This window comes from Aythya ferina (assembly GCF_964211825.1).
Source record: "Aythya ferina genome assembly, chromosome: 7".
NCBI lineage: Eukaryota > Metazoa > Chordata > Aves > Anseriformes > Anatidae > Aythya > Aythya ferina.
The window spans coordinates 34430417-34950267 of record NC_140302.1 but is presented as its reverse complement, the minus strand read 5'-3'; the positions used below and the strand labels follow the sequence as shown (position 1 = coordinate 34950267).

Below are 519851 nucleotides of genomic sequence, written 5' to 3'. Positions count from 1 at the left end.
TCAATACTTCTTGGCTTCTGCTCTGTTTTCTGATCCTGGCGCCCTCCAGGGTTTGTCACAGAATCATTAAGGTTGGAAAAGACCTTCAAGACCATCTGGTCCAACCATCAAATGCCTGGTTCTACCCCGAGGATCAACCCATAAAGCAAGGTTTCCACTCATGTTTCAGGGTGTCGTTGTTTGGGTATTGCTGTTTTCAGGAGAGCACCCACCGTTCCTGAGTAAATCCTCAGCTGTAATGGTCAGAAACCTCGTGATTTCTAAACCTAAATCGAAAAACTGGTCAAAACCCAGCCTCTCTTGGCTAATTAGCGTGGAATAATTTGATTACAAAAGAATGAAGAATGGAAACCATCTTCTTGATCCCAGTCCCTGTGCTCCTGGGAGTCTGAGACCCAGGTTGGGTCTGCACTGAAGGAAAAGGCCCCGACCGCATGTTTAAGAAAGTAAATGGGCTCTCTTTGAAGATCGGGGCTGCACATCTTTACTGGGTCTTACATCACCGGGAATGCAGAGGGTCAATTTCAATATCCCAGGCTTTGAGATTGAGTATTCAGCTCGGATCTCTGAAGGTTCCTTTTTTCACGACCCTCTCCTTTTCCCATCCTTGTGATTTGTTTCCTATGTCACCACCTACACATTCAAACTAATCAGGATTTCATTGCTCCTGTCCCGCTGAACTCAAAGGCCGTGGTGATAGACCCAGTACCTTCATGCATTATGCCCTGGAGAGAAGATCAAAGGGTTTTCAAAGTCAGCTTCTTGGCTTATCAGCCTTATCCTGAATTAATGGGTAAATGATTAGACTCTTACCAAAGACAAGTTACAAGTGAGCTCTTTGATTTAACAGGTTTATTTTTTATAAGATAAATCAAAGTGAATTAACTGAAATAATGGGCATATTTGTTCTGTTCTTATAGTCGTCTTTGTTCCTCTGTGCACGCAAAAGAATGAGTAAAAGGGTAAAGCAGTGCCGTGATAGTATTTATTTCTAGTCATGAGTACTTTGCAGTTATGTACAGCCTCAAGTTGTGCCAAGGGCGATTTTGGATATCAGGAAGAATTTCTTCGTGGAAAGGGTGGGCTGCCCAGGGACGTGGTGGAGACCCCAGCCCTGGAGGTGTCTAAGAGACGTGTGGCCATGGTGCTTAGGGACTTGGCTTAGTGGTGGACTTGTAGCATTAGATTAAGGCTGGACTTGGTGATCTTAAGGGTCTTCTCCGACCCAAATGCCTCTATGACTCTAGAGGACTGACATATTCTTTTCTGTGGTGCTACCAAGAAAATACCTGCTGCAAAACTGGAAAAAAAGCAGCTCAGGCATTAGATGGTTTAGAGATCTTTAAGACTACTACTTCAATAATCTGTTATAGGGAACCTGATTTACCTTCATTTAGGTTACTGATAACAAGGAATCACTTCCAGGAACACCATGGTAGCTTTGCAGATATGGAATGTGAAAAAGTGATACCAAGCAGCACTATGATGTTCATTTTAACTTTGAGATATATTTAATTTGCTCATAAAGCGAGCTGTTGCTATATGCTGTTCTTCCAGAGCCCCAAGATTCAAATCTAAAATTTAATCTGGTTTGCTTTTTTCAGTGTTGAAGGATGCTGAAAGAACATGTGTCCCCTCATGAGAAACGTACTGCTGACAGCCTTCCTTCTGGTGTTAACTAAGGGTTAAATGGAATTCTTATATACGTTGGCACCACTTTGTTTAAGTGTACGTGTATATATGCATGACATGGGAATTATGTATACCTATGATTATGTCCCTAAGGTAGGAAGTACCGTTTTCAAGAGAATGAAAATCAAAAATTTATTTACAACTTGTACATATGAACTTCTTGTTCTGTATTGCAATAGAAAAAGTTATTTTGATGTCAGTGAAAAAAGGGGGTTGTCCTATTGTCTGGTCATCATCTGTAACACAAACAACACGAGTAATCCCATGACTAACATAAAGCCCCACTGATACTGAATGAGGTTCCATATTCATTTTATTACGTTCCACATTTTCATTATAATGAAAACTTGTTACAAATGCCATCAAAATTTTGATAGCCAGTAAAAAATATTCCTCCTAGTTCGCAATGCATGAATATCCCAATGCTTGTTTTTACAGCTAGGGAAAAAATTGTCATGGGATAGGACTATAATATCGGGAAAGTAAAAGAGTTTTATTTTTCTCCAGCAAACATAATATAAAGTATCCTTATGAAAAATATTTTTCATTAAACTGCAAAGTGTTCTAGCTGACATATTTTACATACTTGAGCATAATATGTTTCTTCACACTGGGCATGTATGTTTTTCATTTGCAAAGAGGAAACTGAAAAATGCTTCTTTCTTTAAAATCTGAAAGCTTTATCACATCATTATGTCAGCTCTTTGGATTCTCACCTTATTTTTTTTAATGCATCCCGTGGAATTGGAGGCACTTCTCTTGGAGCAAAGAAACATTCTTTTTCATAACATTAACTCCAAGAAATCCAAATGCAGCATTTGGCCACAAATGATACTTGAAATTCATGTCAGAGAGATTAGGAGTATCTTTGGAAAAGGATGAATGGAAAGAGAGCAGCCATCCTGCATGAAATATATTTGCAATAAATGAGAGAGACTCTTTAATGGACAGATGCAATCAAATTGTATTTCATACTTACTGCATATGACTACACAAGAGGCATGTTTGTTCCATCTCAGTTAAGCATCACTCTTTTTTGTAATATGTATATATTTTCATTGTCAAGCTAAATAGGTAAATTCAATGTTTTCAGTCAAAATATGTAAGTAGTTATGCTACACATATAATGCAAATTCCTTTTGGAAATATTCCTCCCAGGAGATGATGTGGAGGACTAATAAAATTGTATAATAAATAACTGGTTTGCTTTTCTATTTCTCTTAAATGATATTCTGCTGGAAGTGTTTTGTTTCCACTTGAGATGCTCGTCATCTACATTTTTCTGTACGATTTGCATTTGGGGTGAATGACCTCTCTGTCGGGACCATTTCTGTGATGAATGGCAACCTACGTTCCATGTTTGGGTGTACACAAAGAGTTTTTATACCTGATGGAAAGGCATTTTTTAAAAGTATTGTTTTGCTACAGTGTATTGCTCTTCATCACAATGGAAATAAAATTTAGTTTATGAATTTGCACTACAAAAATGGCTTCAACCTTTTAGCCTTGGTCTTACATATACCCGATATATGTATGAATACCTTGGGGATCTCTTCCAGGTGAGCATGGGCATTTTTCAGGGAGAATTAAGAAGTCAAAACTGAATTGCCTTTGACCTGCTTGTTGGCTTCAGCCTGACAAGGCGTGGCTTTTATAAACCTAGACTGAAATCTGACAATAGCTAGAGGGAAGTTTCGTGCTCTTCCAGGCTTCACCCATCTGGTTTATAAGCATGCCCAGTAATCTTCCCCTTTATCTTTATGGAATCATTTTGACTATATATGGGTCAGTCTTAAGCCTTTTTTTCTAGCAGAATGACATGTATGATAACCGGCATGCTAGATGCTGGCCTTCCAATTTCCAACAGAAGTATTCAAAGGCAATATTGATATAGGAGTATCAATATGTGGCATACAGTGCATTCATCACGCCAGTTTAGTACCTTTCCGATGAGTTAAAGAGAGCATCTATCTATCCATATTGCTGACTTTTAATCAGCATTTGCTTCCTTCTTGCATTTTAATTCTTATTTTCACTGACTATGCAGCTGTTAGGAATATAAAGACTGATTAATTATTTTTAAGTTCAGAAGAGAGATAAAGGTATTCATTTATTAAGTAAGATTTTTGATTAAACTGTTCATGTTTTAGCCTAAAAAAGTGAGGCTGAAAGCGACTGTTTCATAAGTTATGCTCCATCTAGAATAATGTAGACTGTTCTTACTGTACTATACTGAAAGAGATATAATGAACAAAACATCTTCAGTGGGTTTGATGCTTAAATGCAAATGTGTGAACATCTCCTAGTTACTCTTTATAACTACATGGGTTTCCAAAGTGATGTATTTTAGGAAGGCTATCATTAGCATAGATACAGCTTAGTTTATGCCCTGGCATTTCATCTTGTGCTCCAGAATACAAAAAATCAGATGAGTATTACAGTGCTACAATAAATATAAGTGGCTTCATTTCTGCTCAAGGGGAAAATCTGTTTTCTGATCATAGCAAAGTGTAAGATTTTACATTCTTCAGAGAAAAAGCAAGATGAGACTTTACGATGGGTCAGTCTCTTCCATCCCTGTGCGCTCTGCACAAATACCATTTACGTTTGTAGCACATCTTGTTCTGGAAAAAGAACAGCGGGCATCATCTCAGGTAGCGCGTGTTTGATTGACTGCGTGGATTTTGGACACTGGCGCATCAGTTCCCGTTGGGCAGGATGGTTGCCTTGCCAATGTGAACTTTCTCAGCAGGGTATCAGAAGGGCATGCCACCTGCTAATTCCCAGTGCTTGCAGCTGGTGTTGGGAGTAAGAAGAGCTGGAGCAGTGTGTTTACGGTACAGCCACGCTGGAGAGGAGAGACCTTTGTTCCCACAGGAGCGTGGGAGGCTTGGAAATAATGGTGGCAATTTCAGGTCTGTCCAACTTCATTGCTGCCCAAAATTCCTCCTCATCTGGCTTTAATGTTTTGTATTTCCAAGTGAAATGTGGAGTAACTACACATATAGTGGAACAACTACATAGTGATATGTTGCATTGGTTCCTTGTAAGAGCTGGACATTAACCCTTACTTAATAGCAGTGGCCTCTTGCTCAAAAGTAAGTGCTCAGGAATATCATGGCAAGCTTTGCAGCTAAAGGAAAGAGTGGTATAAAAGACTGCAAAACACAAGCTAAAATAGAGTTTACTGTTGGTTAGTGGCAACCTGATCCTCTGTGCAATAACTTTAAATAACCAACAGTGTAAGGTTTTATGTTTTGGGCTGTTGTTTGTTTTGTTTTGCTTTTTCTGTTTAGTGTTTAGTGGTGCTTTTTTCATATATTTGATATTTATAATCTAAATGAGGTTTTGAACTCCATTTACATGCTCTTAAGCAAATTCAGAAATAAGAGGCAAAGCAAACTGCTTTATGTAACAGCTTAGTGAAGAATCCTTCCCAGAGACCAATTGCCTTACTTTATAAAATTCCAGCAGGTGTAGGTTTAAAATCTAACACACTGTGTTCAAAACAATTAAGAACAGTTTTCCAAAAAATAGCGAGAAAGATGTTTTCTGGTAACTGTATCCTGGTAAACTCATTTTTATTGTAAGGTAGATAGTGATCAGACAGAGTACAGCTTGAGATGAAAACATACATTATTCCTGCTCACAAAGCACTTATGCGGTACCTAACATTTAGAAAGCACTGAACAAATATTAACTCTTTCTTGTGAGCCAGGAAGGTGTCCTTATCTCCGTTTGCAGTGGAGAGGCAGCTAAGCTAAGGCCAGCTTTTTAAAATGTGACAAGCATTCAAAAACTGAGAAACTCAAAATACCAGACCACTTCGGTCACACCTCTTGATTATGTGATTTTCCTAAGGCCAAAAGTGACACATTAGCCAGGGCAGGGTTAGATTTCATAATTTCCTCAGGCTGCAGGCAGTGTTCCCTCTCGCCTTTCGATGAATGATACGAGATGACAATGAGAAACGACGATGTAAGGACATGATGGACTCCCACCTGTTATAAGGGCTGAGAAACTGGTTACTGAAATACCGAGTATTTGGAGCAAAAATGAAAATGATTTTGCAGAAAAACGCCTTTTCCTGGGCAGGATTCATAGACATGTCCTGCACGTCTAAAAAAGTGTTAATGTTGAAAGAAGAAAAAATATATATGAATATATAAAATAAAAACTTCCTATTAACTTTTTATTATATATCCATTTGAGCCCAGTTTTTGCTGCTTCACCTTGCTTTGGCTTGAGTCCTGCAGCCCGACCCCTTCCAAAGGGGGTGATGGGCTGGGGATCCCCTCTTCCCAGCTGTCTTAGGGCCACTGGCCCAGTTGCATTTAATAAAAAAAAAAGTCCACATTAAACCTCGTGTCTCATATCTGATTACATTGATTAAAATAGCTCAAAACAGCTTCTCCAAGCATTACTTATTGACCTAAGACCATATAGCAAGCAAAGAAATCAACCACTTGCTTTTGGTCGTCTGTAAACATTAGCCTTTCCTCTCAAGTTTTTGTTTATTTTAGCTCAGTCAGAAAGTTTAGAAATTAAGCTTTTTAAAGTTTCTCTTTCCAAATATACCCCCTCACACTCTTTTAACTTTGAATTTTCCCTGCCTATATTGCTGCGCATATTTTAGGAATTCTGCTGAAGTATCCTTTTGACTACTAACATGTAATGTTAGCGGGGAAATAGAAAATACTTTGTGACCAGGTTCAGCACCACAATGTTGAACTTTCCTTGGTGGTAAATATTCCCTTCTGAGATCAGCAACATTTTTTGTCCAGTAGTGTAGGATCCAGGATCCTGGAAGAGTGGAGACCTATGCTCTGTATGGGTCTCCAGTGGGAGGCACCTTCAGCTCCCCACGCCGAGCACGGGGCTGTTTTGCAACTGTGCTGCAGTTGGCTGCCACGCATCAAATGGTGTTCCTTCGCTATTCCTAGGAAAAAAAAAAAAAAGAGAGAGCAGATAAAACTCGGAGTGCCTTCCTTTTGTCCAAGTTAGAAAAACAACTCAAAATTCTCTCCTGTCATGCTGGGAAAATGTCACTTTGCTATTTTTGTGAGGACACTGCACTTAGGTGAGTCAAATATGGTGAGGCTGGCTTCTGTATTCAGGAGCTTGCCCTGGCTATGCCCAAACTTCAACTCGCAAACTATTTATGAGTTGTCTGGAAACAGCAAGTGGCGAGCTCTGCTCCTCACTCTGTAATCATCAGTCCTTGGTGTCACCCCGAGTAGCTGCACGCAAACGTGGCCAGACAGCGGTGGCGAAGGAAGCGCAGAAGTCCTGCTCTGAAAATCAGGAAATCCTCCTCGTCACAAGCCTCCACCTGAAAAATGATGGTTTGCTTATTTGAGAGAGAGAAACACTGACGAAAGGAACCATTACCCGGTCCATTCTGAATGTTCTTCATCTGCCTGTCTGTATATGAATACGGAGTACCTATAAAACACATATATTGCCATAAACTGCAATAAAAGTATTAATATTCTGGACAGGAATCCAATTTTATTTTTAACCAGCATTTGCAGGGGATTGTTAAATCTTGTAGTGGAAGCATTGTCTAGACAGTTTTCTCGCTGGCCAAATTAATTTTTTACTTTGATTGTTTTTAATGTATTTCCTGGAACAGAAAGTCCGAATAATTTGTTTACAGCCTTTTCTGGAAACTATCAGATTTGTAATATTCAGAACTGATATTAATTTTTCTAAGAGAAACCATATATTCCTGGAGTCTGAACGTTTGAGGGGAGAACAGGTAGCTGTACACTCTCTCAGATAGTTATATAAAAAAAAAGTTATTATTATTATTTTTTTTTTTCAAGTGAAGCATTATCAGGTGTATCATTGGGAAAGGAGCAACGCTTTCTTTCAGCGAGAGCGAGCTGTTTCCATCCGATGATTTTTATCATGAATTACTGTGTATAAAATGAGCCTGTGTATTTCTGTATTTCGCAGTGGAAAATCACAATTACAGCCACTATCGGACTCGCTGCTGCTACATCAGCCCGAGCATCCAGGCAGAGACCGTGACACAGCTTACAGGCCCTGCAGTTTCAGCCTCAGCAGTGGTCTTTGTAAGGCAGGGTAAGAAATTGTTGTGCAGCATTTTGAAAGCTGCTGCGCGTGTTCCCTTTTCACCTGGCCTTGATCCAAGCTCGCTGAAAGACTCACATTGATTTTGGTGAGCTTTAGGCCTGGTCCGGCTCTTCCATCAACAGCTTTCGGACTTCACATCTCTCAGTCATAAGCATTAAAACAAGTCAAAACATCACAAGTTTGGACAACGCCATAGGTGCTGTGCATAATGCCTGTAATGTCATGGTTTGGTTTATTTCTTAATGCACTTTAATAATGATATATTACTGCCTTCCACTTTCAGGAAGTGTAACTGATTCGTATCAAAGGCATAAAAAGATTGGTAAGACACTTAAAAAAAAAGCCGGAATAGATGTATGAGGCTGAATTGCCACCAAAGGCCACAAGTTTGTTTTGTGGTTTGTGCTGTTTGTTTTTTAAGGGTATTTTCCTTACCCCCCCCTCTTTTTTTTTTCCCTCTTCCCTCTTTTTGTTCTCTTTAGTGTCACCCCCCTGCTTTCTAAGAACCTCGCCATCAGGCACAGAGGAGGAAGTGCAACCCATCGGAGGCCAAATAAAGCAGAATTAGTCCTTCCAGGAAACCAAACTTCCTGCCCCTGCGGAGCCGCTGTCGGACACGCCGGCTGCCTGCCCAGACGCCTTCTTGCTCCTTCTTCAAGCCTCATGGCCAACACGACGGAGCCAGGGAAGGCTGTGTGATGGAAAGGACTTTGATTGCAGCACCAGGTCTTTGCTGAGGGTTGCCAAAGCCGTAGCACTTAGAGGGAGATTTCGTTTTGTAAGATTGCAGTCCTCCTGTAGACGCTTGTTCCAGAAGGCTTCCTTCATTGCACCAACACACCGGGCTCATCTGCTGGTAGGTTTTTCAAGGGTAGCACCACCAGGTTCCTTTGCCTGTGCAAGGCAGCATGGTTTCCCTAGCCACACTGCCAACCCCTGCATCTCCCTGCCTCTGAATATCTCTGCCACCTTCCAGTGCAAAGGATTGACTCTGCAATTGAGAGAGGTCTGCGGTGATGCGCATGAGAACAGTTGTCGCATTTTGATGGTTCTTTTAGTGCTATAAAAAGCAAACTTCTAATTCAACTTCAGAGCAAGAAATATTTTTTTCTTGAACTCTTTGTATTTATATAGCTATCTGTCTTTAGATTAGACAAGTAGATTGTCCTGGTTTCAGTTAGCACAGAATTAATTTTCTTCCTAGTAGCTGGTGGAATGCTGTGTTTTGGCTTAGAATGAGAAGAGTGCTGATAACACCCCGATGCTTTAATTGTTGCAGAGCAGTGCTTATACTAAGCCAAGGACATCTCAGCCTTTGCTCTGTCCTGCCAACGGGCAGGCTGGGGGGTGCAGTAAGAGCTGGGAGGGGACAGACCCAGGACAGGTGACCCAAACTAGCCAAAGGGGTATTCCATACCATCTGACGTCATGCTAAACAATATATAGGGGTGGCTAGCCGGGGGGTGGGGGCCGGACTGCTCGGGGTTAGGCTGGGCATCGGTCAGCGGGTGGTGAGCAATTGCATTGTGCATCACTTGTTTGTACATACTATTATTACTTTCGTATTATCACCATTGTATCATCATTATTATTATTGTTATTATTATTTTGTTATTTTTTTTTTTCCTGTCTTATTAAACTGTCTTTATCTCAACTCACGGGCTTCACTTTCCATTTCTCTCCCCCGTCCCAGAGAGGGAGGGGGGAGGGTGAGCGAACGGCTGCGTGGTGTTTAGCTGCCGGTCGGGTTAAACCACGACAGTCTTTTTGGCGCCCAACGTGGGGCTCGAAAGGTTGAGATAACGGCAGATCTGATCAGAGTGTGTTAAACTAAAATTGGTGTAAGGATTAGACCTGCTTAATAGTCCCATATGGCCAGTGCGAAAGTCTAATGGCGAGTGGAGACTAACAGTGGACTATCGCGGCCTGAACGAAGTCACGCCACCACTGAGTGCTGCAGTGCCGGACATGCTGGAACTTCAGTATGAACTTGAATCGAAGGCAGCCAAGTGGTACGCCACAATTGATATCGCTAATGCATTTTTCTCCATCCCTCTAGCAGCAGAGTGCAGGCCACAATTTGCCTTCACTTGGAGGGGAGTCCAATATACTTGGAATAGGCTGCCCCAGGGGTGGAAACACAGCCCTACCATTTGCCATGGGCTGATCCAGTCTGCACTAGAGCAGGGGGAAGCTCCTGAACACCTGCAGTACATCGATGACATTATTGTGTGGGGTGACACAGCAGAGGAAGTTTTCGAGAAAGGGAAGAAAATAGTCCAAATCCTTCTGAAAGCCGGTTTTGCCATAAAACAAAATAAAGTCAAAGGACCTGCACGGGAGATCCAGTTTTTAGGAATAAAATGGCAAGATGGACGTCGTCAAATCCCAATGGATGTGATCAACAAAATAACAGCTATGTCTCCACCAACTAACAAAAAAGAAACACAGACTTTCCTAGGTGTTGTGGGGTTTTGGAGAATGCACATCCCAAATTACAGTCTGATTGTAAACCCACTCTACCAAGTAACTCGTAAGAAGAATGAGTTTGAATGGGGCCCTGAACAACGACAAGCCTTTGAACAAATCAAGCAGGAAATAGTCCATGCAGTAGCCCTTGGGCCAGTTCGAACAGGACCAGATGTAAAGAATGTGCTCTACACTGCAGCCGGGGAGAACGGCCCCACCTGGAGCCTCTGGCAGAAAGAACCTGGGGAAACTCGAGGTCGGCCTCTGGGGTTTTGGAGTCGGGGATACAGAGGATCTGAGGCCCGCTATACTCCAACTGAAAAGGAGATATTGGCAGCATATGAAGGAGTTCGATCTGCTTCGGAGGTGGTCGGTACTGAAGCGCAGCTCCTCCTAGCACCCCGATTACCGGTACTAGGCTGGATGTTCAAGGGAAGGGTCCCCTCTACGCATCATGCAACTGATGCTACATGGAGCAAGTGGGTTGCACTGATTACTCAGCGGGCTCGAATAGGAAACCCCAGTCGCCCAGGAATATTGGAAGTGATCATGGACTGGCCAGAAGGCAAATACTTTGGGATATCATCAGAGGAGGAGGTGGGTCGTGCTGAAGAAGCCCCACTGTACAACCAGTTGCCAGAGAATGAAAAGAAATATGCCCTGTTCACTGATGGGTCCTGTCGTATTGTGGGGAAGCATCGGAGATGGAAGGCTGCTGTATGGAGTCCTACGCGACGAGTTGCAGAAGCTGCTGAGGGAGAAGGTGAATCGAGTCAGTTTGCAGAAGTGAAAGCCATTCAGCTGGCTTTAGACATTGCTGAACGAGAAAAATGGCCAGTTCTCTATCTCTACACCGATTCATGGATGGTAGCAAATGCCCTGTGGGGATGGTTACAGCAATGGAAGCAAAACAACTGGCAGCGTAGGGGCAAACCTATCTGGGCTGCTGCATTGTGGCAAGATATTGCTGCTCGGGTAGAGAACCTGGCTGTGAAAGTACGCCACGTAGATGCTCATGTGCCCAAGAATCGGGCTACTGAAGAACATCAAAACAACCAGCAGGTGGATCAGGCTGCTAAGATTGAAGTAGCTCAGGTGGACCTGGATTGGCAGCATAAAGGTGAATTATTTATAGCCCGATGGGCCCATGACACCTCAGGCCATCAAGGTAGAGATGCAACATACAGATGGGCTCGTGATCGAGGGGTGGACTTGACCATGGACGCTATAGCACAGGTTATTCATGACTGTGAAACATGTGCTGCAATCAAGCAAGCCAAACGGTCAAAGCCTCTTTGGTATGGAGGACGATGGCTGAAATATAAATATGGAGAGGCCTGGCAGATTGATTACATCACACTCCCTCAAACTCGCAATGGCAAGCGCCACGTACTTACAATGGTGGAAGCAACCACCGGATGGCTGGAAACATATCCTGTGCCTCATGCTACCGCCCGGAACACCATCCTGGGCCTTGAAAAGCAAGTCCTATGGCGACATGGCACCCCAGAAAGAATAGAATCAGACAATGGGACTCACTTCCGAAACAACCTTATAGACACTTGGGCCAAAGAACATGGTATTGAATGGGTGTATCACATCCCCTATCATGCACCAGCCTCCGGGAAAGTTGAACGATACAATGGCCTGTTAAAGACTACCTTGAAAGCAATGGGCGCTGGGACGTTCAAAAACTGGGATACGCATTTGGCAAAGGCCACCTGGTTAGTCAATACTAGGGGATCTACCAACCGAGCTGGACCTGCCCAATCAAACCTGTTACGTACTGTAGATGGGGATAAAGTTCCTGTAGTGCATGTAAAAAATATGCTGGGTAAAACAGTCTGGGCTACTCCTGCCTCAGGAAAAGGCAAACCTATTCGTGGAATTGTTTTCGCTCAGGGACCTGGATATACTTGGTGGGTGATGCAAAAGAACGGAGAGGTCCGGTGTGTACCTCAAGGAGATTTAATACTGGGTGAGAATAGCCCATGAACTGAATTGCACCATGTTAAATAGTATATTATACTGTATGTTATCACTACCATGATTACTATAGGTGACTAATTAGAATGTATGGAAAAGAGTGTAACCTGAGCATGACATAAATGGTATGGAATAAGGGGTGGATAGATGTCCTGGTTTCAGTTAGCACAGAATTAATTTTCTTCCTAGTAGCTGGTGGAATGCTGTGTTTTGGCTTAGAATGAGAAGAGTGCTGATAACACCCCGATGCTTTAATTGTTGCAGAGCAGTGCTTATACTAAGCCAAGGACATCTCAGCCTTTGCTCTGTCCTGCCAACGGGCAGGCTGGGGGGTGCAGTAAGAGCTGGGAGGGGACAGACCCAGGACAGGTGACCCAAACTAGCCAAAGGGGTATTCCATACCATCTGACGTCATGCTAAACAATATATAGGGGTGGCTAGCCGGGGGGTGGGGGCCGGACTGCTCGGGGTTAGGCTGGGCATCGGTCAGCGGGTGGTGAGCAATTGCATTGTGCATCACTTGTTTGTACATACTATTATTACTTTCGTATTATCACCATTGTATCATCATTATTATTATTGTTATTATTATTTTGTTATTTTTTTTTTTCCTGTCTTATTAAACTGTCTTTATCTCAACTCACGGGCTTCACTTTCCATTTCTCTCCCCCGTCCCAGAGAGGGAGGGGGGAGGGTGAGCGAACGGCTGCGTGGTGTTTAGCTGCCGGTCGGGTTAAACCACGACATAGATACAAGAATTGTCTTGTAAAATTGTAGTTTCCCTTTAATAAGCCACTCTGACAGGCAATTATTCATGCAGTCTGCTCTGTGCTAAATGTTTTCTCATGCTGTGCATCCCTGTCTCTTGATTGCAGGAATGTGCTCCTGTGAATTATAATTATGAGTAAATATGAACTGGTATGTTTGAAATGATTTACTAGAGCTTCCATTGCTACATGATATTGATTCTGTTCTGCTTTACAATGATACACTTCCAGAGAATGCAATTCATTTTTTCACCCTTTGGATTTTTAAGCTTGCTGTTTATATTTACTGTTAGATATTTAGACAGAAGTTGGAGTTACAAGGCATCAGGTACTTCTTCAGTGGCAAATAATTTGCTAATGATTAAGTTTCAGGGAAAAAAAAAAAAAAAAAAAAAAAAAAGGTGTTAAAATTTGGTCCTGTGAAAATAAATGTATTGTACATATATAACAAGACAGGCCAAATTCATCTTCCTAATTATTCCATTTTCAACAGCTACTTTTGGACAAAGAAAGGCACTGTGGTTATGAATGTTGTCTTTAGGTTTGCCAGCTTTCAAAGGGAATTTCAGATTCCTGGTATCACAGCTTTATTTTTCCTGGGTAAGAGTTTGGAGTTGAACTTATCATAAGGAGCTGGAGTCTGGCCGAAGTTCATCATCCAGGATACCTCATGGACACTGCAGAAAGAAGAAATCTGCAGAAAGCACTCATCCCATTTATCTCAGACGTGTCAGGATGGGATAAATCATCTCCTAATGGCGCCCATCCTTCTCCTTAACTAGACAGCCCATATAGACTGTATAGACTGTAGACCAGACAACTCTTCTCATGCTAACATTTAAACTACATTTACTGGTAATTGAAAATTCTATGGGATGAGTATATATGTATAAAGTTAAAAGATCTGCTGCTGGGAGAGATTTATGCAACCAGCACAAGTCGTGTTTAACTTAATAAAACTGACATTCAGTCATGATAAAAGAAAATCCCGATCTCACTCAATGTAGATCTATAGATATTTGGGCCATACTGAGTAAAAATCTAAAACTATGTAAAAAATACGTGCTAATGATGTGTCATTTGGCTCTTTGGCTTCAAAAATGAGCTGTGTGATAGAATTACACCAGTAAAGCACAAGAGTAAAAATACATCGGGGGCCTTATAGGATATAAAATATTTTTACTCCCAGGACTAATGCTGTTGACTGAAATGTCATGCTTCCTCCGAGAAAATATGAGGTTATGTAGGGTTCAAAGTTGTATTTAATTTTAAAAAATAATATTGCTTACATGGGGATGTGAAAAACAAATCACGCCAAGCAAAAATGATTAGTTTTTTAATTAAATTCTAAATTCTGAATTAGGAAGAAGGGAGGGTAGTATATCAAAGCATCTAGAATTTACTAAAGCATTTGACACAGTATGTCACAAAACTGTGTTTGACAAATGCATCCAAATAGATTGCATAGAAATGCAATTATGAGGACAAGTAATTGGCTGAAGAATGTGCTAAGGAGTAGTTGATAAACATGAGAGCGCAATGCTGATCCCACACAGGATTTTATTAGGGTTTCAATAGGCGGTGTGGAAGGAGGTTTCCAGTGCTACGTTGCAGAAACATCTAACTTTCTGGGGGTGCATCCGGCATAAAAGAGGACTCAAGAAATTACACAGATGGTCTTTCCTCAGAAGGCAATTACTGCTGCCTCCTCTAGCCGAAGGCATCGGTGGGCAGCAGACATCTGGACCTGGATTCTGATCACAGATATACTCAGTTTACATCCACACAGCCTTACCAACTCAGCTGAATTATTCCTCTGATTTACAGTTGGTGCCCAACATCACCTCCTATGTAAGGTTTTCACCTTTTGGAGCTGTTTCCCCACAGCTCGCGCATGCAAATGCTAATTAAAACATCCTGGTTGTTCGTGGCAGGGCAGCGGTCACTTACAGACCATGGGCCACGCAGAAATTTCTGACCAAACGTGGCACTGCTGACTGGCTGCTAAGAATCACGAAGGAGAGGAAAATTTCATAGCTATGAGAGCTGTACGGCGAGATGAAAAATAAATGTAAGTCGCTCTGTGTCAGCTTAGTGATTGCCTTCACAGTGAACAGCAAACCTGAGTAAAATATGAGATGGGATTGCACATCAAGGAAGCAACAGGCTGTGGGGGGAATAATAATTGCCTTATTCCACGATATCACCTTCTGTGTTCAGTTACAGCACCGCAGAGAGAGCACAAAGTATTCCAATTCAGGGTTGTGGTCCCAGTTTACACTTTATAGTGTTTAGCTTCAGTGTAAATGATTACACAGGTGCAGAGGTGCTGAATTTGGCTCAGCAAATACAGTGCGGTTGTGATGAGCAAGATGGGATATGAAAAAAACAAACAAACAAAAAAATACAACAGTGCTCTGGAATATATAAATAGATGAAAATGAAGCAAGAGCTCTGTCTTGTTGCTCAGGCTGCAGTATCACAGTGGTCTATCGAGCAGTACAAAAAGCTGAGAATATTTATCAAAGTGTTCCATCAGTTATTATGGCTTAAAAAGTAGAGCATTTGATATAGGATGGGTTGTGGATTCCAGAGCCTATATTCTCGTCAAAGTGAACTAGCTCCAATGGCAGGTGTTTACTTAGATTTTCATCTAGTCTCCCTTTGTGATCACTGAAGGGAAAATAATTAATCTCAGTTTAGAATACGTGCAAAATGGGTCACGTCGGTAGTGTAAGTCAGTCTTTTCCTATTGCGCAATGTTAGCCTAAATAATTAGGCACAGCAGAGAGCTGTTCCAGCCAGTGGAGTTGGGTGCAATTCTTAAAAATTGTCAGTTTTGTTAGCCACCTGGTTTACTTAATAAGGCTATGGGTAGTGGTGGCTGCTATTTTTTTTTCTCTATGTTTGTTCTACCTGCAAACAACAACTCCCGTTCTATAGGATCCACATTTTAGGTCTTAAAGTACGCCGTGCAAATTACAATCAAGCTGGTCAAGCTTCAGAAACCAGTGACATCTTCTGATAAAAAAGAGGTATTTTCCCACCAAAATAAATACATACATACATACATACATACATACATACATACATACATACATAAAATCTTCCTAGCAGTATTGAACTGGTAGAAAGAAGTCTCCCAGAGCATTTGTCCAGGATATATTTCCCTCTAGTAATCATTGGTTGATGGAAAGCATTAGGTTTAAAGAGCTGCTTTATGTTTTTGCTGATTCCCAAGAGCATAAACCAGCTCCACCTGCCCCAGTTCGCCTGGGCTAGTAAAGCCCAGAGATGAGGCCTGAGCTCATGAGCAGAGGTGACTATTTCCATTCGTAGTTCTTTTAATAAATTAACTGTCTCAGTATTTGATAATCAAAGAGCATAAGGACCTCTAATGATCTCATATTCTTCATTTTTATTTCTAGATCAAATGGGCACCAGCGCTGAGCAATGTATTGTCACTGTTATGAGTAACGACCCTGAAAAGCAGACACTTCCCTAATTTGCTAAAAATAAGATCCTATGTCTTGGTGCAAGCACTCTCTCTTTCCTTTGGATGATTAAATACAGTCCTGAGATGTTATGTTACTTTAACATACGGCCTGGAAAATTCTCTATTTAACAGAGTAGATATACTTCCTAAAGCTCGGTCTTTAATCCTATTTCATATTTGGTGGTCTCCTAGGAAGAATATAAAACATGAATAGTAGAGACATAGTCATAAAATAAAGGAAGTAAAAGGGTTTAACACTGGGACAATGAAAACAGTTTTCAAGCAGTCCTTAGTGAAATCAGTTTTTAATCTGCTAAAAGTAGAACATACATTTACAAGAGTCTGTTAAAATGGACAGAAAATATTGTGAAATAAAAAGCTCCACAGTTTATCCAGTGTGTTACTGTTTGGTTTTATGAGAATTTTGAAATTGATGGAACAAACATCATATGGATGTTCTGATTTTTATTCTACTTGGGAAAAAAAAAAGAAAAAAAAGAAAAAAAAAAGCCACCTTATTTTCTCTGTCTATTCAACCTGATAGGGCTCTGTATCTCTCTTCAAGTTATTTCTCTTCAGTCTTAGTGATAAATGGCACTTTGCAGGGAGCAGTCATAAAGCTCTCATAGTTTGTTATACGTTGTTTGTACGCGTTCTAATAGAACATTGTATCATAATAAATGTTCATGAAAAATTATATATGCCAATCAGTTGTACTAATGAAAATTTGTAAAATAAATCTTAGAATTCATGTATGCTTTGTACTTTCAGTGGATTCTGTTTGGTAGACTGTAGTGCGTATATTTCATTTTTCTGTCATATTTTTTTTTAATTCAGATTTGTTTTTTTTTTTAGACATACTTTTCCGTGCAACCTGAAATCATATCATCCATCAATCCATGTGTCCATCCATGCCTCCCTCCCTCCTTTTCAGTTTCCAACAGCACTAGGAGTGGGCCCCCGAGGTGTGCATCTTCACTCCATTCTGGGGGTGCTGCAGCAAGCTCGTTGGGGGATGCTCTGCAGTACAGCACAAATGCAAGGTTGAGTTCTGACCTGTGAAGAACACATTCATTCCAGACAACTTGGCTGAAAGGTCTAGTTACTCAGAGAAGTCAAACAAGATGTGTTATATCATTATGTTCTCTCTAATGAAGTTAATCTCCATTTTCCAATTAGGCTTTTCTTTTTTATCAGTTCATACAGTTAATAATATCTACAATTACTAATATAAATTTTAGTTAATAGTGTCTATTAACTACTGACTTTATAAGAATTTATCTCACATTTAAATATCTGTGGTCATAATAACTGAAATAATTTAGGACTAAATGAGTTTTCAGCCTTGAGCATTTGATAGATTGCATTATTTCTTTTTGTTATTTACACAGCATCATAGGTATGGAAGGCACTTTATCAGGTGCTCACAATTTAAATTACACCTAATGCACAAGTACTATGTTATGTTGCTCATTAGTTATGGTCCTCATAAGAGGATCATAAACAATGTATTGGAGACTGCTGGCATTGTTCTTTTTTTTTGTTCTCTTCATTTTAATCATCTGAAATGGTGATCAGGAAGGAAGGTCGGTAATGCAGTGCTGACCAAAAGCAGTCTGTTTTTGAACACAACTTGTGCATGTGTACACCGATGACAGTGCACAGCTTTGGTGTCTTCATGCATGCCCAGACTGTGTTTTTCTATTTTGAATATATATGCAAAAATCAAGATTTTTCTTCATACACTTTTGTTACTTTAATTTCAAGGGGAGTTCCACATGTGAGATTTAATGAAGCAAATGGAAGAACTTTAATTTAACTCACAAACCATCCTACAGCTGGCTAAAAGTATCCAGAGTTTATGAGATAAATACGTAATGAGAAATCACATTTAATAGGCATGCAATGGTCCTTTTCATCTGTCACTCACTTTTTTAGGTATTTGATGGCCCTAAATAGGCCACAAGATGTGGACACACACACCGGGGCTCTGCTGTCCATGCATTTAATCAAGTCTCTGTTAAACCAGAAGAATGGAGTGGGGTGGGGTGGGCTTTCCTGGAAAGAACCAAATAAAGGCATTCAGGAGGACCACCACCTCTCCTGGTCATGTTTTAAAACAAAGCTTAAGTCCCACTCAATTCAGTAGCAGAGCAGGGTCAGGCACCTTGTGCTGCCTATGGCAGGGCGTAGGTGCTGCCATGTCCTGGCCACACACAGGCCTCAACACAGCCTGGGGACCTGTATTCGGCTTTGGTTCCTGTTCAAGTGACTCCAGCAGTGTTCACACCTGCTCTGGGAAGTTGGGGCACCTGGAAGTTGGGGCCTGGATTTTGTTCTAAGCTCCAAGTGTCAAATTGCTGGGAGCCCCAGCTCCTCATTTCAGGTGTTGCCATAGGGCCTCAGGCCAGGCCAGGCCTTTGATTCAGGAGTGCCCCACATTTTCAAAAGAGGAAATTTGAGTGTGCTTTATGAGGAGCAAGACTGACATTTTTTGGATAAATCTAAACCCTAGGCACTGAGAACCCTGCTGGGTTTTGCAGTGGAGGTCACAACAACCTCTGAGCAGTCCCCAGGGCAGATCATTGAGGCGAGGTGACAGGAGCCCAGTGCTGGACCACTTGGTCGCGCATGTTGCTGTTGTTCTTTAGGTCTTTGGGTACGAGGGTAGGATCAATCCTCCCTCACTGATGTCTGAAAACATTACTGTGTTGCCTTCCTGAAGGGAATTGGGTTTCTTTAGCTTCTGCTAGCAGACCCCACGCCCCTCTGGCGCCCAGCTGAGGGCTGCTTGCCGATGCAGCTCCCAAAGCATGTGCTCACCATGCTGCTCATGCAAACTGCAGCATCAGCAGATTAATGTCACCCTTCTTAATCTGAAATATTATCCTCTTCTACTACCGAGTGAGCTGAAGACAGGACCGGACGTTACATGATGAAGAGGTTTCAGTAGAGGTTTAGGATCTCTCAGAAGCTCTTTTCTTACAAGCACCTGTATGTCTACAGTGTCATATTTCCATTTGATTTTACTTTCCAGTGGAAAAGCTATACATTTGCCACACATTTACTCTGGTTGGTTAAGCAAATGAGTCAGGAAATGAAGTATAAAGCATAGTGACATGTAGGACATGTAGGCTCCTGAACGGATGGTAATTCTGGTTGGTCCCAGCTGGATCTGGTTGGGTGCTTCTACTACCAGAATTTCCATAACCATCATTTTTAAGCAACAAAATGAAACATGCAGTGCAGCCATATGAATGTCATAAAAAAATCAGAAGACAGTCCAATTACAGTTAATCTTTTTTGCTATATTGCTCATTGTTAGGGCATGAAACTGTGGTGCCTCACACTCACAGAAGATCTTCATCTGCTTTCTGTCTAAAAGAAAACAATATGAAAGTATGACATAAAAGAAAAAAAAAAAAATCAACTGAAAATTGGTGAAGGATCTGACCTTCAGAACAGGTCAGTATGCTGGGAAGTTCTTACCTCTATTACATGTTCACGTTCTGTTTTTTTGTTGTAGGTGGTGGTGGTTTTCTCCCCATTTTCTCTTCCATTAATGTCTGCATTGCTTCTTCTTCTTTTCTTATTTTTTTTTTCCTCATTCACTACATTTCTATTTTCATATTAGGAGTTAATGTAACCTATATTCTTTCACATTTTTCAGGGGCATTCTTTTCTCTTTTTCTCTGTTTATTTTTTTCTCTTTACTTTTTAGTAATTTCCCTTTTTTACTCTTTGTATGAAGATTATATTAAGTGACAAGAATAATGTTAAATAAATGAGATTATATTAATGAACAGATCTTGTCACATTTCCATGATTCACAGGAAAAATATTCACACTGGCTGATTTTTCAATTAAATCACTTTCTGTTTTATCTATTCAGCATATCTTTATGAATATGCATAACTGTAATGCATTTAAATTGTTTCACAGTCTTTGTTAACCTCAAAAAGCCACAAGCTGCCTACTAGCAAAATATGAGATTTTTTACTTTTTATGTAAAAATCAGAATACTTTGTTTTAGCCTTGATATCCTTTCAAGGAAGTGCAGGGGATTAGATATTTGAGAAAGTGTCTTGATTCTTTCCAAAGATAACAGAATAACAGACTTATTCTTTTGTTGTTCAACCTATTTCATCTTTAAAGTATTATTTTTTTCCTCCCTATAATATCTCTTTTTCCCATGAGGACTCTTACCACTAGCAAGTACATCCGAAAATGCCTAGTAAAGAATCTGTAGAAAATTAGCTGTAACTTCAAAGATACGAGAAGTATTAATTTTGAAGTGAAAGATTGCTGTTACCCAAATACAAAGGGAACCTTTGGGGAATGGAAGTTGAGTTTCTTGAACATTTCTCTCCTACGTCTGTGAAAGAATTACAAAGTCTGGCGTATGGGTACCAGCAAGGTCTCTTATTTCAAAGCCTGGAACAAAATGTTGTGTAGCTGTTGCTGTTTTAAAATGAAAAACTTCCATCATCAGCTGAAAAACTGTACCATCACAGACATTCCCAGATGTTGTCTTTCCTGAAATTACTGAAATTGCTTCTCCAGTGAGATTTCACCGAGAATAAGATGGCAATGCAGCCTGCCATGTGTGCCATCACAGAGTGAGGAGGATCTCTCTTTCCCCTTGAGATAGGAGGCTCCTAATACAAGGCAATTTGGGGAATTACAAGGGGAAATTATGTGGGCTGCTGGTTGTTGACTGAACGCAGTCATATAGTATAGACATGCCTCCTCTCACAGGTTCACCACTCTATTTCTCTCCCTGAGGGATTTTAAAGCTTTTCTCTTAGGGACCACATTAAAATTAAAAAATAGAGAGACTACTGTAATAATATATATAATATATATTTAATGGAAGATTAACATCATTTCAAACTTATATCTTCATATCTTTCTAAGGTCATTTGCTAATATGAAAAATGTTATTTTTCATTATAAAACATGGCATTTTTCATACTTGATAAGTCTAATTAGAACAGCAAAAATATTGACTAAAAATCCAGAATATTTTATCTGAGATTTTCATATTAATCAGAAAATTTTGCATGACATGAAAATAAATTAATCCTTGTCCTATTTCCTTTATATAGCTCCTTTTCAGTACATAGATGAGCAAACTATTGAAAGATACTGGCTTAATCTGTTAGGAGAAAATCCAGAAGGATGCAACCACTATTACCCAATCAATGACATTGCTGCTAAAAATATTTTTGTCCTTCCAGTGAGAGAGCAGCAATCGCCACTGCGCCCTGCCAAAGGAGGCACAGCAGCTTACTGGGGAAATCACCTCCACCAGTGGCAGGCAGTGATGACAACAGACCACTACCTCTGGCCACCCTTTGCTATGACAAAATTCAAGGCTGAGTTGAAGAGAGCTCTCCTCTTTCCAGGACTTCTTCTATATGCCCATGGGTGGCCCTCAGAACTCCTGTGTCCCACGGCTGGTCCATTCTGAGGTCTGGGGTGACTTTGTTCTGGTGGATCACTTAGGTTGTAATTAGTTTAAACATCCCTCTGTCTATTGCTGACTTCTCATTTTATCAGAAATAAATGTAACTAATCAATATCCATTATTTGGTTAAATTCATTATTTCTTAATTGCTCGCAGGGTGCTTGCCCTGCAGTGCCTGCTATGGAGCTGGAATCCAAATAACACTCACGTAGCACTGCTGGAGCCAACATTTTTCGCAGCTACTCCATTAACCCTCAAGATGGATGTTTTGGGGGGAATGATAACACAATAACTGTAGTTGTGAAAATCGCACCACCGTGTTTTAGAATGGAAGAAGAATTGACTTTCTGCCAAAAGTTTTTGATTTTCTGTGAACGTTCTTCCCTAAAATATGCTTGAATTCATCCCCTCAAGGGTTTAAACAAATAAGATAATTAAATAGATCCTTCACAGCAGAGACCAACTGGTGTGATGGAAACCTGTGGTTAAGCACAGATTTCTATTTGAAAACTGTAACTTTTTACACACCTCTTTTATCTTTCCTCACCCATCTTTTACGCTTATGAAATTATTATATGCTAATGACAGTTCAGTTTTGAATGCAAAGTAGGAATTTGGGCTCCAGCTCAGGACTCAGATTATGAACTATGCTAGTGTAAACTAAAATTTCCTTCTGATCCTGAAAAAAAACTCTTTTAACAGGTCCAATACAAGATCATCGCAACTTCTTAAAACTCCAGCTCCTGCTATCAAGCAATACGGCCGCTGGGACTCCACCAGTTGACCATGGAGAGCACCAGTGTTGTACATCCATGCTGTGTGACCCCCTCCCACACAGTTACACACCCCCTCTTGCACACTTTCCTTGGGTTTTAAGAATTGCAGGTTTTAAAAATTGCAGGTTTTAAAAATTGCATTGGTTCTTTTGCAAGATTCTCTTAGGATACCAATGCATTCATTGGTTTCCAGCAGGCAGGAGAGAAAGAGAAAATGGGGAAAATAAAGCATAATCGTGTATGGAATAATGCAAAATAAAGTCGGGTTCAGGAGTCAGCTGTAAGAAATTGAGTCTCAAGTTTTGACTGCCTTCTTTCAAGGATAGGTTAATTGTTTAAATTTGGAAATAGTATTAGTTGCAAATATTTATTGAGAGTAACTATACAATATTCTAATGCTGTTTTGTGACATTCTGAGTTATGGAAAAATAACTCCACTCGTTACCAGGGCAGTGAGTGGGCTCTGCATGCTCAAAGCAGCAAATATCCCTTGTCTCAATCCCAACACTGCAGGTAATCTAAAGTAATCTAATTTATCCTGAATCTAAGGCAGGACCAGGAAACCACTCCTAGACATTCAGTTTCTACTATTCCAGGAAAAAAAAAATAAACTGGAAATTAAAATAATTAAAATATAACAAATTATTAAGAGTTACACAAAATGAGTGAGAGAAAATGAGCAAATGATCTTAAAATGAATAAATAAATAAATAAATAAGTAAATAAAGGTGTGATTCTGATGGAGTTTCAAGTAGCTATCTTTGAAGATTTTTACTTTCTACTCATCTTTCCTGGTGCAGCCCATTGGGAATCTGTAGATGAGCGTTCAGATCTTCATCTTCACAAAAGATGAAAGGAAGAGCCATTCAGTGGTGAGAGCTGGTTTCTGAGGAGTGCTTCTAACCCCATGTAACTGCAGTTAAATTATAGTACACAGCATTATTGGCTATGGGGCAGTATGGTACTTGGTGCTCTGCAAGGCAGGATAAAAAATAACTCCTGCAAACAGTCACGGATCAGATAACTTCATAACACTGGTGTTGTTAGGTGAAAAATGAGTTACTAGGGATTAATTGGGGCAGTACGATGTTATAAATTAAAGGGACATGGTAAAGATCACCAATAAAGTATAAAAGAAGCTCTTTAAATCAGCTTTCTAATTGATCGGGGTAAATTCTGGGAAAAGATATGAAAGAATTTGAGCAGCAGAAGTCTGTAAGCACATTCTGCACCTCAAAAAATCTTGGGTCTTCTTCATAATTGAAGAGATGTGCAGAATATATCTCAAGAACTGACTCACCTGGCTGGGTTTTGGCTGGCAGGGCAGCAGAAGTCGGTGACTCAAGAAAAAGAAATGTTAACTCATCAGCTGGTACTGACAAAAAGTTTTCCTCTCTTTTTGGTGGGTATTATGAAATAAAACTAATACGAAAGCTTTAGTCACCTCTGCTCACTGACAAACCCACATGCCTAGAGGAACCGAGAGCAATGGGCATTTATTGTGCAGCAATTGCTGTGGGGCTGGTGAACACCTGAAGTGTTTTCCTTATGTTTATCTGAGCTTCTTGTGTTCTGAGCTTGAGGTTTGTGGGGTTTTTTTTGTGAGTGTGTGTGGCAGCTGTGCAGCATCTTAAGTTGATTCTAGAGGTACGTGCCATTGGAATGGCAGCAAGGCCAAAATAAAGCTCATCACCTCTTAAACAGTGATAAAGGTGAAGGTAAATAGAAGTAGCAAGCGTCGGTGGCCACATGCATTATTTCGTCTTTCTTCCATGATCCTGTCATTGCATGGAAATTTAAAGGCAACTCTAATAGGAACTGTATGTAGGACTTATGGTGTATGGGGCTGTGAGGATTCACACTTGCCCGCCCTGCGGTGGCATTATAGGATGCCGCAGGCAGGGCACGTCTCCTTCACCCCCTGCTTCAGACTCCTTCGCCTTCCCTGCCACTCACGGCATTTTCAAACACCATGAATTTTGCCATGACAGCAGTTCCCCCTGCCTGTCTGATTGTGCTAATGGTTATTTCTGATAAATCGGTACGGTTAGCTTCTCAGAGGGCATATGAGAAAAAGAGATGAAAGGGCAGGCATTAAGAATGCCTCTTCGGAAAGGGCTCTGCTGTCTCCTGACGTCCTGCCACCACATATTTCTACCTGCAAGAACAGAAGAAAATTATAATTCTGGAATGGGAAAACCTCCACATGCTTCCTAACTGCTCCTGGGGAGCGTTTAAGTGCTATTTAACCACAGGTTAAGTGCTGCTGCCTTAGGAAAGTGTAAGTACAACTTTGCATAAGTACGGGGTCTGCTCTTAGGAAAGTGCTTTGCGGGCAATCACCTCTTCATAGACAGCTATCGGGGAGATTGGCTGGCACCCGAACTGCCTAAAACAAGTTGTTCGGCAGTTGAGATATAAAAGAGTTCAATAAATTAAGAATGGAAAAGACGTACTAAATAATCTAGGTAATTTCCCTAATACAAGTATAACTTAATTTTCTACATCTGAAGCAAAGCAGTTCCCAACACTTCCTTTGGGAGCCATCCTAATGAATCTTATTGCCAGAGAATTTTCCCTCATATTCAGCCTAATTTTTCCCTGTCTTAATTTAATCCCATTACTTCTGCTTATGCCCCTTCTTGCTCGACTAAATAACTCCGTGTCAGTTATTAGGTACAATTTCAGAAGTGCCAATTAATGTTCATTGCTTTGGCTGCAATGCCGTGGGCAGGTCTGTAAGACCTGGCTGGATTTATGGGATTGCAGCAATGCAAGTTTGGCTAACATTATCATCCCAGACGCTGCTTTGGTGAATTTCTGCTGTCTTTAGGTTGAACAGAATGTGATACCAGCTTTTTGTCGTTGTCGCTGAAGTCTCCCTTTCATTAAATGGCAGCACAACGTTTCTCTTGTTTGCTCTAACTTTTCCTGTAATATGATATATATTTAACTGCTGAACAGTGAACTGGAAGAGATTGGCTCTAGCAGCTTTTATAAATATCCTTGATGCACAGATGTTCCAAGAACCTATTTTGCATGCTTGCCTGACCCAGTTTCCTTTCAGTTTTTAAGGGTGATTCCACCTGTTATATCCGTCTGCAACTCTTCTGCTCTCTTGTCCATGAATATATATATATATATATACATATTAACTTGCAGTTTTCTACAGCTTAATTTATTAGATATATTAACTTGCACTTTTCTACAGGTTAATTTATTAGATTCCATGGTAAACTCAGCAGACAGGCAGTGTGCATCTGATGGAGATGGAGAGAATTCATCCATGTCCTTGGTAACTCATTCAGGACTTAGGAAGTGTCCCACCCAACGTGACAGCAGATCTGAAAGAAGTGGGAGCCCCCGGTCAGCCAAATGACGGTGCCCACTGGCATTGCCCTGGTTTGAGAGCCCACAACACCCTGTGCCCTCACTGCCTTCCCTCCTGCCAGCGCTTGTGATCTTTTTTTTGGTGGCAAAGTCACAGTAAAGCCTCGGAGTCCTACGCGGTTTCGAGGGCATGAAATTGTTTGCTGAAACTTTCTGCAGAAGGCAAATTCACTGCAGTGGGAGCACTGCGGGAGAAGCATGGAAAAGGATTGCCTGAAACTGCAAGCTCTGCAGTCACTGGGTGTTTTCTGAGATCTCCATTCCCCACGTTACGTGGGTGGGAGGTACCAGACACGGATGTGGAAGCCTGTCCTTATTCCTGCTGATGACCCTGGATCTTTCCAGAGATTTAGAGACTTCTTTTATCTGTCCCCTTGGGCCTTATTGTGCTTCCAGTTCAGCAATGTAACAAATTCTGTAATGCCATTATTCCATACAAATTGGCTTATTATCCTTTTGAAAAGCCCGAAGATCTGTGTTTGCCTGTATTGATATTTCTGCAGAGATCCACGTGAAATTGTTTCAGTGCATTTTAAATCTTAAAAAAATAAAAATAAAATCTCAAAGTAGAAATAGCAAGAATGAATGTATGGGATTTTATCTATCTATTTATTTATTTATTTTTAGGAGAAGAAAGCTACTCCAGCTGGAAAGAAATGAACCTGAGGGGGATTTCGCTAGAGCATTTCTTATGTGTCTTGTCCTGTATACTATCTCCAACACAGCAGACATCCTTCCTGATCTTAGAAGGGAAGTGAAAAGGTGCTTAAACTTAATGCATTTTAAAATAATTAATCATTTATTATATATGTTTAAGCTAAAGAAACAGCAGATCAGTGAAAAGGTTTCTTAAGTTTTGAAAACAGATATATCTAGGTCTATATCTGGATTTTCCTGACGTTTCTCTGACATTTGTATAAATTAGAAAAAAAATTCTGAAAAATTAAAAAAAAAATCACAAAGTATCTGAAAATGAATACACCTAGAAAAGAAATTTGGGGATCCTTCATCTTCTTATAGCTATACAGTATTACGAGTGATACAAATAAAAGGGCTGATTGGAAAGCAGAAAAAAAAATAAATAAACTGAGATGAGAAAGTGGGCTGGAGGGAGCCCTCCCAGCAGCAGCAGACGATGCTGGCCTTGCACCTCCAGATCTGCACGCTTCTACCAGGGTGTGCAGGCAGCTGCTGGGGGTCATGAGTGGTCAAAATGGGCATGAAAGAAAATGAAAATCTGTGATCACGCTGTCAAATCTTTTGTATCTTTTTACTTGAAGCAGAAAATAAAGCTCACCTGATGCTTTATTTCACCTTCAGTTAAGCAAAGCAGAAGGAAAGGTAACAACATACTGGGAAGGGGCAGAGGGAAAGAGTGCCTGAAAGTAGGTACCTGGTTCTGTCATGGCTCTCCTCACCGGAGATGAGTAAGGTATGTTTATTTTTATGATAAATCACTCATGTTTTTGCCATCACCTGATGATAGGTTCTCTTCAGGCACCCATTACATTTTCAAAGAACCCATTAGCTGAAGATGTTGTTTCAATTATTTTGGAGGCCGTTAAAAGAGAGCTGTTCTACAACATCAAAAACCACCTTTCCCTCAGTTTGCTCACTACCTGAACCAGACAAAAAGGCCTTGGAGAGCACTTCTCAACTTTATTAAAGCTTTTCCCACGTACATTACAACCCTGTCCCCTCCTGCCCCACATCCAAAGCCCCAACAACTCAGACTTCTCACTTAGAGGATTACGCTTTAAAGAAGCTGGAAGATTGAATTCTTCACCCATTTCCCTGTTTAAGGAGTATCAGAGCATTTGTCAATTGTTGACAAGATGTGGAAGAAAAGGATTTTCAATGTGTCGGTTACCAGGATACACTCGCTATATTCTGCTTTTCCTGGGGGATGAGGTTCTGCTTTTTGGCACTCAGGTCCTGCGCAAAGGCAAAGTTTCTACATGGAGCTGCCCAGGTCTGGTCAACGCAAAAATGAGTCCGAGCAATCTCGTAGAGAAAGTGAGCGAGCATCAGGGGATCCAAAGCAATGCAGACCAAAAAAAAGGAGGTACAGGCATCCCGTGTGGGCAGAAACAAGCATCAGATCCACCCTGAATGGGAAAGAGCAGAGCTTCAACTGAGCTTTAAAATTCATCTGAATGCTTTCAGAACACCTTGCTTTGAGAAATTGGAGCAAAACCAGAAGCAAGCTGAAGTTTCTCGCTACTCAGAAACCAATTTCAAGTGAAGTTGGGTTTTGTAATTTTAAGACAGATTTCCTGGGAATCCCTAAGGGCGAACCTTATCCAAGCAAAAGCAGAATGATGGATGTGCTATCTAGGGCACGCAGATCCACATCTGTGGATATTTTAGTGAAATAAGATTAAATGAGGAGAAACTGTATTCTTTTTAATTTCCCTTGGGTCTGGTTAAACCACCAGAGGCAGAAGCTTCCCTAGAGGTACCGATTGCCCAACTGGGAAACTGAGACAGCGCAGCCACCTCTGAAACTTCCCTCGTGGGCCACTGGACATTGCCACGGGATGGACCCAACATGAGCACGAAGAGGACACTGCTGCCACAGCCCCATGCAGGAGCTCAACCACAGCCCTTTTCCCCTGCACCAGCCCCACGAGCTACCACCACAGCGTGCCCTGGGATTTATTCCTTCAAAGGAGACCCAACCACCCCGCCACGGGGCTTTCAACAGCTCCTTTGCTGTCTGTGAGTACCAGGAAGCCTGAGCAGCAAGGCAAAGCACAGGGTAAGGAGTACAGTAGAGCCTACTGGAATAAAAAGCTACAGTCATTAATATGGATTCCAGGGAAATTTTATTTTTCATGAGCTTCTTTTCTCTTTCTCCACGAGCCCCCAGGAGATGGCAGATGTTTTCGAGTATCACATGGAGAGCAATGTGTCTTTTTGCTTTTTTTTTATTGTGAAGATTCCTCTCACTTGAAAGGACTAAAAGAGGAAAATCTTTTTTTTTTTCTTTTTCTTTCTTTTTTTTTTTTTTTTTTAATTTGTCAGATGCCTAACACAGATCTCTTCCGCCAAACGCAATCAGCATTTCTGAAAAGTTTGCAGCAGAACCGCCTTGTAGAGCATTTGCCCTTTCAAAGGGATGAGCTTGTCCATTAAAACTGACTACAGAGAAAGCGTCGATCCCTTATCTTCTTCGGGGGTACAGCTCATGTGACATAAAATATCAGGCTCAGTGAGACTGCAAAATGTTTGCGCTTCTCTCAAATTGTACATTTATTCCATATACATTATTGTCTACTTTCAAACCAAATTCAGAGCAAAACACCTTATAAATCAAATCTACACATAATATTTGAAAAAAGGTCTAATCTCGCAGTCTGTAACTAAAGAAAGATAGTACAAATAAAGCCATTGCAAAAGCTGCATTGAATTTCTTCTGTCTGAATCCAATATAAGCAATAAAACACTGTAACAATGTGCAAGACCTCAGAAGAAAAGTAATGGGACATAAAATCTCCATTTTCCTAGCTATTGCGCTACTCTATCTCCGTATTGCATACACATCTACTGAATTCATCTGTAATTGTCCCTTCCATTCCTTCCTGTTGATTACTTGCTTTCCATTAACAATAAAATAAATTTCTTCCTGTCCTGCATACAGACATAAGGGTGGCAAAAGAGCATACTTTTTTTTTTTTTTAATTTTATTTTTATGAAAACCTGTAAAACTCCAGCGTATTAATTCACTGTGCTAGTCAGTTGCCTACATGCAGAAGCATCTACCAGGAGGTGTCCCACCAGAGGCTGAGGTCAATGCTACAAAGCTGGCACCTATAAATACAGGAAAGCCGTGCTAGAAGAAATACCAAAGCCCTGCTAACTCTGTTCCCTCACCCAACTTTTATTTTAGCTTAAAATGTAAGAAATAATTTACTTCTTAGCAAATATGAGGGCTGATTCATGAAGTATTCATTTCCCCCTACCTTGGTGTTTAAGGTGGCTCTATTTTTTTTTCCTCCTATTCCCATGGAGAGGAACAGACAGCTAACAGTACTGAATGAAAGATATATGAACCATAAAATTGCTGGAGTATCTCTGATGTACATGTTCAAGTCATCAGGCTTTAGTTCCTTTAAGGTATGAATAAGGACTCTGACTATTCTTGTGTTTGGCTCTCCGTAGAGGGGTTTTTATTTTAGAGGACAAAAATGTCTTTTGCATATTTCCATCAAAGTAAGCAGAAATATTTTACAGCGTGATGAAGATTATATTTCCCAAACCTAATGGGAAGGCTGCCCCAAATTAGACCTTGTAATATAGGTTGTACAAAAGGAAAAAAATATATATTAATTTTAATGTCCCTTCACATCTCACTGTGCCTTATCACCTTCACTTGGTGTTCACAAAAATAAAATGATTATGGATGCAGAAAAAAAAATCCTTTTAGTATTTCTCATAAAATGAGATACATTAGGGTCTATCAGAGTCTCCTAACAGCTATAACAGAGAGAGGCAGCCCGAAGCGAGCTCCAGACTAATTTTGCAATCGGTGTGTTATACAGTGAGAACATGAAACAAAGAGCTTGAAGGAGGGCAAGATGATGATGGAGCCCTTCCTCGGTATGTGATGTTCCTTTGCCCATTCCCAAGAAACAAGGAAGAAAAGTCTTGTGAAAATTGTTAGCAATATGAAAGTACATTATCTGGGACACTAAAGAAAAGAAGATCATAACTTTTGCTCTGTATCTTCTCTATTCCCATGGTAGAAAATGATATAACCTTAAAAGTCTTTTTCTCGTTTTATTTTTTTGTTTGTTTTCGCTTGCAAAAGTGGAACAAAGTGACAAATCTGAAGTTGCAGATAACCGTATTTTAAAAGAAGCTTCTAATAATGATATTTTTTGCTTATACATGACCCAATGTGCTAATACTACTCCCTGTGGCCATGGGGTGAGAGGGGCTCCTGGGGCTCTCTGGGAGGTGCCCAGGTTGCTGCACGGCTGCAGGGGGCTTGTCTGGTGTTGGGGGGACAGCATAAATGTATGAGGGGAAATTAATTAAGAAAACAATACAAGGAAAGTATATAACCCACTGACATGAAAGCTTCTCAGTGCAAACAATATTTGCAGAATTGAGAGGTGAACTGCTGGCAGTGGGGGAGTGCCAGGGAAACCTGTCAAAGAGAGGAGACCAGGAACAGATGTATGAGCTGGCGAATATGCAGCTGTGTGTGAGAACCAGCTAAGAAGTCAGTAGACCTGAATATCCTTCACCCTCCAAACAATTCATTTATCTCATTTAACTTTTTTCATTTTTCCCTCCTAAGAGGTCAAAAGTCCAAAGCTTCGTGCATAACTCATTGCGTGGAAGAACCCCCCAGGTCGTTTCAATCGGCTGCCATTGCACGTACCCCAGTTTTCCCTCGCACCGTGCACATCAGGGATGTCTGCAAATAATAAACCACTTGCCGTAGCACAAAACCCAAACGGACAGCTGGACTGGATTTCACAGCTGGCATGTGGATGAGGCACGGCACTCCAGAGAGAAGCGGGGAGCTGGAGCAACGCGACAGATCGGCTGGCCATGGCGTTGGCGTGGATGGGAGCGCAGGGCACGGCTGCTGTGGACCTGCCACACAAGGAGAGGCTGAAGGCTTTTGCAGATGCAAGGCAGCAGGACGTAAGCCCAGGGTTCACTGAGCACGCAATTATGTGTGAGATTCAATTATGAGCTTCTGAAGGAATCCCTTCTTCATCCTGACCGGTACTTATATAAGTTCTGCATGATATGTGGCTTTCTTCTTGCATACTAAACTAGAAGAAAAATCCCCGTCAGAATAAAAGGTTCCTCTGGAATCTGGTTCCTGGTACATTTGTCTTATGCAAGCAGCTTCTAGGAAGGGAATCATCCCCGGCAGGCAGTTACTTTTCTTTCCGCATCGATTTAAAAGAAGGGACAAGAATTTTTCAAAATACAGTTCATCATTTCCTTAACCACCGCAGTGACATCTCTCTCGAGAAAACACACACCCATTCCATCATTTTGAATCAAGCCTGACACTTGCAAATCACATTTGGCTGTCACGCATTTTGACCCAGCATAAACTCCACAGCTTATTTTGACAGGAATATATTCCCTTCCGTTTTTCAAGAGGCGGCAGTTACCAGCCCAGAGGAAGCAGGGGCTGCAATCGCTGCTGCGCTCTGGCCAGGAGCCTCCCTCAATGGGAAGTATCTGAAAGATGTGTAAAAATGACAAGTCAAACCTTGAAGTTTTCATCAAATTCGAATCAAAGTCATTCTTAAGCATGTCGGAACTGTAAAATTTCTCTTCTTTGCAATATTACAAGACCATGCTTGTGAATGTAAATGGTTTGACTTGCAAGGCTTATCATCAAACCTACACACCTGTAGATGTGGAGAGGACTGGAAGCACCACGCCACTAATGAGGCTGTTGAGGACAGGAGCTAAGATAAGGACCTGCGCCCATATGACAGAAATCATATAAACCACCATGGCTCTTCTGGACTAGGTGATCTTGGAGGTCTCTTCCAACCTAGATGATTCTGTGATTCAGAAATATGTACATGGACCACAGGTTAAGCACACACTGACTCACTGACCATAAGCATAGTTTTTTAAAATCAATTTATCACTTGGCTTAGAATATTTCTGAGTTCTTGTTCCTTGAAGGCATTTATTGAAATCTACTTTTTTTTTTTTTTTATATATAACAAATGTGAAAACCAATATTTGAAAAATAAAGTGAAACAGTATGCTTGTATTTCAAATGTCTTTTTACTCTCGTTACTTTACTATTATTATTATTTTTTATAAATACTTGTAGTAACATATAAATGAGAGAACTCTTAAGCAGGAGACTAATACTGTTTGTCCTGACAGGAGAAAATTCAGGAGAAATGATAAAAAGGGGGTGGTGGCATGAGGCAGATCCACAGCTGCAGTCGGTAGGAGATGTTTCACCAGAGAATCGAGCTAATTCCTGCACGCACCAGAGGAAGAAGCAGTCTGGAGGACAGAGGGCAAAACAGAAATGGAAATAAGCCAATAAATGTTTTTTGTTGTTAAGTCCTCTCCCATATTCATTTGGTACAATTTTCCTGATTATGCCTCTTTTTATTTATTTATTTGCGACTGAAAGGCTGGAAAATAGTTTTGCCTAAAATGCTTTTATGCATATGTGTGAACAGCACAGAGAGACCGAACACTAATGCAGAAAGCCATCATCTGGGCAAGGGATGGGTGGTTAGAGAGAAATGAGGTTTCCAAGACCAGACCTCCAAGGTTAAAATAAACGTGTTGTGCGCAAGAGGAAAGCGCTAGCTGAAGAAAATAAAGCTTTTGGGGAAAAATCATTGACAAATAGTGAATTTCTGATGGTGGCAGCAGGGAGTGTGGGTTACAGCTGGGCTGCTTCGCCCCCAGCTCCACATGGTGTGATGGGGGGGTTGCCACCCCTGTGCCAGTCCCTGGTGGGTTTTGGGATGCTACGGCACATTCGAGGACAGCAGTGCACAGCATCATCCTGGTACAGCTCCTTCCACCTACAGACAGTGCCTTTGATGAGCAGGGGCTGTCCGCACCCACTCCAGCTCCCCTGAGCTACATCATGGGGCTGTGCCCTCGTTCTTGTCCAGTGATGGATGACACAAAGCATGATCACACCCTCTGAGCTAGCACTATGGGCTCACAGTCTGTAAGCTTCGCTCATTCTTCATTTTTCTTCATCACGTTCCCTTTCTGCAGGTATTGACGCCGTGTGAGCTTGCGATGGATCTGAACCAACAGTTGTGTAGCCACATTGTCATCCTGCACAGCCAGAAGTTATCACACCTGGTGCGAGGCAATGCAGAGACAGGCATTTACGCTTTAATTCTGTCTTTGAAACTATCACGAAGGATTTTGTGAACATGTTTCTTTGCATGGGAGGAATAAAGAATAAAGATAGGGAAGAATGAAAAATAAGGCTTGTGTTCCAGTATTATATTCCTCTGCTCAAACACTGCTAACCAAACAAACACACTAAACTCTGCCTATAATAAGCACAAGCTCTCCATATAAAAAACATCAACCAGCTTTTTAGAATCCAATTAATTATTAAACGACCCATGAAGATTTTGAATGCATGACTGGCTTTAATGCACTTATCTGATAAACTGAATTTCTCTGGTTAGTTTGTGCAGATAACCTCAATTTCTTCTTTTTTCTTAAAACATTTTTTGAAGGATTGACGAGAATATACATTCGTTTTGAGTACGGTATACTTGTCTGAGACGTGACATAGAAATGAGATCTCCAGAATAAGAGGGCTGATGATAAGTTCATCCTTGGCACTAAATAAAGCTCAAATTCAATTACTATTAGAGCTTATTAAGAAAGTGCTGCAGGAAAAGTAAGCACATTTGTCAACATACAAAGAAAAACCAGGTGCACAGTCATACAACACTTAAAACTAAGACAGTTTCACTAACAGGTTAAACATGTAAGTTTAAACGGGTTTACTTGTGTAAACCTTTGCTTGTGTAAACCTCATTACTTGTGTAAACCTTTTCCCAACTTTCTAAGCCCACCTTCGAGGACTCAGGGCAGGTTTACTGCTCCTGGTGTGTACATCTGGTCAGTTCCCCAATCTTTCACCGCACTGATAAAAAGAATTGACAATACAGGGAAGATATGTATCACACGGCTCCGATTGCCATTTCTGTGCAAAGATGCCAAAAAGCTGCTGACGCTACTTTGTGTGTTGTGCACTGTCCCTGATGGTGTACAGCTTAATTCGAAAAAGCATGTAATTAAGTGTGTGTTAATTTTTCATTTCCATAATGAGCTTTTATAATTCTGTGCAGAGCATGGAAAAAAAAACATTTCCAAAATAGAAGCGATTTACATCGCGGGCCTTCCTGAGGATTGATTGCGGCTCGCAGCGAGCTGCTGGCAGACGGCAGCCCTCTGCCCTGCTCCGGCACCCCAGCTCCACCGCAGGCACCCCGGGCTGGCTGCTGTGGGACGATGGCACCACAGGGCAGTGCCACCTCTGGAAGTGAGAGACAAAATGGGATAACTGGGTGGTAAATAAATCCATTTTGGACACTTAGAAAAGGCTAAACTGTGATTATTTATCCAGAAAGAGAGTGAGTATTTCTTTGCTACCTGGAGCCTGTGAAGTAAAGCTCCGAAGTCTCAGGTGAGACTCCGGCTATCATACAGGCAGAGTTACCAGCACATAGCTACTATTCCTGTTATTTTTGGGAGTAATACCCCAAAAATCCCACTCCTGCCCATACAAGGCCTTACTGAAATCAGTGAAGTACTTTGCAAAAAAAAAAAGTGCTCTCAAAGTCAGCATTGGAGCCTTAGTATTGCAGGTTCTTGGTAAGACATGAGGAATGTCTGCAAAGGAAGCTATAGGAATATGAAATGTTCCTACAGAAAGATGGGTTATGTATTAGGTAACATCTTTAAAAAATCATTTGATGAGAAAGTACATTATGCTTCAAGAACTTGATCTATGCAAGCTTTCCTCTTCCTGGCACAAGATTCTTCCTTTGTTCATCTCCAGCAGATCAATAGGTAAGCTCGGTCCTCTGTGCTATCCTCCTCTGCTAAAGCAGTAAAAGCAAAGCCAAGTGAACTCCAGTTCACTTGGAAGTGAAGTGAGGGACAGGCAGACTTGCTGCTTCTCTGCTGGTTTAAATAAACTTGGCCCCGTCAGAAAATGCTGAGTGCATATGTAGAAGATCTATAAGCAGCAGCTCGGTAAGGAAATAAGGTGCTTTTGAACACCAGATCGTGAATCTAGAAAATAGGCATGGCCATATCAGGACTGCAGAATTACTTTTGTTGTATCATCGCCTTGTTGCTTATGGGATGATGATAAGCACAGATTTCATATAACTCCAAGCCTGCATTTTGGGATACTGGTTGCCATATGCTTTGAAAGCGGTGTAAAAGTTCTCCTTTGGACTGTACCCTAGCATAAAACTAGTAATTTGTTGCAGATCAAAAAGAATGTCTTGGTTTTGATCCTATAGTTTACTGTTCCAAATAAGTGATCCTGTATTCATCCTTCTAGGTATCCTCAGTCTCTTCAAGCAAAAGTTAAAGCTGCAGTTCTAATGGGAACCAAGCTCCTCCAGTTTCCTGGATCTTTACCTGCTTTTTTTCACCCTGTCATTGTTAATAAAATACAGACATTTTTAATGCTCTTTAAACACTGATCTTCCATTTAATTGCCCATTGATCCTAATGTCTAAATCCATAGCTGCTGCAGTGAGGTATATCTTCCTGTATATTGATAAATCCATGTTTTTACGATTTGTTATTCAAAAGAAATCCAGGTTCAATGTGAGGCACAGGTTTATGTTATAGTTTTATTTCTGTATAAATAACACAGAGCTCACGACATACTGCTTAGCCTGCCTTTATGCTATCAGTTTGCAGCTATGCTCACACATTATTCTTGCTCTTATTTTTTGCTTTCTTTATGAATAACGAAAAAAGTTGGCCTTGTATGATTCCTACTTGTATATTAAAATGCAGGAATTTTATCGTTTTATTTTCTGATGTAGAATGTGCTGAATTCTCAGCGTGTAAATAATCTTCATTGATTTCCTTAGTGCTTAAATATTGTCTGGCTTGAGTTCTTCACATGCAGGGAGACAAGTCTCTTATTCCTACTAGCATTCCTGTAGTTCAGTTGCTGATTTATTTTTCTTCAGAATGAGATTTTGCCAGCCAAGAGCAGGACCAAAGAGATCCCGTCTCCAGTGCCATGAGAACATGCAGGCACTGCCACAAGGTCCGGGGCACTGCTGCTGCTCATGGTGGGAATGAGGGCAGAGAAAGTGGCCCAGGAGCAGCCCAGAGAAGGATGCTGCCCATGTTTTTTCTGCCTAGCTCCCAGCTATTTGGACATAGGGTAAAATTCCAATTAAGGCTGTTTAACATGTTTTCAAATGTTCTTTCTGTCCCTGGAAGTGTCTTCATTAAATTTTATTAAACTCATCCTCAAAAGTATCTCATGGCAATGAGAAATAAATGTGAGCTATGAATGAAGTGAAAAATTAATGGTATTTTATTCATAATTTCAATGATTTTTCATCAATTAGGCATTTAGAGAAAGCATAAGAGGAGACTGGAAAACACAGAAGTGCATATTAACTTGCTGGTGCTGAAATTAACTCAAAAGCTCCTTACCTAATTGTTTCTCTGAGTTACAAACACCAGTTTCAGTTCAGAGAACAGAAAAAGAAGCCTGTTCTCAGTACTGGCAAGCCAGCTAATCTCCCCAAACATGACACGCAGCTCATTCCTAAGAAAGAGCTTAAATCAGAGGAGAACAACAGCTTGACCCAGAGCAAATGAAAGTCAGGAAGCAGATACGCCTGAAGGACAAAGCTGGTTTTGAGCCATCCGTTCTCCTTCCTGCAGGGCTCGGAGACCTGAGAGGCTGCAACCTGGAGCATCATGAACTTTCCACCCTGCTCATGGAGCAACCCCTCTGCTGATGCACAGGGGCTGTTCCAGCTGCTACTGCACAAGTTATGGTGTGACTGGCTTACAGAGAAAGGTGCTGCCAGTGCTAAGCTTGTTATAAATGCATACCTACCAGGGTATGGCTGCAAAATATTTTTTAAAGATTTTATAAAACAGGGTATGTAGACAGTGAAGGTTCATGAAACAGCTGTACTGCTACCATTACGCAGATTAAAGTTCACAGCCTGGCTGATGTGGGCAGGGAGCTCAGTCTCTCTGGATGCCCAGCCCCACATCCCGGTGGGTTTGAAGCTCTCCAGGAGGAGCCCCCAGCCCCTCTCTGGGCAGCCTGGTCCAGGGCTGCGGCACCCACCCAGCACAGACCAGGGCCAGGGACAGCCCCCGGGGCTCCAGCTTGGGGCTGAGACCTCTGGGCATGGCCCTGGGTGCTGTTTCAGCACCCAGGAGCCTGGGTCCATCCTCTTAACACCCTCCCTTTGGTAGTTATGGACATTAATGAGATCCCTCCTCAGCCTCCTCTTCTCCAGGCAGAGCAGTCTCAGCTCTGTCGGCCTCTCCTCAGAGGAGAGGTGCTCCAGGCCTTGAACATCTTGGTAGCATCCTGTTGGACTCCAAGTTGTTAAGAGGACACCCCACAACCTCATGCTACTGGCAGCGAGCACCCTGTGATGCTCATTGGGCTTTCTGCTCACCTCCCTTTAGCTTTTAGATCCAGTCCTTGTGCCCCATTCAGGTACTGACCCAATGTAATGAACAAGGGGTCTTTTGGTGAAGTGTGGGTTCTCCAATGGGGCAAAACCCTACACATAATGGGTCCCTCATTTTTTCATCTCTCAGAAAGGGAAATTTTGCCAAATAATGGACAGAAGCCCCAGAAAGGCCAGTTTCAGGTCCTGTGTCTTGCTACAAAGGCAGGTGTTGGAAGTATGCCTTCAACATTTTACTCCTTGGACATTATATTAGGGAAATGCTCTTTTGTAATAACACTTGGTAAAGCAGTACTTGAAGCCCAGAATGATATATTCAGAATGAGAAAAATAGGTTATTTACCCCAAGGGAAATCACTTTCCCTAATTGCAAAAGGTATGCACCGGCCAAGTTCCTAGCATAACCATTACAAGCACCTTATATGATCAGCATCGATCCTCTGCTATATGTTCTTCAATAACTCAGTCTTCCTGTAACTGCCCATTATTGTCCAATTTCCTGCTAGGATGACCTACTATAGCTGCATTTTATATCTTATTCTTCCAGTCTATAGATCTGTGCTGTTCTCCATGTTGTTTTTTAATCTGATTAATAGGTTCAAGCTCTACATTTATATTATCTTGTCTAGCACTTGCTTTAGTCATATCAATCAAGTCACTTAAAATAAGGTAGTCTAACGCAGTGTAGCTTATTCTTCTCAGTATTATTTCCTTCTGCCATTTTTCATCCTTGCTGCTCTTTATACCTTATTTTCTTTTAAAGCTTATGTGGATAGCCTGTTTTAAGAAGTAATGTTTTAAGGACTAAAGCAGGATGCCAGCTGCGTAATATTTTATACAGGCTTTGCTACTAACAGTGCAATGTTAGTGCAGTGCAGGAACAACCAACGTCAGCCCAGTTCTGCTGTAAGCCATATACAGGATGACTGTGTATGCAAATACGGAGACAGGGCAGGCAATTTCGATATTGTTGATGAGAATTAGAAAGTTTTTGTTGTTTGCTTGTTTTTCAGAAGTACTAGTGCCGGACCTTCCCCTGTAAATTGGGCATCAAAGGGCATGAACTTTTGTGATGCTAATGACTAAAACATACCCTCAATAAAACCTTGTGATGGATAAAATATACTGAAGATGACAAGGGAATGGCATGAAAATGGCAAGATACATTTTTGATTAGCCATATATATTAGGATTTCTTCTCTCCTTACCCAGAAAGGTCACATATAACTGTACAACATCCAATGGCATAAATAAAAATTCTAAATGTTGGTGCTTAATTTCATTTTTAAACTACAATAAAATTAAAATGAATTTAATCATCCTATCCTGTTTTGTAACAAATAAAGCCACTGTGACTAATGCTGTCATACACAGTACCAAATTAATTTTAAATTAAATTATTCTTGCAAGATCCAGTAAGTTAAGTGTCGACAAGGAGAGCCAGCAGCCCTTTCTAAAACATCATACAGCCTGACAGGTCACTGCAATCTCTGATAGCAGACACAGTGCAACACAAGGGGAAGAGGCAGGGCCCAGGCAGAAAGCTTGAGCTAGCTCAGCTTCAGTTTACTGGGAATGGAAATTTTCAGATGGATATATTCATATATATATTTTTTTATATATAAAATGAGATGGATTAGGAGTGCATGCATTTTAATTGAATTAATGGATTACAGCTGCAATTCTTACTTTACATCTTTGGCCTCATTCCTTATGAGTTTTCTTCACTGTCAGGTCTCTCATTTTTCTACCTTCAGCTGTGGGATTACAAACAGTTAACAATTTTAATAACTATTTTTTGCTTTTGCAGTGGGCTGTGTGTATGTGGTTATCCCATATCTTCAGAACCTGGCAGTGAAAGGCAGTGGTTTGTTTTGGTTTTGGTTTCTTTACAGCAAACAACAAACCCATATGTAATGAGTACGTGAAGGTTTGGGGTGGTGGGACTCCATCTTCTGCCCTCACTTGTTGCACTTGTTTTCTTCCCTCCTGTAGTGCAGCTCACCGTGTCAAGTCTTATTTTGATTAAAAGGAGAGAAAACGTAGTGCTTTTGCAGAGTGCTTTTGATTAGCTACCAACAACTAAATCATTCGGAGGCTTAAATTTAGAACCAATTTTGGTTTGAGAGCAAACTCCCTCGCAGTGAGCAGGCAAAGGGTCTCAGACAGTTGTAGGCTCAACCAAGGCACTGCAAGGCAGAGGTAGGCCGCTGACCGGGTCTGTGTTGTGGCAGGGTATCTCCAAAGCCCACTTTCTTTCCCACTGTTGCCTTTAACCACCCCAAATCCCCACCTGAAGCCACTACAACCTAACGTTTATTCAGAGCAAACACAACTGTGTCTGAATTCTGCAGCCCTTTTTGCCCAGAGGCAGAAGGACGTGGGCCATGATATCAGCCCTGCTGTCTGTAACCCCGCAGTGGTCCTCTGCTAATCCCATCTGCACTGCCCGCCCCTTGTGCTGCACAGAGCTGCCTTTCTTTGCAGAGTGAAAAACACGGACTCATTTTTTTCATAGTGGGGTTTGTAATAGGCTGTGAATTGTTTGAAAAAGAGTAAACTTCTTCAGAGATTGGAAGCAGGATAAACGGTTTTGCAGTCTTTCAAGGAAAACGCTTATCAGAAAGACAAAATGAAAGTATTTTCAGGCAAAGAGGTATGACAGAAAAATATCCTCCATATGATAATGACTGTCATTGAATTCACTTGAAGCCTTATGTGAGAGCAGCAGGAGCGAAGCTCTTCTTATCGCTTTGTTTTAGGATGCTCGGTAGTTTTGGTGTTTACGCCTGATCCACTCCAGAGGAGAAAATCACCATGCATTGTATTCAAATGCTAAAAGCATTAGAAGTTTTAGAAGATTTCTGTTCTTAAAAGGCAAACACAATCAGGTAAATGTGGAAGTGACTCTGAGATTATGATAGTCACATACATGGGAGTTGTTCACAATTTATTTATCTGAGAGAAGCCATTATGTTTCCGTGGATGGCACATCAGGACTTTCATCCTAAAGAGAATCCAACGAGCTGAGGAGGAGCTTGTTCATGCCTCCTCTCTGGAGTTATTTCCTATCCCACCTCCTTGTCTCTTGGTCTCCTGTAGCACGATGGTGCCAGCAGATGCCCATTCACACTGCAGTTCTTGCAAAAACTAAAGCCATTGTTTCCCAGTAGGTTTTGGGAGGCTTGAAGAGGCTTTTGGCTGATGTAGCAATTAAATAACTACAGTTGAAGGAGACCTTGGCATCATAAAAAGCACTAGTAGTTGCATTTTCTGCCTCAGGGACTGTTTCTGAGAAGGTGACAAGCTATATGAAGCTGTACCTGACTTGCCCATGAAGAAGTAAAAAACTGCATGTCATCAGCATTTCAAAAGAATCTAAGTTATCACTTCATGAATTCAGAGTAATCTGTTTTACTGGCGTGTAATGCTTTATTGGATCCACGCAGCCCCCTGCAGATAAGCCCAGAAATGCTGCATCACCTGCAGTGGAACATCTTTCATAGCAGTAAACGTTAATCTTGTTATAAAATAGATTAAGAATTCACAGGCATAAATATCTGGCATAGAACACCTGTAGTCATTTTACCTTTTTTAATAATTTATTCTTTAAATACTTAAATGCATATTAGTTATTGCAGGATCTGTTGTATTCAAAGAGAAAAGGAATAGGTTAATTCCCAGTCACTGGAGCTTATATACGTTGATTATGCACTAAGAGATAAATCTACTTAAATGTTTATCTTTCTCAGAGAGTCCTAGGAATGGCTTGGAAGCCTACAAAAATTTTTTGGTCATGTGAAGGTGCAGGAGGGCTCGGAAAGAAAGCAGTGCCCTGGGCCATCCTTGGCCACCCACGCGATGCAGCACAGGGCTGACGCAGGTTTCTCCAGGGAGAAATGCAGAGGTGATCCTGTCCCCCACAAATACTCTTTGGGGCTTAATTAACATGGTGAGAAATACAGGATAATTGATGAAAGCAAAACTCTGCTTTCCCCTGAAGCTGCTGCTGCAATAGCATTGCCACTCACACGTGGCTGCGCTTTACCAGGGCAATGCCTCTATTTGTTACGAAGTAAAACAAATCAGGGATTTGATTGATTTACCTTGCCCTTGTCCAATATTAGCACTTGGCTGGCTTCCTTGGACAGTGGGAACATATGGACAGAGCCCGGAAACACCGCCCAGGATCCAGGACATAATTGGAGCAGAACAAAACGCTGCATTTCATGGCTAGCAGGGAAAGCCTTTCCGTGAACAGCGGGGAAAGCTGCAGACACAGTGCCCGTGCTGGGAGCTCAGTGTCTGCAAGCACAGGGATGGGAGTACACTTGGGTCTCAAGGGGAAGGCTCTCTGATGCATTCATCCGGTGTACACAGACCCCCTTTTAAAATAAATCAGTGCCAGGGCAGCAGCCTGCTGCACTGAGCAAGTTCTGGTATAGATGAAGTTGTAAGAGTGGAGGCTTTGCTGTGGTGTGTGCCTGCTGTGCTCCATGCAGACCTCTGGCATACCGCGGTGCCCACTGCCGGGCTCAGGATCAGGCTACACAGTTCCTAGCAGACACAAGAATGATGTCATTACACTAAGTACACCTACAAATGACAACTTTTGTCAGAGAGAGCGAGTTTCCTTAGGTATTGCAAAGCTCTGATCCCCCAAACTGATCGCACACGGTAACCTTCTCTGGTGCTGCTCGCTCTGCCCCATGAATGGATCCAGCATGGAAATCCTGGGGTTTTAACACTACCAACATAATGATCTTGTACAACAGCATTAGTGTATTTCTCTGTTCAAATTATTTCTTGTATTCAAGAACATTCTGTTTTTCATCAGTTCGTTTGGTTTTCCTAGGTTATTGTCGATTTTAGCACGGAAGCTGGCCCGGAGCAGCCCAACATCCCTCCCAAGGCAAGGCGTGCACCTGCGCCATGTCCTGCAGCACACGGGCCATGTACCCGGGCTGTGCTGTGTGCAGGCACACAGGCCCGTTCTGAATACATTCATTGTGGAAAAACTTGTTCTGCTGCTTCATTGTATTATCCCAAATGTTTTCGCTGACTTCAACTGCTCTGATGACTCACGCAGAGGCAATTGGCCTCCCAGAATAAAACGCTCTTGTAGCTTTTTTTTTTCTTCACATAAAAGACGAGTGTTTCAGCAATTCTGCTTCAACAGGATTCTGTTTTTTAATTTATGTAATACATGTTCAGTGTGATCTGGAACGCGTTATCCGGAAGACCTATGTTTATATATAAGCTGGCGAGGACGGTCTCCCACTGAAGCAGTCTGGAGGAGGCAGCCACAAACCTTAATAGGCCATCTAAATTTGGATGAGATATAAACTTGTCTCCTGAGACAGTGTTATCTCTGTACAGTTTCTATGGTTGCTAGTTAGGGTCATTCTACTCCTCCTCGTGAAGGCTGCCTCTGTGGAAAAAAATCTAATTTTTATAATATGAAGTAATACTGACATGTTCATATTTCAGTATAAATGTATTTGACTTGCAGACCGACACTTTCCAAGCCATGGGGCTGTGTTAACCAGACAGTTTTGAAGTGTGACGATTTGCAGGGTGATGAAGAAAGGCCATTTGTGTGCTCAGGACCACATTTTCTGCACAGGACCGGAGCACACCGTGCAGTGTGACATGGGATGGGCCCTGCAGAGGAGGTGCTGGCCCCACAGAAGCCAGTCCCACCTCACAAGGACTGAGAGAGGTCAGCCCTGGCTTTTGCCAGTCACTACAAAGCAAGGTCTGGATCATTTGTTAAGTTATGTTTGCCAGTACATTAAATGGTGTCTGTTCATTTTCGTTTCACCTGTGTGTGTCTGGCCGGATTTGGGACCATAGATAATGTAAATTAAGAAAAGAGGGTTCAATGTTGTAAATCAAAATAATGTATGGGAAATATCTATGAATACAGCTCTGGATCTGTAAGAACACAACTGGCTTTAAAGCAAACAGAATTATACAGAATTAGTTCTTGCAGCTTTGTTACACATGAGGCTCTTCTGTTAAAGAATAATTTTACAAAATGTACTCTGTGTAGGAAGTTATTCTTTACTCAAGTGTATATCTTATCTTTTCTAGCTATAAGGACACTGCAGCTATTAGATGCTCACTCACTTACCAGTTGTGTTAAGGAAAAAGATACTGCTTTTTTCAGCAAAAAGTTCTGCAAAACTCCAGGGCTCTGGAGACTTTCTAGAAGACATTTAAGCATTTTTTAAAAGCAGAGTTTTAAGGCTGAAAAATACAGCGACTTAGATTAGATGCAATGCAATAAGATACTTTTCTTTTTTTTTTTTTTTTTTTTTTTTTTTTTTTTTTTTTTTCCAGAGGGCTTTCCACAGTGTGAAATAAGGTTGTTTCTTTGAAACCAGAGCGTGAGAGATACCTGATAGCCATGGGAGGATGGAGTGACACTATACCAGTGGGTGGTACACGGACCAGCTGATACTGTCACTGACTTGGTGGGGCAGTGCAATGCTGGGGACATGGCTTCTGCACGCCAAAATCTCTGTTTGGAGCTTTAGATACAGCAGGCTTGAAAACTTTATCTCACGGTTTGACAGTAATTGAGCGGGGAGGTGAAAGGAGCGAGTTAACAGCAGCTCCAAGCAGCTTTCAGCACCTGAACAGAAAACAAAGATGGGTCTGTTCCTCCGGCGGCTTCTCTTGAGCACAAAGTGCTTGGGAAACTCTGCCTGCAACTGCTAGGGGAAAGATCTTCAAGTGATGCTGAACGTGTGCTCAAGAAGCACTGGGTGCGAGTCTCTTGTCTGGAATCTGAAGACAGCCATATGGCGAGAAACAACTTTGTGGAAAGTAACTGAAAAAGGAAAACTTTAAAATGCTTTGCCTGCACCTGATAGACACTGGAGAACAAAGACATAACAACTAGCAAGTAGAAAGTAAAGATAAAGATATATTTGTAGTTGCAGGGAAAAATATTCATCTGTTGAAATCAGAAATGTTTAGATCCTAATAGAAGCTTTGGACACTATAATTGATACCACAGAAATAGTAAAACTCTGAGTTATAAAAATATTAAATTTCACTGACTAATGCTTAACTAACACAGACTTGATGAATGTGCTGGGGTAGTTTCCACTGGTAGCTACTTGCCACAAAGAAGAGCCACATGGATGTGCAAGGACCCATCCTTGCAGCCTCTGATGGGTGAAGACCTTGCTCTGGGAGCCAGGACTGCAGCACGAGGCCCTGTCCGCTGTCACTTGTTGGTGAAACAAGGATTTCTCCACCTCCAAAACTTCATCTTGTCACTTCAGGAGTACCTCGGATATAATTGCTTTTCCTATCCTTCAAAGTTCTAGGAAGAAAATAAACAATACCAGAAATACAGATGCTTTCAGTGTGGGCCTTTTGTTTCACTTATGCATACCTAATGAACTTTCAGATACATTGTGTGTCTTAAACAATGCGAGTCCTCTCATGTTTGGGAGAGATTATTCTCACAAAAGAGAATCGCTTTGTCAAAACAATGAGAATAAGAAAGTTTTCAAGATTAAAATGTCAGGGAGATAAACACATTACTTTGAACCGTGTTTGTATTCCGCAGCTCGTTCAAACACTCAGGCGGTTATCTTCCAAAAAATAAACATGCATGAAATCTGATCAGCTCTTTATTGTACATGGAATAAATTATGCAGGGCATTGTAATAGACTCCTATATAGCTCATTTACACATCTTTTGATAAATGTAATATGCAGATTCCCGGTCCTTTGTGAGACATTAACCTTCGTGCATATTGATGCTGTTATTCTGCAAGGTGACAGGCATCGGGAGACCTCCGCGTGTCTCTCTGAAAGCAAGCAAGCCCCCACGCTGGGGAGGGGCCTGCTCCGAAATGTACACATGAACGTTCTCTAGCCCTCAGTCTTGACATGAATTTTCTTCTCAATGTCAAAGAATTAAAGGTTTCAACTAATTTTAATAGTGGTATCAAGTGGACAGTCTGGAAGACCTGAAGTTAGCGCACAATCCCAACACTGTTTGGAAGGAAGTCGGGTCTAATTCACTAGCCCCAGGAATTACTGAAAAGCTATTTTTCTGGTGCTGGATAATAGAAATTCACTCCTGTTGAATGGCTAAAATCTTTGAAGATAAATGATTTGGGATACTTACCTCAGTTTCAGACACCCAGAGCAGCTATTTTTCAGAAAGGGGAAAAAAAAGGAATTTTCTTTAAGCGTCTCAATTTGGCACCCTGTATGTGAAGTGACAATTTCCACCTGCAAAATGCTTGCTAGGGTAACTGCTGGAGGCTCTTCACAAGTACCTGTGTACCAGCAGTTTTTGCTAATGTTGTCTGGTAGGGCCCCAATGTAATGTAGGCATGTCCAGCTACAGAACATTTGCTGATAAATGGGATTGAAATTATGCTTGCGCTCTCTTTGCACAAAAATGTTCCTTTTCCTTATTTGCCAGCAAAATAAATAAATAAATAAGTCTGCACATAAATGAATAATCAAATAACAAAGAATATTGCTCTCTAAAGGTGAAGATTTTTAGGTTTTTATTTGGAAAGAAGCAAATCCTAAGGAAATCTGAAGGGTTACATTTATATTCTCATTTAAGGTCAAGGCTAGAAAAAAAGATATTTTGGCAAAGGAAAAAACAAACAAACAAACAAACAAAACCACCATTTCATAACACATACTGCTGTTTTCCTGAGTTAATTGTTGGGGTCAGAGCACTTTCCAAACGCCCTTGGCAGGACAAGCCACCCGGAGGGATGCTGCAACCTGCTTCCACCTGCGGCCGGGATCAGCGCTGTGCTTGGCTGGTCTCTTTGTGTGTCCTCTGTGACACCGGAGTCACAGAGGAAGTGCTGCTGTGGCAACATGAGCAGGACAATGCACTAAAATTGGCCAGCAGACACTTCTGAGTAATTTCCTCTCATTTTAACCTATCCTATGGGATAAGCTCAGCACGCGTGGGCTGCTGGATGCAAGGAGAGCAGCAGTCCGCTGAATTACATGTGTCTTGCTAAATAAAACAGCTGGAGGACTCAAACAGAAGCTGCCTTTTGCTTGACCATGCAACTATTATTTCACTCAATAAGATGTGGATGGTTATTGCTACCCAACATCCCCAGGCCTAGACATCTTCTCTTGGAGCCAGGGTTCATGGCTTCATTCAGGGAAATTAGAAAGGAATTGAGGAGCTGGGGAGTTAGGAAAAGAGTAAATGATTTTTTCCATAGATCTTCAGAGTATTGAAAAGTCAAGTTATTGTTGATAATGAAACAGAAGTGTTCCAAATAAGCTAGAACTTGGCAAAAGTTCAAGCAAAGTTAGGTAACTGCGCTACATAGGAAAAGAGCATCTTAAAAGCCACAGTATCATCAGAGTTTCCTTGGCTTACTCCTCACGCATACATATCAGGAGTTAGTTACTCCAGCAATGAACTTTTCAGCTTAATTAACTCTCATTCAGACTGTCAGGACCTTGAAGTCCTTTGCATTGCTCTAACACTGAAAAACTTCTAAAGCGCTTTGCCAGAAAGCTTGAGAAATTGATGACCACATGAAAATCTCCTCGTCAGTTCACGAAAGGAGATTTAGAGACTTTGGCTGGTGCGCTTGGCTCTGTGGTGCCTCTTCTTTCCTCCCCTCGTGGCAAAGCTGCGGCCAGTGTGCAGGGTCAGAGCAGTAATTCTATTAAAATCATGATCAGGCCAACAAAAATAGTCACTGGCTCAAAAACCACGGGATTAGATGTTTATAGATGTATAATAAATAAAGTGATGTTAATTGTTTTCTGGTTTTGGGTGTGTAGGACGCACTTACTTGGAAGCCCTGCAAATGTGTGCACAGCTGTAGGGGCTTGGAAGCTGCTCCACTGGTTAAACAGAAAGGAAAAAACAAGAACAGGAAAGCAGAGCACAATCGCTTGCCTTTCGGAGTGGCGGCGTTAGGAGCACATCCGAACCGGTGAGACTTGGCAGGGCTGCGTTATCGGGGGATTCACTCCCAGTGCCTGCCGGGGTGCAAATGCTTTAAAAGACTGCCGTGAATGGGGAAGGATGAACTTCAAAGGGACTCGGATGAAAAAAAAAAAAAACAATTAAACAAACATGCTATTTTCTCATCCCTTGTTTGGCACATTGTGGATTAATGAGCAAGACCAGCCGACGAGCCCCCAGACTTGGTAGGGCATTTGATAACTGCACATTTTAAGTGAGATCTGCAGCTCGGTGGATGTGTCTGGTGCTTGTCTCTGAAGGGAAGAATTACTCACCCTCAGAATTACTTGCTGGCTGCTAGCATGGAAAAATGGTCTTTGTATTTCTCTGCCCTGGACAGGAAGGCTTTCAGATGTTTATTTTAGGTACCAATATTTCCCTGTTAAATGATATATGAAGATCTGACAATCTTTTATGGATGCGTTTTCACAATGCTCCTGTGAGATGAGTAAATGCGGTTAATCTATTTTACAGGCAGGGAGCTGAGGCAGAGAGAAACCAAAGCTCAGATGCGTGGAGATGCTAAAATGCCCTGTGACACTGACAGAGAACTCAAAAGCTCTGTTTTTTCTTTTTTGTTTGTTTTGTTTAAAAAAAGGAAAAACAAACTCGTTCAATATCCTATTGAAATGTTCCAGCATCGCCCTAGGTAACTTCATCAACAGCCTGTCCTTCTGGCCAAGGAAGGAGACATCAAACCTTGCACATCTGTTGGAGTACCTGATCAGATAATCCAAACCAGCTCCAACAGAGCCAAATCAGAAGCAGAGAACAAAATCATCTAAATCACATAAACTTTCATCACCTGTACCGTCACAGCTGCTGCTGCCCCACTGCAGACCCTACAGCTCCAGAGCAGACAGGTGAACTCCCATAATTAACTTTACACTCTTAATTAACCTTCCTCTATATGAAATGGTATAGCCAAGAGGTCTTCAGAAACCCAGAACCCCCCTTCAATCAGGGTATATTGCATATTTTGGAAGGATATTCACAGTCTACTTGCTTACGGAGCTCTGTCCTGACCTACTTTGAAAGACACTTCTAAAATAGCATATTTTGTACAGCAATAATTGAGTAAGCAGACTGAAAAATAATGCTGTGGTGCCCATTTTCCACAGTTGCGCAAGCACTGTAAAAATGTGCCTATTGATAGGAAAAAATAAATTAATCCTTTGTTGCAGACAGATAAAATCATCAATCAGAGCTGAAGAATAGACAACATTAGATAATCTTCTATGCAAAAAGCACCCAATAATATTTTGAATTATAAATTAAGAGGAAAAAATGTAATCTAGGAAGAGGAAAGAGCAACAATTGTTTCTCTGCTGATTTTTTTTTTTTGATGTCTACTGCCCTTTTGGTACAGTCCTACACGGATTTGGGGGCAGAGGAGAGTGGATGGCTGGCTGCCCGCTGGGCGGGTTCCCGTGCAGAAATGCTTCTTGCTTCACAGGTGTCGTCTGCTTCAGATGTTGTAACCAGAGGAAGCTAGAGTGAAATTTTGGCTTTTAGCTGTCTCTCTCTCGATTTTAAAACTCCATGCTGAAGTATATCAAATACAACTCTGGGAATCTGTCATATCGCTGAGGCTAATTTAGAGGGAAAAAATACACATATGCAAACCTGATCTTTTATGAAAATTGCTGCTCCACTCATGACGATTAAGCCAAATGCTGTATACTGTCCCTATTTCCTCACCCACTCCACAAGTTTGATGTAAAAAAGTGCTCATTAATCGTGGCTTTTTGCAGGCAGTGGTGCGTTCTTGAATTAAGACTTCCTGTTGATAATTGATCTTCGCAGATAAGCAGACGGTAGAAGCCAAGCAGCACACTAAAGATGTGCTACTGACATCCAGCCTAAAATTATCACAAGGAGCAGGGAGAAAATCGATGGCCAAGCCCTGAATTTGCTGGTCTTGGAGCCTGCCTTTAGCACCATGCAGCTGTTTGTGCGGCAGCTCGTGATGTATATAACAATCTGAAAATTATCCTCCAGTTCCCAAGCAACCACTTAATCGGAGGGTGGGGCATGGCATTTTCCTCTGACCTTCATGAACCACTGGAAGTTTTCAAAGGTAAGGGGAGTAGTTTTATTCTGGTTCCTCAGTCAGCGTTTTCTACAATGAACAAAATCAATACAGCGCAGAATCTACATGGGGTTTTGGATGAGTGGGCTGTAAAAAAAAAACCACTGAAATGTTTAGAAAAGGTCAAATAAAAAAATAAAGAAGCAAGACCCACATGGCAAAAACTCACCAATTTCTACAGAAAGTATCCTTTAACTCTTTGTGCTGCTTTGGTGACTGTAGTACTGGCTATGACTACAGATTCACAGTAAATGCTTGGCAAAGGTATATCACTTCATGCAAAACCCACGATCTAATAATTCGGGAAATTTTTTACAGCCATTTGCTCTGCTCCTGATAAAGGTGGATCTACTCGCTTGTATCTCATCTGGTTAATTAGTAGTATTCTGCCCCATTAAGTACGTGACAAATTGTACCTCATTGGCATAACAGAGAGTACAGAAAATTCTCTAATGAAAAATAGAGAGAGCTCATGTTTTTACAAACAGACTTTTTTCCCTCCCTTTTATATACTGCTAGATAGAAAATTATAATAGATACAGGTTGAGGATAATCTAAGTTGCCTACAGCAAGAAGTATGAGAATGGGAAGTATTTTCTTAACCATATTACCTGTTATCATAGAAATATTGCAAAGCATTTAAATGAGCACTTGCACAATGTGAGAAGTTGGGTAAGACTCGGGGCAACACAGAAAAGAGATTTTTTGCTGGGCACATCATCTCCTAAACACTTCTGAAGGTGTTTAACCAAAGAAATGAATCGTGGCTGTGTCCATACTGGCTGAAATAGGGCCTGGGACGGAGATTTGGCAGAAGGCTCTGGGCCAGTAAAGCCCAGGCACATGGTGCAGGCACGCAGTGCTTACAGGAGGGGAGATTTCCCCCTGTGAGATGTCAGGCGGCTGTCAGTTTATTGCTGTAAAGGCTCTTCCCCATGTGAAATGCATACGCTCTGTCAAATTGAGGTGAATAACTAGCGTGTCTGGATACAGCCATTGGGAAACCCAGCATGTGCAAACCAATTCATCTCAGTGCAGCAGCAGCAGCTCATAAAATACTCATAGCTTAAAATAAAATAATACATTAAAAAAGGAACAACAGTACGGCATACACTTGTAAGTGACTACAGAAACGAGAAATTACATCTAGGTGCTATGCATATTGAAATAATTTTATATTATCTTGTTCATAAAAAAAGAACCCCAATTTGTTTTTACATTTTAAGGGGCAAAAAGAAGTTAGCTGCAACAACTCTGAAGTGACAACATGTTTATTCATTATTATTAACCTAACAATTCCACCATTTAAAATGAGACAAGGGATATTATCTTTGTAATAAAAGGCAATTGAGAATCTAAATGAGAAATCAAATGTTTTTTTCAAGCTGATTTATTGTAGATTAGAAAAACTTAAACCAGATGTAAACATGAATTGATGAAGCATGACAAGGGAATCACACCAGAGTGATAAATATCTGACTTGGGCTGTTATAGGTGCAGATTTGCATTAGCTAAAATAAATTGATCTGTAAGCTTTTCTAAAACTTAATTAATGCTGCAGAACAAAGATGGAGATCAATTATCAGCATGGTGTGTTGGCACAGAAAAATTTGAACTAAATTAACCATCCAAAAAGGTATATTATCAATGTCATATTGAAATGATTATTGTCATAGGATAGAAATGAATCCCAGTGCAAACTGAACACTTGATTATGCAGAGATGTTGGAAAAGCACAAAGAATATCCACAAACTAATTTTGCCTTTGCAAAATGTTCATATTCTACTAAAATAAATGAAAAGCAAAGGACTATTGATGTACAGACATGAGAAGTTTTTCTAAGTCTACTTAGGAGCAGGTGTGACTAATTTATTTTTATTTTTATTTTTTTTTTTACAGAATAAAAGAATTTACTGTTGACCTGGTAGACAGCTATCAGGAAATTGTTAGTCACTGTCCAAAATTTTACACAAGTACTGAATTAGTGAGACAAAAATGCAATTTCCTTATATCTGGTAACTCTACAGGTACTTTCCACTATTTTTTCCTCCTACTTCTTTAGAGCAACTTTATCTGTTTAGGTCTGCAGAGTAATTAATTTGTTTTATATTAGATGTTTGTGCAGAGCAATGTTTTCTAAACTATGAAACGCCCACAAGGAAAGCATGTAGAAATGCAGATTTCTCGGTTCGGAAGTTCACACACACAGATAAAACATTCAGATACACAGGGTGAAAAGCTGTCCTGCAAGACATACAGGGAATTACTCTAAATTCATTATTTTACTGCAGCCTTTACATTATTTGTAATGAGCATTAAAGTATTCTTAGTGGAAGTATACTTCACAAAAGTATGAAGTCTTATCTCAGAGCATTCCAAATGAGATTCACAACTCCAAGACTGCTTTCTGTACAAGAAATATAAATAAGTAGTGCATCAGACCCATTGCATCTGAATGCCTGCAGATCTTCACAAGTTAACATGCAAGATTTGGATTTCCTGTGATCATTACAAGGGAACAGATTTAAGCTATTTCTAGTTCAATTACTGACAACTTGGAATTCAGGGAAGGAGGGATGGGTGGATGGATGGATGGATGGATGGATGGATGGATGGATGGATGGATGGATGGATGGATGGATGGATGGGTAGCTGAGTAGACGGATGGGTGAATAGGCAGATGGACGGGTGGACAGATGGGTGAACAGCTGAATGGGTAGGTGGATGGTTCTGTGTTTTCTTTTGCCTATCTGATAAACTACAAAAAAAAAAAAAAAAAGGCTAAAAATACATGAGAGGGCATCCTGTCATTGGCATCATCTTCTCCATGATCCCTATTTTTTCTAAAAGCATGACAGTTTCACCACCTCTCCTTTACACAATTTTATTTAAAGGAAATGCCTCCATTCGAAGTTTTTTTTTTAATGTCATTTGCCCCTATTTTAAAAGTGCCTGGATGGTGGTGTAGGAGGCTGTTGCACACTTCAACCTCTGCTTAAGCAAGGCGCTCAAATGTTTCTGAGGCAGGAAGTATCACAGAGGTGGTTTTAGATCTCTTCAATCAATTGTATTGATCAAACAGCACTCTGTTTTAAATTCTGAGCCTGATAACCCTAATTTGTTTATAAAAGGGTCGCTTTGAAGATAGTCTTTATTAAGTAGAAAGAAAAATAGCATATCATTAACGTGAAGAGAGCAACATAGACAGCTAAACAAATACCCCATCGCTGAAGACACCTGCTGGTGTTAAACCTTTTCAAGAGAATGATTAGGGAATCACTAAATATAAAGGTATTTGTCCTTTGATCAAGGACTTCTGCTCGAGTCCCAACCAGATAACAGACAGCTTCCTCATTTGGTGTATTCACTGAATAGCAATGAGCGTGTGCACACAGTGCACTGGAGAATTCAGCCTCAAAAAATGTAATTTATACAAGCGTTTGCCTATCGCCCTGCAGCAGGGGCCCTGTTCCCAGCAGGGCCCCCACGGCGCTGCTGTAGCTTGGGATGACCGCGGAGGTCCTGAGTCTCCTGGGGCTGGTTCGCTCAGAAGTTCACCCCGATCATCTTGCGGGGAGCCACCCACAGAGAACTGGATTGTAAGTTAAACGCCACGTCTCCTGCTGGGCTAATAACTGTATTAACAAAAATGTGAATAAATAGTATTTCACCTCTCCTGTGCTGCTGCATTGGGTACTGTGTGTACACAACCCTACCAGCTTCATTACACCTTGGAGAAAAATAATACAGACTCAAAATAATTCTTTCCCCTCTAACAGTTCTTCTCTCTCACAGAGTATTTAAGTATGTTGGCTGATCATGGCTTGTTATTTATTTTTTACAGTTCCTTTGAAGTCATCAATATCCCAGCTTCATTTTGTGGCAGAGCTTGCTCAGGGGAGAGAAGAAGGAACGTCTCATGCATTCAATTCCACAGCTAACTGCTTATTTGGAGCTGGATCCTGTAACCCTTAATCAAGCAAAACTGCTGTCCTTAGCGAGAGAGTGTGAAAATGCTCCAGGACGCTTCTTTTACTTGTTTTTATCCTGATACTCATTATTTGAAGATTACATATCCAGTAAGTTGAAAAATAGGGGGTTGTTTTTGTGTCCCTGCAAGAGTCATCTCATCTCAGACAGATAAGTAACAGGAGAGAATGCCTTTCCCATAGAGCACGGTGAATTGCATCCTAGGTGCAAGACTATGCTGTAGACTTTTTATTTCCATTCTCTTATAGCTATTAATAATGATATATGCTCTTTGAAGTACACTCTGCTTACACATTAGAGAGCATAATGTAATGGCAATGACAACGTGTAAGGTAAATCTGGATTTGTAAACACATTTCTAAACGATAAAGCAGTTACAAGCAAAACACAATAACAATTTTGGTCACCTGGGGTACCATTGCTGACTTTTGGGATTATTGGAAGATCCCTGAACAATTAGATTAAAATCACCATAACACACCATTAAATTATCATGAAAAAAAAAAATAAAATGAGGATGACAATATTTTTATTTTTTTTTTTTACAAACCACTTAAAAAAATAATTGTAGCAGCACGCCAGCATCACTGAAATACAGTGACACAAGAGAGATTTGTAAGGCCAATACTATCCATTCGGTATGTCAGCGTAAACTGTTTGCAAATCAAACTTCATGCCTTTAATGAGATCAGTGCTGTCTGTGTGAGCCAAGCTGTCTAACGTGTGTTCACACTTTGCTGTTAGGTTAATGGAAAGTTTCAGTTCAGGGAGTGCAACAGGAATAAAAAGGACCAAGTTCTGCTGCACAGAGCCGTTGGATTTATTGAAAAAAAATCTCTCTCCTACCTCTGCTTCTGCATCTTCTGAGCGCCAGGTTGTTGGCCTCACTCAGGGGGACGTTTTTCCTTTGGTTAAAAAAAAATAAAAAAGAATAATTCCAGTTAGTAATGGGTAATTTGATGGCCAATTACTACCTAAGGTGGTCTGTGTGCAGAGCTGGAGGAGTTAGCAATGCAGGAAGGCAGGTGGTGGCTAACACAGTTATACCCAGGTCTTGTACTCTTTGCACTAAGCTAGCCATCTCAAACAGATGGGCTGTTGGCTCAAAGACCTAAGAGCTTTTCCAGAAGTCCTAATGACAGAACGTGACCTCCCTGATGGGACGGAAAGGTTGTAACAATCCTTGTTATCCTCTGAAATAAACCTGCCCTGCTCCCTGCCTGACTTCTCCCTTGCCATGCCCCACCTGAGCCTCCAAGGAGCATGGACAAATACACATGAAAAAAATGAGAATTTTTCAACGTACAACAAAAGCCTCTACTCAGCTGCTGACCAGCAAGCTTGTGATTTTGCAGGGTAAGTGCTCCCACGCCTGCAGCTCTGCTTGGTCTGGTCTTGCCAGCTTCTGATTCAATAGGCATGAAAGCGAGCAGATTAGGGGCAGAGAGGTTGCTTGCAGGGAAGGAACTGCAGGTAGCAATGGTTTTTCTGTGTGTTTTCCTTTTTAAGAGCTTCGGGAGCCATGAATGTGTCAAACAGTGGAATTCTTTAGATCATATCAGAAGGGCAACAAATGTTATGTTAGCTACAAAGTGTATGAAAAAATGCATTTATAGTGTTTTCATATATAATTATTTAGCATGCAATTCAAAGACAGTAAACAAGAAACAAAGAGGGGGTACAGGAGTGAAGGAAAGAGAAAAAGAAACAGAAGTGGAAATGGCCCTCTCTAAGTGGATGCAAACTGATTTCACTGCAACTAATGCTATCCCACTCTCCTCAGCTCACATTTCTCAAAGCATCCCTCAGGAATGAGCTCCATGAAAAGCACCAGAACAGGTGGAACTAAATTCTGTGAGAAAAGGTACAGGTGGTGGGGGCTCTGCCAGCAACCCCTGTTGCTTCTCTCCCAGAGAGCATTGGCACTTGGAGCATTGAGGAGGCTGGAGGGACAATCTGATGCTCAAACCTCCAGGCATTATCCCTTCAATAAAACTCAAACTTAACTCCATGTCAATGCATTTAGGCAGGTACAAAGAGGAAAAGACTCGTGCTTTCTTCAGGGTTAGCATTTTGCTTACAGTCACTCACAGTTCGTGTGAATGAGGAGCAGGAAAAAGTGCCTGTACAAGCAATTCAAAGGGTACTTCAACAAGATTGGACTTGTAACTCAGAAGGCAGCAAAGAAAAAAAAACCACCCAGACCCCAAAATGAAAGCAACGCTCATATTCTCAAGCAGAAAGCAATGACTTGCTTCTCAGTCAAACATATGAATGTCAACTTGGGTAAGGGGCTGGCATAGTTCAGGCACATTTCTTCCTCCTGGTTCAGTTGTGTTTAAGACTCTTGGAGAACTGCTAGTAACCTAGTTTGAAACTATCAGTTATCAGTGCAAAATGGGGGCAATATCAACATAGAATTATTTTTTAAAACTAAAATTTGCTTTTTTACTAGAAAAAAAATGTTTAATTCTTGGTACTGCTGTGCTCTTTTCCAAAACTCACTGTCAAAGGCAACCCACATTGGATGGGGCTGCCCAGGGAGGTGGCGGAGTTGCCATCCCTGGGGGTGTCTAAGAGACATGTGGATGTGGTGCTTAGGGACCAGGTTTAGTGGGGGACTTGGTAGGGTTAGGAGACGGTTGGATTTGGTGATCTTAAGAGTCTTTTCCAGCCTAAATGATTCTATCATTCCATGATACTAACAGCAAAGGGCTGTGGGTGTGCCCACAAGTTTTCTTTGTGGGTCACTTCAGTCTTTTCTGGCATCAGTGCGATGTGAAGAATTTCCCTCGGTACATCATGGATGAGATTGGTGAGGTGATGCTGCTGCCTGGGTGCATTCGTCCATGCTCGCCTGGCTCTCTGGGAGACAACTCAGAGCACAGCAGGAAAGGAGATCAATCAAATGCAGCTCGTGGATCAAGGCTTGGTAGCTGAAGTTAATGGCAAAAAGCTCTTTGACTTTACTCCTGCTGTTTCAGTGGGTGGAAAGAAGGAAAATGAATTTCGTATCTCACTTAAAAAAATAAATAAAAAAAAAAAACATCAAAGCAGAAGAATTGTTCTTTACCATTGCACTCCACTGAAAATAGTGAGCCTGCTTTGTACAGAGCAATTAGCAGAATATTCTATTTAAGGTTTGATTTATGGCCAGACTGAAGAAAAGCATTGTGTTTTTTTTTTCATTGGGGTTAATTGTGCCTCATTCAAACAACTTAGAAATAAATCTACCACTGTTATTCTTTTCTCCAATTGTGATTTTTTTAGCTTTCATTGCAAGGTAGAGCTACTTCTTGTTTCTGTTGCTATGGAAGTCTTGTCTTAAGGCTCACCAGAGAAAAGAGTTTAAAAATGTAAATGGGAGATTGACTGAAAGACATTGATTATTTCTACATAAAGTGCATTATAATTTTAGTCTCCTCTAGCAATACATTTTTTTTTTTTTTGGGTACCAGAGTAAAAATTGAAGTAAAGTTTCAAAGTTCTAACAGAATTGTTACATCAGGAAAGGATTATCTCAGTAATTAGAAGATATATATATATATATATATATTTTTCAGTTGTGGACAATAATGAAAATGACAAGGAGAACTGAGTAAAACTTACAGGCTTCATCAATCCAAAAAGTAAAAATATCCATATTCTTGAAAGTTTTTTTGTTTGTTTTTGTTTATTGTTCATGTGCTTTAAAAGGAATAAAAGCTTATAAAAGCTTATATCAAAGATGATACAAAGAACTGAAACTTTCACTGATAGGAATGATACAAAAGTTTGGTTTAAAGTTAAGCATGTCATGACTTACACTGTTGAGAAATGAGTATTATTTTCTATTTGTATAATTTTCTAGTTGTCAAGTCCAGAGTTTTGTAGCAAGTACTCCAGAAACCTCATTCTTTATGTGTTGCACATATGGCTTATCGTTTTTTTCATTTGGTTGGCCTTTTTTTTTTTTTTTTTTTTTCTGACCAGAAAATGCTTTAATCCAACAAGAAAAAAAGAAAAATATACAACGCTGAAATTAGCTTTGAAATTGTGTTACAAGAACCTGCAGGACAAGTTAGCTATAATTTTTTTCCGTGCCATATGCTGGCCACTTGAAGATAGGTAGGTAGCTGTGTTGGTAGGCAGGCAGAGAGGCAGCTAGATCTATTGACCTGTATAGGAACTGGAAATCAGCTTGAAATATGTCCTGTTCTGCAGTCGAATCACAGCAAAACTGTTCAGAAATGTTCAAAGTGACTATAACTAGATTTTATAATCTTTGTGCAGAGAATCTAAAGACTTTTAGCTCCTTAGATACACAGACTGTTTGTAGCAATTAAATTTCTGTGTTATTCTAGATTAGATCAGAGAGCTGGGGTAAGCATTTAGAAAAATGCAATACTGGAGTCCCTCTGATACTCAATCAGAGTAAATTATATTCTTAAAATGCTCAGCAACTTTTTTAAACAGATTATAAGCCCCTTGGTCACTCAGGTAACCTAGTCTTTTATTAGGAAAATACCCTGAAACCCCCAATAACCCAGCAGTAACATTAACCATTTCCGGAAAATGAGAGAAAGGGGAGAAAAAAACAACTTTGAGCCATTCATCCACAGCAACACATTTAGTGTGTGCTACAGCGATGTGTCCTGGTTGTCCTGGGCAGCCTGGAGCTGCGCAGGATGGAGTTGGTGATGCAGCATGACTTTTCTGCACCTGTGTTTCTTGCTGAAACTATGCTTCATGAATTGCCACTGCTCCTCTCCCTCACACAGTTTAGTAGCCACACATCTATGCTTGGCAGCACGTGGGCATTCCTCCTGCTTCCCTGTTCTAGTCCTGTCTCCATCCTTCGCCTTAATTTCAAGCTTACCTTTTTCTGTGTCCTTCAGCTCCCTGCCTGATGGGTGGAGCTGGTGGCTGGCCTGCTGGAGCCATTTCAGCAAGAGAGAGATCTGTTAAAATACTCAAAAACATTCTCCTGGCTTTAACATGGCTATTGAAGCTACCTAAATTATAGCTTTCGCTTGATGCTCCTCTCAGAATCTCTTTGGTTTCTCTTGTTTATTTGGACATAACATCAGGCCTGCAACCTTATTTTGTTCAATCACCAACATAACAAACAAGTTTTTATGCATGATTTGCTCATTAGCGGCTGCTTCAAACACCCCATCTCCCGGTACATAATCCAATTTTAAAAATAATTGGGAAGATGATGTAGCATAATTAGCATTCAGAAATCTGTTTTAATCCATATGGCTCTAGGTCAGTTCAGGAGAAGTAATTTCAATTAGTCATTAATTGCTGGGGCTGGGGGTAGCTTGCAGGTTACACAACCCTGCGGTATCGCCTCCTGCTGCGGGCGCCTTGGCCCGACGGCTCCGTGCGGCAGGGAATATGATCCTCCAGAAAGTACAGGCTTGCCAATGATTCACTTGGCAGAGCTTTTCTCTTCGATTTATTTCAGATGGAAGGATCTGATCTTGCACCTTTTAAAGTTGGAGCAAGTTTAGCAATTTACTTCAACGGACGCAAGATTGGAGCTTAAATCCTGGGTTAATGCAGGCTGACACGGTCGTTGGAACCGGGCTCATTAGAGTTTCTGTGGTTCTTCCGTGTGTGTATGTGTGCATGCATGTGTGAAAGTGGAGTGCTAATGTTAATACCTTGGCCATACACCAACCGCAGTAATGCCACATAAGTAAAATTCACCCCGAAGCCTCAGCTGGAAGAGCTCTTCACAGCCAGGATTGTAATGCAGTTGATGAGTGACTCATTTGTTGCATTGCAGAAGTGGATACTCTTCTGTAAGATCTGCTATTTATTTTATCAGGATAAGCACCTGGCAAAAAGTAGCATTCAACAGAAAGTCCCAAGGAAACAAATCAGAACAGACATCACCGAGGCAGGGAATATCTTTATAAAACTGCCCTGTGCAGATGCACAGAGGTTTTTAATGCTATGCAAATGACTGTTATGTAGAAGTCTAACAGGCTGTAGTGAAGATGAATCATTTAAATTAACTTAATCGCTACATATTCTGTGAAGGTGTTATCCGAGAGTCTCGGTTAGGTATCATTGCTAATGGCTGACAAGTTTAGAACATTGTTTTGAAATTCAGAAGTCACAAAGTTTACATCTGATGGAGAAGTAAAATCCTAGTAGCACAACAGCTTGACTTTTTATTTTGAATCTTTCATTTAATAACTCCTTGGAGAAAAAGAATGACAGCATTGGGATTTATCTTCTCACTTCAAGGTATTTCACAATTCATCTCAAGAAACTCTGAAGTTTTCTTAATGTAAACAGAATGAGTTAAGATTTGTAAATATATCCATTTTTAACTTGTTCCTTGTGCTCTTTTCAATTAAGTACACAGGGATGTTACCATTATCTCATTGCTGAGTTAGCCAACAGAGCAACACCCTTCCTCATTTGTGTCATTTAAATTTAACAAAAACCACTCTTGATACAGGATGATGTTGTATAGCTGTATCGCGTGCATTTCTAAGATGTCTCATCCATCAGCTCTCACAGTTTATGCCCCTGGGGAGGTGAAGTAACTTGGCCATTTTTTGGGTCCCGCTCAGCTCCAGAGCAGGCAGCAGCACCAGTGATCATTCCCACTATCTCCCACCTTCTTCTCTGTGTTAGAATTAATTGTATTAGCTAATCCATGGATTAATTGGGTCAGGTTAGCAATATTTCTTTAAGGTATAAAGTAGTGTAGGAGGGCAGAGCTTGAAGCAGAGGGTTGAATCCTCAGGCTTAATGAGAAAGAAGGCTTCAGCATACGTATTTAAGCAAGGGGTTATTGACAGAAGGAGAATGGATGTGAGACATGGAAATACAGCAAATACAGGAGTGACCCAGATCACCTTGACCACAGCTCCTGTGGGCAAATGTCTGCTCCGGCCTCGGGCAACCAGGGGCTGACAGGAAGCTTCTGCGTTGTCCCTTTTCCCCCATACAAATCCAAAATCCAAAGCTTTGGACTTGTCCTTCCTATCTATTCCCCCTGCAGAGCAGCTGGCACACCAGCCTGCCTCTGCCCTCTCAATCTTCCTTTTCCTCCCTCAGTAATTTTTCCATGCAGCACCTCCCTCCACCTGCTCGCCCAGCTCGCTCACAGAACCACAGACTGCCTGAGGCTGGCAGGGACGTCTGGAGGTCACCTGGTGCTTCAGCAGAGACACCTACAGCTGATTCCCCTCCAAAAGGTCCCAGTGGGTTTGAAGCTCTCCAGCAGGAGCCCCCAGCCCCTCTCTGGGCAGCCTGTGCCAGGGCTGCAGCACCCACCCAGCACAGACGTGCTGCTAGGGGCCAGCGGCAGCCCCCAGGGCTCCAGCTTGGGGCTGAGACCTCTGGGCCTGGCCCTGGGTGCTGCTGAAAGGAGCCTGGGTCTGTTCTCTTAACACCCTCCCTTTGGTAGTTATGGACATTAATAAGATCCCTCCTCAGCCTCCTCTTCTCCAGGCTGAGCAGTGCCAGCTCTGTCGGCCTCTCCTCAGAGAAGAGCTGCTCCAGGCCATAAACTATCTTGGTAGCATCCTGTTGGACTCCAAGTTGTTAAGAGGTGGCCCTCCTTTGGACTCCCTCCACTATATCTAGGTCTCTCTTGTTGCAATTCATACTGGTTTTATGCGAAACGGGCTTAATTCTCACAGAGCCACAGTGAGCCCATGCATGTGATGAAGGGCTGTGTGTTTATGTTCATGATACTCTTAGCTACTATAAATTATACGCGTGGGAGTGTAGTTTGCAAATTCAGCAGTCTTGTATGGTCTCTCCACCCACATAATTTTATTACGAGTGTGTCAGCTTGGTGAGAGCATAGCATGCCTGGAGGGAGAGGAAGAGGAGAGCCCAAAACACAAGGGTAAGGGTGCACGGCAGCTGCCCTCCACCTCTCCAGGCATAGATGTCAACAGGTCTACAGGAGATGATACTGGCCCCTGGCTTTAATGATAGGAAAGTGAAATAATGCTAAATAGAGCAGAGACAAAGAGGGGAGTGCGATGGAGGGAGTAGGGTTTCCCTCACTCAGTCTGCTCCCAGGGAGTCCTGCGAGATCAGGGGGTGCGAGGCACAGCCATGAACTCAGCACAAAGGGCAAGAAAGCCGGTCACGTTCGGGTGTTCATTGCCGGTGATCACACAGTATGCTTTTAAACCTATCAAAAAATGCTCAAGTACCACTGCACTTCTTTATGGCTTTAAAACTGATGTAAATTTACATGCAAATTAGGTGCAGCCCTCAAGCTCTTGGCAATTTGCCACTGCAGCCTTCGATATTGCCCCTGAGTAGATCATCTTTTATGAGAAAGCCATCAGTCATCCCACAATACTGTAGGAGGATAATTTCCTTGCATGAGTTGCATAAAGATGGCACTGCATATTTGACAGAGCACAGCCCGTAGCGCTGCACTACCAAAAGCAAAGAGAGGAAACAATTTTGCTTTTCGGATCTGGTTAGCTGGTTGGTTTCTTTTCTAGGCTACTGAGCAACTGTAGAAATTGGACTTAAAGGATTAAAACAATACTTTTTTTGGGGAACTGAAATTCAGTATTCTCACGTATGTGCAAGTGATTGAGATCTTTCGATAAACAATACAATTTAACTGTTGTGTACACTCCCTGATACCACTTAGTACAAATGTTGTATTTCTTTCCACTTCACTGGCTTAGTGGTTAAATTTACCTATCTGTAAAGAATGTCACAGAAAAAAAATAACTCCTGATGGTGAAATCCTGAAAATTACTGGTCATCCCCGCAAAAAATAATTTTTGAGAGGAATTTCTTTATAAGTCATTACAATTGCTTACTGCTATAAACTCCTACTGTTTGCTTCTTGATTGCTTGTTTTGGTGAAATGTTAATAATGCAGCAGTGGATAGAAAGAGTCGATAATGAGGTAATGTGTATTTATGGGATATATGTCCAAATGATCCTTAGTGCATGGTTGTTTGAAAATAAATAGTGTATTGATTGAAACAACTATGGAACTAAATGGTATTCCAACACGTGGTGATAGCTGATAATTACTTAGAAGCCATTTTTTTGTGTTAATACAGCAACTATTCTATTTTTACCTTCTTTGTATAGAAAGGCAAATCCACTTAGAAAAATATGATAATGATTTCCTGGGGTTTCTGTATCAGTTTGATAATTCTCCCACTGATGAAAATACAATATTCATACATATTTTCTGTCACAAGAATATCTACATAGTCCCATTTCAACACAGTCAATAGCAATTTGAAAGAGGTTTTAAATAGAATTTAATGTAGCCATATCACTAATACTCTATTAATACCACATAATCTCCTGTCATGGGAACAATCAATGGGAACCATCTCCACAAGCTCTACATAGGTGAAAATATCCAACAGAAGCCTTAAATTTGGGGGGTGAAATCTTCCATGGCAACGTTTTTGAAACACTGGAGTTCTCTGTGTGTAAGTGAGATTTGCACATGCAGAAATTAGAAATTTCAGGTAGCCATTGCTACAAGAAAAATACAAGTAAGAAATAAGATCTGTTTGTGAAAAATGTCACGTAACTTTAGCAGCCACTTTTGAAGTGATGTTCAGGGAGAATGAATGGTTCTTTGTAAATAAAAAGCCTCTTGCCTTGCTTATGTTATGAAGACTGTAGGTTTAAAATTTTTCCCAAATGGCTTATTTTGGGTAAATAAATGAAAGTTATGAGGAAGATGATAAGATAGGAGAGGAGGAGAGGGTTATCAGATGAATGGGTTTTCCTTTCTGATTTGATGGACTCTGATTCAAGTTCTCTTTATATTCTAAACCCATCAGACAAAATTCCTAAAGAGAGGAAGAGTTGATAAAGTTTATGGGGTGAACAGCAAATGGAAAAAAAAAAAAATCAACTTTGTAAAGGCTAGGATGGTTTGCAAATATGCAGTAAATTAAGAAACCAGTTTCAATCAAAAATGAAGCAGTAATAGGCTTGTTTGTTTGTTTGTTTTTCCATGTCAGAATAAAAATTAAAAATGAGTTTTTTAAATGTTAACTAATTATACCCTGAGTTGCAGTCAGTGGAGTTGGGTTTTACCAAATGTTTGGGATGCTGGGGTGTTTTAACCAAATATTTGGCATTGATAGTTGCCAATGGAATACAAATCCCAAATATTTGGCATTGACTCGCACAAAATGATGTAAATAATGACTTGATAATCTGTTCTCAGCATGAAGAAGATACTCTCTGCCTTGCCTTACAATCAACACATCTTACAATTATTAGCAGCATTGTTTTGTTGTCTGATTTTGCAGTTGGAAAAATGTAGAATAAAGAAACCTGAGGATGTGTTCACTCTCCCAAGTGTGGCATACCCAAAATGTAACACAAAGCCTCCTCTACTTGACTTTACACTTTAGGTTAAAAAAAACCTTGCTACTAGGTCACAGCTAAGATGACCACAATATCCTCTCTTGTAAGCATTTCTTTCAAGTGCAATTGGAGGCATAAAATCTATAGTGATCTATAATACTCTATCCCCTGGTTTCTTTTATAATTCATCAGACCTTTTGTAGTTGCTATCATCTACATTGAAAGCTTTGAAACTACTGAACTATGAAGTTAAATCACATTTAATTGCCTGCCCGCAGCATCAGAAAGGAAAAAGTTGAATCATTTATTCACTTATAAACACTCTCTACACAGCACATGCAGCCTGCTAGATTTAAGAACAGCTACCTTAATACCTGCTAGCTTAAAATCCAAATGAGCATTACACAAACCTATAAGCATTTAGCAAACAATTTTTTAGCATTTTTTTTTCTCTCAAGGAAGGCAGAAAGAAGCATATGAGTATACCATTTGGGTAATTCAAAGGGCAGTTACATTTTTGCATAGGAAAAATCAAGGTTATGGGGCATTTGTCGAAGCAGTTGTAAAGCCAACCCAGTTTCTGTAATTGCCAGCACAAGTCTAACAGTGCAGCCTGCAGCAGTTGCACCACTACAGCTCTGTGTTTATTGATCCCTGTGATTCAATGTTTTTGCTCATGGGCATAAGTCAGCACTTTCAGCAGATCAGCACAATGGTGGAAGGATCAATCATTACTTTCCCCCTCCTGAGCCATTTTAATTGTGATATCAAAGATGGAGTAATCCTTTCTTAGGTCAGAAGATGCATTTGAAGCCAGGACAAAACTGTGCTATAAAAGCAGACAGGCTCTGGTATGCAGATCGAGAGGAAAACTTCCTAATTCCACGAACTGACCTGAAAGCAGCAGCCAGTGACGCTGAGCTCAGTTTAAATTGTTACAACAACCAACTCAATAAATAAAGTGGTTCACTTCCCTCACCTCTCCCTTGGCAGCAGCTGAGAACTGAAAGACAAACCATCTCTGCAGGACAATGGCGCTCCAGGGAAATTATTAAGCTCAGGCTCACAGTCTTTATTTTGACATTCGAGAATAACCCAGAGTGCAGACATGTTACCAGACATGTGAGGGCTGATCTCATTTGAACTTTAGCTGCGTCTTTTTTTTTTTTTCCTTTTAAATTTTCTTTCCTTCCATCCGCCAGTGTTTAACCCATGATAAATAATTTCTTTAAAAATAAAGGTCTTCAGAGCCCAGCTGTCAGTTGTTGTGATTAATGGAGAGGTGTAATTAGAGGCAGCAGAGAGTTGTGATAGCACCTTGTCAAAATGCAGGAGCACTGCCTATAGCGGGATTCATCGTTTTGCTCTTTTGCTTGGAGGTGTGTTTTCTTCATCTTTAGTTGTGCTGGATATTAAGGCATTTGTGCTCCACGTGGAAGATTGCTCTATAGCTTCTGAGGCTTTACTGGTTGCTCTCCTATGGATGGGGCCAGTATGGGAACTGCTGAGTGAGGTAGGGAGAGAAAGGAGCTTTCTTCAGAGGCTCTGTGCTGGCCACACCATCAAGACATTTTGTTTGGGTGCAAGGTAATCCCTTGATCTTCTCCCTCCTCATTTTGGTTCCTCTCCATCTTTTAATCCTAAGAACAATTCCAAGGAATTTAAAGCTGAGAAATCCAGAAGATCTTCTGCTGTAGGCTTTCTTCCACCTGGAGAAAACATCAATGCTGACCCAGACAGCCTCCTTCTACAGAAAAGCAAGGGGAAACTTTGAAGTGGGCCTGGAGAGTCAAGAGAGGAGTTTTGTCTGGGAAACTGCTTCAGAAATGTTGAACTGCTCAGCTGCCACTCAAGAGGTGCCAGAAGGACAGAAGAAACTGTGATGTCCCTCGCTGTCTTTGGGTTGCAAGGGAGAGATGGGACATAGCTGGGGGCTGGCTGGTGATTGTGATCTAGAGACCAGCCACATTAATGCAAGGGCTTCAATTAAAGGATTTCACAGGAGGGATGCAGAACTCGACCCCGAGGTCCTGACGGAGTGAGGAGGGCAGCTGCTGCAGGCAGGGGAGCAGGTCCTGCCCCTCACCACACAGGAGCACTGCGAGCGGTCATAACGCTGGGCATCTCTGTCCTGCAGCTGATGGAAAGGTGAGGAAAGGGCTCCCCGGCCTAATTAATTTGGAGTGGCCTGAAGATAAATCAAGGCTGAAAACACACAGCCTGCCTGAGCACTGAAATTACATTCCAGGCACATAGTTACTCAGCGGCTTTTACGTGGGGATCCGCAGCACAACCTTACAGCACAAGCGTGTCTTCCTGGTCGCTGCTGAGCTGTCAGGTTGCACACCTGGAAACAGAAGGTTTGGGACCCGCTGCAAGATTAATTCACTGTGTATTGGTGAGAAATTTAGTTATCTTGATAAAAGACCTTCACAGGAGCCTTTGCATTGTGGCCAGTAGAGCACAATGTCATGCTGTGCTGTGGGAGTGCCAGAAGATGTCAACCAAAAGCAAAGCTGTGGTGTAGGTGTTCAGTAGTGGACCTCAAGACTTCTCATCTGACCCTCACACAGCAAAACATAAGCACAGGTAGCTCTGGATACTTTGATTTCTCACAATGTCCTTCAAAACTGGCAAAATGTCCTCATTCAATTTTGCATTTAACTGAAATCACAGCAGTTGGCTCTTTCGTATCAGTGATATTAAAAAGGCCTCTGTGTACACAAATTGGGTAACACATCCTGCCACTTCATTTACATCCAGAAATGGGCAAAAATTCAAAATCTTTGTGCCTACATTTAAAGTGAAATTCAGAGTGAAGAATCTGTGACCAAGCTACTGAAAAGATGGGAGCACTGAGTGGAAAAGGTACACGTGTAAATAAAATAATTAGGAAAGAAGTATCAGCGTACAAAGCAGGGGAGGAATGGAAAAAAAGAAGGAAAGCAAAATGCAGATTCCCTGAGATGGGAACGCACAGCAGGTGTTTGGACAGTAAACAGGCAATAGTAGATGATTTTATGGCAGTCCTACAGTGAAATGAGGTCATCCTGCAGACAGAGGCAATCTAGTGGACAAGGATAGGTGCCTTTAAAAATTAAGATGTACAGAATGAGGTTATTGGAGGTGGAGCTGGCATAAAACTGCAGAGATGGATGGAGAGGTATCAACAAAGAGGGAAAAGGTAGGAGAGAGAAGAAAGGCAGCGTATCATGCGTTCCCTGCAGAGAAAACTATTATGACTTTTAGATAACTTTAATAGTCCGAATCCTTGAGATACTGTTATCAGGAGAAGGAGCTTGAAATACAGCAATAGATAAAAGCAAATCACAGCTCTGACATAACTTGTGTAATAGCATCCCCCCCTCTGTAAGGCGATGCTGAGAAAGTTCAGATTTTGATCTATTGCTGCCTTGTGCTGGGTGTGATCCAACGTGGGGAAGTCAACACAGTTTGATACACAGCAAACAACTTTGTGTTTTAAATCTAAAGCAAGGCAACTTTTTGGATTTTTTTTTTCTCTGAAAACCAGAAGTTTGGATGGATAAATTGGAACTGGAGAGAAAAGAAGTGGTTTTGTTCAGCTGTGCTATGAAGCACTTATGCTTCCTCCCTCCTCCCCTCTCCCCCAGTCTGGGAAGCAAAATCCAAACTGTTTGCCACAGACCTTTTTCCTTGCTTCACATAATTTATATATATGTATATGTATTGGTAGAAATGGACCCAGGCTCCTTTCAGCAGCACCCAGGGCCAGGCCTAGAGGCCTTGGGCCTAAGCTGGAGTCCCGGGGGCTGCCCCTGACCCCCAGCAGCACGTCTGTGTAGTTATAAAACTATATAAATATAAATTACATTATTGTAAAGCACACTTTGCTACCCCTGCTGTCCCCTTTTAATTTTTGCTACTCTCATGTGCTTTTATCTTATTTTTTCCCTTTTTCCTGTCTTTTTTTTTTTTTTTTTTAAATGTATAAGGTGACCCCAGCTATTTTCTAATCTGTATTAACATTAATTTCTCTCCCCCTACCCAGGCAATCACAGCAAATGCACTCCATGGGTTAAAGGTAGGGCTCCCCCTAATCACGCCACCATCCCTTCTGTTCAGGGCACCAAGCCAGTGTTTGCCGTCCTACCGCTTGGTTCCATTACGAAGAGAAAGCAGTGGTAGAGTCGAGTGGCTCTCTGATGAGACCCCGCTTGTTTCTTATACTCATTTGCACTCCCATTTTCCTGAATGCATCAGGGTTTGAGCAGTACAAGGCAGCATGCCCTGCTCCTTCTCAAGTCAGCGTTCAGAACCCACAGTGTTTTCTTTGCTTTGTCTCTGGGCAGCTCTGGGCAATGCTTCCCGTCTGCCTTTTCTTGCTGTTTCTCCACTGTTTTTCCTTTCTTCCACAATACAAAACACTTCCCAAGGTAACCTCAGAGAAATCTGTGCACCTGTGTGTACTTGGCACGTCGCAGTGGTTTGCACGGAAGGTGCTTTGTTCATGCATTAACCCAGCTACCTGCCTTACAGCGAGCACTTGTGTGCTGGTAGCTTCCAAAAGGTAGGGTTGTTCTTTCAGCTCGTGAATTAAACCAGGGCTAATCCAGTTTGTGGGAATAATCTGTGATTTTCTACCTGACCTGGACAGGCTGTCATGAAAACTTGCTACAGGCACGCTCTTAATAATGGTAGGTTTTTCTTTATTACTTATTTCCTTTATTTATTTATTTCTAGTTTCTGTGCCGTAAATCAGAATAGCTGAGAAGAAATGTCTTCTGAAAGCTAGCTCCTGTTGTGGGTTCTTCCCTGAGAAAAGTGGCGAATCCTTCTTGTTCATTGTGGCTGAGCACATAATAAATGTAAACACCGTGTTTGCTTTGTGGAAGGAGGTAGCAAACTACCAAAGCAGCCCCCTCATAATTCATCTCAAGGGCATGTTTAAAGCAACAGAAAAAGCTGAAGCTTGGCAGTAGTGATGAGACTCCCAAGGTTAGGAGGAGAACAGGCAACTGCTGTTGTCTCACAGCCAAATCCACTCTGACAAGACTGGAGGAGCACTCCTTGTGGGAATCTGTGCTTAATCAGGGGGACTAAAACATTTTCTGGTATTTAGATGGAACAATAATCCTGTGTCTCACTTCTTCCCAGTTTCTGGCTGAAACGGCTGGACTCCTTTGTAGATTTTGTGCTGCCTTTTTGTGTTTTGACAAATGCCTTAAGGGGAAACCAGCTCAAGGAGGTAGGTGTTGTGGCCAGCTCTGAATGCGATGAGGGATGAGGTCGGTGATGGGGTCATTCTCACCTCCTTGTAGTGCGTGCCGTGCTCCTGCCCTGCTTTCCGCTCCTCTTCTCATGGCAGGGTGGAGGGGAGAGAAGAGGGAATCCTGAAAAAAGCAGCACTAAGTAGCTAGTAAACGAAAATGATCGTTTTTAAGAGTGGTTCATGTTTATTGCACAATGAAGAGGAAAGAGTCCTTTAATTAATATTAACAATTGAGAGAAGATTAGAGCAGAAATACCCTATTAACGCTTTCTCTAATCCACCTATAATTGTATACCAAGCTATCAGTGAAGCACTTAAAACCCCCAAAAAAGCTTTGGTAAGAACCAGAAGGCAATTGTCCGCTTCAGCATCTCAGACATTTGGATGTGGACGTAATCCAGCTAGGATTGTCCTTCATTCCTCTATCACTGTGCTGCTGGTGGTCCTGGACCAAGTTGGTGACTGCACAGCTTTGGCTCTCAAAGGGAGCCCCGTGGCAGCCAAGCACTGAAACGTGGGAGCTGCCACTGAGGATGGGAGGAAATTTGCTCCTGTGTGACAGGAATAAGGCTGTCCTGCGTTGCCTTCAGTGATCTGCCCCTCTGTATTAGCACACAAGTTTCAGAATTATTCAAATAATCTTGATTGCTTTGTCTGGGGGGAAAAAAAAAAAAAAGCGTATCTGATCACTGCTAGTTCGCATCACTTTTTACTTAAGTTCGGAGAAGGCACAGCTCTCCAGTGAATTAATTAATTTCAGTCAATTTTGACAGACTGCTTAAATCAGCTTAGAAGTGCCACAGCTGAGTAAACCCATCTAGGAGTTTATGATTGCTCCTTTTCGAAGGATCTGCTCAGTACCAACAGCAACTGGAACAGTGCAGTGAGGAGAACCACTTAATTAAATAACTGTTACGAGAGCAGACAATGTACGGTTCCTATAACGAAATTGATACGAAGCTTTAAAGAATGATAAGGATTACTTTTAAACATTTATATATTTTTAGTTACATTCAGGATTCAGTGGGAGATGTAAAACATTCTCCTCCATGTCACAGACCTGATCACGCGTCAGCTTTTGAGCTCAGCATGCAGCAGGCTCTCCTCCTGCAGCCAGTGTGCAGCTGCCTCTTCCCAAGGCTGGGGCACTAGTCTTTCCCAGATAATTTAATCACACACCAAAAAATATTATTTCATTAATGTGGCCCATCAGCCTTACATATGCCAAGCTGACACAAACTCTCTGTCCCAAAGAAAAAGTACATTATAAATGCAGACACCTATGAGGGTGACCTCTAGACCAGAAATTTCTTTACAATATCGGTTTGAGAGGACACAGTCTGTGGATCTTCTGTGAAATGTGGTTTTCTTCCATGCCTCCTATTTAATTATTTTTAAAGAGCAGTAAAATCTTAGAAAACTATGTTGTTATATCTCAACAGGTCCCTCTGCCCTTAACTATTGCAGAAGGTATTTCCCATGCTCTATTTTGATTATAAGAGAAAAAAGTTAAATGCAGCCACCTTGAACTTAAACATGGGAATGGTATTTGTATTATCCTTTCAATTAGTCCTGTGTTTTCCTGAATCTCAGTGCCTAATTGTAGCAGCCAACCTAATTGACCTGTTTAAGTCTTAATTTACCGGAGGCCTGCCATTGATGCAACGTCTCCAGAAACTGCGCCAGTCCTAGCAATAGTGGCAGTCAGAAACTGTTGTCATCTCCTGGTTGCTCTTCCTTCTTGAATCATTTAAAAAGGTCATGAATTTCTTAGAAAATCAGAAAACAAAGCACCGACAAGTAAAGAAAGCCCTTTGTAAGTTTATATATGGGAATCAATTTACTTACATGAATTGGGAAATGATGCTGTGGCCAAAGGGAAAATGTGAAACCCCATACACTACACAATGAAATTACTTTTTGTTGCTCATTGTTTCAGGTCAAGCAGGTTACTGTGCCTGTAAATTTCTTTTACTACGAGGCACAGTTGCTGCAGATGACAAAGCAATCAAAAACTACACACCTTGGGGAGCCTTGGCAATTTACATGGCAAAACAAAGAAGATGTGGGCTTTGTGCCTCCTAGCAGCCAGCGGGAGGCTTTTCCATCAGCCCTAGAGAAGCCGAGATTTCATCCAGAATAGCTTTGAAGAGCTTTTGACTAAAGTAGACCCAAAGAAGAAGTACAGCAAGAAGAGATGACAATTAGCAAGTGAGAGTGCAGAATATGGTACTGGGCTTGCACTGATGCTTCATGGTAGCATGTGGTTTTCATTATCTTACTTGGGAAAAAAAAAGCAATCATTTCTGGTTTTAAAATAAAATGAGGGAACCGAGCAGCACAGGTAATACTAAGAGGTTGCTCTAATGCAACCATTACCCAAGCAATTCCAAAGCAGTAATGGGCAAACAGGATTTTCTTTCTTTTCTGTCTGTTCTGCCCCCTAGACTTCTGTTGGAAGTCAGTGCAGACTCTCGGGCTGAGGATGTGTGTGTGTGGAGCACACAAGCTGGATCTGCTAGCTGACCATGAACAAGGGCAGTGGAGCTGAGGGATAGGCTCCCTGCAGAGGCTGTGCTGTCCTTGATGGTTTCAAAACTCATCGGGGTATAGCCCTGAGCAGCTGGGGCTGGCTCTGCCTGAGCTGTGTGGAGAAGACAATTTGCTAACCATCAGCTGAGAAATTTTATTGATATTTTAAAGGTTTGCTCCTGCTTCTCATATACTTTTTTTTTTTTTTTTTTTTTTTCCTTTTCTGCTGACATCAGCTCTACCTGACCTGAATGGAGCCATGGAAGTATGAAAGGAAAACATTAAGTCGATATGGTTCGAAATGATCTATTTATTTTGGTGTGGCTGCCAAACGGAAAATCATGGCCCCATCTGTGCTGCAGTCCCGGCCAGGCGTCTCAGCTCATTGGGATGGGCATTTAATGAAAGCTGAAGTGGCAGTAATGGTGCCAGAGAATTCACTGGGAAAACATGGGTGGCTCTCAGAAACTGAGGGAAATGCAAGGTTATGCTGAGGCTCATAAGGGCTGTCCTGAGCCATTAGTTCCTTAACCATTATCCCTTTGTGGGTTTGTGTCTCTGTAGGAGCTGCAGCAGAAGTGACCTTTAAGGGAGGCTTTGAAGGAGGAACATCAGGTCTCCTCTCAGATTTGAGAGGGAAATGCTTTCAGTCCATTAAGAGTGGCACGGAATGCAATTCAAAACTGAGAAGTATGACACAGCAGCAGCCAAGCTGGTATTAGTATTGGAGCAGAGGCAGGGATCAACATCTCTGTAATAGTTTGTGTTCGAAGCAATAGGGAAGAGCAGCCAGTGGAGGGCTGCGAACAGAAGAGTCATTTGGCTGAAGCAATGAGCCAGAAAAATTATCTGTGAAGAAGGATGGCTGTAAGCGAGGTGGCTGGGGATCTGTCAGGGTCAGAGAGATGCTTCTAATAGTCCAAGACAGAGGTTAATCAAGACCAATACAAGCATTTTGCAAAGTGCAGTTAAAAAGGCAAAACTCTTAGATCTGTTGTCTAAGGAAGACCTAACAAACGTGCAAGAAAAAGCACAGGGGCTGACTAACTCCAGCAGAGCTTATATCGAATTATTAGAACTAACAATAGGACCTGTCTCTTCATAAACTTGGTTAATATTGCTTCGGGGAAGCAAAGACAATATTAAATGTTTGTATCTATCCAGGAGATCATAACATCATCTCACTCTGTTTATTATCATTTAATTCTTTAGGACTCTTAAAATTGTAATAGTCTTCTGTTGGTGATGCAGTGACGAAGATATAACTGTACTGCTAATCAGGACCCATGAACAGCACAGCCTGTTACTGAATATATTTATATTTTACTACCATGAGCCCAATTAATACCAGATTGTTCATTAGGAATCAAATAGCTTATGTTTAAATGTAAAAAAAAATAATATTTGAGAGATAAATTTTTAAGCAAATAGAGGCTATTACGTGTGCTTTGTCAGTTGAGATATTTGGCATGTCAATTTATTTTTCTATTTATTACAAGAAACTAAAACGAGTCAAAATAGTAAATGCTTCTTCTTTTTACAAATTGCCCATGAAGTGAATCATTAAGCGGTAGGCTGTGTCTGCCGCACAGAAGAGTTGCTCTGTGCTGCTGATTGCTATGTTCCAGGCTGCGCAATAAAGGCAGTTCTTCATAATTGTCTCTGCTACAATAAAGGAGAAGTATAATGAAGAACTTAGGTTACATTATTTTTTTAATAGCAGAAAGGAAGGAATTTTTCACTCCAAAAAAGCCTCTTCTTTCTCTTGCGTCTGTGAACATGAGGTTGTCCTCAGCACAGTTCACAGTAATGAGTAAGTAATGAGTTGAGGGCAATTCAATGATGAGGTAAGTAAGGTTATATAATCGGGTATTATATGGTCACCTATAAAGGCATGGACAAATCTACCATTGCCTCTAAAAGAGCCAAAATTTCACCTACGTCATAGCAGACATTTGGGAGAGTAACTCTTAACTGCAGTGAAGTACTCGGCCAATTTTCAAAATCTTAGAGTCTGTGTGAAATGCAAGTTGCCTGTTACTATTTATGTTCTTAAAACAAAAGGAAGACGGCATTCATTGAAAGGTATCCAAATGAAATTTAGAAACATAGCTTGATGAATAATGATGCGGAAAAAAATTGGGAACAATTGCTACAGAATTGCTGAAGTCCAATAGCGCAGTTCAGCTCATTATTGCTCTGTGAGAGCTTGTCAGGGGGTGTTTCTTCCCCATATTTTCTTGTCAATTTAGCAAAATTGCACCCCCATCTCCCTCTCCCTTTACCATCAATCCAATTTTAGATTGCCTCTAGATAAATTAAGGAATTTCTCCATCTCTTGGGATGGCTACAAAAGGCCATGGGAATCCCACAAATGGGTTCACTAATGTGTGTGCTGAACCCCCGGTCAACTCTCGAAACCACTCTGAGCCTGCCCCTGATGAAGTGGCCTTGTGAGAGATCCAAGGCTGGACCGCAGCTGAGAGGGCTGTGACCTGGACTGAACAAAAAGCTGGATCTCCTTGTTTCCCACTGATTTTAGTGTAGTTGAATGTGCTCAGTATCTTGCAATGATGTGTTTTACTATAGAAAAAAAAAAAAGTTAATAACACTCCATGCAAATATTTAGTCACTTGATGTAATACATCTGAATTTTGAGCCAGCAAACTATCCCTTCAGTCCACTTATCAGTATTTTTCTCTGACTTTCTAACTTCAATTATTTTCTCATCATTGTGTTGGTCTTCCCTAATGCATGGATTACATGATGGAGCAGAAAATATGTTCTTGTTTATTCAAGGGAAAAATTACACAAGTAATTTTATTGCGTGTGTTTATAAGCAAAGGAACTTGCTTAAGAGGATGTGATTTCTAAAGTGTCTTCATATGTATTGCAAACATAAAAGAATTATACAAAGAGAGTACTATGATATTTATTAGCAGATAATATTTTTTCCCTTGATTCAGTGCTGACACAAAAATAGCCTTGCTCTTAGGTTTAAATTATGCTTTAATTAGGTTGTTATAAACTCACCTGTGACTTTATTAATCTTGCAAAAACAATGGTTGTTTCATGTACACGGTAGCTGGAGAATAATAGTTTGTATTTGTTTAAAATGCTTGTTTTATTAAATTAAGTGCTTAGACTAATTAAAGACATTTTTTGGGATGTCTCAGCTTTAGCCTACTAAATGAGAGGCACAAGGAGGTACACATAGATACTTGCTTATTGCCCATAAATCCACGCTTATTACAACTGTAAACTCTGGAATACAGCTTTATGACTCCAATTTCATTGAAGACTATATAGGCTATTGCTAATGCTAGAAAAAAAGACATTTGAATAAGAGCAATTTTGAATTTTGGATTTGATTGCTTTTAATTGTGAATTATGTTGAAGTACTGTAGTCATTATCTTAAAAACTATTTAATTAAATGTAAGCATCCAACTGTGCGTCTTTTCAAAGAGCCAAATTGCTCTAAGATCTTGAACGGAAGAACAATATATATATATGTGTGTGCAAGTATCACAGGGTTTAAAAAACATTCTCTCCTCAGGTTGCGTGTGGGTTTTTTGTATTTTTTTTAGAATTTCCTTATTTTAGGGTGTCTCAGTTACAGCTTTAATGATTCTTTTAGTCTCTATTTCGTGTATGCAATTTGAATTCCTGAAATAATAAGCAGCAATTCAGAATCACAACACAGAGGATCATATTTGCCATGTGAGTCCTTAGATCCACCTTACAAAACTCTTCCACCTGAGCTGATAGCTGATGTGGGTGGACATTAAGGATAAGACTCAGCTATGGGGAGCAATATGCAAACATCCTGGGCAAAGAGGGGGATGAAGACCTGAATCCTGATCCACGCAGTCTGTCAGAGTGGAAAAAAGACTATTCTGTGCACTGCCACCAAATCCAAGCTCTTTTGCTCTTAATTTTTCCTTTTCAGTCTCTCACTCTCCTAATTACGTTTTCTCCCCTCAGAGAGATCATTGTCCTCCCTCCATTTTCACTCCTGTCCCCATATTTGCACCAAATTGATACCAGAGCCCTATCCAAATGTCAGTCCTCTCACTCTTTGTTCCTCACCCCCCCAACACACGCACACACAATTATTCCCCGTCTCTCCTGTCTGAACCTCTTTCTTTCCCTGGTTGCCTTTTTACTCACGTCTTCTCTCTTGGGTTTTTCATTTTTCAGTGTCCTTAATCTTGCCTTTTCTGCCACTCTCTGGGATGAGCTTATCTCTTCTCTCCTCTGCTTTTCCCTACCCCATTTAACAGGAAATCTGTCTCTTGATTGCCCCTCTTTTTCCCCATTCCCTATGTCCATATGCCATGTGTGTCTGTGCCCCCTCCAATGTGTGGACGCCTCGCCGGTTACACAAACCAGCGAAGGTTCAGCTGAGGCTCCTGCCCCAGACTTCAGGCATGTCTGTGAGTTAATGACTTGAGTTAAAGGATCAGCATTAACTTTGAATTTTCTGGCTTTCGACTTTTCTTTTCACAGCTTGACATTTTTGTAATGCTTTGTTTTTCTGGTACTTCAAAAAAAAACAGATGGGGAATAATGTCACAGCAGAATGCATAACCCTCGCTTTGGCAAGCCTGCCACCCCATTACCACGGCTCTCTGGGGCTGGTTAATGTTGTTGTCCTCGGCTGTCCCGGAGCATTTCCCCCTCCTGGCACCAGCTGCCAGAAGAGCCACCGCTCTCTGTCCCATCCCGAAGCCTGCGTGGCCACCTTGGAGAGATGCCACCATGGTTAGGTGGCAGCGGTGGACAGGCCTCTCGGCAGGGAACCCACAGTCTTGTGGTGGTGCCTAAGAACAACAAAAAAAAGCCAAATAACTGCGGTGACATGCTGAGAGGCAGCCAACAAGGAGGGGTCTGCCCACGGGCAGAGCGGAGGATTGATTCGCTAACCTCCTAGATGCGTCTCACTGATTTTCTGCAGTACCTTGACAGAAACCAGATACTACGGTGATAGCTAATTTAAAGGTATCAATAGGCAGTCACACTCCAATCTCCTGAATCCCAAATCTTTTCCTTAGTCACATAACCACCCTGTCCCTCCTCAGCTACCCAATATGCTTAATCTGTGCGATATCACACACGTCTGCTTTGAGCTGTGACAGATTGGGGCCATGCAGACTGTTTCAGAGGTATGACCCAACTTAGAATATTCTAGGTGTGACTTCAAGTAATTATGTACATGGATGCAACTTTGCCCAAAGACATTTTTTTATGAGCAGTGAATATTTACTGCAGGGATGTGGCTCTGCTAGCCCTCACTGGAGCTCTGTGTGCTGTACCTCGCTGGTCAGGGAGAGGTTGTGTAGCTCCCCCATAGCCACATCTCATCTCAAATGCCTAGAGGAAGCAAATGGAATTGAAAATGCTTGGTTTGAACTTGAACTGAATGCCATCATCTGGATGTTTAAAATGGAGTGGAATCAACTCGATCTGAAAAAATTGAAAAAGTATAATTGGGGTTAAAGTGTTATTGGGTCCTCATCAAATGCAATTAGAGGGAGAATATTCATGTTGTGAATAGCACACCTTTAATCTTAAAATATTTCAGAAGCTCCATATGTGTGGTGTTTTTTTTGCTCTGCATTTGCAGGAAAGTTCCAGCCTAGGTTAATAATATAGTAGCAGTACTTCACAATGCTCTCCAATGTACAGAAGTAGCTATTAAACTGTCAACAGCACTAAAAGATGATATTTTGATGGCAATGGATAGGAACCCCATCTTCCTGCTCATGCTACTCAACATTTCTGTAGCTTTCAAGCACAGTCAACCACAATTTGTCACTGACTTGCATACGTGACATTGGCTGAATAGGTAGTCTGAGCTACAACTGTGTCAATCAATTTTTTTCAGGCAAAATGCACATAGCATCAGTAGGCAGACGTTTCCTTTTCCTCCTCTGTAGCTCTTGATTGCACTCGTTCCTGCTCACCATCTACCTGGAGACCTCTAGAGAAGGTGCTGGACATGCCAACTTCACTGCTGAACCTGTTCTGCTGATATCGACCTGCATAATCCCCCTTCACAGCTGCAGCCAGAGATATCATTATATATACAGAATGAAGATCAAATTCAGTGTTGGTACATCCAGCAGGGAAATGTTTCAAAGGACCGAGCTGGCCAGTATCTGCCTGGCTATCTATCTTCTCCTTTTCTGCCCAGCCTTGCCTTTCCTGTTGCACATATCCTAAAGGATGTTTTAAGCACAATGCAGGTGAAGAAGTAGTGTTATTTCAGGGGAAAACATATTTTTTGGCCATTGTTAAAAATCCCATTGTGGGAAGATGTGACCTCAGCAGCGATCACTACATCCACTACCTTGAAACCCTCCTGTACATGCAAGCTGGAAGAAACAACAAATTCTGGTTTGTGTCAAAATCTATCAGATTACCATAAACTCTTCTGTCCTTGCTGCAGTTTTAAACTGGTGACCCTTTGTCATTCAATCCCATCTGCATCAGAGACTGAACAAAGTTGTGCATTTCTCAACCTGAACAGTCTAGAATAAGAATGTCAGCAGCAGAAATATGCTCCACTTATAAGATCTCAGGCGAGAGAAAATGATTTCGTAGTCTTGTACGCTAAGTTGTTTTTCTTTCCTGTCTTAACCAGCATGGTGAGAAAATGGTGAGGAAAATGTGTGCACCTGGGTTATTCTAGAAGGGCCCAGCAGCAAACATTATGAAGTCTGCCATGAAATGTTTATCAGTCTAATTACCATTACAATGTAATGGTTCTCTGGATGAATCTTGAAATCAAGTGCAAAACTCTTTCATTTAAAGATTACCAAAATCACTGTACTCAGCTGACAGGAAGACAGGCACTGTAGACTTCAATAAACTACTTGAACACAATACAGAGCTAAAAGGATTTTAAGGAATTTGTTCTTATCTTCTCTACATTTCAAATCTACGCCTGCTTTAAGTCTAATAACTTTGTATTACTTGTTTGACGAAAGCATATCTTCTGGAAAGGTATCTAGGAAATGTAGAGGTCACTAATGCACTCGGTGGGTTTTTCTAGTGAGTAATCTCCTTCTCCATCAGAAGTATGTACCTCAGAAGTACTTCTACTACAAGTATTTGCTGCTTGTAAAACCCTTGTATGCTATACTCGAGTTAACTCTCAATATTCTTTTCAACAGCAAACCAGCTTGAATCACATATTTTTAAATCCTTTTTCCTTAGTAACTCCAAATAATTTCTGTGGCTATTTTTTAAGTTCTCTTACTTGCCAGCGTCCTATTTAGAATATGGATTAAAAAAAATAATATAATGTTCTTGATGAAAAGCTAAAATATGCTTTTATTTATTCCAGTAATGCATTATATACCTTTATAGGTAATTGATTTAAAAAAATCCTTCATTGTCTTCAATTACTATTTTTGTCATCAAATGATCAGAATTATTATTATGTGTTATTATTTTCATTTATTATAGATTTCTAGATGGTTGACACTGAGGAATATAATGGCCCTGCAGCTGATTATTTACAAAACTGTGAATAATAATTCAAATGTCACATTGAAAAATATCACCTTCTAACTCCCCTTTAAAAATGATACTGCCAGGTATGAGTGATTTTTTTTTTTTTTTAGTGGATTTTTCATTGCAGTTTTTTCCTGTATCCTGTTTTTAGAACAAGAACGTTTTGCAAGCCAGGTGTTAGCTATTTAGCAGTCCTAGAGGTCATTACCAAAATATGTGCAAAACCACGTGTGAGCGGCATACTCAGAGATCTCCTCTTAACTTTGCTTGAGAAGCACTCAGAAACAAAGAGCCCGGCTTCAATATTTAAGTCAAAGAAATGAAACATTCATGTGCTGCAGCGAGATATTGTTGCTGTAGCTGAACCGACCCGTGCCTGCCTGCCTCAGGTTTGGAATGCAGAACAGGATTTATATTCGGGCCGTAAAACCTGCGTTTAGGGACACAAATTCCCACCAATCAGACTAAATAAATCAGCGGGCCCAGGTTTTATCATCACAGATAACCCTCATTAATCCAGCAAGCTTTTCCTGAAGACAAAGGACAAAATGAATTGCTTCATTTGCGCTGCCTGAGCGGCATGCTAATGTGGGGAGGTGGAGGCATGAATAATTCATGGCTCGCAGCCTGAGCAGGCAGCCCCTGGCTGTCCCTGTCACCACCGCAACAAGTGGCGGCCGTCCCATCGCCATCCCGGCACCCAAATGCCTTCTGGAGGGAGCAAAACCCTCTGCCTGCCCTGTGCCCGTCACGGCCGGCTGGATTTCAAGGTTCAGCCTCGTGGAAAATGGACCCAGGAAGCGCAGTCCTTTGTAACTCAGCTGTACTTGACCATAAACTACTGTTCGTGGAAGAGAGCCGGGTGCCTCGGTGAGTTTGTGAAACTTTTGACGTTTTCTCAAGCTGTTGCAAACTCTTTCCAGGTTATGGTAACTTTAATGTGTTGTGTTTTGCCAGGCTGCCTAAAACCCGCATGCATTCTTTTTGCCTTAAATGATTTAAAGGAGCCTAGGAAGGCATGCAGAATCTTCAGTTTTAACTCCAGGAAATATGTAAACAAGTATCTACAGAACTGACACTGGAGTTACAGTCAAGCCTTCTTAAATTTACTTGTACTATTTAAATTTTCAAATCCCTGTAGCACACTACCAAAACAAAATATATTTATGATCCAAATTTGATTTCTTGCAACCAAAACTGAGACTAATGTAACTCACTGTCAAACTGGAAAATCTGAAAGCATGTTTGTTACTCTTCGTAAGGAATTTTGGTTCCTTTCTGTAAGTGTAACTTGTATGGCTGCTCTTTTTTTTTTTTTTTTTTTTCAGCTAAAGACATTTCTGATTGGTTTGGGAACAGAAACTGGGGCTTTCCTGCCATTCTTACAATGCATTAACTATTCTGTTGTATCATAAAATAGTTGAAAAACATTAGTAACTTCCCCCCTTTTTCTAAGGATATGAAGGAGTTATATTTTGCATATAAATCATATGGCATTGATGAAGTAAGTGTAGACTTAATCCTTCATTATAACACCAGCACTTTTTGCTCTACTATTCATTATCAGCCTACCTACCTATTTGTCTCAATTGTTTGCCAGATTTTTGTTGTTTTCTGGTAGTGATACCGTCAGCATTTCCTGTGAGCTCTCAGGTAACTCACTACTTGGCACAGTTAAAAAATTGATATAAATAATCAGCTCCCAAGAGGAGAGGCTGTGAACAGGAGCATGAATATGAAATGAATCATAAATAAGTTTTGATTGTGGATAATAAGCTCTTCCTATTTTTATTTGTTTGCTTTTAATTAGATAGTCCAGATTCTGCTGCTTCTACTTTATTTTCTTTGTTTTGATCATAAAAGCATTTTATTTGACATCCAAAAGACAGCCGCATTTTGAAGGGATAAAAGTACAGCACAGTGATATCTAGTGCTGACAGTAATTAAATGCCCTGTGTTTTAAATAAAAAAGGAAAGAAGAAAAAAGAGGTGAAAATAGGGATATGTAAGTAACAGGAGAAGTGCAAACAATGGATGTAATCCTGCACTCCTTAATCATGGGAGTAATCCTTATTCACGCAGGTAATCCTATTGGTTTCAACAGACTCACATCAGTACGTGCAGTAGCATGAGGCCCATATTTTTCCAGGAGATAACGACGCCTGTCTTACCTGGATGTTCTGTAATGCAGTTTTAGCAACACCGTTTTTAGTGGTGTTTGAATGCATTAAAGTGATAATACTAAATTATACTTTGCCAAATGTCTCTTTTGCTTCTAAAAGTGTAAAAGAGAAAAATGGAATAATGCATTAGATGTGTCAGTAAGATGGTACGAACCCAACGTACTTTATTAGAGAGGTGCTTGCAATGGAATAGCACTACTCACCTTGGTAACTGTATTTGTAGATTATTTTGTGGTACATGAGGTACATAAACTTTGCTTCCTTTAGGTTGGAACACAACTTCAGCATAAAGTCTCTGTGACACCTGATATCTCATAAAGTGCATATGGGTCTCCATAAAAGTGATGTTGATGAACATCGTTCACATTTCTGCTATAAAAGAGCGTGGATTTTGTGGTAATGTCCTGTGAATACTGTTATTTTTTTTGCTGATACATTCTCTCACCTTGCCAAAATAACACCTTGAGAATAATGCATTTGCATAAACCTTGTGGTGGTGTTACCCCGTGCTCAGCCCAGCACGGCACTTCTGTGCTTTCCACCCTTAGGCTGTGTAGTGCTGCCCTGTAGTCCAGGATAGGGCTGGGGAGCACCTGTGTGCCCTTCCCCAGGCAATGCGTCTATTAATGAGGGAAAACTAATTACTTAGAAGCTTTCAGTGCAATGGGGTTGAGAAGTGTAAATAGTCATGAGCTATGACTCCGTGAGCCATCAGCCTGTGTTTGTGCTGGATGCCAACCGTGGATATGAAAATCACCCTCCAAACATTGTGGCTGTTGCTGTGTGAAGATGCTTATTCTATGCAAATATTCTCTTGTATGCACCCCAAATGGATCAAAGTACAAATGAAATAAAAGCATAATGGATGATGGTTCCGGATGACATGCAGAACTTGCACTGAAGTGAAGTTGGTATTTGGCTTTTTGTTGATTGCACTGAGATATCAGACACCTCTTTGCACAGAGATGTCCTAGAGAAGCAGTTGAATGCTTAGGCTCTATGGCTTTATGGGCAGTGGAGGGCTGGAGACGATAAAATGACCAGTGCCAAGAGGCTGGAAGGGCAGGCTGGCTGGCTGCTGCTGCCAGGGAAGGCCTGGAGTGACCCTTAGCTGCAGCATTTCTTTTTCCTTACTCCATTCAGGTCCCAGCAGGAGCACTAAGTCTCTCCAGGTAAGTCCCCTTCTGGCCCCTCTCCACGTTCCATGGCAGGAGCAATGTAATTTGTAACCCTTGGAGCACCGTGCAAGCATTGGTTGCACGTTAACTTGGACTTCATAACCACAGTTCTGAGAATATTTTTTTCTAGATCTGGTTAAAAAAAAAAGAAACAAAACAAAAAAAAAGTGCTCTAGATGGCTCATCTCATTTGGTACAAGTAATCATGTGTGTGGTGATTTGGGACAGCCTGCTCTCTTCCTCTGTGCATACAAGCTGTGTATAAGAAGAGGCATTTTCCATAGTCACTGACACATCATTCTCATGCCTTTTTTCAGCAGAGGGTACCCGCGTCTCCTTGCTTCCCACCCAGGACAGAGGGCAGGAGGATGGGTAACCTCTGCTATTTCCCCAGGTTAGAAGCTCTGTAGAGCCGAGCTGTGGGTCTGCACGCTGCAGGTAATGGCACAAACAGGTTCTCCATGGTTTGGCAGCGTTCCCTCCTTTGTGTCAGATATACATTGCTGCTCTTTGAGGTGGGGGCACAGAGGCAGCACACTGTGGCCATTCACCCCAGCTGCAGGCACTGTTGCGATTCCTCCAGTTCTAAGCCCAAGGCGTGCACAAGGGTTTTAATGTACAGGTAGAGGAAATCTTCTAGTAGTTGTTTTGCAGCTGGCAGAGGAAGCAGAAAGACTGGAAAAGCCAGCGTGCAGCCCACACAACATGCAGATTGAGCAAACCTGGGAGTGTGGCCCTGGAAAAGATGAGCACTGGTGGAACCACTTATTTCGGTGGAACCACTTATTTCACCGGTCCCTCAGGTCAGAGCCCTGGAACAAACTTCAGCTGATGTGGCGTGATGTGGTCACTGCCTGTGGAGCTGGAGATGTGCCCCGTGGTTCAGCATGTCCTCATGGTGGGACTTCCAGGTTTGTTGCTTTAAAATGGTGGGGACAGCAGTGCCACCTGTGCCACCGAGTGTCTCCAGTGGAAGGGAGCTGTGAACCACTGCGGATGATTCAGTTTGGTCTTTATCCTTATCAAGAGACCAAACCAACACAACTGCCCTAATTATATGTTTATAGCTGACTAGTAGCTTCTAAGCAACTTCTAAGTGGAGGAGCTGAGCTGGTATGACTGTACATACTAAACAGGGCAACAGCACAGATAAAACTGCAGTGCATACACTCTGAAAATAAAGGCATTTGCTTGTCCTCCGTGTGTTCCTTTGCTGCAACCCAGCTCTGCGACTGAAGCAGAACTGGAGGAGCAGCAGCACTCACTCTGGTAAGTGATCCAGCCCAACCCCAGGCTGATATCCCCCAGGTCATGTTTCAAGGCTGTTCTTCTTTCATACAACATTGCTCTTGCTTCATATGACATTTCTGTCTCTGTCTCTCCAGAGAGGGAGAGGTGGGCAGAGGACAATCACAACCAAGCCCGTGTGTGTGGTCCCCAGCCCAAACCTGTCTCAGATTGCAGTCAGTGATGTGTAACGTGCATTCATCATGGTCGTGTGTGATGGAGTAACATGTCAGTCTCACTTCCCGTGTCCTGTAAAATTAATGAGGTGAAAGATTCATCCTCAAGTTTTGAATTGCATAGTTCTTGGGGAAAGTTTGCTTCTTCCTCCCAATGGGATAATCAGATAAGGAACTAGCCAGGCTCCTGAACAGTTGCTGTTGTGTGTGCACTCAATCGTGACACCTAGTGATGTCCAAGGAAGATTTGAATTCTTAAGCAGAAGAGCAGGCAGGATGCAAGGGAAGAGAGCCCCCACGTCTTTCCTGGCTTACTGCAGATGATGAAATCATTCAGAGCTACAGGAAGGGATGCTCTGACCCTGGATGTCAGCCTTTATGGATTTAAATGACAACTACAGAAAGGTCACCTAATGGTTGAAAGTAATTGCTATCAGGCAGGACACGACAGCATTTGGAGAAAACTAAGCTGTAAAGTGCATTGAGGGCCACACCACGGCCTTGTCACGTAGCCACAGCTGACAAACAAAGCGTCTCCCCCAGGTCTGGATTCACTATAGTAAATGAGTAAAATACAATGATCTAAAACTATTTCACAGCCTCCAGAAGGCGTACTAACTACAGCCTATAGTACATGTTGCTGTACAGTGCTGTGAGTGTGCCCAGCTGGAAGAGTGCATTCATTTTCATTCATTAGTTGACAGCGGTGTCTTCAAAACAATCTCTGGCATTATGAGTAGTAAATGATGGGACGGTGTGCTTATAAAGGTTAAACTATTGGATTTTTACTATAACTTGCTTATGTTCAGAAAAGCTATATTAGGATTATTATTAGGCACAGGAGTCTCCCTCTAACCATTACAGTAATGAGCAACTGCTGGGAAGTGTCTGATATTTCCATGGTTTGAGGCCCCAGTGGCCCCAGTAAGAAATGTGTTACCTTTCAACCAAGTCTTTAATTGTTTCCTGAGTTGATAAAAGAGTTAATCTATCACTGGCAAGATTTTCACTTCAGTTGCTGGTGAATCTTACAACATCTTTCTGGTTGCTGTCAAAGTCAAGCGATCTGTGTGAATTACTCTGAGTAATACTGTGCTGTTTTTCTGTAGCAACCACCTTTTTTGTAGCAACCATTTTTCGGTGTTTTCACATCTCTTGGCAACACATTTCTGCAAGCTTTGTTCTTGTTGTGAAATTATGGTTATGATCTGCACTTCTGGCATGTCTGGCACCTGAGAGTCCACCAGGAGCAGCTGGAAAAGTCCTGCACAAATGCTGTTAGCCACTACCACTTCTGAACATGCACGAACTTTCTTTTGCTCCCTGCAAAGGATGCAAAGCCTCCCACTAAGTGTTGTATCCTGCTTGTTATGGTGCTTTATCATTAATAATTACAGTCCTTCATAGGGATGTGTCACAGACAATTAAAAATATGTCTTTGTTGCCAGTATTTAGCCCTTTCCTAATGATCAGATTGTCACTGTATGCTTTGTAAGAGACAGAGGAGGAACACACATATAATAAACAGTGACAAAATTAACTATTGACAATTATTTTGGTAGCCTGTTGGAAGATGAAGAACAGAATCAAGAGAATATACGTAGATTTTCCCTTGTAGCGTAAGCCTGGATGAACATGTGAAAACATTTCCTGATTTGCGTGGCTGTGAATGACTCTTTTTGAAGGGAAGGGAACCCAGTGAGTCCTACCTGGCTGAGACTGATAGGAAACACCCGAGGATGTGTAATACTGGAGTGGTGTCAGGCTTTATCAGACCTAGGCTTGGAGATAAGGAGGGGTGTCCTGAGCCCGCACAGCACTGATGCAGAGCTCCTTCCATGCAGCGCTTCAGCCAGGTAGGTGGAACAAATGCATTCACAGCTGTCAGACAGTCGTGCATGTAAATCCTGCCCATAGCTCTTTTGTGTAGCTGGGGCTGGTTTGGCAATGAGTTTAAAATGCCATTTGGGATTTTTTTCCCCATTAATATCAGGCTTTAACAGGCAAAGTTCTCAGAAGGAGAGCACTTTTTTTTCCCCGTGTTGTCAGGTTTTGTTAATGGATCACTTTTCAGGCTGAATTGTTCTGAAGGCAAGGTTTAATCAACAACTATGTGGCTGGCTCGTGCTTTGCTAAAATGTGGTTCAGCTGTCCTTCTCCTCATGTGACTGAGTGAATGAAAATGAGAGACCCATTAAAATGAAGGCGGGCAGTCACCTTCATTAATAACACTGCGCAGTACTGCGAAACCACCTGAAAGTCAGTCTGCAGCGAGGTCCAGTGCTAGCTGCAAAAACAGCACAACATTGCTAAGCACAATTTAAAGAAGAAAGGACTTAAAGCAAGGAGATTTCATGTTTGTTTCCTATATCAAGAACTGGATGTACATGTTGAATTGGATACAGGGTACTCACGCTGGGTATGATGCAGCATTGAGGGCTCTGTGGATATCTCTCCTGTACGCTTCTTTCAATAGTTGGGGGAAGATACAGAACTTAATGGGAGGAAAGAAAAAGCTGCCTACCGGAATGGACACAGCAAATTGTTAACTGCTGCTTCAGATTTAAGAGGGTTGCTATGGTTTCTTTTATAAAAATCTGCCAGCCACGGCACTGAGTCCTGCAAACAATGCTGCACGTAGGTGTACAGAGGTGCATCCATCACATGTGCAGCTCCTGCCCGCGCGTGCCGTGTCGAGGCAGCGTCCGGCACACTGCTGGGAGCTGGGCATCCTCAGGCTCCCTCCCTTCCTCTCCTCCCCTTCGGATTAAATTGTTCCAACACAGATTGAAAACTGCCCGGTGGTAACAGCCTTGGCTTGGTGAAAAGTTCAATGCACAGCAGGACATCGCTAAAGCACCCAAACTTCTTTCCCTGCCATGTTCTCCTCGTTTTCTTATTTCAGATTTCTGAATTTCTTAATGCTGAAATTTTTTAGGGCAAACGCTGCTTCCTTCTTTTTTTTTTTTCTTCTTTGCCTGCATAGTGCCTAGAACAACAGCTCATGACCTAGTTCTGTCTTTTAATTGCTACTGCAATATGAATTTTAATTCCAGCCAGAGTCCAGATGTATTGAGGATATGGAGCACGTGTTGGGGCCAGTGCCATTTATCTTGTAGGCCAGTGTTTCTCAACCCTTTGAATTCAAGGAGTCCTTAACCTTTCTGAAAAATGTTTAAATCATCACTATGTATTTCACTGTTTGGTGATTGAGAAATGGAGATAACAACTGTTAATCTAAATGCTAATATGTATTTTCTTTTACAACTTAGCTTGCTTTACTGTTCTTTAATTTTGAACTAAAAATATTAATGGGGATGAATGTGAGCCTTGGGCTTGCATCCTCCAGTGCCCAAGTGAACAGGGCCACAGGTACTGATAATTTCTGGGAGGTCATTCTATAGGTAGGGAACAAGCTTATAGATACTTAATATTTTTTTGCATCCCTTTCAAACCATTTTTGATGACTTATGGACATTGGTGGTACAAAGAGAGTGGGTCAGTTCTGAAATGTGGGTATTGTGCATCTGGTGGAGATCATAACTCGATGAATGAGGTATTAGATTTAGCATACTCCAAAAGAGAACTTTTTGGAACAATTTAAACTTTGCTTACTTAAAGGACCTTAGCCTTTATTTACTTCTCTGTAGTTTAGAATAAACACTGGCTACACTGAGTGCATTCTAAGCATCCCACAGATTTCCTCTATCAGCTGACATTTAGCTGTTGTGCTTAGCTAAGAATTCCCTCTCCTCTACTGAAACGGGTGGTGATGGCAAGTTATCAATATGCCTTCTACAGACTGCTCCAGAGAGGGCTTAATTTTAATCATTCTGTGATTGCAACTTGTGACAGATGTAGGAATCCTCCGGGAGGAAAAAAAAAAATACGCATATAAAAATGTAAGCTGTTTTAGGTTAGATTATATCTTGAATGCTGGGATCCCCTAGTATTCAGTCAGCACAGAAGTGTAATTGTTCATCTTAAGGAAACTGCAAGATGGAAAAAACCAGCACTTTCTGATGTACACACAAGCATGTCTTACCCAGAACATGCACATAGCAGTCATGTGTGAGAAGAGGATCCTTTACATTATGGCAGTGGATGTAGAAGGCAGAAAAGAAGATATAGCGATACCCTGGAGAGGCAGAGGAGGAGAAGAAATCTCAAACAAGTCCTGAACTGTGACTCAGAGGAGCCCAGGGACAGGCAGAGCATGGACATGTCTGGGCTGAGCATGGTCTTTGAGAAGGCACACGGAGAGGGGCCTTACTTTCATCATCACAGCATCCCCATACCCAAAATCTACCCGCCAGACCCTGATGTTAGCTAGCCACTGCCAAGCAAAAATTTAAGAGAAGGCACTTTGAATTGTTACCAGAGCGATGTATTATAGATATGATGTATAATGCAACTTATTCTCACAGTAGACATAACATTACTGCCATATATTATTAGTGATATTTGATGTATAATGCAGCTATATTTAATTAGCTAACTAAAATGCATTTCCTGCCAAGGAGATGGTGAGCAGGAAGGGAAACCACTTTCTTGGAGATATGCCTTATAGCAGGGAAAAAAAGAAAAAAGAAAAAAAAAAAAAGAATAGTGCAATCTGAGAGACAGAAATTTAGTGCATTAATGCCCAAGACCCCCCTGTGGTACCTTGTAGCTGAAATTTCAGAACACAAACCAGCAATTTAGCTGTAAAATAATCTCTCTAAAAGGAAACCTGAATGTAATAACATTCTAGAACAGCAAATTCAAATTAATCTAGAAGTTAAGAGTAAGATAGCACAAAGCCTCTCCTAGTGTTACTTTTGGGAAAAAGGTTCCTCACCCAAAGGGCTGGGAACTTGCCTTTAGCACACATTCAGACACAGCCCATGGAGCTATCAGTGGTACATCTCTACCTCTAGCATCCCCTTGATGCCCACCTTGACAGTGTCAATGTGAGATCATTAAAGAAGGTTTGGTTTTCTCTCTGTGGAGGCAGGACACTAGGTTTGTTGGCCAGCAACCCATGCTGGTCTCTCAACTCATCTTCATGTGGGTGCAGCAATTTCTATGCCACCACACTGCCCAAAGCCAAAATCTGCCTCGGCAGCATAGCATGCAGAGCCCTTCCCTGGCAGCTGAGCTCTTGCAGTCGTCCTCACGTACATCTCTCCGGTGGGACACGTGGGCTGGCTCGGTTACTGGGTGTGGGAGGAGGATGTGGCAGATGAGCCCAACACCGCTTCAGGTCCCTCTCCTCTCACAGGTGGGAAGATGAAAGGACTTCTAAATGGGTCTCTGAGCCATCTTCCATAAAAACAGGGAGCTTTCTCTTGCTTAGGGCAACTGGCACTGCACAGGGTATGTATGTGGGGAGTGCCCCAGGTTGGGAACCCCAAACGTGGGGCTGGTAGACTGGGGCAGAGGGCAGAGCTGTTTCGGTGGCTCCCACTGGGTGCTTGTCCAGCACACAGAGCAGAGCATGAAGCCCTGCCCCAGGTCTGAGAGAAGCCAAGGACAGGAAGGAGTGAGCAGAAGGAATTTCCAGCTGGGGAGGTTGGGCCCTTCCAGCCCTCCCAGCTGATAGATGGTCAAGGCAAGGTAGTGCATAACGATTTGGTTTTAATCACATGTGCTCATTTACTGTCTGGGTCTCCAGCGTGCAGCTCTGCCTCTCCCTCACATCTCAATTCTGCTTTATTAATTTTAATGTTGCTTCTCTTCCCCTTTGTGCTCCTCAGGTAGCAACAGTGTTTTTGCTTGTTTTCGGAATCCAGCAGTAATATTTCCTGAGACAATTCATTTCTTTAATTTGTTGTTGTTCCGGTGCCCAACGCTTCCCGCTCGTGCAGAGCTCTCCCCGGACTCGAGAGCCTCTCTGCAGTACGTGCATCTTCAACACAGTTCATTTTAATCAGAACTCCCGGAACTCTGTAATACTTCAGGCCAATTTCTACAGTAAATCTGAACGCATTCGACACAAACATGTGCAGCCGGTGATCAGACTTAATTGCCAACAGTTTCACACCCACAGAATCCTTGCTTGACTCCACATTCCTGGAGACCCATCCTTCCCGACACTGTTTCCAGCAGGAATCTCTCAGTTGCTAGGAGATGGAATTTTTTATGCACTTAAACATGAAATATTTTTAGTGTGAAGTGGAGAAATACCCATAGAGTATTCTTATGAATATTTTTCTGTATGAAAATGGAAGGACCAAAATGCAGTGAGAAGCAAATCTCTAGAGGCTTGGAGGCCAGGTTTGGTACAGGTACTACCCAAGCACTCAAAATATCGCTTGAGCCTGTGTCTGCTGCATTTACTTGGAGCTCTGACAATTACAGGTTGTCACAGGAGACTTCCACTTCTACTCCTGACTCAATTACCAAGTCTCATGCTTCTCGTAATATTACCATTGCTGTAAATAAAGTCAAATCATTCTCTGCTTTCTTTACCATTCTAAGGAAGAAGGAAGTGGCTGGCTTCTGGCAGCTAGCATCAAATTGAACCTAAGCTGCAGATGAACTCTTGGTTGCATTTGAATTAAATATCTTCTCAATAAATTTGTGGTTATTGATGCATAGAGTTTAAAAAGCAAAATCTACCATATTTACTATCTGTTCCAAAATTCTCACTAAAAGTTCATCTAGTACAAAAAGGCAAAAAATACCATGTGTTTAGATACTCTAAATTATTTTACAGATGAGAATCCATAGTAGACACAGTACTTTAACACACCATCAGATTATATAAAGTGTTACTTTGCTTTCCATAATGCACTTTTTCCTTTTTCTGCCTAATACTTGTTTTCCTTTTTGCGTGTTATTACATGCTGAAAAGATGTTTACATTAAGCTGTTCGTGACTCTTGGTCCTTTTCCTAAGTGATTAGTTGATTGCAGCTCAATAACGTTTGAGTAGCTTAAATTAGTTCTTGCACTTCATGTTTGTAGTGATCTGAGCCTGTCTATATACAACTTCTGAACTGTGTCCAATTCTGGGACTCGCTAAACGTGCATGTGTCAGGCAGGCTCCACTTCCAGTATAAGTGCTTGCTTTGCTTTCTCTTGCTTGTCTCCTTTTCCAGCTGGGGTTGCACAAGCTGACTGCAAGAAAGAGCAGCAGCAGATCATCCCTGGGATTGCTCTCCTGTAGGAATGGAAGCCCTCTAAGCTTGGGATTCCCAAACCATGAAGTGCATGCCACAGTGCTACTAGAACATTGCATGAGTTGTTCCCATATGTCCATGTGTTGTTGAGGTCCTTACCTTACCCCTGTGATTTTACTTGCCTCTTTCAGCTCAGATGAACTTCCCTGTCTTAGGTACTTACCCCGGTCAGCTGCAGAGCACTGGGGCTGATGCACAAAGAGATGGGGCTGGATTTAACACTGCCAAGGATGTATCAGAGATTGAGGTGCAGGAGAAGTGAGAAATATTTTGAGGTCCTAAGTAGGAGTGGAAGGTTTTGCTATGGGTGAATAGAGGAGAAGGTGACAGATGCCTTATTTGCACGTGTGCGTGCCTCTGTGGCATGAAGCTTTATCTTCCTTTAATAAGTTAACCAGGGGTGATAATACGATGTCTGTAAACAGATGGTGGTGGGATGGAAACCCCACAGAATAGATGTGGTTTGCAAACAAGGGTATATGTAGTGTTGTAAAACTTGGTACCACCTTTGTGGGTTTTACAGCAGCAGAAGGAAAAGTCTGGGATGCACTTCTTGATTCTTATTTTTTTAAATCTACTTTGTTAAAGTACTTTTTGTAGTGCAAAATGCCTGAGCAGTCCCTGGAGCAAAGCCTTCCTTTTAGCAGCAGATTGCCTCCCCTACTCCTTTATGTGACTTCTTTTATCCTATGAACCCTGTGTTGCTTTGCCTGGCTCACCCTCCAGCCTGGCTGAGAGGGTTGTTCTGGGAACTGGGAAGATACACTTTTGAAGCTCAGGTCAAGAGTCCATCTCCTGTTACTTTAAACCTTTTAATGAGCCATTTACTTTATACTAGAGAAACTAGCTGAGACACCTGGCATGGAGGGGGTTTGGGCTGTGGATTCCAGCAACTGGGAAGAAGGCAGGAGCTGAGACATGTCCTTCCCATGAGCTCATCAGCTGCTGCGGGAGATGCTTCATCAACCCCCTGTTTATTTACCTATTTATTTTTGTCTCCAGAATGTGAGACTTTTTGCATGGGGGACCAGGGCACCTCAGAGTGCCTTCTGTGCTCAGAGGCAGAGCTGGGCCAAGGAGCTCACAGCTCAGCCTGGCTACAAACAAGGGGAGAGGGGTGAGCACAGCACCTTGGATGCAGAGCTGAGGTATGGTGCTGAGAGGGAGCAGCACCTGCAAGAGGACAACTGCTTCATGGAAATTAAACTTCTCCAAAAAACACAGCTCTATGTAGACATCCAACCTCTGCCATGTTGTGGGCTGTGCATCTATGTACCAATATCCACCCAAAGTCAGACAGAAAGAAAATTATGTATTTACATAGAGATTTCTGCCAGATTCTGCCTTTTTGCAGTAGGTGCTGCTGGGGAGAGGTGAAATATCTGGACAAACAGTGCCATCGCTGATGCTTTGTGTTAGGAGGGCTCATTAACTCCTTAGTACCATTTGTGAAGATGAAGAGTCTTCTTTTCACAGTGCAGGAGTTTTAACTGTGCCCTGGCTAAAGATTACCTCAACCTGCTATAAATTGAGCTGTTTCACTAATTGGTTTCTTGGTTCATTAGCCAAATTGTGTGTATGAGGGAAATGGAAAAAGCTCAGGATGAATTTTCCTCACAATTCTTAATTTAAATGGTGAATAATAATTTAATGTTGAACAAAACTTGTTATGTGATTTGCAGTGATGGAGCTAATTTTTTACTTTGGGATGTTTTGCCACCCTTAAAGCTCTCTGGGAAAATGATCCTGAGCTGTCTCATTCTGGCGTGGTGTGACACCCGGTAGGAAAGTATAATCATTATGGTATAATGTAGTTATGTCCAATTTTGTATAGAAACACTTTATCACAGGCTGTTTCTCCTCATATATTATTGTAAGTAGTGAGAGAGCAGAGACAAATAGCAAAAATCTTAAAACATCAGCTTAATTGCAATGAATAGTGGGGCCCTATTTCCACTATAGCTGTTTAAATAACAAAAATATGATGTGTCCCTGGTTTATTTTTTCCAATGCAGTGCACTCAGCTAAAAATCAAAGATTAACTCTGAGCAGCTAGAGCAAACAAATTCTACTAATTCATCAAAGCAAACACTGCAGAATTTAATCTGTTTTATGAATTTTCCACCATTGATTGTTATGGCATGACTGGGGCACGGGAGGTCATTTGTGAGCACTGAATTGCTAGTTGTGTGACAGTAAAAAAAGAAGGCTAAAAGAAAGGTTAAATTAAAGAAGCTGCTAGAAGCTATTTTTGTAAGATGAATGTATATTATCTAAATTAATAACAGTAAACCTCCAATTAGCTGAATGTTGATGCAGAATTACAGCTTTATAAGGTAAATACATGTTTTCTCAAGCCAAAGGGTTAGGTAAGAAAATAGTTGGCTTGCAAAGTGTAATAGGGTTATAGGTAGATGAACGTTTGCTGTGAATCAGGGCACGGTGACCTCACTGCTGTTGCTGACAAATTTTACAATAAATCCCTCACTGCCTCCAAACAGCCCCGCAGACAATGCACCTTGTTCTCCAGAGTATCCTCCCATAACACGGGTGGGCAAAAACCTTGAATGTGCTGCTTTGTTCTTCATCAAGCAGCTTCGCTTTTGTTTTAGAACAGAGGTTTATTCTTCAGCTCAGCCTATGCTGTTTTGGCACAAATAAATTTGAAGTGGGACCTCTAAAATGGTTTCTGCTTAATTTATTGAATATCTCTGTAAATATATCTCAAAGAGAATAGCGGCTATGAACTGCCTTTGTGTCTTTTGCATTTTATACAGACTAAGATAATTGAATTATGGAGTTATTGGGACAATTTGCTCCTTGGGGATGGTAGAATCTTTTTGCAGATTGGTTTTATGTGAAAGGTGGGTTAGGCTCTTAGATGCATCCTCTTCCAGTAACACACTGCATTTGCTGGCATTCACAAATACTTGCAGTTTACCATTTGGCTGTGCATGGGAGTTTAAAGTCATTATGACCTTGAATATTATCAAGGAAAAAAATCTAGCCTGAAAACAAACATACAAGAAAAAAACGAAGAAACAAACAAACAAACAAACAAAACCACTTCAGCATTTTCTCTTTAGGTCTTCTCTTCCTCCTGTGCTAGAACATATAAACTTATTTGCCAGCCCTCTGAATATTTCTAAATGGTGCCCACAGTGTCTCTTAAGAGGCATAGTGATGGGAACATACCAACAATGCTAGGTCAGAGTAAAGATCCAGTTACATCGTGATCCCAATTCTGGCCAAAAAACTGAGGGCAGAGGATACGGTGTTGTTCCTGGCACTCCTTCTTGATGTCCTCGGCCAAGGACCAGGGACCTTCCTGAGCTCGGAGCAGCCTCTCCATGATCTTGATTAATGCCAAGGTTGTACTTACCTTCCATAAGCTTGCCTAATTGCTTTCTGAATTTGTTCTCTATGTAGGTTTGTGGCATTTAGGTTCACAATTTAATTGTGTTGTGCAGAAAAAATATCTTGTAGTCTGCATGTTAAATAGTCTAGCCAGTAGTTTTCCCCCCATTCCTCTTCCCAAGCACCTTTTGAAAACTGTGATTTATTATTATTATTATTATTATTATTATTATTATTATTATTATTATTATTATTAGGCCTCTATCATATCATTCCTCTTGACTTTGGCTGACAAATCCCAACTTATTTATTCTCCTCTGATTTTGCAGCATAGGTCCCCTTTCAGGGCCATTCTGGGACAATACTGTTCTTCGTATACTTCTTCTATTTAAGCAAGGAAATTGAGTTTTAGTAGAAGTTGAGGTACAGCTGTGTACATTTTGCTTATTTATCCATTTTCCTGTATATTTTCCTTGTTTCTTGGCTCTGCTCATTTGTCAGCCTGATCTTCTGCTATTTCTGTATAATTCATACTGTTTTGTTGTTGTCTTGCATGGTGTCCACTGATTTGTCTTAACCCCATCATATTTCTGAGATGCCTGTGATATCAATATCTGCCTTTTTTAAAACAAACAGACATTCTGGGTTACTCAGCACTTCTATGCTTATTAGAACTTGCAGAGTATTGCTTTGGTTGCTATTTTAATGCTCCATGTATAAATGCAATCTTACTTGTGTTGACTATTCTTTGCAAATTTTATTTTTGTTGACCTGAAACTCTCCTTATCCTCTGTGTCCAAGGAGACTTTTATATCCATCAACTTTTCTGCAGTTTTTATTGGAGGAGGAGGGAAGGTGGGGCGGGGAACAGAACACTCTCTCACCTTTCAAAGCATTACTTGTGCTGTTCTGTTCTGGGGTAGCCGGAGCCAGGCTTTTCTTGCAGGCCTCCTTGGTCTCTAAGTTTTCCCAATAAAGCTTTCATCTTTCTTTTCCTCTGTTGCATTTTCCTGTGCATGGTCTGCTCTATTAGGATGGGATTTTTTTTTATTTTTATTTTTTTTTCCTGCTCTGTATCCCTCTGTCTTCCTCAGTTTCTCTAACTGACTTTCTGAGGAGAGATTGTTTTCCTTCTGAACGCTGCAAGTTGTATTTCCAACACACGTAATCAAAGACAAATAGCTATCTATACATGTTGCTTGACCCAGATCAGTGGTTGGACACCTGCCTGCCTTTTCCATAATTCACTTTTTCCTTGCTTTGATCCCCACGGATGTTTATTTTACATTTCTAGCAATCTCCGAGACATTTAGCAAAGGCTTTGGATATAAGATGAATTCCAAAATCCATAGCTTCTCCTCATAACATGTTTTTGAACTGAAATCCTCTTGAAAGGTCACTTGAAGGCTCGAAATGCTTGAACATTTAGATTGTTGTTGATTTTTCTAATGGTGATTGACTAACCATCAAGCTCTTCTACCAGAAACAGAATAAGTGATTGTATTTTCCTTTCTTGTAAAGCCCACTGAACTTCTCTAATACAGCTGCTGGTGCAACTGCAGTGTGCACAGATGGGTATCCAGGGAAATGGCACGTGGGGCAGACTAACTGGCTCAGAAATTGTGGTGCAGGGGAGAAATCACTTTGTATGTTTGCACTGTTGTTAAAAGAAAACACTAATCCATTTCTAAATGTTTACGATTAGTGGTTCATTTTCACAAAATATGGGCATGGCAGTGTTTAAGGTACAACAGCTCTGTACAACCCTGGTGTTACCATATGGTGACTTCTTTTTTGTTGGTAGTTGATCTATGTGGGGCTCAAGTGAATGGTCTTGCTTATCATACCAGTTACATATTTTTAGTTGTTGTACAATAACTGTGGATATGTTGTATGTGATAATTAATTTATAGCTCAACTCTTGGTTTAATATCTTTTCACCAAGTCTGTCTGAAATATGGTTTATTGAGTTCACAGTTCTACAGGCAATCCCAAATACTGTATAATTTCACAGACATTTTGTGGTAGATTATAACTCCAAATTGACTTACAAAAGCTTGAAGACAATTCCTTTATAAAATAAATAAAAATAGAGCTGTCTCCCCCATCATATTAGAGAAGATCAAATTGCTTCTAAGACTACTTACAAATGTTTAAAAAAAAAAAAAAAAAAAAAAAAGAAAAGAAAAGAAAGAAGTTATCATATAGCTAAAAACTTCAGTATTTTTCATGTTTTAGCATTGATGTGCCTATGCGTAAGTTTGATGCAGTTTTAATTAGTCTCCTTTAAGCAGCATGATGGGGTGTGTAAATTTTCATGTGTCATCTTGGTACTCTTTTCTCTTTGAAATCAGTATGTCTCTCCTGCTCCACTTTTAGTTTGTCCTTAAAATACTTTTCCATTTAGCTTCCAGGCTTTAATGATCCATCTCTGCATTGACAAAAATGCAGAGTATTGAGTTATGGTAGAAAAATGTTAGTATCATATGGTGATATTTTTTCTTGGGAGAATATAGATCATGTAAATAAGGCAATCATTGCTGAAAAGTTAACTTCAGATTTTTGGTTTCTCCAGTACAAACTGCCAAGTCTTTTCTTGAAAATGGAAGATCATAAGCACTTTTGGGAATTCAGTAGCAAAAATATCTAAAATAGCTCTGAGTATCCCTTTGTGAAAAGCTGCAAGTCTGTTTTTCTGTAATGAGTGGTTTTAAAGAAAAAGCAGGTTACTCATCCTTTCTGGAAAAGAATTAGCTTTATCTAAGGCAATCAGTGTTTATTATTACTTCTGCATTTGGAGAAACAAATTTAAAAAAAATAAGCAACATAGTATCTCAAACTTCTTGGTGTTCACCACAATTAAATAAAACTTTATCCTTTGAAGAATATGTAACAGATCTTTTTATGTTCTTATCAAAGGTTTTTCAGTTCTGTATAGTTTTATATCATCTTCTACTTGGCAGCCACATAGCAGCCATTTACTCGCTGTCTTTTGATTAATTCTCTTACTATTCCAGAGCATAATATACCTAGTTTGTTTAGAGAAAGGGAATATGTTTCATATTTAAAAATACCTTTTTACTGGAGTTACTGCATCCCAGGAAATTAAGTTAGGTCTCAGTCCCTTCCAAATCATGCAAGTCAAAGGTGCCGTCTTACTCGTCCCTGAGGAATCATTTACAAAATGTCCCCAGGACAAGTCTAGTTTCTAACTGATGACTTTACCTTATAGGGCCTAACTGTTTCTAATCTTACACATTGATGGGTCTGTCTTTTATGTCTCTGAGCCACTGAAACTGTTAACTGCCAAATTATCCTTCACTGTAATATGTGGGTTATTTCTCCATAAAATGGACTGACTTCACAAATGACAATCCTTTCCTGCCAAGCTCTTGCATTTTAAGCCATAATTATTTCTGGCACACGGTGCCGTCCGATGAGCCCTTGTTAATCCGTGTTATTATCTCGGATAAGCTGCTAGTGCCTGGCTGATTTAAGACGGGAAGGGCGAGCAGAGCGACGCGAGGGAGCCCAAGTCCCCGGGCCCTGGTTCTGCTCCGCGGTACAGCCGGCTTGCTGCGGCTCGCTCGGGCCAGCTTTGAACTGCCGGGTTTTTCTTTTTATGAGCCATAACCTCCATCCAGTCTTTAAAAGAAATGACTCAACATTTTCACCTTCTGAAAGGGAAAAGCTGTATTTTGAAGTCTATAATGCATGAAGGTGTCGGAAGCCTAATCTAGTATAAACTGCCTTCAGTCAGCCCTCTTAAGCACCAGGGAAGAGAAATGAATATCTGAAAAGCACCAAGTAACTACAGTTGCACTCAGATTTCATGGCTATATGTGATAGAGGTCAGTGACATAAAGCTGTTTATTTCTTCACAGAAAGCAGTGTCTGTTATCAGAACTTGCTGAAGGCAAAGGTATTGGAAACTCCTCTGTCAAGGCAACCTGCTCTGCTACAGCCTCACGTTGCACAGGGGCTTGCTTCCCTCCTTCTCTCTCAGTTACTTTTGACCCAGATCCTGGAGATACCTTTGGGGTTGGCTCCTTGGAGCCTGAAGTTACAATAATTTGGAGCACAAAGTTACAATAATTTGGGTTTAGTGTATTCAAGATCTTCATCCACTAATTAGAAGCTGTGGTAGAAAAGCAGGGGCTTTGGAACAGTCAATTAAATGTTGGAAATGTCAGATCTGTGTCTCGGTTGGTTTCAGGGAAGTCAATAGCATCTTACTGATTTAGCTTTACTTCTTTAAAACAACAGGGAACTAAACAGGCAGTGGTGTCAGAAGGGGGAAATCTCACAAATCCCAGCATTATCCTATCACTATAGCTGCTGCACCTGAAAACATTAACTGATACCCAAGGTATGGGGACATCAGGTGCTCAGTTTTGGTGCTTGCTTTAATAAAAGAAGATAGAAAGGCAAAACACCGCCACCCAATTGTGGATTAATAAACTTTCCTTAAATGTTGAATGAAGTAGATAAATCTGCATTTATATACCTGTCAGCATTAACATTCTGGCCAGGGTGTTAATCCCAATATTACTGTAACTAATGCAGTACCACATTTAGAGTAATAAGACAGTACTAAATCAAAGTGACATAGACTAGACTGACCTTCCAGAATAATGCTTTCAGTCTAGAGTATGAGCTACATCTTTGCTCTTTTATTTAAAATAACATAAATCACCAGCTGAAGTGTTTGTTTACATGGTAGATCACTTTTACCCCATTAATTATTCAAATAGTGTATTTATTCATTTATTGGTGTCTTTATATATATATATATTTCTTTTTCATTCTTTAAAAGAAGGGCAATATCCTGAAAGTCTGTGATTTGATTTGTTTCAGAGGACAAGATCTTTAACCCAAATGAGCATAAGCTCCATCATGTCATCTGCTACTCCAGGTATCTCTGCAGTGTGTCCATGTGTAACATCAGCACATGCTGTAGGATTGCAATTAACAGGATATATAAAGCAGTGTATAAAACAATAGCCCTGAATTTGCTTTTTCTTTCTTGCCATTATTTGACCTTACTGTTTTGAGTGGTTACAGCAGCACATGAATTTTGCATTGATCCTCTACAGCTGGCTTCAACTGGTAGGATTTTAATTTCCAGTAAATACTTCAGTTGTAATACTCAATGCAATACTCAATATAATCGATACCTGTGTGTACACATCTGTTTATCACCCCCACAAAGTAGATTTCATGAATGTATCATGGGGAACAAAACACAAGATTTCTATGCTTCCAGCAGGAGAATAGATGTCCATGCTTTAAAACAAAATGTTACTGTCTTGTGACCCTGTTCTCATTCTCATGGTGGGACAGCTTTCAGGGTGCTCTCAGAACACTTTTATGTGTGCCCCAGCAAGAGCCAAGCTGTTCTTCATTTTTCCTCTTGGCTAACAACTCACCAAGATAACTTTTCTTTTTTTTTTTTTTGAGTAGAAATGGAAAAATGTCAGATCTGAACAGCTGAATAATAGCTGAAGCTACCCCCTGCCCTAGAAAATCATTTAAAGGTAATGGAAGTTGCATCCAGTAATCCAATAAAGACATCTACCTGAGCTTATTGGCCTCAAAAAAATTAAGATGATGTAGTTGTGCTGTGAGAAAGGGGAAAAGCCATTACATGCTGCTTGGAGAAGTGAAATCTTGATTTCTGGGAGGAGGGATAACATGTTCTGGTTAAAACAGCAATATTTCACTGGACTCTCTCAGCTACCTGCAGTGGTTTTGTAGTGTCTGGGCACAGTGCATGGAGGGATGGGAAGGGCATTTTCACAAGGATTCAGAAACCAGGTGGAACTTGGCATTGGGGTTTGCAGATGCACGTATTAACTGAGTCAGCTAATGTGACTGGCAGTGAGTAACCCACTGGCACAATGCATGTGCAAGTCCATTACAAGAAGGTCATGTACATCATTGCAACCTAATCCATAAAAATACAGGCTGTTTCACAGGATTTTTTCTCTGGCCCTTTTTCTAGGGTTAGAGAGGGCAAGGAGGGGGAGAGTCATGCTGCATTGTGAGAGAGTTCAGCTGGGAGCCAGCCCAAAACAGAGCATGGACACCCTGAAATACAGTTTACATGAGGACCATAGCAATGCAGATAGGCTGCAGTCTTATGTCTAACCCAAATTTCCAGCTGAAACTTTCCCAAGAAAAGATTCTACCCCAATCTTTCCTTTGCCAAGGCATACAGGATTGCATTGGCTCTCCGTGTGAGGATGAATCTCCCCCTGTGCACAAAGGTCGTTGCTCTTGGCTTTAGGCAGATCACCACCTGGTATGCAGGAGCCATCCCACCTGAGCCTTGCACTGAGCAGCAGATGCATCCTGCATGGGGTAGTGAGCACTTAGCGTGCTCCTTGCTAAGCCCCAAAATGCAATTTATGTCCTGTAGGTCATTCTGCAGCTTCTAGCGGGAGAATTTAATGGTAGTTAATGTTGGAGAGAATATTGCTGATGAGCAAGAGGCTTTTGAAAGCACACGCAGCAAAGTCTGTCTCCTCTAAGTAGTGGATTTGAGGAGACCCTTAGGATCAACTCTCATCCCAGAGTGCCCAGCAGGAATACTGGAATTGAGAGGGGCCAGAATGTGGCTGGGGAGCTGTGCTGGATGCAGAGTGCTGCTAAATTATTTAATGGCTTATGCCCTGGCTCTGGATCAGAGATCGTTGCTGAACAGAAAAACTGTAGGACAAACAAAGTGGTGGTGGTAATCATCCGTAACGACTTAATTTTGCCTTCGATAGATAGTTGCTTCAGCGGTTTGTTATACCAACGTAAGCTGTTCAGTTATTACTGCACACCACATTATTCCAGGTATTCTCTGTAGTAAAATTTGGATTTCCAATGCCATGACTATCATAGCAGGCAAATTAGGAAGGTGACTACTCCAGTTATGATTTGCTATGTGACTTTAAACAGGACAGCTGTATGTGATTATGTCTAAGGCACAGCAGTACTGAGGTCAAGCAGTTATGGCATCATTAGGTCAGCCTTCAGCACTTAACTTTCCTTTATGGTTTTGAAAAGCCTCTCAGTTTCCATAATCTTAGCATGAGCTTTCTATATTTTTTTTTTTAGAGAATGAAAACAAAGAGATGAAATAGAAAATAGAGGCTATCAAGAAAGAGGTGGGTATGTGAGCAGCAAAGCTGATGAAGCCCATGAGTCAGTACCCCGAGTCTCACCCTGGTGCTGCTCTCTCAACTCTGCATCTCCTCGCCCATCCCATTTTATCCGTCCCCAGTGCCTCCTTGCTGCTCCTGACAAAGAGCTGTGGCCCCTGTGGCACTGTGGATGTCCTGGCTGGCTGGTTTGTTTGCCAGGCAGCTCTGGGTCATGCAGAGAAGACCCAGTGATGATCTCTCTGTGGTGGCCTGTCTTTTCTACAAAACCATTTTATTTATTTATTTATTTATTTATTTGCAGTAAGCATGCTGGAGATTAGCTATTGACCTTTCTATTGCATTGGTTAAAACTGTCCAGGAGCTCCAAAGCCCCAGGTCAGACAGACAGAAAGATTGAACACAAATCAAGTTCCTTGATCCGAGTAGACAGCACAATCCAAAAGGGTTTTGTTTGTTGGTTGGTTGGTTTTGCTTTGTTTTATTTTCCTTTTTAATTGATTCACCTGCAGTAAATTAATAAGAAAAATATCAGGACTTCTAAAACATGGGGACAACTTTCCTGCAAGCATAGCTGTGCCCTGCTATCCAGGTATTTGTGTGCCTATAGGTATGGGAAAGACTTTACTCACAGGAGTACCTCCTGCGGGACAACCACTGTGAATATAACCATTCATATTTTGAAATGTTTTCCAGATTGGCCTTGTATCACAAGGTATGGAGGAGTGAGCGTGTGTGTTATGAATGCAACACCATAGAGCAGGGAAGTCTTGAGGTGAATAAAGGAAAAAGCATTTTCTTACCCACCTGTTGCAGCTCTGATACAATAATTTGGCACTGGAGCTTTTAGCTGTGCTCAAGGAATGGCAGATACAAAAAATCAGGAGTTTGGGGTTGTTGCTAGGCAGCAGGTTCTTGCTTCCCTGCAAAAGCAGCTGTGGCTGCTGGGTCTGCCCAGGCTGCTCGGGCAGGGGGCAGTGGGTGCTGGCGAATCCCAACCCCACTTGCTGTCATTTGGGTGATATCTGCCACCAAAAGAGAGCCCGCAAACACTTAATGTCATTCCTTGACAAAAGTAAAGGTTCTGAGGGTTTTTACATTTAATCATCAATTCTGAGCTTTTCCGCACCCTTCATTTCTGAATTGTAAGTCTGAGTGATTTAAAAAAAAAAAAAATAAAAGGCAATTACCAGTTATCGGTTATGTTGAACCGCTGAACCTAGTGATAAAAAGAAAATCTTCTCTGCCCTGTTTTGTGTTCCTACTGCTGTGTTTCTGTTTCAATCTCTAGAAGGATCTGTGTTTCCAAACATGTTGCAGCGCAACTCGAAAAGGCTGATTTTCAACATCAGACAAAGCACGCCTGTGTGTTAAAAACACACCATAAACAGAGATTTGTTTTATCTTCCCTTCAAAGGCAAGTGTGTGTAATATCTCACCAACTGGAAAGTTTTACGTGGTAGAATAATTACCAAGTTCACCTGCATGAAGGGTGGTTAGATTTAGAGTTAAGGCAAGTCAGCGGTGACTGAAATCAGTGGGAGCTGCGTAGTCTTCTTGTAAAATAAAAGGCTTCTTTTTGCTTCGTCATAGATCTGGAGACTTGGAACTCTAACTTTTTAGGCTTTGTACTTATATAATCCTGCCTATTGTGTTCTTACCCTGTGAACTCTGAATTTTTCTTTTGCTTCTAGCTTTCTGCATCCACTGTTATCAAGCAGTTTCTGATGTCTGTAATCACAGCAGTTAATGTGAACAACTTTTCAGAAATAAATACTATCCCAAGTGTTATAGAAAACTGAATGCTTCCATTATATGAAAGTAACATGAAAGATCTATTTTAAATCTGGCATGAGTGGTGCTGCACTGAGTTTAGTTCTGTTGTACAAATTGTTTAGTGTCAAATTTGGCTCATGTGAACATCCTTTTTTTTATTTTTTTTTTGTGCTTTGGAAACACAATTGGGCTAACATAAATGTGTTGTGGAATCTCTACTCTTGATGTCTTGACAAAAGCATCTGTACCCACAGCATCTACCAGTTCCTGAAGCTACCACTGTATTAAGAGTATTAACAGGGAAAAAAAATCAATAAAACAAAATCCCCGCAGCAGGATATATATTGAGTCACAAAACGCATGCATAGCAGACAGTGCACAGGTTTTCTCTTATCCTCTTTACTGTTTCTTGTCCTAAAGTTAGGCTCTCACAAAAGCAGATGAAAAGTAAGAAATATTGAATTACCTCTAGCTCCTATTGTACATGAGCAGCGTTAGACAAATGCACACATTTTGTAATTGCTACCAGTTCTGAGTAACACTGGTAGAATTTTTATTTACAAAACTCATTTGTACCATCAAATTTTGTGTATGTTATGGCCTTTACATGAACACACATAGCAACGCTAAAATAACTCTTCATAAATACACTTTTTGGCTGCAGCACTGCTTTTCCTTTGTTTGCTTATGCACAACATTTGTCATGTTTACAGTCACTGAAGATTTTTTTTTTGTCTGTCTTAAACATTCTTGTGCTTTCAGAAATGAACGTGGTCACTAAAATGCAGATGCATTAATAAAATGCTGTGAAGGAGACTTCAGGAGGGGTAGAGCACCACTTCCAATAGCTCTTTACGTATGAAATGTTTCTATTACTTGCATCTTTGTTTTGACATAAGCCAAATAATGGTACAATAGATACTAATGAATCTCAGTGCAAGGTTCTGAACTAGGAATGGTATTCAGAATGCCTTTAAATTACAGAGATAAGTGGGTTTATTTATTTATTTATTTATTTATTGCTGTTTATGCCCAATCTCTCACTGTTTTTGCAAAATCCTTTTAGGAAAATGTGTCCAAGCTACACAGAGTACCCATCACCCAGAATCCCAGTGAAATATACAGACAATACTGCTTTTCTTTTAGCAGTACAGAGAGAGACCAGTCCACCAGTCATCAGAGCAGGGAAGCCACGGAGCTTCAAGACCTCCCTTGCTTGGCTCATCAGCACTGGGGAGCTCAACAACTCACTACTTGTCCCAGCTTCTTCCCTCATCTCCCATAGGAATAGAAAGCTGTGACACTTATGGCATCTCTTCCGTTTCTGCAACAAAACGACTGAAGAAAAATTATGAAATAAATGGTTTTACTATTACATGAGAGTATCCCTCATGATTCAACCCAGTTCTCCATGCCTTAGATATCATACCCTCTAATACCCCATCTTTGAGCCTCCCCATTCTATTCCTACCATATTTTATAAAAATTTTGGAAGTGCTCCAGAAAGGAGCTCCAGTGCCATGTTATTTAGACTAAAGAAATCAAATCTATGTCAGCTTAAATCTTCCTGTGTGCTTCCATTTGAATCTCTGGCCTGAGTTATGTCCACACAGCTGGGCTTCAGCAGGTTTGCTGAGTTAGTTGCTGTGTCCAGGAACTGAGATTTGTTAGCTTGAGCTTATGCTGCCTCGAGAAACCTAGGAATGTGTTCCTCCCCATACTGCTGAAAATTTAAACAAACAAATGAGCAAAACCAAACCCCAAGCCCCAAGAAATAAATAGAAAACAAAACAAAACTTGTGGAGGAGAAAGGTGAAAAGGAAAAATTAAGAATATTCTTAGTTAACTCTGTGTGTGTGTGGTTTTGTGTGACAAATATGCTGGGGAAGATTCCCCACTTTATTAAGTGAAGATAAAGAGTAATAGAAGTGTGTAATGAAAACACAGTATTTTTCTCTTAGGCATAGGTTTCAAGATATAATTCCCGTGCTCTTTCTAGCCCCCTGATGAGCACCTTGCTTCTAATGGCATGGATAATGAGAGATTTACGACTTCTGGCTTTCTGATAGTAGACCAGAACTCATTTGTCCGTTCCGTGGCGGATCCTGTAATCATCTCTGCAGGCAGTCAGCTACAGCTTCAAGGTGTGCAAGCAGGGAGAGATAATTCAGTTAACAAATCTCACGATGCTGCTTGTAATAGAAGAAAATCCATCCTGACATCTTAAAAAAATATTTTTCTATTTTGTTTACATAATGAATCCTGTTCACACTGAAGTGATTTCAGGCTGCGTTGCTTAGCCTGATTTGAAAATCTTCCCAGCAAAGCTGCCTTAAAATACTGTTATCTTTGTACAACTGTGTTCAAGCACTTTCTTTTGTGGCAAGGTACTTGTTTATATTGGGTTTGGCTTTTTTTCACTGCAAGAAAGACTTCAAGAAAAGAGCTGGCAGCTGCTTTCTCTCCCTTTAAATCTATACTGCATTTGACCCCCATTGTAAGTAGGTGCCTAGTACTTGTAACAAGAGGTGCAGCAAAAATGCTGTAACAGGACTGATGTACTCTCCCTCTGCCATCCTCTCTTGATGGGTAAGTACAGTGTGGTTTCTAGCTGCGTTTGAGCTATCAGGATGACAACGTGTGCTCCTTAAGTATCTTAACTTAGAAAAAATTGCTGTCTGCTCTTACATGAAGGTAGCTGAATGTCAGACCCCATGGAGATGAAAATCAGATGTATTTTTATAAGAGCATAAGGAAAGTAAAATCCGTGTGTGGCTGTGGGGTCACCTTCCTGCCTGCCCATGCCTGTGCCCCACCTTCACTGGGATGCTGCCATCAGACCATCATCGGTGTGACACAGCACATCCTTCTTGGACTGGAGATCACTTCTGAAGGCTTAGGATCCCTGAAGGAGGGCAGGACTGCGGCTGCGCCAGGGCCTTCTGGAAATGCATCACTGTCTCCACTAACAAGCAAACCCAACATTCTCCAGCAGATTCCCTATAAATAAATTTAATATCAGCAGGAACTTAAGCACAGTGAGGGATTTTCAGCACTTGTCTCTCTACTTTTAGTGCTGTGCCTGCGAACTTTAGCTTGGTTGTTCAGATTTATTTTAGAGTTGACAGTACTCTCTGCAGCTTTATGGTATCGTTTCTTTATGACACATGAAGAACACCAGGAGAAGTGGATTTGGTTCTGGTGTTTATTCTGACTTGGATTTCATCTTAGGCATATCTGTAATGTCTGGATGTTTTTTGGGGATGACTCACTTCAGATTTCCAAAAGTGAATTATGATTTCTTCCAGCCCTTACAGAGAGGGAAAGCAGTGAATCTTTAACAATGACACTGTGTTCCTCAAGATTTCCACAGGTATTTGCATTAAATAAGTCACAGAAAAATTTAAACAAATATGATGTTTTAAACAGAATTAGGTATAAACAAATTCCTCCAAGTTGGTTTTAACAGTATGGTTTAGCTGCAGATAACTTAAAATACGAATAATGCATAACAAGAGAAATAGGTTTGAAAAACATTTAAAGTTATGCCAAAGACATAGTGTTAATTGAGTGATTGCTCTTGGGCCTGTGCCTAAGCCAAGCCATCAATGTCCTCTGCTCCCAGGCCCTGAGGGGGAAATTTGTGTGGTTTTGGGCACTGATGGCACCAGTTTGGAGACTGAAGTGACCCCAGCAGCCATGGACCTGGGAGAGAGTCCAGTTCTCCTTGGAGGTCTTTTAGGTTATGAGCTAAGGATCAACAAAAAGTGACATTTTTTAGTGAAATGGAGAAGTTCTCCCCTTCTCATATTGGTATGCATGTTCTGTGATGCTGTTTTACTGTGTTTTGAGGGAAGTGCTGGAGGCTCCAGGAGTTCATTTTGAGGTGATGCTGGTGGCTCAGAAGAGATGTCAGATGTGGTCAGCATGGGGCTTTGAGCAGAACAGAAGAGATCAGAAGCGCTGACATGCATTTGAAATTTGTCAGCATATGAATAGTAAAGAAATGAAACATGCAACTTTCATGACAAAAAATGGAGAGAAGGCCAGGGCGAGTGCTCTAAAGTCATTCCAGCTCTGCCTGGTGTCACTTTGGCTGTCACCAAAGGCCACCCCAGCACGGCAGTCTGCATGCTTCCAGTAAAGATCTGCAACGCTGGTACAATAGCGTTATCCACAGCTTGTTTGCATGCGAGTCTCGAGTGCTGCACAAAACCTTCGTTGGCTACAAACCAGGCTGTCCCCGTGCATGCCAAATACTCACGGTGCACTATTTTTCACCAGCACCCTCACCTTTGCAATTTATCTGTGCTTCAGCAAGCTGAGTCCTGAGTACATCTTTTCTGAATCATTATCTGAGCCGGCTGCCAGTTGGCCTGAGGCAGACATCCAGGCACTCGAGACTGGGAGAATCGGTTCCAGCTGCACTCTGTAATTAGGAAAACCCTGGTCTGTAGCCGGATGTCCAGATGCCTTGCCAAGGAGCGTATCATTTGGTTCAACAAACAGTACGGGGGGCGGGGGGTGGTGGTGGTAAGGGGAGTGAAGATGCAGTAGGACAAAGTTCATATGCCAGGAACTGCTCCTGTTCCTCGCCATGTCTCTGGTTCATTAGCTGGAGAGGTGGGTCGTGGTGGGAAGGGAAGGGCTGGGGAGGTTAAGCAAATCCTCGGGATTTAACTCAGTGAGAAATAAGTTTCTCGTTCTCCCCACAGAGACAGAAAGTACTTGAAATGCCATTTCTTTCAAGCTTTTTCACCAAGGAAAGACTGAACTTCGCATTTCATTGTGTAACAAGAGTTACAGTGCTGTGTGTTTTGTCAGCAATGAGAATCTGCATGAAAACTCTGCATGGGACACATCTCAGCTAAACCCTTGTGCCCTCTGAAGAGTCTTCATTACAAACACAGATTCAATCTCTCTCTTTATTTTATTTTTATTTTTTATTTAAGGATTTTTGCTTGTTCCGATGATATTAATTAACAATTCTGAAGCTTCCAAGACTATAATAATGAGGAAGTTACCAGAGCTTTTGCCACCACTGTCATTTAATCTATTTCAGCAACCACATTCAATGACTTGCCAAAAGTTTGAGTGTTTTTCAACAATAAGATTCCCATAGTAACATAAGAATGTCATTGAACAGGATAGGATACAAAATACAATGCAAAACTCCTCTCTGGATGATTAAGCAAAGAAAATACATATTCCCTTTTCTTCTTCCCAACTCACTTCTTCCTATATCTCCTGCTCCAGAAACAGCTACTTTTTAAAGTTAAATGATTGAGAATTAACCGAGCTGCTTCAAGAGGTCTGTGTGAAATCGGAAGGTCTTACCTATTGCTATCCCAGGAGGTTACATTTTTAAGAATAATTTACAGATTGTACATAATTTACGTGGTGGACTTTGACAACTTGTTCTTGGTTGACCCCATGGTATTCAGTAATTTCTCTTGTGCTGAAAATACATTTGAATGAAACTCATGAAAGACCATCTGGCAAAACATCTTTCTAGGTCTGATTAATCTCAAGCCAGAATTTTGGATTTCTTTGCACGCTTCTTGACATTCACAAGTTGATGTTCTCCTGTTGTAGCTTCTCAGCTCGACCTGAGACAACTGTGGTTTTCTTACTGTAAACTATTTGAGGAAAATGTTGATAGTAAAGTTGCTGCCTTAATTACATCCGCTTTGTTTGTGAAACCTCTGGATTTCTTGAGGTCTTGCCTTAACTCAATCCAACAATTTAATCTTTATCCTTCTCTGCAAGTTATTTCCTATTTAGTTGTTTAAAAAAAGTAGGAAAGACACCATATGTGGCAGGTTTTCGTTGCAAAAGTATTCATGTGTAATTCAGCAGGGTCCTGATATGCTGACAATGCCTTTCCATGGAGCCCACCCAGCAGTTACCACTCTGCTCTTTGTGGACATGTGTGGACTTTGTCCCTTCAGGACCCATCTTTCTGGTCCTTCTCTGAAGGAGCAACACCTCCTTTTTGCAGCACATCACAACAGTGGGGAGCAGGCTCCAAGGGAATCTCACCCATGATTTTTGCCAGCAGGTACCATGATTCAGTGCTAGGTCAGGTTCACTGCCTTTTTGACTGATTCAACTGTTCATTATTTAGCATTATAGTGTGACTTGTTGATATAAAGAAATATCCAGTAATGTCAGGAGATTTCCATCCAAATAGAGATTTTACCAAATAGAAAGTAACAATTTGTGGCTTAAGTACTGACAGCAAATGTAATACATCGTTATAGTGTCCTAGACTCTCTGTTATATGACAATTATTTCTTTGTAAAGGACTGTAGTAGAGATAGCCCTCAAAGGAAACAAAAGGTGATCACAAAGTTAGAGGTTGATGTAATGATGTAATGACGTCTCAACCAGAGACGTTATCATGTAGCATGTGAATATGATTGAAAATTACTATACTTGTTTAAATGTGACTTACTCCAGATGAAATGGATCTCATAGCATCCAGTTCTTTAATGTGCTCATTTGTGCTCTTGGGTTCTGCAAACCAGGCAAAAGTGAAATTTGTTGAAGCCCTTGTTTTGCATCTCCCCTAATTACTCCAGACACATGCCTAAAGCCAGGTAAACTAGTAGTAGAGAGATTCAAGCTGTGATCAGCCCTGAACAGATTGTGAGACTGTCCCCAAACACCTCTTCGCAACAGGATCCCAGCAGTGTTTCAAGCTCCTCTCCTGGGAAGGAGGAGAAATGCAATCCCTCCCGTAACCAGCTCCCAAGGCAATCAGATCACTTACCAGAGCTCTTTCCCTCCTGCCTGTGCTTGGTTTGAAACCACACTTTATCACTCATCTCCTCCAGGACGCTGATGATAACGTTTCTTTCCCTGCATTTGTTTCCCAGGAGCAGCACAAAAACAGTGGGGCAGTAACAGGACATGCACGGGCCTCCAGCAGGAGAGTGCTGTGGAGAGAAAATCAAGCTCCATGGAGGTATGATAAATAAGTAATGGGTAGATAACAGTCAGTAGAATGCATTCGGGTTTAAAAACAGTCACTGATGGCTGAGCAGTGTGCTTGGACTTGGTTTTGTTTAACTGGGTTCAGCCTAGGCAGCCAAAAAGCCAAATAAAATGATGTTTAGGAGGCTGCAGTTCTGTGTGCTCTTGGAGAGGAAAAGAGATGCTTGTTTTGTGGGGGGGAAAGGTTGTTAAAAACCTCTCAGGAGACTAAATTAAGTGGTATCCCAAGTATCAGTACACTCTGTCTCAGATGTTCTCTAGATAAAGCCTGGGGTTTTCAGTTCACCACAATTACTTGGTGTTAGTGCATATTTTTTTCACCAGATGCAGTGAGGCTTGAAAACTCCCAGTGAGCATAGGACAGCTGGTCAAACCTTAAAGATTCATTTCTTTGCCAAAGGTTGGGAGGAGGGAATAGTATGTATACTCAAGCAGAAGAAGTGAGTTATCTAATATTTGAATTTGAAGCTAATAGAGAACATTTTTGACATGCCTTTGGACTTTTGCAAGAAGTTTCCAACTGTACAGCCCTTAACAAAAGAAAAAAAAATGCCAAATCAACTGCTGCAGCAAGAGTTGCATCCACAGAATGAAGTATTTCAAGGAACATTCTTTTTCCGTGACCTGTAAAAATCTCAGGGAAGTCAAGAGCTTTGGAAGCTATGTGAAGATCTTAAACCTGTAGGTAGAAGTAAATGCAGTGCTGAAAATATAAGGCAAATATTGTTACAAGCCATGAAAGAAACAAAGAAGGAAGAAAATGCTTTCCCTAGGGCTGTGAAATTATTGAATTGTCAAAACCACAGGCAGCTGGTTTAAAGGGTTGATAAAATTTACCTGACGTTTCACCTCGTTAATAAACTCTTAATCTAACTCTACATATTTGGGTTCCCAAATCAGCCTTCCCAAGAGCTACAAAGGAGACATTATTCTGTGTTATTTCCCGACATGGGGGACAGGAGCTCGGCAATGGTTTTCCTCTTGGGCTTCAGTGCAGGGTGAAATACTTGTTAAGCACTGGCATTGATTAGCAGATGATGTAGATGCTCAGATATGATCTGAGATGAATGCACAATAAGCAGGAGCAGTCCAGGCCAGCAAATGGCACCTGAACCCTGAACAAACTTGAATGAGCTTTCATTATGGAGCAAATCCTCAGATTTCTGAATGACAATTCAGTGTTTTGTTTTGTTTTGTTTTGTTTTATTTTGTTTTCTGTCAGGATCAGGAGATCTAGGAACATGAGTCGGGAGCAATCTAATCAGCCAATTTACAGCACCAAAGAGATGCTTTATTGCATGTGACCTATATGACCAGCTTTGTGGATAATGGCAGGAGATTTTAAGCTCAGGTTTACTCTCTGTTAGATATCTTTAACATATAAGCACCCCTTTTGTCACATCAAGTGAAGTAATGTATGGTCTATCAAGATGTTTACTGTCATGGTCAGACACATGGACTTGGGCCACTTTCAGTCAAACGTGGACATATGTGGTTTTACAGTTAATAGGTGTCAACAAGTAATGACAAGCAAGAAGGAACTGATGAATTAAAATAGCACTTGTAGTCCTTGTAGGAAATTATATCACTTTTGTGAAGGGATCAAGGAGAAGCTTTTCCATGCTTTTAACCAGTGAGGCTGTAGAGCAGCTATGACACTGATGCCATGTGCTCTCTCCAGTACACGATGACACACATGGACCTTTTTAGTTCACTAATATATATATATATTTTACATTGGATGAGTGAAACCTCCCAGACAATTCAGAGCTGATTTCTTGAGTTTGTATTTTAATAATGAGAGGAGAGAAAACCTAATATGAATAGAAAGTTAACAAGATATTTTGAACAATGGTACTATATGGTAGATGAGAAATAGTTAGATATGTTATGATAGAATATGTTGATAATTTGGATCTTTTCATTTGCAGGAATCTCTGTCATCAACAAGTACAAAATTGATTTCACCAATAGTCATTTCACAGATGATTGATGAGAATAAATCAAAAGAAAATTGGTCTGCTTTGCTGATGCAGTCTGCAATCCCACAGCCCAGTGCTTATCACCTGAAGCAATCTTTGGCTAACCATGATTTGGTCAACATTAACAGTGCCTTTATGGTACTTCCCAGCAGATTAGAAATTCAGGCATCCTTAGATGACACCACCTCTTCGCTGGACTCTCCCACCACAAATGAAAAACAACGTCAGAACCAGTGGAAAGGGTTTGCCTCCATAACTATTACAGCCAGACGTGTCGCTGCGGGCTCCAGTGACCCAGCATGGAGATCCAGGGCCGTGCCAGAGCCCCATGCTGCATCCCCCACGTTGAGCAAGGTCCCTGTTGACCTCCACCACTGGCCTCCACCTGGCCAAGCAAACCAAAATGTCACTCCATCAAGGGCATCTGAATGTTGCTCAAAATCAGGTGAAGAGCTGCGTGAGAGGTTTTCCAACCACAGAAACAAGAAGGGTGTGGGTCTTCAAAGCAGAGATGGGAGAGAGAAAGTACTGCCTTCATTCATCTCGTCTGTCCACATTCAGGTTTCTCAGCAGTGTCCAAATATGATCTATTACATAGACAAGTCACTCAACGTGTGCCTTGTCCAGCCTCGAATTAAATGCCAAAAAATGCATAGATCGACATTGTCCTTCAGTATAAACTGTAGTTCGTCTAGATTAACAGCAGATGGAGTAGATGGCATAGCTAATGGAGAGCCAATAGAGGAGATGCTTCAGACAAAGCTCCTAAGAGAAAACAAGGCTCCACTCAGAACAAACTGGAGTGCAGGTTTAACAGAAAATAATGTAATTAATAAACAGACAACAAATGAGGGCCATTTGGGTACTAAATACCCTTTGAAAAGTGTCTGTGCCTCTGAACTTCGAGCGTTTGATATACCCAAAGGACCTAATACCATAACAACAAAGCAACATGACGATAAGCAGTCTGGCAGCTATCACGCTACATTTTCTTTCCATCTTCCTAATTCCAGTGATGAGGCAGGTAAGTAATTTCCATAAACCTCAGTCCAGTGGAGCAGAGGTTCAGGCTGGAACAGACCCACCACAATGATTTTACGTGAGCAGATAACAGTAATCTGCTTCTGCAAAGGCATGCTGAGTCAGAGCACAACCCAGACATTTTCAGTTCCAGGACTACTATGAATATATTTGCCATGCTAGTGATGCATGCTGTTCACCAGATGACAGAGAAAACTCTGCCTGTGTTGTCAGCATGAAACCTCTATTTTAACCATTTATAAGTGTAATTTATTTATTTTTCTCTCAGCAACATGCAAGCGCTTAGCCCCCAAAATAATTGTCTTTCTGGAAGGGCTGGATTTCAAGATGTGAGATTAAGAATGAGGTTGCTGTGCTGAACTTGGTTTTGTGTTCCTTACAACTCAAAATGATATTGCTTTTGGAATTTGTTATTTAGAAGGCCATAGTAATAAGCCTAGGTGTTTGTAAGTGATGGCTCCAGGTAAATGTTTTGCAAATCTTTAGCACATTTGTTCTATATCTCTCCAAGCATTTTGCAAACATAAAATTTTCTTCGCAGTGTTGCTCTCAGGAAAGGGAAAGATACCGTGGGGATTGCTTTGTGCCCAGAGTGGTATAGCTCCTGCTGCACTGGACTGCAGCAGCTATTTTACAGTGCACTTGAATAACCACAGCTGAGTTTATTGACTCACCAGAAAGGGAGCGTGGATGGGAAGAATGTCAATGAGTCTGCTTTTTACCAAAGGCACTAAGATTGAAACTTACCCCCTGTGTATCCTGCAACCTTGGGCTACAATTAATTGCAATTACCTTGTACTTACACATCCTTTTTCATCTAAGGGCCAGTCTGTGAGCATAAGCCATCTCCTAAATTTCGTTTGTACCCACATCCTACCAGCTTATAAATGGGAAAAAAAAAAAAAAAAAAGAGAGAGAGAGAGAGAAAGAAAGATGAGAAGTTGCATGCTGTCTGATGGGCTGGAACAAGGTATAAAACCTGGACCCTGCAATTCCTTTTCACCTTGCTGTTACTTCTGCACTTGCTGCTCTTGCAATTATCAAGAAATAAATAGCAAGAAGACACTGCTTTATTCAGAGGCCTCCTGTTTTTACACTAAAGAAAATTATCAGTATGTTCAGGGTCTTCCATGGAGAAACTTTATTGTATAGCAGCTTCATTTAAAGTAACTATGCCCTTCTGAAATTTTCATAGGCACTACTATGTATTCAAGGCTTTGTTCAGCAGCACCCAAAGTCTCCCTGTGTTGCATCACAGAAACAAGGATTAAAATAATATTGAGATTTGTCATGGGCTTGGTTATACAGTGGTCACTGTAAAAGGATCACTTTTACTAGAAGTAACTAGAAAGTGAAATAGAAGATTGCTTGTGGTTTGCCAGTTTTACAGAAAAAAAAAGGAAATAAGTGAGGTAACTGGCTGAGAAATACTGGTTTTTGAAAGACGACTTCCACCATTTGTGTACACAAGAATACAGGTGTAAATAAATATGGGAAGTGTTACCTTCTTAACTGCTTCCACCATTTGTGTAAGCAATAATGTAGAATGTAAAGATATATGCTTCTCTTGATCAGACCTTTTGTAGTATATAAGAAGGTGTTTATCAGCTTACTACAACTTTCCTGTGTGAAATTTGTATAAACAGCCAGTATAATGCTTCAAAAGAACAGCCTTTCTCACCAGGATTCCCAAAGTAATGAGCTCTTGCATAGCTGTCAGCCATTAAATGTGACAGATCATGAGAAACTCAGTTAAATTCATGAGACATCCACACTGCACATTAAAATGAAAGGCATTTGGTACAATTTTAACCTGGGAGAAAATGAAAAGCTGAGTTCTCCTTAGTTTGAAAAAACAAGGAAGTAAGAGAGGGATCTGCTAGGTCCAATATTCTTTTCTGGTGTAAATCTGGTATGGTCCTACAGATTTTATTTATTTTTTTTTTATTTTTATTTTTATTTTTATTTTTATTTTTATTTATAGATATATATTATTTTTTTCTAGACTAGTTTTAATTATCTAAAGGCATAAAAGCTGTAATGGGAAACTTACTTTCTTGCTTTGTGATTTGGCATTTCTGTGTATACAGCTCAAAACTGCAAGACCTGTATAGCATGATGCTGCTTTACAAGCACAGCAAAGTGACAACTGCCCCATCAGCAAAGTCCCTTATACCACCACAGACTCCCAGGTACTTTTTAGGTACTTTTTCCTCCAACGTTTACTATTTCAAATCCATTCATGTTAAGGTCGGTTATATGTTTATGCAATTAAGTTTCTGTGAAATGAAATGTTTAAGAAGAAAGAAGAACTAGCAAAGAAGAGGCAACAAACAACTTTTGACACCATGTTAATACTTTAATGTAATTATCTTACGGATGAAGGAACCGCAGAGAGCTCTTTGTCCATCACATTTCTGATGACCCAGAAAGTTTGAGTTTATATTAGTTTGCAGCTGTAGGCAATAGCTTCCTGCCAGCAGAAATTCAAGCGGTAATCATATCACCATGGCCAAAAAAATAGAAAAATAGACTTTTCTGAATGAAATCTGTAAATGCAGTTTCCAGGATGTATAGGCTGTCTTACTAGTACCTGAAGAGGAATGAGCACCCCCATACTTCTGTTTCACAGGGGCTAGCTTTGCTGTTTCCTATGGTGCTGGCTGGTTGTCATGGTCTCTTTGGAGTGCCTTTTCCTAATTTTTCTTGTGACTTCACTAAAGTAATGACAACTCTCCTTATAGTATTACTCATACTATTTCATGTTGAAATCCAAATGTTCAAGACTTGGCTTTACATGGACCTGGATAACCTAACCTAAGGCCCTTCTTTCAGCAGGAGGTTGGGCCAGATAATCTCCAGAGGTATATATTTCCACATCTTACCGTATATCAGAAGGATATTTTAGGCATATTATGAAATGTAAATCCTGGGCTCTGCTCATGGTTGGTAATTATACCTAGAAATCCCAAACTCTCAGTCTTAGTTAGCATTCAAAGCCATGTCTTGTGTTATATCATCCCAAGGACGGATTATAACTTTGTGACTTCATCACTATGGACTGCGTCATCTACTGGCTCCACTGCTTTTGGTGCTTCACTTCCATTAGCCAGCAAGAAATTGGACTCTTAAGTGCTGGAAAATCCAGGTTGCGTGTGAAGTCAGTCTTCAGCTGTGGGAGGGCATAGAGAAGTAGGAGGTAATTGCATTCACTTTAAATGAGTGGTCAGCATCTAAATCTTGTGGGGAGCATAAGGGGCACATCTGACCTCTAATGAGAAATGTCCCCACTGAGAACCACAGGAACCAACTCAGAGAGATACAGCCAACATAAGCATGGGCCAGGCTCTGTGAGGACCTTGTCACAGGCAGTCGATGTGGATCAGCTGGCCTTCAATCACTACTTCTAACAAGCTGTCAGAACTTGCTAACGCTGCTTTTAAGTCAATGCAGCAATTTCCTTTACTGTCTGTAGCTAATGTCTCATAAATACAAGGTAAGTTAAAAATGAAGAGATTAGTCTTGTTTCTGTTGAAGACGGGAGCATTTTTAAACTTAATTTCTCACCTACCCTTCATGAAGAATATATTCCACAAGAATATCTAGCTTTACATCCATCTTTTATGATATATTACCTACTTGATGCTATGCTGAATTATTAAAAAGGAGCAAGGAGAAGGAAAAAGGGCACGTTTACATTCGTTTTAACCTCTTGATTAGACAAAATCATCACTTTTATAAATCTTACATAGCCAACATCTGAATTTATCTGTTTAAGCTTAGATCATCATAAATGTCTTGATGCCTGAGCACCTTCACAAACCTCAGCTTTGTTATAAACAAAGTTTTATTATAGGTTATTTCTGCTAGCACTTCAGCTCTTATAATGTCTACACCTGTGTTTTTCTTTTGTTGATGTGCCCAGAACTGCCAGGTAGTGTTATTAAGGAAAAATAGCTGTGATGGAGAGAAATTTAAATCCAGTTGAGGTGGTGGGTGCTGCACGGGCTGTCACAGCCTATGCTCAGCTCTGGAGAGCATGGAGGATGCAGCGCTCACCTTGCTCGTAAGATAGCTGAAAGTGGGGCATGAGGATTATGATGTGCTCATGAGTCAGCGTTTGGAGCTGAATGTGATGCAATGGGGACGGTTGTGACTGTGGGTGGGGGCGGCAGCATGTGCTGGGCATGGGGGAGTCTCGGGGGGGCTGCCCTACCATCACCCCTTCTCCTGCAGAATTCAGGAATGGAAAATAGTGGTAGCCGGCAGCACTCAGGAGGCGGAAAGTACATTTAAATCAGTGAATGAGACAGAAGGGTGAGCTAGTAGTGTAGTTGCTTATATTCTTTTCCCAAAGAGAATATTAGGTAACTTGAAAGAATAATTTACTTAATTAAAGCAATAGAAGACAGCTTATAGGGAAAACTGGGATCTGGCATTTTGGGGTGTTGGACAACCCAGATGGTTATAGATTTCTGTTTCCTCTTAAAGAAGAGTTTCATAACAAGTGCTGAATCTAGCAGGATGTTTGCTAAGGAGGAAATAACTAAATATTAATTTGTTTCAAGAGTGTATTTTTTTTTTTAATATAGTGTTCATAGTTACATATATATGTATTGATACTTATATTGGAGTAAAATCAAAACAGGAGGTGCTGTGGGATTTCAATATGCTGCTATCTGCAAAACAGAATGTTTTAGTTTTAAAAATATATTGAAAGCTTCTGGTATTTGAGACGTTTGTATATCAGGCAAATATTTGGAGGTCACCTTTAAACTAATATATACTAATGGAAATCAGTACGAAATCTTAAAAATCAAGAGTATTAGTAGTGTTTACTTTCAACTATTAAATAGCAGTTGAAACGTTGCAATGAATGAATGTGGCCTACCTGATGTTCTCACCTGACTTTCTGCTTATGGGAAGTCACCACATAATAGCCTAGAATACAAGGTTAGTGCATTCCCATCTGTATATATGTACACATAAATATGTATTATATATAAACAAGATATAATTAGAAGAAAGTTGTTCCTTACAGTATGGAATTTATTGTATAGAAACTTGAGTACCTACAGCTGATGCTAATTAACTCTCCAGCCCGAGAATGTGTAGAGCAGTAGTGATGGCGAAGACAGGAGAAATGTGAAATATGTCACAGAAGATTTTACTTTAGCATGCACCTGCTAAACATGAGGAGTCAGATCTTTGGCTGATGTCTACCAATAGAAATATCTGCTTTCAGAGGAGCTACGCTGATTTACATCAGCCGAGAATCTGGCCAGGGACATTACTGACTTGGCATTATGGACATAGCAGCTGGTGCTGACTTGTTAAGAACAAAGCACCACATGCCAAAAAGCCTATTAGAAGGGTCTCCTTTGATGTTTCACTTCATCTGGTATAAATTTAAAATTGAGGAGGTTGTCAATTTTCTTTAGTCTAGACGTTTTGTGTCATTGGATCTTTGTCACGCTGCAATGTGACCTTCGTGTACTGTATCAGACGCTGAGAAGCTGAAGACTCGTCCTTATAGATGTTGAAAACTCAGTGAGGAATTGCAGCCCTCAGTTATGAGTGACTCTAGAAGATGCTCCCACCCTTCAACACAGACCCCAACCTGCGTGACGGGCAATAGCAGTGGTGCCTCCTTATCTTGGAGCTTTTTAATCCCTATTTAGAATGATGTCCCCTATTCTCAGGAGGGCCTTTTCACTTCTACAGAGTGAACCTTTGAGCTTTGGTCCTCGTTTCAAACACTGACTGCCAGTTGCCCATCCTCTGGTGTGACAAAGTGAGGGGTGAGGAGGCTCATTGGGTCTAACAGGAAGAACAAGAGAACAGTGTTGTGGGGCATTCCTTCTTACTCTACTTATTTAAAGAGAAAAAACTCAGGGACTCATAAAAGTGGGCCTTATGTCCCACTGTATGGATACTGGCTTCCAGTGACAGGACTGGTGCTTCAGTGGTGGTTCATTAGATGTCACAGTGACGCTGGCTGTGATTAGTGCACTCATAGTTTTCTATGTGGCAATTTCTTTAACGATTTCTCTGCAGTTTCAGGCAACAAGCAGCCATGGACCTTTGGGGTTGGTTATTATATTGCTGTAGTGATGTTATGGACAGAATTTCCAGAAACAAACCTGCTGAGTTAGCATTATTTTCCCCAAGACAATCATATTGTCTGCTGAAGATCCAAATTAAAGTTAAGCCCTCCTGGTTTTGGTATGTGAAAGTTAAAGATTTCATTTTTCTATTGTTCTCCATCTTGTTCAGAGTAGGTGAGAAGAAACCATTTCTATGTTGGCCTGCCAGAGTTGGTAAAAACAATTTGAAGTGAAAGGATCTGGAGGGGGCAAGTCACTTGTCAACACTCAGGAAAGCAGTGGATACTAAAATAAATAAAATAATGATTAAAAGAAAGAGAAAAGGAGAAGGGCTATGTGTATTCAGTGACTGTGTTATGCCACTAGAGTAAAGGGCCTAATTTTCCCCTTCTTCATTCTTGGTTTAGTGTAGGAGCAACTCTTCTGCAGTCTGCAAAATGAATACTTGGCTCAGTCTGGCTGTGGTAAATTATCAGAAAGAGCTGAACAACTAGGTGTCTTAGACATGATGAGAATACCAAGTGGTCAATGCATTTCTCACTCTGCAAATCACCACTTAAGTGTTTTAAATCAGAATGATATTTTTTTTTAAAAGTCACACTGCATCAGATTACTTCTTGAATCACTACAACAGCACGCGATAGCTTCTAAAATGACATCCTTAAAATGCAAGCATGGACATCCAACTCTGAGATTTTGTTATGCAGATGTTACAGAGAATGTCTCATAAGTACAGCAGTGAGTTTTGAAGTTTTTTCAATAGCCATTCATCTGATTGTTAATAATATGAACAGAGATCCTCTCTGTCTAAGGACCAGGAAGTCCTTGGCTTGTTAAAGACATGGCTTTGGTGTAGCATGGCCAAAATGCATGACAAGAAAAATGATGATTAAAGCTATGACTCTAAAATCTAAGATCAACTTGCATCAGTGAGAAAATAATTATCAGGTGCTTGACCAACTTCCAAGTTATAAAAGGTTTCAGGAGCTGGACTCAGTGATTGTTGTGGGTCCCTTCCATCTCAGGATATTCTATGATTCTACAAAAGGTTTAATGAAAAGGGAATATTTTTCCTTTTATGCTGTCCCAGCACATAGGAATCAAAGGGGAAAAATGCTAACAAAATATACAAATGCGATTCTTGACTAGCTGGATATTGGTAATGCACTGGTGCAGGCAGTCGAATCAAATAATGTGGGTGGATTATTTCCTGACCACTGAAATATTCTGCAGCAATCGCACACGCTCATGAGTCAGAGTGTAAGATGATCTCCTGCAGGTGCCAGGCAGGAGCGTTTCCTTTTGGCTGCTGTAGTCATTACAAATTACGCTCTTGTTCCACCAAGCCTCTCCATGCGCCGTAGGAATCAGTGCATCACATCCTGTCCTAAACACCACATTGCTAGGTATTAGCTCCATATTTAAAGTGGCGTCTGCTTATTTAACACCGAGAGAGAAGATCAGTGAATTATTTGCAAAGTGTTTTGAGAAAATAAATTGGAAGTCACCACAAAGAGACTTATTGCTAGGTGCCGTTGATTAAGCGCATTATGAGATTGTTTGCTCTGAAGCCAAGGGTTGGACTCCACTCTAATTTTGCCAAAAGCCTTCTGTAAACAAGCTGCTTTTTGACATCAAGAAGCTCTTCCTACTTTGGACTGATTATAGGTTTGAAGCTTAATAGCCCTTAGGTACACTTGATAAGCTTTCCCTTTTAAATGATTGCAACTTTCTATAATCAAATATTAGCTTTTACAAAAAAGACAACATATTCCTTCTTAGAAATGTGTCCGCAGCTGTCAACATCATTTTAAAATCCAAAGCAAATAAATAGGAAAGGAAAAAAAAAAAAGTTTTTTTTTTTTTTTTTTTTTTTTTTTATGTGATAATTTTTTAATCTAGCCTTTTAGCTTGAGGTGTTACTGATATAGCTGAGATAATGAAGCCTTATCCTTGCTGGGCAGGGTTGTTTGAAGAAGCATTAACACAGGTACAATGACATCTTCACAGGGAGTAGCAGCGTGGCTGATTCTCTTTGGTTAAGCTTGCAAAGTTGTTTTGCCTTTCGGTCATGACAGCTCCAGAACTGGAGCTGAGGACGTGGCCAAACCCTGTTTTTCAGGATCCAGCCTCAGCTCTCTATTGGAAAGTAAACCTTGTTAAGTATTACATTTTGATTAGGGAGCACAGGCAGGGCTACATTTTTGTCAGGATTTTTTTTGCAACATGGATAGTTTCCATGGATGTTAATGCTGAACAGTCCTGACACTGCCTCTTGCAAACAAGCCATTTGACAAACATCAAAAGGCAGTTTGGGGCATAGGTCTCGCTGCTGATCAGCAGAAATTTTAGTAAAAATGTCTGAATTTTGTAGCATTCCTTGCTGACTGTAGCTTGTTGACTGATTAAAAGCAATGTCCTTTCCTCAGCTGTGATCTGAACGATAAATTATCCTTCCTATCTTCCATGCCTTGACAAACACTGAAATAACTAATAATATTGTCACTGCTCTCAGTGTTTCAATTTTTCTGTGTTACCAGCCTGTTGAGATGATGCAGTCTGTTTACTTATAAGACCGTATGGCTTAGCAATGGTAATGCTTGGTGCATGATAGGAATTGAGTCATCAGTCTTTGTCATCAGTAGGCTGCAGTCTTGGTTTGGATTTTGCATCACTGCTCATACAACCTACGCCTATGCAGGCCTGGGTCTAAATCTCCAAAACGGTAGAAGTTTCTTACATTTAAGGTATATTAATCGCTGACCCTGTCTGCTTGAGGTATTGGCATTGTCAGCTTCCATTACAGAGGTCTGGGAGAGCTCAGCAGCCCAGGGCATGGGAGTTTTACTAATAGAAAAAAAAAAAAGAAAAAAAAAGTAGTTGGTGTATCATGTATAATGTAGAGCCTACCTATAGTGGTGATGCTTGATGTCATTAAAGACACACAGGGAATCATCACTGTGTGTCTCCTTCCCCAGCCATGTCTTGTCAGGCTTACTTGGTGGTCGTGGAGGATTTGTGGTGCTGTGCATCTGCTAAGATGAGCTTTGGCCATTTCAAAGAAGCATTTTGTCGTGAATTGTCAGAAATCCACAGTGAAATACAAGGAAGAGAGTTATACGAAAGTATGAAAAGCTGCTTTATCCTGATGTAAAGTGAAAAAAAGGAAAAAAAAATGTAGTAACAATGGAAAAGTGTATGCTTGCCTGAATTGACAATGTTTCAAGGAAAGGCAAGCTTAACCTGCTCTAATACAAGGTCACTTCCTGTTAGCAAAACCCCCTGAAGGGAGGAGAGGAAAATGTAAAAAGATACTTTACAGTAAAACAATATGGTCATTTTACTCAGAGATCAAGGATTCTTTGACAAAAATAAATAAATAAATAAATAAATTTGAAAATCTAGTCTTGGTTTTACAGAATATTTTTAACTCCTCCAACATCACATGATTTTCAAGTCATTCTTTAAGAACTGAACTGTTGTCTTTTTGGTTCTCGCACAGAGGCAAAAATGACTTCTCTCCAGATTCAATTATGATTTTGTTCCTTAACTTTTTCTCCTATAGGCAGCTGAGCTTTTACAACTCGGATACCTATTCACTGAATTTTACTGACAGCGTCATTCTGCTTTCCCTTTCTTCGAGTTTTGTTCTGTTGTATCTCCCACGGCATTGCACTTGCATGTCTTTGTTCATTAGTTTTAAAGTCTTTCTTCAGCTCGGATAATAGAAAAAACATATATATTACTAGTCATCCAGTTGCAATTCTAGCTATACTCAGAGGGGTATATATATTTCCAGTTTGCTGCGTGGGGATTTAGATATATGATTCCAGATAGTCTTAATGAGAGTAACAGCCCTAATTCCCCACACGGCATATTAAAAATGGATCCTGAATGTACAGAGTGAAATTCTGTGATCTTACCTTTCAGTACCTTTGCTTTTTCTTTTTTTCTTCCCCTGAATATCATTTGCATCTGCATTTGTTAGTTAAGGTAATTGACAGCTGCTTTGAGGATGAGAGAGTTGGTCTTCGGAGCCCATGTCTGTGTTGCTTTGCTGTGTTTTCCTGGGGATTGACTGCACCTGGGTGTATCTTTTGAATTGAAAGGTTAATTCAAGAGGGAGTTAGAGGAAAGATTTTACCAAGTTGTTTCTGTTATTGTTCTGGTTGCCTTCAATGTCAGACAAGAACAAGGTGCACCTTTTCTTATTACCTTAATTAATTACAAAAAAAAACAAAAAACACCACCACCACCAACAAAAAACCCTATTGTGTATCTAATAATTGATCTAATGACTAAGATTTAGTTATAATACTAATACAAGATCTAAGGTAGACAATATTCATGCAGAAATGGTGCAGCGTTCTTATAGCAGAATTTCTTAAGATTTATTTATTATTATTTTTTTATTATTCGTAGACAACCTTGTGCTACAATAAAATACTAAGAAACAGCCATTAGTTTTTTTTGTAATTTCAGATCACATTCCTGTTTCCATTCATACCTGTATTTTGTTTCTGTCCTAATGATATGTCTTTGCAGGGAATTCCCAGACCTTGTGGGCAGAATGCCACTGGTGGCATTTCCTTTAGCAGAGAAAGGGTGCAGTGTGGAAGGGAAGGCTGTCTCCACTTGAGCTATATACTAGAAAGTTCCCGGGGCTTAATTTCTCTGTTTCTGAAGGTTACTGTACTTACACTCAGCAGCCAATATTCACAAGTAGCTGGTCTGGTAGTTAGGGGTAAATGGAGGATGAGTGCTCCAGGTACCACTTCTTTCTTTTGCCCATTTTATTTGTTTAATGTTTTTTTGACCCATGTTTTCAGATGTTACAGAGGAGTGGTGGCCAGGAGATGACTCCTCTAACACCTCTGGTCCCAAATATTTTTTTTGCCACCTTTCAGCCTGTTCTCATCCCCCTGATGATAGTTTTGGATACCGATGCCTAGCAGTAGCAAATAGCCGGTACTGGGAACACAGCGGTGGTTGCTGAGCAGTAAGACAGTCTGGTGAAGAAGCTGTTTGGCTTCACAACACACGCATTTGCTGTGCAGACCATTTCTAGATATGAAGGCAAATGATCTCCTACTGCGATGCTGCTTTGGAGGAGCAGGAACTCTTCTGCTTCCCACTTTCTTTTTGTCTCCTCTCTGCTTTCTGCCGGCCAATAAACTATTTTAATTTAAAAGATGATTTAAAGAGATAATCTGTTTTCCATTCAAGTTCTTTCTGTGGCTGAGCTGCCCTCCTTCCTCCCACCCCCCCTAATTCTAGTGTCTTGGCTGCCTTTGTGAAAAGACTTCCTTCTCTGCTGCTCTGCAGTTACTTAATGCTACCTGCTGCTTTCTTCATCTTCTCCTACTGTGCTGCCTGTTTCTACCTCTTGCCACAAACACTCTTTGATGCCCATGACACCATTAATCGGTCTCAATGTCTTTTCCCTCTGTATGTCATGAAACACTTGCAGAAACACAGTTTGTAACCGCAGGTACAGGATCGGTCAGGGACTGTGGGAGCAGAGCACTGCATGTGCATGAGCTCCAGCTGAGGGGCTGTACAAAACTGTGTCTGCCTGGTTTGTTGACAGTATTTGCATCAAAACTGTTTTCCTCTGAGAGGAGAGAGATGGGGTTTGACAAAAGAGAAGGCAAATATTTGCAATGTGTGAAAAGCAAGGAGAAAAATCGGTTATACCAGAGAGAAGTGGGAGAGCTTGGATTGCTAGATTAGAATATGTGAGCTTTGTGTGCACTGCCTTGCTTTGACCAGATTTTCTGTATGGATGTGATATTTCTTAGGATGTGGTTCATCTCAATGAATTTAATTAGAAAAAAAGTTCTTTTTTCTGTCCATGCTGACCTTCTGGGATTCCTCACCAGAGACTCCCCTGGGGAGCTGACTCCTCCCTGTACTGACAGTTCAGTTTACAGAAAGAAATGTGAAATTATGTTAAAAAAAATCTGCTCTGCTTGTTAAGGAAGAGGCTAGAAACTGTACCTTAGTGTTTTTGATTTTCCCCAAAATACAGGAAGATCAGTACAAAGCATGAGTTATTCAGATCATTAAGGTGTGTAGGAAACCATCCTTTTGTGGCAGCGTTTTTCCCATCTAATTAGGAGTAGATTAAGTATTGGGAAAGTGACTTGAAAATACCCCACACCTCACTGCAGGATTTAATTTTACCTAATGACTATAAAGAAGGGTTTAACATAATGTGCCACTCCATCCCTTCTTTTCAGTTGGATCAGAGGGCAAAGATAGCAGCAATCTTCCTTCTGTCCTCATCTGAGACACAGGGAAGAAATGTTTAGAGAGGGGCAGCTGTTGGGAATGAGTCAGAGGAGAGAGGAATTATGTGGCCACTTTTTAAAGTGTCATGAAATGCCAGTACTCTGTAAAATGTCTTATGTCCATGTAAAAAATGGGACAATCACTGCCTGGTGTGTTTGTCTTTATGGTTAGGACTGAAACCACCTGTGTTGGGTTTTTGTTTGTTTGTTTGTTTTACCTTGCACATCCAAGTTCTCCCAGTTGCCTCAGTTCACCAAATTTTTAACAGCTATCAGTCATTTCCACCTACATAAATCTTCAGGTCTTCAGCCAGCCTGTGACTAGGACAGCCATTAGTCATTTTTGCACAGTATTAAAAAACAAGAGCAGAGTCATGCTGTGTTCGTGGCTGTGTGGGTGTCTGCCTTTTAGGAACCTCTGGGAGTGGTTTATAGGGACCTAAAATAGTTCCCATCTGCTCTTTCTGTCTTTCCTCCCCCTGGCTGATCCTGATGCCCTTTCCATGCTGTTCCCAATTCTTTAAATTCCCTTTCCTGATATCTTTGTAATTACTTCCTCTTCTTTCTGAACTTTACCTAAGATGCAGCTATGAGAATGGTCACTTCTATGTGCTCATGTACCCACACTTTCCATTTGCTAGGGTTTTGCAGGCTGTAGTGATGGTCTGTTTGAATTGTTTTTCAAGGTTTGTGTAGCAGAGTGCTCCGTTGCTTTTGACATGGCAAGGTCCTGCAGTTGCAGGTGCTGTGCAACAGCCTTCACGTGAAAACAATTTTAGGGGAAAGTGAATCTTGTACAAATTGGACCTTTTTGCTGCTGGTTTCTGCCATGGCTTTGTAGAGAGGTAGAACATGGACCTTAACATGTTGGAGATGAGTGATGCTTCTGAGGCAGGCACCCCACTATGGAGACCTTAAAACCCTGACCCCAAACCCACATGGACCTTAGCTTTCATCACAGCCATGACTGGATCCATAATTATAATTTTGACCAGGTTTAACCAATCTGAAACTTTTCTCTTAAGTGAATAAGAGGCGAGGGAAAACCACATGGCATACATTTGCATTAGGGTTTTCTTGACTCCTTCCACACTGTCTATTGGACATACATTATTTAGAATGAAAGCTTATTTTTATGAAGAGTATACTCTGATTATTTCTATCAGTAACATTTTGTTGCAGTACAGCTGCATGGCAGTCATGATAATATTTGTATCAGTTACAACTTTTAAAATATATGGCTAAAAGCAGTTTCCAGTTTTGCTGGAAATCAAAATGATGAGGAACAGAGGGCTGAAAACAATAATAGAGTTCTCATGCTATAGATTTTTTTTTTTCCCCTGTTTTTCACAGGAACACAAATGTCGTCTGGAAGCCAGAGGAAGCAGTGCACCACCACGATCAGAGGCACAACAGCCTCTGCCTCTCTTCTGGATACACCATCCAGAAGGACAACCACTGCTGCTGGTGGCTCATTGAAAAGCAAAGATCCCTCCAAGGACACCTCCATACCCAAAGAGATCCAAGCACAGGGCATCCTGAAACCAAGAATGTCTGTCTCCAAAAGTATGTGCAACACAAAAACTTCATCAAGAGTCCTCTTGGAAGAAAATGTTCACAGGCAAAACCAGCTCCTAAAAAGTAAGGTACAAATCCTGCTGTGCTTGTTAGGAATATGGTTTCAATAATAAGATGAGATCAGTCTCAAAGAAAAAAGTGAAATAATGGAAATTCAGTCCATTTTTGTCCAGCTTTAAGTGCTGAGTATGAGTCATCTAGTGAGAGATCCCATCAACTAATCAAACTGTATACATTGCTATGGTTAATAGAAAACAAAATGAAAATGAGAAAGATGGGTTTACTTTGTAGGTAGGTTCAAGAAAATCTTGAAAAAACATTAAAACTGCAGAGTCAAACACTCCCAGTCTGACCAAGAAACACCGTAACCAAGGTTATTTTTACAACCTTGTTTAGATACCATTTACCTCTGCAATCTTTTTTTATCAGCAAGCTTTCACTACTTAACCGATACTTTCTTCTAATTCAACAGCTATATGTATGTCTTACTTCCCACATTTGTACAAATAGCTAAAATGGAGATGAGTAGCAGAACTCATGCATAAGAGAGTTTTGCAGAAGACAACCGAATCATACTGTAGATGAATTTGGCTTTAGTATCAATATATTTGCAAGAAATTTACTCTAACTATACCTTAACAATGTTGCAATGGTCATATATCCCTTTTTCTTACAGATTTCTTTCTTGTAAGCAGGTAGGGAAAACATTTTCATTATTGACTATAAAGGTAGAGAATATAACACCAACTTAAGCAAGTGAAACCGATGTTCTGCTTTCAGTGCAGGAAGTTAAATCATGCCACTTCACTACCCTAATGTGACTTTGTTTTAAGAAAGTGAAGCATCCATGGAGATTTATTAAAGATAAAGTTAATTGACACCTCTGAAATCTTTACTTAATTAAAAATTTTAATTTCATGTTCACAGGTTTCAGTTTTCTTTTTTTTTTCCAAAAAATATTATATTAACAAGAGCAGTATTAGGGAGGAAATACAGTTCAGGCTTTTATAAGGCAGATGTACCCAAAACAGATCATTTTAACATTTTTTTTTTTTAAGTACAATATAATATGTACAATATGTCATAGCGAGGAAAATATTTTAAGTTTATTGTAACCAAAAATTGAAATAAAACAGTAATGGGCTTTATTCCCAGATATTTAGTTCTAGAAATCAAATTATTTGGCAAGGAAGAAGTATTCCAATTTGACTTTTCAAAATACTGCATATGGACCTTTTCTGAAGTTAATTTGTTATTCTGGATTACATTTAATTTTGTCCTCTAAATGAGAATCTTGTCAACTGTCTGATTTTTGAGTACATCCCATCTTTTGGTCCTAACTTTTGAAGGAAATATCAGTAAGAGAGCATTAAAGCATAGTCCTAAGAGTAGAAAATCAACTATTTTTTCCTTAATGCAGGACTTTGTGAATTGACAGGTTTCATAATAATGTGCTACAATGTATATTAAGCCCTAGTTTATTAGTTTTTTCATGGAGTCATTCAACTGGCTAATGAACACATAGAAATGACAGAAAGCAAACCATATTATCAGCAAAGAAATAAACAAGAGGAGGGTTTATGAAAGCCTCCGTGTGGTCAAAGAGAAATGATATGTGATTAAGATCTATAACATTATGTTATTTCCTGCGATACATGCAATAAATTGAAATAAACTGTGAGCTGCAGCGTGATAGCCTCTGCTTTCCATAATGTAACCGTATTAGCGAAGATTTTGGGAAGTGACTACCATCAAACGGAGGTAAGCATCAGAGCAGGGTAATTACGCCTCGATGCGGTGCCTGGCTTAATGTGAAAGATACTCTGGGTGTCACAGGGCAGTGAGTAGCACCTATGATTAGATTTGATCTATTCTGCTTAATGAGGCCTATTAATAATACCTTGGCATTCTTATTTCAGAAATTGCCCTCACTGTCTAATGAGGTGGAGAACCCAATAAAAAATTAACCATGCACTCTTAATGAATTTTTAAATCTCTTGAAGGTGATTACGAATCTTGTGGTTCAAGTGGCAAAGCGGAGGAGCATGAGGAGGAGGAGGAGCGGGCTGGAGCCAGCTGGGAAGCTCTGTCTGCACCTCGCCGCCTGGATGCCGCTCGCCAGAGCCGCAGCGTGCTTGCCCAGCCAGATGTCAGCCCCGAGTCCAACAGGAGACCACCCACCCCACTGACACTGAAGGTAAAATACCCATTATTTTTATGGGTGGGCTTAATGTGGGGAGTGAATTTTATTTATTTATTTTCTCATGGATGGTGTTGCTGCTGGGAACTGGCTGGGGGCAGAAGTTGGCATGTCCTTGATTTTTCTCCTTTCTGGTGATGTTTGGTTGCTTTCATTACTTGCCGAGACTTGCTGGGTTGCCTGGTTGGGCAAGTCCCAGCTGCCATTCCGTGGAGAACCATGATAAAAATTGTAAAAATTGGGGGCTTACAAGGGTCCCAAAGGTGCTTGTGAAATCATACCCTGAAACAGGCACTTTCCCAATTTTGCGTGACATCCAGTGCCACCAGCAGCTGCCATGGGCATGGCTGTGACCCAGGTTGGTACAAAGCACATCAGCAGATCCAGTGTTTTCCTCCTTCTGGTCCAGTGCATATGTAAGAGCAACCTCTGCTCCTGTCCTCTGCCCTTAAACATTCCTAAATGCTGAAGCAGCCTTTGACTGGAAAGCATTTTCTTTCTGGATCATCCATGAATGGATCTGCGTGATAATCAAAGTAAACAGGAAAGTTTGTGAACGGTCAGTGACAAGCTGCTTTGGAGATGGGGTGAGACAAAGAAATAGGCAAAATGTCAAGAACTTGAATACGGGTAACTTATAAAATGTGTAATTCAAAACCTTTTGGATATGTCTTCTTATTTTTTTTTTTTTCCTATAAATATTCTTTGTCTGATGTGGAAATATACACGCTAAGGCAGCTTTCTAACAGTGAAAGGGAGCAAAAGCAGATTGGAAGTTTATGAACTTTATTCAGACCAGCAATGATTTTCATGGGGAATCTCTTACTGAACCCACTTAGATGAATACCGTTTTGTTTTTTTCCTTCCTTTTTCTAAAGTTAAGTGTTTTCTCTGTTTCATTTAGGAAGCGCTAGAAATTCACAAGCCTCAGTTCATTTCCCGTTCGCAAGAAAGGCTGAAGAAGCTGGAACATATGGTCCAGCAGAGGAAAGCCCAGCAGAATGATGCTCCTGTAAGCAACCAAGGAGCGCTTCTTGTTCGCAAACTTTCCTCAACATCTGCCTCAAGCAAAAAAAAGCAATACACCATCCCTCACCCGCTCAGCGGTAAGTTGAATTGTGACCAGTAATGGTTCTCTACTTGTTTTTGAAACCTTGCCATGTGTATAGTATTTCTGTATTAATGCTGTGAAAAAACATGAGACCTGCTGCTCCTGTTTCACCCTGCTGGTGTGCCAACATACGTCCTGGTGCTCAGAGAATAAATCCTCTGAAACACAGAGACAGGGTTAGTGGACATGGGGTGCTCCATGGCATCCTTCCTTGGGGGTGTTTTGTCATTGTCACATCATTCAGCACGATGCAGGTTGCTGCTCGTTATAGAGACATTAGCAATTATTGGCATTTTTTACCTGCCACAGCTCACAGAAGGACTGATCTGGGGTGAGAAGTCCCAGGTAGGGGGACAGGTGGGGTTTGGGTGTAGGAGACCCAGTCTGCTCTTCTCGGCAGGTGAGTTTGTCTTGTCTGCCCACCAGCTGTGTGCATGGCTGCTAAATCAGCACATCTAAACTCTGTGATTTCCTAATTTGAATGATTAGGTTGTTTTATTGCCCTTGTGGTAAACAGCCTCAATATCCAGCAGCTCCCTCCCAATAGCATCTCTGTAAATATTATCTAGGCACAGGATGTTAAACAAATCACCCTTTTTTTTTTTTTTTTTTTTTTTTTAATTGCCATCTGGCTTTTACTTAATTCAGTTGACGAAAGAAAAAAAAAAAAAAAGATTTATTTGATTGGTTGGCATTCCTCTTAACTTTTTGGTTTTAAACCATGTCTCTGAAGCCACATTATTCTGCTGAAAAATAAAACAATTAAAAACATTAAATAGCCATGTTATGATTAAGTCTGTCCTCAACTCTTCTTCTGACAAAGCCTAAGCAAGCAAAAATACACCCAAATGATCTAAAAGACCAGAGATGGTCTTTTAGACCATGGACTTTAGGATGGAAGGCTAATGACTCACAGAGGTCAGTAACACTCACCAAGTCTTTCAGTGAGAAGGTGATGAAGCTCTAATTAGTGTACTAGTTTGTAGTTTTTAAAACAACTACATCAGCTCTGCTCATTCCCCCTCAAAATTATTTTTCTTGGCATGCTTAGCATTGGGGAATATTATTTGCTATCGCTAAATCTATGCTGTTTGCTCTGGTATGGTGGCGTCTAACTTATATACGTAATGGGATTTCCAGTACAAGCTAAATAAGCACTTATAAACAAAGCACAAAACATGAAGTGCGTGTTAATGAGTCAATAAAATTTATTCCCCACTTCAGTTATCCAAGGTAATTTGTTTGGGTTCAGATGGCTCAGGGCCACGCTGCCCAGCTGCAGTGTGGTGTGGGGGCTCTGCCCCAGCCCCAGCGAGGCCTCCAGGCTGGAGGAGTTTGTCATTTGTCTCTGAAGAAGTGGCAGATATCTCCTTCTTTGTTTGGTCATCTTAAAAATCCCCCCAGACTGCTCTGCAAACACTCTGTGAAACAAAAAGTTGAAAGGTTAAACCTCGTTCTCCTTAAATGATGATTAATTTTTATGCTTGTTTAATGAGCAATAAAAGCATAATATTGAAACATATTCATTATTCATTCAAGTAAATTACTATTTCCCTCTCTTAGTAGTTGGTCATTAAAGATAAATTTGTCTAAAGAGAATCTTTAGTTTCCATAACTCATCGGCGTTCATGTAGCCGCATGTAATTTCCTATTTGTAAAATCTTAATATTTTTATAAAGACAGAAGTGTCACATGTCTGTTGTTGAAGAATAACTGTAATTAATGTTGTAAATCCTAGATCTCTGATAAAGCACAACTGTGTGGGCTGCAGTTCAGAAGGCTGTGTGTAGGAGTGTACTGAGCATATTTAATTTGCTCTGAGTCCTGACAATTGGTATTTTAGGACTTCTCCTCGTGGATGCTATTGTGCAGAAGGATTAGTATCATTAATGAGTCCCAGAGCACGGGATCTTTGTTTAGTACAGATGTTCTTAAATTTTTTTTGGCTGCACCTCTTTTAGAAGAGACAAGGGTTTCCCCTGCATGCTTGCCGGGGTGTTGGATGCCTGTGTCCTGCTGGTGGCTCTGCTGGTGACAACCTCTGTCCCACCGTGTTCACAGCCTGCTCCTTCCCTTCTGCCTGCTCCTCAGGTGGGAAGGAAGGGAAGTTGTCATTTATTGTCATCATTATTCTATATTCTCTGGAAAAGCCATTTTTGCACATAAAATGTGCTTTTCAAGTAAGGAAGGGCTTTGTGTCTCATTTAAAAAAAAAAAAAAAAAAAAAAAAAAAAAAAGCCAGATCCAGCTCATGAAGCAGCACTTTGACTGGGAGGGCGGACGGGAGATGGAGAGGGAGGGGAGCAGCACCACCTCCCTTGGCACCAGCTTCTTGTTTTTATGGGTCTAATGAGACCATGCCCTTCCCAAAGCAGGCTCCCAGGCTGCATGTCTACCTCATCCCTGTGCCAACAACACCAAAAGCTGCCTGCCAGCCAAACTGGCTGAGCAAAGGCAACATGGCAAGGTTCACCCCTGACTATTGCACTGTTTCTTAGCCAGCTCTTGAAGTGGCTGAGCGCCTGGGATTTATGTAGATCACAAAGTGCCCAGAAAAGGAAAAATACCATCCTACATCAAGTTGTGCCTTCAGGTCCAAAGACAAAGTCCTAAATGCCACCACCCTCTCTGGCTACACCCAGTTGTAGGTCAGTGGTGGTCCAGGAGCAGCTGTGACACCAAAGCCAAGCAGGGGACGGGCCTGGTGGCTGCTGCCCAGTGTTGTGCTATTGCAGTCATGAAGGCCAAACCAGCTATTAGACATCAACAGTCCTTAGAAGTCAAGGGCACTGGGCACCAAACACTTCTGAGCATGCAGGACAGTGGCTCTGCCACATCTCCACAGCCTCTGGTGCTGATGTTTCTCCTCCTTGCTAGTCTGAAAAACCTCTGCCAAACCCAGCCCTCCTGCAGCTTTCTTGGTCTCAGAAGCAGTCTGCTCTTTCACAGCAACATGCATTGAAACCACATTTGAAATTAAGAACCCAGGAAAGTAAAACGAGTACCCGGAAACTTGCTTAGGCATACAGCATCATATTGATGGCATCCCTAGGCCTCAGGGTGTGATCTTGTGGTTGCTTCTCTTCAGCCTGATAGCTTCCGCTTTGCTTTTTTTTTTTTTTTTTTTTTTTTTTTTTTGTCTTTGGGATGTGTGGAGAGGTCTTTATGGCTTCGAGGTTCATAGGGCTCGTTGCCAGCACACCCTCATGCATTTTCCAGTGATTTTCATAAGGGCAGGTTGGCTGGGGAAGGTAATTTCCACTGACCCCGACACAGCGACCCCAAGGATGGATTACAAGTGCGTTTGTGGTTGGGCAGGAGGAGCGTGTCTGTGCGAACCCCAGGATGCTTGCAGAGCACACACACCACAAACACTGGCAGTAATGCTAGCTATCCCCTTCCTTTTCCGCCTCCAGAGGACATGTCCTGGCCCAGTTCCCCATGTGCACGTCTGTGTCCATGCGGAGAGAAGTCAAGGTGGGACTGCCCCATCAGATGGCAGCCAGCTCCTACTCAGGCATAAATGAGGGGGGTTCTGCAGCCCGAGATGTTTCCCTTCTGCACTCCATAAATTTGTTGCTATTTCATGTAATCTCTCCAAAATAAGCTTGTTACGTGTGCTTCTCTCCTGACTTGCATTATTTCAGTGTCACCCAGAAGAAAGACCATGACCTTCAGAAATTTTCCTCTGCCTAAAATTGTTCTATCAGGCTAAAATATCTTTATTGATAAGATGAAATTATCAGATAACACATTTTTCCAATGTTTTGACAGTGTTGTTACAACTTTACAGTTTCTTGAAGGTGAAAGAAATAGCTGGCACTCAACATCATTTCCATATAAATACCAACATCTGTGCAGCTTCCGTTTACCTTCTTATCCTCAAAAAAAAACCCAAGTTGTTTATGATTTTTAATTGTAATTCATGAGTAGGATTTTATGAAAGGCTAAAAGTAATCTTGGAAAAATAAAAATGTTTATCCTGTAGAAGATTTTATCGTCACGAGAGTGCTTTGAAGGCAAAGAACATGAGACTCTCACACTAGCCTTTGTGCTGGATAATGTGTAGTGCTACATTTTGAGAGTGCTAATTAGTCCAAGATAGACTACTCGGCTGTTGACTATGTCGAACAAATTAGAGATCCCACTGTGACGAACTGAATAGAAACAATGTTCAAATAACTGGATTTAAATCTCGAAAACCGTAACGTAATTACTTCAGTGACAGGACTACCAGCTGTTTATAGGCCTTTAAATCTGCATAATGAACAGCCTTCTGATCTTAGTGTACACAAGCACTTTCAGAGGTTTAAAACATTTCTCAGGCACATATGGTTTTTTCATACCTTCCATTTTGCTCTCCTTTGGGAGGGTGGTGGTTCGTTGGAAATGGCACTGGAAGTGGAAAGTCGCCATTTAGCTCCTACCGATGTGCCTGCTGTTCCTCTGGGTTTGTATCCAGTAATACTCCAAACCCCGTATCTTTAGCAATATTTTGGAAACAAGTTTATACCTCCTCAGCCATGCTTCTAAACCATTCCAAAAAGCCTTATTGTAACTTCAAAAGCCTGGAGGGCAAGGGATTGCTGGTTTTGTTTGTGTTTTCAAGGTGCCTGTTGGAGGTTGTTACTGGGACTGCAGATTCATTGGGGAGAGGAGAAGACAACAATCAGAGAATTTGCACTAAGAGTGCAGCCAGCAGCTCCTGCAGCAGTAGATGTGCATCCTTGTGCTCTTCAGATGCCATTGGTGGCTGATGGGATGTTTGAAGCCTCCTGCCCATCTCTGCTCATATATGACTTTAGTTATGCCATTGCTCAGGTTTCTTTTCCCTGTCAATATTCATAGCTAGCGGTAGCGCTACTGATCCTGTTGGCGCCTGGCCACTTAGTTAAGGCTGACAGTTCTGAATAAAGATTAAGCTGCAGTCAGGTAATTGAATTAGGAAGAGGGATGACCTATTTTTATGATATTATTATCCATCACCTTGATTACAGCGGTGCCTGTGAGTCGGCTAGACGTGGGCGGCACCTTGCAGGGCACTGGCACCAGGGGACAAGGTCCTGTGGGGACTTGCTGTGGTGGCAGGGGAGGAGGTGGGTGTTGTGAATGGGCTGACCTGCACGTCCCTTCCACGTCCTCATCCTTATGAGTGGGGGGAGAAAGTCAGCATCTGTGCAATGCAATAGTAACAGGAGAGAAATAGGAAATGTATAGGAGAGCCCAGGGAGGTGAGCAAGAAGGACAATTATAAATAAGCAAGACTGAAGTCAAAAGCCTGTGAAAGTGTGCTAGAGTACATTGCCAATTAATATCAAGCGGAGAAAATCCAGCCAGCATTGCAGAAAGCTTTTTGGGCATATAAAAGCCCAACTTTCTGGGTTTCTGGAGCTCTTTACAATGGGGTGAGCATCTGAGAGAGGCCCCTCAACACAAGGGGTCCGTGTCCCAAGGTGGTGCCAAGGAAGGTGGAGATAAATTGGAAAATCTTCAAATATGAAGTTTTCTGTGCAAACAATTACAGTGTTGAAACAATGCGCATTATAGAGGGTGACTCACAAAGTTCAGTCAAATTGCTGGGGGATAATTTCATTAGGGTCTTGAAGTAGCCAAATTGAAAACTGAATTTTCGATGACGGACTTTTTAATCAGGGAGTAAGAGGTCTGATTTCATCCATGATTATAAGCTGAAACTAAAGAAAACAGGACTGAGAGGATGGTGCAAGTTTTACTAAAGATGGAACAAACCTTTTGATCAGTTTGCCAAATCTGTCATACCTTCTTTATTAATGCCTTTTTTTTTTTTTTAATGGAAATTATAGGCTTTTCAATACTATATGCTGTAGTCAAATACGAATGAATTGGGAAGGGCAGGTTAGATAGTATTTATTTATTTTTTTTCTGGATGAAGTCCAAGAATATTCAAATGTCATTTGGATAGAGGGGACTGGTCTCCCATATCATGCCCAAAATGAATTTATCATTAAAGTATTTCCATAAACCTGTAGTTTTTAATGTTTTTATAGACACTACTGACATTTTCCTTTGCTAAGACTGAAATACTAGGGAGGATCAGAAGTCTCAATAGCCACAGAGTAGGCCACACCTGAACAGCCCATGAACCACCTGCCTTTGGGTCCTCTTGGTAGAAGGACCTCTGTAGACCTTCAGCATTTCTTGGAGATGAGCAGAAATTCCAGGCAGTCTTGCCTTCACACTTTTATCTAGTGGGTTACTGCATTCTTTTAATAAATAACACCAAAACGTCATCTGTTGACTGCAGTTGATGTAATGCATTTCATGAAGTCATTGACATGAAATGTGTAAAACTTTGGGCAGTACCCTGGGGTGTAGGCACTTTTTGGTTTCTCTGGATGAATTCCCAGTCAAGTGCTACGGGCATGCTAAGCTGAATGCCACCTTGACATTTATCTTAGATTCATGGTTTATTTTTTTAGGGGACTGTTTATTTTGGAAGCGGTGTTAAAAAAACAAAAAACAAACAAAAAAAAAAACATATATCTTAGAGCTTCTCTGGGTGAATGGGCATTTGGTGAACTATTTTTTTAGTTCAGTGAAAAAGCAGTGCAATTAAAGAATCACTATTATCAGTGCTTAGCCTTTCAGGAACTGACAATACACCCTCAAAGGTATATTTTAGCTCCTAACAGTTTGAGAATTCACATTCATATTAGTGGAAAATGTATATGTATTCTGATGGGCAGAGTTTAGCCTTTGATATTTTATTTTATTTTATTTTATTTTATTTTATTTTATTTTATATTTCAATTTAAGTGTTTCAGTGAGTTAGTGGTAAACAGGAAGTCAGGGGACAGTTCCCACACACCCTATTATCTGTTCTTTGTCTAAACGCTTAATAACTTCCAGGCAGGAAAGTTGCTCATCCTGTCTGAGGTGCAGTTTAGCATGAGTTAAAATACATTGCAGTGATGACCCATTTACCTTCATTTACAACTTGCTGAAGTAGCTTCTTTCCCCTGCCATGGAGATCTCACAGACCATTGCTGCACACAGAATTGGTATAAATACTGGAAGCTTGCTGGTTTGACAGGGTTTGAATAAAGCACCAAGGAAGTTCTTCATGCCTGTCTATACTTTTTTTTTTTTTTTTTAATTATTTTTTTTACTGTGGTGCATCACTGGAAATACCAAATGTCTGTTTTGAAATCCCTTCTCTTTTATCCTTCTTGATTGTTTTCTCCAAAACCATTACAAGACTATGAGATCCGATAAGGAACTTTGATAAAATGCAATTTAGGAGGCTATCAACTTGGGGAACTGTCCATTTTATGGCCAACCCGGGTCTTAGTTTGGTAAGATGAATGTTAATTCAGGTCTTCATGGTGTGATTGGCAAGTTTTTATAGCACTGAGTACGTGCTGCTCCTCCTCTTAGAAATATGTTTTGTTCAATCCTATGTTCAGTTCTGAACATAAAAATCATATGCATGTTTAAACATTGGTTAATTTTCTAATTTAAAACATTTTTTATTTATATTTTAGTTAATTTTAGAATTCTCATCCCAAAATTCCCCAAGAACATTATTTGTTTGATACTTATACATGATTTTTTTCTCAGACATAGTGACCTGAGAGCAAGCTGAGAGATACTACATGAGTGTTTACCTATATAAGTGTTACCCTTTTGACCTTGTACTGCTTCACGAAGGGTATATTTATAGCCAAGACAGATTTATTATTTTTCTTGGAGGATTTTCCCAAGAATCTCTTTTTGATTCCTCCTTCAAAGCCTCTGGCACAGAAACATATAGATTCCAGGTAGAATCATGGGCAGTGATGAGCCTGATACCGTTCAAGATGATTTCTGTGTCATCCAGAGAGAATTATTCTCACAGGTTCCAGTGGCTCTGCATAAAGATCTGGAAGATTTAATGTGTCTTTAATGTGGTGTGGGCTGTGCAGGTTTCTGCTGCACCCAAAGACATAGGAACAGCCAAGGAAATGTTGGTCACACCAGGGACTGCCCAAGCATCTCCTATTTTTGTTTCAGTGCTGCAGAGAACCCATGGTGATGGCTTGATATGATTTCAGGCTGTGGTCCTGTGCCATGGTCCAGGTTAGAGGACATTCCTTGGGGAAGGGATGTGTCCTGCAAGCCTGAGTAGTCAAATGAGGTTTGCAACCGTGAGCAGCAAGGGGCTGTGCTGGGAGCTGCACTGGTCCCAGCAGGATGGTGTTGTTGGTCCCTAATCCTTCTGCAGGGTCACAGAGGCAATCTGCTTCATGAAGCACTAGGATTATTTGGGTAGCTATAGTACCCAAGTGTTTATTCCTTTTAAATTAATGAGCATGTAAATGAACATTAAAACACTAATTAAAAAAGTCAAATTATATTTTTCCAGTAAATCGAGTATGTTGCTTGTGTCTACTGAAGTTGTAATAATAATTATTAAGCCTAGATAAGCCCTGAGTGGAGAAAAGTTATTCCTAGGGCAGAGGAAGCTTCACGGCCTCCTCTCCTTTCACAATTTGCATTTTGAAAGCAGTACCAGGTTAGAATAGAAACTGCTGCATAGTTCCCTTTTATTTTTACATGGAGATACAGGAGCTTCAAGGACAAACAGCATTTTCCCGAGCAAGGCGGTAATCTGAGCACGGTTTTGCCTCTGGGTGTAGCCCCATATGCTGCTGGAGGCTGTTAGGTTGCTACGACAACTCCCATAAATATCCCTGAAACATTTGGTGTCTTCAACAGCGTGCCCCACAAACCTGTTGGGAAGGGGGCTTTTTTGGGTAGTAGCGGTTGGGTTTGCTCTGGCCCAGCGTCTGAACTGGGCAGTTCTGGAACAAATTATTCACTGTATTTGTTTCCTTGTCTTGATTATTCTATTTTGTCTCTTCAGTGAGATGGCAGAAAGAGGCTGACGCGGTGCCTGCTGTGATATATATTATGTCTTCTAAACTTCCTTGGCAAATGGAAGTGCTTAAAAGTTTGCACACATTTATCTTATACATATGTTCTGCAAAAGCACTTGCAAATTCCTCTGACTTCCAGCTTAATGTGACTACTCAGGGCACTGCACCCTGTCCTCCGTACCTCCTGGCTGCCCACCCTGTGCAAATGACATGCAAAAACTTTTCGGAGACCATTTTAGCAAGCAAGGTGTTAAAATTACCTATTCCTGGGACCCACTGACTATGAAGATCAGTAATTATTTCCCTGTATCAAGGGAAACGTTGACTGAAATTATCTCAGATATCCTCATAGTCGATCAGCAAAGAGGAATACAATTTTCCTCCCCCTAGCATGCAGCATAATTACTCGCAGCCCTGTAAAATAGGTATAAATCGAAGTGGAAAGGATGGTGCCAAGCCAGGATCCTGACACATGGCGGCTGGGGACATGGCCTGCAGCATGGGCCTCACCTGCTGCAGCCCTGCTGGCAGCTGGCGCTGGGCTGAGCAGAGGCCTACACAGCTGCGTGTGGCAATGACAAGAGTCGGATACATTTAAAATAAATGTCTTTCCCTTGCTGGATGGCAGCTTTGGGACCCAACTGAGCTCCAGATGAAGTTGTTAAAAGCCTTTCTATTGACCTATGCAGATCTGACCTCAAGTCATCGAAAGTTTAATCAGGAATACCATAGCATGACTAAGTGGAAAGAGAAGCTTGAAATTTCAGTAAACACAGATTCATCTAATATTAACTTTATTTTCCCTCTGCTAGATAACCTCTTCAAACCAAAGGAAAGATTCATTCCAGAGAAAGAGATGCACATGAGATCCAAAAGGTACTTCCACATCACCTTCACACAATGGGGCTGGTCTGTCACACTTCTTGCCGTGCTTTTGCACAATGCTCAAGTTTTGCTTTGTTTGCATCAATTTGATCTATTTGGGCCAAGCCTGCCCTTTAAGCAGAGTCTTTCTAGGAGTTTCAGACAACACAGAATGCCCATACCCTGCAAGCCACATCCCTGAAAGAAGGAAGATTCTCCTTCCTTTTTGATCCAGTGGGAATTTTGTCATGGTTTTCGATGGGAAAAGATCAGACCAGAAGTCACCTTTCTGAGGGCAACTCCTGTAATATTTGAAAAGGACAAATAATGTCTTTTTTTTTTTTTTTTCTTTTTTTTGGTAAAAGAGTTCCTAGTGACAGTGAAAAAATATCAACAGATTACAGTCTTCTATGGATGGTTTTCTTAGATTTCAGAGGAATGCCTGAAAATAATTGCTCAGTATTAATTTTGTGACATAAATGAAAAAAAAAAGAAAAAAAAGAAAAAAAAAGTGTACAGGCCAAATTCTGTTTTGAAATCAAAACCACTTGCACTGAGCTCATTAGAAGCTTCCCCAGAATTATGCTGCTGCATTGAGATAACCTGATCCCATCTTTCTTTACTCCTTAGCTCAAAATCAGCACTGTTTTTCAAGAATTCAGATGTTTTTAATAACATTATTATTAATAATTTATAATTCTTGTGCCATGGATCTAATTCAAATACTCAGTGATGCCCATTAATGCCAAGTATTGCATTGGTGGCATACATTTCCAATAGAAGAATAAGTCATTTGCAAGTCCCAGGGATGACGTGAAGTTAACTTTCCAAATTCATTCCAGGATTTATGACAATTTACCCGAAGTAAAAAAGAAACAAGAAGAAAAACAGAAGCGGATAATCATCCAGAGTAATAGATTGCGTGTGGAGATCTTCAAAAAGGTAATGATTTATTGTGAATGCAAAGCACAGCTCTGTAATCCTTCTTGCTGCTTTAAAATATGAGTGTTTGACCACTGGTCTGTAATTAAATCTATTTGTGGCTTTATTATCAGTATTTGTGCACTTCTCTTCGCTATTATCCTCCTGGGCCCTCAGCACCCCTATGAAGCAGAGAAGGAACAGTGAGATGTAGGATGCTCAGACACCAGGCCCTGTGGTTTTGCAGTGATTAGTTTGTTTTCTTCTCTCTAGCAAAGAAGTTTTCTAGTTTTCTTCTCTCTAGCCCTGTAGCAGGTACTGGTAGGAGAGGCAGATACCTGTATTCACACAGGCCCATGGACATAGCGCCCTGGGGAGCCTCTGCTATCATGTGCAAACTCTGAGAGCAAAGGATGTTATTCAAATCTTGTCCTTGGGATTGGGCACTTCCTTGGCCTTGGAATTGACAGATGAACCTCATGTCAGAATAAGCACCCAATACTTTATATTTTAAAAATTAGTAATTTGTCCTGGCAGAAATCTGCCTTAGTGCAGTTAATCTACATAGAGATCTGATGAACTGCCAGGTAATCCTCCTCCGTGTCATCTACGTGTAACAATTTTTCAATCTTTCCTTAAATGCTCTACTCCTCCATCTAATCACACTGTTCCTGTCCAAGCTGGAAAAGCTTTCAGTGCTTTTTTTTTTTTTTTTTTTTTTTTTTTCCTTTTCTTTTTTGTTAAAGATTTGAGATCTAAGGAGGCTTGTGCCACCTCACAGCATTGCTCAGGTTTCTACAGCTGTTTCCACGTCATGTAGTTTAACACTATCTTAAGGTTGTTTTGAATTGTTTTTTTTTTTTCCTAGCAATTACTGGACCAGCTCCTTCAAAGAAACACTGAGTGACAAAGGATTCTCTTGCCGATCATCCTAATTGGATCTCAAATGCCTTTGACTGCTAGATAAGCCATAAAAGTTACTGTTATCTTAATTACCTGGAGATATTTTTCTTATCTTTGGCTCTTTATAAAAAGAAAGATCATTTGTATTTCAATTGAAATTTTAAGGCAACTTTCAAGCAAGCAAAATATGGTCTAAAAGGGAGCTCAGCTGTTTGAGAGCATCAACTTATGGTCAGTTTACCCAGAGGAAATAATTTTAAGAATTTTTAATGCAAATACTGAATTACAGTGGTATTGTTTATCTTAATCTTTTTAAAAGTATACATCTGTGTAGCAATAGAACTGGGTTTATAAGACCTGGGAAACTTATTTCTCTGAAGTATTCTATTAATTGATTTCCTGTGAGTTAAATCCTCAAACTAAAGAAAAATGAATATCATTATTTGTTATGTTTAGAAACTAGCTGAAATAGCATTACCACATAATCATAGCAGCAGCAGTTTCACATTAATACTTAACATACCAAAAGGGACCAATATTTCATCTCTCTGAAGAACTCTATTCCTGTTTATGTAGTGAATCTGCATAGCAAGTTTACCTGTTTAAAGACGATATTTAAAAATTTGGTTTTAACTGTTTTTCATGTTTTTCATTGTAATATGTATTTTACTCCACTTCTGTGAGCATTAAGTATTTATAGAAATGGCATATTAAGAAGCAGTGCCAAGAAGTATGTTTGCATCAAAACTGCAGAACTAAAACCATCTGCAATGTTTCCTCCAAAAATATTTAAATTGTTATTTGTACATTTTGGAAGTAAAAACAACCAGCTTACAAACCAATGGAATTTATTTATGGAATAAAACACGAATATAATATTTATCCAACTGCTGTGTTTTTATTTGGTACTGTTAAATATAACACAATTATTGAAACTGCTTGAGAAGTCATGCCTTTGTCTGCCACAAATACTATGGTAAAAAATATTGCCCATAAAAATCATTGCAAGCGTTAACCTCTGTTGCATGAACACTCAATTGAATGTGTTTGAATGAGGCTGGAGTTTAGCCTTTGATATCTATGTTTTATTTTTCTAATCCATCCTGAGATGTAAGGTTAACTGTTTTGGAAGAGTTATGTTGGTGAGCAGAGCACTGGCCACTTAGATAGCCTCCAGCTGCGTGACTTGTGCTGGACACCAGGAGCCTGCTTGTATCTCATGCTCTCTCTCTCTGTTAAATTATTTTTCCTCTTTGTGTTTCAGCTTCCTAGTTTGTAAAGTGGGATTAATGATGTTAATTTTTGCTCACAGAAAAGGTAGAGATTTATTGAACAAATACACTGCATTCCAGGTAGATATTTTTAAGTACTCGACAATTGGTTAGATACATTTTGAGAGAAGAAGGTAAGGAAACGCTTGTTGTGAGAAAGGAACTGCCAGGGCTCTTGCCCAAAACAAGTCTTTTTAACCAATCAAGTAATGCTGTACTGGGGACTGAGGTCAGGGCTGGACCACACATGGCTCCAAACAGGGGAACTTGTGAAAGGGACTGAGAGAAGGGACATCCTCCAAGCTTCACGGCTCAGCTGCATGGTAGGTCTGCTCTCCTGTGGCTTCATTGATCCCTCTGCTGCTCTCCAGGAAAAACATGTGGCCTGCCTCGAACAGGAGGGCCTTTCTCTTCAGCAGACTTCTGGGGCTCCACCACACAGTGATAAATGTCAGCAGTGAGCACACCCACACACATGGTCTCCTAGACTGGATCTGAAGGATTATCTTTCAAGCTTAGTTTCAGTTAGAGCTCACTACAAGAACTGAAGACATTTCCTATAGAAGTCAGTGCCAAATCCCCTTTGAGTTCAGTAGGAACCTAAAATTTCCCCCCTTGGTTCCTTAACCTCTAGTTTCTTGACTTTGGAGGAATGCAGCTTTGATTTATTGGGTTTGATGAATCAGGAGCATTGCTTCTCACACACATCCATAGGGGAGTATTATGTACATTTAAGCCTGTTTTACTGTATCTACTTAAACTTGCTTGTAGTCCTTCCCTAGAGCCACAGCGAGGCATACCACTTTGGTATGGAGACAAGATGTTAGGTCTTTGGTCCCTATCCTCTGGATGAGAAGAAAAGCAGCCTGGGTCGGGGATTTTCTCTGGTGTAGGACTGACATCCTATACCAACAGGAGAAGAGAGCCCTGAAACTTCTCCTAGTTCTTCTCTGGCAGAGCAGAAGACCAGGAGCCTTCCTGGTTGGGAATGAAAGAGTATTTTACAAGGAAATGCAACATTTTTCTTGTAGAATGCCAAGAAACTAGAGAAATGGGTCTTAATCTAACCGTCTTAATCTAACTGCCCAAATATATCCATCCCTCATGCCCATAGAATTTTACATGCCTGTGTAAATACATATATACATATTTGACATGTTTCTCACTGTCTGGCTGGGAATTACAGAACCGCAGCCTGGCTGATGTGGGCAGGGACCTCAGATCCCTCAGGTCCCTCCCCACCCGAGCAGGGTGCCCAGCCCCAGGTCCTGGTGGGTTTGAAGCTCTCCAGGAGGAGCCCCCAGCCCCTCTCTGGGCAGCCTGTGCCAGGGCTCCCTGATCCACACAGTACAGAAGTGTTTCTTGATGTTTAGCTGGAACTTCTTGTCCTCCAGTTTTGCCCATTGCCTCTTTTCATTGAACAGAGGAGCTGATCCTTCTTAGAAATCCATTACATCCTGGTGAGAAAAGGAAACATGAGAGCAACTGAAATGAGGCGTGACAAGGGTCAGCTTCCTTTCTGCCCCTTGGCAGCCCTGTCAGCAGGCTCCCTGGGGCAGGGGTGGCTTGGTTTCCTGTCATTTCTGCTGGCCATCCTCAGAGATGGTATGGCATTGGCTTGCTGCATCCTCGTGTCATCTTGCTCATAGGTAGCTCCACCTTCTCTGTCTTAATATGCTGTTCATAAAATCTTTTGGCTTTGGAGAAAGGTTATTTCACAATGTTTTTTATTTTCTCTAAATGCAGCTTTCAAAATCTACAGGACAAATATGTGGCAACTTGAGGTGGGAATTGTCTCCCATAAATAACCTTGGAAGTACACCTAGTGAACAAAATGCCTAATGCAAATCACTGTCTGGGAATGCTTTATATGACATGAAACCTTCACTTCAAAATAACAAAAATGATCTCTGTTGCAAACCTAATTTCTCTTTCTGGGCCTCAGAAAAGAAGGTATCTGGTAATGTATCCAGCAAACAATCCTGACATTCATTTCAGTTCTACAATCAAGTCATTGTAATAGAAAATAGACTATACAGGAAAATGTTACTTCAGAAAAACATGGGCCTCACAGGCTTAGCCCTGTACAAGTAGGCATCAACTTAATAAACTTTAGAGCTAGGAACAAAATTGACGTAATTTCACTTCAGACTCTCAGGCATTTCAAAGGAAAGAATACATTCACCGTTGGACAGTACGCTCCACAGACAACTCCCCAACCTGTGCTGGAGATCACCCACATTTGCTAAATACTGGAATTTTGCTTCTCTTTGGATGCTGTTAGGGTATGGGTTCTCTATTTGTCAGCCCATGTTGTGTGTCTTTACGGGGGATGCATTTTCTTGCTGGTGCAACTGCACAAGGATTGACACTCAGGTGACAGCCACTGCTGCTTGTTCCTCAGTTCCTCACTGACTTTCCTGGTTTCTCACTGCTGATATGAACATGCATCCAAAGCAATGTTAACGAGTTCTAGTCAGGGTAAAATGTTGAGATGGTTTCAACATGTTAAGGCTCACCACCTCAGCCTTTTCCCTCCTAACCAGAAGCCCCTAAGTAGGGCTGAAGTTGTGCCTTGCTCAAAATGGCGCCCACATGGGGGACACGCAGTGGTTTAGGTGTGTGAGACACATTTGTCTCCACATTGGCAACATTAATTTCATCTGACAGCAATACATCATTAAGGGCTGAAAGTCACTGTAATGTAAAGCGCTGAGGGTTACAGTATTCTGGGGATTTATTTTAAACCCAAATATTTTCCTGTGTACGTGTATGCAAGTCATTCGTTACTTCTTCAAGTTTACTCAGCTGGTCAGATAGAAGAGGAGACTGTCTGGGTAAGGCTTGCTCGGAGTTTTGTTGTTTAGTATCTGGGATTGGCCATGTCAGCGTAATGTTTTTTGTGAGAGGGCTGATTTACAAGGAAAACAACACAGCAAAGCAGGGATAAAGTTTCTGGCAGCTCTCTCTGGAGGAATCCATTCCTGATACATCCATCACAGCAAGAGCTCTGTGGCCAAAAATACCCCAGCTTGCCTCTTCCGCAAAGATGTTTGCTCCTTTGACTCCAAGGACAAAAATGCCTGTGTGCTTTGATGGGTGGGTAATTGTCTTTCCGGGAGCATTGACTGGCCACTTGTTCACTGACAGAGTAGATCAGTACACGGGGTTGTCCCACAAGGTCATATTTCATCAAGCACTATGACTTCAGCCTGTGTAGTTTATTTCTCAGTACGCTTCTTGCTGAGCTGGGTTACAGCAAGCTGGATGCCTGGGAGGTGCTCTCCCTGTGCTCCCCCGCTGTCATGCCCACGGGTCAGCAACAGGGGGCTGTGAAGTCCCAGCCCCCTCTGAGGCCATTCCCCATTTGCAAACTTCCTAATAAAAGGCGATTAGAAAGCAGGGGCACAAATGAAATGCAAGAAGGACACCTGAGCATAAAGAAAAGCATTAGGATAAAATACGGTACTGAAATGTACTGTAGAAAAGTTTAATATAGGAATGCAAATACACATCAAGCTTTGATTTAAATACATATCTACCACTGAAATCACAATCACAAAAATCCTTTCCCAAAGTCCTTGCTCAGAGAGAGGAGCCCGTGCTGCTTGTTGGGTGGTGCTGGCCTGCCTGCTGATAGTGGCATCATTCTGGTTTGGCTCTGCAAGCGAAACTTGTTTCCCAGCTGAACTAACTGGAAGTGTTTGGGGAGGTCCTGATTTTTTCTTTAGCTCTGTGTTTAGCTTTGGCAAAACTGCCAAACTGATGAAAAAAAAAAAAAAAAAAAAAAAAAAAAAAAAAACATGTCATGTAAAAACACACTTCTACATTGAAAATAAAAAAACATTCCATTTTTCTGTCAGGCGTCTTACTTATCCTAGTTCTCCTTGGCTCCTTACCAAAGCTGTAGGAGGTAGAATTACTTAATATCCATTTTAGATGACCCACAGAATAAGATAATGAGGTGTATCATCTCCCTAGCAGCTGCAGAATGATTAAAAAATGAGAAGAAACTGCACAAATGTGCTCATGGTACACACAATTATATAAAATTAGTAAAGAGGAAAAGTGGAATAAACTGCTTGAGGTTCTTGTTGCATAGATAGGATTATGAAAAAGACTCCCTAATTACAGAGATTTTTTATTATTATTATTAGAAATTGGTCACAGTGATCTATTGTTAGACTTTATGTTTTAAATACTTTTACCTTCTACAGTACCCTGCAATGACTAGACGTTAGTACACATATAATTATAGGAAGACCTTTATGCAAACACTTACTAAACGTAGGCTGCTGCGTGGTTCTGGAGTTACTGCAGGGCTGCACATCACTTCAGAAATTGAAAGTAGAAAATGGCAGCATTTCTTAAACATGCATTAGCTTCATTTTCTCACTTGGATCATCTGATAATACACTATCCAACACCTTTTAAGAGCAAAGCTCTTGTAGTTCATGAAGTTGTACCTGAGAAATTGTTAGACTTCCAATTTTATTTCAAAGGTTTTTTTGTTTGTTTGTTTGTTTGTTTTCCAATTTCTTGTTCTCTAAAATAAGTGAACTCCTTGTGTTCCCTTCTGGGGTGATGTGATGAAAGTTAATGAAGTTTATGACCAAAAGGGTGGTCATGGGAATGGTGTCAGTCCGAAACTGGGTTAATTGGAAGATTATCTGATACCGGTGTCTGAAGGATAGGTCCCTCAGCAATCATTTTAATGAATTGTAATATGTAAATGTGGCCAGAGAGTCAAAAACAAAAACAAGAAGCAAAAGAACAACACGTATTTGGAACAGGAGAAGTCTGTTTCTTGTAGTTGGGATGTCCTCTGAAATTGTGTCACTGCAAAAAGTAGGAGGGAGATGGGCTGGAGACAGATATGTGCCATGATTTGGGGGAAGAACAACAAGAAAACGATGATGATCCTCTCCATGGATAAATAACGAGCAGGATGCTCACCGTGGCTGCCCAGGCAGGCAATGACAACAGCACAGCCTGGTTTGAATACCTGCCCTGGTGGCGGTCTTCAACAACAGTGCAGTGATGTCAGTGACAGGGAATTACCAGTCTATTCTACACTGTCGATTTATAGAGAAATAAACCAGCTCTTAGATATTATATCCACATTAGTTCTTCGTGACTAATGTTATTACAATGAATACCAGAGGAATTAGTAATGAATACCCACTTACTGTAAAGTGTCGCCAAATATATACTTAACTTGTAATGCTACTGGGAGCACATATATAATTTTTGTGTTTGTTATTATGTAAAAATATAACTTTGAGGGCTCGTTGGTCTAAATTTAATTATGTAATGGCATAAGTTAAACTGCATGAAAGATATGTAATTATGGCTGACTGTTCTATCTAATACTATTAGCAGATATTACAAAACCAGCATTTTACTTCTATTTGTTTTAGTTCAGAGAGATTTTACGTGCTGTGTTTATGACCCAAAGCAAATGAAAGTTTTGCATCAGAGTATAACAATCAGAAAATGCCTATGATAAAAAGAGCTCTGTTTCACTCTTCCTTTCATAAATAATATAAGATTAAGACCTGATTGATTTCATTCTCCCATGATACATACCATAGTACTTTTTAATGATTTCTCTCAACTTTGCAATTAGAAATATTTATTTTTCTTTACAAGCATCCAAAAATATGCTGTCCTTCTAATTTACTGTCCCAGCATTTATGATGATGGATGTTGCATTGTTTTGTGGTTTGCAGAGGGCTACACAGGAATGTTAAAAATATATGACTTCATAATTTTTGGTCTGAGTTGAATACTATCCTCTTGTGAGACATGTAAAAATTTGTGGTCCTTTTTTTCTTTTGTTTTCAGGGAGACAGTGAAATTCGAAGCAATGGATCAAAGTGCTTGTTCTCAAAGTCTGGTCTGAAGTCAGAAAAACTTATTTAATGGGTTATTTGTCATATTTAAAAGATTTGTAGTGCAGGAAACTTTTCTGCCATGCTCTCAGAACTGTTCTCTCTGATACAAGGATTGTGGTGCAGAACTGTCACTTCTATAAATGACTGCTGAAATAGATAGCAAAGCCTAAAATGATGTGTTTTCTGCCATGAGAAAAGAAGGAGCTATTCAGGTCCTCATGGAGAGGATGTTGGATGCCCAGAACTTAGGGCCACATCACTCTGGTTTGGACTTTCCAGGATCTTCTATAGCAGGCTGTTGGGCAGAAAATCCTTGCTGCTTCTTCCCACATGGCAGAATTCCCTTCTCAGTGCAGTAACCAGGGGCTGATCATGAGCAGAACACCAAACTAGAAGAGAGTGCAAACGATGATTTTGCAGAATATTAATTCCCACCTGGTAACATCAACTACCCCAGAGTGCCACGTGTCTTTGCTGCAGGGGAGGGCGAGGGTCACCAGTTGCAACAATAGCTTTGGCCAGGAAAATGGCAGCATCAGAAGGAAAAGTGTCACTCTGGGGCTGCACAGCCACGCTGGACCCCCTCTCTGATTTATGAAGATAAGCACTGGGGCACGGGGAGGCTCCACTGCCGGGGGTGGCCGTGCTCACAGAGCTCTGTGTTTGCATGACCGAGGGTTTATGCTACAGGAAAAGAATGTAACGAGGGAGCGCATGAGATATGGGTTTTTGTGTTTTAAGTGCTGAAGAATTTAGGGGGTTGCTGTTGTTGTTGTTAAGGTCCTGTATCCTTGGAGCGGTGGGTTTCTTTGTTTGCTCTCGCTTGAGCTCCTCTTGGCTTTTTCACCCTTGGCCCTGTTACAGCAGGCTGCAACAGTCTCTGTGTAGTTTCCCTATAAAGTAGTATATAGAGCTTAATCAGCATTAAAACTGAGCCTACTCCCCTGCTTTGTTAGAGAAAAGGAGTTGTTTTCCAAAACAGTGTTGCAGTGGGGGGGTAGGACAAACTGGGCAGAGCAGGGAGGGCAGAGGAGGGTGATGAGCACGTGTCACTTGCCACCAGCCCTGCTGCCCCCCTTGCAGGTGGGAGTCATGCTGGCTGGCAGCGTTCTCCAAACACAAATTACATTTTATGCCTGAAACAGGTTACAATTATTGTCTCATTTATTAAATATGTAAATAACTTCAGGATGGCCGTGTCAGTTTTACTTATATTTGAATATCATGTTATAATGCTTTAGCCTTCAAACAAAGTGAGGGTGGTTTAGTTTCTTATGTATCTAAAAAGAAATGTACCTAGAAGCACTTTAGTTCTGGGGTTCTGCGGTCAGTGATGAGGTGAATCCAGTATTGTAACCTCTCCATGGGATGTAGCTTTCGTGGTTCCCTGCCATTACAAAGAACCGTGTTACTTCAAACAGCTCGCGGGTTTGTCTCAGGAGGGAGTCTCTGCTCAACCACACCAAACTCAGTTTTGCAAGTTTGTGTGCAGCAGAGGAGACACTGAGAAAATCCTTGGTCCTCTAGAGAGGGCAGGAGGAGGCTATGCCTGGAATCAGGCTGAGATCTAGTGGCACTGGGTGCCCACCGGCTCGCCTGAGCAGGGCATGGAGCAGCAAAAGGCAGAGCTCCAGGGCAGCAATTTCATACGAATTTGGCATTGTGGGACTTCTGGGGCAGGAGGTGAAAAAGGCCATGACCAAAGCAAGGACCTGCAAGCAGGAACATAGGAATATATCAATAGCACGAAGGTAGGATTGCTGACCTTGCGTTGAATTTCATGGGCTTAACGCCTTGCTGCAGGCTCTGTGCACTGCTTGGGGCAGCATGACAGCCCATCAAGGCGTGCAGGAATGCGTGCTCCCTGAAGATACGGAGGATGGAAACTTGCCCTCCCAGACCAGAAAATCTAGAGAATGCAACTTCTCCCAAGTATGTATAGCAAACTATTCAAATCCATGCAATAAAGCAAGTATTTCATTTCAGTGTGCAGAGCTGATGGATGCTATTCTTGGGAGCATTCTATTTTGTGTCCGAGCATTGTGGCAGAGGTCTGCAGAAAGGCTCTGTGGCAAAGGGTCAGGCTGTACTATGCCATATCTCTGCCTGTTAATTACAGAGTACTGCAATCTGCCACTGCAGTCACAATTCAGCAGGATCTTGATTTTGCAGCAAGTTAATGAAGTGAGGGAAGACTGGAGACACAAAGTCTCAGCAGCTGGCTAGGGGACACACAGATTTCAAAGGGAAAAGTTTTTTGTGTTTTGTTTTGTTTACAGTACAAAGCAAAAACTTTAGCCTGGAGGCCCCAAAACTGTAGATCCCTGTAGCTAAGCCCAGACAAGTCTTCATGCCTTTTGGCACATATGGGAATAAAAGGACTCAGATTTCTGGATAACACTCGATGCTGTGATTACAGTGAGGTTTCCTGGATATCCAAAAGGAGATCACGGCTGATCGGGGAAGATGTGAGAGCAGCATTACAGAGGTGATTTCTCCCCACCAGAACCTCTCCTCTTGAAATAATCTTTCAGTTGTCTGAAGGGTTTATCCATGCTTCATTAACTTCAGCTATAATGCATGGATGCAATTCCTGCTGTAGCACAGAAGGGTAGCAAACACAGTTTTTTTCTTCATATTTTAGTACTCTATGCTCCATAGTGTACCAAAGTCCACCTCACAAGTGCCATACAGTTTGTTACTCCTGTATATACTCTTAGGTCCTGTTTGTACCTCCTGTCTAATGTCACCAGAGCATATGGTATTGTAGTCTGAAGTTTTTAAAACATGTTCACTCTTACTTCTTTTTTTTTTTTTTTCAATTTATTCTCCCCCTTCTTTTTCTTCATGTTGTCTCCAGCAGCCCCTAATTCCTTCTAAAATTTCCTTCTTCTTTAACCAAGGGGAAACTGATGGAGGTTGATGTTTCCCTCAGTGTATCTCCTTTCTTTTAGCTGTCTGTACAAGCCCTCATGTTATGCTTGTTTCCAGGTAAGTTATTCCATACTTTATTCCATACTTGTCTTTTCCATATGGCTCTCTTCTGACTTGACCTTTCCAGTGCCCTGTGAACTAAAGCTCCCGCCTGAACGTGTAATTCGATAACCAGAGGCCGAGCGCCTGTATTTTGATACAGTCAAATATGAACTGTTAAAAATCATGTGTGCTTCTTACATCAACATATTATCAAAGTGAATGCAAGCTGAGGGTTAAGCCCCTCCAACCCGATCTTTTAAAGTGACACAGTGACACCAGGCAGGGGCAGGGATGGTGGCTGGAGAGAAACGGAGGCCTACCTGCAGCCCTGCTTCAGGGCTGACCAAGAGTGAGGCCAAATTGCCAAGCACCCCATGTATGTTACCAATTCTCAGCCTCCTGCTGAAGGAGGAGTGTTAAGTGTTTCCAAACAACTTCAAGGGGAAGTGGGGGAAGAATAAACAGAGGCAATGCAGTTGACAGACGTGCCCAAAGAGAGCTCCATGATGGCACCTCGGCCATCCTTGATCCTCGCCTCTCCTTTCCTGAGGCTTTCCTCTAGCCACAAGTGACCCACAGCTGCAGGGGGGGATATTTCGTCCACACATCCCAAATCATAGAGACAGTACAGCAGAGGGATCTGTGGTTTGGGGTTTTTAGCTGATGCCTGGCTTGCTGTTCCTGCAGGGCAGAGGCTGAGCCTTAAAGCTGAGCGCAAACCAAGCTGCCAGCATATGCCACCCTCTGCCCCTATCTATAGGGAAGAAATGGCCATTTGTTAGCTTTCCCTTTCCCAGAGAGATAAAAACGAGGAGTGAAAAGATTATTTAGCTGTTCACATCCTGCTGCTATTGTAGGACAGAGAGCAGAGTGTGTTTTGGAAAGAAAAGCTAAGCGTGGCTGAAGTAAAGAAAAACTAAATACCTATGCTAAGGAAGATAAGGAGAACAAAAATGAAAAGGAAAAAAGAAAAAGAAAGAAAGGAAGGAAGGAAGGAAGAATTAAAGAAAGAAACCTTAAAGAAGCAGTAGCAAAAGATACAAAGGTAAATAAAATCTCAGACAGTGAAACCCCCTACAGCCATCCCCCCACCCCGTCCCCGAGAGTGCTAAAGAACAAAGCTGGGCAGGAGGAGCGGACAGCCCATCGCCCGCGGGAGCAACCTGCAGGATCGGGGCTGTGGCCCCCTTTGAAGCAGCCACACAACCTGGATGCAATTTTCATTTCCTGCAGGGAAACTCAGCCTTGTTCTTCTGAAGTGGATAAGCCAAGCCTCGTAAAACTAATTGTGGGAGGTGGTTTGACATGAGAAATGAAAAGTCAAGGTTTGGTCTCTCGTAGGCACATAGTGAGGCAGGGGCACTTCAGATTAACTTCACTTTTCTTTCTTTTTTCAGCAAAAGAGTTTTGAGACTGCTGTGAAAACGTACTGCTGTTCTTCAGAGTCAGAGTAACTACAATTCAGTAGCATTCCTTTAAGGATGTTGTTAATAAAGTATTTGGGGCTGTTTTCTGATAAACTATCAATTTATCAACTTCAACCCCATAAAATTAGTGCAGTAAAATGCAAGCATTCTTTTCTTGTTAAGTTTTGGGGGAGGAGGAGGAGGAACATTGATAATATCTAGCTCATTCATGCTAGTGAATGACCAAGATATAATTGGCTCCACATTCTCTGTTAGCAAATATAGTTACTCAAAATAAAAATACTGCCATTTAAGTGAAAAGCCACATGGGATTACCAAAACTGTATTTAAAAGTCCCTAGCCCCCTTTGACTGTTTTTTGTTTGTTTGTTTTTTAAGTGAGGGAAAAAAAGCTTCAAAGCGTAAAAATGTCTACGTGGCATTTATAGGGGCCTGCCACAAACAAATCTTCTGGTTTAATTTTCACATTTTTAACCAGTGTGCTGTGTGGATTATGCATGTCCTTAATAAGATAGTCAATGGAGTTCATTAGTTTAGATTTTTAGGGATTAAACATTGCTGAGTTTAGATGTTTTTACAGAAATGTAATTGATCCTGGGGAAGCAGGGATAATTTAGCATTTTGGTAATTAAGGCTATACATTAACTGTTCACAAGGATAGGGGTTGCCCAGGAAGGGGTGTGATGAAGAAAATCCATGCTGCCAAGATAAGAAATGAGGGATAGATGTAGACAGCGTTCAGAATTGAGGGCAACTTGGGGTGAGTGGTCTGGGGTGGAAGGCTGAGGGGAGAGGTGGAAGAAAACAAACGTTTTAATTGTGGGGAAAAGCAGCTGATAGGAGGCCCAGCTCTTTTCTAGGTGTATGTGTTCCAAGATGACCTGACATTACCACTATTATCCCATGGACGTGCCTGTCCCACAGGCGGCCCAGCAGGGGTCAATGGCTTGAGCCAAGCACAGCAGAGGGCTCTGGCTTGGGAACTGCGGGACTTTGCATCCAGAGTTTCGCCTGAGCTGGGGAAGGCATCGTCCAGATCACTGTGAACAGACACAAATCTGTGCACCCCAAATAATAATAATTTTATTTTATTTTTTTAATAGAATCACATGGCTGTTGTGCCTGAGATGTCCAAAAACCTTATTAGGCCACCTTCAGCGGTTATTCTGGGTACAAGGAGCATGGGGTCAATAGGCAGAACTAAGTATCAATACCCAAAAAGTGAGACTGGGGAAGAATCTCACTGAATAAAAAGCAAAACTGCACAATAAGGGTTTCCAGGACTGGGATCTTTCTTTCGGTTGCTCTGCAGCATTCTGCACAACATGTGGGCATTATATGTATTTTGGTGGTACACCAAGGATTAGATAATCTGTATTTGGTTATTCTCCCAGACAGTCGGTAATGATAATTTGAATGAGGAAGATTTTAAAAAATGCATCTGGCAACTCTGTGGGCGTGTTGTTGTTTCTTTTTTTTTTTTTTTGAAAAAAACAATATAAAATAAGTTTCTGGCGGCACCAGGAATAATTAGGAAACCAATAAATAATCGCTGAGCTCGAACACATGCAGATGACTTTCCAGAGGAAGCAGCCAGGGCTGCGTGTGCAGCAGAAAATGGGAAACCTTGGCTCGGGGTGGGGTGTGTAGGGAGAGGGGGGGGATCCCGAGGGGGGGTAACTTGGGGGGGTGCTCGGCGCTGGGGGCGGCGGGCGCTAGGACCCGGCGGGGGCGGCCTCATTTGTTCCGTGGCTGCAACGGTCAGCGCATCCCGCCTGCCAAAAAGGGGGGAAAAAACCCAAAACACACACACACACGACTCTCTGAAAGAAAAAAAAAAAAAAAAAAAAAGCCGAGCAACTTTTTTTTTTTTTTTTTTTCTCCCCCCCTAAGAAAGCGGAGCCCCGCGGCAGCCCGTGCGGCAGGAGCAGGAGGGGTTTGGGAGTTAACTGCATGCAGGAAATCTCTCACATCCTGAGTCCCGGCTCGCTCCTCGCCGTAACTGTATATTATGGTGCTGCTCTCCAGCCCCAGCTGATGAAAGTTTGTCTCCCTCAGTCCGGGCTAAGATGTCAAAGCGACTCCGTGCGGGGCAGCGGCGCTTCCCTCCTCCGCGCCCCCCAGCCCAGCTCGCCGTGCTGCTGCTCAGCCTCGGCTGGCTCCTCGTAGCATCACCCAGAGCCCAAGGTAAGTTACCGAGAGCTGGACGTGCACACCGAGAGCTTTGGAAACCTCGAAACCCTTTCCTCAGCCCACGCTCCATGTTACGGGGACACCGGCAGCCGCCCGGACAACGTGAGCTGCACCGGGGGGGCTCTCCGCACCCCTCCGCACCCCTCCCGAGCCCTCCTCGCTTTGCTGTCCCCCTCTTTTCCCTCCCCTAGAGGCCTCCCTGCCCCTTGGGGGCCCGTCCTGGGATCCCCCCTCCCGGTCCCGGAGCGGTCAGAGCCCCGCAGGCAGCCCCCGGCTGGGTGCAGGGTGCGGGATGCAGGGTGCGGGGTGCGGGGTGCGGGGGCTCCTTTGGGGTCTGGAGCCTGTTTGCAGCCGGTGCGAGCTGCCCTGCCGGAGAAAAGTTTGCTCGCAGCCCCGCTCATTCAAAGGGAGCGCAGGCAGGCAGCACTGGCTGCGTTTGGAGCATTGGTTTGCAGCCCGGTGATCCCCTCTCGCAGCCGAGAAAGAGCGACTTGGCTCTGCACAGCAGCTCCGGGGCTCATTCGGGAATCGCTGGAGCCCCGGGCCCTGTCCTCTCCCTGTAGCCACAGCTGACAATGCATATTTCATGCGAGAGAGGGAGGGAGATCCTCTCGTATAAATATCTTTCACAGCGCTGAAGAGCACGCAGATCTCTGCATGTTCCTGCAAACTCGTCTTGGGACTTTTTTTCACTGCAACGTTAAACTTTGTACATGTTTGTTGGTCTCCAAATGTATGCACGGAGACTTTCTCTGGGACTTTGGCTATGGGCTTGCTAGGAGAGAGGCAGAGGTGTACTTGGCCACACGTCAGCCAGAGCACTGACATCCTAGGACAGGCAGAACAAGCTGATGCATTAACCTGGGATTTACATGAATGGATTAACGGGACTTGAAACTTTTGCCTCTGTGAGGGATCCTAACTTCTGTCCTTCAACATTTGTATTTCTTTCTTTACACCAAGTCAGTGTGGTGGGGAGAAAGGCTGCAGAAAGTCTCAGGTAGATGAAGAGCCATCAGTCCATGGTGTCCCTGTGGCTGTCCCTGCTGCATGGACAGGGGGTGGCTTTGGGTGGGCTGAGCATTGATGTCCTGACCTGGCCATGGGAGCTGCTGTGGTCAGACCAGCCCCTCCATGCGATGGAAGTATGCTAGGATGGGGTACGCCTGGCTACCTGCCTGGGAAGGTGTGGGATGAGGGGCTCCAAGAAATGAAGAAATGAACATACCCCAAAGTAATGACCTTCTAATAAAATTAAAGGCACGCTGTGGGTGGCTGAGATCTGACACTGAGATGAGAAATGGTGAGCGGCGGTGGAAACCCCAATGGCTGTATTTTGGGATTCCCTAAGAGCCAAGCTGAGTCTCTAAGGTCACATTTGTGCTGATGAATTAAGCTCTCTGAAGTGTACATCAGTTTCCCGTCCTGATGCTAGGTGTCAAACAGCAGTGGTGCTCACTGACCCTTGCAGCTCAGTCGGATTTTCCGGTTGCTTTGCTACATCCCTCCTGCTCCTTTCCGTTACATGTCCATAACTTGCTCTTTTGGATCTGTAGCCAGTGTGCTCAGCAAGTAGCCTCTTTTTTTTTTTTTTTTTTTTTTTTTTTTCCTGGGGAAGTAGAGAACAGCTTGAGCCTTGCCAGAGCGTGTGTGTGCTGCTTTCTTGGTCGCAGAGGTGCTGAAAGTTATGGCCGCACACTGCTAGACCCGGCGGAGCTGCCCGGTGATGAAAAGCCCTCTTAGCTGTGCTGGCACGCATCTCCTCCGGGTGCTTTGAAGCCCTGCGACTTCTACCTCAGCTGGCTCCACCGCCGTGGCTGCTCCGGGCCTGGTGTCCATGTTTTGTGGTGCCGCCAGGGCATCCTGACTGTTGCAGCAACACACGCCTAGAGATTAAGACAGAAATTTTAATTGTGATACGCCTTGAAAATCATTTTTGAGATGCAGTTGTTTGAAAAGGCAAGAGGCACACATAACATGACAGCTCTCATATTAAACAGAAATTACCAGGTTACGAGCTAGACAAGTAAAAGTAGCCTCGCCTCTCGCTTTCAGAGTGAGTTTCCTTTCCAATTTTTATGGTTTCACAATTGCATTTTCCAGTTGCCAAAATCTCCAGCTCTTGGCTGCTGCCCGAAAGGACCCCATGGATGACATGGAAAACTGACTGAAGTACTGGCCTCAACAAGATAGGAAAGCTGGTTTTGCTTTGTTACCCTAGTGGGGAATAACGTCTGGAAGGTTAAGATCTAGTCTTATAGGTTTTGACAAATGCCTAAAATTCAATGTCTGTGTAAGTTTTTTGCAGAGTCAAGGCCTTTGTGTATCTATCTACAGGGCAGACAACGAGGTGATGGTGTGTAAAGGTAAAGTCCGTATTAGTGTGTGTGGGGAACCTCGTAAATCTCTTTTAGATATTAGGTGTTAGCTGCAAGAAGAGCAGAAAAAAAAAGAAAAAGAAAAAGAAAACCCTAAAACTGCAGTCCAAAATTCTTCACCTTCAGTTAAAATAACTTTTCTGCCGGGTTTTATTTTTGCTACTGGTTGCAACTGCCTTGGCTGTAATGGAAATAAATTACAGGAGGAGATAACATTCCTTGTATCGTGCTTTAACACTGATCTCTCCAATGTGCCTCCTGTTTTCAAACTCATTTTCAAACACTGTCTTCTTTCAAACTGTTGGACCTTATGTGGCAGATATTTATGGTCTGTGTATACTCACCTTCTCGTCTGACGATTATTCCTATCAGCTCCCCTGCAGATAGCCTGGCACAAGCTCTCCGCGTCCACAGGGCTCCACAGATCCCAGCCAAAATACACCAGCTGAGGACATTATGCCTGCTTTTCCAACCATTTTCACATCATTAACTCTCAAGTTTGCTGGTGAGCAGCTGGTGGCTTCTCATCTCTTGCTTTCCTTGAGATTTTTGAGAAGGGCACATCCAGCCACAAAGAGCATCCTCAGCCTAATGGCTGATGGGCTGCGTTTCGGCTGCTTTTCACCTTGCTCATGGCACAGGAGCTGCATCTCCAACCACATGTGAGCAACCACAGCAGCCCAGGCCTCTGTTTATCTGCTGCTTCCACTGTCAGCTGCCGCCGATGCTGTTGATCACGAAATTCTGTTTTCAAAAGGCTGAATTCACATAAGGGCTTATTTGGTCTGCCACCAGCCTCGTTCAGACCTCACATATCCTAATCCTGACAGATTTATCACTGGCAGTCTCTATGTTTTTAACATGTCTCATATTGGCAGTGCAATTTGTCCAAGGACTCCAGCTGGGCTTCACTTTGTCAGCGAGCTGGCGGACAGCAGCAGCAGCGGGGCACAAGGACAGGGTGCTCGCACCAGCTGAGCCTGGCATCTGAGGATGTGCCTGGGGGAGGATGAAGGGCTGGGTGCTGCCTCGACTCTGTACCCACTCAGGTTTTGCTCTTCATGTTGCATGCACTTGCGTCTCATTTAGCCTTTCAGATTATTCACAGGAAAAAATGTGTCATCTCCAACATTTTACAGTACCAGAAGTCTAAGTCCCACCTGCAGAGGCTTCTCTTCCACCCTGCTGAGTGACCAGGGCAAATCTATGACAAACTGATTAAAAAAGGCATGGCATGAGTAAATCTATTAAAGGGTTGCAGTTGGTTCTTTCTAGGACAGCACAACAAAAAATCTGTTTTCTTTCTGGTGAACACCAGAGTGAAATGCTTCAAGTGCCCAATGAACAAAGGTTGGGCATCTTTAAATGTCCCTTTCAACCCAAACTGTTCTATGAACTGTATTCAGTCCTTGTCTTTTTGATAAAAGGGTCACATAATACCCAAGGAAAGGTGCGGTTTTCTCAGTAGACTTCAGACTCAAGAGGAGGTCTTAAGACATTTAGATATTGAACTTAGTGATATGGTTTAGTGGAGGACTTGTTAGTGTTAGGTCAGAGTTGGACTCGATGATCTTGAGGTCTCTTCCAACCTGGACAATTCTGTGATTCTGTGATTCTGTGTTTTGTTTATCACCCACTGTGATTTGGATGCTCAGCTAGACGGACGGTGCCTATCTGTCTGGTAATGCTATTCACTTTGACCAGTCCTACAATGCATTGTCATTATCTCAAAATAACACTTTTATGCCTTTTTTTTTTGGTATATTTTTTCTCATCTGCATTTTTAAGTTTGTGATTGTCTTTTATAATGAAGAAACTTACTACTGGGGGATTCATGTATTACTGAGCCTACTGCTAAAATTATCAAGAAAAATGGTGTCTAAGGTATGATGTTAAACTGCAGAGTTACCCTAATGTCTATGAAGTCCCACTGGGGTGTAGGCAATGCTACAACGCCACTGCAAAAAGAACTTGAGGTGCATGGAAAGCTTGTGTTAGTGGAAGAAGCCAAATGGTATTTGCTGAAACGAATGAATGTTCTCAGCATTAGCTGTTTAGTGTCACATAAGAGTTGGAGAATACATTGATACTGAGTGTGGTGTTGTCATCGGTGTTTCAGAAAGTGACTTGATCATCTGCATCATCTAATCAGAAAAGTTTACTCCTCTGTTAAATCACTTCATGTTGTTTAATTAACTTTTTTATACCACATATAAATGGTGTTGCTCTCCTCCATGATTTGCAACTAGGATGAGAGATATTGGGTTGGATCAGGGGTAGAGGTTGTCCATCCACTAAGTCACAGTGATGAAACCATCATTTGGATGAACATATCCTTTCTCATCCAAAATATATGAGCTAATAAGGCGAGAAGTGGAATGTTTCATGGCCTGTTATGCATGCTGGATAATACACAGCAAGGCGTAAAAAGCTGGATGCAGAATTTGGCACAAAAGGATCTTTAGCTAGTTTATTCTGAGATATTTGTCAAGACAAACAGTGTCAGTGCTTACAAATCTAGTCTAATGGTATATGTCAGATGCATTAACTGAAAAACATTTTTCTGACAGTGGTGAAAGTTTGCTGTTTTCTTGCTTCTATTTAATGTTTTCTAATTCTGAAAACAGCTGATCAAGCAAGAGAAATAAACTTCATGTGTGACTGCTTACCTTTGAAAGAACATATCAGAATATAAACATCACCAAATCCAAGTGTTTATGGGATTTTGTTTTGATATAGTGATGTAAAAAAAAAAAAAATCAAAAAATCTGGACTTTGTCATAATGCTACACTAAATGAGGCGAGCATATGGGCCTGGCCACACGTGGAGCTGGGCATCACCACTGTCCTTACTCAGCAGTGCTGTCTGTACACGTGCTGCAGATCTTCTGTTACTTCCATGATTAGAAGATGTGAGGAGGAGAGCAATTCTAGACTATTTAATTTGCATTCCTTCTCTGCCACTGAGAACACTGTTATGACAGCTATAGCTGGGAATGAAATTTGGCCCCTGCAGCTTCTCGGGAAGGATATAGCATCTCGTTTGGACTCATGTTCTTTTGTGAACTGGAGGTCATAAAACTGTATTCAGGCTAAAAACTGCTTGTGCCTTTTGACACAGACTTTAAAACATGAGATAAACATTTCAAGTGAAATTGTATTTATGGGTTCATGTATTGCCTCTTCAAAAAGGAAAATTTATCCCACAGAAGAGATACTTTGGGTAAAGATGTGTGTTTGAGGGGAAATGCAGTGTCATTGCAGAACTCTTTACCCTTTGGAAAGAAGGAGCTTGTCTATTTTGCATTACACAAAATAATAATATATTTAAAGACTTGTTTGTGAGTCTGATCTTTAGTTGTGATAATTTTCCTCACCTCCATGGATGTGGCTCCTTTGTACAAATTGGTGTTAACACAACTTTCTGTGCTATTCATTTGGAGTCTGCCTGAAGGGATCCGAGGATGTATAGGTCCGATGAACAAAGTCCTATTGGTGACATGGGAAGATATCCTGGATATTCTTCCCACCCTGAGGAAAGAGTAAGAATAAATATTCGTTACTCCTGTCACAGAATCGCAGAATCATGTAGGTTGGAAGAGACCTCCAAGATCAGCTAGTCCAACCTCTGACCTAATGTTAACACGTCCTCCACTAAACCATATCACTAAGCTCTACATCTAAATGTCTTTTAAAGACCTCCAGGGATGGTGACTCCACCACTTCCCTGGGCAGCCCATTCCAATGCCTCACAACCCTTTCAGTAAAGAAGTTCTTCCTAATATCCAACCTAAACCTCCTCTGGCACAACTTTAGCCCATTCCCCTGACTTTCTGTCTCATCTCATGAAGAACTTGTGAAAGTTGAGAGTTATGGACCAATGCAGTGCATATGTTGTTGTAAGGTTGCACACATAAACCTGAACAGGTTAGGTGGCTTCAAGAACATCAAGTAACCCTGAGTTTTCATGGCTCTTCCTGTTTTTTGGAAGATGAATGACAAAATTTGGTGGTAACTTGTGTCAGCATGGGCACACACAACTGTTCATTGTCCCCACTGTATAATACAGATGGCAGGTATTCCCCTCACAAACAAAAACTCATGATGGATATTAACTCCTCAGCTCATTAGCTCATTTGCTAGGATTGGGAAAGAACCACAAATGGTTTCCCATGAACATTCACCTAAATTAATACTGAAATTTGCTTCAGCTGGGTATGCTCTGCTTTCAGTGTGATTTCCCAGAGAACATCTGAATGAATGATTTGTGTGCATGTGACGAGGACAATTCAAACTCCCACTCAATAATTTTATTCACTGGTGATTGTATATTGCATACAGGATAGAACGTCCCTCAATACAGTTACACTAAGGATTCCTTGTATTCAGTGAGGGAGGCTATTAAATCATGGGGGGGGGGGGGGGGGGGGGGGGGAAGGATTGTCCGGTACCTTTTAAAAGACTGAGAGGAAATTGTATTTTGGGGAGTAATTTTGAACTGAATTCAGTGGAAAGTAGCATTTCTCTGGAGGGGAGCAGCTGGAGAGGAATGCTGGATCTAGGTTTTCTTGTTATTATGTGCACTCATCGCTGAAAAGTGAATGCGTTCACTTTCTCTGCTTTTTTTTCTTTGACATTGGAGCTCTGTGCTGTGGTTGTGTCTGTTCTTGTAAAGCACACGTTATTATTTCTCCACCCAAATAAGTGTTTTTGTTAGGTGCTGTGTCTCTGATGCTGAAGGGTGTGAGCCTGAATTTATAATCTGAATGAGAATCTCTGAGACTGGGATCCTCCATTGGGAGGGAACAACAGTTTAGGAAGAAGCAGATGCGCCCAGTAACACCTGTGCTGGGTGGATGCTGGGCTGATGCTGAGTTAAGATAGGACGTCCTTCATTATGGCATCCTGGAAATACCTGTGTGAAAGGTAGTGTGCAACCCTCGATACTTTTTTACCTCTTCTTTGTCCCTTCCTGTTTGTTTTCATGAAACAGAATGGCCAGGGCCTTTTATATGGTGTGCATCAGGACTTGGAAACAAAGAAAGCTTAAGATAAGGTTTCCAGTAAGAGGACAAAAGTTCTCCAAAGCCGTCATGTTTCTTCTTTTTTAAAGCTGCTTTGGGTTTGAATATTGCATTTATAATTTGCCCTCTCCTGTAGAAATCAAGCACTCAGCTCTTCCCCAGGGGAACCTTGGGGTAACCACCCATCACCTGGTGTGCCCTCCAGTTCAGTGCTGCTCTGGTTTTAATTTCCCAAATTTCAAAATGTTCTCTTCTAGAAAAAAAAAAAAAAAAAAAAAGGCAGCTCTGTCTTTGGACTGGTCCTGAATAGAAATTCCTCATTCACACACAACAGCATCGCAAATGAGGCTGGGCAGCTGTTTCCTAAATATAGTATACGTCTATATCCTATACCCAGTAATAAAGCTTGGTTTTCACCATCTGAAATGTCCTGCAGCCTCCCTGCCCCCTCCTGCAGTCGGTGGCAAATGTTCTCCCAACTCCACTTGTCACATTTTGTTCTGGAGAACAGGGAGGATATTGAGATATACTGGCTTCTTTCCTTGAGTGCATTTCAATATGTATTTTGTATAATGAGAGCCCAAATCCTTCTCGCATTACTTATGCTTTAATCACACTGTGCTCTCCCAAGATTGCTTTAATCGCATTTGCATCAGCAGGGGTACCTCTGTATGATGAGCAATATTTCATCTGCAAACAGAGGAGAAGCCTGATCCCGGGCGCATGACAGGGAAGGAACTGGCTGTCCTGGCTTTGTTACAGCACAGCTCTCCAGCGGAGAGTGGTGCAGCATCCTAATTTGAGGGGTAGATATTCAAGAATCAGGGAGAACAAAAGCTATTTTTAAGGTTTTCTTGAGGATCTGTCAAGTGTGATAGTTCCCTTTTAATTTTCGAGCAAATGGCTTTTTGACATGTGTTAACTCCAAAGAAGTGCAATGCTGCCGAGTGCAGCAGACATCATTTTGTAGTTTAGCCATGACATTACTGTATATGAGAACTGAAAAGTTATATAGATATTACACCAATATATAAACCATGTGTGTTAGAAAGACAAGTTCAGTTTTGAAATATTTGACTTAGCTATGCTTTTCACTTTCAATCTGTGCCAAACATGTGCTTGAATGACTGATGGAGTCATATGGTTCCCTGAATAAAGCACTTTATTGTGCACAGACTTAGAGCCTTCCAACAGTTGTATTACAGAAGCTTGAAGATTAAGATGATCCAACTGCTTAGGGGGTATGTTTCACAATGAACATTTTCTTTTTCTTTTTCTTTTTTTTTTTCTTTTTTTCTTTTCCCCGTCTCTATTTTTCGCCTGGAAATGTGTCACTGGTTTGTCCAGCTGGCCGCACAGTGACACTGACCACAGCAGCCCTTGCTGGTGAAGAACAGTGAGTTACCTTCAATTTGCAGCTTTCACTCCCGTGTCCACGTTGAAATGCTGCACACGTGATTTCGCCAGAGTTTATGGGATGTCGGGGGGGGAGGGCTGGTTCCTGTTGCAGATTATTTCCTCTGCAGAACTGGATTTAGGAAGGGAATAACTCCTGCAAGAACAAGTGATGACAGGAGACAGTCCTTAGAATTATAAAACTGAAATATTAAAAAGCGTGTTTTTCAGGCTGTTTAGTTAAAGGGAATCAGTGTCTCAAACTCCGATTTCTCATCTGAGCAGTCAGTTCTTGTGAAGCTGCTTAGTGTGAAAGATCAAGTGGACACGCTGCAAAATCACACCCAGATTAGCTTGAAGTTGACAAACGTGTCAAGATGGAGCGAGGATCCTTTTTCATTAGACACAGGAAGAACAGAAAATTAAACTCAGAAATGCGTGGAGTCATCTTGCTGTTGTCTGTGCTCAGGTTCAGAAAAGACCTGTGCTGACTTTTGATGTTCTAAAAATCTGGTACATGAGACGTAATTTTGCAATGTGAAGAAAAGAAAAGATTCATGCCCAAGAAGATCCATGGAATGTTTTTTTGAAAGTTACTCGTGCTTAAATGCCTGAGGTCTTGGGTGTAGGAAGGGGGAAGGAGTGAGAGCAGGAAAACATTGTGTACCATTAGCGGGCTTTTTTTAAGAATTATTTTTCAAGGCAGGCCATGAAAGAACTGATTTAACTAGATTTTGTGGAGAGAATCAATGTATTGCTCAGATGTGCTAAGGTTAGTTTAAAAGGTAATTTATGGTTCAGAACTAATAAAAACTTTACTGCAAGAGATAAGATTTTTATTTTATGCACAGTCAAACCTTGCTCAGCCTTTTGTGCTCACACACAGACGAGGGCAGGGTCTGGCACACTGTGTACTCTTTTAAAGCCAAGTAAGTGCTGTTAGCAGGGTAATGGGAAGAAATCAGGCTAGTGGGGCTTCTCATTTATTTATTTTATTTATTTATTTATTTATTTATTTTTGAGGATGGCTGTACTTCCTGTTGGTGCTTAGTGTAAAATTTGAGGACAGACAGTTGGCTTTAAGGCAAATTACTTCTTATTGTATCCTATGCAAATTACAGGGTGTGTTGGGTCTGTCTGGGATGGAGTCACCTTTCCCTGCAGCACCCTGCTTTCTTTAAACACTTTAACCACTGTGCACTGGAATTCTTAGATTGTTTTATTTTGCAGCATTTAAATATTTATTATTACATAGTAATATAATCTGTCTTATTGTTACATTCATCAGTGACAATTTGTTATTATTCCTATCTCAAAGAGAGTGCCATTCTTGAAGATGGCATCAACAAAACTTGTGATCTGTGCCTGGCTAATGTATGGCTTGGGTAATGTTTTTGCTTTTGCTGGAAGATGTAGTGAAATAGAGAACAGGAAGCACACACCCCAAACCCTGGATAGATAGTTGAGATTAACTTAATTTATTTGTTGTTGTTGTTGTTGTTGTTGTTGTAATATAGTCTGATTCCTAATACTAATAATGTGCATTTAAAGCATTTTTTTTTCTCGATTCAGGAGAGCTGAATGTTTATTTGCTCAGAAGCTTTATATTCCAATCTAATTTTATGTATGGCCACTTTATACTCTTGCCATTTATAAATACATCATCAGTGGTGATGTAAACACCATGAAGCTAAAGGACAACCATGGGCCCTGTCATCTGTGCTTTTCTAGATTGCGCAATTAATTATTTTAGTTATCCTTTTGCAATTCAGTCTTTCTACTTCCCTGATTGCCCTGGCAGCCTTTCCAATCTACCAGTTCCAGGCTGAATTCATCTTTTGTGAACACAGGTGACAAGAAATGCCCACACTATTCCAGAGGTGCTTGTACTGGTATATACTGGTCTGATATTCACTGGACACACCTCTTCTGATGCATTGTTCCAGAGCTGTATTTGCTTCATACGATATCAGTGCTGGATGGCTCATATACTGAATATCATGTACAGGTCCTTCTTGTTTCATTTGTCAACACTTTGCCCAGGCCTTCAAGTTACTGATTCTTTTGTGTTATTCCTGCCCTTTTCTGTGCAGTTGCCATCTCCTAACTTGGAGCATTAGGTGTGAGGAGGATGCTTGTGGACATTGAGTAAAGGTTGCTGATGGAAATACTAAGACTGATCTTAATGCATCGTCTTCATGAACCTGGTAGAAACCTTCCTTTGCTGGGCTGGTTGTCGAGTTGTACTTGGTGGGTAATCCCTACACCTTGTCCAATTTCACTCCTTTCTTAATTTTCCTATGTTAATACTCATTTGGAAGGGCAAATGCTTGGTCTTCAGTTCTCAGTGTGTGAGCTTGGTAATTATGGATTAAATAATTGTATTTTGAGTCTGGAGGTGATAACAGGGCTGTCCCAAATAAGACATGCAAGACTGATTGCCAGTGGTTGGGCAGGTGCTGGAGGCAGCCATGCTGCTGGAGGCAGCCATTTCTCCATAGCCAGAAATGCCCCATCTAAATCATGGGTCCCACTGGCAGTGAGCTAAGCTGAGGAAGATGGAGAAAATGAGGGAAATGGATGAAGAATGCCATTTCTGTCTTCCATGATATTGCCAAAGCCTGTGATACAGAGCAATACCATTAGTTGCTCTCCGTTTGCTGAAAGATTGCTCAAATCTATTGCTCTTTTCTATCCTGAGATTATTCCGGTGATTAGCTGCTTTGTTGCAGAGAAAAAGTAGATAGGCTGCAAATTCCAACTCTAAGCCCATTTGTAATATGGAAGGCAACACGAGGATAATTTAATTTAGCTTTTTTATTTTCCTTTTTCTTGGCTGGTGGCAGTGCACAGTGCATGGGGGGCTGCAGTTGGGGCCGTGGCCGGGCATCCTGCGGCACTGGGGAGTGGGTGATGACTGTGATGGGTGCAGGAGCTGCGGGAAGGCAGCACAGAGCCATGGGTTGGCTTTATGGTAAAGCTGTAGGTTAAGAGATGGGTGGTGTGCACCAGCTGCCCCCCATCTGGCTGCTTTTTGCCATGCCATGCCATGCACAGGCAGCATGAGCAGGGATGCGTGCTCCGGGCAGGCAGCTCTCTCCTTCCCCTCCATCCCATCTCATCCAGAGCCACTCGGTCTGGGGAGCGCTCGCCTCTTTGTTTATCATAAGGATGAATAAATTGTGCTGCCTGACTAAAAGCGTATTAATTTTAAGTAAATGGGAATCTGAAGTGTGTCTGGGCTTCTTCAGGAGGCAGTGGCTGTTAAACAGAGATGTCACATCACATGCATGGAGTTTATTTTGCACAGAGGTTGGGGGAACTGAAATACAAAGAGAAAGATGACAACTATTCTTAACTACTTGGCCAACAAGTCCTTGCATGATATTGTGAAACAAAAAAAGTTGTAGAAGTACATTGCAGATGAAAAATGTGTAAGCAACACAAAAGTCACTGACAGATAACATCTACTCATCTTGCTATTTGTACAAAGTGTCTTTTATATTCCTGAAAAAAAAAAAAAAAAAAAAAAAAAAAAATGGAATAAAGGGCTCTACAACAGCTTGTGGGCTGCTCGTGGATCAAAAACATTACCTTCAGTGCAGGCTGAAAATAGAAAACAGATAGACCCAACTGTGAAGTTTTCCATGTGAACAAGTGGGAGACGAGGTTGCACCAGGAGGAACCAGGCAGAATTTCACTGAAATGGAAAATAAGTAGGTGAGGAAGAAGGTGCATGTGACACAAAAGATGGGAAGCCTGGGTCCAATAAAAGCCTCTAATAATGCAGATGGTCTGATTTTCTTCCCCTCTCATGACACGTTACTGAAATTTGAATTCTCTGATTTCCCTTATTACACTATTTGTATTGCTGCAATACCAAGAGTCCTGGTAGAGAAGAAGCCTTCTTATTAAAGTAATGCAAACAACTCTAATGGCTGCAGCTTCAAAGAAATCTTAATGAAAATGGGTAAAAGAAACAGAGTGGCAGAGAGGAAATACCAGCACATCCACATGTAAAGAACCGTGACACTGGGACCTCATGTGAAGTGACCAAGGAGATTGAAACCCTCTTTAGGCATGGACCTCCATCCCATCCTCCTTTCCATCCCATCACACCCTTCTCCTGGAAGCTCTCTGGGAGGGCTGCCCTGACACTCTTTAACAGGTGGCCCATAACCAGCAGAGGACTAGAAGTGTTTTGCTCATCCAGGAACTGATGTAGTGTCCCTCTCTGGGACAAATTTGGTGTTTCACACTTGGGCTGAGGCAAGGACCATGTGTGCCAAGGGCACTGCTTCAACTCTCCAGGGCTGCCAGCAGCCATCCCACCTTCCTACCGAATCTGAAGTCCAAACCACAGCTCAGATTAGGGGCTGTTCTGGGACTGCACGCCAGTTTCTCCCATTTTTTTTCAAGGCTTCAAATTCAACTTCTATGACTATTTAATTTTTAGCCTGTCTCTATTAATTCTGTTGGGTTTTGTTTGTTTGTTTCCTTTTCCTGACTTTGAGTCTTTCTCTACCTAAGTCTCATGACTGTGTCCTATTGTTCTGCTGGTCTGGTGGCTCGTTAGATGCTGTCATCTTTCCCATCTCAGATAGATATGTGGGAGTCATTCATCATCAGCTGTGATCCCCTGTTTTTTTCAAGGCATTCTTTGAAGCTTTGCAATCAGACTTCAGAATCCTACATAAAGGATTTACTTTGTTTTTTTATCTTCCTCCTGTTTTTATATTGAAAAACTGATCTAAAGTTTGCCTGTCTGTTATACAGATTGCTCGATTTTGTAGTCTTTCCGAAATATGCATAGCATGTTAATGTAATGACCTTAAATTAAAAATGAAAAAAATAAAAAATCACTACTTCATTTACAAAAGAAACTGTAACTTGTCCTCACACTGAGGACATCTGGGAGTTGAGCAAATGCATAACATTGGGCATACGCTTAAGGGCTTTTCAGAAGGAGGCCACACCAGTCGGACGCAGTGCATTCTCTGCCTTTGCAGGAAGCTGTGATTTTTATCACACGCAATAATTTAAATAAAAACATTCAGATAAGCAGCAAAATGTTTGGCTGAAGGAAAGCATCTAGACAGAAACTGATCTCATATTTTCTAAAGGCTACAGCTTCAGAAGAGTTTGCGAGCCCTAAAGCTTGTCTGTTCTGCTTCCCCCGAATAAATTATCTTTCCCAATAAAGATATTACTGCTGCCTATAAACCTGTCTTGATGTCTGTCTCCAGACTATCAACACTTCTACACAATATGCATTTTCCAGTGTGCCCATAAATAAGCATGTGTATAAGATTAAATTTGCTCATTGTAACCTTGCTTCTTTATGCACCACAAGCATCACTTTGTCATGTAAGTGATCCCGAATAATAGAAATAGGAGGGGCAATATTGAGCTGCACTTTGTGTAGATAAGATTCCCTTTTCATGTGATATTTTCATCACAATGGCACTTTCTGGACCATGCTGAAGAAGGGAGTAACACATCTGTGCACAAACACTGGTCTCTCCCTTTTCCCTTTTTCTTTTGTTTTGAGCAACATAGGGATATTATCGCTTTGCAGAATTAAGAGGAAAGGCAACTTGCACATAGAGGAGTACAAGAAAGACTTTGATGCCTCCTGGTATCTGGCAGCATCTCCACTGTAAGGCTGTAGAAGTGATGCAGACAGCGTGTCTGTGGGAGGAGAAGTATGCTCACAGGGGTTCTTAATACTTAGACTGCACTGAGCTTTCAGAGTGCAAATCCTGTAAAATAATACAAGGACCTGAGTCATTCAATTCATATAGTTGAGACTGCTCTAGTGAGCCAAGAAGAGGAAAAGAAATCAGGGACAGAGCCAAACTTTTCTCATTTCTCTGCGATATGCTTCATAAATTTCTCTTCTGTGAGGGGAGCTTCATGTCTCATCATCAGAATAAAGAGCAGTGAGGTTTCGTGCAGTCTCAATAGTTATTAATTAAACCCTCCAGGGCAGGTGAGGAGGTATCCCATACACCTACACAGGGGTGAGCCCAGTTGTCTGCAGGGTTTGGAACATCACTTCATTTTTAGAGCACCTGTGAAGGCTCAGCTCTTATCTTCATGGGGTCTGAGTGCTCCAGAGGGCTCGGCATGTTGGTTGGTGTGGCAAACCCTGCCACCATTTTGACTTTCCCATGGCTCCTGGAAACCATCCGTGTTTTCTCTTCTAGATTCATCCTCAGTACCATTTCCAGGTCTTGTACTAGAGGTTTTGGTTTTATTTTGTTTGTTTTTTTTGGCTGGTTGGTTGTTTTTTAGGACTCTGCTCTGAGAGGCACAATACCATTAGTATGTTTAGTGAGAGGAGAAATGGTTGATAAATGTTGCATGCAAATAGCTTTTTGACGTTGTAGTATGAATTGAAGTAATTTGACTGTGTGGGAGTAGAGCATTATTTCAGTGAGAGGTTATATTCTCTTCCAGACTTTTTTCTTTTTTTCCACTAATATGAGTGTGCTTCCTTGATGTTATTGGATTCTCGATATTTCATGACCTCCTGGCATGTCCATACAGAAATGCTGAGGCCACTAAGACAAGTAAAATTCAGTCTTTTGTTGTACTCAGTTCAGACTTGTTCAAATGGAGTGCAACCACATATTTCCATGTTTAGCAGAGTAAGATGGTGTGTTAAAAAGTGTTTAATACCTAGGATTAAGTCTGGTAAATCTATCATGAAAGCTTGGAGCTTTCAGGAACCTGAAGCAGGCAGGGTTGTTATATCTGTGCTGTGACTCAGACTCACAAAACCTGTGGACCCACTGCAGAAATGGGAAGGACATAAGGGTTAGTCTGGGATCATTATTTGTTCTTTGGAGCACACGTTGTGCAATGACAGGGTTCATTCATCCTAGGGGAATTAGGTCTCCAGTTGCACCCCATGGACACTGCCCTCCTTTCTGACATTGCTGCTTTGGATTGGAGCCAGTGTGACTGAACCTGGGAAGAGAGATGGGGAGAAGAGACCCAGGAGAAGGGACCGAGGGAGTGGAATGAATAATGAATGAATTTCTTACCTTAATTATGGGAAAATAGACCTGATAAAGTCTTATCTCATTTAAATCCCTGCAGCTTGCTCACTCTTAATGATGACACTGAAATGACAGCCACATAACACATTCCCCCTTGTTGTCATCTTCAATGAAAATAAATAAATAAATAAATCACTGATGTCATTATTAACACTTCAAATGGCTGGTGCCAATACCTGTCCACATTTTTGACTCAAATATTGAGACCAAACTCCTGGTCATTGCATCCTGGTATCTCTGCTCCTCACCTTGTCCTGTGTTTGTGCGGTGCTGAGCACCATAGTTTCAGAATGGGACTCTTTAAGAGCAATAAAAAATAACTTAATAAAAAGAGGTGAGAATAATATATGAAAATGCCTGCATAAATAATAGCAACTTTTGCATATGTCAAGGTATATAGAACAAGAATTACCTATATAGTTTTAAAACTGATTTTCAGATGCTGCACGGAATTGTTTGCTGTTCCGTCATCAGCTGCTCACTGTCTCTTCTGTGTGGTATTTGAGTTGCTGATATAGAAATGCAACCTCTGATCAAAATGGAAACCACCAACACACACCTCTTCCTGAACCCCAGATCTCTTACAAAGTTGCATAGGTTTGGGCAATGGTTGTGTGAGCCCACAATGTTTTAATGTCTAATGCTTCTTCTGAATTATTTCCTTTTAAAGTATGCTGCCAGGTCCCTTAAATGACAAGGTTCACGTTGTCAGATACTGCTCCCTACTAACCACAAAGTGCTTCCCCCTGTTCCAGGTGAGACTGTGGAAAGCAAATTGGAGTCCTCAGAACAGCTGACGCCAAAGGACCCACCAAAAGATTATGAGATAACATCTCCCGTCCTTTTGAATGGAGAAAAGTGGAGACCAGCAAACAACATTTATTCAAAGGTTAGTTTTTGTTTTGCCTGTTATTTTATTCTGAGGTGTATAACAACTAGAAGGCTTTGGGGGAAATTAATGCGCTTACTTCATCATAGCTATTACAAGCTTATTTTTTATATTTTACTAGAGGATCTGCAGTCAACAATTTTTACTTTCCTAACATAACAAAATGAAGGAGGTATTTGAAATTAATATTTGTTGTTGTTGTTGTTTGTTTTTATAATGTAAAATGGCATTCTTATTTCAGATTGCAGAAATGGAAGGAAAATCATATTTTTAATGAATTTAACATACATTGCTTGAGATTTTATAATACAACAACAAAGCAGCCACCAAAATGAGGGGGAATAATCTACCACTGGTTTTGACTGAACAGAGATTGTTTCCCCATCTTGACAGACCCTGATAAGCTTTCCTCCTTCTTTTCCTCAGCCATTGGCTGGTGATACTGGTGGCTGTTTTTAGGAGAAAAGGCCTGCTTTCTGTCTCCAGAGCCTCCTCTTCAAGTTTGGAAGACAAGTCATTGTTTCTTTTATTATCACCGAGGATGTCATAGGAATCTCTTACCCAACCTTTCCAAACCAGCTTTTTAGGCCCGCTGTTGTTCTGGCTTCATTTATACATATATTTTCTAGTAAGTGTGAGGAGAGAAAAGTTAAATTTTCAAGCAGTCAAAATGCTAACTAAAAAAAAAAAAAAAAAAAGAACACACCATCATAGAAACCATGAAAACAGCCTGAAGAGCCCATTAGAAGCAACGTTCTTTATAGCATCAGGAAAACGTTTCACAGAGAAATCCTCTTGGCTACTGCCACTGTCTGAGGGACCCAGCTTTGAGTTGTGTGGCTGACAGACAGAAGTAGGTGTGAAAAGACATTTCAGACAATGGGTCTGACTTTCAAAAACTGTTTTCTGGGTGAAAGTTTTGCTTCCTTATTCTTTTTCACCCTTCTAAATGGGAGAGAAAGGCCAGTCCCTGGTTTGAATATCTGCAGTGATGAAAGGGATATCATTGTGGATATATAATAGCTTATCTTAGAGAGATAACACAGATGGCTTGGTCCTAGATGTATGTGCAACTCTATTTTTAGATCATTTAATTAGAAACAGGCATTCTCCTTACAAAGTTCGTCTAGCTACTCACTGTAGCTTTCTGAAAGACTTACAACAGAGTATCTTTATGTGAGTAATGATAATATGATTTATATCATTAATTTGTTTCCCAGAATTGCTTTGAGTTTAAGATGAACATTAGAAAAGATTTGTGGTTTGGTAGAAAGATCCACGTGCTGTATCAGCACTTTTTTTTCTTTGAATACTTCTTTTCCATGGAAACTGTTATAAATTAAATGCATAGAAGTGCAGATCAGGCTGTGGGAAGAACAACAGCATTAAACTGGTAGTGAAGAGTAATGAATAGCTTGTCACATAAATATTGATCAAAAGCATAAAAGCTAAATGCTGTTGAATTCAATGGTTAAGTAGGACCTATTGTTCTTCAGCTCATTTCAAAGTGTTCCCCTATTTTATTTTAATTTTAATGCAGTAAAAATAAAAAGTACAAAGTACTTGTAACCAGGGGAATGGTATTGCAATAGAATATATAGTAAAATAAATAATGTAGTGGTTATAAAAATGCCAAAGTGTTAAAGTTATTTGTGTATAGATAATTGCCTTGCAATGAAAGCCCTATTCTCCAATCCTCTGGTCGTAAATACTCTTGCTTAACAATTAGAAACCATGCTAGTCATTTAGTGAAGCATACACTTTCTTTGTGATCTTAAGGATAAAAACATCCCTTTATTTACATCAGGAGTCACTGCAATATCTGTTGGGATATCTCATTCACAGTGTGTCGTGAATTGTTATTAAGCTAATGACTTTCTTCTTGAGGGCCTTCTATGCAGTACACTGTGCAGAACAGAAGCAAAAAAAAAACATGTTTCTGCTGACACTAGTCCCGCTGACTAGTCACACAAACACAGTCTTGTTCACTAGCAAGATTAAAATTTAGTTTATTAAAGGAAAAGGGGGGAAAAAGTTACTTATCTGTAACCTAGTTTTATTTTAATACACTTAGTATATACTTCTTCAAGGACATCTAATCATACATAATGATATAGGTACTATCTAAACATGATGGTTAAAATTAATGGCAGGAAAAATCCAATTTTAAAATCAGACATGTAATCAAATTATATTTAAAGAATTTGGGTTTTCCTAAGTATAAATGCAGTGCTTTGTTTCAAGAGAGAACCTATCATTTGTTGGGCAGACTGCTTTTTTTTCTTTTTTCTTTTTGTTCCCCTCAGCCCTCTCAAACTGTAATTACAAGAAGCCAAGATCAGGATTTTAGTGTGGTACTATTAGTTCAGAAGTGCTATCTTTTTCTTTCCAGTTTGAAAAGAAGTGTATGTTCATGCAAACACTTCATATAGTGATACACATTTAAAAAATATATGTATAATTAATAGAATGTACTAGGGAAATACATACATGTTTTTGCAACTGTACAACTCTGTTCATGTAGTTGATGGTTGCTAACTCTTTTGGCATCCTTTGATGAAGTCAGAAAATTTAGATAATTTTCAGTTGGACTATTCGAATGGTGCCCAGTGACATTCTTTTGTTAACTAGATATAATGTTCTGTTGCTAATTCTGAACATGCTGCTAAAATTAGTGGCTACTATTTGGAGTATCCAGTTGTTGCTAGTCAGGACTACTGATGAGTAACTCTTTGTGGGTGTGTGACTGCACAATCAGGACCCTGAAATGTTGTGCAAGGTCGCTGTGTGCTTTCAAACAATAGCTGTCCATATTCTATGCAGATGTGATTTCCGTCTTCTCTGAAACTTTGTGTGCATTATAAAAGGTGTTGATAGATCATTATACTAAATGCCTAGTTCCAGTTCCCTTCCCATTTCTCTCTTTCATCTGTTCATAGTTCTGTGTTCGCTGTCAACTCTTTTCACAGTGCTTGGTCTAAACCCAAAAGGGTTGGGTTCTGGTTTTCTTATTTATTTCTAAGGTTTGAACAATTTCTTTTTCATTTTTATATTATTTGAGTGCAGAAAAAAAAAGAAAAAGAAAGAAAAAAAAACTCTTTTCCCCACTTGTTCCCGGCTGAATATTTTTCTTCAAACTTGGCTCAAGACTTAAAAATCAAGCCAAGTTTGATGAGAGTTGGGTAAGTGGTGTTTTAGTACACAGAACACTTTAGGGAAGATTTTTAGAGGACCATCTGTTTGGCTTCAGCTTTTATCCTCACACCCTGTTAGGGACACACACTGGTTAATGTGTGCCAGATCCCACCATCACAGGAGCTGTAGGTCAGGTAATAGTGCTCGCCTTAGACCAGAGCTTGAAGCACATTCCTTCTCTTTGAGACACAAGAGCTAGGTGGGAAGTATTTTACATGGGCATTAAGGGCTTTTTGGTTTCACTTCTACACTTTAAAGGTTATAACTGTGGGAAATGGTGTCTGCCCAGTATCTGAAACCTTCCAGGGCAGATATGAAATCGTAATGCTGAGAGGCATCCCAGGGTGGCATTGCCTGGAGCCGATATTTGTTCTCCTGGAGCAACATCTTGTTGTGGAACTTGGCACTCTCTCCTCTAACCAGGGCTACATCCAGATCTTAAAATGCATGAAGTTTCTGGGAAACTGAAGGCATTTTGTGCATTCATGAAACAATTGATTATACAGGTAAATGTAGAGTGTTGAGGTCATGCTAAATTAGCACAGATCTTTTCTCCTCAGTTTGGTGTCATCTGTCACTCAAGTGTAGTTTTTTTCTCTGGTGGTGGCCATGCAGCATCAGTAATGTCATTGCTGGCACCTGCAAGGACTGAAATATGATCACAATGTTGATTCTTGCAGGATTTAGTCCTCTGAAGTTTCCAAAAGCTTACAAGCAAGTTAGGTGCAACTCTCCTTACTGGATGGTGCTTTGCATCTTTCAGTGCTTATGCACATACTTCTGTAATTCTGATCTTTGTGTCTCTCTGAGTGCAATATTAGACTGCTCCATACACACATGTATGCTCCAGTCAGGCTATGATTACAATTCAGAAAGATCATTTTGAACGCAGCTGAAGCTGGGCAGGTATTGAAGGACCCATAGCCATGCAGCTGAGTGTGGTTTCTGAAAAGCCCCGTATGAAGCTAGAGAGCCCTGAAATCCTTTAGGTTGCTTTGAGTTTGCAATTTGTCCATCCAGGTTGCTTTCAAATAGTGCAGAGAAATATTTTTTTAGTATTAAATTTGGTCACATATTGGGGACAATGAGCACATTTTGGTCTGCAACTTCTTAAAAATAATTAGCAACGAGACACTATATGCACATGATGTACCTGTCAATGGATTAGACTCCTAATCTGCTTGTATCATAGTGAGTCTCACCTGTCTCTTTTTAAAGTACTATCACTGATCTCAATTAACAAAGGGTATATTGGAAAAGCAACTTCTCCCCAAGCTTGCAGTCAGACCTCTTATTGGGCAGTGGCTTCCCACACACCAGCACCTTCTTGTCTGTTGCTACTGGGGTTAGAGACAAGCAAGAGAAGAAGATGCCAGTGATGAGCAAAGGATGGGGAGAGCTGCCGAGGGTTTCCTGTTGAAGAACAGCTGTGTTCAACACTCACAACTTTTAAATCCAAATATATCAGAAATTCATTTTACCTTGGGGAGAAAGGGGAGGGAAAATAGGTTCAGGGAAGGCTAAAACTGCTTCACCAAGCTGAAGATTTCAAGGCCAGATTCTGAGCTAGTGTGACTCAGTTTTCTTCCTTTGGCTGGGCTGCTTTAAATCAGGTTTGTGGATTGAAACCTTAAAGAGTTTTCAAAAATGGAGATAAGGAAGATGAAAAGACAGAAAATTCCTTTTCTTGTAGTAACATTATATTCTTTCTTGGTGTTATGTTACACTTTGAATCTAAACTCTAGCAATGAAATTCAAAGCTAAAGATGAAGGCCATCTATAAGTATATACTTAGACCATAATTCTTCTAGTTTTTAACTGTACGGTTGTCACAGCCCAAAAGATTCTGCATGTAAAGTGGCAGAATATTACCATTTCTTACTGCTTAGTATGCATTGAGCTCGCAGAGAAGCAGCTTTTCTGCCTGCCTCATTCGTGAAGCATCGTGTTACGGATTGTGTTCATAAACAAACATCAGAAGTTTGATCATCGATATGTCATTTTGGATGCTGATTACTTGAATCTTGATGTGAAATTCTTTGCTGTCTGTAAAAGCATCATCTCCTTGGACAGTTGTTAGTTATCTTTATGATTCTCTGGGTTTATCAGATGTATCAGAGGTTACACTGATTCTTTTCACATTTTTTTTTTCCATGACTTCCCTATAAGGTCCTAATCCAACACCTGCTGAACAAAGGTTTTACCACTAATGAAACAAAAAAGTTATTGGAAGGAACAAGAAGAAACTTTAAATGTGTTAAAAATTCACAGCAATAATTCTGGAGATTTGAGAATTTATCAGAATCTGCAAAACAGCAATGATCCTGTTTGATCCCATCCTTTGCTCTTCCCTTGCTGCATTTCTCTTGCAAACTAGCAGAGCAGGCACAGTCTGCCATCATCGAGTCCATCATCTTGAGTTATGTGTGCATTCTCCCGCCAGTGCTCCTATGAAGTTTCTGGTGCACCCAGTGGAAAGATCCCAGTTTAACAGGATCTCCAAGCTGGTTGACGTTTCCCCTCTTTTCTGCACCTCGCCATCTTCTTGCGTGACTCCAACTCAGGGTTTGATGCAAGGAGTACAGCTGAGAGGCCCTCTATGTCAGATCATTAATTTAGAGCACAGCCTTTTCAAGAGCAAACCCATTCAAGTTTATTTCATAACTGGCATAGCCTTCGTGCAAGTGATAATTGTTTATATTCCCTCCAACAGAGCCTCCTGCTGTTCTTTTTCATTTGAAATAATTACCAAAGTTTAGACTTCCAGACAATTGTATTAAGGGGAATCATACAGCGCTGCTTAAACAAGTCTTTGAAGGCTGAGAGGACAGCTTTCATAGCTCTTTTACATAGTTGTTTTACATATCTTAAGAGAGAGAGGCATAAACAGAATTTATAGTCCTCTCCATATTTTTATGACTCATGAGTATCAAATATAAGAGGCAGAGCTGTGCATGCTGCTATGGCTGTGTCATCAGCTGGGAATGCAGCTTGGCACGGACAGCCTCAGTGGTGTGAGAAACTGCACTAAACCTTGATAAAGTTCTCTGGGAGATCTGCTTATTGAGCCTTTAATTAGTAACCTGTTAGTCATTAATTTAATAGCCCGGTAAACAATCTGTTATTTCTTTTGCTTGTTATTATACCTAGAGCCCTGCCTTGTAGGGCCACTGTGAGAACTAATTAATTAGAAAAATATATGCTCTATTATTTAATAACAGTCCTGCACTTGTTTAATTCAGGAATAGCGTGATTTTTATTTATTTATTTATTTATTTATTTATTGTGGAAGCTACTGGGAAGGAAATGCCCAGGTCCTCCCAACCCTGAAGCTGCTTTCACAGCGCAGCCACAGGAAAGCCAGCCTGAGATGGGGTCAAAAAGTTGTTCAGTGGCTCTTCTGCCACACAGGTCTGGTGTGGGGTGCATGGGGAAAAGGGGCTGTGTCACCTCCTCTGTTCTCACTGAATTTCTACGACTGTGCTAGTAGGACTGGACCACTTTACTGGGTGAGAAAAAGCAGCTTCAAGCTGTCCCCACCACCTCATCTCATGCAAGAAAGGGTCTTCACAAAAACAAACATCTTCTTCTCAGTCAGTGCCTCACCTATGTTCAACCAATTGATTAGTCTTATCATTTCTTTTAGGAAATTAACACAAAACAAAATGCTGGGAGGTGCACCCTGGTTCTAGGTACTTGCTGGATCCTACACAGCAGCTACAGGGTTGATGAATTCCTGGAGCTGGGATCACCAATAAAAAGTTTGTGTTGGTGATTGAGTAGGGGAAATTCTTTTCTCTGTCTGCACTGAATCAGTGCCCTGGTTTCAACAAGATACACTAGTGTTCATTTCCTGCCTGAAACACTTGGGCATACTGGGAAGTGTTAAGCAATTGGGATTCATCCCAGAAAATGGTCCATTTCATTTTTAGCTTAAGTGATACAGTGTGTTAAGTTTGTAAAGTTCTGTGGGATAGTTCAAGCACAATATAAATAGCAGATAGTATTGAGAGAGATTGCTGCTTCAATAAAGAGAAAACCTAGAGCTTTATATAAACCTTCCGCCAGCTTCCCCCACACATACCCCAGCCCCCTTAGCATTTTGGAGCCCTCAGTAGGGTGAATTTCCCTTTCATGAGGTTGTATCACGCTGAGCTGTTGGGAGGAATTTTGTCATACTTGGCCAGTGAAGATCGCCAGTGATATAATAGTCTTGGGCAAGCTCTGTCTCCCCGTACCACCCGGGCTCCCTCTGCCAGCAATTGTATACGATGGGGCTCTGCAGAAGTGCTTTGCTGTGCTCACTGACTTTGACCCACCAGCTATGAGGTAGTGTCTCAGATCTGGGCTTGAGGAATCTGCTCATATGTTCCTCTGTAAGGTGATGGGGCTGAAGTGATGTTCTTAAATGTGAGTTTTCAGCCTCTTATTAAAAAAAAAAAAAAAAAAAAAAAAAAAAAGGCAACAACAGACAGATCATACATTCCCTAAGAAAACAGAAAAACAATTTTGATCTTAATGATCCAGTTAATGATAGTAGCCCTTTAAAGTGGTATTGAAATCGAAAATAAAGTTCTTGCAATTATGCGGCATTATACCGATTTTGTAAAGTGCTTGCACTGAGGCATTTTCATATTGAATTAATTTAGCTTATACTTGGCTATTTCACATCTCTTGCAACAGATCTTCTGAGCGTAAGGTATGAATTTCAGTGTTGGATTAAAATAATGCTTTACTTTCCAGCCCTGAACATGTGATCATTCTTTTACAGGAAAAAGGAGAATCTCCCTTGTTCTTAATTCTTATTGAGATTGCCTTGGGTCAAGTTGAAAACAGTGTAGTCCCTACAGCAGGCTCTCTCCTGCCATACATCCTCCTGATAAGAGTCCTTTTCATGATAGCAGCAGGACTAGGGACATTTCCAAGGACTAAAATCCTCTGAGCAGGGGATGACCATGACCAAGAGCCATTGACATATTCTATGATGAAGACCCTAATCTCAGGAAGCAATAGTAAATTAAATTGTACTTAGTGTATGCATATTTTAGGGATGAAGGGGTAAATTTAGCTGGTAGATCTACCAAGTCCCATTATCCCATTAACCCTGATGGTTTTGTTGTTGAATTATAATTCTATTTGAATGTAATTAAATTGAACCCCAGATGATCTACCTCTTATATACGGATATTTCTCATTCCTCAGAATTCTAACAGAAACTCATAGTGGTACTATGCTGATAAGAAAAATAAAATTGATAATAAGCCTTTTTAAAATGCAATAGTAATATCTTGACAATAAAAAGGATTTCAAAGTGTTGCTATTTTTCTACAAATAAAATGACTGCTAAAAAACCCGCCAATTATTTTTGAAAAGCTCATATAGATGAGGTAAAAATAATCCATATCCCTTAGATATGGTAGCAGAAATTTTGCATTCAATTCCTGTCTTGAGGAAATTGTGTGTCCCTTTTGTGCAATTTTTTTCCTCAAGGACACAGTTTTCAAGTATTATTGAGCTTTCGAAGCTTAATTTAACAAAGTGATTGCAATTTACGGCATTGTAGACACAGTGGAGTGATGAAGCTTAATGAGATAGGAGACAAAATGCTTTTGGTGATAGTTGTGTAATGCATTTCCATGTGTATGATGCATGTGCAGTGCTGCCAGAGTCTGCAGGCATTTTACTGCAGGCATTGAACTCATCCATATCCTGCAAGGATGTGCTTGTGTTATTTCTGGTCAGTGTTATGCAAAGTCTGCTAGTGATACTGGTTGCAATGGAGTATGTTTTCCCACACCAATACAGCATCTAGATATTTATGGTCACTTAGGCGGGGGTGTCGAGTCTGCAGAGAGGTCTCGTTGCCGCTCATTGTCCATGGCGAACCAAAATACATCAAGCTCCATTTAAATCTGCAGCTCTGCCTTTGAGATTGCCCTTTCATCCTCTGCCCCAAATCCCAGGATGCTTATTTGTTGTTTCCTCTGAAGTTTGAATCATGCTCAGGAAATGAAGTGCTCGTAGGTCCTACCCTCATTCCTTTGCCCTTACTGTGTCTTCTGCCTTAGGATCAGCTTTATTTTCCTTCTTCTGAATGAACTTGTTCCCTCTTCTCTTTGGCCATCTCCCTCCACCAGGAGCTGCTGGGTGGTTCCTTGGCAGTGTTTTTCTCCTTGTTCTCCTTTGTTTTTCTCCTTCCCATTGACCGCAACCTTTGTGACAGGCTTCAGAGTCCTGCACTAAACTGGTCTTATTTGGGAGAACCTGCCAAGCCCTTCCTGGCCAGTAATTGCCATCTGGAGTGCTTTGCCTCGTGAGGTGGCAGTAGTTCACATCATGTTTCAAAAGTGAAGCCAGTATATAATTTTAATATTCGGGAGAAATATATTCATAACCTGAGTCCACTTAACTGAGCACAGGAGCAAATGTTTTATGTCAAAGCTGCCTAGCTATGGGAGGATCAGATCTTCATAGAGATGCCTAATTTTTGCACACTGGTGGATGCTATTTTCCGGTACACTTCATTTGTGTGAGTGTTGGAGATGGCAGGCTCCTTCGGGCAGTGATATTGGACGAAATCCTACACTGGTGTCTCTCAGATGACATTATTTACTTTAGTTTCACCCATTCCATCATCTTTCCCTAGATGTTTTTGCATTAAGTACATCTTGTACTGAAAAAGAAATGCTGCTGAAGGAGGTCTGCTTCAACTCCTGGCAAGTGACAATGAGACAAAAGCTCGGAGATGTGTTAATCTAAACAGCCGTAGTATCCCTGCCCCAAAAAGGACCGGTTCCTTGGCAGATACTGCATCTGCCTCTTTCAAAGGAGAGGGGAATTTCTGGAAATGAATCTGTTGCGGGAAAAGCCAATAAGAGAAACTGCGTAATTTTGTCCTTAAAGTTACTTCTGGAATATTACCATTTAAATACTGCACCCTCCCTTCAGCCTACACTGGCATCGTCAGGGTGCGTTTTCAGCAACAGAAGAAAAAGTGGGATTCCTAAATCAAGTATCTCCAACAGAAAATGCCTTTCTCTTGGTTGCAACAGACAGAAACATTGTTTAAACCAGACTTTTTTTGGCATTTACTGGCATTACTAAGAAAGAGTTGGCAAGGAAAGTTGGCAGAAGGAGATGAGTTGGATAAGCTTTAAAGATTTTTTTTTTTCTATAAAATGAATATCCAGAAGCTGTGTAAATGTATTTTTTTTATTTTTTTTTATTTTTTTATTTTTTAATTTAAAAGCATATAGAAAGACAACATATACACATTTTTGATGAAATGGCATCTAAACTGCCTGCACCCTCCAAATTCAATTCTGTCAATTAAAAAGATGGAAGGAAAAAAAAAAAAAAAGACAAAACAAAACACCTCAGGAAATCCCTAGAATGTTTATTCGGGAACAGACCAGCCTGTTACAGTCATTAGTTTGCAAAGGTATTTCTGTTATAGTCAGAGGGCAAAGTGAATTTTAACCTTTTATTGCCAAGAGACGTCATGTTTGTTAGTAGAGTAGCTATTGAGATACGTTGAAGCATATAAATTAGTGTAAATTAAGAGAGTGGTGTATGTAAAAAAACAAACCAAAACAAGATCATAAAAGTACATCCCATAGAGAGAAATTTAAATCAATTTAAATGTCTGTAATTAAATTTAAAGTTCTATGTTTCATACTTTCCTGAGTCCCTATTTATTACTTTAACATTTCTGATTGTAAAAAGTTTTAATTGCAACAAAAATATATTTCAAAATATTGACCTCCATTTTCATTGTACGTTTTAGTGCAGAATTGCTTGCAGACTTGGTATGTTGATTATAAAGGAAGAAAAGGAATAGTGGTGGACTGGTTTAAGCTGTGATCTGTGGGAGCCCTCCAAACACATGTGGTTGTTTCCCAGGATCCCCATAGGAGGGAGAGAGGAAAGGAAACCGCTGCTCTGTGGAGACGAAGCACTGAGAGCCTGGGAACAGTGCAAGTCACAGAGGGCAAATTTAAGATATGGATAGAAATGGTTTCTTTTTTCTTTTTTCTTTTTTTTTTTTCTTTTATTTATTTATTTTTTTTTTTTAAGATGGAAACCTAACTTTGTATAGTCAAACATCTCCCCTTTTATTGCCTTGACCTTTTCCATCTATAAAATGGGAATAAAGTTTAATCCAAGCCATGGGACATAAATTTGATTTTGGTAATGGCCTTTTCAGATTAAAAAAGTTATTTGTATTCATACTCACACACTGTACAACTTTTAGGGAGCAAGGATTTGCTCTTCTGGGGGAAAGATGAATGTCTTGCATGTGTGGATAAATCATGCATGTGTTGTCAGAACAAGGGAACAAATATTTTCAAGATTTTAGTTTCCAAAGAATTAAAGAGGAGGAGTGTTTGCAATGCTGAGTACAAGGGTTTTCACTGTTACAATCTTAGAGGCAATTTAAGAGCAGCTTGTAAGTACTATGAAGAACACTAATTGAAATTTTTATAGTATACGATGAGCTATATAAATCAGTCCAAGTCCCCTTTAGCACAATCACCTTTCTTTGATGGAAATGACAGTGACATGAAAACACTGTTTTTTAAGGAACATTTGAGAAACATTATTTTAGGGTATTATGTAGTTTTCTTTCAAGTGCACATTTTTACTGCCCTCAAATGTACAATTCAATCATCAAGCATCAATTTATTTTTAAAACACAACTTATTAGTTTTAATACACGTCCTTCCTTCCTTCCTTCCTTCCTTCCTTATCTCCTCTTTTTTTTTTTTTTTTTTTTTTTTAGGGAAATATCCAAAAGTTTTTAACAGTGTTCATTTGTTCATTGCTAAATAATTTAGAGGAGTCCAATCTGCTTTAAGTCTCTTTCAATGTTATGGAAATGGAGGTGTTTCATTTTGTTTTTTTTTTTTGTTTTTTTTTTTCAGTTGCATATTTGTTTGTTTCCCAGCAAAACCTTCACTTTTCTTGGTGAAAGAAAAATCAATACATCACTGGTAAAACACACCAAGACACATTACTTAAACTGAAATTATTAAACTGAAAAATTATTAAATTAACACGGTCAAGGAAAATGATTTGGAAACAACACAGTATGTTTTTATTGCCTCTTCAGCAGCCACCATGTCATTTAAAATTTTTACATTCTGCATTTTTGTATTTCATATGTATATTTTCCCATTTTAACAATGAGAGTTTCTAAAGTTCCTCAAGAGCAATTTTGAAATTGCTTTCATGACCTGTTCCTTTGGAGCGATGTCTGGTTCCTGACAGTCCACCGTAAACAAATGAGACATTTCTTCAACATTGAATAAAGTCATATGCCAGTTTATTGCTGTCTTTACCTGTCTCACAAAATCATTTCTCTGTATCTCTTGGAATGTGCAGATTTGATCCTTCAATTTTATGGAGTTTTATCTTGTCTGTTGATGCAATGTCACCATCACAGTCTTGATATGGGAAAGGAAATAACTTGTCCCACATATTTAGCCTAAGGCAATGTTTGTATGTACAGGGTATTCTTATCTGTGAATTTTGATTTACAAATCAAAATTTGATTGAGTTGTGTTGGAGGAAGTTGATATACCTTCTTTATCCAGTTTATGGTGAAATTTAGGTTTCTTTAACACCAGAGTTTCTATGTAAAAGCAAATAACTGCTGTCTGAGGCAGTAATACAGCAGCTCTCAGCTAGGGCAGTTCAGATTTAGTTGCTTAGGACTCAGGAGGCCCTTGCGGGTGAGGATGCTCCAATGAGTTGTCCATCTGAGTTCCTCTCTGAAACTCTCCAGTCTCCTGGCAAATAAAGCTTCTCATTTAAGCTTCATGATATGGCTCTGAAACCCTCCTTTCCCAAACATATCAGGAAATCACCACAGTCGGGGAAACCCTACAGAGCCTTTCTCTATTTAATGTTGCCAAGCCTAGATGAAATTTCCAAAAAGATTATATATAATTTTATACTTGTCAGAGGACTCTGGCTGGCTCCTGTGCTTCAAAGTCCCATTCTAAACACGCTGAGTTTGTTGACACTTCATGACAGTGCAGTAGTATCCATATCTGGCAAACATTTACTATTTATACAGATGCTAATGAACCTTTTCAGAAGCTTTCTTCTTTGTACTTTGCTTACCTGTATGAGATAGGAGTACAAAACCCAGGTCTGGTGCAGTATGCCAGTATTTACCAGAGTAAAATTTTTCCCTATATTAGCATCAGTAGGGCTTCTGCTGCTGTATTATATCCTGTTTGGGGCAACTCTCTTCATGAAAGAGACAGGTCACCTGGGGGAACACAGGAAGGAGTGCAGGCAATGGTTAGAGGTCTGAAAGCGTGGCCTGTGGTGAGGAGTAAACAACTGGGTTGTCGGTCCAGTTGAAAGAGAAAAAGGCTGAGTGGAGAAATAATGAATCTTCAAGTATGTAAAAGCTGCGGGAAAGTAAGAGGCAGTAATTAGTTCCTGTGCCACTGTTAGATATGCACCCTGTCTGGCAGCAACAAGAAGAATGGCCTTACAAGGCAGCAAGTAAGAGCTCGGTAATGAAGATAATGAGAAAAGGATGTATTTACATGCATACAGTGAGGAAGGGAAGCTTTGAAGTCTCTGAGTGCACTCGGTTTTCAGAAACACCAGAGAAACAGCTGCTAACGAGAGAGGTATAGTTGATCCTGACATGGGGCAGGAACCTCTGAAGTCCCTTAATCCACATTTTCTATGATTTGAAGTGAAGCGAAGACCATTCTTTCTCCTTTATACAAAAATCTGCTTTGAAAGATTTTATCATCTCTAGATTTCAAAGAATAAAGTTTGGATTTTTTTTTAATTATTATTATTTTTTGATACCTGAACACTTCCTTCACAGGGAATATTTCAATTTCTTGTCTAAGATGAAGACTTTGTTGACCCATGTCTTTTCTTTCTCTTCCAATTAATAACTTAGCACAGTTTAAAACCAGATTCTAAATAGTATATAGACAACATAAACTATAATTCTGTCTCAACTGGGTGAAGAGAAGATGTTCCAGAAGAAGTTGAACCTTTTGTTTTTGCTGCTTTAAATGTTATTATTAATTCAAGGACATGCACTGAAATCACAGAAGCAGATCGGGATGCCAGGGAGGTTGGGATATATATAACCTGAGGAGGTTGGGTTTAGGGAGGAATTATTTAGGGCTCTGGAAGGACTTGTTAAATTTTGTGTTGTGCTGCAGAGTTCCCAGGTAATCACAGACAAGTCAATTAGCTTCTCCCTGCCATAGCTGCTCATCTGTGGAATGGAGATTGTGTTACGTCTCTGTCTCGCAGACTGGTGCCAACTTATGCATGGGGAGGTTCTCACTTGAGCGGTGATAGAGGCTGGTATAAACATGCATGACAGTTTTAGAAAACAGTAGTAGACAGCCTGAGGAAATCCTTTCTTTCAGGAGTTTTGGAGATTCGGGAAGGAGATATAAGCCATTCTGTCGAGACAGGTTACAAAAAAATACAATGCCCATGTGAACTGTTGACTGTGCCTTGTAATAACACTTACCTTATTGCCACTTTCCAAAGTATATGGTATAAAATATTGTAAACAAACTTTCATGGGAAGATTAATCTTTTGAAAGTCTCTTTTGTACGTCTTTTTGGATTTTACAGAAAACTTGTTATGCAGAAATATCCAGGCTTCACCAGAGGCTTTCTGGGAGTATAATGCCATTAAACAATGTTGGGTGGCAGCAGCAGACTCGTATCTGTGTCATCTGTTACTCTGAGAAGCATCAAAGCTTCAAAAGCTTTTCAGGAAGGGGGAAGGGAGGAGGGGATTTAACTGCAGTGCATCATAAATAGACCAAATCCTGAGATGACAATTTCAACTGTTTACAATAAGCAAGAAGTAATTCAAAACACATTCTGGGACATTTGGGCTGTAAAGTCCTTCTGGTAGATCACATGGGCTGTGTTTCAGAGCTGTTTTATTTTTAATTAGCAGTGAACAGAGACATGGTGTTTTTTATTTTTTTATTATTTTTTTTTCAAAGGATCAACTGAATGGAAACATGTTCAGTCCAGAGCTGGTTGTTAGGTTTGTATTTATTTATTTATTTTTAATTTCTTTTTTTTCCTCTCAGTATCTTTTCTGCAGATTTATATTAGAAGCTGTGCAGAAAGTAGATTGGATGCTGAGTGTGGCTTATCTGGGGCAGGAAACGTGAGGTTGGCCTGTTGGAAATTTTCAGGTGTTCCACATATTTGTTCACTCTGTGCTCCTCAGTGATGCGTCTCTTTGTGGTAGCACTCTTCCTAATGTTAAGCTGAAAATAAGTGGTTTTTGTTTGTTTGTTTGTTTGTTTTTAAGGTAGTTAGCTTGTTGTTCTAGGTTGGATAGGAAGGCTCCTCTGTGTCTAAAAGTGAGAATTTTCCCTCACAAAACAATAGATCTATAAACCTGATGGGAGTTCAGCCACATATGGTATGGTATATCCATCTAGTGCGAATACTGAAATCTTAGTCCAGCCTAGGGGACATTGGTGTATTCAAATTTCCATTCCAGTTTAAAGGAGGTGGGGGGAAAGAAAAGAATAAAATAAATAAATAAATGAATAAATAAGCAGAGAATTTGAGACTATCACCAAGGTTTAAATCAACTTGTTTTCAGAGCTTTACTGCATTTGCTTAGGAAAAACTGCATACAATGGATTGTTTCAGGTAATCTTTATCAGTCTCTTATCTTTGGTAATTCACTGGCTTCTGGTATTGGGGCAGGCAGGCAAAAGCAAAGCAGAACTGGTACAAAAAAATGGTTTTACAAGAAGTGTATGTAGAAGCATACTTGAATGATATGCATATGATATGCATAAAGGCAACTGAGAGCTGTCCAGAAAGGCAGATGGATGTTGTACTGTCCTGATGGGATGATCTGGTAGCCTGAATTTGCAGGGGCAGATTTTCGGAATAGATCCTGTTGCATACAGAATTAAAATAGAGTTTGCAGCATGCAACTGTACTTGTTCATCATCTTCTAGCTGCAGGAACAACTGATGCTTTCTTCCATAATTTCAGTGCTACTGTCTGGTCTATTTTCCCACAGCTCCTATGGGTATTCAGCTCCAGCATCCACAGGCTGAACTGAAAAATGTTCTTACTCCTTCTGTGTTGTTGCACTGGTCCCTGAGACCGAGGCTGGGTAATTGAAACGTTTTATGAGCCTTCTGCAAAATTGGTGTTTTTTTGTTGTTATTGTTGTTTTCTTACCCTGTGCAGCCAGTTCAGCAAGTAAGCAAGAATATTTTTGTTCATGGTAGAGCAGCTGAAGGTGACAGCAAACTTTCCTTTATACTTTTATCACATGTTGCAAATGCCTTTGAGATGTTTCTTTCTTTGTTATCTTAAAATGCTCTGCTATATCGATTTTTGCTTTTTCTCTAAAGGGCTGAAAATTTCAGCAGTAACCCTGAAGCTAACTGAAATAATTGATTATCTGTTTTTAACCTCCTCTTCAGTTATTTACCTCATGTCCTTCAATGGAGAAAGGGTGTGCTATTTCTAGATGATTTAGTGTAAAGGAGATCTTTGTTGAGCTTTAATATCAATTTATATAACCTTGATAGAGGGGTTATTTTTTAGACCCACAGGTGTATCTAATATGTCATATGAGAGCTTGTTCTAGAAATACCATTTTACATCATTTTTACTGAGCCTATAAGCAATAATGAAGTAGATTTTCTATAAGATAATTTAGCAATTGAAAATACTTAACTATATTATCTACAGGAGGAATTAACTGTATATTAGCGTTCTATCTTCTCCAAGTTAAATATCTTTTAAAATGTACTTTATAATTAATAAATACATTTTGTTTACATTTTTTTTACAGCATGTTAGTGGAAATGGCATTTTCATCTGTGTTTTGTCTTTGTGGTAAGAAATATTTTGGTCATTAATATTTTTGATCTCTGGGTTATCATTCAGATTAAAGCATATGTTTTTGTTCTAGGACATATTTTCTTAGATAGCTTTTCTGAGCTTTCCATGCTGCTTTGTGTCATTTATTTTCTATGAGAAAGTATACGTATAGATGTGGTATCTGTAAGTAAAGTATCTTTCAAATTAAGTAGAGAAATGTGAGATGCTGCCCACAGGTTGGCAATATCATTTGCTTTACTAGGAAATCTTCAGATCCTTCTTTCTCTTAGGGCACATTCCAGAACATAAAAATGATTAATGTGTCTTGGAAGTACAGCTTTGGAAAGTTTGTCAAGTTATCTTGAGTAGCCTAAGATTGGGGTGAAATCTCCCCTTCCATTAGTTTAAAAAATATTAATATTTGATCTGTTTTCATATAACTCATTCATCACCTTCAAAAGATCATCAGAGACAAATTACAGCTTGAAAGAGTGGAAATTAGACACCAGCTCCTTACTTCTGGTTCACATTCCAGTATTTGTGATGCAAAAGGGAACTTGAATCCAGAAGCACATCTGTGATTGCAATAACAAATTAGCAAAGAAGATTTAATCTGAGGCACATAATATGAAAAGTTGTTTAGAGAGAATGAAGTCTGAGCTCAGAGATCTTGGCACAGACCTGGTGCAGTGGAGCAGTCTGATTGGAGGGGAGCAGGAGCGATCTGAAAGTGAAGAACAGCATGTGAATTAAGCCAAATAATTAAGTGATTTAAGCATTAATCTGGCCAACCCTCCGAGTTCATTCAGAGAAGCAAAATACATATCATTGCTTCTCTGGAGATTGTTGCATTGTCAAGGATTCAGCTTAGCCAGGATATTTAGACCTACCCTTTACTTGCATAAAAAAAAATCTTAAATTTCTCATTGTCTGAACCTGATTGTATCTTTTTGTCTTTCAGTAAGTTTCATTTAGTTGCAATTACTCTGGCTTCAAAATCTTGAAATCAAATAAATTAATGAAAATGGAAAATCAGAACTCTTTCCTAATTAAGAACTGAGCTTTTCAAGGAATATGAAAGGATCTAATTTAGAGAAAGATGTTTGGAGAGAATGAAATGTGGCTTGAAGGAGATACATGTGCGTTTAATATAACTTACTGAGCACAGCCAGATTTATATTGACGGGAGACAAAAAGCATCTGAAATCCTCTTTCAGTGATAGAATAATTTATGGGCTTTCTTGGAGCGTTTGGAGTTGACTTTCAGTTCAGTGAAATGGGTGGCCATTCCAGTTTGGTTCTTGGTGGACAAAACTGTTGCAGTATTTTGTGTCAGTTCTTTCTGTGCTAGATAGCTGAACTATGGAAACACTGGGAGGGCTCTGACTGTGCTTTTTGTTTCTGATCTTCAACGGCTTTGCAAACCTGTATGAGGACAGAAAAACCCCCATCCTGAGACTGTCTGAGTCTGAGTGCTGTGAGGATGCTGGTGGCACTGAAGGGTTAAAAGAGTGCTCAGGTAGCTCAGATAACGTCCGTAATGGGCACAATTGAGAATGGACTTAAGTTTCTATTGACCCTGAAACACACTTCTCTTGATCTGCCAATTCCCCAACATACACAAATACGTTGTGCCTGCAGCAGCCACGTGTAATATATGCAGCTCATCCCTCCTCAGCATTCCAGACAACTGCTGTGGAGAACATTTTCAGAAATAATCTAGATGATGTGTCATTTCTTATCAGAGGCAATTATCATGGTAATTCTTTTCCTCACAGTGGCTAGATGTTAAATCTGGTTGTGGGTTCCCCACAAATGTATGCTGCAGTAATTATGTGTGTAGAAGGAGAGAGATGTTTCTAAAGAGGTTCAGGTTTGCTGTTCGGCTCCAGGTCTGTTAGAGCACAGTGGATGTGTGGGTGGTAAAACTGAGAGCTATTAGATGGGAATACTCATAGAAAGCGTGGCAGGACAAGAGGAGTAAGGTGCATAAAATATAATTACAATGACATGTAGTCTCTGACAGAGTCTATGCTTGACCTTGATTTTTTGAGGAAGGTAGAAGACCACAATGTCATAATTACGTATCTGGTAGAAGAAGGTCACTGTCCCCCTTGTCCTTATAGAAAGGAGAAATTTTAAAATTACACATGGTGGAACAATCTACTAAGCCCAAATGGGATGTACTAAATCTGCATGGCATAGTCCTCAAAGAAGTTCATGTACATTTAAAATTGGCAAATATCAACAGCTGTTCTTTCACATTATAATTACCCAAATTGCAAAGGACTGTCTGCAACAAGTTCTGTTTAGTAACTCACACTACCCAGACCCACTGCAATTGCTTTCTAGCTGCCAGCTCTATTAAGTTTTGTTTTGTAACAGTTTACTACAGAACAGACATGTTTGTTTTCTCTGCACAGCCTTCCACAAAGCATTGTTTAAGCAGCACATAATGTATTCCAACAATGAGGTACTTTTTGCTCCCATCTGTTTGATAGCAAAATGAACAGTTGTGATTTGTACGTACAGTGTAAATACTGTATAATGACTATGGGTTTACTTTGAGCAAAGTCCAGGTTATTTCATTCCTGTGCCAGGTTTTAGTCCCTCTTTGAGTTAGCAAGAGACTTCTGATGTTGGGGCTGATCTTTTCAGGTGCTAAACCTACTTTTAACAGAACAACATATCATCGAGCAGGGTGGTGGTAATAGGCTGCCACGAGCAGCCCTGACAGCACAGCAGGTACCAGGAAGATCAGATGCCATGTGCTTTTCATAGCTTTGAGGCTGTCTAGTCTTTTCCAACTCGAAGGCAACATGGATACTCCCCCAGAGGCTTACATGGCAGTGGGTATTTCCATTTTATTCTTCTAGGGTAACACAGTAAGGAAAAACAGTGGAGGGGAAGACATTTTTAACCAGCCTTTTATCCTTCTCCTTTTTTTACCATTAAAAAGACTTCTGTATTTACAGTTCTTTCAGAAAGCTAAAATGTGCACAGATGCAATCAGCCTCCTGCCAGCATGATGGAGAGCAGACGGGGCAGGGGCTCTCCAGCCATCTCAGCGAGCGTGTGGCAATAGCAAACTCCACACCTCTCCACCAGACTCACATTAAAAATCACTTCTCAAGACCTGTTTCCAAGTTGGAGATTGACCACCTATACTGATGCTCTGGGTAGAAAGTCCTTTGCTTCATGAAGGCAGGTTCTCACCTGGATTACAAAATTTGGTGACATCAGGCAGATTTATGGAGATTGTCCTTCAAAGGGGTGTCTGGCCTATTTGGGATACAGCGCAATAAATGAGAACTGGCTGAAAGCATATTGTGTTATTTAATTTTTTTCTTTAATAGCTGTTCTTAATACAAAATTGAGTTCGCAGTTTGGTGCAGTCATCTCTATTCAGTCAAAAACATATGTTGTTTCCTTTTCCTTTCTTCCTTCCTTTGTGAATCGTGAATCTAACGAATCGCCTGCTTCCAGATGCCGAGCAGACTCCTTGCAGGTCATCAGGCATGCAGGGAAGTGTAATAAATACATGCTGAATGTTGGTTTGTGTTGGTTTGCATCCATCCTGCTGCAAAGATACTGGAAGGGCTTAAATACTTCACATTGGCTGGTTTGTGTTACAACACGCCACCTTCTCCCAAACCACATCCTGAGGCCAAGGATAGCGTAGCTCGCTCCTGATCAGCTTTTTCAGAGTATTGGCAACACCAGCTCCATTGTCATAATCCACTAATTTTTGTTCACTGAACTTGTTTTTAGGAACCTTTGAAAGATTTTTTCAAATTTTGTCCCAAAAAGTGAGCCTCGATTTTGACCTATTCTTAACAAGTATAGTTCAGCAGATAATTGCATAACTATTTTGAAAGCCAAAGCTGGCCCATTTGCTCTTTTTAGTTGTAATTACATAGAAAGAACACATTTGACTTTTTTTTTTTTTTTTTTTTTTTTAAACACTTAAACTGTGTACTTACTGTTAATCCTTGTGTTGCTGGCCATATGCACTTAAATATGTTTTAGCACAACTTCCGTGCTTGATAATGCAAATATGGTGCAAATGTTGAACTCAGTTTCATGCCTGACTTTCTACTGACACCAAATAAATTCATAGCGTAACAAGTCAACTTCAGAAGATGCAGATTTCTTTAAAACATCAAACTGGTTATTTTGGATTTCCTCCTGGAATGTTTGATCCATAACGTTATGACATTCTGAACATGTTTTACTAAGGTTATTCTTTAATTTAAAAAAAAAAAAAAAAAAAAGTAAATCAGGAATACTTACGAAAAGGCTGTAGCTAAATTGTAAGCAAGCTTTCCTTTTCCCAGAGCAGTCATTGGCTTTGTATTTCTGCATGGAAACCAGGAAACTGTGTGCTAGAGCTGTGTAGTTTTATTGATTTTGGTCTGGCACAATTAACTTCTCAGTTTCCTCTTTCTTGAGCGTTATTTGCTTGAATTTTTAACTCTGCACAGGGATGCTGGGACACCAACAGTGAGCAGGAATCTGTTAATTTAAAAAGCCTTTTATTGAGATTTGTAAGAGCTTTGTCAGATGTTGCCAAATAACCTGATGGCCAGAGGCTTGGATTGTGAGTGGTATAGAAGCAGTGCAGCTCTCTTTATTTATTTATTTATTTATTTTAACTTTAATTGAACATCTTTTTAGTCTGTGAAAGGAAACCTGCTGAATTTGGGTCATTCCCAAGATTGTCCTACAGCTCCTGTTTTATGCCCATCACATGAGCTCTGTGTTCGTGACACTCCTCGGAGTTCTGTATTCCTGTAGAGAAGAGGCAGAAGAGCTGCTGTCTTTGACCTGTCCCTGCTTTGGGACCTCATGTGTGATGGTTTCTGCTGGTTTCTGCTGTGCCTTGTGGTGTGCAGCTATCCACATGCAGTTGGCTGGCGGTGTAGGAAGCAGGAGCAAGAAGAAGATGGAAAAGAGTGACTACCACCAAGAAACAGGTTGATTTGCTCTACAAGGAAAAAAAAAGAAAAAGGAAAAAAGGGAAAAAAAAAAAAAAAAAAAAAAGGAGTTTCAGATTAGAAACTGTCTTCCAGATAGAAGGAGCTTGCATCTGTTTGTATTGCCAGCAAGAAAACAAACAGTAGATCATTTCATTTTCGAAGAGTCAGTGCATCTTAGAGCTGGGAACAAACTTGGAAGTCCTTTGGTTTTGTGCATTACTGGAGTAGCTCAGCCAATTTGTTAAGGGGCTGTGATTCTTTGCTACTCCATTAAAAAAAAGATCTGCCGCAAAACCCTCTGTTCTCTTTGTTACTACTCATTATATACAGCCACAGGGATACATGCTTGTCATTTGACAGTAAGGAAAGCACAGCTGAGTTCACTGCCCTGAGGAACTTGCAAGACAATATGAATTAAATGTTTATACTTTTCACGTCTGCATGAAATATCACTTGATTTTGGAGGTGTTTGCAAGAAACATAGCCTCTTGTGTTCGCTTATAAACTAAAGCCAAAAGAAAAGAAATAAATATTTATCGATTTAAAAGTAATGCATGCAATTTATTGTATTCTTTGTCACTTGAAATTATCTTAAATGTATATACTTTGTAGACAGCTTGCACTGCAGATTATTGGATTGGATTCCAGTTATCATGGTAAGATTCCCCAGATGGCTTTATTTCTTATAGATTTTCCAGCTTTTCCCCCTATGTGTACTACAGGTAGTGGAGGGGTAATATCAGCTCAAGGATCTAATACCTGTAAGCACACCTTTTAGATTGTGGAGGCACCAACACAAAACATCAGTTTGCAACAAATAAGGGACAAAAAGTTATTTTCTTGTAGATAGCACAAAATGGCATAGAATTTATCCCTACAGGAGATAATGTACTCTTTTCTCAGTTAACCAATTTCTAATTCCTGATGCTAGCTCATCAGATACAAGAAGAAACACCCAGGATTGTATGGCATGTAGCTATCTGATGCATCTCAGATGTCCATGACTTCCAGAGCTATGTTTAAGAGATAGCATAAACTTATGACCCTCGCAGTATTGTTTTTGTTTGTTTGTTTTTTGTTTTTGTCTGTGTGTGTGTGTTTTGTTTGTATGTGTGTGTTGGAATTTATCTTTTCAGAAATGTAGAGGATAAAGTAAATGTGGTCATATCCTTGGAGCAATTCTTGATGCTTTTTGCTCAATTTAAGACTCCCTAGATTAAAAATTACCTCTAAATTTTCCCCTGGTAGAAAACTTTGGCTATCACATCATCTACTCCTGTTTGACCCATGTCAGTAGTGGGGCAAATCGGGTTGCCAAAATGCAAGTCCTCATTGACTGTCTTCAGCCAACAGTGAGTGGGTAATTCCTGCATGAATAAGCTATGTGTTTAGTTTAATCCTAAATACGTACTGAAGTTCTAGAAGCACTTTCTGGTTTCTCTGCACTTTGGAGACATCTCCTCCCTACCCCTCTGTATTCATAAACAAATGTTGATTTGTTTCTGCATTCAACTGCCTTGTATGACACTGTGTTAAACCACCATTTGTGGCTACATACATGGCAGAGCTGGGCTGCCTTCATGGTAGCTAGTCAGAACAAATATCCTCACCTCTTGTATCATCATGTGTCTTATGGGAAAAGCGTACTTAGGCTGCTAAGGTCTGCTACATCAATGCATATCTCTGAGAAGCTTTGGGCAAGGCTGGCGTGGCTTCCAAAGTCTCTTCTCTTGTGCTTGTCACTGACAATGTGATTTCTTTTACTTTGAACTAAAGCCCAGGCAAGTAATTATTAAATGTGACATTTTATGAGCTTTGCTGTGTTTTTATTTTTGATCCAAGTTGGATGTTAGGAAGCTTGGTGCATACAACTAATTGCAGTCAGTTTGCTTAAAAAGTAGAAGGCTTTTCCTTGCAATCTTGCCCATCTCAACCTATTTCAGGCTAGGAATGTCCCTCCACTGAGGTGTGAGGACAATTCATGGAGTCTGTGCCTGATATGTCTGTCACAGGCACTTCAGAGATATAGGTCAACTTGATGGCACATGCAAAATCAGCCCTCTTGCAAGGTTGGCTTTAGTGAAGCTAGTAGCAGTTCTGGAGGGAGGGGAAACCACTTTGTTGGATTAAACAAATCTGCCAATTTCAATCTACCATGCAAGGATATTACTGAAAACTTAATTTGAAACCAGAGGAACAAAATAATCCCTTTTGGTTCCATTTCTTGTGCTGATCCTTATTCTCAAATACTGGATTTGGATATCTGAGACAGCTGAAAATGCATTTGGCTTTCCAAATGAATTAATGCTTCTGCTTTGAGCTTATTTACACTCTTTTTCTTGTCTTTAGGTATCTCCTTTTATTTCTATTATGTAGTTACTGGAACATTTTTTTTCTTTAAACTTTTATGTGGTGGTCTAACTCATATATCTTAATCCAATAAAATCCTTTATGGAGAGGAAGGTGTAAAAAACATATGTAGTAGGACTGTCTGCTTCATTGGTTCTCTCTCTTCAGATGTAATAAGAAATGACTCAAAATATTCTATCCCAATCTCAACAGTCAGTATCAAGGGAAAAGCTAACAGCACTGCAACGTGATTACAGTGTGTGCCAAATCCACAGCCCAAAGGAAGAGATGATCCAGCAGTGATTAAGACTTTTTCCTAGATTACTGTGCAGAAAAATATGCTCAGTGACAACTACTTTGTATTGAAATTCCAGAATTGGGCATCCCACCAAGGTGAACAAATCTACTCCAAATGGATAGCTACTAGTATTTCAGGCATAGAAAACTGTGTGTGTGTGTTTGTGTGTGTGGCTATTATATCAATATTATTAGAAAGTACTCCATGAAAGCATGAGACTTTCAAGATCTGCTGCAGAGGCTCTATCTTGGTATTCATGTTGATGTGATAAAACATGAGCAACTAAAGGAAATATATATATATATATATATATATATATATATTACTGCTGGTTTTGAGCTACCATTGTAATGTCTTGATGCCTTCATGGGAAGGAAGTTGCCTATCTGCTCACTGCTGTGTTTAGGGATCACATCTTTAAAACACTGTGTAGTAGGCAGACAGGAGTTTGAAAAGTTGTCCACATGCCATATTGGTGAAAAGTGGCAGAAGGGGTGAGTGAAGCAAAAAACAAGTTGAGGTGCAAGAGCTAGGCTCAGCTGGAGGGTTTAGCTGTTTCCCACAGTGGATTTCAGGTGTTCCAGCCCAGAGGTGACTCTGTGGTACAGCTGGGCTGCCCGCACCCTCTCCAGGCTCACAGGGGAAGCCCTCAGTCCCCAAACCATCCTTCCTTTTCTCTTTCTAATTAGAGATCTAGAGATCAATGTGAATTAAAGGGTGGGAGGCTAGGAACACTTAAAAGTACTTGAAATCTTGTATTAATTAAACTACCTTTATGTGTGCATATTGATTTTAGTTCTGTTGTGGGAAAACAAACAACTGAGACTCAGAAACAGGCTACTGTCTCACCAGGTTCCAGTTGTTCAAGAAAGCCTATATTCATTTATTATGTGATTTATCGGACAGTTCTTGCTTGGCTTTAACTAAAAGTTCATCACTTTATTGTTTCACTTATTTCAGAATATTATCATTATGACCAAACCAACATCCCTTAGCAATTATTTTCTCTGATTCTTAAGAAAGTATTATAGCAAGTTGTTTTTTATACAAGTAGAAGTTTCAGAGCAGAAGAGTCTGTGTACTCATAATGTACTTTTTTATTATTCTAAACAGAAAATATAAAACAGCTATCTAATATCAGTATTTACAGTAATTGCCATTTCATCTATCAATTCAGTTTTGAAAATATTGATTGTAAGGAGAGTACTACAATGTTTCATGAGACTTGAAATGAATTTTTAGGGTCTTGTAGCAGAACCCTGTAAATACTGTAATGGAGACCTCACTGGTACTGTTGGGGGGGAAAAAAAAAAAAAATTAATTTCACAAGTGTATACTTTAGCAAGGAAGAAAAAATCAACAACATCAAGAACAAAAAAACTTTCTGAATGATCTTTGCTTTTCTTTCACATTAGAAATGTATCATTTTAAGTACCTATGTGTTTCCAAATACCATAGCACCTGAGCAGTCTGTAATTTTTACTGTATTTATGCTTACAACTACCAACCAGAATAGGAAAATGTATAGTTTCATCTCTTCCCCAGATGGCATAAAAGAAAATGAGCCGCTTGCTTGAAAAATATTTCTATGATAAATCAGGGATCCAAACCAGGGTCTCATGCAAAACAGTCCAGCATCCTAACTGGAGACATTATTGTGTTCAATAATGAGTAGTTTCAGCTTTAGGAATTCTCTGAGAGATAGTTTTTGTCTTGTAGAAGTCTGTTTTATTCTGCAGCTGCTTTTTTAACTTTACAACTTAGCAACATCAACTGACTGTCAAATAAGTACCAGTGAGAATTCATGAATAAACATAGTTATCATTTACATACTAACGGAGGGCCTTTATCTGAAAGGAACCCATTTCTGCTCCTGCAATATCTTAATTATTTACTGTGTTATATTGTAATTAATTGTATTTTACTCTCTCAAAACTCTCTAGTATGTATATCTTACAGGGTTTGGAACCAAAGCACTAATATTAAAGTGGTAATCAACATTGTCTCTAAATATTCATGCCAATAAATGACTCCCATGTGTTTGCTGAATGCCAAGGATAGGCTGAAGCTTTTATTTAGCATTCTGGAGGGATCTAGTTCCTGCAAAGTTCACGTAGATGCAGAATTTCAATATTGTTGCTATTTTGCATGGGAAGAGGCAAACATGTATGAATTTGCACGAGCAGTGGGGCAGGACACTGAGAAGAAAGCAATGGTATCACAGTCACAATCTGCACTTAATAATGCCTGAGAGCACCGGGGAGTTGTCAGCTATTTTTTATTATAACAAAATTACAATTTTGTTTAGTCTACAACAGTCTCCTCATAATTTCACTTTTTAATAAACATTTACAATTTTCCAAATCATTTAAAAATTCTTGCATTTTATGGGTGGGGTGCTCTGACCGTCACACAGCCAAGGCTCCATCACGGCACCGCTGTAGCAATCACACATTCAGACACATTTCCCAATAAATCAATTAAATACAATACCCCTAAAGATTAGACTGGCTCAGTTTGGCAATTGGCTGGCATAAATCTTCAGAAAAGTGTATTGAGCATGCAGAGGAACAACTGATTTATTGAGCTACTGTCAGAATTTCAAAACAAGGAAATACTGTCTCGCAACCCTGTAAGTTTGTTTAATGAAATGTAAGTTAAGTGTAAACGGTCTTAGAATATATGTGAGTGCAGACTTCTGGATTAAGAGTAGCTAGCATATTGTAAACTGTGCTTTCTCGTTTGGTGCTCTAAAGGCCCGTATAGGTGCTCTGCCCCTCCTGCTGTGGTTAAGCACCCCATTCGCAGGAGCAAAGGGATCACCACTTTGTGTAGACTTTTCTGATGCTCATTCACAGCCCCCAAAGTAGTGAATTCACCTTCAGATACTTGAGATGAAAAAGAACTTGTTTTACCGTCAGGGGAACAACAATATGAAGATTGCACGGAGTTGTGTCGGTGCTGAAAATGCAATCCAGATGTCCTGACCCCTGCTCCATGCTGGAGTGCAACAGGGATTTCTGTGCGCTCAGCTCTTGATGTCTTGTTTAGAAATTTCTCTTGCATGCTTGTATGTGTACAAATACTTTGTCTATTGTTCTCACAGAGATTCTTGATAATATTGTCAGCCATATTTCTAATTGCTCCAACACCAATTCTTTTTTTATCTAAATCTTATTTTTTCCTTATGAAACACCATATATTGAAATATGTAGCTGTTTATAGGGAACAAGTAGTTCAGCATGACGATACTTGATGTTTAGTTTCCATGATGGTCTTAGATCTGCATCACATGTGGGGTCCTTCCTGCACACAAATATTTAACATGCTCAGCCCTAAGGGAAGAGCTATTTCTGTTAGAGCCACCCTGCTGACTGTGGCCACAGCACTGCAGGTCTGCTCTGAGGGCAGAGGCACCAGCTTCCAGCATGGCTAACAGAGACTGGAAATGGTCATGCAAAGTGCAAACCTCATTACCTTGATCTCAGTTCAAAAGATCCTACAGCAAGACTGAACATTAATAAGAGATTATATTAGCGTTTAATCTCATTGTGCTATTATACGGAGAGGAAAGAGAGAAAATTCAGAACTGTATCAGGTATCTCGTGGGAATGATGTGGACTTCATTGCTATACTGATCTTCAAGACGTGCTCTGGTGTGGAATGATGCAAGTTCTCCAGATGTCATGGTGTGAACCATGCTGTCCTGAGGACACCGGTGTGAAGCCCCACGTGTTTGCACTGCACCAGGCAGGGCCAGATCCTGCAACCGGTGTGCCTGGATCCCTGGTTCGGAGAGGTGCTGGCTCTGGTTTTGGACTCATCCGACTCTGTTCTCCTCTTGCAGAATCACCCAGCCCTGCTGCAGGTGGTGGTACAAGCTGAAGGAAAACATCTGGTCATCCAGCTGGAGAGAAACGAGTGAGTACCCTTGGTGCATGTTCATTCTGTACTGGTATTCTTAGAGCGGGAGGTTAATGTTAAAACTGAAGGATTGAAAGTAAGCTGGAGGCATGTTTGCTACTGGTCCCTTACAGAACATGGCCCCCCTTATCTGGAGTGTTGTGTTCCAATTTGATTGGAGGCATTTGTATTCTGCTAAGAAAGCAAGGATCTGCATTTATGTGGGGCTGAAAAAAGAAAAGCTGCCTCTCACTGCTTTTTTGTTGTGTTGATCACTGTTCCTCTTTGGTTTGGGTTTGTCCTCCTTTTCCACAGTAAGTCTTTTATTTACAATAATGTGGAAAACTCTACAGCCTTTGGTACAGTTTTTGGAGGACTTATCCCTCCTGCTGCTGCCTGTGATCATGGTTCCCAGTGGCCGTGGGTCAGGGAGTATGAGCCAAGCAATGGGGCTTAACCCCTGCTGGACTTTTAAATGGGAGCTCTGTGGGTTTGTTGGCAAGGGGCTGATGATGGGATGGATGTTCATGCTGCTCATGAGGCTCATGATCAAAGCAGAGCTTGAATATCTATTTGTGGGCTGTAAGTATTGCGTCTTCTTCTGTGTCCTCTTGATGACTCATGCTCATGTGCAGAAGCTGTCAGTGGTAGACACGAGGGGATGCTGCATGGAGAGTCCATGGGATGGACAGCAGTGATGATGCTGTGAGCAGAAACCAAGCCCTAGCCATGTGAGCTGGACAGGGACCAGCCTGGTGGCTGTGGGCAGCATTCCCTCTTGGCTTTTTATAAAATGCTTTTTATTTCCAGTCATTTGGAGAAACCCTAACGTTACCCAGCTGTGATAGAATCCAGTTCACTTTATTATTCGACATTAGGACCAAATCATGAGCTTTCCTCACATTATTTTCAATGTTTCTTTATTGTTCCTTTGCTATCCCTGAAAGGAATGTAGATCCCCGATGCATAGGTTGTTCTGTTTGAGCAACTAAAAGAGGATTTAATTCATTTAGTAAACAGGAATTTAACTTTATATTCTCTTAATCTTTGTCAAAGGGTGTGCCTTCCTTCAGGAATGTGAAGTATGCAGCAATTGAGGAAACTATTTGCATTCCTGTCAGCGATTAAAAGAACATAAAACTGCTAATACAGGCCTTGCTGAACATACCAAACTCTCTTGTACCTGTAATAAAATCAGATTTAGAAAACTGTAAGATACAATCTCCACCTTTTTTAAAAACAGAGATGACAGGACTATAAATTAACTCTCATGAACATCTGTTTGACTAACCAGACTTGGAGAATTCCAAGCCCTGCTTCTTAAGAAATACTTAGTAATGGTTATTTTCTAGTTTACCTGTCTCTGTGGTGGGGCATCCACCAGAAGGTTTATGTTCTACAAGGGTTTTGTATGGTGACGACAACATTAGGCTCCTTGTCTGAAAAGGAGTTTCAACGTACTTTTACTATTGTAAATCACTAAAGTTACCATTGCCTGTGCTTGGGGTTTGTAGCATATGAGACAGTTCACAGATCTCAAACCACAGAAAAAGGGTCACAGTTTTGCAAAATCATTTTCCTCTTCTTTTTCCATTTAGCATTACTAACTTTTATTTTCAAGACAAATAATGGGCTGAGTTGCAAGTCAGTGTGGGTGTGTGCGCGGACCTGCTGACAGCGTTGGGTGCTGAGTCATTGCCACCACCAAGAGGCGAGTGGCAGCAGAGGAGGTGAGGGGAAGGAACAACATTTTTTGCAACATTTCCATGCTGTAGCTCCTGCCTATGAGTGTCTGAGACTGCAGGCAAGACCAGCAGATGTGCTTATAGACCCTGTGTCCTCCAGCCTGCCCATCTTCCTGAGGTTGGCTCAAACCAGCTCAAATATCTTGAAAGCCTTGCTGCTCTGCACTGGAGTAGCCATTAAGCCAGCGTGCTTTAAGTAGCTGCGTGCCAAACACAAACATATTTTCTTGAGTAGTAAGTGACAACAGATATGAAGCTCTGATACGTGTGCTGTTGTTTTACTGCAGTTTCATGTAAAGCATGCTGTTCCTTGGAGGGTGGTAGGGGTGGAGGTGAACGGGACCCCTAAATTACATAATTTCTGCATTGGGTCATGCAAAACAAAAAAAAAAAAAAAAAAGAGAGAGAAAACAACTGGATATGATTTTCCATACTTAGTAGAAACAGCTGCTTTGAGTAGTCTTGACATTAAAATCCATTTATCGAAAACCTTAGAGATTTTCCAAACCTTCAGTTATATTCAAAATATGATTCAGATGTATTAGGCAACCCCAAGTGGAGACTGATGTGTTAAACCATCTGTTATCTATGGAAATATTTAATGTCAGTTTGATGTTTTTCTGATTTTTATATTCAGCAAAATGTGTTTGTATTTATAGGGCAACATGTTATAGTTAGTTTTGGAAGGGTTGCTGGTACCTAAATTCACCACTCAAGGTTTAAAATCTTCTCTGTGTTTTCCAGCTAAAGTGTTTATTCTTTAAATAATTTGGTGATTAATTTTCAGGCACTGCACATTTGTATTTGCAAAAACAAAACTATTTGTCTTGAATTTACTTTGTCGATTGTAGAAAACTGACTAGCAAGCTTATGTCGCAATGAACATTTCTTGCTATGATTTATTTGCAAAATATGATTGCACTCTTGAGAACCTTGAGCTCTGTAGTACCTTAAATGTTTTAGAAATACTTGTCATACATAGAGAGATTTCCAGAATCAGCAAATCATCTCTCAGCTGCAAAATAAACCACCCTTAGGAGCAGCTGGCTATCCTGGTGTACATCACATCAGTAATACTGATGCACTTCTGTGGTGCAAGGGACAATAGTGTATGCACGTAGAAATTCCTTTAAGCAGCATGTGGATCTTAGAGGAAAGTTGTCTTAATACTGTGAAAATGAATCAAAACCCCCATAAGATTAAATCTGAGTTGCAGAGTGGAACAGTATGTGACTACTTGCTGTTCTTCTTCAACTGGAAACATTTTACACTGTCAGAAGTAGGTCTGAATACAGCAAAGCGCTTAAGTACTCTTTTAACTTTAAACATATGAGTAATCCAGGTAAAGTCAGCGGAATTACTTATTTTCAAAGTTAATTTCATGCTTAAATGATTTGCTGACAAAGGTCATAATTATGGATGTCAAAGAAATGTAACTTTGAACAGATGTTAGAGAGCTTTTTCAAATCCATGTACAGCGGAGTGAAGGGCAGTTAAAGATAAAAAGCTGAGATAAGTGGAGGACAGCAGGGAGGTAGGAGTGCTTTGCCCTAAGGACGTCGGCATCAGCTTCACATCTCAGGTGTGTCTTGGATGGGTTCCTTCTGGTGGGAATGTGTTCCCCAGCTGTAAGGGGCAGCAGGTCTGGGGGAGCTGTAAATGGAAAGGCAAAGCTCGAGTGGTTCAGAGTAGCTGTTTACTGTTTATTTCTACATAACCTCATGTTCCTTTTGGTCAGATTTAAAACACAACCTTTAACAAAACAGCATAAAAAAGGGGAAATATATGAGGTTTGTCTGCTGCCTAGTTGCCCCAGTGAAAAATCTTCTATTTTATCAGGAGGCAAAAGCCACCTCGGGCCATGGTATAAGTCTTCATCTAATCCTCTAAATCCCCTAAGATCCCAGGACCTCCAGAAGTTGAGAGCATCTTTTACTGTCCCCCTTGCATGTTCATCACTTCTTCACATCAACACTATACTAGGGTTGTACTGGGACATACTGGTCTAGCATCAAAGTCCACTTTGAAAGCTTAACCCCAGGTCAAAGGAGGTTCCAGTAGTATTCCCTTGGTTGCAAAAGCAGACAATAAAATTCTTCATGCACAGTGTCCTGTCCCAGAAATCTTTTTTTTTTCCCCTTTTTTCTCGTAAAAAAAAAAAAAAGGAAAAAAAAAAAAAAAGAGAAAAGAAATAAGGAGTTCTCTTTTCTTTTCTATCTCTTCAATTCTGCCTGACCTTTCTGAATAGGAGTGTTGATTGGGGTGCAAGTGGCATTCTAGCTGCATTAATTTAGCAGGAAAACAACCCATTTCCATGGCCAAAGAAAGTAGCTGACAAAATCTGTTAATGAATTGACACGCTTATATCCAATCAATGGCTTGAAATACAGATAGAGAAAACAAATCTAAACAAACAAATGCCAACCGGAGAGGCAGGACCTCTCAGAAATTACTTGCTGTACTTGCTGCTGTAATTCCATGCTGTAACTTGGCCAAAAAACAGTGACCCTTGAGTGTTTTATCTGCAAATGCTGGAGCCAGCAGCTGTACTGCAGCATTTCAGTGCAAGCTGACAGTTGGGAATTCTCTGTAATTGACATGAAAGTTTCACTTTAATGGAAGTAACGATTTTTCCCTTCCATCCTGGCAGCAGTCAGAAGGCCTACACCACAGCAAAATGTGAAGATTCAGCTACTGCTGGTGCAGAACAGCTGGTGTCAGTCTGTGACACTAAGGGTACATGCGTGTGCTGTAGGATTGTGGTGTAAGGACAGAGTATGTAGCGTGGGCATTGAAATACTGAGATCTGCTCAGTAACAGTGAAAGGTAGCACAGGATGGTATCAGCAATGGTAGTCAAGGTTTTGTGGTTGGGGCTGTGTGCTTTTGGAGGCTTTTGCTGCGTGGTTTTGGAGCTGTTTCAGTGAAAGGGCTTAGATCCACAAGGGGAGAAACTACTGCTTTCTTGAGCTGTTCTTCCTCTCCTGATGTAAATATATGAACAGAAAGGAAAATTAGAGAGGATGTTTATAGGCTGAAACAATATGCTGGAAGTGGAGGGGATGGAACTCCTACTCTGGAGACCTTGCTGTGGCTGAATGTCATAACCTCTAACATCACCAAGCTTCTCCTCCTCGCATGTCCCAGAAAACAGTAGGGCAATGGGGTTGTGCTGAGGCTGTTGTAGAGGACAGAGGGCTGTGTCCTGTTCATGGTGCAAACCCCAAGTCCTGGGTGAGCACATGGGTCAGGAGAGCCTGTATTTGTCCTGCAGCCTTGGAAAAACTTAGACACAGAGAAGTTTAGCATTTCTGGTTTTATCCCAGAATTATAAAGCTTGTAATACAAAAAAGCATGGGGAAAACAAAAAGCCTGATGGGTAGGTGCTGTTTTCTTGGTGTGTATATTTTCCTGAGAATGGTAGTTTCCCGTGCCGCATCAGTTGACAGCTTTGAACCAACTTAACACAAGGTTTTGCTTGTTCAGTGTCTGTCACTCAGAGCAATCCTAGAGCTGCACCTTCCAATTAAATATATAACAATAATAGAGAGGAAAATGTACGTGCTGGTGCAATAAATTTAATAAAGAAGTGCCTGCTTTAGATTTTGTTCCCCAGATATACTGCAGTGGTAGATTATTATATTTTCAGAACTGTGTTTTAATCTCCCCATGTACTGCAGCGTGTGAGGCTTTCAGCATTTCATTTCAGCATCACTCGGCAGAGAGGTCGGGGAGGAGAGCTGGCTGGAAGAAGGCAATAGGAATGCGTGCTCCCTCCCTCCTGCTGGAGTCAGCTCCATCGCCGTGATAATAAAAACACAGGCAAAACATAATCATCTGTGACTGCAAAATAAATAATTAGGGGAGAGACAAGAGAGAAAAACAGCTTTCTGGAAGGCCTCTAATCTCCCCCTGATGGTTGTACGCCAGCCCGTGTGCTGCAGAAGCCTTGGCTGCCCAAGGAGCAATGGCCAATGCCGAATCGTTTTTCAGGCTGGCAAGTAAAGCAGGGGTGCATCCAGCTGGACCCAGGCTTTGCTCACAAAGCTCCTGGGTGTTCCTCACATGTTTCTGCTATCTGCTGCTCAGGCAGGTTTCAGATGGCTTTTGTTTGTTGTGTGTTGTTGTTTTTTTAATTTGTTTCTAACAAGAGTGAGCAGCATTTCAACAGCAATGAAGGGGAAGCATTGAATTCTGCTTTGCAGCATCACACGGCCTGTCATTACCCAGGATGTTTGGTCTCCTTTACACAACACATGTAGTGATACCAGGCCAAAACCAAGAGGATTCTCCTGCTTTTCAGAAACATTTGTTTATATTGCTTTCTGGCCTCAGAAAGACAGGGAGGACTGTAAATGGGTTTTCAAGTAAAAATTGAGGCTGAGCCTGCTTTTAATGAATTTTCTGTTAGATATTTTCACTTTGATGCTCAGTCCCAGGGGTCCAATGTCTTTGAATGAGAGCAGATATGTGACAGTATGTCTAATATCTCAAGAATTTGTTTTCTTTTTGAATGCAGTGGCATTTTACTGGCACACGCTCAGTTTCTAGGATCTCAGCTTCTCCTGAAGGCTTTGCAGAGAGAAACTAAGAGTGTTGCCTTGCAAAATTTTGTAGGGAAAGATGCCAGCTATTTAATTCACTTGTAGTGTTCACTGTTTCATGTATTTATTTTTAGAGGGTTAGGAAACACAGAGCACACTGAAGTACAGTTCTTCAGATGAGTTCTCTGTGATTTCATGTTGCTTTTGGAAATGAGGAATCAAAAGGAACAATTCAGTTCTGCTCATAACCCCTGTTTGGGAGCCTGGTCCCACCCCCACCAGCACGGGTCTGGGTGTCTCTTCCAGTGTGGACTTTGGCTTCCCAGATTTTGACTGATCTCTGCCAAACTGTCCCAGTGCTTGCTGCAGTTCTTTGCAGTAATCTCAAGCGATGGTTTCTAGAAGCATTAATAGCTCTTCTCCCTCTCCATGCCTGTATGTTTGAGGGGTTCTCTCAGCGTGCCCTCCCAAGTCACAGTCCAAACATCTGCTATTGATTCCTCGTTGTGAATATTGGGAAATGGAAAAAAGGTTCTGCAATACAGATTAATGTTTATAGAGGGTCAAAGTTTTGTAAAACATAATTCTTCTTCTACATCTGAGTGAACACCCACTCAAAGCTTTCCTCCTCAGTAGAACACGAGATGCACATCTGCAAAGAAGTGAACCTTGTGGTTTCCCTAAAACACATAGATTTTAATATGACAGATATCTCTGTGTCAGATTGCTGCTGTTGTGTGGCACCTGTTTGCATTGCAGTTCCCGTTAGGTGATTGTCCCTTCCCTGAGTTTGCAATGCTTGTCCATATCAGTGCAAACTGGGAAAAAAATCACAACAGTAAAAAAGTGCAAGTAATGGAAGATCTTCTCAGCATTGTCTTTTTTTTTTTTTTTTTTTTTTTGGGTGTGATATTTCAGGTTCATATCCTCAAGTTTTCTACTCCATTACAAGTTTAAAAAACTAACTAACTAACTAACTAACTAAATGCCCTGATAGTACTGTCACAGTCATGGCAAAATCTGTAACTATTAGTGTTTTGAGCCCTGGGACTTGCTTTTGTACTCCTGTAACTTTCAAGGAAAAATAAAAATCTGAAGAACTGAGTGTAGGATGTTATTAAGAGAATAAAGAGAAAATAGCCATCCTGTTCTCCTGAAGAGTTCATACCTTTGTTTCTTTTCAAAAACCTGTCAGGAATGGAGTGCAGGAACTTCCACAACAATTTTAATCTAATCTGGATCTCTTTTTCTCCTATTTTTCTTCTTTCTTCTTCTTCTTTTTTTTTTTTTTTTTCATTCTTTCTCTCTCTTCTCTCTTTTTTTTTTTTTTTTCCCCACCCTTTTCTCAAAACCCCTTTAAAAGGTGTTTCCAGGTGTATCTGAATTTCCATAGACAAAGCAGGACAACATTCAGTGTTTTGATCTTTCCTGTTCTCGGGGAGCAGGTGAGGAGGCTACTGGGCTCTGCACTCTGTAAAAATATTTGGGTCCTCACAAAATACGGCGAAAGAGGAGGGCCAGTGAGAGGAAGAAATCACTGCCTTGTGTCAATAGGAGAAGAGTGCGTCCTGTGGCTGTTCTTGGGCACGGTGCGGTTCAGCTCACTGATGTAAGGGTTCTTTCACATTTTTTGAAAGAGGCGTCGGTGACTCAGGCCGCAGGCATGTCTGTGGGGCTGCCTGCTGCAACAGCTGCTGCTCTGCACCTACTTGCGGAAGGTTTTCCTCTTCAGGAAAAAAAGTAATAATAATAATAAAAGAAGAAAAAGAAATGAAAAAGAGAAAAAATGGAGCTTTAGAAAAAGGAGAGAAAGAAAGAAAAAGCCAGCTGCGAGGTACTTAAGGACAAGAATCTTCTGCATGAAGCTGGATTCAGAGGCGAAGCAGATACTTTCCTGGACGCTAAACCCCAGACGCTTTCCAGAAAATGTCAGTTCCTGTCCAAGTGACAGAGCAGTTTCTCAGGGCTGCAGAGGACGGCTGAAAGTGCCGCCGGAGAAACAAATCCCCACTCACGAAGCGCACTGGGGCAGGAGCACGCGGCTGGGGTGTGCTGGGGCTGCTGCCAGGCGTGCAGGCCCCACGAGCTCGCTCGCCGGCAAGCAGGGATGGCCGTCCTTAGGTGTTGCATCTCCTTCCCGCAGAGCCGTGAGGATTAATTCCTTCACATTTTGTAGATGAAAAGCAGCGTATGAGTGCTGAGTATTGCAATATCAGCCAAGAGGGATGATTCAAAAAGCAGAGCCTGTATGAAGAGTCCTAGCGCAGAGGAAATACATATATGGAAACATAAGCTTGGCAATGGGACACGTTTTTTTCCCCTTCTTTGATGTCTGGCCTCAGTAATCCAGACAGATTCCTTCAAAAATTGGTCCAACTTATTTCTGTGCTTTTATCTTACTACCTGCTACTTGTTCATTTGAAGTAGCTGCAAAAAGTATCGAGTACCTGGCTGTATGTAGATGTATGCTTTTTGCATGAATAAGGTAACTTGAGTACACTGTAACACTCCCCCTAAACGGGACTGTTCTTGGCAATTTACACTTCCCGAGTCCTCTTGGGATGAGAGCAGAGCTTGCCTGTTTCTTCATCTGACCCACATATTTGCACTTTCTCAGTGTGGTTTAGTCCAGTAAAAGCACACTGTCCTCCTCCTATCTGGTGCTCTTTTTTCCCCAAGGAATAAAAAAAAAGAGTTATGTTCAGTTACAGCTTGAGTTAGGGTTCAGTTTCAATGCAGTCTCTATTACGTTACATATTTTATTAGACCAGTATTCTGGAATCTGCATTTTGCTGGTGCTTATTTGTATAAAATGATCGTATCTGATTACAGATTTTCTTTAACAAGAAGGAATAAGAGGAAATATGCATCTCCAGCTCTTGGATCAAAATAAGTAAACTTCTGGCTTCAGAAAAGTTGTACATGACATCTATAAAAATGTCTAAGCATGTTGCTTAGTAAGATTTAATCAGAACTACTCTGATCAGAAATCAGAAATATGCTCTCCACAGTCTTCAGTGGAATGGCAACAGATTTACCTGAGAGAAGAATTTGATATATATGAATAGTATTTTTATTCTGGATAGTATAAAATGAAAAAAAAAAAATCTGAATGAAATTAGAAAATAGAAGTTATTTCTACAACTTGGCCTTTTCTACATTCCTGAGAACAATGGAAATAATTTTATACTGCACCTCGAAGATAGTCCAAAATTTTTCTCTGCTTCCCTCTCTGATGTATATTAATGAGGTTTGCAGACAGGTTCTGTCTTTTCTCCTCGACACAGGTGCTCATTTCCACTTTGTGCTATCCATCTCTCCTCTTCCAAGTGATAGGTAAAGCTAACTCTACATTTTCCCTGCCTCCCCAAAATCATTTATACTTGCTATAATTTAATACCAAGGCAGAAAATGCCTTATCAGTTTTGAAACAGCGGTCTGGATAATTCTAAGCAGATGTCTCTCTTTCTCTAATCACAACATCAGTTATTTCTTGGTCAGTCTTGATTAGCTGATTCTTACATAATGAGAAAGCATAGTTAATGGCCACTTGTATGTGGGTTGAACATGCTGAAAAGAACAGCTTAGCCCCTTGAGAACAAGAGGCTGATGAGCCAGTAAAATCAAGCTAAATGGAATGAGTCTTCATTATGAGTCATTAGAAAAGATGACGCTTTGGCTAACAGATGAAATATCTTTGATGAAGACCAGTTGTAAAAGCACAACTTAATGCTTAATAAATGTATTGGGGTGACTCATAAATTCAACGTACACATTTGTTTCTTTGCAGTACGTGTCAAGTCCGGTGCAACACCATTTCCTGTGTTAGATGTGTCCCCTGGCTGGATACGGCTTTAAAAAAGACACTCTTACAATCACTGGATGAAAGACGACTGCACGATAACTTGGCAGAGGATTCAAAATGAAAATAAGAGTGTTCAGACCTACTGTATTTGGCTGGAAAATGGGCAAGTCTCCCATTATGGACTGACTAGTACCTGTTAGGTGTATTTGATTAGCCCTAAACTTGGCTAGTTAGATCAGAGTGAATTGGTGGAAGCTACATGTTCCACAGACTCACTGAATAGCTTATGCAGTTTTAGTTGGACAAATAATAATACAGTTTATGACAGAATCATCTAGGTTGGGGAGGACCTTCAAGATCACCAAGTCCAACTGTCACCCTGACTTATCAAGTACCATCCCTAAAACATATCCCTTAGTGGCACATCCACACATCTCTTAAGCACCTCCAGGGATTGGGACTCCACCACTTTCCTGGGCAGCCCATTCCAAAGCTTGAAACAGCAGGGATCTATGAGACAAAAAAGTGTAGCTAGGGTATTCTGAGTGCTACACAAGAAGTGAAAAATATATCTCCAACCTGTACATAAACAACAACTTCCCCTCTAATATCAATATTAATGTTAATATTATTAATAGAGTTAATAATAATAATAATAATATGTGGATAATGTGATTAGGTGATATTATTAGGCAAGAGATAGTGTGAGATAGTGTTGGGGAAGCATGGAAGCTGTCAATGATTGTAACAAATGTTTCTGAAACTAAAATATTTTGGGAAGGAAGGTGGTAGAAGGCTTGTTTAATTGTTTGTTTCTTGTTAAAGACGTGAGTAGTTCTTGCTGCCTGCTGACATTAAGAAAACAAAAGCAAGTAGGTGCTATTTTCACCTGTACTTTGGTTAAGGTTGAAGAGAAGTGATGTCTTGAAAGAAGTGATGAGTTGCATCATTTTTTAAAATCTTCATCGCTTTATTAAGTGAATGTAAATTTTGGCAATTAGTGTCTTTGCAAACTATTTACAGGAATACTGCTCAAGTAGAACAAGCACTATACTTTTTATGAACTCAGAGGTGTAGTGATTTAGTATAACATCCTATTTTAGAAAACATTTCTCCTTAAAAGATTTTTATCCAGCAGTTCCTCTTTGATCTTTTTTAAAGAATAAGAGCTGTTATTTTCAGAAGAAAATACATTTTCAATAAATTTGGAGCAACATCCATTGAAATTGCAAGTGACAGTTCCTTGAGAGAAGAGGAAGAGTCACAGGTCCTGAATATAAAGATGGGTTTACCCTGACAAAGTTTGCCCATTCTGTTTTACAAGTAACTCACATTTTCTGTTAGCTTAGCGATTTCTTGGGAGGAAACCACTCACCATTGTCTGAGCAGCATCAGATGGACTGCTTAATTTTTTGCTTTCCACAAGGTGAATTTATTTGTTTCATAGTAATTTAACCCAGATCAATGCTGCTGTCCCAAAGACTTCCTGTCCTTATTAGTGTAAAGACTCACGTTGTTGTGGACCCGAATTTTTGTAGAAAGAGGAAGAGAGACAAATGCTTCTCAGTTTCCTGCCAGTGCTTTGGTGCCAGTGCAGCACATATCCCCGGGCCAGACACTTCCTAAGAGAGGACATCACTGCCACCACTGGTGAGCCCCACAGTCTCGGGGTTCAGCACTGGGAACAAAAAGGCCAGCAACAAATAAATATATTTAATAAGTAATGAATTCACTTAGAAGGAAAGGGCAGTGTAGAGAATGAATTGTTTAACAGATTAATGTGAATGTCTTTTATATTTTATAAACCTCCCAAGTCCCTGGTGTGCTGAGCCAGGTTTTGTTTATGTACATGGAAACATGAAATCTTTTCCAGTCCCTGTGCAAATAACACAGAATTGGACTTCATTACATTGGCTAATTTAACAAGTCCTAGGAGGCTTTTTGTTACTCGGTAATAGAGGAGGAGCCACAAACTCCAGAACTGCTGCACCAGCACAATCTCTTTGAATGAAATAATCTTCCTTACTTTGTAAGCTCTCCGTGAAGAGTTTGCCTGGTAGGCCTGACTTCACAGCAAACACAGCTTTGGGCTTTGGGTCCTTTGGGGCTACCTGAAATAATGAGCAGCAGGTGAGAGCTCCGGTGGGCAGCTCCAGCCCAGGTTCCTGCTGCAGCATACTCTAATATCAGTTACCCAATGAATAGCTGTAAACATCCGACTTTGGTGAAGCTATGATTTTTAATGAAAGATTTAAATATCTTTTCTTTATAACACAAAGCCTTAATATTTTAGAAGTGGGAATTTATTTATCTCTTGTAACTAGCGAATAATCACGTGGCGCTGAGAAGCAAAGCATTTTAAACTGCTGATATTATTTCTGTTATGCCTGTTAAATAGAACTAATGCAAACATCCCATAAATATTTTAATAGCTTTTTACTGTATTTCTTTAGAAAATGTTTAAAGAGCCACCTAATGTTGGACAGAGATACTTCTTGTGTAAACCCTTGTTAATTCCCTTTTAATGACTTTATTAACATTATTTAATTGAATATTGATACATTTAGAAGTCCTTTAAGCATCCTATTTTATTGAAGTTTTACGCTCACATATTGATAAGTAGCACAATGTAAGATCACCGATTAATTGCATCTTTGCTTAATTCCATTTGAACTACTTCAACATGAAAGACAAAACGTAGGTATAGGGGAGCTCTCTTTTTTTGATCAACTTTCTGTATTTCATATGCACAGTTTGTACCACTTAATTTAAGTTCATTTAAATTCCCAATATGCCCAGTTAGTATGTGTGTGATCACACTCACAGAGCTTGGGGGGTCTAAATATTTTACTCTGTGAAATGTTCAGTCTTTTATCTCTTCTGTTATGAATAATTTACTTGTTGGTACAGCTTCAGAAGTGAATCCTGTTCTGTAAAAGCATATATGTTTTACTGGGAACAGTAAGTATCACAATGATATTAGCTTTCTCCTTGGAAAATGTCCTTACAATATGAGAAGTCTGCAGAGAGGTGCATGCCTTGTCTTATGTTACTTAGCTTAATAGCCAGCTGCTTTTCTTGTATACTACCACAAGCACTGGCATTACCATACATTTTTAATCATAACATGGTTGCTTTTCTCATCTCAAATGTTCTTTGCTTCTTTATAAACATTTTTTGCAAAGTTCACACAGGGTGAAAATCACTTCAAGAGCAAAGGGACTGTGGCAGATCATGTAGTGTACTGAAACCACATCTCTAGGGCTTTTGCAGTGCAGGATTTTTGTGTAGGCTTTCTGCAGTAAGGTGAATAGGTGTAGATTTCCCCAGTGTTTACTAACCTTTTGTTAAAACAATTAGTGGTGTAGCAGTTGTATTGAGTTACTTTTTCATGCTTATATTCATTTACACAATTAGTTGAAACTATAATATCACTTTCACTTGAGTACTCTTACTGTGTAGGTTTTGAGCAGTCTGACAATATCTGCAAATTAAAAAGAGAAGGTTGCATCCTCACTTATTTTCAGTTCAGCAGGAAAACGTTTTCAGTTTTGGCAGTAGAACTAAAGGAGAAAAATCTTTTGTTGGCTTTCTCTCTTATTAAAAAAGGTATGGGTTTTCCTTACAGGTAGACTATGGGGAGAATAAGTAACCTCTTTTCACAGATATACCTGCCCTTGCATTATCTTCAGAAAAAATCCAAGCAAAATCCACAGAACTGGGATCAGACCTCAGGATCGGACCTACTGAAGGTAGTAGAGAATTTGTGACATAGGCTGGAAGATCTAAGAGACAGTGTTAATACTGTGAGGGTTAGAAATTCAGGAGGATTCAGTCATTCTGAATGCAGATGTTTTTGGATTTGCTGATACCACAGGATCACGGTATTAAATCACGTATCTTTCATGAAATCATTCAGTAAGGTGGTTCCTCTTGGGAGCTCACAGCACAGTAAGAAGCACTAGAGACAAACATCCGCTTCGTGGATGTGATAGAGGAGAGAAGAGGCTCAGGAAGGCAGTACACTTAAGACTCTTCTAGGAAAGCTTCTCTTGTACAGTAAGATGGCACAGGAACTGCTGTTGACGAAAACAGTGTTACTGTGGTGAGCCTTGGAAGTCAGGATATCATGGATGCATTCATACAGACTGTTGAAACTTGCTTTGGTTTTCACTTCCAGAGAACAGAATTTTTTAAGATTTTTTTTTTTTTTTCAGAATTTTTTACTGAAATCAAGGGATAAGGAAAATTAAGATAATACCTCATCCCAAGCAAATGAAGAATGGTAAATACATGATTGACAGTGTGACTTGGGGACTAAAATGTTTTGAAAAAATTAGAGGGCTTCAAGTTTAGAAAGAATTTTAGGATGTAACTTAAGCACTAATGCAGCCTCTGAATCAGCTGCATGCGTTTGGTTCAGAGGGAAAACAGGAACTCCCCTCAGACACACTTCAAGAAGAGTTAATATACTATTCAGATATTTTAGCAAAAGTCAATTCTAATTTATTTCTGTATATTACTAATGTCATTGCATGAATTATTGCAAAAGATCTGGAGATGGTTATATAAAAAAAAAAGGTTCAATTAGAAAGGCCTAGTATTTTTCATATCTTGTCAGTTATGACATTTAATCTTAATTACGTCTGAATTTGACTGATTTTCCAATTGCCTGAGTTTAGCAAGAGTATGTTGTTGCTAGGACACAGCTACTTGATGTGATACATCTATCATCAACCTAAAAGAAAAATTTTAAAGACTGATTCTTATATTTACATTCACAAACATACTCGGTGTCCTAAATGCATAAGAACTGTAACACTCATCCTTAAATAAAAACATCAAGAGGTAATTCGGAAGTATTTCCTTTTTGAATGTGTTGATGGATAAAAAGGCAAGAGGAGCATGGTGAAGCCTTATTCTTGTTTCCACTGATTCCTTAGTCATGGTTTGTTTATCATTTTAATGTTCTCAATAATGAATTTGTTTTGTTCTGTTTCTTTTCTGTTGCATCTGAAAAGCATCCTAGCACCATTCATTTCTGCCACTGATTTGTTTTCTCCTTTTGAAAATTAATCATTAATGCTTAAGAAAGGTTGCAGACACTGCTGGCTCTGCATTCCCTCACAGGGTATCTCTGAATTTCTTATTTCATTATCATCATGATGTAGGGAGTTCACTGCATGCATTCATATGGACCCCTAACCATACATGTAGTAGTTATATTCTATGTTACAGATACTTATTATACAGTCGTGACTTCCAAGGCCTGTTTTTGTAACATTTTGATGGGAAGAGTTGAGGCTGTGGTTTTCAGTGGGCCTGAAAGAGCTGTGAATACCTGTGTCAGCAGCAGTGAGTTGGTTTCTGACTCTATTACCCCTGAAAGGCCACAGTAAAACTTCTGTAATGATGTAGGAGTTATATATAATATATAATGATCAGACTTGTGATATTCTCTTCATGTTTGATTCATGTCTCAGAAGTACACAGAAGCTCTGCAGGGGGCATGCCTTAGTCCTTGATAATGTAGAAATGTAGGCAGCAAATGTTTGGCTGTGTTGCTAATGTTTAGCAAGAAACATCTTTCCTGTTTCTTTATTTTTACACCTGTGACCCAACTCTAACAGTGTGCCACAGCTTTGGATGCATTACAAGAACAAATATCTTGTCCTTGGTGACCTAGCAGGTGGGTTTTTTTTGTTGTTTTGTTGTTTTGTTTTGTTTTGTTTGTCCTGAAAGACAAGTAGAATGAAAATGGATTCATTAGGACTCATGCATTAGCTAGGAATCTTCCAAATTATGGGCACTTTTGCATCCCTGTATAGTCACATTGCAGCCTGACCACCTGATAAATTAGCTCAGTAACACGGTAATATTGGTTAGTGATATGTAGGATGGCAGCATAGTTACAGGAGCTGAGCTGGGAAATCCCTTGGCTTCCAAGTGTTTTGTCTTGCAGGCAGGCATTTCTGGAAAAAGTCCCTAGAGCCTGTTTTTTCCTCCTGAGAAAATAGTTTGAAAGAAAATGTTTAGTCAAGGAGAAGTCAGTAGTGTCATTAGTATAAGAAAAATATGGAATACCTGGGCACAGCACTTGTTAACAAATGAATCAAATACATTTTATGGGACTCCAATGAAATCATGAACTTGAACTGAATATTGCACACATTTTTGTCTAGGAAATAAGAAAGCCTTCTAGAACATGTTAGAACATTTCATTTCACAAATTCATAGATAATTTTATTCCAGAACTTCTACAACTTTTGCTTTATATCAGCTTTTTTCTTGTTGAAACTTAATATTTCAACATAGCAGCATAGTGCAAGGCCAAGGCCATAGTAATGTGTTATGAGAACAGTTGGAATATCATTCATCTTTAGAGTTCAGGAAAAACTAGAAAAAGTTTGAAATTTATTATAGTAGAAGACAATGACTATTTTACTAGGGACATTTAGGACTGTCATTTGCATGAAATTAAAGATGTTCTCTTATAAATTTATGTATGAAGTTCTGACAATCCACATCATTTCAGAGACAAAGATTTAGAATGTGATACTGGAATAACATTTGGTAGATATATTGCTAGATCAAAGTCTGTTGATATTAATATGAAATCTCAGTTTTCTTTATCTTTTAAGAGACTTTTTTTTTTTTTTTTTTTTTTTTAATCCTGGAGCAGGCTGCAGTAATCAGTGGTTCAGCAGGATTTTAGTGCACCCTGTGCAGGGAAAGGTAACACACTATTTTAGCACTCTGTTGTTGCATGGCTGGATATGTTTAAAAAGGTCTCCTCAAGTGGGCATTCTGAAGTGAGAATTCGGGGTGAAAAAACAGCTCCTCTCTCCAGCACAAAATCTTGGTATGCCAAAAAATAAAGGTCTTTGCTTTAAGGATGAAGTAGCAACTCTTACCATAATACAAATTCAGGTGCCATGAAAGAATTTAAGCAGTAATATTGTAAACGAGTAAAAATGAATGGATTACATTTTACTACTAAAAAATTCTCGTGTCACCACCCTTGTTAGCATTACTGACTTAGCTTGATTTTTGTATTAATTATTGAAAATTTCGGTTTTGTGCTTCCCAAAAGAATGCTTCATTGTTGCATATACAGCTGACATCTTGCAGCTGCCAGCACCCTTTTTAACAAATTCCATCTTCTTACTTCTCTGTTATAATGTACGCATCAGCTTGCCAGAATGGCACCATATTACGATATTAGCATGGCAGAGGTAGGTAAAGGAAGTAGCAAAAGTTAGGCAAAGCTGAAAAATAAGATCAAAGAAGCCAGTAGAGTAAATCTGTCATTGACATAAATTGGTATAGGGCCATTGATTTTAACTGAGCTATGTTGATTTACAGTAGTAGGTGACTTCATTCAACATTTATTAGAAAAAATATATTAGAGTGAATAGGTGTAATGACCTAGCATTCATCATTAGCTAAAAGATTAATTGATCTGATGCTCATCTTTGCTTAATAAGTTTATAATCTTGATTTTCAAAGATGTAAAAATGTCCATTAATATCATGGTCTGCAGTCATGATAAGCAGTGTCCTCCTGACTGTAACATTGCTGTATGATTGCTTTCTTCATATCTATGGCTACTAATCTGGTCCCATTTGAAGATCTTTGTATCATGACATCATTGGAAAAAAAAGTGCTCTAGACATCTAGTTTCACTCCTATAGAAATTAAAAACACAATAAATCATAGGATGTTTACAGAACATAGCTATCACTATAGTTACCAAATGTAACTATAGTGAATGATTTCCAGAACATCTGGATGGATGTGGATAATGATATGCAACTGTAACTTATCTGGATGGGACTGTACTTAATTTATGATGAATACTATCTCTAGATGGCTCTCTGTAGAAAGATTGTTTGAGCATAAGGTTTCTTATTATTTTAAAATTTTCTATTAATTTTGGTAGCCAGTAACATGGGATCTCCTTTGTAATATGGACCTAGATGAACAAGTGCAAATGTCTGCAGGTAATTTGATTATCTGGGCATTTTCCGTTAAAAAAATCTGCTGCTGATGGAGTGATCTAAGATGATAGTAGCAAACCTTTGATCTCTCCTGCTGTCCTCTTGTGGCACAGAAGAGCTTTGTGGCTTCTGGGCTTTTGCTCTGGAGGCTTTTGTTTTAATATAAGATTCTGGGAATTTCTCAACCTGAGTTGAATGTAGCTGAAGTTATATGCACCCTTCTGAAATGAACATTTATTGCCAGGTGATTCTTTACAGTCCTATATTCCTGAAATTCTTTTGCAAACTATTATGGCATGCATCTTTATCAAGCAACAACACAGTTTGTTTGTTTGAGGAAAGAAATGTCAAGATTAGCTCGGGGACCTAAGATATTGGGTCAACTTTTGTGGTGTCTTGTGAGGGGTCTCCTGGGTTGTCTGACTGGTAAGTGGTAGTTAAGGCCTAAGACCTACTGAATTCAAGTGGGCTCTAAGCATACAAATATGTCAGGCTTCCTGAAAGCAAAGTCACAATCCATTTTTAATACATAACAAGGTCTTATCTGCTGAATAGAAAATATTACTCTATCAGTTACAAATTATTTGCAGATGGTGCTTTAGAGTATTTCTGATACTAACATATTGTTTTTTTCTACTTGTCTTGAACTCAACTTTTCAGAATATCATTTAAGACATCAACTTGCAAGAAAAGGTGTATGCAAGATTTGGTTAGTATTCCAGTACAGATCAGTACTAATTATGTTAGTGCAGGAAGTCAAAATAAACATTAAATTATTTTTGCATTTGTGCCCATACAAGTCTTGTGCAGTGCAATGACTGATTTCTTCGGGGAAAAAAAACCTTTGAAGATAGTTTTGGGTCAGTTCCCTGCAATCTGTCTAAGTCAAGCTTTTAATATCATTTTCAAGCATGTTTCTTTGAAGAAAATTCTTGACCTCATAGATCATCATATTTCACTGTCACAATTATAATCCCCTTGATAATTAGCCATGTTTATTCAATTTCAGACATTCTGCTGCTTTATTCCTCACTTGTAGGAAGCTGGTGATTGGAAATGCAGATTGGGTAGGGGATTGCATGACCTCTGGGACAGACCTGCAGTCCATATCTAGCTGCTCTTTCTCCAGAGGCCTCTCCAGAATTGGTTTCTGTGGACCGATGCATCATCCTGAGCACAGGCCACCCCTTTCCCATGTGGACCATGTGGGGGCAGAGCAGGGAATGCGACTTACACACATACAATGTAAAGCATGCTCAGAAAATCAGAACCCTGCAGACAGTTCTGGGCCCTCTCAATGCTGGTGAAGATTGTAATTAGCGTGAGGACCATAGAGTGTGGCTTTATGGAAAGGATGTGGGGATCAGTATGTCACTGTATCAGTGATGTGACCAGCCAGGCCAGAATGGAGAACTTCCATAAAGGCTTTGGAAATAGGGGGTCTGATCTCCACAACAGTTTTGTTATGGCTTAGGGAGATTCAGCAGTTGCATGTAGTTGCCAGTCTAAAGTGGTTTGGATTCCAGTGTTTTGATTTGTTCCTTTAGCTGAAGATTTTGTGTAACTTAGCTGTAGCTGAACTCTCAAGCATGCAAAAAGGCATAGCGTGAAAAAGGCTTGGAAGAAGACCCAGCTGTTTAGCAAGCAGTCCGAATCATCAGTCGTGAATCCTTTCATTTGCCTATGGAGGAAATAATATCAGATTAATAAATGAAGCATTCAGGGTCTGGCTGGGAGGTATGAAGGATCAAATAACATACATTCTAGGCAAAGAAAACTCGGACTGTAAATGGAGCTAAGAAACCCTCCGAGTCTGAGCAGTGCAGGCTGTGTTATAACCTGATTTGGTCAGGGAATTAACAATTGATCCTTTTAGGGACTGACACTGAACTGTTGGCACTCTTATGTGTCTTCCAGCAGCTTTTATATCTGCGTGAGACTTGTTACATTGCACACTCAAATGTCTTCATCTAAAACTCTGTAAATGTAAAGCTGGGCTCTTTTTTTTTTTTTTTTTTTTTTTTTTAGTTATTTTAAAGGAGAATTGGTACAGTGAGATGGATGGTTTGAAATAATGGGACAGCAGCAAAGATGCATTTGCTGTTTATTTGAAAGTGTCAGTCAAGCTCTAGCGCTGTAAGGGACTTTTCTAAAGATTTTATGAAAGCCCAGATAGGGCATTAAAAGTGACTTTCCTTGTGCACAGTTTTACTTGTGGAGGTTCAGAATTATTCGTCTTTGAGGATCACAAGGAATCAGTGACAGAATATAAAGGCTGTGCATGAGATTTTCCAGTACTGACCTACTTCTTCTCTCATTAAAATCACTTTGAGTTTTGCCATTGACTTTTCAGGCAGAGTCAGGCCAATATTGTGTGCTAATGAAATTGCTTTCCAGAAAGCTTCTCCAGTAGTTTTGTCCAACTGTTCCAAGCCATGGGTCACAATATGATTACAAAAGTACTGAGGAGCCTGTCAGTATTGTGAAACGTACTTCCTAGCCCTGCATGGCTCAAATTTGCATCTCGTAGGCTGTGGCAGGGAGCAGAAACCCCACAGATGGCTCATTTTGACAGAATCTGTTTGTGCATTTGCCTCTGTGGTCTCCCTCCTCAGGTCCAGTGGAGCAAAAGCACAATGTAGACGAGCTGGGCAGAAATTCACAGTGGGGCTGCTCTGCTGCTATTGCCCCATGCACCAGGGAGGGGTTGCATGAGACAGGTAGTCTCAGGGTATTCGTTGCTTTATGATCAGGTGAGCTTTAAACACATAAGAAAAGCTTTTTTTTTTTTTTTTTTTCTTTTTCTTCTAATTCATTTGTAATTTCTATAATGGTTCAGTGTTTAATGTTATCTGGACAAAGGGGAGCTGGGAGAGCTCAGCCAGAGGCTCACTGGCATAATGGGAAAAGCTTTCCTTTGAGGTTCAATGCATATCCTTAAGTAAGAGCTTTTACCTGGATCAGGTTTTTCCTCAAGTATCTAGAGGAAATGCTGAATAAGCATAACAGCTTAAATGGATGGAAGCCCAATTTTCCTAATATTAAGGGTAGAGTTAGAGCCAGGGATTTGGTTTTGGTCTAAATGAACTCCAGGATATAAAACTGAGATCATAAGAAAAAACAGAATTTTAAACTGTATGCTTTAAAGTTAATGAATAGTTACACTGTCCGGTACATTACACAGGAAATAAAATCTCTCTTTCTTTTCAGCGTTTTATTTTTGGAGATTTTGTTGCTGGTTTTTGTTTGTTTGTGTTTGGTTTTTTTTTGCATAATTTAGTAGTCAGAAGTCCATAAAAGGAAGACTTGTGCATTCAGGTAATGTGGGGGGATAAAATGCCATTTAAAAAAAAAAAAAAAAAAAAAGTCGAAAAAAAAATTATGATGAGCCAGTGAAAGCCTGAGAAAGCAGCAACAGTGTGCCCTCCAGTGACAAGAGCTGCTACAGCAGCACTAGTGACAGTCTCTTGCAAGCTCTCTGGGGACTTCTGTACACAGGGAAGCTCAGGATGTTAAGATGAATTAATCAAAACTACAAATTTAATACAGGCTAAGTGAAAATATCTACATTTACTCTCACCACTCTCCCTTCAGTAGATGGTTTCATTCAGATGTGAATTGCACTTAATTTGCTGTAATCTTCATACCCTTGGACATTTACAGAGTTGATTTTGGCTTGTAGACTAAATTATACTAGAAAAAGAATTGCAGTTTCCACATACATAAGTAGCTGTCATTTGTAATCGTTTCATGTACTTTGATGGATAGGAACAAGGAGGTTTGTGCTATGTTGTACAGAAGACCTTGATTTTACAGCTGGAGTCCAGAAGGTAATGAGCTAGTTTGGGGCAGGATGCTGGGAGTGAGGGGGCTCAGTATACTGCTACTATCTTGCACTGGAATTACTCCAAGAACTTAACCCTGAAAGAAAATAGACTGCATTGCGAGAGATGAGTGGAGCTGGAGATCGAGGAGAACCTGACATTACCATCTTCCTCAGAGCAAAATGTGTGTGCTGGAGTGAAACCAAAAGGACCATTGCAAATGCAGATTTTTGTGCTAACGTGCAACGAAAATTTTTTTGTTGCTGTAGCACTTCCAACCCAACATTTGTCAGGGAGACACAAGTGTTTCTTCTGCAGAGTACTCATCTGTTTTTTCTTTTCCACATTGAGGCAGTGTTGTCAACTCAACTGGTTTTATTGTGAGTATCATTATAATTGTGTCCTCATTTAGGTTTTCAGCACTTGAGTGTCCTAAGGGCATCCCCAAAAGACAGGCAGTCAAAAGGTAAATGGAGATGTGTTTGTATAAAACTGTAATGACTACACAGCCAAACCCTGTTCTTCATGGAGAGGATATAACCACTGAAATGTCACCAAGAGGGTGAATGGGTACTGAAACAGGCTCCTCAGGGAAGTAAGAGGTCATAGCCCCAAGCCTATTGGCATTCAAGAAGTGTTTGGATATTGCTCAGGTATGGTTTCACTCATTGTGAGGGGCATACCTTCACAGTAATTATGCACTTTCTCCAGTATTCCTCCAAAACTTGTTCAGGAGGAGAGGAGGAGTAGACAAGAATTGGCTTTTTTTTTTTTTTTTTTTTTTTTTTTTTTTTTGGACCTTCTTTTATTATTTGAAGTCTGGGAATTGAGTCCCTCAGCACATACAATTGTATACAAAGAGAGAAACCCCTGAACAAACAGGAAAACAAAACAAAACAAAGAATGAAAGAATAACTAAAGGCAAAGCTTTAATCATAAGAGTCATGTTTTGTTGATCTAGGTGATGTGAACAGAGATTTATAAGGTTGTTTGAGCAAAAGTTGAATGGCGTGTCATCTCACACTGCTGAATAATTATATTACACACAGAGTCTGCCCAAAACACATGAGGAGGGAAATCCTTTCTTTCCACTGGTCATATGGAGAACAGCTGGAACTGAACAAGACATTGATTTAATAAAATACTATTAGTAGAGACACTACCTTACGCTGCAATGGCAGTATTTTGGAGTGGCACTCAAAGTAGTTGCCAGGTAGGAATCACCAGCTTTTTTGTAATAATTTCTTGGCTTTTCTTCTGCGCTACCTTTTCAGAAGGGAAAATTACATAGAGACTTTAGCTTAAATAGTTGCAAGCAGTTATCTTTTGCATAAAAAAGAAATATTTTCTTTAAAAATATATTTTGAACAGGCTTCTATACATCAACATTTTAGCTGATGTTTTTAGAGCTTTAGAGTAGAGCTGTTTGCATGTTGTTGTTTTTTGTTTGTTTGTTTGTTTGTTTTTTCTATATCTTCATGTAATTTTGAAGAGAAGTACCTGGTTTACAGAGTGGATGAAACTGTAGGTTTGCATTAACTAGTTCATGGCAGAGAAGATGGAAGCACATAAAACCAGCTTGTCTTCCCAGATGGTGGGAATGATAGAGTTCCTTTAAGCTAAATTAGTTCTGAAGGAATTAAATATTTTGATTTCTAAAGTATGTCACTCAGTGTGCAAGTTCTCTTTGGCGTCTACATTTGCTTTAATTTTTTTTCTGGGAGTCTTCTAGGATCAAGAAATAAAGCTCATCTACATTGACTGACAGCTATTTAGAATCCTTAGTGTAAGTTTCTTTAGCACTCAGGAAAAAATTACTTCACATGAAGTAATGCTCATGAACCTCACATGAGGTTCTTTGAGTTAATTGTCAAAGTAATAATCAATAATAATAAATTAACACGAGCAAATTTTCTGAAAAAAAAAAAAAAAATGCCGTAAAGCAGAAAAGAAGTCGGTTTTTGGTTCTCTTCATGTCCAAAATATCGTATTCTTGTTGAAGTGTTCAGCTTGTGCGAACCCTGAGTATATGAATAATGTTGATTCCAGTGGTACTTTTGCTTATGGTTATGCATACAGAAAGCAGACCTAACAACGATAACAACAACAAAAATATGTACATTTTTCCATGATCAAATTGGTTGATGACATCAGCAGATACAACCTACTATGCTCAAAGGATTTAGGCTGTGCATATCTATCTACATATTCAATGCACCTCATATTATTATTTACTTAATTTGTTTTCCTATATTCTTTGTAATCTCATTACGTTGATTAAACTTCAGGGCTGATCACAAGGTGCATGGGTGAGGGCATGGAATGGGAGGCATTTGCATCTACCTGTAATAGAAATGGATCTAAAATCTTAAAACTTTCTTGGCGTTGGTGAACAATTTTTGTTAGGGAAAAAGACTTCTGCTGCAGTGGCATTTCCAAAACAAAAACATTAATTTCTGCATTTGCTTTAAACTGCTTGTCACGGTACAGTTTTCTCATTTTAATTTAAAAAATAATAATAATAATGCAATTCTGTTTAAATTGATGATTAAAAGAAAACATAAAACTATGAATAAAAAATGTACCAGACATGATAGCGCTAGTAATTCCTGATTAGAAATCACTGCTACAGTTGTTACAATTGTAGATCAAATTTACAGCTCTCTGAAGGTGTTATATTTAGAATGGTTTCATTTGGAAACCATTATCTAACTCTGAATAAACTTTGGGGGTTTTCTTCCCTCCCTCCCTCCCTCCGTCCCTGCCTTCCTTCCTTCCTTCCTTCCTTCCTTCCTTCCTTCCTTCCTTCCTTCCTTCCTTCCTTCCTTCCCTTTATTTACAATCATCATGTTGAAACAGTTCCTCTTTCTGCTTTTCTTATTTACTTCCTATTTACGGTATTAGGATTGCAGTGAATTTATTCATTACAGGGAAGGACCATACATAATATAGAATTTGTGCTATTTATCAAAGCCTGAAAAATAATTATGGAATTTGTGCATGAAGGAATAGAATTTACACATGTTAGTAGGATGATATTGTTGTTTACCTACCAGAAAAAAAATTGTTTGCCTGAGGCTAAAAAAGTGTAGTATTTTGCAAGACACACTTATCAAAAACCTCTGCTAACCTTGTGTGAATTCTTCAGTGGATTTAACTGCCAGCCATGCTCTTTTCTGGAAGAAAACAAAGTAAAAAATAAAATAAGAGCCTTTGGTATAACTTGTCTTCTTTTCAGTGGTTTTGAGGTATGCAGTCTCATTCTGACCTTTCAAATAATTGCAGAGATCTTTTCAAAGGATCTTGTCCTCGTGATTGTACAGCTCAGCCAGTCTGGGACTGCACTGAGCAGCTATTTTGGGTATGATGTGGCTGTTCTGAAGAGAAATTGCTCTGTCTTTGGGTACATGAAAAATTTAAATGCACACTAGTCTTAACTTAATTTCAGTGGAGGTTTTTGTTATGAAGATTTAACCACAGCTTTAATTCTACTGTCTTCATGAATCTGTCTACTGAAAGTTGCCATTTGAAGCCAAGTCATTTTTACTTAGTTGCAATTCTGCTCTGTTTTATTTTGATTTGTAAATATTTCAGAAAATGAGGGTATTTCTAATTTAGTTAATTCCCAAATTATACAGCAGAAGGTTTTAGACCAAATCCTCCTCTCCTTCACAAAACACAAACAATAGAGAAAACACAGCCACAGCCCATGGTTAGCCTTAAATGGTTATTGCAGACATTATGTTTTGCTTTTGTAAATCAGTGGGATTTTCAGTGGTGGTCATTCATTCAACAAGCAAAAAGAGTGAAAAAAATCATACATGTTAATAAAGACACTTCCCCTGCAAAACCAAAGTGAATAACTTCCATCTGAACTAAATCTTTGTAGACTTTGGTCATGATAGACACCATCCCACATATATCCCAAAAGACATGAAAATAAAACACCAAAACCTCTCCCTTTGGATGTTGTCACCAGGGAGGAACCTTAAAACTTCAATACAAATGTTTGCATTTCTTTGAGACAAAACATACATACAATCTTCTAGTTGCACAACAGCTAAACTAAAATGAATACAAAATGGTATTTTATGACTTACGTAACCTCCGGCTGTGTAGCTGAAAAATATATGTTATTTTATGCAATAGCAATTTGGAATGCTATAAAAATAATTACTTTAAAAATCTATACTGCACATATGCAGATGGTTAACAAACTCTGGCTCACTTACCAGATGAAAATGATATTGGGAAAATCCTTACTCTAGAGATAGTGCCATTCCATTATAAACGTGCAAACTATGCAGAAACATTACATCTACATTGTTTTCCAGAACTAACTGTATCTTAATGCCAGATGTTTTATTCTTTGCATATCTTATTATAACTAAGCAATTACTGTAGTTTGAGTTTGTCCAGACTTGGAAAGGAAATATGTATTTTAGATGCACTAGCTAAATGCTCATCTGGTAGAGACAGAAAAGATTTTAGCTGGTTGATCTATCTACCAGCTCTCTCCTGATTATTCCGATTGCCTAAATATCATGTATCTCATTTTGTTTTGACCATACAAGGGTTAAAATCATGGTATTAGTGGCACTGCAATAACCTAGGTTTTGAGGACAACCATGGAATAAAATCAAATTTCTGTTGCCTGGATAGAAAATTATTTAAGTACTGGTTAGTTAACTGACGTACTTCTGCTTGCCTCAGTAGTCTCATTGGTTTCCATTGCAGCCTTTGCCTGGGTGGAGATTTGTCAGTGATACCGAAGACCACCTGAAAATTTCCATTCTGTTATAGGCCCAAAGCTAGATTTTACTGAAATTTGTAACATGTTAAATTAAATATTTAGATGAGCTTTTAGAGGTTAGTATCCACTTATTCCACAGAACTACTTAATACTTTAGAGTCTTCTTTATATCTTCCCTTTATACGAAATTGTTTTCAAAGGAAACAATACTGTTTCACTCTACCTATGAGTAGCATCATATATATCAGACATTTGCAGCTATCCCAACAGACACATTTTTCATTGAAACTAAGGTTTTAAAAGTCATTTGTTCAGTTAAGACTGAAACATAAGCAGTAAATTTCCCATTCTCCTTTTCTGAATACACTTTTTTCCCCAAATTTATAAGGCACAAGTAAATTCTGTACTATATAGAGGGATTTTTATCATGAATTAAATCTGTTTAAGTTGTCATCCTTTATCCTTATTACCGCGTTACTTAATTAGTAATTTCTGAGAGCAGCCATAATAACTGTCACAGATATTATAGGAGAGTCATCAGCACTCTGCATGTTAATAAAATTTTAGAGTTTTGTTAGTTTTCCAAGTGTTCCTGTTAAGCGCCAAATGCTATTGCCAGTGTTTTGCCCACAGTATTTCATAATTGAAGGAAATCTTTCTTTAAATAAGTACGGACTGCAATTGTAGGAGTCTTCTAAACTGCAATACATATTCTGCATAAGTATGCATTAGGAAAAGAATCTAAAATATGGTTTAACAAGCATGTGACAATAAATTAAGGAAATACATTTTGATATGTGAGAAAAATTGGTTTCCACAAAAATACTCATCTCCTCCTAGTCACAGCTGTGACTTTTGAATATGTATTAAGCTCAGCAAGGATAGCTAAGCTAGGAATTTGGCAGTAATAGTGTATTCATAAATATACATGAAATGTGAAAAAATAGTTTACAGAATTGAAAGTGAACATTGGAAAGGGTAAGCGTACATACTCTGAGATAAAAATTGAGATTCATTGTCAGCATATGATACCTTTCCTTTTAACTTATAAATGTTATAGTGTCATTAGATTTTCTCATATATACTGCATTACTTATAATTGAATAGTGTATTAACAATTGAATGGTTGTTTAAAGGAAGAGAAAGAACCCACTACCAAGGCAGTTTAAGTTTAATATCTACTCTCCAACAGAAACAACTCATTTAACATTCAATGAGATATCTTGGCTTTTTCTCTCAACTTGCTTTACCTCCAAAAACCAGATGGCAAATGTCTCCCTGAAAGAGCCAGTGGAAACAGTGTCTGAATCTGCCCGCCTACTATTTGTCTTGTCAGTAAAGACGAAATTATAATAAATTTATGGTTTTCTACTCAACACTTGTAGCTACAAGTCAAGTCTTCCTCTCTTGCATTCTGACACTTCATTGGGCCAACCTAGATTGTACTTATTCTGATGGAGAGGAGGGAATTAAATGTATTTATTGACATTGAATTTCGTGTGACATCTTCTAACATCAAGCAAATGCATCTTTGACCAGTATTTGATATTCTCCTGCAAATTTTTCACTTCCATGAATAAAGATGTGTTCATGTCCATGGCTGTCATCTGTGGTTTGAAGGCAGAATTATCTTATAAGCAGATGTTTAATGTACAAACAGTTTTACAACATTCAAGTCTTTGTATTTAAGGTAGCCCCCCCCCCCAAATGATTGTTTGTTTGTTGTTGTTGTTTCTTTGTTTGTTTTAGGCTTTTGGTGTGTTTTGGTGTTTTTTTTTTTTGTTGTTTTGTTTTTTTTTTTTTTTTGTGTACCTTACATCACCACTAAAAGCTTTTGAAATGAACATTGTACGTTGCCCTCAGATTTTTGGATTTTTTCTGTGCTGTGTCAGCCGGTAAGAGTCAAGAAACAGGAATAATGGAGCATATGGATATTGTTTTCATATTTCTTCCTGTGAAATTTATTTGGCATTAATATTATCATATTAAGAATTTGATTACTGGCTCATGAAATAAAAATGAGGTAATAAGTCATGTCTTCAATGAGTTCTTGTAGAAAGAGTAGGTGTGTTTTAAAGAACATATTAAATTTTGACAAAACTTACAATGGTACAAGAATTTATGGTCTACATCAATGCTAAAGGGGAGACCTTTGGAAAGAAAACATGCTGCAAGAGGGAAGGTAAAATACCAAGACAGTAAATGAAATTGATCAGTTGGATTGTATTTAGTAAGAACCAGTGATTGAATCTTACTTATTTTGTGTTGCACACAGATCAATTTCTTTAATTATTTATTATTTAATTAATTTTATTTAACTTGCTCCTTAGCAAATTTTGGAGTGGAAAAGTGCTGCAATTGGTGGCTTTAAAATATTTCAAAACCTAGGTAGGAAATTCACTGATAAAATAATCATAGTTCAAAATAACCAGTGAATTCAGAGCATCAGTAGCGTTTTCATAGATTTTCCTGAAAGCAGCACCCCTAGTTTCAGTAAGTGTGGAGGGTGAACCATAGGGAAATCTGCTGGTTTTGATATTTTTAGATTACATGCTGGATAGAAAATAGATATGATCTGTTCAGAGAAACAGACTAGATTTTGTTCAGATAAACTGTAGCTATTCCACATACTGAATTTTGAAAGACTTGTGTCAGGGAAATACTATTTTGTTAAAAAAAAAAAAAAAAAAAAAAAAAAAAAAAAAAAAAAAAACTAATCTTATGGTCTGCAGTGTCTCATTAAGCTGGAATACCCTGCAGGCAGTGCAAGCAGTCAAGGTGCACTCTGAACACCTTTATCTGCTACTTGTCCATTTGAAAAGCAATGTCCAATTTATTCATCCAAATAAAACTTTTTTTTTTTTTTTTGAGAATTCACATTAATTCTGAGCTTTTAATACATGGACAGACCAATTGCATTTTCAGACCACAGTATAATTTAAAGAAATAGGTACGTATTTATAAAATCAGCTTTTACTTCTATGTATTTTAACTTGCATCATGATAACCTAACTGATGTTCAGTAATTACAGGAAACATGCAAAATAACAGTTGTGAAGGGTTCAATTAAACCCAAAGAGGAAGGAAGCCTCTGAGACGGAGTTATCCGATTTATTGCCAGCAACACTCTTCATCTATGTGTTCTCTGCTAAAGATAGTGGTAGCTTTCATAGGGCCTTTTGTGACACAGGAGTTGAGATCTCACTCTTTTAAGTTTAATTTTTAAAATATTGGTACTCTGTAGAGTCCTAAGTGTTTGGCATTCTCTAAGGTCCTTTATATGTTTCTGCCTATCCCCTCCATGGGTGCAGTAAAAAGTGCCAGACCATCCTGCACCCATGGCTCCTAACTCATCTTGCGTTGTCCTGGGACATGCATTCCCAGCAGCCTTTTGCACCCTGAAAAAAACAAAACAAAACAAAACAAAACATCTCTTACAACATCTGATCTCTTTGTTCTTGTTTGCAGGAATGACTCTAATAACATTTCCTTCCACTTCCATGTTGGATATTTACACATAGATGCATATAGGATATGAGATCCAACACAACAGTTGTATTTTCCTGTCTGACCTTTTATTTATTCCAGGCCACTGGATGATGTTCAGTTGTGCCTGTGCTGGAGCAGCTGGCAGATTTAGCTATCCGGGGCATGCTTTTTGCTTGGCAGGACAGAGTCAACTCCCTGGGCCGCCACAGTGCTGCCTGACATTCCTGGTGAGCTAACTCAGACCTTCCACAGAGGTCCAGAACAATCTTCCTTCAGTGTTTTTCTTTCTTATTTTTTTTCTTTGTGAAGCTCTTGGAGCTGTTAAGCTGTATCTCTTTCTTCTTTCCTCTGTCTTACAAGTATTCTAAATATCCTTTGAACCGCTCTCCAATTTGACTCAATTTTCTGTTATTTTGGGGGCATTTTTCTTGATTCTCTCAATTTTGGGTAATTCTTTCAGTTGTCTACTTTTTATTATATTCAGAGACTTCGATGAATTATTTTCTAAGGTATGATCCTGTGTTCTTCTACAGTCACTGCTTTCCAAGAAAAATCTCCCTCTTCTTCCTCAGAGCTCTGCAAGTGTATTCTGCATTTATACCTTAATAAGAATATAAAAAACATAATTGTTATGGAGATGTTTCTAACAGATCAATGTCTTTGTATTTTGTTGCTCTAGTACACCTATTCCTTGAAGTAGCCCAATTAGCAGTGTAGGCCTTTCTTTTAAATCTCATAAAATTCCTTCCAAGTTTGAGTAAGCTGCCTATTTCATGTTTACTTCAAAGCTGTTGATCACAGTGCAGAATAACACAATGCCTGCTACAAAAACCCTGTGGAATCCCACTAGGAACCAAAGAAGAGCATTCTTTGCTGACACTAATTTTTCGAGTTCTCTTGCTTCACTAATCCATCTTTCATTTTGAATGTCTTGAACATGGATCTTCACTGTACTATACTAGGTCAGATGCTTTATAACAGTTTAAACCATGTAATCATCTTTATAAAAGCAAACACGTAATCATATCAAAGAATGAATTCAGGTCTGTTCAACATGACCTATTTTCCTCAAAAAAAAAATGCTGACAAAGATTGAGTTACAAAATTTCCTTTTGCTTATAATTGTTTTATAGGTCTCAGACTTTTTAAAATGCTAGTTCAGTGGCTTTCTGCCTGAATCCATGTTAAGCTCTTACATTCTTGACAGGGAGAGCAGCTCATAGTGAAAACCCTGCAGGCGTAGTGCTATTATATTGCTCTGCAAATAGGAGTAGGTGAGCTGGAAGTCACACTCAGTTCAGTGTCTTCTGCAGCCATCTGATAATAGGGGAAAGAAATAAAGGTCAATTAGAGATGTGAAGTAAAAATAAAAAGCATAGCAGATGGAAGCTTCTGTGATACTACTTTAAGAAACAAGCTGCAAAGATGTTAAGTTATTGAAGGCTTAGATATTAAACAGCCTGGATTTAATAGAGCCCCATCAACATTTCTCTTGCCTGTTGGATTGGCCTCATTATCATGTTCTCTTCTTTTGAATTGAAATACAATTGTACTATTATTATTATTTGCCTATAATTTTTAGCCTGTTGAACAGTGCCTGACTGGCTTGGCTTAGGGTTTTAAGATGTACTCAGCAGTTGGTCAAACTCTGAGCCCCTTGGTATCAGAGACAGAATTTCCATCATATATTCCTTTCTAAAACCTCAGTTTCTTAATATAGGAAGTAAATGGGTACCATTCAGATAGACATAATAGTGCAGAAGAAAGGCTGGAATAGAGCTGAGGAGAAGAAAATGCTGAAGGTATGAGACAGAGTATAATGGGAAGCTGAAGAAGTCTCTTCAGTAAGGTGCATCCAAGATGATAAGATCAGAGTCTATAAGTGCAAGAGCAGACAAAGTCTCTTTCTATAGAATTATTTCAAAACTTAGAGCTGGAGACATAGACATTAAAGGATGTCAGAATTGAGGTCTGGCTGCTTTGTATTGCCTTTGTATTGCATGTCTGTACTTTACGAATCACTTGAAAGTCCTCCTGAAGAACAGGGTATGATGTATTAAACATGTATTAAAAACGTGCTTTGCAATACTAAAATAGGGAAGATAAGTTATAATTTTAACCTATTTTAGGTGGTAATGTAGAAGGTTATCATTCAACTAATGAATTGATATTAAAATTGAGAAGTAATTTGGGTATCTCCTCTGAAAAATAAATGATTTTGAAAGCTCTCATTTTTTGAATACTTTATGTAAGAATTGTTTTTACACTTGAAAGCAAAGGTAGTTATTCACTTGTAACTCATCCTGTGAATCTGAGCTTTGTCTTTTGATGAAATGGGACCAAGGTAATAGATAAGAGTGTACATGTAATAATAATCTTTTTAGATGAGTGTTTGGAAGCATACTGTGAATGAGAACAAAATAGAGTCCATTTTCTGCCATTTTTCTTTTGTGTTCATGCTGTTGCTCATTCTTTCTTACTGCTTAAATATTTTTTTAAAGGAATGATTACTAAATATTTTAATAGAATATCTTAGCTGTTGAAGGTTGTCTAAAGGTACTGCAGCATGAATACCTTACAGTACAACATCACATTTGTCTGAAGACAACTGTCTAAAAGGCTACACTGGAGTTTCATTTGGAAAGCTAAAGATAAAGGCATTGATGCAATCCTAAAATAAATTGACAGTAAAAAGATGTGTATTTTTATATAGATAGCAGTAAATATATTTTAAGTTCATTAATTAAGTCACTTGTAATGGCATACATTGAGGTGGGTTATTATTTGGGAATAACTTTGTTTTCACATTTTCCTTCTGTGTCTTCTGTCTTACCAGAAATACAGTTCTGTTTATTTCCTGAATTCCTAAGAGCTGTGCAATAGCCATAGAGCCTTTCTCTACTGCTGATCTGATGGTATGGTTTGTGTTGGAATTAGCAGTAATCAGAGTAACCACTTAACTAGGATTTTGCATTATCAGAATAGTATGTGATGTTATGTAGTCTACTCAACTTTGCCTGCAGCTTTAGCCAATACACATACATAAATGCCCATGCATACCCACGTACAAATTCCCTTTTCTCCTCTGACTGGAGTTCTCCATCATCATATCCATGATGTTACTGTCTACTGTCCTCTTAGACCTGTTGTGCAGGTTTCTTCATCTGACCATAGAAGGTCCTTGCTTCAGTATTTGTCCCCTAACACTTCTACAACTTTAGTATTTTTTCATTTTCCTGTCTTGAAGTTGTGTCCAAATTAAGCTTAGATTTTAATTAGGAATTTTATTTCCCTTTAAGAGCTTGCATTAGATGACTGATTTAAAATAGATGTAAAATTCTTCACGTTGTGTAACCAGGAAACCATGTATTTTCTAGCAGCAAACTCCACGGGGATAAATGTTGAAGATCTACATGTACCACTGTCTAGTCCGCAGTACTGGGGCATGACACCCTAAGTCCATTTCACAGATGAGGAAACTGAGGAATAGGACATATGAAGAGAGCTTTTGAAGGTACTTCAGTAGAGGAGTTAAGGTCAAACCCAAAGAGTTCTTGCTGTTATTTTTCTCTTTTGTCTTCCTCATTAATGACTATTCACAGGTATTATTTCAGATATTTCTTGTTTAGTTGACCTTTAAGTATCACATGTACTAGTTTTTCCTTCTTTTGTTTTTCATCATATTAAGGAAACCTCAGTGCATGTTTCAAGGATGGTGGATAAATAATTATTCTTGTAAGGGATAAAAAGGTTAAGTCTATCATAGCACTTCCCAGTATATCCAGCAGGGATGGGTAATTATGTCAAAGGACAGACTCTTCAATTTTCTTAGCAGTCTTCATGTAAAACGGCAAAACTCATTCACCTTCACACAGTGAGATACAATTGTAGTGCAATTCCATAAGCAAAAGTCTGCCAGTAGCTCTTTGTACTTTAACCCTTGACTTATTTCATTTTACAGTGACGAACTGATACCTTTACAAAAGCCTTCACCTATCATGAGCACCATCCTCAGTCTATAGTAGTCAGACTAAAGGCTTTTCTTGACAATTTTAGTCTGTCTTTCTTTTCTCAGGCTTATGTTGAAAATTCTGTTCTGTTATCAACTAATGCTTTAAATCCACTTATAGTGACTCAGCATTTTACAAACCCACACAGAAGTCTAAATACTGTTAGTATTATTGAAGCTTGAGATATTAACTTTATAGAACAAAGCAGTACAAAATAGTGAACTAGCTGCAGTTGCATGTTTAATAAGTCATAGTGGTTGGCTTGAACTGACTATGAACATTTAGGGGACCACATGGAAAAGATACTTGTAATCTGGAAATTGTGTAACCACTGACTCCTCAGAGTACCATTTGGACCACTTACATAGGATAATGATCCTCTCTTGTACTGTACCACAATTTCTATTGCTCCTCTGCACTGCTTGGCTTAAGATACTGGAGAGCCTGAATGTTATGGAGATCACTGCTACCACAAACTGCTGGGTTAGGTAGCACGTGGGGTTGACTTGGAGAAGATAGACAAGTGAGGAACTGTAGAAGCTAAACATCATTTCCATGGTGCTGATAAATTGCTATAAATAACCTGTGAAGTCTCTAAACTTTGCTTTGTCTCTAAGGTTTCTACAGTCTTCTGGTTTTTTTCAGAGACATATTTTCTGTGTCTTATATTTACTCTAAATGTATCACAATTTCTCTATAGATTTTTTCTGTTTTTCATTGTGTTCACCCATCAGCCTGATATTCAGCAGCGCAGGGCTTGCCCGTTTTTTTGGAGGCAGGAACCAAGCAGTCAGAGGACACTACTTTCTTAGCCACTTGGGCCAGATGCCAAGTGTCTGAAGATAGTTGTAGAGAGAGAATTGGTAAAGTTGTAAGAATTAAGAAGCCAGATTTTATTTTGTTTGTTTGTTTGTATGTTTGTTTGAATTAAAAACCTTAATTAAAGTTTGTTTGAATTAAATTAATTAAAGTTTGTTTGAATTAAAAACCTTTTGTCTTTCCTGTGCCTACAGAATTACTGCCAAACATACAGAATTGTCTGTGTTTCCTTCATGATAGGTTGAGCCATACTTTTGCCTCCTGGTGTTTTGCTTTCATGCTCAGAGGAGCCAGAGTTTTCATGATTTTCCTGTCTTCTCTGCATGGATGCAATAGCCAGTGCAGTCCAGATCATGATCTCGCGCTTCATAGGTACTCAGAAAACTAGTACTCCCTATTGCTCTTTGTGTCTTAAGGATGGTTTCTTTGTTTGTTAAATGGGCCACTGTTATGAGTCACTTAAAAAGCTTCAGCCATGTGCTTAAAGACTTCTCTGAAAAAAAGCTGGAAATGAGCATGTGTTTTTACTTAAACGGGTGCTGAAATCTCAGTTGGATCCTAGCCATAATACTGCAGTTTCCTATTTAGTTTTGTTAGGCTTTACCCATTGGGAAGAGGAGGAGATGTTTTTCAAAACAGGAAAATGAAATTGTACCCCCATACACACCATTGGCAGGAGAATAAAGGGAAAAGAGAAAAATTGCAAATACTCTTCACTGCAATTCAAATTGACTAGACTTCATTTTCTTGGCCTTAGTTCACTGTTGGGATATTTGATGCATGCCTACATCTGTACTGAGACAGTTTAGCTCTCCTATGTATTATCTGATATGATATGTTTCTGGATGTCTGTCTTAAATTCTGTCCTGTCTGCTGGCTTACCCCTTTCTTCTTCTGCCTATGGATGAGCCATGTTTGCTATAATGCTTTGAGTGAAATACTGACCCTGATGAAGACAGCTTGGCTTTTGACTCCACCAGACAGGTTTTTATCTCATGTGTCAGAAAGCAACTGCATGACCTGTAGCATCATCTGCACCAGCCAAGTGTGAAATCAGTTGTATGGAGCAGCTACTATGCTATAATGAGGAAAATAATTTCTCTGTGGAAATAAAATATTCATGTTATGGCACACCTGCTTTCTAATAGAGACATACAACAAGAAAGGATTTGTCAGCCTTTCTTCTTCGCTGTTACCCCCAACTGACACCTCATAGTAAATATGTGATAGGTTCAAGGCTCTGCTATAGCAAGAGCCGTGTCTTCATGAACAAACAGCACTCCTAAACATTGATGTTTGCACAGGGGAAAAAAAAAAAAAAAGGTCTGAACGGTCCACCTGGAGCTGCATCAGTGAATGCAGGCTGACCTGTAATGTGTTTGTTACACATCACAGCTTTGTCTGATATTGTAGCCCTTAGAATGACAGCTTCTCTTCCTCCCCCAATTTAGGTGTTCTTTTTTGTAGATATTTTTAAATCTATACCACTTGAAAGATGTTGTTTTCTTGAGGATTTCTCTATTAACCATTATGTTCTTCACGTCTGTGAATCTAGGAGCAGATAATTATTAGGAAGTAGCAGAGCTTAAAAAGATCATGGCACAATTTTAGTTTTGCTGGTGGGCAAAAATGCACAAGTGGTCTGTCAGTATGGACTGCAAAGTGTGTCTTTCTGTTACCTCAGTATGGTATAGATGCCATAAGCAAAATGTTTTCTTCCTTTAACTAGGAAGTTTTCCATAGCAAATCAGCAAATAAGTGCTACGATTTAGCAATTTTACATCAATTTGCCTTTCAGATTAATCTTTGACATCATGAATTTGGTGCTCTATGGGAAAGATACACTGCCACAGAGTGAATTAGTTCTATTATTGCACTGACTGCAGTTGAGAAAAATAGGCTCATGCCTTCGAGAGGACAGAAGAGGAATATTCTGGGAAATAATTTGAACTGATATTGTTCGGAGGGTAATATTGCTTGACATATCTGTTATGACAGCGGAAGATACGATGAAGCATGAAACAGGAAAGGAAAAGACAGTTTTTAGGCCAACGATGAGATGAAACCATACTACTTATGACAGCTGTTGGCAGCATGATATCACTGTCCTCAAGCTTTCTACTAATCTGGAGTATTGGAAACTTCAAGATCATGTTTGTTGTGTATTTCTAGAGATCTTGTTAGGGGTAATGCTCTCTGACAACAGCCAACTGTAATTGGCCACAGGGATTCTTCAAATAGCAACAAACATACAAAACATCATCAGTTTCTTGCTGATCCTTTTGTAGAGTGTTTGGTCATTACTTTCATACTGGAACCATTTGCTTCTCAAAAGTTATAAGACTTCCTTGTTTCCACACCATCAAAACAAAGAAATATGTGAAGGCATATAACCAAAAGCAAACTCAGTGAAATGCAGGGGAAAGCCTTCTCTTTAGTAAGGTGCAGTCACAACTGAAGCCGGTCTGTTGTGTATCAAGCCAGCTTTAAAAAAAAAGCTTTTAAGTAAACAATATATTTTTTAGTCTAGATAGTTTGGATCATCTAGATATTTAGTTTGGATAGCAGCAAACTGTCCAGTGGCAAAACCTCACAGAAAACTGATGTGCCTTCCAGACACACTAGTGGCTATTTTTCTGCCACCTAGGCTTTCAAGGTATTTTTGCTGAGGTTCTGCTACCTTTCCAGCTTTTACCCATCAGGAAGTTGAGACAAGCCAAACACTCTTTGGTCAGGTCTTGTTAAAGTTTAAAATGCCTTTCTGGCAGCTCTCTCCGTATCTTGGCAGGTTTGGGTCTCTGTAGCAGCTCTTACTTTCCTGTTTCAGTGACACTGTACTTTGAGCCTCTCATCTATCAGAAAGAATATGAAAAATTTCCTCTTAGGAGAGCAGATTTCTGGAATTCCAGTGCACTGTGATGTTGTTTTTTTCTTTGATATGCTACAATAACTGTCTCACATTGAGTTCAAAACAGTTTCATTTGTTTACTGCCTGATTTTTATCCAGTGATTCAATCTCTTCTGCATTCTATTTTTTTATTGTTGTATCTTTTTAGGCTGATATGAAACACCATAGTTCAGTAGGGGATAATGCAGTTCTGTTGAATTGCACTAATATTTAGGAAATATTACTTCCTGTTCATTTTGTAGGTGTGTCAAAAATATGTTTATGAACCCAAGTATATGCATACAGTTGATGCACTCTGTAAGAATAAAAGGATTTTTCAGATCAAGGTAAAGAAACTAGAGGACCACCTTCCAAGGAAAACTTCCTCATAGCTCTCAGTGCTGAAAAAACAAGTATCTTGGGCTGCAGACCAAAGCTTATCTCTCTTGGCATGTTACAGTATGGGGAAACAGCACGTCTCAGAAGGTCGTGCGAATTGCAAGCCATTGCACTTTCCAAAGTACATCTGGAATATTCTTCATCTCTGGAACATGACAAATTGGAGCAGACCAAGGGGAAACCCAGGACCTAGCAGATAGGCCTTAAAGAGCAGAATCGTGCAGAGGTATTTCATTAATGGCACCTAAAAATGGTAGGGCTCTGATAGCAGCAATTGTCATAAAAGCTCCTACCCTACCCAAAAACCAGGCAGGGTACATATATTTTTTAATTGAAATGAAGGGCCTGACTCCCATTTGGATAATTAGGCCAAAATTTGGATGCTCTGAACGTGCAGTGAAAATTAAATTGAGAAAAAACAACCATTTCCCATAAAAATAGTTGATAGGCAGGGAAGAAAAACAGTTAGAGCAGTAGAAGCATGTCTCAAAGCATTACTGACACTTGGAAAACTGTACATACATCTTTTGTGGTTGTTGCTTTGATTTTCCTGGGTGTTTATTTTTGTTTCTGTTTTTCTTTTATTCCTTTTATTGCATTAGCTAGCTGTCTGAAATGCCAGACTAACAACTTGGGAACTGTTGAAGTTTGCCTGCAAAATGTGGAAGCCAATTTTAGTGCACCCATCTATAGCCTGTCCACTTTGTCTACCTCAGTCTTGCTCTGCCTCCTCTCTCCTAATACTGTGAGAATATCTGGGAATTTATACGCTATCTCCTTCCTGCTCAGACTGATAACAAAATAGACAGTGAGCAGAATTGAGGGGGGAAAGGGGAATGTGGCTAGATTGAGCGAATTGGACTATGATATCACTGTCTGATCTGCAACAAGCTCATTTTTTCACAATCTACACATCAGCCATCAGTTGCTAAAAAGCTTTCCATTATTTCAGACAAGGATCTAATTAAAACCAGAAGTCTAGAGGGGAAAGGCTCAGTATACCAGAACATGTTTCCCAAACTGTTGAATTCTCTGCTATTTTGTTAGTAGTTCGGATTGTGTCTTCTGCTCCCTCACCTAACTGAGCTGGGTTAAATCTTTGTATTCATTATATCTAGCTCTCCCTGACAGCCTGGCATCTCTTCTGTAGTGCCTGCTTTCTCTTTAACCTTTGCCGACAACGCTGTTGTAGGCTTGTCCAGCGTTGGGTAGCAGACAGACACACGAGCATTACAAAGTCTCACACCTTCAGCCTGTGATTCGTTGTTTGGGCAGCTGGTGCTGTACTGATAACATTTTATCTCCTGCTTTTTGCTATGGAAGTATTGTAGCAAACTCCTGTGGGGAAACACAGCCTAACATCTCTCATCAAACCGGATAGAATCATGATTTCTGTGTCACTATTGCCCTAATAACAGAGCCTGGTTTACATTAAAAATATATATATTTAAGGTATAACAATGGGCAATAAACTGTCACATATTTTCCTGGACATAAATAAATTAAAAGGATAAAAATACAGCAATTTACAGGAAAGTGCAATAGATAATTGCACATTAATTATCTTGAGCCTTTTGTTGTGTCTTGACAGTTCTCTTTTGGTGACCTCTTTCAGAGGGGTTTACTCTTGGGCTTTTGGCATTTTACCTCTCTGTTAAGAGCACTTTCTTGCTTTATCCATTAATATCCAGCACAAAAGCATAGAGGAACATGTGCTGGTTTGTGTCTGACTCATACTCAATAAAGATAATTCTGAGTGGTTTGGAAATAACCAGGAGATAAAGCAAAAAAACAACCTAATCTTTTCATTTAATTAATTAACATTTCTTTTGACGTTGCAGATTTAAGGTTGCAATATTTTCCTTTTGGATATTGACAGGCATTAATGTATGGCTCCACATTCTCTGGGTTTAGGTTTCCCCAGTTTGCTGTTGTGGGCAGAGGTTTTGGTGCTGCCAGAACAGCCTGGTCCCAGGCACTGCTCTTTCTGTGGTCAGGAGGAGGCAAATACAGGGAATAGAATCACAGTCTTGTCTTTTTGGACTGAGGGCTACGTGTGCCGCAGCCGAGTCTGAAGACTGTAGGCAGAACTTTTAACCTTATGAATTGATTGGTCACGAGCGCTGTTTCTTTGACTGATATGCATAGGCAGGGGAAAACTTTTATATAATGGCTTGGGCTTTCTAAAACATGGTTAAATAATTTACATAAAATCCAAATCTGCATGTGAAATAGTCTCATGAGTCAAGGGTTTATTCACTGCAAATTCATTCCGTGAGTGGGAGGAAACCTAAACTGTCTTGGGTAAAACGGCCTTCATAAAATATGGATCCATTTCCTAATATTTATATCATATTCATCTCATTATGGTTTTTTGTTTTCCTTTTTCTTTCCTCAGTAGAAAAGTACGTCACCACACCCTTGTTAACTCTGCTTCATGTGGATCTTAATACCGAATTACAGAAGATTTTTTATGACCATATTGTTAAATAGACTCTCTCTGATTTACCAGATTATGCATTATAACAGGGCCATTAAAAAGGCATGTATCTGTAATTGCTTTTTAATCCCATTTGCTATGTATGGGTAATTTTAGTTTCAAAGTAAGCTGAACAGTCCTGTAAAAACATAAAACATTTGATGATAAAGGTGTGCCAAGGAAAGTTCATCATACAAGACATTATCTAACTGAAGCACTGTTAAGGCTCCTAGAATCAGACGGGTTTCTATGTACAATGCCTTATACTTGTACAAGTCAAAGTCAGTGTTATATTAATTACTACAAACTCATAAACAGTCCATTATATATACATATATGGGTTTTTTTGATCATTGCTAACAATTTTGGTAACAGTTCCAGATATGACAGACATAGCCAGGTACATGAATAGTAGGAAAAAAAAAATGTTTAAATTGGTATTAACTCAGGGCTCTGTGGAAATGTATGCCTTACATTTACAGAGCAATCCAACTTTTTGCATGGAAACCATCTTGTTCCCAACACAGATGAAATTGTGTTAGTTCAGAGGTCTCCTAATGGGTTTTGCAACTTTCAGCATATCACTTATATCTCAGCTTAATTAAAAGGATTCTCTGGAATCCTGTTTAGTAGTGGTTTAGGGTAGTTTCTTGAAAGGAGATTTGTTTCTTCACTCTGGCACCTTCTAAGATAGCAACACCTACACAAAATAAAACAAAATAAATACTGCCAAGATTTCTCCACTCAAGTCAGTAGTAGTAGTGTACATCTGCCTAATTAAGTATGAATAACTCTTTGTGGTGTAAAATTATGGGATATCATGTGCCTATATGTAATAAACAAATACGAGAATGGCAAAAATCTAAAGTTTTTTGTTTGTTTTGTTTTGTTTTAATGCCTGCCTTGACTGATTTCCTTAGAGGAGATGGATTTTTCAAAGGATGGTTACCTAGGTGTCTCAAGTGTCTGAAGTAATCATTCAGTTTTAACAGTATTTTTAACATGTACAAAAACATATAGTGCCCCCAAAATGTCTGTGTGTATGTGTGTGTGTATTCACATAGCATTTCTGCATGTGTGACTCAAGTCTGTATATGGGAATAGTTTGTATATATTTGTGTGAAACTTTATTTTCTGGCAAATGAATCTACATTAATTCCTAGAACCCTGAGAAACAAGATTTTGCAGTATTAGATGGGAAAACATTTCCATAAAAATGAAGCATACTTTTAATTATCTGTAGTCATTTCGATGAAATCTATAATGAGCTTGATAAATGCTGATGCTGTAGGCATCATTTTTTTCAAATGACAGTAGAACGAAAAATATCTGGAAAGGCATTGTGAGCTTATACTACATGGTATTTTTGAGGTCTTGGTTAGTAGGAATAATTAAAATGACTTATGTAAGATAAGTGTCATATCTCTGTCAGCAACTAAATGTTAAATGTTATTATAAACTAATTACTTCCTTGAATTGAAAAGAAAATTATTATTTTGTGTCTTAACTGCTGAAGTGTCTGTTCCTTCTTTCACCCAACATCTCTACCAGCATATCTTCAGTGATTTCTGTGCAATAAAATGCCCTCAAAGTAGGTAAGAAACATGCTGGGACCCTGGGCCAGCAGGAAAAAAAAAAAATTCTAATGTCAATAATTTCCTAAATAAGTAAAAGTTGAAGAGCAGATGCTATGGAGTTTTTCCTTGTGTTCCTAGCTACAGACTTGCTGCTGGAGTGGGAAGGTGGGTTGCTCCTGCTCCAGTAGCGCAGCCTGCCTCTTCTCCCTGCATCTCTGTACCTGCAGCTCTGCTGAGCCGCTCTCCTCACTAAAACCAGAGGCACTAATCTGATGCTTACCTGCAGTCATTTTCTGTTGAGTTAATGTGCTTAAGTGGTTCAGAAATGGTCCTAATGCGTGGAAGGGTCAAGGAATTAGATACAGTTGAAATGCACAGCAGAAAGAGAAATGAAAAACAATACCCAAACAAATGAAAAAGCTAAAACTATTTTTTTAAAACCTCTTACCCTGGTGCCCAGATTTTTCCGCCCATTCTTCCTCTCCTGCCTAAAAAACACGAACATGGAGCTTGACCAGAAACAGGGATGATGGCTGTTGTTATCTCTATTATGGGCCCCACTAAGTCACATCTGGTGGAGCTGGTGGCCTGATGGCCTGGCAACTGCTGGCCTCATATACTGAGTTGTGCTACCCCCAGGTTTGAGGTTTTTTTAAAGAAAAACACTGATGTGGTTGTGTTGATTTTTCTCATGTGTCTTGCTTACTAAGAAAAATGTAATTCCTGCTTAACAGCATAATAACAAACATAGGCATGCAAGAAGTGATGAAAGGAGGGCTATGGAGGAATAATGTGGGGAACAGCAGGGGGAATGGAAAGATGATGAAAGGCTGAGGTATAAAGCAAGGATTGTAGGAAAAGTAATTAAAATGAATAAGAAAGAGGAAAAGAAGGAGGATTATTTCAACCCCCATCCTTTTTCTTTCATTCCTCCACCCTATAAACTTACTGGTAGCTTGATACCCTTGGCCCACACTTTTGTTCTGCAAAATTACTGAATTACCTCATCCTAATTCCAAATCATATGTTGCAGTAGAGTTAGTTGGAAATGAGGCATCATCCTCTGAGAGTATAGTCTAATGTTGCTTGAAAAATCACTCTGGGCTTTCCTAGGTCACCTGCAGTGCTGTTTGCCAACAGCTAATTCAGTGTTGGGGATGAGGCCATCGGCAAGGGCAGGAGCAGCCCCCATCCTTGGGGCTGGATGATGGAGGGTGTGCTCCTTTCAGAAGTGGCTCATAAAACATGTAGTTACACCTTTGTGCAAGAAATGATGCCGCTAATGAAGCCAGAGAGTGGCTGTGTTTTTTTTGTTGGATTGGAGGACTGTCAACAGGAGGCCATGATCTCACAAAGCTTTGCTTGCTCTGGTTAGAATAACCCTTACACACTTAAAAAACACACGAGCAGTCCTAATTGGTCTCCACACAAGCATATAGGTTACTGAGATAGTGGGCATCATACTGGCTCTCTTTTTTGTCCCAGTAAAATTGTGCTAGGCACTGGAATCACTGCTCTTACCTATTGACTTCCACAGGAGCAGACTTTGCAGCACATCATGCTTTCATTTCTGCCATTAGCCCTAACACATTGCCTGCAATCTGCAGCTGCAGTCCTCTTGTGTTGCCAAATTGATTTACTTCATGCAAGTTATTGCTCTAATAAGAAAGGAAGATTGCAATGGGTAGTGAGAAGACTTGTGAGCTCTGGATTAATCTCGGAGTCTCTGCCCTGCAAAGGTATTCCATTCATCCCTGGCTCGTAAAGCATCTGAGGCAGAGAAGGAACAATATCTGGGGGAAATGTAGCATGCTTACCCTCTTCATGTGTTACTTCAATAGTATTGGTCACTATTGGGGGTAGAATATAGGATTAGGTGGACCTTTGAGCTGGCAGTTTATGGCAATCTTTTGGCTTTTGCACATGCTTGCATTTAAATGAGCATGCATACCAGATCCGTAAGCTTGAGACCAAAACAAAGGTTTTGCATAAAGGTTTCCTCATACACCTCTGCTTTCTTCACCCAGAATTTTAAAATGTTAGTGAGAGAGGCAGTGAGGCGTAAGGCAAAATGAAGGTGTATCTGTAAAAGTCAATGGTGTTTGACAAGTGAAATTTGAGTACAGCCTAATTAGGGCAAATACCTCATTCTTGTGGCAAGGAAAAATTGTGGCTTTAGTAAAACAAAAATATTATTTCATGTTTCACTGAACTGGCAGAAATTTAAGTTAAAAATGCAAATGCAAGCCTGTGGGCATACACTCAAAAGCAAGAAAAAGTTACGAGGATGTGATTTTCAGTGAGAGTCTAAGAATAAACCTAAGCTCAATGACTTCTTGTTAATGTTAGAGCCTGGCTTTCTAACTTTGTAAAAGCAGTGCAGACGCTTGCATGTAACCTTTTGTAATCCCACAGTACATTTTACGTTTTGTTAGTTAGTCTTTAATAAATTCTGATTTTTCATTGGAGTTGCTTAAATTTCTGTGTTTAAAAATTTTACACATTAAGACTACTTTTTCTGGATGCTTTGAGTTCTCTGCTCTTCTAGAAATGTTGAGATGAAAGCATAGTTAAACAATTTGCCTGATGACATCTGTTCAGCAGTATAATCTTACTTGGCTACAAATGACATTTAATTGGATGAAACATTTCAAATAGACTTTGACAGCTTTCCAGCCCAGCATCTCTGAACTTACAATTTAATGAAAATATGCCATCCTAGAAGTGTCACGGGGACTATAAAGAATTTGTTTTATGAAAGGCAGCACTGTGAAGTTAGATAAGAATGCATTAAAATATTATGTCTGCCACTTGTGATATATGTACTTCTTAGCTTATGAAACATCTCAATATTTTCTAATGATCTTTTGAGCCACAATTTTGCTGGTATATCCTGCGTCGCTTGAACCAGTAACTGCTATGCTGTATCCTGCATGTAAGATCAGTATGTTAAAAAAGCCCCTGCATTATCTTCTACAAGTTTTAGTGGTAGAATAATAATAGGAAGTATGCATTTCATAAGAAACCACAGTACTGTCATCCTTGGAAGGGGAGCCAGAAATTTCAGAGCCGTGTTAGTCTTTAGTCTAGCCAAAGCCAATTGAGAGTACTCAGAGCTGTGTAAATTTGTCTGGGTTCAGCCTGTAGTGCAGCAGTGCACATTACTTTTGATCTTTGCCATAGCTACTTCGGAGATGTAGTAGTTCAGTAGTTATTTCCAGAATAATTCTTTAACTTTTGGCATGTTACTTCAAGGTTTCATGGCCACTGCCATTACTCCAAATTAAAACTCCTCAGTGTAGCTAACAGTAAAATATCTCTAAAGAAGTCAGACTACATAGTCTGCCTAAAAGGAGAGGACTGTATTTTTCCATCAGAAATCAGTTAGCCAATGAGCCCTGTCATCCCTCCTTAGCTGAGAGCAATTTGTGGCCAGTGGTATTCTGGAGCCTTTAGTGAAGGTGTTTGCTTTTTATGGCGGGCTGCCTGGCTGAGCCAAAAACATGACTTCTATTATGCTGCTACACAGGGAAGCTCAAGGAAGCAAGGACTGATATCACTCACGAGGAGTGATAATTCTAGGATTAGAATTATAGGATAGTTCTAGGATAATTCTGTGAGAGAGATGCTGAAACTGTCAAATGTTGCTCTAGTATATTGGAGTTGGTCAGTGAGAGACAAAGTCAGAGCGTCTTGAGGTTCACACAAGCTAGATGGTGGGAAACCAGTTCTGAGTCTGGCTTTTGGCAGATGCAAGATGAGCAGTGTGAGTCCAGGCTCACAGCAGTAAGCAGTACCATTCCATCTTCTGCTGGAGAAGCGTCACTATATCTGCAAGCTTTCTTGTGAAGACCCCAAAATGGAGTTTGTTTGTACAAAAGCATTCCATGTATGGACTGAAATATCACCTTGGTTCAGACCTATTGGTTAACAAGTAGCTCAAATAAACCCTAACAGATATTCATTCAGGGACCTAATTTTAGTGAAAATATTCTTCCTTGCTGGGGTTTGCTGCTTTTACTATTTGTGCTGGCTGTGCTTTTGGAAATCTAGATATGTTCACTTTTATTTTTACTTTTATTTTAGACTCAACACTAGTTGCATCTCTTATGAAAATTCTTCAACCTCTTGAAGCATTTCCTGCTGCCACAATCCTGTATGGGGTAGCAATTTTCAGGCTTTATGCTGGGCTGTGGACAATCTACGATCATTACACACAGAAGCCTAATCACGTTTTTTAGTGGAGAATAACTTTTTGGGGGTCCCTGACTCAGGTACAGAAACAACAAGATTGTTATTTCATCAGATATTTTCCAACTGAATATGACACAGAGTGAACCCTGCTGGTATTCATCTCATTCCTCTCTTCATGCCGTATGGGTCATTTCTTCATAAAATTTCCATCTGAGTTGTAGGCTACCTAACACTGTCCTTTTATGACCATGCTGAGGGTTTTGCCCAAGCGTACACCATTTTAGGGAGAGGACATGCTTTTACACATCTGGTTTCTTGGAAAACACACTGTGCATCTTCTTCTAAGGGAGAACATGCTTTCACCACAACACTCATTAGCAGTAGCCACTTCATTAATCTTTCGGAATTAGAATGAAAAAATAAATACTATGGTTTTGGCAAGTAAATGTTTGCTGTAAACATTGCAATGAGTGATGGAAGCAGAGTGTGCAGCCGAGAGCCTGAAACAGCATGGGAGGCCACTGATGTGCTTAATTTCATCTCAATCTTTCTCTATTGAAGATTAGAGAGGTAAGGGTTATGGTTTATTTTCCTAGCAGTCAGGAAACAAGAGAGATCTCAATCACTCATTGATTGCCAGCTCAGGAGGTGGTGTTCTCCTTTAGTAGTTCGGATTTGTTTGCTTAGACTCTTCCATGCTTTTCTATACATGCAACCTCATGTAGTGACTAGTTCTGAAGACAGCACTTATCTTTAAACAGTGTGCTCATCTCTCTTATCTCCCCGTCCCAGCAGACTGCAGAGCAGCTCCCCATGACAGTGTCTGTGTTCTAGCATGATGAGGGACAACTCAGAGCATGTATCTACCATTTGACATAGCAGCAAGTCCTTAAGAAAGTTTGCTCTTTCTGTGTCAGATACTATATCACTTATGCAGGGGGATGAGGGTGGGATTTTAACATGGATTATAGGAATTTCTGCATCCAAACAAATGTTTAGAATTACAGATACCCATTTTTAAATGTAGCATATGACCAATTCAAATCATTTATCCACAAATTGTGTAAAACAGGCCAGAGGCTACTACCATAAACTTTATATTGAAACTTCGGATGCTTGGTTGATTCCCTAGCTATTATAGTTTTATTTTCCTCCCCTCTTTTCCTCAGAATTGTTGTGCTAATTAAGCTTTGTGAATTTTAATCTCTCAGGTTCTTCAATTATGACATTGCAGTCCCTCTATGGCAACACACTGGAGTGTAGCAGATAGGATATTAAGAAGTGGAGGCATTCAATGGGAAAATGTCCAAAAGCATTTCAAATCACTTAAGATAATTAAATAAGGGGAAAGAATGTGGCATGTTTAAGAATATGTGGTGGTTTTACGAATGGGATGATGTTAGGTGCCTATGCATGGGAAACTCATTACCCATGCTTCACTCATTTGTTATGTTGTAATGAGAAAGAAGAATTGAAAAGTTGCACTGCTGAGCTTGCTTCTGTGAATACCGGGAGATTCTTGCACTGAGAGAACCACTGCAGACGCAGCAGGCTTAACAAACATGCTTATTCCTCTAAATAACCATTTGAAGGAATACAGCAATTGAAGAAATAACAGCTAACTCCACTGTAAAGGTCAAGATGACCTGAAGTGTGATGCTGAAGAATTAAAGGAGTATGCTGGTGTCACTAGGCAGAGATGTAGATGACTTTTTTTTATAACTTCCTACATGGCATCCTGTTCCTCTCTTCTCATCTCCCCCATTTGTAGGCTAAGTTTAAAAAGCACAGCAGGAAGGTTTTTAGTAAGAATTTGTGTAACAGAGTAAGGCATTACTTGGACAGGGAAGAAAACAGGTATTTTAGCATTCAGAAGGAGGAGAAATAGTAACGAACATAAGTAACGATCAGATAGATCGTCTGTCTGAGCTGTAGGCAGCATATCTGCAAGAAGCAAAGTAACAGGTTTGAGACAGCCTTGCACTACCAGTGGCTTAATAGGACCAGTGCTCCTATAGAGTAGCTAGACAGCTGACTCACTGTTTAAGAGGTCTTAGGAATATTCAGTGTTTTTCCTAAAACAACAGTTCTTGAAGTAGTGTAACTACATTAAGATGTTAATCAAAACAGAAGTTAAGCAGAAAAACAAAATCAAGAGCATGAACCCGAGAGGTATAAAAGCATATGTCCAAAGCCCAATAGGTTCGGAGTAGCTTCTCTGTATTTTTAAAGCAACCATGTCAACTGCATGAAGTTTAACAAGGCCAAGTGCCAGGTCCTGCACCTGGGGCGCAATAACCCCAAGCAGAGCTACAGGCTGGGAGATGAGTGGTTGGAAAGCTGCCAGGCAGAGAAGGACCTGGGAGTGATGGTGGATAGTCGGCTGAATATGAGCCAGCAGTGTGCTCAGGTGGCCAAGAAGGCCAACGGCATCCTGGCTTGTATCAGGAACAGCGTGACCAGCAGGGCTAGGGAGGTGATCGTCCCCCTGTACTCAGCTCTGGTGAGGCCGCACCTCGAGTACTGTGTTCAGTTTTGGGCCCCTCGCTACAAGAAGGACATCGAGGTGCTTGAGCGGGTGCAGAGAAGGGCGACGAAGCTGGTGAGGGGCCTGGAGAACAAGTCCTACAAGGAGCGGCTGAGGGAGCTGGGCTTGTTCAGCCTGGAGAAGAGGAGGCTCAGGGGTGACCTTATCGCTCTTTTTAGGTACCTCAAGGGAGGCTGTAGCGAGGTGGGGGTTGGTCTGTTCTCCCACGTGCCTGGTGACAGGACGAGGGGGAATGGGCTTAAGTTGAGCCAGGGGAGTTTTAGGTTAGATGTTAGGAAGAACTTCTTCACTGAAAGGGTTGTGAGGCACTGGAACAGGCTGCCCAGGGAAGTGGTGGAGTCACCATCCCTGGAAGTCTTCAAAAGACGTTTAGATGTAGAGCTTAGGGATATGGTTTAGTGGAGGGCTGTTAGCGTTAGGTTGGAGGTTGGACTCGATGACCTTGAGGTCTCTTCCAACCTAGAAAATTCTGTGATTCTGTGATCATAACCAAAAAGTGCATTGCTGTGATGATGGACTCCAGAAGAGAGATGTGTAAGTGTTACCATATTTGAATCAAGATACAAGATGAGGGTTAGGGGCTGCATTTCCACAGCCATCCATCCTTGCCACAGAATGAGGAGTCAGAGTTGCAGAAACAAAAAACTATTCATACAAGCCCATACTGTCAGTCTTGCAATGTGTATGCAGAGCACTCAAAATCCTTTCTTAGGCATGTCAGACCTCAGATCAAACAGTCTACAAAGCTGTGTCTCAGATTAGAGGCTACTTTACACATCCATGATACTTAAAAGAAAACACAGAACTTCTAGAAATTTCTTACTATCCCCATTTCAGGCATGAAATTCTAATTTTCAGGCATGAAATTAGACATTTTACATAATTGTCCAGTTCCTGCTGCACATTAACTTGTCTCAAAGTCCTGGTTAATGACTGGTGGCAGTAGGTGGATACCCCACATCCCTGGGAGTGTTGGGTGGCTTTGAGCTGCATGCCACAGAGCTCCTGCCTGAGAAGAAGCCCCAGGACCCTGCTCACTCATTAGTACTAAGAAGGCAGTACTAGCAGAAGCAGTGATTCATTTAAAATAAAAGTAAAATAATTTAAAAGGAGTCTCTTCTTCCTGCCCTGGTTCCTCTCTGACACAGAGGCCAAGTTTTATGCTCTGTGTCATGCCAGAGCAAGACATGTTCCTTGTAAGATGCATAGCAGGGAGTCACACTTCACACAGGACTTTGAAGAAACATCTACCAGACTGTACAGATATCATACTGTCTGGCTATAAAGCAGCGGTGTTGAATCAGTGTCAGTCCAGTCTCATAAAACAGCTTTGAGAGACAGGTCCCACTGCCTGCAGCTCCATTTTGATGGGCGACAATGTCGGTGTCTTTCCCCTTATATCTGTAATGTAAGGGGATGACCTGGTACAGTGTGGGTGACCAAAGAAGTTTCATCCTAGGAGGCAGATTGAAAAACAACTCTATGCGCTCTGATGCTGTTAGAAAGAGATTTACTCTTTAGTCTTTCCTCTACATATTTCTCCTATATCACCACGGGGAACCCTGGTGCCTGCTCCAACTGTGATAATGCTTAGATTTTTCCTGAGCAGCCCTAGCACAACAGTACACAGTTCTTGTCATTTTTTATAGCCTGTCATGCTATACTTGGCACATGGCTAGCTAAGGGAGAATTTGATAATAATCTGTACCTCTCTGAATGATATATGTACCAAGAACGAAAAGCAATTGTTTCAGCTAGTAAAAGAAGTGTAACTAGGAAAAACTAGAAAAAGCTGAATATCAGGAAATGCATCATGACAGTAACATTTGTTGGAACGTGAAGTAATCTCCCTTTGAAAGTGGTGGGATCAGCATTGCTTTTGACATTTGAAGCTCAATGAGACAGAACCAAATTTGATCAACAGCATACTTGGCTTCCAGGGAAGCTGTCTGCATGATCCACTAGATTTTTTCCATCTCTAACTTTGGCGCCTCTGTCTTTCTGACACTCCCTGGGTGATGAAATATCATTATAACCTTTTGAAATAATATATTGGTACCTAGAGAGCAGAGAGTGACATTCTCATTTGCAAGTGAGAGACAGTGTGTTAAATTACCATTCCTTTTCTTAAATGGATCAGATAAGAGTTTGCTGTATTTAAAGCAGGACATTTCCCCCCTCCCTAAACAAGACTCCACATCGTGGGGGCAGGAAATGTAAGGGTTAGAAGTTTAAACAGCATTCATCATATTCCCTGAGGCTCAGGTTAGTGGAAGTTGCTTGACACCTGAAAACATTTCAGCAGATTTGACAGGTAAGTTTCATGCTGACTTACAGAGGAAGACTGTGCTGTGTCTGTCATAGATCAGGAGGGATAAAAGTAGTCCTGGGCTGTCGAAGCTTCTACTTGTTAATTCAGCTCTGGGAAGTGTGAAAATATCCACGGTGCTGACAAACACAGTGACTAAATACATAAGTAATTTAACTCAAGAATCACACTTTCACATCTTTGAAGAATTAATTAGAAAGTAGTGGTGTTCTTTTAATTGATTTTTTTTTTTTTTAATTGTATCCAGCAGTTGTTGCTGTTCTTGATAACATTTGTTTCCACCTCTTCATGCAGTGCAAAAAATTGATAATTGTCTGGTACTGCTGAGCATTGTAGCTGGCAACATTTGAAACTCCAGACATGGTGATGAATTGTGCTATGATATATTAATGTTATTTTGATCCCTGCTCTTTCAGAATTACATTGATCCAATTAGGTTAAGTAGCTTGCCATCTAAATTAATTTACTTTCCTCTATTAATCTCCTTTGCTGTGGGTCAGAAACAGAAATGTAAATCAATCTATTACATTGCATATCTTTTTTGCGGGAGGTAATTAAATTACTGAGTAGATACATATGTTAAATTTGTTGTTCAGTATGTTAAACATCATTGCCAGAATTGCAAAGTGAAGTGGTGCACACTCAGTTGTGGAATTTGAGTGCTTGTTACACTTATTTCTGATAACCTTTCACGAAATGCCAGCACATGACTTGCTGTCCCTGGATACTAATGCTGCGTGCTTATTCTGCTATACAACTTTTAAGATATTAGACGTTTCTGAAAGTGGGGATAACAGCTTCTTTCTCTGCCAGAAATTGTTGGACTCTCCAGCGACATGTCTTGTACAGGTCCCCAACCTTTACAGTGGGGAAAAAAATCTTTCCTCTGGCTTGCTCTCAAGCCTGCGTTAGCACCATACGTGGCAGGAAAACAGATGTCTTAGCAGTGATGTCTTAGTTAGTAAACCGAAAGAGCGTTAATGCAGACCCCTGAAAAATCTTTCTCATTTTCTTAAAAAGGCCCTTCAGCTGTACTCGAAATTTCCATGATTTGAAATCTTAGTTTGGCTTCTACATTAGGGCATAGTTTAAGTTTTATTAGGTTAGTCCAATAGCAGGACTCCGTCATCTTGGTGTTCTTGCCAGCCTTTTACTACTCACACAGGGAATTCTCATGTTCAGTTGGCGTTTTCATCAGCCTAGATAGGAAACTCATCCTGATGAAACATGCCTGGTAGGGAGATGGATGACAGCAACGCCAGAAGTTTGCTCACCTGCTGCAATTCCTCACTTTAGTAAGTAGAACTGTCCATGAGAGACTCAAATGAAAATGAAGCATTGATGCAAGGGAATGAGATCCAGTGCTTGGAAACTGAACATTGACAAAGCCAAGCTAGATTCAAAGTGCTGTGTTTTTACACCGAGTGTAATTAACTGTTAAAAACTTACCAGGCTTGTGATAGCTTCTTCATCATGCAAGATCTGGACAAGGACTATGTACAACAAGAAAATGGACAATCCGGTTCCATCACAGCCACTGAAGCAGAAGAATAATTCAAGTCAAATGAGCTATGTAATATGACAGGTCAGAGTGCTGATCACAGCGCTCCCTTCTGGTATTAAAATCTACGAATCCATGAAATATTTTCTAATCCTATGCCTTAGGGTAGAACCAACAGCAGAAAGGTCACCTATATCATCATTGCTGTCAAACGCTTTGGAAATAGCAGAGCAGTGAGTTTATTGCTCAATCACTTTGTCCTTATGCTACATCTGTTACCTTATCCCTTGCCTGAATTTTGTCCCATTAAATAAAAATTGCTGTGGTATCCAATGTGAAATATCGTTTCCAAGAAGTGCACAGCAGAACTCTCTTGGCTTCAGCAGCAATGGGATCTTACCTTTTGCTTTGACAAAGTTAATGAATGCCTGCTAAGCATGGAACTTGCAGTGTAGTTATATAAATAATAATGATAATTAAGAAAGCAGCTGCTCTTTGTGATAATGAGAATGACAGTAGGAAGCTGAGATACAGCACACTTCATTTCAAGCAGCCCTCCCAGAGGCTGCAGGCACAAGGGCTGAGATAAGCGTGGGTGTCAAGTGCCACCCGAGGCACCACAGGGTGCCAGAGCTGTCCTCACAGGGCTGCTTGGTGAAATGGATGGAGCATCTAAAGTGACGCTGGGTGCTCGCTTAGGCAACCGAGTCCTGCTGTAGGTGTGGTGGATGGCTGAGATCCAGAGCAGTTCCTGTACAGCCTGCAAACCACTGCAGTGTTTTAACATTCGTTATCTATTAATATGCTAATATTTCTCACAAGCTGTAAAATGTGAATGGAGAAGTTGTGCTTGAATACTTATTGTGTTGACCTTTGCTGTCTTCATCCTTTTATGTTGATATTTCTTTCTTTCTCTCTCTTTTTCTTTTTCTTTTTCTTTTTCTTTTTCTTTTTCTTTTTCTTTTTCTTTTTCTTTTTCTTTTTCTTTTTCTTTTTCTTTTTCTTTTTCTTTTTCTTTTTCTTTTTCTTTTTCTTTTTTTTCTTTGTCTTGTTTCATTCACTTTTTTTTTTTCTTTCTTCTACCTTAAGATAAGGACTCTTAAAATGGGTTTCCTCTCTAATAATTGTACAGTTCCTAGCACAATCAGGTCCTGAAGGTCCTCATCTTGGCTGAATGTTAATATATTCCAGATAAATAATGACAATAACAAAAATTAAATGTTCATTCATGTTCTAACTTTAAAGTTTATATGCATTGCAACAAATGTGTACCAAGACTATGTATCAGTTCACGCAATATATGTGCAGCATTAATCAGATTTCAATTTAAAAAGTCTTTCTTCAAGTGAACATCCCAAAGGAGAAGAGCATCTCTGCAGTGGAACAGAAGTTTTTGAACCCCTGTGCCAAAGATTTTCTGTAGTCTGAACTCTAGAGTCCATCAAAGATGATGGTGGCATTTGGTTTTGGTTACTTTTATATTGCTTTTGCATTTCACTACAATGTCTGTCAAAACTCAAACATATTTGTGCTGAGGAACATAGTTTTAATGCCTGTGTTGAGAGTCAATGTGGATATGTACTATTCCTTCTGGCCTTGTTAGAAATGCTCTTTGGATGAGGAGTTGAAAAACAGACCAATAGCAGACTGTTGCCAAGGCAGGGGCTGCTTTCCCTGTTCCATGTGTTTACTACAAAAGGAAACTTTTCATAGTTGTCACACACATACACTCTTTCTGGGCATTTCTGGAAAACAGAAATTGCAAGTCAAAATTCTTGGTATCATTGTCAAAGACAGGAGGGGAAATGTGGACTGCATGAGAACAAAATAACTCATCACATGCAGGATACTTCACTGTCTCCTGAGACATCATTTCAAGTTGTTAGATTTCCATTCATGAGTATCCTTTTCAGATGCTCAAAATAAATGCAGTAGTCTGACTTCTGTAATTTTCTTGAGGTGATTTTCCTTAACTGTCAATGGAAGAAGTTTGTTGCATTTACTGAGAGCTAACCTAGGCTTTGCTGGTGACTTGCTGATGAAAAGAGTAGACTATACAACAACCTAACAAAGGGAGAACATTTTCCTTTTCCAAAAAACACCAATGCTTAACAATGTTCCCCATGTCTAGATTACAGATTTAATGCAAAATGTGTTGAAAATTATATAGAAGAGTCAGTACCGACATGTGCTGGCATACAGACTTCATTTGGAAGACAAAGCAGTCTGGAAGCCCAGACTTTTCACAATTGATGAAGGAAGTGCTCATGCACTGCAGCTTCAGTGTTTGGAGCTATATTTTCTCTTAGTTCACACACAGCCCCGGTAGTCACTGTATTGTTAATGTTGTGCTTTGATTGCTCTCTCAAACAGAACCATTAAAGGACAAAGTCAAGGTGATGTGGCCTTAATATTACCTGTGTCCTCTGTTGTTTTTTTCCTTTTAGGGGCCTGTTAGCCAGCAGCTTCACAGAAACACATTATTTGAAAGACGGCACTGATGTGGTTCTCTCACGCAATTACACGGTAAGGCTAGTGTTTCATGGGTAGATGATGCTTCATCATTAAAACCCAAAGTGCTCTTTGCTGGGATCTGAGCCATGGGATGAAAAAGCAATACGAGTGATCTTTTTTTATTGTTGCCTTCTGTACCTTTTTGACTGCTGTGATCATACGCATCAATTTTTAGAGAGAGACTTTAAAGGGAAACTGTGGGGTTTTAACCAGGTGACTTTTCATTTCTGTAGGATTTATTCTGCTTCTTGGAAATATAGCCATTAAAATTTTGTAATAAGGTAGCCATTGTTGAGTAGTTAAGGAGGAAAGTCCTGGTTCAGTTAGGAAGAAAGCCCCAAGTTAAGATAAGCTCATGTCAGTGGACTGGAAGGCCTGGGTGGCTTTCAGCACTGGGAATCCAGTTTGGGGAGAGACGGTGGTTTGTTCAGGTGTGTTTTTTATCCCAGCCCATAAGACTGCTATGGATATATGCGTGTATGTGTGTGTGTGGCTAATATGCTCCTTGTTAAAATCAGCACAAAAAGCTTTTTATCATAAATAATTTAAACTGCTTTTTATAAATAAAAAATGCTTTAAGGCAGTAATGTTTTTGTCCTCTGACAGTAGGAACGCCTTAATTAGAAACAATGCAGCAAGTGATTTTAATTACAAAGTTTATCTTTTATCTGCCTAAGTACTTCCAGCTCCTATGAAGTATTTGTTACTTTACATTATTTATTTATTAACATAGTCTGAAGAAGCATCATGCTTTCTGTTCCCACCCATAATGGGCTTTGCTGATATCAGTGAAAGGCATTATTTCTGTGCATAATATTTTCCTTCTGAAGAAGCATCTTCATTATAGCCCCAGACCTCCCAAGTAAAGTAATCATTTTGAAAGCTTTCAGTGCTTTCTTGTTTCCTGGGTGCTCATATCTTCTTCAAAACCTGTTCAGTAGAAAATAGTCATTTGTTTTAGAAACAGGGAAGCTGTAGACACTCCATAAGGAAGTAAAACATACACAGTACTTTGTCAGGGTTAACTACGTTAACATGAATATGAGTATGCCTAATGATAGCTAGGCTTTTCTTACAATAAAAAAAGAAAAAAATAATAAAAACTGTTTAGATAATGACAGTAAGTCCTGAATAATACTAGCAGTTCATTTTGCTGCCTAAAAGAATTTTTATTTTTTTTTGAGACCAGTGAATTCATTTTTCATTAAATACTGCAATATGGTTTAAAACAGATAAGTCTCTCTGATTTTATTTCTACATCTCTTCTTTACTGAGGACATCAGTATAGCTTGTAGTTGAAACCAAATCCAATTTCTCATTGAAAATTTGCTTAGTCAAATTTTGCCTGGAGGTCAAACCAAGGTGGCTTTGTGGAGCTGTAGCTTTGGGGTTTCTTTAACACATTCTAGAGCCCAGGTTATTCTTCTGCTCTGTAGCACTTGAAAAATTTGCAGTTGTCAAAAGCTAGTCATAATTAAATGATCTCAAGTACGGGTAGAATACTTAAGTATGACAAATCATCCATGGTAATTATTTGTTTTTAGGAGGCTATCTATTTCATATACTGGGATACAAAAACGAAAACCTTTTTTTTTGGGGGGGGAAGGGAGGGGAGGAGGGAAAGGGGGAAGGAACCTCTTGCAGTTCAGTGGAGTTACTGAGCTAGAAATCAATTTTCTACCAGTCCAATTGCAGGGCATGGTCTGATAAGTTTACATTTTCAGTACTGAACTTGCAGGAACTTTGGCTTCATACATATAGTGTGTGGATCTCAGAGAAGTTGTGAAATGGGCCACAACCAGGAGCTCAAAGTTAATAAAATAACAACTTGTGTGTGAGAGGGAAAGCAATCCGGACCTTTGCCATATTCACTCTTTGATAAAGACAGCTCTCTGCAGCAGCAGTCTGTATAGGACGAGATATCAGCTTGCCCTTTCTGTTTCACTGAGTACTTTGGTTAACACCAGTGATGCTAAACCCCAAAGACTGGCAGCATAAGAGCTCTGAACTGCATCTCTGCCTTGTACTTAATTTAAGTGACATGAATAAAGCTACTTTGTATTTGGTTTTGCACTGTTTCAAGGTCACTGTATGAAAGTCAGTATTTGTTTGGAGGGGGTTATTGTTTTTTCTCTCTTACCAACTGGATGAATGTAGCTGACAATATTAAAATAAAGTGAAATAGTTTACTCATGCTGAAAACCTTGACATCCACAGCAATTGTTACTGAAGTGTCTAAAAAGTTGGATGACTTCCTCCATTTCATTGTCGCTTTATCCTTGCTAACAGGTTGCTGGCTCTTTATGAGCACTGGTGATAAAGATACCCAAGAGTAAAACACTATTACCCTATTTCTGTCATTCTGATCACCGAGAAAAGCTATTGAGACTTGTATTAAGAAAGTCAGATATTGCTGTGCTGTGTTCAGTTGCTCACATTAGAAATACAAATGCTCTAAACAAATATTTTTCATGGTATAACCTCATTTGCAGAAAATATATATCTGAATCATTCCATCTTGCCCAGCGTTTTCACGGTTATTGCTTTCTTTAACAAAATCAAAGTGGTCTTTAGAAGTCTGCTATGTGAGGCTTTGTAAGTGAAAACCATGCCCCAACACTGAAAAGGTTAATTAATGCAGCTAGATAGATGTGAATGAACCAAGTAATAAAAAGGCACAGTGAGGTGACTGTCAGGTTGAAGCATGAGTGATAACTTTCCCTCGCACTAATAAGATAGGAACCTTTTACAATGGTATTTTCAGTTTCCTTGTGGCATTCAAAGGAGCCATGAGAAAAGAAATGCTGGACGTGACACAATCATTGCTTTCCAGTCTGTCACATAATTGGGAATGTAATATAACCTTTAGTCAACAATAAAATTAACCTTGATTCCAGACAGATACGTGTATGTGCTGAGAAAGTATCTCTGTTGTGGGTGCTTTTGCAAGCAGTGGATTATTAAGGAAATACAATAACCTAGCCACAAAATGAAATTGGATTGTTGCCTCTCAAAATAGAAGACCTTCTTATTCGTGGTTGCTCTTAATAACATGCAGCCACTTAGCTGGGTAATTCAATAAAAGATTTCCTTTCCAACTTGCTTCCCTTCCTTTCAATCACTCTGTGATTTTTTTCTCAAACTGTAGGGTTGGAATTAACTTTTTTATACCTCCCTTTATACATTGCTACCTTTATTGATGTACACAGATATGAATGATCTTATATATAAATATGTGTGTCTATAGAAAGTAGTAAAATGTGACAGCTGATTTTTTCATCTGATTCATTTTATAAAATATTCTATATTGAAGCTTTAAATAAAATAAGAGAAAAACATGGGTCCCATTCTCTATGGTATAAACACACCCAAGGTTTCCATTTTGGAACCCCTTGGATTGTTGATTCAGTGAATATTTAGTGGGTCAGGAAAGATGCTGTCAGTGTACTTCTGAATGTTGAAGCCTGAAATTGAAAATAGCTTTGAGATACAGGGGTTGGAAATCCATGAGAAAACAAGACGGCAACATAATATTCTCTCTCTCTCTCTCTCTCGCTCTCTTTTTTTTTTTTTTTTTTTAATCAGGGTCACTGCTATTACCACGGCAATGTACAAGGGTACCCCGACTCGTCAGTCAGCCTCAGTACCTGCTCTGGACTCAGGTGAGCCAAAGTTTTAGTAATGCTTGAGCTCCTTAATAAATCATCCTAGTACCCACAAGGTTTCTGTTTTACCTTTTTAAAAATGTGCCAAAATCTATTTTTCAAATGGTCCTACAACCTCTGTAAAATCATTTATCTTGTTGCTCTGAAGCGAAAAATGGAATAGAAAATGCAAAATCGGGGTTGCCCATTTTAAGGCTGGCAGTGCCCCATGGCCCTGTGGCCCGCAGGCCAGTCCTCCTGGTCCTCAGAGCTGTTTTATGAGCAAGGGCAGGACTGCTTGCAGCTGTGAACGGATGCATCAGCCAACAGCCTAGCCATTAGGAGGCTTTGCTTTAGAAATGTGGCTGTGGAGCTCAATAAACAGCGTTCATGGCAGGTATGATGCTCAGCATTAGGATTTTAGCCACTTGTTAACAGAAAAGTAGCAGATTCATGTTGCTGAAAAGAAAATCTCTTCTGAGCTGGAGAAAGGAACAGGCTGACAACATTTTAAATACACAATGGACACAGTTCAGGAAACAATTATCTTCCTTACTTGGACAATCAGAGAGTGGTATTTACTCACAGAGCTGTTCCAAATCACTGTAATTAACTGTAAATTGGCTCTAGTGTTCTCCCTGGAAAACCCAGTTTTCCTGTCAGGTTTCCAGCTGTCGCAACCTTTTCTGAGTTTGTTTAATTTATCTACAAACAGCATGAGTAGCTGGAGTCTTTTTTCCCTTGATTTTGCATTTTGTGCAATAGTGGTATTATCAAGGCTATTATACCAGAGCTCTGGAATGGAGAGCTGCAGAGAGAACAGTTTGTTACTACGACACCTCTCCCTGTTGTTTGCTGTAGTGGGTTGGGTTCCAGTGGCTCATTCCCATATGGAGAGGGATTTTGGGGGCACTGCAGTACGTATCAGGCGTATTCCACAAGCTTACTCTAATTAACGCTTTGCATAGAGCATGGCAGCCTGCATTCACCAGTCATTCTTTATATGCAAAAATATGATGCAGTGCTTTAAGCAATGCATGGGTAAAGGGGTTGCATTGCTGCAAGGTCCACAGGGAAAATGTGCGCTGTGTGGGAAAGGGTCTGCACCAGTGTCTTGTTCCAGAGCTACCTCATAAATTAGGAATGCTCAGGACAAATGACTCTTCCCCACAATAAATGCATGCTCTTTCTTCTCTAATTTGCTCGTTCTCTTTTTACAAATGTTGAGCTCACAGAGTCTTTTCCCAGTTTTAGGTAGTAAGATATGTCAAGGCAACATATGCTGGCAGAGACATTTTTCTCTCATCTGGCACCATTGCAGATTAATCCTCAAAGTACAAGCCTTTATTAGGCTCCTTCCCCATAGAGAAAGCATAGCAGCATCTTTTTCAGTGCAATTTTCATGACAACTGATCTTTGGCTCTAGCAGGAGAACTGAGGATATATCTCACTATCCATGCCCATTTAACTGCTGTGTTCACTGCTGAGGTTGTTCAAGAGAGCATCTATGAGCGATAACAGCATGCGATAAGGGTGCCTGTTGAGTTACTCCACAAAACTCATTTCACAGCCTGTAGCCAATAGTAATAGCTCCTAGTCATCATCTGTGCTTGATTTGAGCCAGGGGTGTCTAGTTGTAAAGCTTCGTAATGCACTGCCAGCTTCTTGAGCCATCCAGGCCCTCTCTTTAAAGCTGGTTGGGAACAAAGGGCTGAAATGGCTACGCTGAGGCCCTACAGCTCTGAGCACCTTTCAGAACATGGCCCACAGGTCACAATATTCCTCTCCCACCAAAACATTACTGTAGCAATGCATCCTTTGAGAATTTGGGTGGAAAGTTTTACAGCATATGATCCAGTCTAAAATAACACGAGGAGAAATAGGACACTTCAAAACTACTGTACAGCTCACTTTACTGACACCTTTGCTGCTGTTGGATCTTGAAAGAATAATTATGAATAGGATAGGATAAGATGGGATGGGATGGGATGGGATGGGATGGGATGGGATGGGATGGGATGGGATGGGATGGGATGGGATAGGATGGAACAGGATGGTGTCCTCTCCCACCAGCTTGGTGGAGAAGGGACTTTTCCCATTTCATGGTAAGGACAGCAAGCTGCAGGGGTACACAATGAGACAGCGTGTGGCTGCATGGCCCGGGAGAGGACAGTCCCTGGGGCAGCCATTTCGCTGGCAGCAAGAACTGGAAGGAAATGCTGGTCTCCTTCTCAGGGAGGCTGTTCCTGGCTTTGTGACAGTTTTTAAGTGAATTGGACAAATCTCTCTGTCTCGGTTTCCCCATCTGTGAAATTCATTTAATGATTCTTACCTACCTCACATGGCTGTTACATGAGGGTAAAGTTTAAATGTCTGAAAAGCATCTAGTGAAAGGAAGTGCAAGCTGTTAGCTCACTGAAATCTCAGAGCACTAATATCCTCCCGCTCCTGTTAGACAGGCACCTTGGGCATTGTTCCAGGTGAGGAGGGGTAGGAATAATCATCTGTTCCCCCAGATTAGAAGAGTTCATTAAAAGACATGAAGCTAGTCATAAAGAAGAGGTTCCACATTTTAGCTTGCTCTGAAGCCTGAGTGCTCAGCGGTAGTCAAAGAAGCAAAAAGGATCATAGGAATTACTGAGACAGAAATAGAGGATAGAACAAAACCCCTCATTACCACTTTATAAATCCATAGTGCACTCACATCTTGAATTCTGCATGCAGTTCTTGTTTTTCCTTCCCTATCCCCATCTCAGAAAAGGAAGCATTATATCCATTATATATGTAAAAGATACACAGAGGGGCAAAAATGATGATCAAAGGTATGGAACAGCTTTTATCCAAGGAGGGAAAATAGACTAGGATTTGTCAGTTTTGAAAGGAGATGACGGTGAAAAAGGGTATGATAAAATTAGGTTGAATGTCATGCTGGAGAAGGGACAATTACTGAATATTTTCTATAACCCCCAAATTAGGAGGCATCAAATGAAATTTTAGAGCAAAGGAAAGTACTTTTCTATCCTTCCTATAATGAAGTTGTGAAATTCACTGTAACAGGTGGGTGTCAAAGGCAAAAATATCTGTAGATTCAATACATGATGAAACAATTTGGGGAGAGGAGCCTCTCCAGGACTGACAAACCCAAAGGTGTCCCTGACACTCATGCTGCCAGAGCTGGGAATACCTCCTGGAAGGTGTTTGTTATGTTCTTACATTTTACCCCTAAGTATCTGCCACTGGCCAGAGGCAGAGGCAGGGTGCTGGGCTGGAGCAGCCCTGCTGTCAGTTAATATGACCAATAAGTTCTTACAGACACGGTTGGGCATTTGACACGTTGTTAGCTTATAAATACAATGTGATTAGCCTGCCTGTCACAAGATACAGGAAGAATAAAGTGTGAAATCTGCAAACTAAGACAGATTTGACTAGTTTATGTTTTTCAGACAGGTAGAGGAGTGAAATATAAAGATAACTGAAAGGTAGACTCAGTTCTGTTAAACACAGACACCCACATACTCCAGCTATGTTACATCCTCTCAGGCACAACATTCGAGTACCTCACTTCACATAGGATTGCAGTGGCATAAATACTTGGATTGACACTGATAGCAGCCTAAAATGCAGGTTAGAGGGGAATACAATCATGCCACAGTCTGTGTCCTGCTGGCTCCTCTGGAGGAGGAAGAGGTGAATGGTGGAGAGGAGACAATATATGCTGAATGTACCAAAAGGGAACAATGGGTAATCAGGATTTCCGGGGCTTCCATCTGGATAAGAAAGCCAATTAGATTGTCAAAGCTTGTGGGAAGGTGAAGGGGAAGGTGACCAACCAAGTAAAGTCATTTCCTTCCTGTCCTGTGGAAATGCCCTTCTGTTTATCTAGCTCAGAGGCTCTTCAAGTATTTAACAAATAATTTTTGCCTGCAGACACCACACACATCTATGATAAATTTGTATACACCTGAATGATTTTTCCCCTATTACTTTCTCTGAGAGTGCAGGAGCTGGCACATACACACAAAAAAAGCAGCCTGAAGAAGAGCACAACCTCCATGGTCTGTGCTGAAGGCCAGGGGCTGGCAGGGGGACATGCAGGCCCAAACGCACATACTGAGTGCTTGCTCAGAGACTCCTTGGTACTTTAGGGATACAAATCTCATAGGAAGACTTTTCTTTCCAAAGCAACAGAAAGCTCTTGAAAATCTTAAGACTCTCTCAGCATTACCTAATTGCCAGATAATAAGCCCATTCACATGTATAAAAGTATTCAGTCATTGTACGTCCCCATCAGTGACTGAAAGATGCTGTGTCCATGGTGACAGCAATGGGAATATGGCTGCAGGACACAGTAATTATTAATGGGATTACATAGCTATGCCAAATGAGGCCGCCAATACTACAGCCATCCATTTGTCAAATGGCCTGGCCAAATTCACTGTCCCAGACACAGTCAGCTGAAGAAGGGATTTAAATACGGCACTCCAGACATCAACTATTTAACAATGCAATGGAAGTAGGAAACCAGTGAGGGAAAAAAAAAATAATAATAATAATTCCTCATACCTCTTCAAGCATATTTTCCCCACAGAAGGAGAGATTTCATCCAAAAAAAGAAGTTAGAAGAAAATCCCAACTGAGAAAAGCCTGGGTTTGGATGTGTGCTTTCTCTCATATTTTCTGAAGAGCTTTTAGTTCATGTAAACATCTCACATGGTTTGTAAGTTATCTGACCGTGAAACTACTGGAGGTTTTGAGCTTTACATCAGAAAGCATTCAGTTTCTGGGTTTCATGGCTTCTGTATTCTCTCTGTTTAAACGGTAAACTGCTTGTGGATCACTTCTTTGATCTGAGATGAACATTATGTCCACTCTTTGACAATACTTTTTGCATACAGTCCCTGGGTACACGGTAATGCCCCAGGCACCACTGCTGCTGCTAGAAGTATAAGAGATGATCCATATCTGGTCATTTGAGCCTGCCCTTTCTCCCTCCAGTCTGTGTCTGACAGGATTCATTTATGTATATATAACATACACTACTATATAAAAAATAATTGAGATGTAAATAATATTAAAAATACTTATTAATGTATTAGTAATAATGTTTTAAATTTATATGTAAATGTGTATATATATATATATATTCATACATTTTATGACTTGAAAAAGTCCCAAACCTCAAGGTGATGTTCAAGTTTAAATCAAGCTTGCTTTTATGGCTACACCATTTGCTTCATAATGTTATAAAATGTGCTCACTAGATGGGTAGCGATGCCAACATATTTCCTTCTTCAGTTTTCTCTGCTGTCCTTGGTCTGCCTCGTCATCCTCCCAGTTAAGCTCACATGTGACACTTTCTCTGATAACACAATTGATGTTTCTTGCCACCCAAGTGTGGACAAGGAATTGCATTACCCTTTTTGAGTCGGGTAACGCCCAGCTTAAATTCCAGGCATCAGTTGCAGACCAATATGCATTCACTCTGGACACATCTGTCTTGCACTGAGAAAGGATTAAGTGCATGCTACAGTAGTCTCTGGGTATGACTACATTTTCGACGCTGTGCTATAGAATATATTCTCAGGTTAATGAAAGGCATTGGCTGGAATAAAACATGTATTTGACTAATGATGTGTCTGAGAGAGAACACCTCTACCACTACTGCAATATGTGAAACCAATGCTACTGCTCTAACCTCCCTTTGAGATGCTAGTGTTTGTTGATTTGGGCCAGACTTGTTGTTTTAATAGAATTCTGATGTGCAGTATACCAGTATAATGGTATTGCTTGGGTCTCATGTGATGCTCTTCATCGACAGATCATTATTTTGTGTGCTTACTAAAATTTAACCCATTTTGCAGGTGAGGAGCTGATGCAGACAGAGGTGAATTGCTTGGCCAAGGCTGCATGGGGGACATTGTTAGAGACAGGAGTACTTCTGCCTCAGGAGTACAGTTCCCATTCTCTGTATTTCCCAGTCTTTTAAATTAAATAAAGACCAAACCATTTGGAAAATATCTAAAGAGTACCTAATGTATTAGAAGGGAAAAAAAAAGTCTGTCCATCATCTTGCTCAGTTATTCCAATAGTACATGTATTTAACTGCAACTAACTAAACCAGGCTAAAAGTGAAGGTTTTATTCACTACATTTTTCTCCCTCTTTGTTTGTCTGCTTTCATGCCTGTGAATTTGTTAGACACATAGCAAAAATAATTAAAAATGCCCCACCACTTTATGGGTCGCCTTCTGATATCACACACATTGAGAAACACTGCAGTGAGTAACTGCTGTACCTCTGTCCAGGGCAGCTGGAGGGCAATTCTCCAGGGCCACAAGGCTCCACTTCTGTTATCTATGCAGACAAAACTCACTGAAATCTGTGGCAGAACTGTGGGATCTGACCCTTTTCTTTTGAAGCTGTACCATTAATTGTGAAATGGAGACTATATAGATCTTTAAGTAGCACAAGAGTACTGCATGGTCTTTCACTGGGGACAGAGGCAGACTCAGTGTCAGTATGTGGTGTGAAAGCACGACAACTCTAGTCTAACTAATTTCTTACAAACTGAAAACATCTACATTCCTCTTCCAGTGGTAATAGGGCTTTTTATTATTATTGTTTAGAAATGAGTATAACTTTGTGCTTCATTAAAACCAAATGGTTAATTGCATTCATGAATATCAGATTTATTGATTTACTTAACTTTCCTCTTATACTACAGCAGAATAATATATCACAGTTTCATGTAATGCTGTCCTAGCCAAGTTTTACTTCAGCATCACAATTTCTCAGACAAGTATGCATTGATGGTTTATGTTGGCAGAGCCTTTGCTTCTGCTGACAAGTTGGAAAAGAAAAATCCCATTTATATTTTGAGATTTCCTAAAGCCTATTGATTTATGAAATACGGCTGGCCTTGCATTAGGTTTTGTTTCGTTTTTTCTTCTTTTTAAGAGAAAAAAAATATCCCATTTGTTTTTATTGCTGATTTAAGTAAAGGATTTATTCTATCAAATTGCATTTCACTAAATGAGAGATTCCTGGCAAGGTAAACAGCAAAGTAATAACAAATTCATTACTTAAGTTATGTTTTAATTTCTTGTTCTTTGAGATGGACAGAGAGTTCCCATCATAGCCCATGCCATTTACATGGTCCCTGTGTGTCCACGTGGCATATAATGGTGTATAGTAGGCAAATACCAATGAGTTGTTCATGTTTAGAGCTGATTAGCAGCAAAGTGGATGTGGTTTATTCAGTGCTGAGCACCAGACATGAGCAGGGTTCAAACCCTGTTGAGAAGCAGAGTAAAATATTAGCTCAGGCTCAAGACCACACTGAAGCTGCTTCCAGTTGGCTCAAAGCCTGTGAACTGATGTCTGGACATGCGGTATGGTATAGATTTTATTTTTCACCCTCTCTGCTACTGGTGATGAAGAGGAGAGCTTGATTGTTTTAGATAGGAATTAATTTGTCTCTTGTCTTTCCTGCTTAGCTGTTTTGGGAGATCTTTCTGACTTCCCGGTATCACTGTATTTTGGGACTAGAGAAAATACAGGTGCCGTGAGTTAGATACCTGGAGACCAAATAAAATATATTATATATATATATACATATATTATTTTTTTCCCCAAATGTTTATAAGCTTTGGAATTCTGGTAGTCTTTTTCCTGATAGAGGCAATGATAGACATCTCACAGATTTCTCCAGAAGTTTGTCTTAAAGAATAGTTGCTGCTTGAGCGTTCACAGAGCTGCTGGAATCCCTTTGGAGTTCCTTGTGTCATTTTTGGCTGGGGTTTTTTAGTTTAATATACTGTCTGCCTTTTTTGAAAAACATTGTATTACTTAACATCAATGCCTCCTGAAAAAATGGAGAACTCGCCCCATCTTGGTCTTGGGGGAACATAGGCTGCCTCAGGAGCATGCGAGAACAATGTACAAGACAAATACACAGAAGCAGCATAGGAGTAACAGAGGCTTCTGTGAAACACCTGACAAAAAAGTGGGGAAAAAAAAAGCAAAAAAAAGCAATTATGGATTTATTTTATTTATATCAAATTTTCAGTAATGAAAGACTGGTAGGTGTTGTTCATCTGATCCTGCCACACCAAAAAAGAAACTGTCATTTTTGACCAGTTGCATTTTTAAGGTGCTGTGCTTGGCAGTGATCAATGGGGGAAAATGCAATTTTAGGAAAAGAAAATTAGTGAAAAACAGAGAGCTGGCCAAGATAATTCATATTTGATATTCATTATCTTATTACAGATGGTCACAAGCCAGGTGCAGATATCCTGTAGGCAGCACTCAAAGGATAAAGGTGCTTTAAATGAAATGTATACTTTCCTTTATGCTGAATCTGCAGATTTCTTTTTTAGCATGGGATTTTTTCATATGTAAAGGATGGCAGTGTTCTTAAAGGCTCATGCTGTCCCTTGGGATGGGAGTTTCAGTGACAAGTTGAATAGGCTGCCCTAGCTCTCACATGCTCAGTAGAAAACAAAATTAATCACTCTGGTGTCTGTGTTCATTTGTCCATAACCCCTGCAGCAAAAGAAAATGAGAGGTAAAGGAGTTGTTAGTTAGTTTAGGCAGTAGCTGGATGTACTAGAGGGTGTGCTGGAAATGTGGCATTCAGGGTATTTTGGCTATGAACTCTTGAAACCAAGATGTAAAACCCAGTAAGTAAGCTTTATCTAGCAAAAAGATACTATCAAGTCTTGCCCACTTTAGTATAAATAATTAAAGAAAAAAAATATATATTTTTTTTGAGCTTAGGTTTTAAGCAGGATGAAGTTTAATATTAAAAATAAAACCTACACGCTTATATGTTGTTTTGGAGTTGTTAGTAAAGGGAGATGGCCAGGCTGGCCCATTTCAAACAGTGACTAATGGACTTCAGCCTCCATCGCTGGTTCCAGCAGCTTCCAAAATAAAATGATTAATTACACAAGGGAGAGACAACCCTTACTTGATTATGCTGATTATAGAGTTGATGATTATTGGAGCAAAGAGGATATATTGTCAGAGCTTCCTAAATTCTTCAGGGAATAAGGCAGATCTGAAAATAATGCCTTAGAACTGTAGGGTGTAAGGTTACCAAATCACAGGGCAACCTGCTTGGAGGTCTCTCATATGTCAGTCATGCTATAGCATATCCTAGCTATAGCTACAAGGGTTGCTGTGATAAATCAGGCCTGATTTTCCAGCTATCATTCATCATACACAGCATGCCTTTGTGACTGGTATATTACACATCTTACCTGGTTTGCCAAGGGTCCTAAGGAAGCTGCAGATGGAGTATTAGAGACTGATTCTTGTTTCAGAAAAAAAGTGTGCTTTCAGTAAAGCACACTTCTTTCACTGGAGCTATTTCTGTGAATGCTGTTGCACAGCTTTCGTATTACTGTGGATTGCCAGTCTTTCCCTCAGACTTCTAACTATTATAGTTCACAGTGAAATGGTCATTTGTTGGCTTGGCTGAACTGATGAGAAGGATGTTTTGCAAGAAATGGGCTGTCAGCTTGGAACTAAAGTTTCAGTTAATTGATTAGGAGTTTCTTCATCATATCTTTCTAAGTCTTGAATAGCTAGGGCAGCTTTTTCCAGATAATTTTATTTTTTATTTTTAAATCAGTCTTTATGGTGTCATTAACCTGCTCCTGGCTACTTCCTCTTTTTCTTCTTTTTTTTTTTTTTTTCTTAAAGCCTTCTGCAGAATTTTATGGAGACACATACTGGTCTCACAATGGTTGTAGTACCTCACCTTTGCTGTAGTACAGACAGAAATAAGAAGAGCAGATGTCTCCTATAAAGAAAAAGAAAAAAAAAGGAAAAAAAAAATGAAAGAAAAAAAAAGACAAACTAATAAAATGTAGCCAGCTATGAGCCAAAAATAATAGCTGTTTAGCAAAGTGTAGAGATAGTATAGAGCAATGTCTAGAGAGGAATTGAGGAAGAACACCTTGGCCAATTAAAAGTTTCATATGATTTTTCTGTAGATTGTAATGGTACTGCTGAAACTTTGCCAGTACTCAGGGATTTATGCCTTCCTAATTTAAAGACTTGGAAAAATCAGTAGTGCAGTGCACTATGCAGTGCATTTTCCAATTGATAAATACCTCACACACTGTATAAGAAAATGCTTATCCATAGTTAACAACAAACAAATGGGTTTTAAAAGGTCCATTACTTTGGTCACATAATTACCCAACAAAAATGGATATCCAGTTAAATGCAGAAATTATCTAGGACTCTCCTGTGTGGTGTGTGCTTGGGATATGACACTTGTATATTAGAAACTGAATGATAAATTCTTTTCTCTCACATTAATTTCTACCTGAGCCCTGTCTCTAAACCTAACCTGTGTCTTCTTACGGTATCATGCCATTTGGATATACAGCATAGCAGTCACTTACTCTGTGCTGCTTCCTCCAGCTGACTATTAATTCAAGTGGTATTTTTGGAAATCATCCTACTTTATGCCATATATTTCCAGAAATCTTATTCCCAGAATGAGCAGACCATGGACACCCATGCCACGCTATTGGTTCTTCTTGTGCTCAGCTGACAGAGCATCTCTGTAGCCTAATGCCAGCAGGAGGAACTGAACTCGTTTTACTGTAGCAGTTCAGAACAATCAAGCAGAACCCAGCACAAGAACCCAAGAACAGCTTCTATTTGGTCTGGAGTATACAGGCAGTGTATTTTTTGGTAAGGAGACAACACATGAAGCCTAGAATTGGCTACGTGTCCCAGAGTCTTCCACAGGTTTCTTGGAACAAGGTGTTGAATATCTTTCTAAACCCCTATTTCCTCTTTGCATACTGTAGCTGACAGTAATGTGACAGGAGTGCTTCCATTGTTAAAAAGTCTTTGAGATTCTCAGCAGATGATATTACAGTAAAATTATTATTTGGGGGAGTAAAATACATTAAACAGGAATCCACCAGTTAATATATCTGAGTTTCTTTTTACTGTCCCATGATGTAAAGCTTAATAATCCTTTTTGATACATCTTTCATCTGGCAGATGTGATGCTTGCACCAGCATTTGGTTTAAAAGGTATCTGCAGATCATAATGAATTCTTTTTCTCTGTACCTTTTCTTATAAAAGCATTTCACCACGCTTTTGTTCACTACTGTTTGCAACCGGTCCTCAGAAGCCCGCACATCATTACTCTAGTAAGCAATGGCAATGCATCACTGGGAGAATGGAAAACACATAAAATACAAATGTAATTTTGCTCTACAGCACAACACTTCAGAAGAGGAAAATTTTCTTTGAGCCATTCCTTCTTGTAAGGTGCAGTGTGCTGCAGTGACAAATATACAGCTTTGATGTTTCCTGCTCCACCCGGCCATGACATTGTAAATCAGCATTTTTCTTTTTCGTATTCCGTCATTATTAAAACGTGTTGTAACTTTGTTGAAGACAAACATAGATTCATTTTTGAAAGCCATGCATCTTACTCTGTTCTCTTGTGCTACAGGGGAATTATTGTATTTGCAAACAAAAGCTACATTCTGGAGCCAATAGAAGGTGCTACGACTGAACACAAGATCTACCGAGCAGAGAACTTGAAAATAGGTCCAGGATCTTGTGGCCACCAGTTGGATATCTCCACCACGAGGTCTCATGACACAACACACCATTCTCAAGCTGGCAGGGTAGGTGGATTATATAGTTTTACACTAAGTACCTTTCTGAAAGCATCTTCACAACCATAAATATTTGTTCCAGCCTCATTTCCTATATACCTACTGAGCAAACCACTAAACCATATAGTCATCTTGTGTTGATGATATGTACTTAAGAACATGCATAAATTTAATCATACACTTACATGATTTGTTAAAGCTTTATTGCTTTTTTTTTTTGCTCTTGCATTGTATTTATACATTCTTTCTGGTAATGAGATGGCACAGAAGTTTGTGGTTTCAAATTATGGTGCTATATTTTGGTTCATGTATGATTATAGCAACAATTTATGAACCCATAAGAATGCTAAGCAAGGTCTGGAAAAGTTCTTGCCCACCCAAGATGGAAAAGAACATGATAGCTGTGATGCTTTGCAAATAGTGTTTTAAAACCTAAATGAACCTTTACGTTCTAGAAGGAAAGTATCTTATGCAGACAAAACAAATTCTCACCATATTATTTTACAGAAGTATTATTGTAATTGTTTTAATGTAAGAAGAAATGTCCTTAATGTGAAATGCATCTAGCTCATGGAAACTAGAAAATGAAATGAGCTGAAAACCAGGAAGAAGAAATACTACAATAACTTCATGTGCATTTTGGAAGGGGATTGTAGAAAAGACTGCTTCAGGTGTTCAGAAATTCTACAATGTTACAAAGCTGGCCTCAAAATTTATTATCTGTCACATACTGGGGTTTATAGTTAGGTGTACTACTAAGCCTTCACATTGAGTTAATTGTTAAGGAGAGCAACCTAAATGGCATCACCAGATTTTATTTATGTAGTAGAATTAAATTATTTTATACTTCAGGAATATTAGGCATTATCTGTCCAAATTTCTTTTTGTCTAAATGAATATTGCATTAGCTATTACATCTACAACTTTATTGTCTTATATTTTTTCTCAGAATGTATGAACTCACTAAGATTGAAAATATTAGCATTAGTCTGTGTAAGCTTTGTTTATACTTTCAGCTCAAACATTCTCTGTTAATGTTCCCTGACATCATATACATATATGTGACATGACCTTTCTGTTCTTTTTGGGAAACATGGCAGAACAAAGCCATGGCCTTCCAGTTTGTCCTTCTATAAATGCAACTCTACCAAAATGGGCTTCCTTTCAATGAAGCTTCAAATATAGGGTCCTACACTATGCCAGAGTGTTTCTGTAGATCCTACAACAACCTAAAAAAAAAAATGTATTTTCAAATTATTTAATGTGAATAGGAAAGTTCTTTTCACATCTTTATTAAGGTTTGCCCCCAGATGTTTGGGACTTTGCAGAGGTAATCAGAGTAACACAAGGAAACTGAAAGAAAAAGCATGTGTATAACTAGCTGATGCAATCAAAACAATTTTACAATTACCTTCATGGTTCTCACATTTTGTTGATGGCTTCAAATATATGTCAAATTTCACCGTAAATATCTGAAAGATATTCTTGCTGTGGTTCACTGGACGTAATTATAAAACCTGTCAACAACCACATCATAGAGTTAGGTAAAATACATATCATGAGTATGCTGGATACGCTTTTAATGTATGAATTCTGGAAGTTGTCAAATGTAATGTGTGGACTGAATTTTCACATTTCAATGTTGTCATCAACTAAGCAAACTGTCAGGACACACTGAATAAGAATGAACTGCAAAATATGGAGACACAAGGCTGCTTCAGATTACACTGGGTCAAAGAAGTAAGCACAAATCCAGCATCAGGTTTAGGGCATGATGAAAAATTTAGGTTTCTCGGCAGGTTTTGGGGGAGCTGTTTTTTTGCTCTTTTTTTTTTTCTTTTTTTTTTTTTTATTTCCCCCTGAACCTTCACTTCAGATACCTACACTAAATGCTTATTGAGCAGAGCCAAAATGTTTGATCAATGTATCACAAATTTAGACTAGTCTTTAGGTTAGATTTAAGTACAAATCAATGATGGAACAAACAATAAACTCAGCTTCCCAGATCCAAACAAGAAGTTTAATAAATCAAAGCAAATAACACAGCAGGTGTGTGTAGACACAGTTTTCCCTGTTAGAGCTGTGTCTCTATAAGTACTGGGTTATGTTACAAAGCAGGGGACCGTCAAATTGCAGCTAGGAGCATGTCTTCCAGTTGAGCTCCATTGAGACAGGACCCTACAGAAAGCAAGTCTAGTGTGTAAGGCAGTCCCTACAGTATGGCTTTTCTCTGTAGCCACACAAAATAGCCATTTGTGTGGTCCTGGTAAATCCCAGAACAGCTGTTTTGGGGAATTAGATCACAGAGAAGGAGAGAGGCTGCAACATTGTGCCGTGAATCTAAGCAATGCCAATTCCCAGGCAGGAGAGCACAGGGAATATATGGTGGCATAGGACAGCAGTTTTGCAGTAGGATCAGGTATGGAAGAAGCAGAGGAGCAGGACAGCAGTCAGCTGAACAAAGCGTATTGTCTCCCATTGTGAATACCTGTCATAGCTGTATTATTGACTCTTCATTTTAATTCTGAGTGATTCAATCATTCAATGGATTGTGCATTGATGCAGTAGGCTGCAGAAACCAAGCTGAAATAAGTGATAATTAGGTACATTTTATAAATAAATATCATATCCGAGGAATACACATAGCCTTTGGGCAAATCACAGGAAAGGATTCGTTATGTAAATCAGTCACCGGAGGCTTATATCATTATACCTTGGTAGTCAATTTCTCTCAGGCTAACTCTCTCCGGTCCAAACAGTCTTATTTTTGGTAAAAAATGAATGGCTTGCTGACTGGTGTAACAGAGCCTTCTTATATCTTTGCACCTGGATAATCATGTCTCATTTTTTTTTGCTTTTCATTTCGAAGAAGACTAGAGGCATCTTGGGGTATGTCTCTAATCAGGGATGCATAATAAATTTCAGGTTTATATTAGACATTCAGTGTCTGAGAGACCAATTCTGCCACAAACAAAACCCATATGGTCATTTGCCTTCCGTGGCATCTCACTCATGTCCAATATTTTGCAGAGAGGTGAATCAAGCTCTGCCTAAAGCCTGCAGGTTCAGCTGAGCTCTGTAGAGATGTGGCAGGCCCTTTACACTGCACCTGCTGCCATTACAGAAGCAGCAGGAACAGATGTGCTGGCTGCTGGTGTCTGTTTCCCATCCAGCACACCACCAGGCACTGCCAATGCCCTGCGTGGCAGAGGAGGCATGGGTACATGCACCAGGTCCATGCACACACCATGTCCCCATGATGGAGACAGTTGCCTCCAGCAGAGCCAAAGAAGATGACAGGGAGCTCCAGTACCAGGAGAAGGTGTAAGAATACCTACCCATGTTAATTTGCCAGAGCCCCCGATGAGTGTAATCCTGCAAAGTGTTTGTACCATTGATGCTTAGTTCATTAATGACAGCTTCTAGTGGTTTCACAGTTCAGAAATACCATCCAAGTGGAACTTAATATTTTTCAATTCCTGTAGTTTAAAGGTTGTGTCACACTATTAAATATGAGTTTCCTAGTGTTGGAAAGTTAGAGTTACCGAAGGTTAGTTACATCTGGCACTTTCCTCTAAACATAATGTTTCTTGTAAAACATTCAAAATCATCAATCTGCAGATAACAAAGAGGAACACTTTGCTAATGTGAAGAAAACTTTGTGAAAGTTGGCTGGAAGGTGATGTCCAGTACTGACTTAGCTTCATAGGGGATTGCATAGTTTGCCTTGGAACACACTGTTTGCTTTTGAAAGCTTTAGTCATGTTTTAGGTTAAAGAGCACTAGTACAGTTTGAGACATCATAGTCATTAGTAGGTCATACAACTGCTTAAGGTCCTTAAGTTCTGGCACGAAGATCACACATACTGCTGGGACCTCTGTTCCCTAACTGTTTTATTCCAGAAACAAGGGAGGAATAATAGAATAGATGTTCAGCTGGTGTAAATCACAGAACTTCCACAGACAATAGGTCACTTTAAGTGACAATAGGTCACTTAAATTTAGGGCAGCAAATGAGCTGTCCTATGATTAATAGCCTTAAAAAATCATTTAATTTTTTTCAGTGGTCCTTTTGGAGCTAAGCATTATGATTTTTTTGGACCTGCAATCAGAACTGCAAGTAACGCGACATGCATGAATACACAGATGCAAAATTAAATGTAGGCTATTTTTAAAGCATTATAGTTTGCTTTCCCAGACACTGACAGTTTATTTAGCTGTTTTTGTTTTGTTTTGTTTTGTTTTGTTTTTCTGTAGTTTTGTTCTCTTTTTTTTTCTTTTTTTTCTTTTTTTTTTTTTTCCTACACAGTTTATAAGTAGACCACTTGATTGATACTCAATATTCCTTTATTACTTTATCGTGCTTTACTTGATATCCCTCTACAACTCATTTTTCCTGGTTGCCCATTTGTCTGTTGCTTGAAATGTTTGCTAAAAGTTATCTTATCATTTCTTTAAATGTACCTTGGAAATAGCAAAGGTCTTTCTGCTGGAGATGATATTCTCCTGCGAGGAAAGATAACTCAAACATTGCAGCTGCAGAAACCTGAAAGGTTGAGAGACACTGTGCAACACTTTCCTGGTTGCTGTGATCAAATCCTGGTTGTACAGGTCTTTTTTTGCAAGCACCACATGGACATGAGGAGAAGGAATGCAATAAGAAATTGTACACCATGAAACCTTTGGAAGTATGAGATGTTGTATATCTCCTCTTGCAAAAACTTTGTTTAAATGAGGAAGAGCTGATTCCAAGGGTCACATTGAAACAACAACAACTAAACCTTTTTCATCTTCTTTGGCAGTACAAGAGGGAGACTCTGAAGACAACAAAGTACGTGGAGCTTGTTATTGTGGCAGATAATCGTGAGGTAAGAGACTTAAACATAAAAATATATGGGAAGCACAGGTGGGAAATGGGTTTCCACGGGATTGCAAGTAATGTGCTTCAGATAAAATATTGTAGTTTTCACAAGTAATGCTTCTAACCTAATTAAGGCTAAGCAATGGAAGGCACTATTAAGATAGATGACTGCTAGTCATTTGTAAATGTTTTTTGCAATATTTTGTAAGGAATTTGGCACTCATAGATAACTGGGATGTCTGGCAGTAATTCAAGACAAGGCAAATAAAAATTCACAGCCCAGGATTTCCTTGAGCTGGTTAAACCATTGCATTTCCTGCCTGCCCTTGGTGTGATTGTCACTGTTCAGAAGATGCTGTACGATCCTGCATTTCCTTCTGAAGCAGTACTGTACCATCACATTGCACAAAGCCTTTCTGACAGTTTGGAAGCAGAGCTTCAAAAAAGGAACCAGGACAGGCTGTACAGATGTGTTTCAGTAAGCTGAATGGCAACCAAAGATGAGAAGGCTTGCTTTGAAATATTTTGCTACTTACATTTTTGTTTGTTTAAAAAGATGATGGTCTTTCACTCTCCTTGAACACAGCTCATTAGGGAATAACAATCACTCTGCTGCCAAAATAGCTAACAGAAGAGCCCTTTCTTTTTCACAAAACCTCAGTCCTAGAAAGCTTGCTATGTAAGACTTAGGGATTTTAAAATCTTTCTACGAAGAACAAAATCCTCTCCCATAGCCTGTGTTTATTCTGAGGCAGATATCAGTTCCATGAAAGCCAGGAGAAATCTGCCGTTGTCCTTTGCTTGCTCCCTATAATCCCCAAACATCACTGACAGTGCCATCAAGAGTAAGGTGGATGCTGGGGAGAAAAGCTGCTGTATTTGTGCTGCTAGTACATTGATCCTTTATTTTCTAAGTTTCAGAGACAAGGCAAGGATGTGGAAAAAATTAAGCAGAGGCTGATAGAAATTGCAAACTATGTTGATAAGGTAAGAACATGAGGATTATTCCACTTTTTCAGAAATTACTGCACATTCTGAAGGACATTGCTGTGAGATTTATGTCTGTCTTATTAGTATAAATTAAGAAAGCTTTTAAAGCTTAAATTTGTACCTCTATGAAAAGAAAGAGCTCGACTCAGATTTACTGGTCACGTTTCTAGTATTTCCTTTCATACTACAGGCTGTCCCTGGCCCACACTCCCAGTGTGCCCACCACACTCAGACCATCTCCTTACACACCCAGCTGATGCCGTGCAGGTGCAAAACATGCAGCTGAGAACCTGGCCTCTGTCAATGGTTCACCGCCTGCCATCAGCCCATCAATAAGAGCAATGTGTGTTTTCTGCTGCCTCATTTGAGTGAACACACCTGCTGTTTTCCTAATGCCCCAGTATCTCAGGGCAAGGTTTCTCTCCAACCACTAAAAGCAAAATAATGATAATAATAATAATAATAAAATAATAAAGTTTATTTTAGATGTGTTGCATGGCCAGAAAAATTAGGAATGTTGTACTCAAATTATAGCTAAGGGAGTCTAATTTATCTGAGAACTTATCAAGTGATGCTTCAAGGACAGTAACTCAAGGAGAAGCGTTCGTGATTAAAAACAAGCTGCTGAAGGTACCTCCACCTCTTCTGTAATTGTCTTGCTGACTTATTACTGGAAGACAGGCATTTATATGTTACCTGCTCAAAATTAATTTTGCATGTTACAATATATTTATGTTTCATGCTTAATTTATGCTCAACAAATGGCAGTGTTATCCAAATGGCTGTAATGCATATAAACAAGACAAAGATCTAGTATATGCTTTTCTCAGACTGTCAGCCAAATCCAGACTTGATCAATTCCTGAGTCCTTCTTCACATTACTCTTACCTTAGAAATGTTATCTCTGCATCATCAGTAACACTGTGCCTGCTCCCCCCTCACAGCAACTGTGTGATAATAGAGTAGCCAACAGCTCTATAATTGTTTTTGTTTCTGTTTTCTCATTAGTTCTACAGGCCACTGAATATTCGAGTAGCCCTGGTTGGAGTGGAGGTGTGGAACGACATGGATAAGTGCTCCATTTCTCAAGATCCTTTCACCAGCCTCCATGAGTTTCTAGACTGGAGAAAGCTAAAACTACTACCTCGTAAACCCCACGACAATGCACAGCTAATAAGGTAGAGTTGATGCCAAATCTAATATTGGCTGGTATTTCAGTGATGTGAGAGTAGCTGTACTGTATTCTTCTTCGGTTGTCTAAACTGTTGGGATGACTATCTGTGATCCTGAGGGTTTGTCTTTCCCCTCCACAAACACAGAAGTGCTTTTCATGGCCCTACAGCAGATGCTCCAGATAAATTTCCTTTAACAGCTCTGCAATAGCTGTTACTTGTAGGCATTTCCTGAATACAACATGCATGGAAATCTAGATGTATAATAAGCCAATAAGGACTTTGGGCATGAATTTGCAGCCGGTTTAAGGTGGTCTCAATCTAAGCTGTTATTGAAAAAGGCAGTCCTGCCCTCTCCCTTAAAGTAGAGCTGAGGCGGTATTATTGTCAAGCAGATAGTGATATTCTAAGGTCAGGTTGGACAAGACTTTGAACAACTTGATCTGGTGGAAGGTGTCCCTGCCCATGGCAGTGGTTGGACTAGGTGATCTTTAAGGTCCTTTCCATGCCAAACCATTCTGTTTTTATGATCTGAATCCTGCTCATTCATAGAAAGACATCAATAAAATTAAAAATGCGGTCTCAATCAGAAAATTAATTTGAATTTGTGACTTACAATTTAAATTATATACATCATTTACCTTGCTGCTGTTTCCTAGATTGAACTGAGTAAAAATGCTCAAATCAAAAGCAGTCTAAAAAAAAAAAAAAAATAGCACCTCTTTCTTGATCCAGGTATTGTTTTGATCAACCATACTATAGACAAAAACAGACCACATGTCTTAGTAATTAAAAGGAGCTCACTTTATTCATTGCATAGATATTCTGACACTATCTGTGGGGGAATAGAGTGAGTCACTCTAAACTGTCACAAAGTATTTTATTATATGTTTTAATACTTTGTTTAGAATGATTAAATTCTATGTTTTGTATTGCAACAAGTAGCACATAAGCTTACATTAAAATAAGCCTTCCTTGAGCTAGAGACAGTATTTTTCTGTTTGCGTTTCTATTCCCAACATCAATCAGGAGAAAAAGAAAGGAAGAAGGGGTCTTGTTACAGCAGTAAATCCAAAGGATGGTGATCAAATGGATCTTTCTCAGAGCAGGGTTGCTGTCATTGTCAGTTTGGCAAGTTGGCATGACTAATCTGTGCTTTTCATTGTTTTCAACCTGCAAATGTCTGGAGCTGACACATTTGAAACAGGATCTTTGTTTGAGACTGGCAGAAACACAAGACTGAAAATAATAAGGGTGGTATCTTGGCACCGAATGTTGATTCTGGGATTCTTCTTTTCCTTTTTCGCCCTCCTGCAGCGGGGTGTACTTCCAAGGGACTACCATTGGCATGGCGCCCATAATGAGCATGTGCACTGCAGAGCAGTCTGGAGGGGTCGTCATGGTAAGTGGTAAAAGCACAGCGCTGGAAACTGGCCCAAGTGGTGCAACATGATCTCACGTGTTGTAGTGCTGTATTCTGTACCAGCACATCAGCCCCTTTTGTTCCATTTTCAGTCTGAATTATCTATATCTACAGGCAGCTTGCATGTAAAGTTTTTAACTCATAGTTTCCATACTGAAAAAAAAATAATAATAAATATATATATATATATATATAGTATTAAAATATAGCACGACCTCTTTGCAAGAATCTTCTGCTCCTACTGATCATTAAATCAGGTGAAGAGGTGCTATGAAGGATGAGAACCAGAAGACGTATTTGTTATGCACCTGAGTATACTAGTGTTACAGGCAACAACAGTCTACCCTGAATCTTTCATTATATCGATTTTATTCTGGATTTACAGAGTTCCCTGTGTAAGACCTTACTTTCCATCTTTGTAGCACAGTGGTTTTGTTACATTGCCAGACAACAAGCACAAACAATGGCAGCATTTATTCTACCTGAATGTCTCTCAGAGAATATTGCTAGTAATGCTGTTGCTCAATGCTACATGTAATGAACAAACAAATAAACATTTTAGTCAATTTCTGCTACTAACTCTGGAATACTTCCATTTAGAAAAAAAAAAAAATAATAATTTTGAACAGTGTTTTTTAAGGGTGAGTGAAAGCAGTTTTGAATTAACTAAGCTTTTCAATTCAAGTACTTTAAATAAAATTAGATGTGGACTCCAAGAACTTGCAGGCTACTAAGAGGCTCAGCTGGTGGCCTTAGAGCTCAGCTCCAGAGCAGAAAGTAATGAAGCCCTACAAACCTCATAAATTTTGTCTACTTCTGAGTTCAGCTTGGAAGTGCTGAAAGCCCTTATTTTTTCTATGGTTTTGTCTAGGCTTTCCCCACATTAGCTGATCCAGCCATTCTCTCCAGCTCTGCTGGATGCCTCAGTTACACATCCCTATGTAAACAAGGTGGGAGTTGAGAAATGCACATTGCTCTCAGAGTTTGCATGGTCTCAAACCTCCCAGTTCTTTGAAGCATCATGGAGCCAACCTGGAGCCCAAGACACTAAGGTTTTTGCCTCAAGATTAAGTGGAGTAGTCCCAGAGATACAGTCCCTTGAAGCCCCTGCATTTTTTGCTTCTCAGTGAACGTGGAAGCTGAGGTTGGTCCACACGCAATGCAGGGCTCCTTTGTGGTCTCTGGGACAAGTAGGCAAGAAGCCAAGCTGAGGCAATTTATGCATTCATGAAAGATGATGTATTGATGATCTAGACTGGGAGGATTTATGAGGTGAGTGGGAAAGATGAAGAGTAGGTAAGAGTGGGAAAGAACAATCAAATAAGTTGGAGAAAGTCATCAAAATTGTAGAAAAGACGTAGGCTTAAGTCTCTTGGCAGCTTTAGAAGCTGAGTCTCTAGTCAGTGTTTGTTACAGCTTCTTGCTGGGTACCTGGGGGCTAGATACAAAAGAAAAAGGAGGCAAAGAGGAAGGAAAAGCTGGGGGAGCCTCCAGACGCACTTCCAAATCTTGGCAAAGGCATAGATGAGTCAACCAGCCCCATTTTATCCATTCCTCCCTCAGGGTAGCAGTCACTGCTTCGGCTTTATCTGCAGAGATGCTCTTAATGATGCCCTTAATGATGACTTGTTTGGTCTTTTAATTTATAGCATAAACTTTAAGATATGCTACAGTATTTTTCTGCAAAGCCAGTCCTCCTCACTGTGGAAACTGGTGTTTTAAGCAGAAACAACAGAAACAGCAAAATCATTCCAATAACAAGAAAACAAGAATCAGCATTTCTTTAAAGTATTCTCAGGGCTCTGACAGAGAACAGACTGATTTATATGTCCAGGAGAAACCCGGTGTCTGCAGAGAAATTGTAGCCAGGCCACAGCTTCAGTTGTTCAGGGGAGTGTGTTGTTTCCCAGAGATTCCCACCCTAGTGAATTGAAACTTCTGAGGTGCAAATTAATCCGATGCTTGCACATCATAACTAGAGATGTTTTCCTTCTTCAGGCAAATCCTCAAAAGGCAGCCAAATCCAAATAAGCAAGCACTCCCTCCAAAACCTGGAAGGGCAGCTGTCCAAGCTTTCCCCCCAGATTAGCAGAAGCTAATTCATGTATATCCAGAAAAGTCTTGATACCTACCAATACATACAGACAAAAATTTTAAGTCTGCAAGATGTGCAAATGAAATAGTGAATAACTTTTAGCCTGGGAGGCTTTGGTGCTCAAACATCTCAACATTGAGCTACTGAACATTTAGTCGTTGTTATCATTTGACCAGCCTCTTACCCATCCCTCTCCAAACACCCAACCCCAGAGAGTTCCTCACTTTGAAAACTGTTCTAAAGAGTTCTGAAGGAATAAACAATGGAATAAGTGCATGAGAAATAGCTTCTGAATGTAAATCTGGAAAGAGTTGACTGTGTGTGATCTGATTTTCCTGACTGTTTTGCAGTTACCCACACCTATTATACGATCTAAATTCCCCTGTCTGAGACCCTGCCTCTCTCTATTTTCTGTAGGGCTGAATTCTCTCGGCGATAGGTGATCCCCTCTTTCACACTATTTAACAGAAACTCAGGGTGGGAAGAGTGCACATCTGAGTACGAGACAGTTTAGGTGCATCAGGAGCATTATCATTTTATTTCACTGTGATGGTTCTGTTGTGTTTTTTACAGACCAAACACATTTTGACATTAAAACAAGCCTTTGACATATGCTTCAGTCTTCGTTCTGTTGTTTCTAAACAAATTCATGGATTTAAAATTAAGATGTCACTGAGTTGCAGTAACATAACATAGAGTTTTCTTTCATGTCAAATTTCTATTGTCTTTAGTGGGAATTTAGGTTAAGCAACAGCTGTGGTACAGGGGCACTTCACTTTTCAATGAATAGCTTACATGAAATAAAAGAATATTTCAGAAAACTTGCACTTTTACAACTGAGTGAACCTACTTGGGAAGTACCAGTGTCAGGTCATCTAGCTGTAGGTGACAGACTTTATTATTGAGGTTTGAACTGAATCCCAGTGGAATGAAGCAGAGTTCAACTGAAAGCAGCTGCATCTTTTGTGCAACAGCTTATAATGTCTTAACAGTAGTTGGTTGCTTATTCAGTGGTTGTGAAACTGTTTGGTAATGACTTTTACTACTTAAGTTAGCTTTAAAAGACCTTGGTGGAATAAATCAGTCACATTGCTATTCATTTCTTAAGTACTTGGGAAACTTAAATGGTCTCAGTATCAAATGGGACATGTCACTGTTTGTTTTGATAATCTTCATTTATGCTGTTTTCAAATAACCTCTGTTGCTGAGACATCACATTCCTTGTTTTAAAAATCCTCTCTAGAAACTGATAAAATTGCATTCCAAGTGGATCTGAGCAAGTAATGAGAACCGCATGGGCTGTAATAAATTGTTTGCCTATTCAAGACCCAAATTACATTTCAGATCATTTGTTGCTCTAGTTCTGGAGTGGACTGTGTGAACTCTTCCTTTTATTTTTAATTGCCAATATTGGAGACACTTAAATGAACAAAATCCCTTTGCAGTAAGCAGAAAAGAAACTGGCAAATTGAAGAAAAATTGAGCTCAGTTTGTTGTCTGTGTAGGTGGTTCAAAACTCAGAGGAATTTCTGAGTCTGGACAACATTGCACTAATTTTAAGGCTTTGCTACAGTGCTTTGCTGGTAAATTATGTGGAATTATATCAGTGTTTTCATAATCTTTGGTCCTCAGTTTTTTTCCAGTTGAGTGAGGGGTTGTGTTCCTTTTAGGACTTCAGATTCAATTTCACTGAATACGCTAAATATTTCATAAATTACTGTAAGTACAAAGATAAATCAATATGTATGTGACTTGTATCTAGGTAAGACATCTCCACATGTGGGCTTTGTGCAACAGTATGTATATTCTTGGTTATTACAGATTATTTTGCTGCATATGTTTACTTTGTTTTTTCTTTTACTAGGACAGGTTATACAGATTCTTTCTTCAGATATCTTAACATATAACTGCAAACAAATTGGCTTTTATGTTAGTCACAGTATTTTGATATAAAAATTTTAATATTCCGGTCAAAACAAAACAAAACAAAACACACACACAAAAAAAAAAAAAAAAAAAAAAAAAAAAAGAGAGATCCTTTGTTAAAAGTTAAAATTATTTAATGCAGAAGGGATTTTTTTTTTTTTTCAGAATTTGATGATCTCTTTTTGATTTTGTTTTCTATTTAAGAATTGATTTACAAAAAATATTAGTTCAGACAGATGAAAGAAGAAACTTTTAAATCTACTCCAAGACATGTATTAAGGGCTTCATTTATATATAGTTGATGTCTGAGACACTTTTACCTTTCACTTCTTTTTAGTCTGAAGATTGGCTTAGATGATACTAAAAGAGTTATTTAAGCTGAATATATTCATATATGCTTTTAGAGCAGGCAGCTGTACATAGTAATTCCATTTACTGAGTGATAAATAGTAGATCATGCATTTATATTACATGTTTATGCCTTTGGGGAAAGCTTTTATATGAGCACAATGGATATTTTTTCCCTCAAGGAAAGTGATCGATGTAGAAAGGTCTCTGACTTGTGGTTAGGCCAAAACATCAGTCCAATCAGTAGCCTATAATCAGACCATGCAGTGAATTTCTTAGAAGTAGTTGTCCAAAAAAAAAGAAACCAGAATTTCAACACAGATTAATGTTAATATTTCAATTTTGACACTTGCAGCATTTAGAATATTCATAGGTGTTAAGTAGAGGCCACTGAAGTTTTCATTTTACTTTGTCCTTTCATTTTTAAAAGAAGGTTTTCAAAGGTCACTGTTTTTTTTTTTTGTTTTTTTTTTTTGTTTTGTTTTGTTTTTTTTTTTTTTTTCCTACAGGGCTTATGGATTGTTCTTCAAATTTCTGATATTAAAAAAACAATCTGATGAAGATTAAATAGGTCCAGTAAATCTCTTGCTGCATTTTTAGTTTACCTCCTGACATGAAGGATCTTCTTGTTTCTCCCCATCACACTCATCCTATCCCATAAATCCTTATCCTTTCCATTGCTTCCCATTTGGGTTATTGTTTTCTGCCACTGCCATGTCTTGGGAGCTACTGAACACGGAAATTTTAGGCCCTCAGTAAAGAGATGGCTCAAAAGAGATGGTTCAAAGCTGCCCTATGGTCTCAAATGTCTGGGGAAAATGGGTGGCCAGAACTGATAGGCTGCTCTGAAATTCCCAGTCTGCACCTGGTACATGTGAATTAAATTGTGTGCATTTAACAATAGTGTTACTACAGCTGGTAAGCTCATAAAGCATTTTGAAGAAGGAACAATTGGACCTTAAAAAGGAAATGTGCATTTTTAATGTTTCCTTACCTTGACTTTGCAATTTTATTTTATTTTTTTTATTATTATTATTTGTTTAAGGATCATTCAGAAAACCCTCTAGGTGCAGCAGTCACCCTAGCTCATGAACTGGGCCACAATTTTGGAATGAATCACGATACGTTGGAGAGGGGCTGCAACTGCAAAGCATCTACAGAGAAAGGGGGTTGCATCATGAATCCCTCTACTGGGTAAGTGCAAGCGTGAGCACTGGTATCTTGCAGTTATAGTGGAAAATTTTCAGGTTTTGTTTTCTGTCTCAGGTACTTTTAAATGAAAAAAAGAAAAACTTTCCAAGACCTGTCAAATCTCCTTGCAGTTATCCCCCTCAAGCTGAAACAATTATACTTCTTATCAGTATAAAACATGTACCATTGTACTTTTCCATTTCCTTGTTACCAGTGTGAGAGACAAAAACGCCATAAGCAGGTGGTTAAGTTTTTTTAAAAACCAAACTGCATTGCAAGTGATGAATCAGAATATCCTCCTTGCTCATCTTGCCAACTGAGCATCACAGTCATAATAGGAAATGAGCAATGTCCCAAGGCCAAGACTAAGATGATTGTGTAGGAAATAAAGTAATGCAGGAAATATATTATTATTAGACTCTCTGTAAAGCCTTTGTCTTGCACAGAGAAGGTTTTTAGTTTTGCACAAACTTTTGCATTTCTCTGTCTGTTGTAAGTGTGTAGCAGTGTTAACCTGTGAGCAAATTGGGTCTGTCAGCTTAGTGGGGTTAGGCCTGTTCAGTGGCCAGAGCAAGATCTTCAAAGGAAAGACAGAAAGCACCATGGAAAATAAAGCCAGTGAATCTGTGGCTGATCATCTCTGAGTCAGTGCTCTGCTGATGATAAAGGCTTATATGTCAACAGAGAAGCCTGGTGGTTTAGTAGACATGAAAAGCACAGGCACTGTGAGCAGGGTAACGAGTTACAGCTTGCATCTCTGCATTTTAAATGCTATTAGAAACTTAATTATATAATGAAAGAGTTCTCCATGTCCAGATTCAGACAAGAACCAATGGCATGAAATTGAGGTAAGAGAGATGAGGTTTACCAAAGCTTTCTGATGGAAAAGTGGCATGTTGGACTAGTTAGCCTGCAGAAATGTGACTGTCTGCCTGGAATCTGGTAGGAACCAGTCAGACAAATATGCAGCATCTTGTAGGTACAGCTGGATTTGCCTTGGGGTGAGCAAATGGTCTAGATGATCTTCTGATGTGTCTTCCAGCTCCAGCACTCCCTGTGTGTGCTTAAACTTCATATGTTGCTTGAAAACCTCTTCTGGGATATTTGATCAGGTCAGCCTCTGATTGCTCTGAGGCTGCATGTTTCTGGGAAAGGAGGGGAGCAATATGGGAGAGGGCAGGGAGTGTTGGGCAGGATTGCTCCCTGCTGGTCAGCCAAACAGCAGCTTTGGCACTTCTTCAAAGGCAAGCTGTCACCCTCCTTCAAGGCAGAAAAAGAAATTCTGGCCAGAGGCCAAGCACAGCAAGTTGAGACAAACAATGAAAAGAGAGTTGTGTGCTTGGAGGACAATAAGAGTGGTTCTACAGTTTGGAAGAGAAAAATAGCCAGCCTCTTCTAAAACAATAGGTAGTAAATATCCCTACAGAATTGCATTCTGCAGTACATCAGGGCTATTAAACACACTGTGAAAACAAACTGAAGTTGGAAACAAGACTCTGAAGTGAGGTGATGTGATACCTGGTATGCAGTGGGCAGACAAGTCTGGGCTCTGAGCTCCTGAAAGATGCATTCAAGCCTTAGTCATCTCAGCTGAACTACAGGTTGGGCATCCAGTTACTCCGCGTTTGGAAATAAATACAGGAGATGCAGTCAGGAAAGAAATTTCTAGATACTCTGGTTTCATAACAGGAAGATATCTCTAATATGAACCTAGCTAGCTTGTCTCTGGTTCCGCCTTCTGAACCACAGTCCTGTGAGATTATCTGGAGGTGTCCTCATCTGCTTGGTGTGCCAGTCCAGTCGCTTGGCTCTGGGCATGGACAGAGTAAGGTTGTACCTGATCAGCCTAATCCTCACATATGAGTCCGAGAAACTCAGCTTGCTTTATGCCAGGGTTTCAGTAGCACCATTGCAGGTTAAAGCACCATATATATTATAGGTTAAAGGCCATACTGCCTTAGCAATGCCCTGCCCAACACCAGACCATAGGTCTGACAGCTTTGGGAGGGGGTTAGCAGGTGCACTTCATTCAGCTTTGTAATGTTGTCTTTGGATTTTGACCAAATTTTGTCTACATTTTATGCCTAAAGAAGAGTTGAGGCATTCACAGAAGAGAGTAGGCTGGTTTGTTTGCAGTGACTATTGATTTATAAATGGAAATTTTAACATTGGGTTTGTAGCCTTAGGCTTTACCTTCATGCTGTGCTGTCAATCTGTAATAAGTATTCCAGGAGAATGCTTTACGCCCTAAGCCAAACTATGTTTTACCAATTTAAAATTAACACTTTAAATATTTACCCAACAACTGACCAATGGTAGTATTTCTCTGAGCACCATTACTCAAGAATCACTGAAGAATTTTCAGCTCTGGAAGCGTCAGTTAAGAGAAGGCCAAATTAATATCCCCTGCCTGAAAAACATTCTCAGAATAAGAAAAACATCAAAACAAAGAACATCTCAGGGAAGCTAAATACATTTGGAGAGACAGCTTGCTCTCTCTGTATACTCTTTGGCATTCTGTGCCCTTCTAATTTCTGTTGGTTTAAGCTAGAGTTAATAAGTGCAAGAAAAGGGAAAAGAAATCCTTGGGCTGAAGCTAGGCTAAAAAGTATGAGCCCCTGAGAAGTCCTTATCTGATATCTAAAAAGAATAGAAAATATCTGGGTTATAACAGAAATGCCTCTGCAAACTTGACTTTGTAGTCATTTGTTTGGTTCTGCAGCAAAAAGGAATGTTTGAAGGCTTTTTACTTAAAAGTGATTTCATTAATTATTGCCATCTTCTTTCAATTCTTGTGTTTCAGCCTTTGAAGAGGTTAGCATTAAAAAGTCATCTTGGAAATTACTTCTTGGTGGAAAAAAATCTCAAGTGATCAGTGTGGAATTTAAACTCTGTTGGATCTATCCTTTAATGAGCTTCCTATAGCTTTCACTCTTAAAAGATACCAGCAAGATGTGTACCATTTTGTGTGAGCAACAAATGCCTTAAAGACCTGCTACTTTAGCAAAATATATTTTGTATAAATGGAATTAAGCATATAAAACCAAAACCAGAATTTACGGCACTCTAGATTTTTTTGAGATCACAATACCTGCAATGGAAATCACATAAATCCTATTGCATAAGTTTCTGATTTTGCTGTTGTTATTGTTGTAAAAATAGTATCAAGAAGGAAATATTTAATACTAACACATTGTTCCCATTTTATGCATATGTTTTAATCACACCTTTTCATTTCTTTTAATTGTTTTGACTATAAACTGTTTCAAGTGATAAAGAAGGCAATAAGGAGTCTCAAAGAGATTTGCAAATCTTTTTACTGAGATGGCTGTGTCTGAAAACAAAGGGACTAAGCTGAATCAGCAAGGCCATTTCAGTATTCCACTTGTTTTCCAAGTATCTCCCTAAATTTTCCACTCTTAGGACTGCAAATATTCTTCCTGACAGCTAGATAAAACCAGAAGAGTTATAGTGAAACCCAAGGCATTGCTCTAGATATATATCATCGCAACTAAACACAGAATTTATCACAATCTGTGGAGAAAAATTATGCCAGTTAACAGGGCTTGTTTCTTTAATAATTTTGGGAATGTGCTCCTTCATCAAAATTATGCACAGTTATCTCCATGGTTGTTGAAACAACGTGAGTTCCCTCAAATTAGTTGGATGCTTAAGAGATCATAAATGCTTGAAATTTCTAGCTAGCCTTAAGGGGAGTAATACCTTTTTAGATAGCTTTCTTCCCTTCAGTAAACCCAAGGGCTTATATTTCATCTCACCCATGTGTCTATATCCTTACCAATAACATGCTCTTCTGATTTATATATGGGGGACTTATACAGCTCACTCGTCTTTGGGGCAGTTGAGCATACTACACATTCCTTACCACTAACAGAAAGTATTCCTTGACTTTCCATGTTTTTCACCTTGTTTAGGTGTTAATGAGAGCACAGGAATCCACAAAGGACACAAAGTCTCATCAAGCACATTCAGGTGCTTGATCCTGCTGTAGTTTCCATCCCTCTCCAGAGCCCCATGACTTGCCATGAAGACAGATTCTTTCTTTGTCATCTCATGGTTTTGTCTTGCTCTTACCAGGATCAGGAGAATTCTTGTTGCTGTTTCATCTCAGCCAAAAGTAACTGACATGCCAGGAAGGCTACTAGGATAGAGAAGTTCAATTCATCTCTCCTTGCACTTCCATAAGTCAGAAGCAGTTTTTCACCATACCAATAGAAGAGAGGATGACTGGATAAGGGCTGCTCTGCAGTCTCTCCTCCAGTTCCCTTTGCATCTGGCTAGGGGAAAGACATTCCCTTGAATTCTAGGATCAAGCAACAGCACTTTGTGTCCAGTCTTTGTGTCCAGCACATCAAGCACAGCCCGGCAGCAGGCCATGCAAGTCTACTTTGATTCTTATTTCTACCTTGGCCATATAATGATTCTCTTCAAAGACTGTGATGAAGAGACTAAATAAATGCAAAATAATTAAAAATAACAAATCCTTAAGAAAAAAAAAATAAAAATTATACTGTAAGCACTATTGTTTCAAGATGTGGATTCAAGGGGTATAAGTTTGTGCTCTTCTGGAACTGCAAAACCTGATGTGTTGAGAGAGGGCTTGGCCTTTGCTATCTGCCTGACAGACATTTGAATGAAAAACTCTCTCTTCATAAACTTTTGTTTTAATCTAAATTCCTCGGGAGTCCTGTTTTTCGTTGCCTTGTCCCAGGCTGTGTGCTGGTTTGTATCCCTGCAATGACATGTAGCATTAGGGACGGGAAGCCACTCGGTGCCACGCAGGAAGGTCTGCGCCAGCAACGTAAACAAGGAAGCAGCTTCTCTGTAAGGACTTCTGTGCACAACAACTCCACTTTGTCATGTTACTTTTAGTGTGATGTTCCTTTTGAAAAGTCAAAGAATGAATTGAATCCCTCTATGCCTGGCCTTTTTTTTTTTCCTCTTATCTTGGATCTTGTGTTACCATTTCCATTTTCACAGCTAGAATTTAACGTCAGTATATCTTTTTGATTTGGTCAGGTTTTAAATTCAATTTGCTCAGATAAATATGACTGCATTTGTTACAGGGAAGTGGAGCTTGAACTGTGAATTTGTAGTGGTGGAAATGCCTGTGATTTGCCTAGGCTGCAGGATAGCTTGGGGCTCTACTGGAGCCTGGGGACCAAGTTTTTGTATAGTGATCATAAGTGAAGGAAAAGGAGAAATGAAATTGAAACCAATTCTTCAACCTCCCAGCTACTGATCATCATTTCACAGGATTTTTGTGGAACTGTGCCTCTCAGTATAAAATAATAATTAAAAGAAATAATAATAATTTTGAGTAATTGTTTTTCAGTCCACAATTTCACTTTAATTATTGAGTTTTGGAGGCAGGGTTTGAGGAAGGAGAACAATCAAGATCACATAAAGAGCACATAGTGGAAGCTGAACAAGGTAGGTAGAGAAATACTGGTTCATTTACTTTTGAAATTTGGAGATGATCTTTTTTTTTTGGCTTTCTTTAATAAATCCCGAAAGCATCCACTGTTATGAGAATGTTTTTAAGTAAAACTGAAACCTTTATGGTTATAATTAAAACATACAGCCAATGGGAACGTACAGATTTGTGAATGAGAGTGAAGGCAAATGATAATTTGTTAAAAATCAGCAGGGTGATAGTCCCAAACTAAACTAACTGAAGTATTGGTGAAGAGAAATGGGGAAAAAATAAAGATGGGAATCACCATCAGAAGGGCTTCTTTCAGACACCAATGAAAAAGAGCATCAGTATATGCTATATTTAATTCCCTCTAGGAACAGGACACTGAGTATGGTAGTTACAGACAAGTCAAGGATAAGTGAAATATTTAAGTGGAAATATAGTGTTCTTTCCCTAGTAATAGTACCAGATGTCTACGTGTATGATGTTTCTCCATGAGTGGCTAAAATGTGGTACCAAGCAAGACCATAAGTAGCACAGAAGATATAAATGAAAATGTCCTCATTTGCCCAACTAATGATAAGGTGGTCCGTGGGTTTATACTGCAAGTGATGTAGGCATCCAAGTGTTAGGTTAGGAAGCATTTGTTCTTTGTTGTGTGTTATAAGCCAGTTCCCATCTGATTTGAAAATGTAGGTCTGCATGATCTGGGAAGAGAAACTATCCCTGAAAGGCAGCTTTCCTGCAAGTGAGAAACAGTAACATTTGATGGTTTACTTTCATGCATTAACTTCAGAGGACAACAGAAGGTGCATTACTCTAGTTTGTGTCATTTATAGCATCTATTTCTGGTGGCAAAGGAAAATTGGTTGCATTGGCTACTCTCTGTTTACAGCCCTCTATGGTATCAAGTTTATTATCACCAATATCTAAAACTGCTCTTTACTTGGCCTCTCCTCTGCACCTCCTCTCTCCCTCCCCCCTAGCTCCCACTCCTTGTTCACATTGTTGAGAGTCTTATTTTGTTTTGTTTTCTGTGTTTCTTATCTTAAATGGCCTGATACAGATTCCGAAGTGCTCAGACTTGCAAGTTTTCCCCCGTGTTTGTTGTCAATGTGAGGGTAGGGCTAGCAGAAGTTTCCACACTCACACATAGCTAGCACTTCAGGAGTCCAGTCATCACTTTGCACCTTCTTCCCCAAGCTGCCGGGGTGCAAGGGTGGTTCTGGAAATGCTCCCCAGAGCCCCTGAAGTGTCACAGCTTGAATTGGGTATTTGTTTTCTCTTTTAAAGTAACGCTAAATGGTCATAGACATGTGGATTACAGAATCTGCATGCAGGGTTTCTCTGCAATAGCCATAGGTATTTCTGATTGTCACATTACACCCACAGCAGACACTGAAATATTGGTTTGGGATGAGAAATTCGTCTGTGGATCAAAACTCCAACCTGGTTTATTCCTGTGTGGCAGTTTATTTGCACTGCTGGTGAACTGGACTAGCATTTAGTGGGTTATCCAGATAATGGATATCACCCAACTTAAACAAAAGATTTGTCAGGGCAGAAGAATGATGAGGATTACTTAGTGATCTGCTTGACAGCTCAGGCACACAGTTACCCTGGTGCAGTTGGGATAGCTGTGAACAGCAAGGTTGGGGCAGGATGAGGACACATTCAGCAGCTTCTTCATCTCCCTTCACCATCAAGGACAGTGTCTGGGGGACCAGCACTCCCTCACTGAAGCATGTTGCACAATCCTTTGATGGTGCTGAAGGTCTGTTCTTCCCTTGTGGATCATCCATTGCCATTAATGAGATTTAGAACTGCACATCAAAGAAAGCTACTAACAGTAACGATTATTTTATATTGCATAAATATATATTTGCATGATATGTGGTTGGTGTCTCTTGGACAACTATTCTGCCCAGTAGCTTCAATTTCAGAGGCTTTTCTTTGGAGTTATTATTTTATCTGTTTTTGTTTGATTTTTGTTTTTAAACTGATGTATAACAAATTGTATTTAACTATATTATAAGCATGTAGTTAAATGCATAAAGCAATAATTTAAAATTTGATAAGGAGAAGATAGGAACGTACTAATCATGTGTATGTTTTGCTATTTTTAGTGTTAGTTTCCATCTCAGTTCTTTTTGAAAAATCATCTCAAGGAGAGAGGATACAGGGTTGCCTTCCTTTTTGTTGCTCAAACCCAGAGCTTCTGTAGTATACAGACCTGGGCTATGAAAATGTACCTCCGGAGCATGCTAGCTTCAGGAGCCAGTAAGGTGTGCTGTGAAGTCAGCATCTTGGTTTTGGTACCAAACTCAACTTGAAGCAAAAAACCTTTAATTCGTCACTTCACAAGGCTTCACTTCACTTCACTTCACTTCACAATAATAAACCAACTCACTAGCTAAATAAATAAAGTGCTAAAAAAATAATATATTAAAAAAAAAGGCAAAAGGTCATGTGGGAAATGTGATGGAGACCAGTGTGGGAAAGGACTTTTTAATGTACTGGTTGGTGCTCTTTTGTCCTTTCTAGACATCCCACAGTACCTTGTAGTTGCAGAGCTGTTAAACATTAAATAATCAAACCATTATTAGTTACACGGTATTTCCTGACCCCTCACAGTTTGTTTTCAGTTGTGCAGACCTTACTTTGCATTTTTCAGTCTGGCAGCTTAGAGACTTTAAATTGAAGAGTCAGCAGAACTATCTGCAATTACCTCTGTTACAATTTGAAGAAAATGAAATTATCTTTAAGATGTAAACAGTTCCTAATTAAACTCTGAAGCTGTTTATGTTTCCAAACTGGTCTAGAGCTGAGCTCTGCACAAAGACTTCTTCTTCATTGTCTTCTTCCTTTTTTTAATAAAATTGATATACTGATGTAATAAATCGTTCATGACAGAGCTAGGTCTGTTGTGCCAGCAGTGCTACTGCTTTTTTTTTTTTTTTTTTTTTTTTTTTTTACAAAACTTAAGCAACATATCCCTATGCCCTAGTAATTTAGCACATTGCATTCTGGTCCCTCCTTTAGTAGAAAACAGTCATGAGATTACAAAATGGATTTATGTCAGTCTTTCACTTAGCTCCAAGTAGCCTCATGTCTGCAGTGCATTTGGCATTCCTTTTTTGTTAGTAATTTCCACACATTATGGAAATATTTAGTTGTTTTAGTAAATAAGGTCTACATTGAAGAATTAGTAGCAATGGTTAAAATACATGACATTTTTCTCAGTCCTTTACAAGAGTGGATCACTGTTAACAATTAATCCACAAAGCTACAGGGCAGGTCCTTAATTTTTTAATTTTTATTTTATTTTATTTTATTTTTATTGTTGTTGTTGCTCACATCTTAGTAGATTTGCGGTTAGAAAGGAAAATATTTTACTTTTTTTGTGTATTCTAGAGGAGGACTCATATGGATTTACAGCATGCATTTTCTGTAAGTGAAGCTGACAAGGAGAGAGGTTACTTCTCAAATGAAAACACATTTTACTTCTGGTCTGATTATTTATAGCAGATACTTAGGGACAAGTCATGTTTTCTACTATGTGATGTATCCAGAATGGGTACAGTTTTACCGGCTTGGATGCTGGTATGTAAGAGTTCAGCTGCATTTTGTCTTGTCAGTGTACTATCCATACAAAACATAGCTCTGTAAGGGACATTTTTCTCCTGTAGTACTGCTATTGCCATGACCCATGAGAACAAATCATGTAAGGACATTTTGCTTTATCTTAGCTTTCTCTTTCATCAAAAACAAAACAAAACAACAGCATTTCAACCTGCAGGGATAAATCTGCAGTGCAGGGCATGGAGAATTAAGTGTACAATGTCCCATTTTAATTGGTGTTAATAAATTCCAAATTCCCAGAGTATAATTGGAAACATACCTTAAAGGGCATATTCGTAAGGTCACTCTTTTTTGTACATATGTTTTATGCCCTGAAGCACTTTAAGGAATCGGTGTTGACTTGGAAGTCTGAGTCATTGTAATTAAATGATGCCTACAGCTACATTTGCCACAGTTGTCATGGGAATCACAGAGTCTTTTGTGTCTGGGATAGATGTGCAAAATGTTTAAAATTCAGAGAGAGAAGAAGTCCATTTTACCCCACAATTGCTTCCTGCAAAGCCAGTCTCTCTCTCTTTTTTTTTCTTATTTCAAAGTGTATGACAAAGACCCAGATGCACTTACTGTAGGATTCTCGTGGCAGAAAGGCAGGTAGGCTCCATTTCAGCTTTTCAAAACTGAAAACCACAGCTACAGTGGTGAGATGAAGATAAGAAGCCACATATTTTAACATGAAATCACAGAAAATAAAGAGGTGAAATAACTTTAGTCTCCTAAGGAGCCTTTCTGGCTTCTTCTAAAGTAGCAGGAAAATTGCATTCATATTCATCAGTGACGTTCTCCTGGCAGCCAGACGGCATCAGATGTGAAATCCAGGCTCCATTGAAGTTGATAGGAAAGTTCCTATGTGTTCAGGATTTCATCAGGATCTTAATAGATTCCTTTAAATTTTTTGCCTGCTTAAGGATCTCGAAGTTATAGATCATGGCTGGATCCATTATTTTGTCTTGGCTTGAGATAATTACATGTATGGTGGTACTATTTTATTTTATTTTATTTTATTTTATTTATTTCATTTCATTTTATTTCATTTTATTTTATTTATTTGGTCCAAGCTGTGTGAAGAAGAAAAGGGAAGCTCGGATTGTTAATTTCTGTTTAGGATTTTATTTAGGTGATGTGGGAAAATGCTGTTCTTCTCTCAGTGTACATCTTATAGGGTACACACTGAGAAGGTGGAAATGATGCCATTTTTTCTCTAACACCCTTGTCATACCAGCTGGCGTTTCCATGAGCTTCATCCTCCTAATGCTTCCTCAAGAGCTTTGTTCAGAGATGTTTCCCAAGTCTCTTCACCTTGACCCAGCTTCTTCCTCGTGAGGGTTCTGGCATACTCTGAGCCTTCTTCCCTTACCTTGTTGTCATTTGATCTGTTCACTTGATCTGCAGGCTTATTCTAGCCCAAATTCATCTTCTGAGTCTACTACATAAGTACGCAAAGTGTGGCAGGTCTTTAAATCAGGCTGGTCAGATGGGTCACAGCATCACTAGGAGGATAACTGTGCTTCTTCTGGGTGTGGCATATCCTGAATTGTGTTAAGGATTCACACAAAGCAGGACAGGAGACTGTACTGGTGAAAAAGCTAAGTGTGCATAAATAAGTATTGTTGATTTTTCTCTGTTACCATTCGGGTTTGATACTCTCCTTTGCTTGATTTGGCTTGGTTTTTGAAAAATAATTTTGTTCTGCTCCTTCACCATGCTCTCTATAAAAGCGATCCTCTCAAAACCCAGTTCCCAAAGTCAGATTTATATTTTTTGTCAGTCTGCTTCTGACCTATTTAAAAAACAATTGCAATGTTTTTCAAAGGACAAAATCAGAATGTAACTGTCTAAAACTAAAATTGATTATAAAATCACATTGGGAATAAATGAAGTGTTATCAGGCCATGAGGCTTTCCTAGCATTTCAAGCCAGATCAGTGAGTGCCTTTTATCTAACCAGAAATCAATGGGAATCTGACCTTTAGCAAGGTATTTTGAGCAATAAGATGGAGCATTTTTCTTTATTTGCTTATCTTGTGCTGAGGGTGCTGTGTTTTCTGTGACAAGTGTAAACACAGAGAATGCTGGTCATGCTTCTTATCTGCAGTTTCCTTCAGTCTTGGTAACTGATGGAGGCATGGGATGCCTGCTGCCTTGCTTTCCTTTAGCCTGGGACCAGACCTGACCTGGCCTTTTTATCCCTTCCTCTTGTATATGATTTTTTTTTTTTTAAATAATTTTACTGTAGTCAGCATTGGATTCACATCAAGTTTTAAGCAGTAGATTGCGAAACCTGAACTCAAAGCAATCCAGCAAATTTTTATTAATGAGGTAGTGGTCTAAAAGGAAACAGAGCAAGAGATGAGCCAGAGGCAAATTCAAACTGATTATAGCTACTTTCCTTGGCTGTCCAGTTTCCAACAGGAAGAACAGTTGTCTGAGTTCAATTCCCATGGAGCTTTTGCAATGCAGATAACTCCAGAGTATCGTCAGAATACTGTCAAGATTGATAAATTGGTTTGGTATTGCTTCACCCACTGAACACAGAAATGAAAGTCACAACAGGCCTCTCAACAAGAAAAAACTTCTCTGACTGTACATTTGTCAAAGTAAAAGTAACTGCTAATAATGTTTTATTTGGCAGTTTTGTGACTGCAGAAATATCAAGTCATGACAATGTATACTGTATAAAGCCATTAAGTGTTGTTCCTTTACAAAAAGTATTTTTCTGGACCATCCAGTCATTTACTTCACCACTGCTTTCTGCCCTCAAGTCCCACATTCAATACTATAAATCTGCTTTTCTGAATATTTCAGGTAGTAAAATTTTCACTTTCAGTTTAATGGGAGAGGTCAGATCTCAGCTGGGGCTATGAGAATCCGGCCTATGCACCTGAAGTAATATTACTTGAATGAAGCCTGGGAATCTGCATTATCCCCAGGGCTAAATTACAAAGATCCTAAAACATTTACGTGTGAAGTTTAAACATTTACTTGGAAAGACTTTATTTCAATAACCCTGGAAATTTCATTGTAGTTCAGCAAGCCACTGTCACTACATATCAATTAATTTAATCACTAGTGTGGCATTCACACTTATTTATTGGAAGTATAAATGCTACCATGTAGTGAACATGACAAAACTGTGGGAGAAATCTAGGCTTGCTTTTAAATCACTGACCATGAACTCAGACAGCAAGAGCTTTGATGTCATGTATAACTACATGGCCCAATTCTGTGCTCTACTTTACTGATGCTTTAGGGATTAAAACTATAACAGAGGAGCAAGAGTGAAAAATAGGCTAGAAAAATAAGTATGAATTGCCAGACACCTAGATGCTTTTGAAGCAACTTCCCACTTCAATACTTAATATATATGTTTAAAAAAAAAAAAAAAAAAAAAAAAAGAAAAAGAAAAAAAAAGAAAAAACAAATCTGCTGTATGCAAAACCTTTGGGTGAGAAGAAATCTGCAGCTACTTTTAGGATCTCCTTTTACTTTATCGTGCTTGTGAGATCTACTTTAAAACTGTCTGTCTCCCCCAAAACTACTTACAAATGAAGCCATTGTTTAAATTATAGATTAACAAACCCTCCATGCTATGGAGGTTGCCTAATTTTAAACAGTTGCTATTAAAACCTGAGGTGTATGAAGTAATGCGCAATGACAGAACTTTATAGACTGAGAGATCTATAGTATTTGAAAACCTATTTCAATATCAAAGAGAACTGGATTTATCTCCTGCTCAATACCCTACTCTGTGAGGTTCTCTATGATTACTAATTCATTAACATAAGACACTGTATAGAACAGCTGAAGTTTCTAAAAATGTCATCTAATAGCAAATTCAGTTTTGTTCTGCTAGGCTCATATCTCTTAGGAGAGCAGAAAAAAAGTTATTTTCAAGGGATGGAGAGCAGTAATAATGTCTAGGAGGTTAAAACCAAGGGGGATATCTTTTTGTGAGAAAGAATTATGTCAATTAGATAAGGAGTTAGAGGAGGTGGGTAAATTGTCATGGTTCTTTGAAATCAACACCTCAGTGGGTCTAAAAACACTCATTTCACTTGAGTTTCTACATTCTAGGGTGTTACCGTTGTGTTATTGTCTCTGCTGCTGGCAATTTGTCTATAAAAAATCATATATACTTCAATGAACAAAAGCAAAACTCTCTCGATTTTTGAAGTTTTAAAAGTTGGGCTTAGGTTCCTATACAAGATGGGGATTTTCAACTGAAAATCTACACATTCATGTTTAAGTAATTCTGTGAGGTGTGAAAAGTTGGAAAATAGGGGAAATTTCTTCTCAGAAAGAGCAGTCAGGTGTTGGGATGGGTTGCCCAGGGAGGTCACTCTCCCTGGGGGTGTTTAAGGAAAGGTTGGACATGGTGTTTAGGGACGTGGTTTAGTGGGTGACATTGGTGGTAGGAGTATGGTTGGAGGAGATGACCTTGGAGGTTTTTTCCAACATTAATAATTCTAGGAATCTATGAAGAGGGAGCTCACACTTCTTTCTTCTACCTCCAAAACAAGGATCTGAGTTGCTCTCTTCCTCTCCAGTTGAAAGTGAGCTACTGTGCAGCCATAAATCAATAGTTTTGGAGACTAATTAAGTCTAAGAAAGTAAGTAAAACCAAATATGGTTATAGTCTGCTTTAGAAGGCATTCCAAAGAGCAAGTAGACTCTTGGTTTCTTTTCTCCAGATACTACTGACAAATTTTTACATTGAATATTATTTGGATAAAAATAATAGGCAATTTAGAGCATAGCACTAAAACCCTGAGCTTTCCTTCCAAGAAAGTGTCTTTACATGTAGGCTACCCTAACATATAAATGTGTATATATATATAGATATATATAATTTTTATTTTTATTTTTTTTATTTATTTTGACATGGAAACCTTGATGTTGTTTTCAGTCCCCCATTCAGTGGGGCAGGAGCTCCAGGATTCCCAACTGAATGTCAGAGTCTGTGCTTCTGTGGTGAGGTTCTATAGGAAAGGTTGGTAGTGAAGGCAGCTGCTTATGTCAGGCACATTTTGAGTTAAAGACAATGCTGTTGAATGGTGCTCTTGGCTTAGTCCCTCACTTGGGAAAGAAAAAAAAAAAAAAAAAGCAAAAAAAAGCAACAAACAAACAAACAAAACTACAAAAAGATTAAAAAAAAAACAAAAACACAAAAAAAAACAGGTCAGTGTAACTGTGGATCTGAAAGGGTCCTGGGGTCAAGACAGACACTACGAGACACAGATGTTCAGTTTGGACAAGAGTTTTCATGGAAAGTGTTGGAAATTCACTTGCTTAATTAGTGAAATTTCTAACTGCTCAGGGGTCAGGGTTTGTTAATAACACCTTCATGCTCTTAAAAAATAAAATAAAAAATTGCTGGTGCCTGAGCTGTTTCTAAATATGGCATATCAAGCTTGATTTTTTTAGCATTCTGGACAAATCCAGGTCCCATTTTCTGCACCTTTGGAAATTAGCTAGTCAACAGTTGTTTCAATAAGTAAGTGGTGGAAAATCAAAATGCCCTTTTAAAATTAATATAATCTCCAATTATCATATTACCTCAGGGAAGAAGGCCTGGTGGTACTTAGTAGAGCTCTTTGGGGCTGTTGTGCATTTTAATTGAGTGAATAATTGTAAAACACTTCAGGGCCTTGGGTAAAAGGCTCTGTATAAACATTGCTGTAATGCTGAATAATCAGGTTGTGATATGAACTGGAATAAATGAACCCTATAAATAGATATATAAGGTATGTATTTATATAATGTGTGTGTGTACATATACCAACCTTTTGGAGATAATGTCAGTTACTTTATGAATGTCTTACAGTTCTTGAGTAAGAAAAAATCTGAGATTAGATAGCAAAATTCAAAATAATCATAATATTCATTTCCAAGATACTGTGAATCAGCAGTTTATCATCCTATGCAATATGCAGAGAACTGCCAGAAGTATTGATGGGGATACCGCTTCAGTGGTTCTTCTTGAGAAACAGCGAAATGTGTTTCAAAGGGAGCCTTATGTTTTATGGTGAAGGAACATGGAGGAGGCAGACCCAAGGTACTCAATGTTCAGGAACCTAAAGATGCAGCTAGACATCTACAAGTTTAGAACGAAGGGAGTTTCACTTCCGATGGCTTTCCCAAGGTATCACTGCAGTTCAGTGGTGGGGCTTAGAATAGAGCAGGGATCTCCTGCAGCCCATCTCAGTGCCCCTCCAGGCATTTTCCAGCTGGAGCATTGGATGAAAAAGACAGAAAAGGCAAATGCTGCTCAGCAGCAGGATCTGTGCTAGGGCTATAGCTGATCTGCTGTGTTACCATGCATCAATCAGCAGCCACTCGCTTTCTCCTGAATACCTTGGCTGTCTTATCTCTAAAAACTGTAATTTTCTGAGGCAGTGATTCTGACTTTTTCTGTCCATGTATTCTCTTACTCTTCAGTGCATTAGGAGGGGAAATGCCTCTGAAATGGAGATGATGGAGATGAACTTTTATAGTTCATGCAAAAAAGAAACTATGCTGGGCAATGCAGTGCTAGTACAGACAAAGAATTCTCTTTTCTTAAAAGGGACTTGACACTTCCCATGATGATGCCACTTCACTTAGTTAATGAAAGGAGCCATCTAATACAGGCTAAATGCAAAAGTAGATAGAGGAAACTGGCATTTGAATGGCTTGAGTGCTTGAAATATAAATGAATGGGACAAGACCAGACTCTGTTTATAAAGGAATCAATTACCAGCCATCATCTTACTACTGTGAATCTCTCATTTGCAGGAGCAGTCAAAGCTATTTTTGCTGGGAACTAGGATAGTCATTGCTTGAGATTACATGCATCTTTTAAGCACTAAGGAGACATAGAGGAATGCTGTGGATTCAAGAGGGGTAGAAAGACTCTGAAATTACTTTCCTTGCTGTAAACCCACTGAAGAGACTGATGTAGTGCCAGGCACAATTTGAGTTCTGCAGAGTTGTACCCACAGCAAGAATGGTTCAACTAAATGATCTATTGTGTATTAAATTTACAGATTCAAAGAGTGTAGCAAATGTGTGGGCTATTCAGCATGCTAGAATAGGAATTAGGTTGGACTAAAGTGGTATCTGAGGGTTATTCCAAAAGGATAAGTGCCTGGGGTACCACAGAAAACACAAATATCTCTGATCATGATATTGAAATCTTAGAGGCAGGTCAAGGATTGACTTTACTGAAGAGACTCCATGATGTTTTCCCACACAAAGGAAATCCTTCCAGGTGAGGACTGAAGCTTATTCACAGGGTAGTGTGCTGAAACTTTTTAGAGGATGGCTATCGTTCACATGACTAGTCATGATTTTTCACAGGCTCTAGATTCCTTTTAACAACATGCATGATATTAATGATCAGTTATGCTTCCAATATACCAACTGACATCAATTGATGTGGTATCTTCTCTCGTATGTGTGGTTATCCTTCAGGTGCTCTCTGTTTCCATTTGTTGTGTCTTTCTTCGTTTTTACTTTGCTTTATTTTGGGCTTACTTGGTAAAGAAAAAATATTTTCAGAAAATTTCATCAAATAACATGTGCTGCACTGATGTCAGCTGAGGAAATCAGCGTCAAGAGCAGGAAAAGCCAGAAGATGAATGGATCTCTTAGTTCAAAATAGGAAACAGCTTGAAGTTCCTTTGGGGGGGAAACAGAAACCTCATTCATTAACAATGACATTATTTCACCTCTGGTAAAGAGTAAGGATTCTGTTCTCCCAGTGATGGACAGACACATCTCACATTCATGCAAATGACCCTGAGCATTCATGGATACAAAGGAACAGCCCTTAAAATACTGATGGTTTTGACTGGCAAGCTGTTCTTATGGACTGCATGTGGCTCAGACATCTGGCACAGGGAAAAATGCATTATTTGTATTCCTGAATTGATTTCAGACTGTGCAAGGTCTGTATGACTCCCTGCGACTGTATGACTATCCTCTCAGTGGATATCAAAGTAAATCTGTGTCACTGAAGTGAAGGATCTTGCCTGGATGATGCAATATTCATTTATTCACACTTTGATATGAGGATCAATTCTGATCAAGCACTCATATATTTTGTAGAGGATTTATCACTCAGATGTATCTGTGGTTCTTGAGGTTGTTTGATAGAAGTGTTTGACATCTACCTACTTGATCATAGTCATGCACACAAAACTTTGTGCCTTTTTTCCAATCAAACTAAGAGTGGGACAGGAACTTGTGGTGTTCAGTTAAGATCATCTCCATTTGCTTAATATAAAAAGGTCAGTAGAAGTTTTCCCAAGTGCCTTTATTTTCTGTTTCATTACTCTCAGTACCTTCCATTTCCTCTTGAGCCCGGAGCTGCAGCTAGAAGCCTGACTCCTACCTCATGCTATTCTGAAATTTGTTTATCTTAGACTCTGTCATTTTGCCTAAACATTAACATTTTCCAGAAATCAGCTTCTTAAGTGAAGAGGCCTATTAACTTTCTGAAGTCATATGTCAGTGAACCACAGAACTGTTTAGTTTAACTAGACAACCCTTGTAGTGGTACATGAAAATTATTTTCTTCTTAAGAGTCATGTTTATGTCATTTACCAACAAGCTGGCTGTATTACTGCAGAATAATCTGCAAAAAGGTAATTTTAAGAGGGCATAAAATTAATTCTGTTCTGTAGAGTACCCCTAACCTTTCTACAAGATCCTAATTAGCTAATCCTAAGCATGGGAAGTTATATCACATCTGCAATTGTCAAGCATTTCTTTTTATTTAAATAGAAATTATCCATTTTTGATAGCAGTAGGTATTATCATCCACAAAGCAAGCTTTTCATTTCAGAATATTAGAAATAACAGTTGATTCATCGAAGTCTGAAGCTCAGCAGTGCAGAACTTCCATCTATTATCTTGCTTGTTGGCAAGGATTATGCCCTGTCCCTAATAATACATGATTGATACAAAGCGTTTAGTGAATAAAGTCCAGTCATTATCAGGTTGTCTCCCTGTGCTGCTGTAATGTTAAATTACCGCTTGACTGTGGAGCAGCAGTAAAGAAGGTCCTGGGTCTTAGGGGAGATAAGGCAGCTTGAAAGCTGTTTTTCTGCTTGGTTGTAATCCAGATTCAATGTAATTGTGTGTTCATCTCAGTGCAGAGAGGGCACAGCAGACTTCTGTAGGATATAACTCTGATGGCCAGACCCAGGTGTCATTTGTCTCATTTCTTTGAGTCAAACTGCAAATGTTCATTAATGAGAATGGAATTACGTCCTCCATCAAAAAACACAGATTATCTGGTGACATTTGTACTCCACTGGATCATTTCACTAACTGTCCATGCATTTTCCAAAATTAAATAGAGACCCTCGGTGCCTGCACAGCAGGGCCAAATTCTGCTCTCATCAATATGAATTCAAAACATGGGCATTTTCAGTAGTGTCTTTATAGTCAGCCAGATTTCAAAGAAGAACTGCATTTGGTTTAATCATTCAATTCCCAAGCTCAACTTTGGTGAACTGTAGAAGCAGGTTCTCACCAATTAACGTGTTGTTTCTTTCTCTCTCTCTTTCTCTAAAAACATGCGGGAAGTTTGCCACTCCGCAGAGAGTGAATGAATTTGTCATTTGAGGCTACATTTTCCAAGACTTTTTAGGATGTTTTGCAGTCCGCTGAATGTTAGAATCCTCCCTGCAAGCCTAGCATTTCTTTAGGGTCAGGATCAAAATTTGCTCTGTAATTACCTGCACAGAAGGGGGAGAAGGAAATCTAAGTACGAGTGCTTCCAGTCTTTACCAGCAGTTACAACTTTAAATGCAAATGATGGAAATTTCCTTGCTCATCATCAGAAATTGTAATAAACATTTTTGGCACAATTTCACAGTGAATTGCTATATCTCAATCTAGTGTTAAAGGGTAAAAAACTGAACACAGCCTTCTTATTTGTGCACAGGTGTGCTTAAAGGTCAGCAGTGTGACAGGAGAGAGATGTTTTCATCTGATAATGATTTTTTTTTCATGAATTTTTCTTCCAGCTACCCATTTCCCATGGTATTCAGTAGCTGCAGCAGAAAGGACCTGGAAAACAGCCTGGAGAAAGGAGTGGGAATGTGTCTGTTTAACTTGCCTGAAGTCAAGGAGTCCTTTGGTGGACAGAAGTGTGGGAATGGCTACGTGGAAGATGGAGAGGAGTGCGACTGTGGGGAGCCTGATGTAAGACACCACCTGTGAATTACTACTCACCTCCTATCTGCTGGGTTTTAACAGTAGAGAAGTTCCAGAGTTGTTTTGGCATGTTTGGTGTAAAGCAGAACTTCCTCTTCTCTGCTCCTATCTTATCAGCTTAAGCCTCAGAGTCCTCAGAAATGCGGGGTTTCTGCTTGCCTTGCATTTGGGTTGCTGAAATTGCAAAGCATTAGTTAAACATGTGCTCAGTTTGCCATTAAGGAACAAAATCTCTCGTGGTTCATCCAACAGACCAGCCATGTGTATCACGGTCCTAACAACAGAGATGCCTGTACAAACAAGCTAATAACCGAAACCCAAAATAAATTTCTTAACATCACTTAGATTTCTCAGGATACCACACATTAACTGAAAGTTCTCTTCCATCTATGAGAACCTACTGAATTGATACTGTTTAGGTATCTATTTTGTTGCAGCCAGTTTCAGGTTTTACGTACAACACCTTTCCCTCTTTTGCTATGAGATTTTTTTTTGCTGTTAGCCAATTACCCTGCTAACAAAAATAGCCTTTACTGACTCCCAGAAAGATTACTACTACTTCAACAATCATTTCGTTTAGTTTAGAGAATGTGTCAGAGGACTGCTCAGATCAGGAGGAGATAGGCAAAACCTGGGGGTCAAATAATATCCGAGCACACATTCTTATCCCTTTGGCTCCCCATGTTCATTGGCTGTATTGAACTTCTCCCAGATTATCTGAATTAAATACATCAGCAGATGAGGGATTTGTTTCCTGTGATAAATACAGCTCTGCAGACAAAATAGATCGGGGCAGTTAAAACACTGAGATATTGCTGTATCCTGTCTATACAGTGTATTGGATTTACACAAGCCATAAGGATTTCCTGACAGTTCACTCATTCTTCAGGGTAACAAGGTTGGAGGAAGCAGGCTTATCTTCTAGTTTAAAGTCAATAGAGTGCAAGCAGCTTGCAAATGTCTTTCTAACCCAGTTATCTTTCTCATTTTCACTTTTGAATGATAGCAATACCTTTTCAAGTCAAAGCCACTTAACATCAGCAAGCACTGACTTGATTTGCCTCTTCTTTCTATGTTTTTCTTTTTTAATTATGTTGCTAAAATGCACCTTGGGTCCAATTAAATTAGTTTGGATTTTACTGCTATAATCCATGTGGTACCAAATACATATATAAATATATACACACATATATATATTAGAGTAGTTAGCAATTCACTCTCCAGTCATTTAGACCAGCTGAGTTTTGTCAATAGTGGTGCAGTACTTTATGGCATGGAAAGCTGTGCAATAACATGCACCAGTTGTGTTATATTGTTGATCAGAATTAAGTATCTGTCTGAATATATAGATGTAGATGGTGGGTAAGGACATTTCTCCTTTACTCAAGAATCTTTTACCCTCAGAATTTCGATGAGGCGTTGAAGAATTCTGTGTGTTACTTGCCAAGGAAAAACAGCTCTGCTCTGTCCCCCAACTAAAACATCAGCTCCATGTTGAGATCATCAGTGACATTCCTTAGCAGCAGGACAGCAATGGATTCATAAGGGCTATGGTACACCTCCCACCCTTCAGACAACCCCGGACACAGTGATGCAGTAGGGACTGTTCGGTTACCTTCACACATCATGGTCTCATATGCATCAGATGCTGGTCAGCTTCTTGGGTATAATGGAAGCTGGTGTGCTCACCACCAGGCCAAGAGTATAACTCCCAACCAAGGATGATATTACCAGTTTAGCCTAATTTGGGATTGTATTTTAATGTCCAATATGCTGTCCAATGTCAGCTGTACAGGAAGAAGGGTTAATGTGGATTATACATACAAAGACAGAAAAAGGCAAAAAAAAAAAAAAAAAAAAAAAAAGGGGGCAAAAAAAAAAAGCAAACAAACAATAACAAAAAAACCACCCTTGTACCTTTGGTCCATAAGAACTGGAAGGTGACAAATGTGGCCAATTTTATAACAGGCTACAAGGAAGATCAGAATACCACAAATTGGTAAATGAGAAGTCAGTTCCAAACAAATTACTGGCAAATGTAATAAAGAGCTACTGCCTGAGTAGCTGTGGCATGCCAGGGACTGTTCTGAGTCCTGCTTTTGTGCCAGGACGATCTGCTTTACAAACTTATCACTGAGCTCTGCAGGATTTAGCAAGTAGGTGGAAAGGGAAGATCCAGTTATATCAGCCTGTTTCAAAGGAGCTTTAGACCAAAGCCTCTTTAGAAGACTACACGGCTATAGGATGAATGAATATTGCACAGACAAAAACTGGGTTAAAAGATAGGAAATATAGGGCAAATGTAAATAGTCAAGTATGGCAGTGGAAGATCTACAGTGGCATTATCTGTGAGATGTGTCCTGGAAGACTACACAGTTCAGCATATTCATAAACAGCCTGAGAAGAGGAATAGTCTTGAACTTGCTGATGGTATTAGCTAGGCCTGTAGAGATGAAAGCTGGCTATGAAGAACTAGAGAAGAACCTTCTGAGATAGCTTGACTGGGCATTAAGGTGAAAAATGGGATCGCGTGCAGAGTGAGGCATGTTCCAAACATCACAGATAGGATGATGGACTCTGAGCTGACTCTGACCATAGAGGAGCAAGACTTCTTACTGCAATAAATAGTGTTATGAAAATGTCAGCTCAGTGCTCAAGGGTAGTCAAAAAGGTAAATAGGCTGTTAGAAATTACTTGGAAGGAAGTAGGAAAAAACAACCAACCAACCAACCAAACAAAAATTTAAAAGAAAAGGACCAGAAAGCCACTGTAAATCTGCTTCATAATGTGTCTGAGACAGCATGTGCAGCTTTTTCCTACCTCTCCCTGGTCTCAATAAGGATAAAGCAGAATGAAAAAAGGCTGAAAGAAAAACAACCAAGGTTGTTTAAACTTTTGGAGGCATTCTGCCTGGAAAAGTAGAAAATGAAGGAAATAGTGACAGAAGCTGATAAAATCATGAGTGAATTGGAAAGGAGTGAATAGGGAGCAATTGCCCCCGGCAAGAACTGTGCAAATGAAGTTAGCAAATGGCAGGTTTCAAACAAGCAGAAGGAGCTGCTCCCCAGACTGTGTAGCTTACTTGTGAGTTCCTTTCCACCAAATGTTGCAGGTGCTTAAATGCATATGGATCCAAGGAACCCAGGAGATGAGGAAAGTATCACATATCTGTGTTCATATTCTTGTCTGCAAGCATTTTCTGCTGGCTGCTGTCAGGTTGTAGCAAGGTTAGATGGGTGAGGTGTGGTCTATCTTGTATTCTAAGGAAAGTGGGAGTGAAAACAAGGTGTCATGTAGGTGATGCCAGAATAATTATTGCATTAGTCTGTTTAAGACACTCTGATAAACCCAGGAGATCTACACCAAGAAACCCACCTCCCATCATTGCTGTTGTAGCTAGCAATGACTAATAATAATAAACTACGACAGGGCGGTAGTTTCAGGTGGCTGCCTCCCATCTCTCTTCCAGCCTCCAAAAACCTTGTGAGCCTTTTCTCTTTGCTTGCCTGTTTGTTTATGTTAAAACCATTCCTGACAATTTAATAGCCCAGGCACAAAAACTATTTACCAAGCTCATTCCCTGCAATGAGTAATAAGTGAGTGAGCAATTGGAAATTTGAAAGGCTGCAGCAACATCATTCAGGGAGCTGTGTCTTTGTCCCACACTGCCTGTGGAATGCCAATTGCTTTCCTTGGGTTGCTTTGTGGATGGCCTGATGATGGGGTATAGGAGCTGACAGTTTCAGAAGTATGTTAATTGGATTGACATCGCTTTCCTTCACTCTGCTTTTCTCAGGTTGCTATTGAGATGAATTTATAAGATCTTCTTCTGTGCAGAGGAATGTTACTTCTTAAATACAGCAGCTGTGCAGAAATATTTGTGTAGCCTGCTGCCTTCCAGTATGATCAAAAATAGGTGCAGGAAGTTGTTCTGCTGCTTCAGAGCAGCACAGTTATCTTTGTATATTCAGGCAGAAAACAGTGAAATTCGGAGAATCATTTTGCTCATCTGCGAGTGCAATGGCAGCCCTATCTTCCAGCTGGAAAGCTTTACAAAAGCCAATAAGGTAGCAAGAGGCTGTGAACATCATTCTAACCCACTTATTTTTCCTGTGTTCCCTGTATTGTTAGTGATCCCTTGTTAAGTCAAACTGACTTAACACAGCTGAAGAGCAATTTTATCTGCTGCTATTTTTGTTAGAGAGCTGAGATTCCAGTGTAGCTGATGTAACTTGCAGCTTGTGAGTATAATCTCGGAAAAAAACAACTCCATTATTTTCTGAAACTTCTTAACAGCTCATTCTACTGAGAATAAAGTTTGTAAAAGCCCATGTGCAGCCATCTAATCCATGAGTGTGAAATTGGGATGTATCAGTTAGTAATAATGCAATTCATGCTCTTCGCAAAGCTCTATTACTGGAATACCCCAAGAAAAGATTATATGAAATGGTGTCATCATCTTTCTTTGCAGCAGGCAGCAGACTCCATGCAAGACAGAAATTTGGTAAGCATCTATCACAAAACAGAGAGCTGCAGTGGTGATGCTCAGTACCTGGGGCACAGGTCCGGGATCCTCAGCTGTGGTGAATTCCACAGAAGGCGATTAATTCCACTGAACTTAGTGGAAATAAAACACCATACTGTTGTGTCAGGATAGGTAGCAGCACACTTGAGTTGTTCGTGCTGTTTGGCACTAGACCCCTGGCTAGAATAAACCAGCCTTCCTCAGTGGCTTCTCTGGTTTTACTACAATTACTGCAGTTGTAGGAAGGAAGGACAGACAAGACTGTTTGGATCAAGTTGTCGAATTTCATACATAATTCATTAATTCATGCCTAGCTTTTCTTGGCAGGGCTATAGCACCTCTTTGAGAAAGTCAGCCTCTCTTGATTTACAGCTCTTTGTGATTGAAAATTGTCTGCTTTTAATTTATCCCCCGTCTAGGAATGTACAAACCCGTGCTGTAATGCAACTACCTGTACTCTGAGACCAGGAGCAGTGTGTGCACATGGACTTTGCTGTGAAGACTGCAAGGTGAACTGACGGAAATCTTTCTTGTTTGTGTGGGGTGGGCACACTTCCATAATCTTCTCAACAGCAGACGAGTAAGCAAGAACACAGACCCAAATTAGCAGCATTAAGACCCTTGCATTTCTTGTGAGCAATTAAAAAAAGAATCAAACTCTAACAGTTACTGAAAGGGCAGACTTCTTTAACAGTGCCTGTGCTATTTGTAGCCATTTCATTTGTTCATGCAAAACCTCTTCCTTTTCATGAACTTGTATACTTGACTGTTTTTCATGCTTATGTGGATGTTGTGCTGTGGCAAGCAGTCGTTAAATGATGGACCCTCTTTTTATGGGAAAACTCTTGAAATATTAATTCTGTCAACAGCATATATATTTTTAATGGCTGAACATCAGCTCTTGTGGACTCCTAATGTGCTATAAAAAGCCAACTTGCTGCAGGCATTTACCTTCTCAAATTCTCACACCAACTCTTGCATATGGGCTAATAAAGCATTCAGCAAGTTTCCATTGTGTCTGTGGCAACCATCTGCCTAAAAGCTCAGACCTGCAAGCTGTCAGGACAGCATCAACCTGCTGCAGCATTTTCCTAGGGAGGATTACCTTCATGTGTTTTTGCTTTTCACCAAAAAACACTGGTGATGCAATTAAAGTTCAATGGTGCTCCCGAAGCACACCTGTCTCTTGTTGCTGGTGATGTGTGAATGTTCAGACTGGGATTTTTTTAACATTCACTAGTTGCCTGCACCTCTGAACAACAGAGTTATCTAGAGAAATTGGGACAGGAGAGGAGTAGTTGTTTGGACTGGTGGTATTGTTAAGTTGAAGAAGATCTTGAAGCCTGTGAGAGAGCAACATTTCCCTGAGCTATCAGGGAAGCTCTCAGGGAGCTGAAACCAGCATCAGGTGGGGTGGTGATCCTGTGAGTGACTGCTCCAGGTGGGGCTGGAGATGTTCTGTGGTCATCTGGCTGCCCTGGTCACTGTGGTGTTGTCACGGCTGGCCCCAGCACAGAGCAATCGCCTGGGATTGGTGCCGTGTGGATGGCAAGGTTTCTGGTCTGACTTCCCATCAGCACTAAGCAGTATCCTTTGCATTACAGCCCCAAAATATTTCAGCATCTGTGTGTTTAGGAATGGTTGCAGGAGGTGCATTGAAAAATTTTGTTCATATTTGAAAACTAATAAGAGGCTGGATTTACCTTTTGACCTGAGCCATTTTGCAACATGGATCAAATAAATACATGTAAAGAGTGGCGTAATCCTTATGCTGTCCACTGCAGTCAGTTGGTGCAGAGCCAGTGGAAAAAAAAAGCTGTGTGCTGCAAGGGTTACACCGCTGCATAACGCTTATTGATTGGAACGACAGCAGTTAAGGTTTTGTTTGTTTTGCAGTTAAAACCAGCGGGGATTTCTTGCAGAGAGTCAAGTAATTCCTGCGATCTGCCAGAGTTTTGCACGGGAGCCAGCCCTCACTGCCCAGCTAATGTGTACCTGCACGACGGGCACGCGTGCCACGGGGTGGATGGCTACTGCTACAACGGCATCTGCCAGACCCACGAGCAGCAGTGCATCACCCTCTGGGGCCAGGGTGAGTCCGGGAACCAGGAGATCTGCTTGTCAGACTGCAGTAAAAGTTGCCTGTGATTATAGCTGGATTTGGGGGAACTTTATACAGTGCCAATCTGTGTCTATTCTTTCCTGAAATGGAGAACTGAACAATGAGGGAATCATTTTGTGATTCATTTTCTCCTTGATTTGCAGTCATGTTCATTTCTTGCAGCAGGAGGTAGAGAGCGGCCGTAACTAGGTTCATTCCACAGCACCACTACAAATGGCTCTGTGAACTTAGGCAAATCGTTTAATACTGATTGATATGGTCTTAGTTCATCCTATAAATTGCGGAATGCTCCTGAATGCTGAGGTAGAAATCACATCCCTTTTCAGACTGCTTCCACCTGATCTCTGAATTGCTCATCCGCAGAATGTCTGCTTACATCCCAAAATAGAGTTCAATATTTAACACTAACACAAGATTCTCACAGCCCCTTGTGCATTTTATTAATTGGTGTTACTCTGTAAACCTGCCTCCTGATAATTCTCTTAGCAGAGTATGCACTGAAGCAGAGATTTTATTCACCCATGGGAATTCACTCACTTTTTGCAAAAATCTAAAATGATGAGCTCTTAAATTATCCTAAGCAGATGATAACCCAGGAAAGCTGTTCGCCTTCTACCTTTTTGTGGCCCTCCCACTGACATACCAGCATTAGCTCAGCATTTTGCTGTTGCCTGTTGCCTCACTTGGGACAAGTCATATCTTCAGCATCATACTTGGTCCCTCTTTCAAAGGGGAAAATATTTTGAACTCTCAGGGAGAGGTGATATTAAGAGCCACATTTAATTATTTCTTTTAAACTAACTTTTTTGGCTCCTTTAGGTTCCTTCAATTCAGTATCTAGCTTTCCTTTAACTCTATTTCAAGATTTTCATATCAATTTACGATGCACAGAGGCTTCCCTTGGTCATAGCCCTCATCAGAAGTCCACTGAAGAATTTATCAGTAATCTTCAGAAGAGCTCAGACCACTTTCCAAACTTTTCAAATGAACATTAAAGCATCTCAAGAAATAGTGCCAGTGATGCAGATAGCAGAGAGACATTAGCTTGCTCGTTTGGGTATAGGAACACGTTAGAAGAGTTCCAGTTCATAACGAAACTGCCTACGTGGAGAAAGCCATGCATCTCATGCACTCCTCCGAATCCCACTCGTGTCATAGAGGTAATATGAGCTCATATAGGCATGTGCAATTATAGCCTCCAGTCTTAGTCATACTGGGACTTTTTAATCCCCTGGATACAGAGATATTTCTCTCTTATAAAGCAAAACCTCCTTACGAACCAGTTTCCCATGCCATGGAAAGTTACTCAGTCAGACTGTTAGTAATTTTGGTTGCTTAGAAAAATTCAGCTAAAGGTCAGAAAGCTGTATTGCTGTAGCTCCCTTGCCAGGTCTGTTTCCTAACAAAGCACGTCCTCTAACACCCCCGGGCTCCCCAAGTTCTTTCTTGTCTTCCTTCTCTGGGCTATTCAACATGGGCACTGCTGTGCATGCAGTCTCCAGCGGTCAAGGCTGTGGGGGTCTGCTTGTGAGACAAATGACTTTGTTAGGAACAGGGCTCAAATGGTCACAACAGACATTAACTGGAATACCCTTATTATCTGAACCTGAACTGCAAGCCTCAGTTCTGAACTCACTGGTGCAGGTATAAATTAGAAATAATACCTGTAAATCTTCAAACTTCGAGCAGACTAGATTTCAAAAAAGAAAGGGGAGGGAGAAGAGAGGAAAAAAAAAAAAAAAAAAAAAAGAGAGAGAGAGAGAAAAAAAAAAAAGGCTTGTATTCTGAATTTAAAGACCGGGGCTGTAAATATCTCCACCTGCTCATACTTACATCTTGTTGGAGCATGAGCTGGCAGAAGAGGGCTGGAATGGGAAGAGGGGTGGGTGGGCCATGCAGCTGGAAATAGGAGAAGATTTCAAATCTTGCCTGCTTTGGCAAGACAGATAAGAAAACTGTTTCCCTCCAGCTCTGCTTGCAGCAGAAGGAGGGATTTGACATATCAAGATGTTGTCCCTGGGCTTTGTATCAAAAAGTTACATTTGAACCTTTAACCCGATTGCTGTAATTGATTAAAATTTGTTTTTAACAACTGTGTGTGTTGGAGGTGGGATGAGGGAGTAGTTGTGTTTTTTTCAGAGAAAATTTTATACAGTAAATGGAAAACAGGCCATAGTTCCTTTACATTAGTTCCCTTTTTCTTCTCTGTAAGAGAAAGCCGTGCAAAATACGTTAACTTTTCTTAAAACTTCATTCGGTATATTGAATTTCTTATCGATGTGTTCTCTTGTATATCTTTCTTCATTCATAGGCTTACAGATGCCCAATGATAAATGTCAATCTTAATATTTTTAGCTCTGAAGAAAAATAATGAGTTTGTCAGAGATAGTTTACATTAGGCTGAGCAGCAGGAATCTGTTTCCAAAAAGGAGTACTCGTGTTTCATCAGGTTTCTTTGTTACTTTCAACAGATAATTTCTGGAGGAAAATTGGAGGAATACTTTTTGCTGTTTCCTATCTGCAATAGGCTGGAGAGCTCTGAAAACAACCATAAATATCAAGTTCATTCCAGGCTGCTCACAGAACACACACTCTTCTCTCTTTCTTGCATTAGTTCTCATTGTTTTTATCTTTAAGGAGCAGCATGCATGAGGGGCTTGTGACCTTTTTTGTTTCGTATTAAAAAATTTCACATTGCACTGATCTGACCTATTGATAGTGGTGTGACAGAGTGATAGATCGATAGTAATGCATTTGTGTAATGTCTGGTACTCCACTGGCATTTGCAGGGAGCACCAAGATACACAGATAAAGCTATTTAAGAGAGAGGAATTATTGATTACCAAGGAATAGAAGATTCTCAGCTTTAAACTCTTGGCATTTTCTGCATTGACAAGAAAGTGATTCTTCAGGGAAGAAAAGGAAATGTTTGTCGGTGTGTTTTCCTACATTTCCCCAAGAGGGAAAAAGCAATGATTTTGGGGAGCCAATGGCATGCATTGACTTAATAATTAGAACATGCTTAAATCTGTCGCGTAGACATGGCCATTTGTTTAGGCAGGAACAATCTTAATTTTATTGTCAATATTTGTTACAAAGTCCTGTCAATGATACCAAAGCTTTGCATTTTTTTTCCAAGCACAACCCTACAAGCAAAACAGATAGGCTTTCCCATCTAAGTTAGGCAGCCAAGCCACTGCTATTTTTTGAAGGAATACATATTTATCTGAGTACTGCAAAATTTGAATCTCATTTAGGATAACCAGTGAAACCAAACAGTTTGGGTCATCACAGATTTACAGCAATGCCTTTGCTTTTAGGGGTGTGAAAAGCATTAAACCATGTTCTCAGAGCTAGCGAGAGCTGGCATCCTCCTTACATGCAAAAATAATAGCTCAACCCCATCCCACTTTTCAGAGACTTGACAGCAGGGATCACCAAGATGAAGAGAAAGGCCAAGGGAAGCTCAAGGAAGTTTGCTTGGATCCTCAGTGCAGTAAAACAGACTTAATGAGATATAAAATCTAGGTGCAAACTACATGGCACACACAGATGTATTTTTATGCTTTTATTTATTTATTTAATTGGTCATGGTACTTGTTATCATGCTACAAGTAAGAAAACTCCCATCTGAGTGGTTTTTTTTTTTTTTTTTTTTTTTTCCCCTCCACATTATGTTCGCTCCATAGGTATATAATTTTAATAAGTCTGAGACAATGTTGGGAGGTGAGTCTAAATATCTTCTGTTTCTGCTTGCTGCCTGATAACCGAAGTTTCTCTGTTCTTGCAGTCAGCACCATGGTCAGAAATTTCTCTCTTCTCTTTTGGGAGACTGTGACAGTGTTTTATCCTCCCAGCAGGTCTTGTGCTGGTCTGAAATGACACAGCATTTCTGCACTGCTTCTGAGAGAGCAGAACATTTTTTTTGCAATCTTAACATGAAAGAAGTGCGTTTGTCAATATACACGTTTGGAGGAAAAAAAAAAAAAAGTCTCCAGGCTGACAACTGCAGTGGTGAGCTTTGACCTGCAGCAGTTTCAAACGGCTGATTTAATCCCTCAAATAAGGCTCAGCATGGAAAAGCTGACAGGACCTTAATTACAGGGTCACGATACTATAATTATCAACAGCAAAGTGAAATAAACTCTGCTCATCCAGTTCAAAGCACTTAATATCCACTGTAAATCTCACAAATCATTTTGTCTTTGCCTGTAGAGGTAGCAAAATAGAGAAAGACAGGACTTTCTGCTGCAGTTTATGTGCTGCAATCATGATAAATGGGTTTCCTCCAGTAATGCAACATTACAATTCTCTTCCTTAAGCATCCTCTGAAATCCTGCTTTTAACTCGGTAGCTCCATCTGCTCAGCTTCTTATAGTTTGCTATGTTTTCATTTATAAAAATGTCCAAATATTGTGAGATAGCAGTCAGGAGAAGGAGCAGCCATCTGAATCCCAAGCAACCATGTGTTTTGGTTTGATACAGAAGACAGAAATTGAAGCTAGATTTTGGTTTCCAGGCCCCAGATGATCACTGGGTACCAGGTGTTTTCATACACAGACTGCTCCAAGCATGGCAGGGGAGCATTATTTTGTCCTCCATGACATCCGTTTTCTTGTCAAGTAATATTGGTTGGAGTTAAAGCTCACTAGCTGAGCCCTGCAAGGATGCTGCAGATGTGTTTTTCTTCCTGCAGGCAGCTTTCCATCACATGTACCATGCTTGACTTCTACAGTCAAAAAAAAAAGAAAAAAAAAAAAAGGAAAAAAAAAATTTCACTAGGTGAAAGGGAAGGTAAATACCTTAAACTCTCAGTCTTTCAGCAAGCCCCTTATTTCCTTAATATCATTTTTTTAATAAGCATTTTATAGGTCACTTATAGGCAAAGCATGGGACATTCATTTTGCTTTTGGCAACTCATGGAGCCACACACTGCTCTGAAAAGTGTGTCTGTGCTCTGGGCTGCTGCTGACACATCCTCCAGCCACCCCAGTGACACTCCACTGGCTGAACTGGTTGGGATTCATGGGTCCCAGCCAAAAAAATATGGAGACCCATCGCAATTGCATATTGTCATGGGGTGAGGTAGGTCTGAGGAAGTCAAACACTGCAGATGTTGGAGGAAAAAGCAATTATTTTTTCTTGGACTTTTACTTACAGCATATTTTTTCTTTCGTGCCTTCCCTCTCCACTCTGAAGCTGGCATAGTGTATGCACATGTTAATGTTTGCATCATGCTGAATAGTTAATGTGCCTGCCCTGGATAGACGAGGAGGAATCTACATGCTGAAAATGTAAATTTTACTTTTGCATTTTGCACAGTGTCTTGTCTGGATGCTTTTGTTGATTTTTGATTATTGCTTGTGGTTTAATGAAAAGAAGCAAAAGAATCCTGTGCAAGTCCCTTTAATAGTTCCAGATTTGAGTAAAATTCTGAACTCAGCAAGCTTAATAGTAATCTTCCAAAGAATTTTAGGCTCTTGTCCTTCTCTCCAGGGAACCAGAAACTCACAGTCTGTTCCTTCTGTGCCCTGCTTTCTGAGTTTTCCATTTTCAGTATGTAAAAATCTTAGAAGGAAAAGAGGGTGCCATCTTAAGCCTCTCCAAGTTTTAATATTTTGTCCTTAATAGCATTAGATTGCTGTTCAGCAGTATATAGTATTAGTCAAGCTTCTAACTGTGAAATGCAGATAATTAATTGAGGCTTTAATCTCTGAGTTATTAGTGAAAAGATCCATGCTATCTGGGAGTTTTACAATCATATTTGTATGTTCTTCTTCAGGAATTTGACCCCCTTTTTTAAAGCCTTCTTCCTCTTTGAAGGCTTTCAAATCTTCAGGATAGTTTAAATAAATTATATGTTTTAGCCACAGTTATAGGCATATGCACTGGCAAGTGGCTCAAAATATTTGAAAGATGGAACATGTGAAAAATGGAACATTAATTCTGTCCCTGTTAAAGATCAGGCAACACTGAAAGTGGTATGTTCTCAGCCTTTAGGCTATCACATCATTTGTTGTCAGTTATTTTTGTTTCAGTTTCACTGATCTATCAAAAGTACAAAAATGTATCTAGCAGATACATGCCAAGAGAGTCAGCCAATATATATCCTTACCAACTTGTCTCCTCAAAACAAGTCTGTGTATTGGAGCACTTGAAATGTTGGCAATGACTTGATTGTGCTATTAATTATCTTCATGGAAAGAAAATATGGGACAGCAAAAGGCCCTAATCTATCAAAGAGCAGCAATTATTTGCTGGAAACAAAAGCTACACTTCACATTAGAACAAAGGAATGAAATTCTAATATGGGGACTAATTAAATATTGCAACAGTCAAGCCACAAAAGTACATTCTCCACCTCTTAGACATGTCAGATGAATGCATGGATGTAGAAGATATTCTGTAGTTGGTCATAATCTGGGAAAAATGGACATAATATTATCTGCATAAGGGATTAGAGTAGATGTTCTAATAGCACCTTTTAACTTCTAAAATGTGGGGATGAGTAATCTGTCTGCACAGACATTTCCAGTACTAATGCCATCAGAGAAGTTCCAGTGCTGTTAGGATAAGTATTACAAAAGGCTACGATAGATAAGAACCAGATGCTGTCTGTCTTCCCAGATTCCTAGTTCGACTACCCTGGTAGAAATGATCCTGGTTTCAAATCAGCCTTTCCTCTCAGGCATGGATTTACTGAAGATTAAGGTGGAAACAGGTTCCTTTCCTCTCCCCAGTGCATTAACTTGATCCAACAGCACCATATTCTCTTTGCCACGTCACACTGTTGTGTGACATTCTCATTTGCAAATGGATTTTTTTTTCTGGTTTCTTGTTGTTCTGAACCATAGTTAAAAGGGCCTTTCTTGAAAACTATTTCCATTGGCTTCAGCTCCTGGGCCCTTGCTAGAATCACATGGACCCCTGTAAAAGGAAGGGAGTTAACTTACCAGCTGGCCTATGTCTTTCTTCACTAAACCAGATTTGGCATTTGCTAAAAGTTTTTGTGTCCTAGGAGGATTCACAAGAGGACCATCATGTAGGAACTCTGAAAGAGAATGAGTTCAGCATTGTCTACTGCACAGGGCTGCCAAGAGAGACAAAGGACTGTGGAAAACCCACACATTCAGGCTCTTCAATTAGCATGCTGATCCAGCACAACTGCTCTGCTGTGCTTCATCAACATGCAGATCACATCTTACCTTCCCCTAAAACATCACTGGAGCTCAAAGAAAATTATTAAAAACACCTTGTACGAGATGAAAGTTCTGACTAGGTTTCGTTTCAGGTGCGAAACCTGCTCCTGGGATCTGCTTTGAGAGAGTCAATTCTGCAGGTGATCCTTACGGCAACTGTGGCAAAGACTCCAAGAGCTCCTTTGCCAAGTGTGAGCCCAGGTAGGGTCTCTTGGTCTCTCGTCACCAACACAGGAACTGATGTGAGGGTGGTGGGAATGGGTATATAACATCTACAATGATTTCATTAACGTTTCATTTTGTCTGTTTCCTTCAGAGATGCAAAATGTGGAAAAATTCAGTGTCAAGGGGGAGCAAATCGACCTGTGATTGGTACCAATGCTGTTTCCATAGAAACCAATATCCCCCTTCAGGAAGGTGGAAAGATCCTGTGCCGTGGTACCCACGTGTATTTGGGGGATGATATGCCAGACCCGGGTCTTGTGCTGTCAGGAACCAAGTGTGAAGATGGAAAAGTAAGGTTCTGAAACAATCCCAGACAGAGAGAACATCACCACCTTCCTGCTGCACAGTATTTTTTACTAAACTGACTGGTTTTTGCTTTGGGATTTTTTTTTTTTTTCCCCACAAAAGAATTGGTTGGCTCTTATTGTTTCTCACACTGAGTCAGATTTTTACTCCCTTCTTCTGGCCACTGTTCTGGATTACAGATTTGCAGATGCAATGAAAGTTGCTTAAATTAATAACTGTTGTTTTGTTTTGATTTTTTAAGACAGCCCCAAGTTTCTATCCAGTTAGGATAGAGGTTCCTTGAAAAATAAGTACAGCAAAGTACACTGCAGAATAGTTAATGAAATTCTGATAAAATCATGCTATTCACTGGTGAAAGCAAGACGTAGAAATTAGCATTGCAGTTGAGTTGATGTTTATTCCTACCTAAGTTCAGGGTTTGGTGTTTGAGGGTTGGAAACTCCCATGCCCTCTAAGTGTCCTTTGCATTGCTTCAGGGTGCTCAGCTTGCAATAAGCTCTCAAATAAGTGTTCTGGCTCGGTGAAGAGATCTTGAAGACTCGGTAGATTATACAAATACATAAAATCTTGAGTAGTTTGGGGAGGAGACAGTAACACCTAAGAATGAAACAAATCAGAAATCAGGCGAGCAAACAAAAGGGTATTTATTTATTTATTTATTTTTCACAGAGCGTTCTGTGAGCTCTGTCCATGGGTTGCCACAAAATGTAAAACAGTGAATGTGTTCAAGAAGTGAATAACTAGCTTCACTGGGGAAAAATACATCAAGGGTTACTTAGCACTTCTGGCATAGAAAGTCCCCATACTGCAGGTGTGTGCTGGGGACGTGCCGCTCTGTGCTGCTGTGCTTTTACACAGTTGCTTTTGCATCCGCTACTATTTCCATGGATTTTTCTACCAGTGCTGCAAACTTTTTCAGTGTGTATGGCATTGCAAAATTATCATTAACTTCACTTTAGATTTCAAACTGTATTTATCTGATCTGCTGATTATGCCACCCCTCCTCTTTTTCTTGCAAGAAAAGCTGTTTCTGTAAGATCTATTTTAAAAATATAAACCCGTTTATGTTCAGCCATCAAAACTGATTTTTGCAATCATATTTTGCAAACATTCTGATTTATCTGGCATGAATGTAGTCCAAATTTCATGTGGCTGTCACATTCATAGGCTTTCTTTGGAGAGAAAATGAACAGAAAAAGGTGGGAGACAGCCATGAGTTTAAAGAGGGGAGGAATGGAAAAGAGTCCAAGAACTATTGAAATGAAGGTTTCATACCCTTAGTGGATTACCGGCAAAGAGGAAAAAAAATGCTTTGATAATTTGTGGTAAATTCAAATAAGTCTCTGAATTTCTGAATGCTTTTGAATTATGTTGGATTACCACTCTGCATTGGGAAAGGTTTTAAAACATGTCCCTAGTGCAACTCCAGTTCTGGTACAGGAAAACAACCCTTACACAACATTTCTAAGTCAATCTGTTATAAAACTTCTTTTCAAAGAAAATTCAACGCTGGGAAAGAACCCCATTATGTTTTACTAATGAGTATTTAATCTTTCTAATCTATCTAATCATACACATGCACACTATAGAATACGCAGGCTAATACTTATGAAATTGTATGTTTTACTTTGAGGACATTAGTGCGTTTGTATTATGGATTAAGAATATGAATTTAAATATTCTTGAGTTTTCTAAGCTGAAGATACACAATTTGAAATGCAGCCATTTTAATGTGATCAAAATTCTGTGTGCTACTGCACTATGAATATTTGAATTGTGAATACTGCTGTAATCAGACCATATTCTCTACATGCGTGCATGTTGATGCCAATTCACTCTAATTTCCTTTCCATTTTTCCTTCTCCCCAGGGGATAAGTGCCCTGATTAAGCATCCCTGTCGTCTCCTTCAACACTTTTCCCTGCTTAATGCTAATTATTGTGACTGACTTTTAGTACTACTGAACTGAACTGCAGTTAAACATGAGCAAAATTGTGCAGTGACTTTTTTCTCTCTTTCTTTCTTTCTTTCTTTCTTTCTTTCTTTCTTTCTTTTTTTTTTTTTCCTGATCAATAGAGTATAGCAACAATCATTCCGGTTGCATTTTTTTTTCTTTTTACAATTTTGAATAGAATAGATTCTCATTACTGGCATCCTCATCAGCCATTTGACAGTTTGATGGTGTTATTAGACAGTGCCACTCTTCTTTTATATCAGTTTTCAGCTATATTGGCAGAGTAAAGTTGTCCTGACTGGACAGCAAAATATTTTGCATGAGTACGTTGCATATGCTACTAGTTTACTTCCATTTCCTGTCAGGTTATTATTATTACTTTATGAATTGCTGTTTTATATTTGACATCAAAAATTTGTTTATCTTAGGGAAACTGTCAGTAAGATCTCAGTTTTGCTGATGAACAACAATGAGCCATACGTATCTATAAGCTCAGGTAAATTTTCAGGCTGTCCTGGGGCAAGTTCCACACTGGCATGTAAGGGATATATTGAGCAATTGATATCAATACAGTTACACTAATTTATGGCACAAAGGGACCTGAACTGAGACCTACTCAATGCATTTCTTAGTCCTCAAAAATGCAAACTGCTGTGTTGTTTTTTTTAACTGACTTGAAAGAAGAAAAACAAATAAAGAAAAAATAAGTGGTCCCACCCGAGTGAAACTCTGCCTGTTTAGTTACGCAAGCTCAGCATATTAACCAACTATGAACTATGACTGAAATTCAGTATTGGCCAGGGTGCAATATTTAAATTCCACAGATTTGGACATAAAAGGTCCACAAAGAAAAAGACATCTACTGCTGCTGTCCTTATCTTTTTGTCAGCATGCTGTCAGTGCAACTTGTGTGTTGGGAAATCTTCAAAACTGCTATAGGAGCCATTGACAGATGAACAGATGTAAAGAGTTTGAGAGGGACATGGTCTATGGTGAGCACCAGCAGTTCTGCTCCTATTAACCCCCCTCTTTCCTTATTTTGCAGATTTGTCTTAATCGCCGGTGCCAGAATACAAGTGTTTTTGGTGTACACAAATGTGCAACAAAGTGCCATGGACGTGGAGTAAGTATTATAGGAATACTTTTTTTTTTTTTTTTTTACAGTCAATAAACACTAGACAAGACATGATTTTAAGTAATACATTTGAGATGTGTGATTCTTTGTAATATATGAGTCAAAGTCATTGCAATATTTTTTCTTATGTATTTCAATTTTCCATGTCCCTTATATGAACTACAAGAAATGAAATTATTTTCATTTAACAAAGGAATATTTATCAGTTAGTAATTATCTTATTCTTAATTAACAGTCTGTGATAAAAAGGAATTTTGTCATCTTCAAAGAAATTTTGTCTAACCTTCCGTCATGAAAATTTTCCATTAATGTTTCAAAAAAGACAGTTTCTATGTGGGTCCAGAAAAGCTTAAATATGCATTTGAATTGAGATATCTCAAAAAAGCATTTCCAAAATTATGAAAATAAAGTATATAGATGAGTTTCATGGTATGAAAGTGACAGAGAATGAAATATTTGAAATCAGTTAACAACAGCAAAGTGTTTTGAATGCTAGTTTATATTATGAAAATGTTAATCATGTCAAGCTATGCCTTATTAACCTTGATTTTCTAATGATCTGTTTGTTTCTGTGAAAAATTTTGGAAATGCCCTGTCCTGTCCTGTGAGGGGATTTTAATTTACTTTATTTTATCATCCCACATACACAAAACTGTGCAATGTTAATGGTGATGCATCTTATCATTGTGCTGGAATAAGCACTGGCTTAGATAGGCATCTTTGTACCTACAGTAACTCCTGAGTAGTCAAAAAAGGATTTCATGGAACCATAGAAGGGACCTCCTGGAGTGCTTTAATTTAAAAAATAATGCTTAACAAATTATATTTTCAAATATCTTGCTGTTTTTGAAAAGTAAATAATTTCTTTTTGTATTTTGTATGACCATAGCAAGGCTAAGCTATGTGAAGGATGCTTTAATACTCTGCAGACAGAGCCAGTATAGTTTTGCTGAAAACCTGCCAGCTGACCTTGCAAAAAAATGCATATTTGAAAACTTTGTGAACTAACTCATGTCTTATAAATCCATCTATTGTGTAGCTTTTCCATGACGGTGGCTGATAAGTGATGAACAGTGTTAGCACAGAATTAAGGACCACATTGATAACTAGCCCTAAGCCCAAAAACTTGCATTAAAAATAAATTTGAGCATCTACTTGCAACTGTGCTTTCTTTGTCCTGTGCAGGAAAAGTTTTGGCCTGTTCACATAATGTATTGTTCACTTTACTTACTCAGCTGATACAGCATGGACTACTAGCCCCAGTATTACTATCATAGCCACTACCTGGGTGTTAGTGAAAGGGAATAAAAAGCAGCCCTTCTTTTGATGGGTGTTCCCACAGGAGTTTGGGACCTCCTGTGGGAATAGCTGAGTCTACCAGCTCCTTTCTTCTGTGCAGGGGGAACTGGCTGCTATTGAAGATGGACTTTGGTCTCTTGGAGCTCTCTTACTCTGCAGGGAGCATTAGGTCAATCAGGTCTTGCTAGTTTTTCCTTAGCCCTGATAAAAACCACCAGAACACTGAGGACTGCATCTTTATAGGCCATACAATTAGGATATCTATGATATCAAAGGGAGTTTTTCCTCTGCCCTGCTTTCAGTTTCACACCTTCCAGCAACTGCTCCAACTGCTGAAGGGTCTGAGCAGTGGACAAATCAATGTGCAGCCTAACACAAACCCTTGATGGGTAGGAGGATTCAAGTGGGCTGACAAAGCTTTACTGTATTAACAATCTTGTTCCTGGGAGGGCAGAAGGAACAGAAGTTAGAAAGCAGGTAATGTTGCTGCTGGAGGCAAAGAGAATAAGACTTAAGAGGTGTGTGATTATCCTTATTGTGATTATAGAAGTTGTCAACTGCTGCAACTCAAACTATTACCTGCCACATAAATAATAATACTTTCTTTTTTCCTTGCTCTCTTGCCTTTGGAGTTGCTTTATGCCACCTTAGCTGTGGCAAGGAGCAGATACCAGTACATCTCCCTTGTGACAGGAGCTTTATTTCTTTCAGATGTGTCACTATCTGATTAAGAGGCGGTATTGGCCAGAGCCCTTCTCAGATGTATAGTATAATACTTTTCATGTTAGGTCATCTTTCTTTTCTTTTGAAGGTCTGCAACAATAAAAAGAACTGTCACTGCGAGGCTGACTGGGCCCCCCCCTACTGTGACAAGCCAGGGTTCGGTGGCAGCGTGGACAGTGGACCCATAAGGCAAGCAGGTGAGTAGCAATTCATGCTTTACCTGTCATTTCCATATTTCCATAATAAAGAATGCAAATACAGAATGCTGTTTTGTGAGTAATGAGCTTGCAAGATTGGGATAGTCAGTAAAGTCTAATGGCTTATTCTAAATGCATTGGTGCCAGCTTGAAAATCTAGTGAAGCAAAACCAAGGCCAGCTGAGTCCGTCAGTTTTCTTGCATAACTAAAGGCACAGTAGTCCCAGTGAGTCTCATCTTGTGTCATCTTTCTCTTTTTTTTAAGATATGTGGTCATGTTTAGAAGCTCCCTGAAATGGTATTGATCTAAGCTGAGGGTGAGGAGCTAACTCCCACGCTCATGCTAGCCCTGTTGCCATGGTAGATGAACGTTGCAGTGCTCTGGATTCACGATGAGATATGCCAGGCTCCAGAGCATTTTCCAAGAGTATCAGGACAGAATAACCTTATTGTATGCATGGCCTGTTACTATAGCTATGTGCCTAATGAAAACTCAATGTACAGATTATACATGCAAAAATTTTGCATATTCAACAATATATTTGATATCGTGCTTCTAAGAAGAATCAGCTTAAAACTACATTTTAACTTCCACACATTCATCAGGAGTTTCCTACCATACAATAGTAGCACGAGATGCACATTTTCTGTAATTTGTATTTCAGTTTCCCGTTGTTCAGTCTGTAGAACATTGGCATCAGTATCTTACTTCATCTTTGGCCAGCCTCAGAAGGAATTATTTCTACACATGGTGCAATTTTATAGGATTTGATGATCATCACCTGCCAATTTTTCTCCAAAGTATTGTAACTTTAGTGACTTCCATAGAGATATTTCTGATTTATGTCTGAGCAAGTGACAGGACCAGTAGTCTACTCACATATACGTATATAACCTAAAACTTGCTGGAAAGTGATCTGCAAGTTTTCATATGAATAATGCTATTCAAAACCAAAATGGATTGTATTCTCTACATGCCAGATCCTGCAGTGAATTGTAATGCTGGATTTATGACATCACAGTCATTTCCATTACAAAGCTGTGCATTATGATTTCTCTGTTGAAATGTCTTTTTTTTTTTTTTTTTTTTTTTTTCTTTTTTTTTTAATACCTACCAACTGGTAAGATAGCAAAGAAACTGTGCTCAGGCACCGAACAAGTGTGATCACTTGTGTGTTAAATGTTTTTCTGTTAAGATATGCTCTAAAGCATTACAGTCCCTTTTCAGCTTATCTTGTATCAAAGTATCTAGGGAGCTACAAAATATATTATAATAACACGCTTCACAGACAAAGCTAACTGCAAAAGGCAAATATAGGGTATCTTTTATAATTCTTGCATTTTGTGTTTTGGAAGCCAACACTTCAATTTAATAGAAAACCATGTTAACAATAGCTTAATGCAGTGTGGTATTTTGGCCATTTTCTCTAAAGACAGGGCTAAATTCAATAATTCTGGGAATAAACAAATATGGAAATTGCTAGAGGACCTAATTTTCTATCCCTGACATTTGAATTTAAATATGAGCTCTTGATGGGGTGGTTTGGATTATGATTTGAGTAGTCTGCACATCTCTAAATCAAATTACAGAAGGATTAGATCAATAAAATACATTCATCTTAGTCAAATGTGGCACATGGTCTCATTAGTATTTAGTAACTGATTTTACCCATCTGACTCGGAGTAAACGCATGTGTTTGACTCCATATTTTTCTTATAAAGAAGCCTTACATATTTAATTGTTAGGTGGAGAAGTTAATTAATTTTAATTGCATAATCTGAGTTTATTAATTTTATTAATCTTTTAGAAATGGTGAGGGATTTACCGTTCTGCAGTGCTACAGAGTAAAAATCGCAGCACTTCACACCCCATCGAGCCCCACGTGCAGCTTGTTGAGTCAGTGCTGCTGACTGTGTTCACCATTTCGGCGCGAGCTGAGGCCAGTCGATGAGAGCCAGCTGGCTGAAATTCAATCAGGATAAGACCGAGACAGTGATGATAGGTTACCAGAGCAAAGATTAAAGATGCATCTCCTACTGTGGGAGTGTGCACTTTTCAGGTCGACAGTCCTGCAAAATCACAACATCCTCTCCTCCAGGCGATGATCGTATCACATAGCAGCAGCTCTGATGCTTATGGCTTACCTCTTCCTAAAAAATAAGGCTTGCTTTCAGCTGCAAGTCATCTAGTCAGGACTTGCATCTCCACTGAGCCTCACTTAGGTCCCAGCAATGTACTTAACGTAGCTTAAAGCACTCTGAAAACTGGAACAAGTACAGGAGGCTGCAGTCCCGTGCCTAGGCAGCACATTCCTCTGAAAGCACACAGCCCCAGTGCTGAAGACACTCCTCCAGCTCCTTGATTGCCTCCAGATTAGACTTGACAGCCACCTGGGCTGGACCACACCAGTCCAAGTGCAATGAAACCCCAGTTATAATGAAAATCTAGTTACAAAGGAGCTAGAGCTACAGCTTATGCTTGAGGGACAGCATATTGAAGACGTTGCACTTAACCCACACCATGAGCTAGGTCTCTATTTGGTCCTTCTTCCCTTCCTCTCCCCCCTGCCCTGGAAGTAGGCAGCCCATGAGGAAGGCACCAGCTGGCACTGCTACAGAGAAATAAGAGTTTGAGTCTTTAGCACACAGTTTATTCACGTCACCTGCACTGCAGTTAGAAAACCAGACAAGGCAGCAATGTCCTGCTCCGTATACATAACACATTTGAATAAAGATGGCTCCTAATAGAAGCAAACTCAATGTGTTCTGTTGCAGATAATAAGAGTTTAACCATAGGAGTGTTGATAACTATTCTGTGCCTTATCTTTGCTGGGTCAATCATGTATCTGAAAAGGAAGACTTTCATGAGATTACTGTTTACAAGTAAGAAGACAACAATAGAGAAACTAAGGTATGATCATTTTGCCTAATTATACTGCCTATTATTATTATCTTTAAAGATATTTGTTAAAAAAAATAGCTGTAAACATGGCAAATCTCATCTTGGTGTTCATCACAGAATGGTCTGAATATCTTTTAGAAAGAGCCAGCCTTAAAAATATTCACACAGTATTATCAGCAGAATTTTTCCTGGTTTAACTTTACTGATTGTCAGTAATAATGTGGGTTTTGGTTTGACTATATACCTCTTTTTGTGATTGGAAAAAAAAAAAAAGTTCAAAAATTGAAGGAAGTCTTACCTTCATATTCATTTGCTTGAAATGGTCTCATTATATTGCATGGCCTTTTATCTAAACTCAGTCAAGTGAGCTGAAACTTTCATATTTGAGGTCATTACTGTTTAAATGCTAGATTCATTAGAAGAGTCTCTTGGGTGTTACAAAGCTGCATTTCCACAGATTGCAGAAGCTAATTTAACAGACTACTGGTTTCAAAAAAATCAATATTTATTTTTATTCTTGCAGGAGCACTAGAGAATTTTTACTTTCCTTGTTTACTATGAAAAGTCAGAAAGACCTTGCAAAATCTCATTCTGAAAAGAGGTTACTTTTTAAAAAAAAATGCTATAAAGCAGAATGTCGTGTTCAATAAATGTATGCTTGTATTGCAGGTCTGTGAGTCCAACAAGGCCTTCCAGTTTGTCTGAGCCTAATCACATTCACACCACATCTCTCAGTAAAAACCTCATCATGAAGCCACAAAATACAAACATACCAAAAGTAAGTCCCTGGGTAGTTTAAAATAAATAAATAAATAAATAAATAAATAAAAATCTGTTTTGGATTTCATTTAAGTAATTTATTCTAAATCAATTACATTACATCAGTACATACTGATATCACATAGAAATAAAACATGCAAAACGGGAGAAGTAGGCCTCAGAACACAGTAATGGCTTCCAGGTTTTGCACAGGTGGGGATGTTAAGCACATGAAATAAATTCTTGTCTTTGGGACAGAGTCAGCTGCCTTACACCAGAACACCACATCTAAATGGTGAACGATTAATGCTTCAGTAGGACTCTGGAAACTGTTAATCACCATTCCGGTTGCAGGGGAGGTGTCGAAGGTAGATGAAAGCAGAGCAGAAGAGAAAAGCAAGTGAATAATGTGACTTTTTAAGGAGTAATGCCTATATCAATGCTCGTATCAACTCCTGAAGTTTATAACTGTTTTCTGGGGTGGGGTTATTTCTGCAGAGAGATGGCCCGAGACGACCACTGCCGTATCAGATCGTTGACATTAGCAACCCTGTAAAGACAGATGATTTACCACCGTTAAAAACACCACAGCGAGTCCTACCACCCCTTCCCCAGCTGCCATGTCATCAAGCTGTGCCTGAAAGACCCTTGCCAGCTAACCCCTCACTGAGGTTCTCCCAGGTAACCACAGATTTTCTTTTAACTTCTCTTCTGTTTAACACTGAGTGCGTGAATATCTGCATGTGATGAATAGGAATTAAGCAGTTTTCTCATCTTTCCCACTAGCCTTTTGCCATAATATTCTCTTTATACACTTTACACTGTTAGGAATGTGGCATAGATAATTTAATAAAGATTCCTTAAGCTCTCATTTTGCTCCAGAAGGTTATACGGGTTTCTGCCAGCTGTGGCAGCAATCCTAAAGATGAGGATCCCGAAATCTCTTTCCCCCACTCAGAAGACATAGCAGTATGAACAAGTTCCACATTAGGGGCAAACACAAGCTCATTTTGTCTGTTGCCAAACCAAGAGGAAGCCATAGCAGTTGTTAGCAAGGTGTCAAATACAGTGATATAATTGAGGAAGTCAAGTTACAGACATCTTGCCCGAGAGCAGAAGGTATTAGCTTGATGTAGTTCTGCTCTGCAGAAGGGTATGTAAATTGCTTTTTTTTTTTTTTTTTTTTTTCAGATCACAGATTTGAAAAGACTTAGAATTGTCTACACTTACTTCATTAAACCAATATTTCCTCTCAATGTTCAAATAGAGCTGATAGGTTTTTTTGGTAATAAGATGCATCTCAAAGCAATATTCAGGGTAGATGAAGTTGTCTGTGCAGTTGTCTATATTAAAACGTCCTTTTCTTGTCACTAACTTTTCTCTTATGGTCGCATTTGTAGCATGACTGTGTCTTAGAAAAACAATCAGGCAATCAGCTAGTTCTGTTTTGTAGACGTTTTTCTATTCTGGATAAAGTACAAAATTAAAATGAAATGAATATTATTATTGCCAAGCTATCTTAAATGAGTAGCACACTGGTGCACTTTCTACAAATCCGTACTCAAACAGTTGTGTCTTGAGGGACTGTGCCTACCAGTAGGCTAGCAAGGATGTCCAAGGACAGCATTTTCTTCATGCAGCAACCTCGTGAGCTACTCCAAGACACTTTCCCAATGATTTGTAGAAGGATATGTCTATGAGAAACAGTTGTTGAATTGTAGTGCTTTGAAAGGCGAGTGCAGAAAGAACAAAGAAATAAAGAGGGATGAGACAGTGCTGAGCTGCCATGCCATTGTGCTTACAAATTTTGTCAGTAAGAAAAATGTTAAAAAAACATTTCAATTTGGACTGTCTGAACAGCAAATCACTCTGGTTAGATCAACTTTTAAAAGTAGGGACAGTTTATTAGCCTCTTTCCAATTAGTTTATCTTTTTCTTCTTCACTTTTCCATCTTGCTAGTCATTTATCTCCAATTTCAAAGGAGTGGGAAATATTGATTCTTTCAAAGCCTTTTTTTTTTTTTTTTTTTAAAAAACTGGACTGGTACTGGTTTGTGTTGTTTTTGTCTTTAGCTCCAATGGTTTCATTGTTTATTTTCTTGCATTTATTGGAACATTCTGCATATTTCACATTGTTCAAAGTTAAGATTTTGAGCAAAAGTGCTTTTCCTATTTGTTAATCAAACTGTTTCCTTTAAACAATCAAACAGCAACAACAAAAAAAAAGTATCTAGCAATTTACAAGCTTATGCTGCCTCATGCTAGCAGAAGACAGACAGAGAAAAGGTATTCCAAGAAAAGGAAACATTTCTCACTCTGACCTGCCCAGCCTGTCACAGCCCAATGCACCACTACATGCCCTTCCCTTCAAACCTCACAAAGTGCAAGGTAGAATACTAGCTCTCTGGTGCCATCATTACCAGCATCTGACAGAGCTGAAACTGCCAAAATGTTTTTTCAGTTTAGCAGCTGAAAGTAATTGAGACTGCTACTCCATCAAGCAAAATATTGATGTTTTCAATTTTCAGTTGCAGCATAAAACAGTAACGAGACAAACAGTGGATGAACTCAGGGAAACTTAGTGAATAGGCAAGAGTGGCTTCTTTCAACATTATATCCCTATCATAAATTCAAGATTATCAGAAATAACTGCTTTTTATACTCTAGGAATACAGAAAACACCACAAGGGAAGCAAATTTTTTCTTCCCAAGTTAGCTATCTTACTCTCTCAAAGCTTAGAGAAAGTAGCTTTAGAATAGTTTTAGTCTAATTTCATAGAATATCTTTCCTGTGTTGGAAGAGACCCACAAGGATCATCAAGTCCAACTCCTGGGTCCCCAAAGGACCACCCAAAAATCAGACCCTATGTCTGAGAGCATTGTCCAACCACTTCTTAACTGTAGCAGCTTCCTAACACTCAGCCTGAACTGTCCCTATCGCAACTTCAAGACATTTATTTAATATAGACAGCAGTTAAAGTATTCCTTCAACACTAATTCCTTGGAACCACATCCATCAGGTCATCAAGAGAAAGCACTTTAAAAAAACATTGCTACATCCTTAATGTCATCTAGGTGCTCTGCGCTGCAGAGCACTGCAGAGGAGTAGAGAAAACCATTCACTTTGTGGATGGCTTCACATCTGCCTCAGTTTCAGTCAAGCTCTCCCATCTGAGAGATATATCTGAACACAAGCTACTTTCCTGCTGCTCCTGGTTTACAGCTTTGGGTAGCTAAGGCACAGTGGTATACTATAAGACAAGTCTTCTTCCCTCTAGTGACTCTTGAGACAGAAATGAATGGATTAGTATTTTACAGTAAATTTTCCTTCTAGATGCAAGTAGATTTAAAAAACAACAACAAAAAAACAGCAAATTAACTGATGCCAACGTTAACATTTAACAATCTTTTGACTGATAAGCAGCTTCTTCTTCCTACAGATGCTCTCACGAGGCAAACATACTTTATTTATGGGCCAGATTCACAATCAGTATAAATCAGCACAGCACCACTGAATCAAGAACACTGCGCAGGTTTATACAAACCATGAATTCAGTCCATGTATTCTGATTTGATCACTTCCAAACTTCCAATTGGTTTTGCTACTGGTTGCATTCAAGTGTAGTTTCTGATACTGTTATCTTATTACTAAAATATATCACGTATTTTACAGGTCAGCCATATTACAGGAAATATGGCTTCGTATTTTCACTTGTTCCCCACTAAATTGGAGCTGGGCTCACCTTCTGCTCTTTCTGCCACAGTTATTCTTGTTAATACCTGTCCTATGTCATCTCAGGCCAGATTCAGACACAGTGGGCTAATACAAATGAAGTTCTTATCTAAATAGATTGAAGAAGGCAACCTTTCTCACTCAGTGCATTCCAGGAAAGAAACTTCTTCCAATTGCTTATTCAGAAATGTGTCAGTAAAAAAAATTTAAGTTACGCATGCCTGATGACTTTGTAAGCTCTGGATGAAAACCATGTTTTTCTCTCAGCTTGCCACACTAGGCCTGTCAAGCCAATTTTCTGTCTCTCTTAAGTATACTAACTCAAGGACAGTGTTTTTACAAATGCTTGGGAAAAAAATAAAAAATAAAATTACAGGTGGTGATTAGACACAGGGCATAGCTAATAAGAACAAACAAACTGGGACAGTTTTCATCTCTTTTTGTTCATTCATCATTACCAGATCTTAAGCTCTTCAGACCAAGACTCACTTCTCTAGATTGCTGAGCCTGCATCAGTTCCCTTCCCAATTATGGTGCCTAAAGCTCTCTTCTAATTGAATAGTGAATACAAATCATGCAATAACAATTAAGAACTGATCAAGCAAACAGATGAATACTCATGTGATCAGACTAATTCAGGTGATTAATTCAGGTGTACTCAAGGAAGAAGACTGCTTTTGTGGAGACAGTTAAGGGAATAAAGGCTTTAAAATGTTCAAAGACACATTCCTTATTGCTGTCTTTATGCTGCTGTTGTTTCTGTGTTTTACTGGTTTTTTTTTTGTTTTGTTTTGTTTTGTTTTTTAATGCTGCAGTACTCGAGGTGATGAAGCTGCAAATAAAGTTGTATATAACTTTCCATGCAATAAATATAGTGACTTTTAAAAGCTTTATTTTTACTGTAAATCTAAATCAGTTATTAAAAAGTTATCACTTTCTAATGCTAACTTTTTCCATATTGGTATCCCTTACTTCAAAACACACATTAAGGTTTCATTGTGTAAGAAGTTTAGTGCACAAAGTAAGCTTTCCTAAGAAATCCTGATGGTAAGATTTCTTTTCTTAACAGTTTTAGGGTTGTTCAGTTCTGTATCACTGGAAAGGACTGTGTTTTGAAGAACTTCCTTCTCTAGTGTTTAATTAAATTCTGTGACTTTCTGCAGGACAGTCCTGTGAGATAAAGCTACATTGTGTTTTAACAAGCTGATATTTATCTCAACATTTACCAGGCCTGATTATTTCAAGAATATCTGCAATATTTTTCTCCCCAGAGATGGAGCTTTTCCTTTCTCACAAGCTGCTTATAGAAAAATATTTTATTTGTTTTGTCATGAAAAAGTTCTTCTGGATGCTGGTCGAGACTAACTTTTATACAGAATATGAGATTTGGTTACTACAACAAGTTAAAATAAGTTTTGTTTTTCATGTTGCTATTTCTCATTCACTTATGAACTAGTACTTATGCTGAGAGTAAAAAGAAATGCAACATTATATACAGCTTTGAAGTATAGCTTGTGGTAAATTTGAAGTGATTACATGCAATATAGATTTAGTTAAGGTCTAAATTTTGCCTTTTTTTTAAATAAAAATGCTTACTGATAGTCACCCTGCACTTCCTTTTTGGAAGAGTCAACATTTATCACAAAATGAAGCTCAGTATGAATAATTAAAACTTGTACTTTATTTGTGAGTAATTCACGCCTCTTGTTTTCATAACATCCTTCAGAAGATATTTAACTAAATAACGCATGTAAACTTTTCTTGTTTCTTTTTGGTCAACTTTGCTAATGATAGTTATGGCAAACTAATAGTGATGAGTAAAATCACTCTGTACAATGTTTTTAGAGAAAGCGTGACAGTGCAGTTTGAAAAGCAGATGGATCTGGAGGTTTTGGATACATTGGAGAGTCTTTGTGTGACCTGAGCAAGTCATCTAATCTATCCCAGTTCTTCAAGATGAAGACCACAGATAGATACACTACCCTGTTTGCAGGGTTTCAAGGACCACACAGAAAAGACATTAGCTCAAGCCCGATAGCAGATGACTTCTGTTCCTTATTAATAAATCATTTAATTCCACAAAATGAAAGCACAGCAGCATCTCTAAACAAAAGTTTCCACAGATGCTCCCAATTCAAACCAGACTTAGGCAGTTTGCTTCTGTGGTCATCTCAACTTGTATTATGAAGTAATTTCTAGTATTTCCACCTTTATATATATTGCATATATATTATATAATATATATATATACATATATATATTATATTATATATATATAGTGCATATATATTATTTTTATTTTTTATTTCTTCTTTTTTTTTTTTTTTGCAACTGTATGTATTCAATCTATGTTGTTCTTCATCTGCTAATAATTTACCATTAATTTCAGTATGGATGCACCCAGTGTTTTTGAAGTTAAAAAATAAAAAAGAAAAGAAAAGAAAAAGAAACAAAATCCCTAAAGCTTTGTTTTAAAATGTAGGTGCCTCTTTACTGGAAACGCGTTATGGCTTACTCATCTAAACATATCTGGTCACAACTACACTGAACTTATCCTTGCTCTTGCTCAGTAGTTGCTATGTTAAATCCATTATGTCAATTATAAAGACTAATACGATGACCTTGTGTTTTATAACAGGAAAATCACAAGCCAAACCCCCCTCGGAAGCCTCTACCAGCAGATCCTCTGAACAAAGCTCGTTATAACAGTGCGTGCACCCCAGTGCTTGGACACACAAAAGCTGTGCCTCCCATTACTCCTGTAAGGTTAGTTCTCATCAAAATGGCTTGGCTTGTAGCACTCGGTTCAATAAGGCAGGTCTAAATTGTCTTAGAGCAGATCCTCTGCACTCTGAGCTGAGCTCTGCTGTACCTATTGCTGAGGGCTACGCGACAAACATTTTCTACCTGCTCTTATAAAAGCATGCAGTATTGGATTGATTCCCAACAAGAGTACACTAGCAAAATTGCACTGACTTCCACAGGACTATGAGAATTTATAATGGAGGTCTTACTGGAAGCAGCTGGCAAAAACACTGCCCAATTACTCTTTGCAATTCCTTGGAAGAGAAAGGAGTTAATAAACACCAGTTTCTGAAAACTCTTGCAGGAAAAAAGAATAAAAATAAATAAATAAAAACACTTAGCCAGCCCCCTTACAGAATTAGGCTGAGAACCAAGTGCTGCTGTTAAAATTTGCCACCAATGAAAGCAATTTTCTACTCATACATTTCACGGTAGAACATTAAGTCATCTGAATATAATACCCCAAATATTCAGAAAACACATAAGCTATATTTATCCAAAAAGGAATGTTAAGAATAAAAAAATTAAAAATCTAGAAGTGAAATGACTATCCCTACTAGTGATGGAGGGGGAATAATTAAGATTTAAAGGCTCAGCAATGCATACATGTCCTGTTTAATTATTTTATCAGATCAAAAGTATCTTATTGGCAAGCAATCTTTATAAAGAGGTTTTGCCATTATTTTATATTTCAAAATTATCAGAAGGTAATCCATTCCATAATGGCAATGAAGTTGAAAGAATGAGGAATGTGGGGATTTTGTTATATAGGAACAAGCGTGTTGGTGTATATACAAACATAAGTATGCATGTAAAGAGTATGTATGTAAATGGAAGAATACATAGCAATTAAATTGCATGGACAACTAAGAAAGAAAAACAGGTAAATAGTTGCAGCAGAGATTTTTGGTAGGTCTACTATGTCATAAAGGCAGATTGTGGCTTCTTTTCTAACAAAAAAAAAAAAAAAAAAAAAGAAAGCTTGAGTTTTGAAAACTAAACAAAAAAAGTGCTGTTAGGCAGTGCAGTCCAAACTCTTCACATGATGAAAACTATGTGTCGAGATTATTTTTCAGATCTGTGTAGTCCCTAGAGCAACATATATGCAACAGGCAAACAGTTTAGTTGTAGGTAAACTCTGATACACCAAATCATAGGTCTCAGCAGCACAGAAAGCTTTAACAGTCCTGTCAAACTTCTTTTAAAGTATGCATTCCCACACCCCACTGTCCAAAAAGATCAAACAATGATATTACACCACAGTATTGTTCTATAACAGAGACAGACATGCCATTTATTTTTTTGAGCATTAGTTAGTAACAAACTTGCCGATTTCCTTCCGTCTTTTTGTTGCTGTTTTCTGAGATTACTCACTTTCTGGTAACAGAATGTTTAATATGTCAAGACTTTTTTTAATTGATTTTTCACAGGTCCATACTAATTGTACAATAATTAATTATCGAATATCACCATTTTCTCCTTCTCTAATAAAGAAACATCCAGCCTTTGATGGACTCCTCTTAGGGATTGTATACAAAACTGTATCTAAAATTTCTTACTTTGCTGCTATTGACTGTTTAAACAACAATTCCAATTGCTTTAAGGAAAAAAAAAGTTGAAGTCGTTATTTTCTTGCCCAATAGTCTTCAGCTTCCTATGAATAAAAAGTGAGCTGCAGGGAAGATGAAAGTAGTATTTTAAGCCACAGGAATTCTGCTAGTGAGGCACTTAATATTGCTTAGAAAAATTAAAAATAGAATCTAGTTAGTTTCCTAATACTTGTAGAGAAAGACCATAAGAATGCACTTTGATTAAGTCCCTGGCTGTGCCTTCTAGTAAGATAATCTGAAAGTAATAATACTTCCAGCTGACTGCTTCCACTGCTTTAAACCAACTGCTACTCTGCTGCCTTTAGTAGAGTTTTTGCAAAACTGGTGAGCACCTGGAAAAGTAAAGTTTAAAGGACAAGACCTGAAACACTAAGCGAGCTTATCCCACTGGCCAGGCATCAGTTACCACCTGAGTCCAAGGGAGGAGTCTGTGGGTACCACTTCAGCATATTGAGGGTGTGTGAGTAAGCTGTAAAGGGTGTCAGATCTTGTCCCAGTATGGCAGCCCCATGCTATTTGCCTGAAGTTAGATTCGATAGCACTCGCTGAGGGGTTTTTACCATTCCTCTACATGCCTCAAGCAAGCACTGGCCGTGAGAACTACCAACAGTTTAAATAACCATTTGCTATTTTCTTTCTTTCCAACAGACCTGCTCCTAAGCATCCACCACATGTATCCAGGTCCAGCAACACTGCTGATGTGAAATAACTAGGAAATCTGACACCTTTATTACAAAAAGTGAAGACAGAAGTTTGCACTATCTTTAAACTCCAGCTGGAGTTCATTTTTGTAACAATACTTAGAATTTTTAATGTTTAAAACAGCATTATTTTTAAGAATTCTGAGCTACTGCCTTTGGTGCTGTGCTGTGCTATGGTGCTCTGTATACTTGCTCAGGTACTTGTAAATTATTAATTTATGTTGAATATTTATTACAGTGCAGTGCACTGTAGTAGATATTTTTACCATAGCTGAGTTTTCCTAAAAAGGAAGCCTTTTTTTTTTTTTTTTAATATTTCAATGAACTTGAATAATTCTGCTCTATTGGTCCTATGTAGGGTGTTTAGTTTTGATGAATCAAATGTATAAACAAATCAATCTCAATGGTTCATAGCAAACTCTTGAATAAGTATGTCAGGGTAAAAAAAATCTCCCGAAACATGGTGAAATGTCCAATATTGCACACAGATGTGGAATGTGTGTTCTTACCAAAGTATCACTCAGCATTAGCAGTTGTACTGTAATAGCAGTTTTCACGTTGCTGTTTGAAATGGTCAAGAAATCTGTGCTATGAGAGAATGTCTTCTTTTTGGACAAGTTCTCTTACTGAAGAAGTACTGTATATCACAAAACTGTATTTTTTAACCTCATTTTCCTCAAACACATTATGGTTAGTACGTACTGATGCAGATATCAGGCCTTCCAGTGTCATTACCTTTCTGATGCTTTGGTAATTAAGTTCAACCAATACTCACTATGTTACATGCCTATACTGTTTAGACTGACAACAGATTACACATAAGGGGTGGGGGGAAGCCAAGCATTACAAAGTTGCATTTTAAAAATCAATTATTATACTTAATTTCTTTTGCCTCATTGCTCTGCTTATCAAATGTATTTTGCATATTTACTACTGTTTTGTATTAACTAAAATATTGTTCTGGGTTTCTTACTTTTCAAATCAAAATACATATTTTAGAACATGGACTTTGGTTATCCTAAGACATGGAAATAAAGTTTCATCTCTTTACTATTTACTACTGTTTTGTATTTAACTTCTAAAATATTGTTCTGGGTTTCTTAATTTCCTAAACAAAATACATATTTTAGAACGTAAACTTTGGTTATCCTAAGACATGGAAACAAAATTTCATCTCTTTACTGCATAGTAACATTACATCTGATCTCTTCCGTGCCTTTTTGGTAGCACTGCTGAATACAGTTGTTTCACATATGCTGTAATAAAAACAATTTTTGCATATCAGTTGAAATAGAGGGAGAAGGAGCTATTACCTTACATAGGTTAGTTTCCTCATTGCCTGTATTTTGTTGTTGTTGATCTTTAAGCAAAAATAAAAGCATTGCTAGAAATTTGGATATCATTTCAGTAAGTGTAATTGCATTTAATTCTCCCACTTATTCCCCATTGTGGCAGCATAGCACTCATGTTTATGGATAAACTAAATAAACAAAAATAAACCATAGTTTACTTTGTTGCTAGCTAGAAAAATAAACCACAAGTAAACACAAAAGCATTCAATTCTTAAAGCAACCACAACAGCAACACCGGTGCCTCATGTGTGGAGAGCTACCAACTCTAAAGTAGGATGCCAGCCTACCCTAGGCTTGGCAGTGCAGCAGAAATCAAAATTTCCACATAATATTGAGAATGTGTCGATGATAACCTTTGAGTATTTGAGATATTTTGTATTTAAAACACTTTTCTTATGTCAGAAGTAGCATATATCTATAATGGGGTGTAGAGGGGGAAGGAACATCTATGTGTTACACATGGCTAAAGCTAGAGCTTTCTAGTCTTCTGGAAAAAAAGAAATGTAATTCCTTATCCAAAACAAAGGCAAGCAAAACCAAACATACTGTAAACTTAAAACCAATAAAATGTAGTTATTGGCATACTTCAAGCTGATTTTTTAATAGCAAAATTGAGGAGTGGGTTATGTACGCAGTAATCATATAACCTGGAATCCTTCCAAGTATCAGATAAGCAAATACATTATACATACTCAGATACAAAATAATCCAGGCCAAAAGGGATCTGTAGCTTTTGGAGGTGGAGGAAAAAAATAAATATAAATAAATAAAGTTATTAAATGCTTCTTTTGTTTAGATATACATATATTTTTTCTCCCAGGATGTGAGTAGTAGTTGGCTGTGTTTTTTTCATACAAAATTAGTGACTTTCTGATTAGACATGCAGGTGTCATGTAAAATTCCATTGCAAAAACCATATGAATGGTTTCACATTCTTAGGGACAGTGTAAGCAAACAAATTACCATGGGATACACCAGGATGTGAAATTCAATGTATGTTACTTTGTGACAGCTGCTCAGCGTATGGACCTTTAGTATCTCGTTTCAAGGAAGTGCTGTCAACACAGGCTTTATGCCCTGTCGTAATATATTGAACTATCTCTGTGCTCCGTAAACTTCCAGTTCTATATTACCTTCAAAAATATACAACATCCGTTCAGTTTTTATGGTGATCCACATCTCTTCCTGGGAGAGATCTGAGCAGAGCATGCTGTTGTCTCCTCATCTTCATCTCCCATGCACATATTCCATGCTCCTCCCTCAGCATGACGATCAGGAACGTCCTGATCCAGATAACTCTCCTTTCCAGGCAAGGCAAGGCAGGCAAGAACACAATGTGCTCTCCCTAAAGCAGTGCATGACAATGCTGCTATTATGCTAATCAATAGAGCTGTAAGTACAAAACACCATAAAAGAAAATGAATAAATACACAGTAAACAAAAAGAAAATTGCATATTTACCTCCTTACCCTCCATCAAATCTCTTGGGTTTAGTATTCTTAGATTAAAAATAATAATAATAAAATTATCAGAGTAGCAATTTTTTATTTTTTTTTTAAATACCCAGGTATATTTTGAGAGCCTTTTCAAAGGCTCAAAAAATAAACAGAAATGTAGCTTTTTTCTTAGTTTCAATTCTACTTTCTTCTGATCATTTGAATTTACAATATTATCTTTTATTAAATTCCAATCAAGTAACTGAATTATTTAATTTAACTATAAAGTATCCCATATCAGTAAACAAATCCATTATTTATTTTAGAAGATTCCTCTGAAGTGTAATTTTATAAACTCAGTAATGCTTATTTCATCCTGCACACCGACCATCCTTCCAGATAACTATACCACACATTATGAAAAGATAAAGCTGTCCCATACATTACAGGTAGCTGCACTTTTTATGTAATACTTTTAAGAGAGAAGCATTAAAATCTAGAGTATGTTGAGATAACATTTTGAACTCATGGAATTTAGTTAGTTTGGAAGTGGAATATCTAGTGGCATTATCATGACAAAGATTTGTTTCTTTTTAAGAAGCTCCTCCCCTCCCATTTATTTATTTACTTATTTATTAACTCTAGACAAATAGGATGGTCTTCTAACTTCAGATTTACCTATCTATACAAGGATGGCTTTAAGGCACTTTGAGAAAAGAAGCATTATGCAAGTACTTTATGTCTGTACAAATGAAAATACATTTTTAATGCTTTATTACATTGTACTTTTACATATCTGAATTTATATCTTTTAATGTATTTATGAATACGCACCTTTCTGGCATATACCATCAGCACAAGAATAATTTTATGTATTTTTAAATACAACATTAAGAAATGTGACCCATGATTGTGAACAATCAAACTAAGAGCAGGAATAAAAATCATTTTAGAAACACTTTAAGGCAGGCTATCTGAAAATACAGCATATATTAATTTGAAAAGGTGCTATTGTTGAAAAACATAGGAATGGTGAGTAATTTTAACAGTTTAATATACCACTGCAGGCTGTTTGGCTCGGTATGAATGCAGATAAACCAGCACACTGTTTTTATGAGCCATTCATTTACAATCCACCAGTTTGCTAAGCTATTCACCATCACTGCTCTGTAGCCAGTTTTTACCAATGTAGTAGGTTTTAACTTGTGGAATCTTCCACTTGAAGGTACTTCAATCAAAACCAATTGGGTAATTTGATAGCTGAGCAATCTGCTCATTATTAAGTACTCTCTCTTGATAAATACATTCCTAACTGTATTTGGTGTTTTCCTTACATAATTATCCAAATGGTTAAAAAAAAGCAAGATTTTTCTCAAAATAAAATACAACATCCTGGTAGAAAAACACATCTTTCTTCACGTAAGCCATTTTAAAAAGCTCCCACCTCTCTGTTCTGAGGGTTTTGGCAACTTTGCAAGTGCAGGGGAATCATTACCTACAGACCCTTTCCATTGTAGAAAATGTAAGCTATGCATAAGTAGTACTTTTATTGGGTGCTATTTATGTGTGAAGGGCCCTGTGGGGAAAAATAAACATCTGATTAGGTAATACACTAGATAATGCTTTATTTGGAGAAATGGGCCATTAAAAAAAAAGGGGGGGGGGGGCAACATTAATTCTGCATTTTTCAGTGCTTGACTTTGCAATGGTGATGTTACTTGACTTTAAGACATCTTAAACTACTTTGAAAACTCTGAAAACACAGAAATCATACCTTATGGAATCTGTGACTCTTTACTTGACCATTCTTTTTCATCAGAAGCAGCAGCAATAGATATGCTTCCTGAAACAGTGGGTAGAATACAAAACATGCATTTGATTATCAGTATCACAGGTGGAGTATCTCAGCTCCATCACATCCAGAGCAAACTTTCTGCCTCCATCCCGATGCCCATGACCCCATCCCAGTCTCACCCATTCTTCTGACTTCTTTCCTCCTCACTTCCTGCTCTGGGCTCACTACCACTGTTAAATTGCACCCCATTCTGCCCACCTCAGTCACCTTTGACAGCTGCCTGAGCTGCTGTATTTTAAAGTCCACAGCACATAAAGAACAAAAAGAAAACTAAGTTCCATAATTTTCAGTAGCTTCTTTTGGAGATTTCAATTGTTATTATTTTCAAAATGCTGAGTTAACAGAATATCAGTATATTCCTTTTCTTTGCAGATACTATCTTGAAGTAGAAGGAATGCTAGAAATATTTTCTGATTTTAAAATGACGTAAAAAATGGAACAGAGGAAAGCCTATCCTAGTATTATGAACCTTTTCCTTCTTCTAAAGCTATCTATACATAAAAAGCAGTCAGTAATGTCACAGAGAGGTCCTAATATATTCCCCAGTAAGGTAAAACTTTTCTGTGACACTTATAGAAGCCTCCTTTTGTAAAGTATTCAAATAACTTTTTTTTTTTTAATTCTATATTACTTTCCAATTCCATTTTTCAGTGGTCTGTTTCTATGAACATATCTCTTGTTCTGGCAACTTGTCCACATCATTGCTTAAAACAAAGACGAATTGACAACTGGCAGTAGTGGCACCTTTGGGAAAAACATAACAAACAAAAAGTAAAGAGAAAGTGACATTGTGGCGTTTTGTTATTATGAAAGGTAATAATTTCTGACTATGACACAAAAATAAATAAAAAAAAAAAAAATAGAAAAAAAATGAAGTTGAATCTTGGAACAAACTTTGTTTTTTGACAGAGTTAGCCCTGTATATCTGTACATGTTATTCCTTGGATACCTGGTAGCATGGCCAACGTATTTCATTTACACAAACAGAAAAAAAATAAAATATTTTAAAACAAATGTTTGAAATTCTAGTTGAAGTATTTTCATGATATAACATGCAGGCAACCATCAGATACAAAGCTGTTTTAGGTGAGATAATTTAAAATGTATATATACTACTCACAAAGCTTAGTGTCCTATTATCTTCTAGAATGTCTTTCCAGTTTGAAAATTTAGTACAATTTGTATAAAAACATGGCTACTTGTCATCTATTAATAACAGTTCATTATTATTTCTCTATTTCTATGTAATCAACATGGCCTGCTATTAAAATTGGTTTGATATAAAAATACAATTTTCTCTATTTAGAGTTCAGTTCAATGACTCATTCTGAGTATGCTACATACAATAATATTCTATGCACAATAATGCAAAATTTTGAAGTACATTAACGTATTACATAACACCAGGCTAAATCAAATACAAAGAATAATGTTTTTACTTCTTTAAAAGAAAAAATGCCCTTTTCTGAATAAAATTCAGTAGTGGGAATTCATGTTTACATACCCAGCAGTGTCACTGTCAGACAGAACTAAGAAGGAGCTTTGTCTTAAAAGACCCCAGGTAATTCACATCAGATTATTTTACTATTAAAGATGCAAATTACTTTTTCATTTTAAAAGCTAAAAGATTAAGATTTTTTTTTTTTTCCCAAAGATAATTCAAGTTAATTGTAGCCTAGTACACTTTTCTGAAGAAATACTAGATGACCTAACAACTTGAATATTCTTCAGTCCTAGAGCAGATTGTAAATTTGCTGCACAAGCATTGAGCTCATGATTTGAGGTGAAGAAGCATCTCCTTGGAAAATTTAAAGGTGAGCATTAACAAGGTTGGGTAAGACATGCTAATTTTTTGTTTACTAGAGGGACAGTCATGAAAGTAAAAAAGGTCCTGAAGATCAGAGAGAAGCAGCAGAGAAGAAAAAAAATAATAAAAAAAAATAAAAATAAAAAATCAGTGTTTCATTTCCAGCAGCTTAAATACAGTTTGCAATGTCCTCAGGGGAATGCCAAAAAGCATGTTTGTGTATTTGAATTTCTTGCTTTACATCTAGCTCTGCATGAGAGAGATTTTTGGTTTTGTTATGAGAAAACAGTGGCTGTAAATCCCACAGATACAGGAGAACATTTGGAGAAGGAGGCTGAGCTCCACAATTTAATGAGTGCCGAGGGCCCAGAAGACTGAACACTAGAGGTGAAACAGGCAAGTTACAGCACTTAGCTGAGGTCCAGTATTTTAACTTTACTGGTGAAAAAAGCACTCCTTTGCCATTATCTGAGTCACCCATCTCTGAGCTGGAAGACAGAGAAATATCAGGCTTTCCTCTTAGCTTTTTCTTCTTGTCTTCTAACAAATTGACCAAGCTCCAAATAAACAAACAAAAAAATCAGAAAATTGAAGAAGGAAATACATTTAAAATAATAAGCCAAGAGCCAGAAAATCAATATGTAGAAATTGTTCACATCTGCCTGTGATACCGTCCAGTCTTCCATGAGTCCTTTACAACAGTGAAAGACATAAACAACAGCATATTCCATTTAACAATTAAAATAAAAGAAAGCTATGCTTATTGCAGCTACCTCATTCTTACCAGTAGTTTCTGTTCCATTCTCTGTCAGTGCCAGAGCAATTTCTTCATGATTATTTAGTACCGACAGCCATAATTTTAACAAAGAGCATTTTAGAAATTACATTACATGACGTGATACCTGTCATGTCCACACTGTGCAGGCCCTGCCACGACTACAGAGTGGAAAGTGAACCTCAATGTTGAATACTTTGCAAAATCTTCAACATTAGGAATAAGAAGCTAAAAAGTACTTGAGGGAACAATCCCAAAAGCAAGCTGTTCCAGCAGCAGTGCTGGGAACTTTCTGCTGGAGCCCAGGAAGGCACACACACTGAAACAACAACCCCGAGTCCTCTTTGAAACATGTGATATATATCCTGTAGCAATCTAATACAGGATGATGGTGGCTGGCATTAAAGTACGGACTAAGGTATTAAACAAGAATAAAGCACCAAAGCATTTAATACCACTGTTGTTACTTAGAGCCCACTTGAGGATGCAGTGAGGAGTCATTAGATTAGTGCAGAAATCATTAATTTTATTTTGGCAGTAACTAAAGCCTGGTAACATGGAAACTGCATCAAACAGATGGTTGGAAAGAATCTCTAGGTAATGCCCACGTAGTCTGCACCAGGCATACATACTTGTATAAAAACACAGGTCGGGAACAGCTGCAAAAATTAATCAAACTCCTCCTGCTTTATCACAGATATAATTTTGAAGTGCATTAGGAATGTATCAAAAAATATATTAATTCAGTGATTTATTTTTTTTTATGATTCTTTTCCTTAAAAATGTGTTTCATATGAGTTTTGGACTGTTTCTTCCTTTGCAGTTATTTTCAACCTTCCACTTTAAATCGCAAACCTAAATTAAAGAAAAATAAGAGCTCGGAAGAAAACAAATCCTCCAGATTTACTAGAGAGGAGAGACTTCAGTCTTCTGAAGCTTGTTTTTCCTCTCTCAACCCATCTCTGGGGTGTGCAGGCACTGCAGTCTGCCCACAGCCCCTGCCCTTTTGTGGGTGCATGCCATGCCACAGCCCTGTGATGCTCACACTCACATTTTACTATCCACTTCTCCTCTGGGCAGTCCTGTACAGCCTTGGTCCTTCCCCATACTGAAACCCCTTCCCTCACTTATTCCCTCTTTGGGTCTTTTGTCATTCATTCTTCATTTTGTTGCATCCTCTTTGTGCTCAGTTGTCATTTTGACAGACTTACAGCTCCCCTAGCCAATTTTATATAAATCCTCTAGATGAATGAGCTTCTTTTTTCCTTCTGACTTCAGCCAGGCCTGTCTTTAAAGTGTCAGCTTTGTTTTTCCAAGGCATGCGGACTTGTGCCATTCCCCAGGCCATGCCATGACTAGCTCAGAGGGGCACACTCGATGTTTCTGCAGGCAAGAAGAGCCCCCAGTCTCTGGACACATGCTGTGGGTACGGCTCATTTTCTATGCTGGTATAAAGCCAAATTCCAGATTTGCTACTTGAGTAATTCCCAGTGTCAGCTCACAACTCCAGCACACAGCAGCAGATTTTGCTGGGGTACAGAGAGACCATTTTTCTCTTGCCAGACTTTTTTTTTTCCTGCCATTGAGGCAAATCCCAAACCTAGTGGTAATTACAAAGGGAAATCCTATACAAGCCTCTTTGAGGAACCTCTTCTACTACGCACAGTTTTTGGTGCCATCAAGTAAGAAGGATATAAAACTAAAGAAGGACTACAAAGATAGTGAAGGGCCTAGAAGGGAAAAGGTCTGCACCCAGAGGGCACTGGGACAGGCTGCCCAGGGCAGTGGTCACAGCACCGAGCCTGAGGGAGTTCAAGAAATGTTTGGACAATGCTTTCAGACATAGGGTCTGTTTTTTGGGTGGTCCTGTGTGGAGCCAGGAGTTGGACATGATGATTCGTGGGGGTTCCTTCCAACTAGGGATATTCTATGATTCTATTATTCTAATTTATGGTATGAATATTTACAGTCTCAGGCGTATACTAGTAAGCACCAGAAGCACCATCTTAAATAACAGGAAAGAAAGTTAAGTGGATTGATTGGACTTTCACTATGCTCCCGTTTCAGATTTCTCTTCACTTCCAGCTTTGACTTTTTCAGACCGTGGTAAAGCGTTGACCCCTTGCTCCGTTCTGAAATGCTGCACTCCCAGTGCTGCCTGTCCATGTCCCCCATGTGCACCGTGCAGAAGCTGCTGAAGGCTGTAACCGAACTGTTTTTTTCCAACTAGAGGTCTGGCAACAATAAAAACAGTATGGCTGCAACAAAGTCCCAGAGAAGGTGCTGAATTTGGTAGTTTTCCAAATTATATTCATCTCCAATGGTAGTCTGAAGTCAGACACTGTACAAGCAAATGGGCCAAAGCTTAAAGAACAAAGGTTATTTTTAAGTGCAGTACAGTTCTCAGAGACGTGCTGTCCCACACCTTTCCACACTCTTCAAAGCTTCTCACCCCCCAACTGAGTAACCACGTGCTTAGGTTACTCTGGGGAGCAGAGTGGTGTGAAATGTGGGACAGGGAATCTAAGCACACCCAACAGCTCCCAAACGGGACATCACTGGGAAGAAAGGGGATTTGTAAGGAAAGGGGTAAGGTTGGGGTAAGGAAAACCCAGCCTCACCCTCAATGCTACAAAAAAGAATAGAAGATTAAATTCTAGCCACAGTGCACAGGTTTTTCCTGACACACAAACTTTTATAACACTTCTTAAATTCATATTATCCTACCTGAGAAAACAATTAGGCAATATTTAAGCTTATCCAACACATTCTGTCTTCTCTTGCCCCTTGCTCTGCCTGCATACCTGCAGGAACCTCTATCAGTCTGATTTTTTTCTTAATCTAAGCTTGTTTTACAGGTCATCAATTTAATTTCTCAGTGCTTTACGTTCTCTACTATTCTCAATTAGAATAACATTATATCCATCAATCCTTATCTCTGAATCTTCAGCTTTTCATTTAGCCTCCCAGCAGTCTTGATCAGAGCTTTTCAACACCTTATCAACTGCAACCATACTGATTAAATTATACCACCCATTTACTAATATTTACTGAGCCATTACTAAATATGTCCAATTTTGTTTGCTAATGCAAGTTTGTGTCTCTCTCTGATGTGAAACCAAAAACAGGCAATTCTGCCTATCTCCTGTTTCATGAAAGCCTACAAGTAAAACAAATTGTCATACTTTTCATAAAACTATAAAGCTTCCAATTTTAGGCAAGGAAGACCCCCTTTCATATCCTTTATCAGCTACTATTATGGTAATTTCTCTTATCCCATTTCTTATTAAGGAACTATTGTTTTATTAATGGTAAATTAATGAAATACAGCTAAAGAGGAGAGGTCTAATTACAAAACCACTGCAGTGGAGGTACCGCTGTCCTCTAGTTGTAGAGATTATTCTGTTTGTTCTTTTTGTATTAGCAGGGTTTCATCCACTCCCTCACTTTTCAGACATTTTCACCGTTCTTCACTTTCCTGAACCCACATCAGTGGCATTGCCCTTTCAGGCAAATAATTTTCCATTAAGCAGAAACACAACCTTGCCCAAAGGATTCAGAAATGCACCACTGCAGGACTAATGTGAATGTAAAAGATTAACCTCTTTACTTTTGGGACAATGCTGTCTTCTCTGCAAAATGTGGAGATAACACCTACCTTACAGCTGTCATTAGTTATCCATTCAGTAATGGGAAAAGGTCCTCCATCTGCAGCCGAGTACAGGACCTCTGGCTTCCCAAGAAGCACTTTGTGATTTCAGGTACCCAACAGTATCCAAGTGGCCAGCACAACTAGCTAACATCGGACTGAAACTTCAGAAATACAGAAAGAAAATAAATTAACTTGCTGCAAAACCAAGACATCATTATCACTGCTGAAAAAAAAGTATAAGAGTATTCATTACCATGTAAATTTCTGACAATAAGAGTAAAAATGCACCAGTGGTAGCCAAACCCTAGTATGTGAGAGACTTGAAAATGCTTGACCTTGGAAAGACAATGAATAATATTGTGAATATATTTGAAAAGCCTGATACACTGCTAAGAGCTTTCTGAAACCTCTCAAAGGGTCACCTCACTTCAAAGGACAGAAAGAAGAAGGACAGGAGAAGAGAAGCAAGCACTGAGTAATCCACATTCAGATCTCAACTCCCCTACTGCCTTAACTATCCATCAGTTCAGAAAGGGAATGTCATTACAACATCCCAACCTTACACCAAACACCATTCTGAATTTCTACTGAATTCTCAGTTCCCAATCTGGTGCTGGACACTGTTGAAGCCTAAATGACCTGGAGTGAGGCCTCTGTCCCAAAAAGGAGGAACAGTGTCTCTGAAAGCAGGTTTCTTTCTCCTTGCGTAAACTCTTAAAATACCCTTTTCGTACTTAAAAAGCAAACTTATTTAAGATGCTTTTGTTCTTCAGAGGCTTGTTACTGCATTTCTGTACCGCCTATTGCTGGAGGTTAGTGGCACTAAAATAAAACCAGCAGATGGGATTCTGTGATAGTTCTTCAAATTCTTCAATACAGTCAAGCATGTGTGCCTGGAACAGCTTTCACCAGCTGCTTAATGTCTCCATCAGCTCTCCAGTCAAGCATTATCTCCAGCACAAATGGTAAGATCTTAAACTCCTCAGCGTTTCTTCAGTGAATGTCTAGAACTGCCTTCATCGTAGGATCATGGGATTGTTAAAACTGTTAAGGACCTGAGGACATCTCCACCCCAGCTCCTGCCCAAAGCAGGGTCAGCCCTGAAGTCAGACCAGGTTACTCAGGGATTTAGCTAGTCTGCCCTGAAAACTTCTGACGATGAAGATGGGCCACAACCTCTCTGGGTTACCTGTTACACATGGTACACATGGATGGCTTGGCCATCCTCATGGTGAAGAGCTTTTCCCCACATCCAGTAGAAATATCTTTTTCAATTCATATCTGTTATCAAGTCATTGGATGGCTTTAAGCACCTATAGGATTAAACAGACTGAAGGTGTCAGTGAGGTTGAAAACATTAAACTAACAAATGTTTATCTTGCATTTTCATTCTTATCCTTTTTCTCTTTTTTACTGAATAGTGTCCTTCAGACATTCTCAGCATCATTAACTCTACCAGCCCCATCACACCAGTGCTTCTTGGATCATCCACTTCTCAATTCAGTTTAAAATCATTCTGGTTCTCAACATCTTAACCAAACAAGAGAAATTGAATATAGGCAAAATAATTTTTGATCAGACTAAGAAAAAGAAAAATACAATGCCAGAACCATATAATACTTTAATGCTGCAGCTAAAGAAATATCAGCGGTTTTTATTTATTTTCTTAAAAGATTAGACTATCACATTTGTGTTAATTTTCAGCTAACATCCTCTGCTACTATGACTCTTATCTGTTCTGTCAGTGCGGTTCCACTGTGATACTATATGTTTATATATAGTTATATGTAACTATATGTAACTATATATGTTTATATATAGTTATATATATATACATACATATTTATCTCAAAAATGAAGAATTCAGGACTTAAAGAGATCTTCCAGGTCACGAAGTCCAGCCTCCTGCTATTACAGACAACCATATTATTGTATGCCTTTCAAAAATCTAGCACACAGTCCTCAGTGCAATTATATTTTTCCCCTGCTAGCTAGCTAGCTATTCCAAAAATCTCGCTATGCTAATGTAGAAATACTTCTTTTTTTCCTGAGACAGATATCTTTGTTTGATTCTGTGTGCTACAGTCAGACCCAAATCTGATTGGTGCTTAATTATCTGCAGTTATCTCTCAGAGGTTACAATTAACAAAACTGCAGGACTCTCAACTAATGAGTCTTCAATGCAGTGCTTGGACAAATAAAATTTCTGTGTCAATCACTTTAAAACCAAGTGCCAGTTACCACTAGTAGAACTTTTCTGTTTATTTTTCAAATGAGAAATAATTTACATTTATCACAGTGCTTTTCCCAGTTCGAGGATATATTTATCCCACTAGTAAGAAGACCTACCACCATGGAAATGAATATGCAAAGTGTCAGCTATATTATGGTTAAATTCACATCAAAAAAGCTTTGTTGTCTTGGATATAGCAAAGTATAATTTGATTCAAAATATAATATTACACTGGCTCAGCCTGTGACTGATACAATAATTCTACACTAAATCAATACATTTACTAAATATGCAGTAAGGAATGTAAATACAGCAAACTAAGCTGTACACAGGATGCTGCTGTGATCACTGTTCATCCTCCTCAACCAGTCACAGTCTGGCTGATACTGCAGGGAACAGGTTTGTAGGAAGAGCTGCACATGGGGCAGTGCTGAAAGCATTCAGGATTCAGACAATTAGTCTAAAAAATTTATTTTAGCTAACAAAAGTAGCAATACTGTTCTATAATACACCGTATCATTGAATGTACAGCTGCACATTAGCCAGAAAATGTTACATGTTTTCTAAACTGAGACAGTATCCAAATACCATCTCCTTGGTCACAAATAAGTACTTTGACAGAGATGAGAAGAAAACAAAATATTGTGGTTTTTTTGTTGTTGTTGTTTGTTTTTTTTTGTTGTTTGTTTTGTTTTTCTTTTGTTTTATTTATTTATTTAAGCAAAAATGGTAAATCATAACATTCATTTCCTGAATGCAGAAGATAGCTTAAACATACTGTCCCAGAGTTTATAAGGAAGTATTTAGGAGATGGCGACCCCATCAGTTCCAGAAGCATTTTAAGCAGTCCAGGAATGATGGGCAGGTCATCAAAGAAACCATGCAACACCATTGCTTCCTGTTCAATTTTTCAAAATATCACACTGAGCAGCACAGCTACTTGTCAGGCTTAAAACTGCATAGTAAAACCAGCACTGTTTACCAAAATCCTGGGCAAATCAGCAGCATGTGGTTTACGGACACACACGTGCTCCAAAGGAAAAAACCTACAGAAGATGGGTGGTTGTCCCACCAGGTAAGGATGCGTGATAACTGTGCAAGAACTTGTGCACAAGCTACTTTCTGAAGAATGTCAAGCTACAAGAAGTAGAAATAGTTTCTACGGATGACAAGAGCTCAGGGAAGAAAAAGCCAGAACAGTTAAAAATCATCCCAAGGAATACAGGTTTTAAGAATAAGGTTGCTGGAGGCTAACAAGAAGTTTATCAGCCTCCCCTGTAATCATCAGTTCTGTGATTGCCAACCATTAGGGCTGAATAGGTGTCAAACAATGCAGCAATCAGCACACAAGTATTTTTATGGATTTACAGAGTAAGTAAGAAGCAACTGCAGATGCTCCCCAAAAGTTTTTATGCTGAGGATCTGTAAATAAATCCATAGGACTTTACATAGAGGGTGGTGATGGCATTTGGTAATAGGTTACAGGTTGATATAATTACCCACCTACAGAACTCTAGACCTAAAATGACATTATTTGGGTGGTACCATACAGCCTACAGAAATTAAATTCTGGAAATGAAGAGCAATGGCTAATGCAGACTAGTTTAATTTGGGGCCATCTGCCCTTCCTAGGTAGTATGCTCTTGAAACAGTGGTTCTGCACAGCCACCTCACCAAACTCACCTGACAAACATCTGCAGTTTTCTAATCCTTCATAATCATCAGAACACATGGCACAGTGGACAGTGATGTGCAAGGACTCCTTGGTTTTGCATATGGAGATATAAGCTTTCTTCAAGCTACTCCCTCACAAAATATATACACTGAGTGTATGCACATGAGGTCTGACACAGAAAGGGATGCCAAAGATCTCAGGGCTCCCCGTGTTTTGCAGAAGCCTCCCAGAGTGTAGCTGTGAACAGGTATATTTTAAAATAAAGATATTAATTTTTCTCGGTTACTATTTTTTTCTAAGAATAAAAAAGTAGAATGATAAAGGGGAAAAATTGTTAATAAAAATGAATTTGAAAGTAAAAATATCATTGTGAATGTAATATTTAATATTGAAATCACTACATTTAACATTATATAGCCCACATTTTCCCATTTCACCTAGATCTATTTTTGACATATGGAGACATAATAATGGAAATTAAATCCCATTGGATGAGATAACAGAACACAGTAGTACCTATTGTGTACTTTCTGAGAAGCAACTACTAAGGAGTAAAACCCTATTTATCAGGAATAATATATACGCATACCTTCACATGCGTATGAAAAAAAAAATAATCAAGCAAATATTGGCAGATAAAACCTATTGTATGATGATTTAAAATATTCTAACCACCCATACATTCATTTTTGTCAATGGTATGTGAGAAAATGGTTACAGAGTAACTTTTGGATAAATGTGCAAATAACAGCTAAGCCTGATATAAAAGAACATACGGTCTCTCAGAATACACTGATAAATGAATGTTGAAAGACTACAATAGCATGTCATTTATAGTATAACATTATCATGGCAATTATAATGTAAATAACATATACAGAACATTATATAATTATTAAACCATTTAAATATCACCGTAATGTTAATTATAATGCATATAACATAATTTAATACTATTTATAGTTTATCTATTTAAGACTTCTAATTCTGTTATTTTAGACCAGAACAATTCCTTATCCTTACTTAAGAGAATTACAAACCGCTTTTACATAGTTCAGAACACTTAGCCAATGGAACTTTTTTCTGTTATTTATTGGTTGTCCTATAGAAAGTAGGGAATAAAGTATTTTCAAAAAAATATATATATGTTTGGACAAATTCATTTTAATAGCATAGTATTAGCCTACCACTGGTAGGCATCCAGTCTTCATATTTCACAATACCATCTTCTGATATTTTATAGCTTCCAGCTTTCTTACACAAACAACAAAACTTGCATCACAATTTTCAGTTAGCGGTCTTTCATGTCATAAAACATTCAAATTTGTAGTGACGACTCATACCACTAGTATGAGAAAATACTTCACTTACAGCCATTGACAGAGACTTTGAAATAGCTTCAGCATCTCTTAAAAATGCCATTTGAAAAAGCAAAATATGATTAAGTAAGCTATATATATCTGTTAGATTTATAATTATTTGTAACTTTTTTTTTTTTTACTGAAATGAAAACAGACCTTAAAGTTGGATTTTTCATTTTCTAGTTCTTTGTGTTCCTTAGCTCGGTAACCCAAAGCAAGTATTTTCTAGGTAGATACACAACATTGGCAGAGGCCCAGAGTCACCTGGAGAGGCTCCCAACTCTATGGTGAAGTGGGGAAATACAAACAATAAAATCTGGAAGGAACAAGCTGCAAAACCTATTACGAAGAACATACCTACAGGCAAGGGCAAAACAAAAGATAAGACTACAACAACTGAGCACAGAGGTAGTGCTTAGTGCTAAAATTGCTTGTAAGGGGGAGGTAAAGAAGGGAACAAGACAAAAGAGGGAGGAAAAAAGTATGAAAGACCAGGAAGAAAAGAAGAATAGAAGACTCAAATTTTTGTCCAGTTGAATTTAGCCTTATGTTTGACTGTGTTATATTTCTCTGGAAAATGTGTCATGGAGATAAACTTTTTTTTTTTTTTTTTTTTTTTTTGCTTCAAGCCGGTCTAAGAGCAAGATAAAGCAAAAATAGCCTAATAAGGCAAAATAGTTTAATAATTATACTTATTTCTCTCTTTTTAATTTTATTTTTTATTAAGGAGTATGCATATTATGCTTTTCAGCTTTACTTATATTCTGACTTCAGACACTAACCCTTCTGAGCTTTTCCAAGGCCATCTGAACTTTGTGCTTAAGCCATACTCTTAGGACTCAGGTGAGTGCCCCTCTCTCAGCACATCTGCTGCCAACCAGCATTCAGAAAGAGGCAGCAGGACAAGATTCCAACCCAACAAGAAGTCATAAATTAAACTAACAGCTTGTGGCAAATAAATACAATGAGATAAAGATTTACAAAGAAGAGGAAAAAATAGAGAAAGGGCTCAGGATGAAAAAGGCTCGTTTAGACTGAATGGAACAAAAAGGTGAAGACAGGGTCAGAGATAATGACAGGTACAAACTGGTTATATCTCTTTTCCTCCTTGATTTGTAATACATACCTATATGAAAGCTAGCCAGCAACATACCAAGCTAGTAGATGAACAAGCTAAACCAAATTGTATTTTACAGTCTCTAATCACTAACATAATCTATACAGCCAATGAGGTGTGATTATCACTGCCTATTTGTACTTACAATTGTGATTTTCTTATTTATACTAATGTATCTGCACCATCAAGCCAAATTTTTTCAGTGAAGCAGTCTCTGCTGGATTTCCTTGTAAAGGTCACACAGGAAGCCATGGAGTTCCTGGAGTCACCACAGAGGCAATTCATTTAAAAAACAAAAGCTATGGATAGATACAAACCGAGTGATTAGAGACATGAAGGCTACCATCATGAAATGAATAACAAAAAGTACACTGATGTACTGAAGTGAACCTAGCAGAGGACCAACAAATGGCCATGTGATGTAGTACATAGCTTCCCAGGAGAGGACTATTAAAGCAATTATTGGATGAAAGCAATGAATCTGTGAGTATGAAGCTCATATGTTTGTATTTAAAAATAAACTCTTCATGTATTATCTGAGCTGCTTAGTTGCAAATGAACAGGCAGTCATATTGCATGGTGATAACACCTTTATTTACAGAATTTAAGGCTGCGCTGAAAGTAATGAATAAATGATGAGTCCATTGGTGAAGGCATTCACTAATTAACAAGCAGCAGCTGTTTCTTTTTTGTCTTTTTTTTTTTTGTCTTTTTTTTTTTTTCGGGGGGGGGGGGGGGGGGGGAGGTACAATTGATTAAAATTGCATGCTTCATTTAAACAGAATTTTCTTGTACTTTACCAAAGAGGGAGAGAAAACTTCCTTCAGATAGAGTAGTTGCTTTTCTGATTTATTGAACTTCTTTCCAGCTGAATACAAACTAGAAACCTATTCTGTTGCCTTGAGTATAATATGCTGATCAGAAATAAACTGCAGTAAAAAACAGTACAACAAATTATTTCAGGCCTAAGTTATACTTCCTTTGCTATTTAATTCATGTATGTATATGCACATTCAAACACACATATATATGTGTGTGTATTCAAACACATATATAACCTACAGCAAAACTACTTAAAATACATTTCTGCTTTGTGCAGCAGTGAAATATAAAAGCTCAAATGTGATTAGAAAGTATCTAAGCAGAGGCCTCCTGGTGGGATCTCAGCTCTTCAATGTAGTAAGCAAAGGCACAGTAAGATGCATTGACCGGAGTGCGAAGCTAATGAAGTACACACCAGAAACAAGGCATACATTTTAACTGGAGTAATTAATCTCTGGAACAATTTACCAACTACTGGAGAGAAGTCTCCAGTTATTCCAGCTTAGCTGTGAGTGAGAATTTGTAAAGAAACTCCTATTGCTTAGGTTATGCCAGAGGTTAGATGCTGCCTGTAATGATCTGTAGGAGGGTTTTATGCAACTTGTACAATAATACTTTGTAAGTAAAAAATTATTTTAAGCCAGCTCTGGTTACTTGGAAAGCTCAAGGATCATTACAAATGCATGAAGAAATCTCAGCTTTGGAAGATCTGCTTCTTATCAAATGAACCTGTTCAAGCTTACTTTACTGCACCTATATGAAATATGATTTTTTATATGAAATATGAAATATGAAATATTTCTATATGAAATATTCCACACAACTGTTTATAAGGACTGTCCATTTAAAGCATCAAGTACATCTATGAAAGCATATGTTTACATTTTATGGAAACTCTTCAATTGTAGAAAAATGTCTGCAATGACTGCAGTGCCAAGTCGGAGTTACAAGGAAAAAGGCTCTCAGTGAAAGACTGATTCCTAAAGTCATTTCAGGTGTCATCTAAAAACATGCAGAATAAGAACTTCAGAAAACCTGAAAATGGGTTGCCTACTTCTAAGTATTATTCAAGACTCAGTTCAAGTATTATTTTTATTCAAGACTCAGAATGTTCATTTAAAAAAAAATAAATCTATTTATTATTTCCATTGCTAACATTATTTTAATGTTATTATCTTGATAGCAGAGCATCTGCCAGTTGCAGAAGTTATTCTTCCTTTCTGTAGCTGATGTCTTCCCAATGAGCACCTTTTCAACTGCAATTTTTAATAACGTCAGAAGTACATGTTCAAGGCAATGTTTTCGTTGACCAGTATCTCAGACATCTGAAAAGCAATATAATTCATATTCTCAATCAAAAAAAAAAAAAAAAAAAAAAAAAAAAAAAAGCTTTCTACGTCCCAGGAAAGGGCATGCATCTACTTTTTTCATTGACAAAAACATTTCTGGTATCATAGTCATATTCTTCCTAAATCCAGAAAGCATGAGATAGGCTACATGAGTTTCATTCTCACTTGATTACCTTGAACTAAGGTTGAAGGATTACCTTGAACTAACTTTGGCTAAGACACAAATTAAAAATAAAAATAAATAAATAAATAAATAAAATGAAATCAAGTAACATTTTATTTCTCAGTTTTAAAAATTATGTTACAGAGTCCTTTAGAGACTATTATAAATATAATTTAATCTACATAATAACTTTAGTCCATATTAGTTAATCTAAGTATTAAAGTAAAATTATGTGATTTCCCTCATGTCTGCTCAGAAAACACATCATGTTCTTTGAGCATTCCTATTTATTTATTTATTTATTTATTTAATCTAAGGAATCCTTGAGTTAAGGACTTAATTAAAAATAAAATAATTTTAAATTTAAATAAAGGATAAACTAAATTCTCTACTACTTACTAGTGGGGAACACAGAGATAACTGGACCATAAGCATGAGATCCTTTAGGACCAGTGACCTTAACTCAAAATCTCAAAACCAAGAGTAGGACACTCTTGGCTCACAGCCACCTTCAATATGACACGTAGCATATCCTCTAAAAAGAAAAGAAATTCTCATATGATCATTCAAATATTCCAAACATTTCAGCACATAGTAAGAGATCAGAAAGGTTTCTACAGTGTTTTCAAAACATATGCATTATTCTTCAAAATCAAATGTCCTCAAGTTCTGCATCACCGCACCCATACTGATGCATCTGTCAAATGTAGGCACCAACATATAATCTATATTGGAACATAATGATTTTTTTTCATTAGAAGCTAACTCATAAATTAAGACCAGAATACAAACAGTATAATCATTGCTGCTTCAGTTTAGAGTGGGGTATTTTCAGTTTTGCTCACGTCCCTAATAAAAGGTTTCATCTGAGGAGGCAGAAGCCATTCTTGCACTATAGTGGCAACTATGCTGCAATTGCTATACTGATACAAATTTTAAAACCATCCCATGTAGGAAAAAAACTAATTTGTACATAACTTTGCCTGTGTAATAGCTATTTTTGTGTGAAAAAAAAATAATGCAGATAGAGACATGAAAAGACATTTGTGCATATGAATACCTCTGTACATTTAGTTAAATAAGTATTTTAATATTATATGTCTTTGGAAATCACCAAAGAAGAACAATATGTTTTAATTTACAGATCATCTACAAACATGAACCATAAAATACTTCCAAAATGTGTGAGTGAAGAGCAGGTTTACAAATTCAAAGTGAAATATTAATCATACTTTTAACAAAATACTTAAGTCCAACAAACTACACCTGCTATTTAACAAAACTGCTTCTTTGAAAGATCTGTGTTTATTAGAAATTATTTTTAAATTTATATATTATTAAATGCTGGATTTAGTCAAAGCAGTGTTTATGGACTACAAAGAAGCCAAGTGGACACATCATAAAAAATGCTGGTACTAATACAGTCTAATTCTGCCACCTAGTGACAAACTTCCCTACATAAATTTTCTAAAGCCATTACTATACGTGTGGGAGTAAAACACCTTCGTGTCGAGCAAATGGAACAGTGTGCAGGCATGCAGCCATGCAACACCAAAAGCTTTGGTTCAGAAGCAAGCAGTCTCCAGGAGGTTCCAGCCAGGAAAGCCAGGCTGCAGCCACCATGCTCCCACCTGCCCCTCCACCGGGCCAGCAAGAAGCTGCCCAGGTGCAGGTAAAGCACACAAAAATTAGAGAGCAAAAAGGGAAGGGAGCAGAGGAAATATTAAAGCACTGATATCTAAATCTCTCATCCTGAATCAGCGATTTTCTTTTTTGTCTTTACGACTGAATGAGCAAAATCTGAACTTTACTGACACTACCATTTCACAAGTTCACAAGGAAAGGAAACAGAAGCTGTTTTCTTCAAAATTAGCCTAAACATGAACAGCTATTTTTGTATACAATAATATATTATACCTATGTCTACTGCATTCTTGTTAAAGGTCATACACACCTTTACCTTTTCCATTTTGTGGTTTGCTCTCACTTCTCTAAGTGGAGAGCAATAGATATTGCACTTTGGCAATATCTAGCTAAATCTTCATCCACTGGATATGTTTCAGCAATAGCAAATACTGTCCTGTAACTAGTGCTAGATACAAGAAAATTTTAATACTAATCACGAAATAAAATTTACATGCCATTAATATTATATCTGTAAAGAATTAGAAGCATTCTTGCAATTTTGACCAAGGAAATCACATTTTCCATGGACAATGAAAGTCGTCCAAGAATTTTCTGTACTTTAAATTTACTGAATAATAATAAGTGCAGGAGGAAAAAGACAATTTTAATAGCTGTTACTCAGATAACTCTTCTCTTTCAAACCCTTATCCCCCATTCTGGGCATTCTCCTTCCCAGCCTGTGCAAGCACAATTGGATTTCAAATCCAGGTTGAGAGCCAAAGCAGGCTGGACACAGTGCCACAGCTCCAGATCCAGATATCCGAGTTCATACATTAGGGAGGTCTAAGGATGAGTGTGCAATTTTATCTCAAATTAGAACATAATCTGGTCACTGTTTTCCCCACCTAAGAAACCAAAGCCTACCTGGAAAAAAAAAAAAAAAAAAAGCCTACCCACATGCAAATGTCAATGAGATTGATTTAGCTGCTTTAAGCATTATTTCTGAAAAGCTTTCCCCAGCACCACTTGACTTGAATTACGTTTGTCTCACTTTATTCTCATTTCATCAAACATGCATTGTTCCTCATTAAGTAGGAAAGTGTATACAACAAGGTGCTTTGTATTACGTACATTTTAAGTATAGGAGAAAGAAACCAAAAAAAGCTACATTATATTTTGCCAGCATGATTGTCTTCTCCTTTGCAAAGAATTTCTACATCAACAGTGAGGTAAACAACAGCAAATACCAAAGTCTATCTAAAAGAATTCTTACAAGTATTTTATTCTACTTTATTTTATTTTATTTTATTTTATTTTATTTTATTTTATTTTATTTTATTTTGTTTTATTTTATTTTATTTTATTTTATTTTGTAGAAACTGTGGAAAGATTATGGTTTGCCCTTATCTTAGCGACCTGAGATGGCCTGCAGCATGATTCACTATGGGTGATCCCCCCACATCTGGACAGACTGCAACAGGCCTTCATCATCCGTTATGTATCGCCAGGGTTAGGGCTGTTCTTAATGATTTATTCAATAGAGGACATGACCGAAAGTAACTGAAAAGAAAGAGTGTAAAAATAGGTGAATCTGAATATTCAATAGTTTATTGAATGTGTGAAATTCTTAAAAATAAACAATAGTTTAGTCCATCCAATTATATTCTGATCTGTAAAACAAGATACTACATTTAGGCACCTACAACAGGCAGAGATATTATGTTCACGTCTCATTTCAGAGGTTCTAAAAAGTTTAATTAAAGTAATTATTATTATAATAGATACTGGATTTCATTACCACAGCCATATAGCACTTCCTAACACATTGCAGAGCAGTTCCAAGGGCTGCAATATGCTTTAGCACTATCAAAGGAAAGAGTCTAAGTCATCTTTCTGGAAACTTTAAAGGTGAAATAAAAGATGTGAAATTATCTCAGTAAGAGCAACACGGTTAATGAGAATGCAGGAAAAATAATAGAGCAGCTATTTCTCTTAATCAAGGTGTAAAATTATATTTGCTTTCTTCCACAGAGGTAAACAGAAATTCAAGATCAAGAGATCACTCATTATCTAGCATTTACTTTTCTGCTTGCCTCTGAAAACTGTAACCAGGTTTGACCCCACATAAAGGGTGATGCTACCTTCAGAAAATAAACCACATTTCCATAATTCTTTTAACCACAGATGTCTCACAGATATATTAGTAACATTTTCTGGAAGAAAATTTGGCTGGATTTATATCAATGGCAAAACTCCCATTAAATTTGAAGGCCAAACATTTAGTTCTGCATCTGTAATGAAGCAGACGTTTGCACTAAATATTATCTGTATATATAATAACAAGGACTTGATTTGGCATGCTATAGCCATGCCAATTCACATGGACTTCCCTAACATTTTGGCTTAGATAACAGCTGTGGGGTAAATGCCAAAGAATGTAGACTGACTCCATTTAAGTATATAACAAAACTCCTATTGACCTGATTAGGGTAAGGATTTCGAAACATCTTGGGCAAAATCAATGCAAAATGGAGGCCAAAGCACTGAAATGGGATTTTCAGGGTCTCAGTAGACAACCACAGCATCACAACAGCCCTGTAATGAAGCACAACCATGACAGTGGCCAAATGCAGCTGAGACAGAGCCATGTCACATGATGGCAGTCTCCTAAAGTCAAAACAAAACAAATTTTTCTTTTCGGAGCACATTGACCATTGCCAGCTCCCCGTGACAGTGACTATCTGAGCAGAGTGAAACAGCTACGTCAACTCTGGCCCGGTTCAAATGGCACTGGGAAAAAAAGCTCAGCCTCAGCATGTGAATTCCGTCCTTTCTAAAAGGCACGTTTTCATCACTCACTTCTTATTTGCTGCACTGTGTTTTGCAATAATGCTGCATGTATTTACCAGAAAACATCTGTAACAAGCAACAATCATGTTTTCACATGTCATGCTTCATTAATAAGTTATTAAGTTATAAGCTTCTTAAAACTTTCTAAGTGTAAGCAAGTACAAATTAAAGAAAATTTATTCTAGAGTTCACATGAAACAAATCGATAAAATCTGTGCTTACAAAGAAGCCAATAAATGTTTTTTTTCTTTTCTTATTTAGAAGTAAACTAACTTCATATGTAATGAACTTTAACTTTATATGTACTTATATGTTACTTTATATGTAACTAACTTTAACTTTATATGTACTGTTTCCATTCTGCGTATTCTAAAATGTTAGTAATATAAAATATCGCAAATATGAAATATAAAAAATATTTTTTTTAAAGTGGCAAATATAAAAACTAGCCACTTCAATTACATCCTAAAGAGGATGCTGGAATATCTTTAGAATACAGAAAATTAATTCTAAAGAGACTTTATTGTCCACCACAGCAACAATGACCGCTCTAAAAGTTTCATGGCTGCTGCCAAAAGTTGTAAAGAAAACTGAAGCCATGAATCTGCAGAACAGCTGCTCAGCCACACTGCTGCCACAGCAGGTCTGCTGGTCCCTGCTGCACCCTCTTCTGCAGTTTGAAACAGCTCTTGGTTTGGGATTAGGTAACTTGAAGAATCTCTGTAACTCCTCCTCAGACTCTTTGGCTCCTCAGCAACAAAAGCCTGCTAAACACCAAGGTCTGAAGTCTTTCTGTCTACTTGGTCCCTTCTGCTCTGCCTGTAAATCCCTCACTGCCACTATTTACCCCAGTTTGTAAATGCAGGCACTTCACCTAGTTCGTTTCACTGCACTGCACACCTTACCCTTTCACTGCTCTACATCCCCTCCATATGTTGCACTTTACCTCCCACAAATCCAGAAATTCATATTCCAGCCCATAAAAATATTTCAGCATTCTCATTCAAAGAAAAGATATAACCATGCCACTAATACTTTCACATAGTTCCCAACTTATTCCAAGATACTTTCCAGGGAATATTTTTCATTGGTTTACAAAGCAAAAGCACTCCCTGACAAACAGCCTAATGTTTCTCTCTCTTGCATTGCTGCAGCACCAGTTTTTGTCACCGCCCCATCAGACATCCTGGCCCCTACCCAAACATCTTGTCTGTAGTTCCTGTCATCTGGAAAAAAACTGTACTAACACTGTCTAGCTGACTCTTTATCTCATTTCAAATCCAAGTTCAAAATACCCTTTATTCTCTTCGTGATGAATTATCTCTATTTCTTCCTCCTCCTCCTGCTGTTCCAGCTCTGGGAAGCATGAAGTCTACAGTACGCATGGATGTTACACTAACAGCTTGAAAAGAAAATGCTGGTCTAGCTTTTTCTAAACATCATAAAGTGAATAGAAAGCAGATGAAGATATCCCATTACATAGAAGAACACTGATAAATTAGAGTAAAATTCCATTTAGGCCTCCTATCATTTGTCTTCTTTAGAAGTCCTGGTGTTTAAGTAACACTTAAAGCCATTCTCTAAAACAGCTCAGGAAAAAAAAAAAATACTCACAAATGATTAATATAGCTACTAGTTTACTTTTTATATCAACATTCAAATGAAGAGTAAACAAACAGATCTGATGCCTGGTTGACAGGTTTGGGGATAAAATCGTAACACAGCTGTACTACAGAAAATGAGATATCCAATGGTTTTATTACGCAAATGCTGGTGATAAATATGGTAATATGTAAGAAAACATGTTCTGAGCTTTCATTTCAATTATGCAAGTTAGAGGCATTCTGTCTGTGCCTCATGCCAAGCCAGTCCACCTTGTGGTCCTTCTCTGGAGGTGACCCAAGGACACAGGGTTCAAACCTCTTCACCACCTTCTTCTCTTCCTGCCTCCCAGTCATGGGAAGAAGCCTATTTAATTTACTTTTTCTCTGTTTAAAAATAAAATTTACTTAAATTTCATCTCAAGATAACCTGTATTGAGTCCTGAACTCACTGCGACCCTTTGGTAGAAGTAATACTCAGGCAGTTTGCATTCATTGCCATTGCTGAACTGAGCAAAGTCATGGCCTGCTGGAATGATAAAACAACTTCTGACCAATACAGATTGCACTGCACATGAAAAGAGAATATTTTCATGATAAGAACCTAATTCAGATCAATAATTAGCTCATTTGAAGGTGAGTGGAGGAGGGAAATAATGAGTCACTTGTTGAAGGAGAGGGAAAGCAAGCAAAGGAAGAAAACACGGGCAGAATTAAATTACAACACATTTAAAAACTTGTAGGATTGTGCTAATCTGAAGCCATCCTCTCAAGGCACTAGCTATATGACCACACTTCCTTATCTTAATAAATCTGATTGGAATTTTTAAATATATTTTTGTTATTATTTACAATATTGCTTAATATGTAAAACGACCATGCTCTGTATTTTCAATTTATAGTAATTCAACAATTCGATTTATTGAATTCCAATTTCAATCTACAATTAGCAAACAAGAGAAAAGAATAATAAGAAGTGTCTTTCAAAGTTTTACACTAATTTATGCACAAATTAATAATCTCAAAACCAAGCAAGTATATTGCTTACACAAGCAAATGGCAAAATTTCAGCTCAAAAAAACATAATGTTCTTATTCAGTGCTGGGCAATCAGTAAGTTAAAACTAGACTTTTTAGTCTAGTTTTTAGACTGCTTTCAGACTTGAAACTAGTTTTAGACTTGAAACACTTTGTTCTAAACCAATCTGTCAGTACTTTTAAGAGCAGTAATGCAAAACTAATAATATTTTACCAGCCAACAAAACCATAAGTGGAAATTAAAACACAACAGAAGTGTGACTCATCTGTACCACTACGGTCTATTGGATATGAAAGAAATTCTCTATTTCAGTTTTATGGTTTACTCAATAAACAGTCATATAGTTACAGTATAAGCAAGGTTAAATGTTGCTGCCAGGAGGCCAACGGGGAAGTTAACACACTCTTCAAAGAAGAAGGAAATTTTTTTCCACATTTGTTTGCTGTCTGTTGGCCAAGCACCAAGCTTTCATATTCATATGAGTATAAAAAGCAACAGAAAGAAATTCCTGCAGAGTATTAAAGTGTCATTTTTAGCAATAGGACTTCATAAATCAGAGAGATGTTCTCACTTCTAGGATCTAACAGTGCTTGGTGCCGCCTCCCCCTGCAATCAAGTCCAGAGGGCTTATGTATACACATTACTGGTTCCACTTTTATTATACACAAGGCTATCTATCCCATCCTGTCCCCTTCTCACAATGGAAAATCTCTGCAGTGGGAATTTAATACTGGCCAAAATCTAGCTATCACCTGACCCTCTAACTTAAAACATCTGCCTTGTCACCCCTTGGGAACGGCGGCACCAGGGCATCATGTATGGTGATCTGCAGGTCCAAGAGATGTCCTGGGCTTCTCCTTGTCCTGGATAAGTTCAAGGCCCTGGACCTAATTCAATCACAGGGAATAAACTAAGCTATCTGTGCAGGGAAAACAGAAAGATGCTTACTTCTGGAGGCCATCTGTCTTGTGAAGTACGCTGACTACATAACCCTCCTTTGGTCTCATTAGAAAAAATAAAAAATAAAAAATAAATCAAAGAGATGACAACTCCTGGTCCAAAGCACAGTGGAGCAAGTGGATATAATAGCAGGCACGTTAATAGAAATATGTTACTACCATACCTCTTTTTATGTTAAAAGAGAAAAATAGCAAGCCTTCAGGACAAATATAACCCAGGATTAGGAATATTTCCTTCACTTTTTACTGCAAAGATACAGTTCCACATCCCAGTGGTTGCACACCCAGGAGTGTTGGTGGGGATTGGCATCAAAAGATTTTGTTCTGGAAAATAGGATGGAAAGAGGATCTGTTCTCGATAGCATCTGCTGGTTCTCATTGAACAAGAATAAGTTAAAATTTTGCCTTTTAAAATGTGATTCACTTCACATTTGTATTTCATAGGCTTCATTTGCTTCACTGTAAAGAAAATTTTATTTGAAACTTTGTATTTAAAATGACATTCCTGAGAAAGAAGTGACACTCTTAAATGTCCATTGCTATTGCAAACTATTGCTGCCAAAACGGGGGAAGAAAAATGGAACAGAGAAGAAAGACCATTGTATTACCATTGATACTACAATTCCAAATTCTATATAATATATGCAGAGAAAATCCTCGAAGATTTAATAGCAAAACTCCAAACAGTACCTATAGATTAGCAAGGCTTTAGTAAAGATACAGAATATGTTATGGGGTAGTTACTGCTTTGCTACAACACATTATCATAAGCACTTAACACAATAACACATAATTTAAATCAATAGGAAAGCTCTCATTGATATCTTTGAAAGCAGCTTATGCCCTAATTTACCAAAAGCACTCATCTGCATTGGGTGTTACTGTTATTTATTAAAATTAATAAAATCCTACCGTATTATGCTAAAAAGTACATCTTGTAAATCCTTAAGGGCCTGCTATAATAGCAGCAATCAAGAAGAGATGATCAAGAAGCCTTATCAGAAAGGGTTTGCAACATTCTGGGGGGAAGAGCTCTCTCTAAACAGCAAAGCTGAAGCCAAGAACAAGTGTGGTGGGACCGAAGGAGACATTCAGTAGGCTGGCAAAAAGGAGGTACCATGGTGGAGTGACAGAGCAGGACAGACAGAACGACATCCAAAGGTCAAGGTCAAGGATTGGAGAGAAAAGATTAGAAGCCAATACTCTGGAAGAAAAGGGCAGAGTTGCAGCAATGGGGCATATTGAGCAGCAACAAGAATTGCTTGGATGTCTTAATTTGCAAAGGCAATACTCAATCATGCTCCTAGCCCAGCCCTTGGCTGCATTCATTAGTCTCCTCGTTTGCCAGGGAAGCTGGCTGCAGAGAGCTGTTGGGCTGGTGTGCCCGGGAGAGGCTCAAAGTGCTCCATTGGATACCTGGCTGCAGATCAGGACAAAACTTGTACATGGCCCATTTCTGCACAGATAAAGAATTTAGAATGGTTAGAAACTTGTCCTGTTAAAACATTCAATATCATGAAAGAAATGTTTGTTTCATATTACTTGGCTTTCAAATAGTAAAAGTTGTTCTTGATTTGGTAACTTGCTTAAATTTGTTTTTTTCTATCATAGGTACAAAAAAAGTAAGAACAAAAAAAAATGTTGAGCTATGATCAGAAATAGAGATTTGTTCAGTGAACCAGAAAATATTGCTTATGTTTTGAAGACAATAAGTCTATACTGTAGCTGAAGAAATTAGAGAGCATATACTACTGCTATTGCATATGAAAAACAAGCAAAATGCAGGAAAATAGCAATAGCAATCTTTACTTCGTGTCATTTTATGCTGGCTTTTGAGGAAACACAACCTTTGTAGGATTGTGCTGTTAGTGCCCTCAGGCATTATTGACTTATTTCAACCACATTTGAGAGAGGTAGTGATAACAAGTTTGCAACAACTTTGTGAAATTAAACAAAGAAGGATGTAACAGAAAGCCAGATACATCATCAGGTAGCAAGGGATCCACTAAGGTCACAACAGGAAAAGTGGCTTCCAGCCTCAGCTGAACGTGACCTAATTCAGTGTCACTGAGCATGAAAACCAGATTCCTGTCACCTTCACAGACATCATGATCAATCAGGTGTGTCCCCACGGATGGTTTGTCCAAAGCCTGTTTTGTAGCGCTGATCAATCACCTGGTCCTTCTGCTTTTCAGAGATGCTCCCGCAGATCACATTTGGTTTTGGCCCTCAAACTGGGCAGTCTTTGCTGCCAGGCACACTAAGTGCCAATAATCAGCCTGTTTTGTGAGCAGCATATAATTAAACTTATCTCGTTTGGATTGAGATATTCAGGCTGCTGAACAAAAGATTTTCTCCTACTTCTCTGTGTTGGTTTTCTATGCTGCTGTCGTCAAAGAATGCATTAGCGGCCTTGCAGCCCATATGGTCCAAGGTTATGAAACAAGAAAAATCTGTAAGAGGCAATAACTTTTATTATATTACTTAATACAGAAAAACCTTGACACAGAAAAAGCACATCAGCATTGTGCTCATGGTCTGTTTGTCAAGACATTATCAGTATCATTGTTCAACAAAAGACTTGCCTCTGGAACTAAAATAAAAAATGTTATTTAATATTTCTGTTACAGTACAGATCAGTCAAGATTAGGAGGCTCTATTTTGCTACTTATGAGCCCTAACAGTTGGAGTTACTTTACATCAGCGCTTCCCTGCTCTTTGAAGACCACTTCTGGTGCTCTTGAAGGATTAGAATTGGCATCGCTCTGCTTTTTTTTTAATGTATTGGGACTATTCTAGATTTTTAATTACAGCAAAGATTGATAAAGGACTTCCAAGAAGAGTTAATACACAGACTACATAAAAAGACACGTTACTACTCTCTAAAACTCTGCGTATAACATCAAACCGCTGGCTGCTCCTGGCAGATGCTTTCCAGCACCAGTTTCCATGCGTCAGCCCGCTCCCGGCCCCTGTGCCCAGGGGTGAGGCCCATTGTGCTGGGATTAGCTGCACACATGACTGTCCCACGGGGACAATAACCACCCCGCAGCTCCTATTCACAGCCACTGGGCACAGGCAGGAGCCACAGAGGTCAGGCTCAGCACTCTCTGTCCCATTTATTCTCCAGTCCAGCCAAGCAGCAGCAGGCAAGAGCACCAGCAAACGCTGGCTGTTACTTGTCGTCTGGCTTTTTTTTTGTTAAGTGCAAAAACTGCTACTGCTAGACGTCTTTTGGTGCAGTCACCGGTATTTTGAAACTTGGACCAACTTTAAAATGTATTTTCTTGAGGCTCATTTGGGTTATTAAGTGAGTTGGAGTGGGACGATCTGAGAACAAAGCAGGCAGCTGCACCCCATGACTGAACGTCAGCCCAACTTTTCAGCCGAAATACTAATCCTGAAGCAAGCAGGAATGGATTTCCTCAGGCTTACAGGGCCTGCGTGACCTACCGGTACAAAGGGCTCCCTCCATCATCCTTAATGTGCTTTTGCTGGATGTAGTATATGTAAGAAAAATGGAGTTTTTAACATTTTCTCCAGAGATCCACTGCTTTTCAGAACTGCTTGACTGCAGTGATGGTGATGAAGAGGAAATACTAGAATTTGGAGATGATTTACAGCTTAATCCTTTTGATGGCTTGCCTTACTCTTCCCGTTATTATAAACTTATGAAAGAAAGACAAGAACTTCCAGTATGGAAAGTGAAATATACTTTTATGGAAAGTTTGCTTCATAATCAAATTGTGATTGTGTCAGGAGATGCTAAGACTGGCAAGAGCTCACAGGTGAGTATTAGAAAATACTTTGTTGAGCTTTTCTTATTTTTAGAACACTTATTATTGTACACTTCTCAGAGATACTATTCATATGTTACTACTTGCACAAGTTTTTAAAATAGAAAAAAAAAAAATGTTCACTTTACTGTTCACCTATACTAGATGCATCAATATCCAGATTTATGTTATCCTGGTGTCTGGTTTTGGTTAGTAGTGGGCTGTCGCTACACTGAGTGCTGTATGGCATTGTAATATAAAATATAACAGCATCCAGTTCGGAAGAGTTCAGCTGCAGTGCAGGCACACAGCTGTGCTGGTGTCCAGCAATTCTGTGTGTAAAAACAGATGTGCAGCCATCTATCATAATCTGAGGTGTTAAGGCCAGAGAGAGTAAAGTAAAAAAGGTGACAGAAAAATCAGGCAAATACAGATGTAAAATGTATATAAAAATACACATTTGAATAAGTTTCTGCAAATACTTAGAGGCAATTGACACTTACTTTATGTTTCTCCATAAAAGCCATTTTTACATAGTTGATGGTGTTTTTGAGGCTTCGGGGTAAGCTGTGCACTGAGTAATAGTAATTTTCAGCCTGTGATTGTCTACCACAGTGTCATAAAACAACTGGCAACAATCTCAAGCTACAACTTTTTACATTCTAAATACTAAATTTTAAAATTTCAAACCCTTTCTAAATACTGGCTGAGAAATATGTGCATTAACTACTGTATCTTAAAATTCAGAACCAAATATAGAGAGAGGGAGAAAAATGTTGTATAAAATATTCTTGTATCTATCAGTACATGTACTGCAAATTTTTGTTTTTTTCCTATATGATAACATCACATCTCAACTTGAAAACCTACCAACTATATACTTTAAAACCCGTTACAAAACATGTCAGACACTATCCTTCCGTACTGATGTTACAGGTGCATTTCCACTGTCTTCAGAGAGTCCAAGGCAAAGTCTAAAATAGTCTAGGACTTATTTCAAGTTGCTTTAGTATTTTATCAGTAAATCATTCCTTTGGCATTTTGCTGGCTGCTATTTTGCTCAGCTGGAAAATTTTATCATCTCCTCCCTTGTATTGACTAAACTTGTCGTTTTATCCTTTTTGTCCATCATCACATCGAACAGCAAGTGGAAATGGTAAACTCTGCAGTACCTCTGTTGGATTCAGCTCATATCATTACTTGGAAAGCATGGTTTTGATCTGATTAATGTTATATCAGGAAAGAAATACAGTGGATTTGCAGGCAGGTCATAAAAGAAGGAGGAGAAGTTCTCAGGGAATGAAGGACTGAAATCAGTGGGGCTGTTTCTCAGGGAGAAGCCATAGTCTTTCTCTCACTCCAGCTAAGAGCAAATGGTTTTTCAAGAACACGATTTACAGAATTAATGGGAAATGCATCACTGAAACCAAGATCTCAGTTGACTCCAAGCATATACATATCTAATAGGGCTATTAAATTCTACTGTTATAATAATGTATATAACAACCTAAGTCTGTTACTCCAATAAGCAGAGAATTGTCAAGCAGATATTATCAGCCACAGTATGAGTGTTTATGACTGGGAATTAGGAGGAGACTTTCCTGCATGTAAAGCTATAGGATAGCTTACTGTTACAGGGCTTCTCATACTTGTCAGAGACTGATGCTGGACACTGCTAGAGATCACATATGGAACTAGAAACATTATCCTTCAACTAAGAATTCCCATCTTTCCATAAAAAATGCAAACAGCGCCTGGGGCCTGGAATATTTCTTGGAGTGGGAAGTCTTCACCCCCTGTAATTGACTGTGATTTATATAAAAGAAATTTTGTATAATAATAAACTACTTATTAACAACCTTCAGCTCTTTCAATTGTCCTAAAACAGGTTTAACAAGATGTAATACATTACTGGCTGTTTAACCATTTTTATAAACACAAATAACTATACAGAAATAAATTATATCTGGCTGATGTTGTCACACCTAGTTTACATATATTAAGTAAAGCAAGGGATTTGAGAACTAATATTTTCACTGAAATAATATTTACAATGGAATTGTACATTCTTATAGCAATAACACACTGATTTAGTATTTTCCAGTATTGATTTTCTACAGTAAATATATAAGCTAGAGAGCTACTGCATAACTTTCTGGAACAGTTCAGCTTCAGGTACCTTGTTTGCAGAGCAATTAATTTGCAGTTGTATTTATTTATTTATTCAGGCATTTATCAGTTTGAAATCCTCTTTCTCCTGGGACACATTCCTCACACCAAGCACCTGAATACAGCATTCAGTGGCTGGGTTGCTGCTAAGCCAGCTAGAAGCCCCTGCCAGCAGATGCTCACAGTGACACTGTCCATGCTACCTGCTCCCAGATGCAATATATTTTCTCCTCAGCAATATATTCAAACTATTCCAAGTCCAGTTGAGAAACTCCCAGATGGACCTTTCAGCCCATGTCACTCCAACTCTTGACCATTTAAGAGATTCAGGCTCTTGACATTTAACTGGTGGATATTTTCTGTGCTCATCTGCCCTTAGTTGGGCAGAGAGTAAGCACCGGGTGCTCAGGTCGATTCAGTTCTTCCACAGTCTTCTCAGAGTACTTCAGGCCTCACCTGGAGTACTGTGTCCAGTTCTGGGCTCCTCGGTACAAAAAAGACAGGGATCTCCTGAAAAGAGTCCAGTGGAGGGCCACAAACTTAATACAGGGCCTGGAGCAGCTTCCTTATGAGGAAAGGCTGAGAGACCTGGCTCTGTTCAGCCTTGAGAAGAGAGGATCGAGAGGGGATCTCATCAATGTGTATAAATATCTGAAGTGTGGGAGACAGAGGGATTTGGCAAACCTCTTTTCAGTGGTTTGTGGGGACAGGACAAGGGGCAATGGCCACAAAATGGAGCCCAGGCAGTTCCGCACCAACATGCGAAAGAAATTCTTCACAGTGAGGGTGATGGAGCACTGGGACAGGCTGCCCAGAGAGGTTGTGGAGTCTCCTTCTCTGGAGATATTCAAGGCCTGTCTGGATGCCTACCTGGGCAACCTGTTCTAAGGAACCTGCTTTGGCAGGGGATAAGACTCGATGATCTCTGGAGGTCCCTTCCAACCCCTACAATTCTGTGATTCTCCTTTTGCATGACAGCCTCTGTTAAACATGTTAGGCACTGAAGATGCCCATTTTCTTGTTCGCTCACAGATCCCCCAGTGGTGTGCTGAGTACTGCCTGTCCGCCAGCTACCGGCACGGCGTGGTGGTGTGTACCCAGGTGCACAAGCAGACAGCCGTCTGGCTGGCCCTGCGCGCAGCCGATGAGATGGATGTCAGCCTCGGCCATGAAGTGGGGTACTTCATCCCATTTGAAAGCTGCTGTTCAACAGAAACCATCCTGAGGTTTGTGCATTTGGTGTTTTATCCCTTCAGGCTAGTGCGTGCCTTACAGTTCTTTGCGAGGATGCTGCAAAGGCTCGCAGAGGGCAGCAGCCCAGTCCTTAGCTCTTCACAGCCCCGTTGCACTAACACAACAGGATGGACAACCAACAACTGCATGTGAACAGTGATTTTGTGGCAAAAGGATTTTGTATCTAGATTGGGGAAAATCAAAACAAAAAACACTGCTTTGTAAAGTTGCTTCTAGTATTTTAAAATGTAACTACTGGAGATTTTGCGATTAGCCAGCAAACTGTAAAATGCCTGAAAGAGGTATTTTTTATTTAATTGCAGTAGGGATTTAAATGATGTAATGCTAGCATCTGCACAAAAATTCATTAACCATCTCAGTAAACTCCGTATCCTTCTACTGTTTCTTTCTCTATGTTCCAGTACAGGAGTGTTTGTAGCCATAAAAGAAAGCAAAGCCAGAATTTAAAAGCAATCAAAATTCTCTCTAATTGAAAAGGAAAATTCAGTAATGAGAAAAGCACTGTGGAAGATTTTTAAGGGATAAGAAATGTACATAAAATGTCAGATACAGATAAATAAAAACAGCAACACGAGGATCCAGATTATGAGCCACTATGAAAGCTCGATTTGTTTTCTCAGGTTATTTAATATGGCATATTAATAAATGACTATAAACTTTGAGCCTTTTACCCAGCCACATGAGCTCCCCCTGATTTCCAATGCAGGTGAGGGTACTCACCACTTCTAAAAATCAAGTTCAACTGCTTTTCCTTTTGTGTGTCCTTTCTCTTTCATGAAGAGATGCTTACCCCTCACCCTGCAGTATGCTGTGTATCATCTGCACCTGATGTGAAAGGGAGATGAGTCCTATCCTTACACATATTGAAACCTGGTTCAAGAAAATTCAAAGTCCTACTGAGCAACACAGCACAAAATAATATGCTTTGTAAAAATTTTGAGTAGCAGGAATAATAGGAAAAAAGTGGGAAAGGCCTTACAATATGAATTAATCTCTCGTCTTGGTTCTAGCAGTGCCTCAAGTGTGTCTGTACGCCTTCATTTCCTTATCTGAAAACATTAGTTCATAGCTCAAGGATTAGTTATTGCATGCAATATGCTTAGATAGTTTGGAAGGTGAAAAGCAATATAAGTTATGATTTTAGGGCAGAATTATTTCTTCTTTTGCCTAGAGCATCTTTTCAACTGTAGTTTCATTTAGCATCATTGACTTTCATTGAGTTTTTAGCCACTTAGAAGGGATTTAAAGAGGAAGCTGAGACTGTGATACCATCTACAAAATAGGCAGTATTCATTCTTATCAAATCTTTCTTAGCAGAACAGAAAGAACAAAGCTGTCCCCAAGACCTTGAATTAATTTCTTAGAGTAAAACCTGAATATTCCAAGAAACTTTGTGCAGTTTTCTGTTTGCATGATGCAGATACTGTACAGATGATATGCTACAAAGGGAAATGATGTCTGCTCCTCTTCTGAACTCCTATGGAGTCATCATCCTGGATGACGTGCATGAGAGAACTGTTCCAACTGATGTGTTACTTGGCATTCTCAAAGATGTCTTGATATCAAGACCAGAACTGAGGCTGGTAATACTCACTGCACCTCACATGTCCATCAAACTGCAGAATTACTGTGGCAGCGTCCCCTTCATAAGAGTGGAAAGCAAACACCACGCAGAGGTTGTATATTCCTGCAGCATTCAGGAAAACCATTTTCTGTCTGCACTGAGACTGCTCTTTGAGATACACCACTCAAAAGAGAAGGGTGACATTGTGATCTTCCTGGCATGTGAACAAGTAAGTTATTAACTCATTCTAGGATTTCTGATTTTAACCAAGAAAAAATTTATATCTGTGTTTTTATATGACCTATAAATATCTTGGTGCCAAAATTTAAGATGTTGGACATTGCCAACAGCTTCATTTCAGTTTTGTTGTTGTTGTTGTTGTTGTTTTCTGCAAAGGTGTTTTTGTATATATAATGCTGCATTATCTGCCCAAGGAAGTGGTAGAGTCCCCATCCCTGGAGGTATTTAAGAGACATGTGGCCATGGTTTAGTGGTGGATTTGGTAGGATTAGGTAGTGGTTGGATGTGATCTTACGGGTCTTAACTCAAATGGCCCTATGGTTCCATTATTATGCATATAGTGCAAACTAAGAATCTATCAATTTTTTGTAGGTTTGAAGAAAAGCCATCCTGTGTGATGTAAAAAATAGCAAAGGTGGCATATAGGGACAGGAGTCACAGATGTAGGGAGTTAAGCCCTACATCTAGGTTACAATGCATTATCACACTTTATTTTATCTCTTTTTGGCAGGAATGGACACGTCCAATTCGCATAAACATCCTCCTTCACATGAATGTTTTTACCATAAACCTGCCTACAAGGTCTTTCCATTTGCATTCTCTTTTACAGTTGCAAACTTCCCAACCATTTGTGTACACAGCAGCAGGAGGCAAATGTCACTCCAGAGGTGCTGCAGATAATTCAGGAATCCGTATGGATTTAGCTGTTCTAAACAGTGACATCTCTGAATCCCTGAAGTGATACTCTAAATTCATTGCTGTCAGGATTGCATAATTAGGTCCTTCTCAGAAAAAAAAAAAAAAATCGTAAAACTTTATACCCATCAAACCAATGTGCCTATCAATGTGCCTGTATTCAAATAAACATTTTTAAACTTAATTATTAATTATGAATTTATTTTAAAATATTATTATTTTTAATTTCCTGATAGTGGTCTTCATCCTTCTACTTTGTACGATCAAATCTGCTTTAGAACAACAAATTGACTTTCATAGCTCCAGATTTGTGAGATAATGACTTTTCACAGGCAAAGATAAATCACTTTGAACTACCCAAGGGTTTTTGGTTTTCTATTTTTCTTTTGATTGTATTGTTATTCATTGTAAAAAAAAAAAGGGGGATGGATATGTAACATTTTTAATGGTGCTAATAATCTGTTATAAGCTTCTTAGACACAAATTTTGCAAACATTAATGAATTCCCTGTATCAGTTCCTATGATTACAATACATAATGTTAGAGAGAAAACACAGTCTTTCTGTTTGGAAGTTCTGGGAACAAAGTTTTATTTCTGTTAAAAACACTTCTGATAGGCAAGCCCCACACAATACTAAAATAATAATTCACTTTTTGCTGAGAAGAGATGACTTAGTTTTCTCTCTCATGATGAACAAAATTCTTGTTATGAATCGCTACCCCACAATTCACATCCCATGTGTTCTTGCTTAACTGTGATTTAAAGTTTCAGCTTGCTAATGGCTCGCTGTTTGCTAGCACTCAACTATCTTTTCTACTGAACAAAAACATGAATGAACCAAGAGCATTAACATTTTTGATGTTGTCTTGGTGCCAGTCTTGCTATTAGATGTCATTGCCATACTTTTATAAGATTTTTTTTTTATGGGATATTGTAACTGTCACTGCTTCGAATGTAGTATCACTCTCAAAGAGGAGCTCAATGTGTTTTTTCAATTTTGAAAAATATAATAAATTAATAATTTTTTTAATAAAAAAAAAAAAGCAACACTTCAAAACTGAGTGAGTCTATGCCTTTTAAAAGTCATGCACAAAGTAAACTCTATTTTTAGAAAAGACAAAACCAAAACCAAAAAAAAAATTTAAATTTGTTTTTGACCTCTGAATTTGTGACTGTTTTTAAAGGTGGTGCTCCGTTAATGTACCTTAGGCGCATTTTATCGACTTTATTAGTCTTCACAAAATTTATTATTAACTAAGAAAACACAATAAAAACTTATATAAGTTTTATATAATAAACCTCACCAACAGCTCACCTGAGTATCTGTTACAGCATTCCCAGGCCTGCACACATGACAAATTTGCAGCAAAATAACCTTTTTTCAGAACTAAATCACAGATGTGGATGCATCCTACATGTTCTATATACATAAAGGTTAGAGGCCATTTCATAATTTCTCATTCTTGATGTTCCTGTACTATATTTATGCACATCTGTCTTCCCCTGGAGGTGGGTTTGGATAAGATTAAAGCTGGAGAGAACTGTTTAGGAAATTGCACAGGAGAAAAAGACATTTCAAAAAAACAGCCCAGATTTTCCATGGTCTACATTTAGTGGAGACATTTGTTAAATTCTCATATATACTTCTATTCCATTTTGTTTTTGTCTCATAATGATCATTCAGTCAGTTTTAAATGTTGTTATAGTTCGATACATGGTTAAAGTTCATTTTAGATTAAAAATGTTTTGAATATTGATATTTGTTTTTCATATTGATGATAAGAAAATAATCTTTCTCCTGATTACAGGAAATTGAAAAAGCCTACCAAATTATCAGACAGGAACAGGCTAATTTAAATCCTGACCTTGGAGAACTCATCCCAGTTCCCTTATATCCCACAAAAAGAGACTTAATTCCCAAACCAAATCAAGACAAGCAGAAATGCTACAAAAAATACAGAAGAAAAGTGTTGCTCACCACAAGCTTTGGAGAATCTTTGATTTGGATTAAAAATGTAACCTTTGTCATTGATGTTGGTGTTGAAAGAAGAAAGGTTAGTAAAGATAACCAAAATCAGGATGCCAAAAATGAAAAATGCATATAGATATATATATATATATTTTTTTTTTTTTCAGAGTGCAGAAAAAGGAAAGGTATAATTGGTGCAAATGGTTTCTAGATATATGTATATTTCAATTCTTTCATAAATCAGATTGTATAACATGTTTAACATTCCAATTCCCAAAACGTAAATAACTTTCAAAGACATCGGTACGTCTTCAGTTTCTTAAAGACAGAGCAAAATACAATTTGTTCTTGGCTACCTGCTGGCATTTTACCTGGTTTAGTAAATTAACCTTATTCCTTGTTTCCTTAATTCCTGTGTAAGCAGTGTAGTGCCACAAATCAAGTAACACAGAAGGGGGCTCAGACAGGAAACCACTTCTTTTTGGAGCTGCTTCTGCATATGTACTTCCATTCAAGTAGCTCAAAACATTGCAATTTATTTAAGACCTTTTACAGTTCATTCTATGTCCTCAGTTCTTGTTTTGCGTGCCATCCTTGGAAGAACTACTGCAGCTGCAAAACTAGATCTTATTTCATTTATTAAATTTGTTTAAAAAATGATGTGAAGTCCTAACGAATGAGTGACTGTAGGAACAAGTCACTGCATGAGCTGGAAAGCTGCACTACTACAGGCTTTATAGCTGCCCTACATGTTCTGCTAGACAAAATAGGCAAAAGGAACAATATCAGAGGTTCTGTACATAATCTGCTATTGAATCACCCAAATTGAAATTAAGTGTTCCTAAACTTTTCAAACAGAGATGACTAATGCTTATTAGCCTTATGGGTTAGTTCAGGCAAAAGGCTGAGAACTAACACTACCTCTCATTTTCATTACAATAAAAAGTGTCTAAAACTGGCATTTTTAAGGGTTCTCATTTGGGGGTTATAAAATAACTCAGCCTCAAGTCAAGGAAAAAAATGTTCATACTTTTGTGTGGGAGGAACAAAAGTCTAAATACAGTTTTCAATTAGACTATGCATAACCCAGTTATTTCTGAACTACAGTTGTTGTTTCAGGTGGATGACTGAAATGAATTTCACTTCCATTTTCCATTGGATGGAGATGAATCTCAATTCCACTTTAATTTGAAGCCTAAAGTAGAAGTCAGTGCTTCCAGATTTCTGTGAATCTAAAATATGAAGTGATGGGAACAAATCAGTTTCAACGCAGTCCTGATGGCTGTCAAATCACCTTTATCAATTACACAGTTTCTACCCTTTAATTCAATTACTTTGTCATAACAGCTGAAGCTCAGTCCTCTAGTATTCATTCCTCAGCAAATCAAACTTACATTCAATCCATATGGCTGGAAGTCAGTTCAATGTAGGCAAACGTTTGTGCAGAAGGAAATCCCACATAAGTCTTGCAGTTGGGATATATAATGAATTTACTCAGTGGAAAATAAATTTGTCTGTTGCACTGAAGCACATTTTATCTTTTGATTGAAATCTTGCTTAAAGTAGACAAGGTTGAATCAGATGACTTGACTAGAAAAATGCCTTACCCAGCTCTTGCTGTATTGTACAGAAACTTATGGACATCACCTGGTGGTTGAAAAAGTGAGTAAATCAGCTCCTTATTCTAACAAAATAAATGTAAAATTAAGGAAAAATAAATACAAGGGGACCTTGTAAATCCTCATTACAGTCCTTGTGTCCTGTGCTGAACTGACAGATTTCAGAATTAAGACAAAAATCTGGAGTTATGGAACAGAATTTTATCAGGCAGTGTTGGGATTCTGTCATTGAAAGAAATAAACTTTTTTCATGCTTTTATTAGTGATACCATAGTTGCATTTTTTTGTGCTTTAGTATGTTACATTTCTTCAGAAAAAGACATCCATCTTAGAGAATACTTACAGAGCTATTGCAAAACTTAAGCATCTGTCAATTTATCAAAGTGTTGACTGTTTTCATTCCCTAGCTGGTGAAATATACGGTATAAAAAGAAATGAAACTGTTAGTACACACTGGATTCGATAACCTAGACAAAAATGCAGTACAGAGCAATACTTTTGTAGTCTTCACTTACTTATCTGATGTTTAATATCTCTTTTATTTAAAGGTGTACAATCCTAGAATCAGAGCAGACTCTGTTATAACGCAGCCAATCAGCAAAAGCCAAGAAGAGATGCATAAACAAATTCTGGGCATGTCTTCATCAGGTAGAATTATTAGCTCAAAATGCAAACCCATCAGCTTAAATTATTAATAGGATCAATGTGACAATGCAAACAAAGTAATTTTCCTGAAAACTCTTCCAGGAAAACTCTTCTGCTTGTATCCTGAAGAATTTACACACAAAGAAATGAAACCAGATTTACCAGCCAAAATACAGGAATCAAACCTGACTAGCATGGTTCTCTTCCTGAAGAGGATGGATATAGCAGGCTTAGGACACTGCGACTTCTTAAGTAGGCCAGGTAATGATCATGCACCAATTTTCCATATAGTTTATATTACTTTTGTGGTTATTTAAAGATTAATTTTGCCCTGTTATTCACAGTACTGTTTTTACTGAAGTACTTGTAATCTCATTGCCACTGTTTTTAGCACTTACCTACTAGAACAACAGTTCATAGTGCAATAGTTGCACTTAGAAAAATGGTACCCGATATGAACCATTTGCTCTGAAAAAGACCATCAAGCATCTGAATGGAATTGGAATTAAAAAATAAAAAATAAAATAAAAAAATCAATATTTCAGATATCTTCTCATCTAGGTTTCATATTATTTTCCTGGAGCTCACAAAGAAAATTTGTGTCCCATTGTACAAGGCATTGTACAGATACCTAACAAAATATATTCCTTTAATCAAAAGTTTACAACCCAAATAAACTATTATTGTTACCTTGGAGATACATTTAGAGGAATTCAGCTCTCTTCTTATCCTCCAGCGTCTCCAACCTCAAATTTACCATAAGCTGTTGCTTAAGGACAATATTATTTATAAAATAAACCCAAATAAACTTTCAATATTAGGCAGGAAATACTCTGAATTTTGAGTTAAGAGTGCAAAGAAAGTGGTTGTTTTATATTACTACTATTATTTTTTATTTTGCTGACTTCATATTTGGGGGCTTTTTCTACAAAAAAATATTCTCTTCTGTTCTGTCCTACCTCAAAATGCTGTTGATTTGAAGCTAATTACAGTGAGGGAAATACCACGGATATAATTGTTTTGGAGATCATGTTGCTAGTTTCATTTATGATCATTTTCCAGTGCAAATAAGAAGACCTTTCATTATTGTCCTCCTTTTCCCTCTACACATGCATGGAATTAGAACAAACACTTGTCCTTCACATCCTGTGCACCGTAACAATCAGTGACAAAGTTTAATTCCCACTGTTGGGTGTTGTGCTACATTCCAAGTGGAATTTTAAGTGAAATTTATTCTGCTTTTCCCTTGTCTATCTGCTTTGCAAACGCATACCTAACTGAAATGTTGAAAACAAACAACCAAACAAAAAACACCATTGCCCTCCCAAGCTGTAACTAGTTGAAGATTGATGAGAATCAGCAAGTATTTTGGCCTTGTGAGTGTCACCTCCTGTGCTGAATCCAGGAAACCTTCATGGAAAATGGTTATGGAACAGAGTTGGTTTCCACTAAAGTTTAGAAAGAGTTTTACTAAAAATAAAATAGAAATAAAAATCTAAAATATATTAGTGCCTTTACTGCGTATGAAGAAAGCCGTTCTTGAACTGTAGAATGAATTAGTAATGTTACACTAGGAAAAGCATTCAGCATTTTTGGATTTAAAAGCACAATGGAGATAGAGTTGGTATTCAGTAAGAACAAAATGCTAGAGGCATTTAAGGATTTCACAGATGTACGAATTCTAAGTTTTGTCTGTATTTTGAGATAATGCAGCTGAAGAAAGGGTCTTGCTGATGTGTACAAAATCGTAAAGGCATTTGATGAATGCATCAGCTTTATTTGGATGGGCATTAAATATGAAAAAGTTTTTGCTAACTAGATGAAAAGTGTGAGTTCAAGGTATTGAGAAATTTGAGGAATTACTGAAACAGCGTGAGGAATGTTAGATACATTGCTTGACCAAAGAAAAAATCCCACAAACACTGTGGGGAGTTAACTGAAATGGGATGAGAAAGTCTGCAGAAACTTCTGGTTTTCCTGTCTCATGGCCCCACAAAATTAAACATTTGAAAAACTGCTTTATTTGTGTAATAAAACTCTTCCCAGTTTATCCTAGGAAAGACCACACAATGACTTTATTTGCCTTGGGGCTTTCTGCTTCTTAGTGGGCAAACAACCGCTTTCCTACTAAAACTTGAGCTGTATTCCTACTGCAGCTCTCCAGAGATGGCTATAGAAGCCACCCTGCCAGAACACAGACAGCTTCAAATACCTGGTGCTAAATACGTTGGTCTGAAAGAAACAGGACTACTGATGTAAGGGTATTTGTAAGGGGATTTAGTTATTTCACTGCACCTGCCAACAAACTCAAAACATGTCAAGCTTTCAAGCAGTGAAGACCTCCTTTTGGGCCCTGCACCCTCCCGAGAGCTTTGGGTCAACGATCCCCACCTGTGGAAGCCCGAGTTCCCTCACCTGAGCTGAGAACCCCTGACCTGCACACTCAGTGCCCTGGTGGCTAAAGCAGCAGGACAGCACCCAGGTGAACCAGAGACTGATTAAAGCCACATCCTGGAATTAAACTGGTACCCAGTTAAACTGGTATCCAGTTCATTTACAGCCCTGCAGCTTTTTCATCAGTAGTCATAAGGTCAAGTTAAACCTTTGTGGATTGCATATTGCAGGGGAGTGTTGCAAAAGAGGTGAAGAGAAAGCTACCAGAGATGGAAAGCATCCTCTCCTGTGCAAGAGATCCCAGATTCCCAAGAAAGCTTCGTTATCTTTGCAGCAGTTCAGTTTAGTTGCATAAGCCTTCTGTAGCCTGCAGTGATGAGGAAGGCTGAAGAAGACAAGGAGGGATCTCCAAGATGGTATACAAGCCTAGAGTGGAGACGATAAGCAACAAAGCTCTCAAAATGAAAGCTGTTTTGCCCATCCTCAGCCAAAGTTGGTACAAGACCAACTGGAAAACAAAACAAAAAGACACTGCAATATTTCAGTATGCTCTCATTTGACCTAGTCAAATCAGTTGCTGTTCAGAGGATATAGGTATTAAAACCAGAAATAGCCTATTTTTTCCTCTGCATAGTTTGTCCTGAACTTGACTACTTAATGGCTCTTTACCTCCTTGATTTCCCTTTGAGCAGAGGGAGCAAACATATTGCAGTTCCCCTGCACCATTCACTCCCAGAAACAATGTGCTACAGGAGTACCCAGGCACCATTTCTGTTTAGCTAACATTCTGAAGTTTTCTTTACAATGGAAGGAGGAGGGTTGTGTTTATTTATTTATTTATTTATTTATTCAAAGGTGAATTTCTCCTAAACAAAATGACTTCACTGAAGTGTCAGAGAAATGTATGAGCATGATCTGGTGAACAGAAAATAAATTAAATGTACACAGAAATTCATTTATAGATGCATAATATGGAAAGAATTTCTTCTGATTGTGTAAAGTACTCTTTCACAGCCCATTCCCTGCACACAGATTAGTGAACATATAGTAGATAAGCAAAGAAACAGAAATTACATCAGTAAAATATTTTATTTCTGTTCAACAACATAATGCACAAGGTTTTTTTTTTTCTGCTGCTCTTCCAGAAAAAAATAAAAGCCTGGATTAACTCTGACTCATTACTGCATTATGAGAGCAACAAACATGTCAGGCTTACAGCTGCTGCATTTAATTCATGCTATAATCAAGATGAGCAAATGCAGCAGACTTGTTACCCTTTTTAGAATTCATGAGCCATATGAAAATGTATTTGGCACTGCAGTTCTGAAGTGCATTATTTGAATTCCTGTGCCACTATAATAGCGATGTCCTTACATGTTTATCAGTTAATCAGCTAGATCTTTATTGTGTTATATAACAGGAGAAAAGAACTCTTTCCACGTAGATTGCCGCAACATTATGCATCTCTGCAAATCACTGGAAAATCCTTATTTAAACTATGCAAATCAGAATAAAGACTAAGCCATGTAACATTTCCATAAGAAATCAAGGTGAAAGCGGTTTGCAGATTCTGCATTTGTACAGAATTATCATAAGCAATTTTCAGATTAAAATGTTTGTTGATGGCCATGGATCCCATGACATTTGAGAGCTATGCTATTGTAGCTCCACTGAGCAGGTATTTCTAGAATATCCATAGTAACAGGAGTTGTATAAATGTGTATCATTTCAAATCATTTCAGAGACAAAATTTGTTTGTGTGTTCTTTCATTAGAAACAGAGTGTGTCAAAGACAGAAGCCACATAAGGTCTGCTCAACAGAGCATTTCATGGCAGATTTGTTACTCTAAGCTCAGTTGTCGATACTTTTACGTTTTAATTTCTGAATTTGATTGATTAAATAGCATTGCATAGCACATAACAGAAAGCTTTCTGATAGTGTAGATATGGCCACACACTTTGCATTCTGTACTGCAGTCTGGGCACCCTACAATGGAGCACATAGCACGCTGCATGCAGCCAACTGTTTCCAACAGGGAGCTGCTATCACTGCCCCACAGAGGGTACCCCAAAATGGGGAGGGGTGTCCCAGTACTGTTAAAGCTAGACTAAGCTCATGTCATTCATTAAAAAGTAACAAAATAAAGCATATAAATTATTAAATATTATTTATATTAAATATTTTTTCACACCAATACAACGTTCTTTAAATTATACTCTGTGGATAACTGCATGTTGCACAGTCATCTACGTGCCTTGAGGATGACACAAAGCAGAGACAAACCTGACTGGCAGTCACTACTACCCCTGCAGTGTGGCTGTAACTCAGGGTGTTTATGTCAGGAAAACACAGGTCAGCCCCCGTATCCTGGCTGTCCCCGCTGGCAGAACAGCACAGTAGGGTCCATTACCAGCCAGCTCGGAGGCGTGAAGCAGCAGCAGAAGCAGGAATAGAAAGGCTACAAAGTATGAGTTTGGCAAAGGAATTTTAATGATCAATTATAGCTATAATTTCAAAATAATAGCTATAGAATTGGTAGCATCAGAGCGTAACAGACTCATAAAAAATGCAGCCTCAGAAGTTACAGGGGAAAAGAAAAGAGACGCAAGACGAAATCTGCACACAGAAGCTTTTCCTAAGAAACAAATACCAAGAAAAAAAATAAATCTTTGCATAATTTAAAGAAAACCTGGCACTAGATTTCTCCATATCTTCAGTTTGTTATCCAAACAGTAATGTTAAAAACAAACAAACAAACAAACATACAAAAATACAATAACAGAAAACTCCATTCCCCAGAGCTGGTCTCCCTGCAGTAATTATTTTGGCAGCTCTTCATGCTGTTAAGTCTAACAGAAACTGGAAAAACTTGTGGTTTGCCAGGCAGTGAATCAGCTCCTTAAAGACAATGTCCCTTCACCTGACATCTGTTTCAGCTCCAACTTTCTAAGAGTTACCCTGACATCCACTTCAGCTCTAACTTTCCTGCAGTTATTTCTGTGGAAAGAGAAGATCTATCAAGAAATTGGTATTTTAGACACTCAAAATTTTCACTGAGTAGGAGACGAGAACACAGGACCTGTCAAGTTAGATCCTCCAGATAAGCATGATATGCCAGTTAAATGGACTATTAATAATCATGAAATGTACCTTTCATTCCTATCTCTAATACTCATTCTTTGTAGAACTTTGGGCAAATCACTAAATCATTTGCGTCCTTATGCAACAAGAGTAACACTTTCATATTTATTTTATCACCTGGTAAGGGCTTCAGTTTCTGGCGTGTAGGATGTGATACAGAAAAGATTAAAGGTGCAGCTACCTTTAGAAACAGCTTACTCTGTTCATGTCAAAGCTGCAAAAAGCTGTGAAACTAAGAATATCATTTTAAGTTAGCTTGAAACCCTCAATAAACAATTTCAATGCTAACAATGACATTTAGCTACACATTTGCTTTACAAAGCCCACGTGTGATCATCACCAGTAGGATGTTTAATTAATAAAACTGGTCCAGCTTCCCTGAGACAAGTCTAGAGCAATCCAGCCTTAAGTAGCCAAAGAACACAGGCAAGGGAAAGAAAATATCGGATAAGGAAACAACTTTCAAACTTCCAGGGATGTGACAGCTTCTTGTTGAAAGTACAGGATATGTCTTGAGAGCTTCTCTTTGACTTTGCTCCTGTGAAAGCAGTAGCTGAGTCACCAAGCCTCACAGTTTGCCTCCATGGCAGCAACGGCCCTAAAAATAATGATGCTAGCATCATTATAAGATGATGCAGGTGGTTCTTTAAAGAAAAGCTTTCCATATTTAAGCATTTATACTAATTCTACTTATCATGCATTACATTAAATGACATTACTACATATAATTACATTCTATTAAAATAAGAATAAAATCTAAAAGAACCCTTAAATGAGCATTTGCTGCCTTTATGATGGCTTTTTATTGATTGAGTTTGTGCCTCAAAATGCAGACTAATATATGAAAACCCTATTCCAATTTTCATTTTCTTACTGTTCCTTCACCTGCTTAATCAACTTTTACCATCTTTTCTAACACTACACAACTTTAGGAGTCAACTTTTTTTTTTTTTTTTTAACTTTTTTTTTTTTTTTTATAACACTGATAGCAAAATTGGGAAGTAATTTGTGCTTATAAATCTCAAGGCAACTAACTCTAGTGCATAAAAATGCAAATTACTGATGCTATCAGGGAATTGAAATTGACTGCCACATAACCATATATTTTGTAACTTATGGCACAAACTACTTTGTTGATTTCTGGAAATTAGTTTTCCTTGATTTCCTAGTAATTACTATATGTCTGAATGACAACTCTAATTTCCCTGTATTTTCAGTCACTGATAACTCTTTCCTATCAGTGACTCTCATTCTTCATCAGATGTTACTTTTCATTTCCTTGAATGCCTTAAGTATTTTCTTTTCAAATGCTTCAGCTTTTGCAAGGGTTCACCTCTTACCCTGTTGAACTTTGTATGTCTGATAATAAATGTTCTCTCTAGGCAGAAACCCACCATGTTGTACAAGCACATCACAGATGTGCACTCTACTATTAAATTAAACAGGTTAAAACTGTAGAGTTTTGACAGAAATTTATAGACTCCTGAGAGAATTTCTCTGAAAATGAAGAGTAACAGTTTTAAGAATAAATCCTAACACTAACAGATTTACACTCTGAAGTTCTGCAAAAGCAGAAAAAAAAAATGTAAAGGGAATTATTATTTTCCCTTCGTACATTATTAACTGAAAAAAAAAAAACAAAAAACAAAAAACAAAAAACAAAACAAAACAAACAAACAAAAAAAAAACAGGTGTTTGCTTGCTTCTCATTTCATTTGTTTCTTTAATTCATTATACCCAGTTAATTACAGAACAGACTGATGACATAGACAAACAGTTCATTACCAAAGAAGAAAAAACCCAAACCCAAGACTTTGCTGCAGGAAGGCCAGGCATCCGGGGGGGGTGATGTTATGGCTAAAGGTCACCTACCAGTTCTCTACTGGCTTTCTTTGCTTTTAATCTTCATGATTCAGAAGCAAGCAAGAAATGATTTCTAGTCATCTATTAACAAATATACAAGAGAAAACACACACCCTGCCTGCATATTTTTTTTTTTTTAATTTAGAGATTTGGGGCAATTACATGCAAACTGGCAGCAGCCCACAGAAATCTGAAAAAATTTGACAGTGCAGTCATCAGTTTTCCAGTGCATTCTTGGCTGAGGAAGGGGCAAGTCCTGCTGTAATGCAATTCTTTGCCACAAACTTCAGAGGGACTGGGGTTTGTTATCTGCAACACAGAGGGAAAATATCAAAGAGCTCTTAAACTGGAGTAAGGGGAAAGCAGTCAATAATAACAAGGCCAAGATATACATATTCTGCCTTCCACAGCCTCAGATGCAGTCAAATTAGTGGAAAAAAAGTAAAGGAGAAATTCAGCAGGGTACTTGATCAAAAAGGAGAACCTTTGTCATTCCCCTTTGCTGTTTATTCCCATGCAGCTGAGAGGTTCAGAAGAGCTACTACAAATACCATCTTTTTTCTCTTGAGAAGTAACCGATGAGATGTAGATAATTGATGAGAAGGGGATATTTGTATCTGTGCATATGAGCCATTTTCTGCATCTTCAAATCTCGTGGGTTGTTGTTTTCATTCACCCCCTTCTGTATGAGGAATGCACACCTATGACTTGTAGAAGTACTCTCATCCTCACAGAATAAGCTTAATAAGCCACTGATCAAAACTGGTTAAGTTGTGTCCATACTCCAGCTGTCTTCAGAAAAAGAGCACTTCAGCCTGAAAGCTCGGTGTTCAATGTATGCAGAAGCAACACCCTTTGCTGAACACTCCTGGCAGACCTCCACTTGCCTTCATCTGACATCGAAGATATGAAAACCATCACTTTGGTCCTTGTTCTCCTGCTGTCACTGTTCAGACTTCCACCTTAAATATTCAATTCTAGCTCATGATCTCCCTCATGTTAGACTCAAACAGAGGCAATCTCTTACATGTGCTCCCTTCTCACCCTATGCGGCCCAAATTCACCCATTTATTTGCTACATTTTTCTCTTTTTCTCCCCCAAATAGTCTCTCAGCCTACCTAATTATTTTCCTATACTCATCATTTTTTTCTGCCTCGCTGCTCTCGCTTCTCATACAGGTTATAAGCAAGTTATAACCTACAGTAAGGCAAAATTGAACATTTCATTTTGTGTGAACAGTGAGAAAGTACAGCCATTTGCTAGGGAGACATTTTCTTTTACTATATTCCCATTTTTCTTTTGATATCGTAAGAAACTCTGTAAAGAGAAAAAAAAAAAAAAAGAAAAAAAAAAAAAAGAAAATACTCCAAATACCTGCAAGAATGGTAAGACATCTACAACTCCTGTAAATGCTTGTCTTCTCCCCTGACCCTGGTTTCATGGTTATCATCACCCTTCTTAGAGCTGTTGTTACTTAACCACCAGTCATTAAAGAGTATACACGCAAAAGAAATAAGTACTCTGAGTAATTTTTTAGCTTTTAATACTGTAGTCAGCATTGTCTTGACTTTTAACAAAAACTGTTCTTATGGAATGTGGGTCTTATGGAATATGTGGTCAACACTTATTTTCAGCCTTGCAATTGTTACCCTTTATTTTCCTCCTTAAATTTCCTCCTGAATGTTCTCAGCCTTCAGATCATCTCATTTACTACCACTGCTTCTTACTTGTCGTCCAATAATGGAAACTGACTTCCATCATTTTCACATAGAAAAAACAGAAATATTGCAATTAGAATTCAGACATTCATTTATATGCAGCCATTCTCAGGAATTTGAAGTATTTTTCCTTTTTGTTAGCTCCTGAAAGCCTGATGCAGGCTTTGGAAGACCTCGATTACCTAGCGGCCCTGGATAACGACGGAAACCTTTCTGAATTTGGAATCATTATGTCAGAATTTCCCCTGGATCCACAGCTGTCAAAGTCAATTCTGGCTTCCTGTGAATTCGACTGCGTTGATGAAATGCTCACCTTTGCAGCCATGGTAACAGGTACTCCTAATTCGGGTCTTACTGCATGGCTTGGGCCACCTGCCAGAAACACATCAACTTTTTCAAAGTCTCTTCACAGGGACAATCCAAAGGCAAAACTTGTATTGTTCACATCCTGCTTTTCCAAGTAAATGTCTTTGGCTGCTTAAGTCCTGATTTTGAGCATGCAATGAAAGACAAGTACCAAATTTGTAAGTAGCACTCCAATTCCGTGCTTCAGATGCCCCGTTAGCTTCCAGCCTTTTGTCAGAGCATGCACAGAACATTCCTTCCAAATGCACCTTCTTATCTCGTTACGTTCATGCACATTTGTTACAGAGTGGAGAGAAGTAAATTAGGGGACATTTCTAATTATGAACAATATTGAACTGTTGACCTACAAATAATTACTTTGTGATCTTGTTTCTCCACTTCTAATGTAATAATTTATGAAATAAACATAACTTAAAGTGCTCGTACCATCCTGTCCTGGTGGATCCCTCTGCTCCTACGCAGCATTATGGCACAAACCAGCTGGCCCCAAGCATTGGACATGTGAAATCTGTAGCCAGAACATTTAGATTATGGAAGGTTGTTAACAGTTGTTTTTTTTTTTTTTTTCATGGATGTGCCCTGTTTGTGCATGTACCTGAGCATCTTAATAACTACAAACTTGATTTTTTTATTTATTTATTTTTTCCTAAGCTCCTAATTGCTTCTTACACGCGCCTCCTGGAACAGAGGAGATTGCTCTTACTTGCTGGCGAAAATTCTCACACCCTGCAGGAGACCACTTCACTCTTATCAATGTCTTCAATGCCTTCAGGGAAGCGGCTGCAGACTCCACAAGCCAATGTAAGTGCACCCGTGTCAGGCAAAATAAACCCAGTAACTTTTTTATTTTTTAAGGAAAAGTCGTTGGTATTAGGTTCATGAACCCTTTTTGAATTCTTCCTCAAATTGCTAATTTGCAGGGAGAGGAGAAACCTAAGATAGCAGCCTTTGCTAACAAACTTTTGTTCATTAAGTAATTAGAAGTGACCTAGGACAGCACAACTCACCCAACATTAGCACTTTTACAATTGTCATTTGAATTGACATTGTACAAAAACACACACACAAAAAAAAAGATGTTTCCTTCTATAAGAGGACACAACCCAGGTTTCAGACATGAAATGACATGAGGGACTTGATTCTCCAGCAGCCCAGCAATTGTTAAGGTTTACCAGGTGGTTGTCAGAGTAAAAGGAAGGTTTAAGGGAAGAAATTGAAAGTTGTAACTTTTATGCCGTTTACATGAAGCCAAATGAAAGCCAGGGGACTGTACAGCAGACAAAAGGACTTTGAGGGACTCTTCAGGTGAAAGAAGCTTCTCTGCTGACAGGAGACATGCCAAAGCACCAGTTCCACTTCCTAATACAGCACAGCAGAATTGTTTCATGTTCAGTAATGTTGAATTTTGGAGAGGTCCAAGAGAAAATGTCCTTAAACAGCTTATGACAATCACCAGCTCTACAAACTTATGTCCCAGCCTGAATCTAGAAAGTCAGGAACTACAGTTGCCAGTCATTCTGTTTGAAGCTATTACCTTTTACATGCCAAGTAAGGGATTTCTAATATTTTGATTAAAAAATAGCTAAAATTTGATAAAATTACGTGAAGATATCAGGTATTGTCCACTCACTTTATGGACAAGATCCATGAGCCTAAGCTGTCCATGTGGCTCTTGATAGCAGAATTTTGGACAGCTCTGACACAGCTACTTGCTCTAAATTGTGTTTAATCTATTGTACCAGTCAAAGAGCATTTTACAGAGCAGTATCTCTGCAAATAGTACCCATCAGTAAGACTGTGCTTTAAGCCAAAATACTGTTTTTCCCTCCACAGACTACAGTAATGAAAAATGGTGTCGTGATTATTTTCTAAGCTGTTCTGCACTGAGGATGGCAGAAATTATCAGAGCCGAACTAGTAGAGATTATGAAGCGTATTGAACTTCCCATTTCAGAGCCGGACTTTGGATCACAAGAAAATGTACTAAACATTAAGAAAGCTCTCTTATCTGGTTACTTTATGCATGTAAGGAAAAATACTGTGGTTTTATCTTACTGTGTTGTTACCTTACATAGAATTCTTTCAGAGAACTTCAGTTCCGTAATAAAATCTTTTGAAAGGGTAAAAGCCCCTTTTCCTACACCACATCAGAGAAACACTTTAGCTGATTCCAATCTTCTCTCTGGTGTTCAGCTATCACAGCGTGAAGTCCACATACTTCGCTGCAAGAAGAACGCTGTCAATATGCCTTTCACTCAAAAGAACTTTTTCACCTCAAAAAACTCTTAACTTGTAGTGTTCTCTCAAATATTATTTCCTTTTTGAAGATTTTTGTGTGGAAATACACTGAATACGCTTGTCTTGTCGAATGTTTAGGTATAAATAATACACAGCTTTCTTCATCTCAGGCAAATGAGGTATTCTAACTATAATTGTGCACATAAATAAGAAAGATTAACGGTTTATTTCTGCTTGAAAGCATGCTTTCCTGTACATCACTGTGCTCTACCTAAAAATACAAGAATGACTCCTGCAGATACGTTATTACTTCAAGTGCCTCATACACATCATTTTTTAAAGTCTTCTAATTTTTTAAGAATATCTCTGTTTATACACAGACCCTTCAAAGCCCAGCACCCAGTTCATACATTTACTGTATACATGTAAGCTTGTCCATATTTGTTGCAGATGGTTTCCTTTCAAATACACAGGTAATACTCTCCCTAACAGTAAACCCCATTTCACAGTACCCAGTCCCTAGCTTTCTCACAGAAATTTGGGAGTAGGTTTATGTGCTCCCCATGCAAATATCTGAAAACAAGTTTAATGTCTGGATTGAATATAATAGGGAAACATGGGTCTTTGTGTTTTGTACATTCTATTAAGTAACAGATAACACTTTATTTTTTTTAGGTTGCTCGTGACGTAGACGGCTCAGGTAACTACTTAATGTTAGCACACAGACAAGTAGCCCAGCTTGATCCTTTCTCATCATATTATAACTCCAGAAGAATTCCTGAGTGGGTTTTATTCCACGAGTTCAGTATAACAGAAGACAATTCCATCAGAGTCGTCTCTGAGATATCCCCCGATCTGTAAGTTAACAATGGTGACAACACTTCTTCACTCAGGTCTCTAGCACAAAAACAAAACTTAAGTCATAAACAGGGTAAGGATGCACGTGCATATTGAGAGCAATGCTTGCAGAACAAATCAGCTAGTGTCTTTTCCTTTTCTGATGTCATAAAAGTAGCTATCTTCTAGTTCAGCCAAGAAATCCTTTCTTGCATAACTGATTCAGGCACTGAGTGAGCCTCAATGTCTGCCACTGTAACATTATCAGTTCATCCACTGAAAAAACACCTTACAAGATGCAAAAGCGTCTTACAAGGTAAAATATACGGAAAAAAAAAAAAAAAAAAAAAAAAAAAGGAAAAGTTAACACTGCTGTGTACTTACAGATTAATCTAGCTGGAAAATTCTTTGTTTCCAGAAAAGCTATTTCCAGCAAATCTTTTTCTCAACATGTTTTATGTACCCAGCCAACTAAATCATTCCATACCAACTGTTTATGAATTCAAGAAAAGACTACAGCCTCTTCTCTGCAAAAAGCTCTTTGTACTGGAGAATAAGCGTTTCATTGTCCTCTCTTTTTTATTTCCAATGGTTATAAGAAAGCCTTCTCCTACTCTTATTGAACAAGAAATATGTTCAAATCCAGAGAAATTACTATTTAATGCAATCTGCAGTACTGGGAACTGAACCACAATGAACCAAAATTACCTGATGCACAGACAGAGTCCAGCAAGCCTACTGAAAGCACAAACCACTACTACATCTTTCAGACAGCTTTGTTTTTGAGTTTAAACACCAGTTTTGCGGCTGTATGCATCAGCGTATTGATGCTCTCTTTTGTATAAGCCTGAAAATAGCTATCCAAACACTTCAAAATTCAATTAAAAAAAATACTCCTGTTTTGTTTTACTTCCTCAACAGGTTCGTGAAGCTGACACCTCAGTACTATTTTAGCAATCTTCCTCCTAGTGAAAGTAAGGATATTCTGCAGGAAGCGATCAATCACTTGTCACCTGTTTCAGCCACGAAGGAGGAACAGAAAACTAACAGTGACAACACAGAAAATGAAAAATATCACCAACCTCCCACAGAACAAAGATGTATTATTCAATGATTTTAGACTATCATATATTAGATCAACATAAATAAAACCATATATGCACTATACATCCCCATCTCAACTCCTGTAATTATTTTGAACTTTTAACATAAACATATTTACTAGAAGAAAACATATAGAAGCACTTTTATTAACAAAAAGAGTTGCAGACATTGTTTTGTAACATCACAATATATGACTTCGATCTGGTTAAAAACATTTTGAGCAGTTCTTCAGTTGTTTTTTTGTACCACTGGACTTTTATTGACTGTTTAATGATGATACCAAAGATACAATATTTCGAAATATTAATTTGATGGGTATTTTTAGTTGTCTTTTAAGCGTACAGAGGAAGCATTTCAGCAGTACAAAACCGTTAACTCCATAGTAGTCTTCTGAAAATATAAAGTTTTGCATTGCTGCTTTATAAAAAAACTTTATAGGAAAGTTCATGGAGAGAGATAGTCTTTGAGTTTATCCATAATTGCATTAATTCCATCGGCTGGAACTATCATAACAGTCCGCAAAGGTTTCATTGGTACATCATCGAAGGACCATCGGCCGCCCAAACAGGTGTCACTTTCCTCTTGCACAGAATAGTTGAACTTCAGAAGAGCTTTCTAAGCAACAGAAATAAATGCATTAGGATTAAGTGTGTTGATTAGCCTGAAGATAATACATCACCTAAACAAAGTAAAAATAATGATCCTATCATGCACATGCTTGCTAAGAAGAAAAAGTTATTTTCTTCCCTTTTCAAAGTCCACCAAAACAACCTACAACAGAATCCCCTATTAAGTGCATTAACCTATTTGCTTTTCACCTTTATTTCATAATTCATATTAAATTCTAAAATAACTGACATCATTACATTTTGGTAGCATCAGAATAAAAAACAAAAAGGAAAAACTAATGCCCCTTTTTATTTGCTTACTGTGACTCATTGTTCACGGTTTTAAAAAGACCATTGTTCATGGTTTTAAAAGAGCACCTTTAGTGGACCCTTAGAAGTCATAATAGTAAAATGTTATAGTAAATGCAACAGAAATGGTTAATAATTTTATCAATCGATAATACTAGACCTAGAGAATTAGCAGATCAGCCAAAACCCAGGGAAGAACAGTCAGAGACTGCAGGCAGATTGGAGCCTGCATGGAAGGGGATAGTTTGGTGCAGGCAACATGTGGAAGGCCTGATGGATAGGAAAAATTTACTTAACAAGCGTTTCTAGTAGTCACATGAGCCAGTTTATGAAGTACAAACTGAACTCCTAAGGAGAAAAACTAATCTAACATCTACCCTTTGCAGGGAAAGTTAAGTTCCAGTCTCCCTGTAGTTTGGCTATTTACTAACTGTACCTCAAGGCTGTAAATTGAATTTGGGAAGATTGGAAGAGCCATCAAATTAATTGAGTGGCTTTGCTAAAGAACAAACAATTTGAGCAATGGAGGCCCTAAACTTTTAATCAACTCCAAGTCTGTTTGTAATAGAGTTTTTCTTCTGCTCCCTCAGTAACATTTTAAGGACCAGAATAAAGCACAGCCAAGGAACTGACAAGTGCAAGAAGGCATCTTTCTGTTTTATTCAGCTCTAAGTATCTGCCTCACTGCATTTAATACCATTTTATGGAAATCTAATTAAGATTGTGTGACTGAGGAGGATATACACTCCAACTCTAATTTATTTAGCACATATATATTCTTAAATTCAGACACTAATCTAGAAGGATTAGAAAGGAATTCTAATATTAGGAGGACTCTAATATCCTTCAAAATGTGTTAAATTATTTTGTTAAAAATGCTAGAAAGACTTACAAAGAAAAGCATGTTCAGTTAGAGTCTACCCACTTGAGTTGGAAATTATTACAATTTAGACAAAAACGTACAATTAGTCTTTAAAACGCTTCTCAAAATAACATAAAAACAAATGTAAAACAGGTCTTCTAGAATGTAACACCTGTGGATGCATGAGCACCAAAGGCTTCTCCCCTTCATGTTTTTAATAACATGTTTACACAGAGTTCATTTTCGGTTGGTAAAACTGCTGTGACAAACACAAAAAGGAAACCCTAAACTTGTTGCTGCAGAGAGGCTACAGTGGTACTCCCTATAATTATCCAAGAATGCGCCCAGCTACATTTTTCTTCTTCCCAAGGAATATAATCATAGCCGTATCATAGCCTCTTCAGAGAGGAACGTCATGAATGATTACACACGGAACTTGTGCCATTAACCATGATGCATGTGCAAGGACTTTATCCCGTAGGCACTGCCAGAAATGAAGAAACAATGGGCTCTTCACAAAACAATAACATTATAGAATAATATTTTTAAAGCTTTGGAAAAAGAAAAAAGAAAAAAAGAAGAAAAAAACACAAAGTTTCTATGCGTTTCAAATTACGTTTTTAATTTAATTTCCTGCATCCTTGCCTTTCTTGATTTCGCTTGTGACCAGAATTGTGTAGGCAGCCTGCCTTGGGAAATTGGAAGCAATATTTTCATCTCAGTATTTTTACACTTAATATTAATATACTTGTTCTGAGTATAATAGAAATAGAAAAGGGAAGCGATTTCTACTTGTGTTGATCTTCAAAGGGCATACTCTGAGCAGTCTTTGGAAATAACAAGCATCCAAAAGGAAATCGACACATCAGCTTTGCACACAATACCAACAACACAACTGCAGAGCTTTGCATCTGTTACATTTCTTGGGAAGAATTCTGAGAGAAATACGTTTAATTGCATTACTAAATCTAAACAAAGCCTCAACAGCTGTTTTTCGGACATTGCTCTAACTGCATTAGAAGAAAAGGAAATGAGATCTGTGTTTTTAAGTATTGCCATGTACTGAAGGTTCTGATTGAAAGTCCAACAACAGATCCCTCTGCATCTTTTTTTGGAAACTTTATTCTTTTACGTGTTTAAAGCTGTGACACATGATTAAGTTAGAGCACCCTGCAAGCTACTACCTGTTGTGTGAGCTGCTGCTCTCAAATGCCATTTGTTACGTAGATCATGCTAGCTTAAATCCCTCTGACAAAGCTAACCTGCTCAACCAGCAATTCACAAGCTCACAGCCAGTCTTCTTTAGTCAGCAGTTTAGCAAGTCTTCTGCATTTGCTATTATTCAGATTAAATACAAGAACTCCACCATTCCCCAAACTAAAAATGAGTATCAAATTCTTGCAAGGGAACAACTGTCCTGGGACACACAGTTAAATTCAATGCCCAGATTCATTGCCATTTATTCATCCTCAAAATGTGGACATTTCATTTACGAAATTTCAACAAGTCTGACAATTATTACATTCAATTAAGGCTCTTGAACAACATCGCTACATAAGTAAAGAGATGGAGTTAATTCTCTGAGGCCAGGACGCACAGAAAATATCACTCGCTATTTCCCCTGAAGTCTCTGCCTGTTGCAGGCATCCTTCACATTTTTTCATCCTCTTCATAGCACTGGTATCAGGTAGCAATGCCGCCACAGGCAGAGCCTAGGCAATAGCATTCTTACCATCAATGTAATTGTGACCACGTTGAGATCACATTAGTAAATTTATGCCAGTGCAGAGGGTTAATCAATAGTTTGGACTTATGGGTGCTTGTCAACAGCCAGCTGAACATGAGCCAGCAGTGTGCCCAGGTAGCCAAGAAGGCCAACAGCAACCTGGCCTGCATCGGAAATACTGTGCCCAGGTATTTAATTAAAAGCTGTATTTAATTAAGAGATATGTAACCATATCTTTGTAAAAATACCTCTCAAAGTGGGTACACCTTTTTGTAGATGTTGTAAAGAAAAACATTTTGAACTAATCAAATCAACTACGTTACCTCATAAAAGAATTCTTCCTCTGCATTTGCAAACATCAATTCATCCTTTTGCTGATTTTTCTTCCCTTCTCTCTTCTTAGAACTGCTCTTTGTGGCTTCTGTAAAGGTCTTGCTGATAAGAAGGTAATAGTGGCACTTTCCGCACGGTTTGTTTGTTCTCTGTGCTTCCATCAACTCTTTCCTAAAGATAAATGAATGTTTACAGGTACAATTTAAAAATAAATGTTTACACACACAATTTAAACCTTCAGCAGTGTAGAAGTAAAACTTGTGATGTATTAGTACAGAAAGCATATTTGTACTGCATTCTATTATTTTACTGGTGCCTCAGAAAAAAATTTGTATATGCATTCCTAGTACTTAACACACTATTTGCACTTCAAATCAATAAAATAAGGATGTCTTTTCACCTCCCTCTGCCAACATCTCTTTTTTCCAGAATATTGTTCACAGCAAAGAAAGTATTTAAAAGGATTTGAAGTGCAGCTCTCCTTCAAATACATCACTTTATCGCTTCCATGAGGAGCTCTAACAGCCAGAAGATACTCTTGCCCACCCTTGTGTTACACATTATCACTGCAATGCTCCAAAACCACTAAAGACGAAGAGATGGAACTGAATTTGAGTTGTGGCAAGTGCAGTCCTAGTAGTAAACCTCAAGATCAAGTCCTTAAGTACCTCATTTTTTAATTTAAAAACTTTACTGACTAACCCTATCTATGTGTTTTTTTCCATACCAAAGTAGTCATTCCTTGAAGGTCTATGTTATTGTTTGAACGATCCACAACAGCAGCCAACCTAATCTGATTTCTAATCTCACCGAAAGGGGGAAAAAAAAAAAAAACAAACACACGCATCTTCATTCAATTACTAGAGTTCCTTAACCAACATAATTTCCTGGTTCTCAATGTGGCATTAAAAAAATATAACATCGTATCACAGCTGATTTATTTACTTGCTGTCACCCAATCTATGATGTAAATAGAATTCAGAAGAGAGCAACCATCACCTAACCTGCTTCACTCATTTATCCCAAACTAATCAAAATATTGCATATGGTTTTCATGAGCCAGAACTTATCCACCTGATAAGACTGTCCCTCAATCCAAAACTTCAGTTCCAGAGCCAGATGATAACAAACGATCAGAAATATCCAAGTTGATCAACATTAGCCAAGTTACAATTTTTAAATTTTCCTAGATTAATATGAAAATAATCTGCAATACAAAGATAAACTATAATATACACATAGCTATTTCTTTAGAGAAAATCACTTAAAAAAAATATGTGCTGTGATAGTATCTTAAATGTACTGAAAAGTTTGAAAAGCCTGAGGATAGAAAAAATACTAGAAAATCACAGAGGAAATTTCATCTCATATGAGATGAAAATTGTTTTTTCAGTTCATGTCTTACTTATACCTATGGTATCAGTTCTCTTAACACAGTTCCATAAAAATAAGAATTCTGAAGAGATATGAAGGAAAAGTACTGTTCAACATCACATTAAGGAAAAAAAAAACCACACAACTTACTGAAGCTGCTGGTGCATGGGCAAAGCAATCTGTGGTGGTACATTAATGAATCTTTCACTTAGTAGTAAACCCACAGGCTTAGTATCATCTTTTAGGAGCTTATCCAGTTGTTCAACTACATGCTGTTCACAATTTTTCTCACACCGGCTTAGAATCAGCTCTTTGATTTGTTCAGCACATTGTGTACCCTAGAATCAAAGTGTACATTTTCTTTACATTCACACAAGAAAATTATTATTCACACAAGAAAATCTTGATATTGAACTTCAAGAGAATATTCAACAGGTCTATCAACAACTTCCTTAAGTGGTCCCTAAAGCACTGTACAATGTCCCTGAAATTATTTACCAACCCTGAAGCTGAGGGCAAGCAACAGTTCTTAACTGGTAAGAATGCAAGTAGGAGCTACAACATCAGTACATTCAGCAGCAAAATCTGAAATCTGCAAAAGATGAAAGTGAAGAAATACAAGAGGATGACAGTCCAGTTGCCCTGGAACTACTTGTCACACCTAATTTTAATTATCTACTCCAATATTAGCTTAATGTTTGATCTTCAGTAAGTTATGCAGGACTAGATCCAAAAAAAAAAAAATCAGAATACTGAACCAACTGTCTAGGCTTGTTATACAAGGCAGAAAAGCAGAACAAAGCCTCACTTACGACAGCCTAGAAGTTAATCAGGAATACCAACCTTCCTTTCAGTTAAGTTTAAGAAGCTTATAAAACCAAAGACTTCATCGTCGTCATCATCATCATCACTGCTGTCTTCTTGAACTTCTGCTTGCTGTTTAATAAAGAAAAAGCAACAATTCATATTGACATTCTATTTCCACTCCCAGCAGCAAAAAGTGTTCTTCTTTCTAGAAGATGCTCTGCAGCTGACAACCATGTAGGTAATCTGTACCAACACACAACCTACAAATTCTGGTTATGGTTATGAAAGTGCCACATCATGGAATGGCTCTGTGTATTTAGAGCCAGCTATTGAGAGCAAGGTCATGCATCTCCTACAGCAGGATCTTTTGAAAGGCACTAAAATCTGATAGCTCATATTTAATATGCAGCTTACTGGTATAAGGGATAGCACTACCTTAAACAAAACATTTTTTTTTTTTTCAGTTTCTAATGCAGGGGAATAAACCTACAAAACCTTAAAAAAAGAACACAGAATAGAGCTTTAATAAGAAGGGCAAGAAAAAGGTCAACAACACATTAAGAAACTTAGCCAAGGAATAGGGGATCATGCAGTTGTAACATAAGGATTATGTTAACCTTGGGCAGAAAAACTGGTGGCACGAGAAAAGGGAAAGCAGAGCAATGACACAATGCAACCAGGTACCATGGCATAACTGTGCCCTGCAGCCACAGCTTGTCTGGGTTTGAAAGGTACAACACCACAAGATCCCGATCACTAAACAGTACAGTACTGAACAGCTTCCTTGGCCAGCAATAACTCAAGAGTCTCTGCAGAGCGCTCTACTGCCATAGGAAAAGGAATTCAGGGTTTGCTTCAGGGTCCTTTCCTACACCCAAAGAATTCTGCAGACTACTGAGGAAACCACAAGAAGAAATTGCACAGGGGGTATTTTTGGTGTATACTTCTGTATATCCTGAGAACGCAGGGAAATTTTAAGATCCTATTTCTTACTGTAACAGAGATACTTCAATGTTATGACTCTACCACACCAAAACTCATTAAGAAAACTGAGGAGACTTCTGTATGTGAGAAGAAAGCAATCAAAAGAGTAAATCAAATTCCTTGCTTGGTTGAAACTAGACACGGAAAATCTCACCTCCCATAGTACAATTATTCTCAAATCAAGAAAGCAACCAAATTACAAACAACATTAAAGATGGGAGCCACTTCTGGAAGTGTGTTATTTTATTTCAAAGTAAAAGGTATTGTGCCTAATTTACAAAAGTGATTTCTACCTTACCTTGATAATACTTCCGATATGATTCTGTTGTATTAATATATCCGTTAATTCAGCAGTGTTAACAGGAGCTTTGAGAAACAACTGGAAAATAAGAAACAAGTATTAAGATGATTTAGACCTGGTATTATATCATGGGCCACTCAGCAGAAAATAAAGTCAGAAATTTCTCTAAGTTGTTATGCAATGGTGTGCACATTCTTTTAATTTCCATTTAGCGGGGTTTGTTTATTCCTACAATGTGATACCATAAAGACCAAAAAGCAGCTTCTTAAAAGCGCTTGCTCCTTGACTCTTCACAAGCTGGCATTTTGTGTCTTCAGTATGGTACGATCTGAATAGTTGCTGAGCTTAAATTTAAGAACAAGAAGAGCCAACAGAAGACTGGATGCTGCCACACTGAACACACACATTTAGAGCCTGTAATTTATAAAAGGCACTCCAAAAAGATGATTAACACTGAGTGAGGTTTTCCAGGCGGCAACTAACATAATGAAGAAGATTGTACACACTGTGGCCTACGGTTCATTGGGTAAAGTTCTTGAAACTGTGGTTTACTACACATTTAGTAAAATGGGGGTGTATTTAATTTCACTAGCACGGTATAACTATGAACCCGTACAAGTAATGTGAACCAACACCTCTGTGTAACTCTGCTATTGAAACCAAAGTACCTGTTGAAGTAACTTCTTTATCCCGCTGTAGTCATTGTCGGATATTGAATGCGCTTCAAATTCAATATTCACTTCCTACAAAGAAAAAAATGCAGAAAATCAAACATACTTGGCAGGAAGCTCTACCAAAACAAAGCTAGATCATAGGAACTTGAAAAAACTTGAAGTAGTCAACATCAGAAATTGATCTTATTTCCATCTTTCGGTAACATCAGCCATTTTACACTTTATCATTTTTTCTGTATTCTTCAGAGCGCACCTGTGAAAGAAACTTTTTAAAATTAACTTTAAATTGCATTGTAAACAAACCTGTAATGCTTTGTTCCTGCAATCCGGTTCCCATAATTATGCTTACTATAACCACGTAGACTCTTAGTGTAAAGAAGTTTGACCCAGTCATTTAAAATTTTAAAACTGCAGGATTGGAGTACAATACCTTGGCTAAAGATGAACTTTTCTGCAGACATTTAGACTATTACAACCAAAACCATGCTTCTGTTATTTCCTCTAATACCAATGGAATCGTTATCCGTCTCTGGAAGGCTGTTTAATAGGCACACAATGAGATTCAGTCAGGGCAAAACACGAACCCAAACTGTACCTTCTTCCAGAAGGAACGTGGTGCATCCACCAAACGTTCTCCTGGTATTCCATATAACTAGCACTACCTGTCAAATCTGTATTGCCTACTTGTATTTCTGTGAATCACTGTTCAAGATCATCCAAACTGACTTTGCTATTTAATCGCGGGGTTTCATTCCACCTTCTGAATGATTTAAACAACCAAGCCTTACTTTTTCACCCATTAAGACTCATAACTCTCTCTGATCCCAAATCAAGGTCATGGACTAGACTGCCTGCTGGGAGCACAACCTTAATAGCATACTTATAATGCAGAAAGCAGGTATACAACTAATTTTGAAATGAAAATCAGGAGACTCACTGTCACATATATTCTGCTATGGTCTAGCACAGGTACATGACACACAAAAAATATCCTCAAAGGCCCACTCAAACAGTGCTCTGAGGCTCAAGACACTTCATCCACAAACACCACCATATAAACCACCGTTGTACCAACATTTTGAAGGAAAGCTACCTAACACACTTAAAAAATATGTAAGGTCAGACTAAGTCAATACCCATTTTATGTGGCATGCGTTTCTAGCAAGTGGTAAATGTGCTTTTTTGTCACGTTAGTATGACTGATGCTAACTTTCTATTGTGACAGTTTAAAAAAAGTATTTTTTTATTTGGTAACAAGCTAACTGAGGCCTTATCTAAGAGAAAAAAAAAAGTTAATTATCTCAAAATCCTAGTAAATAAAATAAAGTTAGCAAAATATTTGTTTTGAAATATACAAGATATAAAAAAAAAAAAAAGAAATGGATACTTCTACTCTTCTGATCCATTTAAACCCTATGAAAATGAGAAATTGCCTGCTCACCCTAAGCCTGTAATAATGTTTAAAGCTGGGACCCAATCTCCCAGAAAGATGCCCCTGCCCAGTGCTGCGTTCCCTGTTTGTGCAGGGACAAAACCAGAGAGCTCAGGGAGGAAATCAACATTGCTATTGGTGCCTGGTGCGGGTCTTTTTTTCTCTAAACACACCGAAATTAACTCAAATCGGCGCACACGTGTGCTGAAGGCACTCCTTGTAAGCAGCTGGCAGTGGCTTCATAGAGGAGCTCGTTTGGTGGCTGCACCACTCGCTGCAGCCCCAGTGAGCACAGGGGTGTCCTCAGCGGTATCCTACAGCCTCCTTCTATCGCGACAGACCCCCCTGCGACGACAATCGCCGACCTGGAAGCGCAAACCAAACACTCCCGGAGGGAGGCAAGGCTTACACGCTAACCACGAACCGGGGGGCGGGCGAGTCGCTGCCCTGTCCCCCCGAGGTACCCGGGCGCCACTCACCTCCTCCACCCGCTCGTCCTCCGATCCCGATCCCCCCGAGGACTCGGTCTCGGAGCCCGATTCGGATTCGGAGCCCGGCTCCGGGGCTGGCGGCTGGGCCCGGGCCCGGCGCTTGGGCGGCGTGGCCATGGCGGGGCGGCGCAGGCGCTGCGGGGCCGGAAGGCGGCGGGCGGTGCTCGGGATGGGGCTGGCTGAGGTGGGACGGGGACGTGGTGATGGTGGGGAGGGGGTGTGGGGGGAGATTAAGGGGGTTTGGCTCGGTTTGGGAGGGATTTGGGGCTCCCCTGCGTGCTATTGGGGGTGTGTGTGCACAGGGGAGCGCTTCAGGAAGCGCTGGGGTGTGTTTAGGAGGAGCCAGAGCTCTGCTGAGATGCCTAAAATTGTCCTGTAAATGTGTCCTTGTCACCCCTCTGCTTCAGCCACCTCCATGCTAGCCTGCTCCTGGCAGGTGCAGGGGGTGTGCGAAGGGGTATGGGGCCAGAAAGCAGGCCTTGGTACTTGTGATAAAGAAATTTCAAAAGAAATTTAATGCCTGAATGCAGAATTGGAGGAAGCAAGTGCTTCCTGCTTGCGTTAATTCCTGGGCTAGCTACGGGTAATGCTGGGCAAACAAACAGCAAAGGTAATAAATTGAAGCGTAAACACCATGGAAATACAGTCTTCCTAAACAGTAATAAAAAATCGAAAATGCAGTGAAAAATCCTTAGCACTAAAAGTATAAAAGTAGCTGTTAATGTTTGAACCCCTTTAATGCAGCTGATGTTCCGCGTAGGACTTTGGGTCTAGTTGATGGAAGTGGATGAAGCCGTCTGAAGAGGACGGGGCTGCTGCCGACCAGAAGCACAAGGCCTGAGGTACAATTGTGGCTTTGTATGCACAATCCGGACAGGTCAGAATTTGTGTGACCCTTTGAGGTGTCTGTGGTGGGCACTTCTGGTTGTTTGGTTGTTGTTTTGGTGTGGTGGGGGTGTTGAGAGCTGTATTTGCTCTGGAGCACTGCCAAAATATAAATGCTGATCCATAGGGAGAGGGGGAAAAACATTGACAAATTTTTTTTTGACAAAGTGTGGGGAAAGACATTGACAAAACCCTCTACTGCTGCAGTACCCCAGCCTCAGTGGGGCTGCATGCAATATATACCTGCATACAGTTCTCTGTTGTATGTTTGAAACTATATCAGTCAAGAATCACGTTAATTATCACCACTGCTCCTGGTAAAAATCCATGATGTAGTGGGAAGTCTGAGTTCTTTGCAGCTCCCCTGGACTGGCATGTCAGGGAACCAGTTTTGTGGTTGGGTTTTGTGATATAGACACCTAAATAGCAGAAATTATTCTCTTTTTTTGTTTGTTTGTTTGCATTTAATGATATGTGTATATTACCTTAACTAGGACTTAGTAGATTTTGGAAACATGACTTATAGTAGCCTCACAAGTAATCCTTTTTCCTTCTCTGATTATTAAACCCAGCTAACTTCTGTAGAAGAATATTTGTAATAAATATGTAGTATCAAAAATCCTAACTCAAGGTTTTTCAAAGTTTTTTTTAACATGTCAAGGGTGTCTCGAAATTCATCTCCATTTAAGCTTATGATGGAACAGACAATTCCTTCTACACTTGGCAATCAAACCTTATTGTGTGGCCCATACAGTTTCTTACAATCAAAGCAGGGTTAGAGAGTTCAAGATACTTTGCAGCACTGGGTGTCACCCAGAAGCAGAAACAAAAGGACCCATTTATTTCTTTTTACAGGCTGTCCTCTGTCCTAAAGCTAGTTCAGTTAATTTGGGGAGAGCTTTTCAAGTGAAAATAACCTGCAGAGTTCTACTCTGTAGCATGGCTTTACATTTTAAGAAATGGCAAAACTGTTCTAATAGGACAGAATACTTTTCTAAGGGAGCAGGGACCTGGAGATACACAGCTAATAATCAGCTCTGTATTTTAACTGAAGGCACAGTGATGTTGAATTTCTGTTCAATGCTGTGAATGGGAAGCATTTCAATGATGTCTGTAAGCATTAATAGTGCTCTGAATGCACAATGTGACCCAAAAGTACCCTTCTAAATTAAGTAATGTGGACTAAGAGAAATAGCACCAAACTACTTTGAGCCTTCAGTCACGAAGAAATGCCTCAGAAGTTCTGATCACTCTTCTGGTTTCTTATCAGAGCTAACTGAGTGGTTCCCTAACTTCAGACTGGCCAATACAAGTGTTTATTGTCTTTTGTGTGTGTATTTGCTCAAGACAGAAAATCTGTTGTCCTTTTATTAGCTGTTTGCAAGCCTAATGGGTTTTAAATGGTATTTTCTTAACATTTGAAAAGCAATCATTGCAGGGTTGTTATTGGCACACAAGCAAACACTGTGCTTGTTTCCTGAGCCAAAAGTGGGAGGCCAGCATCATCCTATAAACTTGGCAGTGTAAAACTTACTAAGGTTATTCATACACATTCTCATTTCCAGATGTAAACTGGGCACCCTTTGACTCTGCAAAGTCCATGCTTTGCTCTAAGTAGAAACTTTTTTATGGTTGTTTAGAAGCTTATGCATTCCTCTCAATACACCCATTTCATTTCATATATTATTATATTTAATCAAAATAGAAGATCTCTAATATATATTTTCAGTAATTCATAAAAACCTGCATGTATTTTTTTTTTCCCCATAAAATCATCCAGCTTGTGATGCTCCCTAGAGCAGTTTTAACCTCACCCTAGAAATGTATATTGACGTATTTTGGTTTGGAACTGACCAGGTGCGTTTGTTCCTCTTAGATATCTGTTCAGCCTTCTCTCCTGCCTGCCTGTTAAGACATCACTTTACCTGGATTCACAGCGATGTGAGCAGTGTTGGGACACAGCTGGTAAGAAAATGGGTTTGGGTGGGTTGTGGCTCTAGTGCTGGTTGTGCCAGCCCTGCTTTTTGGGGATGGGTGTGTTCCACTGTTTTTTGCGTGGTCACACCTGCTACCAAATGTGTGTAACCTGTCTGAACTGCTTGGGCAAGAAGAACAGAATGACCTGGGAGGCTTATGGCTGCTGAAAAGGACACTGATTTTTCAGCAGTAATACCAGAAGCTCTCAGGGGGTACTTGCTGATCAAAACAAATGTTATTCATGACTGTACAAACTTATAAATTCCCTAGTTCTGATTCAGTTTTCTATTGGGCACTTGCTCCTTTTTGGTGTCAATAAACAAGCTGCCTTCTGGCAGAATTGAAAATAAGCCAGTGGCTTCTAGCAGCCTTCTAGTGGTTGTGCAGTCTTGCTCCTTTTATAAATAAGCCAGATGGCTGAGTCTAAAAGGCAGTTGTATGGTTTCTTTGTAGAGCAGACAGCTAGGTAATTGCACCTTGCAGTAGTAGTTCATGATATTTTGTAATTATTCTTTGGTTTCAGTATGTTTTCTATCTAGGGTCTAAGTGAAATAATTCATTTGATTATTGTAACTCACCATGTTAAGCACGGATGTTTACTGTGGTAAGTAATGAATAATAAGAAATGGGTAATAAGGCATAGATGGGATGTTAATTCATTTCTAACTAACTAAAGGAATAATCAGAGCTCTGCTTTCCCCAGGTGTACCTGAATAGACTCTCATGTCATCTGGGGTTTTTATTATAATACCTTCGGAAGTCATTCTTTCCAAAAAAGACTTACTATCTTATCCTTCCAAAGTGCACAATACTTTTGTTTTTTTTCTGTACATCTACATTTTGATGACTTCATAACATTGCTAAACACTAAATATTTAGTAATGTATACTTTGGAAATAGGAAGGTTGGGCTGGAGTAAAAACTTTGAATGTAGAAACAGAATTCCATGGTGCTATTAGACTTTAATAGTACTTGTAGGTGTATGGTGCTTAGAGCCTAAGCACTGCAGCTGGAGTTGTAGTGAAGATTGTTAGTAACTTCAGTATCACAACAATCAGGGCTACAAAAAACTGCCTGCAAACTCTGTTTACAAGCATGTTGGATTTTTTTTTTTTTTTTAAATACAGGCTATTACAATCTTAGTGACTGAGGAAAAGTCACTTAGGGCTACTTAGTTAGGCTTAGTAGCAACTGGATACTCAGAAGTATTTGGGAATCTAAATCTTGAAAGCCATGGGATCTATTTTAGCATTTGCTATAGGTTGAAATCGGTGAGAATTGTACTTTTTAAGAATATGACACCCCCCCGAGTCCTTGTTTCTTTTTCTGTGTGTATTTCTAATTGCTGCCACTGACTTCACTGGGTATTTCAGAACTGCAGAGCTCAAATGGTTCCCATCATGCCAGTTTTGAGTACTGGAAGTCTTATAGAAGTGGGCACTTCCATGTCATTTCATAATTGAAGAGTTTAATTCCATGCACCTTATTATTAGACATTAACCTAGGTTTAAAAAAAAAAAAAAAAAAAAAAGAAAGTTAAAATCCACAACATGACCATACTGTGACAGTCAGGTACTGAGTTGCTGGAGGTGGTTTGCTTTAGATGCCCTTTCACAACCTGCATTTTGCAGTGCTTCTGGCTGTAGAGGGATGTGTGATGCCAGGCTTGTTACTTGTACCCAATCTGTCTTAAGCTGCCTTTTCAGAGAAAAGTGTTTAAATATTCTTTCAGAGACAAAAATTTGTCGAAACAGGTCTTCTTGGTCTTCGAAGTCCTGAGGATTTCAATGCATCTCATGCACATGAACCAAATTTAAGACGTTCTTTACGTCTGAATACTTGTACTTGCTCTTCTTAAAGAGAATTAGCAGCAACATAACGTAAGTAATTAAGGTAAATGTGCAATTAGAGAATAGATTTGTTTGTTTCTATTAGTCCATTTGTTTACTTAGATGCTTGTTGGATTTGCCTAAGGGTTGTAAACCATCACTGAATTCAGCACCAGAGTCAAATTTTAAACTGAGAACATTCTTGTATTTTTTCCTATCGTCCGTTTTAATGGTAGAACATATTTTTTTTAGTCTTGCTTTGTTTACTACAGATGTATCAAAAAAGGCATATGAATAATATGTGCATTATATTCAGATATGTAAATGTGTATATATATGCCTGTTTGCATTAAAAAAATTGAAATGCTGTCCTGCACATGCTTGCCCCTATGAAAAGGGTGAGAGACCAAGTCATCCAGTTATATCACTTGAACATGCAAACTCCCTACAAGGAGCATAGGGTTGAAACTGGCACAGAAAAGGATAGAATAGAGCAGAATATAATAGGATAATGTTGTTATAGATAGGAGCGTATTATATTGCTGAATGTGACTGTATTGTAAGGATTGTTTCTTCCTTTACAAAATATTTTCTTTCAAAATTCATTTTCCTTGATGACTTTCATTGTAGTTTCTCCCTTAAGTGGTGTTATCTAAAGCCAGCATGTTATTTTCTGGTCTTATCAGGGTGGATATTCATTCCCAGAGAATGTACATTAACTGCTTACTCATTGTATAGACAGCAGTGCAAGTGTTAGCAGCCCAGTTTTCTTCTGAAGCTGAGCTATTAAAGTTGCTCTAGATCTAATTTAGATTTTTTTTATTGTATTTCAGCGTTCTTTTGCAATAATTTGGTAAACAATGAAGGTTCTGTTACTGAAGGACCCCAAAGACAAAGATTCAGGACCAGATCCGTATGTTAAAGTGAGTAAGCTTAATAAAAGTAAACAGTTGTGTCACTTCACTATTGTATAGTACGATTCTATATATATACTAGTTAGTTAAGATGAACGAATCTAATTGTTTCAAGTGAAAAAGCTGCTTAAGGAAAACAAGGAGTGCATGTCTGAAATTACAGTATATTCTAAGAAAAAACATGCTAGAAAATTGGCTGTTAGGGGAAAAAAAACTACTTCAGTTATGGGAAACTGGTACTGAATTCAGCAATAAAATTCACGGCACAATACTGATATTAAGACAACTTTATTTAAATTAATATTGGTTACGTTGATGTGATAGTTCTATGATATAAAAAAAATAAAAAGGTGAACTTAACCAGAAATGTAATGGGCAATGGAGGCTATGTGTTGCTGTGGCACTTTCTGCTGTAGACTTCATTGATGGAGTAGTTTTTGCTTGTGAAAGCAGTTCTGTTGACTTCAAGGAATTATGGAGATGTTCAAGAATATTGGCAGGGTTAGCTGATTATTCCTCACTTAGGGAGTTCAGGGCTATGTGCTGATTCCTACTGTAACTACACAGTAGGAGACCTCAGTTTCACAGCTGTTTGTTCAGAATCATGCTCTAATACTAAATCTACCAATGTAGATTCGCTAATAAAAATAAATCAGATGCCATTGTATTTTATTTAGGAAAAAATACTTGTGCTGACCTAATCAATTTTTTGAAAAATTATTTTAAATGTAGAAACTTCAAGAACTGTACATCCTTTTTCCATAGGAATTAGGATTATATGGACTTGAAGCAACTTTGATTCCAGTTCTATCATTTGAATTTGTATCTCTTGAAAGCTTATTTGAAAAGGTAAGTTTTGAGTTATTTGGGTTGTCTTATTTTCAACAGTTTAGGGCATAATTGCCAAGGTGCAGTATTTTACCTTGATTTAATACTACTGCTGCCTGTTTTAGCACTGCTTTATTTTTCTACAAAATATTGTACCCAATAACAAATATGTTGATGATATTTGATAAAGAAATAAGTTAGAATAGCAAGGGATAGATTTTCACAGGTGGTGTAGCATTTTGTCACAATGAAAAAGTAGATTTGTGACAACTGCTGGCTGGGCAGTACTGCAGTATTACTGCTTGGGAAAGTAGCTGACTCTTCCTGTGTAAATTTGGAACACTTCCCATGTCATTCACCTATCCCTAAGCTCATTTCAGTGACAGGGAGCCTTATCTGTTCCTACTGACTTTTCAGTGTTAATATCACACAGGAAATACTCAATGTTTGTATACATTTATCTTGTAAATGTCCTGCTACTGGTAGTAATCAAATATTTGCCTATTTCAGTTTCAGATATTTATTGAAGCTGCTGTGTTGTTCAGAAGATTATAAAGAATTGATCAACTTATATTTTTAAAATGTATTTATTCATTTTTACTTCTTGTATCTGCTGTTTATAAATAGCTCTCTCATCCAGAATCTTATGGGGGCCTAGTTTTCACTAGTCCAAGAGCACTAGAAGCCATCAAGATATGTTTGAGAGAAAATAGTAAAAGTGAAGGTAAGTGCTTATTTATATTCCTTGTTCTTTCTGTTTCAGTATTTTGTGAAGTTTGTCATTTTATTTCACCCATCAGAAACTGTTTGGAGTACTCCTTTAAAGAAAAAAAAAATCCTATAGCTCTTTTGACATCATAAAGGCCTCATACTAAATAGAGCTTTTAAGGGATTGAATGTTGGGTTTTCTGCACTTACACTGCTGTTAGAAATGAAAGGATAAAACTTTTGGTGTAAATTACTAATTAGCGTGGCTTTTTCCTCAATCTGTTGTGGTTATCTTTGTTGAAGCTACAAAGAGTTATAAACAAACTCATGGATGAGCAGTATTTTGCTGCAGTGCCTGGTTTTGCTTACTAAACACTGTCCTTCCTTTAAGGGAGGTGCTTGTTACAGAAACTGACCACTACTGCTACTTGTGTAGTTCATTTGAAGTCTTACAGAAAAAGCTATTTCTGTGTTGCATATAAAATTTCTAAATCAATTTAAACATCAGCTAAAAAGCAGTAAAGAAACGGTAGTATGTAGAAACCAACATATCAGTTGTGAGGAAGAATCCTGCAGAGTGCTAAATAGAAATTGGCATACCAATGAGAATACATTAAAAGTTCATTTTGTACATCCCCAGATTTGCTGGAACATGTAGTGATGTATTAGTATTCTGCTGTACTTGTATTTGGGCTTCTGTTTAAATCTATACATTACACATGTGCTTAAACTTTGTTTTACAGCCTGGTCAAAATCTCTTAAACAAAGATGGAATACCAAACCAGCATATGTGGTAGGAAAAGCTACAGCTTCTCTAGGTAAGCTGGAGGTTGAATTAAGAAGTCAAATCTGTTTTGTAAGTGCAATTTTTGGAGTATTGGCAGCTATTCAAGGGTGTTCAGAAAAATATAGGTAAGTTTTACAAATCGATAGTTTGAAAAACAGATAATGTGTCTACAAGTATCTGAAGTAAGCATGTACAGATCACCATCTGGTCTCCCAGTACCTTTCTTGTAATTTGATGGTAACTACTCCAAAAATTTGGTCAAAAAAACTGTTCTTAATTCCCAGATTATTTTTATTATTTTCAGAAACAAAATTGGGTGACAGGAATTACAGCATAATTGTCTGAGATAGTAGGAAATTTTTGATACCTATCTTTACTTCTGTTTCATTTGCCAAACAGAAGTCACCAGTATGCAATCCACTGACTTCAGTGGGCTGGCTGCTTTATTTGCCTTCACGCTGGTTTTAATCTGATGCAATATAAACACAAATAAAAATTCAGTGTAGGTTTTAGTTTGTGTGAGACTTTCTTGTTGTAAAATTGCATTGAAGCTGTACCTTCCTGCTGAGCCACACAGGAAACATCACAAAAAACTATCATTTGAGAATTTTAAGTCTTTGTTTTTCTGCCTCTAGCCCAAAAATAATTTGGGTAAGTACAGGCTACTTTCATAAGAAGAGTTCTTGCAGGCAGGATGCTGACAACACTGGATCGTACAATGGTGACTCCTAGCAACCATTGCGAATCAATCGAGTCTAACCCATATCAGTTAACTTGTCAGGGATTCATATCATGCCTATTAACTTGCTTAAATAACGGCAGTGTTAAACTCTGTAGCAAAGGCAGAAATCCCACCGGAAAATCTCAAAAAACAGCAATAGCCTCACTGGGAAGCAAGCTGCAACCAAACCATGTCAGGAACTGAAGTCCATTCAGCATGGGCAGGCAGTGCTTTTTTTTTTTTTTTTTTTTTACCACTTCAGGTATGAGTGTTAAACTTTCCAAAAATAGCCTTGCTATCCCCAGAATTCTTCTGTATTCTTCACATATGTGTCTCTAGAGACAAAATTGAATCTTTCATAGCACATTACTTGTTCAAATGCTCAGATTTTTTGTTTTCAAAGTATTTGTGTGCTTAGATCAAATTGTGTCTCCCTTTCCAACCCGCATGTTTCTGTGACTGTGAGTCTGAATTACTCTTATTGAATTGTGTTGCTGTTGTTTTTGCTGCTTTTGGTTATAGTGGAAGAAATTGGTCTTTCCCCACAAGGAGAAAAGACTGGAAATGCTGAGAAATTAGCTGATTATATTTGCTCAAGTAAGTATCTAAAATGTTCTACTTAAATTAAGCTCACATGTATAGTTTATTACATATAAAGTCAGGTGTACCTTGAAGCAGAGACATATATACTAATATAATTCATCATATGTAGAGTCTTTGAGTTCAGCTTCTGAGGAATACTAGTGTTAACTCTAAAAGATAATAAACAATATTTTGAAATTCCTATTAAATATACTAATTTACATGAAATCTTGGACTCTGTAATTGAATACTATAAGACCCAGTAGACAAAGTGCTTTTTTTAACTAATGGTCAGAGCTGTAATGATTTGAAGGTGCTGTTTAATCATGATTTAAATGATTCTGACTGTAGGTGTGCTGATTCTCTGAACTTTGAATGACCTGACTTTCTTTGCTTCAAACCAGCTGATGCTGGGCATTTTTCACCAAGCCATAATTCAAAGTAGACAAGGGGAACTCCTTTCCTCAGAATGAACATGCAGGTTCAGAGACAGCTATTTTTTAGCACCAAAGGAGAGGGGTTCTGGAGTGGTTTTTGAAGAAGCAGCAGCTTTTGATAGCTGCTAGTGGGAAAGCAAATTATATGGTTTACAGCCTTTCACATAGAATATCTTGAGCAGAGGACAGTTTCTTACAAGAACGCTGGTGAACTATAGAAATTAACATGCTGCTTTAGCATTTTCATTATCCTTACAAAAATGCCTTAAAAAATCCTTAAATCTTATATTCTAAATCCTTAAAAATCCTAGAATACTGCAACATTTAATTAAACTGTGTTAGAGTTGAGTGTCTTCACTCAACCACTTTTCTTATGTAGAAATGTGATCTCACTAGGCTGTTTGATTTCATCTGAATTTTCCCTAGATTCAAAATGTTCTTTGTTGGCTTGCAGAGCCCTAATATTCGTTTTTGTTAGATAAAATGTAGTACTGAAAAACTTTCCAAAATAATTAACTCATGTGAGAGCCCTAAAATCACCAAATTACTGAGAATCTCATATAGTGGTGCTATTTCATTCTTCCCAAGCCTGGTGTTGGCATTCCCCATCATTGTGTTTTCCCTTTCCTGTGAGTGCACTCAGGGTGTACAGATTTAGGATGGCTGCAGGAATAGAGGTGTAACCCAAGAGACGCATGTGAATAGCATTATCTGGTCAGATATTATCTGTCTGAATTTAAGAAGAGATGGGACTGTGCACTTAGTCACATGGTCTGAACTTTTGGGTAGACCTGTGCGGTGTCAAGAGTTGGACTTGATGATCCTTAAGGGTCCCTTCCAACTCAGGATATTCTATTCTATATTTTTTGAGCAGAATTTTTCTCCTCTTCTAACTTATTAGAAACATAGAAGTCCTATGAAAACTGCATCCCAGGTGTCATACTCTACAAGACAGAAGTTATAAACAGGACCAGAAAAGTCCTCCTTCCAAAATAACCAGGGGGATTTCATGTGTAGGCAGTGCAACAATAATTAAATCTGTTCTAATCTTAAGAAGTAAAGGATAAGAGGACATGAGGATACCCACTTCCACTCTAGCATTGAAAGCAGAACCATTCTTCCTTGGGGAAGTAAGAAAATACTTTCAGATAGACTGAAACTTTCCAGCAAAGTATTTCTGTCCTCTTCTTTGACTGCCTGAATATTCTTTTTATAGAGAGAGTGCTGTCATGTACAAAGTGGGACTGAAGTTTTAAATATAAGAATTGGGGAAGATTGCTTCTCTGAGGGAAAAGAGATAAATTGTGCAGTACTTGTTTTTCTTTGTAGAATTTCAAGGGGAATAGAAATGTACTTTATCTTTAAGATCTTTTTAGTCAATGTATTCATATTATAGTTATGGAATATTTTTTAATTTACATGTTAAGTAGCTCTGTCCTCTGAATTGTGGATGCAGTTGCACTGCAAATGTTTTCAGCTATTTTAGGGCTGTGTCTGGTGAAACATACAGCATTTGCAGCAGTGTTCAATATTTGATACCTTTTAAAATGTATTAAATCTACCATGTTTGTTCTCTATTAAAAAAGTTAGTTAACTGTTTTTGTTCCTATATTTACAGGAGAGCAGGGTAATTCATCATGCCTGCTTTTTCCTTGCGGAGCCCTGAAAAGAGAAGTACTTCCTACAGCACTTAAAGAAAAAGGTTTAACATCCTTTAAAGGCTCATTAAATTAGTCAGTTACAAGAGAATTTGTATCTAGAGATTTTGAACCAAATTTGAATAAGTGAAAACTAAGTTTTCTGTTATGTTATATAGAGGATGGGAGTAAAAACTGAGGTTGGAGTGCTGTCCACAGTGCTGGGACTGAGCTGTAGTATGGCTTGAGCAAGGTTCTTTGCCTTAGTTCATCTTCCTTCTGTGAGAAGGAAAAAGACTTATTCACAGAAATGTTGCAGGACTTGCCACTTTTTCCTAACATGCATCAAGGTCCTCAGGTTACTAAAGTTTTGTGTCTGCCATAATTGATAGCAGAAATAATTAGGAATCCTTTGCATGATTTTTTCTGTATCTTTTTAGCCTGAAATTTAAGTACAATTAGTATATTAAAGTCTTTTACTGAAATAATAGAAATTAATGAAATACTACTTAGTTATGCACGTCTATTCTGATTGCAGGCATACCTCTGGAAAGCCTTACTGTATATCAAACAACGCAACACACCAATCTCCAGGAATCATTGAGCAGTTATTTCTCACAACAGGTATTGGATGCTGATGTATCCTTTCACATATTGTCTAACTTCCAGAAGATGAGTAAACTTCAGAATCACTGAGAAATAATGGCATAAAAAATTATGTATCCACTTTCATCCTTTGAGCTGGATGACTGCTTTTTAGATAATAAAATGTCAGAAATTACATTTAGTGAAGTTGCTTTTTGAACAGGATTTTTAAATTATTATTGTCATAGTAATATTTCTGGATAGTTTTGTAACTTTGTAGGGCAGAAAACTACTATTGGTTTTTGATTTATAAGATAAAGCCATGTTCTTTCTCTGATTATCCAGTTTATTAATATGGATCTAATTAAAGTGTTAGAATTACAAGCTGTTGAAAAACACTGAGTTATATTTGCTAGAATTTTCATTATTTTTGTCCTTTGAAAACTGTCAAATGTCACTAAGCAAGGATCATTACATAGTAAAAGATTTGAAGCTAGTAATAATTGGCTTTATTTTGCCAGATTGGCTTTCTGAATTTTCCATTTGTAAGAGTCTACGTTATATTTAGGATTAATTTTATTCAAAATGCAGCCTTTCCTTCTTGGAGAAACTTGGCCTGCCTGAGCATGTTGCACCTCTTTTTAAAATCTATGCATTAATGTCTTGTTAAATTACATATTGATTTTAAAGTCCTTTTTCAAGAGGTCCTAAGAGGCCATGGCATGGGCTGTCTAGCTGATGCATTGCAATATCCTGCTATTCCTAGGTGGATATTACAGTTCTAATCCCCATGGAACTTAGTTTATACCAGTTATAAAGTGAGTCAGTAGCAAATACATATTCTGTAGCTTCCTGAATTCTTCTTATGGAACTCCTTACTTGCTGCAATTAGTATGTTAGTTTCAGTGTGAAGCTATTAAAATGTGTTTCTCATGAGCTTTTTGGTTGTCGTTAACTGACGACATTGTTAATATTGTGGTTATATAGTGCCTGGATAGCTGATACAATATGACAAGTATTTAGCACTTTGACACAATGAACAGGGCTGTGTTGAACTATCATTCTCTTCTCTATGAGCTAAGGCGAGCTTCCAAGTCATGCACCGTAAAATAACAGCAGATGTAGAGCTAGCATATCCTTCTAGCCAAACAGAAAATCATGATAAAGAAGGTGTCTGCTTCGGGTCTGCAGGTTGGGAGCTTCCAACCTTCACGCCAGACAGAATTTTGCAGAATTTTCTCTTGGCTACAGAATGTTTCTGCTATCTTAATGCAGCCTTGTTCTGGGAGAAAAAGCCCTCCCAGTGCTGTGCAGTCTTAAGCCAGCACCTCGTCTTTGTCACAGCATCTCTGGGTGGGCAGAATTTAGGATAAACAACATGAGCTGGGAAACAGGGAAAATATCCAGAACCGAGACTGTGAATGGATTTAGGGAAATAAATTGTCAAGCTTATTTTTCTAAACAGGAAAATGAGTATGGCTGCAGAAAAAAATCAGTACTTTTATCACCAGTTTGTGTGACAAAGTATTTAATTAAAGATGCACCTGGATTTCAGCTGACTATCTGCACCACAGGAAACCCTCTTTGTTGGTTTAACATCTGTTTCTCATCAACAACAAAAATTCATCTCTGTATAGAGACAGAGGCTTTTGTGGAAGTATACTGATATTATGCTGGAAATGTGAGAAATCTGTGCTAACCTGTGGTTAATTTTACTCAGGGAATCCCAGCAAGTATTGTGTTCTTCAGTCCATCTGGTGTCAAGTTTTGCCTCCAGCACATTCAGAAGCTATCTGGGGATTTTATCAACCGTGTGAAGGTACTTTTTATTTTCAAATGGTGGTAAAATACAGTAGGGTATAAGCTTAGGTTGGGAGACTGAAGGAGAGGGAAGCTGTTACACCCTTTACAAACCTCTGTTATCTACCAAGAGTGCCTTGGACCAAAAAAAAGAGAAAAACACGAAGTCTGGAATGGGTAGGACTGTAAGTGTAGTCTCTAGCAATCTATGCAAGCTAAATAGAGGTTAAGAGTGCAAATTGTCTGTAGAGAAGCAGCAGTTTACCTAGGTGAAGATTGCAGAACACAAAATTTGGGAATTGTTTGAAAACTGTTTTGAGTTGAGAGTGCAGAGGACAATGCTCTGTGTTTGTTCACAATACAAAACCAGCCATCATAAAATAAGCACATGGAATATATGAATGCATTATTTCTTGAAAGTGATCAGGTATCTGTGTTAAATGTGAAGTAACGATCTGAAAACTCACAGAATAATTCACTTCAAAAAAAAAAAATAAAAAATTGTCAGTTAAGCCTAACAGAGCAATACCCTGAGAAATTGAAATATGAATTTCTAGCTTATGTTTTTAAGACAATAAGTCTGTGCATGTTCTGTCACAGTATTACATAAAATGAGAGAAAGCTAATGCTTTTGCTAGTTAAGAGTCAGAAGAAGCATGTATTCTTGAATTAGGAACTGCTTTAGGCTCCAAGGAGAAGAGTTTGCATCAATATTACTTGACACATCTTAGTGATCCTACGAATTAGTACAGAAATTCTAGGAAAGAAGGAAACAAATCATTCTGTAATAGGCTTTCTTAATAGCAATTAGAGATGGAAAATAAATAATTCAAGTTGTAATGTCCTTTAGAGTTATGAATATATAACCATGTGTCTCATTGCAACATAAAGAGGAAGAAAAACATCTTATTGTACAGGATTTTTGAACTTTCTATTTACATAAAGCGTAATCCCCTTGGGATAGCAGATAAGAAGAATGCTCGTTTGTAACTTGTGCCACTGAATTCCAATAAACTCACTAAGCTGGTACTGGCACCTACAAATCACGTACCTTACATGTTTGTTGGTAGATTTTGGTGTGGGGGAAGTAAGGCCAATGGCTGTATCTCAAGGAAGCGCACAATACTTCTGTCTTCAGCAGCACAAGGTAGCTTGTAATGTGATTGTCCTTGTTTGTGTGTTCAGCCTAACCACAGGTGGGCTATCACCTGCACCCATCGAGCTGTTCACACAGTATTCCTTGTAACTTCTACTTGTTCTGCTTTCTTATTGGCACACTATCTTATCATGAGAACTCTTTTTTTAAAAAAAAAAAGTTATTTTTTCACCTAGATTTATTTTTACCCAATAAGTTGCCCAGTCTCCACTGGGTAAAGGCTTTATCTTCTCCTAGTGAAGGTGTGATTAGTTTTTGCTTGAGTCAGCAACTACAGGCTTACACATATTAAAATTCCTCTCACATTTCCTGTTTCTTTTTTTTTTTTTTTTTTTTTTTGAATTAACAACATTAAATGTTTGTAATGGTGGAAGAAATAATATTTCCTAAGTAATTTCCAAGTAGCTCAACTTGTAGGTAGTTTTTTGTACTGAGAATCTTCAACCAGATGGGTTAGTACAGTTCAGTAAGCTCAGGCATGCAAGCTGATATACTGACAAGGTCAGCAAATAAAGCAGGATGTGTACCTGTCACTGTTAAGAGCTTGTATCATACCTGCCTACACTAATTGTAACTGCAACCAATGTCATTTCAGTTTGCAGCTATCGGTCCAACAACTGCTGAAGCTATGGAAGCAGCAGGAATCCCAGTAAGCTGTACTGCAGAGAGTCCAACTCCCCAAGACCTTGCTGCAGGGATCCAAAAAGCACTTCGCCTACAAAACTGTGTTTGTTCTAAGAACACAGCACATATTTCAAGCTGAGTGTGGTTCCCTAGAAGGCTCTTCATTTTGTAGACCTGTTATCCTACAAGAAATTGTTTGGGAATATGCAATGCTGTCCTTGTCAGCAGCTTGTGAGAGCAGTGCACATCTAAATATCTAAAATCTAGAATTTGTCCAGGATGTTTTAAAGCCTCTGGCTATTCCCCGTCATCGTATGTGTGCAGTGTAAATATTTTGTGTGGGCATTCCTGGAAAACTAGCTGCAAGAGGCTAATCTGCATCAGTGTTATGTTGGCATTTCAGGTTGAGTGCGTTACCTCAGGTATCTTCCCCGAGTACACAGGTTCTCATTCCTGTGCATAGTCAGTTTTATATGACTATGTAAATAGTTTTACACCTATTTCTTTTGTAAAAGAAAATCATGCTTACAATGAAGTATTTTCTGTTTTAAAGCTTACTTGTTTGTTGTGCTTTCAAATATTTATATTAAAATGATTGCAGATCCTCACTGGAATAGAACAATTCCTGGAGTAAAGTTGCACTGTGTGGAGCTGATAGCAGGTCAGTTATTGACACTTAATATCCCTACAGTACAGTGTCTTAAAAATTAGGTTTTGATTTCTGTTTCTGTAAAGAAGGAGGATTTATTAACAGAGAAATAAACTGGCTTGTCATTGTTAATAATGGTGTTAGAGTTGTCTGATTTGGTTGCAGCTTATGCTTTAATTGTTTATCTGTGAAAGGAGAAAAAGTAATCCTATTTAGCATAGATGCTACCTTCAGCCAATGCTATGAAATTCATAGAAGATTTAAATCATAATGCATTCAATTATAATCCTCATGAAAGTCACTTTTGTTGTTAGTGTAGTGCTAAGGTTCATAAAATAACAGAAATCCTTATTTGCTCTAAGTTTTTATTAGCTTAATTCTGAGTATATGACCTGAATTTCCAATTAGGTAAGAAGCTTTGTACCTAGGATAAGAGTTAATCTGAACCCAATTATGTTAATATAAACAGAAATAATTTCAAATTGTATTTGTGGGTTCATCAGTCAGACCGGGCACAATAACACAACCATTTTGAAGCTTTATGAAGCAGTTTGGTTTCTTGAGATGAAATAGGATCTCAGAAGTATAGTAATTGCTGGAAGATAATGTTGAGCAGTGGGAGGAATATTTCATCATTAAAGAACATCCTGTAGGATCCGGGGATCGCTATGGTAACTGGATGGAGCTGCAGGACTCTGTGCAGACATGCCCCCAAGGAGAGAAGGAAGAGAATGAACGAGAAGAAATTGTTGACTTTCTCTGCCACTTCTTTAAGGACGATTGAAGTTAAGCTGTTTAACATTCAGATGCAGCTGGGTAGTGTCATTACAGCATGGAGTGTGCAGAACTGTTCACCTCTGCATTCAAAAATAAATCTGCAGCAGACTGGGGATTTGGAAGTCAGTTCAAGTCCCCTGCAGTACTGCTCACATCTGTGGTGTTGAAACAGAAGACAGCTGGAAAAGACTTGTGTGAGCTAATGCTTAGGGGCAGAAGAAGGAGAGGTAGGGTCAGTCAGAGAAGAGCGAGAACTGGAAACAAGGTGTTCACTTGGGCTTGTGCTTCCTTGTATTATATGGTGAATATGTCTGGTATCTAAGTCATATCTAATTATTTGCCTTGTTCATCAGCTCAGGCCCTTTCTACAGGTCTCTCCAAGAGACACGATCTGTTCCCATCATTTCCAAGTAAGACATACTTATCACATTTAATGTAACACCATAAAAGAACAGCAAAGGCCTCTGACAGGAAAGGGGGTTGCCTTACATCTGCCTTGACCTACAGTGGCAAACAAGATAACTTGGAAGACTTGATCTGAACTAGAGGAGGTTGATCTAAGGGGGGAGGCAGAGCTGGCATTTGCTGTGACTCAGCTGACATTGCTTTGCTACCCTCAGCTCTGATGGTCATGAACATGCTGCTCCTACCCCTCCCCACTGCCAGGCTGCCTGAGGATACCAATTTCAAGCACAGTGCTTTTAGGCATCTTGCCTCAGAAACCTGTTTACATGTAAACTATACATTTAAGTGACAAATACATTTCTACCATCCAAAATGAGCTCTACTTCTCATTTGCAAGAGATTAAGTAAAGAAAAAGATTAAGTAAACGCACCCATAGAAAACCAAGAAGCAAGCCCCCCTTCCTTGTTTCAAAGTAGCAGCTGCCCTCCCTGCACTGGACCTTCCTCCCTCACCAAGTCTTACCTAGAACTGACCCTCTGTCGAACAGTTTGCTTCTGACAAAAGCAAGAAGGTCACAAGCAATGAAAACAAGGCACAAGGTTGCATAAATTTATTTAATAAATAAGAATTTATTTAAAAATAAGCTTTTATTTATTCACAGTTTCAAGTCTGAAAAACATAATACTATTCTCCATCAAGTCAAAACACAGCTAAAACCATTCATTCCTGTTGTAAATGAAATACCAGTGATGGCTAATATTTGCAAGGACCTTGCAAAGGTAGAAAGGCACCCATTTTTGTGCAGGACAGTCACTGCAATAAGAGAAACATGTCCACATATTCAACAGGAATCTCCTGGTACAACTTCAGCTCATGTTACTGGTTAAAGTGTTCCAATAAAGCTTTGCTTACAAAGTATATTTCATTAAATATCAAACCAGAGCAACTGTGAGATTACATTTTTATGCAAAATATTTGCCTCACTGCAAAGCCCATTACCTTTAAGAGAAAAATGTGCATTTCTCCAAGATAAGAAATTAAATTTAAAGTTACCCAGAACTCCAACTCTGCATTTCAAACAACGAAATGCTAGTAACCGAACCATTGTGGAACTCCCACAGGATAATAAGGATCTCCTGTTCTTTCCCAGGTGTACTGTGTAACAACGTAAGCAATATTCTTATCACCTTTGATAAATCCAAATATGAATCCAAATCCCACATGGGAAAAATTACCACTGATCCCACATAGATGCAAGGCACTATTTCTGCTCATTCGCAGCACTTCAGTCACTGAACTCCTCCAGTAGCAGCTTCACTACTTTGTGTCAGCTGCTCCAGTAGATTTAGGATTACCTCTATCCGCTCCAGCAGAGTCATGCTTTTGTTAGCAGTTGCACGCAACAGAAGAGAGTAAACTTGCTTGTTTGTTTTAAGAGTTATTTCTTCTTCACTAATGGCCCTGAAAAGGAAACAGGTAAAAGCTATTAATCTGACCACAATATTTAATTCTACAAATTGGCAAGGCAATTATTACACAATAACCTTGATGATCATCTCTTTGAAACCCCATGGTTGGTGCTTGGGTTTGGGGCTCCTATTTCCTTAGTTCTTCCTTCCTGCCCTTTCACAGCATTGCAGGCAGAACCTCTGCTTACACTGCAGGAGGGATAAGGAGTTCCAGTTTTTCTTCAGCTCCAGTCTGGCCATTTTATTAAGTTACAATCCCAAAGCATGTTGTAAACCCTCCAGTCGATGTCTCTGTGCCAAACCTCTGTATTTTGTCAGAGTTTGGCTAATCTGATCAGGCCAAATGCAAAGAGACACCTGAGCATTCATGAGATGCTATTTGCTCCTGTGCAGTTGCCTCCCATTTGCTCAGCCCTACAAACCACTACGGACATCAGCTTCCTGTTGAAGTCTGAAGCCCGTGATCTGGCCTCACTCTCAAGTTCCATACACCTAAATTACTTCCATGCGACAGAGACTTTTCCATGGCCAAAACCTTTACACAGAAGAGCTTTTCCCCTTTTCCCAGTCTGCAGTCAGAGCTCCCATTAATGTTTGTCAAAAGGAGAAAACTGATCTAAGTCACTTATCACACAAGTGCCAGCTTCTGCTTCAGCAGCGTCACCCCACGTTTAACATCCAAGACTAGTAACAACCCAAACAAGAAAAAAAAATGCTACTACTGGTATTGCAATTAAATCAAGAGTGCATGCATGCAAGTAGCAGTCAGTTTAATTATAAATGCTTCCGGAATTAAAAATTTAATTTGCTTTATCTTTTTTTGTAACACTTGGCAGAAATCAGATTCATTTATTAAACAGAACAGGTAGTCAAAAACAATAAAAGCCACTGAAATGCAAAGTATTTCCAGGATAAGCTACAAGAATTCCCAGAACAAAGCATTAATTTAAATTACTTCTTTCCTCCAATTTACACAGCCAAGTTCAGTTATGCTTATGCATTTAACTTCTAGAAGGTAAGACTGATTTCATTCAGTTTTATTGCTAGTCTGCAAGTTTCACTATCAAACAGCTTTACCACATGTTCTGCTCTCCGCCAGAATGCATCCAAGACTCTGAAATAGCATTCGTGAGCTCTAATTTCCTCCCTTTTCAGCTTGCCCATTATTAAAACCCAAGACAGACATCATTTTCTCCTTCTGTAAAGCTGAACTAAGGAAGCATATGGAAAGCCTATACAAGGCACTAGAAAGGTTAAATAAAAAGGTAGTTTTAAGCTGAGCCTCAATCCGCTGCTGTTCCAAGAAGTTTAAGACATTACACCAACACTCCCATTTCATGATGCTCGAGTTCAAACTGCAACCTGTTCCCTAGGTGAAACCTTCAGTACAAAGCCTCATTCAAGAGAGATTCAGTGGTAAGAAGTAAATGGAGATGAGTTTACACAACACTTGGCCAGGTCATGAAACCACAGAAGCAAACAGTTTATTCAGTTACCTGGGACATCTACTTGGTTACGTACAGGTTATACTTCAATCCTCTGCTTTTCACATATTCAGATTGCCACCTTGTGGAAACTCTTTTCTCTGAGTGAATGCACCTCAGCCATCACTAAAAGAGCATGCAGGCTTTCTTCTAGTCTGGTGTTTTTCTATTTGTCTCCTATCAGCAAACAACTTACTGTGCAAGATGAATTCATCTCACAATTTACTGCATCAGAGTAACACTTAACATCAGCAGCATTTCAACGTGATGAATGATTAACAACTTCAAACTTCATCTAGTAGAAGAAATAACAACTGCAGATTGCAGAAGCTACAGCAACATAACACATTTGCTGCTGAGGGGATAAAAGGTGTTCTCAGGATCCCCAAAGCAGAAACACACACATTCAAACCTAACCAACTGAAGCAATCATGATACAACAAATTACACTGCCACACCTGATCACAGCAACACTTCAAGGTCAACACAAAGAAGATAAGCCACGTGTGGCCGTGTGTGCTCTGAACTCCAGCAGCCAGACTGAAGATTGTTTCTTCTTGCACTCTATTAGGTATTAGAAAGATAACGACGAGCATTTTCCCCACGTACATCCTTCTGCTTACAGCACTACTGATGCACCTACGTTTATTCTGAAGCGTTCAGAATGTTCGGCATGTGCCCAGCAATGTTGTCACTGGTACATTTTATTATCAAAATCTACCTAAAGGTAAGTAGTACACAGCAGCTTCTCCCCTCACTACCCTTGAGGTATCCTGCCACAGATGAACACCAAATCAGTAAGACAAAGGACCCATTATAGATGTACCCAACGCACTGAGCAAACACTTCTATTTACAATAAATAGAGTCAAGACAGTGAGAAGTATGCCAGCAGCTTACAGCAGTACAAGTTAAACTGCTTTTTATCTCCATTTACACCTATGAACAGCAAGAGATTTATATCCTATGAAGGATAAGCTAGGTGCTTTATGCTCTCTGATACCTGCGATTTGTAACTGTATTGAGCTTTTTATACAACGAAAAAAATTACAACTTATTTTCTTGAATAGAGGCCATTCAGGCTAACGTTTTTTTTAATCTGCTCTCAGTCCTGGACTCCTATCAGGAAAGGAGAGAAAACTGCTGAGCCTAGGCACACACAGTGAAGGTGTTTCTTGGTCATACCCTCAGTTACACACAAACAAGAAACGTTCAAGCTTTAGGTGATCAATGAACACACCAAGTCTCCCCCAGAAAAGAATCACATCCTTTTGCATACCTAGGAATGTGCAGTTTGTACAGATTTATGTGCCCAAAGCACGTCAACACAACATGTATCAAGGTTCAACTTACCCACTCTTCTTTTTGGTTGAAGTTAACAGCTTAATGGATTGCAGGAGAAGGAATGACATTCTAGACTCAAAAATACTAAGTAGCTTCAATACTTCTTCCTTGTTAAGGCCAGTGGAGGAATCGTTAGTGGAGGTATTTTCAGTATTGCTCTCATCTTTACTTATCTACAGAAAGAGAAAAGCAAAAAACTTTGTATCATTTAAGCAGCTAAGTCAACCGAGAAGTAGACAAGCAACACCTTAATCACCAACTGACTGATTTTATGTGAATGCACCAGACACAGGAGCAGACAATCAGATAACTTGTCTTCTGTTTACCTGTTCACTCTCTGCTGCAAGCTCTTTTCTGATGAGCTGGAATGCACACTTCGTCTTAACCATAATATCGAGAGCCCCAAACAAAGTCTTTAGTTTTCCAGCACTGCTGTTCTGACCTGAAAACCAAGGACACTATTAACGGCTTATATTCTGGTTTGTGCTTTTTCTTTCATCCAAAAAGATTGAGAGTTCTCATTAAAAAAAGCACATACCATTTTAGTTGAACGAGAAACAGTAAAATAAAAGCCTCTCCTCTTCCAAAGAGGACTATTCTGAGAAGCAGATTACTCCTGCTTTCACGTACAGTTATTTAGAAGTGAAATAAGTCAACAGGATTTTAGAGGACTACTGCAGAAAGACAGTTAGACTTACTTGCCATCTGGAATTCTGCAAACGCCACTCTTTCCAGCTGCACACGAAGAAACTCACAGGGTGCATCCTTCAAGAGTTGAAAGAGTCTCACTGCTTTACTGTAATGGAGATCAGCAAGTACACGATGTTGTTTCCTCAAATGCTCATCACCAACCTGCACTCCGAATAGGGTACATAGTAAACGTCAGACGATTTGTATGTTCATGAAGTATCCATTAGAAAAAGTGTTATGGAAAACATGAGGTACCAACCATTCCTCACCTCAGTTCAAAACTGTTCAAAGTATCTGCACGCTTCTAGAATACATCACTACCCACCACCACTGAAGTTAGTGTATTTTCACAATTAACACTAACAAATCCACATCAAGTAGAACCAAGTTAATCATATAAAAAAAAAAAGCTAAAACACCACATGGCAATGTAGACGGGCATATCACTTCCTAGGGCTTTAATAAGTGATTAGCAGACAGCCTTCTACTGGATCGTTAGCAGACAGATCACAAGAGTGACTTGGAAGCAAAACCAAACTTAAGATAACTCATCAGCAGCAGCCTCTATTATTCTAGATAGCTTTGCACATTCAGGCTGAAACAAAACTCAAACACTCTATAAAGGACAGGATGGCCAAGGGGCAAGCTCACTTCTTGCTGCTTCCTGTAGAGGGGAAATAAAGAGGGAGGTAACAGTCTCTCCTCCCTGGTAACCAATGATAGAACACATGGGAACAGCACAAAGCTGCACAAGGGGAGGTTCAGACAAGACATTAGGAAGAATTTCTTTATTTTGAGGGTGGACAAACACTGGCACAGGCTTCCTAGCATGGTGGTTGATGCCCACGCCTGCCAGTATTCAAGAGACATTTGGATAATGCCCTCAATAACGTTTTCATTAGCTCTGGTCAGGCAATTGGACTCAGTGATCTTTATAGGTCCCCTCCAACTGAACTATTCTATCCTAGTCAAAATTAACAGCTTATTTGCAGATCAGTGTGAAATACATCTTTCTGGTTAAATCATTTAAATGAAGATATTCTAGCTCCAGGTAGACAGATAAATATCGATCTTCACAATCATTACACATTAAGCATGGAACCTGTACAGAAGAAAAGTGAACAGTTTGTACTAATACCTGATTTCTCAGGCAACTGTGGTACATGGAAGCAAGCCTGTGGTGGATGGTTGCAGCCCGATACTGGCAGAGAGGCTGCCGTGGGGACACCGTATCGACATCACAGTATTTCAAGGACTTCATCATGGCTTCACTAACTTCCTTCTCTATCTACAAGAAAAAACAAAGCCACTTTCATGTTCTAGTTTAAAGTAATCACACTATGTAGAAGTGTAAGGGTTAAATCTATTAAACAAAACCTAAAAACTTTATGACTAAAGCTTTATGGTTTGCAAGAACTACTTCATACAAGATTTTAATCTAATAAAGGTTTACAAGTTGTTCCAGTATCAGTTGTCTGCTGTTCAGTTTGTCAAGAAAATAGCTTATTTTATCAGATTTTGTTTCAAATCTTCTTCATTACCTGTTCCTGAGCCTTCCTAGATAAGGGAGCATAATCCTGCTGTAGAGTTGCCATAGTGAAGTACGTTGTAGACAGCTCCCAGTTCACAGAATCCCAAACAGCTGGATGCATGTCTCTCTTGCCGAGTGATCTTAATGCTCTCAGATAGTAGTCAATAGCCTACAGATTGTAAAATAAATGCATTTATAGTTACTGCTTGTAATGGTTATAAATAAAAGCTCATTTCCCTTTACCCATTCTCAAGGAATGATTTCAAAATATGCCTCAGCCTTTAGTATTTTCCTTATGCCCATTTTGGTCATAGTTTCAATCCTGACCAGTGCATTCCTTTCTCCTTTGCATGTACTATTGCCATCTGTTAAATATCAAGATCTGAATGTCACGACACTTCATGTATCAGAGCAATGGAATCAAACCTAAACACTGCCAAACCAATCTATTTCATTTTAAAAACCATTTCTCAGGATAAATACCAAAACATCAGAAGTGCCAGTTACGTTACAGAAAGGGCCAACTTTCAGATCTGTTATTGCAACTGTCCCTCCCAGGTACACTAATTACTTTTTCCACTCTCCTCAGTAATAAGCTATCAAGGGCTATTTAAAATTGTTCAAACACTATTTGAAACAAATCTGTGTCTAAGGAGTTATATGGTTCCTTCAAGCATAATACAAGTTTAAATGAACCAAAGAGAAATTATGTGGTTTTGTATCCTAGACACATTGTAATAGGGAAGAACGACTAGCCATTAAAAACATGCCACAGGGGACATCCTAGAAAAACAAACTCAGCCTCCTCTAACCAACACTGCAACATAAGAGAGGCAGCTTTAAGGAAAAACACACCCCTACACACCAAACAGCACAAGAAACAAGAAGAGATCAAGCTATTATGTTAAGGCCCATCATAATAAAACAAAGGCACCTCTAAAACATGCCTTTGGTAACTTCCACATATAATACATTATTCACTACAGCTATTCACTTCATTTTACATATTAAACATGTTGAGGAGACCCCATTATTTTGGGGCAGAAGCTCAGTGCTAGCCATTTTGCTCCGTATTTTTACACTTCCAAAGGGAAACATTCAGGAATGCAATTCCCCTCTACATTTAACTAACATGTCAGAAATAACACGTTACCTTATTATAATAAAGGGCCTCTTCTGGGGAAAACTCTCTTTTGAAGTCACCTTCAGTCGCACAGTGTGCTTGAGCACAAATTCGCATGAGTCTTCCCGTGTTGCACAGCAGGAGAGCAGCATTGGTTGCATCATCAATCGACTCAAAATTCTGAATTCCTTTTTCAAAGCAAGAGAAGCTTTTCTTCCAGAGTTGCTGCTCTGTCGTTGATACGTTCTTACTCACTGAGGTTAAAAATGCATGACTTATCAGCAGTTTAAATTCTCAAAAAATGCTGAACAAACACTTCTATTGTTTTCTAACAGGTTTATAAAGATGGTCTTCTAGAACTTAAATGTCATAAAAATATTCTGAAAACCCAATTTCATGGAAAAACAGTCAATACCAGAAGTGCACTACACATAGTATATGTTAGAAAAAATTATGTTAACAACAAAAATTGTAAATTAGCGGAATAAAACATATTATAAATGCTTTTTCCCCCACTACAGTAATATTCAGGATATAGCAGTTGCTCCTACGATCCTGCTGTATGAAATAAGCAAGAAGTGATTTTTACAGACAAGTGATATTCAGTATTAAGGTTTTTACTTCAGCTAAATAGCAGTTCTGCAAAAACACGATGATGAAAAAAATCACCATAATCTGCTTCAAATATTAGACAGATCACAGAACACAGCCAGCATTTAGGAGTATTTACACTGAACCACCAGTGTCTAGTTCATTCCAGTTTAAATAACTAGTACTTCTAGACTTTTTTTTTTTATTTATTAAAAAAGCCAGCCACCAAACAAAAAAAAAAAACAAAACAAAAATTTCTGGAGGGCATTCAACCTATTCTGTAAGAATCTCTCCAAGGCATCCCATTATTCAGTTTAAGTTCAATTAATAAAGTATACAAGCCACTGTCTGGATCATATAACGGACATTAAATTATGATGTCCATTATAAATTATAATGGATGTTAAATCAATAGCATCATTTTTAGAAAAATACTTACTACAAAGCTCTTTAAATGTCATCTTTATAATCAGGAATGCTCACCATTTCCCACATTACTACTGCACATAATCATTGTTCTAGCTCAGTGAAACAGTGTGCAGTAAGAAGTAGAAAAAGAATGCTTACCCACTCTTTCAGTCTGCACTGCAGCAGCCTGGTTCATGTAAAATACTCCAATTTCATTCCTGATGTTACCCATCCTCTTCAGCACCTGTACGTGCTGCTCAGGATTTTGCTTTTTTAAATTACTGAAGAGTAAGATTTCATAAGCTGCTTCGTAACATTTACAGCTGACTGAAAGTTGGCATTCCAGGTCTGTAGACAAGTCAGTAGCCCAAGCAAACACTAGAAGACAGAAAACAAAGCCTGCCTGTCAAACAGTAATTACAAATAAATGCAGGTTTATGATAGTCTAGATGAAGATGACCAAAGTATAAAACTGTCAGGATGACTACATGATTTCCACACCCAAGCAGAATCTATCCAATAGATAAACAATTTACATCTTCAGTTGGTTTACAGCTCAGGCATGCCATGCAGGATCTTGATAACCCCTGTCCTTCTGACAGGCATAAGCTTTCTCCGAATAAAGCAATGAAACATAATGAACAGTGAAATTACTTTGTCTGCCATACAGCTGGATCATGACAGCTCTCTTATATTGGTAGCATACCTTGGCAGCTGGATTCTCTGTGAAGACTGTGTAGTATTTCCTGATCTTCCTTTGTCTGGTAGTTATATTCTTCAAGATACGCTGCTCTGTTGTTTGCGTTTTGAGCAAGCATTAACTGGATATCTCCACAAAGCGTTAAACACTGACAAAGAAATACTAATACTTCAGGAAGCATGCTGGCACAGAGACAACAGTAGGTATCTATTAGAAAAAACACACGGGTGAGGGAGGGGGAAAGAGAAGAGAATCACACTTCAGAAGTTTTGACAGTCTGACAGCGCAATTGGTTTTATGTTACTTGTCACGTTTATTCTCCGTATCCAGACAACACATGTCCTCCTAAGAACTAACCTATTTCAAAATCTTGTTCTACACAGCTGACAGCTTCAGAAGAGTGACTGTTTTGTTAAAGATGAGCAGACTGACAATTACAAATACTAATTTCAGATTTCAATCTAAAACCATGGAAAACCAAATTTCTACAGACCAACTCAAGTCAGATACAGCCTGAAAAATTGTTTTTCAAATGGCACAGCTTAAATTTGAGTCTTTGGAAGACTGAAAAGCTGAAGAATGTTTTGAGTTATAAGCATATTGATGCTCTAAGTAAAGATCGTGTTCTTGTTTGCTATGTGTTCTTTCATATACACGCCCACCACCCTACAAATATGGAAGCAAAACAGCAGTACTGCAAGCAGTAAGTTGATGACATTTTCTGATTACTTAATGTCCTAAACAGCCTGATTTCCCCTTTTCCGTTTTCCTTGGTAATACATCAGGATGTCATTCATTTTAGAGGAGCATCCAATCGAGTTTGGTATTTTTGAAAAATCTGGTAAACATTTAGATGAAATGGGAACCAGCAGGCATTGCCAGAGAGTAACCTGCTTGCAGTGGCAGCACTAAGAACACAGAATGCTACCTCTGTCTTGAACCAGGGCTGAATGCTCCCATCTTCAGTGCTCTGAAGTTTAAGATTGGTGCCTTAAGTTTATCACTGCATCTAAATAAGAGTATTTTTCCTCCAAACAGAGATGGGTGAGTTATTCTTACTACAGCCTTCTCTCCAGAGCACTGAGCTAGACACTTAAACAGGCATCAGACTTGTCACTGCATGCCACTAGGCTAAATCATGCAGAGGAGTATTTGATATTGTGAAAGGTATGTACAGTCAGCAGCACTGATGACAAACTAACTTACCGTGGCACTGTAAAGCCAGCTTGATGTATCGTAACGCTCTCCCATATTTCTGTAGAATCATAGCAGCATCAGACAGGACATAATAAGCCTTCGATGATTTCAGAATGAGCTGGAGCTTCATTTTATATTGCCATGATCCGGGAATCATTCCTGACTGACTGGAATGCTTACCCTTCTGAAAGGAGCCCACTGTAACACAAACGGAACCTGATCAGTAAGTCTCATGGCCCTAACATAAGCCACAGGTGTGGCCCAACTTCACCAGTACACAGGCTGGATGCAAATTGCCATCACACAGCTCTACACAAGGATACCACCTTGCCTGCTGCTGCATTTTTCTTCTGCAAAACAGGCTCAGCACATGGAACTTTTTCATTTATTTCACCTAACAGGATGCTAGAATACAGCGAGTACAGTGCCAGTGCAGCTAACCTTCCCTGTTCTGAACAGCTTTTGAAACACTGGTGCAACAACCAGGACTCTTCCATACAGTAGCAGTAGAAGAGAATTAGTAAGTCACAGGCATAATTTGCTGTGTTTTCTGCCAAATCCCTTTGATATGTTCTGTTTTTTATTAACATCTCAAACTAAGGAAGTCTCCAACACCAAGGGAGCTGATAACCTAGTCATTCCTACAAGGCCAATGCCCTTCTCACACTAGCTCCAAGACATCCTCAGCATAAGACAAAGAACATTCCTTCTTTGGTGCTGCAGTAATTATGGAACCAGATAGAAGAAGCCACTGACTTTAAGCACATTAGAGGTCCTGATGCCAAGGGACTGAACTTTGCTGTCCTGACAAGCAAGTCTGAAACAGAATAAGAGGCTAAGTAAAATTTTGAGGATCTGTGCAATATTTACATCCCACATTACCCAGGAAACACTTGTTTCTAAATAAAAAAGTTATCATGTGGGCACTCTCCTTTCCAGCTGGCAAGCAGCTGCAGTGTGTCATCAGCTCCAAACAGCAGAGACAGAAGATAGAGCCTGGCTGCAGCCGAGCTGAAATCAGCACACTGTTCTTACTGAGCTGACCCCAGTCAAATTTTTCCAGTAGATCTTGGTAAAAACTAAATCATATATTCCACATTAGCAGTACTGTGCAGAATTCACGCAAGCTCAGTGCATCTGAACAACTCTATCAGAAACTTGCATTCTGTGGTCAAATATCTGATATAAACTAAGAAAGCATTAGTACATCTCCAGGTCATTAACATTCATGAAAAAAAATTTGGAATAGAAATAAACGAAGAAGAGAGACTACTGAAACTAAAGCAACACACCACCACCCCCCAAAAAAATAACACGCACCCTCCAGACAACTTACAGTGCTCCCCACACCAAATCTACTGAGGCCCAAACTACTAAGTCCTTATGGAAATCATCTGGAAGCCACAACTAAAGATCCAACAACATCATGTGTTTAAACAATAAAAGATGCTTTGATATGCAAAGTCTCCCAAATGCACTACTCTCTTTGTATTTAAAAAGAGAATAGACCACGTCCTCTAATTTTGTTTTTATGCAGTATGCATTTTTTTTGCTTATACAACAGTGTAATTAGCAACCTACAAGTCTGTTTTGACAAACAAAACAGAGTAGCAGCAGTTTGTGTTGGTACTTGAAAGGTCTTATTTGCACAACAATACAACTTACTTTTGTCCAAAAATAAGGCCATCTGTTTTTCCAGACACTCAGGACCACCACTGGTGGATTCATCTTCATATTTCAAAGGGATTGGCGTGCTGGGGTCAGCTGCAGGAAGGTCACTCTCTTTTTTAACACTGCTGTCAACAGACTTCAAACCCTACAAGAAGAAATGCTTTAATTCACCTTGAAAGCAATACTGCACAAATACTGAAGACACCAAGAATTGTGTACCAGGTGAAATACTAATAGAAATATGACAGTAAGCTTACCTCCAGGACATAGCTAAGCACCAGCCGGCAGCGTTCCTCAGTGCCATGGCAGACAGGAAATGTACAGCTAGGCTTGATGGAGGGGGGGCAACAGGGGAGAAACAGGAAAAGAACAGAAGTTCAAAATACAAAATATCAAAGTTAGCAGCCAGAAAAAACAATTAACAGATTGCAGTAATAGGTTTCTATTACTAAAACTAACAGGTAACTGAATTTTGATAACAAAGCTTGCTGCATCACAGCTTTCAAGAAACCCCTTAAAAATCTACAATTTCACTTACACGTATTCGATGAACAGACTTGTATTTTTCTGGTACTGATAACTCTCCAACAGATTTGATTATAGCCACTGCTTTATTGTCATCTGGTGGATCAGAACTGTTACTGTAAGAACCGTTTTCATCACTGTCTGGCATTTCTTCTTCTTCTTCACTATAACTTTCATCAGAGTTTCCATTTATAGGGAAGTCTGTACTGTCTTCTTTTTTAGGTTCATCCAACTGAAAAAGCTCTGATAACATGTAGTTTGCTGAAGCAATTATCTTTTTAAATAAGGAAAGAAAAATCAGTGATTTGTTTTCAAGTTAAGTTTTTCTGTTGATGGGCAACATCAATATAATTTGTCTTAGGCTGTATTTACAGGTAATCAACTACCTAACTGTACTGTTTGCTCCTTAGACTATGTTCTCATGGTGTTTGACCATGTTTCAGTGCTAAATTTTTAAGCAACACTTATGCTGTCTTCACTGATTTATGTCGTCAACAATTTGTATGTGCACACAGACCCTGCAGTCAAGCTTGCCCACATTCGTTTTCACCCACCTTACAGATGAAAATGAAAGATGAAATCCCCCAACTTCTAGAGAGCAATAATATTCCTTACAAGAAGTTCTAAGCTGTTTTCTTTCTACCTCAAGTTTACTCACAGCCTAAATTCTTGCTCAGATAGCTCTCACATTCCTATGAGGAGAGGAATTTTTGACACTCAGAGATGAGTCACACTGCATCAAGTCTGCTAGAAAATTTGGGTCAGATCTGGTTAAAAAAATACACCACACATACTGCCTTAAAGTGATCATATTTTAGGCACCTGGACCTCAAATTGGCCTGAAAAGTTTAAGTGCCTAGGCTCCACCTCAACTTAAGGACTCCTGCATACCTCAAGGATTATCCAAACATTAAGCAATAAATTTCAGGCTTCAAGTTTTGGATTTAGGCATCCTAACAGGGAGGGATTCGACTGCCAAAAGAGACTTCTCCATTGTATTTACACAAAGATACATGAACACATTGTTCTTACTTGAGGATGTCTGCCGTTGTCCAGTAACTTAAGACAATTAAGAAGCAGTGTTCTGATAGTGCCATAGTGCTTTTTGTTCTGGTTTTTCTTCAGCATCATATTGCAAGCAACTCTAAAAGAAAAAGTTGAACAAATTAGTGATCCCAGGATAATTTCTTTGTGTTAGAAGGAAACAAAATATTTGAAGCAAGTTTAAATCTTTAAAGTTATTTAAAAACTCACTTGTACAGAAGAATTGCCACTGGCATTGTAAAAGGATTTTGGTATTTGTCTTCTGTTTCTTCACAAAGGGTGGTTAGGTCATAGAGCTTTACTATATCACTCCCACTTGCTGAAAGGCAAGACATTTCATTGATCAGCATGACATTAACATATATATTTTTTTTTTATTTTAAGTTTATCTAAATTTACTTACCCTTAAATAACCAGTAAGTATGTCCTTCTTTGGTGCAATTTGATTTCAGAAAAGATAAGATATTTTGAGCAATATCTTTTATCACTTTGGTAGAGAAATTAGAGTTTTCTAAATTGGGAATATCTTCAGTCTTGATCATTTCATATTTCTGCAAGGAACACATTTTAAAAACACGATAAGGAGGCTTTTCTGCTACTACCACACCCAAATCTATAGGTCAATGTCTCTATTAACTGCTTAAAGAAACAGTCTACTATTATGATACAGCGTCAAAGTAATTTTTATGACTTCAGCTTTTATTGAGCAGTGCTATCAAGATATGCTTGCTTTTAAGGAGAGCTCACTGCTATAATAAACTTATGACTACATAAATAGAAACCAAAAGGTGAGAAAGAAGTTGTGCAGTTACAACATCTACCCACTACTTCAGTGAAACTTAGTCAGCAGCTACACGCTACCAGGTGCAACAAACGAACCCAGCTGGTATCTGTAGGCTATCGTAAAACAGTAAATATAATTAAAACTTAAAAAGCATGCAAGTGAAAAATCACAGGTTCTAAGATGCAAGAAAATGGTTTATTTCTGCAGCTAATTTTTTTGGTCTTCAAACATCTGTGCAAGTAAGAACCTTACATGCATGGAAGAGAGGAAAAAAGGATAAAATGTTTTCAGGTAACATTGCAGAACGAGAAGCATTTACACAAAGTTTTTTAATCTTTGTCAGAACAGTAAGATTAGAAAGAAACCTATTACAACTGCAACAATCTCAGAAACTGAAGTAGGCATAAAGCCAAGAGCCAGGCTTACCTGAACAATTCCATTAACATGAAAGCACATCACAAGCTCTGGTACATTGCATATTAAGTTGTCCAACCAATAGTCAATTCCTGTTAACACATTTATTGGCTTGTTGTTATCCCTAGAAGCAAGTATTTCCAGTGTTATTTAAATCCCTGTTTACGCTCCAGAAAACATGGTATGTTTACTAATGGGATTTAAGTCACCTTAGTGGAAGAATATTAAATCAATTATTTGTGAATTGTTTTAAGATAACAAACAAGGAGTTGCATCAAATAAAACAAATGTAGTGATCTCTCCAACAGAATACATTCACATTCCCTCAGCAGTTTTGAGTTTTTGCCTACACTTAGATTGAAGCTTTAACAAGCTTCACATGTCACACTATTACCAAAATAGTAAGTACTTCTAAAGGAATGGCAGCATTAGCAGCATCTAATTATAGTGCAAGCCTTCTTCCAGACCTTCCAAAATTCCTTTCAAAGCAAGATTGTTAATTTCTAGATGTGTCTTAAAAAGATGACAAATACACCAAGTATGTTTCAAGCTCTTGCTCATTCTCTGCCTATGCACGAGCAGAAACAGAAAGACCAATAACCAAGTAATCATCATAAAGCATTTTTGAACAGAAAACAGTCAAAACACACAAGTACTATTGTCACAAGTTTTGAGTACTTATGAAGTGCCTAACTAGCAGTTATTGAAATTCAGAATTCCAGTAAATGGTACTGCCATCTCTTATAAAAATAGCAATAGATGAAATTATGGACATAACGTTTTAACGTTCAAATGCACGCTAATGTGAGGAAAGGTTGCAAACAGCCACTACTTTCAAATAAAGATTTAGAGCTAGAAAAAAGCAGCAGAATATCTCAAGTCCCAGTGCAGTAGCACAGCTATGAGACTTCCTGTTTACCAGCACTTCATAATGCCATTGCCATTTAAGTCTAAAGCATGAATTTTCTTCTTTAAACTGCGTGTAAGAGTTAAGAAACACAAGACCAGCAGACAGTTAAAGAGGAAAGCAAAGCAAAACTCAGTCAAGGCTGGCACATACAAACTTGTTAACTTCAAAATTCACCTGAGACGCAAGCTCACAGCAGGGTATCTCCCACCTCCAAATATAGGCATGTTTGATCCTACTAACATGTGGATGTCTTCGAAGGTCCACAAGATGTTACGGACAAAGTCATTTTTAAGTCCCTTCATTAAGAGAAAAAATGGTCTATAAATCACTGGTATAAACACACGTTCTCTGTGACAATCTGCAGAATTACAAGAAAGCAAGATGCAAAAGCAGCAAATAAAAGACAGCACAAAATGAACTATGCTATGCAGTCACGTTAACTTAAAAGACTGAGATCACAGATGCCACAAAAGCTACTTCTACAGGGGACTTAGCTTTTCTCTTGGCTCCAATTTAGACCAAATTTTTTAAAGTGTTGAATTAAATTGGGACGGTTGTGTTTGAGCTCAAATTTCACATATAGCATACCTGACTGTTTTCCCCGTCATTGAACAAAGTAGTCAGGTTTTGTTCTTTGGGGGCTGAGGCCACATGCCCCACTATATATGAGGGTTCAAGAGGCACACTTCCCTGTGAAGAGCACAAGGATAAGGAGTGATTCTGCTGCTGACGTAAAGCTAGGCCATAGAAAAAGATTATATATTCTGAACAACAAAAGCACAGGAAGCAGAAACCTTCACCTCCACCGTCTTTAAATAACACATTCAACTATAAAAAGCCTTTAGTCAGTGACTAGAACGCTTCTTTAGCTATGGCTAGTACCAAAACTTTTTTTTTTTGTATTCTGATAGGCCTTAGAAAGTTTTTGTAGAAATGCTATTACCCCCAGAATCTGCACTAGATTATCAACCTTGAGAATGTAAATCCTCTAGGCTGACATCTTGTAAAGAAGTCTAAAAAGAGTCACTGCACAAATGCACACAGCTTTTTTACAACAGAGTCTGCTTTGTCAATTAATTCCTAAAGAAGGTGAGAAAGAAGAGTAGCCCTTTAGGTAGGAGCATCGAAGTACTGAACTATTTCTCCACTTTAAAATATTATTATATCAGAACACATACAGTTATAATTTTATGACCAATGCAGGTTAGAGCCTTCATAATTTACCTATCCAAATCACTTGGCATACCTTGTGGTAATACTGTTTACCATAGTAATTATAATCTAGGTATGCTCAATACAACAGGTATTTTGGCCTCTCAAAAATGTAATTCCTATAGTGCATTATTCAAAGAAGAGAGGAATTTCCTATATTCCTAAATAAGCTTAGCCACAGATAAACCCTGGATTAAAGCCCAGCTTGTTGTATAAACACGTAACACAAATGGAAGGGAGCTGTATCATCTCACAGCAAGTACACATTAACTGTTTTGCAAATATTTTCACAGATCCATGTTTTGCCCATCAACAATAAATTCAGGGACAGAGAATTTATTTTAATGGCAAACTAAAAAACCCAAAAGCTCAGAGCCTTAAGCTTCTATACACACCACCTAGCTATCAAGTTTTCCTACTTCCACATGAAATCATTGATAACTACACTTATCTATATGTAGTCCTTCAGAAATAGGTATGTGTATATGTAAATGTGTATAAATACAGATTGAGTACTACAACGACAGAAAAAAGTTACTTCTGAAATTTGGAGCGCTGAAATACTGGCATGAGCTAAAATGCACGTACTGACAAGATCTAATGCCTTAGTCCTGCCTCTCAGACAAAAATATTTTAGTAGCACCTCTGAAAACCTGTAATAATCAATATTCTATAGGGAATACAAATACTCTCTATGAAAGCTCGTGTGTCCTTTAAAACGCTATTATGCTAACCTGGTTAGAGGCACCTGGATCTTCAGATAACGAAGAAGGCATTTCAAATGGAGCTGGCCAGGAGGCCCGTCCTGCTTCATCACCCTCACCTGGAACAGGACCCTCCTGGTGCTGTTTTGAACTGGAAGGAACAGGCTGAGCAGCTCCATCACCATTAATGCTGACAAAACATTAAGAAGTAAACAATACACAATGAGAATGTGCTACACGATTTAAGTTTGATGCAGTAGTCTCAGACAGCTTTGGTAACGTGCTTAAAGATTGGTATATTGACCAGATTTACAGCATAGTGGCAGCTGTCACTATACCTAGTATGTTTCTTTCAAATCAATTTCAGTTTTCAGAAGGAGTATTGAGATAGGACATTAAGTCACATTGTTTATTTTATACTGTAGTATTTTAAAATACTGCAATGCCTATTAAAAACATTTACATGTTATTTCACGATCTCACTCCGCAGTTTCCTGCGTATAAAGCAGTAAATAAGACAGACCAATTCTAACATTTACTTCAAGAGAGGAACTGAGGCAGAAGTTGGTGCAGAATTCAACACTCATGCAAACATAAGGTTACCTGTAATACAAAAATTTGGAAAGTATAGCCTTCTGGTACCAGTGTTCTTTACTCTTCTTTTTTCGTTGCCACTTCTGATCAATCAGCCTTTGATAAAACTCTTTCAGCCACGTCCAGTCCCCTGTCTAGTCAATATCAAAAATATAGAATTAATATCAAGAAAGATCTGCAAATTAAACCAAGTACCTTATTGCAACTGAAAATTACTCCAAGGCTAAATTCTTGAATTGCTCATTTATTGAAAATGTATCTTCTGGAAAAGTTATGTTCCAAAGAAATCAACTTTTAAGAAAGTCAGATACAAGGCAAAAAGACTACATAGTAACAAATGATTAGTGATAAAATTAGTGAAATAGCACAACAATATAGAGGCAATTATAAGAAAGACTGACATGGAATTTTACTTCTACAATACTGTAAATAGAAAGACATCAGATTCTCCATCGCAGTTACTGGTTAAACCAATTGCTGCAGAATAGCAGCATATGCTTCAAGTAGATCTTCAGTACTAGCATATGGTTCTCAGAAGTTTTGCTACATATATGCTTTCTTGCTGGCTACACTATTCCCAAAATAATGCATTTTGACCATATGGCATACTTAAAACAACACAAATGTTAACCTGAGATGATCTCATGAAGAGTTCTTGAATATCTAGCTCATCCAACAAGAGCGTCCGCCCAATGCGATGCACTGCCATGCTCACGTGTGACTTGCTGTATGGTATCTTCAGAAGCTTTTTAATATTCTTGCAGAAGAAAAGAGAACAAAGATTACATTCCATATAATTATACTTCATCATAAAATCACAATTCTCAGGGAACTGGAAGCAAAGAACACACTCCTAACATTGGAGTTTGGACAGAGATCTGAGTAACAAGCTGTCCAAAATAAACACAGATAAGTGAGTGTGTCTCTCTTTTTCTTCCTCTGAATCATCTAAGTTCTGCAAAGTGTTTCAGCAGACCTATACTTTTCCTCACAGAAAAACTTTCCTACAAAGATGACAGAAGCCATGACAGTACTTTACAATAAGGTCATAAAACACAGAACTTTGAATGACATAACTTCCAACTACACATACCTCTGAATCAGACACAACGTCCACATCATTGCCAATGGAGTCAATGAAGTCATACGCCATCCCAAAGCTACAGAGAACAGTACAGGTTAATTTAAATGCAATGTCACATTAAACACAGACCTCCTTGTTCTCCAAAGGAGGTCAACCCTCTGAAAACTTTTTCCTTAATAAAAAGTAGAGTCTAGCTAAACATTACCAGGATCGGTGAGATCTAAAGTTAGTTAGCAAAACCATTTTGACATCCCACAAGTTCCCCAAATACATCATTGGAAGTGCTTAAATCCAAGTTCAAGATATGCTAAAAAGCTGTTTTGTTGAAATCAAGGCAATCTGAAATATTAAACAAGTTGTGTACCACTTAAAATTTAAACCGCAAACTGCTAAGTTTCACTAGCTAGCTGACTGAGCATGAATTTGCTTGATCAGCACCAATTTAGGAATTATTTCTGAACTCCATGAACTCACCTCATTCAACTAATTAGCAAACACAGAGGATTGGACTTAAACACCTTTCAATGCCCCTTCCAAACGTTAACGTTCTGTGAAACACCCGTACAGAAGGGTGACACTGCTTTTTTGAGCTCGCCCTTTATATTACCATAGGGGTTCACTGACAAGAGTATGAAGCTTTTTTTCTTTTTTTGCTTATTAGCTTATTTCTTAGATTAAAAATATAAGCTGAAGAAGCTTAAAATATAAATTAGCTTATTTCTAAAGCTCCCGAACAGCCATAAGTGGGCTCCTTGGCTACCCAGGGGTACTGGATTTGTCCCATTTCCATCCCTGACGGAAAGCAGAGCAGCTAGCTGAATCAGGCTCCTTTCCAATCAACTGACAGCAGCCAACCAGAGAAACACGTGAAGCTGGTGTCACTTTAAGATAAATCTTTAAAAAAGTTAAGATCTATCAGTAAAATTGGTGTTATTAATCGTTTAGAAAGGAAGCAAGGTTACAGCATAGAGAGCGGGTAATGAAAAAGTAGAAGAAGTGTCCAGAAAAAGCAGCATGCAGTTGTTATAAATAGAGTCTTTACTAAGAATTCTGCAGGGTCTGAGCTCGCTGATAGATTTATCATTAAAGACAGACCAAAAAAAGCCAATTCTGGCGCACCCACCTCGAGAAAGGCGTGCTTTTCTTGCTGCTGCCCAGGATGGCCGTGCCCGCCGGCCCCAGCCGGGCGCTCTCCCTCAGCCAGTTGGCGGGGGGCAGCTTCAGGTCGGTTTTCTCCTGCAGGCGGGCGAAGGCGGCCTGCGGCGGGGCGGAGGAGTACTTCACCACGGCGCTGCTCTTCACCGCCAGCGAACCCTGCTCCCCGGAGAGAGGCTCCGTTTAGAATTACCGGCAATTACCGCCCGCACCCGTCATTAAGAGCCTGCCCTGCCGCTGCCCGGCCCCGTTAGTTACCTGCTTGGGCTCCTCCGCCTCACCTCCCCGCGGGGCCGCGGCCGGCCCGGGGCGGCGGGGCTCCGCCATCTTGTGCCCGCCGCGGGGCTCCCTCCGGCGGCGGGGGCACGGCCCCAGGGTGACGTCACGGCTCCACGTCACGGCGCCGCCACCGCCTCTCGCGCGCTTCCCCGTGAAGTCCCAAGAGGCGGCGGAGGGCGGGAGGCGGCCCCTAGGGGGCGGGGCGGAGAGAGGGGGGGGATCGCGACATGTCGGCACTGTGTCGAGCTGAATTAGGCTCGTTAGGGGTGAAAAAGCCCCACAAAGTCACCTGGTCCTAGCACCAGTGTCCCCACTGAGCTGTGTACCCAAGCACCACGTCCAACCCCTCCCTGAACACCCCCAGGGACGGTGCCGCCACCACCTCCCTGGGCAACCCGTCCCAACGCCTGGCTGCTCGTCCTGAGGAGAAATGGCTCCTCATTGCCAGTCTAAACCTCCCCTGGAACAACTCAGGCCATTCCCTCTGCTCCTATCACTGGTTACCTGTGAGCAGAAGCCGACCCAGCTCCCCACACCTCCCTATCAAGCAGTAGCAGTGAGCAATGAGGTCTCCCCTCAGCCTCCTCCAGCCCAAACACCCCCAGTGCCCTCAGCCACTCCTCGCAGGAGTTGTGCTCCGGCCCTTCACCAGCTTCGTAGCCCTTCTCTGGACACATTCCAGGGCCTTGATGTTGTAGTGAGAGGCCCAGGACTGAACACACTGAAAGGACAGGCTGTCTGGGCATGCAGTGGGGCTTTTGGGCATGCTGAGAGGGTGCAGCGTTAGGGAAACCATCTGGAAACCTACAGGCACCCTAGGTACGGGGTAACAAGCTGTGGCATGCTGGCCTCAGCTTGCACTCCAAATTTGGCAGAGGCTTAGCTGTGAAGTGTTAAGCGAATTACGCCATGAATAGCACCCACAGGCTTTTCCACACTCATCATTCATTGTATTTCTATTACGTGGTATTGAGCCTTCCCTATGCCAAAGCCACAGGTTTTTCATGTGACACCTGCATGCCACAAGAGAGTACAGTTGGTGACTGGTCCAGAAGTCAGTTGCACAAATTCTGGCTGGCTGGCATCATCCCCCAAACAATACACATAGAGCCAGTGGGCAGGGTCTGCCTTTCTTTAGTGGGGTACTTCTCTGTCCTGCCACTGATCCTCATTGAGCTTAGGTGGCCTTAAATGTCCTTGAATTTATTCCATTCTCTCAAAATTCATTGAACATGACCTGAAGATTTGAAAATTATTAGGCAACTTGACAGACTGCAGTTGCATAAGTCTCATTTCCCTTGTAAACCAAGCTAAACCAGTCTAATGTTGCATATTTTTACTAGCGCAAAGTGTATGTCTTGGCAATCATGCCATAAATAACATCAATATGTTTTTGTATAAAAACATATGTATACAATTTATTGAATTTATAACATTTCTTTAAAGTACTATTTCAAAGCAGTTTCAGTCAAACCTTTATTGAATTGGACTTATGCCTACTGCCATTGCAGACAGGAAGAACACATAATTATTTATTCCTTAGTTTCTTTGGAGTCCGTTTATAGTGTCTAAGTTTCATCTTTAAATTTATATTTTTTACCTTTATTCATATCTTAGTGGAAATCAGCTGTAAATATGTAAGTATTGCAGTCCTTCAGGGGAAAAAAAAAAAATGGAAAAAAGGGGAAAAACTAAAGAGCTACCACTGGGTATTTAAAGCTAAAGTGCTGTTTGTTTGAGTTTGCAATAATGGGCCTCAAGTTATTGAATCTGAAAATAACTAGAACAGAATGAAAACAAACTGTAGGCTCAATCCCTGTCTTTCACATTCTTCATTATCCTTCTCTGGTTGTTCTGTCACTGACTTCTTTGGTCTTAAAAATAGCATGAGCTATCTGCATAGCCTTGTGATCTGATCCTGGCACACATCAGTACAGTTCATTACACTCAAGGCTGAGAAGACAATGCAATCACCTAAGACTTTCGACACATGTTGATCTTACAGTGTGTTTACAGTTTTTTTTTTTGTTTTTTTTTTTTTCCTTGACCTCAATTGCATTATCTGGAACAGCTTATTTTTCATACACCACGTTTACATTAGCATCAACTAGATTAGCACCACAGAAGTCATTTTATGTTGTAATTAAAAGTAACTTACAGCATGGCATCATTAATAATAACATTCAAATTATTGTTCGTATCTATTACCAAAACTTCAGCAGATACCTAGAGACAAAGTAGGTCATTTAAAAGAAAGCCTTGAGAAATGTCAGGATGGCAGCTAGCATTCCCAAATATCATTACCTGTGTCTGATAGTAAGATTGAAAATTTGACTTTGCTGAAGGAACTTTGTAATTTTCTCTAAAACAAATGTCTATGACTGTCTGAATCATTCATTCTTAAGTAATACAAGTACCATATTTTCTGTCATTTAATTTGCTGGCTATAGCATCCGAGTCCCACTGAAATTAACCTTGAATATCAAGGCTATGCTGGAAAACAGGCCAGTGCCACTTGCCATTCAAGTGTTACCTTCTTGACAGTCTGTCAAGGCCTGGGGGACAAAGTCTTGGTTTGTGCTTGATTTAGTCAGGAGGTTTGCTTTGGCTACTGCCCATGAACAGGCTTGTGTAGAGATAAGCAAGGGCTTTGTCTCTGCCCCAGTTTTTCTTCTCGTGGAAGAAGCCTTACATTTCAGTCCATTCTCTACTTCCATAAAAACATTACAAATTGTTATGTGTACAAAAAAAACATCTTCTACACCCATCTAAGGGTCAGTAACAGGAATGAACACACCAGGACTCCTGCAGCCAGCAGACAAGTGGCACAGTACAGATCACCCCAAAGCCACCCTTCCACGACATCCAAGCTCCTTTGCAGACTCGTCCCTGCCGTTTTCCCTGACCTACACCCAGAGCTCCTGAGCAGTGCTCAAGGGCCGGGTGTGCTGGCAATTACACCGTACAGGTGGTTGCAAGTTAGTCCTCAGACCTCAAGGCAAAAAAAAAAAAATCCCTCAGGTGCTGTCAGGTTTTTTAAACAAATATGTTTTGTGGATGATTAAGATGCATATGTGTGTAAAGCAATTTTGAAAAGTGCCTGAAATTGCATCTTAGAAGTAATGTACCTAGCGTCCTTGTTTTTTTTCTGCCCAAATCTTCAGCTACTACCATTCAGATTGTAAAGTGTCACTGAAGTGCTGGAAGAATTAACAAATCATTTTAAAACTGAACTCCATTTCTCTCACATTTGAAGACAGCATTCACTACTTGTGCTGCATTTTTTCCTACTGCAGCGAACCAGTACGAGCAGCGGTTTTGCTCATCTGTTGATCAGCTCTTCCTGAAATGCCAGCATCACTTGGCAACCCGGTCTCACAAAACACAAAGGCACAACACTAAAAATACGACTTTAATGAGCTTTGCCAACATCTGTTGGCTGGGGCTCCTGTACATAAACTACAAATCCTGCAAACTTTCCCCACGCCTGAAGGGTTTGTGGCATGGAGACATGACCCCTGCCCACTTTATGGTGGGGCCTCTCCCCAAAACCCTGCACGGGTCAGGGCTGGAGGGGACAGGGGGACGGGGGGGGCTCAGAAGACACCCTGCTTTCTCCCCACACTGTCACCATGGAGCTCTGGGGGTGCTTCTCCTCTGTGAGGGGAACAAGAGCCCGCCATGGCAACCGTGGTGTGCCAGGGGCTACCGGTCAGAGTGGCAAGGGCCAGCGGCACGCACGGAGCCATGCCCAAGGACAGGTGGCCCAGCCCCAGTGCAGAGCGCCCCGGTGCCTGGGTAAGGGGCATTGGGAGGGTTTTTCTTAAAAGACAAAGCTGCACAGGACTTTTTTTTTAAACCTTGAAGTGGATGAAAAGCGATGTGCTGAGGGTGACGACCCTCAGGGAGGAGAGCCCCCAGGCTGCCCTCCCGAATCACAGGTGTTTTTAGGGGAAGCGGTGCTCTGCACTCCCAGCGTTTATGAGGAAAAAGTGTCCTATATATTCACAAAAACTATACTAACGCAGTCTCAAACTGAGGTTTTTATTTTTTTTTTTTCCTTCAGTTTTCCAGCAATGCTTGAGGTCTTTTACATTTATCCCTAATTGATGGTCTCCTGGGAGATGCCAGCCGGCATTTCCTCCAGCTCCCGCCGTCAGCGGCCTCTCGGCAGCGATGGCGCAGCACTTTTTTCACTCCCTTAAGCCCTCGAGCCTAGAATTTCTGAGTCATTCCCCAAAAGTTTTGTGCTTTCAAGCCTCCTGTCATACAAGTGCAGGAGTAGCGTGGGGAAAAGAAGGAAAAAGAGACAAAGACGTTAAATGGTTTTATGAGGCAGAATATCATTATAAAAACAATTTCCGGAAAGTTCCTGCAAAAATAATGTTCTTGTCGATTTTACTGATCCATATCATAAGTTTTTGGTAGTGCTTGCACTGTGTGGGGGAGGCTCCCGATGCTTCTAAGGGCCACTAGGTGCTGCTCCAACACCAATAATACAAAAACAACTGGGAAAACACAATTTCGCCCACATTTCTGATCTGATTTTTTTCTTTTTAATTGATCGTAATGTTCACTATTTCCTAGTTTGCTCATGTTGGAGGATGCCAGAGTCAACCTGAGTCAACCACCAGCTCTGCCCTGAAGCAGGCCCAGGACGCGCAGGCGGCCCAGCACATGGAGGGCAGGCTGCCGCTCACATACAGGGCTCGGGAGCAGGTGAGTTACCAGCTCTGCAAAATTCAGCCCATTACAGACACTTTCTGCACGGTACCGCTTGATAAAGTTTAAGAATAGCACTTAGATTTGAGGTAGTTAGCAGGGCAGTTGCAGCTTTGTGCCTCAAGGAGTGAAATTGTCGGCAGTGCAAAGGGAGAGATGTATTTCACTGTTACTTGGCTACAGTTTGGGGTACTCACAGTCCTGCTGGTCTCCAGTGCCAGTTACTTTTGCCTTTTATTAGTTATTATAGCTGTCTGAGACACACTTATGTGCCAGGATATATTATGATCGATCTCAGTCCAAAATCTGTGTGTAATGTAGCCCTATAAAAGCATTTAATTGAAATTTGACAACCCATTTTGAATTGTCAGAAATTGTGAATATTCAAACGAAGAATTATTTTTGCTTATTAAAAGGTTAGAAATTTCCTATCTGAAACATCGTTGAGATTTCCTTCATTATGAGAATTGAGATAATTTTGGAAACAATCAGCAGCAATTTTAAATCCTATTTAAAATCTTACATTTTCATAAGCACATCTTTATGTCCTGTTTTTATCATCATGCTGAGTTTTGCTTTACACACCCACTTTGCACACAGAATATTTTCTCTTTTCATTTTCTGTAAGCATAGCAATTATACTGAGTTCATTTCACAAATTTTGCTATAATGAAGGGCAGAAATGGGCAAGCAAGGAATATTTAAAAGGGTAGCTTGTAGCTAGTGAAAAGGAGACAATTATAACTATACATGATGCTGATTTTCTATCTTTCTGAGGAGCATCTGGCCGTAAACACTGTTCGGAAAGAACCAGGTTAGATAGATGTTTATCAACACTAGTATGACTGTTTACCTGATGTTATGCCTTGTGTTGAGCAACCCTTCACTGTTGAAAAGCATTAGTGGAATTCCTCTCTCTCATTAATCAAGAATTAAAATGAGGTTAGTACTAAGAGTACAAACAAGCATCGAAGGCTAAAATTTGATGTCTTGTGAACAATCTGAGGAGGAAGATGACATATGTGACATTTTAAAAAGAATGCTGATGAGTGTTGGAAGCTCACTGCATGCGAAGCTGGATATTTCTAATCTCTTTGTATGAGGGAACTCGCTCACTGTGAGGTTAATTAATTATCTAAGAAATATAGTACTTTTTAAGCTTATATTATATCTCATTTATTACTTTGTGGTAGGCATGCAATTATTCTGTAAACGATTTTTGTAAACATTACTTAATATGGGGAATCCTTCCAAGAAATTATATTTAACATGTAGCATCTTGATTTTCAATTTTCCTGTAGCATATAGGCACTAGTAATAAACACTACTCCTAAAATGTTCAGATTGATGTGTAATTGCACTAGGAAATTTTAGTAAGTCTAATATTTTACTGTCTTTGAAGTTGTTTATTTTTAAGCACATCCAGAAGAATTTATCTGTTGAACTTACCAGGCTACAGTCTGCTTGAATCTATACGAGAGAACAAGTGAACGTGTGGTATCTCCCCTCAAATATAGAGAATCTGTCTAGTATATCATATAGGCTAAGATATGATCATGCAACTGGACTGCAATGCAATCAGGCAAATTCTGTATTTGATCAATCTTCTTCCTCGGGCAGGCCTTCAGTTATATTTAGAACTAATTCAGGTTTTATCTCATAAAATCCACTTATTCTTGAAACACATTTAAAAATATATATTTTACTATTTTACATTAGAATTTCCTCTTCTGTTTGGAGGTGAATATCATAGTTGGAAGATGAAAAATGTATTCCACATTGGTAAAATTAAAAAACACTAGAGCATTTACAGAGAAAATAAAAACCCCAACATTAAACAGGAAAATAATGTTTGGGGAAGAACAGAGGCCATCTAATAGCCCAGAAGAGCTTTCAGTGTTTATTTTTTTGCTATTTTAAAAATATGCTAATGATATATAATAAACAAACTTTAAAAAATAAATATGTTAAATTACCTTTTTTTTTACAGTTGTCCTTTTTTCTTCTAAAATTCTTGTTTCATTTTAGAGTCTGGATGAACATTATGTTAAAAAATGGAATTATAAATTAGTTATGTGATTAATACCTCCTCCGCTTCCCCTGCAACAAGCAGTGTACATGACATTCAGTACATAAATCATAGATTAATTCAGTTTTGAGGTCCCTTTTGTAGTTCATTTTAATTAGCTTTGGGCTTGCTAGTGAACAAAACAAGGCAATCCTGACATATATCTCGTATTTTGTTGCTTGTATGTAACATTTCTTATTTGAAAATTCATGCTTTTATATTAATCATGTATATGTTCAACAAGTCAAGGGAAAACAAATCCTCCTGATTATTTTGTAAAAAATAAAAGGAAAAGAAAAAAAAAAAAAAGAGTCCATTTTGTCCCAATAAAATTATGTGTAAATGAAGATTTAACATATGAAAGTGACTTCTGTGTTAGAATGGAGAGCTGTAATTTCAGCATCTGCCAGAATGTAAGAACTAAGACTAGTAGACTCCAAACAAAGTATGTGAAAATTCATATTTTTTTTCAAATATTTTTTTTTTTCAGAGAGCAGTGAAAAACAACTTCCCATTTTCTTCTCATGACAACAGACACTGCCTACAGAATGTGGGAGAATATTTTGATTTTGTAAGTACCCAGCACTCAGAAAAATCAGCAAGATTGTTATCTTTTCTCTCCCTTGCAAAAATTATCAATGCTTTAAATTGTGAGAAAAATGTAAATAGCAAAGAAAAAACACACTTTTTATTAGTATAGGGATGTGACTTCTCTGGGACTGGCACATGTATACAGCAGCACAGATGGTCATTGAGAATTCAAGAGGAACATAAAACTCTGTGATCTGGGTCTCTGACAGGCATTTTCTAGTGGTTCTGCTAGGTATGGCTTAACATGATTTTGTACCCAGTTACATGGTCTATTACTCAGCTAAAAGTGATTGCCTTTGGTTTTGGGGGAGTCATAGCCACTTCACAGCCCCACAATTCACAGTCCCACATGTTTGTTTCAGACTCATCTTCATCATAAGTTTAAGCAAAATCCATAGGACACCCACAATATATCTTCATACCTTATTTCCTTATTACCTTATTTCCTTTCCTATTACCTTATTACCTTACTTCCTTCATGCCTTATTTTCCGTTTCATCTCTCTTTAAACAAAAGACCGGTCTAAATGTGTTTCAATGTATGTTGCAGAAGCCACAATTTTGAGATTTTAAATTATTCTGGCTTTACTGTATGTGACACAGGTTCGTGTTTTTCAGCTTTTTACATCTTTCCAGGCAGTGAAAGAAACTGAGTAGTTTACAAGGTAATGAATAAAGGAGAAAGAAGCAAACTGTGATATTGAAAGCCTCCCTGACTTTGGGCTGTGTTAGACCTAGCTTTTGGGTTTTCATAATTCATTAATACCGAGTAACCTCCATTTCTGTGCACTTCATGCAGTGTCTCACAGTTTTAGAGATACTAATCAAACATAATTTCAAATAAATTTCCTGCAAGCTACAGACTGTGAAAATCAGGCTCCGTTTCTCTGTGGGGATAGTTTTGAAGACTCAGATTTCACAGTCTGTCTCAGTTTCTTTGCTGCAGTCCAAACATAAAATTATTAACCTAATTCTCTGGGTTACTCTGAAGATTAGCCAAGTATAGCTAAATATCTTCAAGTATATAGTATGCTAGAGAAATACAGAGTGTAAGTGGTTTATTAGCAGTAGTAATGGATGGAAAGTCAACATATTTCCTATTATATATGCAACCAGAAATGTTCGTACAGGCAAGTCTGGCAATATTATTTTTAACTTGCTAAAGATCAACCATGAGTTCTTGAAATCGCTGTGGTAACAGCTTTGTTAACTTCCTGGTGGGGTAGTGACTGTTACAAGCTTCATCTGTGAAGCTGTGATTGTAAGTCATATGTTTACATGAATTTTTCTTTCATTCTTTTTTTCTAGGGTATGGGCCGGAGAAAGGTAGAACCAGAGAGAAGGCAGCAGAACTCACAGAACTTCTTCCTGTGGGCTCACGAATCAGTTCCTAGCAGTGAGGATGGCTTAACCATTTATCAGACATCATTTGTGAAGGATCAGAATACTGAGAGCCCATTCTGTAGGCGATACCCAAAACACCACACCAAAGAATCTCACACTGACAAATCTGCTCCTGAGAATGAAAAAAACGTGCAACCAAACAAGTCATCATAATTATAAAAACACCTTTGTAGCGCTGCCTTACATAATCAGAGCCTTTTCTGGAGATCTGAACTAGTTGTCACTCAAATGAATGATGAAATAAATGTGTAAAGTGAATAAAGTGGTAGTGTAGCTGTGAGTTCTTTGAAGTCAGCAATCCTGTGTTACTCTGAAAACATGCGTTACTGTAAAAAAAAATAAAAAATGAAGAAAAGCATTATGAGGAAAAGCATGATTGTACATACTTTCAGAAATACCTGTATTAGGAGAACAGAGGTAGTGACTATACTTGTGTTATTTGATACTGGTTGATCCTCATCTTCACACAAAAGCTCCTTCAGCTTCAGAATCAATGGCACGGCTATACCTCAAGCAGCTGACAGCATCTGTGTTGACAGAAGTATATAATGGAACTGGATCCTTGAGGGTTCACCACAGCAGGGAGCCAAAACTGCATGTTCAGATAGGAGATAAACTTTACTGAAAGGTTTTATGGAGATGAAGGCATGTTGCTAGCCGTTAGGGAAACTAGATAACAAAGAAGCTGAGCATTAGATTGCTGCGCAAAATAACTGTGATGCTTTGTTGTAACACAGCAGTTGTGTAAGTAAACAATGAAAGGATGTGGCAGGCAATGTTTGTGTGCCTGTGTGGTAATTCTAGAAAATGGGATTGTATGTACATACGTGTCATTCATGGCAGGAAGGCAAAAAACAGCTCAAGCTGAAAGTGCAAGGCTGCATAAAAGTTAGTTTCAAGTAGACTGGCTCTGAACAGACCTGATGGTTTTATAGTTGCATGTCCCCGAGGAAGTGAATTCAGAACCAATCCTCCAAGCACACTGCTCCTAGGATACTTACTGACTTTAGTTATGGGAGGCATTACAGTCAGACCTCCAAATAATGTGTTTTCCTCTTCTGGATCATTTCCATTAATATCAATAAAATAAAAGACAAAACTATGTATCTTAAAACATACTATAAATAAGCTTGTTGCTATGCAAAATATTTTTTTTTCTTTGTTTACAAGATAAATGGAAAAAATAAACTCTAATCCCTTAGAATTTCTTGCGCTGTAACAGATGCCAGAAAATGAACTATGTTAAGAAATGATTTCTTCCTTTCAGTAAACAGATCCATCTTCTTGTATCGGCTTGCAACGGGTGATCTTTCTGTGTGCCATCAGCACAGATTATATTAGAACATTTCCCCAAACATGTAGCAATTTTATGAGCACATGCTGAAATAATAAACTTTTTATATATGAAGTCTCCCTTACTAAAGTTCTTGGAGTATACACACAATATGCAGAAATGCAAAACATCATAGAACAATGTAAAAACAGATAAAAAGCCAAGCAACATAGTGTGATTAAAAAGAATTATTTTTTTTCAGACTGTCTGCCTGACAAGTCTCAAGTCAGAATTTCCAGAGCTTTAGCCAACAATTTCATCTCCAAACCGATTCAAAACTAATGTGTGTGCCAATCACATGGTAAATGAAGTACCCCATGCTGTTTGGCATACTCAAGAGGGCAATCTTGGACCTCCATCAGAAGGAAGAAACACATTCTTGCTACATTGGTAATGTTTATCTATGGTCTAACATTACAACTGGATATAGTGAACTAAATTGCTGTAGTTTGTTATGCCTTAAAACACCAGTAGGAAATTCCAGATTTTTTTTTTCACTTTTTTTTTTTTTTTTTTCTTTTCTCAGATTTTGACTCAAATATAGATTTATTTTAGTAGTAACCGGATTCGTCTCGTTACATGTTCTCAGCATTATGATAGAGATTTTGGAGGAGAAACTGTAGAGCTCATGCAACCTCTGTACAAATTGAAATACACTGTGCTGGGCTGAACAAAACTGGTGATTCCCACATACCACATGCTCTGACTGTGTTTCTTTAGTAAATAACATGAGATGCAATACGCTGAATTTTGAACTGAATGATAAAAGCCCCAGACAAATTCCCCAGAAAGTCATATCCTTGTATAGTTTGGATAAAATCATTGATTTTATTTCATCCTTTCACAATAATGTCTCTGAGAAGAAGTCCCAATTGAGTTAAAATACATTTCGATATTTTTATTTTCCTTCTTCTTCTTGGGGGATGGGAGAAAGCGGAGGAGGTCTGGTAACTCCCATAAAGGTTTCCTAGTCAGTGCAGGAAAGCGCTGCCGGCTGGTAGTTAATTAGGATCAGATGGGTGGAGGTAGGCTCAGCACAATGAGCACACTATGGGTTAACTCAGCCAAATACTGCTCTGGAGAGGCAGAGGGTTTAGGGGGTATGCTCTACCTCATGCTCAGAGTGTTTTGCTTTTTTTTTTGCAAAGTTTCCTTGAACAGGATCTTCAACAACTTGTGCACAGCCAGAACCTCTGTACAGAAACAGACTTTGTCCTTTTGAACAAGCAGCAGTTGTAACACTCTGTTTTTTCTCCTGAGCCTACATCAATTTGGGGACTGTCTGTACAGCTTTCTTAAGCAGTCTCTTTCACTTTAGTTTAAAAGTTATTTCAGTATGTTAGCTAAATTCACAGAATTCAAGCAAAATTGATCAACGGAGTTTAAACCAAGGGAATAGACACAAGGCTATAAGTTCCTTTGGTTAAATGAGTTGATACTCCTCCACTGAACCTGGCAACTGGCTAAGATTGTTTAATTAATATGTTTTGAGCTGAAGAACAGCAGCTTTGTCACTTACCTTTCCATGCCCTCCGTCAAGAGAGCCCAATTCTCAAGTTGTATCAGGTCACCTGCATTGGAATATGGTTTTATGTTTGTATTTGGATGGTTATGTACACATTTAAAGTATTTTTTTTTCTTTTTTTCTACCCTATGCACTGATAACTAGATCTGATAAAATGTCTCAGTCCAAGCTGCGTTAACATGGAGCACGTAGCCTTCTGGTAAGGTAGATGTCAGCCTTCCTTCTGCAGTTGTTCCACTTATAAAATGCCATGACCTATGAAATACAGTCATTTTCACCCTGATAGGCAAACTGATGACACAGTGCGATAGCAGATGAGTTTGGTTTTCATACAATGGGGGGCAATATATAAATTTTTCCTTTTGTTTACTTGCTCTCTAAAGCAGCTTAAGGGAGGAGGATGCTTGATGCCCGAAATGCCTGCCCCGTGGGTTGGGTTGGGCAGGAGGTGGAGTGCTGCTGCTCTAGGGGCTGGTAATTCAGTGGGGATGCAGCAGCTTGACTTCCAAGTCATCTGCTGCTAATCGAATCACTGTGCTCATAATCAAATCCCTGCGTGTAGCTCAAATGTGGTTTCTTAGCGTGTGCTCTCAAGGTTAGTCAGAGTGAAGTAACTCGATATAAATGGTGCACTGAAGATGAGTATTTTTTCCCTCCCCAAGCTAGCAATTCTGTTGCAGATCTGTCTAAACCCACAACTGGTGCTGTTTTATTCACAGCGATGTATTTCAAGAAGTACAATCTTTTTAGTGTAGATAATATTAATCTTTATGAAATGTTCTTATACTGGGTAAGCTTTTCCCTAGCCAAGTGAAATACTAGAATAATTATAATAGTGCTATTGTTGAACCACAAGTATAGATCTCTGTCTAATAGAAAAGTGATTGTGCTGGATGACAAGAAATACTCCTGAAGCACATAGGAACTTTGGATTAGGCATCTCTATGTTTAAATCAGCTTTTAACTTCCCTCTGTCACTGCTGCATCATCTGATGACACAGATCACTAGGGGAAAAAACAGAGACTCATTCCACTCGGGGATGAGAAAGGACTATGTACAGATATATATATATCAAACATCTTGCTTTATGCATGCCTCCCTGACAAAGTATGAAAAGAATAAGCTGTTAAAACATTATCTCTGGAATATCAAATTAAAGGGAAGCCTATTCAGCAGGGAAGGAATCCTAACTGACCTTAATTTGGATGTATGGCAATAGTGGGTGTGAACGAACCATTAGAGCCCCCGATTTATGATTCAGTCAGGCAGCTGTGCAGCATTTATGAAAAGCACATTGTCAGGTTGCTGTCCTGTCAGATCCCGGTTTATTGTACTTCCATATAGTCACCTGAAAGTGAAGCATCTCAGGTCATCCTCTCTGAAATGTTGCATACAGAAAGGAACCAAGCTTGAAACAGGTAATTTTCAGACCAACAGAATCAAAGAAGACCCAGGGGACATGTGTGGTCCTACTTCCCACTCAGGCTGGACTGGTGGCAGCACGGGATCGGCTCAGTTGTGGCTTTCTCAACCTGATCCTGCCTTCAGTACCGAGGGGATAACAACATCTCTCAGCCTGCTAATGGGAGGTGCTTCTCAAAGCCTTCATCTCTCCTGAAGCCTGGAAATTGAAATCATCTTTGAAAAGCCTGTAAAACAGGTGGGGCGAAAAAAGTGAACTTGCATTTTCTTGTTCTCCTTCTTTCTATAGATAATGTGCAGCTAATTTTGTATGCACCAGAAGTGGAAACTGTAGACCTTTCCAAGATGATTCATTTAAACCCCTATTAATCTACCATTGGATGCAAGAGACACCATTAAGGCTCCCACAGGTACCTAAAATGCTGTTTCTGGAGAAATCCAATGTGCCTTAGTCTTGATAGCACCAAGCACAAACCTCTATAGGGAAAAGGTCCACAAATTAATGATTCTTCTGTCACCACTGTGCTTTAAATCAGGAGGAATGCTCAAACATTTCAAGTTCTTCAGAGGTTATGAAAAGAGCAGCAATTATCACGTCTTTGTGTAAAACCTTAATTATTGCAACACCCATTGGGAAGAGGTTATTCTATGTCCCTACGCTTGGAGGAAAAAGGCTGTGGGTTTTTACACGGTGGTGCAAGTTTTCTTGGCCTTCCTCTTACTGAAACCGTCTCACATGCATGTAATATTTAGATGTTCATCAGATCAGCAAGGGGATGCTCACATATGTACATGGACGAGCATGATGATCCAGCCTAAGGTTTAGGACACTCCCAGGAGAGGGGCTTGCCTGGATCCGGGTCCTTGTATGGATTTTAAATTTGAAATAAAGATGAAGTGAAGCAAGGACTGGCACTCAGGTCTGCCTCCTCGCAGGTGAGCGACCCAGAGAAAGCCTGTGCTTTCTTTCAAGCCCAATCAATATTTAACCATTTCATACAAAATGCAGCAGCTTTGGCAGAAGGGATATAGGATGGTCTCTTCTCCAGACTACCCCAAACAGTTCAGAAATGCAGAAGAATTTTAGGAATATTTTCTTTCACCTTGCTGCAGAACGTGTGGGAGTAGTCAAATGACAATCATAAAGCACTCCACTAATTGTAATGAGTTAATCCTTACGGTAGAGTAGCACCACGAAGTACTTAAGTAGCAGTACTCATTTTACAGATGACTTAATTGTGGCACGCTGCACTGGCTGATTACTTGAAGTCCCCAAGTCAGCAGCAAAGCCGTGGCTATAAAATGGAGCCAGGGCTCGACTGGTAGCCTCTTGCTGTAGGCAGGGCCTCTTTCCCTGTGCACAGATTTCCTGAAGAGCTTCATTAGAGACCTCGTGGTCTGTCTGTGTATTTTTTAAGAAATTAATGGCTGAGTATATGCTTTTATGATCTCTTTCAATATTCTATGGAATGAGACAAATCTCATCACTTGAAGGATGCTGTTTCCAAAATAGGAGTTTATTTTAAATGTAAATGAACACACAGTTTCCTTCTCTCATTCTGTCACCCCTCCCTCCCCAAATAAAAGTCATATTTAGGTTGTCCAGCGTATTCTAATGCCTACAAACAGCAGTGCCTACATGTGAACAGACCAATGGAAGTAGCACGTACAGTGTTCAGAAGTAAATTCTTGTGGGATCAGGGTCTATAATACTAACCAGACATTCAGGCCTCAAATGGCATTTTAGGCATGCATTAATGACCCTAAGCGACAGACCTTCTCATCTTATTGCTTAATTAATCAATGGCCCAGTGGCACATTGGCAGTACTCTTTTTCAAGCTGTGCCTCCCCTCAGATGATAATCAGATGGTATATGGCTGTATCTACTTATGGGAAAGTCAAAACCCAATAAATAAAGTTTAATTTCCTGATTCCCCTGGGATATAGTGATTCTTTTTAACAATGCTTCTTCAGTTGAGTTGAAATTAAAAAACAGCATGATCAACATATTGCATAATATTTCATGGATGGAGTTAAGTACCAGGTTCAAAGATTTGATTTTAAAAAAAAGAAAAGAAAAGAAAAAATAAGGCCAGAGCAGAGAGTTGATACAGAGAAGACTGTTGATAGAGAAGCAAAACATTTTCCATCAAAATGCTTAGTCCTGGCTTTGTTATTGATGTTAAACTCTACACTGGCAACTTTAAAGCATTACTGTAAAGGTCTTCTATGCACGTTGGAAATTAATTTTCATTCTAAATTAAGCATTGCTATCATTTGGAATAGAATTAACATTTAGTCTTAAAAATATTTTTATAATGTGCAATACAGTTAGGTACCATAGGAGGGCAGATGTGTTGAATGGCTTTATTTTGATATATCATTTTTACTTCAGTATGGAATCTACTGTAGTGAGTTGAATTACAGGATTTCTACCCGTCTCTGAGCTCTGAATCATCTCAGAGAAATGCAACGTTGTGATTCAGACGCAGAGTTAATGAAGTCGCATGTCTTCATGGACTTAAACATTCTTTTCCAGTCATTCATTTTTGATGCTTACGAAGTTCAAAGATTATTTAATCTATAGTTATTTTGTTTTGCCTTTGAGAGTTTATAATCTGACTGCAGTAACTTACTTTAATCAGAATGACAATATCCAGCAAATCAACAAAATTTGTTCTTTAATTTACTTACTTAGGTTTAATTCAACTTTTTATGATGATTTTAGCTCCGAGCTTTCAATATGTGTTAATTTATACTACAGCTTTCTTTATGCTTGAAGTTAAATTCAGTCTTAAATACAAACGAGCTTTGTCCTCTGAGTTAACTAATTCCATACGAAATCTGAAATTTGAAATTCCATTCAATCTATGTTTGCCTCGTCAAGAGAGGGGAAAAGTGAATGAAACATTTATTTATTTATAATATATATATATTATATTATATATATTATATGTATAAATAATATATATATTATAATTATATATATTATATTTATTTGTTTGTATTTATTTTATAAACTTATTTATTTTGGTTAGAGGAAGAAGTGTGTGTGTACTTTCATGGCATAGATAATCCCTCTTTGGATTGGATTGGATCCTGCTGCAGTGAGGGTTCCCCAGGTGCTGAGCTCATGCTGAGGTCCCCACCAACAGGCTGTTGGATCCCAAAGCACCGTCTTGGAAAGCTGGTGTGATCTCCCTGGTCTGTCTGGTTAGCCTTGGCATTCTCCACAGCCATTATAGAAAAGTCAGGTCCCTAAGTCACTACTGTTGTTAAACAGACTGTCCTACTCTCTTCTTGTACCGTGTGATGGGTGTAGAATGACGGCTGTCCATGGGTAATGCAGCTTCTGAAAAAACTTCTGAGTAAAACACCCACCATCTCGCACTCAAAGAGTAAGATGAACATTTTGTCTGTCTTCTATAATGAAGTCCCTGAAGTAGAAGCAGGCCTATTAAGCGGTGAAGACATTAAGAGGCACAGTTTCCAAGACAAATCCAGCCTTTCAGATGCAGGAATAACTGCCTGGCACCCTGACCTTTCTTGCTGCTCGGCTAACCCCATCTCTTCCCCTTGGGACTGGCCAAGTCTCCCTGCAAATACACCGTAACGCCTGCAGGTAGGATGCAGCCCAATTCATGGCAGCATCAAGCATCTCTAAAGGAAATATGCTTAGGTCGTGGGACAGAGACGTGGCACAGTGCTACTCCTTTGTCCACAACCCCACCAACACACAGGAGGTAAACCCCGCTGAGGTCCATTTCCCTCTGCTAACATTTTTTGGGAAGCCCATGCTTACAGTTGTTCCTTCTATTCCAGTGCTGCTTCAGACTATCGGCATCTCCCAAAACTACGTTTTGTGAATGTACATCAAGGGGAAAGATCCTCCTCACCTTCATTCTCCTCTGTTCTCTGGTTGCTGTTGTCTTATTATCTAGGTTCTGATCTTATTGCCAAAATAGAAACTAAAAGTCAGTATGCAAGCAGTTACACAGGCACAGATGCTGCTGAAATCTGTAAGTAAAATTCCTGGGTCAGAACACTGCCCAATTGATAATTTCACTTATCCTGATATGTAGGTGTCTCTCTTTTTAGATAAATTCCTAATAATCTCAGTCCAGTCTCCAGTGTGCTCTTAATGTTGGTATCTAATGTGAATAAAATCTGTCACAACTGTTGGTCTGCTTACTGCACTACGTATAGGAAGCCTGTCTTCAGATTTCCTTTGCACTGTAATAAAGAGTATTTAAAGCTTTGTATTTAAAGCTTTGTATTTAAAGCTTTTTTTTCTTTCTTTCTTTTTTTTTTAATATATATATATATAATGGAAACCTCTCTCCCATTTTTCTGAATGGCATTACTGTGTGCTAACATGTCAGCAAAGATGGAAAAACTATTATAGGTATTATAGGCAGCTATGTTTTGCTATTTCTTCCCTACTTCTCCCCACTCCCCTTTAACTCCCCCCAGTAGGATTTTTGCAATACGTTCTAGAAATACTCTATGCACTCTGACACAAAACAATATCTCCAGCAGTAATAATAAATTAGACGCTGTGGGAATTTAAGCTTGTTCTTTTGTCCAAGGTGATATAATGGAAGTCATTCATAATGAAGAAAAAAGTAATTGTTATGCAGCATTTTTGTATTAAGCATGCCTCCCCAAATTATCCTGAGTATAAAAGAGAATGTTTTTCGAGCTTTGTTACAACCATGGTTGAGCAAAATGCATGTGAATGTCCTCTTATTTGCATAGCTGGGATTTCTTAAAATACAAACCATTCATATGTTGTTAAGCTCCCTCAAGCCTTGCTACCTCACAAGGCATGTCGTAGTTTTGTCATTAATCAAAACAAAGCCAAAATCAATAAACATGCATAATCAAGACTCTCTGATTCCCATATGCAAATACACTACATATTGATGAAATGTTTCTGAATCTAAAATAGTTTTGCTCTTTTTTTCCTCTCAGGAGTCCCTGAGCCCTTTAATTTTAATATTTTATGCATTGCTATGCAAACAGTGTAAGAATGAGTTCATGTATCAGAGATAACAAGTTAAAAGATAAATGCTGGATGGATCTCCTAATACTTTTTGTTCACTTTGTTGACTTTAAAGGCGGTTTAGGCATCTGAAAGGTTGATAATTACTCGACCTTTCAAGGCTCAATCTGGCACTTGGCAAAAGCCATTGCTCTGCTGTGCGCCTTCTTGCTGGCACCAGAGCTCAGGCAGACAGTTTCACTTCATGAAAATCGGTTATTTATTATGTGCAGGGCAATGGAAATTTTAAATAATGAGGGGACAGAAGTGGTGTTCAGTCGGGACAGGTTTGTGTCCTTGGTGTGTGGCTGAGATTTTTCCAGCCCTGCCCAGGTGAGATGCAGACCTCCAGTGCTCAAACTGGTTGAGGCTCAGATCTTCTCTAACAGATCATGCACACAATTATTGCTCTATACCGAGTGCTGCCCTATGCAGTTTTGAATTCCTTATTGAACATATGTCTGTTGTGATACAAGGAACATTACTGTCTGAAGATGCATCCAAAAATGAATGCTTGACAGAAGACTCGCTAACTTCATAGGTTTTGGGGGTGTTGCCCCACTATAGCTAGGAACTTGTTTCAATGCATGGCTCAAATTAATGCTGCAAGTTTCTTTAATCTGAATCACAAACCTCGAATGAGTGAGCTGTAATGGGGTAAATCGTGTCAGCAACTCTGCTTACCTAGTTCTGAAGCTGCCCATATCCACAGCCAGTGCAAAGCACAGACCCAGGAAACAAGAGCACCAGTAATGAAAGGATAAAAATAAAACAAAATTCTGTGAAGACCAAAGCTAAAGGAAAAGAAGGACAAAAAAGATCAGTGGTAGAAAAGCCAGGCTGCAATTAAGTTGAAAAAGTTCCTTGTTTGCTAGTCAAATAATAAGCCGTGTCAGAGCTGTAGAATTTTCTATTCGAGCATAATTGCATCTCTTGTGTATCTGTGGGACTCTGCTAACCGCAGGCACGATCCTCTCGTGAGTCATCCCCTCTGAGCTGATTTATTAACAATGTGAAAAGTTTAAAGGTGTGAAGTTTATTTTATATCATAATAAAATAAATGTGGCAGCGATCATAGATTAGGAAGCGTGGTTTCAAACTGCGAGAGTCTTTTAGGCTTATTAATTTGCTGCGGATGGGTTGCACAATGGGTCCGTCTGTTTGCCAAGCCATGCTTATTTATATTTGCTCACGGCTTGTTTTCACAACTGGGGTGTACGATAATTCCCTATGCCTTTGATAGAAATGGGTGCTTATGTGAAACAAATAGGTAGATCCTACCTGTAGCTGCTCTCCTCATGGGTGGAAGCAGACCAGAGAAGGCAACGGGGTGTTATGGATAAGCCAGGTAAAGTCGAGGGGTGCAGGGAGCTCCTCAGGTCGGGTGCTTGCTGACTTCAGTTTGTTACGAGAATGGTTTAAGGGAAATTTTTGTGGGTATTATTAATTTTTTTTATCGATTCTTTAGTGACCTGATCCAAAACTTTTCCTTTTGTAATAGGATAGAGTTTGAATTGTTATGGCAATTGCCTGTGCTACAGAGCATATTTGGCAAAGGGAAGAATAAAGGTAACTGCAGCAATGGGATGATGACCAAGGGGATCAAATGCTTCAGGCCAGAACCCCTTCTGATGTCGAGAAGCTTGCTTTCTTCACTTAAATTGCTTTGCTGCTGCTGCACAGTGCTCGATATGGGTTTGCCTACCTGCCTGTGCTTTCACCTGCCAGGATCGCTGCATGCTACCAGCGCTCCAAATAGCACAGCAAGGCAGTCCTCAGCATCTGCCTTCCTACTCAATTTCCTGAGACAGAGAAAGGAGTGGGAGCTGTTGCTGTTTCTTTTGCCTTTTGCTTATACAGGCTGAGGTGGGACTTAACCCCTGACCTTTTCCTTCCTCATCTTGGTGACTGTAGTGCAGAGCTGCTGGTCCCCAAGACTTTTAGTGCCATGTCTGCTTCGTCCTGTGTTGCTCCTTACATTATGTGCATGAGATAAGCTGTGTAGTCCTCTACACCTTTGTTGTTTATTTTAATTGCAATTCGTTATTTTGATAGGTCCAAGGCTAATGAGGAATTGTTATGACCTGATGCACTTTGCACTTCTATGCTACATCTTTTTGCACTCAGTTATTTTCAAAAGTTAAAAATTCATCAGCCAAAACAGGAAAAACAAGCTACAAAGCCTATCTGGTTTTGGCAAGGATGGCAAAGGAAAATAAAACCAAAGCCATTTTTTTATTGCTTGTGGAAGGTATTCAAATAAATAAGAAATTAGACATAATGAGAGTTGCGATTCAAGTGATTCATATGTTTAAAGCTCTGGGGTTTCTTTGGCTCAAACTTTCTGAAAAAGGGTGGTGTATTTACCATTAATCACAAGCAGGGATCTTCAGTCTCCGGGACTGTCAGCCAAGCACCTCTTCTCATTGTTGAACTTGAAAAGGAAAGAATTCAAAAAAAAAATAAAAATAAAAATCCTAGTGATCCTGAGACAAAGCTGTAGGGTAACAGAAAACATGATCTTCTCATCCAGGTATGAGAGCTGTAAGCCTGAACATCAGTGTGTACTGCAGCTCAGAGGACTGATATTCAGGGGGTTATTAATCTCTAGCTACATGGAATGCCATTTATATTTAGACAAACACAGCGTTTTGTGTTTTGAAAATATTTTTCATGTGAGACTTCTGAAGTGCATTGTAGAGAATAAATGGACCTCTCCTCACCCTGGAGAGGTATAATTAACCACTTGGCAGGGATAGGATTGGAACCAAGGAATCCCCCTTGCCTTTATATCCTCACCCCACTCTAAGCATCTTTGTGACCTTTTTTGGAAAAGTTTTGCAAAAGTAATATCTTTTTTTTTTTTTTCTTTTTTTCACGTCCTCTGTTTTGTTGCGCAGTGTGGTCTGTTTTAAATAAGCTCTACAGTGCAGTCATTTAAGGAAATGAAGATATTTCATAGCACGCCTTGCATTTGCATTTGAATATAGGCCACCCTGCTGTTTGATTAAACTGGAGTTTAAGAAAACTATAAGAATCGAGGTTCATATGCAGTGCAGTACTTCACACTCAGATTGCAAAGGTTGTTGAAGGAAAAAAAAATGATAATATCCTTGGAAGTACATGACTAATGAGAATATATATAGCACTTCTGAGACAGCTCAAATATATAATTATTGTGAGGATTTCACAGACACATAAATATAATGATCTTCAGCTAAGTAAATTGCTACCTACCAATGAAATAAATATGGTCCCTTCAGAATTTGAAATAATTCAGTACTGTAGGTGGTGGGAAATGATTCACCTTAGCTGTTATCTCTGGAACAGTAATATAGAAATATATCTGCCAGTACTGTTACATTTACATTGTTCTTCATATCCTGTGGAGTTTGTCAGAAGATCTGTGGTCCCCGCTGATTTCCACCCCCTTATTTTGATAAGGCTCTGCACAGCATGGCTCAACAATGGGTTGGAGCAGCTAATATTGTTTACCACAGCAGGCATCTCAGCCATAATATTTTTCCAAGAAACACTGATGTGTTTAAAGGTCAGGTTGATACTGATTTGACTGCTTAACATGAATTCATTTTTCTAGGAGTAGAAGGGTGTACATGCCTTGGGATAAAGGTTAAACTGTTGTTTATGCTCTCGATAGGTGGAAAACACAAGGCTTTAATACACAAACCATAATAGCCTATTCCGGTCAGTCAGGGAAATGTGGTGCTTTACATTTAAATGGGAGCTTTGAACGCACAGGTGCTTTCTGACTATCTCTACAGAAGAAAACTTACTGAAAAGTTCAGTGCTTGCCTGGGAGATGACGACTTAGCAACCAGTTTCATTTCTTTGTGGGCACTGTGGTCCAGGCTACCTCTCAGCTGGATGAAGAGGGTTGTGCATCCCAAAGCTGACACGGAGTCCCTACAACATGAGCACAAATAAAGGGCAGAGATACGCACACACAGCCATGTAGGTGTCCATCTCATCGTTTCCATGTTCAGGTACTTGTTCTTATCAAAGTATGATTTCCTCCATCCTCTGAGAACTCTCCAGAAGAGATTTTATTCAAAGCCCAGTCCTGGTTTTGTGCGAAGTGAATTTTGCTTCAAAGAAACTGAGTTCTTTGCCAGATGTCTCTTTTCTTTCTAGTACCATACCCATCTCAGCCACCCCCGCCTTTACCCTCCCTCTCCTTTTCCCTTCTTGCATCCTCTCAAGGTGCGGGTCACCTCGCTGACCCATGCTGTCCATAGCTCTCCTTCCAGCTTTCTTGTCTTTTCTGTAATGAGAAAATCTTTGATGTTAGAAAGAGCCAACTGCAGCCATGTGGAAAACTAACATACTTCTCAAAGAAAACACCAGCACTTTCTGATCACAGCACTTATTTTATTAACCAGGCTTTTTGTTTTTGGTGTAGAGCTTTTGGGGCTTCTTAGGTGAGTAAGAGGGACAGAGTCACAGACGTTGTGCTGTTTTCCATGCAGTGCTCAGCACCTATTCACTGAGGCAATTGGATGCCGCTGCAGTAGACCAACACCATCTCTAAAAGATGTGCTTTAACAACTCAGGTTTGCTAATCAGCACTGATAAGCACACGATTTCTGCTTTCGACTTTGCCTTGTAAAAGGATTAGTTCATTTCACTGTTTGTTTTTCCTTTTATTGATTCATATGGGCTGCAAACTCTGCTTGAAAGCCTCAAAGTCCACCCAGAATCTTTCCTATTGAAGTATCTTATAAATGTTTTCTAGATCAGCTGTTCTTTTTAATTTCTCCAGATTCTGTGTCTGCAAAGGCTCTGGTCCTGGCAAGGCAACTCAGGTCACTTCTTTGATCCCGTGTTCAGCGGGAAGTTCTGACACCTTGACCATCTTGGCATTTGCTTTGAGAACAGATGGAGAAAGCAGTCTGTAATACGCCTGTTGGCCTAAAAGCAGAGAATCTAGTAGTGCTGTGAGTGGCTTGCTGGCCGACATCAATAGCACAGGATGTTGTACTTCATTAGCTTTGCTTTCACAAGAAAGACCCACTGTATTGTTTTGAAGAATGTGTTCAGTTGTTTTAGCAAACTTCAAAATCCCCCATGGCTATATAAATAGAACATTCAAGCAAAGTGGCTGCAATGGCAGAGATAAAAAACCTTGAAAAATGCTCTGTCTGCAGATCACGTTGAATCCTGAAGCTGTATCAGCTCAGAAAAACTTCTGGATTTCTTCCTTTTTTTCCTTCTTCTGAAGACAGATGTATCTGGAAACCCCACAGGAAGATTTCTGACTTAGCAAACAGAGCTTGACTGCATTTTGGTTTGGTATTTCAGCTCAGTGCTACAAGTACTTGTGTCAAAGATCTTGGCTTGAATCCTGGAATTATTTCAGATGCAACGGTGTGATAAAAACAACAACAAAAAAATCCTCTCCAGGATTTCCTGCCTGCCTCTTACTTCTGCCAGGTTGCTGTTACCAAAGAGAGAAAGTTGCAAATCTAACACTGTTCCTGCTTCTTACGGGAAGATAATTTCCATGGATGCTGTGTAAAGAAGCCTCTCTACTGTTTTAGAGAGGAACGCAAGGCGTGCGCCCACGCACACAAAAGGGTCATGTTAGGAAAAACAGCACAAGCTCGGCACTGAGTCCTTCCATTTTCTTCTCTCTGCAGCATGTTTTTCTTCTCCCAGCCCCGCTCCCCACACCAAGGCAAAGTCCCATGGCCCTTTTCCTGTCCTCAGAATTAATCATTCCTCTGCACTGAGAGCTTCTCACTGCTTTCCTAGAAAGCCATCTGACTTCCCGATAAGTGGGGCCTTATCACTTAAAAGTTGAGCAGTCGTGACAGCCACTGGTTAGATTAATTCCAGATATGTATTTCACAAGGGTAGAGCCAAGTTTCTTAAATTTTAATAAGTATTTAAAAATGCTGTCAAAACCAGATATTGTATCTAATATTTGCTGTTGTTGGTCTGCCTTCAAAGAATTCAAGTGAATGTTTACATGTGGTTATTATTTTTGAAGTGTTATCCTACAGCTTTTTCTGGAAATCAGAAGATTGGAAAATACAGGATAAATATCATTCCATGTTAAGGTTATTAACATACCTATTAACATAGGAATACGGGGGAGTTGGGAGGGGAGGGGGGAACCTTAGTCTGTTAGAGAGGTTCTAGATCTTCTTTTCCTGTTCAGTAGAGTAACAGATATTCACCACAAAGTGTTAGTTTAAAATATTAATTGAACAAAGTAGAGGATACAAACTGACTTTCTGTTTATTGGTAATTTTTCTAACATCCTTATTACCACAGCGAGTGCTTTTGAGTCATACCTTAAGCGAGATAGCTGACACCTGTCAGAGTTTTCTTATCTCTTCCTATGGACTTCACACTTTGAATTGGCACAGTCTTGGTTACACAGCCTTATTTATTTATTTATTTATTTATTTATTTATTTATTTATTTATTTATGTATTATTTTTACCTGAAATGTACTCACCAAGCAAATGAACCACATAGCGTGTACTGAAAGTAGACTGTGAAGTATATGGTGAATTTGGGGATCTGGAATTAATGATCAGAACAGTAAGCCAAGAGATGCCTTGAGTCCACATACCTCCCAGCTTTGCATCTGTTTCTAACCAGTGCATTATCATTGTGAGATAAGCTCTCTTTAATGGAAACTTAGCAAGCATAATGGGTAAGGAGGATATAGCAATACAATATAATGCCCAGTTATATAGGTTGAGACATAATATTGGTCAGCCACATTGAAACAGCGTCACAATGAACTAGAAAACCCCATGCTCTCTCAGTAATAGCACAGGACAAGTCTTTAACTGTGAGATGTTGCCAGGGCAAATTGAAGGCCTATTTAATAGTGAAAGCAAAACAAACATCTGAGATTAAAAGTAAGTGAAAAGAATGTGGTTCTTGTTAATAGAGTAAGGCAAGGGTTGCAGACACCTTTGTATTAAAAAAGGCAATTAATATTTATTTCATATCAAAGCAGAGTACTAATTAGGGCTGTGCTCTTCCCATCCCCCAGGGAAATAATCAGATGAGTGAATCTCATCTGGAAAGTTCACATATGGCAATGAGAAGCTCATCATGAAGATAAAACCAGGAAAGAACCTGGGCGACCTGATGAGATGTTCAGACTATCTCATAGACTTTGCTCTCTAATGGGGTTTAAAAGACCTAGTATTAGTGAATTTATTTTCCTGGATTTCTGGTGACACTTTCTAAAAGGCCATGATTATATATAGCTCAGTCACTTGTCAGTGTCCTTTCATTAACATGCCTAAAGAATCTTAATTGCTCAATCAGAATAGCAGATTTTTCCTCTACTGGTGAAGTTTAAGAGGTTATTCAAGCCAAATAGAGAAAATGGAAATCCTGTCCAAATGGACCCAATAGAAGGAACAAACTATTACAGGAAAAAGTCAAGGAGGCCTAGGAAGGAAATTGAAGAGCAAATAACTGAAGACAGAAAGATAAACAAGAATGATTTCAAATACACCAAAAGTAAGAGTAGCAGGGAGTAAGATACAAAGGCAGTGCTGGATACTGATGTCAAAAACATGTCAGAGCTGAAATAAACCACAAAAATGAAAAACAAGTAAGCCGAACTAGATGGACTTCAACATTTAAATGTTTGAACTGTTAAATAAAATATACAGAGTTTCCTACCTGCTGGTTATCTTGCTGTGTGATGAGAGTTCAATAAAAATTGTGCGTACCTTTAAGTGAAATACCCAAGTGATTAAGTAAGCCTATTTTTGTACATGGATAACACTTGAAATGATAAGTAGGAATGATAAAATATTTTTTGCTAACAAAAAATTGCTTTCCACTGCTTTTCACCTTCAGCTGCCCCCTCCATTTTTATTTTTATTTTTATTTTTATTTTTATTTTTATTTTTATTTTTATTTTTATTTTTATTTTTATTTTTATTTTTATTTTTATTTTTATTTTTATTTTTATTTTTATTTTTATTTTTATTTTTATTTTTATTTTTATTTTTTATTTTTTGACTAAGTCTTATCTGTATGTGTGCCAAGGCAGTTTGTATTCCATTGGAAAATTTCAACAATTGCCAGCCTTTCCAATAGCCCCATCAAGGTCCTCTCCTTGGAAAATTTAGTGTTGGGGTTTGGGATGAAAAATTCACATCTCAGCCTTAAAAAATTGTTGGGGAAAATTCCTGTTTCCAACCAGAAATAATCCTAACTGCACCAGAAAATGTTTGGGAATCTTATTTGGAAATCATTCTTTTCTAGTTTAGTAGAATTTTTCTTCTTATGGTTTATATATTTTCTTCCTACTTAAAACAATGCACTTAGACTTTAAAATGTCCATGATAAGCTGCTAGAACAACTAAATTATCAGGGAGAGAGCATTTTTTTTTTTTTCTTTCTCCCCAGTTCCACAACTACTTTCTAATCTGGAGAAAAAAAATATTCACAGCAACAGTCAACTTCTAAAGTGTCTATTAAAAAAAAAAAGTAAGAAAGTAAGAGGCAGAGGGAGATCCCAGAGATTCATATTACATCTCATTCAATCTCTTAACATTCAGGATAAGGTATGAATAGAAAACTTACAGATGAAACAAATTGCCCAATTCCTAAAGGCTGGAGAGTCTGATGAAACTTTGGGGAAAACAACGTATATCAGTGTTGAACATCGTAAAAGAAATTAAATTAGGTTGTGCATTAAAGCACATTTTAACCAACATTAGAACTAACCACACAGTTTTTAAACTCTCTGGAGAAAGACAGAGAAGTCCCTGCAGTAAGAATAACAGATAACCATTCAGAAGCATAACTCAGCAGATAAATATAAGGCTCTTTGAAGAAAAAAGTAAAAGTAAAGTTTTGCATAAAAGTAAAGCTGAACTGTTATAATACCTTCTTCTACGCACAGCATAACTGAATTGCTTTGCTAGCTTCTGGTCAACCTGTATCAGAAAAGATTTTGTGGAAATAGAAGATCTAACATACACTATTAAAGCTGTGGGAAAACTTCCCCAAAGAATTTCACTAGTACATAAACTCAAGTAAGCAAAAAGCTTTCAAAATAATTCAAATGAAACCTGTTAAATTTAGTAAAACAACCATGCAATTTTCGTGACATTTTCCTGTGTGGGTGTACACATATTTAAACTTCTTCAAATTGATTCTTTGATGTTTTGTGGATTTTATTATGTGCTTTGAGGTATTTGTGTAAGGAAAGGTGAATAGCTATAGGTTTTTTTCTTTTCTTTCTTTAAATGCCCCGTTTGCTATTTCAGATTTAACTGAAAGATAGAGTTTGTCTCCTACATGCTTATGTTATTAAATCAGCAGCAAGATGTCTGACACGGTTTGCCATTGTTCTTAAGAAATAATTAGGCTGGGTAGTGGAGTCAACCCCAGCAGAATACAGGTATATCTGCTTTATAACCTTTAAGACTTGAGTCTTAATTACACAATGGCAATAGTCACTTCATCACTTCAGTCCATTTTGCTGGATGTTGACATTACTAAATTATCTCATATTCTAAATGCAAAGTAGCTGATTTTTCCTAAATGTATTTCTTGGCAACCAAAAGGCAAATTGGTCTGGTTCCATTTTTAAGGAGGGCTTTGTCCTTTAATGGTCCTTAAATTAATCCCAGTAATTCCACCTGAGAGGATGACACTTTCAGAAAGCACAGAACAAAATTAGGCATTGTATTGCTTACAAGCATTTACAAATATTCTGTAGTCTGCTCCTACTTACACAAAAAAGATTTCTGCAGTTATTTAAGAACAGAGATATAAATAGATTAATGCCATTAAAGAGCAGCCTTCCTGCCTTGGAATTTAATGGTAGAGATTTAGAGGAAGTGGAGGATTGTTCATCCTAGAAGATGCAAGTTCATTTCCAGCAGAACTCAATCCCTTAAATTAGGTAATAGTGATACATTTCTAGGTATACAACTTAAGAACTTTTAGTATATCTCTACTCTATCTCCATTCCACATTCCTTAATCTATCTTAATTATTTGACTGATCCTTTGGATCAAGAGTCTATTGTTTCATTGACTCGTTTTATCTAGTAAAGCTGTGAGGTTTCAGTATTTGGGGATCTACATCCTGATATACTTGCTCCTTTATGTAAGACAAGTTTTTAGGCACAGAATTTCAGTGACTGCTCAGAGCTCAAAAAATGTGTGTTCACAATGAGCTGGATGTTCCTACATCTCCTGATGCAGCCACGCTTCCTCCTCTCCTGCCACAAACACACAGATACCACATCAGCCTACATCAGCTTGTAGTTAAAGCAAGGATTCTCTCTCCCACCCTGCTTGCAGTGAAAGGAGACTGTGTTGATTGTCTTTCCCTTTCTACTAACCTGAAAAACCAAGAGAGAATGCAATGGTGTGCAGTAGCCTAAGAAGAGAGGAGCTCCCTGTGTAGCACTGACTTCGTGAAATCTGCTCTCAGCGCTACTTAAAACAGTTGACAACGTCTACCACTTGAAACTGTTGTCACAACTTTTCCATTCTTTCCTTTTTGTTTTGATATGCACAATAAATCTAGTGTAGTACAAAGTTTAACAAGTTTTCCAGTAGATGGTGCTGCTGTAAACTTTTGTTTAACTCATCCCTCAGTAGGTACAAAGAGGGCGGTTTGTGCATGTGCACACAGCCGTAGGATGTGAGTGTTTATCACGACTTTCCCAAGGAGGGCTTTCAAGCTGAAAAGACTCCAGGAAAAAAAAAAAAAAATCCAGAAAAAAAATATCTGCCTTTACTTAGCATAGCATAACGTGTTTTGAGCACTGTAATTATAGCTACCCATGCCAATTAATAGGTAAAGCAGTGCAAGAGTTACTCAGCAATATACCAGCTCCATCGTTTTAAGATCAGAAAGACATATATCTTGGTGCTTTCAAATAAACACTTCCTTTGCTGGAAGGAAGGAAGGAAGGACGGAAGGAAGTTCCATAAAAAAGAACTAAATCAATATAAACAAACTATTCATAAATCTGTAGTAGTTCATCAGGGAAAAAAAAAAAAATAATACTGTAAGCTTCCTTTCACTTAGTTATGGGATCAGATTACCTTTATAGTATGGTGTACAAAAATAAATAAATAATAATAATAATAATAATAAAAGGGAGATTGAAGAGCATCTGTACTTGCAATCCTCATTCCTGATTCTGTAAAGGTAATTATTTACAGTTCTTCTGTGATGAGCCTCATGTCTTTCTCTTAGGCTGTGATTCCAGGCTTCCAGGCTAAGACAAAAATGTGAGGTTCATGATATTAGACCAAGCTCTCATCCTGAATTCTTTTTCTCTGGAACTTTACTTGGAAATTAAGAAGTTTATCTTGGCCACACAAGAAGGAAGGGGTTCTAAAGTCCTGATTCAAGAGTTAAACTTTCAGTTCAGTATCTAAATCTTTCTCTTAAAATCCAGGACAGTCAAGGGAGATATTAGCACCGCCCTCAACCACCAGGAGCACATAATCCAGTTCCTCCTAAGGGCTTTGAAGCACGATGGGTTTGGAACAACAAAGTATATAAAAATAGATATTAAAGTGTCAGCTACATCAGATTTTAAAAATTATTGTAGATAAAGTTTGCACGATATGCTGATTTTAAATGAAAACTGCTAAGGTCCTGTTGTACCTCACCTTGAACAAGCCTCCTATCAGAAACCGAATTGGACTTTTACCTCCCTGCTATTGCTATAAATGCCTATTGCAACAAGGGCAATGAAGCAAAAAGCAAGAGCCGTGATACAATTTTCACCTCCTTCTTCCTGATACAGGGTTCTACGTTCTTTCCATGGGGAGTGGGAGATTTTGTGCTAAATGCCACCAAGACCTGGGAGGAGAGGCCTGCCCGCATCAAGTAACCCACGGAGACGGGCAGAGCCAACACACTGAAGGGAGACTTCTGTACGTGTCTCCTGGTTATCTTTGATGGGATCAGGTCAATATTACAGTAGTAGTTAATGTATTTTGTGGCTGGATTAAAATGGTTTGCAGGCCCGTGGTCCTGGCCTGCCTAGCACTGGCAGCAGTGCTCGAGGAATCACAGTCACTGATCAGCAAGCTGCTGCGGCTGTGAACACTCATGTGAGAAGGGAGAAGGAAAGGTTTCTTGCATGGACCACTGAAGCTGAAACTAAAGAAACACTGGAGATGCACACTCAGGACTGAAGGAAGGTCGGGATCACCCCTTTCACAGCTAATGTGTTCTTAAGGGTGCTTCTGCGGGCTACCACACCATATCCACAAGCATCTAAAAATTATTCACAAATAAAATTTATTGACTAACTCCAACATGGACTTAGTGAAAGAAACTTCTGGCTATACTGACTTGAAGATGCCCAGATCTTTAAATGCTTGTTGCTCATCTTTGTTTGCTAACTGCCTGAGAAGCCTCCTTGATCTGAGTATCAGCTTTGGCAAGACCGAGTAAAAAGCCCCAAACATAACTCAAACGTGATCCCTTAAAAAAATTTAGAGCTATAGCTGAGGAAGGATGGAGAGACAGCAGAAGGAGGAAAGTGACCCAAACACCTCAATGTTTTGCAAATAGCTGTGATCAGAGTGCTTTTACAATAAATAAATAAATAAATAATAGAATAAAATAGAATAAAATAAACCAAAATAAAATAAAATAAAATAAAATAAAACAAAACAAAATAAAAATGGTACTTGTATAAATAATTTTAATGTGTTACATAAATAGCGAGTGATGTATATTCCATTTCCTCCTTTGGATAGGGAAATTCAGATCTCTCTAGTGAATTATTTGAGTTGTAGAGGGATGGGCCAGGAGCACCACTCATCTTTCCTTTTCAAGAATCTTTAGTCCAGTGAACACTAAAAGGAGTCCAACTTTGTATGTAGGGCATTTGGTTGGAAAGGCCTGAATGGGATCTGTCTTAAATCCAGTGACTGTTTGGCTCGATATACAGCAGAGAGATGATCTAAAGGCAGTCTAAAACCTATTATATATTGAGTTGCTCTATCTCTGGATAGATATCAAATCCTATTAATCCCTACATCAGATCTTAAAATATTTATTGAGGGATCACAACTTGTGCGTTTATCTGAGTTTCATACTATTTTCAATCTAGATCTCTGTCTTCTTATGATCCTTGGCAGTGATACGACCAGACCAGGAATACAGCAAGCCCTTGGACAGAATGAATGCTGTCGGTTAACTTCCTGCTGCTGTGTGTGTGTGTTTGCACTGCAGCTGAATTAGCCACCTACCAGGACAGTAGACGGCTGGAAATCTCAGGTTTCAGGCACTCCCATGTGAGAAGTGCATGTACAAAAATGGGGTTGCTTGTTTCTGCAGCAAGAGGGTTTGGTTCAATCTGAACAGGGACTTTTAAAGACCAAATGTGCTTTGAAAGCATTGCTTGAAGGGAGGAGGTTAGAGAGTTTTGTTGCTATTTATCTGAGGTGGGGATAGGGGAGATTTAGAAGGGATAACAATAAATGCATAATGATATTGATTTTCGTACAAGCTGAACTCTGCATTTACTTCTGGAAGATGATAAAAAATGGGACTCTTTCCCCATAGTTGTGGCTAAATACCTGCCCTGTGGCTGCATTTCTGGTGTCAAAAATAACTAAATATATTGTACATTGCTTTTATTGAAACTGGCAAGTGAGCAAGTCGCTAATAGTAACAGAGCTGTTGTGTAATCAAAGCTAATCCTTACCCATGGTAAGAATCAGAGTCAAAAGCCTATAATCCTACTGTAGGCTACATTCCTCTGTAGGTTTCCTCTTAATATCTCTTGTTTTTTGCTCCTTGTGAACTGTTTTCTGTATTTTTAGATGAAGTTCTTGACCTAAAATTTGTATTGTTGTTTTTTGAGATTTTTTTTTCCCACAGGGAACGTGTTCTTTGAGTTTGCCTCAGTGCCCTCTTCATTGCATAGCAGCCTGCCTTTATGTCTTCAAAGACAATCACGCTACTGGCAGTGCTAACAGTTCTCATTGCAAGCCTCGCTCTATTTACTGCATTGCTCACATTCCAGGTTTTTAAATTCCTGCTTTATTTCTGAGAGTCTCAGCTTCTATTTAATAAAGTAAGAGGAAATAAGGTCTTTGCAGCTATGGAGAAAAGTCTACTACGAAGGTCTATAAAACAGAGGAGGAAAAAAAAGAACTTCAGATTCAATCGTGTATTTGTGCAGAGCTGTTTCAGAAGTTTTGAATACATACAGCTAAGTATATGGACATTCAGTTTATGGCAGGTAATGGTTAAAAGGGACATTGCACATGTGTAGGAGCACACACAGTCTCTTGCAAAGGCTTTTCCTCTTTCACCATCTTTGAGCAAGTATATACAGGTCCTCTGCCCTAAACAGCCCCTTGGTTAGTGGTTCTGGTAACAGTTGCTGGAGGTTAATTATAACTCCTTAGTGCATGTATATGCTGATTTCCTGATGTACCGAGTTTATCAAATCAGTAATTAATATGTAACAGCTGTTCTGTGGCTTCTTCACAGAGTTATTTTTAGGAATAACTGACATCAGCTGTGATCCCCGACTGCAGTGTATGGTGTAGTCACTGTAGGTCTTCAGTGGCTACGATGGAAGGGACTGGAGATCCTTCCAGTTTGCAAAACAGTCCCTGGCAGGGGCTACCATTCAACATCTGAAATTGAGAGCAAGCAGACCGCAGTGCTCAGACTGTTCACCAGCACTGCTCATGTATCACTGTGTGGGAAAATTCCTCTGTGAGACCTGCAGGCGATCACCTTACGGCCTGGAGCATGAGACTCAACCTTCTCATTATCTGGCTTTGAATAGACACAAGCGTCACAAAAGGTGGAGAAGTTCCCCAGCCTCCCTCGCTGGTGACCTGTGGCAAGAGGGCCCTCTGCAGAGGCGGTCTGCCTGCTTGGATAAGCAGGTCTCCTTGTGCTCCGATATCAGACAGGGACTGCTGTATCATCGACTGCAGCGATAAAAAGGAGAGTTAGCCAGCTAAAGCATTGCTTAAACTCCAGCGGAACATTTTCCATGCAATTTTTTCTTCTTCCTTTCTGCTCTCTGCACATCTTTGATGGACTGATCCAGTTCGTACTAGAAACCCAGTCCTGAGGTGGTGGCGATTTAAGCCCCAGAGGTGTCACACAGCAGCCAAGGTGGCAGGTTGCTCCTGTGCCCATGTGTGCATGGTATGGTTCACCCGTTAGATCTCTTCTCCCCTGCCCCTAAAGGCAGCTTCCAGAGGTTGGGCTCCAAAGCTGGGTGCGCACTCCATGCCCAGAGCTCCTGGGGCTCACCCCAGGGAAAGCAGCTGTGTGCAGGGTTAGGTTCTGCCAGCGGGCTGCCGTTGTGGTTACACCAGTGTGTTGGGGCACGGTGTAGTTTTCTCCTGTGTGCAAGAAGTGGAGAGGCAGGGCCACTTGGCATAACAGGTTTGAGTAACGGGCAGCCCAGATGAAGTCTGGGCATGGTAAGGACAGATGACTATAGCTGTAGATGGCATTTAAAACCCTAAATCAGGCCTTCTAAAATTCCCTAGAATCAATTTATTGTTTTTCTCTTCTCTCTTCCATTCTCCCGCTTCTGTTACTTCCCACTTCTGTTACTTCCCATACACTTTTTAGAGTTGCTCATTTTGGGGTATTTTTCCTTTCTGAAACGTCATATAATTCTTGCAAATATTATCTTGTGAGTGGAATCACAAATCCCTGCCTAGGCAAAGAGTAGCCAGCATGTGAAACAGAACTGCTCTAAAACCTTTGTTCTGCCTGAAATATAAAATGGGTAAAGCCGAAGGAAGAATACAGTGTTGGTCAATGATGAATTGAATGAGTAACTTTGTAGATGGGCACTCATCGGTGATTAATTTGATCAGAAAACAAGATTAATGACCAGTCTTCAATTTACTCATACTGATTTAAACTGAAGAAAATGACTAAAACTGGTTTAAAATGATTTAATTATGTATTAAAGTTATTCAATGCTGATGGAACTGAGATCAGTATCTGTTTCAATCTTGTTTCTCTTTGAGTTGCTTTAAGTGGAAAAGAAGTACAGGAAAAAAAAAAAAAAACAATCTATGACTTTTTGTGCTTGTTAGAGCTTCAGGTACAAAACTCTCCATTGGATACAGTGCCACGCTCATTCTTTCACCTGCAACAATTCACACTTTATAATCATTTGCCTTATAATCTGGAAATTTAATTACTACCATTAATTGCTACCACTTCCTTCTCTAACACAACACAGGTAGTAAACTCCATGTTCAGTGTAGAAATTAAGTAGGAAACTTCCTATGGAGTTCCAGACAGGGATTTTGGATTTGCCTGTTCATGAAGAACATCCTGAAATACTATATATTTTTATATGCAGGTTCTTCTATTTCCAAATAAGCTATGATAGCAAAGTATGAAACCAAAAACACTTGATACAGTGTGTCTTGAAGTCACAGGGAATTAAAATAAAAATCAGTACTGTCTAGCAAAGAATGCTCGTTACTTTACATTAGTAACAATAGATTCTCGCTTTTAGAGTTTTGATAATCTCTTCCACTAGACAACCATGACTGAAGAGTTTCTTCACAGACCAAAGCATTTTCTTTTTTTTTTTTTCTTTTTTTTTTTTTTAATTAGTGGGAGTTTTGTCTATTTTGGAATGCATAGTTTCACATGAAGCTTCACTATAAATCATTTTAAATATAAAGGACTTTATAAAGGACTCAAGGCATTGGAATTGATTTTATGAAGAGGTTGTGGTGTATCCATCCGTGGAACTGGTTGGCTTCAGAAGTTATTAGGTATCATGATTCTGTCTGTGGTTTGGGATGAACTAAATGACCCTGAAGGGTCCCTCAGAATTCTGTTATTTTGTGATTAAGCAGTAACTCATCAAAGTCTGATCTCATGCATATCTTGTATAAACTCAAGCTCATTCCTCTCAAATAAGATAAGGGTTTGTACCAGGATGTTTCATCATCCTGAGTAGGCTCAGCAGCAATATTTAATTACAACTGATCTTATAGAAACACTAAATTAGAGAGAAGTGAACTTCTCTTGAAAGCAAAAGAGGTGTGCACCAGGCAACTTCCTTGTGGGAAGATGAAGTAACATAGGTGAGGCAAGGAGGTATTGCAAGCAGTTACAGGAACCGGTTAGGAAGTCCTTGCAAATTCACATAAGACATGTAGATTGTGCTGTGTTTTGGAATTATGCCTCTCAAGGAATGAGGGGCTGTTTAGACAAGTAGTGAAAAGAATTGAAAAGCAAACTAGGAAGGCCTAGAAAAATCTAATTGCAGTTGTCTCTTCCATGCCCGTGTTTGATTTTTGACTCCTCAGTCTTAAGAGACTATGAAAAAAATAGAAGACATGGAACTATGAATATAAAAATACCAGAGCAAAGACAACATGGATGAGTATAATGAATGGCAAAAGAATGGGAATAAAATGTCAGCATATATTGTACATAGAGACAAATAGCTTTTTAAAATTAATAGTTTATTTTGCTGAACTTTGTTCACCGCTGGCATGTAAGTTAAAGGATCAGAAAGAGTTAGGATGCACTTCATCTCTGTTAGCATACAATAATAAAGATTGAATTGGTGAATATTATGGTGTGTTTCCATCAACGCAATTAGTTACCTCTTCTTTCACATGCATGCATTTTCTAAACCACAGCAATTAACACTTGTGGTTCAGAACAGCCCCCTTAATGTGAATAAGGTTGTGGGTTTTTTTAATCTTAAACTGAGTTACACATAATACATCTCTTGCCAACGGAGGTGCTTTGATAGCAATAAACATCCTCTTCCTGCTATCAAGAGTTTGGCCCTGTGATCTGTCTTCAGCTTGTAGCTGTCTTACTCTCGTGTAGCTTGTGATGGGAATTGGTATTTACTAACTCCGCAGACAAGGTGAAACACAGAGATCCAACAGAAAATGACAAAAGCTCCACAGCAGACATTGAAGCATTTTGTACACATTTATGGTGCAGAATGGTGTTTTACTCTATTCCAGCTTTCAAGTACTGACTGAAGAGTAATTTTGTATTTAAACTAAGTAGACATTTTAAACTGGCTAAACCACTTTATCTGTCAACATTTGTGCCTCCTGTCAAATGGCTAAACCTTGCCCTCCAATGTATTTGCAATTTCCTTTTAACTATCAGGCGTTTGTGGAAAGTAGATGGCCCATATGCTACTTCCGGCAAAGCTGTTGCTTCATTTAAGCCAGAAAGGGTCATTAGACCCTGCTAGTTTAGTCTTGCATGCAACAAACACTGCAGGATTTCACCTGGCTATCTTATTTTTGAGTGCATGAATTTTTCTTTTTCATTTAGGGGGAAGAAACCGAGTTCTATTTATTAAAACAGCCCTTGTTCTCATGTAGGAGGAGGATATATGGTCACAGATAATCTTTATCTCTCATTCTCTTGATATTACAGAAAAGCAGCTATCATGAAGACTTGCTTTCAACTAGAATGAAAAAAAAAAAAAAAAAAAAAAGAAAGAAAAAAGTGTTATTTTCTTCATGCAATCTAACTTCTAATTTTCAGCTAATTAGAAAATACAGACAAAAATTAATTGGAGGAGGTCATGCACTTATAACCACTGAAAATAATCTTTAAATGTATTACAGGTAGCTTTTGTATTATCAAAATGTACAAAATGCCTCAATTGGCAAATATATTTAGCTAGAGTGCATGATAAAGAGAACAAGTCAACAAAGCAAACAAAAAATAAGAGATTACTCCTTTTGCATGAGATGCACACAAATTGCAACTGTTGATAGAGGCACTTGGTCATTGGAACCAGCAGATTAATCTGCACCTAACGAGGACTATGCTCAATGCAGGAGGAAAAGTTTCAGTAACAACAATGGCAGTATTGTTGGGAAAAATGCAGAAAACCCATCTGCTGAGGACGTGTGGCTGAGTCATACACAAAAATCCAAAAGAGAACTGTGCATCCTGTAGAGCAATCTGGTATTCAGCTGAGAGAAGATCTGAGCTAGTGACAGGCTGGACCTGCCTCTTGAACACCTTTCTAATGGAAAAAATAAATAAAATAAAAAAATTTCAAATAAAATGTTCCCACTTGTTCAGCTGATGGAGTGACCTTTCCAGAAACTTTTACAAATTTCCAACTTCTGAGTCTTAGGTTTGAAATATGAATTTAAAAAGGGGGGGAAGGTAGAATGGGAGTGTGTCATTTCTTTTGGTATTTTGTTTCCAGCTCTATCCTTTGATCTCTGCAGCAGTGTAGTTCAGACAATCTGTAGGAATATTGCTAAACCAAGTTACTTTGTTATATTTTATTTCAGCCATTTGTCAGCATATGCCATAAAAATTTTAGTTTTCTCTCTTGATCTTTATCAGAGATTGCTGTTTCTCTTTGATGTCTCCCTCCTTATTTGACATTTGGGTCTGGTTTCCCATTTAATTATCTAACTTGCCATTGCTATTTTAGTTTAAAAGTTCACTGCAATATTTTACTCCTCCTGTTTCTTGGTGCATTCCTCTGTGCTTCATCTGAGGCACAAGCAAAGGAGGGAGGCAGTCGACGTGTCAGGGAGCGCTGGGCCTGAACCTTCCTGGGAACAGGGGGCAGCCAGTCCTGCTCAGTGAGCCTGGGCTGCAAAGGTAAGCACCAATTCTGGGTCTCCTAAATCAAGACTTGTAGGAGCCATTCTTTATCTGAATGAAAAACTTAGTAGGTTTTAGTAGTTTTATGTAGGTTTGAAAGTCTGACATGTAAACAGCAAGGCAGTGAAAGTATCTGTAAAATATGTCATTTCATACAGCCACAGTTTCTACAAACCACCTTACAAAAATACCATCCTCATTGGATTGCTCTATCAGAAAACAGAAGGAATTCCTTGTCTTCTGTAGCTCTATAGCCTTGCTCTAAAATATTTCTCATCTAGATTGCAGTTTAAGGGGCACTCCAGATGAGTAGATCTTGGGTAGTACAAGGAATTTGATCCCAAAAAATTTGCCCTCAACAAAGGCAAGCTGGAGCAGGGAGGGCATTTCACCTCCCTCTGCATTTCTGGGAGCAGACTGAAGCAGTGAGGAGCCACCTCAAGAGCCGCAGCTTGGCAGGCATTAGGTGCCTGCTGTGTGCACGTATTCTAGAAAGATGTCTCCTAAAGCTTGGGAGTGGGTTCAGGACACCTGGCTCTTGGGATGGCTTTGCAAGCCATAGGCCATTGACCTAGGTGGGAATGACTGAAGAAAGAATGACAACTTATCTGTGCAGTTTATTGCTACGTGGTGTGGCTATGTGAACATGAAATTTAAGGGTTAGTCAGGCTGTGCTCCTTGCAACCTGTCCTTGTGGGGTCAGTAAGAGTGGAATAGACACATTTCAGCTTCATGCAGAGCACGGCCTGTGAGAGGACAGAGGATGTCTGCAACAGTTTCATGCTCTGGGGTAAGGGACAAATTAGAAGAACCTCCCTATGGGTGCCCCAAAATAAAAGACAAAAATGTTTCCATTGATTATGATGAAGAGCAGAACTGGGGCTGTGCACAGCTACGGGGTCAGCCCTGGCATATGGCCTGAGGGTCTTCAGCACAGGGTGTGGAGCTCCATCTGGCAGGCCCAAAGACGCTTATCCCCTGGGAGCTACAGCACAGCTCTGCAGAGTGAACATATTGTGCTTCTGCCTGGGTGACCTCCTCCCCGCCCCCAGTTTGGCAGCCAGACTAAAACGGTGGAGGGGAATAAAAGGTTTGATCAGCCCCCTTCTGCCCCTTTTTTTCTTTGGCGGGTTTTTTTTTCCCCCTTTTCAAATGAAATCTTTGAAAGCAAAGAATCTGGGGAAGTGATGGTTCCAGCCTGCTTACTGAGGTTTCTCATGAAATGCTTGTAGAGAAAGCAGCACAGCCAGTTTCAACACCCTTCTCTGCTTGAGAAAAAGGAGTTTGCAATTCCCACCATTAAAGAAACTACCCCAACTACTGTAGTAGTAATTCTATGTCCCTCTTGTACCAGGGAGCCCAGAACTGGACACAATACTCCATACTCAATACTCAGCACAATACTCAATACTCAGCCTGACCTACTGAGTCCTCCGCTAAGCCAGGTCCCTAAGGACCATGTCCACCCATCTCCTAGACACCTCCAGGGATGGGGACTCCACTCAAGTGAGATGTTTGGTAACATTAAGTAAAATAATCATACGGTCCCACTCTATAATTAACAGGGAGCTGTTTCCTAGCTCTAAAGCCTTTCTCATCTAGATTGCAGTTTAGGGGGCATTTCAGATGAGTAGATCTTGGGTAGTACAAGGAATTTGATCCCTAGCCATTGGGAGTAAAGGAGTGACCCCTTGCCCTCCTATCAGGTTTTAGTCTAGCTGAAGGTTTTGAGGATTCCTTGTGGAGGTCCTAGGGTATTCTTGAGTTCAGTAATCAGGAGTTGGGGACAGAGTTGACTACATTAATTAAGATGAGGTCATGTTTTTATTTATTTATTTTTAAAGTACAAGAAATGATTTGAATGTTGGGCAACGTTTTCTAGCAGTGTTGAGCAATAAACTGGAGCAGCCTTCTAAGGGAAGGGAAAGAAGCTTCACTGACAGCAAGCCGCTTAACATCAGACTGGACAAAGCTGCATAAAATATCCCTCAGGGAGCAGATTTTCAGTAATATTTTTGTTTCCTTGGTGTAATTCTATTGGAGTTGTAACTTTCTGCATGTATGAAAGGCCTCATTTCTAATGGGCAGCGACAATAATGCACCAATGGTGTGGACAAACACCTTTTTTGCCTTAGCACCTCAAAAGGCAGGAAATTTAAGCCTCAAGGATCTCAAAGTATTGAGCCATCTGTTTTCCCACATAAGGTCAAGTTCAATCTCATCCCCCCAAATACAGCAGTAAGCCCTTTACTTCTCAAGTCCCTTGCAGATGAAGCCTTCATGAGTGGATATTACCGTCAGGACCCACAGGGCAGTGGGAGAAGTACCTCATGACATGCAGTTGGCCATCCCGTCTCCACAACTCGTCAGGTCACCCATGGGTGTCCTGGATGGTGACAATAGACAGGTCCTGGTTCCTTATTTTGGCAGGGCTCTCAGCTTGCTCTGTCCACAGGCTTTGCATCTTTGCACAGAAAAGATGGCTCAGGTGGCAGCAGAGTGTTCCCTATTTCCTTCCCCAGCACCTCGTGGGTCCTTTCAAAGGAAGGAGTTTGCATATGATTTGTAGCTGTGCATTTTTTTTTTTAAAGACCACTGCTGATATCTTCCTAAGTTTCCTTTCAAAGTTATCATGGGGGAAAAAAAATAGAGAGCTAAGGCGTTAAGGACTTTACATGCTCAAAAGGACAGCGGCTGAAAAACAAAGAAACTTAATCTGGGATAGACAAAGAAGAAGTGCTGGGGGGAGGCATGATGTAGCTGTAATGAGAAACAGCAAGATTGACATGTAAAAGATGGGACAGGCAGCAGAGTATAAATAGTAGCTGCAGTTTATTTGTAACTTTCATTTTTAGGTGGGGATGATTGACACATGGATGGGCTGGATGAAGGTAACCTCCCTGATCTTTAACTTGCAGGTCACATGGAGAAAACTTTGAGAAAATACTCCAACATGTAGATGTCAAATTGACTGACAGCCGCGTGTGAGGTGAATTGCATTTACTGGCTTTTTTACATGCATCACTTCACAGAAATGATGGCTGCCATTTGAACAAAAAGACATCCTTCCCGACCGGGGTCAACAAACTGACAGTGCCCACCCATTAATAGAAAACACTGTCATTTAAAATAAAACGCCATGGAGAAAACTTCAAAAATCTATTAGCCAACACAGCAGATAGTACCAGTTTATGCCCATGAATTACTGTATACCATTCCAGTGTTAATGTACAGCGCAGTGTGTGGTACAATTTTCATCTGTAACAATATATATAGAATGCCATATGGCTGACAGCATGTACTACACATGTCAGCTTCTTCTGTTTTCTAGCTCTGTACATCTTATTTGCTTCTGTCTAATTATCTTGTTATGTTGAGGGGAGGGAGAGAAAATAATAAAAGCCAATGAGAATTCAACGATCAAGGGCAGTAAATAGTGCCAGTTACTTAATTCCAGCACTAATGTGTTTCTGCAATATTTCTTAAAAGATGTAAAAAGACATCCGTTGCGTGAGGGGGAGTGCAGTGTTGGAATAAAGGCTCTGTCTATGGTCTTTCAGAAAGAAAAAAAAAAAAAAAGTAAAAAGCCAATGAGAAAGAACAGCCCATGCTTTACGTTGTCTGCTTATATTATTTAATTTTAGGTATAATTTTTCCAGCTGCTAAAATGTGCCCATATTGCTGCCTATTCTTAACTCTCTGTCTCAAAGAAATACCTTGATTTTTTTTTTTTTTTTTTCCCAGCAGAAGCAAAATAATGCTGACAAAAAATGATGTAAAATTGTACCCCAAGACTAGAAATGGTCTAAGGAGCTCCTTAGAAGTTAAAGACCTGAATTACAGTTTTTCAGAGGGTTTTTATATTGTTTAAAGGTCAAAGCACCAAGATTTGTCTTCAGAGGCTTAGTCCTGGCTTGTCTGTCAGTCATTCTCAGTCTCTTAAAGGCCAGAGGCAATTGCCAGAGCCTCCTTCTTGCCGTGCTCATTTTTAGTGAGCAGTTGCTCTACTGAGACACACGGCGTGCAAGAGTGGCAGGAGGAAGCTCGCATCTCTTCTGGAAGGGGAGCAGGGGACAGGGAAGGCACAGTGGGGATACCACTTACCTACAGAGATCCCAAATGGGGCTTTTCCTGCTCTCCCCACTCCTTTCCTCCTGAGTCCAGGGCTTGCAGGGATGGCAGGGTGGCTGCAGGGCTTCTAGGAGGAGGTGGAAGGGTCTTCTTCGGCTTTCACCCAGTTATGAAGAATGTATGCATTTACCTCCAAGTGTCAGGCTGCAAAAATCTGTTGGATTTTGTTTACTGATTCTGGGTAAATTTCTTGCAATAGCCGTTGAAGAAGGGCAGGCGTTAGCGGGGAGGACAAAGGGCTTGCATTTCAAATGTGAGGGGTGATTTGTCAATAACTGAGTTCTTCTAGCTTCTGCTGCCCAAGTACTTGGCGGTGACAGAGATGGAAATGTTGGGACGTGCTGCTGCAGTAGTTTCTTGCTGGACTGTAAAGTAAAACCCTTGACTCCATGGTTAGAAATGATCAGTTGGTGCAACGCAAACTTAAAATAGTAACGTGCTTGGATCATTAACTTTTACTAGCTTCAGCTTTTGAAATGAAGCTCAGTGCCATGCTGGGAAGTCAGTATAGTTAGAAATGAATTATGAAATTGGTTGGGAAAAGCAAATGACCCAAGCAAGTGGCTTCGTGCACTGATGTTAGGGTGGCAGATGCTAAATAATACTAGTTAACATTAGTCTATGTGTATAATACGTTCATAAGTTAGGGACATGAAGTGAACTCCAATTTTAACACACACAGAATTGTCTTCCAAGCAAGTAAAAAAATGCATGATCCATGAAAGTGGTGTCCAGAGCTGCCTCGATGATGTGCCCACAGTCTGTGCAGTAGAGATGCCCCAAAAGGGGTCATTCTTTGATCAGTAAGGCAATTTTTCCTTAACATTTTCGATAGCAAAATGGTTTTTATTGTAGATATCTCATTGAAAATTCAGGAAGCAGCCGAAGTTAACAGCACTCTGCTCTGTTTTGTGAGGATCCCTTGCCATATTTTCTCTTAAACCTAATTAAACATGACTATCCATTTAGGAAAAGAACCCTTAGTATCATTTTCCAAAAGTTTACTTAATTCAATATATTATCACTTTATGTGATGACATTTTGCTCAGTGGTAGTGCCATTTCTGCTAAACTTACAGCATGATTGCAGCTGGAATTTCTTACTCCCAGTAATGTTTGTGCTTCCTTTGAGTTGTCTTGAAATTTGTATCATTTCCAAGTACGTGATAGTTCATTAACACACATTTCTTCTCGTTCGTATTTTTGTTGATTGTGTCAGATTCCTTCTGTACAAATTTCATGGTAATTATGAGGAAGAAGCATGCTCCACGCTCCCATTTTGGTGTGAAACCTGTTTCAGCAAATGGCATGTAATTCCTCTTTCCTAACTTTAAAGTGGAGATTTAATTTTCACACCGGAGGTGTTTGAAAATCCAAAATAAGGGTGTAGTGCAGCAAGGCAGAAATAGAAAACTTTTAATATAGAAAATATGAATATTTAATACAATGAAAAGCAAATCTGAAACTCTTTAGAAAACACTCCAAAGAGTGTCTGGTTTCTCCACTGAACATAGCTTCATTGAGATCTGAGGCTGTGCAAGCACTTTAGGGACAGCCTCCTTGTTTCAATGGCTGATGCAGAGGCCGTGGCAGAGTTGACTCTTCATCCTGCTAACTGCAGATATCCTGGGATCTGGAAGAGGCGAGGCACAAAAAGGATGGTTTCTTAGGGGTGGAAGGAGTCGTAGTTCTAGTTTTTGTATTCCAGAAAATTGGTGTTGCAAAGCTGAGGAAGAAATTGCGACAGCATTGAAATGCTTAATCTGGGGGAAGAAGTCCTGGGGCAGAAAAATGAGAGCAGGGTGGCCCTGGAGCCACAGGATGGAGGAGCTGTGTGCCCCCACATGTGTGCTCACTCCAGGGCACAAACAAGTTGGCCTTTGCTCTATTTTTCTGTTTTTCTCCCTAAAACAATGACAATTAGAAGAATCAAAATATCAACACATGTTTGAGTCTGAGCATCTTACTGAATAAGCACACTGTTACATACATTTTTGCAAATGTTATATACTGTGAGTTAAACTCATATCCTTCACCCTCAGCCATGGAAATTCAGCCCTCCCAAAATGGGCAGTTGACAAAGATGAAGTATGAATGGAAAAAATAGTTAACTTATCCATGACAAATTACAGGATCAAGTTCTACTCTGTTTCATTAGTGCAATCCAGAGTGCTTCAGTTATTTGAGCATCATTTCTCTGGCTTTCTACCAGGGCAACTTAAGCAGTGGAGTATACCATGCTCTAATGCCTGTCAGACTGATCAGACCGAGTAGTATTTTGGTGTTGAATAAATTATTTTTATGACGTCTCGAAAGTATGCTTGATCCAGGCTCCCCACTCGGCTCAGGCCGCCAGGCACCTGGGCTGGCTGGGCTGCCTACACTATGGCCATAGATGCCATTTTGTGGCAGTAATACATGTATCTCAATAAACTCACCTGCCAAAAGGAATATCTCAAATGTCTCTCCTGAAGCTGATGTCTGTACTTCTTGTGGCTAACACTGAGTGTTGCCTGCCTAAATGTTCCCTGCTTGGTTGGTCTCACCGGTCTCCTTCCCTCTTGTCTGCTGCTCTGGGCAGGTATTAGAGGATATCTGTTTCTGTACGAGAAAAGGACTGTATGCATTGCAGTTTGGTCTAGGGATGACTTCTGGGTAATATTAATCATTAATTCTAATGCTGTTAGTGGTTTGGGTGCCATTTCTGAGTTGCAGGTTTGCAAACACTTATATTAGCCTGAAAGGTTCAGAATAAATGCGAGGTATCATCTGTAATGGGTATGAATGGCTCACTTATTGAAAATGGTGTGAGTGATTAGCTTTGGCACTCTGGTCATTAATTTTGGTCACAGACACTTACAAGAAAGCAGAAAGCCTGCAGGGAAATCATGCCAGGCCTCTGCATCTTCCCTTTCCACCAGGAAAGACATTCCTGCTTCCTCTGCCCTGGGGCTATGACAGCTCTGGTTTTCCTCACTCCCCGTACTTGCAGCAAGCTTCCTTGTGGATAGGTTCTAGTTAAATGACCATTTGTGCCTGCTATTTGTCTATTTATATACATGTATAAAGCACGTATGGATCTCAGCTTCTTCCTCTACTGCTTCCCTGGGAGAAGCAGCTTCTTAGCCCTTCAGAAGTATTGCAACCAGGTCAAGCAATTCCCTGTAAAACCCATGCAGCTATGACCAGGGAGAGGATGCTGCAGAGGGGGAAATCTCATCTGTCATACTGCAGCAGGATCTGCAAGGTGTGGGACCCTCATGAGATGAGTGGGCTGGGGCCCAAAGTGGGTCTGCAGGGGAAAAGGTTGGGTCCATTTGGTTTGAAGCCTGTGGTCTTTCTTTTCCCACTGCTTTTCCCCACTTTCTTTGAGTGAGAGCTCACCTCTTCCTATTTCACCCCTTCAAGGGCACATGCCTCTTCTAGGACAGACTTTTTACTTCCAGTTCTCCTTACCCAAATGCTACCATCTTTGTATTCCTCCCCTTAGCTTTGAATCTGCTATTGGAGCTGCTGACATGACGGTCGTATTTCCAGCTTTGTGTATCTGGCTACGCAGTGGGAAAGACAGTTCCCAGAGCAACTGCTGCAATAAATGCTTTTTGGCATCCAGATGTGCGCTCGTTCCTCTCCCTTGCTGTTCATGAGCCGTCTCACAGCCATGCATCAAGGCGTGCAGGCAGGCAGAGAGGCAGATGGTGATGCTGGCTGGGTGCTGGCACTGAACAGGGGCTTTCCAGCGAGAGGGAACCCAGCTCAGCTCCTCCTGCAGCGTTACAGAGAAGACCTCTGTAAGGTCAGCGGCAATGCTGTTCCTTGCTTCAGCATCGCCGGGCTTGCAGATGGGCAATTTGCTATCCATTTCAGCCACAGGTATGGCTGAAAGCATCCTGCCAAGAGCCTGTGTGCAGGCATTGTGCTGTTGGATAAGCAAATGGTTCCCAGACAGGTATGCCGGGATAGGAAGCCAACCTCGACATGGCAAACCCAAGTTTACATCAGTGTGCTGTCAGTACCCCTGCTCCGTGCTGGATTGCTCTTCCCAAGTGGCCTGGGGTTACTGGGAAGGTCTGAGATTCTCAGCCGTGCTTTATGCCACATTCCTAAAACTGCAAAAACATTTAATCCATTTTATTTGAGTGAAATAAAATTTAGATACACAATTAAGAAAAACGCCCCCCATGGGATTTCTTGCAGCCCTTATAGATGAATTTCTTTCCTGCTATACTTTACCGGTGGGATGCTGAAATTCTAGGAAGGATCTACAGATTCAGAAGGTTTAAGGGGGGACTTTTAGCACTTTGAATTACTTTATCATCCTTCCTCTATCTGTGCCATATGCTAAATAATGCTGTTAAATTTGGCTTTGATCTTACTATTTTACAGTCTTGTAAAATTCATAATCTTGGCTAATCCAAAGAGTGTTTGTTTGGGAGTTTTATTCATTATTTAGGCCAAAATATTAAAAAAGGTGTCTGTCAGTTTGGGGACTTTGCTTTTTGTGAGTTTCACTTGGGGGTCCTGGACTTGTTCTCTGCAGCAGTGCAGAGCACTTTACTTCCACTGCAGACAGCAGAAGCTTCGGAGAATTGTTCCTGTCTTGTAAAGCAGAGAGTGTACCAGGCTGCATGATGGGTCTCTTTTGTAGGAGGCATGAAGTGACCTCTTATGATTGGTAGAGACACTGGGCTGCACTGCAGTGAGAAAATAGTTTTAATCAAAAGTTAGTTTCATTGGCCTGGCCAAACTCTGCCCTAAGAAATTCAGCAAAACCTCCTTCCGAGACTGTTGCCTTCTAGTTGTCAGCTCTTGAAAAAACTACTCTCCTCCATCCCTCAACAGCTACTTTTCAGCATTGAGTAAAGCTGTTGAAGCCCTATTTTTTCCCCGTGTTTATTTTATTCACGTGTTTCCTGGCGATGCCTGTGGCTTGGCCCTTGCACAAACACTGAGCGGCAGCCAGCTCCCGAGGCAGAGCTTACGCCACGAGCGGAGGGCAAAGGGAATGAAGGGACACAGAAGCAGGACAGCAGTGGGGGTCAGGCCAGCTCTGTGGGGTCCCCCTGCCCCTTGCCTCTGTGCACAGCCATCAGGGCTTCCATCCACACCCAGCACCATGAGCCAACAAGCCCGAACAGTGCTCATCTCCGATAACTACAGCAACTTGGCCAACCAAACAGCCAACTGCAGGCAGTGATCTACATTTTCTTCCCACCAGGAGCTCGGGCATCCTGGATGATAAATGCACAGTTAGATATCACACACACTTGTAGGTAAAGAACCTCTGCTGCAGAACCCGTTGTACATAGCCAAGCCTTCCCGTGCCAGTGATGAATATTCACGCCGTGACTGTAGACTAGAAGGTGGCATCTTCCTGGATGAACTGGGGGATAGATGCTCTGGCTGTGTTATTTGGACCACTTTATTATAAGGGGTTACAATTTTTATTGCCTGTTGCAAAGCAGCTAGATTCAGTAGATCTTCCCAGAGATCAAAGTGTGTCTCTAGGGCAGCCAGCAAATTAGTGGAGATTATAAATGAGTGCATAGTCATTGATGTCTTGAGAGCTCGGCTCAAGAGATCAGAGAGCATTCTTTCCCCCTTTCTGTTCATAAGTCTCTTTCTAGAATAGATTACTTTTTTTACACTTAAAAGCAATATTCATGGACTTCATAAGAACAAGTATTTCAGTAGGACATGCTCTGATCACATCACTCCCTGTTGTATATGGTCTTATTATGGACTGATGCTTCCCTTTAATACAGAGTCATGGAGACTGATGTCAGTGATGTGTGCTTGGGGAATCGTATCGCTTAACTAATTTCATCATATTTTATAGCAAGTACAGCCTCCGTAGGAACTTTCTCAGAAGAATGGGAGCTCTTTGAAGCTCTGTTATGAGGTGCAATGAGTGTATGAAGCAGAATAAAAGCAAATTAGAGAGCGCTTTACTATCCCGAAAAAGGAGATTATAGCTATGGTGGGGAAAAGTAAATATAAAACAAATCACACTATGCCAAAAATTGCAAATAAAGAAAACAGGAATAAACATCCATTTCATGAAGGGATTTGAAGTTAACTTTTAATATCCAAGCTGGGAGATAAGTCAGAATTGTGTCTTTGTGCAGCAGATGAAACAGAGCTCTCATTTACTGTAACAAATCTAGTCTGTATCTTGTAAGAATAACCTCAATCTGAAGCATTTTACAACTTTTAAAAAAGTTTCTGAATATTGCAAGAAATAGGAAACAAACAAGCAAACAAACAAACAAAAATTTTTCTGAACCATTCCACTTCAGGGAACTATTTTGTATGGAAACGCCTCCTGTAGAACTAACTGAGTGGGGTTATCCAGTGGTGTCAATGGAGAGAGCAGATTTTCAGAGGTGGCTTTGATACTTTGATCCCAGTGTGCTATTAGATGGAGTTGCTGCTGCTGCCTGGGTGGATGCTCTGGTCTGCCTGATCAGAGAATTATAACCCAGGTGATTGATTCCTGGTGGAAGGACAGACTTGTACTGCAACGTGAAATGCCATGAGCAGGCCAGCTGGTTGCACTTTCCACCTGTCTGTCTGCCCCTGTAGTAAGCCAAATGTGTCCTACAAGATTGCTCTTGCTCATTTCACTGCCCTTGGGCAACTGAGGTAGTTATTAGGAATATGCTACTTTTCCTTCGGGGCTGCTCTGAACCTTGGACCAAATTCCCCAGAGTTTAATAGAAATAACTTATTTTTCCTCTGCAGTAACAAAATGGTCAGCTTTATTGGTCTTATTTCTCATTTAAATGAGGATTGGTCATCATGAAAACACTCCACAGGTTGTCAGGTAGGGCTAACCCAATTTTGGTAAGATGGGCAATCCAAGAAGTAAGAGCAGGCTGTTGAGTGGGCAGCTCATGTTATGGGATCTTGTCGTCCTGACTGTTCCTGGTGGGGCCCAGCCCTGTGCATGGCTTGCAGGTAGGCGTGGGCACAATGGAACAATGTCTTGTACCACGCAGCATTTTACGCCTATCCGCTGAAGCCTGTTGGCATGCAGCATAAGGTGTCACCAGACCTCAGCTCCATTTCCAAGTGAGTTGAAAGTTCTTTTCTCTAGCTTAATCCATGTGAAAGACTCAAAAGAAGCCAAGGATGTCACAAAGATGCCATGAAGCCCAATTTGACTGAAAAGTACTAGCTGAAATGCCATGCCTGAAAAAACTCCTTGCCAAGGAACAGGGTTGCCAATATGGGATGCATCGTGTGGTACACTGCTTGGATGCTCCGCTCCTCATGGAAGGGACTTTTGGTGTGCCTTTGCCTTTTGTCACCTCTTGCTATAGCTGATATCACTAACCAGGACTGGCAGTTTATACCAGCCAGGCAGTGGGTTTTGTTCTGTAGACCAACAGGTTTCGGTTTGACATCAAGTCACAAATGCCTTTAACTGAAACAACATGACAAGTTTTAGACATCTGCTGGCTATCCTAGCTGACACAGGAAAATTTGACATGAAAGTTGACAAAACAATGGTCTGTCACTGAAGACATTAACATTTTGAAAATCCGCTTTGTAAGAACCCCTTAATGATGCCTATTGCTATGGTAAATTGCATAAAATAAATCACTAGCAGTAAATGAAAGTGTATAGGCTTTGTTTGCCATGTTTGCACTATTACCCAACTCAAATGAGTGACATATCACAAAGTGACATGCACCATGCTGTCTGCAGTGCATCACTTGTGCAACATTTTCCTAAGGGCTTAGCACTGAAAGCTTCATTTTGGTGAGCAAGCTGTAACAGCTGCCGAGAACTGTAGCAAAAAGTGATGTTATTAGTTTGTACAGAAAGAAATTCCTACCACCCCTGTGAATTCCTTCGGAATTTATTTTCCCTCTCTGGATGCAGAGGATTGAATGAGTGATAAAATATCACATCAAGAACAGGTCTGACTATTGATGCTTTTTCATAAGGAGAGGAGTGGGCTATTTGGGGATTTTTTTCTTGCTTGAAATATGGATTCTATTTGCAAAGCCAATTCCTGGATTTGTCATTATAGTGTTGTGCTTTTCCACCTACCCTTACAAAATGTTTAGGCTGTTTTTTGAAATCTAATGTGATAGTTTCTTAACTGTCAGGTGGTGCCAACTTGGATGACATCTTTTGCTGCTTTCTGTGCTGCTTACACTCTGAACACTTTAATTTCCTCTCTGTCTTTGTTCAGGGGTCTTGATTACGCACTCTGGTCATTACACAGTGTAACTGTTTGCTTTATTGTTAAGACCCATCTGAGGACAAGCTGGGGTGAATAGCTGATGCAGTGTAAACACGTGTGACTAATCCGTCTGATATGGTACTGGCTTGTCTTTAATATTCTGGGCTGAAAGATAACGTCTGAGTGTGCCTGGCAGAAAAAGGGTGGGGAAGGGGGCAGGAAGCAGTTTCCTTTGGGCATGAAGACTGATGCTGAAAGACTATCGGATGATAAGCTTTAATGTGAGCCACACATTAAAATATGTTTAACTTTGGTTTTGGGGCAGTGACTGTCTCAGTCAACCTTGCATTAAGGTTTGAGTGCTCTGAGTATATGTAAGCAGCCAAAATGCTCATTTTGTGATTCTGAGCAGGAGAAAAAATACACTTAAATATTTTAGCTTTCAGAATACAGAAAAAAATAAAATAAAAAATAAAAATGCACCCTCTCTGCTCTTGTATAACCATGAGGGAATCCTACCTGAGTTATGTGGAATGGCATGGTTCTCTGTCACCAGATTGCCAGTCTGGTTTTCAGTTCTTTGGGCAGGAAAATATGTGCATGGAAGGCAGATTGCACGAATGTTTGCCATGGGGAAGCAAGTGCATTGACTCAGTAAAAAAGTGTTTGGCCTCAGAAATGTAGATGCTAAATGTTGCTGCAGTATTATAATAATGGGCTGTGAAAAGTGGTGGGAAATTCAGAGATGATTGAGTCAACCCTTTTTCTTTAGGGAATGTGATTTTGAGTAAGTTTCTTCTGGCACCTGAGGGAAGTGATCAAGTTCAGAGAGGGAATCAGAAACACTAGGTTTGCAAAACAAAAAGGTATCAGAACAAAAACCAGGGCCTGTATCTCGGTGCAGAGTTCTGCTGCTTGAATGGGTCACGCGTGGAGGTGCAGCCCAGTGGGTGACACACCTGGAGCTGCAACCCAGTGGGTTACACAAATGTGGAACATCAACAAAATGGGTCACACACACGTGGAGCCACAACCCAACAGGACACATGCACACACATGTAGAGCCACGGGGCCACGGGGCAGGGCCTGGTGCGTGCCTGTGACCACCCGTCCAGGCCATGGCCTGCGAGAGGATTCACATTGCCCACTCGCATTGCCATGGCAGCCCTGAGCCCCCAGACCCTGTCCCCACACTTTGGGAACCTCATTAAGTCAGGCTGCAGGACGGCAGCTGCAGGCTCAATGTGTTACGCTGACAGCCGCGGATGCATTTTTATGGCGCTCAGGTGATTTTTGGCCCTCTCTAGGCCAAACTGTTGAAACTGCAGGAAGAGCGGGACAGATGGCAGCATAAATAAATATTGCCGACGTGTTTAATGCACACACATCTTCTGAAAGGTGCAAGCCAGCCGTGCTCAGCTTTATCAACGCCAGTAATTTAAACAAAGCATAAATAAAGGATAAAAGAGCACAGCTGAGATGATGAGGGTATTTTTAAAAATTTATTTAAGTAGCTGATTTTAAGAGCAAATAGATTGAACTTGAGGCTTATAGTAGACCTCATAAAAGGTTGCACAGGTATAAGTAATTAAAGTTCCCTTATCTGGATGTACAGTCATTAACATTCAGCAAAGCAGGGCCCAGGTGGGTGACTTTTACTCCAGCTCCCAGGCTCTAATGAAGGTAAGGGTGATGGAATAAGGCCCATTATTGCTTGGGCAGAGGAGTTTCCCAAACACCATAGGCATGAAATACTGCAGCCATCCCCCATTTGGGGCTTTCACCTCACTCTCTAGTGCACTTGTCTGAAGTGGGGTTTTGTTTTATTAGTGTAAATGGGACTTCATACCATGGGTGTAAGCTAAAGACAACCTCAGCCCCCAAACTCTCTAAAATAATATACAATGCATTTTATGTGATAATGATTGGAATTATTTCACATTCTTCAGAGTTAACCTGTTTTGACTTAGGTTGTTAGAATGTGGTAAAGTCAGAATGTAATTAGATGCTTTTTGTGCTAGTACTTTGAATAAGTTCAAGTTGGTTTTGTCATTTTCATTATTGCACAAGTAAAGTAGAAAAATGGTAGTGTGTAGTTCTCAGTCTCCTTCTTGAGATATACAAAATCAGTTGCATCCCTGGCAAACAATTCCCCCTGGTGACAGGGGACGGCCTAGAGAATATTCATGGTTCTGATCATTTCAAAAGGACAAAGAAAAGGAAAACTCTGAACTATATAGAATAAGCATGTTACAGACCCTGAGAGCTCAAAACTGGTGTGTTTCAACAAGAGCTGAAAAATAGCAATGCTGTCATCCAGGTGCTTTAGTTTCACTGTGAAAGGAAATGACAGATGCCTCAGACCCTAAATTATAATTTGTAGATACTAAACAAAGAACCTCAATTAACCACTAGTAAAGCAATTATTAGTATTGGCTAGAATCCATTCTGCCCAGGGTCTCAGACAGCAATCCAGTCCAGTCAGCTTCCCAGAACTGTCTGACCTGGTAGACACCTAAATTCATTCGATAATTCCCTACATTATTTCAAATTGCTCTGGGCCCTTAACCTGATAGCCAGGACCGGATTCTTTGTTTTGCATTTGGACATTTTTGTAGCCATTGATGGTGCCATATGCAATGAGCACGTATCGTAGAACATGTAGACCAAAATTCAAGGGTTTTTGCCTGCCCAGCTGGCACAGAGCATTGGGTAGGAGTGAGATTTTGTCTGAGCTCCTCTGGCTGCCTCGTGAGCCATGTACGCCCACCTGCAGTGTTAGAAGAAAGACAGAGCGCTCTCAATCTGATTATCTCCTGGAGGGAGTATTTTCTGGAGAGGTCAATTCAATTGCACTCAATGCCTAGAAGATAGGGTCACCTACTTTTTCTTGTGCCCTTTTGTTCTGAGACTAGCATGCAAAAGCAGAGCCCCACTGCTGCTGGTCTGTTTGATGAGCACACACAGAGGTGAGAAGACCTTGAAGGCTCAGATCCATGGTGGGGAATGGCACCTGATTTTTCCTATTGCTTCCCTACAACCTCAGCCAAATAGGCAAACATGCATCTTCTCACAGAAATAAAACTCACTGAGGAATTAGTAAATACAAAAAACACCTCTTCCTCAAATAAATCTTTCACTTGTAAATAGTTAGGGAATAGGAATACTGGTTTGGCTACTCTAGCAGAGAGGACACTGCCCACGATGGACCTGTGGTCTTGTCTCAGGCATGGCCATTCCAATGTTAAAATTCAGCAGACTGGATTGCTGTCTAGAGGCACTTAAATTTTGTATATAGCCATTGGGAAGAAGGAAATGGAAGCATTAAATGGATCGGATTGCTCTCTGTGATTCTTCAGGTTTTCCATTAACTGCGTTAAAGATTAAGCAGTTACATGAGATGAACCTCTCTGCCCTGCTCACTGCCCCTCGGTGCAGGGATCTAAAATCTCCGTCAGACAGTGATTAAGATGGGTACGTCAGAGAGACTGTCAGGATATCCCCTTTAGAATAATAATTTCAGAGCACTCCAGCCATTTTAGGAATGTGATCTGTGCTATGCATGGCAAATTGGACCTTTTTTTTTTTTTTTTTGGTAGGTTTATTTTCTCATTCACCATCTTATTTCTTTTGTGTATTTAGAATTCAAAATAAATGCATTGCTTTATATAGTTCATGACTGAGGGCACTTGATATGCAGCTAATTTTATTTCATCCATTGAAAAGTAAAGTGAAATAAATACCTTTTTTTGACTGTGTGAATAAGATGAGCGAAAAGAATCTAAATTTAATGGCCAAATCTGGGTTGCTTTTCTGCTGTAGTAAACTCAAGGGAATCTGCTTAAGTAACTAGTGTGCACAGAATCAGGCTTTAAATGTGGCTGTTTTACCTGAGAGAGCCAAAGGACTTACTTAATGGCACTCGCCATGAATCCTGCACAAGAGAGAGATAATGCCGCTACATATGCAGATAATATGTGATCATAAACTGCAAGTAACTATGTGATAAAAATGACTTTTGGTTGCCAGCACTACCCGTAAGTGCTCCAGGAAAGCTACTGGGGCATTTCTGTAGCCAAAGCGCTGCATACCATCACCGATAAACTGTCTCTCTTGGGCCAAGTTTTGTTTTTTCCAAGTAGAGCACAAAATGTTTCTGACACATGCCTGTCAGGACTGCTCACCTCTGCTGCATGGGTAATTTGTAACTGTGTAGGTGGTGACCACAAAAAATGCATAGGAGTCTTGACAGACTCCTGTGTCTGGCAGGATTATGCTCTGAGTCACAGATACAGTATTTTAATTGTTAATCTATACAACAGATATCTGAGATAACATCTTAAAACAAAAGGAGAAATCTTATTTATAATCACCTCTTTTTAGTCATTGACACAATTAGAATAGTGACAGAAGCTGTCCATTCCTTAAGTAACTTGTAGTGATGTTTAATAACCGATAATACCATCATTCATTTCCTATATTCATATTATGGGTCCTTGCTTAATATATAAATATTTGTATTGTGTAATTAAAATGAATTAATGGATTCCCAAAAACCATGTATTAATTTAAAATGACTCTTAGTAAAACCAATTAAACAACAAGTAATTGTTTTACTTTGTATCAGTAATTTTAAATTGGCTTTTTAAATTGAGAAGCAAAATATAGCACAGAGAACGCACCTGTGTTTCTAATTAAGCAGTCCACACTGAAAAGAGCAAACAAACAAGAACACTTTAAAATGATAATGAGTGAATTCCAGTTCAGTGTACATTTTAGTATTTGTTGTGCCCAAAGATAACGAGTAAATCTCATCGACTTCAACGAGACTTCAGCAAAGGCACAAAATGTCAGTGCGTAATCCAGGACCGTGCTGAAGCATGGACTTAAATTAAGGTCCATGACAGAGTAGCCCTATGGGAGTGAGCAGAGTTATAGTAGCGCAGGAGAAAAGAAGCTGTCCTAGTAATCTGTAATTTCCTTTCTCAAATCCAGAAAGAAATTCCATTTCATGTTAAAGCAGGTTATCGGACGGATGTGACTGCCAGTCTTCAGTCTCCGTGTTTCACTGGGGTCAGCTGGGGACTCGGCAGACTCCATGGCCCATTCATTCAAGAAGAATGGCATGGGATTTCTTGGTTCTTTGGTTCTCAGAGATATCCAGTTTACATTGTAGAGGAAACCCTGCATCAGATAACAGGCATACAGGTGGGAAAAAAAGCATCTTCTCAAGTCCTTCTCGAAGCACATGAATTTGTGCATGCTAAAAACAAGAACATCACTTGCTCTCAAGTAGGAACAACAGTTTTTCTGGGAATAAATTATTTATTCACTAAAAAAAAAAGTCACTTTATAATTTTCTACAAAGCCAACCCAAGCTTTATGTAAAAATTGCTATTCACTCTGTGTTTACATAAAAACAGTGGTCCATTTTTCTCCTCTCACACTAACTCAATAATGATAGTAATCAGTCATAGGAGAAACCAGGCTAATGTCCATTTTGATTAATTCAGACACTCAGAATACCCCAGCAGCTACCTGGGGATATTTTAAGGTGACACTCCTTTGGGAAACAGCAGTGGCTAGAGGCTGGAGAAGGACCATGCTGTGGAGGAGGTCTCCAGCAGCTAACATGCTGGTTTGAGCATCTGCCCCTTGTGCTCCTTGTTGTGCTGCAGTGACTTTATCTTGGAGATACTGCACACAAGAGCTCATCCCCTTGTGTAGAAAGGGGTTAAAATCAGATTCAGATTGAAAGTACTCTTTGCAGAACTTGTGCAACTTTTTGTTTGTCTCTGTGTTGGCCCAAGGCTAGCCTTGATCCGCTTGCACATCTCATGGGAAAGGTGTCAGCATCTTGGCCAAGTCCCTTGGTGAGCCAGTAGACTATCAATGAGACAATGACTATCAAAACCTCGTTAGTAACATCACTTGGAGTTATCTGTATATAAATACTAGTGAGTTAGGAGGTAAATGTATTCCTCAGCAACTGCATAATATTACAGATTCATTTTCAAGCAGTAACATACTTTAAAAATTAATCTCTTTTAAATGAAATGTTCATTTAAAAATGATGTTTAATGAGCTCTAATGCATCCTGAGATGCTGGCAGGAGGAGGTTTGTTCTGCAGCTGATCCTGACAAAGGAGGGCGGGGAGGTAATTAACAAAGACAATCAAACTTTCATTAGTATTAATAAAGCCTGCAAGTGAAAATGTTTTGATGCAAACAACTGCTATTTATGCTCCAAAACACCATTCTTTTCTATCAGTACATCTTTTAAAGATGCTTTATTGTGTGGGTTTCTAGTTGACACCACATGTAATAGATTTCTTGGAAATAGAGTTTAACCATTAAACATGAGGATGTATGTCATTATTTTCTTCAGCTAAATGCCTGAAGGTGAAGCTGAGTGAATTTAATGCATTAAGAAAGGTAATTATCAGATAATCTTGATTGCCAAGATTCTTCCTGCTCCAACTAAAACGGATGGTGGCATAATCTGTGTACGCGAACATCTCATTTTTCCTTTATGACTTTGATTTAGGTTTGACAGCAGCATATAGCTATGTTGTTTTTGTATTTTCCTTCTAATATTTCTGCTGGGTTTCTCATCTCTCTCCTTGTTCATCCCCATAAATTACAGTTCTTTTACCAACTCTTTTTCTTTAAGTAATAATTTTATGGTCAAATGGATTGCTGTGCATTAAGGACTAGAGGGAAAAAAATTGGCAAATTTTCCAGTAACAGATTTTTTTTCTTCTTTTCTGAAAGCTGAGGTGTAAGTTTGTCACAGCTTTCACAAATCTTCTTTCTCAGCAGTCATGCATCAAAGGCTTAGAACTGCAAATGAATTATTTTGATTACTGCTGCCCTGGGAAGATCTCCAGGGATGGGAGGTGGCAGGCTTAGCTACTGTCCGTTCCTGCCGGGCCAAATCCTGCTCCCAGGGAAGTAAGGCATTGGGAACTTTGCCACTGGCTTCAGTGGGGCTGGGATTTAGCATGCAGCACAGACATTTTTAATTTAAGGAAAAAAAAAAAAAAGAAAAAAGAAAGAACAAAAAAGTCAGGCACCCATGTGCTCAAAGTTGTTGACTCCACAAATTTTGTGGAATTTAACATTTTTCTTCCCTGCAGTAAGCCAATGTTGAGGTAAGTGAGGGATGATAAGACAAAATGAAGAATACCTGAGGAGACAATAAGAAATAGAAGAGAAATAATTATTTCCTGACATATTTACATAATCAGAGACACCTTTTCCTTCTCCCTTTGTTTTTGTCTCATAGATCCTGACATGACTGACTCTGCCACCTCTTTATGGCAAAGCCTTAGAGATGATGGCAGGGATAAGACTAATGAGGACCTACAGAAAACAGTCGAAACCAAACTGACTCATGATTTTTTGTACTTTATTTAATCAGTTCAAAACACATTCATGCTAGGCAGCTTATTTTTTTAAAAAAACACAATTTTTCCACAGCACTTCTCAGCTGGAAGGGGAGCAGGCTGGGCAGGTGGAGTTCCTGGGCTGGAAGCATCTCCCCACACATTTCTCTCTTTCATCTTCAGTCCAGCAGAGGTTGCCTTTCTTGGTCTTGGTGTTCAGAGGTAGGCTCAGCCTTACAGTCTTCTCCCTTGGGAACCAAGTGACAGCCTGCTTCTCATTTTTAGTCACTTTGAGCTCATCTACCTGAGAAAATCACAACAAGCCTGGCTTTCCAGTGGAATAACTCTTTTTGCTGACTCCCTTCATGGATATTCTTACTGCCTGCTGAACCTGCACCTGGAAACCCTTACACTCAACTACGAGCAGGTGCCTTGAGAGCAGAATAAGCAAGTCCACAAGGGGAGTGAGGGCCCAGCAGCTATTCCTCAACAGCTATGCCAGACTACTCCATTAGTAAAGCCCTGGGTAAGCCTGCACCAGCTGTGCGTGTTCCTCCTTCCCCCTCTGTCAAAGCAATTTTTTAACAAATCAGTGTCTTTTGATCTCAGGGCTATCCATTTTGGCAAATAACCTTGTCATCAGTGCCTGGTGCTTTGGAGCTGATCCTTGTGCCTCTATTATGTGGCATGCCTCTTTCAGAGGATGCTCCTGCAGACCACTCTTACCTTTCCTGCTGCAGTCGTCATCAATCCCTTTTGATCTAACCCTGCAGCAATAAGTCCTCAGAAACAAAAGCACGCTCTTACAAAATGATGTTCCAATTTTTCAGTTTGTCATGTCCCTCAGTTATCTTAACTGAGGCCAGAATAAGTGAACTATTGGCTTGTTGTTCCTTGAATTTATGCAGGAACTCTTTAAAATGTTTTTGTTTCTGGTAGATAGAAAAGAGAAACAAATACATCAAGTATCCCTGGCTGCAACAATGGCATGCATATTCTTCTTAAGCATGTGTAACTTTTCCCAACATGGTTTGGTTTAAGGCTCTTCCTTCTGATCCCCCCTTGAGGTCCTGTGTTTGCCTTGAGGCAGTTTGGAGCCTCTATTCTCCCCTCTTCTCCCACCCCCTTTCCCTCACCACCCACCCCTCAGAGCAAGGATCTTGTCCCCAACACAAGCACACGGTCCTTTGGAAAATTACAGGTTGCATTGTATCCCTGAAAGTAAAGGAAAAGGTAGAACAAATTATATAAATCACATCATTGCAAAGGGCAGACAAGCAGATGGAGGTGGAATCTATTAAAAAAAAAAAAAAAAAAAAAAAAAAAAAAAAAAGTTCTTTGAAGAAAGCTTAAGGGTTACTTAATTAACCAAAGCAGAGGGTCTGCCTCAGGGTGCATGTTTTCTGGCACTATGCTGCTGCAGAGTGGCCAGCTTCCAGAGCAGAGCACTTGGCTTTAATTTTCTTCACTCCCATGTAGCCTTCCCACAGCTTCACTTTCCCCGTGTTGTTCCTGGTTTGAAATCCCTCCATCTCCTCCATTTTGGTGCTGGGGGAATGGACTGGTCTCTGGATGTCCATGAATGCTTATCGTTAGGGCAATTTCCCTGCAGACCCAGTCTGACAGTAATATAAACCCCTGCTTGGATGCAGAGGGTTTTCCTCAGCCATTCCATTTCTCTCTGTCATTTCTGAACAAAGTGGATGTTCCCTCTCTGTGTTAGCTTTTCTTTCTCAGTTTGTGTGCCTCTACCTCCCTTAACACTCAAGGAGCTGTGCTTTACCCAGGCTCATGGCTGGAGCCATCACTCGTACATCACTGAGCCAGCCCAGCCCTGCTAGGCTGCCTGTGTCTTTTGGTATGGCTTGGGGAGGCTCGGACAAGTTCCAGGAGCTGGGAATCCCCAGGGGAGATGGCATCTTAATTCACAACACATCAGTGGAAAATATCAAATGACCAGTAAGTGTTGCTGTGTTTATGCAGCAGCAACAGCGAACTTGCCAGATAGCATGACGGCAAAGTTCTTGCCAAAAAGGCCATATAAAATGGGTCTCTTATTTTAATTAGAGCAATTATTCATGGGACTCCAGATGTTTTTAAAAAAGAAAGAAAGAAAAAAAAAACCCGTTGCCTGACAATGAATAGCAACATAAATTGTCTGAGTTCTCTGTGTCGGAAGGGCAGAATAGATCCACTGATCAATATATCTCTCTAGTTTCATAAAATAATGTTAATAGCTATTGCCATCAATACTCCTATGGAAAATAATTTAATAGAATATTATTGTCATTCTATGACTTTTTTTTAAAAAAGCCATTCATTAGAATTATATCCTTCTGCAAGCTGGCTGAAAAAAAAAAAAAAAAAAAAAAAGGAAAAAAAAAAAAGAAGAAAAAAAAGTGCTATGAAAAGGGCTCCCTGCTGTACTAAATTCTATAGGCCTTTAGAGGAAATTCCATAGAGCTGTATTACATTTCTATAGATTTAATTCCTAGGGGTTTCTATGGGATTTTTCGTCTGGGAGGACATGTGTGAGAGATCTAATGTTCTGTTTGTATGTGCTTTAGTTTCCAGCAGTTTTCATCTTTTTTGTTTGTTTGTTTGCGGGCTACCTAAAAATTTTCCACTAGAACATGTGGACTCTTGGGTATTATAATTATAAGCTCGGTGACCATGGACTTAGCTGCTTTATGCAGGAACTGGGAGTCGGCAAACTCCAATGGATCTCTGGACAACACATAGAGAACCACTGCTTTATTTCTTTCCTTTACACTGCCCGGGGAATAGAAAATGTAACCACCACTCACTGTGCTTGTAAGTGCCTGAGTGTAGTTGCCACCACGTTTAGACTTCTAACACATTACCGTAATCAACACCACTGTCATTTATTAATTTACACAGTTTCACATCTGCTTTTCCAAAGTGAAGATCAGGCTGGAATTATCCCCTGAAGTATGAAAACGGGAGCAGCGTTAAACCATAAGTAATCTTACCGCCATGGTGTTAGTTTTCAGAGAAAGAGCATTAGGGGAGTGGAGGGGATACTCCAGAAACAAAATATCCCCAGGCTGCTGGGAAACTCAAAATATGACAGAGTGTCTAACTAATAAAAAAATCTGCATCTGTTGTACTAAAATGCAGTTTGCACATTTGACTGTGTGCTCAGTGGTGGATTTTTATTGATATTCATTATAACATCAGAATTGGTAGGTATTTTTTCAGAGACCAACATTTTGCCCCCATTTTGGTGCTGAACAGCAGAAGAACCTGTATAATATTGCACGTAGTTAGTTTTATTTTGACTTTTAGACAGTGACTGTTCGTTTTTGTATCCATCTCTGTGAGTAACCTAGAAAATCATTTATGAAAGTGCTTTTTTCTGGCTCTGAGAAACCATTCACATGAGTTATATGTAGGTGAAGGAGCAGAAGTTTTAAATTATCCTGATGCAAAACAATTCGCAAGGCAAGATGGACTTTTTTATGTTGTAGGAACTTTGTGAGTCCCCATGAATCAGTGTATTTGGAATCTTATGGAACAAGTTCAAAACTGTCAAAAAGGTCTATTCAATATTGAATATGCTTGCACGTTCAATAGCAGAGAGGAAAATCCAATGTCTGCCAAAAGAATGCAAAAAGGACTGATAAAACAAGTAAAAATCAGTTCTTTCAACTCCAAGAGGTTTTGTTCCTTTTTTTTTATTTTTTTTATTTTTTAAAAAGTAAAAAGAAATAAACACAAAAGCTGCAGTTGACAGTGTCTCTGACAGCACTTTTGTAGCCATTTAAGCAAAACAATGCAAAGCAGCTTGCTGGAGGACGCTGGCAGAACATACTGTAGCTTTCAAACTTTGCACAGACTGCTGAGAAATGAAATGTTTGACTGAGAAGCTGATGTGGGTTTGGCAACATTGCTTAATTGATAGTGTAGAAAGAAAGAGGATTCTGCTTCAACCATCTGCAACAGTAACTGGGACCAGCTCTTTGTGCAATAGCATCTGTAGCATTTGGTCCACCTCCGTCTCACCAAAATATAATTCTGGGGAAGCAGTCTGGCTTGTAGACCTGGAAGGATCAAGGAGTGTGAATTTCCTTTCAGCTTTAATTATGAATAAGAAACTTCTCTTCAGTCTTTCCTTGTTTCTGCTGGAAGAAAAATTGTTTAGCAACTAAGCCTGGGGTGGGGGCCGGTGGGACAGACCACTGCCGAGCCACTCAGGTTTTTGTGTGCCCCAACCAGGAGATGGGAGGTACTTTAATGCAGCACTGCCAGGGTTGCTTGTGCATTTGTTGATGAAACTGGGATTTCTGGCTATGTATGAATTAAAAATGCATTGCAAGCCATGTGTAGCTCTCATATCAGTCCTTGCTTCTCTTCGGAAGTGATGGCAGAGCCACCTGCATGAGCCCTGGCTGAGGACCTGCAGTGTCGGTCAATCCATCGCATTGGTTGCATGTGGGACGTTCCAGGTGGCTCTGCAGGGCTGCACAACATGCCAGCCAGGTTGGGACGTGTGTGTACATCCAAAGTTATGGTCTTCCTCTTACCCCAAATCTACCTGATTAGTTTTTTGTTTTGTTTTGTTTTGTTTTGTTTGTTTGTGTTTTTTTTTTTGTTTGTTTGTTTTTGCAAATAGATCTGATCCCTGAAATTGATGATCTTGCCTCCACCTTGAAGTAAGAGGTTCTTGTCCTTGGATAAATGCAAGAGTTGCTGTGATGGGCCAGAGAGTTGCTTGTTTCCCATCTCTAGTAATGGCCAACACAGGGAAAATGAAAGAAATGTCAACATGGCCAGTTAATGGACAAGCCAGGCTGAGTCAGAGTACTTCTTCCCAGTACTTCTAAATCATAAGTGAAATTAAGCCCTATGGCAGAAAGTTGTACTTGTAAACCTCTTAAGAAAACCAAATCAACCAAACAAAAAAAACATTTATTTACAGGTAACAAAAAGAACGATCTCTTGGAGTTTTCCTTACTTTATTTTTACCTCCTGCATATATATATTTTTAATATTATTATTATTATTTTTTTTAATATGGAAAGGGGCTGATCTAGGCCCCTGATGTTCCATAACTTACACAATGAACAAGTTTCCCAATGAAATTGCTTGAGCATACAAGATTCAGGAATAGGGCATTTAGTTGTCAAATTTTCATATGAAAGAATTTTGCTGGAAGCCTCTGTTAAGCATAAAAATTTAATCACACCAGCGTTTCAGTTCTGTAATGCCAAAGAGAGACACTGTAGGACAGTTCCTACTATTATATCAATATCAGCTGTGAAAATAACTTCATGTGATGAGAGTGTCTGTGGCTAAGACGACGTTACACCGCACTTTACCCCTATCAGCTTAATCCTCCTCGGTGTCCATCCATCTGAATTCCATTCCCTCTCTGCCTTCAGGCACGTTACACACAATTAATAAATCACCTTCAGCAACTCCATTTCTCCCATATATGTAATTTTGGCTGAATGATGTTCAAAAAAGGGAGGTACAGCTATTGTACTAACTGAATATATTTTTAGTATGCTTGATATACAAAGCCTTTATTTCTAATCTCTCCTTTATTTAGTGGCATATATCATGCCACTCTGACAAGGTTGTAGTCCTAATAAATCTGTAACCAGAAGAAGAGAATCACATCTTGATCTAGCAAGCCAGTTATCATTCAAGTAATGAATATGTCTGCGGCTTGGGTGGGGACAGAAAGCATGATGAGCTGTTCTCCAGCTTGGTCAGCCTCAAGGAAGCATCACGTCGTAAATCTCTTTCGGTTCACCTTCTGATGCCTCTTGGCTTACGGTGGGAGATGAGTGGGAGTGGGAGATCATCGTCATGAAGCTTCCTCCCCTGACAAAGACTGGGCCCAGCCTCTGGTTCCTGGTGGTGGAGATGGGATCCTGCTGGGTCTCAGCGAGGGAGCATGTGCCAACACCAGAAAACCATTTGCCTTTCAGAGCATCAGCACTCATCTCAACAACAGGGTGATGAAATGGCATTATTTTCTGCATAGCTCTTCAAGACTGAGTCCTTAACTGCTAGCAAATATCCCTTCGTTTTTACACATACTAGCTAGAATTCAGACTGTATCTATATATAAACAGCTATAGTGAGTCAAAGCTGCAGTTTTAACTTGCAAAAATTTATACTTTCAAAAATCTGGGGATGCTGTTTGCTGATTCTATCTTGTTTAAAGTTCTAAATAAAATAAGCAAATACATTTTCTTGAAATGGTGTGACCCAGAGGGAGGCATGTAAATGTACTGGCCTCAGAGGAGGTGACCCCGACTCTTGTGACTTGTAATTAAGAGCCTCTCATTGAAATTGGCAGGAGTGTCTGTTCATTCTGGCTGTCACTTGTTTTTACTCCAGCTGGCTAACAAGAAAAAAGCAGTTTACTTGCAGGTTTTTATCTGGAAAAATCACAGCAACCTGTTGTGACTTGTATGGATTTGTGAGAGAAATTATAGCAATGTTTTGATATGTAGCACGAGCGGTAATACTTCTGTCATTGGCATCCAGTGGTGAAGGCAGTGATAACTTCACCAGGAGAGGAATTAGATAAAGTAATCTGTAATAAATAAATTTGCTCAGGGTTGTAAATCACTGCAGCATTCTTTGCAGCATTTTGTCTTCCTCACTGGCCTTCGGAGGTTCAGCTGTCTCTGCTGTGCTTGACACACGGTTGTGCCTCTTCCCTCATCAGCAGTTGAGGTAGGAGGGCAGACAGAAAGGTTCTGAAACTCGAGTTTGGGATTTTATATTTGAAATTTTAGTTTTTATTTTGCTTCCCAGAAGCCTACCAAATGTCTTGGGGGTTACTTGCTAAGCAGTAACTAACTAAGACTGAAGGAATGGTTGCAGAAGAAGCCCAGTATGATTCAATAAAAAGCTTTCTATGAAATATTATTGAAATAATATTGAAAATGTAATTATATTGAAATATAATATGAATATTATTTTATTTTTTAAAAAGTTTACAATAAAGTTTACAATCAGTAAGAGTTTACTGATGCTCTCACTGCTCTTGTGTCACGCATGTGCTACTTTGCTGCTTTTATACAACGTTTGAAACCAAGCATCACCTTTCTTACCACTTCTTTTTAATAAAAAAGGGCCCTCCTTGGCACATACAAATATTTCACCACATTCTATATTGTCTGTTTTTTTCTTGCAGACAAGAAATTGTGCTCAGGCCAGAGCATGGAGACGTGGCAGGAATACAACCCGCCTCCTCGATTTATGCTGCGGGTGAGCGGGGAAGCTTCCGTGGCTCACCCCTCGTTAGCTGATCCCAGCATCATCAGCACGAGCTGGTGGCCAAGCCGTGCACCTCTGCTGGCTGTGCACCCCCTGTCCTGCCCGCTGCCCTCCTGCGAGGCCACACAACGCCCTGCTGCAAGCAGGACTTCCTTCCTTGCCCTCAGCATTTGCTCCATCCTAGGTATGTTTTATACTTCACACTTGGCTACCCCTCCCCTGGATACGAGCACGTAGCTGTACGTTTTCAAACTCCTCATGTGGTATGCCTTGCAGTTAGCTCATTCTTTCTGCTGGATGGAACCTCAATACATTAAAAAAAGGATTAGTATGTGCAAGCACAAAAAAAATCAGAATACTGTAGAGCACTTAATTGGCCAACTGCCGTCAACCATTTCAGCACTTGCATCTTCCTAGCTACTTGTACCGTATTGTTAGAGGAGAATAAATCATTTGACACAACTAGGTTTTAGAAAAATATGTGAAAACCATTCAGGCAAAAAATCAGTTGAAATGTATGAAATTTTCCATCCCAGTGCTCTCTGCTAAGAGAAAATATTTCAGCGTGGTGCAATATTTAATCTTGTTTTAAAATAAATAGTTTACTATATAAAATCACTCAGGGTGTGATTTTTAAAGCACAGTGTAATTTTATTTTCGTCTTAAGGTTTGTACCGAGAAATGCTGGCACATCACACATAAGGCCTAGGCACACTCACGCGTTAGAAATAATCCTGCTGCAGTTGGGTTGTGTAAGGCACATGCACGAGTTTAAATCCATGAAGCACGTAAACTGATGGAAGTTTGCAGACGTGGCTAACACTGAGCAGAGCCCGTGTTTGCTTTTATACAACGCGTGGCTTTCCCACCTTTACAATCTATAATGTGTGTGAGATGCTTCTGCTCTTTTATGCTGTAGGAAAAGGTGCTTTTTTTCCAGCTGGTAGAAGAAGGAGACCACAGAAATTCTGGGGCTGAGGTCTGAGCCCCACAGGATGGCATGTGAGGAGTCTGTCCACACAAGTCCATGCTGCTGGTGCTGGTTGAAAGACACTGCCTTGAAGGGGTGAGCCTACAGGTGGTCCTACAGACTCAGCTTCTTGCACAGAGATTTGGATGCAGAAAGGAGCACATCACACCTGAAGCAGAGCACACACTTTGCCGAAGTCCACTACAGAGCTTTTTGCGAAGTAATTAAAACCGTAGGGGTTTTGCAGCACATGCAGGCATGTACCACCAGTTATGGCTCATTAAAGTCCTGCTCCTGGAAGCTGCTGAGAACAGTAGACATTTCTGTGAGTGAAGCAATCTTTTGCTCTGAAGTTTTATGATCTACAGGAAAGCAGTACTGTATCTGACGCCTGTATGCGACCAACACAATCAAGCAGTAAGTGGCTCCACATGCATTCTCTTAATTCTTAGCTGTCATATTGAGACTAAATTGGGCATTAAATTAAGGTTCAAGAGAGATTAAATTGTGACCTGAGGTGTAGTAAAGTCACACTAAGCACTTAAATATAAAACCTGTTGTTTATGGAGAATAAAAATAAGAAGTCATGTTGCTTTGTTTGTAGAATTCAGTTTATTCTTTTAAAGACAAATTTAGAAAATTTAAAAATAACTTATGAATGTGTATGGTTTGTGTTTACTTTCTCAAAGGTACAGTAGATGGAAGAGCTTTAGGGTTCAGAAGGCTTTCCCATGCCCCTTCAGCTGCTTCTGCAACACTCTCCTCTGTCCCCAGGTAGTGATCAGGGAAGTTCATTAGAAATAGCCCTGTGCACAGCAGGCTATCCTCAATTTTGTGGATCCTAGAAGCTGAATTTGACTCATTCTGTCTGTATGTTTAGGGGAATGATAGTTTTCTTTGTTTTGGAGGGGTTGGTTTTGTTTGTTTTTATCATTGCTTTGATGACTTGACCATCAAGCATGCTTTCTGGCCCCTCGTCAGGAGGGCTGGCAGCTTGTGGAGCAGGTCTGTAGGGGCAGGAGGGATGGAGCAATGGGCAGCAGGTCTGGGTAGGCTGCGGGGTGGGAGCTGCAGTGTTCGGGGCAGGCTGCAGACCCCAGCCCCATGTCCCACCCGATTTGAGGCTGACGTGGGTCGGGGAACCCTCATCTCCCACAGCAGCAGGACTGCCAGGCATCTAATTGGCATCACCTCATTTCTTTGAGAGGCCCTATTTCCCTGGTCACACCAAATCCCTGTCATCACATGCAACTTCTAATTGAAAGGAGAGAGAGGCAGTCTGGCACACCACTCCTAAAAGCCTGCTGATCTTTGCGTTGATGACCTAATCTTTGGTTTTATTTTGTTCCTTCTCATGCTGCCTATATTTTCAGCTCTACTCTCCACGTTCCTCCTCTCTGTATTTTGTTTTTTCTCCATGGTCCTTAGTATATATCATTCACTGTCAAGCTGAATTTTCCAGTGGTGACTGGGAAGACAGCTACGTGCACTCATTCAAATGAATGAGTCGGTCTGCTCAGGAGCCCTGCCTCTGAATTACCATGTCTGTGACTGGCAAGTCTTAGTGTAAAACCTAGTCCTGGCGCAGTTTGGCTCTAAAGCCAGCGTGCCATTGCCCTGCACGGGCTTGGTTTTCCCTGGTGACTGTACAAAAAGGATGCTCTCAGCCCTCAGAGCAGAAGGCCTGCCTAACACAAAGGCTGCCTGGATGTTGGAGCTGAAGATCCAACCCATTCTACTTTCTGTTCTCCTGAGGCTGAAAATAACATTGATGTGAAATGTGGCATAAGCGAAAATGATCAAAACACATCGCAAATTTTGGTCTTTTAAGTACTGTCAACCAGAGAACCGGACAACCTTGGATGAGCTTGGTGGTTTGCTTGAGCCATGTTTAATCTGGAATAGATCTTGAAGGTTTCTGGTTCCCCGTCCTGTGCTCCGCTCATTAGACCACGCTGCCTTGCCACTTCAAATAAGCAGTTCTACAGCTTGCTCATTTAAAACCCTTTTGTTCCTCTTCTTCTATTTCTTATTTATAAGAACATTAAATTAAGCATTTGCCTTAAATTAAATCATGCAACTCTGTGGTATACTTTTCACTTCAGCAAATATTATTAAATAAACCCTGTCATGTAAACAATTAAAAAGGAAATTCAGGAGTATTCTAGACATCGAATGCTCAACGTACGCAACCAAATGCAATCGTATGCCTAGCGAAATAAATGATGAAATTAGGTAATTAAAAAACCTTACCCCAACACAGGGCCTTCACATAAGAGCTGATACGCAAGAAATCCATGAGATCAGTTCTCAAACCGCAGGCCTACTGAGCGGATGATACAATGCCTCTCACAGCGAAAACCTCCCACAACGGGGCTCGAGCTATAGGCATGAATTACTGTAATTACAATTCATTTAGGAAAATTAGGCTGCATATTACTCATGGATTTAAAAGCGGTATGGGCGTTTGAAGAGCACAGACAATGATCCCCACTCTCAGTAGATGGTGGAAGGTTCTCGGGGTTTGGCTGGGGCATCCCGAACACGGCTGCTGGCCCTCGGGGTTGGCAGAGGGCTCTGACATGAGAACCTGCATTGGACTGCCCTGAGATTTTGATAATTTGTGTCAGCTTCTGAGCCAGATCCTGGGCTAATCTGTTTTTTTTATTATTATTATTTTTTTATTATTATTATTTTATTATTTTTTTTTTTATTTTTCTGGAAATTAAGGCAAAATTGGATCAGTTTTGCAGAATTTAGCACGGTGGTGAGTGATGCACATTTTTCCTTTCAGTCCTATTGATCATGTTTTCTTTGGATCCAAATTTGCTTTCTGCACCCTTCACTTAATTACAATTGTACACTACATATATCATCTTGCTCCCGGTTAGTTTCTATAGACTTTGCTGAAGGTATTTTTTTTCTTTCCACTTTAAGATTGAATTGCATGCTGTTTTCATAAAGGTTTTAAGGTTAAGTGCTCCAATATTCCTACTGCTATTTCTGGCCTTGTAGTAAAGTTTTCCTCTGCTATTTCCTCATTGATCTTTTCAAAAATAGAAATGACTTGGGGCTCCCTGTTATGCTTGCAAGAGACTTGTACATTTTGCCACACTTTGGTGGCACATTGCACAAATTTTCTTTGGTGTGTACCTTTACTCCATTCCCACCCCCCCTCCCAGCCTTTCCTTCTCCAGATCTGTTCCCTTTCTTTTTCTTCCACCCCACGGCTCCTTATCAGCAGACCGAAGCGAGGAGGTGGTTCCCTTTAGCATGTAAATAAAGCAACACTTCTTCCAGTAAGCAGCTCAGGCTGGCATTATGTGCCAGAAACTCTCATCTATACAATGATGAGTTCAAGTTCTGCATTGTGTGAAGGGTTTTTTCTTTCGCAGTAGGAAAGGTGATCAGTCTGCAATTAGCCCTCTCCTTCCCTCCTTCCCCAGCCCTTTGTAACTCTGTCTTTGCCAGTTTCTCATCTCTCAGGACCAAACCCAAAGGTAACTTTTTGGGATCCATTTAATATGACTGTCCTCCCATCGTCCAGCTCTGCATAAAATTAGCCTGTCCTGCAGCTGCCAGTAAATGATGTGGCATTAGAGCAATATTTGGAAAGATGTGCCTGGAGTTCACTATTCTGGTCGGATGAGTGGGGAACATGCTTTTGCATTTTAATTTGAAATTCAGTGAATATTTTGAATGCCACAGCATGTCTATAACATTATTTAAAAGATCCTGTGCACTCAGGCATGTAATGATTGACATTGGCTGTAACTTGATGCAATGTTGCACTGTTTTAATTCTTTTCGGGGCAGTGTTATCTTTGATCACTTCACATTCACTGGAAAAATCCCACAATTGCAATCCCACATTATGTTTCAGTGAGGATGCCAAGTTCTCTCTGGTACGTAGCTATTCAAGGCACTTTGTCCACCCTCAGGCTGCTCATTAAAGTGATGGCAGTTTCTATTTTAATGAATAAGGTAGAGTGCAAATTCCCAACTTCATTCATAGACCTTGAATGGTAAAAAGGAGTGGGCTCTTTTTTCAGTTCCCAACTTCTTTGTTTTCTTGGAAATTGTGTAAATGTGTTCATAACCATGGCCACAACTCCGCATGCATGCAAAATCCATCTAAGTTACAAGTTTTTAATTCCTGTCCGGGATTCATATCACTTAAAACTTCATTTTGCTACCAGTCCCCATCCCAAATTTCATTTCTAGACACAGCTATGTGTCCAGATTGTGAGACGTAAGAGTAGGAAGATGCCTGACATGAGAGGCTTAGTTCTCTGCTTTAATTCTCTGTTATTCCCCACTAGTGCTCGGTACCGTGCCAGAAAGCCTTTCCATACAAAAATAACATTTCTCGCTTGCAGTGACTGCCATTTAAAAGACTGCACTAGCCCACAGTTACACAGCAGGAGCATGAAAGCCGCTGCACATTTCCTCTATGTGGTTAAAATACAGCACTTTAGGGTAAAGCAGGAACGAAGTGCTTCGCTCAAGTGCTGCACGAGTGCGAGCAGTGTCCGGGGAGGAGCCGTGCTCCCTGCTCGCGCTCCTGCCATTATCCCCACGCCATTCAGAGCTGGCAGCCTGGGCTCCTTCCTTTGAGCACTGCTGCCCCTTGGTTTGCTGTGAAAAACCCTTTCTAACAAGGGCCAAGCCCCTGCCCATTACCCAGAGTTTGGGAACAGATGAGGCTGCCAAGGCAGTGCCTTTGAAGCGGCGCTGAATAACTCCGAGAAACTGGGTTAAGGAGCGCGGGGGCTTTCTGCTCTGCCCACTTATGTTTGCGTGCCCCTGCAGAGGCCTCCTGGAGCTGCCCTGGCTGGCAGGATCCACAGCACTGCCTCCGGTGCTGGGCTCACCCCTTGCTCCTCTCCATGGCCAGCTTTGCCCTGCTCTCTGCAGGTCATCAGCCGCTGGGCAACGGGGCAGTGGGAGCAGCTGAGTGCCCCCCAGCTCACGGTGTCCCCCCATGCCTCTTCCTCAGGGCCAAGCCAAGATAACCCTGCCTTCATCTTCTCTGTTTTCCCCTTCATCAAGCTCACCAAGGTGATCCTGCCTTCATCTTCCCTGCCCATTGCTCCTCAGGCTTTACCCATCTTTTCCACAGAGGTTTTTGCCCGAGATGGGCAATACACATTTCTTTGCTGAGTACATGCTGGTTTTTACCCCATTGTATAAAACCAAAACATCAAATGCAATCAGCTCTTTTTTATTTTTATTTTCTCACCGAGGAAAACTGAAGATAAATATTGAAATTTAAAAGTTTGGGTTATTTAGTAGTGACAACATATGGTTGCAGGAGACTAGGGAACTATTTGAATATGGTTTTCATTTGCATGTGTTCCTCCAAAATCCTCTTGCTGAAGCATGCAGTTGCAGAGGGGAGCTGAAACATTTAATCATTCCGTAAAAGCAGCTCTTGCCATGGATTTGTTATCTCCATGGATTTTTCACACCGAGAGATCTTTGTGGTACACAGAAAATGTGATCCAGAAGAAAAAATGCTCCCTCTTTCCAGCTACACCAAACACACCTTCATTCCTTGGAGCTGTTTTCCTTCATCCACAGGGCTCAGGACTCCCCAGTTCCCCAGAGAAGGAATTCTCCCCAGACTGTGTTTTGATAGAAACCATGCTTGTCTGGAAGATGTGATTTACAGATACACATCTGAGTCAGAAATATAAAATAACGACCACAAATTGTCTTTTTTTTTCTTTTTTCTTTTTTTTTTTTTTTTCTGGGGGTATCCTTCATCCAATAACTTTACATTTGCATCTGGTACTGAGCACTGTTGCTTCTGTTTCATATCTGCATCCACAGACACATGCACACAGATTTCAGTTTCCACCTCTGATTTTCATCATAGTTGTGTGAGCTGGCCTCGCCACGGAGCCCTCATGGTGAGCTTCGGCTCTCCTCTGAGACATTTCCTGTGGTGAAACATGATCAGTGGCTGAGCTTCATGCCTGATGAAACCTAAAATTAAATAATATGTTGGGGTGGGTTTGTTTTTTTCTGTAACTGATAGCTTGCAGTATTCGACAAAGGAAGCCACTATGTGGCCTTTTTGCCCTGAGCATCCTCAAAGAGCATCCTCAAAACACGCACAAAGATTTTGCGTTTGGAATTGTAAATTATGATTTTCCACGTGCTGCAACAGATATTGTTCACTCCCCTAGAGCTGCACGAGTGCAACAAAACAGAACAAAAACAGGAGGCTGGAACGACCAACCGGCACGTAGGTGTGCAGAACTCGAGCTTTTTAAGGAGTGCACACATCATCGGAAGGGCTGTGATCTTAGCAAAGTATGGCCCCTAACATGCAAAAGAAGCAGATCATTGAATTAAAAAAGAGCCAGTTCCCGGGATGTAATTGCACCTTAAGGGCAAATAAATACCTTCTTGCTGCTTAGATTGGTAGCGCTCCTTCCCATGGCTGAAGCATCAGGAATAATTAGGCTAAAAGACACTTGAGCCAGTAGAGGAAACACATACTGCATTTTATGATGCTCTTGCTGGGCTTCTTGTGTAACATGAGAGAAATATTATTAACACCAGTGCTAAGTTGGTGTAGGATTACACCCCCGTGTTGGTCTAAACTGCGCTGTGCAGCTTTCCTCACTTTTTATAGCTCTATTAATGATTTTTCAGAAATTGTGGGCTAAAGGAGTATTAAAATGTCTTGGCAATGTACTGTTTCTCAATCTTTTTACTGTGGGATTATATATACCTTGTTTCTATTTGATTTTGATTGCTTGCTTGGCCTAGATTCTCCGCAAGCATTTGGTACGACTGAATAATTTTTAGTTGTACTTTCGTGCCATGCTTTATGCTAATCTGCTGATGTTTTGCAGCTACAGCATTGCCAGTCGGTGCTGCAGTCTGCAGGCTTTATCCTTTACTGGATTTTTAACAGGGTATTTTATTGCCTGTCATTACCATTCATTGTGGCTTTATGGACTGTGCTCGCTGCTCACGCGCTCCCTCCCACTGCCGCCGGCTCCCTCCCTGCCGTGCTGGGGCCGTGCCGACCGCGGAGATTTCGTGGCAGCCCCCACACCCGGCTGCTCCCACTGCCCCCTAAGACCCCACTGCCCCCTGCCCCGGGAGCTGCCAGAGCACTACGGGTGGGAGCTGGACGTCTCCGGGCCACGAGCTCTTCCCAAATATCTCTATCTCAATATGAGATGGTTTTCCAGGAGAAGCTGCACTGGGCTTTGGGAGTTTCGAGATTTGTCAGGTTCTTTGTCTTGTGCTAATGGAAAATTGGAGGGAACTGCAGGGTTTCATTCAAATGACAGTTAAATTAATAATTATTTAGTAAGAACGTGTTCAATTTCTAATAACCAGCTTAGGAGCGTTTTCCTCTTTTATTTAATAACATAAGGGCATAGGCCACAACCAAACCTTTATCTGCATGTTCTCAAAGTTTTGGTGATTCATGTAAAGCAGGACTCAACTCCAAGTAATGTTGCTGTGACCCTGGGGAGATTCTTACAGCTCTCTGCTCACCTCCCTCCTCCTTTAGTAGCTTACACCATTTTGGACACTTTCTTTTAGTTGCAGACACTTTGGGGACAGTGAAATCCAGTCACTGGGAAAATATTTAAGCTAGATCAGGATAGGGATTTATCAGTTTAACCTGCCAAAAAACAAAGACAAATAACTTTTTGATGCAGATAGGACCTGATACCATCTTCCTAGCCCATGGACTCCTGGACTAGAGCTGCCCATGAGTCCAAGGAAGCAGAGAGATACCAGCAGAGGCTGACAGGCAGAAACCACTCTGATGTTGCCTGGGGTACATCGCTTTTTTAGTGCTGTTGTCCCTCTACCTGTGAAGGCCTGAGATCAGGGAAAGGAAGGCTGGAGATTTACTAGTTTGCAGTCAGACTTGAACAGAGATATGTGTGTATGAATAAGAATATGCATAAATCTTTGCCTGCCTCTACTCAGCAAAAGGAAAATGGATAGAGTTTCCTGGAGCAACACTTACATGTTTTTATCGGTGTTTTTAAAATAAATAAATCATTCACTCTATACTTTTTAGCGAGATGATTTATATCTTTACAATGCAGCATTATTCAAAGCAAGCAAATGTGTTAGAGTGGGAGCGCAGGAGCAGCATGGTGAAAGCCCCGCTCCTCGTGCTTGATTATCTGCAGTGGCTGCTAACCAACAAGTTAGCTCCCCTGTGCTGCAGAGACATACATTTTAAAAAGCCTGGCTTGAACACTGACTTCTGTGGGAGCTGAGTGCTCAACACTTCCCAGGATTGGACCTCAAATACTTATCTGTGTGAGCTTTCCATTATTCATTCTACAAATGAAACTGGTTGTAATGTAAATTATAGAATGAATCTTTCTGAGGCTTAAGATCCTGTAACTTAAACCTCCTAGGCTGCTTATCTGCCTTCTGCCACCTACCTACAGTTTATCCAGTGCACTTGGCATTCTTGATTGTTCCTTGAATATAAATTTCAATCATACCCACAGGGTACCTCTGTTCTATAATAGCTTGCATTGTGAGCAATTTAGCAAGAGAACCGTTCTGCCCAAACTGTGAGTGAGACATTTGCTATTGGGAAAAGCAAAACCCTTGGGAAGCACCATGCATATTCCTAACATGACGCTGTAATAAGGCAATTGTATTGAAATTAAAATAGAGATTGAGAGATTTATCTCCCCTTTCAGTCATACAGTATCATGGAGCTGTCTGGAAGCCTCTAAGCAAGGCAATCCCACATATGCAAAACCAGCCCTCTCAGAAAGTCGGGCCGATTGGCTGACGATTGCTTGATGCCTTTTACAAAAGTCATTAAAATTCTTCCTTATCTTGACAGAATAACTTTGCACTGTAATAATCCCATTAGACCCCAGTTGTTCTGCTTTTCCGCCGGCCAGGTTGCACACAAGGCCTGCCGTCGTGGTCCCGTGGCTGCCGCTCGCCTTGCTCAGTGTACAGCCCCCAGCCAGCTCCATGCATGAGCTTCAAAACACCATAGGTGCTGCGGGAGAAGCTCCTCTGCCACATGAAGAAGTGCAGAATGGTCCTGGCAGTGTGTTCACATACATCACAGACCTCCGAATAAAAGCTCTGTGGAGCAGCTAGACTGGGCACCTGCATAAAACATAAAGAAAGTCTTTGTGGAAGCTGTGCTTTCAAAGAGAGGGAATGGTAAACTCTGTCCCCCTCCTGCACTCACACGTTCTGTCCCCAGAACTAGGAGATAAGAGACAACAAGGAGAAGAACACGGTGTGTTAGGGGAATGAGTTTGGCATAGGTAGGGATGAAAGTGTAATGAGTCTTGAAAGCCTAGTGGTCTGTGAGAAGGTACAAGATGGAAAAGGTGGTATTTGCCCTAAGTCAGCGGGAAATGTGGTTGGGAGCAGTTGTTAAAGTATCTCCCAGAGCCGTGGTTGCATTTACAACTATGTCATTTTTAATTAAAAGACACCTGTAAGCAATAAAGCAATTGTCAATGTGATGTACCAGCTCGTACCTTGAAGCAGCACAAAAACAGAGCAGTCTATTTGGAGACATCGCTAAGGGGAACTACAGCAGGAACTCTTTCAGGACATTGAAATGTGTCAATGTTCCCTCAGCCAAGGGAGACCCATGACAGTCTTCTCAGAAACCCGAGAGACGTATTCAGTGGTTCCTACCAGTATTAGAAATCAGCCAGAAGGATTATGCTTAAAATCTATTGCAAGTGATTTCCTTTAATAAAGTTAAGGAGATTTCTCTCCTTAATACTCATCATGTTCCTCCTGAAGTTCATTCTATTATTGTCCTCACTAGTATTTCCACAATGTCTTCCTAATATTTATGGGGTGGATAGAGAGCTTTAGCCTCAGATACATAGGAGAGCATTTAGGGAGGAAATACAGCTTTTCTGGGGAGGCAGTCACAGGGCATGGCAGAACACTGGTGTGTCCTGCTGGTAGGGCCACGGGGGAAGAGAGTGAAAAATGGGTAATAGGTAAAAATAGGTAACTTATTTTAATAGTCCTTTCCAAACTGAATGGTTTTCTCACTAAAAACAAATTCCAAGCAAAATATGAAATACTTATTCAGGTCAAAAATGGAAGCACTTCACTATTAACTAAAATGTCTGAATTTGATGTAGGGCAACTGCCAAAATCAGAGAGGAAATTTCAGGGAATGGTGGTAGTGGTTTCCTTTTTTCCTAGTAGTCTTTGACAGGAAATTCGCACAGCACAGGAATTCAATCATCCAAAGGCCTCTCAGTTAGGACACGTTCTTAAGAAATCAGTCACTAACTCAGATCAGCCCTGTGAAGTCGATTTGAACCACGCATGCTTAGGTAAATGTCCTCACTAGGAAGTTGTGGAGCACTTCTGGGCAGACAGTCTGCCCTGTGGAGTTCCACAAGTGTAGAAAATAGGTGGATAAAGTGTGAGTGGCTTCGTGGCCTGAAGGGAGGGCATTACCCTAGGAGAAACCTGAAGGCTTGGCTCTGTCCACGTGCATAAAGATCAGTTAAACGTTAACAAACTGAGAAAATCTGGAAGTCTGTAGAACCTCAGAAAGTCTGTAGTGTGCTCTACCAACATCCCTTTACCACCAGCCCTCCCAGTGAAGACCAGAACCACCTTTCTCAGTGTTGTTTTTTTCTGAAGTTAGTGCATTATATTCTTGATATGTGTGTAAAACTGCACTTTGGGTGAGGTGTTTGAGCTCAGCTAGAAACATCTGCTGAAGCAGGCAGGCTTTCAGGTTTATTACTGTGTCCTTCCACATATGAACTTTATGGAACAATTCTCTTATTGAGCTTCACTTTACCTTCTGTAGAAAACTAGGAGGATACTCTTTATCCTAACCTATCCATTTTGAGACAGAGTTAATTTTGGCATGATTTTAAGAAGGGCTTTTAAAATTAAGCCTTAAGGGAAGATCAATTCCTTATTTTTTAGCTGTTGTTAGCAGTAATCCCTGGACACACCAAATGAGGCTGAAGTCTCAATGTGAAATATCCTACAATCAAGCAGTAAGAGAAAGTCCTTGTCTGGAAAAGCTTACATCTGAAAACAAAAACATTTTTCAGTATTTCTGTATCACTGCCTTTAACCAGCTTTTTTTTTTTTTTTTTTTTTTTTTTTTTTTTTTTGAGAGCTTTAACCAGCTCTAACACTGCCTTTAACCTGTTCCTTTGGAAATCAGTGGCCTAACTCCATCCTGACTTCATTTGGAGCACAAGCACAGCCAAAGTGCATCATAAACACAAGGTGGTAGTAATTACATCTGTTTGTTTGCTGCACAATGGCTGTGGAGAACTTTCCTCTGTCTTTGTCCCAAGAGCAGCACTATGTCTTGAAATCAATAAAATCGATACCTTTAAAAAAGATTTGTTGATGTTTGGACTGCACATAAAATTAGATCCCCTGATTAATACCGTTATGATGTGACAGCATCACTATGTTCCAGTACGTGAAGCCCTTCCTTGTTCACCCACTTACAAATTACAGTATTTTGTAATAATAAGAGCTAAAAATTACAGTTAAAAGAATAGTTATTGAGTTCCAGAAATAAACTGTGAACGACTTCTGTTGTGCTCCCTTTCCATACGCACTGTATTGTCACTTATTCATGTCCTTCCTCACACTGGATATCAGAGCACTCAGCCAAGCAGCAGGGGCTGCTCTGCTTAGAAATGTTAGGTGAGAGGATTTTTGTGTCTTTTAAAAATTAATCTGAATGATAGGTATAATTTCCAAATCTTTGCTGGTTTCAGCTTATTCCCCAGACTGTCCTAGGTTGTATTTTCAGTTGGCTTTGCTTCAGCCCTGGTTCAGGAAGGAGCTTGTCTGTGATCTTGCTGGTATAAAGCCAGCATAGCATCACCTTTAATGATAAGCTTGCACCCTCATAAAAGAGAGCATGTTCCACATCCTTTACTGCACACTGTGTCCTCTTGGTGTGACTTGAGGGCGCAGAATCATTCTGGAAATGGCTGCAGGGGCACTTTGTGGTCTGCACACAGCTTGAAAGCCAGTGGCCAAACTCACTGCTCAATTGTTTTACACCCTGGTGTCTTCAGAGAAGTTGTACCTGCTTTATACTAACATGAGAAGCAAATTGGCTTCAAGATCTCCAGCATTTCCCTTCCTTCTCCAGTGTTTCTGAGCTCTGGGAACGTGACTGGGACAGAAGAACTAGCAAGTGGGAATGCTTTGCAT

General features: G+C 39.5%; 7 protein-coding genes and 4 long non-coding RNA genes across 29 annotated transcripts; 7 read left to right on the top strand and 4 right to left on the bottom strand.

The window, feature by feature from the left end:
• The first annotated feature begins 66060 nt into the window (after window positions 1–66060).
• On the top strand, window positions 66061–68231 carry LOC311440046. The gene is made up of 2 exons (XR_014695177.1): window positions 66061–66285; window positions 66418–68231. It is a non-coding gene; the product is annotated as an uncharacterized lncRNA (long non-coding RNA).
• A 12165-nt stretch (window positions 68232–80396) lies between these two features.
• Window positions 80397–144133, top strand: LOC311439840 ((E2-independent) E3 ubiquitin-conjugating enzyme FATS). Its single transcript, XM_084526032.1, has 9 exons — window positions 80397–80947; window positions 111232–111320; window positions 113281–114355; window positions 128126–128413; window positions 130354–130547; window positions 131455–131656; window positions 141371–141434; window positions 142265–142364; window positions 143212–144133. Exons 1-9 carry the CDS (start codon window positions 80782–80784, stop codon window positions 143248–143250), a joined length of 2217 nt encoding a protein of 738 aa, XP_084382158.1. The 5' UTR covers window positions 80397–80781; the 3' UTR covers window positions 143251–144133.
• A 12636-nt stretch (window positions 144134–156769) lies between these two features.
• Window positions 156770–339973, top strand: ADAM12 (ADAM metallopeptidase domain 12; the record flags this gene model as incomplete). Its single annotated transcript, XM_084526031.1, is given in 24 exon segments — window positions 156770–156857; window positions 156860–157003; window positions 173629–173762; window positions 202312–202385; window positions 257717–257795; window positions 261369–261445; window positions 272919–273096; window positions 277890–277955; window positions 278864–278935; window positions 279947–280116; window positions 281428–281512; window positions 286948–287096; window positions 306188–306365; window positions 311322–311411; window positions 312799–312994; window positions 320316–320424; window positions 320540–320738; window positions 323753–323830; window positions 325953–326061; window positions 328837–328972; window positions 329633–329741; window positions 330221–330403; window positions 336094–336221; window positions 338519–339973. Coding segments are annotated over 24 exon segments (2892 nt in total). The 3' UTR covers window positions 338580–339973.
• On the bottom strand, window positions 171740–173576 carry LOC311439839. The gene is made up of 3 exons (XR_014695041.1): window positions 173286–173576; window positions 172859–172936; window positions 171740–172781 (listed from the first exon to the last, which is right to left on the bottom strand). It is a non-coding gene; the product is annotated as an uncharacterized lncRNA (long non-coding RNA).
• A 532-nt stretch (window positions 339974–340505) lies between the features above and the next one.
• On the bottom strand, window positions 340506–356172 carry LOC311439838. 4 transcript variants are annotated; one of them, XR_014695039.1, is made up of 6 exons: window positions 355980–356144; window positions 354874–354999; window positions 353365–353593; window positions 349455–349609; window positions 343134–343202; window positions 340506–341313 (listed from the first exon to the last, which is right to left on the bottom strand). It is a non-coding gene; the product is annotated as an uncharacterized lncRNA (long non-coding RNA). The 4 variants fall into 4 exon arrangements; XR_014695040.1 differs by lacking the exon at window positions 355980–356144 and adding an exon at window positions 355844–355975; XR_014695038.1 differs by lacking the exon at window positions 354874–354999 and having other exon boundaries at window positions 355980–356151.
• A 13588-nt stretch (window positions 356173–369760) lies between these two features.
• Window positions 369761–394454, top strand: DHX32 (DEAH-box helicase 32 (putative); the record flags this gene model as incomplete). The annotated part of the gene is made up of 11 exons (XM_084526008.1): window positions 369761–370030; window positions 373220–373413; window positions 374862–375234; window positions 377751–377996; window positions 380079–380178; window positions 380278–380436; window positions 389435–389626; window positions 390311–390460; window positions 391493–391683; window positions 392572–392753; window positions 393655–394454. 11 exons carry the CDS (start codon window positions 369761–369763, stop codon window positions 393845–393847), a joined length of 2250 nt encoding a protein of 749 aa, XP_084382134.1. The 3' UTR covers window positions 393848–394454.
• Window positions 393817–403887, bottom strand: BCCIP (BRCA2 and CDKN1A interacting protein). The gene is made up of 7 exons (XM_084526009.1): window positions 403727–403887; window positions 401810–401884; window positions 401139–401219; window positions 399893–399985; window positions 399200–399387; window positions 397666–397846; window positions 393817–394452 (listed from the first exon to the last, which is right to left on the bottom strand). The coding sequence occupies exons 1-7, from the start codon at window positions 403853–403855 to the stop codon at window positions 394282–394284; spliced, it is 918 nt and encodes a 305-aa protein (XP_084382135.1). The 5' UTR covers window positions 403856–403887; the 3' UTR covers window positions 393817–394281.
• Window positions 403455–419989, top strand: UROS (uroporphyrinogen III synthase). 15 transcript variants are annotated; one of them, XM_084526023.1, is made up of 13 exons: window positions 403455–403707; window positions 404499–404580; window positions 406500–406588; window positions 408355–408480; window positions 409263–409352; window positions 410109–410192; window positions 410799–410895; window positions 411623–411697; window positions 412910–412984; window positions 415025–415108; window positions 415582–415667; window positions 417349–417447; window positions 419180–419989. In XM_084526023.1, the coding sequence occupies exons 5-13, from the start codon at window positions 409290–409292 to the stop codon at window positions 419345–419347; spliced, it is 831 nt and encodes a 276-aa protein (XP_084382149.1). In that variant the 5' UTR covers window positions 403455–403707; window positions 404499–404580; window positions 406500–406588; window positions 408355–408480; window positions 409263–409289; the 3' UTR covers window positions 419348–419989. The 15 variants fall into 15 exon arrangements, with proteins under 15 accessions (XP_084382149.1, XP_084382139.1, XP_084382144.1 ...); XM_084526021.1 differs by lacking the exon at window positions 403455–403707 and adding an exon at window positions 403897–403922 and having other exon boundaries at window positions 404483–404580; XM_084526024.1 differs by lacking the exon at window positions 403455–403707 and adding an exon at window positions 403905–403922.
• A 1656-nt stretch (window positions 419990–421645) lies between these two features.
• Window positions 421646–442032, bottom strand: EDRF1 (erythroid differentiation regulatory factor 1). 2 transcript variants are annotated; one of them, XM_084526002.1, is made up of 25 exons: window positions 441932–442032; window positions 441642–441832; window positions 440528–440594; window positions 440066–440191; window positions 439444–439568; window positions 438871–439030; window positions 437513–437614; window positions 437099–437220; window positions 436027–436138; window positions 435220–435367; window positions 435027–435135; window positions 434805–434916; window positions 433786–434046; window positions 433505–433576; window positions 433242–433392; window positions 431586–431774; window positions 430386–430586; window positions 429839–430057; window positions 428711–428934; window positions 427568–427726; window positions 427165–427314; window positions 426035–426188; window positions 425663–425778; window positions 425346–425509; window positions 421646–422501 (listed from the first exon to the last, which is right to left on the bottom strand). In XM_084526002.1, exons 1-25 carry the CDS (start codon window positions 441998–442000, stop codon window positions 422330–422332), a joined length of 3675 nt encoding a protein of 1224 aa, XP_084382128.1. In that variant the 5' UTR covers window positions 442001–442032; the 3' UTR covers window positions 421646–422329. The 2 variants fall into 2 exon arrangements, with proteins under 2 accessions (XP_084382128.1, XP_084382129.1); XM_084526003.1 differs by lacking the exon at window positions 437513–437614.
• A 1980-nt stretch (window positions 442033–444012) lies between these two features.
• On the top strand, window positions 444013–450998 carry TEX36 (testis expressed 36). Its single transcript, XM_084526001.1, has 4 exons — window positions 444013–445750; window positions 446540–446671; window positions 449233–449313; window positions 450641–450998. The coding sequence occupies exons 1-4, from the start codon at window positions 445634–445636 to the stop codon at window positions 450887–450889; spliced, it is 579 nt and encodes a 192-aa protein (XP_084382127.1). The 5' UTR covers window positions 444013–445633; the 3' UTR covers window positions 450890–450998.
• A 7997-nt stretch (window positions 450999–458995) lies between these two features.
• On the top strand, window positions 458996–508239 carry LOC311440179. Its single transcript, XR_014695256.1, has 3 exons — window positions 458996–459037; window positions 506584–506850; window positions 507586–508239. It is a non-coding gene; the product is annotated as an uncharacterized lncRNA (long non-coding RNA).
• Window positions 508240–519851: the final 11612 nt, after the last annotated feature.

Excerpts from the sequence above, each read along its gene's own strand:
- TEX36 (XM_084526001.1), top strand. The coding sequence starts at position 445,634 with ATGGCAACCGTGGTGTGCCAGGGGCTACCGGTCAGAGTGGCAAGGGCC. Across the intron at positions 446,672-449,232 it reads CATACAGGGCTCGGGAGCAG|AGAGCAGTGAAAAACAACTT; the intron begins GTGAGTTACCAG and ends TTTTTTTTTCAG. Across the intron at positions 449,314-450,640 it reads TGGGAGAATATTTTGATTTT|GGTATGGGCCGGAGAAAGGT; the intron begins GTAAGTACCCAG and ends CTTTTTTTCTAG.
- BCCIP (XM_084526009.1), bottom strand. The coding sequence starts at position 403,855 with ATGGCCACGCCGCCCAAGCGCCGGGCCCGGGCCCAGCCGCCAGCCCCG. Across the intron at positions 401,220-401,809 it reads TAAAGAAGTTACTTCAACAG|TTGTTTCTCAAAGCTCCTGT; the intron begins GTACTTTGGTTT and ends CTTATTTTCCAG. Across the intron at positions 397,847-399,199 it reads CCCATGCACCAGCAGCTTCA|GAAAGAGTTGATGGAAGCAC; the intron begins GTAAGTTGTGTG and ends ATTTATCTTTAG.
- EDRF1 (XM_084526002.1), bottom strand. The coding sequence starts at position 442,000 with ATGGCGGAGCCCCGCCGCCCCGGGCCGGCCGCGGCCCCGCGGGGAGGT. Across the intron at positions 427,315-427,567 it reads CTAGGAAGGCTCAGGAACAG|ATAGAGAAGGAAGTTAGTGA; the intron begins GTAATGAAGAAG and ends TTTTTCTTGTAG. Across the intron at positions 425,779-426,034 it reads TGCAGAATTCCAGATGGCAA|GTCAGAACAGCAGTGCTGGA; the intron begins GTAAGTCTAACT and ends CTTGGTTTTCAG.
- UROS (XM_084526013.1), top strand. The coding sequence starts at position 409,290 with ATGAAGGTTCTGTTACTGAAGGACCCCAAAGACAAAGATTCAGGACCA. Across the intron at positions 410,896-411,622 it reads AGAAAATAGTAAAAGTGAAG|CCTGGTCAAAATCTCTTAAA; the intron begins GTAAGTGCTTAT and ends TTTGTTTTACAG. Across the intron at positions 411,698-412,909 it reads AAAAGCTACAGCTTCTCTAG|TGGAAGAAATTGGTCTTTCC; the intron begins GTAAGCTGGAGG and ends TTTTGGTTATAG.
- LOC311439840 (XM_084526032.1), top strand. The coding sequence starts at position 80,782 with ATGCCTTCTGGAGGGAGCAAAACCCTCTGCCTGCCCTGTGCCCGTCAC. Across the intron at positions 111,321-113,280 it reads GAAAATCAAGCTCCATGGAG|GAATCTCTGTCATCAACAAG; the intron begins GTATGATAAATA and ends TTTCATTTGCAG. Across the intron at positions 128,414-130,353 it reads GCAAAACCAGCTCCTAAAAA|GTGATTACGAATCTTGTGGT; the intron begins GTAAGGTACAAA and ends AATCTCTTGAAG.